This window comes from Dromaius novaehollandiae, chromosome 3, assembly GCF_036370855.1.
Source record: "Dromaius novaehollandiae isolate bDroNov1 chromosome 3, bDroNov1.hap1, whole genome shotgun sequence".
In the NCBI taxonomy this organism is placed as follows: Eukaryota; Metazoa; Chordata; class Aves; order Casuariiformes; family Dromaiidae; genus Dromaius; species Dromaius novaehollandiae.
Window position 1 is genome coordinate 67,057,591 of NC_088100.1, and position 576,716 is coordinate 67,634,306.

Below are 576,716 nucleotides of genomic sequence, written 5' to 3' on the forward strand. Positions count from 1 at the left end.
TGGCATACATTTAATTAAAGTGTTTACATACTCTTAGATATTAAGTCTGTGCATATGCATGTGTGTGTGATGGAGAGAGGAAAAGAAAGGGAGCATGCACTCTAATGAACAGTATTCTCTTTCTAGAGGCCCAGACTTAATCTCAGTGGAGACAAAAGGAGCAGTGCCTTTTACTCAGTGTGAGTTTGATTAGCTTTGGAGAGAGAGACCAAAGAGATGCCTGCCACACACATTTCTGCTTTAAGGAGGTAATACGTCCCTGGTACCTTTTCCCTTTTTCCTCTACTTTTGCAGATATCTATTGCTGTAAAACGCAGAGTGGAAAGCCAGTAACTTCACTCTGAATCCCTGTTCCTATACCTGAAGGCAATGGGAAGAGAGACTTTAAATAACTTGTTTGCCCTAGCCCCTTGGCCAAAAGAGTGGCAATATACTAAAATGGAAATCTGAGAAAAGAAACAAGTTCTAATGATTCTGTCTGGTTATCTACAAATAATCGTATTGTGCTAAAACTACAGGATAGAGTAGTGATAGCAGTCACAAAGGTAGTAGTAGTACCTTTTGATTTGCACATCTCTCTGTCATATCAGAATGATGAGCTTTGTTTTCTGTCAGCCTGTTTGGAACGATAAAAATGAGCTAAATTAAGAATGATCAGGGAACCCCATTCCCTGCTATTGAAGCATCACACAGTAAGTGCAAGAGACAGGCGGCTTAAGCGCTAAAACAAGGATGGAGAATATGTGCTGCAGGGAATCAATCCACTGCATTAACAGCTAATGGCACACTCAGTATTTATCCATTATTTATCACATAAATGAGTATGAACTGTCTAGACTACCGAGATGCTTTCATAACAGAGTGGCACTGATTACTGAGAATTAAAAAATGAGAGCAGATCTTAATAAATTAATTGAAAATTAGCAAATGGTAACAATCACCACATGGTATATCTGTTCAACCTAATAACACTGGGGAGGGAGGTGTTCTTTTTTAATGAAAATTAATTAATCCATTGCTGTAATTTTAGAGAACAATGCAAAATCTGAAGAAAAGGTAGAGGACTTAAGATGCAATCACTTCCTGCCACTATCACATACTTTCATTTGCACACACACTTTCATTTTGAGCTGCTTTTTGTTTTGCTATTCTGTTCATTGGTTTCTTTTCCCTTTCAACTTACTGGCACATCAGTGAAAACTAAGAATCTCTGCTCATGCTACTGACAGAAAAATGATGTTACTCAAAATCTATCATGTACTGGTTGTAGCACAGAAACTACACTCTCCTGCATTGGTTTAAATGTTTTAATGATGCCAGAACACTGGCCTTGAATAAATAAGTTGCATGAGCTCAGGCTTGATCCTGTATCATTCTCATTCAGAAGAAAAATGGTCAAATATTCACTTCAGATCCACTAAAGATGTTAAAACTGGACACATATTTGGATGGTTAGTTGAATCGGGAAACTTTATACATTCATTCTAATAAAAGTATGGAGTTATTTAGGCATGCTAATTTATTCATGAGGGATAGAAGAACTATAACAAATAAGTGGAAAAAACATAGTACTTAAGTGTTCCCATTATCCTAAGTACCTTAAAAAAATTACTTTTACATTAAGATTATGCAGTTCATAGGGATTTAGGCAGTCATTTAAAATTTATGCTAACACTGAATATTAGTAGTTTGCATTCACCTGCAGTACACCATGTCCCCATCACAGACTAGTAATTCCCAAGAGGAGAGATATCATTATAAAACAATTAATAAGGTTTTAATTAGGCCTGTTGGCCCAGGAAGAAATAAGTTTGTGCAATTCTTCCATCTGAATCCATTATGCTATGTTCAGTTCTATCACATGCAACAGACTGTTGTCCCATAGTGAATTTTTTATCAGGATAACAGGTACAGTTGGACATGTTTTCAGTGACAAGGTGAAGAATATGAAGTTTCCTCAGCTTCCACTGGAAATGCCTGAATTTTAAAAAATACCTCTCTAAAAATGGTGTTGTAAATATTCAAAATATCATTTACTCTGATAAGAAGGACATCTCTTATATTAGGAAGCCAGCAAGAAAAACAAAGCAAAAAAACTCACAAACCCTGGACTCCTTAGGTTTAGAAAACATAAAAGAAAAGGATAGCTTTGTGATTCATCGAAACCAGCTGAAATTATATGGAATCTTCCAAGGGTTTAGATTGGGTTCTGAATCCCAGTGTGCCATCTGGGTTGCTCATAGATAATAACAGATGCATAAGTGCATGCAAGACTTGAAGATGCTTGAAAATGGAATACATTTTTTGCAAAATGTCCATAATTTTTTCCACCCCCATTCACATAAAAATTTTGGCAAAAAAAGAAGTCTTATGCATTTTCAATTATCCCTAGCAACTGTCAAAATTTCTTTGACTATGTTAGTTTTAGAATGAGAGTAACTAGTCAGATTTACCAGATAATAGACTCCAAAAAGGGTCCCTTAAGGCTTTCAAAGGTATCCTATTTATCATATTTACAGTCTCTGAGATTAATTCCAGCAAAGACATCCTAATTCAGCCTCTTCATCTGGTTTATTCTATTGTACTTTATTAGCTAGTAACCATACTGCTAAGCCTTGTAATAATGCTGCTTCACATCTACTTAGACTGCCTTTTCTTCCTGATGAATCTGTGAGGTATATATATTTGTGTTCCTTCTATAAACAGGATAAGCGTGGCAAAGTGATTTGCAGTTAGTCCACTCACTCAGTGAATTTAAGATTTGGGGTCAGGAGCCATGGCAGCCAAACATTCCCCAAGGATATGAGGCACTGGCTTTTCTTTGCAAATACCCATTAGCATTTTTTATTCCAGTGTGTGTGTCCTCTGCAGTGGTTTATATGTATTGTGCAAGTGATGTCATTCAGGAAAGCAAGGATTATGATTATTTCATTCATTTGCACAGAAATTCCCATGACATATCTATCTCAAAATATTTTGATTTTTATTTTTGTTCCAAGAAGTGGGTAGCAAGAATCATAATGCAGAAGAAGGCGGTTGTGAGAGTGTTCAAAGTCATTTCAATGTTTTCATTTATCTGTACATGGGTTTGTGGAAGATTTATCTAAGAGCTCAGATGGCTTCTGTCTGAAGATTGGTCTAGACTTTCTGCTTTTCCTTTACTTTTCTCCTTTTATGCATATTATCATTCTCTCCTCTGCAATTAATCTCAATTAAATTATCATCAGACTATACAAATACGCAGAGGTGAACAAACAGTCGGGAAAGTTGTTCATGGTTGTTTCCCTAAACAATTCAATATTTGTAGCACATCGATATGTGTATTTGTCTCCCTTCTCACTTAATATTTTTTAGGGGCTTGTTGTGGTTATTGTTTTTTGCAAGCATATTTAAAGAGAGGCTTTTGGAAATAGAGACACATAGCAGAATAATAAGTCAGGAAATTAGAGGAATACTCTTCTGTCTACTACAGCCATAGTGGCTTTGTGCATCTAAGAACAATATTTGAAAGGAGGCTAGAAGAGTAAAAATGAGTGAAGTGACTTAATCCCTCAGCATAGCCATGGACTTAACTAAAAAGAAGAAGGCAAGAAAAGCGACACTCCAGACATATGAAGAAATCTGACTTGAAGATTTTTGTTCATGTTCTACTTTTCTAGGATATGAATCAGATTTGACAAAACATTTACTATATGTGGGGGGACAAAAAAAGCATCAATATCTAGGAAAACCATCCTATGGAACCATCTACAGAGCAAACAGCAGTAGAGTCTTCCTAACATTTTTAGCTTATAGAAATGTGAAGCTTAAACGGTGCATTGCACTAAAGGGAAAGATGTACTGAAAAAGGCACATTTTCTACAAGCTGTATGAAAGACATTTTGAGGATGAGCACTAGATTAAAAAAGTAGATGGAACAAGAGCTTCCAGCTGGTGATGGAGAAAGCCTGGTTATTGCGGCACTATCTGGCAGGTAATAAAAAGCCAGCAGTGTGACTTTCTGCTAAAAATCACTCCTATCAAGATAGGAGGAGCTGGCATATGATAAGCACCTCCTGCAGGGATGCTAGCAGATGATGGTAGGTACCTCAGGGTTTGCCTGGCAGCCCAAAAGCACTGCAGGTTTCCGCAACATCCTCAAAGCCAAACCAGGTAATAAACTGGCTGTGTGAAATCTTTGAGATGGGGATTTGGTTACTATTGTTGTTGCCAGCCAGCACTGTCTCTCTGCTACTGAATGAGATGCTCTTAGTATCCTGACTGTTGTATTAGATGCATATTACTGCTATCTCTTATCATTTAAACCCTACTGTAGCTGAACCAGATAATTATTACCAGATTCACAATAGACGGTATCTCACATTTGCTTGATTTTACAGTGCTGCCCATTAAAGTTAGTTGTTACAGAAAAGAATCTACAGCTGTTTTTAAAAAACATAGTATTTTTTTCCTCTTAGATGTCCTCAAAAGTCCCAGGAGTAACTGAGTGATGTGACACATTTATAGTTTTAAAATATATGATGAAATAGTCTTTGCTGAGAATAACTTTCAGTCTGCATATAAGACAGGAAGTATTGCTAGTCCAGTCATATGGAGAATTTGAGGTAGAGATAGGGTGCAGCTAAGTAATTCTACAACTTTTGATTAGCAATTTAGGGGAAGAGATTTGTTCCAACTCAATTCATAGACTACACATATTAAGTCTTCAGTATGAATTAACAATAACACAGCTTTTTCATGTAAGCAACACTACCGAATTGGTGTAGGGCACCTATGCCATTCCTACTCCATGTTTCTTGTCCTACCTCTTACCCCTTTGCACAGGTGTTCAGGGGAGGTAGCATGGTGCTGCACTTAAGGGATTTAAGCCATCACAGAGCTGATTTTAACAATCATCTAGATCATCTAGAAAGTTGAGGCAGGCCTGGTGAGTTATGTGTTAGTCGCATAGGTACCTCCATTTATATTAAAAAGCCATCTGGTAACGATTCTTCTGTCAAGACTGTCTTCTAAAAAAAGAGTCTAAGAGAAGGCAGACAGTATAGTATACAGTTATATACAGGGTTAAATCTTCTGGCTTTATCATTATTTGTGCAAATTGTGTTCGTCTTCTTTTGTGCATTTTTAATGAATAAAAAGCTGACTCATATTTCTCCATGGCAAGCAGTTCTGCTTTTTATTGTTCACTGATACTCCTAAACAATGCTGCGTACCCAGCCTCTTCAAGAATTTGCTGACAGGTATCTCCAAGTGTGATGGGTAACCTCTTAAAACAGGACTTCAGGTAATTTATAACTGATAGATTATGTGCTTTGGGCACATAAACCATTTCCCAAAGGCTACATTCTTACAGATTGTATCTTACAACAGATGAACATTTGCACTGGTTTACAGATGGTCATGTTATCTGTGGATGGATAGAATATTCCTGATCAGTATTGCTCTTTTGCACCTCAGAGGCCTTGCTCTAACAATAACCTTGGTAATCATTAGAAAGCATATGAAATGAAGAAATAAAAAGCTTTACAGTCAATCAGCCTTGCTGCATACAAGGTATCTGACCCAAATGTGAAGAAAAGTTAAGCTGCCTCCCCACTTTCCACTTTACTTACATATTCACAACTCCTGATTTGCACAATAAGACTTTTTCTATATAAAAGCATCAGTGTTGGAAATTCTATCTTAACAGGAAGGCTGAATGCAGCAACTTTCATCTACACATTTCTCCACTACAGCATGGAAGTTCTCTTTCAGAGTAATGCAAAGTTTAACTTTCAGAAAGGATGAATGGAAGATATTTCCAAGTCACCTAAATCCTATTCCATGTATCTCCTTTAAATAGTGAGGGGTTGTCTCTGGCCCAGCTCTATTTCCCATTATTAAGTATGTAGATATATACCGTGGAGTATACAGTACAAAATATGTTCAATTAATTATTTCACTCTAAATCTTAAGCCTAAACTTAAAACTAAATTGTCAATAAGATTATCAGTCATCATACAAACATATAGCTGCAGAAGTACTATTAAGCACACTGTTCTTTAGACCTAGCATAAAGATGGCCTTTTCACTTTTGTTTTCATTTTTCTCCATCCTTCCATTTTTATCCTTTATATCCATGCAAAGTAAATTTCCTTATTTTAAGAAAACATTTTGGGAATAAATAAATAAAAACTTGCCTAAAGTTTAATATTAGTATCAACAATGGGCCTTTACCCAAGACTTTGTGTTGAATCCTCCTCTGACATGTGTGGCCACCTACTACCTTCAGTGATAGTTCACCTGACTGTAAAACTATGTATATTGTATATATACATGTATATGTAAAAAAGACACATTTGAAAACAGTTCTAAAAACTCTTCTGTCTTAGGCATAGGCAGGCTTTTCTTCAGTACTTGCCTGTGGGCTTTTAATTTATAATGTTTCCAATAATTACACTTACATCCATTGCAAGAAAGCAAGAAAGCTTAATTTTTGCATATCTGCTTAGGCAGAATCAAAGGGAGTCACACTCCCACACATCTAAGTAAGTACACTTACCTTGGCACAGTTTGAACAGTCTACCTGAAATATTAGAAACTGCAATATCAGGTGCATCATCATGAACACATTGTGATGAGGCTGTACTCATCAATTTCCTCTGAGTTCAAGTGTGCATTATTATGTGTTATTCTTTGGAGGCAACTGTGTGTGGCATAATTCCTTGTAAACAACTCGTTTCTCGTTTTGTTTAAACCAACTGCTTAAGAAAAGGTACCTCCTTGCTCAGGTCTCAAAAGACCTCTCAAAGACCATTCACCCAATTATTCTTTGATATTCACAAAATATAATGCTGTCCAGAAAATCAACTGTAGTTCCTTTAAAAACAACAAAAACCCTCTTAAACATTCTCATCTGCTAGCCTGCACAGAAAAGATTAAAACTTGTACTCCAAGATGTTACACTTTATTCTGTCTAAGTGACAAAACAGCACAAATGTCATGCTTCACTGACTTATAGTAGCAACTGGAGGGGAAACCCACCTTTTCAGTCCTTTTTTTCATTCGATCCTCTGATATATTTGCAGGCATCTTGCCTCCTCCTCCCGGTAGTAGAGAGCATTTCTTAACCTCTCCCATCTCAGACATATCAGTGCTTCTGACACTCTTTCCTTTCTAAACCTCTACTCCTTCTCCACTTTATGACAAGTATGACCTATGTCAAACTCTCCCACTTGCAAATAAACTTACAGTATGTGACTTATGAAAATTCAGTTGAGGCTTTGCACAATTTACATATATGCAAATATTTAAACATCAGGACCTGAAAAATCACAGGCTAGCCTTGAATATCATAGATTAAATGTTTATAGTCTACCTTACTATGATTTATGGATTTGATCAAAAGCCTGAAATGTAACCATTTTACAAAGTACTGAAAAGTTGCAATCATACAGCAAGATAAAGAGTAAATTAGCAAAATTACTCATTTTTACCTTGCTGAAAAAATTTAAGACCAAGTCCCAAGAAAAAGCAAATCCACTGCAAACGTATTTCAACCACAGTCACAAAAGACTATGCTGCCTGTTTCTCAATAGCTGGGGAGTATAAACACCACCATGGCACATAAAGGATAATGGCCGCCTACAATCTAATTAGCCCTCATTATAATACTGTCCAGAGAGTCAACAGATATTCCTGTAAAAAGGACAGAGGCACAAAGGACCCACCCACAAAGGAGTTAAGTTTCCTTTCAAAGATCTAGAAATGCTAAACAAAGAAGAGTCTTTGACTAGGAAGAAGCTTGGCTGAGCCTGGCATGTTAGCTAGCCAGCCTTGAGATTTTCTTGACTGAAAGAAAAAAATGGGGAACAAAAGTGTTTACACATTCTGCTTCACTTAAAATTTCATCTTGGCTTACAAGGCTGGGTGAACATTTTTCTTTGTATGAGGCTAAGATTTTCTGTGAGCTTTATTGAGGTCTCTGTAGAAGAGTGGATAGTAGAATGGAAGAAGCATTCAAAATGGGGATCTCAAAATGGGTAGTTTTTCCCTTTTTTAAAAGTTTTAAGGATGCCAAAACCCTGGAAGATGTTTAACCGCACATAACTAAAAGGATAATAGGGAATGGCAATTAGCAAGTGATGTTCAGTGCGTATTAATGTCCGTGGTGCCATGTTAGCAATACAGAGGTGACCCAGGAGTGAGTTCCTCTACATAGGAGCAGGAGGTTGCAGTTAGAACAGTAGAGGACATAAACTAACCAAGCGTTAGACAACCCACAAAACTCCATGTCAGAAGGTGATTGTAAGACATGAGCATGTACATGTATATGTTTGTAATCAGTCATGCTGCAGTGATCCACATAGAGTACTTGCTTTTGAGAGCTCATAAAGCCCAAGTCCAGCAAGAACTGCACACCAAGAGTGCCTCTACACTAGCATTAGAGTTCAGCTCAACAAATGCACTTTAGAAGTAAATCTGCTGATCATCTGCACTCATACTATTGTGCTTTGGTTCATATCATGACATAGTCTTAGAATGCAAGCTGGATTCCATTTGGATAAAAGCAAAGCAAAAGATGTACCCAAGGCATTCACTTAATGCACTCCAGCCATTAATGAGCATTCAGTTCACAGGTGCAGATAAGAACTAGTCTGCAATAAAGCTCCTCGCAATACATATAGCACAGGCATCAGATCCCTAGCAGCAACTGGTCTACTCTGTAGATCCATTTGTATTGGGGCACACTACTAACCTTATTTGTCTGGTCTTCTATGTACTGTAGACCATAACATTTTATCCAGATACCTCTTATGGGGAACCTTAAGTCTTCAATGAAACCAAACTCTCTTAATCCTTAAGACTAAAATACATACCACAGACAACAGAAGGGTTTGATTGCCTAATGTGCTTGCTATGGCTGTAAACTGATAGGTAAGATAACCTAATGATCTAGCAGGAAACTCATGCTCCATGCTCCTAGTGGATTCTTTGTGCATACCTGAAATACAATTCCTCTCCATAAGCAGAGAACTTAAATTGTGCTAATTTCTTTTAGGATAGGTGCTGGCACATGTTCCCCTAAACAATCCTTCATTTTTTCAGAAACTGAACACTGTAGCTACCTGATTAAGAGGTGCTTGACTCTATGTGATGAATAAAAGTAGGGAACACATTGCAGAATCATTGACTCTTTTTGCCTCCCAGTAGCATAATTATGATAAAGCAACTCATCATTCAAATATTTATTGCAAAAGACATATGTATGGAGATGGTGTTTATAGAAGTCATTCGTCTAATTCAAGCCCCAATATCACTGCTACTTAGTGTTTTTCGTTCTAAATAACTTTTCCAGCTAGTGGAGCAATTAAACTGACTCTCAAGTCAAACACGTTAAGACCCTTCCTTTTTCAGAGTGAAGCAGTCCAAGCACAAGACTCCCTAAACTGCAACTGCTCATAACATTAACAATCCCTTCAGTGGTCAAACCTCTGCTGACAAAAAAAGCTTTCATTCATTGCCCTCACACAAAGGCTGGTGTCAATAGTAATCCCTGAAATTGCACCAGTGCTCACTTACCTAAGCATCGTCTTTCACTTGATTTGCCTCTCATGAGGTCTTTCAGTGTCGTGCTACTTATTTTATCTGCTCGTGGACTAACGGAATAGGATGTGGTTTGAAGGACCCCTCAGAACATGACAGGCACTGAAATTCAAGTCCTTCCTGTCACCAAGACTAGCTGCTTCTGCTGGTAATTGTATTTTGTGCCTTCTCAGACAGGAGAAAGCCACCGTGAGTCACAGCTGAGGGCATGAACCTTCCTAATAACCAGTAACAGTGCAGATACTGGACTTAACATTTTAATACAGGGATATTGAGGCCCCTGAATCAAGGTGCTCACAAGTATTAGGATGCACACCTCTAGCAGTTGTTTGCGTGTACGTGTGCTGAATATAAACAAAACAAGTGGGAGGCTTGCTGCGGAGAGACATGAAGGACTTGAGGGTTCCTCAGAAGTATACACAAAAGTGAATTGTTCTCAGCATACAGTGGAGGTCGTATGAACCAACAGTCTACCGTAACCGTGGAGTTACAGCTCAACCGGCATTTATCAGGTAGGCTCGCCTGTGCGTTTGCGCTTACCCCCACACACGCCCGCCCCCCCCCCCTCCCTCCTGCTGCCGCCGCCGCCGCCGCCTCCTGCTTGGACCGGGGTCCGTTGGGGGTGACACCTGCTCTAACCGGCGCCGCCTGCCGCCACGCCGCAGCGGATTGGCTGAGGCGCGGTCAGCTGATCGCGCCGGAGACCCGCCTGCCGCCGGTCTGATGCAACGGCCGGTGGGTCGCGCGCCGCGGGCCCCGCCCCCCCCCCGGGGGGCGCCGCGCCGAGTCCCGCGTGCCTGCGCGCCCCGGCAGGCGGGCGCCCGCTGTGCCCTTGCGGCGCAGGCGGCGGCGTGCGCCGCGGCGGGAGGCTGCAGTCGCCGCGGCGGGAGGCTGCAGTCGCCGCAGGAGCACGTATGCGAAACAGCGGCTCATTGTACAGTAATTACAAAACGCAATTGCAGATAGGAAGGATAGAGCCTGAATTTTCTTTTACAATTTTTTTTTCTTGTTTGAAAATGCATGCGGGCAGCCAGGTACTGAAAATGATTTCTCTTTCCACGCACAAGCTCACAAACGCGCTCAGTCCTTCCCGTCTGAGCAAGCGCGCCTGAGGGCCGCGGCCGCCCCGGCGGCACCTGCCAGCGCCGGGCAGGGCGGCGGAGCCGGCCCCGCGCGGAAGTAGGGGCGGGCGGGTCGGCCCTGCGGCCTCTCTGCCTGCTCCTCGCGGCTCGGGAGCGCGCCGGTACGCGCGGAAGCGCCGGCCCCGCCACCCGCCGCCGCCACCTCGCCGCCAGCACCGCTTTGTCCCGCTGCAGGCCGCCTCGGCCCCGGTGGACACCCGCCGCCGCACAGCGCGGCCGGGGCCGAGCGCGGCGCGCAGCGCACAGGGGCCCGCCCGCACGCCCCCCCACACACCCACACACACACAGTGACACACAGCGACACAAACGGAAGCGCAGCCCGAGCCGCCTCTGAGCCCGCCGCCGCGGAGGCCGCCCCGGCGCAGCGTGCAACATGGCGCTGGTGCCCAGCCAGGTGCTGCGCGCCGCCATCCTCCTGTCCTATTGCTCCATCCTGTGCAATTACAAGGCCATTGACATGCCCGCGCATCAGACCTATGGAGGCAGCTGGAAATTTCTGACCTTCATAGACTTGGTAAGTCCTCCCGGCCCCGGCCCCCTCGGTCAGGCCGCCCGCGTAACGGCCGCTGCCGCGCGGGGGGGCGGGCCCGGCCGCTCGCGGCCCCCCCCGACGCCGCGGCCCCGCTCGACGGCAGCGCCATGAGGTGACCTTAAAGCGGGACGGCGACATGTTGTGATTCCCCGGCCAGCCGTGAGAGGAGCCAGTCGGGCGCGACGGCCGCGGAACTGGGTGGTTTGCGAGGAGAAGGACACGCATAAAGCCGAGGAGCTGTTGTGAGCAAGCGGGCCGCGGCGGCACGGAGCCCCGTGGGGAAAGGGCGCCCGCCACCCTCTCACGGCAGGACTTCTGCCATGTTTCACCTTTTTTTTAACGGATGGCAGTAAACACCAGAATCTGCTGGTGCCAGTATTTGGCTCCAACCTCATAAAATGTGCTGTCAAAGTAGAAAGCATGTCTTGTTCCCTTCGGCCCGCCAGAGGAATCCTCCCCCGGCAGGGGCTAGCGAGAGCAACACAAAACCTACTGAGCGACTCAACTTGCCAGATCCAGTTTTCTTTGGTTCCAAACTCATAAATTGATCTGTTAAACCCAAGATGCTGTTTTCCACCTTTCTTCATAAAGATCCAGATCTTGAGCTATCATGTCTGTAAGCCCACTGGAAAGCCCCAGGTGCTGCAGCTGAGCCTTGCTGGTCAAGGGTTATTTTTGCCCCCAGGTTCATAGCCTTGCTGCCTCAGTAGCAGTGTTGCTTCTAGTGCAGTTGGAAGGAGAGGGGGTGGGCGGAAAAGAGGAGATGGGAGGAGAAAGTTGGTTCCTGGTTCAGAAATGAGGTAGCAACTTTCACCTGGCACCTAGATCAAAGCAGTTTGTTGTTTTTTTTAATGAATCCATAGTGTAATTAGACAATACATTTTATAGTTCCTGCTGAGTTACAGAAAAGTCTGAACAAGTCTCTATTTCAGTGTTCCCTGATAATAAAATCTTTCTCAGCACCCCATTCTTGTTGCACAAATATTGCTGTATTAACTGCCTACACACTTGATACCCGGTCAGTTGGTCAAGTTTGTGAATTCGGAAACCAAACTCAAACACTTAATCTAGTAGGTCAGGGGTGCAAATTTCTATATCAGGATTAAGATAAGGTTCATTGAGTGCCATATTTTTTTTAGAGAAAAGAAACAACTACCGTATTTTTTATTTAACCACGACAATTTTTTTCGTTGCGTGCCAAAAATTGGCTGGACCTCTGAAGATCCAGAGCCATAACGGGTGCTTTTACTGCCCTTGTAAAAGGGTGTCTTAAGGCCTGGGTTTTTTTCTGGAATGCAAACTAATTTGTAAGTCTGTTTGTTTTTTTTTCCTTTCGGGCTGCTGAACAGTACCGCCAGTGATACTGATTGATAGAAGTTAGAGACCAATCCCATTAAGTTAAGATGATCTGTTGACTTTAGTGACAGTTGAATTGGATGTGAACCAACTAAAGCTAAAAGCCGACAACCTTGTATCTGAATCTCCTTCACGTTTTTCTCTGTTTTTATAGTTCTAACAGTCCTTGGAATATTAAGTGAACTAAGGCTTTTTGTCATGGGTTGAAAGTCACTTCTGTCATTTAGCTCATAGATGTCATGTGTTACCCATAGTCAAGTCTGATAGTCGAGAAAAGGCTAATAGTTCCTAATAGCCTTGATTCCTTTCAAATAATGGACACAACTACTTGAATGCCTTTCTTCGTGTCTAGCCAGCAGATTGCCCTCTCCACTTGTTAACAATAATTATGTCCAAATACCTCTGGTAGCATCTTACCTAAGCAGATGTCTCTTTATGTCCCCTGGGACAACTGAGAGACTTCAAGAAACAAAATTCTGTTAGATTCCTGAGGAGGATTCCAGGAGGAGTGGTTGGAGGAAGTTAGGCACGCTTCCAAAATCCTGTACGTTAACTAAGTTTTAAAAAGCTCATCCATAAGTTTCAGTTTCCTCAACCATGTGCCATGTTCCTGTGTCAGTCATATTCAAAGGCTGTCTAGACGAAATATCAGCAATGCCAGAGTCTTGGCAGACGTGTTCTTGCTACAGATTGTACCTCCACAAGCAGAGATTTCATCTTTGACATCACAGAAGCATGCAGAAGTTCTTTCAGTTTCCAGAAAATGCTAGTAGTTTTTGTGAAAGTGAGATTATGAATTGACGGTGAAAATTAATTTGGAATCTTTTACATGTATCCAGTTGTAATGGGACATTTGACTCTTAGCATCAATAAGTTCCTCTGAGTTTTAGATAGATGGCTTTGCAGAGGTGCTGTTTAGTTATTTGCATGTAGCATAATTTTGAATCAAATTATGAAAAATTAATCTAAACTCATTTAAAGTAAAAACTCTAAAACTCCTTTAAAGTAAAACACAAGATAGAGCAAAATGTTCAAAATCTAGGTATTGATATGAAGAGTAGATTTACAGGCCTTACATTGTTCATAGCAGTTGAGCATTAAGAGGAATTCGTTCAATACAAAGCTAAAGACTGTAATATTCTGTATAGTATAGTATAGCAATGCTATGTTGTTTGAAAAGAGGATAAATACTTCATTTTTATCTTTTAGAGAATGCAGTGGCTCACCACTTCTCAAAGTTTGCATTTATCTGTTTTACCTGCCCATCCCTGACATTTTAGATGTTCACACAATAATATTTTACATGTTCATACCTACGTAATATTTACTTAGATGCCGATATTCATGCTTAATGTCTCCTGTCCTTGGAGTAAAGGAGAGAATAAGCATTACTGATGACTGTTAACTGCTGTTATATACTGACTCAGTTTCTGTGCAGTTGTGAATGTGGTGGCTACCCTCCCTAAAATGTCCAGGTCAATAGAGTTTTTTTCTTGATTTATGAAGAGATGTTCTGAAATGAAGACTGCACTGGAAATACGTTTTTCAGTACACTGGTGATGTTCCTCACTGTTGTTGCTCAATCATTTCTCCACTCCAAACTCCCAAAATCCTTTAGAAAACAGCAGTATCCTTGTCTTTATTTTACAGAGTGGTAAACTGAGGTACACAGAGGTGACCAGTTGCTGCTAAGATCAGTCAGTGGGCCAGGCAGATCAAATTACTCAACTGAATATTCAGGCTGCTTCATAACTACAACATGATGGTTTTTTTCATTCAACCTCACAACGCAAACCAAGTCTCAAAGTTAGTTCCTGTGAAAAAGGCAAAGAATCAGATTCAAGACATTTCAAGAGATCTGTCTAAAACCTCTCGTATAGCTGCCTTTGTTAGACTCAGATTCACCATTTACAGGTTTTGGTGCTTCAGTACTGGACTGCTGCACTGATCCCTGCACCACAACCCATGAATTTATTGTTGAGCCTCATAGGAAAAGTTAGGTTAGGGTGAAAATGATGCCAGTATGAAAGGATTCTTTGTGACAGGTTGGTCAGCCACACAAGTCTTTTCAGGAATTGAGTACTGCCACTGTTCGTTCAGTTCTGTAAGCACTTGGTGTAGCAAAATTAAAGATCACTGGGTCATCTGGCTTACATTGTAGTCACACCCCTATCTTCGTAAACATACATACATTTGTTCAGGAATCCTTTGCCCCAACTTGTCTAAAATGGCAGGATTCTTACTGTTGTAAGGATAAAGTTTTGTTCTTCAGTTTCTCTTGGTTCTCTTACTATTGTGGAGAGAGGAGGCAAAAAAATAAACAGAGTTTGTATTCTGGAATGAAGTGGAGCCTACAAGTGCCATGAGACCGTATGTCTCATTAACAAAGGGTGCCCTGGTCTAAATAGCTTTTATTTTTCATTCTGTAATTTCTATGAAAACTTTATTCCTCAAACAATGCTAGAATAAAACAAGATACTATTGCATATACATGTATATACAGTTACAAAATACAGTGGGTTTTTTTGACTTTAAGGGCTCTCTGACAGACTGAACAGGCAGTTACAGAGACAAAAAACAAGGCTAGAATTTTAGAAGGAGTCTCAAGTGTTATGATTTGTTAATGGTCCTATTTTGGATAACAGAATATTAACATGGGTATTCATACCTCTTGATTCGGGGCAGCCAAAGCTAGAGAGGAATTAATTTTACTCATATACAAACTTGTCTGGCCTCATACTTTTATTATTCCTTAAAAAAGCGAAGCGTCTGTTTGCCTGTATTTACTTTTATACATGCCCTGGCAAACTGGGTTCTGCAAAAAACAAGTACCAGTTCTGTACTCAGGCACACTTTTGCTAGTACATGCAGAAGATGCCTTTAAATTTAGTTTGATTAAATAAGTCATCAGAACTTTGTTTGTTTGTTCCCCTTGGAAAACTTTAGAAAGGCGTATTATCAAGAATAGGACTAGAAACTAGAGTTTATATACCTGTTATTTAAGTTTAACTTATTTACTGTATTATTTATATTAAATTATATGAGGTACATTTTCTAAATAAGAAAAAATCTAGCAGCGTAAAGCATGGGTAAAAATTATAGATGGTATGTGCCCAAGTTGGGTTTAGTCTTGCTGATGGGAAGTAAGATGACCAGAAAATGTCAGAGGCCAGACGATTCAGAACTGAAGAATAAATTGGGGTTTTTTCCCTAAGTAAAGGTCAAAAAACCAGCATGACTGCAAACAGCCAATATAGTCATTACCTGATGTAAAATAACCTTTGTATTAGCAATAGATTTATTGGTTACCTTACAAAATCGCAATGCCTTGGTATTAATAATATGCTGTTACATTACATAGAGTGTCCTACCACTAATATTAATTAAATTATAACAATAAAAGACAGATTTTGCTCCGTACCTCTTGAAGGTAAAGAATTTTGAAAGTAACATTGATTTTCATTATCCAGATAATCCAGTACTGAACAAATTTAAATCTATTGTCATATATTAGTGCTTAACATCTGTATGTGTGGTATTGTCCTGCATTTATTCCTGTATCTGTGTTAAAGATTGTGAGATTCTCTTGATTGGCTTCTGCAAACTCTTAGTTTCTTGCACATGAGGTTCTTGAACTCCTACAGTTCCTAGCTGATGTCTGGAGATCAAAAGGCAGTTTGTGTTCTTCCAAACTGTGCCACCGACTTGGCATCTGAAATTGAGCAAGTTTCATTGCAAAGTGTGAAGGTTAAACTTACCACAACCCAGAGGACACAAGTGAAAACAGATTCTGCAGTCTGTTGAATATAATTATATGATGCTTTTCCCAGTTTTCCATTGCTGAAATTAATTTCACCTTCTGCTTTTCTCTTTCATCATCTGTAAAGTTACTCTGATACTCACTCACCTTTGTCAAGTGTTTTGTTGCTTTTATATGAAAAGATTACGGAAGCGTAAAATATTATTTATTACTCCCAGAGGTAGTTCATCACCATTTCTAAATATCTCAGTGTTCTCTACTATAACAGAGAATACAATTGCCAGTGTTTATTAGTCTACAGAGAAAGAAACTAAGAGATTGCTCTTTGAAGAATAACAAGGTGAAGTTTCTTAATTGCGCTTAATGTATTGGAGAGAAAAGGCAATGATATATGTAAGGGAGCCTTCTAATAAGTGTATGTTTCAGAGTTTTCTTTTTCCTTCTCAGGCTGTAAAGATGTCAGAGAAACAGTTATGTATCATGCTGTCAATGCAGTAATAAAAATGTAATAGTATCACCATTTCTTATTCATAGACCATGTTTTCCACTGGCCTTTTGTAGTGCTGTTACAGATTGAATGGGGTTTGAGCATTACATTGAAGAGTGCCATTTTCACATTCTATTAGCATGTTTTTATTTTACAATTGGACTTAAATATGTTGAACATTTAATTTGGGAATTCTTAGGAAAATTACAGCTGTCAAGAAATGTTTGTGTTGGCAGCACGCTTGGCTGAAAAGAGGACAAATTGAGATCATTTGCTATGATTATAGATACAACTAACGGCAGTAATACTATTTCATAACTTAGGTAATAGTGCTATATTATGAAACAATGACAAATCTGTAGAGTTTTGCCAGAACAGTTTCAAATGATGACAACTTCAAGAAGTTGGTTTAGTGGATTTTCTGTTCCCCTTTGAAAAAAATCTTATATACATTGCATTACAGTTGGAGGATTTTCTTTATAATTTTATTTCAGTGGCAGGGATAACTAAATTATTCTTATATGCCTCCATATGGCAAAGTTCATAATAACATTGTTGTATTTTAAATGGTTGTTTAAACAATGACAACACATCTAGTGTATCTCAGGGAATTCCTATGATGAAATTGAAATTGAGGTTTTGAGTTTCCCTGATTTGTTATGAATGTAAGTAAGTCCATAATAAAATATTTCATTGATATATTTTTGACATTATCACTGTATTTATGTTATATTAATGAGGCCATATGGGCTTATACAAGAAATAAATTTTGTGAGATGGTCCTTTTTAAGTTCTACTAAAGATTTATATAGCCTATTAAATCCCTAACTAGGATAAAAAATTTCAAACCTAGTGTTTTAAATTAGAATTTTTTTAATAAAAATCAAATTTTGCTGGAATCTTTGCAGCTACAACAACCTGAGGATGTACAAAAAAATGTAGGATAGAAGTCCACATGGGTATTTGTTTTTGTCCTTAAGCTGAAAAAAGAAATTAAACTTGGTCTGTATAGCTGAACATAGGGAACCACTCAAATGATAACAGCTAAAGTTTGAAATTTTAACACTGTAGTAACCTCAGTAATCTTTTAATATGGGTTTGATGGAAATTGAAATATGCCAATATGCTACAATATGGCAAAATGATGTAACGTTGTTTAAAGGCCTAAACAGAAAAACTTTATGAAATTATATAACAAAACCCTGACATTCCACTGAAGTATGTATGTGAATTTGAACAAAGTGAAACCACAATAAGATTTAGTCAAACAAAGTTGAAAAAAACCAGACAATTTTGCAATATATTAAATATGGTACAATGTAGATTTGTTGCAAGAGATTATGCCAAATGTGTATTTATCTAAACAAAGTAATAAAATGAAAATATCTCAGATTCCTTCTGTTGCATGCAGCCACTTCTGTGCTGCAACTTTCCCTATTTGATCATTGGAGTTGTCAGTGCCTGCCTATCTTATTGTGGTATTTAGAAAGCATTTTTCTAGTTGTGGTAGGTTAATTTAGACTCTAATGCTGAGAGATGCTCAGCAAAGGTGGAGAATTCCTTGTTATTTGCAGTTTTAATTGCTGATGGAACTCCAGTGATTAAACGTTAAAAAGACCACCACCACTGGAAGGTACGCTTTCGGCAGAATTAGAGAGAGAAAAAAATACTGGCATGTGATAAATTCACAGAATATTGGACATATTTTTATACTTGAAAGTAAGCAGTATTATTGCTTGTAATACACACATGTAAAACATCAAATTCCTCTCATGCACATTTTTGTTCTTTTAAATCGCTGAATCTGAGGCCTAGTCTTCTCACCTTGGGATGTCCAGGTATATATATGGTATATAAGACAAAAAGAAAATTGGCATTACCTAGGCTTATTTTGAGGACTGAGTGAAGCACAAACTTTTTGCTGGCTCTGTGAATGGAGTGAATATATTTTCTAATGAAAGCTTTTCCAAGTTTTGCCTTATTCACCTGCATTTATTTTAATAACTACATTTTCCCCCATACCCTATTTTCAAAAACTCTGAAGTTGTTATTCATCTTCAAAGCCTTACATCCTTTGTTATGTTATTCTTATCATTTACTATGCAAGATTTTTTCAACTCAACATAGTAAATTTATTACAACAGAGAAAAAGTGTAATTAACTTCAGTGGATGGAAAAGTTAAATTTGAAGAAAAAAAAGTCAGCTGAAAGCTGAAGTAAAACTTCTGGACTTTCTGGAGAGGAAGAACCTAAACTAAATTAAAATTTCCAAGCATGCTTTTGTAAGACTTAGAAAAACCCTGAAAATCTGGTGATTCCCCCCAGATTCATGGGATTAAGCATTCAGAGGATTTTCATCATCAATTTGCCAGTCACCTCAGGGTATTTTACGCTCTCTTCACAAATACTTGGCGTTGTGTGTTGATCTGTTTGGGGTTTTTTTGGCAATATACTGCAAAATTTAGAGATTCTGTTGTCTAGAAACAAGCTTATGTGAAATGCTGGGAGGAAATTAAAACTTGGTTTTCATTTATTTGTAGACTTCTTTTGGCAACTTAGATCAGTCCATGCAATTTACCCTCTGGAGTTTGAAACAAACACTTCAATGGCTGATGCTGTGTTCCCTGAACATCTTGTCTTGCCACTGTCCTTGCAAACATCCTGTTTACAGTAGGATTTTCCATGAAAACATTTGCCAAAGGGTACAATTATATGATTTCCACTGAAATCTATGCAACTGACATAGCTCAGGTATTTTTGTCGGTGTTTGTCACATTAGTTATAAAGTGCTTGAGGACAGTCTACAGCATAGCTTAAGACAAAAGTAGTGCCACTGGATTTTTACCAGCTGAACATTGGATGTCCTGGTAAAGATAAATTCGAACAGAAGGTGCAGGAGAGCAGAAAGGCAGATCCCTTGCTAATTACTTGCTAACTTTTTTTTATAAGGCAAGGTACAAACAAACCATATCTGAATGGGCAAAAAAGGTGGTGGTGGGGTTGCCACAAGTTGGTTTAAGTGAAACAGCTTAAACGAACTGAAGCTTACCCATAAACCTTTAGGAATGCTACTAGACACTTTAGATTACTTGAGTTGGATGTATTAGCACTTAACAAGGAACTTTATTTTTACTCTGTTGGGAATTGATTGGCTCCTACATGCTTTTGAAAAGCTCTGCCTGTGTTTGTATGTTGCTAAAATCTTTATTTTTAAGCCTAGGTTTTTTTGTACCTGAGGGTGAATTTACTTAGTTTTTGTGTGTGTGTGTGTGTGCGTGCTCCATTTGCATATACTTTATCAGGTGTCTTGAAGCCTTCTGGTCCTGGCACCACATAAGTAACAAATTGTTTATTTATTATTATTGCTGTTATTATTAGAATCTGGTGGGAGTGGGAGTTCCACATGCAGAGCACAGGTGGCTAACGCTCCTAAATGTACTTGATCGGATGCAAGAGGAAGGAAAGAAACTGCTGACTTTTAATACTGTTATGTAAATTGATAAAATGTATGAATACAGAGAGGATGTTTTCTCTGTGAGACACTTAAAGAGCTTGTGGCTGAAGTGGTGGAAGCATTTCATACAGCTAATGTTCAGCCTAGCATCTCTGATCCTGAGACACTTCAAAAGAACACTTTGCCCTAGAGAAGATTGGGCTTTTTATGCCGAACTACTTGTTCAGGCTCAGCTCTCTAAAGGATGCAAGTAGAGAAAGTGGGAGAGAAAAGGAAGAGCCGATAGGATGACTGTACCTGGAGTGAGTAGGTAAGAGAGTGCACCATACCGATGAGCCTGGTGTTGCGACAAACTTATTTAGGTGTTTGACTGGCAGCTGTGAGGATGATGTGAGGAAAAACAAGATGTGGAGATACAAAGTAGCCGGTATTTCTTGGCAAAAACAGCATGTATTAGCTCCGTCGGATTCCCTTCCCTCTGTTGTTCCCTCCCCCATTTCTTTCTCCCGCCCAACCAAACACCCACAACCACACCCCCACATCCCCACACACCCACACACACACTCACCCACACACACACACACACACACACACACACACACACACACAACACAGTACCACTTCCCTGCATGCAACTTGTTTAGCTTAGCACTCTTCTGCGCAGCAGAGGGTGCTTGCAAAACTTTGCCCTGGAATCCATATGCACTGACAGATGCAGAGGTCCTCATTTGCTGTTAAGACTCCATGCTGTGAAAACTTTCTTGACCTTAATTTACTTGTTATAGCTGTGTTCCAAGAACTGAAAATCTGCATGTGCATTAGACACAATTAGCCACATTCCTGTGCTTTCCAGGGGTAACTCCGGGGAATGCATGAATCATGAAGGAAACCTTTACCTTGTACAACTGGTGCGTAGCACTATACTTTTAAACTGGACATTCAGAAGGCTGAAAGGGATTTGGGGTTTTTGGTAATGCATATGCATCTTTGTGTAGATTTGACATAATTGTTATTTACTCATGCTGCGCATCACATGAAAATATTAAACTGTGTTTATAGAATCTGTTATGTCGTCTCTCCACACACTGTGCACATCTAGGAGTAAAATGGCCTGTTACTACTGAAATCGGTTTAGTTGACCAAGTAATGAACCATAGTTAGAAAACTGTGGTGGTTTGAAGTACAAGACACTGTTAAGTTCCCGAATGTCAAAGAACTCCAGCTAGCAAGAGAGAGCAGACAGCTTTAAGGTCAGCTGTCTCATGACCTACCATGGCTAGAAAGCGATATTCCTGTATTTATTAAGAAGTTAATGATTGTTTCTAATTCTAAACATATGTTTATAGAAGATTAGTATTCAAATCTCCTTTACTGCTGTGCCAACCTTATTTCAGAAGCTAAACACCTCTAAATTTCCAGGAATAATGTTTTATTATTAGTCCTGTGGCATTTCAGGCGAAGTTTTATTTTCTTTTTCTCATGGTCTGAGGCAGAAGCTACTAAAATGATACTGCCAAATGAATTAAAAGTTGTCTTGTTCTCCATTAATGATGAGGTTGAATTAAAATCGCAAGATTTATTTTATGTAGGGGTGTTTTAGAAAAGGAAAGGGGGACCTCTTGTTGCTTTGGGGATTTGAGCCAGATTTTATCTGAACTTCTTGATTTGAAGATTCAACCTGCAACATATAAACAAAAACATAAATGTCTTTCAGGGTGTACAGGGGCTGATTCTGTTTATCTACTACTAGCTATGTGAATGAAAATGTTCCCACTTTGTCCTTTTCCACTCTTGCCCTTTTCACTCAGTCAGGCTACTCAGTTACAGACAGCTGTTAGGTGTCACTATATTTTCTGCTCTTTTTGGCTTATAGCAACGGGTGCAACATCCCCTTCCAATACCCCCATTCCTTCTAATCTCTTCTTACCCAGCACCCTTTCCTTGATCTTTTATCTGTGTATCCCAGATCCAGTTGCACAACCGATCTTCTTCCAAAAGCCTGTATTTTCCCATCTGGTGTTTCTGTTTTTTATTACTACTGTACTCCTTCGACTCTTTTCCCACAATTCACACATCCTGTCTTTTCTCACTGTTCATTCACTGTTTTATTTTATCTTCTGCATCCTCACCTTGTCTACACCAAATACCTGACCTATACAGTTTTATTGTCATGTCTTTTTAAAGCACTGTGTAGCCCAACAGAAATGAAGAATCAATCATCTCTCTTCAGAAAAGCTTGATTTCAATCTAGTGATAGCCTCAAAGAAACAACTTTCGGAATCATGTTATTACGTATCAATCTTAGGTTTGCTTTCTAGCTTGGAGTGAATTTTTAACCGTCTGAGTTACAGGAAAAAACACCCATAAGTGTTCAGCATAATGGATCAAGATCGTAATATTTATTATGGTTTTAAAATCTTGTCACTTTTGGGGGGTCTGCCATGCAATCTTTTTAATGATAAATTTTCCATTTCAGAAACAGACCCTTGATAGAAATTGCTATTTCAATTGAAAAATCTAAATAATGTGGAGTATGGGATAATCAGCAATCACTATTTATTCAAACATTTTCTATCTTTTTTTTGATTTATATATTTTTAGTGAGATGCTGAAATTATTTTAGTTGTATTTTATATTTCGTGATAAGTAAACTGATCTCATAATTGTCTTTGTAAGGACAGAAATCGGCTGCAATCAGTGAGGCAAACAACAATATTTTAAAATATTGCCTAGCTTACTGATTATTATTGTTGTTAATAGAAAAAGCTTTCTTTTTTCATGTGAACATATATAAGTATTTACTCCTTGCTTGTGTGGGTGGCTTGGGAGTGCATGCAGGTGTGTACGACAGATGTATACCTGTTGTGATTCAGAAGTAGGGGAAGGGGGAAATCTGCATTTCATAGTGGTAACTTTCTATTCAAACCTACGTGGAAGCATTTCCATTCTCGTGCGGGGCTGCTGAATCTGGTAGCCTGATAGAGATGAGCCTGCTGCAGCTCCATGTCCCCAGGTCCAACTGGTAGAGAGGCAGAGCATGTGCCCAGTAGGTACACCCACAAACACACGCATACAACACATATGTATACATGACCAGCCATGCAGATCAGCACAAACAGAAACATGCAGCACTCATGCAAACACAGACAGCACCAGTAGCCTTCGTCTTGTTCCCCTTTCTGGCTGATCAGGACGAAGATCCGTTAGTGGGAAATATATACACAAATACAATGTGGATCCCTCCAGTAACTGGCCTTAGATGCTCTTTGGCACTAACACAGCATTTGATCATTTGGCATGCCATTGCAACCAATGCTCACAAATGCCTAGTGATAAAGCGTCACATAAAATGTGTGGATCTTGTAAGGGTCACAATCTACAGATGTATTTTGGCATGATGTCTGGCAGCCACAGGGGAGGTATTCTTTCTCTGTTACCCATACCCTTCTGCTTAATTTGCATAGGAGTTGAGGTCAGGCTTCCAGCTGTGTGGGATACCCCTCACCCACACCATATTGCATGTGAATTATTAATAAGAGAGTTTTCAGCACCTTGTAAGATAGACCCTAAATTATTGATTTTTTTACTCTCCTCTGGTATGATTTTAAATTCAGAAATTATGAATTTATTCAAAATTGCAAGAAAAAGTCTCACAATTTCTAATGGAAAAAAATCAGAAAAAATATTTCAAATTCATGGTTTCACTGCAGTTAGACTGACCAAGTGAAAAGAAAACACTTCATAGTTTTCATTAAAATACCTGGACAAAAATCTGCATTACAAAGGAAACAGCATTTGCAGTGGGAAATTGTTATTCAGAAATATTTTGCCAGCTGTATTCATTGAAAACCTGCTTTATTTTGCTTTAGCAAGGGCAAGACCACTGTCACGGGAGCAACATAATCTTGAAAGTTGCAAATCATTCATATTTATCCTTATTTCACAGGAATTATATCTGTACTTAAAGACAGTGAAAGTAAATGTGAATTTGAAATACAAAAGTGAACGCAAGGAGAGGATACAATAACAAGTCACATCCAGAAAACATAAACTGTTGAGTCTTTTTTTTTTCATTAGCTGCATTCTATCTACAGGGATTAGTAAGGATTTTGAAGAAGTAACCAAAGAATAATAACGTGCTATAAGCGAAGCCTACTTTTGTCCAATCTTTCCCTCTCAGACCTGACATTTTTCCGTGTTTGGTTCTTGTTCTTAATGAATATGACTGCATACAGTTCCAGGTATTATGCCAGACGAAGAAGTGCACTGATGGAGGTAAAACAGTCATAGGAGATGCTTATTTGCATGGGGTGCCTGTATCTCAGTGGTACATATTCAGAGGAGGTCTCTGGCTGGGTAGTGGTGCAGTCATCTGCACTTCCTACACAGCTTCAAGATGCTGGCCTTGAATGTACATTTTCTGCATGAGTCTTATGTTAGAAAAAACATATCTTTGATATTCAGAATTCCATAGAGAAAACTGACCTTTTTAAAGGACTCTTTTAAGCCAGGTAGATGAGGATTCAGCATTATGAATCAAACCTGCAACAGCCCCATCTTTTATTAATATGTCTCCTAATTTACTGCAGGAAACTGCTGAAATGATTAAGTGTATCAGCAGTCTGCATAAAATGCCTGTGTGACCTCCAAAGCACTACGAATTTAAGAGAAAATTTTTAAAACATGAATGATTAGGTCACAGAAATTAAGGCCATATCTCAGTTTGTTGGAAATATTATTAAAATAGGAAGCCAGGTAGTGGCTGTAAGGTGACAAAAGGTCTAGGTTGCATCTCTACCTATAACAAGTGCTCTGGGCTGAAAGTATGTTTCTACTCGAGTCTCCTTTGCACTTTTCCTTCTTGGTGGTGCAGGTCTTCCTTCTTTTCTCTTACTTGAAAGAAAGCATAGATAAATAGTGTAAATAGGTAGAAAGTGCCTATTCCAAATAGACAACCTTGTCCATTCATTTTGTAGATATTTATTTTCATATCATCTTGTTAGTTCTCCATCTTCTGAGAAACAAGCAAGGCATATGTACATGGAGAACTTCTGATTTTTCTTTTGGACAAAATTAACATATCGTGGTAGCAAGTGTCTTGCTAAGAGTATGATTGCTTTGTAGTACTGTTGCACCTTTTACTATGAGATCTCAAAGCACCTACGAAATATTGGCTAACTAAGCTTCACAACATCTTCCACGGAGAGTCATAAGCTAAACCAGCTGCAGGCCCAGCATGCAAGCCACTGAAATTTGCTGGAAATATAGTCGTTAAAACTCCTTCATACAGTTAGCTTTGTCGCATAACCTGTATTTCAAAACATCCCCCATCTCAGGTGGTGCAGGAGGTGATCTGTGAGCCAGATGCTGCCCATGGTTTACTCCCATTCAGCCTTTGGGCTTTTTGACAGGACGGGGTGGGGCCTGGAATTGAGACTGGCTATTCAAGCAGCACTGTCCAGATAATCAAACATCACCTCCAATCTACCCAGTCTGACACAGTGACTCGCTGCTACTGCTGCCCATTAAGGGATGGGAAGTATGTGAACATTTGTGGGGGGGATGGTGACTGCCATTAGGTATGGATGAGGGAATACACTATTCTCAGCGGCAGCTCCTACCCTTTGACGAAGCAGGAGCAACTTGGCTCCACGCTGACTCCCATTCCATCTCCACCTTCTTCTCCTCTGCAAGACAAGAACCATATCCTATCTTGGCCTCACCCCTTCCCAGTCTTGCTGTGGACACTGTCCTCACCTCCAATGCCTCCTCAGCTGCTGCAGAGCAAGAGACGGGGAGAGATAGGGTGCTTGTTTGAATGATGGATCTGGGAAGGTATATTTGATTGTATAGGATGGGTGAGCAGTGGACAGGCTCTTGATGAAGGAGAAAGGAATAGAAGCGGCAGCTTAAATGGCAGAATGTAGGCTGCTACCATAGGTGTTGAGAGTGGGTGGTTGTGATGCTGGAAGGAAGAGGATGATCTTGCAGCAGGGAGAGTCTGAGATCTGGTCCTTATGTCTGCCATATTTAGGGCATCCTCAAAGTGTGCAACAGCCATGGGGAGTATTGCCATATTTGTGGCCAGAAGTAGGTGTACCCGCACTGTATAGCACATGCAGCACAAATCAAGAATTTCTAGGAAGTGTTAAACCTACTAGATGTATACTGTGAAGTTAATCCCTCTGTGAGCAGTGAATGTTTATCCAGAAAAAACAGACATTCAGCAGCCTGGACAAGTACCACAAATCCTCACATTCTGCCTGGAGACAATTTCTAGCTGGAAAAAGAGGATAAAAATGGATGTATGGTAGCTCTAACTGCATGGTTAGCATGTAGGTTAACATGGGGCTTCCACCCACATGACCTAGTTGTGGAACACCAGTGGCAGTTTCTTTTCTGAAATAAACAGCATGATATTGTCCATGCATGTTTGAGTAGGACGTGTATTTCTTTTGGCTGGAAGAAAGGAAGGTACAGTTGTCAAGCCCAGATGGAGGCTTTGAAATATGCATGATAGTGGCAGCTGTGTGTGGGAAGAATGACTTGAAGTGTGTTGAGGAGGAGGAGGCTTGTTTACTGTGTTACTGTCTTCATGTAGCTGCAAAGTTGAATGGAGGGAGAAATGAGGAATGTATTTCATGTCCATGGATTATTGCTTCACTGCTGAACAATTTTTTCTTAAGTACTTGTTATTTGTTATTTGTTTAAAAATGTATAAAGGATCAGTGAGTTGAAGGAGACAGTGAAGGAGACAGTGAAGGAGACTGCAAAAAAGTATCATCAGTATTTCTTCAGTCCCCATTCCTTATTCACTTGGTCATACTGTTGATGTCCGAGAAAGTTCCACTTAACGAGGATTCAGGATTAGATTTGTGGAAGCTCTCCTTTTAAACAGAAAATCTTTGTTTTCACCTCATTTTTCTGAAAATGGGCCTTTATACTTGAATGTTCCTTGTTGAAAGGTGGGTTGAGATTGTCTCATGCATTCTTTAGAGAGGAAAATATTACTCTGATGGTCTTTCCCAATTCTGAATTTCATATCTGCTCATTATTTATTAGTGTGTTTTGTAGTCTATGGTTATATAAACACTTAAGCCAATGCACAATTTGAATTTATGTGATGGGGCCCTATTTTGTTGTTGCTGTTGTTGTTCATTAGCAGTGTTGTTCAACTGGTGACTCACAAGCCAAACTCAGCCCAAGAGACAATTCCATGCAGCTCACTGTCATATAGAGGAGGAGCAGTCATATAGGCAGATCAGAGAGTCCTTAAAGCCAAGTACTACCTGCATACACTCTGCTACTTGTTTCCTTAGCATCCGCATTCATGTGGGAGAATGGGATCGGGCTACACGCATTCTTCTTCCTGCTTATAAACTCAGCCTCCTCTTGCTGTATCAGCGTAGCCCATGAGGAATTCCAGAAACAGGGATCCAGCCTTCATAGCTGCTGAGTAGATCACCCTCCTTCAGGAAAAAGCCATGCTGGCCCTAACCCAAAGGTTTTGAGATTTAAAGAGCAAATATACGCATTTTTATGAGTATAAAAGAAAGGAGGATATGGGGTACAATAAAAAGTGTTGTGCTGGCATGTTGAAGTGGTACATGTGTCAAGTTAATTCATAAACTCTTTCAGGTTTTATGTTGTTTTAGATTTGTGTTTACAGTTTTCAGTCATCTCATTAATTAACACTTTTCTATGGGGAGAATAAGGTTTTATGATTTTCTCTTACAAGAATGTTTTCCAAGGGTGTTTTATAATGAGTACGTTTTTCACATTCCCATCCCAGAGCATGAAATTCCTATTTTCTGAATAGTTTCCTAGTATCTCTTTCAGCTCTGTGGCCTAAAAAGGTCTTTGACTCAATTAAAGAAAATTGGTCTAAGAAGAAAATCTGAAGATTCAAAATTGTACACTAGAAGAAGATCAGAAAGATGCAACCAAACCCTACTAACAGAAACCTTTAACGTGATAGAGCAAGGTTTGATATCAGCTGTTTTACTGTGCACTAGTCCTTGGTTCATACTGCACTGGACCCCAAAATTGGAAGACTTTCTTCACACTTTGGATTCAGATAAGGTTATGCATCTGTTGCCACAGGATCTCAGTTAAACATGGTAGATAGCTTCCAGATGATACACTTAATTTTGAGAGTAGCTGTCCTTTTAATCTGTAATCACGTGGCAACAGCTTGCAAATTTTTATCATTTGAAAATCTAAATAATTTATCTGATTTGAGCTTTAAGCTTACAGTAATCAGACTTACTCCAGTTCTAAATATCCTTCCTTCCCTCATGGTTTTCTGGCAGATTTCTAGCCCTGCGGACAAATCCTGCTTCAGACCTTTTCCTTACACCAAGCACTCCAGAATATTTTATAAAGAATCACAGCAACTAAAGGATGCAATATTGATATATATACTTAATCTGACTTCTTCCCAGCTTAATGCTTATCTTTACTCCACAATGACACAGAATAACAATGTAAAGAGCCAAAGTTAGTGATTATCAAACATTTCATATGACCATTTCTCACTGTGCTGAAGACCAGGAAATTGAATAAATATCTAACAGCCAGTTTTCCTGAAGTCATGAAAGGAACGGAATTGATCAAAGTGTAGATCCATCAAAAAGGGAAATTAACAAGTGTTTGTTCCTGTATTGGACAAACACAACATCTTTACAACACTTCAAACAGAAGATATTGCTGCAAATGGAGTGTGAAAAAAATTACCCGTTTAATTAGTAGTAAATAATCATGGCAGTTAAAGAATTTTAGGTGTTTATGTTCTTGATTAATCATAGTCCCAGTTTGCTTCTGAGAATATTACTTTGAGAATTACGCTAGTTTTATTGCTGTTCTGCTCTGTTCAAAAAAGTTGTGAATCTAAGCTTTGTTAGTGCTTGAAGTTCTGTGCATTCTTCATCCAGTTTTAAGGCCTCTGGTTTGCACTCTGTGTTGCCATTTACATCTTTGTAAAATGGATTATTATCATCTGATTTTGCTGGTATCTTATCCTCATTTTGTATGCAGATGTAGATGAGACTGAAGGTTCAAGGCAATAGAATATTAGACCCATGATAGATGAAGGCTTTTTCTTCTGTAAAGTTGATACCAATTAGAATAAAGGTTTAATGTGGTAAATAGACAAACTGAAGCACAGAGGAGACTTTCTTACATTTATGTTGCAATGTTTAGAATTGTTCCTAGGGTCTGTAACTGCGCACTCTAGCCACCAGAAAATGCTTTTTTTCCCATGATAGGCAATTAAAAGATTAATGTATGGGGATAGCTTTGTAGGCAAGAGCACAAAGCAAGCGGTGTTTATTTAAGTGTGTATGTCTATATTTAAGTATGACCTTTCAAAGATGTCTAAGGGAGGTGGGTATTCAAATCTTGAAGAATTTCTGCCAACTGTCTTCTGTCAAGGCCAAAAGGATTATTCAGTGAGTCTAGTTCAGTCAGAAGTTTTGTTCCAGACTCTCTTGTGCCTTAACATGTCATCTCAGGAAAGCTAGTAAATTCTGTGTGCTTCAGTTCATCTGTCTATAAAATATGACCATAGAATTAGCTATTATTGCTTCATTGGGCAATGTTATAAGGTTTAACAAGATCCAATTCTCCAATGCTTTGTACCTTGTGTTGTCATGAATTTCAGTAGGTTTCAAGCTCAGTTTCTTTGGAAGTCCAAGTCATAATGTAAGCCTTAGTGGTTAAAAGAATGCATAAATTTTGCTGTAACGCTTAAGAACTATGATTTTGCTTCACTGTTTCTTCACATAGAACTGTAATACAATATTGCATAACAGCACTAGAAACTATTTCTCGTCTTAATATGTAGAATATGGAGCTAGTATCCACATATTTTATCAAATGTTCTGATCCTCAAGGAAAAATTATTAAAAAAAAAATCACCTGATGGTGCATATAAGATTTGGTTATAGACTTTCAGTGTGACTTATCTGGAAGCCCTTCATATGGTATCTGCGTATTCATTGCATGCTATATATGTTTATATAATGTGAGATTTTTCAAAAACTTCGCTGCAGTTAAAGTTAGGCACCCCCCAGCATCATTAGAGTACGATGTTCACAGAATACTACATACTTGTGAAATCCTGCCCGGAATGTGCTACGGGCCCAAACAAAAGAGGAAAAACAATAGAGTATATATTGAGAATGTGGCTGAATCTTGTTTGTGAAGTGGACTATCTGCAGGTTATGTAGGGCAGGATTTTGTGTAAGGGGTGAGGGAGCAAAACTATATGATCAGTCTCTCCTACCACGATCTCCATGCTCTTGTTCCCTCTTCTAGCAGACTATGTCTCTACAGACTACAACAGATTTGATTCTGGTGTCATTAGAGGCATTAAAATTCAGGGTGGTCTCTCTGTTGATTAGTTTTAAGGACCAATGGTGAAGAATGGTAGACTCTTTTTGAGGCTAATCAGTTTTTAAAGTGTGTAACTTTAAGGTGTTACACTGGAGACTATAATATCCCAAGATAAATTGAAGCTTTGATTTCAACCTTTAACAGCAGCTCAGAAAATAGCTCTGTGATGACATCCTCTTATGTGTGTCCCTGTCTTGCCTCTTCAATTTTCCTTGACAGATGACTCCACAAGTTGAAAAAACCCATCATCCTAGTTTGTTGGCGTCTTGTCCACATTGCATATAGATACCAACAACAGCCCAGGGTCCACAGCAATGGAAAATCAAGTCCTTAGAGTTCAGGAATTGCCCAATTGACAAGCCCTTTAAGAATATACCGTTAGCTGTTGGAAAGGCTAGCTGTAAGACGTTAATAAACCTTTTGAAGAAAATACTTGGATTTCACATGCAAATAGTTTTACAGATGACAAATATTTAATCATGTAGTGCATCTTGGTAGAAACTGAATTGGTGTTAGTTTGCTGCTGACACCAGGACTTGGAAAGATCCAGGATCAAATATCATCATGAAGACCTCAACAGAGAATGCTTAAAATAAGAGCTCTTTTTATGGCTGGGAAACAGTGAAGTGTAAAGTTACATGAAAAGGACAAAACTATTGTTTTTTGTGTCTTTTGGTTTTATGGAGATAGAAACAGATTTTGGACAGTCACCAGGGAGGTGAGGCTTCAACCTTTGGTTACATTTTAAACATCAAACAGCAGCTTTAAAAAGCAGTACTGGTATGTAAGTGTGTGAACTGTCAGAGAACACACTGACCTATTAGTCAGACAGCAAATGGTAATGAAATAACCAACTGTGTGTTTTCACTCTTTCTGAGTGTCAGTACCAGATACATGCCCAAATGTGCAAAAATAGCTTGTTTTTATTCTTATGGATGAGTTGAGGCTATCTGATCTTTGCTGCCATTGCAGTCATAAAATGACCTACAGTTTTAGATGAGAGACACAGCTTGGATATTTTTTTTTATTACTGTTTCTGTATGAATGAAGAAAATGGCAATCACATATACCTAGTATATACTTGTTAGTGATTATCTACTATACAAGCTTAAGCCCAATTCTCCAGATGGTCTGGGTAAAGGACAAACCCAAAAATTGGATAACATGTTTAAAACCTCACCAGCAGGCAGACATGTCAGCCAGACCGTATGCTATTACTGCAGTGTCTGTGCACCAGAATCCTTAGGCGAAGTTTAAACCTGTATTGACTGGAGGAAAAGTCAGTAAATTGTGAAAACACTTCGGAACTGTTTAAGATGTTATGATCAGATGGAGTTATTCTAGAAGTATCTGTGTTTTGCTAAAAGGAAGAGATTTCACAGGCCTTGACAAGGCTAAACACTCTCCCCTACATGAGACAGGAACCCAGACAGGATTTAATCACAGGATCGTTTAGGTTGCGGGGGGGACCCAAGGAGGTCATCTAGTCCAATGCCTTGTTCAAATCAGGCTCAACACTGAACCAGGTTGCTTAGAACTTTGTCCAGCTGAGTCTTGGAAGCTTCCACTCTTCTGTGTGTTAATATTCTTCCCTAATGTATTCATCTCTTTTCTTCTATTGTGGTTTCAAACTGCCTGATCACATTGTCTGTTACGATTTCACTGTTGATAATCCTGTTTGCTGGATCTGGGCTAATGTAGCACACTTAAAACCCCTTGTGTATCCTGATACAGTATATTCTTGGATTCTCTTATCAGTATGGACTACACATACAGGTTTTTCAGTATTTCTTCTTGTTACATCTAGCCAGAAGTAGCTCTTACAGGGCATATTATGTTCTTGTGAGCAAATCTGCAACACAGTATTGAGTCTCAGCTTCCATAACAAGCATGCTTATGCGGCAGGATAGAAGGAAATAAGAGATAGGGAGATCTCTGAAAAAAAGTCTGTCCTTGCCCACTCTTAGGAAACTGAAAACATAGGATAAGCCTGTCTGATTCTGACTGATTCCTGCCTAATATTCCACCTGCATTTTCTTCTGTCTCAGGATTCGTGGTCTAGATGAGAGAGGAATGATAGCAAGATTATCCTCAAGGCATTAATCCTGTTGCCAGGATTTTTTCACCATCCCCAAACAGCTAGCAGTTTCTGTTCACAGGAACAGCACCAAAAGAAGTTATGTTTTTATTTAACCTGCACTAAAGGAATTCATAGTTACTGTTTTATTTGTGCAAATGAGACATGCCTTATCCCTCTGAGTGGCATCATGAGAGATCCCAAGGCTGCTTTCCACACCGCTTTGGTACTGTAAAATTGTACGTGACATAAATGTGATTAAATGTGGTTAAATTAGGTGTAGAGAGACTCTTGGAAATATAGACATGGTATAGCTAGCTTTATATTTTCTCTTTTTTGATACTGGTATGAGGAATGTGATCCTGGGGAGAGAACAGGTCTGCAGCTGGTTTGTTTCCTTCATCTGTGATTATGAAGTAGCGTCTTAGGAGCTAGCATAGATAGGCACAATTTGGAGTAGTTCTTTGGCTGCTCTAACTTATACCAGATGGTTACCTGTTACTGCTATTCTTTTTTTCAAAGTGCGTTTGCTCACTATCAGTAAGTGTGTTTTAGGGTGCTCTTTATTTAAGGCAAATGTTCTTCTCCTGTGGTTATAATTCCTTTAGTTTTTTCTCCCAGCTTTTCTCCACACACCTTCACCTCATGCTTTCTTTACAGAGTTAAAATATGTAGTAGAAAAGTTGGGTAATGGGTTCCACAAACTTCATTAGCGTTTGTTTTACCCTAAACCTATTTCAGCATCAGAGACTGCTTTGTTTTAGCTCCGAAAATATGTAAGTTCACTGAGGCAGAAACATATCTTAATTTTATAGTTGTTTCTAGTGTAGGAAGAGACCCTACATATTACTTGAAGAACTAAGAAAAATGAAAACCATAAGCCCTCTCTCAGCCCCTCCAGTGAGATGGTTTTTCATGACTGTCTCTTAAGTAGTTTCACTTGCTAGGAATGGCGTGTATATATTTTAAAAGTAGAACAAATACCAGTTTCTTAGAAATGCAGGCAAGGTGTTTAAAAATATATTTTATTTGTTTTGTTTACTGAATAAATAGTATAAAACTTGCACAGCTTCCATTAGGTGAAATATAAATATGTGTGTAACTTTACATACAGGTGCAGTAGATTCTTTAAGCTGTTTTGCTGTAGTGTATTGAGCACCCTATAGTACAGTATACATGGCCTTTAAATTTGGCTCCCAAACTGAGTCTGTAACTGGAGCCTAAGGCTTAACACTTAGAGGTATTTCAATCAGGGAGGATTGAGAGCTTCTCAGCATTCAAACTCAGTTGGTTACTAGTTGGTCCCCTTGTATAGCCATGTTTCACTCTTGTATATTGCTGGTCTTTGGGCTGTAGTCGTGGATTGTAACTGGTGAATTCAGTGATGTGCTAGAACTGATTGCAAGCTAGTACATAATCTGTCAGAGATGTTTTCTTTGTAGAGTAAGTTTGTACCCTACCAATCAAGATGATAAGCACATGCAATGGCAATGATTTGTGAAGTGAATCCAAATTAATATCTCAGGTAATTGTCCTATTACTTGCTACTTATTTATTGAAATCATATCACTGTTGTCTGTCTGGGTGCAGTCCTGTGTACTGTGCCTCTGCGTTCTGCTGGATAGAGGTATCCTTCACACAGGTGAACTTCAAATGCTCCTGCTTTCAGTTAGCTATTTAATGATGATGTTGTGCTGTTAATGTTCAGAGGGATGGTACTTGTGTAAAATGGGTTACCCTATTTCTCAGAGATATCCCAAGATACTGCTGGGGAGCTCTGTTTCTTTGAGGACTTTATCATATGGCATCTAAGGATTCTGTCCCTGCTTGCAAAGCAACTCACAAAGCACAAGCTTTTAAAAAAGTCTGTTTAGTAAATCAGATATTTATGTATATATGATTTTGTTGAATTTTTTTTCTTTATAACAGCCTTTCTTAAACCCTAACTTACTCCAGCGTCTTAAAATGACTGAAGTGAAAATAATCATGTGCAAAGAGTATGTGTTACTCAATTCTTTAAGCGAAGTCACCCCACTGAGGTACTGAAGGACATGGTTAAGCACCAGAGCTAGCATTTGCTTCAGTATTGATTGGTTTTTGACAACAGTAGTCTTCTGTGCAGATGCAGAGAAAGAATTTCTTCCTGTTATTCAGTAGTTTAGTTCATCCGCACAGATTGAGGAGAAATCAATTCACTGAGAAACTGACTGGGAGTTAAAAAGTAGAAAAGCTGGTTTTCCTCCTTTTCCTTTGTGAATAACAATGAGGTGTGAGAGGATAATATCTGCTACTTCTAAAATCTTGTAGGACATGGTGAAAAAAAAGCATTAAATCTGGTCTTCTCACTACAAAAAACATTTCATTTCTTCTGTATGTCAGATTTAAATACATAATGTGTTGTTATAAGCTTTTTTCTTTACATGTGCAACACATTTAAAGTAGGTTTATTTATTTAGTTAAAACAATTCAAAATTCTTCTTGGAGAAATTTTAGCTTATTCCAGTTTCCATCCATATTCAGCTTGTCACCAGCCATGATAATTAGCTGGTAGAAATAAAATAAATGCACCATTTTGTTTACCATTTTCTAGTATAATAAAAAGTAAGCAATGTGCAAAAAAAAAAAACCCCATTATTTATTTCTTTAAGGGGAAATGTTTTTCATTCTATGTCTTGGTCTTGGCCTTTGAAAGCTGGGTTACATTCCCGAATATTACTAATGAGTCCTTTCTTCTGTCTGTAGTTGACTATGAGGTTGCATTTAGCCTAACCTTTTTGCTATGTTGACGTGGCAGCGATGTTTCATGCCTTATTTACTGCAGCCTTCTTTATTACGGGCTTCATCCAAAGACCAGAATACTGCAGAATGTAGAAGTCTACTTGCTAAGTATATCTTGCCACAAAGAAATTACTTTTTGTTTTTGTTGTGTTGTCCAGCTACAATAGCCTTTTGTGGATATTTTCGGGATGATTTTAAAGTGCTGATTTTTACTTAAAAAGCTGTAAATGGCTGCTTGGATTTGCCTGCTTGGCTGGTTATTGATCCTCCTGTGGTTTGGTGCAAGCCTTAAGTTAACAGATGCACCATTCTTGCCTTGACATAAAATGGCCATTGATAGGGATTTCTGAGTTTTGAAACCTACTCCTTTCTTTGAGTTAGATAAACATGTTGCCCTATAAGGCACATCCTTTTTTTAGAGCTTTAAGAAAGACTGCTATTATGAAGAAATTTTGAGAGAAGCACGCTATATTGTCTGGAGGCTGAGCCAGATTTTATTAAATATAGTCAACAGTCATTTGGTCTCTGCTTTATGATTTTCTGCATTTTTGAAAAGTATCTAAAGGTTGATTTAAATTTTACAGTATATAATCAATTTATACTGTCAAATATGTGCAATGCTACCATTAAATAGGCTTGTTTATGACAGTTCCAGATAACGGTGTGAAACCCCCTTTCTGTGCAACATTTAGAATCACCTAAGTAGGAGATAGATGAGAAGCAAGTAGATCATCTCTTTGATCCCTTATCAGTTTCCAGTTTCTGTAAAAGATGAGGTGGAAGACATCTCGTATTACCAAAGAGAAAATCCCCATCTGAAGCTGACTATCGTTCCATCTAGAAGCAAAATAAATGCAAATTGTGTAAGTGCTTAAAAATGAAGGCAACCCTAGAATGAGGTATGGGAGATCCTTTCAGAATCCTGTTCTCATTTCTTGAGCAACAGTTTAGGGAGGCAAAAGTCCCTCTGATGCTCTCTCCATCCTTAGTCTGAAAACCTGGGAAATAGAAGTTTATAATGCTGTAGTAATATTGTGTTATATGTATTGTGTATTTTTTTCTGAGCTGAAGATACTTACAGTATGGAAATACTGCCACGATGGTTTATCTTTTAGCATACACAGTATTACTAAACATGTGGTTAAAATATGGGGGCTTCATTTCAGCTGCTGATTTGTTGTACTTGCTTTCAAATACATGATCTATTGATGTGTTGACCTTACCTTTCCATTAAGAATTCAAATGTTGTAATTATATATATGAAATTCCTGAAGTTTATAATTTTATATCTGTGATAACTGTACTGTATTATGATACTTCATCATATTTTGCTTTTAAATGAAGTATATGTTTTGGTTTTATATTCAACAACAGCTACATCCACAGTTGGATAAAAGCTGCCTCTCTCATGAAGAAATCTCTTCCTGGGACAAAAGGTGCTTTCACTTTATTCAGTGCCCTTGTGCATATTGATGCTTGAATGTCAAGCATTGTATAGATCAAAGCGGTATTTAATTTGTATTTTCCTCCAAAAGGTTAGCTCATACAGTTTCATACAGTGATAAGCTGCGATATTTTACCTTGCAGTGAACATGTCTTTTCTGGATTGTCATTTTGTTTTAGTGTTCTCATCTCAAAAGGGGGTGTTCTTTTACCTAAATCAGACTTGCCATACTTGTTGCAGGTTTTATTACAGGTTTGTTATGGGTTTATTAACCAATATTAATCCACTTAAATGCAATTAGTTTTCTAACTTAGATGACTTGGAAGCAGTTCTAAGTAATGCCTTCACTGAGTCAAATAAAATTTCATGGGCCTCATAAAAAGTTACTGTGTTATAAACTGTTACTACAGTAAATATTCAGTTCTTTGAAATGCAGCATTAATTTTGATCCCATTGTGGATATACATGCACTCCCAATGTATGTAAGGAAAGCAATTTTCAAAGAACCAGTTCCAATACAGTAAGTAATCACTGTTCCTTCTCTGAGCACACATCAGTATGGATACTTCTGGGGATCCCTGCTGGGTGGTATCTTCTTAGAATCAGCTACATTATTCAGTGAAACATGGCTCTTCCTAACTTGGTATTAGATCTAGTAACTAAGTGCAGTTAATCAATAGAATGATTAACAAATATACTTTGCATCATCCATATAGTTGTTTCAGCATTGTCTGTTATCAAAACATTTTTGAAGTAGATAGAAGAGTTTGCTTGAGCTATGATGGAATGGACCTTAGAAGTCAAAAGGCTAGGCACCCAGCCAGTTGGTAATTCAGTGAGACACAATACGTTATCTGTTTTGACAGTCTTTGTGGTTAAGTAGTCTGGCTCTTGTAATACCTAACTGTTTATAAATAGAAACAAAGAAGTCAAAGGATCTGGTCTTGAAAGCATAATAATACAGAGCTTTGGATATGGCTAGAGCTCACACAAACCTCTTTTCTTCGATGGAATGGGAAAAACAAGGTAAATAGATTGAGTGTAAGCCGAAAATGAAAACCACATTTGGTATGTGTTTCGCTTGAAGTTTCAATTATGCCTTAAAAAATGGGATATATTTGAGATCTGCAGTGAGGCCTGTAAATGTATTGCTCTTCTGACCAAGAAATTTGCCCTCAGGCAAAATGGTAGTCTGAGCACTGCTAGAAAACTATAGTAGAAGCATGTCTCTGTCCAGTTTGCATGTTGTGTGTAACAGAAAAAAAGTCCTGATTTCTCGTTTCTGTTTCTTGCTCCAGATGAAATTAAAGTATTTTAGCAAATAGATTTTCCATGTGAAATGTAGGAGAAGGACTGGAACCTCAACACAAGCCTCCAAAGACATCTGTGTGCTCTCTTTACACTGGCACAGCTCAACAGGAAGGATCCTAGCCTTTGGCATGGTCAGTAATACATCTCTTCTAGAAGGTGGGAACTCCTTTTGTGTTGAGATGGGTATGGAAGAAGGGTCCTGAGCAAGCAGTTTATTCACTGTGATATCGTATAAGAGTTTATACTCTTTTTTTTTTTTTAGTTTAATTCCTTTTTACTTTTAATTCGTTTTTACTTTAATTCCTCTTTTCCTAAACAGTCCCCTTGACTCCCCTTTTTTTAAATGTCTAACCCTTTGGGGGACTTCGATTAAATACCCATCTCACACAAGTAATTGACTTAAGTTACTTCAGTGTTGCATGTACACATCCTGCAGGAGAGAAATGGGATTCTAGATGTATTTCTTTCCATACTATTTCCAGTTATTTTTGCTTAGGCAACTTCCCACTTTGTACTCTGTTTCTTGTAAACTGAGTTTTGTGTGCACAGGTCAAGCTTGTGAATTCCACTTTGGGAAGTGGGTGTCTAAAAATCCTGTGCAGTGTCACACCTAACCACCTTGTGGATATAAGCCTAATCCATTCCAAGGTTTCCTGAATGCACAAGGAACAGCCCCATTTGGTGGTTCTCATGCTGAAGTAGTTTCAGGTCTGTGTGGAATACCTGCCCTGCTCTTGTGATAGGAGGACTGAGGGGCTCGCCCCCCTGCTCAGACTGTGCTGTGTGAAATTTGTAACTAGGCTGTCTGCTAGAATTCCTGGTTCATGAAAAGCTAGAGGTTGAATGTGACCTAGTCTCATCTGACCTTAGCAATAACCTTGAGGCTTAGTGAAATCAATGGAAGGGTTATAGAAGGTCTTGGTTTTGCTGCAGGAGAGAATTTCTAAATAATCCTGGCTCATTCCCATCAAAAATAGACATTTGGACTCTGAGTGTCCTTAGTGGAAAACATTTATCTCCAAAATCCGCTCTTGACTGAAAACCCCCCTATAATTTGGTGACACATTTCCATGGTGGCTTCTCACAGTAGTGACAGACTTGGGATGTCTCTGAAGTTGCTGCTGACTAGAGGATGGTACAGCAGCCTGCCATGCATGTGGCATCAATTTTCCTTCCTGTAAAGAACCACAAATATTGTAAAAGAGCAAGAGTTCACTGTGTAATGCATGGGAAACAATTGTCAGTCAGAACTGAATGTGTCAGGACAGGAATCCCAAAAGAGCAAGTCAGTAGATCTGAATTCAGGGACTCTTGTGTGAAGTTTGTAGGTGGTCTGGACCTGGGAAGTCCATATCCTATTCCAGTGGTGTCGATGGCTAGTGATATAATAGATTATAGCCAGATTATAAATAAATGGGCAATGTGTATAAACCACCAACATTTATGGACATTAATTATCTATGTCATCAACATTTTTGTGTTGTGAGGATGGGGCCAGAATATTGGAATGTACTTATTTATTAATTGTTTTGGAAAGAGTATGTATTCTGCAAGTCAGAATCGTAAGTACCGTATATGAAATCTGGTAGTAGTATCAGATGCGTGTACTTGGATATATGGCCTTACTCTCTGGCATAATGTTTTGAATCTGAGTATGGTTTCATCATGGACAGCATATCTGGTGGTAAGCTCTCATTTTCATAGAGACCATTCTGGCCCATGTTACACAAACACTGCTGCAAGTGTTAGCTGGAGAAACTTGATTTATGTGAATCTTCTGCGTGAGGTAACTACTCTGGAGGGCAATCACTCAAACAGGATGGTCAGTTGCTGTCCGGGTGGTGACAGGAGTCTCCATTGCAAACCTCCTTGTAACAATATTTTCGGCACGATCAGATCAGACTCCCTGGACTGTTGCTTGCTGGATTCTCATAACCCAGCTGGCTTGTGGTCCCATGTCACCGGTCCAGTGTGAGCATGATCAGTTTCTATTGATTAGTTAAAACCATCTTAACTCTGTACAAAAATTGTCCTATCCCATCACAAACACATCTGAATATACAAATAGTGTCTATCAGTTCAGCAGTTGGTTCATGCGTGCAAAGCAGGAAGTGCCTGGGTTGTTCCCAGGACTGCCCAGAGTTCCCTGCCGTGCCATGTCCTCTCGCACAGTCGATTATCTTGTTAACCAAAGCCGGGACTGTCTGGGGAGTTCTTCTATCCACCGCTCTCTTCCCTGGTGGAGCTGGGGCCGCCTGGGGCGGGCTGCTTTCGCTATCAGTCGGTTATCTCATCTCAACAGAAACTGGCTGGGGAGTTCCTGGGACTGCCCAGGGAGTTCCTAGTGATGACTCAGCATGCCGAGCATGTTTATCGGCACAGCCCTTATACTCAGCTGCATTACAATTATAACTATAGTATTAATTTATAGTGCACTGCACCTACCTGGTGCACACAGTGATTATCGGTAGCCACTAAGAGGTTCAGCTGAGTATTGCTGATACTGTCCATTTCCTGATGTGATCTACCCCAGGACCGGTAGACCATGTCTCTTGATAGGCATGGATGCCTTTTTTCTGTGTTGCGCTGCCACATCTACAGGCTGGTACTTTGTGCTTTTCCTGCCATGCAGAACCCAAAACACCACACCTGCTATTAATAGCACTGGTGTCCAGTGCCACAGGTAGCCAGCTTTCACAAAGATGAGGTCTTTTTTCTGGACTTACCTGCTACTTTCATAAGTGTTTCAACAGACGTTCTTCTGTTCAAATCCAAAGCAGAACTTGAGGAACTAAGACTCAAACTCAGTGTTATTCCTGTCATTGATGTGCTGAGAGAAAGACCTTAGTTTCCATAACAGCAGAAATGATGCTGAATATCATTGTATTTCTCAGGCAGCTGAGGAGCCCTCCCTCCCAGGATCTCCACTGATGCACTTCCTGGGCTGCAGTGACTTCCTGCAGCTCTCCCTGCCCCGATTCCCTGCTGTCTCTTCCCACTCAGATACATTTTCTGGCTTTGCTTGCTTGTTCTCCAAGCATAAAGTCTGACACAAGTTATTGAAAGTAATTGGGAGATTTTTGGAAAAGGATTAGTCTGAAAAATAAAAGTACTTACAAACGAAGTAAAAATTTAAGATTTCTTCAGTGGTAGTGTTGCTCAAAATCAGAATTTGCTGTTCAATATTATGAATTAAGGTTATGAACAGTCAAGGTGGGAAGGATATAGTGGACAAACTCTATAAAAGCTGTAAAGCTTCAGAACTCGTTAACGCTAGTTGGTTGGCACAGGCAGATGAGCTAGTCAGAATTAAAGTATCTAGCCATTAGAAAATTTTGAAAGATACAGTAAGGCAAAAAAGGTCTTTGAAAGATACAAGCAATATGAGCTGCATAAGAAAAAACATGTTTGTATTTATACTAACAGTAGTATGGCTGCATTTGGAGGGAAAGAAAAGGTCTGTGCTATTTCTCTAAGAAAGCTGGGAGTGTTTTCCTAGTATGCAGCTGAAATAGCTATCACTATAAGTAAGAGCACATATGCATGGAAAACAGCATGATCTAATGACTAGAGAACTGCCTAGAGTTCAGAGCACTTGAGTTCATTTTCTGGATCCCCTGCTGACTTGCTGTGAGACGGTGACCGTCTCACTTCTCTGTGCTTCACTTTCATCAATGGAAAATAAGGAAACAAATCCTTAATTTCCTTTGAGACTTATTCATGAGAAAGACAATGTAAGCGGGGAAGCATTATTATCTGGGATTGAAATGCCACACACGTAGTGAAATTTAAAGATTAACCCTTCCATATTATTTAGTTTAAATTCAGTTATCTTATGTCCGGGGTATTCCATGTTTTTGTTTGACATATAAGATAAGGAACACTTTCTTTTTCTTGAATTACATACAACTCTTTATAACTTACAGTGCTTTGCTTGAAGTGTTTTGTAAATAGTCTTGCTTTTGAGTATAGTACAACGTCAGATCACCTTTCATTGAACCACTTGCTATATAATTAATGTACAAAAATGAGTCCTCTCATCCTTTTTTCAAGTGAACCTTGAATAGCAACATCCTTTGCTGTGATCTAAATACAAAACATCCTTATTTTAGTAATACCTTTTTTTATGAGAATATTTTATCCTCCCATCATAAATTCTGTTTCAGCTGCTGCAGCAGTGAGCAGAGGAAGAAAAGTTGCTTTAAGCAAAAGCTGAAGATTACCATGACTGCAGACTTGAGCTGTTTTTCACAGTGTGGGTTTGAGACTGACTTAGCTTGTGTGCTGTTGGTAGGTTGGATGGATGAAGAGGCAGCATTAAGCTCTCAGTGTTTCCTTCCTTAACCTTCCCTGGGGAGAGGGACAATTGCCTGACTGAGAAGATGTCAGTTAATAGTCTGCCTTGCTGAACTGGTGTGAGAATTCATTCATTACTGTTTTTATAGTGCTCTGAAAACAGAGGAATTAAAATATTTTATTTCCTATAGACATGGTAAGGCAGTGTTGAGGGTGATGTCTCAGAAGATTTTAATGCCTTTTCCATTTGCATTTCCATGTTTGTCATCATATTGCTGAGATACGTCAATCATTGCCATTTATAAATTCAGCAATTTAGAAGTCAGCTGTTACCTTATTGATTATAAAAGGGGAGAAATAAAAAGCAAAAGCAGTGACACTTAATAACTTCTATGTAGTTTGTTTTCAGATTCAATGCATCAAAATTACTTCCCCCTAGTGGTTTTCAAACAGTATTTAAAACATTTAAGAAGTTGGTGCAGTGCAGAAATTTCTAAAGTATTGAGAAAGACGTTGCTTTGAGAAAGTTCCATTTTAATCAAATTTAATTTCTTTTGGGGGTAATACACTTACACAGTTCTAGGGACTTTCCAGCCATCAGAAACCCTATCCTAAAGCTCAGTTTAGCACAGACAGCTGCAGAACAAGTCTTAGCTTCTTAGCTAGCTATCCCAAACATTGTCTAGAGAGCTGCCATTCCTGCCTGCCTTGTTGACTGCAGGGCCACTGCAGGGCTACTGCTGAAGAGACAGTACCAATCATGCTGAAATGTGTAAAATTAGCATTTAAGCCAAAATAATGACATAACCTTCTGTGCAGTGTATAATCCTAATAAGGTTAAGCTTTAGCAAAGAAAAGCATAAAAGATATAACCTAATAAAATCATGATCTATTCTGAATAAACTGTGTTATACATGTTTGCTGAATGGATTATATAAGTTTAATGAAATTATACTGTCTTATAAGCAGGATACAGTAAGTAGTAATGGCAGCTTTTCTATATACAATGCAAGAAAGTAAGGGAGAAAATGGGCATTATTAGGAAATGAGTTTAGTCAAAACAATTTAAAATCAAAAAGATAAAGATAAAAATAGAATAATAATTTATTAAACTTAGTGCTTCTTTCAGTGTCTTAGGTAGGATTAAAATAAAAAATCCAGACATTTGTAATTCAAAAATATCCAGAAAGGTACATGTAGTTTTTAGAGGAAGAAGGAAGAACACGGATGATGTGTGGTTGGAGAAGAGTGGTACAGCTGAAAAGCTTAAGATCTGAGGAAATTTAACACACTCTCAGCATCTGGTCAAATTTTTATTTATATTGCTGTAGTATATTCTGTTTCTCCATTCCATCGTTTCATATGATCCATGGTAGTGGATTCCATGCTGTTCGCACTTTTGAGCCAGATGGCATATACTCTGTCATGCTGATACCATGCTGGAAATGTCATCTATGCAACACAGCTGAGGTATAGTAGCACTTTAAAACAAGTTTCTCAATTGTTGTCCACTATGACAATTTTTTATTGTGGGTATTTTACCCATGTAAAAAGCATACCTAAATATGCTTTTTGACTTTAAAAATTAAAGCATTTCCAAACATTTTTGATAGTTTCACAAATTTCAGCTTAGTCTGTTGTAGTAGGGAATTGTACATGTCTTTCTAAAAATACTACTAATAGGTACTGCTTTTAAAACTACTTTAGCACAGCCACATTGCCTCTCCAAGAACTATTCTGCGTCTGTTTGAAAACAATTACCAGAGAGTCAAGAATCATATTGTCTGAGACTTACCTCCCCAGTAAATGTAACATAATAAGTTTTTTTCGTGGATGAAGTAGAGGGAAGATAAAGAGTGAAAGGAAGAGGTGGCTGCAGTATGATTATAGCACATATCAGGAATTTTTTTTTATTTCATTTGCTGATAATTGTGAAGCATAACAGACTGAGAGGCAGTGCTATAAAAATTACATTTTAGGAGCCCACGTTTATTTTGGTTTTCTGCTTTCTTATTTAAGTTGCTTAGTTTACAAAAAAAAACAAGGTTGCTCTTCAGTCTGCCCAGGTGACAGCTCATCTTGTCTGCCGGCAGGCAGAATTTTAAAATGCATCTCTCCTCTTGGAAGCACAAGGTTGGATTAAAATACATAGCTATATCCTCTTTCCATAGTTCATAGTAGGTACTTACGTACTTAGGCTTAAATGTTTCAATACCTGCAAAAACTAGACCCAAGAATCAAACAGGTTTCTTTTCCATGTGTAATAATTCCGTAGTTGACTTTATGCTTTTGTGTATCTGTAAAATCTCATTTGTTTAAAACCCTGTGCTTGGTTACGTTCGGACAATCCTGGTAGGCTTCAAAGAACAAGACTACAAGAGGTTAGGTAGAGAGTAGAGGATGATGTTTAAAGGAGTCCCTGGACTTACATTGTATGGCAAGGAATTAGGCATGTTATATAAGCTCTGAGTCATGTCATATGACTCGATCATGAAAATGAACTTAGGTCTCCTTATTAGTCCTCACATGCGACATCCTGCTTAGGGGAGCCTTTCCTTCCCTCACTGCAGGCTGTGAAGGGGAAGGTGAGGCCAGTGCTAGATATTTGTAAGGCTGTCCATCACTGTGGAATCTCTGCACTTACCAAATTTCAAACAGCTTTTCTGATAGAAAAAGTGTAATGATTTACTAGTGGAATTTAAGTTTTAATTTTGCGTGGGTGAAAGAGAAAGGAGAAATATCTATTTCAAGTTCCCTAACCAACAAACAGTTCAAAGTCAAATGTGTTTAGTACTCCTTTGGCCTATTCTCTTTCTGTTCCCAGGTCCCTTACTTTCTGCCTGTACGTTGTGTATTTGCTTTCTCAGACCACTGGCTTTTGATGGTCCAGGTCTGTGTGCTTCTCCTGTGCTGGAGGGGCCTTTCACATTGTTGAAGCCTGCTTCAACAAGCCAAGGGAACAAAAATGGCCATAGGAGTGCAGTCTGTGTGGAAGAAGATTACTTCCAAACTGATACAAGGGCTGGCTTTGTGCCACAGCTTAAGTCAACTAGTGAATCTCCTAGAGTGATGCTGTTCTTCTGCCCCGGTCTTTAAAATACAAGTCGTCTTCCCCATTCCTTGCAAAGAAGCAATGACTCTTTCAAGTAATTTACAGTATTTTTCCAGGTGTTTGCACTTCAACTTTAATTACTGTATATGTCGTAATTTGACATATTACGCTGACCTGTATTTTAATACTTAGAAAGGTGTTGGCTCTTGCTTTTATTTCTTTGTGTCTTTATTTCATTTGTCTATAAACGCAAAGATTCGTTTTTCCTTATCTAAAGTTGGTGTTGCTTTTCTGATATTAAGATTTAGCGCTTGGCTATGTATTGTTCAGCTTCTGCTTGCTACTAAAACTGAAAAAAGTACAGAGAGCGGAAAAGAAGTGACAAGAATAAAAGTAACATGTCTGTGGGTAATAACAGAATGGCTGTGGTCAAGAGGAACCAGTAGCTTCATGCAGTCAAGAGTAGTAACAGATTTAATAAACAGTTATAGCCCATGGCTTCGTTCTGTAAACCCAGTGCATCTTCTGTAGAAAATACTTTGTTACCCTTGACTTACCTGCACTTGCTCAGCATATTTCAGCTTCAGATTGGGGTGTCATAGGATGCAAACTGTCCACCACAGGTGCCTGTTTACTGACAGATACACAACAATCCAAACCAAGTATGGTCCCAAAATACTGAGTCCAATCAGTTGTGTTTACAGTGGGCAAACAGATAAAAATCTAGCCTAAATTATTTCAGAGTTTCTTAAAACACAGTCACCCTAATTGCTGAAGCATAATACGTTTGTATATCAGATAATAATGTCTAGAGGCTGGCAGAATGAAAGCAAAAGTGACAAAAGGTGACGAGGAGTGGTAACAGATACTCTAAGGTTATTAATCATATTCTGATTGTTTCAAAGGAAAATCAGACCATGTTCTATATACAGCAAATTGCAAAATGTGAAATATATGGGAAATTACAGCTTTAAGCAGTTTGATTTCACATACTGGTAGAGCTGAACTTTTGTTTTTTATTGCTGCTGCCAATACCAGAGTCCTGCACACGGTGCTGTGGGCCCACCGCAGACACCTTAGTGGTTTCAAGTATGAATTAGTCTCCCTATAAAATAGGTTATATCTGCAAACTCTTCAGACTTCCTTAAATGCAGTATTACCTTTTAGTAGTGGAAACTTGCCTGGGTGAGAGAGGTACAGATACCTAATGTATACACATGCAGGCACTTTATGTGTAAACATGGGCATTCTGGAGTGTATTAAAGTTCCTTCATTTTCCATGCTGTTTTGTTATTTTTTATTTATTTCTTGCCTGTTTCTAGTATGTTTTATTCTGGCAGTCCTCTCTATTTGCCAGCCTACTCAGATGCATTATTACAGAAAGGGGTATATGATAATCCTTAAAATAATAAATTGAAGAACAGTGAATTGTCCATTATCAAAGGCAGATAGAGGAAAAAATACCCATGAATAATAGTAGTGCTTCCACAGCTTGTTCCAGTTGTTCTGCCCTGAGCTCTAAGGAATGCTTCTGGTTACATGAGTTAGCTTGAAAGAGTATCAGACCACAGGCAATGAAATCTTAAATTCAATGCATTTAATAGGAGTTTTCTGCCTTGTTAAGAATAGTGACAGAATTTCCATTGACCTCAGTTGTGCAGAGATTTTATCTGCACTGTGGAGCTCTGCAGAACAATAGAGGAAGGATTCTTCATGGCTTGGAGAAAGGTTTACAAGGAAATATATTTTCTGTCATTCCACCTGAAAGGCTAAGACTCTAAGGAGTCGAGTTAGGGGTGGTGTGGAGAGGTCGTTGGCTGCTATCCTTCAGTGAGCATCTTGTGACAAAATGGCCTTCCTGAAGCAATTCTCAATTTTCCCATAGGAGACAGATATATACAATTAGTTTTCTTGATTCTAATCATTCATAAGGAGCACTAAAAACCGTTCTGATATTTAATTTAAACAGATATCACTGCCTGAGAAGGTTTCTTGGTTGCTTGTTTTCATACTTCAATTCATAACAGGGTTTTTTTTGTTGTATCTTAAAAAGTTATTTCTCTGCTAAGAGTTCTGTATTACTGAAATACCCATAGATTGTCATTGCCATTCATTTTCATTACATATCAAAGCCTTATAGGTATTAAAGTATCAACCACATTACCGTTTGCCCCTCTAGACTTCAGTGGAAAAAATGGGGGTTGCAGTATGCTAACATTTTATGCCTATTTTAATGACTTATTTTTGAGGACTCCACTTAAAAATTTCTGCCTCTTTCTCACTGTTACGTGGTGTAAGGAAGGTGTGGCTGTTTTCTGTCAAATTTGTATTTGTCATTTTCTAAATCACTGTTTTCCTTCAGACTGTGCTTAGAGGCAAAAATTGGAAAGTATTTCCTCTGTTGTGCTGTTATTGCTTACATTTCCAAGAAAAAAAATAGGGCAATTAATTGTTTAACATCTTGGGACTGTTCCATGTATAGATTGACCACCTGCAGATATTCAAAAGGAGGTCCTTGTTTTGAAAAGGGGATCCGAAATCTGAGGTAGCATCAGGGCATTTTGGAGAATGTTGGTTAGAGGGAGTTTCTACTCCCTTGCTGTGAACTTTTCACATCTATTCTGCAGAAGTCATACTAAAGAGCATGGACTTTAAAAACTCGTTTCAAACCATAAACCACCAATAGCTGTATGTTATGCTTTTCCTGTGCCAGACCCACAAAGGATGTAAATTGTTACTGACTCTGGCTGTTCAATTTATTCTGCTGAGACTCATGCAGTTCGGGAGGTCCTCAGTTTAATCCTAGATGTTGACAGTTGTCGGAAGAATATTCCTACACATTCTAGAAAGGAAAGAAAGTATTATAACTAATGTACATAAGTTATTTGTGTGAATAAGCTAGACATGTTTCTCCCTGAACACTATGGGATTTTTTCATTGGTCCTCAATGATCAACAATTCTCAGTAAACATGTACTTTTCTCTTTCTCGTATGGGTTTTTCTGATACTTTTTTGTTTTATTCTTCACTGTCTTCATAGAATAGTTTACTTATACCTACTCGCTAAAATCTTGGGTACTTTATTTCCCTCTAGGAATTTTCAGTTATTCACTATGATATCATTACATTTTCCCTTGAAACGCTGTGTTCATAGCAGGATAATGGGGAGAGAAGTTGTTCAGTTTATGATTGACTAGTGGATGTACCGTTTCAATTCCCTTGGAAAGTGGGTGTGAGACTGAGTATATGGTACTTTGGATAGATATCATTTCAGGAAATCATAGTTAGAGCTGCAAACAGTCTATTAGTCACACGTCCAAGCCCTGCCAGTGTAATATTGTTCCCTGCAGTACATTATTGAATGTTTTGTCCAATATCAGTTTGAATGACTCAAGCAATGAGGCTTTCACCACTTCCTCTGAGAAGCTGTTCCATGGTCTAATAGAACTCACTGTTAGGAAATATTTCCTGGTACTCAGCCTGAACTTTTTTACACCCAGATTGATCTCATTTCTGTTAGATATACTTTTTTTCAATCCTGTCTTAAATCTTTTTCCTTCTTTGGCATTCACACTCTTGAGTGAATAGTAGACGGCTGTCATACCTTCTCTTAAGTAAAGCAAATACACAATTAGTTCTTCTATTCCTTCCCTCCAAATAGGCCATCTGTTTGGTAGAAGAAAGCGCTGAATATGAGGAGATTTTTTTTCCTACTAAAAGCTGGTTTCAAACACATAATATGAAAAAATGCATTATGAGTTCATATGATTATGTGGCTCCAAGGAGTCCCAAATTTTATTTAAAATGTCTTTCAAGAGTTAGGTAGAAGCTGATAACTTTTCCAAGCAGTTGTTTGAAATAATACCTAATTCTAACTCAATATACAGTTCTAACACTAGTAGTCTGCTGTGTTTCATGGCTTCAGGGAATGTTCTGTAATGTTGCTTCATCTATGTTCTGTGCTATTCATCAAGTAAAATATATGTATCTGCATCGTGGAGAGGGGAGAGCACCAGCAGCAAAAATGCAAATAGCTCCTGTATGATGATGATGATGACACAGGATATTCAGGGGTCATTTGAAAGTCTGTCACTCACAGCTTTACAGCCAAACTTTACAAGTATTTGCTTGTATCATTCTGCATCTTGGCCACATTGTTCAGGTTATACAACAGTTATTAAGGTAGAGAATGTACTTTATTGCATCCAACCATTACATGTTTCTGGATTTCTTTCTAGTAGTCAACATCTGTTTGGTATTGAAGTGTCCAATATTATGTTATTCTAACTTCCTCACTTTTTCCCTCCCTCCTCCTTCTTCCGTACCGTATTCCAAATTTGGGGCCACTATCCTAAGGGTTTTTTTTTATGATAATAATTATAGTCTAAATTCTGCAAAAATATATGTACATAATAAATTTCATTTTGCAAAATGCGGGCCTGTCTTATTCTTATTTTTTATCGATGGTCTGCTGCTTGATTTGAGATCCCAATCAGAGGAACACTTCAATTTACAATTAGACTTTTAAACTAGTAGTCCATGCTTGTTTTGAAAAACATCCGATATGTATTTTAAGCATCTGTTTATGTTTTTTGATGAATCACTGTACAATTTGGGAACTATGCCAGTGTCTTGCTAATTTCTTACCTGAGATTACCTGATGCATATGGGTTTGTGACCCAGGCTTCAATCTAAGTGAGTAAACAAGCTGTGAACAGTTTTTCTGAACCGTGTTAAAAAGGATGAGCACGTTAATATGCCCTCAGGCAAGAACATTCCTGAGCTAACTTATTACAATTTTACTACGCTAATTAGGGAAGAAAAATGCAGTGATCAAACTAAGTTCAAGTAAAGTTTGAACCAAATCAGTGGGTTCAGATTATTAAATTACCAATTTAATACCATAGATAATCTTACAATATCACAAGCAAATATGTAAACACAAAGAAGATAATGACAAGTAAATGACAGTTTTCCATCATGAAAAGAAAGTAGCTTGAATAACTCTTGCAACTTGCTTGTTTTATTGCTGTTATCTAAAATGAGCTGATAGATTTGTCAAAGCCTTTAATGCATGATGAATTTCAGTGAAAGTCTCAAACACGTTTTTCACTTCTGGGTGGACTGTCTAAGGCAGGGAGAGACCTCAAAGACTGCTCCTGACACAAGAGAAAGAGCCACTCCTCTTTTTCTTTGCCTTTGCTTTTATAGGGAGCATTTCTCACTTTTTCCACCATCCAGACTGACTTTATGGCTTTTGAGCCTTGTTTCATGAAGTTAAGGAGGGAGTAATCATTACAGTCCAGTCCTCAGAGGCAATGGTGGAAAGCTCCACCTTTGGAACAAGCCTTCCATGTACATAGATTTCTCCAGAAAAATGAAGAACAAGGTCTGTGGGGTGCTTTGCCACAATCTTCTGGCTGAGGTAATGGGCACCAAACCCTCTGTCAGTGAAATCAAGTTTTTAAAGCTTGTTAATTATCTAATGAATGCATTTCTGTGTGCTGGCATCTTCCTCAAAGCATTTATTTCAGTGTTCTCAGAGTGTGAATATATTGGACAAAACATTAGAAAACTAATTTAAGTGAACATATTACTTACCCAGATAGTTTTCAGTCTAAAAGCACAAGTGACTTATGTTTTATGTGGACAAATCCTACTTATATTTAAACAACAGATCTTTTCCCGTTCCCCCTGTCAAATCTGCGTTGGTATCCTCACATGTGCCTATCTCTGCGCCTGTTCTCTACCGAATAACTGGTGTTTTCACTGTTCAAGAAACATTTTTCTTTCTGCACAGGTTATCCAGGCTGTCTTTTTTGGTATCTGCGTATTGACCGACCTTTCCAGTCTTCTCACCAAGGGAAATGACAGCCAAGAACAAGAAAGGCAGCTGAAAAAGCTCATTTCCCTCCGTGACTGGATGATGGCCGTTTTAGCTTTCCCCATTGGAGTGGTAAGTATGGTGTTCACCTGCTCGTGTCTTTACTGAACTGGGAGAGCAGTTGCTATTTACTGATTGTTTTCTGGTTGCAAGGCTTTTTGCACCTCTTTGCAAAAGACTATGCAGAAAGAGAAAAATGGCAGAGATGGTTTTACTACTCTGTATTTATCCAGTGTACAAGGAATTACTGATGTTACTAAAACTATTTTTGGTTCATTAAATAAAAAAATGTAGTTTACAATAGGAACTTGATTGTACGAGTCATTTCAAATGTGAATTTTACCAATAGAATCTTAAGAGTCAAGCTGTGCTTTTTCGGTGTCTTGTCTCATCATCAGTACTAATAAAAGTGCTTACTGAGATGTGTTTTCACACTGTAACAGCCTGACTGGAATTCAGAATTTAAGCCATTCTGTCATGGAGAAGAAGGGAAGCTAAAATCTAGATTGTTCCCTATTAATCCTACAGGGCATTCAGAATTAACAGAAGAAAATGGGGGAGGAAAAGAAAGGTTTTGTCAGTAGTGTGAAAAAGAATACAGACAGAATTGAATAACATCTTTTTTACAGGTCTTTTTCAAAGTAAAACTATTCTTTGTTTCAGGTTCTCCTCTACTGGGACATTGCACTTTGCTTTTAATGGCAAAAAGTGCTCAGTGTCTTGAGGTGTCTCATACCACACACTGAAAGCAGTTCAAAATTCAGGATTTCACAGGTTTTTACATGAAAGTGTGATCTGCTCAAATTAGTTCTAAATTTAGTATATTAAAAATATGTGAACCTTTCATTGAAGTATTGTTTTATTGGAATTTGGGATCAAACTCTTTCTAATTTTTAATTTCAGTGTACAGTAGTTCAAAATACAGTCTTTGGAATTAATATTCTTTTTGTCATGGGAGGACCACTAGAAAACCATATGAGGTCTCAAAACTCATACTGTTTCACAACAGCTGAACATCCATTGTCAATTAACAACTGACAACATTGTAAACCCAACATATTGTTGTATCATTTATAATTTTATATACTCAGAGATGCTTCATTAAAAAGTGATTTCACAATATGTGAAGAAATACAAAATGCTTTAACAAAGTAAGAGAACGCAAAACATATGTGAAACACTGTTCAGGTATTCCTTCATAAAACACCCATTTAGTAGCCTTCACTTATTGTGTGGCTTACCTCTTGGTAGCTGCCGTAGTTCTCGTTGGGGTAATGAGCTCTAGTTCTCCAGCCATAGTAGAAGAAACACCTATGTCAACTAATACAATTTATAAAAATCTGTGAATAAGCAGGCTTGCAAATATGAATTTTATGTGCGCAGAGATAAATTTGTGTTTTAAGGGAGGTTGGGAATTATGAAGTAGTTGTGACTGTGATTGGCAACAGATGCTTTTTGCACTGTGTTGATACTAGAAATGAAGAAAGAGAACAACATCACATTATTTATCTTTATTTAAAGCTTTTAAGTGCCTTTTTCAATCTGTAAGTGTAAGCCTTTACATGTATCAAAACACACATTTTCCCAACCTTCTTGGCTCTCTCACTAGTCTTCTCATGCTTGCTATGACATTCAGGATTCGGGGATTCTCCCCTACTTCTATTTTAGCTGATGTCTGTGTACCTCTCCACCCTTGCAATGTTTCTGACCTTGAAACTTTTCAAGATCTTTGAGAATCTCAGCTTCCCTTGTCTTGTCAATACTGAGAGAAATTTTAAGCTGTGTGTTCTTAGCCTTTCTTTCATGCATTATTTCTTTTGCCACCGATAAACAAGGAGTACCTGCTAGTCATTTCCAGCAGTGGAAGTACTGTTGCAACATCTACAAGTTTGCAGTTCCCAAGAGACATTCTGCATACCTGGCAGCTAGCTCATTTCTCAGTGGTTTACATCATACACAAAACAACTTCCATTTTACTCACAAATTCCAGAAAATAGTAAGAAGGGCCATGCTCATTGAACAGGTACTCTTCATTTCTAAAGGTGACCTTCCCATGGTGAGAGGGAGCAATTGCTTACCACATATTTTTTCACATTATCTTATATGAAAAAAAGCCTGAAAAGGTTGTTTTTATTGTTTCTTCTCCTGGCTACTGGGAGATAAATAATAGAGCTTCAGAACATGTCACTGGCCTCAGTAACCTGCCTGAGGCTTACATTTCTGAACATCTGGTCCCACATGAATGCAGCTCCTTCCTGAAACTAGATCCTTTTTTACTGTGCTCGTCACATCGCGGTTACTACTTGCTGAAGCGTTAGCCAGTACTATGGGGGATGGCAGAAAGTGACACAAACTGACCCACTCACTGGGTACTTTCTGCCCTGTGATTATGGGTAGCAAAAGTCCAAGGCCCAAAGGGAGCAAATGTCTAGTGCTGGTTTTGTTCTGTAAACAGCTGTTTATGTGTAAGAAAGTATACAGTCAAATCCTAACACGTTGGAGGTGCTTGTTAGGAGGAAGTTATTATACACCAGAGTGTCTGCAGAAAAAAGTTAACGTTCCCTCATTTCCCGGATTCTTTCACAGCTTCCTCACTCCAAAACAAAACAAAACAACACAACACAACAAAAAACAACAAAATAAAACAAAAGAAGTTCAGATGTGAGGTTTCGGGTTTTTTTGAGAATCCTCCACTTAGCTTTGCATGGAATTTCTCAGTGGTTTCCAGTAGTGACATGATGGAATATTAAAAGAGAAAGATTAAGCAGATGTGAATAAAATCTATATTGAGTTTCTAATGCAACAGCAGTGGTCATGCTTAAATACTTAACATTACCTTAACATCTGAATTATTTTTATTACTCAGTATTCTATACAGGGCATGTTTAGGGAAAAATGTGGATACTAGGGGAACATTTTAAAGCCTACTAACTAGTTTTTCAAGAGCTAATCAACACAATTTTTTCTTGATTTCCTGCTTACTGAAGCCCTTGAGATGGCTTGTTCTGAAAATCAGATGAGAAAGGGGGTTCCACTCCCAAGTCAAACAATGATGTGTGAAAAAAAAGTAACAAAATAAAGCTTTTTATTTTTAGTGCTTCCTAAAAAAAGTATTCTGTGTAAGCCACCTGGGAAGTCTGACCACCAACCTCCTTCCACCTTTGAAAGCAAAATAAAAAAAACCCACAGCCCAAGGCACACAGTCTCCTTGGGTGGCTTTGCAACAGATCAAATCATGCAAAATCTTTGCAGCAAATCATATCTCTCCAGTGTTGTGTAGTGCCTTGTATATCTCCTGGGCATAGATAAAACTGTGAATTGCCAACCTGCTATTAGTTTTAGGAGCATCAGAAAATAATCATGAACATCTTTGAATGACCTAATGAATACTGTTTACCTTTTGTTGCTCTTTCTAATAAAGGTTTTAAAAAGTGAAATCAGAAATGGACAGAAAAATTTTCTATGCAGGGAAGCATTATTCCTTGAAAATCTCTTTGGGCAACACTTTCTAGCCCTTTTTTAGTTTATTATAAGCTTGAGGTACTATTCAAATGACTAAGAGATCAGAAAATCTCCACTGAAAAAATGCTTGCATAGGCATTTAAAAAGTTTGCTACTATTTCTCATTTGTCCTGGGTGCACTTACCAGCCCTGAATCAGTGTAAAGGAGCTTTATATTGGGAATAATTTACACTGCTACCATTGTATAAAATGGCCTTTATGGAGAAAAGATGAGCTTAAAAGTCAGAGTCAGTATAACTGTTTTTAGACTATCCCTACTCTTTTCCATTTGTTCAACACAGATCATGAAGTTGCCAAGTTTCCATAGCTAATTAGTGTTTTGTGTAAACTGTATATAGTGTTATCAATATATTTCTTGTAATTTTTTCAATATAAAAGGAGGAGGAGATAAAATGGGCATTTCTAGGTGTTTAAGCCTGTATTTAGTAGAAACGGGAAGAAGAAAGACATAACAATACATTGTTATGTATTAAAAGAGAGACTACCATCTAGAAAATCACAAACTGTGCAATTGATGTTTTATATTCTGTAGCTTTAATAGCTCAGTTTGGATCTGAGTCTAAACTGGCAAGAATGCTCTCACATTCTTTATATTTTACATTTATGTTTTAAAAAATCTGTAATACAAAATAGGTAAAGCCAGACATGCTTCCTTATCTCTTGTTTCTGTGTGGTATTTTAAGCAGGCACTGGTACAGTCAAAAGAAAAGCTGATCGCCCCTCAGTTGAAAATAAGTAATGCTCATCAGGGATCTTATCCCAAGTATAGATGTGTGGGCATTTGCCACAGTGTCTCCTACTTATCTTATTATTTGACCAGCCTACAAAATACTTCTATTTCCATAATGGAGAGGACCTTACCAAAATCTTCCAGGTTTAGATTCTGCTCTCATCTGGGCAGAAATAGCAACTTGTAATGGAAACATGAGCTAGCAGTGGTACAAGTAGCTGCTGAACTCTCTTCTGTGAGGAGAATCTTCCCTGATTTTCAGCTGCTGCTTCTTGTGACTTCCCTCACTGGCCCTTATCACATTCAGCTGGTGAGATTTGGAGCTAGCATTAGATCCCACCTAATGCCAGCTCTGTGCCAGTTTGTACGTACTGGGGTTGGCCTTTAATAACACTTTGCTTCTATATGTAATGCCTTTAACCTTCAAAGATGCTCACAGACAATACATTTATACCCATGCTTAACCACAGCTGTCTTGGGAGACAGCCAGAAAGCTTACCTTCAACTGCCTAACAGTGTGCTTAGAAGAAATGTTGGTCAAGGTTTTTTTTCTTTGTCTTGAAACCATCCAGGAACAGATTGAACTTCGCTCTACAGCATAGCCAAAACCAAAAATAAGTAGTGCAGGAAAACAAAGTTCCACTGGGTTCATTGTTCGTTCACATAAGATTTCTTGGTTAGGCTCATGTATAACAGCAGATCATGCAATTCTTTTTGCTGGCTTTCCTCTATTAGTTTTTCGTTGCTTCTATGTGTGGTATTTTGATAGAACCACTTGTTTTTCCTTTTGAATCACCAACCATTTCCCAATTTGTCCTTTAAAATTTCTTCCTTTGTAGTGCCACATGTTCTTCTCAAGTCCTTCTCTGAAGCTTCGAAGATAGAGGGCAAAAACTGAAGGATTTTTTTTCCTTAAGTTGGAAAAGAGAGTGTCGTTTTCAGCCTTCTATTTTGGTGCTGTGTATTTAGTTAGTGATGCTCTGTGACAGGTGACCTTTTCCATATTCTAAAACAATTTTCAAGGCCTATTTGCAAATTTGAGGTTGTCTTTGGTCTTTAATGTCCCTAGAATAGGGTAAGTAGCAAAAGAGGGTCTCTTTTGTTCTTTTATACATTGCTTAACCTTATATTGTTTAACCAGTAAGTAATTACTGTCTTTGGAAAGTTGACAGTGTTAGGGCACCCCTGTGCAAAGAAGTGTAAAAGCAATTGCCATTTTCTTCTTTGAATTCCAGTCTTTGGGTTTGTCTAAAGAAGAAGTGGAAAAGGGACATTTGTGTCATTTTGGCTTGACATGAAAGAAAAGTATTGGGGTCCCTGAAAGACTCAGCATATGTATGCATATGCATGCATAAGAGCAGCCTGTTCAGCTCAGCATTTAAGAGTACTACCATGACTCTGCCCACAGTAGTAATGAATTGTGCCACAAGGATTATAAGCACAAGAGTTGCAATTCTGAGTGGGCCTTACATAGGCAATATAAACAAGTAGCTCACTAAATCCTGGTCTTCTACTCTATGTATGTGATCTAGCCAAAACCGAACCCAAATAAAATTCTACCATACCAAGGTATGAGAATAGTAAAGAGGTGATTTAAAAGTACCAGTCCAACAGTTGCTTATTAATCAAAGAAAAAACAAATCAGGACCAGCCAAGGAAGCTAAGTAGCATGTCCTCATTATAGTTCTTATTTTATCCAAATGAACTAATTGTAAAAAAGAGAAAGTGAACTATTCAGGCATTGGATGGGATCTTTCCCAGGGCACTGTTAGTCACATGTCTGAATGTCCTCTGTGATAGGTTAGTTCTCTTAACATTTTTGGGTTTTGCGCACTTCCTTTACCTTATGTCTACCTTGTGTGCTTTGCTAAGCAGCATTTGCCATCTGTAACTTCAGATGGTTGCAGCCAGCTAGGTTGATCTCATTCCATCCTTTGGCTGACGTTGGTTAAGGGACAGATGGCACGTCCCCTCTTTTCTTACGTTTACCTTCTTGGCGAAGTCTATTGTTTTATTCTGCTCCTTACAAAAATCACAGGTCAAAACAGGCCAGCTTTGTTGTATTTATTGTAATAAGGTTCAACCTAATCCTGTGTGATTTTCCTTGCTGTAAGACTTCCTTGGAAAAAAACATTATAAGTCTTGGTCTTCATGTACCTGGGAATCTGTTTTTATATCCCAGTTGGTCTTAGCAGGTTCTCAGAGACCCACTTTAATAATACATGACTGCTAGGAAGCCGATAGAGATGAGGATACTTTGCTTCCATTTTCCCTGCTGTTCAGCTATTCATACTTTGGCACTTATGTGTCAGCAGCTGTGTAAAAAGCTATGCTGTGCCAGTGCCAATACTGGCCCAGAAAAGAGACTTCTTGTGGGGTACTTTACACTTGCAATATTTTTCGGGCTGTCCATCATAACCTTTTTTTTTCCTGGCATCTGTGCGCTAGTCAAAGGGTCCAAGCTTGATCTGAGCAGGCATCAGTAGCCATCATAACAGATGGACAAGTGTGTTGGAAACCAAGAAACTATGTACTGTATGCACACTGAGGGAACACTGTAGTGGTTCAGATCATTCACATAGCTGTCTGCCCCGAGTGTGCATGTCTGTGGTTAGAACAAGGTGCCATTGATAAACTGTAACTTCAATTTTAACTTTGCAAAGTCAAAAGCTTATGCAACAACTTATACCTACACTATCACACATACTAGTAATTTACTGACCTTGCTATGCTCACCCTATATTTCTTGCACTTTTTCTTACCGTCCCCCCATATTAGCCTTAACACATCAGAATAAGATAGTGGGCCGCATTGGTTCAGATGTAACTGAACACTTGCACGCTGATTTCACTGAAAGCCATATCTATTGTCTCTCAAACTTGGTCATGTCACTACTGTGCAAAGATCTCTTTATATCTCCTGAAAATTGTCTTTGAAAAACTCCTGGCTCACCTGGTTTTACTGCTGTAATCAATAGGCCTTTTATTTCCAGGAAACTATGAGCTTAAATTAAAGGTAAAATAGTGATTTTATTTTGATTAGAAGTCTACAGTCTGTGTTTTCTCCCTAGCTAAGGTAAGCTAAAACTAATATTTCTCTAAAATTTTGTGTTTTAATATTGTCTCTGCTTCAAACTTTAGGGTATCTTTAAAGATTTTGTGCACTCTTTGGCAAAAGCTTAGGCTAGTGCACATTCTATCTGAGCCATCAGTCCTGTCCTGTCCTCAGCTTAGAAGGAATAGTGATCTTTCTTTGGGCTCCTAATAAATAGTCTCTGACAAGAGCCAAGGCAAATTTCATATTGAAAATGAGCAGGACACTAGGGCTCTTTTCTGTGGATCCTAGTCCATGAATTGTGTGCAGAATACTTCAAGGGTTATTTTTTTTTAAATAACCCTATTTTGATGGCTGACATGAGAAAGTGCAAAGATCAGTGTATAGGCTTCTGTTGGGCTGAATGCCTCATATTTATATGTTCTATGAATTCTAAGTGAGATTTTACCTAATTTTGCATTTATTTTCTCTCCTGTTAGTGGTGAAACATTATTTATGTGCCACGTCTGCTACTAAAATATAGAACTGAGTTGTAACTTGGCCACAGGCATATAAGTCAAAAATGATTTTTTTTCCCAGGCTGAATGTCAAAAAAAGAAAAGAAAAATTATAACTCCTATTAATGCAAAGAATAATCCAGACCCACACTGTGGATTAAAGGAAGATTGGATTGAAGACCAATCTGTGTCTGTTCATAGATCATTTGCTAAATGCCCGATTTTGCTATCTAAAATGTGTAGCTACTTGCTCAGAAGTGTTTATTAAAAAGGCGTCTTTCCCTTTTCTTTTTTCCGTCTTAGTTTGTTGTGACGATGTTTTGGAGCATCTATATCTATGACAGGGAGCTGGTTTACCCGAAGCTGCTTGATAATTTTATACCAGCATGGCTAAATCATGGAATGGTGAGTAAAGTGATGCAAATACTTCCTTCCATAAACAAACACGTAAGACACTGACTTCCCTATGCTTGGCTGTGCACAGAATTAGGGCTAATCCCCACAGAACTGATTAAGGAACATTTCTGGTAAGCAAAAATAAAACCTTTCCTTCCCTGAGTCTTTGAGTCATATTTGAATCTACATTAGGTTGAAACAACGTGGGGATTTGATCTTGTGCCTCCTACGTCCCCGGCTAATTTGGAGAAAGGGCTGTTTTCTGTGATAGGATACCTCTCCTACAGTGTCATCGTAGTCATGAGGAAATTTAATCAAAACAGACTTTGTCCAACAAAACCAAAGTTCTGACTGACAGATTTGGCTCTGAAATGACAGGAAAAACTTAAGTGAATGATTCTTTACAATTCTATCTAAGTATAATTTGTGATAAAAATCTATTTGTTAAAAATGCTGAATCTTGCAGTAAGCATGTTCAAAAAATCTCAGTATGTTTTCTGGACTTGTTTGTAGAAAAAAATCAAGATAAGTACTGGTTACTCAAATACACTGAACTTGTGTAGCAGAACTTGTATCAGAATATTTTTTTAAATGTGGAATCACGTGCACTAACACGAAAGTATAGTAGTTTTTAAATGGCTGCATCTGTAATCATTAAAGTAGTTTCATGAGAACAAAACGGACCTTCTCTTCCCTCTCTAGCAAGTGGCAATGATATATCTGTCAAGTGGGACATTCCTTTTCTCAACTGTGTGTTTAAATGGTAAGGGAAAATTAAGACCACACTTGGCCAACAGGTGCTCACTACTGTTTATGCAGTATTTGGAGCTGAAAAGCTTCATGCTTGCTTCACAGATCTTATCTAGTTGGGTCTGTGCAAGATGTTTTATTATTACTTTGTTATCCCTATCGAGGCATGGCAAACCATTTGGCTCTTACAGAGCTCATCCTTCAAGGTGTAAACACTGTATCAGCACACCAAGTCAAGATTCATCCACTAACGCTGAGCTTGATAAATTGCCCTTTGTGAAGTGGGGCAGATGGCATTGCTATTTATTTATTCTCTAGATTGTGTCTCTAAATTCCCTAAAGGAGCAGGATGAAAGTTATTACTAGAAAGAGAAGCATCAGCTTTGGCTAGATACTGTACTTTTTACTGTGTTTTGAAAGAAATAGCATAATATTATGTGTGTACGGAGCTGAGGAAAGATTCTGGTGATTCTTATTGTGCTTGTTCAGGTTGTCCTTCATTGAGTTTTGAGGTCACATACTTGCACACATTGATTTTTTTTCTCACACTGTATCAGTGCCAACTCCAGTGACCTTTCTTCCAGGTGACATTCCACATACTGAAAGTGCCTAACCTATAACATTTTTCATGAATGTACATTGTGAAGCAGCTGACAACAAACGATCCCATGTATTCAGGAAGTCTCCTCTGTGCCACAACTAAACAGCAAATCAAGCTCATGTTGTTCTATAGAAATGTATACCTTCTGAAATATTTGACGGGGTCTTTTGCTTGAAATTTTTGGACATAGTGGAGTTTGCTGCAATGAATTGTGTGCAAGCATCTTAGACATTTTTAGTTTCAATTTGAAATATTGTAGAAGGCATCTTTGAAAGTCTTTTGTAAAGGGATTGTTTGCTATGTCTGTCTCTATTTATCCAAGTGTTCCTTTTGCTCGGTCACAGGGGAGGTTTATGGCTGTTGGGCTTTTCACTGCCTTTCAGTCTAATTCTTTCTGATATTTGAGCCATCATTTTATCTTCACCAGCTTTCATGCTAATTAGTTCTGATGTATTGCCCAGCATAATATGAAGGGGTTTGGGGAGTGAGGGCGGAAGGTTTGGGGAGAAATCTTTTCTTTTTAAACTACCATAAGAATGCTAGCACTTCATTTATTAGCAGAGTTACAATTTTGACTAGGAAATTTTAGAGAATATGTTAGAGGTGCCCTTGGTGAAAGGGTGGGACTTCTGGTTGTACAGTTTTAGAAAAGTCAAAATCCATGGCTGTTGTTTTTTACTGGAATAAACATTCATTATCCTCGTTTCTTGCACATTTTGACAGCAGTTGCACAAATTCAGTGATAATTGTTCTGAACATAAGAATGGTTGTGCAGGAGCCTAACCTTGTGCAACAAAATGCACCGAAGAGATTCATTACCTTCGGCAGAATGAAATCTGTCAGTGAGAGTTGGGTTCTTTTGTTACTGCATTGTTGCTAAGGAGTCCCTGTTCTCTGTGAGCTTCCCCTGCTGTGCCTGGTGCAGCTCCTAGTGATCTATGCTCAAATGTTGCTTCACCTGTGAACACTCTGTCCAGGTTTTTTCACAGTGCTTTCCCTAAATACGTTTTTGTTAGAAATCAAGCCAAAATAAGTGGAAAATTTCAACCAAAATGAACAATTTCCACACAGAAAAGATTCCATACTTTAATTGAAAAGTCATATTCTCAAAAGTTTCTGAAAGAAATATTATGACCAGCTGTAACAAGTTGCTCAGCTGTCAATATTACCCTGCAAAATCTGGAAGCAGAGAGGGAATGAAGAGCCATGAAATCTGTGTCTCTAATAATAGCAATCATATTTTGATTAGTAATATGATCATAGTATTCCTACATCAAAACCATTTGTCTTCAAGGGATTGTCTGAAGACTATATGAAAAAATTGTTAAAATGGCTGGCCTGATTCAGTGCATTGGCCCAGGCAGAAGCGGTCTGTGCAGCACTGTGTGCCGCTTTGTTAGATTATAATTATTTATTCTCTTCCTCCTTTTTCTTCTCCCTCTTTCTTATCCCTTCACTGCAGTTAGAACATTGTCTATAATCATACACAACTATTTTCCTGAATACACAGTAATATCTTGGTAATACTCAAAGATATGACTCTTAGCAACATTTTTTTCATCATCTAAAAGATTCCTTACTTTAAAAAGTTCCTCTCTAGAAATGGAAAACATAAGGGAAATGAACTGATGATATCGTAGTTTCCACAAGACCCAAGGGCCATGCAATCCCATTACCAATTCAATCTTAATGTTGTTTGTAATGTTGTTGTTTGTAGAAACACAGAAAGGTTCATCATTACATAGAAAGGTAAAAGTCAAAAACTATTAACTAGACTATAAAATTGGCTATCCCATCAAGAATTGTATTTCTATTATATATACTATAAAAGTTAACTATATATAATTCCTGTCTACAGAAAGATCTGTGTGTGTTAAGTGTTGCCTTGTGGTACCAGATGGTACTTCATAAATACAGATATGTGCACCTGTGAAAGTCATCACTAAAAGAATTGTACAGTGCCATAAGCTGATACATTTCTTCGTCTCAGTCAGTTGATTCATTCATAACCAATGCAGCCATTCTAACATGTGTTTTCAATGGGCTGCAATTTCAGTTCTTTCACGGTCTCACTACGACTTGAGAAATCATCCAGGCAATCAATGGCAGGGTTGCCATTGCTTTCAGTAGGGCAAGGATTTAGATGTGAAGGCCACATCTAAATAGCTCAGGTTAAGCCTCTATTGCTAGAAATAACTACCTATCTTAAGAGAGTTATCAGAGAATAGGGCTACACCTCAACCTAGGTCTATTTCTAAAGGGTCAAGTTTACTTACTTCCTGTATTTATCAGATTGTAAGCAGATGAATTCATCTTTGCTGGCTACAATTTTAGTTGCCAAATTACTGAACTGTTCCATCAAAGATGGTTCATATTTTGAGAGATATGCTGCACTTTGGATCTGTATCTACCCTTACTTCCACAGGCAGATATTCTTTCCCATTTTCTGATGGCTGTCTTTCATATTTGATCTCTAATATTAGGTATTTTTTAACTAAAAGGCTAACCTACCCTTCAGTGTTTAAAACTAGTCTATCATATTAATACCGTTTTTATCAGCTCCATTCATTTCACTTCTCTGTGTTGGGACTAGGTATGATGCGTGGATACCATCTGTTTCCAAAAGTTGTACTCTTGTCAATATTAGCATGGCCTATAAAACTAGAGGTTGCCCCTATTCTAAGTGGTGCCCCCATAAACAGATCTCTAGCCTGAATTAATTTAAGCTTGAGCATTGCTGATTTTGAGACAGCTTACATGGCATGAATGCATGCAGTATTTGTCCAAGTTAGCATTCCATTTCAGCAGGACTCCTTTGTTTTTCATAGACATTGTCCCAAATTCTTTTTAAAAATGTGAATCGTCTTTTATTTGTGGCAAGGAAAGTAAAACACAGAGAAAGAATTTACTTACTGAAGAGTTTAATGGCTTTGGAGGTCAGAAATGAACAATTGTCTTCCAGATGAGACTTTAGGGACAGGGGAAGGGGAGTATGGTCTGCCTCTGTGGAGCTGGAAAATTGATTATTGTATGGATTACATGCCACCACAATGTATGGTAGCTCTTCCTATTTTCTAGTGTATTCTTTTTATGCTGTTTACTAGAAACAAAGGCATTGCTAGAAAGACAGGGGTCTCCTCTATCCTTGTATTCAAGAGCATGCATGAAAACTGGGACAAATAGTATACATGTAGACAAGTTACTGAGATGCAGGAGCCTGTCCAAATGATACATCTCTAGCTTCTTTCACAGGTTGGCTCTCTATTCTTACTGCTGGCTGCTCAGCTGAAAAGCTCAGACCACTGGAGAGTGGTATGGATTCCCTCCTACTCTCTATCCTATTGTTCTTCCTGGCTGTCTTAGATTCAGTGGGCTTGGTTTGTTTATTCCAATGTTTTTTTCTGGTTGAAAGCTTTTTTCCTGAATAATTCAGCCAGTATATAAATAGAAAAGCCATGCAAAGATCAAAATTTATTCTAACCTGGCATATACAGATTGGAAGGTCCAAAACTGGTAAGTTTTTTTGACAAACCTGTCTCTCCATCATTAGTTGGGTCAGCTGGTACATGATGCTTGCTCTGATGTACAAACAGAGATATGTCCTTTCTTTCAGCAGATAATGTCCATCTAAGCATGTTGCCCTAAAATCATATTCAGAAATGATTAATTTGAAAACGTGTATTATAGTTCTTGAGAATGCTTTCCTCATACAGTAGCATCCCATTTAAAGACTATTTTTATACAATATACTGCACCTTGGTAATGTCTCATGATGATTTCTAGAAGATACTTAGCCTTTTCCTGGATTTGTTTCTAAATCTATGTTAAGACTCTCAAGGATGTCCCAGCTTAAGTGCTCTTTTTAATTTATCTATAATATTTTCATACATGAGATGTGAATGAGCTCTTCAATGCTTCAGCAAGTAGTTCTAACCTATGACATAAATTGCAAAGTTTTCTGATGAAAATCACAGGAAATATGTAATGTAATTACAAACTTCATTTCCTGCAGAGAAACCAATACTAGGTGGCTATTAGCTAAACATCTATCTGATGGAAAAAATTGCAATTGATGTAGGTCACTTGGGAACCCAGAATATTTAGCAAAAACAGTGAAAATAATGTTGCTGGATTTGTATACTTCTTGCATGTTCATGCTATAGTTATGCTGCTCCTTCTGGTATCTCTCTTCATTATCTGCCAGTTCCACAACTGGAACATGAATACGGTAGTATCAATTATCCCCATACTCTGGGGAGAAAAACAGCAATAGCATAATAGCTTTTCTTGATTTTCCGTTACTTATGTGAAGGGCTTTGGAAATTGGTTGTACGTCAGAATTTGTGATAGCATAGTATCTGAAAATTGAGAAAGGCTTCTAGACCAAGCCAGCAGAATTATCTGAGTGACATCCTCTGATGCTGTTAGGAAAACCCTTTACCTAATACAGTAACAACACAGTGCTTTTCGTGAAGGAGGAAGTCAGCTTTAACAGCATTATGTATCTGCCAGAGACAACTCTGCTGTACAGTAGGTTGAAGATAGCTTTCTAACTAAACACAGGTGTTGAATACTTCTGATTATTTGTTATTTGCAGTAATCTAGAGAAAACACACACACAGCCTTCCCCTTACACTTAAAAAATAATATAAAACATGATATTGGGGGAGCTCTTTATAAAATATCTTTTGAGTACCTAGTAAGAGCTAAACACTCCTGTATGCAAGCCTTACTCTGGAAGGGAGCATTAAAAATGAAAAGTCTGAAAGGTCTCCCCAGATCAGATCTCTCTCTGAAATTTGCCTTCTGTTGTTGACAAGGCCACAGAAGTCATTCTGTTTGCACAGAGGATGAAAGCATGTCGTGTCAACACCAAGTCAAGGAAGGTGACTGTCAAAGGAGGAGAGAAGGAGAGAGAGAGAGAATAAAAAAGAGATCAGGGAAAGATTGTTGGATGAGAGGAAAAGACAGGCAGGAAGAAAAAGAAAAATCAAACAGTGGGCTGATGCTGTTCCAACTTGTCCCTAAAAAAAGAAGAGGAAAAAAAACAGATGAGAAGAGGGACTAAAAAAAGGAGCCACAGAACAGTGTAGACAAGCTGTAAGAGACACAGAATGGATCAGGGTAGAAGGGGAAGGAGGAGGAAAGGAGAATCAAAGAAACAGAATTAAAAAGAAGGAAATGAAGACCATGTTTTCTTGCCATATCTTTCCATCACTTGCCCCAGGGAAGCTTCCCTGAGGTCTATTAATTAGAGAGGTTGAGAAGAAGGAGATGGCTTAATGATGCTGCTAGTGAGATGGGTAGAAATGCTTCTGTTGCTGTTGGACATGTAAATAAGTTTACAGGGTAGACATAGTAATATTTACATGGTGACATGCCAAGAGCTTCAAATCCTTGTAAAATGTCTAGTGATAAAACTGCATGCAACCTGTTGTTAGTACGAGGCCTGTGTTCCTATAAATCATATATGTATGGTATCTGTAGACTGACATTGGTGTGTCTGTGTCTCTATTTTTATTTAGCAGTGTGGTGCATTATCTCAACTCTTTGTCTAACCCTCAAAATTTCATGTCTACTTTTGAAAACAAGCCTATTTAGAGGGTGCCTTTTTTTTCATATCAGCTGTGAACTGAGAGTTGCATTCCGTATTAAAACAGTCAAATGCACTGTTTGCTGAGAGCTGTGGGTGTGCTGGAAGATAATGTATGTATCTGAAGTACCAGAGGTACGCAAGTGTACTATCTATGGCTCAGATCTTCCTGCTTTAATGGACAAAGCTATATGTTACTCTGAAATTAATAATAATGATAATAGTAATCAAAGCCAGATTTTTCGGATGAAGCTGTTCATACAAATGTTTGGTAAAGTGATTTTTATAGGCACAAAACAAATGACCACAGAAAAGCCCCAGAACAACATACAGAGGGAGTTTTAGACTTTCTCTCTTTCCCTGGGTGTGGAATACATAGTGAGCATGGTTTTCGTAGAACCAGGGTTTAGCCCTGGAATGCTAGGTTTGTTTGTTAAATGAGCAGCAATATGGGACAGAAACACCATTTGTTTCATTCCCATAATTCTGACAGTATTAAGAATGCCAGTTTATTTTATTTTAAGATTCACTGAAGATGAAGATTTCAGTGCAGCTTATATTGCTCACCTAATCACTGCTAAAGTCATGCACAATTCTTCCACAATGTTTAAACTGGTACATTTTTGTGATGCTTCTACACAATTTATCCAATTTGCGGGTTGTAAATGTAAAATAATGTATAACCTTAAAATAAATGCAGAATGCTTTAAGAGAAAATATGCATTTCTGAAAAGTACATCTGCCCTCTCTTCTTCTTCCTCGGTTAAAATAAGACACTTGTTTTATCTTTTGACATAATGGAGTTCTGGTTCTTTCTTGTGTTTTTTTCCAGAGAACATAGGCAAATAATAGAATCAAACTGTAAGTGGTAGTATTATGATTAATAATAAATATATTCCAGTAGGGTCTTTTATCCAGAAAAGGCACATTTCACTGGAAAAAAAAAAATTAATACAGGTTTTAGGAGGAAGGGTTGCTTATTCCAAAGAAGATTTAGTATGTCTGCTGCCTGCTATAGGTTGCGTAGTCTAAAGCACTCCATATGCAAGTCATCCTAGATGTGATCACTACAAAAAAGCTTTGTCTTTCCAGCAGGCCACACAAACACAGACAGGCAACAAATATCTTTTTGAAACTATATTGTTTAAAATGCATTTGTTATCTACCTCTGTGTATTTAAGAGGACTATACTTTGCTTTATGATTACTCTAGCACTCAGTAAAATGCAGTGTTATGTATCCTTGGACACACTGGTTAACATTCATTAGCACTTACTCGGATAAGAATTAGTATGTACATTCAATAAAAGTTCAGTTGTACTATATTGTACCCTACTGTACTAAATTCTGCTGTTACTATTCACACATGTGGCAAATATGATTTAATCAGACCACAAATATTTTGCAGCATTCCATGGTATCTCATTTATTTGTTTAATTTGCCACTATAGCAACTGAATTCCATCCTTTTAGATTCTTTTTTTCACAGACCTGTGATCTGCTTGGTTGAAGCTTGGCAGACAGCATTTCCTTCAATTGAAGACATATGCACTAACTCAGTGACCAGATTTTTACCTATTTATCATTGCTGGAAAGTGGGTTATTTCACATGGACACAAATCAGCAGACCTGGTGAAGGGACTCTGAGCCCAAAAGCTTATATGCTTTTTCCAGCTATTGAAGTTGGTGGAATAAAAGATATTCCTTCTCCATGTATCCTGAGATCATGGCTACAGGAGCACTAATATCAAGAGATATTTTGACATTGCTTTTGTAACAAATTATCATTGTTTAAAAGTACCTTTTTTCTTTTTTAACTGCCGTCTTTTTACATGCCTTTGTATTTGGTAACAGGGAGCCTTTCTGCAGAAAACATTTCATATTTAGATGATTAATATATTAAAGTAGTGCCACAGCAGTAAGGTTTTATAAATGCTGATCTGCAGAAATCAAGGATTTGGGGATGACCTTGGGAATTACTTTTATTCATGGTGGACTATAAGCATTTAACAGCACCCGATTTCTGCCTTGCTGTTCAGTTCAATGCCCCTGTTTTTACTTTCCCACATAGATACAAATAAGTAGAAACAATATACATTTTTAGTATCTCCTCAGATAGAAGAGAGTCAGAATAAGTAAGGGGGATATCTCTTCTCTTCTTCAGCACGTAGCATGAGAAATGTTTTTGGCAGATGTGCTGGCCATTCCCGTTAGTCATGCAGTTCCAGAATTATTCCATCTACCTTTGGGCATTTAACTCGATCACTGAAGTCCAAGCCTAGCTGCCCTACTCAATGAAAAGAATCACCTTTCTAAAGTGTCTTTTTTTCCCAGAGAGACCATAGAGATGACTAAGGTAACTCTACTCCCTGTGACACTACAGGAAGGAAAATCTTTCTAAGCAGGAAAAACTCGGATCATAAAGAAATAGAATTGGTTGGAGAGATGTTTAAAAATGGCAAAAGGCAGACCAATGGCCAATATATCCTCTTACATCTTTTGTTTGCAGTATTAATTGATATCTTTTAATTCTTCATAGCTTGCTTTCTCTTTAGAATAAATACCACTGCACATCTGAAGTGCTGTTTAAGCTCTCTCTTGAAATTTCAGTTTTATTCCTAGTTCTACCACTATTTTACAGAAAAATCTTAGAAAAATTATGTAGTGTTTGATGAAAACCAGTTTTTAAAGTCTTAATTAGCTAATATGTGCAGTCTGCCAGGCTCTCATGACAATTAGTGAAGAAGTGCTGGCCCTTAACAGGGTTCACAGTACTGTGCTGGATTCTGGTTATAAAGTGTCCCAACCAGGGCAGCTACTGTGACAAACCAGAATTTACAAGCCTGGGTGCTACTCTCCACTGTGCTGGTGGTTTGCTGGGAGTTCATAGGTATTTCCCTTTAATGTCTGTCCAGTTGGAACGAAGAGGCCGGTTGTGTACTACAGATTACTCTGAGGTTTATGGACGCAAATGCAATTGAAGAGCTAGGTGGTAGTGTTATCTGTTCTTCTATAGAACAGAAGTGATCTGTACTTCAAAGAGTAGCATTACCTACGGGTTATATGCTAAATCTAGTGCTACTGGTATCTCAAAAAATACTCCAGGCTGGCATGGTGCATGGTATAGAAAGTTCAAATATACCTAGGAAGGGAATTCTTCCTTATCAGAAATGAGCCTAAAAGGTACATCACATCCTCAAGTTCGCTTCCCACAGAAAGAAATTTCATTTGCTTTGTGAGGCTTTTAGCTTTTTATTCTGTTATTTTGAGCATTACCAGCTTTCTATAAACCGTATATGCAGAGTTCCATTCTGCTGAGTCACTGCCCTGCACATTTTTGTGGCTTCTTTTGCAAATACAGTATGTAATGTAGAAAAATGTTATGAACTATTTATGGGAAAGATGAAATATGTATGTTGGTCTATTAAACTTTGTATTTTGAGCCATTTTTAAAAATGAAAAACTGGGAAGTGAAATCATTTTCTATACAGGAAACATCCATTAAAAATCTCTTTTTACTAGTACACAGATTTACTGGTGTTCCCATTAACAAACAAATGTGCGTTGGCTGCAAGTCATTTAAAAATGCATACAGCTGCAAATCATTTTAGAAGGTGTGTGTATGCATATGTGCACTCTTGGATCACAGACAAAAGTGGATGACATTTTGGCCTTTGCTCCTGGACCAGAGGAACGAAAGATGAAAAATAAGAGGGAGTCGGATGGAGAGAGAAATATGTGTCAGAAGTTAAAAGAAAAAGTGATAGCCTTAGAGGTTGTTTACAGGAAAAGACAGAAAGCAAGCAAAGCAGAGGAAACTGAATATTGAAATAAAGAGGTGATAATAGTAGTCAGCTGGAGAGAGCCATAGAACATGGAGGTGATAATTGTGTGTGCTGTACATCACTGAAAAGACGCTTGAAAGGGCTTGAAAGGGAAATGTTTAAATTACACTGTATATTGAAAATTTGACCATTTATTCTAGACTAACATGCAGAAATTCAGCTTCATTTGGTTTCTTGGGACTAATATGCAGAATCATGGGTTGCAGAGTGATATTCTTTTTCCAACTGTGTCTATGCAAAAGTGAAAAGATTACCCAGCTTTCTACACTTATTACCTCCAATATCCCCGGAGTTTGTGAGTCTTTAGATTAACCCTCTCACAGTTGTTTGCCCAAGCACTATCCTACTGTGCCTTGCAGTTTTATTCTTTGCATCATCAGTTTGATAGCATAGTAGGATATTAATATAATAGACTAGCTATTAATACCATAATAACAGTATTAGTACCTACCATCCCTTTAAAGAACATCTCACATAATTTTAAGCTGAGCACTGCTGAAACAAAAAGTTCAAATTTCTTGCCGTCTGAATGAGCAAGACAGGTAAACACTGGGAGAAAAGAACTAGTATTTTCCTCATATTACAGAGAAAATCAAACACAGGCTGTCATTTGCCTGAGGTTACAGGAAGTTTGTGATTGAACAGCAAAGTGAATCTGTATTTCCTTCATTAGCTAGCACTTTCATCAAGAAATCATCCTTTCGGTCCAAACCCATCAAGGAAGGCAAATCATAATGAAAGAAAGAGCACTCGCTTGGGTTTCCAACTCATGTTCTATTGGAGGGAAGAAGTGACTCTATCTTTGCATGAAGAGATGCTGCTCTAAGTCCTACTTCACTTGGATACAATAGGCATTTCTTTATTTTCAGTTTGTTATCTTTACTGGAAGCATAGGTTCACCTCGCTAACTGCATTTGTTAGTATGTTTCTTTTAGTATGGTAACTGTTACCAGCTTGTTCCAAAGAATTTTATTTTGTGCATACTTTTTTACCTGGAGAAAAATCCTTTAGGTTTCCATTCCTTTTCTGATGATAGCTGATTTAAGAAGAGACACCCTGGCGTGTAAACAGAAGGATGATTTAAGAAGGATAAGCTTGAAAATTCAGAAAATGTCAATGGGGAAAAGGTCCCATCTGCCCTCTCATTTGGACTTGATTTCTCTGTTGTTGTCCTGGAATGCTGTTGGGGGCATCAAAGAGGGGGATGTTACCGTTAGTAAAAATCAAGGAGATATTAGAGTTTGATTGCAATATTTTTAAGATTTTTTAAAAGTCACTTTTATAGAGCCTAAGCTGTTACCAAAGCCTGTATGGAATTGCAATTGCAGGTATATGGCAGGAGAGTCAGAAATAAAAATATCGTTAAGACAGAAAAGATAGCTTGTGGAAAACTGTACCACTGACACCAAAGTGTAATTAGTGGTCATGAAGAGTTGTATTTTGATTATTCTGAAGGAGGGAATAAGAAGGTGTGTGTTTACTAGGCAAAAATTACACCAAAATCCACAGTAATATAATGTAGAGGCCTGCATCCACTTTGGGAAATACCTTTCTTCAGGCAAGAATTCAGTGTTTACTAGCCCTGTCTCAAATCTGAACTCTACTGCTTAACTGGCAATAATACAAATATTCACAGCTGTGTAAAAATGTTATTTGGTTCACAACAGTAGCCATGGTTACCTGCATACTTTTATTGCCTAATTCGTGTGTAATTCTTTTTTTTTCTGGAAATACCATTACCATGTAACATAATACTGTACAGCCTTTTAGTAAGTTTTACAGTGTAAAGAAGAACATTTTGCAGTGAACCTGAAAGCAAATTATACCAAATTGGCTTGTATATGGAACATCCCAACTATACATTGTTATACAGAGGAAAGCGAGTCTGAACACTCAAAGGGCAATATGTCTGCAATTTCAAAATAAAAGTAGGAATGTGCAAAGTTCCTTGGCATTAAAAAGTCTCTGACAGCGTTTGAATAGAGCTATGCCCCTGCTCAGTCCTCTCACAGATGGGGACCAAGGCAGTTATTGTCAGTACAAGTTAGAATAGAAAATCATTCTCTTTTGCTCTTGCAGGAAAAGTGGGCCCTAGCAACTCTACAGTGTCAGAAGGGTGGAAAAGTGGAATGACTTCACACCTCTCTCTCCTTCCTTTTGTCTCTAGTACTCAGCGTATTCAATGCAGATGTGACGTATTTGAGAATCTAGTATTTTTTATTATATTCATGAAAACTAGCCTCTTTAGTGTTTCTGCAGCAGAATTTCCAAACCATCTTCTAACCTTTGCTAACAAAAGGAAATAGTACTTAATCTTTCCAGGCATCTCAGATTAGTTTGCAAACAGATGAATTAAACTTTACAAGAGTGTTGAAGATGTTTTTACTTAGGCATATTTATTCTTGTTCTTTTTTTTATTGAGAAGGCGTGACATTCATGCTGAAGGAATAAATCATATATATCAGTTTAAAATAACAGCAATAAAAGGAATGATGAATATCTGCTTCTTTAATCTGGCTAATTTATCTGAATTCTTTCAGTATAAGGTTCTTTACTGCTGTTAGTATTGCTGTAGAGATACCTTACTGGATTAGATATATAACTGTATTTTAAGGAGATGTTACTTGGCATTTTTATGTAAACAGTGAAATCTAGGAATTTTATAGGTTATTGTATAGAGATTGAACTGAAGAAAAAGTAATATTTTCTAAAATGATATTGAAAAATTACTGGTGTAACCTTATGAAACCTTGTTGAAAGCATGATAGAGTTTTAATCTACTATCCAGACCTATTTTCAGTGCATCTCCCAAGGCAAGAAGCAAGATGGCATTAAGATGAAAAGTTCTATAGCAAAGCCGGCTGCTACCATGGTCTGGCTTCTGTTACTGCTGTAGTGCTGCCAGGTCGAAGCTATTTATAGACATTAGTCCATATCTATCCATGTACATAGATCGACTACTCTCTTCAGAAGTAGTTGTGTTTCTAAAGAAGTTAGTCTGAGGTTTCAAGCATTTTTATTCTTTCAGAGGCCAGTTTCTCCAGCTGTCCTTATTACCAGTTGGTGGGAATTTGGCAGGCAGTCTCTCCCTGCCAGAAGTCTTGCATCAGCTTTCTCACACTGGCCTGCAGTTTGGAAGGTTCAAGTTCTGACATTTTCAAAATCTTTGAAGATAGTTTCTTACACCACAGGACTCTGTCCATCATACACATCTTACCTTAGTAAGAATGGTATGCAAAACTCTTTAAAACTGATATGCTGTTTCATCATCTCAAAGCTACAACTTGTCTCACTTTAAAAAAAAATTGCTTTGTGAGAGATCATGGGAAAACTTTTGGTTTGGCTGCAGAAAAGGTTTTGGTGCTCTCTGTGATTTATACCAGAAATAAAAACTGTTCTTTTTTCATTTTGCTGAGTTTCTGTTGATGAATGTTGGGTAGTAAACCCCTTTACAGAATGCAATGCTCACTTGGGACAAGAGCGGTGTTTGAGTTTGAGAAGCTACAGCACAGCCAAGGCCTCGTGCATTCTGCAGCTTGCTATTAACAGTTAATACCTATACACACACACATGTAAATTAGATGTAAGCCAGCCAGACTCAGCCTTTCTGTATCCTGCATTACACCACCTTTATCCATGACATAAAGCCCGAAATGAGATATACCCACTGGCACAGTCTCTGCCTGAGCATGCTCCCCTGACATAATAGCAGCAACAGCAGTAAGCCTCAGGCCGCAGCCGAGGGTGTGTTATGTCTTCTGCCACCTCATGCAGCACAGTGATGTCGCAGTGTGGGCAGCAAACAGCTTTGACAGCTGAGCTTTCTGGTGCAGACATGGCCTGAAAGGTACAAAGTGCCTTCAAATTCACACGGAAACTGGACCTGTAAGTAAAAAAAAAAGGATGGGAACTTGGCAGCAGTGGGCTCTAAAACCAGAGTAAACTGAGAAAGTGAGATAAGGGAGCAGTTATTTAACTGATATAAGCCATCATCGCTTTCATTCTCACATTTCCAGTTTTAAAGGTTATTCCTCTTCTGTCTGGTTCAGGCACGTTGGTGATTTCATGGGGGAGGGGTTTTCCTACTTGCATAGAGTGGAAAGCATTCTGCAGTTCTTGAGTTCTTTTCCCTGCTACTAGTGATTTTTTTATAGGAATCTTTATTGTATCTTGGTTTCTGCAGTTGACTGTGGCAGTTTACTTCTGCAGAGCATTTAACTTTGCCTTCTTGCTTTCATCTAAAAGTAGCTTGAATATTCCGCAAAGATATTTCTGCAGAAGCGTTTTTGCACCAAATCAGTCCTTTGATAAATTTATATCTGGCCTTCTCCTGAGGGGGCCTGGAAGGGTAGTAAATTTTACTGCCTAAAACTTGGGTAGTTTTTCTTCCATGTTAGCAACTTAAAACCATTTTCCCAAACTTCACTCTGTGTTCCCCCTAACACAGAGGTTTCTGGTTTCTTCTTTCCTGTAGCTGCAAAAAATATATATGTAACATGTATATGTATATGTATATGTATATGTAAAAAACATATATGTATTTTTTCCCCCCTGGAGTATTTCTTTGCTTGAAGATTTCAAGCAATGTGCTCAGTTTCTGTGAATACAATTCTTTCCATGGCAGCAAATTATGACTTTGCAAAAACAGAGGTTGCTGTAAGCTGTCGGTATCAAGTTTTGAGTTTTAGCTGGGACTTCCACTGTGTACTCAGGCTCTCCTAAACAGAAGAGATGTCATGGTTAAATTATTTTCAGCTTTCAACCTTTTCAGTTCTGAACTTCCAGCTACTAAAACATGTGATTGCCTTATTTCCTAGGACAGGTCAAGGTGAAATGTCAGAGTGAAGAGGAAGGGAGAATAAAGTTCCTGATGCAGCATCATTTTGGTATCCAGTGTCCAGTTAATACAAATAAATCTATTTTACAAGAGTTTGCTGGAATGTATTTGCTGCTAAAACTCAGACCACGTGGGAAACAGTTAACAGTCTCCAGATGTACAAAAAGAAAGGACCATCAGCAGCACAGATAAATTGTGTTTGCTCAGTAAAGAGGGCTACTACAGCTGAGATTCATGGAGAAGCAAAGAGAAGGTAGTTTTTCTGAGAGCATCTGAGAGTTGAAAATCCTCTTTTGCTGTGTTCATAGTGCAGCATTTACCAAAGCTGATATCCTACCAGACATGCAGGGAAGGAGTTGGTGAGCTTATATCAGCTACCCAGGGAGAACTGAGCTGACCTGTCTAGCATGGATGTTGAGCCAGAGATCATTGTTTACCCAAGGTAGTGCTTGGGGAAAGGCCATGAGGTGACATTTGCTTTAGGTCTGTGTTGAGTGAAGCTTCATGACATTGAAGGAGACCCAGAAGCCTCCTTTATTTTGCAAGTCTATCCATAATGAAGCCTTGGATGGCATTTTGTGCACTGTCTCACTTTTCACTTGTTCATCAAAGTCTGGCCACTTAGAGACTGCATAGGGAAACTAGGTGCTGGGACAAGGAGTGGGCTGGAATCTTTCCACTGGCCAGATACACTATGACTAAGTACATTTCTTCCTAATAGCTCAAACTTGCTGATTGAGAAATGGATAATGATGATACACAAATTCTTATACCTTCTGAACGTGTTGACTAGTTTGGAGCATCTGTGTGGCTAAATGAGATGTCCAGCTTTTAAAAGGATGTTGTTTAGTTGTACTGGTCCCTACATAAGTTCAAGGTAAACGAATGGGCATTAAATTATGACCGCTGCCAAATAGCCTAAGGTGCTGTACAGAAAGTTGTACTTAGAACATACTATTACAGACATGTTGCATGTTGTCAGGGAGTATTCCTGTTGCGTGATGTACTGAAAACATCTCTGTTTGCCTCAGGGGAATGCCCAGCTGCCCTTCTCATGATCCATGGGGGGGGAAAAAAAAAAAAAAAAAAAAAAAAAAGCTTGTGGTAAAGGCAAATGGAGAGTTTCCAATGTCTAATATCCATCCTGTTTTTGTCCCTAGCAGAGGAATTGAAGTGATGTGTTTTTGAGAGTCATACTCATGCACAATAGAGATGGAAGAAGGGTTTTCAACTTTTAAGGTCCCATGATTACAGTAAAACTCAACTTTTAGGGGATTATTATTGTCTTAAATGTTTCAGTTTTGCAATTGATAAGCCCTTTTTAAATTACTTTTGTGTTTTATACTTTATTGCAGTAGTTAAAATACTGCTTAATTCTCCTCCTCTCCATCCCTCTTTCTAAATACTCTGCTCATTCAGCTGGATATTATTCTTTCAAGGAACTATCTACCCACAGAAACTAACTACACAGAACACTTTCAGGAGCTATCCTGTGGAATAAGCCATACGTACTGGTACTGTTCAGACACGATTCCTTCTCACTGAGTATTCCCTTATGTAGTCTCAGTGTGAAACCTGTGAATAAACCCTGAGCATCCCATGCTGATGCAAGTATTTTGGGGCTCTTTACAAGCTGTCAGTTGTCTTGAAAGTAAGCCTGCAAGCAGTAACATATGAGCGGTCAGGGTTAAAAAGAGCAGAGTCTCAAAAATGTATATGTTTTGAAAATTTCTCTTGGGGCTTTAATCCTTAGGGTCCCTTTTATGAATTCTTCACAGCATGAAGGATTAGAAAACCTTTTTTTATTAAATGAAAGCTGATATTATCAGCTAATCACTTTAACTGAGGATCTGACACCTTAAGAAAAGTTGCCAAATGTCATGAAATACATGATAATGCTGTGAGCATAGGATATGTCACTTACTACACTACCACTGTAAGAAAATCTTAACTTTCAGTACCAAGTACTAAAATATCAGTACATTTTTGTGTCTTTCACATTTATTAAAGCTTTAGGACTTCTTGCAGGATCACAGCTGCTGCAAATTGAATAGACTTACTGCCTTATTTAGTCTTTGGGAGTGATGCATTGTTTCTTTGAATCTAGAACCAAATGATTTAAAAACCATATGATGGACAGCCATTCCTGGACTATGCCTCACGTTAAGTACAAACTGCTGCAAAGGAGTTTTTGCTTCAAATATTTGCTTATAGTTATTGTTTTCTACTTTTGTATTTCTTTCTTTTATTGAGTTTTATGCACAATCTAAACTTCTCTTCTGAAGCTTCTTACAAATCTTCAGATACTTTCAGAAGTGCTCTGCTATGCCCGCTTTTCTGGAGAAGTGGCTGATACTTTCTCCAGATTAATTCCTTCTTGGCACTTATCATTTTGGGCCTGATTGGCCCAAGTGGAATAAATGTCTCCCTTTTTAGTTTGTAGTTTATTTGCATACTTCTTCATATTATGAATTCAGTCCTGTGGCATAGGTCCTTTCAGAAAATACTCTTCCCTCAGGACTGTGCTCTACCTCTTTTATTAAAGTTGTGCTGTTCTAGTCAGTGCAGAATTCTCTGCTGAGAAACTGTGCTTACCCAAGTCTCAATAAAGGTAAGCCAGCTGGTGACAAAGATATTAGCATGCACGCACCATGCACGCACCTTATTTGCATTTGCTCCAGGCTAACTCAATGGGTGCCATCTCACAGATCTCTGCACTGCCTTCTGGGACATGGCATAGACATGCCTTTTGTCTCTTTATCTCTAAAAATTTAGCAGGGTGGCTGGATTGCTGGGTATGGCAAGGTGTGTCTATGTGGTATCTTGCAGACAGATACAACTTTATTGTGTGTTCCAAGTTGGCTGGACATCAGCCAGCTCCAAGCCGAAGCAAGTTTACTAGGTTGTGCACCATGCTAACCACAACTACACAGCTCCTAGTTCATTATTGGCTTGGATTCATCCAGACTCAGAAAGAGAGTGAGTTCTCACCTACCAACAAAATATCATGCAGACAAACCCAGACGTTCATGGCATTTGAGGCCAGAAAGTATATTAGATCATTTTGTCTGACCTCCTGTTTAACACAGGCCGTAACACTTTGCTTGCACCTGTAGTGAGCCCAGTAATTTTTATTTCACTGAAGCTCATCTTCCAGAAAGGCATTTGGTCATGATCTGAAGAGATAAACAATCTTCTGTTTTCCTTAGCAGCTTGCTCCTGTCATTACTCATTGTCAGTGCTAATTCTTTTCCAAATTTCTAACTTGTCTGACTTCAGCTTGTTATGCTTTCCACTGCTACCTTAAAGAGCCCTTTACTCTTTGTTTTGTATCGCCATTTTCTATACAGGGACATTTCTTCTTTTGGATAAACTGATCAGGTTATAACTCTTAAGGGTCTCACAGTAGATCTTCTCCAATCTCCCAATAACTTTAATGGATCTTCTTGCCCCTATTCCAATACCCTCTTTTAACTGGGGGGCACCTCACTGTAAGCATGTTGTTATCTATACAGAACCATGAGTCCAGTGTCCCCTTGCAGTTACTTTGATTATCCCTAGCAGCTCAGCACACACAGCCTTATTCTCACAACAAAGTTCAACAGTCACCATCTACCTTTTATGAAGCACAGTGCTGCTTATTTTAGCAGGAAAGCCTGACAGAGAAAAGGCATTGTATGCAATAAGCAGCCTATGCTGGTTGACTAGGTATAACACTTCAACCATTTACGGTGCTACTAAAGACAGGTGTGAGCTTATCACTTGTTTAACCTGCTCTATTTCTGTGCGTGATTCCCTGGACTTAGATACATTTTAAAGCCTTCCTGAGCCCTCATTCTTCTTGCATTCAAACAAACCATTTTCCCCATGAAGGGCAGCAAGCTCTGCAGTTTGTTCACCTGGCTGGAAGTTTGCATTAATTATTCCTCTTTTTCCTCCCCAGCCCCAAAAAAGCCAGAAGACACAGTCCGTGTTTCTCTCTTTTCCTGCTAGCATGGATAGGATGGTAGAAGTCTAGCAAAGATATATTCTATGTACTCATAAGTACTGCATGGATAGTCCAGCCCTAGCACATAGCATTTCAGGGTCTCACATCTGACAGTACCAGATGCACCACTACTATATGGACATACATTAGCCTGCATATCCTTTATTCGCCTCTTTTTATTATATATCCACAGATGTTATTTGCTCTTTATGTCATAAGTGGAAGCAAAAAGTGGTAATGTTTAGTTTTGATTTTTATTTTTTATTTACTTATTTTATACCAATATACTTAACCATATATATGTATTTCAAACATTTTAAATCTGGAAATCACAAAATATTTTAGTCTGAGTTAGTTCAAACCTGAACTGCATTTTCCTATTGTATTTCATGATTGCACTTTTTTTGCTCGAAACTGGTCAGTTTGAGGAGAGACTGAACTGCATCATGAAAATCGTTGTCTAGCCAGAAAGTTCAGTGCACAGCAGAGAACTGATTCATTAGGTGCTTGAGAACTAAAATTCCTCAAAGGCTATACTGTTCCAAAGAGGCTACTGGAAGAAGAAAGAATGCGCCACAACGCAGCTAAGTCAAAGTAGTCTGACAGGCCTTTGGGGTTGTTTTGTAGGAGTAGATGAACATTGAAAAATCTTGTCAAAATGAAGATTGTCCCACAGAAAATTTCAGTTTTGCCCAAAGTACGTTTTCTGCCAGGAACTCTTTTTGACAGAAATTTTCTAACTTCAGTATGCAACTGTATGGCTATTTTAACTGCAAAGCTATTTTGGCCTGAGCTTTGGGGTTTTGTATGTGAAGTATATTGAAGTTTTATTTTGGTAGCACACTACAGAATTTCTTGGCAGTCTTTAATGTTGTTTTATTTTACATAAACACTTTTTAAAGTCCGTTACAGCTTCAGGGTAGTTCCTGAAGATAATCAGGACATACAGGAAGGATGATACTAAATAAGCCAGTCAAAGTAAATTGGTTACTACAATGTGAACTGGAATTTTGGAGGGTGTTGGTTTATTAATCTCAAATTGGGGAAAAGAAGGTTGGGGAGTCATTTCAGAAATGAATGAATCTGAAATGCTGCTTTAATTTAAGCTGTGCTGGGAAATTAATGTGGCTGCTTATGAACTTTCCAAGAGCTAGTGTAAGAGAGTCCAGCTATAGAAGTGAATTGGGAAGTGAGTGAGTCTTTTACACCCACATGATGGTCTGTAGTTAAACCTTATTATGTTGGGTGCAGTGACGTACGTATATTTAATAAGGACAGCGTCCTTCAGTTCCAGAATGAAGTTCTATAACCTGTGCACTGTAGGAGGTCAAATTACAATCACGGGGGCCTTCCTGGCCTTAAGTCAGTCAATCTATGAGGTATTAGTGTTGCAGCCCAGCAATGGTTTTGCGTGGTGCACTTGCCTGGGGTTGCTTGCTTGGAGCTTGCATGTGTAATGTGTGTTGCATCTTCCAGTGATGCTGGGGTATCTGATTCTCATCATCCCTCCTGAAGATGTACCCAGAGCTGGAGTGCAGCTCTGCCAATATATCTGGATGGAAGGATGGGTGGGGAGCTAAGGGCATATATTAACTAATTAATTTCCTCTTTGACTCTGCTGTAACCTTTGAATCCATTACTATGTTTGCTTTTCTTGCCTGTTACAGGCCAATCTTCCCTGCAGGATTTGCCTATTAACTTATTTTAAAAATAAACAATACAGCTTCTCTCTGAGGAGAGTTTTCTCCCCAGAGCTCTAGTGGTAAAGTCTAAACAAACAAGCAGCTAAAGACTCTTGTAATGAAGTTAAAAAAGAAAAAGAGGCATGCTCACAGAATTTAAAACTATCCCAGGTGTTTCTGTGATTAAGTTACTGGCTGCCTTCAAGGATTTGACAGTGCAAGTCAAACAAGTAGCTTTTTCCCCTCCTTACAGGAGAGACTAGCATCTTGTCCAGCTTCTTTCAGACTTTCCTAAGTTATTAGAAAGGAGGCTTGTATCTTGCACTCCTTCCAAATATGCCTTTCTATGGAGGTCTGCAAATCCCAGCAGATCCTGGGATTACATTTTCCAGGATTCCTTCTAGATGAGATACAGCAAAGCCTTGCCCTGCTCACACTCAAATCCCTGCTCCCAAGCACTACACACACACAGCAGTCTGAATGCTTTCCCAAACCACGAACTGCCACCCGGGACCACTGCCTTTTTCCTTTGTCCCACAGGTCTGCTTTATTTAAGAAAACCTATGGAAAGGGAAGTCTAGCCTCTGATATTCCCTGCTTTGTCTTAAAACACCAGTGTACACTTAACACAGCCTACTAACTAGAATGTGGGAGGAGACTGACTCTCTGCTTCCCTCTAGAAGGAGGATCAGAAATTCTACCTTTTTTCAGCAGCCCCTTCAGAACAATGCATTTTGGGTGTATAGAGCTAAAATATGCTGCAATTTCATAGCTCTTTTTTAGCAGTTTGTTCTTAACCAAAAATTTCCTGGTTTTCTAAAACTCCACCAGAACCGCCAAAATTATAATGTTATTTACATGCCTCTCTCTTGAGTTTTTGACTTGTAGCATGAACTGCTGCATAACATATGTTTGATACTTCCGTACATTCATGCTTTTGCTTTATTTGAAAGTTCCTGGTCTGAGTTTATAAAATCTAGGACCTTTCAGGAAAGCTAGATTAGGGCCTTTGCTTTTCAAAATCTCCCTCACACATAGACATCTGTGTAGTCACAACCATACAGTTTATATTTTGCTTATAAAGAATTTATACTTTAAAAATATTTGTTAATGCATTTTTAAGAGAAAATTAAATATAGCATATGGTTTCATATGAGCTGTTAAATGACTTCTTTATTGGAACTTAGTGATTACTGGAAGTATGACTGGCAAATATAAAATGTGTTTGAAGTTGAGAACATGGACCTCTGGCAGACAAGAACATTGGCTATATGGGTCTCAGCTTCTAGATAGAATGAGTCAAACGAAACTTGGCACTATTTTCAATGTTTAGTCTTTAGACATTTTTTATAAGCCTCCCTTTCTCTCAGTGAGATTAGATCAGCCAGTGAGGTGATATTCTCATCAGTATGGACTTGTGTTTGTTGCTGCACTAGTCTGTGGAAGATAATTTTGGAAACAGTAATAAATTATGCCCTGAAAGGGGAAATATAATTAGTTAAGATTTGTTAAGTTTGCCTCCCTAGACTTTTAGTTTGTAACAGAAGTTCTCGAGATTAAAGGTAGAGAATAGCCACAGATGGAAAGTTTAAAAACAGTCCATCTCGCTGTTCATTTAGTTTTGGTTTCTCTTCCCTCCAAAATGCAGATTTTTTAACGAGATCAGTAAAATATCTAGATGAAAATGAAAGGTGTTGCCAAAGCTAGAATTGCAACATTCCTGTCCTTCCAGATTACTAGGGAGAAGGAGTCCTGGCTAGATCTTTGGATGGAAGATAGGATAACAATATGAAAAAGATGATAACCACTAACTAAAATGTGAAGAAATACTTAGTTTACAGATGTTGGGGCTGTGGGCAAGGTCCTATGTTGTGCCTCTAAGAGGTGTGACACTCGTGGCCCAGAGAACAGAGGAGCAATGGAAATGTTAAACTCTCTTAAGATCCTTTGAACCTTTTCCGCTCCATAGGCTGGAAAGACTTGTGCTGTAATTTATGTTGTCTAAATTACAGTGATTTGCACAGGCTACCCACCAGGCTGCAGCATGGTGTGAAATTTCAGCAAGACTGTAAGATATACTCCTACTTTGGTATGTCTGGTATGCTTGAGGATAGCTATACAGCTGTCCTCAGGGAGCACGTGCTGGAGGAATCTTATCTCCGGTTGCTTCTAGCACCCCTTTTACTGTTTATTTCTTTTTTATATAGCGTAAAAGCACAAGAATAGATGTAAGGGTGTCTTCTACATTGTCTTCCTTTTGCTGAAGTTGAGAAAACTTCATTAGGTCTCTTGGATTGTTCTTGAAATAAAGTTCTAATAAGTCTTTTTCTCAGAGGAGTCAAATATATGTCATTCAAAATTCAAGATAAAGCAGCATAATAGGAAAAAACTTAGAAAACATGCATAAGTTTAGTTCTTGTCTCTGAAAAATATTTAATTAATATTGTGTCTTTGTCCTTCTCAAACTGTGAACATACCCTGCCAACCCTGCAAAACCTATTACTACTGAATTTTGTCTTTGGATGTAGTTTCTTTTTTTATATATGCAATGAAATCTTATCCCCTTAATATCAATAAAAGTTTGGTCATTCCTTTCAGTGCAGTCAGGAATTATTCAGTGGTTTGCTTTTTAGAAGCTTGTTCACAGATTTTAGAAAATATATAATTAAACTTTTCCAAGGAAGATTTTAAAATGGTTTTCTCAAGTTGTATTCAGTTACTCTTTGATGTTTGCCTGCCTTATTAAGCTCTTTCCTCATCATATCTTATCATATCATATCATATCTTATGTGCTACCAACATGCAGTGTGAATTTCTTCATGGCAGTAAACAAAATTGCAGAAATTTGCTTTCAGTCATTGAACTTAAGAAATGAAAAACATACTGCAGTCTGAATTGCCAGGTATCCCAGAAATGATGTATTTCTTCTAAGCAAGTAACTTGAACATGCTCATGAAAAAAAAGATACCTAAGTATGTTTTCAGAAATGTGCTGGAACTGGTGAGAAAGGCAGTGCTTGTACACCACTGAAACTAGACTTAGGCAGTAACTCACTTAGGCAGTGAGTATACATGCACTGCAAATTCTCTCAGGTCAGATGCCAAATAGGGTTGATCAGAGGACTGGGTCTGTATAGTTAATCCTGTGTTGGCTTATATCTAGTTTCCTGATTCTGTTATCTTCTATCTCCTTACTTAGTCACTGACTGTCTCCCTTCATTCACTTAAACTCAGTCAATTTTTCTGGTTTATAAACACATTGAACACCTTATTGAGACAGAACTTTCCTCAGACTACTGAGGAAAGCAGTACATTTTCTTTTTTTTTGAAGCAGTGCCTTTTATTTGGATGGTGCTTACTTTTCAAGGATAGTCCTTTCTTGGCTTTATCTGAAAATAAATACATGTGAGCAGACTATAATTTTTAACATATATAAATAAATTCTTATGAGTTCATTCCTTGATCCAGCAGGAAGATGAAAAGATAAAATGTGACAGAGAAAACTTGTGTTCATATACTAATGCAATTTCTAATTTTGGATAGCAGAATGAAAGAAAATAATTAGAAACACATGCCTAAATGGCTTGGGAGCTCAGTGTGATGTTTCTTTTTGATATTACAAATTTGACAGAAAAAGGAAAGGACTTTGGCTGTTGAAATGCTAAGAAGACCTGCACCTGCAATCTCACTGAAATATCATCTGTGAACCAGAAATAGGCAATGGTAGTTTTTTTATATCTTTGACAACATGTTGGGTCCCTTCTGATAAGAGAATTGAAATTTCTCTGTGATAATGTATGAGCTAGTACAGTTCCTCAAGACTAACAAATAATTGAACCTTAGGAAGAAGTTGAAAAAATGCCTCACCTGTTGTTACCAGGTACCGATAGATTGATACCTGGTACCAGTGGTACCAATTGGTTGTGGTACCAATAGATATTCAGGTGAGTACAACTTTGGAACAATAGTCAACCAGCTGAATATAAGCAATATTACATGGGAAGGTAAAAGGCGACTGAGGAAGTTTCAGGATATGAAAGATTTTCTGTTACTGAAGTCAGTAGAAATGAGATTCTTACCCACCTTCTCCTCAGGGAAACTTCCATTAGATGCTGGGACCATAGTTGAAGTTTGCCTGAGAGAGCACTGAGTAAAAATAACACATGATAAAGACCTTCAGGATTTGGTCAATTGTGTATATAAAGTAATATTTCCTGTTGGATGGTGTTCCAGAATTCCACTAGCTAAAAAAAAGTGTACAGTCCCATGAGACAGACTGGCCTCCCTAAATGAGCAAAGTTACATTGACATAAACCTGGGTGGAAAATGGGACCAGACCTTGAAAAGAAATTACAGATTTCATGCCTTGCCGCATCTGTGTTGTGCTGTTTGTTTGTATGAGGAAATTGTAATTGTAGAAAAAAGCTTCTTTTCTCTCCTGCTTTAGCAGTCCTTTAAAGAGCAGCCAGAGATCCTTTTGTTATGTCATGCCTTGTCTCCATTATGCAGAAATTAATTGGGTTAACATTTTCCAAAATATATCCCTTCCTCTTTTTGGGGGTTGTTATATTCATGAAACCAGTGGGGTTCAACAAAATTTCCAGAGTTGAAGCACTGCGAGCTTGGAGAGATCTTTCAGTTTATACTGATTTTGCAGCCTCTGATAGGTCTGGAATGTAATTTTCAAAACTAGCCAGAAAGTGTGGCAAGAAGGCTTGGGAATGTAGGTTTGACAGCTTTTGAAAGGTGATTAAAAAGCCATTCTGAAAAGAAAACAGCATGTGCCGTATGACACCCAACCATCCTCCTCTAGACTTGCCTCAGAAGCTTTATATTCTTCTAACAATATTTTTTGACAGTACTTATAGATATGTAAGTAGTACTTCTGCATGCCTGACACATGGCTCTGAACAGTCCTGCTTAGCTATATGCAGGCTAGGACACTCTCCTACTACCTCCCATAGAAGTACAAGACAAAAAGATACTCCTTGCACTATGGCTTCTTCAGCTGGTTGTGCCACTTCTGTTTCAGTTCTGAATGCGAATCAAAGATTGATATATGAATGGTTCTCCACTCAGAAAAAGAAAAGAAACAAGAATGGAGGAAGAATGGAGGCATGTGAAATCAGGGGCAGGGGAATGAGGAGGGGGAGGCTGTGATGCAGCAAGGAAGGGGCGCACAGCAATGGGGATGGCAGGGAGGGAGTGAGCAGAGGGCCTATAGCCAATGCGTCGGATGGAGAGCAAATGGAGAACGGTGCTATGTAGGAGCCGCTGGCATAAGAGCATAGTGGGAATTTCCAGAAATGGGATGGGATGGGAGGACAGCACATAAGGGGCTTCTGGGATAAGCCGGAGGAATGCAAGCATCCCTTGATACATGCCATATGTTGGTCTGGAGAAGAAGAAGTATAAGCGTGTGCTTTTGTTTATCTGACTTGATGTCCATGAAGCTATAGGGAGAGCAAGAAGGTAAGCTTATGAATACACTAAAGAAACAAAATGTCTTCACAGAGAAGATTGTAAATTCTGTCAAGAATTATTCTTTTTACAGATTGAAAATTGTAAATTTTGTCAATTTATATTGCCTGGTGATTCAGTCATTTTGGATGCTGTTGCCAATGTTGCACTAGCTGCAGCAATAACTAAATCCTTCTGGCCTTCCATTAGCTCTCCAGTATCACCTTTACTCCAGAACTAGATCCCTTTGCTTGGAGCATGCCAGAAGTGGCAAAGGTCAATCAGTGATTACAACCATTAGCCAGACTTGATTCTAAATGCAGTCTAAAAAATATCCCAGGTGAGAATGTAGTACCCTCTCTTCTGTTAGAAAAAGCCTACCAGTATCCTAAAGTCTGTACCTCACAAAAAAAAAAATTAAATAAAGAGAACGGGAGAAACAGAAATAGAGAGAAAAGAAGGATAGGAGGAAATGAGGCAGGGGCAAAAAAGGAGGGGGCAGGGAGAAAGAAAAGGAAGGAAGAGAGAGACAAAAAGCAAGAAAGCACAACAGAAAAAGAGGAAAGAGAAGGAAGGAAGGAAAGAAAAAGAAAAGAGGGAGGGAAGGAGCAAGGAAGAGAGCAAGGGGGGAAGAATAGGGAGGGAGGGGGAGGGAAGGAAGGAGAAAGGGGAGGGAAGGAAGACTCCATGGATGGACGGATGGATGGATGTACAGACAGATGGCTGGAAGGAAATGAAACTGCTTGCCATTTTTCTGACTGTTGCATAGTTGTGGTAATGACGGAAATTTTCTCTGGTATACCTTTCACTAAGGACGGAAACATTTTTTCAGTTTCTGTCTTCATTCTCTGTCTTTGCTTTCCTGCTGGCCCACTATACCTTGTCATGCAAACTGTAAAAATTATTTTTCAGGCTCCAGTTATAAACTAGAATGGAGACGGTATCTCTCTAACATACAGACCTCAAGATACCAGTTATTTTAGTACAGCTTCTATCAAAATTAAATGAGGAAGGGCTTTTTTATTGAAAAGGAAGGTACTTTGGTATTTTATTTCTTCACTGGTCCAAGGAACAGCACCAAGTGTATGGGTCTTTGTAGTTCTCTTTTTCACAGATTATTACTGTAGAGATTTTGTGTTAGGCATAACATAAAAAGTACAAACAAATGGTTACCATGACACTATTATAGATTAATGCTTAGCTGCATAGTTGTGCGCACTTTTTATTCTCTTTATTTAGTAATTCATAAGCTGAATGTTTTTTGAGCTTAAGTGGAATTCAGTTCTAGTGATCATCACTGCTAGTAATTGCTTGGCTGCGACAAAGATCAAATAATTGTGTTCCTGCAATGAGTCTTTGTTTAGTCTTCTTTCGTGCCTTTTTCTCTATAGTTCCAGTTCAGAGACAGGAAGTCAGGCAGGCTTTATTTGCATTTTCTTTGCTTATTCCTCACAAACTGTTAGTGTGTATGTGTCTGCAGCATATGTAGCTTGGTTTCAGGATCTTACACTAGTACTGGCCATTTCAATATTTTTGCCTCATCCAGGAAGGTTTCTCTGTCTGTTGCAGTGCAGATATTGCTCTTCATTTGGAAAGATGCCACACGATGGAACAGTAAGGAAGTAAACTTCCCTGTTTGCCACCCACCCCTTTAATGATTTTTTTTTTTTTTTCAACCGTGTGGAAAAACATTTTCACTGCTCTGAAAAGGGTTCATTCAGCCTTTCTGTAACAGTTCAAGTGGTTGGTTTTCTGCTGGCTTCTGAAAGACATTACAAGTCACAATCTGGAAAAAGTTCTAACACAGTTCCAAGTCTCACTGCTGAATTTGGATACATTGCTGGGTCTTACTCCGTAGCTCATCCTTAACAACTGACAAAATATTTACTCGGCGCAGCACAGAAAAGGCGAACTTTCTCCAAAATATTATACAAGGTTGGAGTCAGAACACAGACAATGAGGCAAAAAATTGGACTTGCCCACCAAGCCATTAGTTGAATCATTTTCCAGAATGTCATGAGAAAGAGCTTCATCAAATCGCTGCACTGCATAACTACTTCTCAAGGTATGAGAGTGGAGAGGGCAGCCAGGTACCCACTAGTGAGGACAAAGTAATGCAGATACTAAGTCTTAAGTGTGTATTTGCACATGCAGTTACAATAGGGAAATTTCTTTGCTCTTTAATAAACCTGTTTTATAAAGTGCAACTTCATAAAAAATGTTGTTTCCCTAAATTTGATCACCTGTTTTCAAAATGAACCTCCAAATCTTTAACCTGAGGTGGATCAGAATATTGTTTCTTTTTTGATACTTTTTTCAGTGTTAGTTTCCCAATGGGGAAAGGATTATTAGACCATTGGAACCAGACTGCGGTTACTAAAGTGTGACATGGTGTGCTGTTCCTCTCTTAATCTAGAAAACTTGCTCTTAGTATTATTTCACCCCTTTTTTTGAGAAATCATGGAGGGAAAAAATTCATAGTAAATCGTCTTCAGCATAAAGCAGAAAATCCCCTGGTGACAAAAATGTAAGTCTGATAATGGTTCTGCTTTTGTGTTGTCTTCATGTGATCCTTTGCAAAAAAAGCCTCCTCAGTAATTACATTCCATTGTCTTTTTGAGAGCAGTACACTGTTCTTTTTAGACCAAATAGTACAGTGTATCTGCAGAAAGAAGATCACACCTCACTGCATACTTAAGAAATGCAGTATACTGCAGTCAATATTTTTGGCAGATCCCTTGGTTTTTGTTTGCCACACATGGTTTTCAGTATATTTTTTCCTCCCTGTAATATGTCAGAAATACCGAGGAATAATAATTCAACCCTTCCGAATCTGAGCAGAACTGTTTTCGTAAGGCAAGAGATTTTTGACAAGATGCAATCTTAGTTGCAACTGCATTTATATCCATTGATGTCATGTCACTATTTTTCCCTTCTGGTTAGAATAATAAGAAATACATTGTCTGATCCCTCTGAGAAGCAGAATGACACAGCTATTATAACTACAGAGATTTGAAGGGAAAGGGTAGGGGTGATGATTTTTTTCTTTTTTTGTTTTAGTAGTTTGAAATGTCTTTCCTATTAGCAGTCATACGAGTTGGAGTTTTTGGGTGGCTACTCCCTACAAAGCAAATCATACTGGCCTGTTGTCATCTTTTGTGAGCCCCGGGAAAGGAGATTCTTTGATACATCCTAACTGATCCAGATCAAAGGTGTTTGTAAGGATAGGCATAAAATACCACATACACAGGCAGTGAAAAAGCAGAGAGCACTGACATGCCCTTCTTTAGAAAAGATGTGAAGAGTGCTCACTTTCCATTCTTCCTAAGTCTCCACAGAACTGACATGGAAATCCTGCAACTGACTTTCTCTTGGAACTCAAAAAACATCAAAATCAGTTGTATGTTGGTTTTCAGTCTCCACTTTGCCTTCTTTTCTGAGATGTTATGAAACTGAAAGAAAATAGGGCTTTGCAGAGTTGCTATTTTAAATGTCCTATTTATATTACAGAAAATATGACAGTCCAAGTTAATTATCTATTCAATTGCTGGCAAACTGGAAGCATGAACAAAAAAAGTAAGATAAAATAACCCCTGGTAGAATTTTGTCAATTAGAAATCCTCCAGGGATACTGCTGAATTGTTATTATTTTATATATAAAACAAATGGGAAAAAGTCTATGCTATATTTGAATATAATATTTCATTGGTAAATAAGAACAGCATACCCACAAACCAACTAACATTTCCTCAAAAACCCAGTTGAGATGAAATAATTTGGTTTCTGGAATAATATTCAGGAAGCATGGAATCAGATAAAGCTTAAACATCTGAACCATTCAAGTCAACATCAACCACATTATTGCTACTTTTGTTTTGGCATTCTGTTTTATCAAAGATTGAGATTTTCAGCGAATTGCAAGAAAAGGTTTACCCTTTTTTTATATATATATTAATGGAAGTTGTGTGGACAATCCTTTGCCAGTGCTTTAAAAATCACAGCAAGTACAGTGTTTTTGAAGACAAATACATGGAATTTTGCCAAGAAAGAGAAGGTATTTAAATCTGTGGTCACTCTCTTTTTAAACAAGCATCAAAAGTATTTTCTGATGTGATAGAGAAGCCCTGACCAGTTGCAGAAACACATGATTTCCTTCCCATTGTATTTAAAAACAAAAACACACAGACAACCAAAACCCAACAAGAACAAAAATGAAATCCTTTGTATAACTCTCAGTTCCTCTTGGTAGTTGATAAAAAGATCACAATTCAAGTTCTTCCTAAAATAAACTCTCAAGTAGATTTTGAAAATATGTAAGAATCTGGAAGAAAAGAATAAAACATATGTAGCATTCTACAAAGAAAAATCAACATACACCAATCCTTTATCTCTGAAGAAACACATGACTTTTACATGCCTGTACACTGCTTTCAAACAATTTACCTGTATAATTTCATATACCACTAACATGAATTAAGGACTTTACATTGTCTCCTTGGGCCCAGTTAAGCTCAACAAAGCACAGGACTTTCAGGTGCCATGAGTTAGGGGCCATATGTTAGGTGGAGGAACAGCATAGCTCACCAGTTCCATTGCTGTGTTAAGTCCTGTATCTGCGGCCCTGGGCTGTGGAAAAGGAACGTGAATAGGAGTGTAAAATCAGAGCTCTTTGTCTTTTCTCCTGAAAAGTTTCAAGAAAATGCTATTATTACTATTGTGGATTTTATAGGTCTTTTATTTCATTTGGATTTATTTTTCCCCCCAAGCTAATGTTTGTGGAAAAAAGGAGGGAAAGAGTGTAAGTTGCATTCTCCACTCTGATCTCACTTTTTCAGCCACATTGGCAAAATAGCGAGAGAAGCAGGACCTGGGCAAGAATTCTTCCTGCTATCTGCTAGCAGAGTGTAAACAAGGCCTCCTCTCCTGTTACTGCTGCCGTTTGCCTGTCCTTTACATCAGTTTATATCTGAGAGTGATTTAAAAGAAATGTGGCAGCTAACGTATGGGAAAGCTGGATACCCTGGGTGCTTTTGCTACTGTAGCAGTGTTGGTTTAGGTTGTCCCATGTTGCTTCCTTTCTATACAGAAGTGGATGTGGCTATACCAGGGTTATACTTGTAAAAGTATTTTTGTCATCGTAGCTTATTTTGGTTTAGGAACTTTTTGCCAACGTAAACCACCTTTGCAGAGTTAGGGTTTAGTATTGTATGTATGTAGATATATCTCTTAGTTTAAATTACATTTTGGGAGCCTGACACTAGTGGCTTTAGTTAATACCAGGTAGCACAAAAGATGAAAGATTTGTATATTTGCTCACTAACTCTTTCTCTGCATTTATGCTGAGTAGAGCTTGAACATAATGGAGAATTGAGCCCCTGTTGTTGCCTCTAAATTCGATGCAGCGTTCTTGCTCTCACCTTTAGTGTAGCTGCTTTGCCATGTCATGAGCAGCCCAGAAACATGTCACTCAGCTGCCATGTCAGGAGGCTGAGTGCCTATAGAAGACTGGACATCATAATGTTTCAATCCAATGTGTCTGCCTTCCTCTCTCATGTATGGCCTGCCCTCCCCTTATATTCCTACTTTGTATTGAGGGTGGCAGTACAACACCTGAAGGAAACAGTAGCTGTTTTTATCCATGGAAGGTTGCAATCCAAAAGAAAGAAATGCCCATGTTCCAGAAGAGAAAGATACTACATATCCTCCATTTCCAGTTGCTTGAAGACCGCTCTGCCCTGCTTATGCAGTGAATTTTCTACCTTATATTGTGGGACTGAGACAGCTTTCTGATATCCATAGTTTAATTAATAATGCATTTGATTATTGTATTATTGTATGTTAATTGCTGGACCGATCTAATAAATTTTACTTAAAGACTCAGACTTAAATATGATTGTACATTATGAAAAATACATCTTTTGATTATTAAGTATTCTTCATTAATTCAGAAGTTTTATACCCCAGATTTTAGTATCTTACCATTAATTGTTGTCATGTATAACATTTTGTTTTTACTGAGAGGTACTATGGGTCTATTACAACTAGAAATCTCTACTTGAAAAGCAAAATAGGACAAAAGCTTAGCAAAAAAGCAACAGCGAACAGTGAAGACACATGCAGTTGTCATAAACTATTACTGTTCAGACTGAGAAATTTTTTGATTTGTGCTTTGCTTCAATTATGGCTATGTACCAATAGCTGTTTTCAGAATTTTTGAAAGTGGTGGAAATGGATAACTTTTTATGTTTACATTTTTTCTATTGAAGTATCTATCAACAATTCTATGCAGATGTGTGGAGCCTGATTGCTTTGTTTGGTGGGATATACTTTCTGCAAGAAACTACATTCTCTTTTTACCATAGTCTTAACTGGCTGATTATGTTCTTCCACTGAGAAAGCAGAAACCACATTAAGCAACCTTTTTTTTTCTTTTTTTTTTTTTCCTCTTCCATTTGGAGGTTATGCTTGAACATCCTTTAACTATCATGTTAGTTTATGTGAGCTAAATTTGATGTGGCATGTAGCACTGTCATCCGTAACTTCATATTATCATCTATTGTTGCAGTTAACATCAAGGTGCTTTAAATGTAGTAGTCCTTGTCCGCCCTAATCTTTTCATGTGGAGTTATTTTATACATAGTAATGGAGTATAATTTTCTAGTGTAGACATGGCTGACTTCAGCTGATTTTTTTTATTTCAACATAAAAATTCAGAAAAAAGAATCCTGTCTTTGCCCAGGTGTCTCTAACCTTTGCAAGCAATGACCCCGTGTATGTATTACCCTTTGTACTTATTTTGGAAGCTCTCTTATTTCTATTGTACCGAGTAGCTGACCTGACGCATCCACTTCTCACTTTTACCAAAAAAAGACCTGTAATTCCCTCCTTGGTCATGGACTATCATGTAGCAATATCTTAATTACTCCTTTGAACTTCATTATGTTTATGTCAGCCCATCATTTCCTTGTTTCATATGCTTGTTTCATAATTACGTATTTTTAGAGCATGGAGAATACTGGCAGCATAGGTGATTCAACTTCAAAGTGCATTCCTATTAATTAAATGACCCTATTTGTGTAGAGATCATGCCAGTTAGGTTCTTTATTAACAGACCTTTGCATACCTGCGAGTTCTGCTTCCAGACTTCAGAGGATTTATTTCCCATCTTTTTTTGTTGTTTGCTTTTTAATTTGAAACCTAACTGGAGCCAATAATGAGTAGATAAGTATTGTAACAATGAGCAACAATCAAGTTAACATGAGAACTGCTAGAAATGCTAAAAAGTGCTAGCTGTGCTGTGGAAGAGTCTCCACTCAATCCTCACGTTAGTAAGTGTGCTGAAAAGATAACTTTATAGGAGAAGGGTGAATGTGTGATGGGCAAACTGGTAAAAAATCCTAGTGGCCCTGGAGGCTGACTCCAAGGCTGCCTTCAGCAAAGAACTCCCATTTGAAAGCCCTATTTCCTCTTGTGATATGCAGAGGATAGATGCTGTATAAGGCTCCTAGACTGAACATTAAGTACCAAGAGATGGGTAAAGTTATGATACTGTTTGCATCCTGCTGAGCTTCAGAAACAGTTGGCATCATCAGTATCCTATACTGCAATGAGAGGAAGAGTAAAGCTCTACTAAATCTTCCACCCTCAGCACTAGTAACAATGACCTGGTAAAGAGGGAGAAAAAAGTGACTGCTGCGAGACAGGCTTTCTTTAATGTTGACTTCATGATGTTTGTATAATTTCTGCTGTCTATTAGCCATCAGATGCAATAATAAACAATCCTTTTCAGTAGTAGCAACCTATGCTGGAAATTCATGTCTGATAAATGTTAGAAAGATGTGTGGATGGAAGGGAACCCACCCTTTCCTCTCTTAGTTGGCTGGAGGGATAAGAAATTTTCCAAATAAGTAGCAATTTCTCAGGTTCCTTGGAGAGGCCAGGAAAAACTATTTGAATAAGACACTAAGCTAAGGTCACATAAGGAAAAACTTTTTTACTGTAAATGTGATTGAACACTGGCACAAGTTGCCCAGAGAGGTTGTGGCATCTCCATCCTTGGAGATATTCAAAACCCAACTGTACATGGTCCTGGGCAACCTGCTCTAGCTGAATCTGCTTAAGCAGGGGGCTTTGACCAGAGGTCCCTTCCACCATCAGCAATTGCATGATTCTGTGACTCTCTGATTTCAAAGTTACCTTTTCAAACATTAAGGAGTCTTAGGCTCCTAAGTACCTCCCTCACTTAACAGTGGAATGTAGGCTCTTGGTACATACATGGCTTCTGCAAAATCTGTCCCCTTCTTAATGACTTAGGAAATGGATCTTTCAGGAGACTTTGTAGAACAAAGAAGTAGCTAACATCAATCCTGATTCAAAGTGACTTTGCTTACCTCCACATGACCTAAAATGCTGTCATTTGACTTTTTGCTCTTTCCTAATATGAAGAAGTAGAAAAGTGCTGAATATCAGCCATTGCTGCAAGCCCAGAAAAGCCAAGAAGCCAAGAAGTGCCTCAGTGCAGCAGAGCAAGGGAGGTTACAGGGTGGTATGTCTGAGAGGTGTGAGGGGAAGTCCAGTCTAAGCACATAGGAAAATTACTAGTGATGTGTGTGTGGGCAGTGCAAACGCTTTAGCAGATGTAGTAGCAGCATGCATTGCTGTCCATGTGTGCCCTTGCAAAATTGTAAAATACTTCTTCATTGATTCAGCATCTCAAGCAGGCAGATGATGAAATGTCACTATTCTTCAAGCACAGCATGCAGAGCCATCATTGTAATTGTAGCTCTGGAGAGATTTACAGTCTTGAGAGGCTACTGCAACACAGATAGGCAAAGGTTATCTTCATATCTTCTCTTTTGTGTCTACTGATGAGGAATTGCTTCTCACTGGCTACACAAGAGAGATTTGTGGTTTTAGTATTCAAGAGAGAGTGTACTATGTAACCTGTCTACCTCATACTGTGCATGTTTAGCAGGTGTTTAGAGGGGTAGTTAAAGCTGTGACTGATGACTGAAGTTCACCAGTAATAACTATGCATGAAAAGGAGAAGAGATGGGACATTGCTTTTAGAAGTTGCAGAACTATCTGCTATCTTGTGGTCTCAGACTCACACCCGACCCCGTGAAGTTTTGTCTCACCTGTCAGTTGTAGGCTGTCTCTTGGCCCGTTGTCTCAGTTGCTCATATCTGCGTACTGCCTGCAGCAATGAGATTCTTAATTATGATTCTTAATTTTATTGAAATTCCAGCAATAAGAATAATGATAAACTGTCTGATACCTGAAAATTGAAGTCTGGACATAACACTGGAAGAAGAACTGATGCCAATTATGCTTTTGTTTTTTTGTAAGTTGAAGCAGAGTTTAATTTAGAAAGCTTTCACCAACTTTAGCTGTGGGGTTGGAAGAAGGCATCTGAAACAGTTCATAAGTATATAATTAACTGAGGTTGTCACCCTGCCTATAACTCCTGTCAGTTATAAATTACAAGATTTTGTTTCTGTAGTGTACTTTAAAAGGTGTTTCTATCTTTCTTTGGTTATTTCTACAGTTTTGAACACTTTTTAATGATCAGGAGGGGTTTGGTCATGGGTCTTGAATGAAGGAGAAGGGAAATATTGAACACTGAAGAGAGGTGAGATTTTTCCACAAATGTTTTTTCACAAGCATTATTAAAGGACAGTGCCAGGACGGGAAGAAGAGAAAAGTATGCACCAGAGGGGAATACAGGAATTATAAAGAAATCCTCTTTCAGGATGGGGAGTTGTTCGGAGAAATCAGGCTGGTTATTCAAAGAAAAAGTTTCAAAAGTTAGACCTGCATAGATATGTAGGGAAATTGTTAGCATTTAGGTAGAAGAGGCAGGCATGAAGACTATTGTTTAAAAGTATTTTCTTGTTATTTTTACTTTTTCCTCAACAATTTTTTCCTTCTGCTGAAAGAAACAATACTCTGGTATTAAGGAGCTATATAAAGGAGGACTGTCACAGTGATCATCACCTCTTGGGGGTAGTAGCTGCAAAGAGACATGCTGGAAAACCACCTGGCTAAACTCTAGATAAAATATATATATATAGTGAAACACTAGAGCCCTGAACAGCCCCAAAATTACTGAATTCTAGTCCAGCACAGGTAAAAACACAACACCTAAAACCAGACAGAGCTGTGACAGGCAGAGATAGCTAGTGGATAAATCAAGCTGTGACAAAAGGTAAGGGTTTATAAAGAAATAAAAAAGATGGCACTGTTCATTGTAAAAAATAAATGATAGAGGAATGTGGCAGAGGTGACAAGCTGTTGCTTTTTTTCCAGATGTCCCAGACAGCCACAGAGTGAGAGTCCAGATCTTGATGAGAATGTGGACAGGATGGATTAATAGAGACAAGCCTTTATTAAAATGAACAAATATCTGCTTCTCCAAAATTGCTGTACTGGCAAGTGAGCCAAGGACATGGTTTCAGAGCAGAGTGAGGGCACAGAGAACTGCTTACTACAGTGTGCCCAAGGGGCTCTGGGGGAAAAAGAGGAGCCTTCAGTTCTTTGCATGGGTGAGAAGGAGCAGCACAGTTTGAGGCACAGTTTGAGACCGTTTCCCCCAAAAAAACTGAACTAGAGATAAGCTGCTGTTAACTGCAGATAAGGAGTTCTGATTTTTACTCTTCCTCTTCACCTCAAGAACAAGCTGGGCAGACTGCATCCACTAATATTAAGAGCAGAGGCTGTCTTCTGCCTGAAATCCATCTTCTGAGGAGGCAGGTATTCTTTCATCAGTATCAACAACTTAATGAAATAAGGCTTCTGACAGCCCACGGAAGCCATTACAGACCTCAAGTGAATCAAGCCAAGTAATCAAACTAATAGTGAGGCATCAGAAAGATGTATCACTATTATTTATATTGTGTAGCACCTAGAGTCCTGCACCTCCTTTGTGCTTGGCACTGTACAAGCACTTAATAGAATTCTTGCTGTCTAATGAGAGTTCAAACTGCCACAACTTGTAAAATTGGAGCACAGCTGAATTTTACTGGCTGGGATCAGTAGTGCACGTTCACTTCTGGAGCTAATTTGCTGTTCGCAGGTCCACAGAAGGTTATGGTAATTGCTTACATGCCAGAGCTGTTGTGTGTGGTCTTTTGACAAACATGACACAAGAGCTTCTATCCATCCTTTAGCCTATTAGAGCCAAAATTCTTGTCGACATGATCTGCTTGTCATTTTGTGTGTTCCCACAGAATGGATTATTGTGCCCATTTGGATGACTTAATTTCTCCTCCTTTTTCATTCTGCAAGCCTGATCAAAATTTTAGTAGTGACTGGAAATGTCTATTTTTTATGATGACTGTGACCTGGTACTTCACAAAGAGAGTGATGTTACAAATAACAAATCACAAGACTGCAAGTTAATATCACTGAGATGACCACAGTGCAACCAAATGTTCTACTTACTGTACATACAGAGCAGCAAATCTATATTTGGATTTTTATAAATGCTCTTTCTAAAAAGATTCTAATAAAAACAAATTATCCCAAACATGGCTTGCTGGTACTTGTAAGCAAGGTTTTTCCTTATTTCTTTTTAATCATGCTGAAATATGGTCAAATGATCAGTAATCTCTTCCAGCTTTTAAAACCAAAAATTAATTAGGTAACTATTTCAGGGACAGTTCGTGGTTCAGATTCAGAATGTTTCTTCTTTCTTGTTACTCTGATCATGTTCACTTGCAATGCTGATGATAGCATTTTGAATAACTCTGTTTCATGTAGAGTGTCAAGTCAATAAATTTTTGTTCTGTTTCTAAAGTGTCCCTTCTGTAAGGGCAAGTTTCCTGTGTATCTCCATTTCTCCATCATACTGTCGGGTCTTCCTTGTCCTTTGCTTTTATTCTCATTTCTTCCTGCCCACACACCATCCTTGTCCCCAGTTCACAGCATTTCAGCCTAAAGCTTAGCCCTGAGCTCATGTGCAAGAGGATGTAGGGTCCATAGGGTTTTTGGATATAGTCTGCAACTGTGGGAAATTGCAGTGACTGTGGTCCAGGTTGACAGAAAGTGCAAAGCTTCTCTCTCAATATTAATTCCTGTGAGCCAGTGAAGATTATAAAGCAAACTTCAAGGCTACCGTGGGAAAAAGGTCTCTAGCATACGGTCATAGCACTAAAGGAGCCTAAAGATACAGGCACACAGTCAAGAGTACTTCCTACAGATCATTCAGCTGCCAAATAGGAATCTTTCCCAGTCGATCCAGGAAATTTAATGGGCAGTCATAACCTTGCCCACCTTTCCCTTTCTGTTTCCACTGCTTACACAATTTACATTTAAATAGGTACAGAGTGCCCAAGGGCTTCTTAGCAACTTGTTAAAAACAGAATTTGTCTTGCAATTAATTTTTTCCTCCCCACCAAGAGCTCCACTGTGTCGCTGCAGACACCTGTGTGCCACTCCGAGCCTCTGCCCCATTCAAGGAGGCCACAGCTTTTGCTATGCATAAGCAGCCTGGCATATACTGCACATAATACTTTCTGATATTTATTATTATTCCCTTTACTACTACAGACTGTCTGGGAGCCCAGCAGAGAGGAATGTAGCCACCAGTTCATGTTGTTAGTCCTCCAATGGCTTGTTCTCTCACTCTCTTGTCCTAGCTCTTTTAAGCCAGTTGCACCATATTTAGGGCAAGTTTGAAACTCAGCCAAACTGGCAGTCAAAGTTCCCCTCTGTATAGCCTCCAACAACAGTAGGCTCCCGATCATGTTGTCATTCTCATGCCTACTGCTCAGGTTTTTATTTTTTGCCCTAACCCATGGGATATGCTAGACATGAGATGGGGGAATGGGTGGTTCTTTTATTTGCCTCATGAAATATGATACACATTTCAGCACTACAGATTTTTATTTTCCTTTACCAAATCACAGTAGCTGAAGCAGTGATCCCTACTGTTGAAGTTGTGTCATGGTTTCTAGTCCATTTTCCTGTTTCAAACTTCTTGTGACTTTCTGAAACTTCCACTATATGGACAAAAACTCCAAGATTTGTCTCTACTTAACTGTAATGAGAAACAAAAAAGAAACATTTTCACTTTTCTTTGAAAAATTGGTGAAAAGGGAAAAATAAGTGTTCCCCCAAAATAAAATCAGACAATTACAAAGTTCACTAACTGTGCAGCTAATATGGCTTGATTTTGAAAGGTGAAATACAGCATGGAAACAGCCTTTATTGAGAAGCTGTGCCTTTCATTGCTGTTAACTTTCACTACATTATTCTCACCAGCAAATGATCGAAGTATGGATTTGTTGATTGCTTTGCCAATTAAAAGAAATCTATTCTTTTGTAAATAGATGAATATAGTTACTTTAGGAAAACTTTGCATGGTTGTCAAGAGTGGAGTTAAGGGTTGTATAGGTTAAACTTAACTTCCTTAATCTTCAGTGGTTCTCTGTAAGATGTCTGTGAGCTTTTTTTGCTCCTTATGCCATAGCTATACTCAGTAATATTTCATGTGTTGAGATAGATGAAGGAATTAGCCCTTACTCCGCAAGCTGCCACAGAAGATGTTCTTCACGGAGCTGTATCTCAGTCCTCAGCCATGCAGAGCTCAAGGAGGAGAGAGGCAGGGGCCTTCCCTGTGCAACTTATGCTGACTTGCAGCAGCTTGAAATTTCCCATAAAGGTATCCTGATACTGAACAGTGCTTTAATGCTGGCAGTCTCAAAACACCTCCTAAACTGCGACGAAGAGGGGATTTCAGGGCTCTGAATAGAGCTGGCTTTATATCAGTGTATTCCTTCACAGTGCAGGGATCTTCTGCAGCCTGTTTGTTATTGTTTCGATGGGAGGACACAAAGGGAAGTTAGTAACTCCGAGGATCTGGCTCCTAGACTTTAATGGGCATGGGGGAAGTCTGAGGGTCAAAGGCCCAGAACCAGGCATGCCTATTTGCTCTTCCTCTTGCCTGTATCAGACTCTCCTCTCCTTCCCACTTCCACAGTAACTCCTGGATGTTTAGAGAATCAAGTGTACTCTGCCTGCCTGGCTATCTGCCCTGAGGGCATAGGAGATGAGGTCATGCGGGAAAACGGGGCAAGTGGAGCCAAGAGGAATGTGGAATTTGGGCAGCAGCCAAATTAAGATTACTTTTGTATGGTCATCTGCACCTGTGTTTGTGGGGGTGGCAATATCTGAGGCTGTTGAACTGACTCAGCAGTTGCACATACAAAGGCTGGCAAGGATTCTCCCAACTCCTGTTGTCTGCTCAGCATCTCTGCCAACACCCTATCATTCCCATCCAGGTGCAAGTAATCTGTATTGAGAAATCAGAAAAACTCATCCGTGGAGATGACATGAGGCTTACAGAGGAGGAACAACTGCTGAAGTACTCCATCCAGAAAATACAGGCTATTCGTGAAAAACATTCCCATCCTTAAAGCTCTGTGTCCTGGAACTAGGATCTGTGAGGAACAGTGGCCACATTTTTCTGAAAGCCGTGTCCCGCTTTCAACACAGGCCTGTAAGAGGAGGGGTCTGCAGAACCGAGAAGAATCTGCTCTCTCCACGGTGCCTGTATTGCGCTGCCTGTATTGCAGCCATGCTCTCAGGAGACCTTCCTTGAGGCACAGTTGCTTGTTTGGGCCTGTAATGCAAACAGAGGAGATCGTTGTTTCTTTCTTATGTACCACCAGAAGTGTGCTCGGACCTCTAAAGACAAGAAGGCTGGATACATGCTCCCAACAGCTTGGGATCTTAAAACAAGCAAACAAAATAACACGCACATGGATGTAGAAGGAAAATGGGTTATGGGCAAAATCAAAATAAGAGAAATGCAATTTGGTGTATATTTTTATAAAGAGAGATTTCATACATAAAAATGCTTGTAGTTAAGTTTGCCTAACAAGTTCTTGTTTTAAGACTTTTAACTTTACCAAGTTTAAACTGTGTAGTCTAAAATTTTCCATGTGAGGTGTCACCTCCCTAACTGATTTTTTTTCAGGAAGGAATTCAGAAAGCATAGGTCAGCTATTTATCAACATTGAAATAAGAAAATCAAAATGAGAAAGCATATTTTTTGACATTGGAAATGCTCCAATACTTTCATCCTTTAGAACAAGGGGCTGAATTTTGGCAGAGACAATGCTGTTAGGGATATGTCCTTCACTGTTCTTTCATATATCTACCATGATTTGGCTAAATTGCAAGCTTCTAAAATCTGCAGTTGATACAGACTCCGGACAGGCTTGTTAGATCTGGACAACTGGCTCCATCAGTGCTGGGCAGGCAACATTTCCCCAAAGCTCTTAATGAGGACAATGCTGCATCTGCACCATTTCCTCAGATGGGCTGAACACGTTTCTGCCCAGAGTGAGAGGCAGCTACCATGACTTTTCCTGACATTGCTCCTCCAGATTGGAAGGATTTCTGTGGTAATACAGGAACTGTGATTAGTGAATGTGTCTATATAGGTATGCCTTTAAGTAATTTATCTCAAGCTCTGATATTAAGCAACATAGATTTGTCCTCATTTCTTTTCCAAGTGACCAGTGGTATTCTGGAGTTAATGGTCCATTTTTCCTCCCTCTTTATCTCCACAATCACAGTTTTCTTAGCAGCATTTCAGAGTAGAAGAGATCAAATACATGCACAGAATTAAAAAAAAAGATTTTATTAAAAAAAACTTTGCAACTTTGTTGCAACACGCAAACTCAACTGTTGTAATACATATGCAAGCAGTGAAGTTCACTGCCTATGTAAGTGAAATAGCAACATTCCAACTGTTTGTTTGACTGATTTCCTTGTGAGCCTTGTGCAAGAGAGAATCCTTCCCAGGCAGGACACAAATCATTTTGAGTGCCCTTCTAGCTCTAAAAAATGCTCTGGCTTAGAGCATTAGCCCCATGTTATTTGGGAAAGCCAGGGCTTAAGCATAGGACCTAAAATCTAAAACTTTTAGATGTGGACATGTGGCAATTTAAGGCTGTTTTGATGCTGCAGACGTGCCTCCTGTATCCTTAACATTTCCCTGATGGTGCCCAGGGACAAGAAAGAAACAATTGCTTGGCATGCAGGCAGACAGGGCTGTGGCATGCAGAGGTGATTAAGGGATGGGACCAGAGTCCCATGTGGGTGGTGGCTGAGTGGTAAAGGCTGCACCAGGGAGCTGGGAACACAGCAAGGATGTAAAGGGTAGCAAAGGAAAAAAGAAAAAGTCAATGACAGAAAGCCAAAAAGGGTGAGGATTGAAGCCTGGCAAGGTAGAAAGGATCCAAGCAGAAGGGGTCAGTCTTAGGGTTGCTGTGACTGAGATATTCCTGTGAATCCCAGAATTCAGTATTTTCTTCCTGAGTCTCAATATTCCTTGAATGTTAGCAAATAGTTGTGAATCGCAGTAGTAAAGTGTGTTTCTCCAGCTCTTTCTTGTAGCTGGCCTTTTTCACCTCTGAAAATAAAATTTCTGCATTAGATAGCCTGTACACACAAGGTACAGAGAAATTTAGGCCCCATGTGCTGTAATACAAAGGATTAGCCAACACTGAGAGGCTGTGAGGTAGCTTTCATGCCTTCAGGGTACAGTTGACCAATGGGACTTTATTGAGTTGAAATAAAATCAGGCACTCAGTTTGCTTCCAGGCAGCTTGTGAGAGAGAGCCACTCTGAACTCAGACTGCCACTCCAAGCTGCTGATGACATTTGTATTAAGATCAGCTACACTAAATTCTTCCAGAGCCGTAATTATTTTCTAATTCTCCAGTCAGCTGTTGGTACACAGCAGAAATCTCCCCACTCCTCCTCTCCCCAGAAAAGTTATATAGAGATTCAGTTGAATGTAGGGGGCAATATTGCGTGTTCCTGTAAGTATGCAACACAGGAAAGGTTTTCCATGTGTATGGATTAAGCAACGGGTAGCTCCTGTCCCGTTCTCTGCATTAGAATCAAGTCAGAGGGTAAGTCGGGGACAGGCAGAATTTCAGAGCTATAACCAGCTCCCTAATGGCTCTGTTGGCTTGAGCAAAAACTTTGTAGAGAGACTAATCTGACTTAGAAGCAGTGAGCCATGAGCTCTCACACTCTAGCTCTCTTCATTATCAAATACTTAATATTGTGCTAATAAACATACTTTCTGGCCCAGAAATTATTGACTTCATGTTATTTGCCATGGGAATTCCACTATCTCAAGTGGGGTAGTTCTGCTACCCAAAGATGAACTGCCAGAGAGAAAATAACCAAGTAAACAAACATATGCTTAGTGACCTAATTAAACAGAATGTTTATATTCCATTCAAGTATGAGACCATTTCAGTTTATTTCCTGTTTTGCATCTTAATTTTGCTGTCAGAAGTATAAACAACTGGCTATGGAATTTTTGTTTCTTAACAATTGACCCTATCAAACTCCTAAAATACCACTAAGATGTGAGATGTCATGGAAAATCAATGTACCTTTCACTTCAGAAGGGTCTAAATGAAAGTTCAAATGAAAGTTATTCCACTGACCTCATCTTAGTTCCCTCTACTATTTTTCCACATCATCTAATAAATCTGTTAAGCAGCCTATACACTTAGGAAAAGTGAAGTGTTTTTAATTAAGGTAATTAGTCAATTCATTGTAATGTATAACAAAATTGTCACAAGATAATGCTGTATCATACTTTATTGGCTAATAACAGAACATTGTGGCATAATGTTAATCAAAAGGGAAAATTGTTTATAGAGCAAAATTATTTCAGGGCTGTTCCTTACAGAATGCAGCTTTGTCCTGCCAAACTCAGTGTGATCTCAGAAATAAGGCTCTCCGGATCTGTGACAATTGATATGCAGAACTGTGTGCATAAATAGACACACACTATATATCTGCACACCACTTAACTCAGACTTGTACGTACATGGACTTAAGTTAATCAAAAAGCAAAATTCAGAAGTGGGGAGTGGAGTGTGGGGTGAAAGTGACAGGGAAAGGCAGGATTTGCCAGTTACGAGGACAAAGCTGGAGAAGTTTGAAGTGGTGGGTGTAAAATTAGTGCAATCTGACAAAGAAGAAGCATTTGCAGGATGTGTTGTGTCAGTTATTTTTCTAGACAACATTTTGATTACGTGTGGTAGCAGAGTGTAGTAAAATGGCATCTATTTACACATAAGTAATTAAGGAAGCACACAGATTTCAGAAAAGAATATACATGTGGGCTAATACCGTTGGTCTGTGAGCCTGCCACTAAAGAATGACTGCCATATGAATGGCACTTCAGCTATAGTAGTCCTGCAGGAGTGGCATAGACCATAGGGCTTCACTGAACTCGTTACCATTCAAATTGAAGCTCATTGAATCAGAACTAGAAATTTCCGTCAGTTATGAAGTTCAACCCTAACTCATAGATCTTACACACTCTGGGGGGCGTGGGGGTCTGTATGTACCTGTGCACACATTCATATATATGAAGTAAAGATTTACTTATTTTGTCTATTGAATTTTCTATAAATCTCCTAAGTAGGATGGTAGTAAAGTGTGTGCTAAGCTGTAAATGTCAGAGGTAAATACTTGCCAATCATCATAAAAAAGTACTGTTTTTCTGAGATGAATGATGTAGGTGAGTCCATCAGTTAAACAGAAATATGCATGAAGTAGTGTGAGTGATGGATGGTCACTTTGAGATATGGCTTATGTAAATTATTTATATTTATAGAAATACAGTAGTCTTTTTAATAATATACAGGAAAACAGTTAGATATATGGATACATTTATGTCTGTATACACATTTATACATTTATAGTTTAATAAATAAACACGGAATCCAACTGCCCCTCATATTCCACCCTGTATTTCCAGCCTTTCAATATGAGTAGGGTCATCTCAGCCAAATGTGAGAAAGACTCTTCCTCACAGACACTGCTGCTTACACTGAAGAAAGCTCTAGGGATAGGGGAGGTCTTTTAAATTAAATACTTCAGGCTTCTCCCAGCCTAGATCTTTCCTCTTTTGATGTCCTCAGATGCTCCCAAGGAGTTTGGGGGTTGTTTGAGCTCAGCTCTGAGCTGCCCACCAGTCCCATTGGGTGCCATTTCCTCTTCAAAGAACTATTCTTGAAGCTACTCAGTTCTGTGCAGGGAGCAGAAGCCTTTGAAACTGCTGCAGCTTCACTGCAAAGTCTGTTGGAATAACTAGCATCAAAAAGGAGGGAAGAGAAAGTGCTTATATCTATTTAAATTAATTATAGAGGCTCCAGCACGAATGTAAAGGCAAACAGATAGATGAGACCTGATTTGTGCGGTACTTTTTACAAAATTGATTGCTACTCTGTGCATTGGCTTTCTGCTCCCTGCACAGAACAATGCAGCCATGCCAAAAATTCATTTAACAGGAAATGTTCTCTGATGGGACAGACAGACACATGTGAAAAGTTCAGCAGCTGCAATGATGGTAGGGAGCAACACAGTTTAAAATCTACTACTTTAAAAATGGGAAGCTCTAAATCTGTGAACAACATGAGGAATTCACTTTTAAAATACTTCCTAGTACATCATAGCTTCACCTTCATCCCAGGCAGTCTCTGGAGCTCCCCTAATCTGTCTCAGGGACCTGTTTGGCCCTGTAGCAGCCCAGAAACTAGAAACACTGTAGCTAGTCTCCTTCTCTGTAGGGGCATATCTTCCATGATGGAGATGCTGCACAGAGTGCTGGTCATTGCTAGTCGGTGAGCTATGGAGAAGAGGGTATCTTGTCAGGTGAGCATGAGATGAGCTCCTCAGCCCTACGTTGGAGACTGTGGGCATTGTCATGAAATGTGCTTAAACCAGAAAAATTCAAAAGTTTTGGCCTGCAAGTCAGCTTTACTGCTTCCAGGCATGATGAAAGGGAAGACTAATCTTTTCCTGCATGAGGCACCAATCAGACCAAGAGTGTTGAACTGTTCTAACAAGGAGAACCAGAGAAGTACCTAAATACAGCAGAAAATTTGCAACCTTAGCAACATATCCACTGAGGCTCATGACAAGCGCATGCAGTTGTGTGTGTGAAATCAGGGAGACATTACGTAGTGTCCACCCTGTGAAGAGTTTGGGCTACAGTGTCCTTGACTGTGTGGTGTCAGCATCCTTCGTGTGAAGTCATCAGAAACAAATGCCATGCTAGAAAGGGGATCCACCCTTTGCTTTAAAATTTATTGAGCAGGCTGCCTGAAAGTAACTAAGAATTATAGGAGGATGTCTGTTCTGCATGTCTGGTTAGAGGAAAGGGGTGGCATTTCTCCCTTTTTTTTCATTTTCCTTTAGCTTAGTTTGTATAAATAGAATACCCTGTGGAAATTAGCTTAGCGATAGCAATGCTAGTGCCTTTTTGTACCTGCTCTCAGTAATGCAGGCAAACTTTGAGAAGAGATGGTTTTGGTTTCATTGTATCACTCATTCCTCAACAGTAGTATGAGTCTGCTGCTGCTTTGGGCTGGGGTGTTTTGGGGGCATGGTGCCAATACCAGAGACTGATCTCAAATATTAGATGCAGGACTGATCTTATGGTTTGAACTTCTTAGCTAATGTCTCCTCATTCACCAGTTGCCACTTGAAAGGATGAAACAGATTTTTTTAGCCTTATGGTCGCCAACTTCTTTGTCCAAGCTTTGGAACTTGAATTACTGCTGATTTTACAGTCAGGGTGGAGTTTGATATGAGAGAGTGCTGGAGTGTGTGTGGATCAGAGGAGGTTCAGTGAGCCCCTAGAGTGTATGTCATTGGAAGTTTTAGGAAAAAGGACCCTAAGGAGGTTAGTAGGTAGCTGATATTTAGGAGACCAAAGGAGAGGTCTGAGCACCTTTTGTTAGAACAAGGCCAGGTTCAATATGCTGGGTTTGTCTGGAACAGCTGCTGGTTGCAGAGAAATTGCTCCTTACAGGAGGAAGGAAATTTTATAGGCTTGCCTTGCAGAAATCTTCTCTCATTCTTTCATGGAGCTAGGGGAGAACAGATTAGTTTTCGAACAATGCTAGAGATGGCTTCTCTCATAACTTACCAGTCTTAATGGTATATTCTGGCTGCAGTTTTTTTCTCAGCCTATTAAATTTGGCTGCACTAAATCAGAGTGAATTTATAATCCTTAACTTTTGGAGGGGGCAGAGGAGAAAGGCAGATGAGTACAGTCCTTCTTACAGAAGATTATCATAAAAGAAGTGTGAATTACCTTCTAGCCTTTCATGCTGTTGAAAATTTGATTTGAATGACATTTTCAAGGTGTTTTTTTCTAAGACATTCAGCAATTACCATTCATCCATGAATGTTTAGTGAGATGAATAACAAAAGGCAGTCTAGAATTCATAGGAGGAGGTGTTTTAAATAATAACACTTGGCAAAAAACACTGCTGAATTCCCTTGTATGTCTAAATGGCACCTCATTAATCTAAGTGGGTTTTGGTAATCCAGTCATTGTGAAAAAGATTATTTGAGCCACAGAAGTAGTGATATCATTTCCATTTGTATATGGACTGTAAGAGTCATTTGACTATATCAAATGCAAAACCATATTATGGCAACAAGCTTTGAAGGAAATAAAATAGGCCCTCTTTGTCTAATGTTCTTTAGGTAGGTAAAATATAAAAGAACATCGACTCTGAGTTAACTTATCCTTTCAGCAAGCAAACATCAGAATTCAAACCTGATTGAAGGAGAGAGAAGTGAAAGCAAAGTGAGTCTTAGAGGACTTCGTCCCTGGTGTGGAAGCCTTGGGAATAACTGACCTGCCAAGAGACACCTGTATTTGCTGGGTGGTTGCATATAGGCTTTAATAAAAACTTATAGCAGATTTCTTTCTTAAAATATTATAAGGAGTCAGTATGCCTCTGGAATCCAGAATTCTTTATGAGGACTTTAAGAAGATTCATAGAGCTCTCAAACGTATATCCTTATGGTGAAAACAACGTGTGTTACCTTGCAGATGCATGGCATTTTAAGATTGCTAAAATTTAAGAGTCTTTAAAATGATAGGAGTTCTATATGCACAAGTTACTAATGTATCTCTGTGTGGACATTATAATGGAAGTATATTATGTAATTTGTAATGAATTTTAGATTTTTGTACTGATAGCACTTTATACTTTGACAGTATCAAGAGGCTTAATAAAGTCATTAAAAGCCATTTACAACAAAAAATAAACCTTCATCTTCAGCCAGAAACTTTTCTTTTTCATATTTGCTGCTTGGCTTTTAAAACTCATGTTTTTCATCAAAACTAAAACTGCAGTGTTTTGGGACTTCTACCATTATGGGTTTTCTTCCTCTCATTTTATCTTTCTCCCCATGATTTCTCCTCTTTTATGTCAGTGAATACAAAAAAGGGATATCCAGAGACTTTCCTTATCTTTCATTATTTCTTAAAAAGAGATTAAGAAAGAATGAAAAGATTAAATGGAAATGAGAAAATGCAGAGATAGTTTGTTTGTTACATGCTCAGCCTGTGTCAGCCTCAAGGCTAAGATACATACGTCCTATGAAAATACCATTATTGGTGCTGAACTTCCATCTTATAGTTCGGCTATACAAAACTTGCATCTCTACCAAAGCAATCAGTAACATAAATACTTGTGAATTTCTTAGGATAATTACTGTTTCCTTATGCTAAAAGAATAGGGTCCTAAGGAAATGCTAAGAGCACTTAATAAAAATAGTTTTCTTCCACCTATCCTTTTCTGTAACTTCTGTTTACAGAGTGGGCTTTGACTCATATGTTCACCATCTGTTCTGTTATGTCTAGCTGTATGCTTTTGCCTCACACACACTCCAGCTCTAGATGCAAGGTAAGTTGCACATCTCTTATTGAGAAGTAAGCATGGAGCATAAATGGTTTGTGCTGTATTAATAGCAAGAACTGGCACTTCTGATGTGTAATGCATTGTCTCTAATGGCTTCTGCACTTTGCCCTCCCCCCGCTTCATTTTCTGTGAGCTCTGTGTGTCACTGTCAATTTTTCCTTTTTGTATCCTTGCAAGACTTTGGGAAAATACAGCCTTTCACAGCGTTAAAAATACCAGTGTTGTGGCTCATTTGCTTTTCTCCTAGTGCACATTCTAAACCTGAGCATGCTTAATCAAGAATGCTTTTTCTCTAGTTCTCATGAGCTTTCCTCCTTGGAGGACTTAATAGCTGCCACTGTCTCTAGAAGGCCTGCCTGTCAGTTGGGGCTGTGAATGAAGAGGTAGCTTTTGTTGTAGCTGGTACTGGAATATCACATTAAGAAGAAGGATGGGCCGGGGAATTTCTTCCCTACCAAAGGCCAGACAGGACATTCACTGGTCAAGCTCTTGTCAACACTTGTCCTCATATCATACAGCAAAAGTGGGAAGTGAATGGAGGATGCAGCATGCATGCAATATGAGGCTGGAAGGAAGAAGGGAAAGAGGAATTTTATGGAGGAAAGAGAGGTAAAATGTATGAAGAGGAAGAATGCTTCAGGTGGTCTTGGCTCATCCCAAACAAAGTCAGGGCTGGAGGTTTCCTTATTCTCAACAGAAACAAGGCACCAAAATGGTAGTTGAAGTGCAATAGGAGTCCGTAGAGGGCACAAAGCATGGTATAATGCACTGAAGACTGTTGCCATATTCCAATTAAACTAATTTTTGTTTTTCCACTTTCAGTCCCAAGTAGTCTGAAGACTGTTAAATACATCTGGAATTGATAAATGAATGAATAGACTGCCATTTGCAAATCGTCACCCAAAATGAAGAATATGTCTTCTTATTAAATGAGAGATTATAACTGTCCCAACATAGGCGGCAGTGTTAGCAATGAGCCCAGCAGAATTAAGAAGCTTTCTGAATGCTTTTGACAAATACAGTGCTAATGTCCTGATGAAAAATGAGTTTTAGCAAGATCTTCCAAAGATTTTCCCCTCTTTCTACTGTATTTCCATCCCACTAGATGTATCTTTTCTTCACACAGGAATTCTGGTAGGCAGTGAAACTTTTTTTCAATATTGTTGGTCAATTATTACCACCAGAGCTTGTCACATACGAAATTCAGACTACTTCTTAAGGAAATACAACTTTTCAGATGAAATCAAACAAATACTTAAATTACTTTTTATTTTTAAGGGAAAAAACAAGAAATATTTTTTGCAAATATTTTTTCTTCTAAAGCAGGGGGAAAAAAAGCCGAATCCACAGTTTTCATTTCTCAAAAATAAAGGCTATTTTATTAACCTTCTCCCCTCAAAAGCAGCTGTAAACAATTGATTTTAGTATCTTATCTGCAATTCTCAACTCTCAGACAAGTATTTATGAGTTAGAGGAGCTTTTGACCTCTCCCAGATGCAGAGTGAGATGGACTCTCCACTTTTTGGCCAAGACAGTCCATCATCTGTAAAATACACTTGGGAAAACCAATAGAGAACCCCTTAAGACCTGCATGGGAGAAATGACTGAAACAGTTACAACATTATACACTCAGGTCATCAGCACCTCAGCCAGGCCCAGTGACAAGGCAGGGCTTCAGAGAGACTTCTTATGCGCCACCATCTGTTAAATCTCCCCCTGAGCAGAGCGAGAGAGAGCGTTTGGCCTGTGAGAAGGAGCATTTATCTCAGCCACAAGTAAAGAAGAGTTATCAGTAGAGAAGGTTTCCTGAAGGATCAAGACGCAGTTCTTAGTCCTGCCACTCACATAATGTGCATGAATAATTTACAATTTCTGTAACTCAGTTCTCTCTCTTTCTGAAATGCACACAGCACGTCACTACCTTCCAGGAATGTTGGAAGCGCATTAACGTTTGTCAGGTACTCAGCTACTGTGTGGGAGAGGTAAAATGAGTGTATGTGTAGATAGTGCTTGTGGCACAAGGGTGTGTAGCATGTCCGCAGCCATCATGAGGTCATCCACCAGTTTTGCTAGAGTCATTTCTACTCCTTGATGCCATCTGAAGGCTGGCTGAGAGGAAACCAAAGTGCCAGTTTTTATTAGCTTCTGTAGACTTGTGGTCATTCCTGTTCACAAATATGTTGTCATTTTTCCTACAAAGGGGGTTTGGAAACAGTACAGGAACTCCTTCCCAAATATCATTGTGATGTTCCTGGCTCCCTACCCTACTACTGCATCCTTTCTGCTTTCTGCTTCCCAACACGTATCTAGCTGAAGAGATGCCACGAATCCTTGAATCCAAACCATATGAGTCACTGGGCATGCATGCTGCTAACCCTGGGCTCAAATTCATGGACCCTGTCTAAATTTGCCCTGGAGCTGAAGTCCATTAGCTTTAAGTCCCAGTTGTTCTCCGCTTTCACCAGCAGAGAGGGGTCAGGACAAGGATAAATTTCTCAGGCAACAGCCCAAGTATTCCTTTGGCCTTTCTGTGTTTCCTCTAGCATGTCTATCTTGACATTTACAGAGGCAGATGTGCTCACATTTAATAAAAAGATTTTAAATAATCTGCTTTGATAGGTTGCCTAAACTATTGGATTTTATCCATGCAATTTTCTCCTCCTGCTGCCATGAATATATGATGTCAGTACTTTCAAGCCCTTATGTAGCTGTGGACCTCAGTCCAGGAGTCTTCAGAGTTTGACCTCCTGACACGGGAGACATGGTGAAGTGGGCTAAGCCCAGTATAAGGCATTGCCAACACCTACATTCCAGTGCAAAATCTATCATTGATTTCCCATTGATTTGGTTTAGACAAGATGCTTGTACTTTCTTTGTGTGCATTTCCTCACTGGTAAAGGATTTTTTTATATATTTTCCTATCTCACAAAAATTTTATAAGAGTTAATTAGAGTTTTTATAATGCTTACTGACAATCAAAAATTCTTTTACTTATTAATAAAACTAATGGTGTACCACCATCACAAGGAATTACAGTATGGTTCTCTGTTGATCCCATGGTAACTATGACTTACCTAGGGTCTCTTAATCTATTTTCCAGCCCTGTTTGCTAAGAATTCTGCTTTTTTTGTTTTGTTTTGCTCCTTTGTTAGCAATAAAATGGCAACACGGTAAAATGGTAACTGTTATTCCAGATGCAAGAGAGCTGTGTCATGTATTAGAGCAGGTACTAGAGCTGTCTATTTAAAGTTTAGAATTTATCTAAGGACCAGAATTAAGTCCTTTTTATAGAATTCATCTAAGAACCAGAATTTAAGTCCTTTTTACAGTAGTTCTGCTGGTCTTGGACAGTTCATCAGTGTGGCAGTTTTTTCCTTATGTTTTAATTTTGTTCAAAAGTGGATAGGTTTAAGAAGTCGGCTCAGGGCTGAAGAAAGTCCCTAGAAAAAAGACCCCACAGTTTTGCAGGCCATTTGATTACTCAATAGGTCAATTAATTAAAATATGAATACCAGTCAGCTGCCAGATATCTTCTGCAGAAATGCTATTATGGAGTCCAGTAACACAATAAGCATGTATTATAGCACAAGAGGAAGACGAGAAACAAAAGGATTTAAGTTAAGAGTCAGGCATGGTTGTACGTCATGTAACCTGTCTATCAAGTGCTGTTGCCAGTAAAATGGGCTGGGTTCAATCACCTAGGTATACTTGCTGAAAATAACCCTGGTTCAAGACCCCAGCTAGAAACTTGCAAATGTGAATTCTGTGTTTGGGTGCCCCTAATAAGCAGTGCTTAACTACTTGCTAGCAGTGACTCCATGGGCTTAAAGCAAAGAGAACCTTATTGGTGGGGAAAAGAAACATGTAACATGGCAAAGCCAGTGATTAATAAATCAACAATATCAGGTAAGACTCTTCTCCTCTTAGCATGTCTTGGCAATGGTCTTAAGTCAGTCTTCCTTCTCAGGCCTGGGGGAGTAGCATCCTTCCTTGCTTAAACACCATGTGCTATTGGCAAAGATACAAATTTGAGTAAGTCTGTCTTTCAGCTAGTGCAGCTGAGGTGACTGCAGCTCTGGTTCTGGAGAGGGAGGCCTTAACCAGACTTGCTCAGCTAAACTGCATTTTTCAGGAGATCTCCTCATTCTCTTGTCTAGATTTTTGGGCCCACCCCATGTAGCAAATTTCTGTAGCTTCTACACCAGCACTCTGAACGGATACACCTGTGGCAGTTATCCTGTCCTTCCATTATCAACAAGGATAGTTTTATTGTCCCCTCCCAGTGTATAATGTTATTGCTGTGGAACCTTTCCCTTTCCATTCTCCAGTATAAGGCCTCTATAAATCAGATAGTCTCAAGCAACAAATATCTGTATTGCTCTTCCTTTTTTATAAGGCTTTACTCTGCAGTTCATGCACCTGTAGTTACTATAAGTATTTTAGTTGCAACAGAACAATGTTATAACTAAGATTATGAAATGTATCTAGTTAATGGACAGTCTGTCCCAGCATAAAAAACATTTCCATAAACTTCCACCCAAACATAGATTTACACACACTGTGTTCATGAGCAGTAAGAAACTTGCTTTAGTGGTTTGCATGTAGAACTATGACCATCCAGTCATCCTTCTGTTCCTCAGCTACAAAATGGTGACCAGTATTATATGGCTGTTGCATTTATAAAATGCTTCGAGAATCTGAACAAAAGAGACTTCTGAAGTAAACAGTGTCAAAATGCTGCAGATCAGGGCAGTTCAGCTGTCCTTTTCTACCCTGGCCCCCAGGAACCAAGGGGGTGGGTGTCAAGGCTAGGTACAAAAAGCAGCAATTTTTTATGGAACCTGGTCTTGGCCAGGCAGGGGAGAGGGAACAAGAGATATTGAAGGCTGACAGGACTGGATATAACAGCCAATAACCAAATAGTGAGGCACTTGATGTCATAGGCTCATAGAACAAAATCACAGAGTCGCTGAGGTGGGAAGGGACCTCTGGAGATCATCTGGTCCAAGACCTCTGCTCAAAGCAGAGCATGTTGCTCAGGACCATGTCCAGTTGCATTCTGAGTATCTCCAAGGATGGAGACTCCACAACCTCTCTGGGAACCTGTTGCAGTGGTTGATCACCCCTACAGTAAAAAAGCTTTTTCTCTTATGTTTAAAGAAAAAGTGTCATGAGCCACTTCCATGTCTGGGTGAGCTCAGTCCCAATACTGACATCCATCCCCCAACACGGGAGAGGTCAGACCAGCTGAAAGATGCATAGCAAAACTTTACAGTTGCCTCATTTTACAGCTTTCTGAGCAGGTGTTGCAAAGGAAGTTCTTTGTTGAATCCGTGTGGTGACCGGGGAATACAGGTAAATTTTCTGATACCAGAAAAATGTATTATGTTACCACATGTATCACCAAACTAATAAACTTATCAGACCACATTAAGCAGGGTCCTACAAAGGAGACCAAGGGATACCTCACACTAAGTACTTAAGACCTCAGCTGATTTGATATTACTGGGAGACTGGAACAGAAGTCCTTGAAGAATTTACTCCATGACAGGGGCTGCAAAGGGTGGAGCTGGGACCCCTCCTTCCGCCAAGGTTCCCTAGGGTACAAAACCACTTGTCCCATTACAAACCTCCCCCTCACCTATAGGTTCTCCCAGGAACCACTAACCTTACATATGTGGCCACTTTGCGCCTTTCCTTGCTAGGAAAAATGCAGCCATGTGGCAAGAAGGAGAATCACATCCCAGCTCCAGCTCTTCTTCCCTTTCCGCTGCTGAAATAGAAAAGCTGTGCAGGCCACTGATACCTCGGTGAGATCAGGCTGGCTGGGTATGGAGATATTAGCGAGGGAAGCAGAGACAGGCATATCAAGGCTAAGGTGAGCAGAACAAAATCAGGCCAGACTCTGCAGGACAACACAGAGCAGCCTATAGCATTATTATTATTGTTGTCAGTGCTTCACTGGACACTAACCATCCTCGAAACCTTTGCTATCATATGTCTTCAGAGTCACAGTCCTCTTCAGATGTTGATATATTGCCCATCAGTGCAATCCTCAAATAGGCATTTGACAGCAGGAGATAGCAGTCTCTTTCCCAGGCAGAGACCTTATCAAGTTCTGCATTATCTGCATTAAAGCAAGATTACTTACGTTTTCAGAATCAAAAGTATAAAAAAGAAAGGAAATGTAAAGGAAAAATGCTGTATGGCAGTGTTAAGGCCAGCCTTATTTACATCCTGTATATTACTGTATTTAGTAAACACACACAGAAATATGTTTAAAGATTACTATATTGATGTCCATATTTACTGAGAAAAACAAGTAAATAAAAATGTGTGCTATACAAGGAATGTGGTTGAATTTCACTTTAAGAGAAAACTTAATTTCATATTTGTTGACATTTTATACTGTAGCTGTATGATCTTGAGATTACATGATTTGTGAGTAATCATATAAATCTGAGAGTTTGTTTCCAGCTCTCATCACATAGCAGGGGTGGTTCACAGAAGATATGTAATGGAGCCTTAATTCAAGCATGAATGAAAGGCAAAACACCTCTTCCTCCACCCTTCTCACCAAATGTGTTACCTTTGCATGCTTGTCCGAACCATGCTTTAACTGTGCAACATATTCAGAGTTTAGAAAGGTGTGACATTATCAGGATTCATACATATCTTAGAACAAGGACAAACACTTTCTTCCACACTATACTGGTTAACAATGAGAGTTTTCTCATTCTAAGCATGTATACGCGTGATTTAATGTGATACCATTTGTAAAAAAGTATGCCACCCGCTTGAGACCTTCGTATTTATCTGCTTTCAATTACATTTGAAGTATTCAGAAAGTCTCCTATACTAATCCTATCCAACTTGGAAGCCACATAGCTCATGCATGAGGCTGTCAAACATGAGTAGTTGCAGATGTCAATGCACCAGTGGCAGGAATCCAGGAAGACAGATCAAGGCTTAGTCACTGAAAAATATATGCCAGCACATCTCAGATACATAGCATTGTAGCACCTCATAAGGAAAACATGTCATGACAGGAAATCAATAACCTCTTGGAGGCGATCTGTTTTTGAAATATTCTTGATTAATTATGCCAGGGTGTGTTTGGCAACACTGCCTGATCCAGTATTAACCTAATGCTTTTTGCATGAAGCACCATTGTAACTAGTCTCATAAGTCAAATCCGATGGTTCAAGTCAGGTTTTAAAGGCTAAGGTTATAGATTTTGTAATGTCTTTATGTCAGACAATGCTACCTTTACTATGATGTGTAGACTTTTACCGATCAATCAAAATAACAATTGTTTTAACATAAACAGTAAGTTTTAGAACTAATTGCATTTGAAACACAATGATTCTCATAGATAAAGTATGTCATAGAGTGGGTAAAATATGCAGGGAATGGCAATGTGTTTGCATGACAGAAGACCTTAGTTCAGGGTGTTACCCAGTTTTTTTTGCTCACATCCATTTGTAGAGGAGAAGAAGCTCTCAAAGACACACAAGCAGAGGTAAACCTCCATCTTTCTCCCCCCACCTTCCTGCCCAGCCTCATTTTCCCTCTCAGCAAAGTTTCCAATCACATCTGCTGCCCACTGTGCCTCCCACAAATGCAGGATGCCAGCCTATGCCTCCTGCCTGCCTTATTCTCCCACCACATACCTGCACTTCCCGGGACCCCAGCATATGCTAACACCTCGCTCACCCACCTAAAGCAAACCACTCCTGGCCCTACTGATCTTGTGCCATCTCTAGGCCCTGCTTTGGCCTGGCCTCTGTGCCTGGAGCAGAGACTGCAAGTCCAGGAGGGGTTTTTCCTGCAGCAGGGGCTGTCCACAGTGCAGGGAGCCAAGCTGGGAGCTGCTGCACTGCCCAGCTGCAGCTCACCACTGACATTAGGTCCATCAGCAGGAGCTGCCTAGGTACAACTGCAACTCATAGAGTAGCATAGCGCGTTCACAGAGGCTGGAGGAAAGTGGAGCTGATGCAAGTGTAGTGCTCCAGCGACTGGCATGTGTACCATTGCTTGAGAAACTCTTTCTTAATGCACCTCTGTCTAATAGTGAAATACTTGTGGTTTAGAACATACAGCGTGAAGCACATCATGCAAAATCGGCTACAGACAGATTGCTGGGGGCAGTAATGAGACCATGCTCATGTTAGTCTACTACTGCTTTCTGTAATACAAGAGGGAAAATGCTTAGGAGGTTATGTCACGTCCTACAGTTATTTATTAAATTGTTTGCACATGTAATATACAGAAATAATTCAATAAGCATAATGACAGTATCTGTGAGATAAATTGTTTGAACAAAGCTGCAGATAAGTTGCAATCACCGTGTGGTAGACCCAGATTTGACCTTTGGCTACCTTACCTGCACAACACCCAATAAATCCACATCTTCAGTAACCACTTCCAAGATTTTAAATTTCTGAGCAGCATCAAAGGGCCACCATTTGCAAAAGAAACTGCCAAAGAATGGATTCTTGATTTTCCCAAATGTGGAATTTCTTTCCCCAAATTACACTGGCCTGAAGCCCACGACAAGCAACATTCAATCCTGGACCTGTGACAGATTCAAAGTCCAGTGTCTTCAGGTTAGAAAGAGGATCGCTTTGTCAGCATAGAGCCAAAAATATCCTTCTGTGAAAGCCTCAGTGCTGCCCCTAGTAGATTGCCAGATATTAAAATTTAACATGGCACATTTTATGTATAGATAAGCTTTTCAAGTAGTTTAAAAAGATTTTAAAAACATATTGATACAAATTATTTTTTCCTTCTGAGGCCTGTGCAATTGGACTCATGCTATGGAAGGAGCTGGCTTTTCAGGAAGAGGAATACTGTTTTCCTTATGAGTAAAATTGTTTTAAGCCATTGCTAAAATATATTTGCAAGCTTTCTTTAGTGACATTTATACTATGAATACGTGAAGCTCTATGATTTTACTAGCATTCCTTCAGCACAACCTGCATAAACATGCAGCAATCATATAAATTAAATCTCTGTGATACACATAACTGTATATGTGTAACACATTGATTTTTATGGATTATTGTAAGAAACAAGGGAATATTTCTTTACCTTGATATACCTTTTTGCAAATGGTAGTTTGAGAAGTCCTGGGGCAAATGGTTTAGCTGGTAAGAGGCAAGTAAGTGGAACCAAATATGTAGAAAAAAATACTTTGCATAATATTGTGATTAATGACAGTGTTACCTTCACTGGGCATGTGTGTGCATGTGTACGTTCAAAATTGTTAGTGGCGTGTTTTTCAAAGTGATTCTGTGGCAAAAATAATGACTTGAGGTTGAAAGCAAATTGGGGTTCACAGGGCTGGCTTAGCTGTCACTGAGTGTACAGTACCTGAGCTTTGATAATTGCACTTGTATTGTAAAAGTCTCTTAACAGTAATGGCCATGCTCATTGCTGGGAGCTGACCAGAGAGTCTGGGTACATCACTGAATCCCAGATAGTGCCGCCAGGAATAGAAAGCCTAGCTAAAGGATCCCAGCGAAAGGAGAGAGATGACTTACATGACACTGTACTTTGCACATGTTTAATGTGTTCAGTCCCATGATAGCTGGGTATGTGACAAACATTAAAAGTAGTTCTACTGAATTATGCAGAGTTAAAGAAGATTAAACATGTGGCATGACAATGCGGTTGCAGTTGGCAACATAGCACTGCTTTTGCGTAGTTTTGCCATGCCAGCAGTCCCCTGCCTCCATCTCATTTCGAGCCGAAGTGACCAAGATTTTGTTGTGTCTCAAGTGAAGGCATTGTATGTACCTGCCACATGTACTGATGGATATGAAGGGAGGACCTGTGGCAACTGAAAGAGACCAAGACAGAAGCGAGAAGGCATCACCGTAGGAGTTACTGAAGCAGGGCCAGGAGGGCACAGAGGGAGTTGCTCAGGCTGGCAGGGCAGGAACTGCAAGAAAAGAGCTGGAAGCAGCAGGAGCTGACTGGAGAGGGATGGCTCAGAGGGAAGCAACTGGAGAAGTCTCCAAAAACAGAGGGAACCAGAAGAGAGGGTAGATCAAGGTAAATCTGAGAGGGCCAAGATGGCTCAGTGCTATAAATTCAAGTGAAGAGAGGGGATTTCTTACCAATATTTTGTTACTTCTCTATACATGCTTGCTGTTTTTAGGCTAATAAAATGGACTGGAACTGAAGATTAAACTGTGGTTCTCAGTTCCTCCATGGCTACCCTACATGACCTTTAGTGAGTTATTCCACCTCATCTTCCCCTCCTGAAGAAGGGAGATAAGGTATCCTGTCCCTACACTACTACTGTGAGGGTATCTTTCATAATACTTTTGGGGCACTGAAATGCTTCAGTGGTTGGCATTGAGGAAATTCTGTAGAAAAACACCTATATATAACCTCCTTGATGCTAAGATAGTCCCAGGAGTGAGATCACACTGATACTGATATTTTAACATTTAGTATATAGTACCTATATCAGAAACAAAGAGAATGAACCTGTCAACATTAGGTATGTGTGGAGAAAACGATTATACAATTCCTATTAAATTAGATGTACTGAGTCCACTATATTTATCTACTGAAAAGAAGAGAGGGGATGGCATTAAAGAGGGAGTGTCCATTTTCTTTTCAAAGAACACTACACTCTTATATTGATTGAAAATGGTTATCTCTGGCTCTTGTGTGTTTTGTGGCATTGTATAGTATTGGTTTTTGTTTAGATCATATAATACTTCTTCCTCCCTTCAACCTACAATAATAATTAAAGAGCTGTCTGTGGCTGCCTTGGAGTGCATCCTGTGCATCAGTGTGTCTCAGTTAATAGTCATAATTTCTCATTCGTAAAAGGAAGAGTGCTACCAGCACTTTCAGTCTCAGAAGAGATCAGACTCACTCAAGGATTCCAATTTATTATACTCCCGGTTCTGATATCCTACTGTTCTCTTTATGGATTAGGCTGCCTTGGTAGAAGGTGTCATCCTTCAGATGACACATAAATACTCTTTTGCCAGCTGTTCCTTTCTGAGAAGTTTCTCAACAAGTAAATCATCATCATGCCCCTAGTTTTAGAAGTTTATAATCAGGTTCTCTACTTAGCTCCACTAGGAGAGTGTGGAAAATGCAGCTTTATTACTACTATTACTCTACAGATGGTGCTGACTACAAGTGGAGTGATTTTTAGGTCTCTCAGTATTGGTTTCTAAGGTGAATACAGTTGTAGTGATTTTAAATTAAGAGGAATAGACATAGGTTGTTTTGCTGATAGTTTCTAAAACACCTTTAATCGCAAAGTGTTATGCAAACCTCTGTGAAGTAGAAAAGAGCTGCAGACGGATTGCTTCACTCATTTTGATATGCAGCAGCCGTTTAACAACACATAATCTGCATGTGAGCTCAGAAGAAGTAGTGAAACATAACATCATACTGATGGAACTAGAATTTAGAAAGGAATTCAGAAAGACAGGAAACAATCATAAAAACTGGAATTTGGTTGTGACAGCAAGTAGTTAGGAACGTAGCAATTGCCACTCATTGTCACACCACTGGTCCATCTAGTCCAGTAACTTGTCTCTGAGATGAATCACTATTACCACTTTGAGAGAAGGGTAAAAGACCCACCTAAGGGATCTTAACATTCTTTATCACTTTTGCTGTCCTAGAAATGTTCTTGAGTTTATGTCCTTAGTGGCCACAGGTTACCACGATGGCGGAGTTATTTTTGTTGTAACTACATTCAAAAGCTACAACCTCCAGTGTCCTTGAGCACTGCAGTGGGGAAGGGAAACTCCGTTGTAGCACCACAGCAGTGTCCAACATATAGATACCCGCTGAAATACTCCCGTCCAACACATTGGCTACTGGAAATGGAGAAAGAAGGTCAGGTTTTCAGAGGGAGCCCAGTTGATCCCTCCTCACTACGCCTACCAGAGACTCCAGAGTAGACATCGTGGCCAGATTGCCCTGATGCACTGCTCTGGTGCCTGGTTGGTAACTGGCTTCTCAGGCCGTTTGATAAACATGCTGCTCTGCCACCCTTCTGTGCCACCTATCCTAGTGCAACTCTGCCATTCACCTACCTTCGCACTGATGTCTGTGGATACCTACTTACTGCCAATAAGAACAAGCAGTTATTCCAGAGCAATATTTTTAACTGATTCTAGAGAGAAACCAGCACTTCCAGAACTCACACGATCTACTAGTTAAAATTCTGGTGACATCAAAGTTTCAAAGCCTGCTTTCTTGCCACTGGATTTTGCTGACTCTTAAGAGAATGGGCTGAATGTCATACTTAAGCCCTCTCAATGGAGGGAATGGCAGGTCCACAGTATTTCCACTGAACTAAAATAGCCTATAACCTGTAGGTTTTAGTTTGATCAAATTGAGTAACAAGTTGTAGTCTTCTGTTGGTTAAAGTGAATTAATCACAATCTATGTGACTTCCCAAACAATTTCACTGTCACCGAAGAACTTCTGTATACAAACTGGGAATCTCAAAGGACAGATTTTTTTTTTTTAGTCTGAACTCCTTGTCTTAAAAGTAATTCAGAAGAGTTTCTGCAGATAAAGACTAGGTCACATTAGTGGGAAGATAGAACTGCCATAGTTTGTGCTAAGGACAGAAGATACCCATATACAAAGCTGTCAATTTAGTACCTTTTAAAAGGCTTTAAAATTCACTTTAAAACACAGTTAAGGAAGAAAAAAGGCTAAGCAAGGTATTGATGAAAATAGTGTTAAAAAAGCATCACTTACTGGTTGGAAGATAAAACATATAATCAGGCTTTCAAAAGTGAGTATTTAATTTGTCTAAAGACTGTTACAGAACCCGTTTTTAATGTACTTGGTTTGCATAAAATCTTTTCTTCCAACTACCTGTTGCAATATATACCTAAAAATGGGAAAGTGCAGTCCTCCATCAAAACTCAATTTGTTAAGCTGACAAAGACATGCCCATTTGTAATACGATTTTCCAGTCTAAAATTTCATTAGGCACATATATGCTGTGAGGCGAGTGGTACAAATTTTAAAAATATCCTTTAAAGAACCATTAATGAATATGCCTTTTGAGCAGTTTCTCTCAGGAGCAGTTGTAATTGTTCTAAGAACTAATCTGCCTGCAGCTCTAAGGGTAGTTTATTGCAGCGTGCACTAATTCAGCTTCACTCAGAAGTTGCTCCTTTGGCTATAATCTCCTGGATGTTTTCAGTATCAAATTATCTGTATGATATCTTGCAAATTCCACCTGGACTCCAAGGGTCAAGCTGGTTTCTCTCAATCATCATACATCATTACCAGCATTTGAAGGTTCAGGACGCCAAACTTCCTGCCCACCTGTGCAAGCCCACTGCCTCCCAATTTGGTCTGATGCGGCCCAAGCAGAAGCCCAGAGCTTTCTGTACCCTTGCCCATATGTAGGTGACTGGATCTCAGGAAGCAGCGCTGTCCAGTGGACACAAAATGGGGAGGTAATTGCAGTTTGTTCCTCTATGGAGAACAGCATTGGCTAGCAGACCTAGCAAGGTAGGGTGGTTTGTATATTTTTTAGATATAGACATACATGTATATACATGTGTATATATATATATACACACACACACACACACGATATAGAGCTTGCATGTTCTCCACATAGCTGGCAGGGTTCTCCACAAGCAAAAAGAGCAGACTAGAATGACACATGACTGTGCCATTCATTTTTGCCATGCCATTTTTCTTTGTAAAGAAAAATCTTTCATTATAAAGATCCGTGATAATTAAAGTGTCCTATTTATGTGAATGTATATGTTGGTCACATGAAGGTATGTTTGAAACAGCATACATCAAGTCTCAGCCCAGAAATAGGAAATTCTTTTAGTGTGTTACTAAACAGTTTACCTGCTTATTGAAGTGACAAGGAGGTTCAGTGAGCTGCAGAAAATGCTGCAACAGAGGTGACAGACCCCGCTGGCTCACAGACTACAGGGAAAGACAGTGTTTCGGTCACAAACTGCCACGCAGGATCGGAGCAGGGTGATGCAGCAGATGTTTAATGGGAGTTTACCATAGTACTTCAGCTCACACAATAGTCCTGGCAGCTGAAACACTTCAGAGAGGGATTAAAAATGACTAAGAGGGTCACTGCCCTTCACACGCTGGAGCAAAAGGAGTTTGAGGACTGGAGGAGAGCCTGACAGACAGCATGATGGTCACTGTGAGAAGCTGACAGGATGAGTTTTCTTGCAAGCAGGTACAGTTAACTGAGCCCAAGCTGGGAGGCCCTGCTAAAGGAAGGACTCAGGAGCTTCCTTCGTGCTGCACAAACATGTTGAGCACGCATGGATCGAGTTTCGCCTTCTCAGCTGATAGGATGCTCCAGTGCCTAGCTGCAGGCACCATATTGACATACCCCTGCTTTGCTCACACAAGTCTCTAGTGTCATTCAGTGACACAGGCAAAACTGTCCTTTACAGGAGCAGCTGCTTTCAGTGGGACTAGAATAAGCTATCCAGGTAAAAATGCAGCTTTCCTTATAGATACTTAGCTCATAGTAAAAACTGCCATAACGATATAGCATAGTTTAACAGTACTAGCATAGTCTACTACTATTATAGCATAGTACAATACTAGTAATTATACTCTTACTATAAATGTGCCCTTTTCTTAAAGGCTTTAAGCTTCTGGAAAGCTATTACAGTGGCTAATCCCCATCATTGAAACCTTCGTATTGTTTGAACCACCTCCTTCCTAGTTTCTCTCAAGTAAGCCAATGGAGATACTTTGACAAGGAAAGTGAGAAATGTGGCACTGTTCTTTCCATGACTGTAGCTAGCCTGCCAGTAAGTAAAAGTGATCAGTCCCTGAAACACCAACCTGGTGCCTTTGGTCAGTATGGCACGATCTTTAACAAACAGTTCTAGAAAGCATCAATGCTGTCTTCTCTCTCATCCGATTCCAAATGGCCCAAGTTTATTCAGAGGTAGTAAAAAAGTTAGATGGTATGACATTTCTGGCCTTTTGCAGCTTTCCCAGTCCTGATGGATCTCACTCCAAGCACATTTGACCCCTGCTCACCTTTACTAGGCTCTAGTTCAAATGCCAATCTGATTCAAACCTGGTATTTATAGCTACAGAGTTTTAATTGGCACTGTTAAACAGAAGGTATCTCTGCTTACAAAATTTTGTGATTTCTAAATTACGGTTTTTGGAGGGGATGTGTAGGAAAGGGAAATAGTATCTTTGCTGTAGTTTGGGTAAAGCATCTGAAACAGTTTTTTAAAATGACAGTTTCACTAGAACATTTTAAAAATTCATACTCTGGATTTTTAAAACTGCAGCGCTTTCAGGTAGCAGCTGCATTTGGTGTAACAGATTGAAATTAAAGATATATGTCTCTGCTTTTTCTCCTTACACTTTTGATTACACTATGCTTTTGACAGGATTTTGTACATAAACTCTTCAGTGATATAACTCATTATCTTCTTTTTCCTTTGCCTTTTAGAAAACAGCATAAGGGAGAATTCAGGAAAATAATCACCTATTTTATTGTATAACCAAAGAAATTGGGGGGTGAGAAAAGGACTCAAGATTAGGGGACAGTTATTGAAATGATTTTAACTACTTTTTAATTTGCATGCTGTTGAGTTATTGTTGTCAGTGAAGAGCACATCAACAAGTAATATCTAAAATGGCAAGCAGATTTCAACTGAGAAATGCAGTACACAACCTCTGTAACTATCATATTTATAGAGAACAGTTAAGACTAAGTGACTGGATCACAAGCATACATCATAGAAGGAACACTGAGGGTGGTTTTTAGAGTTAACAGTCTTTGTTGCTTTCTGTTTTTTTCTCTGAAGAGATTATGGAGTCAGAGCAGGAGACATTTACACAGCCTCCAGCTACATTGCTTTTGGGGGGTGTATTGAGTGAAGTACTGATCTCTGCTTATAGACCTTTTTTATACAGATGCAAGCCTTACAAGTGAATCTCCAGGGCTTGCCTTACTGTCAGCCTCTGTTAATGGACTCTGAAGGTATTGCTCAGTTAATAGACCTTTCAACTAATAGCGGGCACCTCTATGACAGACCACATGTAAAATACCTGTGCATTCCCTTGATGATGATTTATACTGTTTAAAGGCATGGGGGCGGGACAAGTTGTTAAAAGAAGAAGAAATTGAAAGCTCCCCTAACTGCCGTATTATCCACCTGACATTCTCCAATGCTAGTCATTAATTACTAATGTATCGAAAATCAGAGCAGTTATTCAATTCAAATTATCTTACATTTGTGAGCAGAGCATTTCCATTATCTTATCATCGCCCATTCAAACAATTCTTCTTTCTCCACAGTTGCTAAAGGCTCAGAACCCCCACTCTGTTTTGTCTCATTTAGACCCCTTATCCCCACAAAGATATTTCTACTTTATGCCCACCCCATACCTTCCTGTTGGCTAAAATTTGAGTGGATTTACAGTGTAATTCTTACAAATTCAGCCCTCCAGCTCCCTCCAAACTACACACGCACATCTGATGGCAGAATGTGGCCTTAAGCAATAGCATTTTTTTCCAATTTGTGAGCCAGTGTTAGGAAAGGATTGAACCTGGTTTATGGTTTAAGCTGCTCTTGCAATCCTTGCACCTGCAGACCTCCCACTGAACACAGCAGGAGATTTGTGTGCACAGTCACAGTAATTTCAGGGCCAAGTTCTCAACCGAAGTAACTCCTTGAAAGCTAACAGAGATACACCAGCAATCATTTGGGCCCAAGCTGGCAAGGCAGTATGTGTTTCTGGAGTCACCAATAACGTCAGTTCTACCTGAGCTGTATATGCAGAAATGATGGGTTTTATTTCCTGACATGTTTGTGCTTTGCTTATGTACATTTTCATGCCTGCCAGCATTCGGAAATCTAGACATCAAGTGCTGGGGGCAGGCTAAATGCAATTTTTCATGCTGCTGACATTAATTGGATGAACAGACCTTCTCAGAAGGGGCAGTGTAAGAAAAGCGTATGGAAAAATGACAAAATAAGGACTTTCACAGCTAAATAAAGACAAGTGGCAGAAAAAGGCTTTTACAGCCTTGGCTTTCACGTGTTTCATTTGGGACTCTAAAAGTGTTTTGCACAACAACTAACAAATTAAGATTCACAACGCCTTTCTGAGGAATATAATTGCAGATGGAGGAACAGAGGTATTGAGACTATCATCTGAAAGTATGACCCCTGTTTTCAGGTCCCCAGATTGAGATACATTTAAACCTAATTCTCACAAGCATTAAATAGCTCCATTTATATTCATTCATTTGGCTTTGTTTGTGCCTAAAGCCTTGAAAATCAAATGTTTTGCCCTTTAACTTGTATGGTCAAAATTAAGGGTCGTGAACACAACCAAAGTGATGCGGCAAAGATTGCAGAGCAATTGCAAGGCTGAACTGGGACCAGGCCCCTTGTCACCTAGTGCCACGTTCTGTTTTTATTTACAGAGTACCCTCCTCGGATTCCTGGCCAAAATGAAAAGTGTATTCTGCTTGCTTATTTTTTCTCTGCTCTCTCGAACAATTGGACAGCATAAAGGCAATATGAAGGATTTTGGTTATTGATCTGCTTTATAGACTCATTTTGCCTTTTCTTTCTAATGATCAAGAAATTGTCTTGAAATTTTTGTGATTATGTTTTTTATTGTATAACTAGCATGGACATGCAGTGAGAATCGTTTGTATCACCTGTTTTTTTCCCCTGTTGTTTTGGTTTTTTAGCATACAACAGTTTTGCCCTTTATATTAATTGAGATGAGAACAACACATCATCAGTATCCCAGCAGGAGCTGTGGACTGGCTGCAGTATGCACCTTTGCTGTTGGCTATATTTTATGGTAAGGACTGTGCACACTGTGTTTTTGTATTGTATTGGGGGTTTTGTATTGCTAAATTTGGGCACATATTTCATTATGGATATAATCACTAACAGACCTACACTGCATGCCTCGTTTGGTCCAAGACCTGGGCTTTGTCTGGTTTCCCCAGATGGTTATATTTTTAGAAAGTATATGCCAAACCTCACACAACAGGAATTTGTTGAACAATCCCATGTAAGCACTGGTCTTTCCAAGCGTACATTTTTGAATCTTTTTTCAAGCTAAATGTTTTTCTTGGACCTTAGTTTTATTGCTTAGGGTTTTTGTTCTATCAAATAAAATTGAGAATAGGCAAATGATTTCCTGCATCAGTATTTAAGCCACAACAGAAAAGATAGAATGCTGTCTCTTTTCTTTACTAGTTCATAAATTCCTTCTGTAAAATTGATTACAGAATAAGCCAGAAATCCAGACTCTCTGCAATTTATTTTAAAAGATGCAAATGTTTGTGAAAAATTAAACTAAAACAGAAATAACCTTTCTTATGCAATGCTAAATTTGGTCTTGGGTCAGAGTTTCTATTCAAGCACCTGACTTATCTAACAGAGTTAATTTACTTTAGTCATTCTGGCATTTTATTTTTTACTAAACCTTTGTTTTGTTAACAACACTCCTTTGATACCATAAATCCTTTTTTATCCTGTCTGGAAACCTTTCATGACTTCCTGTTTACTTCTTCTCACATCCCTTCTTCTCACTTCACAACAACCTGTGCTCAGCTAAGATGACAGTTTCCAGAACTATGGACAATACTGCTTTTTCAAGTCAAGTGAGGTCAGACTAATGAGAGAAGAACAGAGGGTCAAGGCAGTACTGTTATACTGCCTCAACTATGTGACTTGCCCCTTTTGTCCAATGAAAGAGAGGACATTATAGATACATATCAACACACATTGAGTGGTCATAAAACGACAATAACCCAGCTAAAGTCAGATGTTGTATCCCATGATACTAGTCAGATTCTGCCATTTACTTCTACAAACATATATATCATTCTTAAGAAAGAACAATATTTGCAATTGCAGTTGGTAAGATAAGGACAGTCTTATACATCAAGGCAAAGGAAATGTTTTTAATCCATGTGTAGCAATGCACAACCATGATATTTCTCCACCCTCTTCCGATGGTTCCTAGAGGTGGGATGGCATAATTATTGTAGCAGTGTTCTGACCTAGTATGGCATTCCTGTTCTCTCAAAATCACCTGAGTAGATCCATGAAAAAGTATTCCCCAGGAATGGAACATTGAAACATTCCAGTTATGTAAGTGAAATAAAAACAAAGATGTCTTTAAATCTTTCTAAGAAGCTGGAATAGTAACAATGTGAGGAGAATTGTTTTAAAACTTTTCTCTCTGATGGCTTGTGCACTTACATTGATACTGACCAGTAATGCTAGGGAGTGTCTTGAATATCCCACACCATCATATCACAGGCTACAGATCAGTTGTCTTACTATGTGTGAATGGGCACACGGCACAGTGAACCATGTATACTTATTCCAAATATTAAAAAAACTTTTTGCCTAAAGCAATAACTTGGAAGAGGACATAAGGCTTGATGCTGCCTACTACAGTGCATCTAAATCCTACAGCTACAAATACAAGATAGAGGGAGATTGTAGGACAAATAAAAAGGCGGGAATAGAATCTGCATTAAAAAATTAAATGCTAAGTGGACACCAGTTACATTCTCCTATCATGTCCCTTTGTTTTTACTGTTTATTAGTTTTGTCTGCATGTAAGATATTTCCAAAGAGGACAGAACTGCTTTCAAGTGATTCACCTTCTTCCGAGCTGTGATTTCTCAAAATATGGTCTGAGGCAATTGTTTATCTGATCTGAAGATCATCCTGCTAAATTTTGCAGTTAGAGTCTATTTCTCCTTCCGTTCTTATGGAAGGAGATCATTTGGTAGGACTGGAGGGAGATATGGACTCTGCCATCATCTGCAAATTCTGCATGTCTTCAGCATTCAGGTGTTATTAAAGACTCTACCCAATACTTGACTGAGGCTACATGTCAGTCATGACTCACTAATATCACTACAGTGTATCTGATGTTCACCGGTAGGGGAAACCTACCAGATAATATGAAAAGTGGGTTTTTTTCCATCTCTCTCTCTCAGTGTAAGCCTGCTTTTCACAGCTAAAGTTCACTGTCTTCCTACTGCCAAGTAACCACATTGAAGTACTGATCTTATTCACTTAGAGATTTTGGAGTTATTTAATTAGGATTCGCTGCCCTTTGGTGTATCCTTTTGACCCTTCAAGGTTAGCACAGCGCATTAAAATTGAGACTACACCTGCAAGTGAGCTGGCAACATAATACCATTGTGGAACTTCGTTTGTATCTTTGGTTGTCTGTGGGTCCACAGCTGGTGCTTAGTTCTTAGGTGTTTTTTTTTTTTTTTTTACCTTGAAGAGGTGCTGCTTGAGAGTTTTTCCTTCTCCCTTTGTAATTCTTCCCTCGGCAGAAGTGTTTTCACTGAAACTATCTCAGTATAAAATGGAGACAGTTGCTAATTAGATGCTTACCATGTTTTGGCCATGAATTTTGAACTCACTCCCCACTTCAGGTGAAACCTTCAGACCGCTCCGCGTGATTTATGTATCAAGTCACACTTTGTACTGTAAAGGAGCATACGGGAGGGTATTGTTTCGGTTTGATTTTGTTAATGAAATTTTTTTCAGCTGTGATTTGTAAAAGCTCTGAAAGCTTCTGTTTTACTTCTTACATGGCTGAATCTTTCATGTATGGAAGGGATGATGGAATAGGGAGCTTTTGTTGTATGTATTTCATAAATGAGAAAACAACCCAACAATTTGGAATAGAATCGCTGAAGTAGGAAGAATATGGCTAAATAGTTTGATATTTGATATCCCCTGAGTATTTTTCAGAGACATGCTAGCTGAGATAAAGCCTTTCCTGAAGAGCAGAACTTTTTCTTTCTTTTTTTTTTTTTTTTTTTTTTTTTGTTTGTTTCACATTCTCTCCCTTAGGAGAACATTTGAGCAGGCACACTTAGCTCATTTACTTTCTGTGGGGGAGAATTCTCCCTTATTCTTAAGGAACTGTGCCCAGGCAAAACATTCACAGACCTGCGCTGCCTGTTGCACACCATACATGGACTTTCAGAACCAAGGCAATGGGATAAGATGGGAAAGGCCAGTTGGCTTTATTTAGCATGGCTTGAAAAAGTCACAATTTGTGTTGAATTGTTAAATCTAGACAGTGCTAAGAAAACCCAAGAGCTTGCCAGTACTACCAGAAAATACTGCCAATGGGTGTACGGAGTTGGTTGTCAAGGAACAGAAAAGAGCCAGAAATGTGTTGTCCTTGTAATAAGAATAACCTCATAGCAACTAATATCAGTGCCTAATATGTCCCTAAAATAAACAGAGACAGATAGGTTTAGTTAAAATGGCTTTTTTGTTCCTTCTGCTTTTGAGCTCTTGAGGGCGCCAAGTAACCAGACCCTAAGAATCTGACTCGGCCACTTTAGTTGTGCTGGGCTATGTGTTTGGGAGCAAAATAACTTGATCTGCTCTCTTGTTTCTATCTCAAATCCAACAGCAGTTGCCTCTACGTGTGCCAAGCTTGGACTTGATTCATTCTTTCATTCTTTAATAAAACAATTTAAGCAGCTTGGGTACCTTTAAACTTTCATTTGAAAATACACTTTATCTTATAAGTGACTTTAAAAAGGTCTGTATATTTGCTGATCGGGTAATTTGCTGAATACTTCTTAAATGAATTTAAGGAAAGAATATAAGTTCTGGGAAAATTTGGAACAAATTTGAAATAAATCCTGTCAGCCTTGTAAAATTTCCACTAGAGATTCTCCATACAAGGAGAAGATCAGAAAGAGCAGATGTTGAAAAAGGCATAGGGTTGTGGATTGCTAGAACAAACCTTGAAATTCAGAAGAGAAGGGTGAAGAGAGAGCATGAAGCATGGTGAGAAATGACAGTCATTTTGATAAAGAAATCAAAAGGATTTCTGAAGTGGCTGAGAACAGAACAGAAGTGATTGATGCAGATGGAGGAGAAGACACAGAATAGCTGTGCTAGGGTGTACCAACTGTCTGCACATAGGGACCAGATTATCAATGCTTTTGGGAGTGACCACTGGGGAGGGAAATTTAACAGAGAATCAGTGGTTGGGGAAAACTAGGTGAAAAGCTCTAAAAGTGAGTAAAAAAGATATATTAGAACCATGGATTAAAAGAGAACATGGGCAATAACCAACTAACAGGTCAACAACTTGAAAGCTGAAAACATGCAAGTAGGAAAAGCTAGGACAGGAGAGAGAGAGAGAGACAAGCTTTGAATTTGGGGTGGAAGGCTGATGGAGAGGTGGGTGACAGATGAGACAATGCAGAGGAGGAGATAAGAGTTGGAGCCAGCATTACTCAGAACAGGAAAGAGTAGAAAGAGGTAGAAACAGCAGAATTAGGCCAGAAGATGATTAGCATCCCCTGTGCCTGACCCAGGAAGAGGGTGGGAGAGCAGAAGAGGTTTCAGCAAGAGAAGTCTACAGGGATCCTCAGCCTGTGGGGGTCTGACATAGCCATAATGGACTGTTACATTCTGGCTTCCTTCCACCTCCACATCCTCAAATGTTTCAGATAAAGTAAGAGTAAAATCACAGATGACATGGATAGATTGTACATTTTGACTTGCTCGTGCAGTTCCTTAAAATATATCTCAAGAAGCCACAGCAACCATTACTATATTTAAAATTAAATATGATTTATCAAATAGATGACTTTCTGTGATGACAACACCTTGCAATTAGTCTGCAGAGTCTCTATCATTTTAGCTACCTGTACATAAACACAAATTTCTGCTAAGCTTTGTTCATCCCAGAGGATGCCAGCACCATGTCATGCTGAGTATGTTTTGCATCCAACATTATTTGCAGCTGCAGTTTTCCAGGACTTGTCTTCTTCCAACTGCTTAAGCTGTTCTGTACTGGTAGCCCAGTCATATGCCCCATTTCTTGTTCAACATCATGCAGTTTGGTGGAGATGAATCCAGCAGGAAAAACTGGAACAAGACAGAGTGATTACTGTTATTTTCTAGGTGATGGCTGTTTATTGAACTTATTTTTTAGTATCTAAAATTTCTAAACAATATACTTTCCTAGTGTAGGTGACTTATGCCTGACTAGCTGGCATAATAAGGAGCCCAGCATCTTAAGATGGCTGAGAACTTAACAATTCTGATTAGATGCAGAACAAACTGTCCTATATTTTTGGAAAAAAACAATAAGGCTTTCTGAAAATGTCCCTTGCATCACTTCAATCAGTATTAGAAATCAAAAATAGAACAGATTTAGTGTGGGTCATTGTGTCCTACTTCTGAAAGCGCAGGGTTGGTCCCTACTCTATAACCACAAATGATTCATTCACTTGAGTTTTTGAAGCTCAGCAGCTGTAAGCCCATCACCTCTTTCTGGGGACATTCCACAGTTTAATAGTTCTCTTTCTGGGCAAAATCATCTTCTGTGGAAAAGGAGGAGAGTGATGCTAGGTAAGATCAAGAGATCAAAGTGCAGAAAATAGCCCACATTCTGTTGTTTGGTAAAGAGTTGCCACAACAGGAACTGGCAGGAAAATGGCCTCGGATTTGTTTGGAGCCAAAGAAGCAGCTTTTCTTTGTCCCAGTCACTGGATAGCTGGATGGCATAGAAGATGTGGGAAAGGATTTACTGCTGTAAGAAGCAACCAGAAATGAACTGCCATAGTAGATCAGAGTAGTCATATATCTAGTTCATTGTCCAGGCTCTGACTGTAGCTAATGTCAGATGCTTCAGTGGAAGATTTAGCAGGCCATTATGGAATAACCAGCTTGGAAGGAAAGTTTTCTTCCAACACCTATGTGGATGTTTGGATCTTTGAGTTATGAAGGTTTATACGCCTTGTACTCTTTGAACTTGAACACAGCTATACACATTTTTATTGTATGTACAAAGTCTTCTGACTTCAGAAACTTGCTAGATATGCATGTTACTGCCCAGAGCAGAGGAATGAACTAAACAGAAACATGTGGTCCTCCCAAATTTGCCTTCTAGTATTTTTTGAGTATCTTGGTTTCAGTGATGTATCTTGGGGTAGAGTTCCAGAAGTTAATTAAGCATCATGTCAAAGGATATTTCCTTTATCAGATTTGAATTTCTTGCCTCTGAGTTGCACTGAAGTGCTTCTTATGTTATGAAGAAGAACATTCGCAGCTCTTCAGCCATTTTATGACATTCGTTATTATTTTGAAGTCTGGTTTAGAAATCAGAAAAAAAGAAAAAGAAAACATGCTATTGCTTTTTTCAAAATCTCTTTTACCTTGAAAGTCCAAAACTTGACTTGACTTTGACTTGACTAGTTGAAAATTTCCAAATATCACCACTTTTTTAACCAACATTTTACTTTTGAATATAATACAGGAATACTTCTACTCCTTTCTTTTACCAGTTCTAATGACTGGCAAGATTATCTCTGCAACCTGTAACACATTCATCTTTGAAAATAAACTCGGTGCTGTGTCATCAGTCTACATAGGCTGTCACAGAACCAAAACATAGGGAGATTCTATGTTAACGTCATCTGCTGAAAAGCAGTCATTCCAGTTTTAGTTTAAACTTTTTCTCCTTAAAATATTTTTATCTAAACGACACATTTTTTTTAAACCTGCTCAATAACAGAGTCTTAAATTGGATTGAGGTTTGCACTCCAAAGTAAACCTTAATGCATGCTCCCCTGTGCTTATCTAATAATGAGGTTGGACAAGAATAATAACTACTAGAATTACCATGTTGAAGGCATTCATTAACATTAGTAATCAGTAGCTTTGTATGGAAGCTTTGTGCCTACAGTTGATCAGGCCTTTACTGTGCAGCGTTGAGTTAGTTTGTATTCAAGTAGGAATGAACTCGCTAACAAAGGCCATCAGGTAAGGTTTCCATGGTAGCACTCATACTTTTGGTGTCCCCATTTGTGATACAGACAATGCAGGAATAGTCAGTGTGTCATTGCTCAGTGGAGAGAAGTCTAATATTAGTCTATCCAGATGTAGTGAGCTGGATGGTATAGCCCATTTAAAGGAAGATCAGGGTGGCTAGTCAGATGGGTTTGTGACCTTTGTCTCCTGAGTGGCACCTGGTACTTTTTGTTGATGCAAGTTCCTGTACATTGTGGCTGCTCTGGTGACAGCCATACAACAGCTACTTTGAAAACATGAGCAGTATTACCAAACAAATAATGGGCTAGCATTCTGGCCACCAAAGAATAGAATTCATAAAATGTACTCAAAGATTCTGAACTAGCAAGACATAGCTGACATTCAGGAACTCATTAATGACTCATTTGCTGGATTTAGAAAATATTTCATCTTTCCAACATAAATGCATTCTAGTAAATGTCACTTCTACTTGGTTCATGAACTTGAGTACACAGGTGCAATTTAGAAGCTCACTTCAAAAGTTCCTCTGTAAAGGTGCTGCTGGATAGTTTCATCAAGCCAAAAAAAAAAAAGAAAAGTGAAAAAGAAACACTGTGGGATTTTTTTTGTTCCAAGCTTTTTCCTTGGAGTTTGTTTATCACAAAATGATCATAAAATAAAAGCAAATGAACTGAAAAACATCAGACAATAATAGACAGCAAAGCCAGCCTGGGAATAGAGGACATCCCATTACCTTCTACCCAACTATCCCATCCTTTTCTATGATCAAGTGGAAAATGTTAAATCCTGTTACCATGTGTCACACAGTAACTCTTTTTTTCCCCACAGATGCCCTTGTCAGAGGTTCATTCTGGCACAGAATGATGCTGTAAAAAAATGAATTTCAAACAAGTACAGAGATCATTTTCCATATATTTCTCCTTTGGAGAAAGAGGGTTTAATTGGCATTTAGATCATGCAGATCAACTTACTGACACATGCAAATTCCTACATGAAGTGTCCAACTGTTAAGGATTTGGCTGTAATAAAAGCTTTTCTAAGGAGAAAGGAAGCTATGACAAACATGTACATTTCCAGGGTAAGAGAGAATCACTAAACAGGAGATCTTCTCCCTAGCTATGCTTCACTATGAGCTTTCCCACCAAATGACAAGATCAGAAAGGAACTGATTTACATTCTTACAGAAAGCCCAGAAGCTCACATGCCCTAGGCTGATCTCTACTGAGCACCTTTCCCAGTTGGCCTCTGATGTCTGCTCTATTATATGGCAGCTGAATCCTTTTACTTTTTATAGCTTCCCACTACTGAAATGTATGGACTCTCTCTACTTCCTTCTGGTATCTCTGCTCACCATTTTGAGTTTCAGTGCAAAGCCCATCCTTTCAGAGAGCACAGGTGGACATGCACCATCAACCATGGTCATGTCCATTGCAATCATACACAGAGAAACCACATACCTGGAGCACTTCTTCAGACCATGTCGCGTTAAAACTGGTATGCTGTCTCTTGGATTAGTGTGCCTACGATCTCTACTGTGTCTGAATACTAGAAATCTCTGTCACTAACAAATCAGCAGTATTCTTTTTCCTTTACTGTATACTGACTGTGGAGTTGGACAAAATTTCACTGAGATAGAATTTGATTTTTGTCTTCATCCTACATAGAGAAAAATCATTAGATCCCAAATGATATCAGGTGACTGAGAGAAAAAGAGGGGCAACCTAAAACACAGGTGCTGAAGAAGTTAAATCATTCTCTTAAAGAGAAGCTAAACCTTATTTTTCTGGCAAACCCCAAAACTGAGGCACTTGCCAGGTAAGGAGGAGAAAAGCATCAGAAACACACAAATGTGTACACAGAGGAAACAAAGACACTCCAGAAAGCAGAGAATCTGGCTGTGTAGGAGGGCCTTGAGAACACTGAATATTCTTTGGATAAAGAACTTGCTTGGAATTGAGTGTGTTGCTGTTTCGGTGCTACTGTGTGAAACAGGAGTGTATATTCTTTGTAAATAAATGTGGATGTATCAAAGAAACACCTGCCTATATCAGCAATTTGTCTTCAGTGAAGCAAGCTGCAGAACCTGAAAATTGGCCAACTGTTCAGGTTAAATTAAAAGAAAAAGCAGTAAGATTGCAGGAAATCAGTCTTAGTTTCATCATTTTTGATCTTGGTTCAGGAGGGATATCATCCCAGGTGTTCCATGAGACCAAATTCGGTTGCAGCCTGCAGTCTTTTCAAATAATTGCTTTTTAGGTACCTAAGTGTATAGTCCCAGCTACTTTTGAAAAAAAGGGCTGTAACAGTCAGTACTTGTCATTTTTGTTCTGTTTCAGGGTGTGCTGGATTCACCATGTTACAGGAGTATGGGTGTATCCACTTCTTGAGTACCTCAGCCCAGGTGTCAAAATAATCTTTTTTGCAGCTGTTACCATAATAATTAACATTTTCTACTTGCTGGGAGAGGTTCTGAACAACTACATCTGGGATACCCAAAAATGTGAGTATTGTTTTAGCAACATTAACTCATGAAAGACTGTCAGGACTTGAATATGCTCCCCTGAAAGTCTAGGTTTTTAGCAGGCTAAAGCAAAGTAGAATGACAGAAGTTCCATTGGATCTTTAAGCTTAAGTCAAATGAATGGAATGGCTGGTGGAGAACACGATTAGCTATGAATATGTATTCTTTCTAATAAATTCCAAACTAATTTAAGTGCTGTTGGCAATTACCTGAAAGATTTACAATCCACCTGGTTTTATTAGCTGATGAACCCATTAAATGCAGCTGTTAATGTTAAGCTTAGAGAGAAAAAAATATTCTTCTAGTATTTTCAGATATAAGGTGTTTGCTGCTTATAAATTTACTCAAGGAAAAAGAATGTTCACATCAGCAAATAGAAATGAAAGATCACCTTAGTGCAGGATAAACATAACTCTACAGACTTTACATTTCTCTACCCTATGTAGGTCACCCACTGCTGAGTAAAGGAAAAGGGATAGTAAGGCAAGCACACAATTAGAAGTAGGTTCCTTTAATCTATTAAAGATCTTTTTCATTTATACAAATGCCTGAAATCAACAAACAACATTCTTAATCATCACAATGGCAAATCACAAATGGAGTGAAATCCTTGCTCAGTGGGTATTTTGTCATTGCATTCATTGGGCCCATACCACATTGTGACCATGTGAACAGCCTGTATCCTCTTTTGGGAAACTTATTGTGAACTGATTAGTACATCACAGATTCGTGTGGTAGCTTATTGCATACTGAAATCTCTTAACAAGCCCTTCAATATAATACTAAGTAGAACCTGATACCAGAAGCTTAAAGTAGTTTTACTTGCCATTTGCTCATATAAGCACCCTGATACAAAGTGTATGTTTTACTCTAGAACCAGTGATCATTTGACACAGTACTCAAGTCTGGGTTTGAGTCCGCAGTTTGATGTCACATTTGCATCCATTTACCTTATTTACATTAACACAGGAAAGAAGTTTCTAACAAAGGCAACCACAAGGAAGAATTTCACTTGACCTATGTCCTGTATAAAACATAATAATATGGTAAAGAATCACACACTCTTACCAAGTCCATGAATAAGTAAATTGTGGGACATCTCCCTCACTGTTCCACAGTATACATAACAAAATGTCTGGTTTTTGTGGCCCTCCACCCTAAAGGAGCTAAGGTTATTCAGGTCGTCTTTCCAATAGACTCACCATGGTCTTATTATCCTCTCTGTTCTTCCCTTGATTGGTCCAAGGATATTGACCCAAATTCCTTTGTGGCTCAAGCACTTGCAAGCCAGCAAATGCTATGAGTCACCTGTTATTTTGCCACACTTGAAACAATTTGCATAAACCAAACCTGAACTGTATGACAGGCGCACCACAAGCAGCCGAAAACTAAAATAATGACAATCTGTCACTATGCAAGATATGGGAAATGTTATTTGGAAACTATACGTTTAAAAGGGGCTTTTGAGCACTTGACTTTCAAATTAAAGGAATCTACCTTGAGAAAATTTCAGGGCTGGGGGAGCTGGCATTTGGATTTTTTTTCCTTTTCCTCTGGAGATCCGTAAATAAAAACTCCTTACTGACAAAATGATTTGTAGTTATTTTTTCCAAGTTAAACCACAAACATGGTCGGCAAGGAAAAACTTGCCCTTTCTACAAGCCAGTGTCTGTCCACAGTTTTGAGGTGATGAGCCTTCCTGCCAAACTACTTAATCCATTTGCAGTAGAGTACTTCAGAATGAAGGAAAGCAGCTCTTTTTACAAGGTAAATAAAACAGTTCAGTTAAAACTACTGGATAAGTTCCTTACAGCAAAAAGTAGGGGACTCAAGATTGGCTCTGAGCAGACTTGTAAACCTGCTGTCATCTTTTGGATCCATCCTTTTGCTTTGTTTTTAAACCTTTGACAATGGTTCTTCCATTATTTTGGTTTGCCAGCAACACCCAGGCCCATTGTACTTAGGGTGTTGGCAATGGATAGACCCATTTGTATCTTTGTTGCTTCTTTTAGCAAAGTCACCTCTGCAGTTGTGCAGATGTGTCTTGTTGTTTTCCATCTTGGAGTTAATTAGCTATGTTTTCAGAGTGAATCTTGGTATGACTACCATCTATGCATATATTGCATTAGCAGGTGAACTTAGTTGCGACTGGGTTTTCCTCCTGATATTCTCAAAAATTGCTTGTCTTTTGCCTTCGGAAGTCTTTCTTTTCCAACATGCAGCAGGCTCGAAAACCTCCAAAAGAAATATTTTTATTTGAGATGTTTGGCAGAGAGGTCTTAGTCAGAAGAACAATACTTCTGTCAGATACCGATAGTAATTCATTGTTCAGGAACGGCATATGAAATAGCTGAATGTTTTCATTGCCAGAAAAACCACAGTTCACTGCCTGGCCCAGACTTCGTCCAGCATAGATAAGAGAAAAGCTCTGCAGCAAGGATAAGTTCCTTAAGGAGCCCTATACTGAACTCAGTGCTCCTGATATTACTGAAAGATGGCCATTGCGAGAGGAGAGAGGCACCCTATCAACAGTAATTGGTTCTTCATTCACATAATCTCAAAAAAGGGAGATGTACTTACACATTTTTAAAAATCTTATGTTGAAATGGGGGTAGGAGGGCCTAAACTCATTGAATTATAAGATAAAAGTTTGAGAACTTGCTTTCAAATAAAATCAGCTGCTTAGCTTCAGCTAGTGGTAGCTATCATGACATCTGCTTTAATTTGCTTGTAGGTAAGCAGAGGAGTTCAGGGAGATAACTGTTCACAGTCCCCTGCAGCAGTCAAAGGCTGAGTGTACCACAGGGATTCAGATGATTTGGAAAAAGGTCTGGAGGGAGAAAGGGTTATGCAGTTCATTACTGGACAACCACTGACATCGGGTGTGCAGATACTCTTTTCTTTCACAGCAGGTGAGGTAACACATGAGAAGAGTGTGTGAGCAAGTGGGGGGGGGGATGACACAATAAAGAGAAAAAAAAAATTAGTGCATTAGAAGAACCTCTCTAAGTAAACTCTTCATTTTTATTCACTCAGAGATTTTTAAAAGGTGTTCTCGTCATTTTTTCAGGTATTGAAGAAGGAAAAGAAAAGCCTAAATTGGACTGAACATTAAATGCAGCATGGAGGATTTTTTTTGACTCCATGGAAGATTTCTCATCACCGACAAAGGTTGGCATGGAGAGGAATATTTTGGAAACAAGACAGTTTAATGGGTCCTCTGCTCAATGCAAGGTTATTTTGGGGGGTTTCTATGGAATAAAAATGATTTTAGCTAAGAACGCTGATTATGTTTCAGCCTCCCTTCCTATTTCTTCCTGGCTGCATGTGACATACACCCATAGGATGTATATTTATCTCGACAGCATTCTCAACATGGATTACTTGCATCAGATAAGTCATTAAACCATTAAGTCATTAAGTTTTTCCACTTCCACCAAGAAGGAGTCCATTCCTTGTATCATATGAGAAAAGCTTAACCAGATAGGTCCAATATGGGGAAATAAAATAATGCTATACTTCAAAGTACTGTGTAAAGATATATTAAAAGTTAATTGCATGAATGTATCTGGAGAAGAATTCAATCTGACTGAAATATTAATGTAATTTTATGTAACAGTTGCCTTAAATTAGTGATGTTTATAATTTTATTAGTCCAATCACATTTTATTTGCAGTGATAGGCTATCTGAATATGATGGAACTTTTCTTAAATATACCTAAATAAAAATTACATTATCCCCAGTTTTCTGTTTCTTCATGCTGGTTCTTGGAATTCTAGATGGTTGATGGTATACAAATGATATATTTGGAGGTTTTGCAATGTCAGCTGTAGATGATGTTATTTCTACGTGAGGATTTTTCTTTGCATTTTCCTAGCACAGGACCTGAGCCTGCACTTTCAAGACGTAAGTTCTCAATAAGTGGGCTATGCCATTAGTGCTGTACCAGAGAGAACACTTAAGCCTTACTTCAGGGAGGAACGTGAGCAAATGTTAAACACATGCCTGTATGTATTAGGAATTCAGTTAAAAAATACTGGCCATAGTCTAAATTTGACAGAGGGTTTTTAAATTATCAGACAATCAAAAAGGAACTCTAGTAGGCAGGAAAAGTGTGTAGAATTAGAATAAACAAAGTAAGCGGATAAATTTTTAGCAAGAAGTTATTCTACAAAAAGGTAATTTAAAGATCCAAAGGTCCTGATGTTTGCATCACGCATGTATTTATTAGTGTATTTAAGCAGAGCACTGTATATGCAGAGCACTTGAAAGATGTGAAATGTTCATGTGTGATTTTTATTAAAGGGATACCAGCAGAGGTTTAGTTCTGAAACAAGAGTTCATTGGAGGAAAATGATCTAATGTAAATCATGACATGCCTCCTCCAGTATCTTTTACAATCCACTTACGTTTATGTACATGCTATTATAGGAAACAGTCCACTAGTTGGAGAATGTGGTTTGATTTTGGTGTTTAAGTAAAGATTAGGGGATGCAGGGACCCTTTGCTTGTTTCTTTTGGTTGGTTTCCTTAAAAAATAAGGCTTCTAAGATTACGTTGCCTTTGTGTCTCTCTGCCTGTCCTCTATTAATAATTTTTAACCCATTGGCCAGAGATGCAAAGGTTTCAAAGCTAAGCAAGTTACTAGAGATTTTATGGAAATAAGTTGCCACATAAAGAAGGAGATGCTCAATGGTCCCTTGGAAAGGCTGTACCATGAACTGACAGAGAATTCAGGAAAAGAGCTATGCTAAAGCTGCTGCAGCTGTTGGAAAATTTGCAGCAAGACCCTAAACCTTTTTTAACATCAAAGTTAACAAACTCCAGGACACACACAAAAAGCAGAATTTCCAGTTTAAGACAGGCAATTTCATGAACACTGATGTCTAGATACTCCACGTGAAACTATGTTAAAGGACATGAAGCTAGTTTTGACTCTTGAAAATTTAAATAGCTGTCCTATAAGCTTCAGAAAATAGAAAATCTGAGCGAATGCTCCTACAGTTGATCCTTTCCAGGCAGAATACTATGGCAAATGCAGTCCTTAATGAATGTTCTACAGAAAAAGCAATTATTTTGTCATTGCAGATGATCTAGTCTAAGGAGAAACTAATTCATCTTGCATTCGTCTCTTGCTTTCCATTGCACAGCGAAGTCATCGCTGTCAGAGGTAATGCAGTGTGAGAAGAGCCAGGTAAGAGGACAACCTGGCTAGCATGGGGACAATAAGCTATTCTGGAAAGCAAAGTGCAGACACCTGTGGCTGTGCACAGACCTAGATCAAGCCCAGTAAGATACATTAGCTCCAACTAAGCACTGTTGCTGCTAGGTGTCTCCACAGTGTTTCCCAGCAGGGGACAGGAAACTTAACCACAGTGAGATGAGCACTGGACCTGGACTGACTGCCTTAACTTGTGCATTGCTGTGGCTGAGCTCAGTCTCTCTCAGTGTGTGGGAGATGCAAAATGTAGCAAAACCCAAAAGCTGCTCTGTACAAGTCCAGCACTGAGCTGGTACTAGCAAACCCTGGTGGACCCATGCTGAATGAGCAGCACCTCAGAGACAGCCAGCGCTCTCCAAATCAGGAGGGTACTTCAGAGAAATCTGGACCTGCTCTGCACAGAACTGTCTTGGGTCTACTGTGTTTGTTTGCCCCAGCTCCATGCCAGATAAAAACAAGTATGCGGCTTACGCATTCAACCTGGCTTTGGAAGCAAATTAGCTGTAGCCATGTGGCTTGGCCTTGCTTTAGAGTTATTATGCTGCTGGACCTGAGCTGGCTTAGCAGATAGGCGCAGTTATTCTGCAACATGGTTACTCTATCCACAGATAACTAAGATTTGATTGTAATAGATGGTTGTTATTGGAGGTGGTAAGGTGTCCGTTATTTTAACAGGCTTTCAAAACTCAGCGAGGAAAGAAAACATGGATCCAGTCATGCTTCAGTGAGCTATGAGCTGTTTAAAGTCACTGTTTTTGAAAGCTTTGGTAGCATGTGGAAGTAATGGTGGAAAATGAGTGTGCCAAAGAATCAGGCCTTATTTTTTAAGAGTAGCAGCAGCAGTGACACACATTGCACCATGAAGAGATTATCAACCATGGTTTAGGGTGGGGAAACCCAGAGCACATACCCTTTTGACTTGTTTCCCATTTGGAGAACCTACGTAACTCATGTTCCACTGTTAAGACTAGGATGTTTTTGCTTCTTTTTTGTGATTTCACAGGGATTGTTTCCTTCCCTGAATTCAAGAACTCTTTCTAATGAAAATGTGTTAAATAAAAATAATAAATGCCAAAGTACCACACAGCTGTACACCTTCTGCTAGAGCACACTCTGAATGTCACTCCTGAATTTTTGTACCACTGATGCAATGTGGTTGAGACCTCAAACTGGCTGTTGATGGAAAGAATCTCCTTTCTCACTGAGTTTCACACCTGTTCAAGATAAGTTTTCTTCTAATACCATGTCATTTCAAGTGATATTAGAAATGCCATAACAATACAAAGAAAGCAAAAACATCAGAGACCAAAATTACATAGCTGAATGCCTAGCTAGGTGTTCTAGTGAAAGAAGACTCCCTTTCAGAGGTACAAAGTAGGGACACTTAGAATTGTCTTCCCATATATCTGTGAATATGTGGATATTCAGAACCTCAGAACAATAGACCAGCAAACTTAGATATCAGTTATGGCCTTAAGCCCCTGAGGTTGGTAATATTAGCCAACCAAAAGCAATATATGTGACACAAAATGCGGTAGGTGTCACTGGTTTGATGAAATTTATAGTACTCCAAGAAGGTTTGAATTCTATTTGTCTTCCCAAATCTCAGAAAGTTCTCCACCTCCTATGAGCTTTGAAGCATAGTATTTAAAGTGAAAAACATTTTAGAACATTAAATCCAACCTATGATATATGAAAAATAATATAAATAACTTAGGGATCTGTGTACCCAAAAAGCACTCCTCTAGACCGTGTTCATTCCCAACCTGTGGAAAACATTTTTTTCCATGTCTAGCAAGCTTTTCTAGCAAGTCTTTCCCTTGAGGACTCCAGTAAAATTAAATTACTAATATTTGTTAAGTATTTTGTAGCTGTAATGATAAACCACATAGAAAAGCCTATGAAGGAATGATTACTTTTATTGTCAGAAAAAGATATAGCATGCAGTTAATAAAGCAGGCTGTCACACCTTGAACCATGAAGAAAAAACAAAATAATGTTTTGTCAGTGAGCACTATCCATCATGTGTTATGAATGAGGCAGAGGAAAAAATATTGTGTGATCATCTAATTAAAGGCAGTATCATAATTCATACTCACAAGGGGCCAAATTAAGGTTGAACAGACGGTCTTAATTCTGACATTACCTCACTCTTGAATGCCTGACTTTACAGTCTAAATAATACTCTCTTGACCTAGTTTATAATATGACAAATAAATCGGGATTTTTTCAAAGATGATTAGAAGGTCTAGTCACAGAGTCCTATGAATTTCACTGTGACTATATGCCCTTTCTGGCTTTAGAAAACTCATCCTTGCTTTCTGTATGCATTTGGCTACCCCAAAACATATATGCACAGTTCTTATATCATTCTGTTACTTTATCATTCTTATATCATTCTGTTGCCATAATTTGCTAACTTCTGCCACAATTCCAACATCAAATTATTTTAGTCAGAGATTTAGCTTGTATGTGAAAAAAGCACATTTCTCTCTCTCTCTCTCTCTCTCTCTCTCTCTCTCTGTAGTAACCGTAGTCTCATTTTAAAGAAAACCAGCAAACATTTTCCCCAGTACAAAGTTGCTTCTTTGCTTCTCAGCCCACCTGAGTAATATTAGCTAAATTGTCACTAAGGCATGTCAAAGCCTTGGACACTGCAATTAGACAGAAAAATGGCTAACCATCCCACAGGCTTCCAAATGACAGTTTGCAATGACAGTCTATAAGACTTATGTTCCTCACTTGATTTTTGCTTTTGAATTTGCAATTAGACTATTTAAAATCCTGACAACAATCTCTTCTTCCCCTTTCATTTTCTATGAAGATTGGCCAGCCCGAGGGGCTCTAAGATAAGCTTTGGTAATCTCTGAAGACTCTGACAGCATTAAACGGCATGTTGAAAGGACTGATAATCTGGAACTCAAGTTAAAATATAGTCCTGAAGAGGCTGTCAACCTCAGATATCCTGGAAACGCTACAGTAAGGTTAACATCACCGAGGTAAGTTTGTGTTTTTGTCCTGGGAGTAAATGCGCAAGCAATAGGAGAGGTCTCTTCTGAATGCAGCCTGGGCAGAGTTATGCTACTAATCCTGTCTTGTAATGTTCCCATGTTTAATGTGAACAGGGGCAAATATTGGCAACAAATAAACACTTTCCATCATCAACAACAAAAGAAAGCATCCAACTAAAGCATGATGCATACTGGTAGGAAAGGTCATATCCACTAGGGTATGCCAGCTGCTCTGCACTGCTCCTGCGGTTCAGAGCTGCATAAGCCACTTCTGTCAGCCACTTAAACCGGGGTCACAGATGCTGCAGTAAAGCAAAAAAAAACCCAACATGTTCACATGTGTTGTAGAAGGGCATATGTCTTCAATATGTCTGCTTGCAGTATTAGATCTGGGGTTTGCACATACGACTTTGACTACTGTAGAAGCCCCAGAAAAAAGCATTTACAGGTTTGACTGGTTAACTTTCTACAGTGGCAATGATCGCTCCTTTTTGAGACAAGGGGAGTGAAAGGGGAATGGCATTAGTCTGTAAAGTAAAATGATCTAGCTGTCATCATCTGTTTAGGAAAGTCCTTAAGCACATGCTGAATTCAAAGCATATGCCCAGGTGCTTTTCTGAACAGAGAGGCTTTGCTGAATGAGGGTGCAAGTGGGCTTCCAGGTGGGAAGCTTTCCATAGTGCTTGTAATGACATAACAAAATGAAAGAGCTTTTTCTGTTTACAGTTAAAATAGGTCTTTTGAGCACAGTGACGTCATCTGACTTGTATTATTAAGTAACTCTAAGGACAGCACTGTCCAATTTACAGACCATAAACAGCAAATGTATTTAACATATAGCCTCCAAAATGAGCAATTTTATTTTTATCTAAAATGCACTGTGTTTTGTTGGAGTAACAGATGGAAATCAATAATTTTAATGTAACCCAGAAGAGCAAGTTGTAGACTTATTCCCTTAAGAGCCCTTTTCTTGTTCAGACCACAGCTGTAAAGGGATTTGAACCTCAACACAATAAATGCCAGTACAGAAATTTGAAAGGTAGGCCACAGACTTCTTGGCCCACCAGAGGAGGTATCTGCTGTTCCTCAGAGTGTATAAAATGTGACAGAAGTAAAATAGCATCTTTTTCATATTATTCATATTGTAGCTAGTCATGGTGTCCAAATCCAGCATTTTAAATACAGTTTGTGCGTACAAAGTAAACATCAATCATTAGGCTGGAGAAGTTTTGTACCTCTGTAGCATGCATTCTTGATATGGGCTTTAATTGCATTGCAACTCCAAACGTGCAGTTTCTTGTGCTCCTGCTTTTCCCACCAGTGTAAGGCTTGCAAGCAGCAGGCTATTTTGTCAGCAGCACTTGGGCCGGTCTGCATCTGCAGTATTCTGCAGGCTGTTTCTGCTGGATACATAATATTTACAGACTGCGCAACTTGGCGCAGCTTGTGCTCCTTAAGAAATTTTCGCTTCTGCATTTCTGGATGTTTAATTTAATTTTGCAGGCAGAGCATTGCCTGGATAGCTTTCTAAATATGTGTCTTAGTTTATTTACTATGTAAAATAAAATAAATTATTCCTATTTAATAATGGTCCCAATTTGTCTTCTAAGTTCACAGCTGGCTGATGTAATGGGACAAAAGAGGGGAGGGGTCACCCCTCTTCTGCTATGGCATTAAGCTGCAAACCATTTTCTTTAGTGGTGGCTTAACAGGATAGGAGTATTAGTAGTGATAGAGTAGGAAGAGGCAATTAAGTGCACAACACTTACTTAGAGACACAGCAAAAATTATGATAATGGAGGACTTCCACTACCTGTATTTAGTCTGGCCAAGAGTCACGATGGGACAAGTTTTAAAGAAGGAATTTTTTCAGTGATTATTTCTTGGAACAACCAGCTTTAGGGCAGACAAAGGAAGAGAGTGTTCTCAAACCTGAGTAAAATGCAGCAACTCATTCAAGAAGTAATTACAGCTGAACCATTAAGCAACATTGACCACAACATAATTACAGTCCCCCTCCCCGGGGAAGGAAAGGTACCAAAGCTTTGTACAGTGACCTCGTAGATCAGAGAGGAGTGGTGGGGAGGATGGGAGTGTAAAAAGAAATATCTGATATAAGACACACTAAAATATTTAGATTTGCAAGGCATACAGCTTACAGCAATGCATGTAAATGTGCCTCTGCTCTGCAGTGGGAAATTGAAGCTTATTTGATGCTTGTAGCCTGATTTCTGCCCACACATCCTAATCCGCTGTGTAGATTTGGTTCCTTCAAATCATCTGGCCCCCAGGTCCAAGCTGAAGAAGCAACCGCTGCCAGAGCTCCTGGGTGCTTCCTGGGTGCACGGCACCCGCTCCGGGCAGTGGATGCTAGCACTGAACCGGCGCTGCCAGCCCCACGCGGCGCAGGCCGGTGTGCCAGCAGGCTCAGGAGCATGGCCTGCTCATGGGGCTGCCTCATGGCCGGCACTGCACAGGGTCCAGCAGGGAGCTGCCCCCAAATGTCCAGTGGCACCTTCCCCAAATGCTCTCGGGGGCTTCAGCTGGGCCCTCGCGCCAGCCTGACGTTGCCTGGCCCCCAACAGAGCTGCTGTACGAGGGAGCTGCCCCGGCACCGAGTGGGGAGCTTCACCAGCCCAGCAGGAATACTTTATAGCCACTCCTCCTGAGGCAGCTCTGGGGAGTTGCGTAAACGCACAGAAGGAAAAGAGAAGAGCAAGGACATTGGCACCACCCTGGAAACAGCTACCTGAGCAGGAGCCCGCATTGATCTCCAAAGGCAGGAGAGAGAAAGTAACTGGCTGGCTGCATCTTCAGCATCCACCTGCTCAATAAACCCATTATGGAAAGGTTACCTCGCTTAGGTGTAGCCACGGCCAGGTGCCTCTCACTTCCTGGGAGAAGCCCTCAGCCAAAGTGGGGCTTAGTCTCCCTCTGCTGAGACCACAGAGTTATGCAGCATTTTGAGCCCGTTTGCCAAGGAAGGGGCTCAAAGCCGAAGGAGTTACTGAGCCCAACCCTCATGTAAAAAGATGCCAGAGGCATCCTGCCCCGGGGGCTCCGGCAGGGCAGGCAAATCCCAGCACTGAGGGGGAAAAAAAAAAAAAAAAATCACGTAGGCACGACTCCATGGCAATAGCTTGTGATACTTTTAATGGCAGAACCACTGGTGAGATAGACGTGATTACAGGTAAATATGTATGCGGTGATACGGTTTTAGTCTAACTTTTTGTAGTGTTACAGAATTTTTGGAGAAGCCACAATACTGGAGTAGAAAGTAAGCCCAGAAGGAGGGCCGCCGGATAGCAACTTGTGGGATTAAATCCACAGCGCTTGCAAAATCAAGTATCTGGCTGTTGCTGCTGCCAAGGTTGCAAAGGTGGGTACACTGCACAGTGTTGCAGCAGCCTGTTCGTAGTGTCTTAGTCCTGTGTGATGTGCGGCAGGGCTTTTCTTTCGGTGGGAAGTCTATGTAGCCCCAGCTATCCCACCCTCAGCTGCTGGCAGCTGGGCTGGGGTTAGCCAGACCGCGGGTGGAAACGCAGAGTATTGTGCTCTACTCGTGAACTCGGCCCCCGCGCACAGTGGCATATATATTGACATGTGCCATACATATGATTGGCATATGTATTTGCAGATTTAAGAGTAACCCAGGACAAAAAACAAAAGAAAAAATTGTAGGGCTTTGTTTTATAGAGCGGTAATCATGCAGATACTGGAAGATTTTTAATTCCCTTCAGTGCTTTTACTCGGAATTTAGATTCTGCTAGATACACTTAATTTTTTAAAACCCTCTGCATTTTGCAGTTTACACATTTGCATAGCGTAGGACTACTGTCAGGAACATATATCTGCAGATCTGGGGCATGAGCTGTTCTCATCATTTCAGTGGGATGGAGAGAAAACAGTTCAAAGGAGGAGCATGGGGGAAGGGGAGCATTTCCATCTTTTTTTAAGGAGTCATAAAAATCACAGGCAAGTGTGTCAATCATGAGACATTTTTCTCTTTAATATTGTCAGTAATACAAAAGTTCATAGAGCACATGTGTGAGAGGGTGCTGCGCTGCCTTGACTACATGATCTGCATGATACATGTCAGATAATGGGAATGTTGCTATGGTAATTGTTCCCTTTCCTGAATACTAAGTTGACGAATATGCCAGTCCACAATCAGGCAGGCTCACTTATGAACTTGCCTGATTGGAGATATTAAATAATATTTGTATTTTCTCTTTGAAGAGGCACAACATTGTTCTCTGTCTAGGCCTCCTAAGCCAACCTCTCCCCCCCAGATAAATTCCCAAGGTCTCTGTGATTTGGAAACTACTGTAGGCAGAGATTTAACTTAATATTGTGCTGAGGATTTTTACTAGCAAGCTGCAAAGGAGTGACACGTTCCCCTTTACATCGCCCTCTGGCAGCAGAGCGAGATGGGGCTGAAAGTCTGTCCATTCCCCCTGCCAGCTTTTCAGCTGTGCTACCCCAAGCACCCGGCACGTTCCCGCTTGCATAAATCTAGCCTTTCCCTTTCTGCTCACTGCCGTTTGCATTCTGCTGTGTGGGTGCTGTGATAGCAAAGCAATTTCTTTAGAAATAGTATGCAATTTGTTTCTTGCCCTAAAAATTTATATAGCACTGCTCTGTGGAATTAAAGCAACTGACAGCTCCATTCCAGAGGTGGTAAACTTCAGTGGAGATACAATGATTCCTGCATTATAGTGTTTCCAATTGCCCAAGTTATCTCATATTTTCTATTAGTAGACTCTGTGTTCGGTTATTTTCCTTTTAGCTAACTTTTATTATGTAGACTGGAATTTTCCCTGCTAGGAAAATTCTACATGTTTGCTTCTGGCTGAATATTGAGGGAAGTTTTTCTACTAAAATGGCTCAGACATTTCCAAAAGGGAAGATAAGGAAAAATAGATTGTATTGTCTGTATTAAAAAAGAGTTCCCTCAAATTAGTTAAACACACGTTTTTGTGTTTCAGCCTCTCTTTTTTTTTTTTTTGGTCAGGATGGATACTGCTCTAGGGGTGATCAGAACTGTGCAAGAAGGGAGGGTCCCTTATATGATGTGCAGTAAATGAGGCAGGACAGCATAGGAAGAGAAAGAGGAGGAATTTGAAAGCTGCTCTGCAGAACTGGATGCTCTGTTTACATATATGATGCTGGGTAAATTACTTAAATTCTTACCCATTCACAGTTGGCCAGTAACTTTACCTTTACAATTTGAACTGTATATTTAGCACCTTCTGTTGTCTCTAGAAGTACTCAAACAAGTGAGTCTACAAGATCAAATGAGCAAGGCAAAAGGCATTACCGAAAATTATGGCTCTCTCTCTTTCTATATATATGTATATGTATATATATATGTACACCAAATCACTCAAATGCCCATCTCAGGGAGAGAATATATCTAGCACATGGATATATATCATGCCTCTGTATCCAGTTATTGAGTAATAAAACCAACAAAAAAATAACAATCTGTCATTGGAAGAAACATGACCAAAACAGAAATAAAAGAGAAATTTTCTGTCAAGTATAATATATGTGCACAAGTTCAAGTAAGACCTAGCTAACTGTCTTGGACGAGTCACAGGGGCTTATGTGGGTCCAGATGAATTTGCAAACACAGGACATCTTTGGAAACTGTAGGAGCAGGTGCTCTCCACAGAAATCTGCCTTCCTCATGTAACATTCATTCATTCTCTGCAGGAACATGGAATAAAATGGAAGAATTTCAAGTTTAAAGCTTAGCTCTGAAATGCATATTCAGGCAAAAATTAGACCACAAATTTCTCTTTGACTCAATTATTTATTTTGTGTCTATTTTCTACTGTGCAAGTCAAGAGATCCTTGCTCATTCCAGCCAGTCCAAGGTTTTTTATACCCGTCTGACTCAGAGGCAGAAGTTAGCTTCAAACCACAATGGTCAGTAAAGAGATATCAAAAGTTTCCGCAGCGCAAGGGACACAGGACTGAAAAGCATTACTTGTTTATCGGGATTAACACAGTGAGGATGCTTAGCACTTTACAACCACTCAGACCTAGGATTGCTAAACTATGCACTTTCTTTCTTTTCCATCTGAACTCATTTTGTTTCCAGAGTTGTAAAGGATGGATGTGAAAAGCCACCACTGCTGCAGGTACTTTCCACATTTCTGAGCAAGCGAGCCAGGAAAAACAGCTAGAAAAGATGATGAGTTGCAGCAGAAAATTCTCTGACGATTTTAGTATACAGCACAGCTTGCCCTGCTGAATGTGAACCTGATAAGCACCATCCGCCACGCTGCTGGGCTGTGATGCTCAGCTGCAGGTTATCTAGAGCAGGTGTGCAAGTCACATCCCGCATGACTGAGAAACTCAGATTTCTCTTTTCAAAGAGGGGCTTTCATCTTGTGCTGCCAAAAGCTGTCTGAGGTTGAGAAGCGTTACCTGTGGCATGACCGAGAGAGAAAGAGATTCCCCAGCCACGCACATTGTCTGTGGCTCCAGTGATCCCAGTCCCAGTGCAGCTGGGAACTGGTTGCCCATCCCCAGAAGAGTCCTTCCCCATTCCCAGCCATGCAGAACCACAGGAGCTGGAGTAAAAGGAGATTTATTCACGATGAGGGTGTGAATCCAATTAGAGCAAAACAAACAGTGTACATGACACATTTATTTCTCACCTCTGCAGAAGCTAATCTAGATAATCCCTCTGTGTTGTAACAGAGAAATAATCGATATCTTGCAACTCCAGAACGAGCATGTGAGGACGCAGGCAGAGCATACCAGCCGTCTGGGCCTCCAGCCCATTCGGGGCTGCATTTGTTACTGCGAGCAAGGAACTGCCTCTCATGCGTCTGCGCTTCTACACACACGCACTGACTTCAGGCCACATCTCGTTGTCTTCTTCCTAAATAAGCCTTCTGCTTCGCTTGCCATCATGAGGCAAGTTTCCTAAATAAGAAGATGTTCTGGGAAAGAGATCTTCCTGCGTGCTGCTGAGGAGAGACAGTCACTTCTCTCGGAAAGCCAGCCGTTCTCACAGGCTGTGCTGACATCCTGTGGCTTGATTTCTCAGCCTGAAATGCATGTGCACCTATCTAAGCCCACAAGCTTGGCTCCCCTTCCCCTTCCCCTGGCGTCCCTTCCCCTCCCCACTCCTGCTGCCCTGTCCAAGCGCCCCAGCGCTGGTGGGAGCAAGGCGAGCACCTGCCCCTCGGCTGACGCCAGCCCCATTTCTTATCCATCCACCCTAAGTCACATCCTCCTGCCATTGATCAGACACTGTATTAAATAGCACCCTGCCGCACCAGAAGTCAAGTCTAATTTTACCTTCCTGTTGGGAATAACATTAATCTGTAATTTTTTTTAGGCATCACTTGATCAGTTGAATAACAGCTATTAGCTTTGGACTCCAGGCATTTTTATGAGATATTAGTTCCAGGACTTGCGGTTTGGCATAAAAAGCATATTATTCACACACAAAACAATGGCATTAAAATAACATTAGGAATCTGGCTTAAACTGACAAAACCTAGGAAACCCAGAATTAAGGCTGAAAGTATGTCCTTAATTCACCCACAGTGTGCCTGGTATGGCAGTCTATGCAGTATGTAAAATTTGCTGGCTTTGGTCCTTGACTCCAGCTGAGCTGTGCTTAGCATGTGACTTTCAGGAAGGAAAAAGGAATTGGTCCCACAGCACCCAGGGTAGCTGGAGCAGTCTTTAGGAGCTGTTATAAATGACACTTGCACCCTCGCCTAGCCTGGGAACTGCTCCAGCTCACCCTGGAAAGGAAAAACCCTCCAAGGAACATGACGCCAGCAGGCAATTGCCTTTACACAGCTGCTTGGGCCAAACCTTTCTTCCTCCTCTCTAGATGTTGTGCCTAATCCTCCCAAACAAGAGGGGCAAAAAGGAGAACAGGCAGGATGACTCGCGCAATCCCTCCTTATGCCGAGGCTGGCCCCGCCAGGAGAGGTAGCTCCAGGGGCAATGCACTCCTTCTCTCTTATACATATATCTTGCAGTGGGATAAATCATGGGGGAACCAGTGTGGCTCACTTAGACCAGACACATGATTTAAATGGTTGAACCCAGACAAGATGAGCCCCGCCTTGAAAACAACTGTCTCTGAAACATGTATGGTCAAAATATCCGCCTTTCTCACTTTCCCACTAAATACGTAAGGATATCAAGGATGTAGGAGCTTGAGTTTTCGATATAAGACTATTTAAGCACCTAAAAGCTTACATGTACACCTGCTCAAAATCACCCCAGTGGGAGGATGCCTGACCTCTGAGCAAAAGCACCTCAGTCTGGACCTTTGGGCACCTCATTCCAGTCACATTTCCAGGCTGCGAATGCTGCATGCAGGGAGATCGCTCTTTCCAGGCTGGAATAATTCTTGGCAAGATTTCAGGATTTTGGATTATACCCTTCTCCTTAGCATCTGGCATCGTGGCAGGTGGTTGTTCTCAGCCCACAAGGCTTCATACTGCTTTGCTCTCTTTCTGAATCGTAGAAGGAATCTGGGCACACAGTTGTAGTAGGATTGTAGTAGGCAGTGGGACATACAACAGTTAGACATAATAGTCAATGTTGCAAGATCTCTCCTTTCAGAGAGTCACTGGTGAAATCTCAGGAGTGCACTCATACCCTACAGCAGGCAGGGAAGGCTCACGGCGCATGAGCAGAAAGGTTTATTCAGAGAATTCCCATGACAGAAAGAGCTGTTAGGTACAATGATGAATCTTCACACCATAGAGCTTGTTCTGACAGAGATCTGGGATAAAAATGTAATGCAATCCTTTTCTGTGTGTCTATACTTACAGAGCTGGTCACGGGATTGCCTACCCTTTCACCAACATCACCTTGATCAGAATAAAACTTGCTCAGAAAGCAACAAGGACTGAAAAGGACGTGTCAGGCAGGTAGCCAGGAATGAGACATGAAACCGACCAGCAAATCAGAGTAGCTACTTGTTTTCATCTGCTTTTGAGTTGCTTTGATTGATCAAAGTAGTATAGCTAGAATGAAACATACTTTGGGGCCAGCGGCTGCCTGGTCACTCCTGGGACCAGCGTTAGTTGTGTAAGACCAGTTGGAGGTGACACAAGAGCTGAGAGAAACAGAAGGGCCTTTCTGAAACCTATCGGGGGAAAATCCCTGACCCAGAAAACATTTCTAATGTTCACTTTGTGGATCACATTACTGCAAGAGGACTGAGGCCAAGAAGTAACACGGGGACAGAGACTGCTGTCACCTAACCTGAGAAGACGAGGGCAACTCTACACTACCAAATACCAGCTGTACTGAAGAGCTTCTGTTTCATGAGACCTTTGATCAGAGGAAACCATGCTGCACACAATGATCTTAATACATTTGTGTCATAACGTCCAATGTCTGAAAAATGAGGGAAGGTCCCAGAAAGGAGCTTGCAGTGAGTCAGAAAACAGCAGTATTGGGTGCATTCTCAGTCAAGATGTCTGTCATGCTCATATTCTTTCTGTTCCGAAACATTGCCTTTTGTCACAAGACACAAATACTGACATTCTCCTCTGGCCACTAGCTTTCTAGAAGATATGTACGAGCTTTGGAAAAGACGATCTCAGACGCAACACATTCACTGTAAAAATAAATTAAAAAAGCAGTAGCCATGGCAGTATCATAGGTCACATATTCCAAGAAAAGAATTATCACGTAGGTTCCTCGAGCCCCTGGGAAGGACCAATCTGCCCACTCCCATTCCTGGTGGCAGACCAGCATGGCTGATTTTAAAAGGGGTGATTTTTTTCCTTTGGCTGAGTATTTGCCTCCAGACTGCAGCTAAATCATCTCCTCTGAAAGCGTGTTTGAAATCAGTTTCACTCTTTTCTGCTTTTCCCTTTCCTTTTATATATGAGCTGTGCCATTTTATAGGAAACAACCCAAGATGTTCATGTGTGAGGCATCTCTCAATGATAAATCACATAAAAAAAACAGAAGGTAACAGCCAAAAAAATATTCTGTTCGAATTGCAAGGTTGTCATGCTGCTCAGTAAAAAGGGGTGCACCTCAACCATATTGGGTGTGATTTTTCCTCTCAGTGAGGTGAGAAACACGTTTGCTATTCACATCTTGGAAGCAAAACAAATAGAATAATTATTTCCTTTCCCAGCAAAGGCAAATGCAGCTGAACTTAGCTCAGTGCTTTTTACTTGTATGCCATAAACCAATGCATTCCCTTGCAGACTGGCATTTGTAACAGACCACAAACATAGTGCTACACCTGGCACCAAGGACTGACCATGTTTGCATGTCAGGTCAGAATTGAGACATTCTGGTGATAAGGTGAAGGATGCTGGCTCTCTAGACATCCTTTTCCAAGACTCTGTAGCTAAATTTACCATAACACAATTCCAGTTTTGTTCTTAGGAGGTCTTTTAATGAAAAATAATGTTTAGCTTACTGTGGGGTCATTCTGTAAGCATAACTTAGGTCCCCAGCAACAGGCCTCCTAGGCCTTCTTTTAAAGTTGCTGGATACCTCTGTGCCTCCCAGGATACAGCTGCAGTCACAGGTACTCGCCACGTCTCATAGACAGATCTGAAACGAATGGGCACTGCATAAAGTAGGGCATGTGTCCCGAACACACGAGTGGTGAGCAAAAGGAGTGTGAATAAACCCTAGTCCTCTGCTGTGCTTGTTAAAAAAGCTTAGCCCAAAAATGGCTAAGGAGGAAAGTTAATCCCTCTCCGTACTCCAGAATTTAAGGGTTAGTTCCAGCTTCCAACAAAATCCTTGCAGCAATTCAAAAGGGAACCGCTGGTGATCTGGAGTAGCGAGAACAGAACTTGGTCTGACTGAAATCGCCTCCTGATTAGGTCCACATGCTATCCATATTGTAGGGTCCAGGAGCAAGCACAACACTGGTTTTGGTTCCTTCATTGCACTGCATAGACGCTACAGTGCAATCCAGGGCCGCTGCTATCGCAGTTCTGCATGTCATTTCAATTTCACCTTCTCTGCAAGATGTCTCAAATATCTAGGAGTCTCTGTGCTGGGGCAGCTGCCACCATATGAGACAGAGTTAATGTAACATGTTCCAGAGGAAACACCTGTGCCTTCCTCTTCCCACAGCTGCAAGGTGCGATCTAGTCCCCCCTCTGCACATGAACATATGCTCATCCTTTGGATTTCATGAGACACAAGTTCAAAGCTGTGCCAGTGGCTGTCTGCAGAAGGGAAAATACATGCACATGCACACCCATATGCAGTGCATTTACATAAAATGAGAGAAAATAGGCCTGGATGGTTTTTGAGGGGCCACCTGGAAGGATCTGTTATTTCTCCCATGCACTTCTGCAATCTCTGCAAATAAGTTTGTATTAGAAAACGAAGAGAATGAGACTCCAGATGCATTCATTTTCTTGAGCACACTATGCCACTTTAAAAACATGCTTTAAATGGCAGGTGATTGTTTCCATATTAAGGAAGGCTTAAGGACGACTGTCAAGATCTGCTTTTGCAGCTCTTATTTCTGCCAGTCAAATCACCGAGGACGAGAGTGAATAGTGCATATTTAGAAAATGTATTTTTAAAGTTGGGCTTTGACTGAACTGTAACTCCAAGAGAAAGTGAAGCCTCCTCAACCAGCTGTGACTAAAATACAGGGAAAAAAAAAGTGTAATAAAGAAACGCTGCTATAAAACAAAATGGTGGTTACACCAGACATGCATGCAAACCCTGCACCCTTGTCTAAGGTTTGGGACCAAAGCTGCACACTCCTGGCACACGGTTTGTGCAACCCTTTTTCCTGCCCTGGCTGCTGCTGCTTCGTTGGTGCCCTCCCTGTGATCTGCTTTTGCTGCCCAGTGGCCTGCTGTCCCCTCCACCACAGCCCCAAAGGATGCTGCACAGCATGGGGGACTGGGGAAGCAAAGGGCACTCGACGACTCAGCCTGGCAGGTAGGTCTCCAGGCGCTTGTCCTCATCACGGAGGCCACTGGGGAGCCAGATCCAGCTGGCAAGGGTTTCTCATTAGGATGGCAAGGCTCAAAATGTGAAGCCGGAGGGAAACTATGCAGTTGCTTGAGTAAAGCTGTCCTTAAAGCTGGGGTTAAAAAGCTGGTAGTAGGCTTTTTTCCTCTCCTTCTCCTTTGTCCCCCCCACCCCCAAGTGCTTAGTGTTGTGGGATCCTGCTAGTGGAGGAAGTGGTAGCATGTTCTGGGTGTGGTAAAGTTCAGGTTTGGGTTCCCCCCACCCTGACTGCTCTAAAGTCATTATTTTCTTGCAAGTGTTAAATTTTGACTAGTTCTAGCATAATGGCTTGGGACAGGGAAAAGCCTGTTTGAAGGCTGCTTGAGTCTGGGTCCTGTGCTGTGTGTGGTATGCTCCAGCTATTTTTCTGGTAAGTATATGAGGAAAGGCAGGGAGAGTGGGAAGAGCTCAGTCCCTGCTTATTTTTGTGCTAGTAAACAGTGTAGCTCTGGCAGAGGAGTCAGGAATTAAAGTGTTGAGCTGACATGTTAAATCCATGGGCAACTCCCGACAGCATTTTCTCTGTTAGAAATATCCCAGATGCACCAGAATGTGGTCCAGAACATGAGCTGATGTTATTGCCCTTTTGACTGGAAAATAGTTCATACCCATGAAATAAAAACAGAAGAAAGAAATAAGATGTAGGACAATTAATTACAAAAGCTACTGGGGTCTCGGAGTTATTCTTGTGTTTCAGGTCTGCCAGCCCTGCGGGAGCTCTGTCTTGTTCAAAATTGTGGCTGCTGCAGGGACCCATCCCCTATGTGACAGTCCACCTGTACTTTTGCTAGGCTGTCTGAGAAGCTTTTACAAAAATCACTTCATGTTATAAGCTGCTCAGCCCTCTTCGAACTGCACAATGGTTACTGGTTGAAATTGCTGGGCCAGCTGGACTATATATATACCCCCATGCACCTTCCCAGAAGCCAGCAAGGCATATGTTTGCACATCCAAGGAAGCACTGCTTTGAATGAAACTGCAGTGTGATTATTTCAGTGGCCTTTCTCTCCATTTACTTTATGTGCAGAAGGAGATGTGTTCTGTGCAACTCAACCAAAAAAGTCCAGACTCTGCTCTACATGTTTCAAAGGATCAATAAGTCTAACGGTTGCACCTATGCTGTTTTCTGGCTTGGGCATGGCTTGCTTTGTTCTGTTTTTTGTTAGTGGTGATAAAACATTAGCTGAGCTAGCTGTCTTCTGTGGAGGCAACCTGCTTGTGCCCCTTGGCTCCTGTTGACTCTTATCCTGCACTTTTGACTGATGTTATCTGCCAGATACAATGTTGTCTCATTGCCAGCTGGCTGCGTGATCCATCCATCCGATCGCTTTATAGTGATAAATTGCTATATCTGCTGCTAGCTGCATATGGCAGGTCAGTGTTGTCATTGCCTGGTTGTGGGTGGTGAATCTGCATTGCAACCACTGTTTTCCTAGGAGCGTACCTGGAGAGAGGGGATTGAAAACGGCAGGGGGGATGCCCACATGCCAAATAAAACAATAGGAGGGAAAAACTAGAGGAGGCTTTTCATCCTCAACTCTGTACCTTAGTTCAGCTGAGGGCACAGGAAAGCTGGGCAAACACAAATGAACTGCCAGACTTCAAAATTAGCCCACCTCATCCATCCCTATTTCCTTCCATTGAAGGGAGATTTAAAATCCTCCATGAAGAAAAATTATCATTGAGTCACTCCAATAACTGTGAGGCTGGCTGCCTGCCCCTGCCAGCCTGCTACACAACTTGTGTGCTAATGTTTGGATTTTAGTGGTGGGTAATGAATGTCAGCCTGTACTCTCTGCATGCGCTGTTAAGCTGTGCTTATGGTAGCTCTTGGCAGTGCCAAATGATTAAACAGATAAAACCATCAGTCTTTTTATTTCCAAACATTAACCTAACTGCTAATAAAGCACAAGCCATGTCATCCTTATGGACTCTCCCAAGCTGAGTCACATTAAAAACAAGACCTGCGTGCTGGAAAAAGCCTTGTGCGTCTTTCCTGTGCTGCAAGGCAATGCTCCCTATGTGAGGAGACCTTGCCCAAAAGAGCATTGTCTTGGGGGTTTAGTGCCAGAGCTGGGCAGGCAGAGGGGTGCCGTGGGTCACGCCTGCCGGTGAGTGTGAAGAGGCCATGACCAGGACGCTGGGCCCAGGGGCTGCTGCCTCTGCGCCCTGGGTGGCACTGCTCTGCTCCACTCCCCTCACGGCTGTCGGCCAAAAATGCTTCTTGGCACCCCAGGTGGGAGGGCAGAGCTCGTCAGGTCCCAGGGCGGAGGAAATGGAGCACTTGTCCCTCTCGGCGGGCTTCGCCCTCTGTGGATGAATGTATTTTTCCCCGAATGTCTCCAAACAAAACTTGAGGGGTTTTGCAAATTCATTATGTCACGGAGAAATCTGTTTAATCAGCTGCCTTTCCCTGGAGGCACTTTACACTTGATGAGAGACTTGATGGAAGAAATCAAAATTGCTTTATACATGTTTAGTCTCAAACCCACCATCTGATGTATTACTGAATGCACTGTAATTTAGAGGAGTAAACTGAGACACTGGGCACTTATCACATTATCTGCACAGGGTCAGTGGCAGAGTCAAGAAATAAAACCTCAAGCTCTCTACTGGATCATCCCTTTCCTTGGTATTAGCCTGATAAATAGCAAAAGTCTCCACATTACCAGGAGCCTCATACATATTCCTGGTACAACTTGCCAAGCGCTTTTACTCCCCAGCGCTGTTTCCCACTTGCATAATAAGGCGTATCCTAGTTTAGCTTGTTCATATGTGAGGCTGTCTTATTAATTGAAAAAGTAGTCAAATGAGAAATGTTGCATGTGTGTGAGAAGGGTGTCAGGAACTTTGTGAACTAGCTAAATACTGGGACCATAAAGCTGGAATATGAAATAGTTTCCTCTTTAGGTTTAAAAACCATTATAATACCTTTACATCTCTTAATTTATAAAGGAAAGGCACTAATTTGCTTTCTCTGTTCACTCTCTCTGGTTGCCCTTGCTATGTCTAGTCCTTTTAATCCACCTTCTTAGCATGATGGGACAGGCTGATGTAGCAGCTTTCCCAGCACCTAAATATGCGTACAGGTGCAGGGTCCTTGGGAAAGCTCGGTCTAAAGCTCTCTATGGACTTGTATGCAATGTTGTGCCCTTAGACATGTGCAAAGCATTTTCTTACTGTATAGCAATTCCCTTTCAAGGCTTTAGTTAGCCTTTACTTTGTAAATTTTTTGGGGGGTGTAAAGAAAGACTAAATTATCTGGGACTGGATTTTCCTGCAGAGTAATCGCTATGCTAGAAACAGCCAAACTTTTTCCATAGAGAGATGGATCCAAGCACTTTGCCAGAAGTAAAAAGGTGGTTTCTTCTCTGGTTATTTTGTCCTCTCAGGCAACAGCTGTGTTAGCTCACTGCAGGGACGAGCTTTTAGTGACAGCACCCTGCTGTGCCCTAGGGGCTGTAATGAAGCCAGCACCCTCCCCTGAACTGGCTTTCAAGCGGTGTAGACCTTTGAGTTCACTGGCCACCTATTGAACCACTCTGAACCATAGCAGTCTTAAAGTTGGCTTGCCCTATATTATGAAGGTACTGTCCAAAAATTTACCCCTGAGTTGCATTTATTGAAAGAAGTGGAATTTCACAAGGATGGATCAAAGAAATTCCTTCCATGGAATAGTCCAGCATCCACGATAGTCAAGTCCTTTCCTTGTGGAATTGTATTTAGAACTAATGGCTTGTTACTGATTTATGTATAGCTTGTAATGCATTTCTGTTTAATTGCTCACATCATGGATGTAGGTATTTAGATTTTGACACAGCTAAAATATACAGTTTGTATACGTTAACTTTGCGGCTTATATAGCTTGGAATAAAAAATAGCATTTTCTCACAAAGATGAGATGTAGTGGATGATAAAATAGACATGCATTTATAACATCACATTTATTTTATTTTCAGCTGCTATTATTGATATTCTATGTAATGCATACATACAAGGGTTTTCTTAATAAAAATAAAGGTTTGGGAGAGTGCCGCTCACCACCAGTCTGTAGTACATTATTTAGAGATTATTTAGGGGCAATTGATATCTTTCCCATGCTTTTGTTAGAAATTAAAAGGACTGAAGGGGAACACAATTTAGCATGGAATCGATTTTACTTCAGCTGGTCTTCCACGAAATAACATTACTGTATTAAAGAACTGCATTGTCATATCTTGCTGTGAAGTTGCATTATGTTCTGTAGCCTTGGCTCACTTATAATCCTTCAGTATTGCTCACTCAGTTGTTCAGCAAATGACACAACATGTGAAGAAATAATACCTAAGAGGTGATTTATATCCTTTCAGGCAAAGACACTGAGAACTGGATCATCTGCCTTTGTTTATTCATACTGGAACAGAGAAGCAGTCATAGGACTTGAAAACTGTCCTCGACTGAGACCCCAGCCACACTGAAAACATGGACAAACTTGGAATCAAAAGGTACGTCACCTCTGTCAATCAAGCATGAGTTTGCCTTGCACTTAAAACTAGACACACCCAGCATGCATCAGTACACATGCTATAGAAGAGAGGCACTCTGAGGCTCTTGGGCTCACGTACTCTGGGCAGGTTAAATATTGGTGTGATCACTGAAGCCTAGCATGGTTGCTGTATGTTCACCATAGGAAGCTAAGGGTGTGCAGCCACATAAATACAGTCTGATCCCAGTGGGATATAGAGCCAGCCAGCCTGCAGGGCTTCTAGAGGGAAGAGGGATGGGAGAATGTGCGTAGAGAGAAGTAATTTTTTCAGCTGTTGAGGTTTCCAACCATGAGTCTACCTGGACTAGAGAAGCCACCTGCTGACCCAAGCATTGGCTCACAGTTTTCCAGAAAGGGGGCAGAAGTGGTAGAGAGGAGACTTTACTAGAAAGAGTTTTAAACAGCTAGTTTACCACAATAGAAAGATTGCTTCTAGTCCAATCCCAAACTTTGGCATGCCAGACTTGAAGTGCCCCCAAACACAGCACAAGTTATGGATGGACTGCTGCAAAGATCACGTCAAAACACAGAGTATATGGATTGCGTGGCTTCTTATATTTAAATTTCCTTGCCTACCTGCTCTCTACATTGAATGATAAAGGGTAGAGATCTTCTGGTTCAACGTGCAATGGGGAGAAGCAGCCAATTCAATCCATTCGTTCTCCTTCAGCCTCCAGAAATAGCCAAAGAACAAAATCCATGTCTCCACCATGTTGCCTGGGTGCATGGGTCATTTTTTTAATTAGTTCAAACTCACAGTATTTATTTTTCCTGCAACTCCACAGCACCCATTTCTCTTGTCTTTTCCCCAAGGGAATTAATTTAAAAACAAACATGTTTTTAGCAAAAAGAAATTAGGAGAGAAATGTACTGGAAATAGGACTGTTTTCTTTTCTTATAAGCAAAACAGGCTCCATTGCATGCGCTACACTTTTCACAGGATCAAGGCTTTCATGTTGTTGCATATGAGCATTTTGCGAATGTTGCACTTTGACCTGCCATGTCTTCTGGGTTTATTTGAATTTTTCCCTTCCATTCTGTTTTTCACCTAGAACAAGCACCTTCTGTTTCTCACCTTTTTCTTTTGTTATGAAGAAAATAAACACACCTCTATGGGCCAGACTGGAATATCCTCAGATTGGATGAAATACTATCCCTGGAAGGCACTACTTAGAAAGAATAAAGTCAATGGTAGCCTAAGACAGCCAAGTTTCTAAATGATAGGGTCCTCATACAGTATAGTTTAACTATCTGTAAGAGCAGTCTCAGTTCATTCACAAGTTCAAAACTTGTCTGCCACCTACACAGCTTGTGTGCCTAAGGCTAAGCTCTGGAGATACCTGAAGGGAAAAGTCCAAGTGTGCTCAGCACCTTGATGTGTGTCCAAGCTCTCATTTAGAGGGCCTGAATGAGTCAGGCATGGGCAGACTGTAGTTCAGCCACTAGCATATACAGCAAGCCCTACTCCTCTTTCATAGAGTGTGGTCAGCCCAAAGCTAAGGTACTGCAGGGTGCAAACTCGAGCTGAAAGCTTACAGTGTGGAAGGAAGGTTGGATGAGCTGGTCACAGAACTTGCTGTGCTTTTCACTGTACAGTCCTTTTGAACATAATAGGGTTTAAAAACAGCGTGCTGAAGCCCATCATTTGTCCAGGTCCCATTCCATGTTATGTGAAAGTCTCTGAATCCCACTGGGAATCCTTTATGTAGCTGGTTTTGCTGATGAATTTGCTCCAGTCCCACATGCTGCTGTTCTAAGTTACCAAGATGCAAAGAAGCAATCTAGTTAGGGTCTCTTGCTTAATGAGACTCTGGCGCCCAACTACCTTGTGCTCACATTTGTATGGGAAATGAAAGTGGAGAATCATTTGCTTACCAAACAGTGAAAAAACAGAGACATTAAAAGCCATGAAGAAATGTCTGGGAACTGCTGGCAGTAGAGTTTGGAAAGGAAAGCACAGGCTGTTATGCTCTTCCAGTGCATGGTCATCTGTTGTATGAGCTACAAACCCCCTGGACCTTAGCAAAGTCTCTTCTGAATTCTAAAATCCTGTAACTAATCTGAGCCATTTGCCACAGCTGAGCAGACTCAAGGTCTCTTAAATAAATTGGAAATACCTATAATTCCACAGGAAATTAGAGAATGGTTAGGTAGTCCCATAGCAGAGGAAGAAATAAAAAGGAGTCATAAAACCTCTGGTCTCTGGGAAAGTTCTGGGTGAAGATGACTTTCTAATAGAATTTTCTAAACTCTTTCAGTCTCACTTGGCTCCTGTTGCATGGAAAAACTTTGGAAAGGCCAAAGAAAAAGGGTTCCATTTCAGCATTAATTGCAGCACTGGGTTTTCTTAAGTCTCCCTCTTAGCAAATAACTCAATGATGCACCATTTGCAATAATTAAATTACAGGCCAGTTCTTTTGACTAATGTGGCTCGGAAAACATAGATTAAAATAGCATCTAGAAAATGTCTAAACAGCATACCTTATGGGCAATAATTTAGCATATATCTTGAGGCTCACATTAATCAAAAAGCTACTACAGAGTCCATAGGCCTGTTATTATAATTTGCTATTTTTAAAATCTCTGAAGTAATCAGAAAATCAACCAGCTCAACATCCCTAAAGAGAGCTGCTTTCCACCCACTAGCAGTGGCTGTCTTCACTGTTGACATAAAAACCATGAAGTTCTCCGTCTAGTATTCTGCCATGTAATTGTATCCTTAATTTTGGCCTTCTTGAAAGTCTGCTGGAAAACTGAGCTTCTGTGTCCTCGTTAGAAGCAATTCATATGTAAATCATTTAAGATGATTTTTTTTTTTAACTTAAAGAAAGAAAATGTCCCTATGACTCAAACATTGTGCAGGCTCTTGCTCCTCTTGTGGTTCCAGTGTGGCTGTGACTCTTGGCAAATCTGATCAGGAGGGAGTGGGTTGCTGGCCATGCTCTTGCTGTTGTTTCCTTAGCAGCTGGAGAAATCATCTGTCAAGAATTTATCTTATGTCACCTTGGTCTAATCAATGAAAGGATATAGAGATGTTACTACACTACTTTCTACATATCTTTGCCCATGGAAGGTGCCTCCCTCTCTTCAATTGGTAGTAGCCATCTAGTATTAACTTTAGTGCTTATTGGAAGGCTTAATTTTTCCCCTTTTACCCACAAAATAAGCTGGAGCAGCAGCTGAGTAATAGTGGAATGGCATCCTAGTGTTAAAATATAATAACTTTAAAAATACATTAAATAAACAGCAGTCAAATGAGTTGTCTGGTCAATAAAATTGATAGAGAAGCCTCTGACAGTCAAGTGCTTGTATTTTTATATATATATGTATATATATATATCAAGTGCAAGTATTTATAGTCGAGTGCTTGTGTGAGAGTACAACTTTAATAAAGTTTGGGAATTTGTTTCTTTTGAGTATTTCTGGAGTTCGAAATGGAAGTATCATAAGTATGCTATTGAAAGTGTTGACAGCAATTTGAAGGTGTAAAGGAATATCAGCTCTTTCACATAATTTCTGTGCTTTTGAGTTGGATGAGTGGTGTCCTTTCACACTCTTAACTGTTCCTAAAACATAATGTAACTGAGGTATTTGTTTCTAAGAAAGCCGAATCTTTGTTACTTGCAAATAAATTTCAAACTACTGCTGAAAGTGTTCAGAGCTTTCCTTCGGCATCTTCCCATTGTAGATATATACAAATGAGGAAGAGGAGGATGAGGTAGCAGATGATGAAATTCAAGTTGGTCAAAAACTGTTTGTCAGCTGTTTGTTTTTGTTGTATAAGGAGTTCTACAGGGAAAGATAGGAAGAAAAGGTGGACTTCACAGTGATCTGTGAGGCAGGTAATCTTTTATTGTTTGTGAATTGTCCAGTTCATTGCAGAACAAATCTTATAGCTGTTAGAAATCTGACCTTGTGCCCAGAAAATGTGTAAAATTACAGCTGGCTCTGTCTAGGCTGGAAACCTGCTTTAAAGCCTATGGCAAAAACTTTTTTTGGGGAGAGTATTTAGCTTTAAAAATGAATAGAGCTTTATGTTCCAAATGTCATCTGTCAGTTTAACAAATGGCAGCTATATACACATCTTAACGCCAGATTGCTGTTTCGTTAGGCTCCTGTGGGTTATTCCTTCTTGGTAATTGGCGTTATTGTAATGCGGCCAGCGCAGGTACAGGAGGGCAGAGGCTCCTATTCACTGCTGCTCTGTAGTACGTTTCTCAGCTAAATGGTACAGATGCTCATTGTTTTTACAGGCAGAAAAGAGAGAAAAGAGGACACGCAACGAAAAATGCAAGGCAAGATAGATACTGAGGCACATTCCTCAGTATGGCTGGGCTGAACTCAGCGCAAGAGCAGGCAAAGATGCCTTTCAGTTAGTTTTGTAACTCTCAGACTCAGCATACAGGTGAGTCCTGATGAAGGCTGCTGAACGGTGCTGTCTGATGGAGACTACAAAGGTGGCTTCAAATACAAAATGAACAGGAAGGTGGCTTCAAATGGGAGACTCTGTAACTCCATCTTAGGTATAGGTTAGCAAGAGGATTATAGACTCGCCCTACCTGGTAGAGGACCTGCAGGAATGAACTAAATAAACTTTCAGACAGCACAGTGAAATGAATGAGTGCTGAAGAAACAACCACCACATGAGATTAAGGTAAAGAGGAGGAAGGGATGAGTCTGAGTTGATCCACTTTGCCCAGCTCCAACCCACCTATAATGCAATTCTCTAACTGCCCTTTGGTGCACAGGAGAGCAACAACATTGCAAGAACTGTATAAATGCAGGGCTCCCTGGCTCCCTAACTCCGTGGCAGGATAAAGAGATTTAAATATTAAAAGGTGCACTTGACAGATACAGTTTTGAATGATTCATTCAGACTCTGGCTGCTGCCAGTATAAGTGCTGCAAAACATGACTGGAAATAAATTGCAGAGAAGAAAAGGAAAGCAAGTATTTACTGTCTTCAGGCACAGGTACAGACTGGCCACTACAAAACCCGAGGGTTTCCTTGCCTGGTAACTGAGTTTATGGGTGAAGCCAAAGCACAGGCAGGTAGCTAGGTAATTTTGTTCCAATGCCAAACTCACTTCATTTACTCATCCCATGACATTCATGATTTTACGTGTCATAGATAACACAAATGGTTGTCTAGGCATTCAAAAGGAGTCTCACTACAAATCTGCTCCTCCTTGGGAGAGTCTCTCTGCTTGAAAATCCAGGAACACAGCTCTGGCTGTGCGCTCCGGCACCCACCCTGCAGGAGTGGCTCAGTAAAAGAGCTGCTCTGTTCTGCACATTGCTGGGACTCCTTTGGAAAAGGAAAATTGCATTAGGTCCTCACAGTGTGCTGGCCCACATGCTGACACATCTGTGCAAAGACAGCAGGAATTTAGGAGGAGAATTTACTGCGAGACCGGAGTCTCCTACAAATTCTCTTACTGCTCAAAACAGCTGATGGTCAAATCTGTCCAACTTTTTTTTTTTTTTAAGAGAAGTAAGATTTGCAGGAAGGTGGTATATACATATATATATTTATTTATTTTTATTTTACTTTGATTAGGTGAGTGGAAAAAGCTGGTAAGCTTTCGAACTCAGTGTCCCCACAGCTGATTGTTCAAAAGCTTGCCTGTTTTTTCCAACTGTATCATTTGGCTTAGTAAAAGATATTGCCTCTCCCTACAAATCTTGTTTCTCCTGCTCAATATGGCTGCACTGATAATGGCAGTTGTTTATAACCTCACAAATTAATGTAACTTTAACGGCTACCTCTCAGACTTCAAAGGAGAACGTAGGAGGCAAAGTCATGGGAAGAGTCAATTTTTATTATGTTGTCTCTTTTTGCATAGAGAAAGCTATGACGATTAGAAAAGTGCCACAACAAACCATTCACCGTAAGCGTAAAATCCTGATGCCACAAAAGTCAGTGGCCGAGTAATTCCCCCCTGTCAACAGCACTACAATCTGAGTTAATTTCCTAATTCCAGCAACTGCCCCGACTTCATCTAATGACATTAGCAGCTCACACAACACCCCACACAACTGAGGCTGGCAAGTGTAATCGTAGCTGAGGTCACCGAGTTGCTCTGCCGCCAGAAGCAGAGAGGAACCCCAGTTGCTCCTTCTGCCCCCGGGCTACATAGACGTAGCCTCCTCTGAGAAGGGCAGGATTAATTATACCACTCTAATCATTCAGGTCTACAGTGTCTTTCATTTTAGTTTATCCTTCCTTTTTTTTCATCAGTCAAGATTTTTGAAAGACAAAAGTAAGGCACTTGGGTAAAACATCTCTATGGAAACACAGGCTCACTTGTACTCGACTGCCAAATGACTACCTAACTAAAGTTTTACATCCTATTGGATCACTGCTGGCCATCTGCTATCCTGAAAACTTCTCTGAATTCTTTATATCCCTGAAAAGTTCATTTTAGAAAGGAGGGAGGAGGCAAGGGGAGAATCCAGCGTTCTTGGCTAACACAAAGCTATTGTGAAAAATGAAGATAAACTCATTTTGGGGCAGTCCCTTAAAAAGACAAAGCTCCATGCTCTGTGAAGTCATTTCATAGAAAATATCCTATTTCTAGATGCACTTTAATGATAAGAGTGTATATTAGCAGCCACAAGGCAAAACAAATAAACAGCTATTTCTAGTACTCTAGCACTAATTGTCTTCCTCTCCCCTTCTGTCATTTAGTGTCAAATATATTTTCTTCTCAAATGTAACGGTTACTGCCTACACTAGAGTTGTTGGCTGCAGGCTCCCCAGTCTTGCTCCAAATAAAACACAGGAACAGATTTGCTGCCAAGCACTGGGGAAGTTTGAAGACTTCAGTTTTTAAAAATATAATCTTTTTATCAGTGCCCTAAGCCTGCCAAAGGTAATTATGGGCCGTGGCACATTTACATTAATGCAAAGGACCTACAGACATTTCAAAAGCTTAATGGAGAAACTACCTAAATGTATATATTGAAAAGTAAATTAATTGAACTGTCATGTAAAGATATCACCTAATTTCAAAGGGTGGAAGGTGCTTTTAATGGGACTGGAATGGATCAGTGAGCATTTCAAAACCCAAGGTTATAATTTAAATTCAGACTCTCTTGTAGTGTGCCAGTCACAAGACATATTTATTATAGCCTTGGATCGTCAGCTGTAATCTGTTTAGCAGAGACAAAGCCATGTTGTTTGCTTCTTTGCCCTCCTAGTTGGTTCAATATATTTTGATGTCAGACTCTATTGACAAGCAAACCAAATACTGAAATAAGATCATGTCTGTCTGTGATGAACTGGCAAAAATGCAATCCAAGGTAAATGTAATGCTGAAGCCTATATATTTATCAAGTAGCAAGGGAAAAGCTGTGATGTGAAGCATTTAAACTTCTTTAAATACATCAGTTGGATATATTTACCACTTCTCTTGAGGCCTGCTACATGGCAACACAGACACAAATAGACAAAAATAAGTAAAAGCATTATGAAAACAAACGGCATCATTTCTAAGACACTGCTCTGAGTTTTCCAGGGGCTAGTAACAATTAAGGTTGTTGCACTTCACCCTGCTTTAGAGTTAGATCCAAAGCCTCATAGCGAGGCTCTCAGCAGGCAGACAGCAGCCATTCTGCCAGGATGTGGAGGCTGCCAGTTGTTTATTCCTGGGGTGCCTCCTGCTTGCTCTGTTGCGAGATTTTATTTGGTAGCTATACATATAAACCAAACCTATATTTCACAATTGTGAGTAAATGTTTTTTTCTCACTAAATAAGAGTTCCAACACCTAATTCTTTACTTTAATTCTTCTTCTTACTGATTTTCTAAGTTCAATTTCTGATTTGGACCACTGAAGCTAACAATTGATTAGTTCAGGTTGTGCCTGTCATGGCCTCCTGCCATCCCACACGCTGAGGTTTGCTGCAGAGATGGTGCTCTGAGCCTGAATCTAGACTCTATTGCCCAGGATCCCAGCAGTGCTGCTGTGGAGGGTTCAGGGTTGTGAGCCCTGCTCCAAACAGTGCTGACAAAACCAAAAATTACTGTAAAAGTTTAAAGCTGTTGCATGCTTGGCCTGCTTGATGCATTTTGTGTGAAAAAGTGTTTCTGACTAGCAGGAACTAGGGACAAAGGAAGCCTGGGCTGGAATAAGCCATCTCAGAGTCTGTCTCCAGCCTTGAGATGTCTCAAATTGGACAGAAGTGGTCATCTGCCCATAGAAAATAACGGGAATGACTGTCCCTACTGAAAAGTTTCTCTGTCCACTGCTAGGTCATAGTCAGGAAGAGCCCCAGCAAGCATGAGACAAGGATACCCTGTGAGACAAGGACACCTGCCCACCCCCCTTGCTAGCTGGAGGCAAATGCAGTCAGCTGCTGTGGGGTGCTGCTGCCAGAGCCACTGCTGCTTTCGCAGAGGAAGAGGAGCTTCAGCCTCACAGCATTGGGGAAAGATGCTGGGTAGATGGGGACTGGCCAGTGCCCACCAGTCTGCTGTGGCACGGGACAGCACTGACCAGGCAGGGAGAGGGGAAGGAGGTGAAGGACGCATGTGGCCAGGGCCAAGATGTCATGCCATGGCACTGATTGCTGGCTTAGAGCTTCAAACATGAGTTAATTTATTTCTTTTATTGAAATACCTGTATAACTGCAGTTGTTGTTCTTATTCATGTAAGTAATAGAATTTTTAAGAATGGGCTAAATTTTTGCCTTCCATATAATCTTCTAGCAGGCTGTTCCCTAAGCTAAGTAAGTACTGTATTTAAGAAGACATACATCCAAATGTGCCTGTCAATATTAGAGACTGTTCTTTTGTTCATGCATTACACAAAATTGTAAACAGAAGCATCTCTTACATCCTTTCTGTAATACACTAAATACACTAGTTTTTAGCTCTCTATGCTATTGCTCTTCCTCACCCCTTTTCTAAGACGCACATTATTACTCTTGATCACTCTTCAGAGAAATTTTTGTCACCCCCCCCGCCCGTCCTTCAGCTTTGAGAGGGACTTACGTTTGTTTTCTAAGTGACCAGGTTACCACTGATTCCCATTACAAAATACTTCTGTTATCTTGTTCTACTTTCCATTTCACTGTTCATCAATAGATAAGTCTGACTTAAACATGCTCAGTGAGTTGTTTGGTCAGCAATGACCAGTCTGCAGGAACACACAGGGCTCCTCATTTTCTTTAGAAAATGTGGAATTTACCAATCATAAATAGCTTAAGCTATTCCTTATGAATGTAAGCTTAAGATCGCTTTTTGCCTTCATCACTATTTTATCTGACCTGTTCACCTAATTTGCTAGCTCGTGCTGAAAGACTGCCTCTTCAGAATTTCTATTTAAATTTTAAAAAGTGTTTGATCTTCAGCTTTGAATATTATCTTAGTATCACATATTTTCCTCAGCAGTAATGAAAATATTAAAAAAACTGGCCCTGCTACCAGTTTGAGATAGTATTTTGCCTTTAGAAAAATAGGTATTTTATTACTTTTTTATCCAAGATAGTTTATGGATTAGAACCATTTTCTCTCTTATGCTTGACTGTTCATGTTCCTTTAATATCCCTGTTGGAGAGATTGTCAGAGCTTTTTGGAAACTACTACTAATTATGTCAGCTGTTTCCTCTTGGCCACTATATTATTATGTCTTTGAAAATATTCTGGTGATTTGATTTTCTTTCAAATTCTCTGATTTAATCTTGAGTTTCTATTTCATGCTGGTGGCTTCTTCTAAGGACAAAAGGGTTGATTCTAACTTTTATTTGGACAAAGGCCTGAAGCTTTCACGCTTAATCATCAAAACTTAGCCTTAAAACTTTCTTTGGAAGGGTCTGTACTTGGTACCTAATTTTTCCATGATACCAGACATGAAACCCTAATTACCACAAGCAGCATATGAGGCACCAAAGGAAAATGTTCGATCTGTCTTCTGTACTGTTTCCTAACCAATGGGACAAAGCTGTTGTAAGTTACAAACTATCTTTAATCAATATTTTAAATCAATATCCTCAGCTAGGATGTGGAGAAGGCTTCTTCAAGCCTCTGTAACTTTCTGCATGGAATAATGCGAATTCCACACGCATTTTGCTTCTCCAGAGAAAAATTTAGGGCATTTCACATCACTCATGAAGGGTTCACGAGTATCTTAGAAAGGCAGCTCTGAGATTCTGCAACAGAACTGTAAGGCCCGAGACATGACAATAGAGCATCTAATTCTCTTCCTCTTCTGTTCAGCTGCAGGATAGGACAATCCATCTCAGGAACTCCTGAAAAGCAGCAGCTTTAGATTCAGAGAGGATTTTTCTACCTTACTACAGCTTTGTCCTAGAGGTGGGTACTTATCAGATGAGAAAATTCCAAGTTCTGTCCACCGTGCGTATCTCAACCACGTAACAGGCTCATCATGACTTGTTAAGAGAAAAAACAATCTCCCTCTTAATGAGGCTTTAATCAGAGACTTTTATTTGCTTGTCTCTTCTTCCAGTTCAAGAGACCAGGTGTGTGCCTCTATTACCCAGTCATAGCTGTAACATCTGAAATGCATCATGCTGTTCTGCAAAGGTTCATCTACTCTCAGAAGTCCATCCTCCTATTTCCAATTCACTGACTTTCACAGTTGCATTTCCAATTATGAGGACTGTACACACTGTACACAGCTTTTTAAATGTCTTTTGTCCTATTACCAGTCCTTTGTCTACTTATTTACATGGTTGCTACTGTCACAGTATTTAAGTACTAACACTAGTCCTCTTTCAAACAACAAAGGGGGAAGGAAAGCGTTCTTAGCCATTCTACAGAAGAATGGAAGCAGACATTTAGATTCCAGTCCAAAATAATATGTAGGTTCCCAATTGCTACTGCCATTAATGTCAGTGGCAAGTTAGAAGAAGTCTGAAGTCTTCCTTTAATTTAGACTTTAGTGACTTCTCCAAGGTGTAAGAAACCTATAGTGAAGAATGGAATATATGTGTATCTATGTATATACAGCTATTTTGTATTGCCAGCCAAATAACTTAACTACAGGCATGATCCTTTCTTTTGACTAAAGCCACTGCAGTCATTATAATAGGTCTTTTCTTACATAGCTTTTCCATCTTAGGTGTCCATTTCATGAGTCCTTGCAATTCTGAACCTGAAGGAATCTACAAACACAGTCATAGTTCTTTTGCTTATCGAAAGGAAAAATATATCTAAACTCTGTAAATAGCTATCACGGTAAAAATGCTTCTTTCCCCTCTCACTTTGTAAACAGCAAGTAAATTCATAAAAAATAAATTTAAGTTACTAGGGGAAATGTCAAGAAAGTCACATTCTTAATGCTCTTTAAAAAAAGTCTGCAACACATTTGTTTGAAATATGTAAAATGTTTAACTGTACTCATTTTTTTTAGTCACAGAATTCTAACCACTTTTCTACAATAAGAAAATGGTGAGACATTTCTCAAATTTCTGAATATCGACCAATTAAACAACAAATGGTTTCATCCTTAAGACAGACATCCACTGAGAGGAATGTGATCAGACTGAACTGGGTTTGTATTCTTAATTCATTAGTGGAACTGTAAGGCCCTCTTCTGGATTATAAATTACTGCACGTCTAAGCAAAGTACATGGAAGTGACAAAGCTAACAATGCTCTGAAAAGACATGCTGTCTCAAAGCTGTTTTCTTTGTACTATTAACAATTCCATTTCCTTGTTTTCACATGTATCTCTGATCACACACTTCAGTTACCATGATTTAGTGACTGAGAATGAATCCCACTTATTAGCAGGTTCTTAACCATAAAGTGTTTCATATGCTAACATTCATAAGAGTGAACATTCTAAAGAGAGATTTCACAGTCTCAACAACTTTATATGAAAACGCTGTGCAGTCAAAAGTGACTCTTGCTTATGCTAATTAACACCTGCATGTTCAAATAAAGAATGAGCCATGCAGTTCTGCATACATACCTGTTTACATATGTACGCAATTTTCACAAGTTATGTTTGAAAATTTGGCTTACACTAGAGAAGACAGTAAAGAGCAATGAAGAACTGTTACAATGGTCTTACCTCCAATCTTCAAGGACTGTACAGTTCCTTAAATGTCTTTTGATTCCTCAATATACAAACATGGACTGCAAAGGGCTTACAAATGTGATCTTCCAAGTGATTTACATACTTGCCTAAGCAAACATTTACTCTTGAAAAGCAAGATACTTCTCCACAGACAGAAGGAAAGAAAATATTTTAGAACGTGTTGTACAGAATGAGAGCATTTTAATGGATCCACCCAGCTGTAAATAACAATCCGAACTATAAATTTTCCCCTTCCTCAAAAAAAGCAAAGCAAAAACCCCCACTTATTCTTCAGTTTGGTCATGTATGATAACAAGAAATCACTGACATATATAAAGATGGAGGAAGAGGTAGCAAGTATCCCTTTAGTAAAAACACTATATAGAACATATTTGACATAGTTTAATTTTAAAATTCATTCTGAAAAAGGAGGACACTGAAGAAATCTTTACGTATCATTATTCTGTGAGTTTCTGTATCCCATCAGTGCTGGATAAACTACGATGTTTCTTTTTCCGTACTTTTGATTTTGGTGCTGCCAAAAAGAGAGAAACAGAGAGAAAATATCAGAAATGAATTACAGTACCACCAGCGCCAGCATTCTTTTCAGTTAGGTCAAGATCCAAATAAATCCATAAATGTGAAACCTACCATTGGGATTTTCTTGTCTGTAGAAAGCTTTTAACAATTCCACAGCTTCTTTGGCACGATAGCCAGCAACGCACTGTTCAAATTAGAACGAAGTTCATGAATGCATCTGAGAATAATATATTCTATGCTTCACAATAATGCCTTAAGTACAAAATAGTTTTAAAGAACTGCACTGTCTATTCTGCTCATTTAACATGTACCTCTAACTATCTGGGGTCAGAAAATCTCCTTTCCAGGCTGAAGAGCTAAAACATTCGAAAAACACAATGTTGAGGCTTAGTAGAGTAAATCAACTCTAGTTACTTAAGTTTAAAGTAAAACAAACTTTTCTAGTAACTTAAGCAAAACATTTATGCAATCTCTGATTTCTTTCTTACTAATTTGCTTTCAACTTACTCCATATAAATCAGAAGCACCTGGAAATGCAAGAGACAGACAATTGGGTATTTGTAGATAAGATTCCTATCAGAAAATACTCCTCAACACAGCTATTCTTTATTCCTAACAGTCACCTCTCAGGCCTTTTTGACCTTTCCAAAATATTTCTCCAGGCCATGAACATTAATAACAAAGTATTTAATGCCACTAAGAGAATATCCACCTGCATTAGAAGGTAATGAATCGTACCCATACATCCTACTGCAGTTGCCTAAAGAAACAAAGGAAGGATTTGTAGTAAAATAAATCCTTTTCTTTCTTTGTTTTGGGCATACAGGAAAATTAAATACCACCTGCCAATGTTGTTATCAGATGAACACTCCTTCAGTACTGACTACAGAAATTAATTCAGATAGTCTCACAAATAAACTCCCTGAGAGAAAGATGCTTAATATGTTCATACTAGACTGACAAACTATACACAGTATAGTCTTCTGACTGAAATGCTTTCTGAGCCTTCAGCCTTTAGTTTTTATTCATAGTACTGAAATGTATTACTTATTTTTTACATTCATTAAATCAAAAATGTTAAATCTGGAAAGAACTCTAAGGGGTATCTGATCAGTCTTCTTGTACAAGGCAGGATCGTCTATAACTGTAGATGATGTGATAAATATAATGCTATAAATAATCTCTATCTATATGTATGTATGTGTGTATAATATATATATGAGTGTGTAAAATTTTATAATGCTATAAAGTCCATACTGATGTATACTACGCCTCTACTGAATGCTTGTCCAACCTTTCTTGGAAACATCCAATGACAGAGATGCCTCATTCTCCCCAGGCACTCTGTTCCAGTGCTTCAGTATCCTTATTGTTCAGCAACCTGATGTCTAAACTAAATCTCTGCTACTTTTGCAGTCCAAATGTATTTTGGGATTTGAGCTATATGAAGTAGATCTAAGCTAATACATTTTACCTTGTGTATGGATAGACTGAGAAAAATGCAGTCAGTTCCACTGGCTCAGCTAAGAAACAATAATTTACTAAGTTACAGTTATTTGATCTTTATTGATTATGTTTGTACATTCTGCAGTTTAAAATAATTTTCCCTTATGTCTCCTCCTGCAGCATACTCTTACTGTTTTGAGTACTGCACATCTTTTAGACATATTTACTCTTATGTCAACCCCTGAGTATAATTCTTTCCTTTCCTCTTTGATACATCCTTTTAAATACTTGAAGATGGTTATTAGGCTTTCTCTCAATCTTCTTTACTTTAACGCAGCTTAGTTTTTTTACATCCTTTTCCTGTTATATCAAGTTTACTGGACTTCTGATCATCTTTCATCTGGGTCCTCTTAAATGGATACACAACATTCCCAAAGTCTGGTAATCAAACCAGACATAGTACCCCAGCTGAAGACATTTCATAGCTTACTTCAAATGGTTCTCCTGTGTCTACCAAGTCGCCAGAAGCAATGTTCAAGACTGAGCCACAGCCTCCAAATCGCTCATTTTGACAGCCATATATTACTCGTGGAATTTATATGAACGAGTTAAGGAATTAAGTTAAAGTGAAAAGAAAGCACAGGGAGTAGCCCGATTTCAGTGGTTATTAAACTTCACTAAAATGTGCTTGTACTTTTTAAACTAAACCAGCCTGTAGTACAATTCCTCCTTCCTAAAATCACAATTCATTTCTGAACAATATAGGATGTACTGCTGAAGCAGCACATCCAGACTTTCTCAGAAGAGGAGAAGCATGAATCCTAAAGCAGAGGCATACAAAGCCATGTTTTACCAATTGTTAAACTGTTCCATTTATACAGAACTGAACACTGGACCAATATTAGATGATTTTACATATTAACATATTTCTGAAATGTATTTTCACATCCCTGACAGAAATCATTGTTTGTCATAATGGTACCTTTTGTCTTTCATTCTCGAATCTCTCATTATTTACCACACAGTAAACGGTGGTGCATACAGTCTCTCAGACAACAAGATGGTACCTCTTTTGGCTTTGCCTGATAGTGTCAAGCTCTTCTTCATTGGCTCATTACCAAATGAGTAATATTCTGACATGGTTTCACAGCATGAATAAGCACCAAAGGATACTCATCAAGCGCAGGGCGGCCGCACACATGATACAAGGCTCTACAGTTACATACAATACTGTCTTGGGAAACACATCCTCATGAGCTTTGTTGTTTTGCTGACACCATTCAAGGACCCGATCAATTGCCACCATTTCTGCATGTCGAGTAGCCTGGGAGATAATAAAAGAACCATTTTTTAAAGTTCGCGTTATCTGCAGCTTTAACATTCTCACCTGTACAGATACAAATGGAATAAAATGCCATGCCATAGAATTATTCCTCTTTTAATTCAAAGGCATAATGGCCTGACATCTAACCTATTAGTAATGCAATTATTTTCACTTCTGTTAAAGTAACAGTATAATGCTTTCTTGAGAGGTCTCTTTTTAGCACACCTCTGCTGGTTCAAGACACAGAAGTGATTTAATGAAAACATATTTTCAGTTTCATGCAGTTCAAATTGCAGAAGAAATACTCAATCCCAGTCACCACATATTCAATCTCATATAAAACATACACAACATCCACAGCTCAAAGCAGTTTCTTCTACCTGCTTTTAGGCAGAGGAGTCAGCTCAAAAATTTGCCCTCTGTCATCCCTGCATAATCAGATAAGACACAAGGGCTTTCCTTGAGGTTTATGGGCTACACAAACCCCACTGGAACAACCAATCTAGCCCTCAGTTTGCCTCCAAGAGCAAGAATGTGGGGCAACATTCAGTTGTCCCGAACAACAAAGAGAAATCAACGTTTCTCTGGTCTTTTTGTAATCAGCTGTATGCTGCAGTCCCTGCCTATTACATGAGGGACTTACTGTGCATGTACCTATTCTCAGGCATATTCACAGCACATTCACTCTTTGCAGACACAGTAACAGTTTTAGAGGAAAAGATGTTATTACTGTGTCTGCAGAGAGTGAATGTGCTGTGAATATGCACTAATTTCAGCATGTTTCTGTAATTACCGCATCTATCACATAGGCACAGTATTTTCAGTTTGTGCATGTACATTATGTTTAATGCTGCCTGAGAATAGGTACATGCACAGTAAGTCCCTCATGTGATAGGCAGGGACTGCAGCATACAGCTGATTACAAAAAGACCAGAGAAACGTTGATTTCTCTTTGTTGTTCGGGACAACTGAATGGCCAGTACCTCATAAACCATAGTGATAAGTATAGCACAAAAACCTGAACAGAACAGAGTAAGTGCCAACTTCAATTGCAGAGAGAGAAAAAAAAAGAAAAATCCGTATCATTCCAATGCTCTGTAATGCCTGCAGCAGTATGTTTTGCTTATCAAATGTCACAGCAAAAATATCACAAAATACTAGTCATGAAAGGTCTCTCCAGTCACCAAGCCTAATGCTTATTTGAATTAAGGCTATATTTTCCTTCTCTTTAATCTTTTCTGGAAAAAGAATAGTTCTGACAGGCATTAGCTTGAGATTTTAGCAATCCAAATTGTACTTCTATCTGTGCTACATATATCTTGGTGTGACTTTAGATAACTTATTCACAATCCATGAACTTAGGTTAAGGTCTTAGTTCTGTGAAGATCTGTGGTGATAACTGTGAGATGCTCTACAATATATGGCACAAAGACCCATGTCTAAGTAAGTTAGTGATAAGTTTAACATTGTTAAAAAGAAATTGTTTTAGAACTCCTACAGAGATCTATGTTGCCTATGCCTGTATTAACAAATAGTACAGTGCAATAGGAGTGCATCTGTAGAGCAAAATAGTGCTGAGGACTTGACACCAATTCAGGGGAGTTCAGTCTGGACTAGCTCTTGTTTGGTCACGTGGGCTGAACTGCCATTAGCAGTTGGAGCTCGTTACATGTGCTCTCTGAGTGCATCTTTTCAGTATAGTTTCATCCGAAACGAAGACAGTTTGCCAGTTCTGAAGCACAAACCAAAGCACAGTAAGTAGAGACAATCAAGAAATTCATTCCAATAGTGCACTTGTGATCTGAACACAGTAATGAACCCATTCAGAATGAAAATGTGGGTCTGAATCAATACACAGACATAACTCCTCCAGACTTGGTGATGAAATGCTGTCATAAAGGTTTTCTAATTGAATAAATGAGATCCCATCAGCTGAAGTCTCAGTGCACACACCTTACAAAGCCATAAGGTGCAACGCTCTCCGGCAGAACAATCCTCTTGAACTATTACAGCTACTGTAACTAACAAGTATAAATTGTGGCTATTCTAATTTTGTGCCCCCAAAATCAGAGGAAACAAACACTATATTGGCTTTTCAACTCCTGAGTATGAACTGAAAACATAAGCAATGAGCCTTCACTTCTGGAACAAAAAATGTCTCCAACTAAGACACTGCCTTACACTGAATATACAAAGTAGCTTTTATGCCTCTGCTGACGTGCAAACACAAGTTAGAACAGCCACGCATCTACTGTAAATCATACTGGCTTTTACAGTAATGGAACAGAAAAGTTCATTTCCAGACAAAAAAGATTATTACACCACAGAGTAGATTCCGGCACAACCAACTCTTAAATAACACATACTGTATTGGTCACCTCACCTCATGAAGGTATGGAAACACCAGAAAAGAGTCACTGTAAGGTGACAAAAGATTATCAGAGTTATAGAACAGCCCATACAAAGAGAGACGAGCCAGAGTACAGCTCGTAATTCATCAGAAATAGTCATTCGCTTTTCAAGTTAAGGCGGAGAAGACCATGGCAGAGGTTTATAAAAATGTGAAAAATGTGGAAACAGCAAACAGTAAACTGTAATTTATTAATTTCATTGGCTGTCCACTTGTTATGAGAAATATCAGGCAGCAAATTTAAAGTAAACAAAAGGAAGCACTCTTTCACAAAGCACGTAATTAAATTGTGGAACTCCTTGTCACAGGATGCTATGCAAGTCAAAAGAATAAATGAGTTCAAAAAAGGTTTAGACAAATTCGTGGAGGATATGTGCACAGACAGCTATCAGAAAAAATGATCCCAATGCAGTCTCAGACTTTGGAAGGCCCTATGCTGTGTACTCCCAAAAGTGGGGAGGATATGCAAAGGGAAGGCTTACTTTACCCTTTTCTTGTGTACTGAGCTCCTTCCTTAAGCATCCATTAATGGTCACTCTTAGAGACAAGATATGGGGGAAGACAGAGCCAGGTGGTCAGTTTTGAAGATATTATTTTCTAATGGGCTATGATTAGACTGACATTTTTATTTGACTTCCTGTGAGTGTAAAATAACATATGAAAAAAATGATATTCATTTTTGGTCACTGACTCAACTCATATTCTTCTGTAAGCCTGCAATTTTTTTTTAATTTGCCCAGTCCTAAATGTTATTTTAAAGTCCAGAAAACAAAAGCAAGTAAGAGTAGCAAGGCAAAAAAGAAAATTCTTAGAGAGTGGCAAATGGTGTCGCAAGAAGAAATTGTTTGCAGCTGATGTCACTGGGAAAAAGCCTTGACATTATTAAAATAGTGCCCCAAACTTAGCCAAATGTTTTATAGACAAATAAAGATACCATCCCTTCCCTGAAAAGCTTACTTTCTAAATCTTAGAGAAGAATTAACAAGTGTGAGCAGAGGGAGGTAAAGCTCAAAGCTCTGTATTATCTTGGGGCATCATTAGTAATTTAAGAGTGGGAACAATACTTCATTTTAAATTATCAAATATTGTACTTGCAAGATGCTCTGGGCAAAGACACATGCTACAGTGACCCAACAGGAGATAACAAAGAGGAGAAGCCTGCATGTATCAACAAAGTACCTAAAACAGAAAACATTTTAGCAGGAAATGTATGATTGCATCATACATGAGAATAAAGATGAAAAAAAAAAAAAAATCTAGTTGGGAAGGAGACATATTACCACGAAGAAAACGCTAAGGTTGATCTTAGGAAAGACTGTGAGCAAGCAAGCAAGTGTGGGAGCTGCCCGAAGGAACACAGTATTCACACAAGCTTGTGAACCTACCGTCAGGCTATTTAAAATGAATGTCTTACGCGGATATTTGTTGCACTATTGCCAAATGAATACAAGTAGTGACATGCCGAACTGTTTTGAAATGCTAATGCTAGATCCATGTTCCTAAGGAAAAACAGTAAAACAGACATAGCTGTACATACATACACTTCCTTCAAATGTTTCTAGAAGAACATAGATCACGATCAATAATTTTGAAAATTACTCCCACAGAATGAGAAGCAGTCTCTCTGATGCTAACGTGTTTTTCTATGGACATGCGGAGCAGAAAAAGTAGGCGGGGTGACAAGAGACAGACTGAAAAATCTGAAAACTTTCAGCAAGTAAACTTTTTCACAAAAATGAATAGTTTACGAGCAAGACAAAAGAAGGGATAAAGACAATACCTGCTCCTAACTCCAGTCAGTTAGATCACGAAGAAGGTATGGAATTTCTTTGACATAAAGCCTAGTGGCAATCTGAATCCTGAGCAAGGGAAAAAAATGTAGGGGAGGGCTACATGCCTAACTGGATAAAGAGTTATTTTTAAAAAGTGGGAACTTTGCAAGGAATGAAAAAAAGGAAAGCAACACAAGGCTATGTTTTGGAGATCAGAAAGCAAAGGCTAAAGGAAGAATCACCAAAAGTCAAGCTGAGTTAGACCTTGCAAAATAAATTATATAAACAGTGAAAACACCTTGAGACAAAATATGTGAAAAGAAGGTACAGCTATTGAGATGAGGCTTACATATAATTCTAGTACCTCTCCAGAACAAAATTAATATTTTGCCTTTTCAGGAAGGGTGATGCTGAGAACAGGGTGGGAAGGCAGAATAAAAGTATGGATGCAGAAATTGTAGTGCATGAGATACAAACAGAATTAAGACTGAAATTAGTTTAGAGCTGGAAGAGGGACAAAGGGCAAAAAAACAAGGTGCTAGATCACATCCATCATAGAAATACTAAAGAGTTGGCGCATGAAGCTGCCAATCCCATAGCAAAGCTTTTAATACGTCAAGAGAGAGTATCACATGACTGAAAACTGTCAGAGCAGAGTCACTCTAATGAAAAACAAGAACGAAATAAGATCCAATGTCTACAGATCCAGGCTAGTCTTGTTAGCAAAACAGGCAACAGAACAAACTGCGAAGGTAAAATAAAGACAAGTATATAAAAGGGAAATGAAATAAAACACAACACGGATTTACATGAGATATCTGACATGCCTAATGACTTTCTTGGACAGATATTTTTCTTTCTTTTTTCTTTTTTTTTTTTTTTAGGCAAGGGAAACACAACTGATCTTTCTATCTGGACTTCTGCAGCGCATCCGGCATAAGACCCCACTGAAAGTTTTTAGTCAGTCTGAGGAAAACAGCATAATACAAGACATGTAAGGTGGGCAAGCAAAGGAGAGAAGTTGTTTTGAAAGGGGAAACGTTGGTCTGGAGGGAACTTGTTAGTGATGATGCTCAAAGACCCATTTTGTTTAAAAGTTTTCTCTACTGACACTGGCATTAATTGGAGAAAAACTTACAGAACACAGCTAACGAGATGTGATGAAAGATACCACCAAAAGAGAAAGTGTCAGAGTATCAGTCAAGAAGCAGCTGGTCTTAATGATAGGATTTAAAAAAAAAAAAAGTAAAATAAAACAGCACTGAAGACAAAGGCAGCTCAAGAAGGGATAGAAAGAATTATTTCCAGGGAGAGAGGGAAACATTATTGTTATCAAACAAGGCAAAGGATAAAGTCCATCTGGAATAAAATATGCAGTTCTAGTTAACTGCATTCAGGAAAGATGAATTAAAACTGGAATGGATGTAGAGAAGAATTACCAGAATGAACAGAAAGAGAGAACTTATCTTCAGAGAGAAGATTAAGCAGTTGGCTTGATTAACAGAGAAAAACAATTTCCAAAAGAGGATATGACTTTAAATACATCCAAGCTGTTTAAAATACAAGATGATGCTGGCACAAGAACAGAGAGATACAAACTGACCATAAAAAGTTTACACCGGAAATCAGAAGTTTTCTAACCATCTGAGAAATGATGTTCTGGGGAAGTTTTCCACTATAAGGTGGGGCGAGAAATTAGTTTTAAAATGGAACTTGATAAATTTATGAGGTCTGCTGGAATTGCCTCAGCGGTTTGAGAGGTTTTTGTTTTTTCCAGGATTGTTCCTAAATAATGCCAGAAAACATTAGGAGAAAACTGAAAACAATTTCCTGTGTTCATGTTTCTCCAATAAGTGTGTCTTTCAATCTCCCATTTCTTTTAGACTATATGTAGCAATTAAGTATATGACCATAAATTTAAAAGTGCTGTATACCCAGCATTTGCAACCATTATAACAAAAGTGTTTATGAAAATTAAGACACACAAAAGAAAGAAACTCAGGCTAAAAAAGAAATTGAAAAATAACATCATTTTTCAAAGATATTAACAGTTTACTCTTCCCAAAAGCAGCCAGAATTTTTGAAATCATGCTACTTGGATTTAAATACATACCTTCAGGAAACCCTGATATGAATATAAAAGAGGCCAGAAGCTTTTATAATACTTTTTAGGTTGACTCTCATTTTGTGGTGAGCCTCTTCAGTTATGTTCTGCCCATTTATTAACACATGATTCCTACACAGTGTTAATATCACTGGCTCAGTTTTTTCAAGAAGGGTCTACTTTCTCATAGTGCTTGCACTGATTTAACTTCAAATATCTGGCTTCTATTTCATCTAACTTTCATGAGTTGCATGAAAGTTATTTTAATATGTTATGGATTCTTCTTTAACACAAATTAACATAATAATCTACTCTTAATGTCACATTTTTGAACTCACAAGACTCATTTTCATCTTTTTTTAAAATATATTTGGAGATTAGAGACGTCTAATGTAAATTAAGACTTGATCCTGCATGTAGATCCATTTATACAAAACTTTCAGTTGTATAAAATCCCTGTTGGCTTTAATGGGTCTCTCAGCATCTATAACATCTAACTGAAAGGCTAAAATTGCAAGTATCAGGTTGAAGTTTTAATGGCAGTAACTTTTTAGAGAGAACATCTTTGTCAAAGGAATAATTTTGGTAAACAATACATTAGACTGCGAGTCTACATATTTTGCAGCTCTATACAATTCCCCAACTCCTTCTCCCTGCCCTCTCCAAAAATGAGCCTTTTATTTACTTACTCATCCATTTATTTGTAATAAAGTTTTCCTAAAAAAAGCAACACAGTTAGATTTTCAAGGTATGTCTCATTACTTCTCAGAAAACTGTATCATATAATACGAGCAATTAGCATGTGAAATACAATAACTCAACTTTATTTCTCAAGAGCATTTTGCCAAATAATATCCTTAGTCTACTCAGTTCCTTATATTATTATAAGGAAGGATTATATTATAAATTTAGTATGTATCTTTGACACATGATTAGCAATTAAAAACAAATCTTTGCAGTTTAGATAGCTAAGAATATCTATGTCTTAACTACCAGTTACCTTTTTTACTACAAAATATTTTACTGCATTTTTCCTCAAGGAAACTTGGACAGTACTTCAATTTTGTTCATTAGAAACGAGGCTTCATGCACATTTCCTTGCCTTTGTATATTTGCATAATCATTTCTTATCATAAAGAGCTCTACTCAGCAGACTTAACTCATATTTAAATAAACAGTTCTGGAAACAAATGTTTCCACAAAATTCATTTTTCCTTGGCAGGTGCTACTTTACTGACAATGTAAACTTTCTCTGGAGTTTCTGTGGAAAGAATTTCAATACGATTTGAATGAAAAGAATTTCAGTAGGGAGGCTTCATAGGTCCAGCCCCCTACACACACAAGACTTTAAAGGCCTCCAAAGGGGAGGTCTGAACGGGTATGTCTGACCACAGCGCCTTCAATTTCCAATACAACTCTATGATCTTTCCCGTTTCCTCTTCTACTCCGTTGTTCGTTTTTCCTAGCATCTATCTGCTTCTCCACCCCGTCGGGGCGCGGGCTGACATTTTCGGAGCGCTGCCCCTCTCCCCCCCCCCCCCCCCCAAAACCCCGGCCCGGCCCGGCCCACACTCACGTTCTTGGTCTCGTTCACTTCGTTCCGCCCCTTCCCCAGCACCTCGTTGTCGCTGACCAGGAGGCAGCCCACGGGCACCTCCCCGTGCTCCAGCGCTTCTTTGGCCTGCGGAACACACGCGCACACACACCAAAAACAAGCAAACAGCACACAAAAAAACAGAATAACGCTAAATGACGAAGGAAACGCTCAAACGAGCGGCTCCACGAGCCGCGCAGTTACCGGAGCCGCGTTCTCCCTCCGCCACGACCGGACGCGGCGCCAACGGCCCGATCCGGCCCTCGGCCCGCCGCTGCCCTCACCCTGGCGTCACCGCCCGGCTGCAGGGGGAAGGCGCCAGCGGCCGCCGTGGCCTGAAAGCCGCGACCGCCGCCGGCCGGGCTGCCCCACACTCGGCGGTGGGGAGCGCGCGTCCGTGCCCGCGCCCGTTCGCGCCGCCGCCGCCCGCACTGACCACGTCGAGGGCTTGGTCCATCCAGGCCAGCGTCGCCTCCTCGTCCTCCATGGCCGGCACCCCCGGCGGCCGGGCGGCGTTTCCGGCGGGCCGGCGCGGCGGGGCACCGCGGCGAGGCGGGGCCGCGCCGGGGGCGGGCGGACGCCGCCGCTGCTGCTGCTACCGCCCCTTCCGCCGAGGCGGGGAGCCGAGCGGCGGGGCCGGACCGGGTGTGCAGGATGCTCCGCTCCCTCTGGAATTTCCTCAAGCGGCACAAGAAGAAATGCCTCTTCCTCGGCACCTTCCTCAGCGGTGAGCGGCGCGGCGGCGGCGGCACCGGGGCGGGAGGGGGGGGCCGGTCTCCGTGTCGGAGCAGCGGGGGCGCTTGGCCGCCGCTGGGCCGCGAGGAGGCGGCGGGGGAGGCCCGCTCCGGCGCCGTTAGGGCCGTCGCTCCCGGCGGGGGCGCGGCCTGGGCTGCCCGGGTGCTGCAGCCCGTTCCCGTGTGGTGCCGTCGCCTGCCGCCTCCGCTGCGGCTCTTTGTGCCGCCGCGAAGCGCCTGTTCGAGGTTGCTGTCGGAATAAAAATTAATTAATTAATTGATAATAATAATAATCATAAAAAAGATGCACCCAACCAGCCAACTTCTGGAGAGCTCAAATAGCAGGAATTTTTTTCTTTTCTCCCGCACGAAGCGCATCACACACACACACCCCCCCCCAGCCCTGAAGCACGGGAATAGGGGGACAGATTGCATAACCCTTCTCGCGGCCGTTGTTTATATCGGTTTGAAACGGCCTCCGGCGGCACCTAAGCATAGGTAGCGCGTCTGGGATTGTTTTCAGGGCAGAGGTTGAAAGCCGCTGGTTTCTGACGTTCTCGGAGTGACTTATGCATAGGGCTGAGTTGTCAAGGATAAACCAGCTGCAAACGCAAAACTTTACTGGAGGGTAAAGGTTTGCGTGGATTGTTCTGGCCGTTCTTGTTCCCTTTGGGCGCTTGTCTAACCCTTAGGGCGGTTATGCTCCGGCTTATTACAGGGCTGTTTTTAGCCACAGTTATGTTTTAAAGAACTGCTTGGATCTGTCTCTGTGTTTAATACCAAAATGCAGATCCGTGCAGCTGATAAAAATGGTCTTTCACGATTATTAGATACTGTTTTTCAAAAGGTACAGTTGTCTCTTTGGTGCTCAGTTATCGGATCTGTCTGATATTATGTTTTATGCAAGCAACACAATTAAATGTCATAAAGTTGCTGAGAAATGTCGTACTTGTTTATATCCACTGAAACTTGCCTAAACAGTTAAAAATTCTGAGGGCTGAAGGTTTTCTCCAGGAACTGACTTTTTCTCACCTTTTGGTCCAGGCGGAGTCTCTTGTGAAAGTGAACTGAACATGATTTTGACTTGCCCTATTATTTCCTCTGTATCCTTTCAGCATGAATTTCTTCTGTGTTTGTTCAACAGTTTGCAGATTAACATATGATAATAGCTTAAATGGTTTCTGAAGTACTTGTCAAACCACTTTTTGAGTTCACTCCCTCACCTGCAAGTTTCTGACTGGAAGTACAGTAGGACATTATGTTAACCAGTTTCTGAGCCACACTTACAGCCCACCGCATTAAATTAAACAGATTTATTTTAATATACCAAGCAGTAACCTGCAAGCTGCTCCCCCTCCCCTTCAGCTGTCCTTGTGAGGGTAGTAGGCAGACAGATGGAGACAGTAAAAGCATCAGTTGTTGTCCCAGTTTCATCTAGCAAACATGGGTCAATGTCCACTTGGGAAAGCAGATACTGAACTCATGGCTCTTGGTAGTCCTGATAGCCTGAAATCCTGAATTCATGTATAAAGGACCCTCTGCCACACTGGGGGCCAGGGTGAATTTGCAGCTTTTTCCTTATGATTGCTGGTGTTTATGTACAGTTCAGTGTCACTTTCACTGCAATGCTACTGACTGAAGTATGTTTTTTTTTTTTAAAAAAGGAACTTATAGGGACTAAAATGAAGTCATTTAAAATGTGACTGATCAAAAAGAAGATGCTGTGCTTCTAACAAGTGGTTCAACTTATGCTGACTGTAAATTTTGAACTATTCTGTCATTGCCTGCAACATGGACCAAGTACCTATTTCTTCCTGCTATGTTGTATCTGAGGACTTTGAATTGCTGTGTTGTACTTGAGGACTCTGTAGTGAATTCGGGCATCCACAAGCTGGAGAACGTCATTATCTGCCAACAGCTGTAGCTTACACCACAGTATTTTACGACAGCCTGGGAAATGGAGAGGATTTAATGCAGCAAGACTGCTGCATTACGGTGGTTCAGCAGCTGAATCATGAGTAGTATGGTCATCCATATGTTAGTTGTAGGTCAGCCCGTAAGTAACTCCAGGAGCCACAGTAAGCTGTGCTGGCACTGCTAATAAATCATAACACTGAGATCCACAGCTGACTGTTTTCCGAAAAATACTGCCTAATGTTGAGAGGTGGGATGCAACAAGTGGTTGAATGATTTGAGGAAAGCACGCCAGTCTGCTTATTAAATATCAGAGACTAGAATCTGTCTCTTCTCCCGTGGTTTTTAAGAGCTGTAGGTGCATCTTCTGGGAAGGAGGAAATAGCAAAGGTAACCAGAACACCTCTATCATAGACTGTAATGATTTTAAGTCTTTGACCTGCAGATAGTCAGAGATTGATGTGAAATATTTAATGATTCATGAGATGGTATACAAGAGGCTCTACCTAATTACTGATACAATATTGTATTTGTATTATATTACAGAAGAATTATTGCATCTAAATTTGAGTCCATTGGCACCTTTGCTTCTGTTTACTGAGATGGATTCCTTGTGCGCTGTCACTGACTGTCATCCTCAGTGTTTCTGTGATTGCTAACTCTACAGCTTTGTAAGCAGAAAAATCCGTTGCAAAAACCCTTGAAATAAGAGCTCAAACTGATGGAAAAGCAACTCAAATAGGTGTAATTTCCCTGAACTATTGAGTGAAGTTGAGACTTGAACTTAGCAAAGAGCCTATAGAAACTCTTTCTTCAGGCATCTATTCTTTTAGCAGTTGAAGGTAAATTGCATACCAAGAAGACTTGAATCTCTTCAGGGTACCGAAAGCTAGAGTTTGGTCTGGGATCAAACCCACTGGAAATGTTTAAGATAAGGAGAGAGTAAGTGTGTTTTGAACTGCAAGGACATGTTAGGTCCTTGCTGGATAGGTAGAGTTATTTTAAAGTGACTTACGTCCCAGCACTCAGCATTGAAACCAGATTTCAATGGATGTTACAAAGTGATTCACTGTGTTGAAATTCACTTATTGCTGTAGAAGAGCAAGTTCAGGGTGTGTTTGAAATGTATGGTTCTGATTTCAGTGGTGATCAAATTATTACTCAAATTTCATCTGTTGCAACCTTCATCTTGCAGAAGGAGCATTTCAGTTCAGAAATGCATCTGCTCAGCAAGACAATTCTGTTGGTCCCTGAGTTAGTGAAGGGGTGATAAATAGGTTTTGGTGGAAATGGAAGTCAGTGGTGCAAGAGAGTAAAATTTTAGTGCTTCCCTGTTTTAAATATGGTTTTCAACTGTAATGGGACAATTGTGTATCAATTGATCCATGATTCTATACGTACATGAGGACAAATCACAACTTGCAGAAGTAGCAGAAGAAATCATGTCAATAAATGGTGGTGAAGATCATTATTTGAAAATATTTCACCCTGGTAAGTTATTTCAGGACATGAGTATGAAATAAAATTTATAACCACCTTTTACACAGTGAATAGAGCTGTATCTTACCTGTGTAAAAGGAGATACATTTCTGTTCCAAACTTTCCTTCTGTTATAATTATTTTTTAATGGAATTCTTGTTCTCTTTCTTTATACCTGAGCTATAGCTTGCTAGTGCTCACTGAGACTCTTCTGGCTTGATGAAGTCATGGTGCATCAGTGTCTTCTGTATTGGTATGTGTGACCCTCCAGTGCCTGTGTTGCTGGGCAGGTGAAATGGATGGTTTGGGGGTCAGTGAGGCACAGGGCAAGAGTTAGGGCTTCAGAGCAGAGTTCTTTCCCGTGTTTTAGTCATCTTTCTCCTTCCTGATGTTTAAGAGCTGTTGATGTGCTAGAAGGATACAGACTGCTGTGTGTTAACATGATTTCTACATCGATTAAATTCTAAAAAGTTTTTCACTTAAAAATTTGTTATTTGAGGGAAGCATTGCAGTGGGGATAAAGGTTACTTAAGGGAGTAAGGAGGCTTCCTGAAAACTTCTTGATGCCTCCTGGCTAACATTCCCATTCTGCCTGTGAAGAAAGGAAAGGGCCAAGGAACAGTTAAGAAATTGGTAGCCCATGTGAAGTGAGAAATATTCTACCTGTCTGAGGCCACTGGCATGAAGGTGTAAAGAGCCTGCAGATTTTGTAGTCTTCTTCTGTGACTTGTATTTAAATAGGAAGAAACTATACAGTGCTACAGTATAAGAGAGAAATTAGAGCATATTTATCTCAATTCACTGTTAACAGATAAATGAAAATGTTGCTTCCACAGGATAGGGATATGGTAGAACACCAATGTTCCCTGTGTTGTAGAATAGCCGGTATAAATATATTTCACTTTGCAGGTCAGTTTTAGAGCAGTATGAATAGTAGTATCAGATCCTTTCTGGGGTTCCTGTATCTGAATCTTCAGACATCAGCTGATGTAATCCTGGTTTGCACCTCTAATCTGTGTTTGACCCTCGTGTGATTCAGAAATGATCGGACTATAGTTGCTCACATAATTTACATTTTAACAAAGGTGGAAAAAGGTTTACATAGAAATTGTCTTTTGGATAGTCTCATATGTAGTGTATTGCTTTTTTTTTTTAATTCCTGATTTTGTATGGAACGTATGGGAAAGATACTGTATGAAATTCTGTACAACTGTTTAGCTAATCATAGGGACAGATGAGTATAATGTTGCTGCTGCCACTTTCTGCAGATCTCTTATCCCCTATTGAGAGGTAAAATTGAGATATCTCAGTTACTGTAAAAATTTGATGTTCACTTTTCTTGTTTTAATATAAGGGATTTCAATATGATAACTTAGTTTCTTACTATTATTTTAGTTAATGTTGACATTATGGCTGTTCTTAGGATGTGGCTTTTTCTGGTTCTGCTTTGAACTCTAAGCAGCAGTAAGGACTTGCATTTTTGTTTAATTCATTCAGCTTTGCCTTCAAAATCTGTGCTGTTTTCTAGAGTCTTCCGAATTAATTTTATAGGTGCACACACTCTACTTCAGAAGTAAAATGCGAACATGCATGCAGAACCCTGAGCTGCACCATTTTAGATGAGTGTTTTCTCTGGAAACTCCTTGTTAAACCTGGACAGCTGTTAATGCAACTTTGGACCCTCATGAGGCCCAGCAATTCTTAGTGCAGAGTAATCACACTGCTTTAACAATCAACTGTTAAGCAATTAGCTGTCTCAATCTTAATTATGAAGGTGCCACTCCAGCATATTACTCTAGGGCATGCACATGATTCTTCTTGAATTGTTTGCTTCTTGCAGTCTCACGTCTGCATGCACCATGTGTACATGCGGGAGGAGGCACTTTTATACCTATGAGACCCCTCCGCCATAAAACTTGGAGTAAAATGATTTATTTTTAGGAAAAAATGAAACAAAAATAATTATTTTGACAAACCACTGGATCTGAATAAAATTTGAATTAGAGATTGGGATAAAATGTTTGAAAAAACTTGTGTTCAATGAATTATTTGCTTATACCAAAAAAAAAAAAATTGTTGCTGTTTCAGTAAGTAAGCTGCAAAAAAATAATCCATACCTTGAGGGTTATATTCTAAACATATATTCTTGCTTCTTGACAGGAGTTGCTTATCTTTTTACAGAAAACTGTATTTAAATGTTAATTATGAAGTCTCATTTTGGTTAAAAATTTGCATTGTTAAAATCGCGTTTTATGTACATGGAACCAAAATATTTAATTTTTTTGATGGGGTGGATCTTCCATGTGTGACAAGTAATTAGTGTGCCTAAAGGCTGAGACAACAGAGAATCACTCTCCATATTTTTATTTTCTGATGCTTTTGGTAAGTAAATGGAAGAGATTCATTGTTTGAAACTGGTGTTGTTTGTAGCTGCCTATTAATGCCAATATGGATAGCCATATTTTTTTGCAGCTGTAGATATTAGGGGCGACATGCCATTTAAAATACTGGTGACAGTTTGGGAGAACGTATTGAAAGGTTCTGATGACCAAACTATGTAACATTCAAAATTTTCTTTGGTTTTGTGGGTTCCTTTTTTTTCCGGTGAGTTTGGCTTAGAAAAATAGTTAATAACTTTTAGCATTCAGCAGCTGCTGAATATCAAATTCATTCATTCTGTCAGGTATTATCTTTTGAAACTTAAAATTTCGACTTTGAAGAAAACTTTGTAGCTCTATGTTTAGATAGAGTTTACATTGGTGGGAAGAAAAAAAAAAGATCTGATGGGCAGATTTCTTCTGCGTACCATTATTGACTTAACAGAGCCAGGTCTGGCACTTTTCAGAATAATATCAGTATTTAGGGAATTGTTCGCCAATGGACAGGACATGATGGAGGTGTAAAGTAGTCTTTTCTGTGCCCCCCCCCCTTTTTCTTTCTTTAGATTCTTTTGTGAGAGTGAGAATGTGAGAACAGCTTGATATACAGAGAAATGACGGTTCCTAGATAGGTAATTACTGCTATTAGTGTGTATAGGAAACAGCAAATTAACTTCATGCATAGGGTGGGTTGTTGGTAGCACGGACTGCAGTAGGGGTAAGATCTTTTCAATGGCAGTGTGTGAGATGCCCTGGCTGGGGAGTGTGGGGTTCATGGAGGGGACTTCACAGTGGGCGAAGGTGCTGCAGGAGGTATGGAAGACACAGTGGTATCTTGAGGGATGGCTTAGAAAGGGAAGAGAGATGGAGATGAAGAAAGATGAGAAGTGGGCTGCAGGAAGCCTAGAGAGGTTTGTGAACCCCTGGGGGTGTGGGCAGAGCACTTGGAGGATGCTTCAGAGGGATGTTTATATGAGGAGCAGGAGAAATACAGAGCAAGAATTTTCAGTGGGTCTTTGTGGAAATGGAGGTTTATAGTGAGGATGATGGGGGATGATTAGACCCTCAAGGGTGGGAAGAGTGTGGAGCTGGAGAGTAGGAACCAGGCATGATAAGAAATCAGACCAGAAGATGGGAGGAGAGAATGGAGAAGCCCATGGAGAAGGTGATGTAGCTGAGGGCTGCAGTGAAGCCCCACCTGAAGCTAAGGTTCTTCCTATGCACAAGTATCAGGAACAAACAAAGGAACTGTTGGACTGTATCATTTTTCTGTTCTGTGGTTTTAGAGACTTGAATTTTACCTCTAATTTCTCTGCTGCTAATTTTAGAAGGATTTTTTTTAGAAGGACTTTCCATTTTTATCCTTCTCTAGACTTAATGCATGTAAGTTTCTTTCTTTATTCTTTCTGTTGTTCTGCATTCTTTTCTGCATAATCTTTGCTTCAATCTCTTCAATACTACTTGTACACATTTCAGTAGTACCAAAAATACCTTTTTTGAAGGGCAAAAAATCTCGTCGTAGATAATTTTCATATCATGTTCTAATCGTTACCCTTGACATTTTGCTTCATTTTGAAGACATTGTTTTGATGATTACCATCATCCGTTCCCATTAAAATACTCAAGACCCACATATCCCCCCCCAAATATTATGTACCCTTATGGTTTAAAACCAATGAAAGGGGCTGAAGGAGGGCTTCTTCACATTTTTAAAGCAACTTGTCATATAAAAATCTCTCTGTAGGAGTCTATTTACTGGGAAAGTATGGGCAGAGGAAAATCAGAGAAATCCAAGAAAGAGAAGCAGCTGAATACATCGCCCAAGCACGAAGGCAGTATCATTTTGAAAGTAATCAGAGGACATGCAATATGACAGGTAAGATAAGGAAATACTTAGTGTTCTTGATAGGTGGAATTGTTTAGAGATTTATGCTACATATTGATGAGATGAGAGTGAGAAAGAAATGTAGCAGAATTCAGATTCTTAAAAATTGAATACTATTACATAAATATAGTCAGCTAGTATAATAAAAATAGAATCAGAAGAACAGAGGACTGAAAGGATTTCTAGAGGTCATCTGAGTCCTTGGTTTTGAATATATCCATTTGTACATGCATATATAAATACATGAAGGTTACAGCTTTTGTCAGTTCAGAACCCTTTCTGTATTCTTTTAAATTGCATGTGAAACAGCACCCAGATTTAAAAAACATTGAATTTACAGCAGGATTAATACTCTTATTCATTATAACATGTTAGTAAGGTACACAGAGAACTTGGTGGGTCATATTTATTTGCAGCAAGAAACACATCAACACGTTAATTCCCTACACTTGGAACAGTTAAAAGGTACTTCACTTGCTTGGTGGCAAAAATGAAAGCAATTGTATTTGTCCTTGGATTGTGGAGAGGAGATAGTGGGGTAGAGTTTAACAAAATCGTCACTCATTTAAATACATGACGTTCAAAACTATTTCTATAAAACAAATTGGGCTGTATTTCCTCCTTCTTTTGAAATTTGTAATGGCTTTATGGGTGGCTCAAAATGCTTTCTGTGTGCCTTGTTATCCCCGATCAATCTGTATTTCCTTTTTAATCTTTTGCATTTTGTAGTACTGGGATTGATTTTACTGCAAGGGCTAAGTTTTGTTTTGCTATTTGTTGTACCAAGTACCTTCTGTCCGGCAGGGTGCATTCTTTTTGCCCTTTTTTCATATTTTGTTCTTAGCATTTATTTTGTTCTGTGCATGCTTGTTTTCCATTTTCTGTTCCCATCGTACAACAGGAGTTTGGATGTTGAATATTTGAGAAGTAAAGGATTTTTTCCTGCAAGCTTTTCTTTGTTTAAAAGATATCTTTCTCATATATTTTTCTGGCCCTCTTATTGGAAAAGAACTCAAAACTTTTTCTTCTCATCTGGGGAAATTCAACAGTGTAGATTTTAACCAGTTTTTCTTCTGGAGGATTGAGGGCATGTACATGCACAGCATGTGATATGCACAGATATGCACAGCATATGTGACTAGGTAGAGCCAACCAGAGCCATGTAGCCACAGAAGAGCAGCAGTTTTCCCAAGCTGATAAGAGGTAAGCAGGTAGTTGCACTGAGCACTCTCAGGATTTCCTATGTTGCTTGTCCTCGCAGCTTTGCATGTTGAGCAGGAGATCTATGTTATGTGGTATCTATTGAGAGAGAGAGAGAGAGAGTATAGTGAGAGTTGGGGACAGATTCAAGATGTTTTTCTTGACAGGTTTTGTTTTTTTCTTTCAATGATAGTGTTGTCAATGCTTCCAACATTGAGGGATGCCTTAATGCATCAGTTAAATTCTGAGAGTCTCACGTCTCTACTTAAAAATAGGTAAGACTATTTTGTTAATTATGTTAAGGATAATGTCTTTTGATCATGAGATAAAGTGTTTTTTTAATAATGTGTTTGTAATTTAGAGAACACAGGATTTTGATCCTTTGTCCACTTGAATCACTAGTCTTAAAGTATTTTGAAATCATTATGTAAATATTTTGCATCATGTTAGATATAGTCTGATAGGTATGACTGTCATTCTCCAAATATTACAAGAAGTGATCATTGCTTTGATTTGCTGCAATGAGAGCCATGGTTTTTGGTGAGTGCTTGTAAGATACGCAGATAAAGTGCTTACGGCATCTAGTCCTCTTGTTAAAGAAGGCGCAGCATCTTGAATGAGTTGTTGATGTTGTGCTTGTTAAAATTGTTTATGTAATCTTAGACATGTATGTAAATGGTAGTGAAAAGTATCCAAGGGGAGATTACAAGTGGATAACTGTCTGAAAGAAATGAGCTATGAGAAATGATTTTGTTTGCTTAAGTAGAGCAAGTAGGGGCACTTCATACATGAAGAGGAATGCATCGAGTTTAGACACACTTCTTCATCTATGGGTATCAATTACTCTGATTTTTCTTTTGTTGTTAACTAACTTCACAGCAAAGAAACTTGTCTGTGATAATAACTTATAAGTCTCTGATTGCTTATAAGCCATCACATAGAAAAAATACTTTGTTTTATAGTAAAACCAGTGATAAAAGGGAGTATGTACCCACTGCATTCCATTTCTGACCTGTTCAAGTTTCTTATCGCTGGCAGGGTAAAAACACCTTTATTTTCATTATAACCGCAGGAACAAATAGCATATTTTTAAATACATACATAAAGTGCAAAATAGCATACCTTAAAGATGGAGTAAGCTGCTTGGCATTTAGCATGGATTAAGAGTGTTAAGTAGGCAGTTAACACAGGGTTCCTGACTCACTCTAGACCACCTCTCTAGTTTACTTCCTCTTAACTTACTTATGTGGCTATAAGTTCAGCTGTCCAGCATTTAATAAATTGCTTATCCAGTCATTGTCTTTTTTCAGTCAAAAAGCTGCCCACAACCAGGCAAGAGAATGTGGTATTTATGATGGCAATTACACACTGAATAATGCATTGATAATAACTTCTCTGAGAATTGGTAACTGTAACTGAACAATATTTACTCAAAACAATGAGGAATTGAAAATTTTCAATTTTCATGGAATATTTAATATATTTGTCATAATAAGAGTTTTACTCAATGAAAAGTTAATCTGAAAGAACAAGAGATCTTGTGGATCACCAGTTTTGTTTTCTGCACTGTACAGCAAAACAGTCTACAAAGGTCTGTAAACCTTTGCTTCATGGTAAAGGTACATAATGTCTTTATTTTTTCTCTGTAGCATGCATTCTTTCATGAGATTATATCTGGTGTCTCCAACTTGTCTGACTAGTTGGAACAGTTTACAAGTATAATGCCACACTTACACAGTTGGTGATCCCAGTGAGAAAAGAGATGAGCTTTCTTTACTGTTGTAATGCATTTCTGAATCCAAATATTTTAAAAAATGCTGGTTACATGCAGCTGAGGTCATGAGTGTCTCGTAAGCATGGATATCTGTTTAGACTGTATCCTACAGTAGAGTTTGCATCTTAATGCTTCCTTTTCCAACCTTCGCTGAGGGTGTTTTAGCTAGATGCTTGAACTTCATGAACTGAAATGGCAGAGAGGGGATTGGGAGGCACAGATCAGGAAATAATGCATCAGAGTTGGCTTTAAGGTTAGTCTTTCAGGAAGCTCCGTGTTCTTGTGCTGCAGACAAAGATATGGCTTTGTTTTCTTGCTACTTGGATTTGAGAAGATCAGTCAAAATGCTTCAGACTTTTGCAATGTCATTGTTGTTGAGCATACGAAAGAATATTTACTTTTCTTAATGTGCCTGAAGATACATTCTTTTTCTCATGAAATCTGTCTATGAGAAGATCTCGTTAAGTTAAACACCTTTAACTTAAAATCCTGGAAGTTCCTTAAATTTAAAAACTTGTTGCATTGCTTTAGCAATTTGGGGTGGCCAGGAATAGAAGGGGGAGGCAGGCGTCAGTCTTCCAAGAAACATTTCAAGAGGGAGCACCGCACAGGGCCACCAGTGTTCATGCTCTCTGTCCTCCTCCTCATTTCAAAGCAGTGTGATTGAATGAGGTGGGGCAAAGTAGTTGCTGTTGTAGTCTTGTGAAAGTTATGTGTCTCCCATCTATTCAACACTTAGCTTTATTCCAAGCCTCTATTTTATGTTTGCATTACTTTTTGCCTTGCTTCTGTAGCAGATAATGGCTTTCCAAATAAACAAATGTGAAATAAAAGTGGAGTTCTGAATAGCAGCTGAGTCCTAATAAATTGCAGCAAATGAAGACTGAAAAATACATTTCCCCTGTTGGACTTCATACTTGCAGACTTAAACTGATACATTGCTGTTGCCTTACATTGTGAGAAAGAACTTCATAAGCATGAGCTCTATAAAACATTTAGACATAATAGGTGCAAATGAATTGGCTGAAGTTGATGTATTGGCTTACCTTTCTCTCTTCTGTTGGCATGGAAAATTTTCTGCTCATAAGTAACATGTGGTTTTGAGTCCTGTTATGTGCATTACCTACAGAAATGTTACTTTTTTTAAGTCTGTCTTTTGTCTTGTTCTAGAATGGCTTTTAAAGCTGTAGCTTATGAAAAATAGCATATGTAAGCTGTCTTCATATGTGATACGCATCTTCTTTGTATCTCTTCCAGCTATACTTTCTTTAATATGTCTCTTCACTTTCTAGAGTTGTAGGTTTAATAGTTCATTATATCAGTTCATCTGCATTATTTGATAGTGGTGAGCTAAAAAAATTCGTTGTTTACGTGCAAGATGGTGTAATGGTCAAACTAGTGCCAAAGTTCATGTGTGCGTTCCAGAAAGATGAAAACATCCCATAATGGTGAACTGTGCCTATTCAGAGAAATTATTTCTAATGAAAATTACTGTAAAATCTAAGCATAATCTGAACTATCTTCCCTACATATTTAGTTTTGATTTTGAAAGTATTACTTTGCCAAATGTTTCCCTGACTACTTTCACAAATTATTTCATTTATCATAGAAATACCATAGCCATTATTTACTGACAGTGCTTTTCAAAAGAGAAAGGGTGACTAAAATTTTTGGATGCTTAACTTGCTCTCACCTCTATTACTGCAGCTATATTGCTAACATTACCTCTGGTTTGTAGTTTTAAATGTGTCATGTGCTTTAGGCAATTCAGATGCATCTGTGCAATCTACAGTCTTGCTCTTTTGACTGTAGAATATCTACAGTCTTAGGAATTGGTTAGGTCAAAAAAGTAAACATGCCTCTTGGCAAAAGAAAAACAAAAAGCTTGCATTTGTGTGCATGGGGCAGTAGCTCTTTTTCATAGATGGTCAGAGTCTGTTTCTGTTTTTTGATCAAGTATGTGCTTTATAAACCAATCGAGGCAATGGTGAGTCTTTTAAGAAAAGTGAGATGGAAATTCTGATCCTGCAGCTGTTATGCACAGGGGCATAGAGAGCGCCCTACTAAACTGAAGTCTGTGTTAAATATATACAAGATGAAGGCCCCAGAAAAGACTTACCACTTTGCGCCATCAAAGGGTTTTTTTTTTCTGACTGTTTAGCATAGGAATTCAAAACTGATTATATAACTGTATATAATCCATATCATTAAATACTGTGTTTTTACATTAAAGTTTTATCATCTTTTCTATGACTTCATAGTACATTGTTTATATACTATTTTCCTGAACTATACAAATCAATGTAGACATAAACCTAAAATAAATAATAATAAAAGTTACATAAACTTGCCCTGGAGCTCTGCTATTTCATTTAGCTTCTATATTAATTTCCAAGGAAAATACACTTTTTAATGTTTAATATTTCAATTTATTTTTCCCACAGGCCAGCAAACAAGTTAGAAATATGGGAGGATTTAAAGATAATAAGTAAGTGTAAATGAAAGATTCCATCTACATAATCTTTAGTATAAATTAAAAAATGTCTTTCAGATCTACAGTATACCAGAGTGGGTTGTTGTTTCAGCAGATATGAAGATAACATACCACCCTCCAAATCCCCCCCACCCCCTCCCCCCCCAAAAAAAAGCTCCTAAGTAAGCATTTTTTAATATTCCTCAGGGAAGTCGGAAGCTCAGAGACCAAGGGGAGGAGTTTTACTGCCTCTCATGTTATTCTACTTAAGAAAACTTTCTGTACCACCGTAGGAAAATCAGACTAGCTTTTCAGAAAATTACGTGCTGAACCTAGCAGAAAACTTCTCTCGGAAATGTAAGCCAGCCCTTGTATGGCCTTGTATTTCCTCTTTCTGAGCCTAAGCTTCAAGTAACCACCATAGCAGTGGAACCCTTTGGTTCATCATTTTATATATTGGCTGATGGAAGAAGAGGAAGGGAAGGCTGAATAGTGAAGTCAGATAATTATATAGTGAAATGCCACAGAGTTGGGGTTGAATACCCCTTCTAGTTTCTTGGTACCATGTTATCCCCCCCCTGCACTTTGGTTTTGTCTTTCCTTCCTTTTGGTTTTGTTTCTCCTTTTCACAACACCTTTGCAGATCCTACTTTTTATCTGGGTCCTTCCTTCCCCCGTCCTTCCTACTCAGCACTCATCCAAATTTATTCATGTCACTTCTTCCAAACATCCTCTGTTGCTTAGTGGCTAGCAGCTGATGCTCATTTTCATTTCTTTCTTTAGATATTAGCTGCTCCCAGGTAACTTTTGTTTTCTGTTTCCGAGCTGCTGTTGTGCCTTCTGTGTCTTAATGGCATAATGAGGGCTAACCTGCTGTGTGCATTTCCTGGCCTAGTGAAGAAAGCGGGTTTGACAGCACATCCATTTTCCTTAGAAAGGAATCTGTTATAGGGTACACCTTCTGGAGCAACATATATAACTTTTTTTTTTTTTCTAAAATATCTTGTGTAACATGCTAAATTATATTAATATAGTACTTCAAATCATGCGACACTTTAGTTGTAGTCACTATGCATCTTAGAGTTGTGATCGTCTTCAGCGTGAGCTGTGAAAATGTATTTTAGGGCAACCAGTGAGAGAAGTTACTGTGTATTTAAAAGTCATCAGCATTTTTTGAGTCTTGGAGAGCTCTGTTCCCTCCTTGACTCGCCCTTATTTCTTTAACTTTAAAGTTATTTCTTTGTCTCTTTTCAAGGTTTCACAAGAAGCATTGTATCTGTATATAGTACCTGTATGCTAGTAGTTCTTTTGAGAGTCCAATTAAATATTATTGGTGGTTACATCTACCTAGATAATGCTGCAGTCTGCAAAAATGGCACAGTAAGTTTTTATTTTGTTTCAAAAGTGTAACTTCATGGATGTGAAAGAATTATTGAGAGATAAAAAGGCTATAGCTTAGGAGTGTTAGGATGAAACCAAGAATGCTGCAAGAGTGAGAGATGTGGAAGTATTCCTGATAATAAGATACATAGATGTGTTTTCACAGCCTCTAAATTTGGATGATCTGGTAATCCTGTTGCTTAACGAAATACTAGCAATATTGCAGAATAGCTTTTGTCTGTGTTTGTGTGGCTTAGAGAAGGTTAATTCATATCTAGCATGTAGATGAATTCCCCCAGTTAAGTTTTTGTAGAAGTAAGGAAGAAAACTGTTGACTTTCATGTTTGACTATTTTATCTAACTCCAGTTGCTCCCAAAGCCCTTTTAGCTGTCTACGTTGGTGGTGCCAAGCAAGGTTTTTCATTTATATGTTATAGCTATCACTGCTCAATACAAATAGATTCCACTAGTAGTAAGTGAATGCCCATTGTACAGAGGAATATCTGTGAATTGTTGGAAGGCTTATCTAAAATAATGGATGCAAACTTTGATTAGTTGTCTTGTGCCTCTCTGATTGCTCCAGCTGAAAGTCAAGAAAGAGCATGTCAAAGCACATCTGAGGGTTTTAGAAAAAGCATTCATTGGAGGGGGCAGAGATGGTGGAGGTCATGTTTCATTTTGTAAAATCTCAAAAAGTTTTTGGGCAAGCTGAGTTTGGAGTATGAACGTGTTTTCTGTTACTTTTCCCATAGAGAAGAGGGTTGACAGGATCAACTCCAAGGCACTATGCTGGAGCAAACTGAGATTCTGTTTCAATTTCTGAAAGTTTATTTTCTATCACATAGGGAGTTATATGACTTTTATTAGGTTTGAGCCTAAGTATCTTATTCTGCTAGGTTAAATTTATAGGGAGATGAAGGATCTGGTTTCACCTGCAGTGCAGTTTTTCTAAGGGATTTCCTTATATGAATGCAAACTGAAAGCAGCTTTTCTATGCCACTAAAGATAGAAGAGATACCTATGTAGTATGGAAGAGAAAAATGCCAGAGAATGTATGAAAGATCCGTTGGGCTGATGGCAGGGAGAAAGAATCAGAAGCTACAGGCTGTGACTGGTGAGAGAGGAGAATATTTGAGACTGTTGTCTCCCCTGCAGATTTCACAACCTGTAATGACATATCTGGATATTCTGGGAGGTGTCTTGCTATTCCCTAAAGTCTGTGGGGAAAGAAATTGCCAGACTGACGGGCAGGTGCTTGGCTATTACAGATTTGACTGTAATGACTTGAACACATGGTTGAAAGGGAGGATGACCTTAGTGAACTGCAAAAGACCAAAGGGAAGTCATGATATATTTTTTTCAGAACCTCTTCCTCAGTTTTTCTTTGAAGAAATTTCTGAACTCCTTATTCTACTTTGAAACTAGTCTGATTGAGCAGTAACCTCTCTTCAGCAGAGAGCTACTGAATGCAGTTGTTTTCTAGAGGCATGAGAATGGGGGAATCTGTCTGCTCAGGATAGTATAAAAATTAAGGAAATTGGTCACAACCTGCTTGAAAGGATTTTTGCATTGTTCTCTACTGTTGGCATGTTACAAAACTTTTTTTTTTCCCCCTCAAGACACCATTAGCTCCCCCTGAAGTCCAGCAGCAATATTTATCAAGTATTCAGCATCTTTTAGGAGATGGTATGGTGCTATAAGCTAAGTATACTTATAAAATACTACTATCTTCTAGATTGAGTAAATCATTAGAATAATTTTGACACTTTTCTTGTTCTAGGACTGACTGAGTTAATAACTGTTGTTAAACAAGCTGTGCATAAAGTTTTTGGAAGGTAAAAGTCTATATTTCTCTGTGGTTAGCTTTTTATCTTTACTGTGATGACTGATCCCAGAACAGTGACTTTTATCAGAATCAGAGGGGTAAGGGGGGGACATACTGATTTTTACTTGTGAACACATTATCACATTATGAATAGATTAATGAATTATCATTATTAATTTCTGCAATCAACATTGTAGCCTTTTTGCTTCCCAGTGTTTCCCTTAAGCAAACCTTGTCTCTTTTGGAGCTGGAACAGAAACTTAAAGATATCAGGGAAGCAGTGGAATATAAAGATTCAGATAAGATTGCATCTTACTCTCCCTTGTGTCATTATTTGATGCCAGATGAAGAAAACCCCTTGGCTAGCCAGGTATTTGTTCTGATTTCTTTCACCTGCCTTTTTTCATTCTGTTTTTTTTATTTGCTTGTTTGTTTAGGTAGTTGGGTTTTTTTTTTTTTTTTTTTTTTTTTTTATGACAATCTCTTTTTGTACCATGGTAACTATCTTTGGTAAATGGCAGTGCCTCTTCCATAAATCAAGTATCCTTATTGCTTTAATCTAGGCAAAGTAAGGTTGATTGAAAACAAGTGTCATCCTCAGAATGTCAGCTTGGAACTCAGAAGCACAGCCAAATTACGGCTTTTGCCTGTGGTGTGTGCCATAACATAAGACAGGTTAACTCAGCCCTAAGCTAAATCATATTACCTTGCACTGGCCTACCAGCAAAGATCATGGACAATTTTAGCATCTCAGCTGATGCACAAGAAAGTGATGGTGTGCTGAAGTCCTCTCTTGATTTGGGCTGGAAAATGAATAGGAGTCAAGAGAAAGTTCTATCAAGTCTCAGTTGTAACATTAAAATAGTTTCCTAAATCTTCTGGAGGTTGTTTGTCTCCACCCACATTATGGAGTTGGAGAAAACTCATTCTTAACTTCATGTTAAACTAGTATAAAGAAGAAATTTAAGCTTCAGTAAATGACCGCATATACCTATCCCTTTAACTTAGGCAAATATGAAGGTTTTATCTCCATTTTGGAGGTCAGAAGTGGAAAAAATACTTTGTTCAATTAGTCTGGTATTTCTTTCTAATATTTTTAATTAAAACACTTATCAATCAAAAGGAATATGTACAAATTATAAAAAAAATTATCATGATATAAAATCCATTTTTTAAATTGCTTTGACTCAACACGTATCTTGACCTGACTCCAGGGTGCATAATTATACCATTGCTGCTATTATTCTTATGGTTGCTAATGGATTTCTTATTTAACAGTATCTGTCTTTGCTTTTTCTAGGCCTGTGGACTCACAGAAAGAGACACTGCTACAATTAAATTACTTAATGAAACTAGAGATATGCTAGAAAGGTATAGAGAAATATCCTGTATTGAAAAAACTGGTTTCATATAAAAGGCTGGTGAAATTTTAATTTCCAAAATGTGACCATTTAACCATTGCATTGCATTAAAACTTTAAATTCAGTGATTGTAGGCTGGGATTTTTAAACTTGAGAGCTCTGAAACTGTGGGATTTGAGTATCTTATTTAGATTTTTGTTCTTTAGAGTAATCATTTTTTCTTCTATAACAAAGCTATGTTTCTCCATGCATTTATAAACATCTATTTGATCAAAGTAATAGCAACTCAATTATAAGAAATAATCCTGTCTTGACAAGATGACCAGGATACCTTTCTCAGCCAGATCCCCTTAACCCTTCCTCACATTTTCTGTAGTTACGCAGCAACAGAGGAGTATCTCTCTTCTGCTTATACCACAGTAAATTGAGACTGATTTCATTGGGTTTACTTGCTTTGATAAAATAAACACCAATTTTGGCTTAGTTTCCTTTATCAGGATTTATTTTTAATGCATGGTTTTATGAGTGGCTGTATTCATCCTTTTACAAGAGAGCTACCAAGTGAGACTTCTGTAATAAACAATGAATACAAGTGAACTAAGCTAAATGCCAAACTATTGTTATAATTCAGCTGCTAGGCATCTGGAGGATTTTAAGCGTGAGAAAAGCCCCTTCTATGTTAGTGCTTAATAAGAAAGAGAAGTGATGAATGCTTTTGATTTATCTGGTCTGCATTAATCTTAGGTTGACTCATTTGGTAGAGTTATCTGGGGAGCCAGTATTTCTTGAGGTGGCTATACTAAGGGCCTTTCATCTGTGTTGTACATTTTAACTTATGGGAAGGATGTCTGTAGCACTAAGTACTTTTATAGTGTTTTTTAGTTTGAAAAAATAAATCCTAAAAATCAAAACCAGCATTTGTTTACTTTTTCAGTCCAGATTTTGGTACAGTTTTAAGCACATGTTTAAACAGAGGATTCAGTCGATTGCTGGACAATATGGCCGAGTTTTTTAGACCTACTGAACAGGACCTCTGTCAGAATGGCTCTGTAAATAGGTAACTGTCTTCTTTTGCTGTGATTCTTATGTGATAATACTTTTGGCTTCATAGTGAATTCCAAAAAAAGCTGTAGATTTTCCTGCCTATGTGAAGTTCTCATGCTGGAAAGAATTCTGTTTCTTGCTCACCAGGAACAAATACTGTCTCCTCATTGTGATGAAGTAGAGAGTTGGGAGTATTGCATGCTGCTTCTCACCCATGACATTGCTAGAATTTGCCTGAGGTGCCTTTCCATCATTACTAAGGGATCTGAAAGTAGAAATCAAAAGATTTATATTTGTCAGTTTTTGCCAACACTGCAAAAGTAGGCTGCCTTGCTAGCTAAGGGGGACTTACTCCATTGGTGACGACTACTGAAAGGTGTACTGCAATACTCCCGTGCGAGGCTGTGAGGAACACAGCATTCTTCTATAGTTAGAAGATAAGATCTGTATGCCTTAGGCTCTGACTGTCAATTACTGTAACTCTCAACAAAATTGGGCATTACCATGATTGTCCAGTTACATGCAGCCTAAGAATCTACAGAACGTTAAGTTCTTCACTGGTATGATGAACAAGATATTAACACTTGGGATCTTCTGCCTCTTTTTCTAAAAGACTATGTAAAAATAGCTGTTACTCTGAAGTTAACTTGGTTTTAAAGCAATGCAGTGAGAGTGTAACAAATTCAAGAGCTGAGTTCTGTATGTTTTCCTATCAAATCCTACGTTTCTCTTAATAACTTATAGTTCTCAAAGAGTAATGTTTTTTTATCTGAATGTATACTATTTTTATTACTTATAATATCCCGAAGGTTCTAGTTTGGCTGTCTGTCCTAAGCCTAGTGTGAGATTTTAGACTGATGTTCCTGACAACTCTTTATCCACACACAAACATGCATGCTCTGGCTAAACCATATTTCTCTTGCATGAGAAGCAAGTGTAAAGCCGTGTAATAGGAACACCAGCGTATCAGATGAAGCTTGCTCTGGCAGTTCTCTATAATAAATGAAAGCCTTGATAGGGAACAAACAAATTCATCTGTACATTTAAATTTGCAGTTTATGCAAAACTAAATTTTACCAACTCCTACTTATAAAGTAATGATTATTTTGAGTTGTAATAATTACAAAGTTTAATGGTTTTACCAGTATCAGAGCAGGTAAAGGTCAACATTTTATTTTCTTTCTCTCCTAGTCTTTCCAGTGTCAGTCTTCCTTTAGCCAAGATAATTCCAATAATAAATGGACAGATCCATTCAGTATGCAGTGAAACTCCTAGTCATTTTGTGCAGGTAAGAATCTTCCTTATTTTAAATACCCCAAATAAAATTTTGAAATTTAAGTTTCAGTTTTAATAACATACCTTGGTATGTTTGATTTCATTGCCTTTAAAAGAAGCAAGAGCAACTCATACAACTTAAACTTTTTGTAGATTTGCACTCTCCATGGAGATGCTGCTTTTTTTCCCCTAGAATCTCTTCTCTTAACTAAACACTATAGAAACACAGAAAAGTCTCTCAACTTGATTCTATTTGCAGTTCTGCTCATAAGCATTTCTAATACAAGAAATTTGAGTTAAATCTCTGTGGGAGTGCCAGGTGCTTTTCTCATGATGAATGCAATTAAGTACTGCAGCAAAAACAGGAAAGTGGTGGGTGTGTTGCTTAAGCAAATTCTTCTTTCAATTTCTTCCAGGACCTGTTGATGATGGAACAAGTGAAAGATTTTGCTGCTAATGTGTATGAAGCTTTTAGTACCCCTCAGCAGCTAGAGAAATGAACTGCACATTAATAGGAATAGATCATGTATTCATAACACATCCCTTGCAACTACTGACGAGATTTGGGTTAATTCTATAATGGTGTAGGAGTGGTAGACTAGCAGAGGGAACATACCTAAAGAAAAAGTTGGGAGTGAGCCCATATTTGTTCTATCTAATAGAATTCTGCTTAAAGCACCCATTTAAAATACTCTTCCTGAAAGAATCCCTGTATGTAGAGAGTTTTCTATTAAAAAGTGGCTAAACTCTTCCTTATTTATGATAATTTTTATTTCATCCAAAAGGCATCTCATGACAGTATTACAACAAAGTTGTTTAAAAAAAAAATTGCCTGGGCTGTAGTAAATTTTGGAAAAAAAACTCATTAACAATAATGATCAAAGAATAGCACAGAGCACACTCTTCTTCCCTAAAGCTTTTCTTTTTATAAAGGAACACTCTTCTTTCCTTGATGTTATGAACATTATTCCAAAAACTTTCTGAAGAATGAGACTGTCTTTGTCAACTGATGCACATTCCTCATCAACATGTTAGGGGGTGGTGTCCCTATTGCTTTATACCTAAAGAATGTGGATTTTTAGAAGTTTTCTTGTTTATGCTGTTCAAACAGCAACTGCTGTACACAATAACTTGTAAATATTTTATCTTAATTTGTATTAATTTTGAGCCCAGTTGTCTGTATTGTAATAAAATATTTTAATGTAAAGTTTGTGTGTAATAACTCTAACAGCAGAAAAGGAAATACCTCAGGGGCTCGTTACTAAAGTTTTGACACAGTTGAAAGAAGAATAAATGCACAACTATTGCTCTACAAGTTTCATTTATCTATGTTATTTAAGAAAAAGAAACTTTAATCTCTATGTTGAAATAACTATAGGTTTTGTTGTCCTCCCCCTCCTTGCAAACCTCACATTGCAGGTCTATCAATTCTAACCCTGATATATGATAAGTTTGGGAATATTTCTCGTTGGATGCAATCCACCCTCTGCTTCAACTTTGGCAGAAAGACAGCATTTGAAGATCCCTAGCAACTCTTGATTATTTCTTTTTAAAAAAACTTTAGTCACTGAAGATATTTATTTCGTTTAATAGTCCATAAAAGGCACCCTGGTTAATTGCATAAAAGCAACAGATCTAAATAGGAGTCAGCTTTAACCTTAAAAAATGATAAAAAGAACAGCTAAAAAACCCTCAGTTCCAATAATAAATTTTGTACTTAATCCCAGTAATGGACAGAATTATTCAAAGGTAGGAGCTTATAAAACTAAACTACTACTGAAACTACCAACTGCCAGTTTTTAGCAAGCACTAGGAAAGCTTATTCTCCAAAACTGTCAGTCATTCTTTAATGGACATTTTTATGGAAGTTTTATTTCTTGCTTTAAAGAAGTTGTATCACTGACAGCTACATTTGCTGTCTGATCAGTTTAACACAGGCTTGAGTTAGGTTTCTTCTTTCTCATGGCTTTAAAAGCATAGCACCTCTTCACATAATTTGGCAAGAAACTGGTTCAAAAGAAGAGCAGAGAGGTCAAGGTAGGTGCTGAAACAAATTGCATGCAGTGATTCAACTGTCCAGTAGTAGATTCCATGAGACTCTCTTCCATCCTTTAATATTAGTTCATCTTTCATTTAAAAAGTGAAATGATTGATGTTTCTCAAGGAAGCAAGCAAGAGGTAGAAACCAGTGATGAGAATTTGCAGGGCAGAGGCAGGGGGAACAATTTGCTACCACCTGAGTGTATGGCTCAGTTTATGTTAGTCAGTTGCAAAGCCCAGCCCCACTGACATGGTAACTGCTTAAGACTTAATTGAGGTAGAGCTATCAGCATTCCCTTTTCTCCCAGTGCAACCCATTTCAGCAGTTCCTTGTGGCCAGTCAGCCTCACCTGAAATAGAAACCAAAACTAAAATTAAAATAAAGCCTTTAACTAGATACAATTGCATAGTTGACAAAAGCAGTGTTCCTTCATAGCTACTTTACTCTCAGATTATCCTTAAATACCACTCATCAGCCACATGGTATGACTGATCAAAGGTCATAGGACCTTGCAAAAATACTTGCAAAGTGGACATGTAAGTAATAAAGCTAGTAGTGTTATGTCTAAAATTGAGAAGTATTTAGGGCCATAAAAGGTACATAAACATTTTTTAAACATATTTTGCATGTGATTTAGGGATATAGGCACCAAAACATTGAGCTTAGTATCATTTATGTCTTAAATGCCAGTTTCCCATTGTAGAATTTAGTCTTGAATTAGCATCAGTTTCTTACAGAGTGCAGACAGTTGTCTCTGAGTAAAGCTGACCTAACCAACCCACACAAATATGTTCTGTGGGGAGATGCTTATGCCAGCTGGTGTGAAATGCTGAAAACAGTGGAGCAGCTTAAGTCAACAGTTGAAGACCAGCCTTTAGCACGCAAACATTCTTCTTCACAGACAGTCTAGGTGTGTCATTTATGTTTTACATCATGTTTGGAGCTTGCTTTTGAAACAACTGATTGTCCCCACTTGCAATGCTTTCATCCTCATCACAAAGCTATTTTACCTCTTTTCAGAGGAAGCTAAACCAGAAGACACAGTCCAGGAACACACTAAATCACTTTAGCTTCTACTGAGCATCCAGTATATGGGACCAGAATAAAGCTAATCCAGAGGGACCCCCGCCCCCCCCCCCCCTTAGTGCATATAGTGTGGATATGAAGTCCTAAGCACTAATCATTCTGCTCTATAAATCTGCTCCTATTGGGTCACGCTACTTGCAAATGTAGGTGCAGCTTCAATGTCCTCAACCTCTGAGCATGGCTTGCTTTAAGACAGATAGGTAGGGTCACTGTGACTTGCTATTTTGTATCCCTGGGCAACTAAAGTCCTTTAAAATGAAAGTCTGTGCTCTCTCTTTGTGCAAGGCCTTGATTTGAAACTATTGCACCACTACAGCACTTACAGTATAGCCATACAAAGTCATGAGAATGGACACTTCTATAGACAAATCCTGGCTTAGAATCTATACTGGAAACAGGAGGGTTGGCAGAGTTTTTTTCCTGCTACTTGGCCTCTTTTTCTGATCCTCAGTTTGCAAGCTAAAACATATCTCAGCAACAACTAGGTCCAACTTTACTTGTTGGAGAAGAAACATCCCACTGGGAGGACTACGACAAGGAAGGTCCTAAAACGAAAACTAACATTTTGATGGGTCTCTTTAATATTCTCTGTCCCAAGAGTTATGCATTCCCCCAAATGCCAGAAACTAGAACGCACACTGATGGAACATGATAAATACTTGAGGTGTTTTCCACATGCCTTGAGAATATGTTCATTCCTTGCATTAGGTATTAAAAACCTCACTGTTTTAAAGGAGCAGGGGAGAAGAGTCTATACCTGTGTTTCTCCAACCTTAGCCTGTGGTTCACCAAGTGCCAGAGTTCCATAGATCGGCCAGTTAAGAAAAATGGCATAGACTTTGCCTTCTTTAGGACTGAATGTGTACCTGGTTGGAAACAGGGAACAGAAATGCAAGTCAGTTTCCCCTGTAAATCCTCCAAAGTGGTATATATCAGTCATATACATCAAGATAGGAAAAACAGATTTGAAAAGCTGGCATTAACAACATGTTCACATGCATAACCTTCCTTTCAGATAATCCTCACCCTTTAATAAGCTACTATTCCCTGCAAATATGTTCCAACAAACTAGAGGCAGTGGAGACTATTAAAGAACGGAAGTGAAAGAGCCTCTCTTATATCTTTAGTAAGCATATAATACTGCTGCTCAGTCATGTAGGAAGGAAGATGTAGGGTACAGGGACTCTGCAGGTTATATTCAGGAAATACGGTAATTAGCATACATACTCAAGCATATAGTAATTCCACAGAATAATTTACTAGGAGTTTGTGCAACAATAAAACTTTCATCCTGCACAGTTAATTTTTAAAAATTGAGTTTCAGCAGACATTATCTACAGTCTGTCCTTGGTAATCTTGTGGTATATATTTGAAACATTTCTCCTGTCTTCCTTCATTTTAATTTCTGGGAACAATAAAAAAAGATTGTAATGATTTTACTAAAGAGCTGATGTTTTAACATTTCAAGGCTATGGCTAGATAGCCAGATCTTACTGGGAACAAGAGTAAAATAAAGCCCAGTGAAGCAGAGAAGAGGGTCAGACCAAAACCCTTGTAGATCATGAGGTGTTACAGCAGCTATAAGGCACAGAGGCAGAGTGGAGTCCAAAGACTGGCTGAATATAGTGACCAAGCAATTGCTATCATTTCCCCACACCTTTTTACCTCACAAAGAAGTGTGAAGTATGCTAGACAGATTTCTAGCCTCTTTCTCTCCTCTGTTTCTCAACAGTAACAAGTATTTCTACTATACAGATAAACACTTCATAGCAGTTCTATACTTTGGATTTTTTTTTTTTTTAAAGTTTCTGTTGCCAGCTACACTAAGTACAAGATCATTAAGGAAACACATGCAATCTTCCCTCCAGCCTCAGCATCATCCCAAAACTATCTTCTCTGACACCCATTGCCTACTTATGTCTTTATACACACCTTTACGTGCACAGCTAAACTGACAAAAGCATACTTTTCTTTCCAGCATATAGAGTAAGCTGCAAGTCATGAAGAATTTCATATAAGCTTCTGCTGCATTATATTGCCTCCATTCTGCTTCAGTAGCCTTACCACACTTCTGGTGTGACAGTGTCATTCTGTGCTCTCCACGGTTTAGTTCCATAGATGGCTTCTCCATTGACTTTCAGCCAGGTACCCATCTGCCTCAGGCGTTCTTCAAATATAACAGCAATGCGACCATCATGAGTGGGCCCAATATTCATCAAGAGATTACCCCCACAAGATACTGTTTCTACAAGTTGCTGAAATGTTTTTAAACACACACACAGAACATATGGTTAAAAAACCCATACACTTTGAAGTACTTACTAAAGCCTCGTACATTACTTCAGAATAATGGACTGAACTGGCTATGTTACTGCTGTGTGTTTAGGCTTGGGGGATCATCCCAATTGTTAATGCAAAATTTAAGTTTCCATATGAGGAAGCTCATATGGAGTCAATTTAATGACAGAAAATAGCCCAAATACAGTCTCACACCAATAGTTCTGACCGAATCTACATTTGAATAAGATTCTACAACTTTTTAAGCATTTTGATTTCTACAGGAATTTCATGAGAGTTTTACTAATAAAACAGGGGATTATTTCTCTACACAAGAAGAGAATACAGCTCATAGATGCCACTTCATCATTTTTATTGAAGCTGAGGCAACTTCTTCCTCTATTTAATGCTCTCCCTATTTTTATGGTGATGACTGTAAAAGAGTAAGAAGCTTTGGATATTTAGTATCTAGTTTTCACAAAATATTTAGAAGAAAATGAAGCACTCAATATTTTATTTAGAAAAGAAAAAAATCTTGTCACTGAAGGTACTATCTCCCAAGTATTCTACCTTTTGCAAACAGAACCAGTAACAGAATAGGTATTCATATATTAATAGTAGTCATAGACTTCAGGGCCTGTAAAATGCATGTAGCATATAACTGACTATTTCTGTAACATGCAATGTACAGATGGAGATTCAGATGAAAATTCCTACTATAACACGAACATTCCTACTATAAAAACACCAAAAGAGGATGGAAGAATGAATATGTCTTCATATCAGTGGACATAATGGTAAAAAAAAGTTACTCCATCTAATCTAGATGCAAACACTCATTCATCCTGGAATAGAGCTTTCCCTGGATCTATTAATCCAAGGAGCAACTTACAGAAAAATAGGTAAACGATTTTACTAATAAATCTTTTAATCTCAACGCTTGGTGATAACAAGTTCTAGCTTCAAGAGGCTGCATCAATGCCACGTTGTGAACTTCACAACCTGCACACAGGTTGCTGATTCTTCTATAGAGTCCATCAGCATTTGTGTTCACATCCACACTGCCCTCCAGAGATAAGGACTGAGATGCATGAGTCTGAGGATCAGACAGCTGGGGACAAGCTACTGAATGAATTAAAGTCTTCCGCTTCTGAAAAGAGCTTACTTCAATTTGAAATTCTCTCTTGCAGGGAACAGATTTAGGTTAAGTAACAAGAGTAAGCAATCATCCCCTTACTAGCTGAATTTTGCAATTAAATGCATTTTCTCTGAAAGATAAGTCTTGCTTTCATCCAGCTTTCTTAAGTTTCATACTTTTTCTTTTTTAATATCTTAGACTATGACATTGAATATCTTAACACAGGATATCCTGTATCTGCTAGTGCTTACCTGTATGTCTGCAATATAAATGCATTTAAAAAGTTTCTCTTTGCAAGATAAAAGACTATTAAGAGGTATAAAATGTTTCTAGCTGGAAGGGGAAAAAATGTAGCCTTCAATCAGCAGTTCCTAAATAAGAGCTGTGAAATCACAACTGTTTGCTTCTCATCAACTTAAAAGTGAAGTTACCAGAAACTAGTAAAAGAGACTTGCTAGATCAGTGAACTCTCAGTCTTTGGCCAATTACTCACAGAGGAAGTAGTTTCTAAGAAACTGACTTAATTTTTATTAGGTAACTTTTCTCATATTAATTTCATAGAAATGACTAAGAACAACATGGATATTCCATCCTACTAATGTTAGGCTGCAAATGAGCAAAATGATTTATGATTTCATGCATTCATTATTTAATTAAAACAGTATTTTTCATTAAAAATACAACTGTAATACAATACCATATAATAGGAGGGAGAAGCAGAAGTTGCATGTGACCTATTTGTCCTACTGTACCTTGACCAAGTCCTCAATTGTGAAGTAATCATCAAGCTTTGCATCCCTCCTGTAGCCCCACGACCGCTTGTCAATAGTCATACAGTTCTCCCATTTGTGAGGCAAAAGGTGTCCAGGGTTATATCGGTCACTACAAGTGTAGAAGCCTCCGTGTTTACAGATGCTACCAACTCCCCAGCGGTCATTTGTCACAACTGTATCTTGAACTGGACTGAAAATATAAATATTTTATGAACTGCAGTCACAACTAGTAGAATCCCCTTCCTCACCCCCCAGAAAATAATATTTAGGGTGACTTCTGCACTACTAATTTATTACAATTCAATTGAGTGCAATTTCAGGGATCCTATTCTAATCCTTTTCTAGTAAAAGGCCCAGATCAGCATTTGTTAGGAAAATATGCTGAAAACCTTCACATGAGATTTGCAAGAAAGCATGCTGTACTGCACATCCACTGTCAGATGTCCAGTCCATGATGACAACAATGTACCCATATTCTTAGGTTCTTCTGCTATCCTGTTTGCCCACGCAGTCCACAATACTTATGGAAGAATATAATTAGGTAGAATAATTGATATCATCATAACTGATGAACTTGCAGATGTGATTAAAAATAAAAGGGGTTTTTTTTGTTTTAAAGCAAGCTTTGATTCTTCTAGGGAAGACCTGCATTCTTGACACTTTATATTCCACAAAAATTAAGATATAGTTAAGTCCCCATGAGTAGAGGCAATAGATTCTGCAAAATATACAGCAAATGAGACCAACTAGAAATGGAACAGTGTTTCAGATCAGGAGCTAAGAAAGCATCACTATATACCTGTCATTATACAGCCAAGCTAAGAAACCAGTGCTGTTCCAGTAAGTATCTGGTGCATTTCCATTTCCATCAGACCAAATTATTTCTGGTTGGTACTTGGTAACAATTTCATAGAGTTCTGGTAATGATTTACTGGTTGGAAACTTTCTTGTCTTGAATACATTGGTGGCATCCTCAAGAAAGAGAGGATTGAACCATTCAAATAGGGAGTGATACAACCCAAAACGCAAATCAGTCCTGTTTCTAAAAGATGTTGCTAGTTCATCCACAAGGTCTCGTTTTGGTCCCACATCAACAGCATTCCAGTTCCAAGAATATTTGGACCCCCACAAAGTAAAGCCTGAAAAGAGAAAATTAAATGATAACAAAGGGAAGCAGAAGAGGGGAAGTTATAGTTCCTCTTCTGCAGTTTTCACGCACACAAGTGTGTCGCGAAGTGTGCACACACACGTGTGTATTTTTTCCCTCCACACACATGCATTTATATATTTAAAAACATGCAACTTCCAGGTCTCTACTAAATTAGGATAATTATTCCTTCCTCCTTAGTTGTTCATTCCATTCAGATGTCCCAATTAAATTAACCAAAAATATAGCAACTTTGGAGGCATCTGGATTTCTGCAGATTGTTTCAAATATAAATTCTCAACATGCAATCAACAATAGGAAGAATGCTCTTTCAGTTGCAGAATGCACTAGCTATCATTTACATTCAAAGACTATTCTCCTCCCTTCTGTCTACATCTTATGCAAACATCCACTTTTCATTTATCTTGACATTTATAACAGCTCAGTCAACCAGTCAATAGATGTATATAAGCAGAGTACAAAAACTCCTGGAATAGCTTTTAAAATATCAACATTAAGCATGAGGAGGAATTTAACTTTTCAGAGACTCAGCAATCCAACCTAAGCCCATTAAGTTCCACCACCAGAGGAGCTCAACTCTCACCTTCAGACTGCTTTACAAGCATTGCCTAATAAATCTTACAATATTTTTGTGAAATAAATACATGTAATAGCATCTACAAGACAAACAAGCTAAAAATTCATGCCCAAGGCTACTGGACAGACTAAATGAATCTTGGTTCTTTTGAAATCAGTAGGAATTATGCCAAAGGCATCACTAGGATCAGAATTTTGTGCATCAGAACTGCTATTAAAATTCACAAGTTACTAGTTGCCTGTCCTGTACCCAGATCTCCCCAAACACAAGCAACATTCACTAGATGTGCTGTCATATTGTTTCTCCATATTTTATGCTTTTCTTCACCATCATGTTTCTTTCTAGCCATCTTACAATTATGCTGTCAAAAATCAATGGTGTCTGTGAAGTTCTCCAACACCTTCATAGAAAAGGCATGCAAATGTGAAAGTTCAGTCAAGTCTAGCAGTCAGCTAGCTACACCACCTTCTAGTAATTTAACAGGAGTCACCAAAAGCAGGAAAAAATAGCACAGGAAGTGTGAGCCCAGATGAGAGTTAAGAACAATTAACAGGACAACGGCTCAGGCAACCCACAAAATGACTTTCTTCATAAAAAACTTCTTGCATAACCTTAAGCAAATCACTCACATCTGTGTTTTGATCCTCAGCTGTAAAACTGTAACATTCTGCCTTATTTCTTTCAGTGCAAGTGTGACACCTGTCATCTTAGAGTCCCCATTCAGATTTTAGCTTCTACAGCATCAGGAAGAACTACACTCTGTGTATGTTTCTAACTCTGAAGTGAACTCCTGGAACATATTCTAAATTCCTTGGAGAAATCTACAGAGCTAGTTAACTGCCCGTACACAGCAGTGTTCTATACATAAAACAGCACAGAGTTTACTTCTGCTCGTTCCTTAGGCAATAAATTACACAACAGTCGGAAAGGAACTATAGCTACTGCAGGAAGCTCAGCAGTACCCACTGTTTCAGGCAAGAGAACAATGGCACAACCAATTCCTCCTTCTATGAAAGCTTTATGACTATAGCTATCATGCAAGCATCAGGCAAAAAAATGCATACTTCTTGGGTGGGTCTTTTCCTCTCTGGCTGGGTTGGGGCAGGTAAGTCAGTCTGCCTGTCTTTCTCTGCCTCTCTCTTAGCCAGCAGGAAAGTTGCCTGGGCTTTTCTTCATCTGACAGAAATGTAACAATTACTAACATTCACAGACCTTCCATTTACCTTCATGATGTTTTGAAGTTATGACAACGTATCTTGCACCTGAAGCCTTCAAAATATCTGCCCACTGGTTGGGATCAAAGAATTCTGCTGTAAACAATGGTCCAAAGTCTTCATAACTAAACCCAGGTGGATAATTTGCCTCCATAAATTTCACGTAGGGCTCTCTCTTTTCCTTCTGCCAGTACCACCTAAAAATATATAGTAAAAATACAGCTGCTGACATATTATGTAAACACAGAAAAGTGAATTGAAATCATGAGCTTCTAATTGCGTCCACACTGAGGCACATGCTGTTACATGACACTGGAAATGGAATAAAATCACTTCAGAAAGTAACAATTATCGAAGATTTCCTTTTCTTGGCCCTGTCTCCCCGTGCTACTTCTTTAAAGCGCTCCATTTTGGAAAGGTCCTGAGATTTTATCTGCAGCTACGTCACAAAGCAGCTGTACTTTGGGAATGGAAAAAATAGCAGTCTTATTCAGTACCCAGATCTGGAAAATTTACTATAGGGCATAGTTATGCAGTTCACGTAAGCACCTCAGGTGTCACTAGGAATGTCCTTTTTCTGGACTAATACGACTCACCCTTCTCCAGTCTAACACATCAGCCAGACACCCCTTCTCCACTCCGCACACTGCAACATCTGTCACTCACAAACATGCAAGCCAGCAGCTCTACCTCTGTCCTGGACCAGAGTCCTCCACGCCAAACGCAGCTGATTAACCTGATACGCAAGCTGACACTCGTGGCCCCAGAGCAGGAGAGAGGCTTGACTGCAGAGTGCTGTAGCCATAGCACATACGAGGCTGTGAACCAAGGGAACCCTACTAGAAGGCATGTCCTCCAGCAACAACCTGCTCCTGCAAGACCCCCTCTCATTACAAACAGGCTCTAACACGCAGGTATACCTCTCCCTCAATCCACAGGACCAGTGCATGCAGACTTAAGAACTAGAAAAGAAGCAAGGCAATGACCTCCTTTTGCAGCCCACCTCTGCAAGGCAGGGACAATTTCTATCCTGTTTTTCTATCACATCAACACCTGATCCAGTAATGTCACTAGCCCAACTGCCCCAGTCTACAGCAAGTTGGGGGGTGAGACAGTCTTCCTCCATGAAAGGACCTGAAAAAAAGACTCATCTAAAAGTATGCAATCACATAAAAAAAGATAACATCCTTCTCTTGCTTCTTTCCTTTGTCATACTGCTTGCTAACAACGTTAAAAACTGTTGAAATAGAAGTGTTAAGTTTCAGAAACATTTCAACCAAGGAAAAGAAAACAGGTTAGGTAATTGCTAGAATTTATGACCTTCCATTTCAAGCTGTCAACAACAGACCTCCATTACTGACTGCGAGCGCTACGGGATGTCCCTGAAGCAGCTCCACTCCTGTACATGCCAAAGGATGGGAGACAACAGGGATGTAACAAACAATTTCATCAACTACATTAAAGTGTTTCGGGATCTTTTTAGAAGAACAGCAAAAGAATGAATGTGTGAGCCTGAATCTGTGTACAAGTATCAAAGCACTGCACTCCGAGTAAGGCCTGAACCCAAAACTAACTTTCTTCCCCTCCAAAGAGTCACTAATTAGTAAATGGAATCCATGCTAAGAAACTGCTGAAACCCTCAAATGACACTCTGAAAAGAGCAGGCCGAATTTTGTCTACAGAACATAGTGGTTTGCTTGTAGTGACATTGGTTTGTTTTATGGATGTATCATTAAGCTTCGGACATTGTATTAAGCTCTGCAAGAGATGTGTTATTATCTTCACGTTATAAAGATAACATGACTTATTCAAAATCACACAGGAAGCATGTGGAGAGCATGCAAAGGAGATGGCACAACAAATGGCTACAGCCAGAGGACCTGAGCCACTGAACACTCACACAAACCAAAGGTTTTATCCAGCTTCTGAATTAAAATTACTTGCAGGATCAGAGCCTTAGGTTCTTTCCAGTGGAATAGCAAGCTCCTCAGCCTATCTGATCAAGCGAGGCCTCCCTCTGCTACTCAGTCACCTCCTGCACGAGCATCGCAGCAAAACAAATCTTTCCGCTCCCCACTCTCTCTGCAACCTTAGTCGAGCACTCAGAAGCTTGAGGAGCAGACAGACAGGCGGACACACGTACCACAGTCATATCAAAGCCCTGCTTCCTTCATAAACCAGGCCACAACGCTTCCGGCTTGGCCGATGGCCCTGAGGCAGGTGAATGCCTATGTCACACACGCCACAGCTCCAGACGCCCCCTCCGCAGGGGCTTCAGGCCTACCCGTTATCTGAAAGGGGGGGGGGGGCAAAACCACCCCCAAACCTGTCCGTCCAAGGAGCTGCTTTCCAAGAAAAGCCTAAAACGCGTGGCGCGACTCTCTGGCGGCAGCGGGACCCCCATTCCCGTGCGCGCTGCCCGGGAGCCCCGCGCTGTCCGGGGCTGCTCACCAAAACCACTCGCTGCCGAAGCTGGGCACCGAGAACACGCCCCAGTGGATGAAGACGCCCAGCTTCGCCTCATCAAACCAGGCGGGCAGCGGCCGGGAGTCCAGCGACCGCCAGGTGGGCTCGTAGCGCGGCCCGCCGCCCGCCAGCGGCAGCGCCAGCAACAGCAACAACGGCGCGGGCAGCCGCAGCGGCGCAGGCAAGCGCGGCGCGGCACAGGCGGGCGCGGGGGACATGAAGGCCGGCGGCAGGGGAGGCGGCGCGGGCGTTACAACGCCGCGGCGCGCGGGCGGACAGGGCGGGGCCGCTCGCGTCCGGCGCGGGCGGGGCGGCCCCCGCCCCCGCCGCCATGTTGGTGGCCGCAGGGCGGGGGTGGGGGGATGGCGTCGGTGTGGTGTGCAGACGACCCCAGACCATTTTTGATATTTATGCGTTAGAGGTGGTGTCGCTGCTATCAACGCGCTTGGCAGACTCGGCACCTCGGAGACAAAATCCCTGGGTGGGCTTTGGTCCTACCCACCCTGGCCCCTACCACGAGCACTGCGTGGGCAAGGAGGCCCTCGCTGGACATGTCTGCGCAGCTTTGCACTACACCTGAGAAGGTGATGGCAGAGCCAGTGTGCCCTTCAGCCAGGCCCTGGCTGTGGGGGTGGGGGTGGGGGTGACAGAGTGGCTGTGGGCACCCAGGGCCGTACAGTCACTCGGGGGAGGTGGGGGCGGGCTTTCCTCCAGCCTCCTCCAGCCTCCTGAACTGCAGCACGGAGCAAGCCACCAGCCCAAGTTTTACTTGTCCCTGCCATCTCTGGGTGAATGGTACTAACTCTGCATCAGTAATTCCTGCCTGTGCCCCTCTCTGTTCTCTCCCAAGTCTTCCTTCTTCTGTATTTACCTCTTCTAAACTGTCATGACAGAACCTCATAATTTCCCTGGTTTTAGATGATAAAGTATGTAAGCCAGGGATTTCATGTCAATCAGTACTGTTTTATCTAGCTGCTGTCTCACAAATAGTCAGCTGAAGAGGATTTTAGGAAAAGGAAGTGACCCCCTTCTACCTTGGACAACATCCTATCTTTCTACTTTCACTTTCTCCTTCCCCAGGACTGTGTGTCACGAGCTGTTAGTGCTCAGCCGTGCTTAGCTACAGTCCAGTTCCTCAGAACCCAAATTTGGATCGTTCTCCCTCAGTGCTGATCTGAAAAGCTGCCGGTGATTACCCAAGGTCTGGTTCTGAGGTGGCCTCAACAGGCTACTGGTTTTGTCCTTCCTGCTTCCTCCCCACCACAGGCTCAGTGTCCCACCACAGAGCTTTATTTTCCTGGCAGAACATGTCAGGATGCAAGTTTTATTGCTCTGCAGACCTCCTTTCAGCCCACTGGGTGGTTATGGCTTCCAGGACGAAAAGGTGTCCCCAGACTCATCAAGGAGAGGTTTCTTTGTTAGAATGATTTTGGAGGAAGCCTGTACTGAAGCTCCCTTGCTTCGGTAGCTGACATTTCACATTTGTGCTGCACGTCGTGGGTGGCAGACACATACTTTAAAAGATGCATCTTTTTAGCTTGGGCTACTGCTTCTTTGGTCTTTCTCGATACCTGGATTACAAACTTTTGGATCAGACCCTAGTTGTCTTTGAATGGCCTTTGTGAATAGTTTGGTTTAATGAGCAAATACTTCCTTTCCAGAACCATCACCACCAATGGAAATGTCACTGGCAATCTCATCAGAACAGTTGAAAAATAAATGGGCAGGCAACAGAAGCAATCTCTTTCCACCTGGGAGAAGTGTACACTTTACTGTTGAGGCTTTTCCTGATCTATAGAACTTCATTTTCCAGAGTCATTAACCACAACTTTTACACTTTGTCCAAAAACAGTTAAATGGCTATTAAAAAGAAACGCACATCGTTTTTTAATATTTTCAGTTACATACCTTAAAGAGTGTACCAAGTTGCAGGCTGATTAAAAAGCATTCTGGCTTCCATGGTATCATTCTTTTTGACTGACTGTTCACATTACCCTGATATACAAATGTACTTTGAAAATCACACATATGAGACTTTCTTTCTTTTTTATTCCTTTTTGCCTGCCTCTTCATACTTGTCTTTTATATTCAATGCTGACCTACTTTCTCTGTGTCTTCTTTTACATTCGTTCCTTTAGATGTGACTTTGCTTCTCAAAAGGTATTCCTAAACTCCTTTGACCTCTTGTTACGATATCTTTTCTAGTTTCTTTTTGGATTTCTTAACATTCTGCAGCCTTTTCTTTTTGATCACTGGCCAACACCAAAGGATTTCAGGCACTGAGGAACTCCTTAATGAGGAGTTTTGAAGCATCCTCTCTGAAGCTTATTCTGTACAACCCACTGAAGTTACAACTGCTCTGTGGCTGAAAATGCTTTGAGAGAAAAATCATCCCAGAAAAGCTCAAGGGTCTGACCCAAAGCCTACTGACATCAGTGGACTCCCATTGACTTTGCTGAGATCTGGAGCTGGAACTGTGTATTTCATTTAATTAACTTTCTTGCATCCTTTGTATCAAAAGAAGAAAAAAGAAAAGAGTTCAGTAAACAGGAGTCTTCCTGTATGAGTATACTTCTGATTAAGGCTTAACCAGGTTCAGAAAATGTCGCCAGCCCACACATGCTTAGCCACTGAACTCTCTAGTGAGAGAAAAGGTCCTGTAATGATGCAAAGCTGTAAAGGGTAAATAGTTAAAATAGTACATTATGAGATTCGGTGTATAATATGAGACCCGTGTCAGCATCTTTACAGGAAACTTTCTGAACATGGGCAGAGAGTGTCTGTACAATGCAGGAGTAATCTAGCCCCCCCAGGAAGGTCTGCAATTGCAGAGCTCCTTGCTGCAACAAGTGAGGAGAGCCTGTACAGCACAGTTCCACTTTCTGCAGTTAAGACAGGAAATGAATGGTCACTCAGTGAAGAGAAGGGGAAAAAATGAAGGCAATCCCCTGGGAAATGATGAACAGAACAGACCTTTTGACCTGCGTAATTGCCAACATACGAGACTTGCATATTGGATCAATTGCCTGGACAAAGGCAAACGGTGTCTCAGTTGTATGACTGCTGGGAAAACTGCGGAACAAATGCGCCAGGGGAGCTGCACGGGGTCAGGCGTGGCAGGGAGGGCACTTGGTTTCCAGGTAGGAAGTACCTGAGTTTCACATGGACAGATTTCAGACTCGATGGGATTTGATTCAGACCTGAGGTAGACAGTGGTAGAGACTAGAGTCTTTTCATAAAATCTGAACGGGACTTTCATCCTTGATAGTTAGGTTGTGTGATATTGGATGCGTTAAAAATACAGACTGAAATCCTGTCAATCTTTGCCATTCACTTCAGTGCAGCTGGGATTTTATTCAAGGCAGAATATAGAATTATTTGTGTAAAAAAAAAAAGCAATGAAACCATTATATTTTCTCCTGCTGTCTTTTAAGTTGATCTGTACATCTGTAAAATAAAAAAATAAAACCATGCAGCTTGATTCTGCTTTTACTGAAGTCAGTGTGAGTTCTGCTTCTATTCTGAAAGGCAGAAGGAATAAATTCTTGATGTCCTTAGAAAATGCTGAGTCACGTGATTGTGACCTTGTTGTGAAAAGCATGTTGCCTATAACACAATGTAAGAGCAACTGGGGAAATGCCTGCTCTTTAAACGTGAAAGCCTCCATCTCCGGCGGGCTTGGCTCACCGCAGTCCCTACCAGTTGAGTGATGCCATTGTGCAACCTCTTTGTTATGGGAGGATGGCAGGTGTAGGAAAACAAAATTGATATTGTCAGTTGTTCCACTCGCTAATGATGCTAAGTCTTTTCCTTCTGAGAGTAGAAAATTAAGCGGAGCCAAGTGATTACCGTGTCACGGCCACCGCCGGCGTCAGTGAGAGTTGCAAGACGAGGCTGAGGCACAAATGCTCTCCTCCTCCTCCTCCTCCTCCGCCCCGCCGAGCTCGCCAGGGGGCCGCAGGTGCGGGCCGTCCCCCCGCCCCGCCCGGCGCCGCCCCGGCCGGGGCAATTGCGGCCGGGCGGCACAACCCGGCCCTCTGAAAACCCGTGCCGGGGGGTCCCGCCGGCAGCTATCGGGGGGCACGTGCAGGAGGCAGGGGACGGCCCCCGGGCTCCGCGGCAGTACAGCGTTTAGCCACGGCAGGCTGCGGCTCCCCGCCGCGAGGCTGTCCCCGCGTGCCCCGGCCGTCCCGGCGGGGCGGCTCCGCGCCGGGGCGGTCGGAGCCGAGGGGCGGCTCTTCCTCCGGTAGCTCTCCCTCTGCCCTCCTTCGTGGCCTCCTCCCTCCCTCCGCGGCTCCCCGCCGGGCGGCCCGGCCCGGCGCGGCTCCCCGACGGCGATGGCGGGGCGGCCGGGGAGCGCCGCGGGGGCGCCGCCGCCGCCCGGGCCCCGCGGCCGCTCCCAGAGCGACCTCTCTGCCGCCGCCTCCTCCCGCAGAAGCTGCCGGCTCCGCTCCGGCGTGGGCGGCTCAGGTAAGGCAGCCGCCGGCCGTCGAGGCCGCGCAGCGGGGCCGCGGCCCCCTGGCCTCGGGGCGGCGGGTCCCGGCCGGGTGCCCCGGCCCGCGGGCGGCGCCCGCCCTCATCGCCGCTCCGCGCCGGGCAGCTGCCCCGAGGCCGCGGGGACCGGCCCCGCGCCGCCCGGCGGCATCTTCCTGCCGCCGTGACCGCCGTCTCCTCGGTGGCCGGCGGTGCGTCTGTGCCCGCGCTAGTGCCTTCTCTCACGCTGGTGTTGTCGAAATTCTAGTGTTTCCCTCCGCGTTTTCAGGTCTAGAGGAACCCAGCCGGGACGCGGCTGGGTCGCGTTAGCTGAAGCTCCTGCAACTGCTAGAGCAGAAAAGCCCGGAGAGGGCCACAGAGTGTGTTTTGGAGCAGGCATCAAAGCTCCTCATGCCGCTGCTCCATGCGTCTCGCTCGAATGGTGTATTAGAATTTTTTTTTCTGTACCTATACTGCCTTCTAGTTCTTCCTAAGGATGATTTCATTAACAGGTTAGGCAAGAACTTGTGAGTCAGTATCCCTTCCACTAGGAGTTAACCACCGCAATTGCACTTGCAGTGCCCTTTGAGACAAAGTAGGGCCCCTGCAGGATTCAGAATAACTCCTGGGTAAAATGAGAGGAAATGAGGATCCTAGTTTACGGTATAGACATTTGAAAGTGGTCAAAGTAAAATAAATACATAGTCAGCCAGGTAGTTCCTTACTGGGGCTGTTTCCTGAGGTTGAGTATTAAAGAAGGTGAAACTTTGGCCTCCATATTGCTGAGCACATTTTGCAAGATAATGCTTGCCTTGTTGCAAATCAGCACTACTCTGTTGACTAAAATGAGACTGCAAGCATGTACATCCCAGGAGATGCAAATATTTTAGATACAGCCACAGGATGTGCTGCACAGAGGTGCATGAGAAACCACAATACTATCAGGGACTGTGTTTTGGGGAGGGAGAGCACCTCAGAGCCCTCAAGGGCACTGAGGGACCTCATCTGCTGTAGCATCCATTAGGGCAGCAGCGTGCTGTTGTGTCTGCAGCAAACCACCATGTCCCCTTACATTTGTTCCTCAGAAATGCTTAAGACGAAGCAGACCATTTGCTTGGGGAAGCTCAAAAATGTGGATAATGCCTGCCTGATGTGCAAAGAGGGACTGAAAGCTCATATGTTTACATAGGAGTGGGGAGCCTGTGTTAGATTCAACTTGTGGGGCAAAAAGCTGCAAATGAAAAGAACTCAGTGTGCCATTTTTCTGCATCATTTTGTGGTTTACTCTTTTCCATATCTACTTTACCCCTTTCCATATCCACTTACACATTATATTCAAGCAAATTTGGGGCAGGAAGAAGGGAGGAAGCGACTGCCAGTGGTTTGTTCAAAATAGAATTACTTTTAGATGCAAGGCAAGGTGTATTTCAGTATTGTCTGGAAGATTGCTGCATGAACGTCACCCTCCAGTTTGCTGTGTAGACAAGATGCCTTAACCTGGACGCAGAGGGATCATCACAGAGGTTGAAAAGTTTTAGACTAAGGTCTAAACCCAATCTTAGGGTGAGTTTGATTGTCAGTGTAACTACTTGGACTCCTACCAATGAACTGCATTCAGTAAATGAGAATGGCAAATCCAGTGGAGGTAAAATGATGGTGTTTTCAAAGATATGCTGTTGTTTGGAGTTTCTTAAATAGAAAATTTAGGTCTCCCTGTTGCCCTACTTCATTTTTCTCTTTTAATTTTGAGGATGTGCTTCCTGCCAGCAGCTGACAAGAGTTGCTTTCTCTGGTTGTTATTTTGTCATACTCTTTTCTTTTATTCTGTATTTTCTCCACTGCTGCTTCCTGTATTTTCTTCCAGCTACATATTGGGCACAACCAAAATACTTATCTATTGGCACACAACTGATGATTCCCTTTTTTAAAAAGAAAAGTGTGCATTAAAGATTCAAAGCTGTTAAATTTTTAATGTGGTGGTTAGAGAATTCTTTTAATACCATGATCTCATTAAAATAACCCACTTCTTCATTCTCCCACTGACCTGGACAACAACCATAATGGGGACAGAAATGTGACTCTCACTATTATTTTTGCTTTTACCTCTTTCTCCAGCTGTATCATTTTATTAATTTAAAGTAGGTCACTCATTTACATCAGATGTTACCTGCGCTCCAGCTGTCCCATTTAGAAAAGAACAATTTGCATTTTAAATTACCTGCAAAATGTTTGTTTCCCTTTGTTCTTAGACTGATCCAGTTCCAACTGCTAAAGTAAAAAGTTATGGTTTATGTTGCACGTTTGTCTTTGCTGGCTAGATGCTGACACCAGTGGTGCTGAGGAGACAGTTTTGTCTGTACACACTCCATCAGAGATCAGTGGATATCCCATGAAGAGTTCACACTGTCATTTTACTACCACTTGATCCACCATTCTCAGTGCAGGTTCTGTTAAAAAACAGTATTTGTAGAGACTGTCTAGTTAGCAAGAATAGAATAGGCTTTCTAAAAGCAGCTTTGGCAGTAGCTCATAAAATCCATCTGCCTGTTATTCTAGATCAGTACTGTATGTATCTTGAAAGTGCAATGACTGTGTTCTCCCAATGTTTATGCTGCCTTTGCTTTCTTACCCCCCACTCCTTCCTCCGTTACTATCATGTACTGTACGTAACAATTTCCTGCTATTGCTTTACAGAACCTCACTTCATCAACTGTGGTCCTATTTGTTAGACTAGTATATTTTCAATTTTTCCTTAAAATAGACCTCTTCTGTTGGGGTTAGTAGTAGAAGATTATCCAATTTCCCTTCCAGGGCTGCATCACATCACCTGCCATTGTGTCTGGCACAACCTTCACCTTCAAACACTTTCTGTACTTCTGGTAAGACCCTGGGAGGAATAAGGTGTTCTTCCTCATGAGTGCCAGTGGCATGATCTTGACTTTCGGCTTATACCCTAACAAAGAGTAAAGTCATCAGATTTCAGTGGTTCTGTGGAAGGCATAGCCTGTGCATCACTTAGAGATCATGGTACAGCCCTAATTGGCAATTGGCTAGTTTGTATGAGCATCTCTAGGAGATGGGCCAAGAAGAAATATTCTCTTAAAATTTCAGAGCAGCATCAGAGCTGCTCCATGAAACAGTGTTTGAATCAAATGCCTTCAAGCAGCCTTCCACATTCAGTGACTGAATTTAAACCCACCTTAAAGGCAGATCAAATGAGCTGAGTTTCTTGATTTGCCCAGCACAGATGGGGACTGAACTGCATTTGAAATTAAGACTCTCTGTTCAAATGGATTCCCAGAACTTATCCAAAATCTGGATTTGATGGCCACAGGGTCGAGGGCAGCTCTGAGTTTGAGTGGTGAGAACCAGGCTCAATGGAGAACGGAGAATGTGCTGCTTTATATCAGCTGTCTTTGTGCTCACATTGTGACAGTAGAGCTGGTGGTGCTGTTTGTGACAGTCATCTGGCCCCAGCTGCAGTGACTGCCATGTGATGCCGCCATGTGACCATGCCTTTTCTGCCCCTGCATGTCCATGTAGACAGTTTTCACTTTGCTCTGTTTCAGTGCTGTGGTTTTTGCTGTAAAGCCAGTAGATTGAAGCTAAGAGTCTTGCATTTTGTTTGGAAAGTGGTGAGGTTTGTGGTGAGGCGCATCTTCTGAAAGGGGAACTTTACATCTCAGAAGTCAAAAAAAAAAATTGTCTCCATTCTGTTTGTGGGTATTTTGTGTGATTGACACTGTCATACTGTTGCAGTTCCTCTTGAGGTCTTGCTCTGCTCTTTAGTAAGAAGTAGTAGTTTCAGATGATTTGTTCCGCTGCAAAGAAGTGCACCTTTCAGGTTGAGAAGTGAGCTCCTCATTTTTGTTTCCATTCCTTTCATGCTTCTCAGGCAGAAGTAAAAAACTACCAGAGAATTCAGACAAATTCACCCATATATCAGGTTATATCCCAGATTCTAGAGTGCAAGAAAGAGTGAAACGCAGAGAGAAAAATTACAGTCCCAGATCAAGACTGATACATTCTGGATTTTTCTAGAAATTCTTGGCTAGCAAAGTGGTCTTTAGCAGGTTAATTTATCTAAAATGATAATAAGTAGTAGCTAGAATTATATCTTCTGCTGTTCCCAGAATAAGGTGGGTAAAATGATGGCTTAAAATCATCCATTTAAATGAAGAATTGGGGAAGAGTTCATGTAGTGACCAGAGCATCAGAGTGGCTGATGTTGGATGGGAATAAAATTGATGAATACTGGACATATTAGAGCTTGTCGTGATTGGAGTGGTCCATTTTGCAACCATTTAAAAAAAAAAATCAGATTCTCTTCTGACAGTAGTGGACAACCCCTTTTTGATTGACGCAAAGAAAGTAAAATGTTTTTGAGAGCTGGTATTTGAGCTTCTAGAAAGAGTGGAAACCCCCCCTCCCCCAAGCTCTCCTTCTAGATACTGATTTGACTACCTACAGGCATGGTGCCTAGAGAAAAAGATAAATTATGGGTAGTGAGTAGCTCTTTAGGTTTGCCTCTGTTTCTCTCTGCACTTACACTTACACTTTCCAGAATGGTGGCAGATTCCAGTTTCTTGGGTCTGATTTCCAAATACGCCAAGTGAGGTTCCTACCAAAGTCTGTGGGAATTGGGCTCAGTGTTTTTAAAGAAGACATCAGGTGTGCTTTGGTGTTAGACTATTAGAAAGATGGAGTTTCTCATTGAACAAATAGGAGAAATAGCAAGGTGCAGGGCGGAGAGCCTCATGATGTGGAAGTATACTCATAACTAAAATAACCATTTTTGCTATCTTATATAAAAATCGGGAATTTAGTGATAACATTCTCCATTGTATCAAGCATGACTTGTTTACAACATAAATCCAAGTACAGAATTTTGCAAGAAGATTAAGGCAGATAATCTAAGATGGAAAACTGTAGCAAAAGTTAAGACAAATAGTCATTGTTGTGGATTTAGAATCTAAGCTCAGCAACTGTGACTGAACTCTGTGGTTTCCAAGAAATAGTGCACCCTTTCCTTAAATTCATGTTCATATCTTTGCAACAGTTTGAAAATTCGAACTGTCAGGAATAGGGAGCAATCATACCCAGAGGTAATTTGACATATGCTTATAAAATAGGAGCATCTACTTCTTTGTAATAGTCTGAGCACACACTTAGGCCATCATCACGTAATGTTAAATTTGATTCCTATCATCCTTATGTATTACTTGTAGTGTCAAAAGTGTGCTGAGGAAAAAATCTAGCAATCACATAACTTTTTACACTGCACACTATGCAAAGTCTTCCCGTGTAACTGTTTTTGCTTATAAGATTAGATGGATGCAGAAGGAAGCAGTGTGCAGCAGAATCTAGTCAGTCATTTCTAGTAGGAATATTGTATGGAAAATAATCTGCCTATTTTATATTGGACTAAAAAATATTATTCCACACCAAATCTTGCAGAATAGCTGGGTTATGTTCTTGGTATTAATCTAGTTTGATTAAGTGTGGATAAACTGTGAGCACAATGACTTAGCATATATGTTTTGTGTTTGTATGTTGTTTACATGTGAAACAGTTTCTGGACAATACTTTAAAGTCAAATATTTTGACTTGGGCTCAGAATTAAAAATATTTTCTAAATGTGGTAGTGATCTTCATGGTTAGCTAAGTAGAAATTGGACTGCAAACATTTGCAGCATATGATTTAATGTGTATTTTGCAGGAACAAATCAGCAGCTCATCGTGATCTGTTCAGCATTTTGCTACTGTGTGTATTTTAGTTTCTCATGGCCCTTGGCATTTAGCACTTCCTGCTAATGTGTGGCTTCTACCAAGTAACCATTTAATATCAGATCACATTTGAAGTATGAGGCCTGAATAAGCTATCTAAAGAGTAGCTGAAGAAAAGTTTTTACTCCTTATCTTTGCTGAATTTCAGTAATTTGTTACAATAAGTATTTGGTTTGTTTTTAAAACCTAAACATTTCATCAGTCAAATTCATTGTTAGCATAAATCGTTTATCTTCCTTTCCCTCTCCCCATACTGCCCTTCTTGCCATTATTTCATGAAATAGTAGATACCATATAAAGACAGAGATAATTGGCAGGGTTTTTTTAAAGATTGGAGAAGAATTTACTTTTTTCTTCTTCCTTTTTGAAATAGGAATCATTTTAGTGCCAGAAAGCCCGTAGGATTTCAAAGTTAACTAATACCCATATTAATCTTCCTTCTGAATTTCTCATTGTATATCTTTTAGCATAAGACAAAAATGTCTTCTGCAATCATTTATTTTTTTTAACCAAGCATTTTATGTTGCTATTTTTAACAGATGCAGAAGTTGGTTTTTCTCAGCTGCTGTCAAACCAGGTGGTTCCTAAGGAAAAACATCCAGAAGAAAAAAGAAAATCCTGATTTCAGTATTCTGAGTTCAATTACTTCTTAATTTGTCTTTGAAATTGCCAGTCTTAAAAACCACCACAAAAAGAGATATTCTAGCTTTTCATTCATGTGGAAAGCATTGTGATCTTCCTGATCTTCCTGAAATATATGCAGAGTTTATAGACTGTGAACACTTTACTCTGTGGTGAGTTTAGAAAACTTTTTCCTGTTTGTATAGTTTTGATTCAGAAATAGACTTTTCATGTGTATTGTATAAATGCTATGAATGCCTTTGATTAGGATTTTTGAGTTTAGAAAGGCCGAAGTAGTGAAATATCAGTATATTTTAGCAGTATCAAATCCTTAGTATAGTGGGTTCAGAAGCATTGGTACTGTTTTAGTACAGCCTGAAGTGTCGCTAAATTAAAGCCAATATGCTTTGCAAGTCGGCCTTGTTCTTGGTTAGCTTATAATAAAGAGCAGCTAAGAGCAGCATAAAACACCGCAAACTTTGGCAGCAAGATATTCTTTGTCCTCTCTCTTCTCTCTCATTTCTTACGTATTTTTGGCACATTTCAGATTGCTGTTCCCATTTCTTGGGTTACTGTTGAAACTGCTTTGCTATACTCAGAGAAATACATGGCCAAAAGCTACGGCCTGGGAGGGAAATGTGGAAGAGGAAGTACTCTGCCAGAGGTGGTAATGACTACAGCTCAAATACTAAAATACTGCATGTAAATGACTTTTCATTGAAATATTTTTTTTTCCTCCAAAACAGTAGCATTTCCTGGTTGTTTTTAATTAAACAAGTATCCTACTGCTTACTTTCTACATTCTTACATTTTTTTAATATCTGCACAATTTACAATATCAAGAAAAACTTGTTTGGGGAGCATGGACTCTTATTACAAGTAATTGCTTTTTCTTTCAACTTCAGGTATGACTTCAGTCATACACACAAATTATATTAGTTCCCGCTTAAGGAATTTGGCCAGTTGCACAATACCACACATAGTTTCTTTTAATGGCGTGTATCAGTTGGTAGCTCAGTTTTGATACCTTTAACCAGGTTGTTCCTATCAAACTGTATCTGATATATAAGGAATCAAATTTTTTCTTACTTTCACCTTTCCCTGCTCTTTCAGCCCTCCTTCCCCTGCTAGCTACTTGTTTTCTTTACTCTCTGCAACTTCCAACAAATCTCATTTATTTCTTTTCAGTAGCCCACATACCCCATTTTGATGGTCCCCTGTCTAGGTCAGGTTGTGTATTTATTAGGCTGTCCCGTGTTCACTGAAGCCTGAGGTACTCCAGTGCTTCCCAAATGCTGGAGGATCTTTGACCTACAGTATCCAGAGATTGAGATATGAATGGGACTAGGAACTTGCGAATGTCAGCGTATTTTCTGGATGTCACAGGAAGATAAAGGTCAGAATTTGTATAGACAAAGCAGGGATTCATTCAATTTTAGGAATTCATTGGAAAGGGGGAAAAAGAGGTCTCCTAGAAAGTTCTGAAAAGAAGAGGTGTGAAATGTTAGGAATGAAGGAGATGTTTCTGAGCCTTTCTAAGATACAGCTTAGCTTGGTGGTGAGGCTCAGAGAAACACTGCACTCTGGCACGATTCTTTCATTATTTAAGTTAGCTGCAGTTTTTCTGAATACAAATATATCCTGATGAAATAATGGAAAAAACAGTTTTTTTTTTTTTTTTTTTGTAGAAATGATTGTGATTTCAGCCACATTTTTGCTTTTTCAGGAGAAAGATCTGACCAAATTTGAAAATGACAAATTGACATTTCAAAACATTGGTCTAAGTTTTTTAGAACTCCTCATCATATGAGCATTGCATGTTGATGTTGTTGTTGTTGTTGTTCTCATTTGGGGAGCAGGAGCAGGGAGGAAGGCAGCAGAGAAATGTCAGAATTTCCATGGCATCAAAATTCCATTATTCTAATGAAACCCAACCTCCTACACAGTGAAGGTGGGTATCAGTGCCATTTTCTTTAGTTAAGGCTACATCATTAGAGATCAAATTCTTTAAAGGGCAAAGTGCCTTCTCTGAAAAATAAGAATGCCCAGCACTTCATGGAGCCAGGCCCTAAAAAGCATGCTGAATAAATCTACCTCTGTAAAGCGTGTGTTTTCTTTTTCCATTTTTGGTGGAGAATCATAGCTTTTAAGATGCATCTGTGACTAATATACACAGTACTCAAGAAAATTACAGGCACCAACTAGAATTGGTGTTGATGTATTGTTTTGTATCATCTACAAGCACAGTAAAGAATGGGTTGTAGTACATTTGCAGTTGAATGTGACCTAATTGTAGGCTTTTTTTGTGTTCAGACACAGGCAGCTATATTTAAACTTTGTGAGTGAGAGGATAATTAGCAGTCATCTGTGTGCTATTTACTTATTTTTACTGTTGCCGAGTGCCACTGCTGACAATTAGTATTAGTGGTTTAAACCGCTGATGAAACAATTACCTTTTTCATCTGAAAAAAGGTAAGCGCTACCAAAGCTTGACATGAAGAGGCAGTGTCTACATGTCATAATTCTGACTTTTTCTGTTTGAAAGCAGTTTTGGCAAGCTCAGAAATGCTGGGTTTGAAATATATCTTATCACTTTTACAGACAGCAACTGTAATCCATAGGGGATCAGTGATGATTTTGAGGACATCCCAGGTCATGATATTAAGTGTTCTAGCCCCAAGGATGAAGCACAGCATACTGCTTTTGTTACTTGGGCTCTATGCGCCTTTGCCTGTCTTTCTCTGGGCAGGATCTGAACTCTGGATTCTTAGCAGTGAGAGGACAGGGAGAGTTCAATTCCCCAGGGACACAGCATCTTTCTACCATCCTTTTGACTTTTGAGCCCTGAATGTTTTTTTTAAAATGGTGTCTTCCTGTTATGCCTTGCTGTAAACAAAGCTGAATGGCAGTATTTCACATGGTGTTTATTTTAGTGAATTGTGAATTCAAAAAATATGCTGCCACCCAGCTATTTAAATCCTTGGAGACACATCTGCTATGAATTTTTCCTTGTTCTTTGGAAGTTGAGATAAAACAAAAATTTTTTGATCTGCAAGTAGCAAAAATCATTTGAAAGAATGATTTCCAAACAATTGATGCATTAATTTTCAGAGCTTTCTCTTGTTTATATAATCACCTTGGAATTTGTCCAAAGGGATTTTCACATGGTGAACAAGTATATGATTTTGGAGGTGACTTCATCTTACAAACCAATAGCATGTATTTCACTCTATGGTATAGATATTTATCACAGAGCACATGATAGATAGGTTTTTCTCTAGGTCAGAACTCTAGGCAAACATGCTCTTACACTATTTGGAGCTCTGTTAGAGTTTATTAAATGTACATATTAAACCTTTTTCTCCTTAAACAGAGGCCAGTGCCTTCTGCCTTGGTTCACTGCTTTTTCAGCTAAGTCCATCTAGCTGGCACAATAGGTTAAATTGTAACAGGAAGAGCAGGAGCAGTTTTGAAAAAGGAATGTAGAAGGTTTCTAAAACCACTCTCAGGAGAGTGAAATATTTACGCTGAAGAGGGTTTCCTTCCCCCCAGCTGCTGCATGTCTGATGGTCACAACTGTACTCTGAAGGCACGTGTTGTGCTGTTACTTGTTCATTTAGTAGTTTATCAGAAACAGCAACAAAAAGCTGCATCCTTGCCATGCAGAATCTGTCTGATCTGGGGTGAAAAAACAGAGCCAAATTACTTTTTCAGCTATATGGGTGATAGGCTTTGGGCTTCAGAAGTGCTGCCTACTCTTCTTTGGCTATGTGTCAAACAGCTTTCCTGATCGTCACCAGACCCTGGAAGAAAGTTCCTTGCAATCTCCACAGGGATAAGTAAACCCTTCCAGTTCAAGGATGTGGTGGAGCCAGTGGCAAGCATCTCTGCAGATTTGCTGGTCCTTGGGTGATGGCCTGTGGCAAGTCAGCTCAAAATAGCAAGATAAGTGCCTAATAGCAACTTAGACAGTCACTTTGAAATCACTCTTAACTCAAGCTGGGTTAACTAAAATGCAATTAAAAGCACTTTTTTTACAATGTCTAGAAAAACACAGTTGCCAATGTTTGGAAAAGACAAAGGAAACATCACTGACAGAGTGACTGCTGGAAAGAGGTCTACAATGGGTCTGCTGAGTTCAGGGTGACAAAGACCTGTCAGTTTTAGTCTTAGTGTCAGTAATTTAAATAAAGCTTTTCTCTATTTCTTTTCTTGTCGTCTGTACAGTTTGTAACTGTGTTGCCTGTTTTAGATGTTTTTGTACTTTGACGGGGGGCTGTCACTTATTAAAACTGGAAATTGTCTATTGCAAGAAACACATGAGTTAATATCACAAATTATTGACAAGTAAAAATAGCTCAGTAGAGTACACAGCTTTTGCAACCATATTGCATTATTTTGCAGACTCTGTGAGGAAAAAGATATTTGTTCCATTAGTTCTAGGCCAAGAAAGGAGAAGTGGTGCAACCATGGAAGGGGACATATGTAAAATGAGTTTCTTGGAAGTAAGACTTACTGGGCTGGGGGATAGTGTCCCAAGAGAAACGGGGAAAGCTACGCTGTTGGAGACACTTAAAAGCAGATTGGAAATGCACTAAAAAGTATGTGAAAGAAATAGTCTTGCAGCGGCAATGAGAGGGTCTTTTGCAGTTGTGTTTTTTTTTATTGTTTTATTGATTTAGATTTCTGTGTCCTGAGGCAGGTTTCTTTGCCACAGAAGGAAAAGGGCTGGACACGTGGTTCCTTTTCCCCCTCCAGTTTGTGCCAAGTTTGGCACTTTTGTTCTGATTTCAGTGTATTTGGGGTAGTGTTAGTGGATGATATGGATGTTTTGATCTCCCAGCAAATGCACTGCCTTTGAGGAAAAAGAGAAGACCCAGCGCATTTTGCACAGTGAGCAGTGCTTAAATGAGCCTGTAGCTCAGGCTATGACAACTAGCCAGTGCGATCCTGCCAAGCCATCACTGTTACTGTGACCCACTCAAATCTTCACATTCAGCTACCGTGCAGTCCTTTTCTTTTAAACACACAGGTGCACTGCCACTGAAGTCCGATGCAGTCTTGTGTTTTCATGACTTTCCGATATATTTGATTGTTTTGGTTTGACTCTTACGGTCGCAGTTTTCTTTTCTTTTCTTTTTTTCTTTTCTTTTTTTTTTTTTTTAATGGTTGCTGGGCATCTTTTCTTTGGTGTGGGAAAACTACTGAAAACATGATCCTGCCATAGCCAGGCATTCAGAACTCAGAAGACAAAGAGTCAGAGAAATCTATTGTTTTTTAAAGAAGTGATATGGTTTTTAGGTCAGCCTTGTGGTTCTGGAGGCCTCATTCATGATGTTTGTGTACTTGTGGCTGGCAACGCTGCTATAGATTTCAAAGGGCTTTGGCTCAGGCTGAAATACATTATTTCAGCTTTCATCCCAGGAAGGCCTCTTCAAAACCCTTTAAAAAGATGAAATGACTTGTAGTTCAATATCACAGTCCTTTGGGAGAGAAAACTCCCTTTGGGAACAGATTTTCTTTTTTTCTTTTTTTTTTTTTAAAATTTCCAGCCTCTTAACAATGTCCTGATTTAAGCAGATGGGAGAAGTATTAACATGTTTTGTGGCTGCCCATGCTTAATAATGATCAAAATAAGTGAGCCATCCTAAGTACTTAGAGATTGTTTTCCAAAGGAAATTGAGCAAAGAGCAAATGGAAAGTGTCTGTGGCCATTCCATTGAAGATATAGCATTGTGTAGTGACTTCTGTTTTTTTTTTTTTTTTTTTTTTCCTCTGTAAAAGCCACACACAGATGCACTTGATGGTGTGAAGGACTCCAGCCAGCCTAGCTTTGAGCAAGTTGATCTTCTCCTGGGGTGAGAATTTTGCTAGGATCCCTTATGCTTAGTTAAGGACAGGAAGAGGATGGGATTTCACAGGGTCATTCCCACCTCTTCTTCTTATGAGTGGGAGTGAGGAGCATGCTGGCTCTTCTGTGACATGAGATTTATCTCCTGCCATTCAGCTCACCCTTTTTATTATGGTATCAAAGGAGTAATTAAGGTGAGGGGAGATCCAGTGGAAAAAAGTACTGGCTCAGATAGCAAAGGAACACAGAGGGGATTTAAAATGTGAAAGAGTCCCAACAGGGACAGAAGCAATTACTTCTTTCTGCTGCTTTTGTTAGTTCCTTGATAATCCCACCAGTATGTCCACAAACAGAGCAAATGGTCTTTTTTATGTAGAACAGTCATTTGATTCTGCTCTGCCTCTTCCACTTTATCCCCAGCAAACTCTTGCGTTTCATTCTGCTCCATCAGTTCCTTCTCGGGGAAAATCTTTATTCTCCAGTTCCTTTGCACTGGAGTGCCCAACAAGCATGCAAAAAGTGCGAAGAGATAACTACTCTCCATCCAGCATCAATAACCTCAGGAAGGCTCCAGCCACCTGCCCGTGGTGGCCAGCAGAGCTGGCATGCTGAACCTTGACCAGCTGTAGCTATGCCCTCCCGTAAAGGTGGCAGAAGAATTGTCCCTGAGTTGAGATTTTCCAGCGGGGCCATGGGAGAGCCTAAGAACACCGAGTCTACCACAGAAGACTCAGTAGGACTGTACTTCAGAGCTAAGACTATCTTTATGTTTACTGCAAAATCTGGACTTTAACTTGTTGCCACAGCTAAAAAAGCTCTCTGTTACGCCAGCAATGCACATTGTACCAGATGCTCCTAATTTTCTCCTCAATTTTATGACTCATTTGATGCACTTCCTATTATCTATGACCTATCTGTGAGATATTTTAACCTCTCTAGTTGCAAAGTTGACTGCTAGGAAATTATGGTAGGAAAAAAATCTGTATGACAGATTTTGTATTTCAACAAGACTGCTGCTGTGTGAGGTTGATACACTAGATGGGGTGGTTGTTATGCTGATCGGCAAGCGCATTCCCTGTCTGGGTGTCAGATTTCTGACTGGACCGCTACACCTTCCCATGAAAGCAAGGATTTAAAATACAGTCTTGTTTCTATGAAGATGCAAGCCCTTTTGTAGCAGAATTAATTGATTACTCTGAGCCGTTATTGTTTTAGATGAAGTCATGGTAGAGTCATTTTTAGATTTGGTGTCTTTAAACACAAACTCAGCTGTCTTTAAGATCATAAAACTGGGATGGGACAGGATGGCATCTTTTCAAAATTCCTAAAGGCCATTTGTTTTTTAATCCATAAAATGTATATTTAGAGCAACATAAAAAGTAATTACCAGCCACTGTTCTTCACTCAGCCGAGGTAATGCTGCAAGCTTTGCATTCTCAGTTGTACTGGTGAAACTTCATCTGCTTGTGGTATTGATTCTGTTGTACTTTGGTTGAGGCTGGAGGTTTTTGTATTGATCCTTCAAAGAAACTGCTGAAGAGCAGGTGAGGTGCATCTATTGTCTCTGTTGTCTGGGAACAAATAGAAGCTATTATTCTTTGCAGGAAGCTTGTTGCACACCTGGACATTGATTCATTATGAGAGAAGTCTACTTTAATTAGAACGAGGTTTTCCAGTATTTATACAAAGTGCTTTGTCCCTGATCCACAGCAGGATCATAAATACAGACTTTCAGGCTGAGTTGTTCATTTATTATGTAGTCTTCTGAAAAAGAAACCATTAAAGAATAATTGGACTAAAAAGTTTGTATATGCTGAACTCTAGTAGTCTTTATCTAAAGCAAAACTCAATAGGATCTGTAAACTGTAGGCAGAAATACGTCTAGACCTCCATTGGCATTGTGCATTAAAGTAAGTATTGCTTATCTTGATATTTTCCTGGCCTACTGGAATTTTAAATATGATACATTTGCAAGTGCAGCTTTAGAATCCCATTCCTGGTTTAAAGAGTCTGAAAACAGGAACTCTTTTTCCCAGTCTGAAAATTCTGGCATTGTTGTGACTTTCCCCACAAGCTTAAAACGCAGCTGTCACTCATCATTTTCAATTTAAAAACAGCTGAACAAGAGGAAATACTTTTGTTTTCCCCTTTTCTCACTTTATTCTTGGAGGAGGAAGGCCTGGGGGCATTTCATTTCTAAAAGGAGTTTTGCTTTTAAAATATATTTCATGATAATCACCCCACTAATGTTAAGTAGATCACAGAAAATAAGTAAGTATCAAAGACAACATCAATAATGTTCATGTATGTTAGCACATGTGCAACAGGAAACTTTTGCTGTATGAAATAATACAAGTATAGGCATTATATATATGAGTGAAAGAAAACAACAGCAGTTTTCCTACACCATAACCTCATGCTGTATTTTATTTTTTTTCCAAATGAAATGTATAAAGAACTCTTCTACCAAAATATTTCCCAAATATTTATTCAGTATTCCCTGAAATGATTATGAAATATGACTCAATGGAAAATGACTGAAATAGTTTATAGAATGTAATCCACATATATTAAAGTTGTAATCTATCAGATTATATAATGTAGTCTTTGCCATGCATCACCTGCAAACAAAATCAGAAGACATGTAAATCAGATCACTCATCATTATCTGTAAGCCCTGGCCACCTTCTTCGTAGATGTGCAGATGAAAAAAGGAAAAAAGAAGGGGGGGGAAGAAAGGAACCCTTACAAAATCTCTTATTAGCCAGATTCCGGTAGAGGAAAACTCCTGAGGACAAGCATCCATCATCCATACACATCAAGCAAACCCCAAGCTGCCATGGCAACATCTGCAAGACGGAGAAGCCCAGACCCACTCACTCCACAGCAACCACGAGAAATGTTTGGTGGCTTACAGCACAGAAGTTGACCAGTTGCTCCAGGATATTCAGGACTACCAGAGATTTTCCGAAAGTTTTGGGACAGCTTTGTTACTAGAGCAGTGTGGTGGAAGATATACATGTCACTTTATTCTGGTGGAGGAGGCATGGTGTAGCTCCATCCTGGTCTTGAAATGTGTAGTTGATACTACTGTATGTTAAGATGAAAGACATATTTGTTTTTCACTTGTTTGAAGATTATCTACTACCTTATATTATACTCAGACACAACATTGAACTAAGGATGCAAAAGACAAGGTAGCCTCCTGCATTCTTTATCGCATTCTTAGTACAGTCCAGTGTCTGAATGCTTCCTTTTAGGTTAACTATTCATAACACTTCCCAAGTGATTTTTCTCCCTGATTTGGACGTAAAAGCCTGTAAAGATGTATTACAGAGTATCTGCATGTTTTGGCTAAGCAGATTAGAAGGTTTGCTTATTGCAGTTGGCTTTTCTTTTATAAAGTAGAAATGTGATAGTTAAATCTGTAGCATGAGAGTCTTTTAGTGGACTCAAAAAGTGATGTCAGTTCCTTAGTTATCTTTAAACTGCATTATTTTCCAAATGAAACATGAGAGAACATTCATACAAAAACACTAAAAAAAATTAAATTATGAAAATATTATAAGACCAGTATAATTGCAGAGGACAACTGGATGGCACGACTGATTTCTCACACAGATAAGAATTGACAGGATTGGTCCTTTATTTAATATGGGTTCATTGACATATGCAAGGCCAATACAGACTTCTTTTTAGATCAGCTGCCTATCTGCCTTGACATCCTGTAAACCACATAGCAACAGCTTGACAGCTTGCACTTTCTTAATTGATTCTGATTTGTGCTCATCATAACCACATCACTTATGTTGTTTTCTCTCCCTATATTTGCTGGGCCTCTCTACGGGTTCTTGTGTTTAGTTTGTGGGATTTTCAGGGTCAGGATTTTTTTCTGTTGTTTATTGATTCCTGTGTGTTAATTAGAACCTGGTACTATGAAATGCTGAGCCTTGACATACAGGCCATGCTATTCCTGCTGCAAATAGCCTGTAATAAAGTGGGTAATCCCTGCAGCTAGAATGAGTTTATGACAAAGCTGGCCCAACTCAAGGAAAAATCCTACCCAAGTAACACTTTTGTTACTCTTTTATAGATCTTCACTAGGACAGCAATTAGTGAATTTACTAAGTGAAGTGTAAATTAAAAGATCAGGAAGGGATTTCTACTCTAGCCGTGAGTTCATTCATCCTGTTGGACTGTTGAGAATGTTTCTGGATAATTGTTAAATATCAGTCATTTAACCAAAGCTGTATTTTGGAAGGAAGCTTCTTTCAGCTTCCCTGCTGGAAAGAATAGTATTAACAACTGACTGTAGGTATTCCTTTACAGTGAGAGTATTGAAAGGGGGAATGGGCAGGCACTTGATTTGCTGCCATCCCTGCCAGCCCTTGCTCAGCTGAGCAGTGATGTTGTCCTGGATTGTTGTCTCTAGACACGGAAGAAGCTTTTTGCTTTCTTTACAGTACCACAATCCTTTTTTAGGAAATCCTTGGCCTGGGATCTGCTGGCAGGAAGTGGAGCCTGGCTGGCTGGAGAGGCCGTATGGATGTGCTAAGCTGTTTCCTCTGTCTCCATCCCTGGAAGCCAAATAGGAAAGAAAATTCATCAGTTGAATCTGTATTATTGTTTCCATGTGGAACACATTGTTGTGCTGGGGGGTGAGGAAAGGAATTATACTGGCCTTGTGTGCTATTTTTAAAATAAAAATCATGAACTTAAAATTTCTCTATTTTCAGTTCAGTTTGAGATATGGTTGTGGCAAACGGTCAGGTTCCCAGCCAAGTCATGCCCTATCAGCAGAGCTCCAGCAGAGCATCCTGGTACACAGCTGCAGCGCTAAGCTTGCTGCCTGAGCCCAGGACACCTACACTGGTGGATGACCTTGGGTTTTAGGGAGGGTGTTTTGCAAATCACTGTTGCGTGACAGTGCCCTAGTCTCAGTGTGGCATTTTACAGCAAAGGACGGAGGGCAGTTAGACTAAATTTCATCCCCCAAAGACTCCAGAATGACATATGTTAAACAATTAGTAAATACTTGGATGATAATAAAGTTGGTGAATAAATGAGAGCAAATGTGTGGCAAATCCATTTGATTTTCTACTTTTGAAGGGGTAAGTGGCCTAGTGAAGAAAAACACTAGACATCTTGATTTATCTTGGCTTCAAAGAGTTTTTGAGACTGTTCCACATGACTGTCTTATATGTAAGCTAAGGAAACATGGCTTAGATGTAATCTCCATGAAGTGGGTGTGCAGCAGTTTCATAAATCTCTCAAAAAATATTTCTCAGTAGTTTTCTGTCAGATTAAAAGGGCATCTCAAGCAGGATCTTGCAGGGTCTGTCCTTGACCCAGTTCTACTCAATACTTTGTTTTTTATTTGAATGAAGGAACAGAGAGTACCCATGCAAAATTTGCAACTGATACCAAGCCAAGAAAGCTACAAGCGCTCAGGAGGACAGCATTGGGAAAATGGTCATAAATTGAAGCAGAAGGGTAATACAGATTTCTGTTAATTGGCATACTCTTGCTTTGGGCTGCTTTTCATACAACAGCCACATTCAAAGAAAACATTATCAAAATCCAGGTTTCAAATCATTTGAAGGGCTAGTCACTGACAAGTAATTTATGCCCAGTGCTAAGGTACTGTATGATTTTAAAACAAAGAGGTTTGAAAAAATGCTTTGCAGAAAAGTTGAACCTACCGCATAGAAACATAACATTTCAAGTTTTCGTGAAAACTTTTGGAGCCTGGGGACTCTCAAACTTCAAGACTGTGGTCCTGAGAAGGCAAGTAGAGAGTGGCAGGCTTGGGAGGTTATGATTGTGTCATATGCCCACACTGCTAAACAAAAAGCAAATTCAAGAGTGGAAATTATCAAAAGCTGCTATGCCTGTGCATGAAAACCAAGATGGGAAATAGAGTATAAAAGAGGAGACAATCTCCACTATAGTCTCATTGTTCATGCTGACTGCAATGACAAAAGAAAAAGATATCAGATATGAAATAATTAGCTATTTCAATTTCATTATGTTTTAATAATTCAAATATTATTAATAATGCAGGTAAAAGAACTTTTAAATATATTTTTGTCAAGGGCCCTCTATAATAGTCTCTTTTTCAGTGAAGTAAAGCCTATTATACTTCTCACCACCTTGCAATGTGAAGAGCAGGGCAACATAGTTACAAAGTACCTAACAGCCTTTCATAACAGCCTTAATGAGGCTTTTGATATTGCTCTCAAGAGGGCAGCCTTCCCTGCATTTCTTAAGACGCTCTCTTGGCAAATGTAAGTAGCGTGTTCCTGATGAAATTTTGTTATTTTTAGAAATAAATGAAGCAGGATACATCATTCCCTCCTACACCTTTGTTGATGCCTTAGCATAAAGACCTATGTTCAGAAGTTAATTACAGCATTCTGGAGTGCACACCAAATAGGCACTGCAAGTGCAAGTGGGTGCTATTGTAATGGGTACAAAAAAGGAACAATGCTGTACAAATGTCACTTTGGAGTTCTTTTTATGTCTGATTATCACCCCAGGAATACGGGGCTGACTTGTTTGCCACAACAGGGATTAGACTGCCTTACATGACACCCTGGGAATGGATGCCCAGGTGAAAGGCATGCTACAATAACCAGAGTATTTCAGGTAATAGACAGATGGAAGGAAAGAAATATCAAAACACATCTTGTACTGTATATTTGCCTCCTTTTTGAACTTTTTTGCAATCTTGTATGCTGTTTCAGTTAGGAGGAGAAATTGATATTAAAGGGAGGATTTTTTTTTTTTTTTTGATTTATTTGTATGTTTGTGCACCACGTTCTGTTTCCCTGAAGACAGCAGGAGTCAAACAACAGGACACAGTTTCATTGCTCACAGCTCAAAGTCTTTTCCAGCTAGCGCTTGGTGCAGAAGCTCTCCTTAGATTTTTCTTGGGGCAACATTTCCAGAGTTTCCTTGGCTTCATTATTGCCTTCTCTATCAAATTCTCTGGTCTTTCTGCCCTTCTTTCCCAGACATGTATGCCTCTGAGCAAAGTACCGTTTGCTCCCAGGCTTTTGGAACAGATTTATAGCATGTTTTGGGGTTCATCATGACATACGTCTCAGCAGTGGATGTTCTCATATTGCATTAACAGTATTTTGCCCTCTGCCTCTGTGCTGGAGCATTTTTACAGTTTCAGCTGAGAATAAAAAAGTCCCAGCTGCTGAATTATCAGCATTGTTTGCTGAAATGACTGTGAAGTTTCATTTTACTTCTGTTATATTGACCAAACTGTGATTTAATAAAGTGCTGCCTATGGCGACACAAGTGCATCCTGAGCTGGAAAATATTTGCCTTGTCTCTTCTTTCAGCAAAAGCAAATTCTCTCTAATGCATATTTCCCCAACACCTGCATATGGCAAATCTCCAGCTTACCATTTGTCTGATGTGCTTTGCTGATATCAGTTTGGTTCTTTATTTGTCATACACATTTTGCAGTAAGTTCTATCAAACATATTCATTATCAAATCAACATAGAAATAACTGATGAGATTAACTGGCCACTTTCATGGCAAATATATTTTTGTAAAAATTACAATATACCAGTTCTTTCATTCCCTTGGGATGCTTTTGAACATCTGTTTTCATGCTGGCTTTAGAAAATCATTGAGCTGTACGAGGTACAGTGATCCTCTGTGTGGTACCCTAAAGCAATGAGGGCAATATTTTGTCAGAATTCAGAGAGAACATAGTCATATGACTAATGAGAATATTGAGAGTTAGACTGCACATAAACCAACGGACAGTCAATTCACCACACTTTCTGCACTTGCGAAGTGAGGTCAGCCTCTGACTGGGTGCAAGTATGAAGCATCTCAAATTGGTAGTATCTGGAGCTGTGATTCTGGTCTAGATGTATTGCTAGAGTAGGTTGATCAAGCATAGGAATTTCTGTTTCCTAAATATCTCCATTTGAATCAGGAAACAGCAGGTGAAGTAGATAAAGGGAAAAAAAATCAGTGTTTTGTTACAGGGGTTTCTGCTGATACTACGTAGACTGACAGACTTGGGCACGCTGGGCTTGCTTCATTGCTGTACAGCTCATTCAACTTGGCTTCCTGCCCTTGAAGTATAAAAGTAATCCTTGCAATTTTATGGAAATTCATGGGCTGAAGTAATAGTAATACTGGACTTGAACAGGCAAGACAAATCCATCAGACCTCGCACAGATACCCATTGCTCATGCAGATACTGCAACCCAGACTTTATATGGGTAAAGCGAATCCCTTCTATGTGGAAAAGAAATTGAAAGTAAGTGAGGACCCAGTCCCAGGTCAGTAATATAGGAAGTAAATATACAAAGATATGGGGTTTTTTAAAACTTCTTGGGGAAAACACACTCAAGTGTCCTTTACTGGGTTTTAGCTAGGTCCTTCTGTCATTCCCTTGTTTCCAAATATTGCAGAATATCTGGCAGCACATAGGAGTGTTCCTGTATTTAATAGTAACTTCTGGCTGATGTATTTCACTTTTTTAATGTGCAGCAGAGAGTATAGAAGCCAACCCAGTGCAAGCGATGGGATAAGTAGCTGGACTGTAGGGAAAGGGATGATAACGTAAGAAGCTTGGGTTATTACTGTGTTTAGTGCACCTTGTCAAGTGTCTCCTCCTGTTGTTTTTAATTTGATGTTTGCTCAGCTTTCTGACTCAGGAATAAAGTTATAAAATACTAACTTCCAAAGAGTCAGTCAAGTTTGTCTGGAAAATTGTACAGTGCATAATGTACAATGCATAGCTTCACACTAACTGTTGCTCATGCATTCATCAGTTTTCAGATGCTGGAGAATTTCTTTTTCTCTCCCAGTACTTGTTCAATCATTTTCCTGAGGATGGCATTTGACATTTAAGCAGTAATTATCTAGCAATTGTTTGCCCAAATCTTACTCCAACAGTGAGAGAAGGAGTAGGACAAATGCCAATACATAACTCAAATGAACTTCTCTATTTCATTGCTTAAGTCTTTCTTCATGTATTTTTACTCATACTAGTTAAAAAAAACCTCATATACCTTGCCTCTCCCCTATCCTTAACACAAGCCTGACTGCATGTTTCATGTCCAAAGATGAAGTCCTGGTCCCACTAAAGTGGAAGTTCTGCTGTCAGCTTCACTGTGAGTGGGATTTCACCTCAGACCCTTGGACCAGAATATATTGTCTGTCTTCCGTTTTCCTTTACTGAATCATCTGTTAGCAGATTTTAGGCGGAAACAGAAACAGATCTACATTAATGCCTGTTAGTAAGGTTAAATACCCTCTCTTTTTGTTCTACTTAAGATTATGAGAGAGAAACCTGCAGAACAGGCAAGGGGAAAGGTGGTAGGCAAAATGCATGACTGTGGTCCCAAGATAAGGAACAGGGTAAAATGCGTTGTAAATCTATGATATTCAATCACTAAAGCATGATAAAACAGTCTGGTATTTCATTTCCGCAAGAATAATGAAGATTGGACTTTTTACATAGTTTCATAGCATTAATGCTAGAGGGGGTTATTAGTTCTGGCTTGTGCAATATGGGCCCTTAAATTGCTGTCATCTACCTTTCTGTTGATCTCAGTAATTTATGCTTTATTGGTCCTGTTTGGAAAGGCATCCAGCATTGATCTGATGACTTCCAGAGATAGAAAATTCACTGATGGTCTTGGTAGCTTCATCACCTTTGTTGTCAAAATAGATGCTTGTTTTCATTTGAACCTGCCTATTCTCAGCTTGCAGCCATTGTTTCTTATTATAACTTTCTCTGCCAGATTAACGGGCCTACTAATACTTGATGCTTTGTCCCTTATGACTCAAAATGTGTGTTAATTTTCTGTACTGCAATAGAAAGCTGAAGTATTTCATGTTCATATTTGCCATCTTCATCTATCAAATACTGAGAGTGAAGTGTTACTGCACCAGACACAATATGACAGAGCCAGAGACAACAGATCCAAAGCTGGCTGTTATATCTAGAGCTTCATTTTTGCCTCTTTATATAAAATCCGTCCAAATACAAATATTTGTCTTTAGCCAAATCATGATGGTTTCTGAAAATTCAAAGGTGTTCATAGATTTTCAAAGTCAGAGCATTTTACAAACAGCCATTATAGTTGTCCAATCCATGGAGAGCCTGCAGTCCATAAAAAGGGTATTGAGTCTGGGGTTCTATTTCGCATCGTACATGGTGATACAAATTTTCTATTCCTTGCTATGATTGGATAGCACTGAGGATTATATCAATGCATCACTCCCCAGTCACACTCAAAAGTCTTATTTTGCCCTGATTTGCCTTATTTCCTGTGCCTGATCTAGTCTGACACTATGGATAGTAAGGCCATGCTCTGAAGTGAGCTTTTGGTTTGAGCTAATCTCTGTTTCCATAGGAATTTTAACATGCTCCAATGCACTTTTTTGTCATATTTAATAGGAGAAAGGAGAAACGTTATTTCAGTGTGCTTGACAGCATTCAGCATTCACTTATGTGAGCAATATGTTATGTTAATGGATGAGCACCAGTGCTCGCAATCGTAAATGACTGTCTAGGTCCTGTGTTTTTTCTTGTAGAGTACTTACCCAGTTTTGTATGACAAAGAGGAAAGTATCCCTTCTGCGCTTTCCCAGATCATATCCCTAAACTCTCGGTAGCCATTTGCTTTTTCAAGTCGTTTCCAAATTTGGTAGAGCGTGAAAAAACAGAAGGATGCATTTTGTTTCTGCGAGTAAAACGCTGCAAAATTCTGGGGAAGACAGGCAGCAGTTTCGGAGCCATGCATCTTCCTCTGTTCCAGCCCTGCTCGCATTAGTGTGTGAAGGGCTTTGAGACTCTAGCTTTCTGAAACAGAAGGACATGAAGCGTTAATTGCAGTACAATTTGTGTGTGTATGTGTGTTTGTGAGAGAGAGAGAGGGAGACAAGGGAGGAAGTGTAAGTGGTACAGAAGTAATGGCTGTCTACTCCGAGAGAGAGGGAGAGGGTAGATGAGTCTGAGATTCTGGCGTTTTTACCAGCATGTCAATTAAACCTTACTCAGGGTAGATTTAATTGTACTCTGAGGGCAGCCAGCCTGCCAGCAGCCTGCAACCACTCTGAGTTGGTTGAAATGACACAGTAGCAAAAATGCCAGAAGCCATCAGATGACTTGGTTTGGAGTCTGTCATTGCCAGCTGTGCAGCTGTATTTGCAGTAACTTGAGTAGATTCTTTTATGTATTTTTACTTTTCGTCACATCAGGGCATGGCATAAGTCAACTGCACCCTGATCCAAAAAGTGCTCCACAGACTTCCACAGCTAGGTATGCAGCTGGGCATGTGCAAAGCTGCCCAATTCCATAGCAGGACCAGTGGAAAAACAGAGAAAAGCATGTGCTTCCTCCTCCAGAAGTCTGAGTAACTTGTACATTACAAATAGCTGTTATCACTGGACAAACAAAAGTGAATACACACCACACTTCTTTCCAGATATGACTTTATTAGAAGTAGTGATTCAGAATTAAGTTAAACTTACTTAAATAATCCAGCATGTAAAGATATTCTTCTCCATTGCTTTTATCTCCTGCTGAGCACCCTTCTTCATGATATGTCTTTGCTGACCTCTCTGCAAGTCTCTCTTCCCTTCCTGCTACCTCTGTGCCTCCTTTCATGCAGCCTTTTCCCTCTTTCCTCACTATCTTCAAACATATGCCAAGCCCCTTCCTGCTCCCTCTGAAAGCCCATCTGTGCTGTGAAACTTCCCACCTACAAAGACCACACATTGCTGTCTGGATCCCGTTCTCTTCTTGTTTTCTATCAGTTTAAATCTGTTGATTTCAGTGATGCTGCTTCTCCCCTTGCAGCTTGAGAAAAGAATCAGAAGCTCCCTAGCTGGCCCTGCTGTTCAGTGCAAAGATCTTCCTAGGGAAAAAAAGGGTCCTGTTGTTTGCTTAGCAACACTAAGCATCTTAGGCTGTATCCTAATATATTTTCACGTTAAATTGTAGCTTTTCCCCAGGCAAAGAGCATCCTTGTTAGTGTCCTGCTTTGGAGCTCCTCTGCCCCGGGGAGGTGAGTGAAAGGCTCTCAGCAAAACCTGCTTCCTTCCCTCGCTGCTGCCTGCAATGCTGGGAGCTCTTCCTGAGGCTTAAGGAAGGCACCACTTAGAGATTTGATTCAGCCATGCACCAAACACTCAGCCCTGACCCAATGCAATGTATACCATGTGTTGCAGCCTAGAGAGGCTTCCCAGTTTGCCTAACATTTTTCAATAATGTGCTGGAGGAGAAGTGGGTTTCATATACCTACAAGGCCTCAATAATGTGAGTCTAATAACTGTATTTATAGACCTGTTACTATTCAAGGATTTGGTGTGCTTTATAAAGCATCCTTTTGCAATAAGTGGCAGTCTTCATGTTATGGACTGAAAAATTGGGATTTGTCTGTAGCACAGTCCAGATCTGTTGCTTGCTGTTCCTGTGCCTTCAAAGTGTCCTTCCTCCTCTTACCTGTGGAATCACCCCACTGTTGGCAAAGAGAAGAGGGGTACTTTGCAGAATGAAATGTCTTTTGGAGGGCTACAAATCCCTTGTAGTCTAAATGGTTGATGCCCAGGCATTTGGTGGATACTTTTGCATGAAGCTATATATTTAGAGTGTTGGGGTTGACTGTAAAAATCCACAGCATCTAAAAACAAGTACAGCTTCTCCCAGAGACACCTGTGTGATGATTTCTGTGTGGGAAGAAACAGACACAGTGAAAGTGAAGCAAAATGTTTTACCCGAAACAGCATCTTACAGAATCAGATCCTTTACAGTGACAGATTTGCACCAAGCCAAGCCAAATTTTACATTTTCTAAATGTATTCTTAGGCTTATTTGTCATGATTGGAAACACCACCGCTAAAGCTGTACATTGATTCTGTGGGTTTGTCAACTCGAAGTGGTTTTGATGGCTGGGCGCTGAGGTATTTGTTTATCCTGCTTTCTCCACATACTTTCTGAGTTCTTAAGCCTATGTGCCTCTTAGCTGGGCAGACTGCTGTCTCTCTAAGTCCTCATTGATTTTCCTGGGAGTGAAATGTCATTACTGCAGCAGGCTGTGTACATCAGGTACATTGAAGAACAGGTTCATTAGGGCTTTATGTCTTTAGCTGTGCTTCTAATGTACTTCATAATGCTTTCTTTTGTCAGAGGTGGCACTGATTATCCAAGTTAGCCGTTTCATCAGCTCCTAAGACTGTACTGCTGGGCCTTCAGTGTGCTGGTCCTCACACAACTTAGGTGTGGGAGTGAGCATGAAAGGCAAATTTTGTGTACGAGGTCAGGTGTTCGAGGAACTTGCCCAAGATTATTCAGGATGTCTGTAGCTGAGTAAGAAATTGAACCAAGGTCTTAAGCACCTATGACTGAAATGCACTATGATCCAGGACCACCTCACAGCCAGAAAAAACTGTGATATAGGTTGATGGAGTATGAGATTTTGGGAAGAAGGCCAGAGACCTTGGGAGCTGTGCGGACCTGATCATCTCACTCTTTACCCAAAAGTGCCCTGAAATGGACTGAGGTATTTTGATATCATGCAACTGTGGATTATGATGGGGTTGTTCTGTACTCATAAACTGGATGAGTTTATGCCTGGAGTATGTGTTTACTTAGCTTATAAATAACAATTGCAGCTTGCTGTTCAATCCCACCTAATATCTGTATCTTTCTTTTGCCTGTGTGCAGAGACAGGAAGACACTGCTTTGATCCTGTAAAAATTGCATCTGATCATACATATTTGTTAAGTCCTCTGTAATAATCTAATTACTTGCAAGAAAAATTGAGTCATATATTTCATAAAGTTTTCTTTTTTTGGAAAGTTCCAAAAAAGTGAGATATGTTCTGTTGAAACAGAAGAGATTTAGGTCGCATATGATATTAAGTTTCCATTTATAGTTAGCTTTCGAGAGTTAATAAATGGTTACTTGTCACACAGCCCTGATAGAGCATCCAAACCCGATGCTTATCAAGCTGTTGTAGTTGGGACTTCCCACACTCCAGTTAGCACTTTATAATCTTGATCCTCAGCTGACCTGAGGCTGTGACTATATCTGGATCGTCAGGATGAGGCCTGGGTACACATTCTCATCTTCCAGGGCTTCTTTGGAAGGAAACCTGTGACTTTGGGCAGGAGGGAGCTGTGGTGTAGGCCTCCAGTAGGTCTCCTCATCTGATTGGGGGACCAGCACTGTGAGGAACACCATGAAGCCCACCTGCAGTTGGGGTTCAGCCATAGTACACACACTGGGACCTGCCTGTCACACAGAAATAGTCCCAGTCTAGAGCTCTGCATTTACCTGAGGTCTAAGTAGGTGCCACTTTGCATCCTTCCTTGGGCTCTTTGGCACAGGCTTTTGCCCACCTATATCCCAAGCCACAAGGGCTAGTGCTGGTTTTCCATAGTGTGGCTGCACCATTGCCTGGTGCTCCAGCCTTGCAGACAGCTCACCTTTTCCAGTCCAGTGAACTTTGAAGCAAAGAGATTGGATTCAAAACTAATCCTCCTTAGCTTTCAGCAGCACAGAACATTTGCATACCTGCTAGGCTATTAGATGCATACATGCCCTTCTGTCCTGCTTGGATCTCACCACCATTCCTCAGTGGTCCTGGGGGTAAGTTAGACTCCTGCAGGTTTTGTGGCTGTGGGGAGCCCCTTCTCCAAACCAGGGACTCTCCTCCTCCTATGCAAACCACTTGCTTTACCCTTGGTGAGTTGTTCAACAGTTAAACAACAGCATTCTGGTGTAGAGGCACATTTTCATTGAGATGTGTAAGCTCTGGGGTCCCCCAAGAGCCCCAGCTTTCTCTCTTATTCTCGAGAATTGACCACTCTGCAGCAGCCACCTCCATCAGAGGACTTAGAGGAAACTGCTGTCATCTCTCAGGTGGCCATCTATCTTAATGCCTCCAGTTCACTGCTCCTATGCAACCAGATTTCATACGATGCACATAAACCAGTTACCTAAATTGTCACATTAATCAATTGTCATTAACTGATACAACACCCAGCAGGTGAATAAGCTGCTTATTGGTCATTTTTAACCCCTGGTACTGGTGTGGTTGTAGCTATCTATAGCACATACTAGTGCAACGTGCTTATGATAGCTCCTATTTTTTATAAGGTCTTTATAAGCCATTTATAAATAGAAGCTTAATATGAAGTGTGACAGATTTCTAATCTTTCGTGTCTCCTTAGCCCTCCAAGTGCTTCCTTTCTGTAATACAGAATATATCCAGTATGCCCTAAATACTCTCCATTCTTGCTGATGACTTTAGCTCTTAGCCATTGATTCTCTCCCTTTCCTAATCAGTGTAAATAGATCAGTGCTGCAATTGTCTTTTTATTTAAAATTTTAAAAGGACAAATAAGATCAAAGGTGCAGTGAAGGGGTGAAAAATGGGAGGTGTTTTTTGTTGCTCATACGATGCTCTGGGGCTGAAGGGGACTCATGTCGATATAACACAGACTAAAATTTTGTATTTTTTTTCCATTACAATAAAGTGAGTAGCTGAGTCAATTACTTAAAACCAGGAGAAAATAGCAGGAAAATGTTGTGTGGCGTTTACATAGTGTCAGTACTTTGTGACATTCTGATTCTTCAATGAACTTTAGCAAAGGCGGTGTGTGGAGCAGTCTCCCTTTTAACACTGGGCCAACACCTTGGTACAAAACACTTTGTTCAGGGTTACACAGAAAATCAGTGACAGAGTGGGACTAGAACCCAAATGTCCCAATTCCCACCATGGACTGCTTCTGTTCACCTGCTGCTGCCAGAAGAGAGATTTTTCTATTCTATTTCATCATTTATAAGGAGAAAACTCTGGAAGTGCAGAGAAGGGAAGTATTTAGAATTTCATTTTATTTTTGTTTGTTTGTTTGTAGCTATGAAAAAAAAACCTGTGCATCAGAGACTTGGGTGGTATTAAAAGTTTAAAAGAAATATTTGTTCATCTCAGCATATGTCATTCAAATTTTGTTGAGTTTAATGCTGCCACATCCAGTGTGTTTTTGAAGCCGTTTAGTTACTGTTCACCCTTTCCTTACATTTAGCTGTGAATGATATAATAATGCATGTCTCAAGACAATTAATATATTGACATACATTTGCAGATGAGCAAGTCTACTGTGTTTCTTGTAAACTATAGGGAACATCAGGTACAGAATTTGTAGGATTTAAAGCACAGCTAAGGCTAATGGCTGCAAATTTTAATCTAACAACACTTTCTCAGTCATAGATTCCTTCTCCTTTTTTTTCTTAAAACTTTGCTGTTGCATCATTGATATACCATACCCCTTAGCTTTGTTACATATCCCTTTTTTATTTTTATTCCCGCTCTTTAAACATATCCTCATTAGTGTTTCTTTACTTTTCAGCAATGTATATTCAATATTATAGGCTCAGAGTTCTTTCATTTTCTCCCCAAAGAGGTAAAACCCTGGGGGATTTAAGTATCTGCTTGATAGGCTCACACAATCTTAATCAGCCTATAATGGAGCTAATGGCTGTTTGTCATCCTTGGAGATATAAATTTCCTGGTGATGTCTACTGCAGTCAGTGCATGAAGTATGCTCTGACTGCCAGCAAGGTCTAATAATCAGAAGGGCAGCTGGCTTCATTAGAGAGAGGGAGACTGCACCGGCTGCTTTTCTGGGGAACTCTGCTCCTGAAAACTGAGAGGGGAAAATGGATAACGCTAGTAAGTGAAATAAAACAGACCTTTGTTCTTAGTGGAGCTACGGGGCTTGTTTGTATCCTGTCTCACTTGCTGCAGGAGAGCGCTTTTTTAGCCTTTGTGCCTTCTTCTATTTAAATATCCTTTATTGAATCAAATTTCTATGTCTAGAATTTGGCACACTTAAGTTTTTAACCCTTTAATAGTCAGGCATTTTCATTTTAAGTTTGTTTCCTGGAAATGTGAACCTAAACTGTAATGTAAGCTCTGTCTTTTTAATGTTTTCAATGTTATTTCAGAATCTATATGCAGGAAATGTGGAAGGAAAGGAAAATGCATACACTTAAGTAGGAAAATATCTTTCACAGATTGCAATAGGTGTGTATAGATAACTAATAAAGCTTACCAAAAGTAGATAATACATATTTTGTATCTTTATTGTTTTAAGATGTTTCTATTTTATATATATAATACTTTGCTCTCTTATGTTTAGAATACAAAATATTGAATATACTTGCACTTTTGATTTTTCTCTTTGATGTTCCAACTTAAAATCATGCATTTTCATGCTAAATAATGCACTTCATGGTTTCTAAGGATGTGCACACAATACTAACATTGCATATTTGATTAAACGGATTATTTGCCTTTCCCTTTTGGATTACCTTATTTCACTGAGCAGAGCAAAACCAGAGCTTTCTGTGATGGATATTTTGCATGTTGCTTTGCCTGCTATAAAACTTGAACATGCCAATATCTCACTGATTTATTGGTACCAGTACAATACACAGTGGGATACAGAATTTGCAGTGGATTCAGTGCCTTTTCAAAAGTGTTCACATCATCAGGTTTGTCTAATATTGAACTTAAAAGTGATGTTCACCTCTACAGTGAGTGGAAAAAATTATTCTACAGTAGATTTCAAAGATTATACTGTGAGCGTAGAAGGGTTTTTTTTTTTTTTTTTTTTTTTTTTAATGAAGTTTTGTTATGGGGCTTTTTTTAGTGAAAGCAAAACTCTTGTTCATGTCTGCTAAGCTGTCCAGGTCAGTCTCATCTCAAGTGTATTGCTGTTGACTTCTGTGACAAAATGATTAAAGAGTCTTGCTGCTCTTATTTCTATAAAGTCCATGATGAAAAAAAAGTTTTCCCAGGAATTAAAATGTTGGTATCATGGAGGATTATATTGCCAGGACCTGTGAGCTTAAAAGCTGCCATGGGCCAAGTATACTGTCCATTTTTGTGAAATGTAAGATTAGAAATATTCTTTGCTTTTGGTACTCTGGCTAGCTTTTAAGTAGACCTAATATAATAAACGATAGTGACATGTGTTCGCCATTCCATGACTAGGCAGAAATTTCCAGTCAGAGTGAAAGGATTCCTTTTTTCTGGTCCAGACTGCCTGTAGGCAAGAGATACTGTGACACAGAACTGCTAATTCCTCCAGGTTTTAAACTCTCCAACATCAACAATTAATACTATTGAAGTCTTGACAGAGCTATCGCTTTTATCCAGCTACAAGAATCTGTTCTGAAATGAGTCACATTTATTTTAAAGGCCATTTTTTTTTGGGGGGGGGGGGAAGAGAAGGAAGCTAGTGACTGAAAACCGTAGAAACAGATTTTCCTGTATATACATTTTTTTTGCCTTAGGAAGGTTCTAGTTTCCTCGTTATCCGGGAAAAAAAAAAAAAAAGGAAGTTAAAATAAGTAAGGCTTTGCTGCCTGCACAACTTTACCAACAACTTTCAAAGCATCTTATAACATCAATTCATTGTATAACTCTAGAGGGTTTTTTCATGCAGAAACAGTGATTGGTACTTTGCATCTTATTTAAAAATCTATTTTTATATTGTTAAAATAATCCCTTTGGAAGGAGAATTAAAAATTAGTTACCTCCCCCTCCCCTCCAACAACAACAACTAATTGAATTAAACGTTAGCAAACCACCACCATAAAGGGCAGGGCCATGCTCTGGCATCCAGTGGGGTTCCTAGCAAGCTTCTGGCAGCTGCTGCCAGGCTGACCTGAACCCTGGCGATCTTCAGTCACCTACAACATGGACACGGTCCCTTCTCCAGGGAGCTTTTCCAAGAGTCTAGCTGCTTCCATATTTTCAGCATTATGGGGAATATATCCATTTCCAAAGAGTTTGCAGGGAGCTAGGTAACCAGGCCCAGATCCGCAGATGTATTTTTAGGCACCTCACTTCTATTAAGGCACCTGATTCTTAATTAAAATCCAATGGAGCTGGGTGCCAATGTGCGAGTTCTGCAGTTGGATACCTTTGTAGATGTGGCCCATGCCCTCAGACTTTTATGGGGATTTGAATGCATCTTTGAAAACCTACTCGGTGTCATCTGGGCACTTCTGACAGTCAGTGATAAAACAGAAAGGACCAGGATATTTGCAACAATAAAACTGACTGCCTAATTAATTTGTTCTCTGGTAGTTCATCAATTGAAATGTAAACATGGTAATGTATACAAACTGGATACCTGCCTAAATTCTTCCTAAAGAGATGCTATTTCTGGCAGCCGAGAACTGCAGAGTCGTAGCACAGCTGCTAGTTTTAACCACTGAGTGTTAGAAATAACAATTTGGTTATCAGTGTCAGTGAATCAGGCCTTTGTTATTAAATTCATCATTCTGCCAGGGAGACTTTCACAGTTAGACCATGGATAATTGTTGGGCAAAACTCCATCCTTTGCTCTGCATAACAGAAATGTATCTCTGTAAATCATCAATCATATTCTATGTCATCATTAAAGTAATTTTCTGGCCCAAACTATTAAAAATAATAATAATAATAATAATACTGCTAATAGCTCAGCTGTATGCACCCTTTAGCTGTTTTGGTCCATGCCATTTTGTGCTTTTGAGAAACAATGTTTTCATTTAAAAAAAAAAGTCCTTTCATTTGAACATTAGATTGCTTATATTTTTAATCTGTGCCATTAAGACAGCTCTGCGTAATTGTTGTCTCATGTGTTCTTTTAAAAGCCTTTCCTGGAATAACAATAAAATATTCATCAAACTGTGTATGGCGTGTCAGGACAGTTCTAGTAGCATTTGTTACCTATTTTGGCAACAGTTGTTTCTATCAGAAGGGTGGCAGGTATTCAGCTGTGAGAGGTCTGAAACCAGGCTACAAGTACACTCAGCAGTCCCCATCCTGCCTCCACCAGCAAATCCCAGGCTCTGGCTTTGCTACACACATCTGCTTCAGTCCAGTCTGAAGACGGCACTGATATAAGAAAACACAGCTCAAAAAATAAAGAAAGGCTGGGAATAACTCGTCAGAAAGAGCATAAAAGCAGCAAGAAGCTGGTGGTGGCAGGAAGGGAGAAGCTACGGAAACAGACTTGCTCTCAAGTGATGGGGGTTTTTTTTGAATTTCCTTTATGGACGAGGGAGCTCAGCCTCCTCTGGCCAGCTGTGCCTGTCCCGGCAGGCAGTCATTCACCTTAAGGTGGACAAGTCTCACAAACGCCCGTGTAACCCCTCCCCACACTTAGCCGAGGTGCCAAGACCTGGAGGATGGGGTTCGCATGGGGCGGGGGGCGGGGGAACGGCACTACAGTGAGACACCGTGTGTGCGGTGCATTCAACACTATTATTAAACAAAACTGGGAGGCCTTGTTTCATGTTTCCTAGGGATTTACGTGACTTCTTTGCACTTGGAATATTATTTTAGCACTAATGAGCTAGCTGTGGTTAATTGTTACCCTACATTAAGTTGATTCCATAGCTGTGGCTGCAGGCTATGCCTGCCAGTAAATAATCTGTTGTAAAGGGACTGAAGTCTGGTGTATTGGATATCCTATCTTTGAGGAATATCTGATAGCACATCCGGCTTCATATTTGACCAGTAGTGAAACTTAAAGTTTATCCGTAGAAGAAAGACTATTTAATCTGAGGTCTGAAATGTTACGGGATGGGCAAATGCCAGGTGTCAATCTAGTCTTTCTCTGCATGCCATCCCTTGCATCACAGGAAGGTTAAGAGACACAGGAGCTGTTTGCTGACTGTAATTCCCTTGCTTTTGAAGTAATTGGTCATTTTTATTTTCAGTAAGTCAATGTGACTTATTTTGCAACCTTGAAGACTGCTGGGACTGAATTCTGGTTAAGGATTTCACCTTGCCCATACCTTGTAATCTGCTACCTGAATTTGAGGCACACAGTGCACATCTTATCTTAATAAAACATAAGGTAGAAATACATGCAGGTAGTTATAGCAGCAAGCTGGGAGCAACCTGGTTTTCTCATCAACCCACTAGGTTCATAAACTTTCAATGTGGCCTGGCTTATCTCTGTGCAGAATTAGGCTAATTGACAACCTCACAGTGTGTTGTAAGGTTCCCTTGTTGTCTGTGAAGGGCTCTGAAGTCCTTTGGCCATCTAAGGCTTGAGCCTGGCTGAATCGTTCCTATCTGTTCCTATTGATTTGGAATCCTATTGAAACAAAATCACTTGCAATGGAGACAGTGGCAGCCAGGTTTGCCAGCTCTTGAGACACTATGACAACTCCAAACCCCAGCAGCAAAATCACTCATGTGTCCTGCCAGCAGCTTCTGTTTCGATCTGCAGTAGTACTTTGCCCAAAAGACTTGTGCATGCATTTCTGTTCTCCCCTCCCCCCCCCCCCCCCCCCCCCCCCCGGCCACTGCCTTTTTTCCCCCCAACAGAGTAAAGATGATTTCAGGAAGGTCAACAGCATCTCCTTTCTCTCCATCCTGCTCTTATATACCAGTTCACTCGCTGTCCTTTAAAATGTGGTTGTCAATGATGCCATGTTGATTGTTATTGGCATCATATGCAGTTTTCTATGAACAACAGAACAGACTGCACCTGGACAATAAAATGCAAAGCAACGATCGACTCTTTCATATTACACTGGCTGTATATTTTTATTTGTCTCATGCTGTTTGCACTCATGGCCTCAGCTGAAGCAGATGCCATAGTGTGTCACAGGTCACTGCCCACTAGGAAATTGCATTTCTTCTTGTTGTAATTTTAGAATAATACTCATGGCTTATGCCCCTTTACCCAGAAGCTGGAACAGGATGTTTTTGAAGCCATGCTCTTGCAAAATGTTTCTGTGAGGATTAAGCTTCCTTGTGATGTTGCTGCTTCCATGATCTTTCCAAGTGTGTAGACGTGTAACTGGAATAACTGTACAGTAATTTGCAGTAGAAGTAAACAAATGCTATGGAGGACTAAAATGGTGGTGCATCTTCCAATGTAGTGGCAGTCTACACTCCCTATTTAAAATGGTTCTTGGGTAACTTTGTAGCTAGAAATGCTATGGTTGCACTGTGCTGACACAAGCTCATCCTATTTTAAACAACTGTTCCAGTCTCTGCAGTGCTTCTTATAAAGAAGCTCTGTCAACTGTGGCTGGTGTGGGAGGATGGTATAATACAGATTGTATTTTCTAAAAAGTTCTGATTCTGTTTTCTGACCAAAACTAATAAGCATCATGCCATCAGGTGCTGCATCTGTACATTTTATTTTCATCTACTGGCTGTGTGTTTTTTCGGCAAAATGTCCTTAGACCACTGCTCTGAGCTCTGAATCATTACTGCCACCTATAGTGAAGAGCTAAGTGTTGCGTATGCAAGCAGAAATCCCACCCTGACATGTGTTGGCTCCTCATGTGCTTCTAGCAACCACCAGCCCTTTGTTGCAGGAGCCAACCATTTGAGCAGCACAAGTTTGCTATCAAAAGGAAGAAAGCTGGTATTACCAGTGTCACTGGCTCAAATCCTTCTGAGAAAAGCAGCCTGCATTCCAGATAGAAGCTCGTGTAGGTTGAAACCAGTATAAAAGTATTATCTCCAAGGACCTTCTGCACTTTGTGGTAGCAGTAGCAAGATTTCTTATAAGGAAGGGAGTAGAGGTACAAAAGCCAGCATGAATGATGTTTACTGTTAGCTGCTTTTGTCCCATAGGAGACAAACTTGACCCAAACTTGTCAGCAATGGGATATCTGAGTTGCTAGGAAATGAGTCAAATGATAGACTTGATTGCAGAATTAGGTCCCTTGCCACATCTGATTTTTAAGTAAGGCAAAGGAGAAGCTAAACTCTCTGGGGCCAAATATTTGCTTACTCTTAGTTTGTTTAGCACTAATATTCCTGTAACACCACTACCAAAAATGATTGCATTTGTTTATTTCCTGATTTATTATATACTAAAATACCTCTAAGCCTTTTTCTGTATAGTAATGGAGGATATTTCATAATCACAGAGGATGATGGGAGACAATTGCAGAAATATTCTCTTCTTCTAAGACTTGACCTGTGCTAAGAGCGGCCTTGCACAATGCAATTCAAACACAGATATGACAGCAGCTGGTATTTCCACAGGAAACAAAAGTTGTAATTGATTCGTCCTGGCTCCAGCTCCTGCTGACTCACAAGTCCCTTCTGTCTGTCTCACTGGCACTTGTGTTGCTCCAAAAAGTGAGGGGCATTTGGTTATGGAGGCTTATATGCAAACCATGTGAAGAGATGAATTGAAAATATGGCTATCTCAAGCCAGCAGAAGGTGCATGTTGCTGGAAGGTCAGCCTATGGTTGTTGAGACCACAGCCCAACAACACTTTGCTTTGCTGAGCCATGGCCTTACTGTCAAGAGAAATTGTTTGCTCACATTGAAAGCCTACAGAATTCTTCTATGTGTATTGCAAAAATGTGTTTTAGATATCTAGCATGTAGATTTTAGCTAATTTGTTTGTAGCTTTAGTTGCTATATGTCTCCTTTTTCTTCTCTCTTCTCTATTTCTGTTTTTGTTATTTAATATTATTAAAATAACTGACATGATGCATTAGTCTTTTAATTTCAAGTGAAATTTGGCAACTACCAGTGGTGGGATAAGGTTTAATTGCTTTTGGCATTTTAAAAAGAAATGCAAATGACAAAGATATTAAACTGACAAATTATGACAGCTCACATAATTTTTCAATGGATTTTTTCCATGCATTTTTAATATCCAGAATAGTCAGCCTTAATACTACCGTATTTACAATAAATCATTATTCTAATGGAGTCATTCTGCTTTGTCAGGCAATATACAAACAGCAGTTTTGAATAACGAATCTGAAAACTGTTTAACATTAATCCTGTGATACGAACTTATAAATGCTAGACAATTTAAAATTGGGGCCAACATGCTGCCCTTAAACTGAGATATTAAGAAATAATTAGAGCACAGTAAGGGCAGGTTGCCAAATGTAACTTTTAAATTCCCTAGTTTGTATCACTTAGCTCTGTGTTCTGTAAGGCATAAACATGCATTCCCTACACAACGGTGTAAGAGTTTGAATGGTGCCTGCAAGAGGTAAAAAGAGCTGTTTATTTTGGGGATTTATGCCTTCAAGAGGTGTAAAACAGCACAGAATTTAGGAGAAAGGATGATTTGGGGGTTAAAAAATAGGATGGGGAATCAATGGAAAAGTCCACCTTTCCTTCTTTTCCTACAGACCTTAGCTATGATTTTTTTTCTCCTTCAGCAGGCCACTAAGGCTATGTCTGCACTTTGTAATCATTGCTGTGTCAAAATGCCCTAAGCTAGCTCTAAGCAAGTTGGCATGTTTATACAATATAGTGCCTCTTGCATGGCATACATTAAACTGAACCTGTAAGCAGTGTAGTCACATCAGCACAGTGCTGATTAGCTGTGCTGGGTCAGATGCAATGCAGTGTCTTGCTGACACATCTGTATTGCTTCCAGTTCGAGACATAGCTCTTTTAGTTTTAGCTTGGTTATCTTTGCACACTGTTATGTTAATCAACACAGACAACCCTTGATAGCCCAATGCTGCAAAACTCTAGACATGCCATCCAAGCTGATGAATTACCTGTCTCTTATTGGGAAAGTGTTGAAGGTTGCACAGTGCCTCATGATGGTAATTTGGTAATTTACATGGTTAAGTAGCCTCTTATTTATAATATAGGAATAATACCTACATGTGGGAGGTTCTGAGGCCAAATTAATTTTGAAGGAGTCTTCCAGTGCAGATTTTGAGGTGCATCAAGGTGAACAACTTACTTTGCAACATCTGAACATGATGCACATTATATTATTTTACTGCCCTCTGGTTCAAAATAATGTAGCATGTTGTAAAGTTTGTTGTTTTAGTTCTCGATGTTGTTTGTTTGACATGCATATTACAGGAGGTGAAATAGTTGTACAGATAGCTCTTCATTTTCACAAAAATATCTGTCACCTTTGCAAAACTTTCTGTCTGAATCTGTGAGATTCTTTATGTGTATTGTTTAATGTATATTCTCATGTATATTCTTTAATACTGTAGTTCAGGAAACTTGCCTTCAAAATAGAGTGGGCAGGCATAATATTAGCAAAGTAAACATACTGCATGGCACCATTTAGAGTCTAATTTAATAACACTCAAGGCAAAAGAATAGCTGGTGTTCTTTTCCATCTTCCCACCTCAAAATGTACATTTGTCCCAGGGAGCAAAATGAAAGAGGGTGGTGGAGTCCCCTTCCTCTTTCAGGTGTTAGCCTGTGTCTGTCTGTCCTTCTGCATCAGAGGTGAAAATACTATAAGCCCCTTGAGTGAGGGGGCAGTTTGTAAGGCTACTGTTTAAAAGCAATTTTCCAAAATATCCAAAGTAGTGTTTTTCTGTCATGTTAGTAATGCTGTGTATACATCCATGAAGTCTGCTTCTCTCTGCAGTCCTATTACCTGTTGTGACTGAGAAATAACCATTGACCACGTGGCATAATGGCTTGCTAATTCAGTGAAATGAAAAGCTTGACTGATGTAAAGGTTTCACTGAGATAAGTTTCCTCATCACTGCTTGGAGTCACAACTAGATTGATTTCTTTTTTTTTCTTTTTCTTTTTAATTTAAATGTAAAAGCTTGATGGCAAATATCAGCTTTTCTCATCTGTTAGTGCAGAGGGTTCCCAAGTGATAAAGCTCATGCACCTCTTCTGGGCGCAGATGGGTTGTGCAGCCATTTCAGAGGATTACCCTAGGAGTGAACATCAGGTGAAAGCAGAAGTTAGCATCATTCCTGTGATCAGTGTTTACCCCTGTTCTGGTGGCATCTCTGCCTCTTGTCCAGGATCTCCTTTTTCTTTGCCTTTAAGCTTTTTTCCCAGCCCAACAAATGGTGTCTCTAGTAGTAGATCAGACTGCTAATGGAGAAGAAGGTTGTCACTGCTGTAAAAGGCAGCTGATACATGCTTACCTGAAAGAGCAACAAAATTAAATTCAGCACAGTGCGGATGGACCTGTGTGATCTCAGTCTCTCTTGTTCTCACCCTGTGGCAGACCATGTTTGCCTTTTGCTCTTTGCCTTTTTATAGCTTATCAGGAAGAATGTAAGGGCCCATAGGATGCAAAAAAAGATGTTTAGAAGAATCCACACAGTAAAACGTCTATTACCTGTTGCTATGTTGGATTGGCCCCAATAACTCCTGTGGTCCCCTCCACTTTCATGTTCCCATAATGGTCTGCAAGCTCAGTGTGAACCTGCATCACTGGGGCTTCTTGTTTTTTCTTGTTTTTTTTTCTCCTTACCCTTCCCCTCTGTCCATTTTCACAGTCACATTCCATTATGGGCAGAACAAAACAGGCAACCAAGTATTTTGAAAATAATAGTAGTTTAGAAATTGTAAAGCTTTCCCGTGGTTTTGCAGAGGGATTTGGTGTGCTTATCTTCTGCCCTTTCACTGGTTTTGCTATGCAGCATATGCTAAGGCTCCAGTTCAGCAGTTGATGCTATGAAAGTAAGTTGAAGGGCTCAAATCCAGTGTTTGCCTGTGTGCTGTCTTCTGAGTTGCTTCCATTATGGGTCATCCAGTGGCCTTTTCACACTACTTGGAAGGGGGACTGGGTGAAATCTTAACACCAAATCAATTAGTAACAACACAGAATAAACAAAGTTGGTTAAAGAATAATTAGCTGTTTCAAACTGTGTTTCTTTTCAGCTGAGAGTGAAGCGAAGACAGTTTTCATATACCTCATGATTTCTCCCTTACTGTAAATTTCTGCTTCATCAATTCAACACCTTCTTTCTCATACCAACCTCTTGCACAGTGTTGTATTCTAGTGAAGAGGTGGTTACACTTCTCTAGTATGTAAGGTATTAGAAAAAAGGCAGGTCAGAAAACAAGTTTCACCCTCATCAAAAGTTTCACAGCTCTTTTTGTCGTGGAGAAGAATTAAACTGAGCATTTCCAAAACTCTTTGGGAAAAGAGGGGATCAGTGAGGGAGGAAAGGAGACTTGAACTGGGGACTGCATTCCTCACGTGAGAGGCCTGACCTCCTGGAATAGATGGGTTTGATTTCTGAAGTATTATAATCGAGCAGCTGAGAGAGCTCTCAACTGCATTTTCATTTGGGACTGATAAGCTTACATGAGAATTTTCAGTTTCAGTGAGCCTGGAAATTGCCATTTAGCTTAAAATGGCCATAAGTGAAAGCTGGTCAAAATTGCTCAAGAGTGTTGATTCCTAAATTTAAAACAGGAATTAAGGAATTGGAAGAGACCCGCCTGATAGTTATCTCGGTTCTGTTACTGCAGACCTCCATGTCAGGAAATCGTTTCATAAACACTTTGATTTGCATCTTCAAGGTGGCCACCTTGCCTACTCTGACTAGCCTACGAAAAACTACTCAGGCATTCACTGCTTTGATGGCTAGAAACTTAAGTTACAGACTACACAGTGGTATTTTCATGAACAGCTCTTTTTTCTATCTGGTGTTAAACTTCTCCTCTCTCCACATGTACAGCAATTATATCCCTTCTCATCCATTTAGTCAGATAGGTGAAACAAATCAGATTCTTTTCAGTCTTCTTAGAAAAATGTCAACTCTCTGACCACATTGGCTAGGCCCTAGCACTCAGAAATTGAAGATTGTTTACAACGCATCTATTTACTGATACAAAAAGGACTTCCCATAACTGAGAAATAGCCTCTAAATCATCTTAGATTTTGCTGTGTCAGAGATGGCTAGTCCAAGATTTTACCACCTTTAGAAAGCATATCAGCACTTCTACTTTGCTCACAATTTTTTCCTCCCATTTTAGCAAACATTACATTAAATCAAATTCTGTAACATGTTCATTTATAGAACAAGCTGTTTCTTTGTAATATTTATACATGGATGCATCACATTCTTTATGCAGTTCAGGAGCTACTGCAAACACATGAGGGGCAAAAATGTTTCCCAATCAAAACAGTGCACTCTTCAGCTGATCATTGTGGGTGATATTCAGCTGCGGCGCAGAGCCTGTGGGAAGTGAGGGCACGTGCTCTGCTTATGGCCACTGCTCGAGATGGAGAAGTGGGCTACATAGACCTTTCCTGTACGTTTAGGAGGAACGCAGGTAGGGCAGAGAGGTCACAGCTTGTTACAAGATATTCAAGTATAGGGAGGACCCTGTCTCAAGTTTTGTCCTGGATCTAAGAAGACTGCGGTGGCTCATTTTAATGAAGCAGTAGGCAGGTTGGGTTTGGGGGGAAGCGCTGGGAGGGGATCATGCAAGGAGGGACTTTGTGTCCTTTGAATTTTTCACAGTGGCCAGTGGAGAGCTCTGAATGAGCGGTAGGCAGTCGGCCACATGAGCTGCCATTCACTCTGTAGCCCAGAGATAGGACTGGCAAGGCTTTGGAGCCTCTGTGGCCTGGAAGGGTAAGGAGTCACCTGTGCGCAGATTTGTTCCTTTTACAAGGATAACTGCACAATGCAAATCTTTTCTCTCCTTTGTGAGAGAGCTGTCTGTTTTTTAAGAAATGATTATGAATCTGTGTTACAACAATTTTTAAAAGGAGTAAACGAGGTACACTGGTAATCATTAGCTGGTGAGTCTGACATCAGTCCCAAGCAAAAATATCGAACAGATGATACAGGGAGTGAGCCAGAAAGAATGAAGAGATTGAATACCAATAATTCCAATTAACATGGGTTTGAGGAAAACAGGTCTGAGGAAATTATTTCATATATCTTTCTTGCTGTAATAGAAGGTATTTGGCTTGGTTCTGCTACGTAGACCCTAGAATGGTTCAAAATTAGTATGTTATGTATTGAATGGGTTATCAAATACCTAAACGCTACACTTCAAAACATAAATGTCTTTTGGGAATCATTGCTACCCATCTGGTGTGATTCAGGGGGCACCCCACAAGAACTGGTTCTTTGTTCCATGCTGTATAGTGCTACTAGTGACTAGAAAGAAAATCTGAAACTATTTTTGGGTGAGAAACCAATACGTTCAATATGAACAAATGAAAGGCTGTAGAATCAGGGGGAAATTAATTAGGTCATAATTACAGAATGGGAGGCTCTGTGTTGAGAAGCAGTGATTTTTGAAAGACACTTGCATAATAACAGCATTATGCTTTGAGTTCATGTTCAGCTGATTAGCTACAGCCCAGAGAGCTAATGCACTCCATAAATGTATCTGCAATATTGAAAGATATTATCTTACTCTGGTTTAAGCACTAGAGTGGCTGCTCCTGGAATGTTAGGTCATCTCTGGTGTTCCACATCTTTTTTGAAAATGACTAGAAAATCATGAAAATTTAGAGAGGGTTCAGGAAAGAACCTTGTAACTAAGTAACTTGGGTAACTGCAAGAGACTGACCAAAGCAAAGTTCTTATTACTCTGAACCTCTTCTGCACCTCACCTTAAAATCTCTCTGCACCTCTATACCTATAATGACTCCATGAAGGAAATTGGCTTAATAATATTTCTTACTGGAAAATATCAGTCTGGACCTCCTCATTTATGACTAAATATTACTTAGATTCATCTGTAGATGCACCTTGTTGGGAACCGTTATATATACATTGTGTAAATACTGGGCATGGGATGATTATGAATATATTTCAAATTAGAAAAAGCAAGATAGCTATTGACTACCATCAAGGAGAAGCAATATTGCACAAGTTAAAGCAGACAGACCACTAAAAAGGCTGGAAGTCAGAGGTCACAAGTATTAGAAAGCCTCTAGCAGGATGTTTCGTAATCAAAGCTCAAAATTCTTTCTTCCAGTTATAAGAAAGTCTGTATTTACAGTGGAGCTAGCTGAATCTGCCTTAATTACAGCCTGTCGGACACTGCAGTGTGGCAACACTCATACATACAAGTCTTGGCTACCTCCTCAGCATGAGAGAAGCTTGTTGAAATAATGCCCATTATACTGTTTTTCAGTGCGCATGTAGTTAAATGAAAGGTGGTCAGTTCTTTTTCATCATCATGGAGTCAGTGCCAGCCAGGGTTCAAGTGCAATACGTTAACTCACATTTCTTTCACATGATGAGTAATAGCAACAAGGGCCCACTTGGCTCATGGGGGAAGGCCAGAAGCAGTTAAATCATTTATCTTCACTTGCTCTGATAGAGGGCAGATTTGGGCGTTATTCCAGCATCTCTGAAATCAGGCAACATCCTCATTTTTCAATTTAGCTGTCAGTCTGACTTCGTAGTTGGAACTCATACCAAGCAGTAGTTAAAAATCACTTTGGTGGCTTGCCTATTAAGCAGTGTTCATTGGCAGAATCTGGCTGTTTAAGAGGCAAATTACTGGTGCTGCTCTCCATACGGCAAGGTACTACTTTCCAACGGTATCTCTTATTTTATGCAGATGTTATATTTTTTTCCTCTGCACTCTGGCTTCAGATACTTTTCTTAAATTTTATTTCTCCAAAGAACATCAAGAGGGGGCTGCATTTAAGCCCTATCCTTCAAGTTTATGATGACTTTCTTTGGGACACTTATGAGTCCAAAACCTTTTGGTACCCAGTGCCAGGAGAGGCATCCTTTGACAGGAAAGTGCTGGAGGCAGCAGAACAGGTTATGGTGATGGGGAAGGGTGTTGCCAGAGCATTCATCTGGGTTCTCTGCATTGCCTAAAATAATGAGCTATTCATTAGGCCCGAAACAGACTGTGTATAACAACACAGCCTACTGGTTAGGGCACTTTCCTGTCCCACTCCAGGACAGATAGGAGAAGCAGGAATTAACCCCTTCACGCAGAAAAGGATATTGAGTTGAGACTCCCCAAACTGTCCTGCACCTGCCAAAGCTCTTGTGTGGATGGATAAAAATGATTCCTTATGACTTAATGTGTCTTGTATGTGATTTGGGCTGTATGGGGAGCCCTGTGGATGTGGCAGGGGACAGAGGTGGTGGAACAGCTCAACTTACAGATGGCATCTGTAACAAGAAGGGTTATGGCAGGGCACCTCATGCCTCAGCACCGAGTTGAATAGACTTCTTTTGGGAATGGAGACCCCTATGAAAGAGGATAAATGTCATTATCCATAGGCTTTTTTTTCCCCCAAACATGCATTCTCCTGACAGCCCGATATCATGTGAACACACGCATGCTGTTCAAAAAGCAGTATCTTCAAGCCACAACTTTCACCCCTCTTTTAAAGGGATTGGGCACCATTTATCTAACAGGGTGTAAAGGTTAACAGAGCATTGCTGTGGCTCAGACAGCTGTGGAGGTACCTATAAGCAGAAGTTTAGATACCAAGGATATAAACTTCAATGCACAAGGAATTCTGATGCCTCTGTGTTTAGGCAGCAAAGAAGGAAGGGGTTGAGGACAGTGGGAGTGAGCTTTTGCAGATCTCACTGTATTTCTGTAAAAGGGAAATAATTTTGCTCACATGGCTATCCTGATATCCCCCTAGATTATGCCTTAGGAGATCTATTTGCTGGGTACTGTGAGGTACTCAAACATTGCCAGGATGAGGAGCCCTAGATCTGCTTTACACTTGTGGCTAGTGAGCTCCCATAGTTCACTTTGTTGCAGTTACATTATATATTCAGAAAAAACATGCTCCTAAACCTTGTTCTCTTCTGGCCCACAACAAATGGCACAGACTTTGAACATAATGGAAGTAGCCTGGCAGTTACTACCTACAGCATGTGCCTTCCTCTTATCAAAGGGAATAGGAGTCAAGAAGTCAGGTCTAAGTGCAGACTGTTGTTCTAACCATTTGTTTGCATTCAGAAACAATGCCCTATTGTTATGTTGTTTCCTGCAGATTATACTAATAACCGGTCGGTGGCGAAGCAGGAAAATGTGTTCAGGTTTCTTAGATTGAATTCCAATGTAATAAAATGGGTCAACTCTTTTAGGGGCAATGAAAAATGCAAGAGAAGGCAAATTGGATAAAATAGAGCCTGTATAAGTTTGCTGTAACTCTCAAAGCTTGAAAAGTTCCTGGAGGAAATAGATTTTACACTTAAGAACCCATGATACTTTATTTTCTTTCATCTTTTCTGTTTTAGTATTTGGCAATTATATACATTAAATTCTCCTCTACGAGGACATAGTCTAACACTGGTAGTAGAGCTTTCATAAAGGCTAGGCTACAAGCAAGGGATAGGATTTTCTGTGTATGTGCTGCATCCATACAGGGTATATGTATTTTCTCAACAACATTGTTTAGGAACATAATATGTAAAAAATCTAAAAATTATAGCCACAGAATACTTGAGCCTGCCTTGCTATGTGGAGAAGATTTGTCAGAATGTTTCTGATAGTAGTATGTCTGTCTAGGAAATGTCCTGTACAGTGGAATCCAGTTGGCTATTTTTGGCTGACAGGAATAGCTGGAGCTGCAAGAAAAGGAAGGTGTGAGCATTCAAGGTCGCTGTTGTAACCCAGAGCAGGCGCGTGCCACCTGCAGCTCGCCAAGGACACCTGAGAGCCGGAGGTGTCCAAGAGTGTGTGAGCTGATGTAAACGCTGAAGAAATGTCTCACCAGGGAAAATAGTGAGACTTAGAGCTTGTACGTGGCTACATCACTGCTCATGTTCTGAAGTATTAGTTATTTACTGCACCAGCATGTATGTGATATATTAGGTATAAAACTGAAATCACTGACATCCATCAATGTGACTTAAATGGAATAGCACCAAAAGACAAATATAGCCTGTTTCAGCTATATTTTTAATGGCTGTCAGCATCTCAGAAAAATAAAATCTTAGAGTCAAAAATATCTTGGATTAGGCATGATATGCGCCTCCACTGGCAGTACACCTAAATTCAGCTTTCATTTTTGTAATTCTGTAACAGACAATTAGTAATAGAATAATGCTCTGTACACAGAGAGGGTCACATACAATCTTCACACTGTGGGTTTCCCTTTATCCTGTAGACTTATACAGCTTTCAGTAAGCATTAACCTGGAAGCTACTAAATATCATGGCACTTTGAAGGGTTTGCAGTCAGAAAAGCCCTTGCAGCCAGACAAATATGTTCAGTGTAAAAATTAACAGACAGACGAGCTAAAATAACTTCATAAAGCGTATGGATTTTTCTTAATAAGGTGTTGCAGTCCATTAGTTAACCAATGTTACTAGAGAACTTATACAAACAAAAAGTCTTTTATATGAATTCTGGATCCAGATGTCTTATATTAGCTTAGTCAACTTGATGGAGAAAACTATTTATAAAATCACACAGTATTTACTATATGATAATCAAATGTCACATTCATATAAGCTATCTGCTTCATAATTTTTTCACCTAATAGTTTTATATCTGAATACCTTAAAATTTGGATATTTAATTTACTATTAGACTGGTAACTGGAATTCTCTGATATGTTTTCCTTTCTATACCTTTTTCATTGCATAGATTTGAATTTCACCAAGTCAGTCTGCTGGAACTCCTGTAAAGCTCAGACTTCTAAAAATTCTATTAATGGTATGTTTTAAAAGGACCAGCTGTGCACCCAGAAATTTTTTGGCAGCGCTGGCTGCACGAAAAGCTTGGACTTCTTTACATAAGTCAGTGTTCAACTGGCTTGTATCAGTTTAGCATACCTCTACATGGATGTACACAAGTCTAAATACATCTGCGTAATAAACAATTCTACCTAAACTCATCTAGCCCTTGCGTATAGACGGGACCTACCTTGTAAGTAAAGTGCTGAGCAAAGGTAGGTCTCTGTACCTGACAGAGCTGTGGAGAGCTGACCCCAGACAGTGTAATGCAATTATATACATGCTTTGGCTAGAATTGAGTGGAAGCCTGCCTAGATCCAGATGTAATATTCCATGCTGGGACATCTGGCTTTCGTGGAATTTAGCTCCATGAAATGAGGGTGGCCAAGTATCATTGTAAGGGCTGAATGTGGCCCTGTTTTGTCACTTAACCAAAAGGATGTCTTTCTTAAGGGCTGCTTTAGAAAGGGACAAGTATCTACTCTCTACCCCTTAAAAAAAAAAAAAAAAAAAAAAAAAAAAAAAAAAAAGATCTTTTCTGTGCTTTCCTTAAATGCTAATACTGCATACTGCACTCTCATTTATTTTCAGTATGTCAGGATAATGGGGATGGAAAACACAGTACACACTTCTCAGCCACATAAATAAGTTGTAAAACATTCTGAAACATTTTGGCATGTCTCCAGCAATAGGTCATTAAATAAGAGGAATAAACAAAGAAGGGACTGTCAACCTGACCTCTGCATAATGTACTTAATGACTGTCAGCTACATTCATAAATTTACAGGCACTGGGTTTTATCACCATGTGTGAATCAAGGTCAAGTTCCATATTTACTGTGCAGTTCATGAGAAAATGAAGACTGACATCTTGCATTGTATTTTAGGAGTTTAAGTGAGTATGTGCTTGAGAGTGCTTGGGAACCCCCCTCCCTTGTGCATCACATGATTAGTGGCTAGACTTTATATAGACTTTTATATTCTATTGCAGTATAAAACAACAGTTTACTGTGGTACATAGCTAACAAATGCAAGAAACTTCCCCTGCTTTTCTAGAAAGAGTAACTGTTTTAAAAGAGAAATGGAGTGGGTTTGGGTATTTTATTTAGGGTTTGTGTTTTTTCTTTCTAATGTCATAAAGACCTATAAAATATGAAGGCCGGCATCTCAGTATCCCAGTGATAGGAAAGCCCTATACTGTATAGCATAGTTTTCTATGTTACCTTACAGAAAAGGCTGGGATAACAGTGCCAGACTGGATTTTGTTGATCCCAGCCCACATGAGAAAGGATCTGTATTGCAGCCAAGGAGTCCAGCAAATTGGCTGTGCAGCCACCCCCACGCAGCACAGGGCTGCTCCTCGTGCCTATGTGGGATTATGGAGGGGCTTCGGCATCACAGCCAGGGTCTTGATGATGCCAGGGACTGTGGAGGATGCGGTGAGGACTCCCCTGGCAGGTTATGTTTTTGAGAATGTTTATTTTCTTCCTTTGGGAATGAGTCTTGCTAGTTTTTTTCCATACGCAAATACTTAAAATAAACACAGTAAAATTAAGTCACTTTTCTCCAGTAAAGATCTTATTACTGGGTCTCCCACATCAGCTTTGTGGCTTCCATAGAGGAATGTAATTCAGAGAGCCACAGAACCATGAAAATATGTGAAGTACTGTTTTTTGACAATAGATTTTCCATACCTACAAGTTATCTCTCTGGACATTTTTGTGAAGGCTTTGTCAGTCTTACTTAATTGGATTGTAGCTGAGAACAATAATATTACATTTACACTAGCTCTAAAAGCCTCTGCGTTTTTCTTCTTGCAACACCTCTGATTCTAATGCCCCTGAAGTTTAACATAATGAAATTTGCTCACTTTCACTAACTAAATGGGGTGTGATCTGCTGTATTAAATAGAGAGTTAGGAAAAAATGTAATATTGATGTTTTGTCTTGGTAAAGGTGCTTTTCACAACAAGAACCATACAGCATTCCTGCACTAGTTCATATTATTTTTTTAGCTTCCTTATGTGTGGGTTTTGTAACTGAATGAATCTGAGCTAAATATGGTCCAGATCAGCACAAAAGGTCCCTGGATGAGCGTGATTAAAGCATGCTGGTTCCCGTAGCCAACAGCACACAAACGAATGACACAGAACAATTTAAAAAGGCAAAATCAGACCCTCAAATTTACACTTGATTTAAACAATTACCATGTACAGACCAAACGTCATGTACATGGGAGGAGCTCTTGGCAAATCTGGCCAGACTTTCTGACTCATTAAAAAGCCCTTCTCAAGTACATGTTAGCAGGTGTCTAGATCAGAATTCCCCTACATCACATTCAAAAGAGTACAAAACCTGAACCTATATACCCTCCCAATCCACATTAATTCAGAGATTCAGTAGTATGGAACGTTAAATAGGAATGATAGATTTCCCCACATGAGGAATGGCTTTAGAAAAGGATGATATAGTGAACTCACTAGGGAGAAAAATATGTCCAATAAGGAGAACTGTTGCTGTCAAAAATCCTGAAAGACAGTGACTGATTGTGAAGGCGAAGGGATTCAAAACAAACCTCCCAAACAATTGTTAGAGAGGGACTGAGATAATTGGTGTGTATATAAGAATGAAATTTGATCTACTTATATCCTTCAACCAGTTATACCTTTTTGACATTACATCTAACGCTCAGGGCTCAGTAACCAAAGTCAATATTCACTGAATGCATTTGTGACTGTGAAGGTTTTAACCTCTTGTTTTGTTTTTCTTCCCTGGTAGAGCAGCTTGCTTGGTCAGCTCTGTTTGTTGCCCATCACTGCTACTTACTTGGCTTTCAGACTCCACAGTCAGTTTGAACCACTGGTCCTTGCAAACAGCTGCACCTTGGTTAAGTGCTGCAGAGGTGTACAGCAAGGCTGGACCCTGCCATACTGCATCTGCAGCAGCCTTCAGAAATAAATCCTTGGCAGAGAGTGTATGAGCTTCGCCAGGAGGGAATTTTGTCAGAAGTAGGGGCAAGAACTTTATTTCCAAATGTACATTTTTGAGGAAAAAGCTGCTTGATCTATCGCAAAGAGACTTAAGTGCTGAATTTTTCTCTTGTGTTTCTACCTTCCTCATTTCCCTGGTGACTTTGTGTGGCAGTTGCTGCCCATCTGCCACGGAGAGCTGGGAGGCAGCCGGCACTGCAGACGGTGCCAGTGCTTCTGGCTGCATGTTGCATAGAGCACTACAAATCCCTCTTGGTCCGAGGAGTCCTAGACCCGGATCTGCAACCGCGTAATTCAGATGCAACCGCTCTCGCTGCAGAAACTGTCAGTGTGAAACGTGAGCTGAGCGAGCCTGAACGCAGCCCCTTCTATGTAAATAATGAGCTCAGCCAGCAGCGGAGGCTGGTAAACACGTGTGGCCATGACGCTCCTGCTGTGGGGGCCCACGTGCAGGATGCGGCTCTGCCCTAACCAGCCCAGGTCATTGCCAGGGCCAGCAGGTGCAGCCACATGCACCCACCTGGAAGACATCAGCCCTAGGTTTTAGCTTGTTTTCCCTAGAGGAATATGCTTGTCTCTAATAACAACTCTTGGGCACTGCGGTGAATTTTCAGCAAATCTGGCAGAGGAGAACTAACCTGAATTAGTTCTCTGGGAGTGTTCATGTAAATCTGCAGCCAGATAGAGGAGAAAGACCCTGACAGAGCCAGCAGGGAGGGGAAGTCACTTCCCTGTTAAGCCTGCAGAGAATGCAAGTGGCAGTGAACACTGATTCTGGGGATATTTTCATTCAGTGTTTGCATTTTATTGCTCAGGAACACTGAGTAAAAGAGAAAAATCCACAGAAAAATCAGGAAATCATTCTGCGGGAAAGCAGAAGATTCATTTTACACCGCATTTTGAACACTTCTACTGGTTGCAGGTCTTTCTAATAAATCAGCAAAGATGCAAGCCAAGTATCACAGCTGTAATTGTATAGGTAGGTGCAAAAAGAGAGTTTTCCATGATAGCCACAGGAGAGAACTGCCCAGGGACAGGCCAACTGTCTTGAAACGGCTGGAATAAGAAAATAGCAGTAATAGTCTGCCAACAAGGAGTGTGCAGCTGAGCACGAAGCCCTCACTTCTCTTGTAGACAGCCAGACACCCCTGAGAAGTGTCAGGGATTTAGGATTTTTTTTTTCAGGATATTTTCTGGGTGGCCTGGCCTTTGTTGGTAGAGCAGATCTATCTCTTAGTGATATAAGCTAGCAGCAGTTTCCGTGTTTCCCACCCGCTGTGCCCCCAAACAGTCCAGATGAAGTGTGGAAATCTTGTCTTGGGGATAATAATACTTCTCTAGGACGAGTGAGGAGTGCTCAGACACTAGTAAAATATGCTATATAAGTGCTGCAAATGGAAAATGGATATTGGTTCAATATTTGCAATATGGGAATAATACATCAAGACTAGCAGAAGACCGTTCAGGGAGTGTGTAGTGCAGGAAAGAACCAAACCCAAGGAAAGGAGAGCACCTCAATCACTGGCCTGTTATTCTGTTACTATGCAGACACTAATGAATTAAGTGGATAGTGTCCTACTGCGCAGAGTAAGTGGAGCAGACATAGTGCGATGTCTAGTTCTCATCTCTGACATATATTTTGAGGTGTATTTAATATCATAGTGCTTCCGGATTCCACTAACATGCTAGAGATTTTGGCATCAAGTCAATGTTTGCATCAGTACCATGTGTCTCTGGGACAGTGGAGTGCTTACTTTAGTGATGGTTATGAAAACAGTTTCCATTATAACTGCTTGTTTTCACATGCTTCTTATAATTTTTTTTTTGAAAATCCTCTCTTGAGATGAAAATTTCCATTCTGTATCTTTGCCAAAAGGTGAACTTTTTTCTCATTATATTAAACTTGGAGGTAGGATCTTTAAGACATTTTTGAGACATGGGAGAGTGGAAAAAATGCATTTTCCCAGTAGGAGAAAAAAAGAAAATTCCCATTTTCATAATAGTAGAAACAAGGGAAGAAAATGAAGGTGAAAGCTGAAATTTGATTTTGGTCTAGAGATTCCTGTCGTAAACTGGCATCATAGAGAATGGCTTTGATTTAGCAAAGGCAGAGATGATTCTGATTTTTGGCATTTATTCAGGCCCAAGTCCAGGTTTCAAACTTAGCCAGCATTCAAGATATTGTGTAAGGCAGTGCCTTTACAGGTGTCTACTTAGAGGGGAAAGTGCTGGTCCTCTGTGATATTGTGACCTTCAGAGCTAATTATGGTCCAGCAATACATTCAAATGCATACTAAAATTTCATCGAATTTCATCAAATGCTAAAATTTCATCAAATAAAATTTCACTGAATGTAGAGGAACAAGAGGAACAGTTCAGCCAACACTTTCAGCTTTTCTAAAGATAAACTTTTTCTTAATTATCACTGAAGTCACTATGAGGAAATCGATGTGTTGAAATCATGGACAGGCTCAAACTCGTCGAATCAAGGCCAAAGTACATGTCAAGGTAAGTACACATGACTGGCTGCCAATTTTTTTGTTGGTGGTGTCTTTTTCTCCCTTTACAGTCCAGGAAAAATCTGTGTAAAAATCTGTGCTATGTATAGTTACATCGAAACAGTTAATAAACAGAAGCGGAGAGACCAGTGTAAGCATCTGACAGCCGTGTCTGTTAGTGGTATTGCACTCTTACACTGCTTTCTATTAATGTTTTTCCCAATAAGCACTGTAGCTGATACAGTATTGGTAAGTCCCTTAACATGTTCCATAAAATAGACAAGATGTGCACAATGATTGGGCTAATGGTACTATTGTGACCTTCAGATTTGCATTTTCTGGCTATTTTGCAAGTTTTAACTAAGCAGCCTTAACATTTCATTAAACATTTTGCTTTTTATCATTCACAACCTACTCTAAGTGTATGTGTGTTTGGCACAGACACTCAAAATGATGTGTTTATTTTGCTTTGGTGCCAAAAAGCAGTGATTCATTAAGAAGCATGGAGCCATAGAGGGAAAGCTGCAGCCAGCAGCCGCCACACATACCCTGAAGAACAGAAAGCTATGTTTTCTTAAGGAAAATGGTTAGTGCAGCTGGACTAGTATTACGGCTGATTTCTCCGAAGTGAGAAATCCACTGCTAGACAGGCTGGAGAGCGCAGAAGTTCTCCAGGATCATTACGCTGAGCTGTAGCAGCCCACAGCCAGCAGGTATAATGAAGATGCTCTTAAGCATCTTAAGTAAGGGGAAATCTATGCAACTGGGAGGAGCCATTCCTTGAAATGGTGAATTAAGTTGCCCCATTACTGTGAGCGCTGATATGGCAAATGTGATGAAAAGTGTAACGGGCCTTGAGAAAAAGAGATGGAGGAGGGGGGAAAAGTGTTTGTTTTGTTATTTCTTATGGAAAGTAGTGCAGAGTCCCATAGGAAGAATAGACCCCCAGCAACTATAAGCTGCATTATTTCATTTTCTCAGCTGGGAATATGCCAGTTTATATCAGTAGAGGGGTCTGTCCACTCTATTTACTATAACTACTGATATGAAGTTGCAGTGACTAGAGCCTCTGAAAACCTGGCAGAAACCCGACTCTTGAGGAATTCTACAATTCAGTATGTCATTTTTTCACCATCACTTTCTTCTTCCCCAGTGGCTTGAACTAGGACAGGCAGAATGCTATTTATAATTTTTAATGTAGTCCTTTTTGTCTTTCATCATAAATCTGGAACCATGGACAAAACTGATATCTGGTGATAAATACACACTTAATTGGAATATTTCTGTCATTTTCTGTTTGGAAAGGAAATGTTGTCTTGTACTATCATAGCGCTGTCACTGCACTGTGAAACTCAGTGCAACAGGCAGTTGTTGGGCTAAAGGAGTTAGTAAAATGTACAAAGAAACTGAACAAACATATGAATAACAGGAACATCCAGAGTTCTTATTATTAAAAATGTAAAAAAGTTTTTGAAAAATTAAAATTAAAACCTTAACTGTAGCATTTAAATTATTAAATACTACGGTGATGCCTAATAAATTTTGGATAATATATCATACCACATCCTGTGGGGCTCTTCAGCTTTTTTCAGGATTATCTGGTATAGTGTTAGGGACACAATCTGATCCAGTATGTCAGCTCCCCTTTGAGCTTTAAACAAAGACAGAAGGTAGCTTATTTTCAGCATTAACTGCACAGTGCTTAGCACTTGCTAAAGGACAAAAACAAGAACCACATTTCCTTTGGTATATTGCTTTGCAATAAACTCAGAACCTGCTGAAAAAACCTCCTGCTGTTAGTGTTAGAAGGGTCTGATTAACCAGGGTCTGAATCTTTCTTTTGCTCACCTTTCATAGTCTTGCACAATCATGCAAAGAAATTCTCCAAAACCTGCATTACCCACTTGTGCTACTTATGTCCTAAGTCTTTGGGCAGCCATTAATTCTTAAAACAGTAGATATAAAAGTTATAATACCCCAAATAATTATTTAAATACCCTGGGACTGTGAGTGAAGGAAGGTTCCTGTGTAGGCCAGGTTTGCTGAAGCAAAACAGAGCAACTGGCTGCAGATACTTGCAAGAAAAATAAACATTAGCAACAAATGTGGAATGGAAAAATGTCAAAGAGCTCACAGGGATATAAAGTTTTAGAATTTGCCTTTAAGGAACTTTATGGAATGAAAACACTTTCAAAAGATATTGTAGAGTGCAACTGGGGCAGGGAAAAAACATGTAGAAATTGAAATATTAGAAAAAAGCACAGTGGGAGAGTAGGACAGTTTCTGAAGCTGAGGAGTACTGCATGTGCAGGAGATGGGTAGAACTGCTCTCCATGACTCCAGAAATGTTTGTGTTGGGACCATTCGTTTTCTATTTTCTGGCATTCAACCACACACATTATGTAAATGACTTTAAAAGCTCAGTGGGTACAGTACCAAAAGAAACTGCAAACTGTTATTAAAATAGGGATTTTTTTTTCAATAGGCTTGCAATGTTTAAATTCTGTAGAAGTCTCGCCTGGAACAATTTGTAAAGTAAAGAGTTACTTAATGCAGGCAAGAGTTAAGGGTAAGTTAAAGGGTACAACAGAAGTTACCGATCAGATGTTACAATCACATGGATAGATCTACAAGCTTACATCAACAACCACTTAAATCATATAGCTGCAGCTACTGTGCAAGCTTCCTTTAGGTATCGGTAGCAACATCCAGTCAGAGAGCATAAACAGAGCCACATAGCAGAGGGTACCTTTCACAGAGCCTGAATAATAAATTATTGAGCTGCTGTTGCAATGAATTGTTTATGTGCTTTCCAGCATTTGAAATTTGCTTACAAACTGTTTGGTGAATAATTTAGAACAGCAAACAAATTTGTAAATGCATAGCCCTATTTGAAGATAATTTGTGAGCAGAAAGATGGACGTACTGTGCCAGATTGCCATGAGTGAATCTGCCCAGCTTTACTTGTTTCCTGCATATTATGGCTTAGAGGCAGTAAAGACTAAATAACAATACATTGAAACAGGAGTCGAGACCACCTTGATTCTAAGCTGCTCTCAGCCCCTCAGATCTTTCATAGGTAAGGAGCAAACTACTTGTATCCCAGTGCAGTCTTACTCCTGAATAAGCAAGTCTTATCCAAGGAATGTCTGCTATTTGTTTTAATCAAAATAGCCCTCATTTGCATATTAATTGCTCTGGTTTAAGGATCTGAACGCCTAGCTTCCAGATTTAAAGACTGAATTACAGAAGTGCCTCTCAGTTAGTTATTCTCTATAAATGCCTGTCATTCTACTATATAGAAAGCACGCATGGTGGTTTTGGGGTGTGCAGCAGATTTGTGATGTTCACTCACAAAGACTGCAGCCTCTTTTTTTAAAACAGATTTCAAATGCTCTTTTGTGCTATATTTGTGCATAGGAAATGGGAGATGACACTGACAAGAACATTGAGTGAAATTCCTAAGCCAATCAAAAAAAAGCAAAAGGACACATATGACCATAACATTTCAAAATATTTCCAAATGAGAGAATTAAAGAAACAGTCCAGGGTTATTACAAAAGACCCCAGTTATTAAAAGGAAATGGCTCAAATTCCCAATACAACTCCAGTGTAATTAATTAATATATCCTGCGATTTTATTTTGACAGTGCCTGTTTAAGAACTGCATTCATTTTCCCAGAAAACAGAATTAGCTCTTTGCTCACCAGCAGCTAATGTTCTAGTCTTGAACAAACAAACTGATTTTTTGGTGCCTTCTCTATACTCTTCCCCTTTGTAACTGCAAGTTCTCTACGAGCAGGTACAAATTCAATGCCATTGCTATAATGCTTAGAGTGAAACATGACTGAAAAATTACTTAACCTCTTGCCCCTGTTTGCTTATGTCATAATCTTTCCTTTGTTCATTTAATTGTACGGCTCTGAAGCCTATATGACACAGTGTATCTTCTAACATCTCTGCAAATTGACACAAGTTCTGCATGGGGTGTGGAAGGGTGGGAAGAGCACACTAGAAATTATCCATCTGGATAATTTCCGTTCTGGACTCAGGGCTGCCTTCTTGGTTTACCTTGATAAGCTCCTCAGTATTATTATTTTTTCCCTGTTAAAAGGTTGAACACATTTGTCAGTCCTGCATTATGAATCCTGGGATTAAGCATGATAGTCTCTCCTTATAACTTCTATTTAGTGCCATAAATTAATATTGGAGATTGAAGGAAGAGTAATACAATTTCACTATCTGTGATCCTACAGAACCCAGAAGGCTGAGCAACAGCAATCCTACATATTGTAGTTCATGTATTGCTGTGAGTTGTCCCACGATAGTAAGCACACTGAAACACAGCTATCTTTGAAATGTTATTGACTGGATGGAATTTGCTCTTTGATGTGTGAGATAGATTAAAAGCTGTGTATTATTTCATTCTCCCTTGGGAACAATTTTGAAATTTTACGTCATCTTCAGTGGATAGATCTCATACTAGCCATTTATACAAGTGCCATATTCTCATTTTACAAACACTTCCATTCTTCCTCTTTCAGTGGAAGATTTCCGCTCTCGAGAGAACAGTGTGTCTGTTTAGCAGTGTTTCACTACAGTACCCAACACAATGACTTGGGACAAAAAGGGAAGAATTGTACATGTAGCGTGAGGCAATCAGATAACCACAATATCACCACCAACACTGAAATCTAACCAGGCCACTGGGTCCAGTAACCCTGTTCATGCTAATATTGTGTCCGAACAGTCTGGCACGACTTCCTGGCACCTGCTCTACCCATTAACTGAACCTCAGCTTCCCCATCTAACTGGAATACGTACAAATGTTTTGACATCTCATTGCAGCATTTCCTTCAGAACGAGATTAGCCCTGGCTAAAATTATCATGGAAATTTTAAACCTGAAGTTCTCACTTTTATCTTCACAGGCCCCTTTGTCTTTGCTTGTATTTCTGGGTTTCAAGAAACTCCAGAAGACTATAATAACTACATATTGCTGGACAGTCCATTTGTGTCTCATCCTGCTTGTTTAAAGGCAAAATGGAAAATACAGCAAAGCAACTCTTAGAAAAGCCAGCTAAATCCTAAAAAAAAATAAAATCTATATCCTATAAAAATGTATTTTACCTATATAACTGCAGCCTCACATCTCTGCTAGAATGAGTTAAAATAATCAATTGTTATCAAAGATTATCATATTCTTAAACTTTTAAACTGTCCTAAAAGCCAAGCACTAAAATGGCAATAAATTTTAATGCTCAGATTAAAATATCTCTAACGTACTGCAGAATAAAATTCGCCAGGCAACTGAATGCTAAATATATGTATTTTGTGTGGATACTCATATGGGAATGTCAGTAGGATGCTAGAATCTTTGTGTGTGAAGGCAATTACACAAATATAGCTGTACATATGCGAGATGTAATACATCTTTCACTTCGACAATGTAGTCACTCTCATATGTCAGATTGGTACAAGTATTTTCATTTAATGTTGTGGATTCAGGGTTCACTCCATCTCACTGGTGTGTCATAATCTGAATCCTTGATGACTATTAATGACTGTGGCTGGAGTCGTGTGAGATGTATATGCCCCTTTACATCTTTAGCAAGAGACTAAGCAGAGAAAGTGTCTGTGAGGTTTCTAACACAAAAAACCATAATTGTTCTATAGATTAGCACTATTTTATGTATTCAACTAGAATTCCTTGTTCAGGATTAAGAGAAAGCTAGTGTTTATTCTTGCCTGCGTTATAAAAGGCAAATAAAGAATCTGTGGTGATAGTACTGGACAATTCTTTATCTTGTCCATCACAAATTAAAATCTCATTAAAAAGACCTTTTACATTTTTAATGCAAATTATTTTGTGTTTAAATGTTGCTCTTTTGGGCAAACTTTTATAATGAAGAGCTTTGTATTCTCATTCTATGTAATACAATGCCTACAAACTGTTAAGGTTATAGATTAATATTTATCTTTCCTTAACTAAGATTGACATCCCATAATATCTAAATTTCACCTGGTTAGTTCTGCAACATACTGCTAAGCATCACCAAGGTATGAAGACAGGACCCTTAAATGAGATGACTGCAAAGAAATGGCATAAAAGAAAGTCATCACTATCAGCTTATTTCTGCGAGAAATTAATAGACAACTAATTCACCTGCACTGGAGAATGTGACAACTATGCCAATTTTAGGAGCTTGTGAATGGTCCTTGAGGAGGTTATCACCTTCACAGGAATCATTTCAGACAGATGATAAATACTTTTGCATTGTAAACTGGTCTTTTAAATAGCAGGGGAACACAAATTCCTTTGGTAAAGTTAATTAGATTCACCAGAGGCAGACAGCAACACTCCTAAGTTCCCGTTTACAAGTAACTCCGAAGAAGTAACTCAAGTTTGTCAAAATAAACCCTTTAAAAATTATTTTTCAAGGTAAGAAAAATAAAGATGGCAAATGATTGCAAACAACTCCTCTGCGAAATAAAAGGTGAGAGTTGATTGTTTAAGTAGCCACCTTTCCGAAAGTTTTTCCTGGGTGTAAGAAGGGATCATTAGACCATCTAGTCTAACCTTTTTATGTAACTCATGCTGCTTAATGCCATCCGATGTCCCTGTCCCAGGCCCAGTCACCTGTCTCCAGCTCCATGCTTTGTACAGGGTCTGGATCTGAAGACATCAAGAGAAGAATCTCCCACTTCCCTTGATTGTTTGAATTTTCAAGAGTGCTTTAATACTTGCTTTTCTCCCCTTGCAAGGGAATGTCTTTTACATTAAAGTGGAATGCATGCATCAGTCTTTCCCTCAGCACATCCACTCAAAACTTCCTCAAGCCTTTGTTGGAGAACACTTTCTGCACTTTTCATGTCACTTTGTGGATCTCTTTTGAACTGTCTCTGCTCTTTCAGCATGTTTTAAATGGGCGGACAGTAACTTTGGACATGCTATAGCGCTTTTTGTCTGATAGAGTGTGCAATGATGTAATTGTGATTTTACTTACTGTTTTCCTATTTGCACACCCCTATGAGAATATTAACCTTCTTTTGTATCAGCATTAGCTCACTAAGAGCTCATGTTGAATTACTTGACTACTCTGAGCCCTACATGTGGCAGCTTGCTAAGATATGTTTCTTGATCCTGTAGGCTGTGTTGCTCAGTCCTGCAAGTCTGGCTTTTTTTCTCCTTTGGCCCTATTAAAACTTTTATTTTGAATAAACTGAGTTTATTAAATAATCCAGATAAGTCTGTGACTGCCTTGTCCTCTGCTAATATTTACTCCATCTAAAGATGTTGCCAGTAGTGATTTATTCAATCTTTTCTAGCTGTTTGAAATAATATTTCTCTAGATTGTTGACAAAAACACTGAAGAGCATCCCTGCAGCTCTCCAACAGAAACGTGCTCTTTAAATGATAGCACTCCACAGATAATTACTCTTTGTTTCATTTAGCTAGTTCTTCATCTGTTTCGGCTTTATTAATTTTGTGTTGTCCTCACTTTTTTATTTCTCCCTATATCAAATATCTAACAGAAGTCTATTACACTCAGGCCAGTTCTCTTGGCAATTTAATTTGCAATCACATCAAACAATGAAATAAAAGATTATTTCACCGAGACCTAGTTTCTGTAAAAATGGGATGGCTAGTATTGTATTCTTGTCTACTCGTCATGTATTAGTTGACGACTTTAGCTCTTCTGCCTAGAACTGATGTCATGCTAACCAAACTGCAGTAACCTGCGTTACTCCATTCGCTTCCTGAACACTGGCCCCACACTAACACACTTGTCCATCTCCTGAAATTTCATCACAATGCCAACACATATTAATAGCAGCAGGCCGGAAATCTCCTTAGCCAACCTTCCCAGGATTTCCAGGTCACTCGTGAACTTGCTCATTTCACAGTGTATCTCACTGATAAATGTTCTCTAACATGTCATGGGCTGGAAGAGCCTTGAGTATCCTCATGTGATGCATAATGCATCTTCCTGCATGTTTTGAGATATTGAACAGTAATATTAGGCATTTGATTGGGGTTTTTTTGCCACATTGTGAACAGTTATCTGTTTATTCTAGTACAGAGTCTATACCACTGCTTAGATTACTATTATACATCACATACAAAATGGCTTTTCTTCCGTTTGCCCTTGTGCCAGGCAAGATCTCTACCCCTCTCCTCCATTTATTTATTATCCAGTCGATAAAAATTATGTCCCCTTTTGTCACATTACAGTGAAGTGTTTTCTGGTTGCTAGCCACTGTCTTGGACTATGAACCAGCAGTTCTTCTTTCTTTTGAAATTAAAAATGATTATGTGTCTTGATTATGCACTTGTGAGAGAGGCAAGGGTCAGGCACTTTTTCAGACCTCCGTCACAGTGAAGTAAATGACTGACTGATGTCGATGCCATGAGCTGGTCTGTCCAGGCATTCCCTTTCCACCTATGCGGGTAGCAAAGTCTTGAAAACTGGTCCCAGCCGTAAACCTCCTCTAAGCTGAGCGAGAGGACCAGCCCCTGCAGCTGGCACGTTTTTCCTTGCAGCTTCAAAGAGGGGTGAGGTGGAAATGAAAACTAACTTTTTATGGCTCGACCAACGTTTTGCATCTCAGAGGGCCGAGGGGGCGCTAGGATCTGAGGCATGGGATCTGAGGATTTTAGAAGTCTGAGGCAGGTTCCTAATTAAGTGCTGTCCTTCCCAATGTCCGTATAGTTAAGTTTAAAAGAGAGAGAGAGAGAGAAGAAAGGACTTTACAAGCCTCCCCATGACCCTCCCACCTGCAGCGCGAGGGCCGGCGCGGATAAGAGCCGCGGGCAGCGGGGGGGAGTGCTCCGCCGTCCGGGAGCCGCTGGCGCGCGGGGAGGCTGCTGGCGGGGTGCGAGCAGCGGCCCCGCCGGGGCGAAACGCAGCCCGGGCCGGGCCGGGCGGCGCCCCGGGGCGGGCGCGGCGCTGCCGCCGCCGCGGGCTCCGCGCCGACCTCTGCCCGCCCGCGGCGTGGCGGCATGACAGGCAGCCGCCGGGCCGCAGCCGCCCCCCGCCAGCCGGCGGGAGGCGCGGCGGGGACCGCGGCCCCGGCGAAAAGTGACATGGCCCCCCGGAAACAGCCGCGGCGGAGACTGCGTGTGCGGAGGGCCGAGCGGGCTGCGTGATCGCGGGCCGCCTCTTGGCGCCGGGATGGGCCAGACCTCGGTCTCTACGCTGCCTGAGCCGGCCGGCGGTGAGTAGGGGCGCCGTCGGTGGGCAGCGCGGCGGTGGGGGGGGCTCTGCCGGCTCGAGCCCCGAGGGGCAGTTAGCCGGGTGGCGGAGCAGCCGTCGCCGCTGCGCTCCCCAGCCCGGGCAGCGGCGGGGGCGGGGGCCAGCGCGGCGGCTCTTCTCCTTTCTCGCGCCCCGCTCGGCGGGCGGTGGACGCCGGCCGTTAGCGGCGCTCCCTAACAGTCGGTCGGGCCGTGGGGCGGGGGGGAGCCCGGGTGTGATGGCGGCGCGGCGCCCTTCCCCACCCGCCGCCGCCGCCGCCGCCCTCCTCGCCCCCCGGCCCCGCGGGTTTTCGGGCTCTTTCTCCTTCATAAATAACTAAGAGCGAGAAAAAAGGGCGGGGGGAGGGGGGGAAAGGAAAGGCCCTCTGGCACCTTGCCCAGCCTTGCGGCTCGTAACCCGCCCATCTGGTTGCTTTTGGCTCCGGCACGTTTTTATGTGTAAGCAGGCTATTGAAAATAAATAAATAGCATGTGAGTGGAACTTTTTTAATAAGGCAGTCCTAGTTGTTTGCGAATTAACTTTTTGAAAGTAGCGTGAAGTACTTGGTGTTTTGGTTTGGAGGCGCTTTGGGATAACCTCAGCGTGTTCCAGTTGCCAAAAAACAGATCGGGTCCCGTCTCACAAGAAGAGGATGTAGGATCTAAATTAGTTCCAGCGAGGTTTGCAATTTCCTAGAAAAATGTCACTGCACTCGTGGGTTTTTTTTTCCTGTTTTCCTCAAAGCCTGTTTCTCTTGCATTCTTTAAAAAAGTCCTGTTGTAGACTCGAACTCTTCATACTCTGAACTTTATTCTTAATTTGCTTACTTCTATTGTTGTGGGAATGTTTTGCCACATGGGAGACTGTGCAACAAACTCTTTTGACCGTAATTTATTCATGGGGATATAGAGAAATAGTTCTTGTAGTAACACCTCCATTTTCGGAAAAATTCCATTATGTTATAAATGGTACAATTTTCCAATCATACTACCCCAGCAAAAAACATTGGGTCATTTCTTTTCCTGCCCAACATTATATGAAAGAAATTTGACCATTTCTAATAAACTTTGCCATTGCATTGAAGCTCTCACCCAGCAGCCAACACGTTATAATTAATTCAAGGTAGCTGTTAGGGAACAGAAGTAAGGGAACAGATGTGCCAGTTAAAGTTTTTGTTAAACTTGCTGTACGAAAGTGTCCAAAATGTTAAGTGTGAAAGTGTATTCTGAGTGTGTTTCGGTTGGGAGGGGAGCCTGTCTTGAAAGAGGATAGCTGTGGTGCCCGTGTTACCTCCACAGAATGCTAATGGACAATAATAGGGCTGGATTTACAGTTTTAACTGAAAGAGGAAAAAAGTCACCCTTGTTCTCCCTTAATTGACAATACTTTCATTAAGGAGCAATAAGAGACAGCTATCTGAAGATGTAAGTTAAGGTACTGCTACCTCGATGTTGCAAATAAATTGTAGCTGTCACTGTTTTAACTGATAAGCACAACAATTCCTAGTTATTCTCAGGACAATACGTTTGTCATGAGATGCTGATACAGCCTTCAGAAGGCTTCACAAAACAGCAATCCCACTGCAATTTCAGCCCCACTGAAAATGCTGTGAGAGTATATCCTCAATGAGAAACCACTAGGGCAGGTACTTCTATGGGTGGTACAGATTCATTTATTTTCTCTAGCTTGCTGTACAGGTAGTTTGGGATGCCCAGTCTAGTTGTGATTGGGGTGGTGGGATGACTTTCATTGGTTTCAATGTAGACAGCCCCTTAGGCAAGTAGTCCTAATACCTCCATTGATTTTGGTGTGCCAGCCAACTACAAGCCATTTAAGTCTTTGACAGCTGCTAGAGATTAGAGTTGAAGGAGATCCCTGTCTTGTATGCACAGGGGCTACAAATCTGTTTTAGTGCTAAGGAATCAATAGTGCATTCAAATTCCTCACCAGCCAAATGAAAGCAGCTGTGAGAACTTACTTTCCTGTTCCCTCCATCTTTTTCCCTGAACATGCTAGCATTTAAGGGTCCTGATCCTGCCCTCTGATTCTCTAATGTGCGCTCATGTGCCCATGCAGAGCTCAGTCTAGCTTATGGTTACAGAAGAGGGCTATGATACTAAATCACAGTGGGGCCTTTGGACTAATAAGGTGAAATTGTTCTGATGTAGAGAACTAAAATAAAAGATTTTCCCTGAAAGTCAGAGTGTTAAAATAAATACAATATACTATGTAATATAACATTCAGTATGGATGCAATCCAATGTCCTGCATTTTTTTAAGATTTGCTTTAAATGAAAGATTTTGCTCTTGGAAAGGGAAATATATACTGAAGTACTTAAACAGACCAAGTTCCTGATGCACTTTCCTCTTGGGTTAACTGTTAGGTTGAGGCCTAACCATAAAACTAAAGTCTTTCTCAACTTGGCAAATATATATATGCATCCCAGCCAGTTCCTATACAGAGAGGAAGAATCTGATTTTCATGCCCATATGTCTTCCAAAACCTCGTCTTCCAAGAGTCCCCCATCTTTTTTAACAATGCTTTCTCACTACAGTTTGGCATCAGAACTGTGTGGGAGGGTGTTTAAATGCTTTTTTGACATCAAATTTAATACAAAGAATGTCTTAACTTCTTGTGATCCTATGTTAGCAAAGCACTATTGAGTAAAATACTTGCATTTTGGTCCTTTTGACTTGGAAGTATTACCTAGGGGCGTATTCTTACTTTATCTAGAATTTAGAGGACTGGTTGGATTGCAGCCAGCCTGACAACTTACAGTTTTTCTCATTCATTGTATTTTGTTTCTGTCTTTTTGCTCTTTATGTTTCCAGTGTCTGTCTTCCCTTCAGTTAGTTAATCTGTGCTCTGTTTCTGTTCTTATTTAATTTGGTTTTTATACTCTGTCTCTTACCCAGGACTTGTTCAGAGTTACAGTAGTATCAGTGTCAGGGCTTTAATCACTACCCATAATGATGATCCACTAGCAGACAGCAAAGCAAGTCTTGGCTGTCTGTGAACACCCAACAGGCAATCTTTTGCAGTCTTCTCTTCCTCAGTTCCTGTTTTTCAGTTGTATTTGGATGCGTCTTCCAAAGCTTGTTTACTTGTCATGCTCTGCAAATGTGAATGAACAGGAAGACTGGCCACTTACAGCAAGAGGGGCTTGGAAAGACTGTGCAGACAGTATAGGTATGTGGAAAAGGACAAGTGCATGCTGTTCTTCCTAATCTTCCTTCCTCTTGTGTGATCTTCCTAGGCCTGGCAGGACTTGACAGAAGTGATATCTCCCCTTCAATGGCTGAGGTTCAGCACTTTTCAGGGTTATCCGCTATCATGTGCAGATACCACTTCTGCTTTCTGATTGACAGCTTATCAAAAGATCGGGCTGTGGAATGAAGAGAGAGACTTCCCCCTGCCCCTTTTTGCGTTTGTTTTTGGATGGTTCAGTACCAGCCACAGTACAGGGAAACAGATTATTCCTCAAGGGGAAGCATGATGGGAAGGCAGCACTTAAAAGCAGACCTAGTTAGGTGATGAAGGGTTTCTGTTGTTTCTGAATAGTGATGGTTTGTTGAAAATAAAACTTTTGGTAAAAATGCACTTACTAGTGGTACTAGGAGGAGGTCAATTAGTTCAGCATGGAGTCAGTGGAGCACAGCAGGGAGCATGTAGAGGGCAAGTAGCAAGCTGTAGAGGGAAGAGCTAAAGAACCTCTTGCCCTGATGGTCAGGGTACTCAGCTGGGCCAACTGTACACTGGGCTCAGATCCCTGTTCTGATTTGCAAAGAGCTGAGTATGTAATCACAGAGCCTGTTTACTCTGGGATGGGTGAGTGTTCCTTTAATTGTAAACATTTTCAGAAACAGAGCACAAATTGTCAGGTTTGCATTTCATCTTATTATAGACCAGAAGTCCCCCCACCCCCCAAGGACATGGAAATGTGCATGGACAGCACAGGAAAACCATTTCCCACCCAGCTCACCCCATGAGATGAAAGCAGTATTGGTAGGATCCTGTTTGTTGACCTTGGCACTCAGTGAAATGATTATCTTAGGTCAAAAGTTAACGTGTTTCTCAGACTGCTCTTTTTTTGTCTCTTGGCATTGTGGGACTTCCTGTTAATTGACAAGCAAACAGCATCTTCTCCTGTGTCTGCACAGAGGGATTTTAACTGCCTTAACTGGGCAACCCTATTTTAATTTTGGAATGAAATGGAAAACTGATGTTTGTTTTAGCTATGCTAGGTGTCAGTAAGGAAAGTAATAATTGGTTACTAGTACCGCAATTTCAGGACTTGTCTATGAAAAGAAGTTATTCCAGTAGTGCTATTCAGTGATGGCTCCTTCTGAGCCATACTGACAGTGCTATTCTGAACGAGAACTTCTGATCCTGTGGAATGTGACTTGGAGATACCCTGACTCAATCCATGGCGAATCTGAAAGTGCAGACAAACCCTTGGAAGTGATAATTCTTAGTGAGGAAAAAATAAGACTGATTCTATTCTTCCAGCTTCTATTCCTTTCAAAAGTGGAAGAACTTTGACATTATTGGACATTGCAGCAGGGCATGTCAGAGCACTTACAGCTGCACTAAGCTACTCACAACACATCCATTAGCCAGTCATTCCAGTTATCCATGTGTCTTAAAGAGGGGGAAGCTGAGGTAACTGAGCTGAAATGTCAAATCCCATTTGATGTCTAGCCCTAAATGACTTTCCCACAGTTGCAAAGGAAGTCCTTGGCAGAGTTGGGAAAAGCCCCCAAGTGTGTTGACTCCCAGGTCTGCACCCTAAGTGCTAGTCTTGAAGAACTGATTTTTCAGACTTAGTGGTTTCTCTCAAATCCTAACACAGAGGTTCTTGCCATAATTAAAATTGCATTTCTTTTTGGGGGATCTAGTGTTCCCAAAACAGAAATGTGCTGGAATCCTTTCCTAGCAATAGATAGACTGAATTGGATCAAACTGAAGGCTGGCTTTGCCCAATATCTTGTCTCTGACAATGGCCAGCAAAGGGTGCCTTGAGAAGGATGTAACAGGATAGGTGTGTTGTGGTATTCCCATAGACTATCTTCCCAGCACCCAGATTTGCACTTCAGGGGCTTTACCAGCCTGGAGCTCTTTCCTGTTAACTCACCACCATACTTTTTAGAGAGAGAGAGAGAGAGAGTGCACAAGTGATAGAGAAAGAAAAACAAACAGACAAAACAAGCCTTCTGGTAAGAACTGTCAGTCCATAAATTCAGACTTTAGTGAGCCCACGGGGAAAGGAAAACTTAGAGTTGGAGACCTCTCACTGAGAGTACCTTATTACAAGCCAGAAGATTTTCAGCTCAAGTATTTTGTTCAGCTGCTTTTTACTTGCATATGGAGAGACTGAGTTTCTGGGATAAATGAAATGTAATCCAGTAGTCTTTAGATGCTGAAACCAGCATCCATAAACAAATGAGATAAACGCATAGATCAGTGTGTATCAGGTAATGCAGTGTGCTTTTCAGAGGAGCAGGAGAACCTTTTGCATGTGATAGTCATACATCTTAGTATGATGAGATCACAAATGAGTACAACATAAATCCTTACCATAAATCCTGATAATTTACCCTGATGCACATACACTGCAAAATGGATTGCAGAGATCCAGGCCTGTAAGTCCAGATAGTACAATATGGACTTTGCTGGTTTGCTTTAAACGTTGACTAGTCATGTGAGCATGGTGGCATGTCTTGGTTAACACAGCAGTGCATGTCTCTCGTCTAGAAGAGGCAGAGCTTGTAGCCTCAGAGCCTTAGGGGACACATAGCATTTTGAAGGTTTCTAGAGCCTGTGATAAGACAGAAGCATGTTCTGGAGTCAGTCAGGAGCCCATGGGACAAAGGTCAGGTTCTGACTCTTGAGAAGAAACCTGCAGGTCTGTAGAGGGCTTTAATGCTGCAGAAAGGTGTAAGTCTGAATGGAATTAGTTAAAGGGTGAAAATGTGATTTTAGTCATGAGATCTGGAGGTAGACAGGTAAAATTCACTTGGTGCTGCATGTAAAATTCAAGCATAATCCTGAGTCCTCACAACATGTAGTTTTTAGCAACGGAGCCTTCTAACTGGGACGGAACTTGTAATCTGGTATGTGGATCAGTGGAAACTTGCATGTGGTCACAGCTTGCTTTCTTTCTCACTAGGCTGAGATTTCCAGCCATGCCTGCAAAGTCACACCACTGTACACTCATAGCATTGCTGGGCTGCTGCTTCCCTTTTGTTTTGAATTGCAATGTTTGACATCTGAGGAATGATGTTGTATGATGTTCTGTTTAAAAACAAAAACAGAACTATTTCTGAAATGTTGTCTCTTTGGCTTCAGCTATATGTTGAACTTCAAGCACATATGTGAATTTTTCTTGTGCTTACTTCTGCTTTCTGTAGTCACAGAAGAGAAGCAGGAAAAGGTGCAGCCAGTGACATTAAGATATTTATTCCTTATATGAATGGCAGCTTAATCTTCCTATATAATTATTTTTTTGCCAGGTTCAAATTTATTGATGACTCTAAGGGTGAACCCTCGTAATGCTGCACTGGGAATTGTATTTCTTTTTTGTCTCCTCTTCATGCTTTTGTAAAATTATGGAAGAGTTATAAGCACAATGTAGAGAGAATTCTGTTTTCAGTTTCTGCTAAATCAACACCCAAACCTTTTTCACTTTGTCAATCTCCAGCATGGGAAACCCACTGCTCATCATCTTACCAGTGTTGTCAGATGGGGCTACAATTCTGACAGCCCCAGAATTTGGGCTAACTCAGTGGGTATTTTGGATACCCACTTAAAGGCACAGAAAGCCCATATTTTCAGGCAGAATGGATAGCTGCAAATTCATTTGCTACTAGTAGGTGCTGCAAGACTCAGACACTTTGAAATATTGGTCCTTGTGTGTCTCAAGCTGAAATTCCAACAGTAAGAGCAACTACTGAAAATGTAGGTCTTGGCACCCAAAGCTGTTCTTATTTGTGCTGTCAGTGGAGATCAAAGTGTGATCCTGTGAAGCAAACGGACTATTTATAGAAAAAAAAATTATATATATGCATTTTTTTTAAAAAAGTGTTTATAAGTTATGAAATACATTTTGTTGCTCATGGATGCTGCCATGTAATCTGTGATCTTCCAGAGAAAACTGCACTGGATGCCCTAACAGTTAGTGTTAGTTGATGTAGACCACACTCAGCTGCAGGAGCAAATTGCTGCAGAGGAGGTTGCAATCTGAGCCTTCGTTTAGGTGCATGGTGGAGAGCAGAGATCTTGTCCTCTCTGCAGAGGACATGGAGGACCAGCTGCGCCAAAGGAACTACATATGAACCAAAGGAATGTGAGTATGAAAAATGAAGGGCTAAGGCTCAGTAAATCCCAGGTCAGTGTTTTGCTGCCTCTTGCTCTGAGGCTGCTTCAAGGATGACTATGAATATTCTTCATTTTGTTGCTGATTTACCCCTGGCAGTATATATGACCTTTCATTTCATGCATGTTGACCGAGAAGCCTTTGTGCCCCTTATTTGGTAGTCACTAATTGCCTGCTTGCAGTGTTAGTCATCGGCATCCTCATCTGCTACAATTAGAATGAGACCAGGGCTCTAGGAAGTTGGCATTGGCAGGGCTGGAAAGTGCAGTGAGTTGTCCTGGTTGATGTAGAGTTGTGTTATCAGATGACCTCCCCGATACTTCCCTCAGATGAAGAGGTCACAGGAGATCTCATTTCCTCCTGAGCTCCCTGCGCTGAGCCCCATTGACAACCAAGTCTACTCCTGAGCTGCGCTCAGTGGCCCAGCCACCCCTCGGATCAGTTGTCCTTCCTTCCTAAGCCCTCTTCCTCAACTTTTTTATTACTCTTTGATAACAATGCCTTATTCTTATGTGGTATTTTTCATTAGAGATGTCCAAACACTTTGCAAGCCTTATTATAACATCCCATTATTTAAACGGGAAAATGGAGAATGAGGAGGCAGAAGACTTGCTTGTGGTTACTCAGTGGGTTTAAGAAGCAATCAGGAGCAAAACATAAATCTCCTGAGTCCTCATCAGTGTTTGAGCCATATCACAGTGCCTCCTACTAGAAGCGGAAAAGACTTAGACACTTATATATTTCTTTGTTTTCCCCTACTTAAAGTTTTCCTTTATTCATTTTGGGTGCCTATACTTTTCTGTATTTGAAAAATGAAGAAATGCTAACGTGTTCTGGAGGATACTTCTGAGTCAGTGTTGGTTTGAGATTTATTCTGGAGTTTAGTTTGTTCTTCTAGGATATGTTGACTTTTTATTTTATTTTTTTTAATTGCACTTTATGATTTGGGTGTCATTGACACATTTTTTAAAAAAATACTTGAGCAAACAGCCTGTTTCAAGAACCTATTTTTTACCTATTGTATTTAAATTGTAACACAGTGGTTAGGGAAATATTTCTGATGCATAGAAATGCACAAACCAGCTGACATTCTGGCCCGCATGGAGAAGCAAGTTCTGAAGTGTGCCTTAGTTGCCTTCTCTGATTGGTGTGAATGGGATTCCTGACCCTGTGCTCTTTTTGACCGGAGTCATGAAAATGTATAAGGAGGATTTCCATTCAAGTAGGTCTGGGCAGGGCCAGTGCTAAGCACAGACAAAACAAGGGTTGGTAGTTTGCCAGTGACAGTAAAATGGCTTTAGTAATAATCAGTGGTAGCTCTTTGGTCAGCTTTGCCTATGCCAGATGCCCAGAGTGGGGCTGGCTGCTGCTGCCACCTCTGCTGAGAAAGCAGCCAGAGAGTAGATGTGCGCAGGGGAAAGAGGCAGTTCAGACAAAGTTTTGTCTTTGCTCTTGAGTTGACAGATTTCAGTTTTGCCTTCAGTCAGATCTGGTTTCAAGCTGCTGAGGGATGTTGATGTTAAAAATATGAACAAAACTGAAGAAGAAAGAAAAAGAAAATATAATTACAAACCGTAAGGAAGGAAGGTAGACAGTGAGGATATTTTATTTTATTCCTGACAAACAATATTGAGACAAAGGAACCAAATCAGATCATTTACATCCCTTCTTAGGTGAGGTCTACAACCCTTAGACTAGCAATTGTCCAGTGTATTTTCGGGCATATCTAGGACTACAGTTGGGCTATGGAAGGTGTAACTTCCCATAAGATTGTTTTATAGGAGTGCTTCAGTAGGAACTAGATAGGAGGGTCACTGTGAACTTCAGTTTAATACAAGATGTGAAGATGGCCTGTTCTGTCTTCTCACATGGAGAACAGTGTCCTGTTTGGGGTTTTTTTGTGTGTTTGTTTTGGGCTGGGTTTTAATATTATGACAACTGAATCTATTTAACCTTACCTAGTTGCACTCGACTGTTTTTTGAACTAACAGTCTATGCAGACAGTGCAGTTATCGCTGTCCATCAGTGGAGGTTCATCGTTAGGAAATTTGATTTAATATTTGAGTTGCTCATAGGCATTATACAAGATTGCTGCATAGGAATAAATTTTACTTCTGTCCCTGACTTGGTTTTTGGGCACTTGGAAATAAAGTCTCTGTCAAAAAACGAGACTTATTTACCTTTTTGTGTTTCCTCTCTGCTTAGAACAGTTATGATGATCAATGTTAAGTGGAAGAAATGGTAGGGAGAAATGAGGATCTAGGTTGCTCACTCATTGTGTGGTAGTGGATATGCTGTCAGGTTGCATGCAAATAATGATTTTGTGTTGATGAAGCATTGACTAATGTATACTGGACAGTAATCTTCTATATAATACCATAAAATAGTGATAACAGTTCGTTGCTTGATGAATCTGAGTAGTAAGACAAAATCTCATGTCAACGATACCTTTTTGAAAATGATTAAGTTTCATATGAAAAAATATAAATGGCAAAGGTTGTGTTGCCTTTTCTTCTATGATTCCTGCTTTGGTTACGTATGAATTTGAGTGATGTTTTGCTGAGCAGAATTAGATTGTGACACAGCTGTCCTAACATTTGAAACTCTGTCAGGAAAACCAATTCTGTTCCCAAAGATCAACTTTCATTCCCCACCCCTGAGAATGTGAATTTTATTAGCGCTGAGAGATGTCTTCATTCTGACCAACTGCCCAAATGCTATCAGCCAATCCTAATCAGGTAGTGGGATTATCCTTGTTTCAGTATTTAATGCATTTTTTTTTGTATTTTCTAGATCTGAATATTTTAATGTGTTGCTCAGTGAAGGTCCAAGAATGCTGCAGAGGCCTTAGATATAAGTAAAAGATTTGGGTTTTTTACTGCTTTGTGCAAATGAATCATGTAGTTTATAGTTTGTGCATATTTTTGATGAATATCTTAAATCTCTATTGTTTGTTTCTGGGTTAAATAATTTGCACAATTAGAATGTGTGACAGATCATGAAATTTGATGTTTTTACTGTGATCATATCACTTACATTTTCAGCTTAAAAGGCCTACGAGAGGCACACTGAGTCATTTTCAGGCTTAAGATTTTTTTTAATTAATGGTCATAGCTTCAGATCAGAAAATGATCTCCTGCCCAGAGTTTGTCATCAGTGGTAATATTTCTGGAGTTTGCAATCCAGAACTTTGCTGTTTCATGACAAAACTCATTGTCATTTTGCTTGATCCCTTCTGCTGTAGAAGAGAGGGCTCTCCTCTTTCCCTTCTGCCCTGTGTGGCTGTAGAGCAAGGTCAGAACACAGAAAGCAGTTTGGATCTGAACTTCTATTTGGTAGTCAGCTGAGCTAAGAGAAAAAAGCACTTATGCGTGAAATTGGATTTGAATGCACAGGAAGCCTCACAGGAGGGCAGCCTGTCATAGGAGGGCAGCCAGAGTAAGTAGCATATTAAAAAAGAAACCACAGAGATTGGAGCCAGGCTTTCCACTCCAGCTCAGCTCAGTGCAGCCCGCTTCCTGTCTGTTGCACCAGGTATTGCTTTTGTTAAAAAAGGAGTGGGGAACCAGCTCTGTGCGCCAGTGGCCTTGTTTGCATCCTCAACAAAATGTTGCCTGCACTGGTGCATATTAGGATCTGGGATTCATCAGTATGTGTTGTTGCAGAGATGCCAAAAGGCAGAGTAGCTCACAGAAGAGTTGCAATGCTGTAGACCTAAGTTAGGCCCATCTGTGCCCCAAATCAGATTTTTGCAGATACTATGGGGAGTGAAAGGCCACAGGTAACTCTCAGTTACTTACTCTGGACCAACACTTGTCCAGGAGACTCCAGTTAACTTTCATGTGGCTTGTAGATCTCCTGCCTCTACTGTCTAATAGCTGCACAGAGACTTCTAATGTTTCAGAGCCAAACGAGGAATAAACTAGTAGCTAACTGGAGGAGTAGTTAGCTTCAGTAGCATCTGGAGATCATTTTTGCCAGGGATCGTGGGCAGCCCGTGTGCCACATTTAAAAATATAACTCATGGTATGATTGTGAATAGAAAGAGACTGTGTATGTTTTGTTACTTTTCTCTCAGTTGCTTTCCTTGCTTATAACCCCCAGAGATCAACTTACCCAAAGCATTCATGTCATAACAAGCAATAGAGCAAAATCTAGGCTGAAAGCTAACTTTCTATGAGGTGGTTTTTTTGCTTATTTTTTTCCCCAAATTCTGGATCAATCAACAAATAAAATGACACTTTTGTTGTGTTTTTGTGAAACACACAGGTTTAGTGGGATATAGTCAAGTACTTTGACTCACGTAACCACTTAAAGTTATAAGCTGGTGGGGAAATGATTTCCAGGTACTAGCTGTGTTTACAAGTTAAAAAAGAAAAAGAAACAGTTCACTACCAAGAAACTGGGCATGTTTAAAATATAATGTACATATAAAATACATATATAATGTGTTATTTATTTCATTGGTAATAATTCAAAACTGGCTGTGCGTTTTCTTTCCTGTAAATGCATTCAATGTGTCTGAAGATTGCGGGTTTGTTTCTTGGAGTTTTATAGATTTGTTACATTTCTGAGTGGAAGAAAGTGTTGGTTTTGGCACATGTAGTAAGAATATTCTTGTTCTGAAAATGTGAAATACTGTTCTAGCACACTGCTAATCTGGCCTCTTTTATGTTGATACAAAGAGGGGTGTAGTGGTTTTCCTGCCCCCCACACGTTATACTGCTAGGCATGGTTCTCCTTTTCAGATGAATTGTTCAAATGATTCATAAAAAGAAGGAAAATATTAGTATTAAAAACTATACTTGATTTAAATCAACTTCACTAATTGCAGCATAGTTTCTGTACAGCATTTTAAAAAAAGTGGAAAGTTTTAGAAGGCTGATCAAACTCTTAGAAGAAGAGATCAGACTCAGGTTCTTGGGAAGAAGGTGCTATTGTTGTTTCTGATTTGAATGTTGCCACTCCTGACACATGGAAATAGGAGATGGAAGAATATATCTAAGGCCTGATGGTGAGACATGAAAGACTCTGTGTCTGTACAAGTGAGTGAACAGTAAAATGGGCAACTTGAAGACTGTGGATAAAGCCAAGTTGTCAGAGCTGGCCAAGCACCAAGCAGAAATGAAGAATGGCCTATACTTTTCTTGGAAGAGAAAGCAATAGAGAGTAGCAGAACATGAGCCAGCAGGAGAAGAGGGAGACATTAACTACAAAGCATTGCAGAAACTACGTGACTGTGACGCTTGGCTTTAAAATATTTTCAGCCCTTTTGTTTGACCATATCATCATGTTACTCTGTTGTGCTATGGAGTGAACATGATTCTGAAGGGGGGAGGAGAGGTGGTATTGAAAAAGTTTCGGGTAATTCAGAGCTTTGAAACTGAAAACGGAAATATTGTGGACACTTAGAGCAACACCTCTCTCAACTCCCCTCTGGCACTGTTCCTCCCACTGTTGTAGTTGCCCCATCACTACTAGTGTTTCTCAAGGGGAAGGATGGAGAAGAAAAGGAGGGGATATTTCAGGCAGGCTCAGTAAGACATGACAAACAGTTTGCTACTGAAACATTTAATTGTACCTGGAAACTCTGTAGTTTAGTTTGGAATACATAATTTTATTAACAAATTGCATGAAGGCTCTTTTCCTTTCCAACATGACAAAGTGAATATCTATTTTTAAGTTTAATAATAACACTTCTACTGTAAGTCTCAGTACTTAATATCAGTATTGCATCTCTAGGATCATGTCCTTTTTCAAAAGAAGAGGAAAAAGGAATGCACCTTTCTAGCTGTCATTCCTGAAAGAGAAAAAGCTTGAAAATATAGAGCTAGAGCATTAGAAAGCGTCGGAAAGCAAAGCATTATTTTCAATCCCTTTTAACCCATTAAACCAGGGTTTGGGGCTTTGCATGTTTCCCCAGGTAGCAAGAGAAGCTGGACATAAAATTCGACTATTGCATTACACTCTATTTAATGTATAGACTGATTATTAGGTTGGTCACAGCTGCAGGGGCTGAAGGTGTTAATAGCTTCCCCCCATTGTTGCTCACCTTCCCTTAGACCAAAGTCACTTCCCCTCAGTTCAGCCCCTCTAACACGCAACCATTTCCTAATCTGCTTCAATGCAAAATAAACAGGGCTAGCTTAAACCATGGCTTAAGATGATTCAAGCTTTTCGCGTGATTTTGAACTGAAGTAGGTTAGGGAGCGTTCGTGTGATCTGTTAATGAGTAAGAATAAAGGCCACAGTTTATCACCTTTGGATTATCTATGTGGGTTCATGTCTCTGCACCTCTAGACATCACACAGCTCTTCAAACTCTTCTGTGAGCATTAATCAGGCCTGAAAATAGTCTTGTGTGATAGTTAATTATTGTCATCCCCTCACCCCTCTACAAATGCAACATGCAAGACCTGACTAAATGAAAGCTGCAGACGAAATAAATGAGTGAGCAAAAATCATCAGTGTCAGGCTGTGGATTTTTGTGTCCATACCTTTCAACCAGCTGGCCTTAACTTATCCTTATTTTGCAGAGAAAATCTCTTTCAGTTGCTCAGCCTACAGACCTTTCGGGGTTTGCATGGTCACATCAGAAAAACATTGTGAGAAACATAGATGAGATAAACATAAAATCCTTCATTAAGAGAGTTCATCGTGGTGAAAGAATGCAGCTGAAGATAGCCAGCAAGTTAATCCAGCACTGTGGCTAACTATTCCTTTAATTTTCAGATGGGAACAACCTCCTCAGCCCTGACTGCCTGTGGTTTGGCAGATGACATAATTACACTGTGACAATCCTTGGCTAGGAATGCTACTGTTTAGCATAACTGGCAACCTATTTTTTCCCTAAGGGCTTGTTTCAGGGGATAAAAACGAGCAGGGCAGAACTGGGCCTCCAATGTCTTTTCGTCACCACAGAGGTGTCTGGTGGCACAGATCAGGTTTTTAATCTCTGAGATCGGTTACATTCTCTGTGTAAATGGGGCTAGAGGTGTCCCTACTTCCTTCCAGTTTAATTTTTTACTTTTTATGCAGTAAATTCCACGGAAGAGTGAGGGGAGAGTGGAGGAAGAACAGAGGGGAAAGAACTAATTAAATTAGCAGTTTCTTAAAAGCAAATAAATACCAGGCAGACATAGTTCAATTTAAAAAAAAAAAAAAGGCATGTAGCTCATTTTTATTGGTCTAAGCAGTTGCATGCATGCACAGATAGCAGTGAGGGGAAAATTTGCAAATCTAGAGAGGTTTCTTTTGTCTTACCCTGTTTATTTCTTTATAATCCAATCTTTGCTCCCACTTTTTTTTTTCCCAAGTGGGCCAGCAGCCAGGGTTCTTTGTGTTTTGAGACAAACCTGAAAACCTGAAAATGTCATTCTTTTAGGGGGTGGGGGAGGGAGGAGGAATGTGTTTACGGTGAGAGAGAAGGGAGGGAAGTTTGGGTAACTCGCTGCAGGCAGTGCACCAAGTGACCCTTCAGGAAGACAGGAGTGAAGTGAAACGTCTCTTACCAGTAGCCCTCTTTAGTCCAGCAGCTTGCTGTGAAGTTACATGAGAAAGCCAACCGTAAGTATGTCTCAACACAACTATTACTGCAATAGTATCAATATGTTTTTTTCTCACATATTGACAGGAACTTTATAACCCAAGAATTGTGGCTGTAATCCCACAGAGATACAGATGAGTGTACAGTTGTGCATATTTGCGGAAGTTTTTCAGATCAGAGATCTTGCCTTAGGGAGATCCCTTTTTTCATACAATCTTTCTGTAAATTTCTGTGATGCAGTTTTCAAGCAAATTGTGACTTTTTCAAAATATTTCCTGTCCATGTCAGTTAAAAGAGAAAAGCCAGAGCTCCAGTAGCAATAACAGGTTTTAAACATCAAGATCTGTTTGCAGTTGGAGAACAGATATGTGAAGTTGGTGGACATTAGAGAGGATGACAGACTGAACAACACTCCCCAGAATAACCTTCTAGTAGAATGGCTTAGGGTTGGGCTAGGTTAATAGCAGGGAGTTGCTCTGGCTCTCCCCCCATCCTGGCTAGGTGTCATAAGCTGTGGCATAAAAGGTAAATGGATTCCTTCAGTTTTGAGGATACAGCTCTCAATTTCCTCTATTGTTGCTATAATATTCTGAAAGGGAAGCCAGCCATATGAAAATGAATATTAAATTTGACCTGAAATGAAATTGTTGATGAGAATTTTCCTTGCCCCAAAAAGTACAGCAATTTTTGTTATTGTCCTTCCAGCATTTTCACAGATTACTCACTTGTTCCTAATAGCAGGTAATTTTGTGCCTATAAAAATTATGTCCAAATACACCTCCAAAAACTACTTTGACTTTATGTAAAATTCTGATTACATTCTGTTCACCAACTTCAATGAAGCACATAAAAGACACTGTTCAGCCACTGCATATTTAGCTCTTCAGATTTAAGCTCTGTCTGCTTTTGGTCCTGAAATAGGTGGGTTTGTGAAAACATTTCTTGGAGGCAAAAGCGAGTATATAGAGCCATGAACTCCAGTGTAGTGATGGTAACTAGAAATGTTCATCTGCACTTATAAAATACAAATTGGGTCTTGCTATATTTCTGTTGCTCTGCGCTTCCCCAGGAAGCTGGCAGGCTGTTGGTGGTGCTGCTGCAGATGGGGAGAGGAAGCTGCACAGTTGTTCCTGTCACCCATGAGCAGCAGACTTGAATTTGTTCTGTGGGCCTTCATGGAGTGATTCATGGCCATTGACACATGTCATTCCTCCTGCCTCTGCATCAGCATTGATCCACTTAAAGATGTGGAATATTAGTAATAAGTTGCAGTGTTGCTAATACATGAGTAAATTAAGACATAGTCCTTTATCTTCCTCTGAGTGCTAAGAAAATTTTTTTAAGTGGTGTAGTAATATGTTTTTTGGTGGGGGGGAGTTTAGCTTTGAGATAAATCAGACAAGATCAAAATCAAAACTATGAATGGAGTTTTAAAGTCAGTTAAAAGACAGATGTTTGAAATTAGCATATGTGTCGATCAGAGCAGGAAGCCGGTGTTTGTAATGGAGCTGACTAGGAAGGAAGCTGTTTGGATTGGGAGCTTCAGTGTCATAGGGTTGTGTTTCAAGCTTTTTCCTCACCTTCAAGGCTACTGTTGCTACAGAGAGTAAGAGAAGTTTGGTCTATGGATTTCAGTAGAGTCAGAGAAGCATAAAGCTGGATCAGAAAAAGGGGAACAGCAAGGTGTGCGTGGTGGTTGTTGTTGTTTTTTAACATCTGAATTTGCTCTGTTATTCTTCAGATCTGCACTAAGTACAGGTTTTAAAGGAGGTCTCCTGTTGATCAAAAAGGGAAGCAAAAATTCCCCGAACCTACTGAAATATTTTCTTTTTATATTTTGAAATTTGACTAGCTGAATACCAGGTAGTTGAAGGCTCAGTTTGGTTTAAGGTGGATACCGACATCATTTACACATCTACTTAGAATGCCTGAATTAAGATCCCATTTCTCCTGGGATCCCTATGCAATCCGTGGAGCCTACTCTTCAGTAGGTTTTGTACAGGGCAATTGGGGCACCTCCTTTTGGCCCCTGTGCCAATTCCTCGTGTGGAGGGATCTGCATGACTGGGAGCCCAGGTGTGAACTAGGTACCTGCAGTTAGATGATGGTATAAAAGTGTCTTGTGTTGGCAATTTATATCCAAGTGTTCCAGTGTAATTAGTAACTGATATTAGTTGATTGAGCATTGTGTATAGTGCTGCCTGGAGCCTATGAGGGAAAAGTGGTTTCTCCCCAGGAAAGCTCACCATGTAAGACTCTTTCAGCATGTTCAGACCAGAGGGGCTCTGTGGACCTGCAAAATGAGTGACTATGTGATGGGTCAGATATCTGCTGCCAGAGGAGTGCTTTTTGTTGTGGTGGACTTGAGCTGCAGACTGGTACTGATGGAGGCTGTGTTATGGGCCAGGCTTGCCTTTCTAATGTCTGGCTTGTGATTCAGTCAGCAAAGATCACATAATTAATGAAGATTTGTCTTAGCCCAGGAGATCTGTGTTGCTGGAGTCTGGTCTATACTGACACCCACGATCTCATTTTGGAGATGCCTTAAGGAACTTTGAGGCCCAGGGCACCTGTAGACACATGCTCAAGGGTCTTTCCAACGTATGGAGTGTAGAGTCCTCTGTACCTGTGCAGATCATCTATGTGGTACGTGACCATGAAGTCCAATTTGTCTGATACTGGAACACCAATGTACTAGCAGCTGTTAGTGCTCTCAGATACTTATGTGCTAGCCTTTAAGATACCATGGTGACATATGGCCCTGTTAATAGGGCCACTGCTAGTTACTGTGAGTTCTGGCATGGTCTTGGAACTGGCCCCATACTACTGCCTATGCTATGCATTCAAAAATTGTGGATCAAGCTCCTTAGACCATGATACTTCAAAAATAATTAAGTTTGCAGATTTTCTGATTTTTTTTCTGCTTTTTAAAGACTTAGGAGTTGCTTTTTCCAGCTGTCTTTCACAAATACAAGAGTGAAAAGTGTAGGCTTATTTTTAAATAAGTGAAGATTCTCCCAGAGGCTTGCTATTCATAAAACATGATATGTCATAGGATTTGCCAAAAAACTTTAAGAGTTAGTTATATCATGCATACCTCTGTTGTTCAAGTTTAGTGTATTATTCCTGATTTTATACAGGGCTTTCAAAAAAGCAAACTCAGTTAACTGTTGGTTTAAATTTGATTTTATTCCTTCTAGAACAAGAAAATATTGAGTGAAAGTTGATAATGGCTTTCTAGCTATTTTTTTTTAACCTGAATCAATATGTACTGTTGTGCTTACCTACATTGCTTGTATTATACACCTGTATTAAAATACAGAAATATCTCCAACAAAAGAAAAATACAGAAATCTTCAAAACAGACCAAAGCCATATAAGCAAACCTGATTACAGTTTCAGATTTTCCCTGAAATATCTTAACTCATTGAAGTACTGCTTTTGAAAGGTTCAATGTAATTAGCTAGTCATGTCTTTCTGTACCTTCTATGTTTAAAGAAGAAAAAAAGGATTATTGCATCATGTTGCCATCAGTCTATAAAGTGCCTGTTCCCCAGGATACCACTTGAAAAGACCTGTGTGGGTAATGTTTGCACAGTGACAGAGCTGTGCAGTGTGATCCACTGGTCTCTTTTTGGGTGTCTCCTGCAGTGAAAATTGCCACCCACTGTTGGAGCTTACCGACCAGTTAGGGTGTAATGAAACAAAGTGCAAACTGAGCACAGAGTTTAAAAATGTTGAATATGTGTGTTAAGAACTTGACTGTAAGAATGAGGGGGAGGTTAGAAGAAATTATAAACCTTTTTCAAGCCAAGAAAAGTGATTGAACCCTTTATCACCTCTTTTCACTTCCAAAATGTTATAACCACTCCCCTAAGCTCAGGAAAGTTGCAGTCATTTGTTTGTAAGCTACTTGAAAATGTTCCTTTAAAAAATAATTATTAGCCTCTTTTCCTTCAAAACCTGCTTTTATACAAAGTGTGTGTAGCTGGAGATTAAGTTACATGTCAGCTTTGTTCAAAATGTCAAAAAGAATTTTTCAGGAGACTTTTTCTTCTTTCTTTCTTTCTTTCCCTGATACCTGTTCAGAGGGAGTTAAATTGGAGTTGATTATTGGAGGGCCCTCTACCCTGCTCCTTCAGCGCACTGTGAAGTGTGGAGCTGAATGGCCTTCAAACAACATAAGAGCAGCACTTGGAAGCTGACTGAAAAGACATTGTACCTTGCAAAAGGATAATGGGAGTAAATTCCAGTTCTTTTTGTTAGCCCAGAGCTGCCAGGCTCCTTCTGCTGCCATGAGAGGAAGGGCATGGTCATAGTCATCCAGGGTCTCTCTGGTTTGTTTGCTCTCCCAGCTCCCTGCAACGATGCCAATACCATTTTGAGGGAGAAGAAGGAAGACTAGGGCACAGGAGGGGAACAGCCAATCTTTATATCCTGCTGCTCTTCTGAGCTGCATGTTTCCAGGCAGAAATTTGATGGAGGTTTAATTTGTATAGTTGTTTTGCACAGCTGTGTAGGGTGTTGGTGAGTGGCACCATGATTCCCAGGGAGCTTTGCAGCATCATCCCACTCCTGAGCGGAGACTGTAGGACTGCTGGCAAGTCCTGGCTCCAGGGTGGGCTGCCCAGATGTTTCCCTGTGTGTAGGGAAGTCCTGGGGGAAAGACCCCACTGGAAACACCATGAATGGAAAGTCAGTGTTTGCTCATTTCTTTGAGGGAGAATCAGTCTTTATTTATTCACTTATTACATGAACAGATAAATCTTTCTCTTTGTTCTGAATATGTGTGCTAAATCAGTTTCATACACTTATCATCATCTCTTATGTAAAACAATCAAGATAGTCAAAAACTGCAAACAGGAATTTTTGAAGTATTCCTATGGGCTTTTCTAAGTGATGGCTCACTTTCCCAGGGACCTCTGGAAACGGACATGTACCTTATCACATAATGTTCCCTCTCTAGGAAAACATTTGCTAGTAGTTTAAAAAAGAAAACTTCACAGAGCTTAAAAAAAGCCAAAGATCAATTTGGTCAACCCTGATGCTGTGCATATTTTACTTGGGACAATTTTGATTTCCAGTACTGTTCTGAGTTGCTAACAAAAGTTTCAGGGCCTTCCAGTGATATTTTGGCTTTTGGCATCTTCTTTTTTATCAAAGCCTTATTAAGGCATTTTTAAACACAGCTTTTGTGTTCTGTTCATCTACATCAACTTGATTGTAAGGCTCATAAAGAAGAAGAATTCAAGCTTTGTCCTTGGCCTCTTTATATATGTATTTTAAACTACCTAACCCTGTTGCCACCTTTGGCATAAAATTGTGTCTGAATTCCTGTGTCAAACTCTTAGAATGTTGCCTTTGTTTAATTCAACATTGAGTACATTACACTTCAAAAAAGAATGGGTCATTCTTTAACATAGTATTCTCCTCCTAAGCCTGCAGAGAGCCACAAGCAACTAGTTGGAAGGAAAGGAAGTGCTGCTATTGAGTGCGGAGGGACTGAGTCTTCTCTGCAGATAACTTTTATAGAAATGTCTAATAATATCAGCTGCACTTCCTACATACTCACAAACTTCAGCTGTCTGCAAGTCAACTGTCAAAACACCCAGCTGCTTTACTTTTGCAGTGGCACAGTGTTTTTTTCCAAATCAGTAAGCTGTAATACACTGAAATCTTTAAGTGTTAGGGCAGCTTTGAGTTTGATTTTAACATCAACAAAAAAACCACAGTGAATGATGTCGAGGTTGAATTACTAATGTTCATAGCTATTTTTAGGTTGATTTATATATTGTTTGTTGTGTCCACTATTTCTAGTCTTTTTGACAAAGGTACCACAGAATTTGTGAAGTCCTAAAAATTGTTAGGATATACTCAGTCATTCAATTTTTTAAAATAAACCATTTCAGTGTTTTCATTTGTGTTCTGACTTGCAGTTACTTAAGGGTCTTATAGCCAGGTTTACCTTTGCAGTCACAACTAATTAAAAAAAATACCTTTTTAAATGAATTCTGAAGTGTTTAGGGCTTAAAGAGTCTTTAAGAACCTATGAAGTACAGTGAGGTGTGGCATTCCATACAGTGGGAGTGATACTTGGCAGCATTAGCTGGCTAGAAATAGACTACATTATTCTTGAAGTTGATTTAGTTTGTACAAAACCCTATATAAATATATTATCTGATTTAGAACAACCTTCAGTATGTCTTATTGGGCAACTGGAAGATTATAAATTCTCACTGGAACATGATGACTGCTGACTCCTAACTGAATTTGGCTCGGTATGAAAATGACAAAGTGTTACCAGTGGCAGTACAGTGTTGTATGCCAAAATATCTGGGCGGTCTCAATTCCTCCACATTAGACAAACAAAAGCATTGCTACTGGTCCTGTTTGAAATCCTTACTAATGATGTGCACTGAAGCAAGTTTTGAATGAATGCTATTACAGTCTATGGTAGTATTGCACTGAAATGCATTGGTAAAGGGAAGATGGAGTCTTACATTTCTTCTGTGGGTAGTTGCTCTTGGTCTCAAGAGATACTTATCCAGCTCCAGCTAAAACAATTAATTTCAAACACAGCAGACATTTTATTTTAGCCTAAGGTTACGAAGATGTATTTTATGATTGCTCAGTGCCAATGCCTGAATGAGAGAGGTGTTAGAAAAGGACATGATGTAAGCAAAAATAATATGGACTTCTAGATATTTAAATCATCTTAAAAATGCAACAGCTGAGCAGGTGGCAATGAAAAATCAGAAATCTGTTGTTCAAGCTGTTCTCTTTCACTTTATATTTAGATTCGGTATGGGAACGGTCTTCGTGTTTTGTGTTTTGATAGCTCCTGCCACTATGCGGTCCCAATCTATGACTAGCCCTCTTAAACACTGTGATAATACAAATCATTCAGGATCAAGAGAGAGCAGAGGACAAGCTGGAACCTGAAATACAGCATGAAACAAGGAAGTGGGGAAATGAACATGTCAATTATATATTTGCCATATGTATGACAATTTTACAAAGTAGTTGCATTCTCATATGGGGAAAATGGAAAACTCTGCTGGAAAAGCTTCAGTGTATTTTACCTTCTTTGACAGCAGTAAGGCCTCTCTCCATCCAAGGCCTCACCAAGTCACAGGACCCTGCAGTCAACCTAGTCCCTGACCAAGCTGATCACCAGGAGTAGGAACCAAAGGGGTGCCTGTGATGGCAGGGCTTGTTTCTACTCCCTCCTCTACTTGCCTCTCCAAGTGCAGCAGCCTGGGCCGGCTCATGGGGCTGCTTCTGGGAGCAATGGGTGTTGCTGGTGGTACTCTGCTTTGTGTCCCCTTCTCGTGCCTTGCAAACTAGGTTTGAGCCCCTGACTGTTACACCTTTCCCTTTTACTTAACTGGTTGTCCCCCTGGAATTAGTGTCTGCTCTTCATGTGTGGCTTTTTCTTTATCCCTTTCTTCTCCCAGAAGGGTTTGATACATTGGTTAGGGCTGGGCTGGTGCCTGGCCCTAAGAGGAGAAGGACAGAAAATCCTGTACAAGGCAAACAGAGCTTTGTATAGTTGCTTTACAGAGAGGAAGAACTATAGATTAGTCAGGTTCTTTTGAGGGATGTATTTTAAAAATCTCAATTTATTTAGCAGTGCTTTTAGAGAACCTTGCTGGTTCTCCTAAAAAGAGGTTGGATTTTGATTTCCAGCTGCACCTCCATTAGTGTCTTGACCCAGGAGCACGTTAACTGCAAGCTGCTCTGCTGACACAAGCTGAGGTGCATTGAATGAGAACAAGTTTCTCATTTGCAGTCTGTTCTGGCCAAAGGCTTTTTGATTATCAGTGCCTCACTTCCTTAAGCACTGATTCCATAGAAAAATTAAAGTTTAAAATGTGTGTGAATACAATCTTCAAATTTACATAAAGTTTCTACTACAATTCCACTGAGCATTTAGTTCTAGTGAGTGCCACCAGCTTGCTGTTTCTTGATTGTGTAGGAAAGGGAATACACTGTTTTTAAATATGACTGAGTCATTTCACAACTGCATATGAACCTGTCCTTTTACATAAACTCTGATGCTCAGGGGCATGTTCAAATCAGTAAAGGAAGAGCAGCTGGGCTGACAAATATGTCAGCTTGTGTCTGATCCCCCACCCTGGCCCTAATAAAGAACCAGATACGGTGAATAAAACAGCTGTTTGCTATGTAGCTAGGGTTGATGAGAGTAATGAAACATGATGCTGAATAAAAGTCAGCTGCAACTTGGTGACTCCCATTTCCTCATAGCAAATAAGATAACTTTAGCTTTATTCAGAATCGTGATATTATATGTACAGAAAAATATGAGCTGAGGCTTTAGAATTGACAAACAGGCATTTTGACTGAGAGGAGCTGTGTTTAATCATGAACGGTTTCTTCTGAGCGTGTTGGAGTTTTATTATTACTGTTTATCCAAGCTGGTATCTAGCAACAAAGGCAAACGTTTTAAAGGCAGCTAAAAAACTAAACTTAAAATAAACAGTTTTCTCTTCAAAGACTGCAGAGCTAATAGCCTACATAAATATTTGCAATGACACCAACACTCAGAAATTTGCTAGTTGGATTTAAGTGTCCTTGAGCTCCTCCCTGGGGTTCTGAGGCCAGCTGGGTCACAAAAAGAAACTATTTGCTTCAGATTTGACTTGCACACATTTGGACAAGTGCAATATGCCATTTCCTGTACTAGAAAATAGGTGTTGAAGTAGTGCCAGTGTGAAAGAAAATGTCGCTTTTGAAAGGCAGCACAGCAAACTCCAGGCTAGCCTGTACAGGGGATTTAATTACATGACAGATCAAATTGCTCTTAAGGTATTTTGTATGCAAATGTTCTGTTATTTGTAGATCTAGAGCTCCTCGTTATAGTAGGTAACCATGAGGGGGCGTGGGGACAGGGGTGTATTTTATTCTGTGCCCACAAAACCAAACCTGCTGTCAGATTTATAGACATGTTTGTGAAAGATTTGGTTCAAGATATACAATAAAGGGAAAAGCACACATGTACTGTTTATACAGCATTCTGTCTAGCAAGGATGTTGGGTAGCCAGCAATGAATTGGGATGGGATGAGTGGGAGAGGAGGAATGTGCAACTACCTTCCCCAGCTGCCTTCTTATTGAAGAAAGAAAATCGTTAACAAAGTTAACGCTTAAGGCGATCATCACTGGAGTGTTTGATTTGGTGGATGGGGCAGAGGATGTTTCTGTAAGGAACTATTCTCACACTCATGTGAGAGCATAGTTCCACTGACAGTAAACTCAGGCTATAGTTTCATGATAGAAGTCTTCAATCTCTTCCCCAACTAGCTTCCTGTATTGTCCCCCATCCCCTCTTGTCCTTTCCTGTGGCACACCATCCAACTTCCTTTTGTCGGCAAAACTATTTACCTGACCCTCCTATGATGTAGTAAGGAACTGTATGGGCTTTAAAAGCCTATACAAAAGGTTATTTTTCTTCTGGCTCAGTACAAGAATCTGGCTCAGAGTGCAACCTCACAAATAGTCACCAACATGGTTGTTTGTTCAGCTGATATTTCCACTGTGATGTGAAAATAGGCTGAGATATGATATGAAATGATAACTGCCTGCGTGCACATCATATCTAAATACTGTCTCCACTGACTGTGAGAGCCTTCTGGAGACCCATGCCATAGGTCTTAGCGCTGTGGTAAGCAGTGCAGTCCTTAGGCATTGATCTGTGAGAGGATGTCTCTGTCCTTCCAGCTGCACAGAGACAACGGTGGAAAGGCTTTGGGGAGATGTCGGCAGTTGAGTCATTTAGCCTGTACTGCAGGGTAGATTGGTTGTTAGCAAACTGAAATCCGCACTTGGATTTTAATATTAAACTCCAGGTGAACCAGCCAGACAGATGTGGAGCAGCCACAAGTTTGTGTTTGCTTATGTATGGAGAATAGTGAAGCTAGAAGCAACCTTTAAGCTGCTGAGGGTAATTTTGGCTATGCTTTGACTGTTTTGTTAGGTTTTTGACTCAACCGTAATAATGAGTAGCTAAGACCGCGTGAAGATGTGCTGATTCATGCTCTGAAGGCAAACAGGCTCCTAAGAGGAGTCTTAGTTAAGCACCTAAAACTACATAGGATTTAGTAGTCTGACAATACAAGGAATGCTCAGCAGAATTTGCACTGGACTAAAAGGTTTGCATTTGCCTTTTTTTCTTTTAACAAATTGCTGATTACTGTACTCCTCATCAAATTTCTGGGAAGTCTGGGGATAGGAAGTTCTTGTATGGCATGCTACATAGTATTCCTATTACAAGTCCTCTCTTGTCAGGACAAACCAGGACCAAGGAACATATGGGTCTTGTCCTTCCCCTCTCTTCCCTTTCTTTAGTGATAGCTGCTGCTGCTAGGACAGACCTTGCAAAGGGCTTCTAGTCTGCTTTGGGTAGATGGAAAGCAAGTTTACAACTAGCTGGAGAAGTGGGAATGGGGCCAAAGGCTTCCATGTAACATACTTGGCCCATGTTTATTCCTGCTTTGGTATTACAAACGTATTGATTATTGCAAAAATGTTTAATTCCTTTTATTACCACACAGGAAAAGGGCCGTGTACTCGCTTCAAGGTATTTTTTGCTCCTAGCCAGTGCCTGCTTGGAAGATTCATCGCTTGCCTGTTGCTAAAAATATTTGTAGTAAATGTGTTATAGCTAGTTTTCTCCCCTGTATTAGGACTGTAGCAAGAAAAATTAGTCTGTAGGAAATATTTCTCATTCTGCAGTTCTAGCTTTCAAATGTGGCATTTTAAAATTATCATTACTAAATTTAATAAGATGACTAAGCGCAGTTTATTTTTAGGTTGAATTACAAAATTTTCCAAAAATTTTTTTAACTATAAATAGAAATCTATACCATTGTGCTTCAAAGGGATTTATCCATTGATATTCTGCCACAGGAAACTAGTTTTCAGCCTTCAGCTTGGTTTGATTGTTATTTCATGTACACTGTAATTTTTCATTTCTCTCCTCCCACATCTTCATTTTGGTGCCTGGATTTTTTTGTCTGTTATTATGGAGAAGTCTCTTGGATCCAGAATTTAACCTATCCTGATGTTTCATATATCTGGAAAACTTTACTGTCTGGAAACTTTCCATTTGCTTCTTTTAACTCAACTTTTGGGGTGGAGGAGAGAAAAATAAACAACCTGCATTCAACCTATGTTCACTTTTCTTCTGGTCCGAGCCAGCTGAGTTCCAGCCAGAGAGCAGATATCAAGAGTGTTTTCAGCCAGATCAGTTTCAAAGATTTAGTAAAGGAATTGCAAAGCATTTGCTTATTCCTTTCGTAAGAAGCAAAAAGAATGGAAGTTAAACATTTGGCTGAAGAGGGAGTAAGTGTTGTACGTACATGTTCTAATAAAGACTACATGATGCCAAAATGTAAATAACTAATTTGCAAAGGTATGTCTGTGGGCATATTGCAAACATGAAGTCTGGTGCTGAGGTCCTTATTTTTATTCGATCTTTAAGTCTTGACATAAGAAATGGGTGAGAACAAAGGCGATCATTGCAGAGTTATAACTGCTTTGCTCAATGCCCTGTAGAAGCCCTGCTGCTACCTAGATGTAGTAGCCAAGTACTCTGCCCAGGTAACTGTATGAGAAGGGTAATTTAGTCAGGCTGGGTAGCCCGGCTTATCAGAGCTGTATTGCCTTCTGGTACCTGTAGTATTTCAGGTATCCCTACACAGTGCCCTACAGCCATAAGTTTGGATTATACTGTAAAATTAACCCAGTGGGAATGAAAACTATACTGTGAAGAAACTCTATAGGCTGCACATTGAGTGTTATCTGTATTTAGGTTTCATTAGCAAGAGACAAATTATGGTAACTAATATGATAGCCTGTAACCTGACAAAACAACAAAGAACACTGAGTTAATGTGGTTATTGTGACCAAAAAGAAGGGGGTGGGGGGCACTGCTTAAGGTAACTCTGAAGCAGAGGTCTTTTGTGCTTTACTGTAGCATAATTTACACAGGAATTCTGCCAGAGCAGGAAGTGGAAGCAGCCTCACATTGACACTGTCCTATTTACTGTTTCCTATGCCATGTAGTGGGAAGCCAAGACTAAGTCTCCTCCTTCTGTGCTGGGGACCAGCCACTTGGGGGAAGGAGGGTTCCTAGTTATAGCTAGATAGGCAGATAACTGTACAAGCTCTTGCAGACACTAAGCAAATTAATCCCGGGTGTACAGAGGAAAGAGAACAGTAATAAATACATGTGGGGGACAGCCCCATTGCTTGAACAAATCTAAAATGTGACTCTGCTCACGTTCCTCTTCTGTGCACTGTAAAAGAGGATAAGAGGATAGTGTGGCAGGGCATCCCTCTGAATCGTGTGGCTTCTGCACTAACATTTTGTTTCTCCAAAGGATTTAGAAGTGCATATGCATGTTTAGCATGGTGCTGGCAGGAGGGGAGAAGAGAGCCATGGTGGAGTTTGCAGTAGGCCTTACTCAACTTTGCTTCTTTTCTGCAATGTAAGACTCAGAAGTTGGAGCCCTGGGCACCCATGCTGTCACTTTCAGGGGAGCACAGAGCTCCTTTCCTCCCTTCCTTCTAAGTGCCTGTACAGCACTTGTGCTTTTTGCAGAGCTAGGCAGGGGCTCATTAAAGGGGTAGAATATGGCCTTTTGTCTACAGATGTACTAAAGCTGAATTTTCCACCTCCTGCTGTTTTTGACTTTCTGCAGAGAGGTTATGTTTTGCTTTTAGCGTGTTGGGAGTTACATGGTCCAGGCTCATAAAGCCTTTTCTGAGTTTTGGCGCTGCAGGTCTTGTGTGACACTGACAACCCAAACAGTGTTTGTGTATATATGCTTGTAAAAACCTGGAGATATTCAGGCAAGTTGTATCCATTCCTGCTGTGATTATCCCAGGAGGATCCACCCACTACCCACTTTGGCTGTTTTAAGGCAGCAGTCAGAATCCATCTGAAGTAGCCACTACCCACCCTGTTTAGCTCATCACCAGCAGGAGGTCCAATTAACATTTTGCAATATTGGCAGCTCCATATGGAAACTACCATGCAGCCACCCACATTCGAACTTCAGCTTTTTCCTTCCATTTAGTTAAAACACAATCAAGTCAATTAGCTCATGACAGAGTTTCCCTGAAGTTAAACTCCAGATGTATGGCAAGGCAAAAGCATTCGGCATTGTGGTGCTCTAAGGTAGATTATAGCTCTCCCATTTGTCAGTTTATCCACTGGGGATTAGTTGCATTTTTCCCTTCCAAGTAGAAAACAAAAAGAAAGAAAAAAGACCTGTCTTTCCATTTGGTTTTGGTCAGGAAAAATTGATATAATGCTACAGAATTTGAGAGATTGATTTAAGATGACGTTGATAGTGTCAGAATGACTTCTGTTTTTAATGACTGGGTCAAACACTTTACCATCCAGTGTTTTTGGGTTTTTTTTTCCCTGTTCCAATAAGCTTCAGAAATAAACAGCTTACCGTACTCTATAGCAAGTCAATGGGTTATTGTTCTTGTCACTGAATTGGGATAATATGCAGCTGCATAAACATGCTGATTTTGCTGGCTTAAAGACCATGACTTCAAACTTTGGTTCCCTTTGGCAACACTGTATAGAAAATGATAACACTGTCAGAAGAGGATTTGAGATCTCAATAAACCACGATGTCTTTTGCAGTACATCCCTGCAGGGCCAGTGGGCACAGTGAGAGGAAGAAAAAACAACTCAACTAGCTAACTGATAGTTGATAAGAAATCATTCAGACCTGAATCCACACATAAAATAACTTTGAATTGAAGCCATTGCATCTTCTGTTGCATGTTGCAATCCATTTATGATTAGATAGAGTGATTTGAGTCACTTGTGTGAGGGGGAAAAGAAAAGGTTATTCTCACAAACATTGAGTAATGGGTGATGAGCAAAAGTGTTGGGTACTGGTACTGCTGTGGTACCTCAGCATCAGTGGAGCACTTAATTTTGTGCTTCACATTGCCTCCAGTTGCATCTCCTGCCTATGCTGTTTTGCCTTTTCCTGCTTGGTCCTGTCTTCCCAGCAATGGGGAGGAGGAGAGGCTAGAAACAGACTGTTTCTTCTTCAGGCTCCTGCGTTCGTTGCTTTTCTTGGCAAAGATTCAGAACAAAATTGCAATGCAGGTAAGTCAGTGACAGTTCTTGGGGGGCAGGTGGCTGAGAGAAGGGACTGCAACATGAAGGAAGGTCCAACGCCCAAAGGGGAGAAGAGAATTTGTAACGATGCCAACACCATCATGTACTTACAGCCCTAGTGTGAGAAAGAATCTCTTAAAGTTGTATGTCAGTGCTCTAGCAAGACTAGATCAGTTGTGGAGAGTAATGCTGGAGAGGGAGACAGAGAGAGGAAAGGAAAAACCCTTCTGGCTACTCGTTCAAGAGGTTTAATAGCATTGTGGTCCTGTAATCCTTTTTTTAGTATCAGACAGATTCAAGTGATACTGTCCATTCTAGTTAAAAGTACAGTGACTATTTTTCTTGTAGGAGATCCATACTCATCATATCACTCGTGTATGTGAATTCCTGTAGCTTTTTAAATGAATGAATTTAGGTACAGCATCACATTCCTCCTGGTGTTCTCTCTCTTGCACTGGCCTGCATGGCCTCCAACTGGCTTTCTGCACAGGGCCATTGCTCCCACTCTTGGTTAGGGGAGTCTGCTTTGAGCAGGGAGGGAAAGTAGGTTTTAACAGGCTGAAGTAGCCAATGCAAGGCAAATGCATGTGTATTTTGTGGATTCATTCAGGTTCAGGCACATGGTAGGTGCTAGGCTGTTAAGCGTTGTCACGTTTGCGGCTACAGTTTCATGGTATTCTGACCGCGGCTCTGGAGCTGATTCAGGCTCAGCCCATTCACCTGTTTCCAGCCCGTGCCACAGTTTGCCCCTCTCCCAGTGTTTGTAGCATTGTGCTGAAAATGAAATCACTCAAATGACCTGGATTAGAAATAACCTCTTAAAAAAGGAAAGAGGGTGGAAAGGGGGAGGTATTTTCAGTCTGGATCACTCAGTGATCTACTTGCAATGAAGCCCAGTGAGCAGTTGTATTTTTACAACTGAAGGAATGGCATATCTTTGGGAGGTCAGGAATGAGTAGATGGAAGAAGGGTGGGGAGAAGAAAGGCTTAGGCTGACATCATCACTCTGCATTTTACACACAGAGAAACAGAGAGATTTCAGGCATTCAGATTTAATATCATGAAGTACAGCACCTGCACCTTCAGTGACAGAGCATCTGTTCAGAGTTTGACCCAATAGCACAACTTTTGACACACCTACGTTCTGCCTTACTTTTTTTGGTTGAATGTAGTCCTAAATGCTTTTACTCCAGAATGTCAAGAATCTTTGTGAAAAGAGTAAAATAATTAAACTTCACAAAAATGTTTTCATTTCTCAGTACTATTCTGTTTGTTAAGTAGAAACTGAGATGTGCATGCTGTATAGCTTTTCAGGGTTACAGAGTGAGTCAGTATTGTAAGTAGAAACAGAATTAAGGAATTTTTGATGCCCAGAAATATGCTCTGCTAGGCCAATAACAATGGAATTGTAATTGGATATGTTGTGATATATTATTTGAAAATATTACCAAGAAGCTTGCTAATTAAGCCACCTTTATACATTAAAATTACAATCTCTACTTATTAGCATTGATTACAGTACATTTGTTATCAGCATGGAAAAGTAATAGTCTCTGTAAGGCTGACTTAAAATGATTCTCCTTTTTCATATCCTACATCATTGTTGGTCACACAACTCAAAGCTCCATTCAAATTAATCTAAAATCACTACTTAAGGTGGTGAAGAGAAAATTGTTAAAAATAGCAATTTATACAAGGCATTCCATACTAAATTAGTCTATCTAGTCCTGTAAACTCTTTATCACTGTGACTAAATGTGAACACAGACTAAATGCGAACTAATATGGGAAAGAATATTAAAACTATTGAGGTTCAGTAAAGGATTTTTCTTCTGTAGAAAAAAATATTGCATATACTCATACTGTAGCTAGCTACTTAATTACTCAGACTTTACATTATTTTTTTTAATCATCAGTAACTCAAATTACTAATAGTAAAGTACAAGCAAGGAATTGTGATCTGGTAACTATTAAATTATGGTTCTACTAGAAAAAATAGCGTAAGGACATTGTTTTTTTTTTTGTTTTTTTTTTTTTTAACATATATCTGTATTACTGCCAGTATTTAATAGTGAAGTTAGGTTGTCTTACTATTGACTTACTTTTTTCACTGAGAGAAGTAAAGAGTTCAGAAGTAAAAGTACAGAGCAATTTATTGTATAAATATAGCTCTCTTTCTGTTCATGAGTTATCTTCAAACCTTTAAAAATGGTCTCTTTGCATTCTGGATCAAAAGGCTTGGAATCGGTAGAATCACAGCTGTTTATTTCAATGGAATTTATATTAGACTTGCTTGAAATGATTTGATAGATTATTTTTGTTGTATTTTGGTTTTGTAAAGTTAGTTTTAGGGGGACACCTAAAGAAAGTATTTGGGTATTTCAGTGCTGACATGAACATCTTGGTGCTGAAATGTACCATGCCATGGAAAGGAATTCCACTGTAAGGAATTCACACTCCTGCTGCAGCTGCACAACATCTCTGGAGAACATTCACACCAGAAAAGTGTCTCCTAGGCAGCTGCAGAGATGAAAGTCACTTATTGCAAGTAGCCTTTCCTGCATCAAACGTGTTCAGGCATTTCTATCTTTGGTCATTTATAGGAAAGCCAGGGTCATCCATAAGCAGATCTAATCTTTGCTAGCAGCAAAGGGGCTATCCTCTTTGTTTCCTGCATCTAGCTCCTGACCTGTGCCAGCGTGATTTGGCTCTGCAGTGTTTCAGTTAGCATTGTAGTTGGTCTTTTACAGCCTGGCCTCTTGGAGATCTTGATAAAATGCTTGGGACGACATCAGTGTGGTGCAATTTGGATGGTTAATATCCTCAGAGGATGATGTTGTTTATGACTTACTTTCCTTGCATCTTCTGCTACCTAGACTATTGGTCCCTGGTGATATTGATTTAAATGTTACTAAGAAAAATGGACAGGTATAGATGCATCAAGCAGTATTGAAGGGTCAAAACCTTGCTAATTATCTGAGATGGAGCAATACTAGTACCAGTGCATTGTCTTAGTGTAGCCAGGATATGTCTACATTAGCAGGTATTGTAGTATCTTAGGAATGAGTCTATAGAGTAAGACACTCATGGCTGAGGGCACAACATCCACGCTATTGGTGTTTGGAGAGTTTTATTGTGGTACCCTGAAGTGAATCCTTATCAGCATTTGGAACACCTGAGATGCACTGCTGGAGCACATCTCCCAGTTTAGTTTCATCCTAAAATAATATAATCTGTGCACTTCAAAATTACTTTACAAGACAAACCAAACCCAGCAATTGGGGGAAAATCAGGAGGTTTTATTCATAAGGAAAGTCCTGATGCAAGCCAAAACACTAATCTAGGCACACTCTTTGTTGCTCAAGGTGAGCGTTCAGGGAACATCAGTGCAGAACTCATTGAAGAACCAAAACTTCATTTAAGTTAAAATAAAAATGAACTGCCTTTCATTTTCTCCAATATTCAATACAATCAGACACTTCTTATCCTTCGGATACAAAATCTGCAGCTAGGAACAAAGGACTGAAATATGTCAAAATAATTCTATGCAGCTTGTATTGTGAAAAGTCCTAATGCCAAAATTAATAATAAAGTTTATTGAGGGCAATGGAATGACTCATTGGCTTTTTGAAGACAGTGGGAAGAAGGTGGGACTTCAAGACACTGTACAAATAGAAGAATAACACAAGTGACCAAGCTCTTCTAATCTTGGAAAGCTAAGAAGTTTCCTTTCATCTCAGTGAATATGTATAATACTTATAATGATTAATAGAAGGTACATAAGCTCTCTGAGGTGAAAAATACACCCCTTTATTCTTAAATAATACATGAGCTATAAAGCAAAGAGTGTAAATCTTAAACACCAATTTCCTGCTGGCCATTTCAAAGATGAGAAGTAATAGCTTTTGAAAAGATCTTTCCATAAATGCTCTGGAACATCACCATTGAAATTGGTGTTTTTTTTCTAGTCAATTTATTGGTAAAATGTGCTACTGTACATTGCTTTTGAATTCAAAAAAGTCCTTTTTCCTAGAAATGTTACTTTATCTTAGATTCATTCTAAAAGCAACGTGTGAGGTTTGGTCATGCTTATCCGTTCCTCTTAGATACATATTTGTGTTGCTTTCCAAATGAAAGGACAGCTTTTCAGTGAATTCCCAGATAACAGGACTTACAGAACACATTAGATTAATACACCCAATCTTTTATTATCAAAAAGAGTTGATGTTGAATCCTTTTTCAAAGTTGCAGTCTTCCTATTTGTAAACAGTATTATTCACCACTAAATTGGTCCCTTTTCTCATGTGCTGGATCATTTAGAAGAGACAGATTTCTTTAACTAGGATATATATCATTATTTCAGAGTGAAATGTTGTCAGCACAGGGACTGGTGGAGGTCCACATTGCTCTGTGGGGAGCCATTGGAACCATAATCCTGTTCCATGCCCTTTGGCAGGAATAGAAGCACACTTAAATTTAGCTGAGGCTTTTGTGAAAGCAGTTGCCTTCAACTGGCAGAGACTGGACTCCATGACTGAAGAAGAGTTGAAAAGATCGATGTTCCTAGTGTTTATAAAGACTGTGCTGTGTATGACCACGATGCTGGCTCTTCACGTCAGTATGCTTAGCCTTTTTAAGACAATGAAGATAAGAACGTGGGTTTTGTTCTGCTGCGTCCGAGGAGGAGATAGCCTTTCACTCACTGTCTCTGCCAGTGAGATAGTTGTTGGCTTCTGTCCCAGGACAAAACTCTTTGGCCACAAGATTCTAATCAGTTTTCTTCAGCACTTCACTTCTGATTCTTTGAGTTTACTAGCACAGATTTAACAAAGCAACAATGTCTTCTCGTATCCCTTAGCATCACAGAAATGTTGCTTGGCAAGGACCTTAGGCGGTTGTTTAATCCAGTCTCTCACTCAGAGCAGGACTGTTGCATACATTAGATCAGGTCAGCCCTGGCTTGTCTGGCCGGTCTTGGAAACCTCCAGAGATGTAGATTGCACAGCCTGTGCCAGTGCTGCACGGAGTGAAAATGTGCTCCTTATGTCTAACCTTGGTAGCTGCAAGCTGTGGTCCTTGCCCCCTCTTACATCATTTGGTACTGCTGAGAAAAAATTGGCTCTCTTATCTTTGTAACTACCTTTTGAGTAACTGTGCTTCTCCCTTAGATCCACAGTCTGCAGCAGAGACTCATGTGCTTGATACAGAATTATACTCCGTAGGCAGAGACTGTAGACCTACACATGAACTGAATACCCACTTCCAAACAATGGACCCTCACAGGGGCCCTTCCACTGCCCCTCTTTTCTTTAAAGCTGCTTCCTGGCTTTTTTTGGTTATATTTAATCCTCAGCTCTCACCTGGCTTCTCAGAGTCGTTAGTGTAGCAGCTGATTTGTTAAAGTGACCCTGAGCTCAAACCTCCCTAAAGACACCCTGTTGTCGTTTCCAGGATTCACAGGTGAGGAAGCTGTGTTTTTACACTCATGCAAGGAATAATTAGAGCTTGGTCTTTAAAATACCCTGGCTTTTTATATTTAAAGCCTATTTGAATGTCTGTCTTCCATCTTCTCTCCATGTTATAGACCACAAAGTACTCAAGGAAAACATTTAAATAGAAGCTTTAAATTTTGATGCATCTGAATAACTGTAATTTATCCAGGATAAGTTTTCTTGAGCTATCAGTTCCATCTCTCTGACAGTACAGAATTTATTATGTTTCATGGCGTAACTCACTCAGATTTGTTGATTTAAATGCTATCACTTGCACAGAGGTTTATCTCTGGTTTTAAATTCATAGACTTCAATAAAGTTGCACAATGCATCTTTTTTGCCAGTTTTTTATTTCAAAACATTGAGAATAAAGTTTCTTGGATGCTGATTGCACTACATCAGCTTTATCACAGAAAAGAATTTTTTTTTAGCATCTCAGATCTATCTAAATTCTAGGACAAATATGGCACTCATCAAATGCCATTTGTCTGAGAAACAGACTGATAAGATTGCAGCATGATGTTATGTGTCTGAAGTTGTATCTTTTAGCAGCTAGGACACAGGACCAGGATTCAGGAAGTCATTTTGCAAACATAAAATTAAGCACTTAACTGTTCTGCGCGTCATATTTTCAATCTGTAAAATGGGGACAGTGATATTTCCTTCTTTTGAAAAGCACTTTCTGATTTAAATGTCTATGATTATCATTATTACTGTTGACAGTGGTATCAACTCTGCTCTGAATTGGTTATAATTAAAATGTTTAGATGAATGAAGGTAATTACAGAACCCTTATGCTGCAAACATTTAAGCCTGTAATTAATTTTATGTACGTAAGTAATCTCAGTGACTTCAATGAAGCTACTCACGTAAATAAAGTTAAGCACATTTGAAGTGTTTGCAGGATCAGGACTGGAAGGCTCTAAGATACCTTAGTTCTTAAATAGAAATAAATAATAAGAGACTTCTCAGAGAAATGTCTGGGGAAATTATTTTAACAGTATGCTACTGCATGTTGTAGAATGAGTCCTGATTTGTTTCACAAAACTCAGTGTTACAGCCATTGATGATAAATACCGGCTTTGATATCATTCAATATATTTTTGTGGAAAATTAATCCTTCTTTCTATTTTGGCTACAGCCCAAAAGCTTATTGTTAAATACGTTTTGTTAATAAGAAGCGTGACTCAGGGTGGCAGACTCCGTGGTAAATGACTGATTATTAGGGATATCAAACTGACCTATTTCTGTGTGCCCATTCCACTGCCAGAACAGCTATCATTAGAGCTTATTGAAAAAACAGATTTGTTTTATTCAAAAGAAATAGTTTCTGTTTTTACATTGTATGGGTTTTGGTTTTTCATAGGATGTTTAGCTAGTTATTGAGCTTTTCTCAAGACTGAGAAAAAGTCTCACAAACATATGCAGAAAAGTTTTTCAGTAGAAGTTAAAAACTACAAAAGCATACATGCATGTCAGATACACAATGTGAGTAGACTGTTCTAGCCTCTGTGTGTGGAATATTGAACAGAAGTGAAGTACAGATGAGGCCTGGCTTGTCACTACAGAATGCATTAAAATGTCCTTGTCTGGATCCTGGAACAGAAAAAACATTGACCAACCAGAACCTTCTGCATTCTGATAATGGAATGGTTTAGCTGTTTTATACTATAATTTTTCTGTCCTCCTTCCTTCAGTTACCTTTCATTTTGTTGTTTATATAGTTGATGGATTGGATAAGGCTTCAATCGCTAACTCGGATGGGCCAACCCCAGGATCCCAAACTCCTCCCTTCAAGAGAAAGGGCAAACTCTCTACCATTGGCAAAATCTTTAAACCTTGGAAGTGGCGGAAGAAGAAGACAAGTGACAAATTCAGAGAAACGTCAGCAGGTATGTGCATGGCCCTTTGCTGGCAAATAGTAAAAAATAATGTAATGGCTTTACAGAGTAATGCTTGAAAATATATTGAACCTAATTGGATGGGCAGGAATTTTTAGGTACAGTATTTGACATAACGTAAAAACTGTTTCATCCTTGGCAAGGAAAAACCTTACTCATATTCTGTCCTGAACCTATCACCAAAAATATGCTTTTAATTTATTTATGATATACATTATATATGATACTCTTTTGATATTGACAGTGCTCTTTTTTCTTTATTAACTAAGAAACACTAGGCTGTATGTTATGTATCCTCATATATGCTGGAGATGATTCTGTGTTCTCCTAATAGTCAGTGACTTGAAACAAATCTTGCCTTCATGGGGACAGAAGTTTGGTGTATTCAGAGGGGAGAAGTGATTGTGGCCATGCCCAGTGGAGTCTGATCAGAAGAACGAGGATCAGCTTTGCAGTTGCGGGTTTCATGCGGGTCAGTGGCTCCTGTGCACCCATATTGACAAGGCTTGAAGAACAGTCTAAAATAAAACACTGACTGAATTACATTCTGTCTGAAAAAGAGCAGGATTGAGGGCTGGGATTCAGTTATCAAACACAGGTGGCTCATGCCATCTGAGATGCTTTGCAATATCCTGGCTGGTCTCTGTTCCAGAGGGTGCTGCATTGTATTTGCCATCCCTGTGCAGGTGTCTCAGTTACCCTCGGGCATCTCAAGTGGCTCTGGACACTTATGTTTAGGAAACTGAAGCCCAGTGCATGCGTGTGTGTGTGTGTGTGTATATGTATGTATATATATATATATATATATATATATATATATATGTGTGTGTGTGTGTGTGTGTATATATATATATGTATATATATGTATATATATAGCATATATATAGATATGCTATATATAATATAGCATATATAGTCTCTCTCTTTCTGTATATATATGTATAGTATATAGCCCACCCTGTAGATTTATGTGTTTATCTGTGTGTCACAGCTCTGGCCAAGCTTTCTCTAGAAAAATCACAAACTCCTATTTTGGGATTCAGACATTTGATACTGTGTTCTTCTAAACTGGAGTCTAATCCAAGAAGCATCTATGGGCTCTTCAGATTCATTACTACCAGGCACATTCTCTGAGGACTCTCTCTCATGGCTCTAGGCTGTAAAGCCAATACAGATATCCTTAAGTGCCCTCAGTTGGCTCTCCTGAACTCTCAAGAGTATGCTGCTTTACATTTTAACCCTACAGCAACCCCTAACAATTACAGCAAGCAGCTCTCTAGTTTTGCAGTACAACTTCTAAAACATGCTTTATTTACACAAAAAGCAAAAAGAAACCATCTTCAAAACCCTTCACTGCTGCCATCATCACTGTGGACACCTACTGAAGTCTTGGACGGTCTTTCTGAGACCCCAGATCCTTCTCTTGTCCTGCTAAGTCTCTGTCCTTCCTGCCCCGCCCCCCCCCCCCCCCCCCGATGGTCTGCAACAAACCCTCCACAATTTCTTTCATACTGCAATCAAAAAGTTCCCCTCAGTCAGCTATTTCCCTCATTGCTTCCATCTTCCTTCAGCTGGCTTCACAGCACTGCCTTTCAGATCTGGGAAGTAAACTAAGCTTGTCTTTATGCCTGGTTAAAGTTCAGTTTTGTGATGAACTTTTTCTTCTTCAGAACAGAGGGCACCAGTGTGCAAACAGAACTCCATTGAAGTTAGGAGAATTTGCACTATAAATTGGCAGCAGAGTAACAGAGTTGATGGTGAAAGACTAAAAAAGTCTGTAGATTGTGTAACTGGGCGCTCTTTTGGTCAATTGTATACTTGATGGTATATACTTATGTGTTGATAAGTGGAAGTTTATTATCAGCATGAACAAAGTATCTCTGTAAATCATACAGGGCATGGGAAAATTTTGATGCAGGAGAAGGTAACACTGTGTTAACTAACTGGAGAGAAGCCGCGCTCTGAGTCCACTTACAAGCCTTTGTATTTACTAGTTCTTTTTGGCAAAAAGCAATTAACACAGTTGATTCTGCTAAGTCCCTAATGTATCTTGTGCTAAGTATCATCTTCTATATGCCCTGAAAAACATTTCATTTTTTATTTCATTGTTTTCATAATGTCCTGCTAGATAACTGTATGTTACATACGTAAGCTTTTGTAAAGCAAAGGCTGCTATGATATTTAATAATGTAAAAATCAGCTAGTGAAACACAAACCTATTTTAATGCTTTAAGTTATATAAACTACAGTATTTCAGTGCCTATATAGTTTGTGAAGGGTAAATATACAAAATTAAATGCGTATCTTGGTGAACAGAACTTAAAGGAAGCTGGGGACTTCTGATGTTTTTTCATTATTCAGTAGATTGATTTTTTTTCCTCTAAGGAGTACATATGCTCTATTTTTAATACGGTTCTAATTATCCATCCTGCTTCACTGTAAAGTTTCATTTATTTGAGTGGAATTATACAAAAATAGTGATGTAGGGAATTAATTTTCAGATTTTCAAAGCTTTTATACTCTTTTGCACATTCAATATATTGACTTGTATTTGTAAATCTCAGGTTACAGCCATTTTTCCAACCATCACAGTATTTAGTGCTTTTTTTCCCTAAAAGTGAAACTCTGGGAATCACGTAATATCTGCAGATCTCAACTTTCACCTGAAACGTAGCAAGTCTGGTTCTGTGATAAGGGGAGATGAAAAGAAAGTAAATCTGGGCAACATGAATTGTAAGAGTTTTAAAAGTAAACGAGAGGTTCCCAAATTTTTTTCCCAACAGTTTGCCAATAAAGTTCATGCAAGGGTTTCACCCCTTAGGACTCTGTAATGTCTAAAATACATATTCGAGTACTTGACCCAATAGAACTGGCACAAGTACAGCTCCCAGAGTTTTATGTTGAGAAGGAAGAATGTATCTAAGTTTTGATTAATCTCCACAGAGTGAAGATTTGGAGTACATCCTCAAGGCAAAGGCAGTTCATAATCTTGCTTAGGTGTTATTGTTGTTTACCCTCCTATCCACATACAAAGTTTTTTTTTCCAAGTTGGGGTGTGCTTTCCATCTTGTGATAGTGGCCTGTTTTGGGCTAGATATGTCATGCATTCATGATGGTTGCCTACTAATAGTAGTACTGGTAGTGGTAGTACGAGTGGTCCAGAACAATTCATTTACATGCTGACCTCTGGTGCCTTCTTTAATTCACCTTCTACCTTGGCCAGAAATACAGATTACGTCCCCACACAATTTCATACAGAGAAAAAGCTGGAATAAATCGTGCTGTTCAGCAGCACTACCTGTGAGGGGCAGTGACCCCAGAAATGCCCAAAACAGACAGAGTGCCAGCCCCAGTGGTGTCGTGAATGACCTTTACAGTGCAGATCAGGTTAACTTTTAGTGAAAGCCTATTTCATATGCTTGAAGATTGCCAAGAAACCCTAGACCTATAGAAAGATATTAATTTGCTTTTAAACTCTCTATGTATGTAAGGTATGGAATCACTTACATCTGTGTATGTGTTTTCAGTGCTATCCCTGTATTTCTTGTGGATATAGACCCAGGACTAACAGAGGTTGAAAAGATGCATTTACTTGGCAAGCTGCTCCTTGTTGCTTGCTAACTAACACAGCAGAAGAAACTTGCTTTTCTAACTTCAGAAAAAAATGGAAAAATATCCGTACAATTAGAAAACCCAGCAGAAATCCTCTTCCTCAAACTACTGAGTCAGAGATGTATTTACTTTACAGAATGGGATGTGTGTATGTGTATATATCTTATATGCAGGAAGTAAATCCTGGCCTGAGACCATTTGAGACAATATGATGATCATTGTGTTTATTGCTTATTCTCTTAAAGGGCTACAACTGGATAGATGCATATGGAGACAAAGAAAGAGTTTCTTCTCAATAAGACAATGTAGGATATTAGAAAGAACTTGTATTGATTTAACTGGCTTTTGGATAAGCTTTTTGAAATAGGTTCTTGTTACAGATTTGACAGGACTTTATTATGCTGTGCTTTGATAAAACTTCATGTGACTATATTATGCTAGCAGCTGAAAGATATTCTTTAACAGCCAATACCACTAACATCAAAAAAAGATGGGAGACTAGATATGGAAGTATTTGTGCCGATGTGGGAATGATGGTTGGAATTTTTTCCTTTAGCAACATATTTTCCATGCTGTATCTCATAAAATCTGTTCTCTGTGCACTGGTTATGTACTTTCTGCCTAAAGGGCTTTCAAAGTAAAAACAAACAGAAAACGGCATAATCTCAAGGGTTTTTTTTTCCCTCTCTCACTGTCTTACTGTGAAGGAAAAGAAAGCAGCAGTTTATATCTTGGCATGAAGTAGATGCCACTTCAAAGCCCCACAGTTGAGAGTATATACAGAGAGGGGATAGAAGGCATTTATAGCTCTTACTAGGTCAGAGAAAAACTAAAGTTCAGAATTCTCTCGAGCTTCTCTTGGAAGACCAAAACTAAGAATTGGAGAATATCCAGAATCTCAAATTACTCTTTAAATAAGAGAATGGGTTTTAAAGACATGTTGAGGTTTGTAGTTGCTGAATGTCACTAAGTATTCTCTTTTGAGAGGGTGGGTAAGGAGGGAGCAAAACTGCTTTTTGAGGGAAACTGTTATTATGATTATTGTATTGGGACAAGTAAGATTTACTTAAGTAAATGAAGGCTACAGGTCAAGACTACACACAGTAGGATAAGATCACGTGCTTTCTGACAGGTACCTTAGAAGTCAGTGGAAATTTTGTTATTGGCTGCAGTAGAGGAAGGATTTTGACCGAGGATTTTCTGAGTCTACTGGAGCAGGATATTTGCGAGCTGAGCCTGCCTCACCTCAGCTTTCCTCAACAAGCAAGGATTGATAACCAATTACACAATCAGGACTGGCTTGTTTGTATAATCAGTATCAATATGCACCTATGTATAAATAGAGAAATTGTTATTCCATATCATTATAGTTTAATATTATAAACAGTATGTTGCCATTAATGTTAAAACATTATATACATGCACACATTTGTATATACACACATTATATATATATATATATATATATATACACACCTGTGGCAGAAAAGTTTTGTAGTAATAAGATCATCTGGTCATTCACCTTAAGGATGTGCACATAATGGTGGTACAGCTAACAGTATATATCATATATTTGTTCCAGGGTAGTACTTGTCTTCTGCTCCTGAGTGAGCAATAGGTAGTAACTTTTAAGATCAGAGATTGCAAGAACAAAGGTCAGTAAGAATAGAGATGCAGAGGTGCACTGGGAGAATTAAATGAATGGTGTATTGTGACAAGTTCTACTAGAAGAAGAAGAGAAGAGAGGTAGGTCTGGAAATGGAAGATAAGAAATTTAAACTCTTTCATGTGAAAGAGAAAGACCCAGCAGGAGTCATCACAGAGGTGATGAAAGGAAGGAGCAAGTGGGACACTGTGATTAGACTACCGGCCCAGAAATACAGTGACTGAAATTAGATTTTTAATGGTCTGATCACTGAGCAAGAAGTTGTCATTATAATCAAGATAAGAAATGATCGGGAACGTATGTTCTAACTGCTTCAGCTTTGGGCTGCTTTACAATAATGAAAACTTTTTTTATAATTACTTCTTCAGGCAGCTGATTGCTTTGTGCTGCTCTCCCATGTGCTCAGTGCTTTCCTAAGTACAAAAACCTCAGCATCTAGACAGCAACCAAAAAGAGAAGGGAACAACCTGTGCTATACAGTAAAGAAATGGAGAGTACACAAGGACATAGAGAAATTCCAAGCAGAATAGAGAGGAATGCAGGAGACTGAAGGAACAGAAATAAAGGGGTTAGTAGGATGGAAGATGGAAGGGTCAAAAAAGCACAGGAGATGAATATAGGTAGAAGAAAGTGATGGAAGCAGCCAAGGCTGAAATGATGGTTAGAAGTGCATGCCAGAAGTTAGTGAGCATGGGCAAACAGCCTTGTACACACCAAACCACAGTCTCTTCCCTGTACTGAACCCAGGAGACCAAACTATTTCTAAGGTGACAAATAGTGATACCAGTCCCAGGTGGTGGTTCAGATAAACGATCACTGTTCTTACAGTTATCTGTGCTATTAGCTCAGCAATAGATGGCCTATACTCATAGGTTCAGTCCTGCTGATGAGACATTTTGAACCATAAATAAGCAATTCAGCTAGAATTCCTATGGTTTTCAGGTTTTCTTGGAATTATAATAACTTTAATGTGGGAAGTTGCACCTGAAAAAGTACTTCAAGCTTAACATTTGTCAATATGTTTGATAAATTGACCTTTATATCTCTCTACCATAAACTGCCCATCTATACAGTGATGATAACGCCTTTGCATCTCACATGGGTGTCAAGGAGAACATGTTCTCTTTGGAGCACTCAGATCTCTGGGGTGACAGTGCTGCCAGTTGGAAAAATTAATAATTTTCTGTTCAGGTTGTGGGCTGCAACTGAGATCTGGGCCACAGACTGAAAGGTAAAGTTAAAAACTAAGCAAAGAAACTGTTCATTAAACATAGTGTCTGTGTCCTAAATGAGGCAGAGGTACCAAAGGGAAAATACATAACAAGCAAATAAAAGCTGTACCGTCTGCACAGTCAGAGAGACTGAATAAAGTTTGCAGTCAGCCTTCATTCAAGCATTTCCTAACTTCTGAAAGCTTGCCTTTGTAACATGAACATTATTTTGAAAGAGTTTGTTGAGCATAGCAGTAATCTAATGTGAATAGCTTAACTGAATAATTTGGGGTCCTTAAAACTCTGCACGATTGGGCTGTGATAATCAAAGTACTGGACTGTGTAGTGACATGTATTATATAGTCCAATGTCTGTAATACGCAATAAATTGTAATGATGAGTCCATCTTGGCTAAATAGCATCCAGTCCATAAGTAGACAGTCTACTCTCTCATTCCTCTTATACAAGGGTATATACCTTTGGTCACTTTCGTTTAAATTAAAATACAATCATTTTGTTTGTAAGAATTATGGTATTCATAGTGAGCACTAACATAATTTATGATGTTCTTTCCATAAATCAAATAACATTTTTAAAAATTATCTGTAAAAGCTGAACTAGCTGAGCTTGATCAGTTTAAGTAAAAACAGCACTCATGGATAGCATTTTAGATGATTAAGGATTGGGGCTTAAGCTTCTTATCTGTTCATAAATTTTCTAATCTGTAAAATGTGGATAGTTATGTGAAAGGGATGTTATGAAGCCTATGTAATGTTAGTAAAATGCTTTGAGGTCTTCCAGGATAAGTGTAAGGAGTTAATGTCTTTTAATACCAAAGGACATTTTTCATGACTCTTCATTTTTTTAATTCAATGCAGTTGTTAATTCGGCGTGAGAAACAGAGAGTGAAACAGATAGGGAATCTGATTAGATGTTATTGAACTTGATGGAAAGAACGTCACTGTTTTCAAGTAGTACTGGATTAAGTCCTGTAAAGAAATGTATAAAAGGTCATCTCAATTCACCCCCTCAAGAAGGCAGATGCAAAAAGGAAGCAGAGAGCAAAAGCAGTAAGAAGTAAACTATACTTCTAAAACTGAAATAATAGTATTTGTATTGCCAGCAACAAACAGGTATAAAGTGTATATATAGTGTTCACCTTTGGGGTATAGGTGAAAGATTTCACTCTGCTCATAAATAAACCCGCTTTCTAGAAGGACGAAGACCCCAACCCTCCAAGAGTGTCTGTCCACACAGCCCTCTGACTTCATAGCCCCCCGTTCTCTTGAACATAAGTCTTTTTGGGAGTAAGTGTTCACCATGAAACTCTTTTTAAGAATAGGGCACGCTACTGTATCTGTTTGCCTTGTCAGTAACTTGTGTGACACCCAGTTTTGAGGTATATACTTTAAACATTAATGTAGAAAAATTCCAAAAGCTGCTGTGTGGTTTAGGGTTGGGATCCAAGGCAGTCTAAGCTTATGTAAATACTGTGAGCAGTAATTCCTTCAGCCATCTGAGTTCAGCCAGCCTATGTCTGTGAGTCAGCAGCCAGAGTTACTTGCTGCTGGCACAGATGTTTGTCAGTTGTTACACATTAAGGATAAATTTCTCAGAAGTGTCAAAACCACCTTGATCTGTCTTCGCAGTAGCAGTCAGTTCACCATATGGCTCTTGGCTCAAACTAGCATAGCTGAAGTGAGACTGACAACACTTCTTACAGTATTCAATCTGCATACAGCAATTATACCTGCACTAAAGAGTAATTGGATTACCAGAGTGTTTGAATTAATTGATGAGATAACTAACATTATCCCATAGCATTAATAGTGTGAAGTCCAACATTGCTGAAGCTTTACCCTGTGCCTTCTGCTTGAGCTCCAAACATTTCTTGGATTTTAGTGTTTGTAGGTAAACAGAATCAAGATGGGAGATGAACTTTGACTAACAATACAGTGAAGACATGTTTTACATCAGTGATGTTCGTATTTTTGGTCCATGTACCATGTGTGTTGTATGCTATGTTTTTTTTTCTTTTAACCTAAAACCAGGATGCTGCATTATTTTCCATGACAGCCAACCAGCCTGGATAAGGATGTCATTCCCTTTTATAACAGAACTTACTAACTTCTGTTCAAGGTTATTTTTTCCTTTAAAATAGTTAGCATGTCACAAAGGCTACTCTGTGAGCAGCTTTATGACTTGACTGAGGATATTGCTTGCTCTGAGCAGGATTTGTCTCTCCCAACTCAAAACATCTACAGAGCAGATGGAGATATTTCTGGGTGAGCTGGTCACTCCAGTGAATGGGAAGGAAGAGGTGCTTTTAGGTATTAAATGTTTATGCTGGGATGAGTTAAATTATACTCTTGGAAGTGCCTTTTTCCATTGACTGTAAAGGGAACCTAATGGAGCCTAGCTTAGCTGAAGGCATCTGATCAGATAAATACCACCTTCTGTGCCTGAAATCATAGGAGAGTATTTCTAGAGTGTAAGATAAAAGCCCAGACCACCTCTCCTGCAAAATCAGAGGAAACAAGATTTCTCAGGGTTTCTTTAAGAAAAAATCTTTTTTCTTCATTTTTCACAAGAGTCATCACTACCAGAATAAATCGATTCTCAACTGTGCTTTTTCTTTAGTGTTGGAAAGGAAGATTTCGACAAGACAAAGCAGAGAGGAGCTGATAAGAAGGGGAGTTCTGAAGGAAATGCCTGAGCCAGGTGATAACAAATTACCTAGAATTCAGTTCCTGAGCACTAAACATGGATGATAAAGACCCTATTGTATTGTTTCCATGTAGCATAAATAGGCATAAGGATACAAATTTGAGGTGTGAGAGGTAATTTGAGCCAGCTGACAAAGAACTAAAGGTAGAGACGAGACTTGTGTTCTGTTGTTGCTTCTGACATATATACACTATGTGGCTTTCGGTTACATTGCTAAATATTTTGATGCTCCCAGGAGAGTGAGAGTCCTGTGGTTGTTACTTATTGTTTATCAGAAACTTCTGGAATTAGTCTTTAACCTATTTTTTGAGTCAAGCTCTGTTTTCTAAAGCAAATAGAAGATGATAGGGAAAATCTTGGCTGAAAAATGAAAGGGCTTGGGGCCCTGCCATCACCCTTTATGTTTCATTGCTGTAAACCAAAGGAGGTAAATCAATAGCTGCCATTTCAGTTATCAAAAAGTACCAGTGCTGGGATTGATCATACAGATCCAACCACTATCACACAGACCACATTCAGAAACAGCACAAACATAAAAGTCTATGGGGAAGACATCACTTATCTCACAGCACTGTAAGGTTTAGTAACTGGCAACCAGAATTATTTAAATTTGGAAAAGCCCGAGCAAACCATATTTAATACCTATATGGTACGTCTGATTATATTTCTGAAATACTGCTGTTTGGTTTTTATTTCCTCTGGCCCTGTGGTATTGTTTCTAATATTCTTGATCTTGTATAAATCTAGATCCAATAAAAATCAAGTAATTCAAATTTTCTATAGCCTAAAATTAAGCCATTCATCATTGTATGAAGAAGTCTACTAAGATTTTGCCAGTAAAGAGAACTGAGTGAGAACTTAATTGTTTCCAAAAATAGATTTCTCCTAGAAATTGTGCTACTCTGCCTGACCTGAAGAATTGTGAAAGTGAACTCATGGCTAGCTCAATATTTCCATTCCTGACAGCCTGATATATACTGATATTTAGAAATAAACGGCTTTTTTGTTGACATGTGACATCATTGGTCTTTACAGTGTTTCTCTTATTACGAAACTATGACATTCAGCATAGCTGTCTTCTGAATTTGTCTCTGCCACTGTCTTTGACTTAAAACAAGAAATGTAAGCTCTCCATACCTCAGTTTGTCCCTCTGTGAATTTATTACATTTTTTGCTACATGCTTCACTTCAGAGCTCTGTCACTTTGTTGATTGTAAATTGCATTTAGACTCTTGAGACAGCTGATGCAATGCGTTAACATTTCAGGTTGGTTAAAGCCAGTCTGAAGATAAATACTATCGTTTGTGTTAAAAATATGTATGTTTTGGTCATTAGTCTCTTTGACCGTCCACTTTGAATCCATTACAGAGACTATGCAATACCGATGGCTCAGAACAAAGGGAGAAAAGGATGTAAACAGGAATAGCTTTCTCCCCCTCCTCCTCTCTTAAGATGGCCATCAGTCCAGTCTCTGTTGCCTACATTACATGTGCTTCATGTGTGATGAATATTATAAGTTTTAAGGAGCAGTTCAAATGAATATGGGTTTGATTTGAAGGTGCTAAAGTAGAAGGGTAAGTGATATAGAAAAAGAAGGTAGTTAGAAGAAATGACCATGGAGATGAAAGCTTGATGGCAAAATTGCATGGAGCCTTGAAATGTAAGAGGTAAGAAATGGGAAGAAGTGACAGTTTTTTACGTGGAATGAAGAAGAAAGAGGTGGAAAGTGGCAAGTCCAGAGAGAAGATGTTTGCCAAACCATGACGTGAATAGGAGATGAGAAAGCTACATGTGAGGCATAAAGAAAAGAATGGATTTGTGAACATCTGGAAGAAAAAAGTTGAAGAAGTTGAATGTTGCAGTAAGGTAAGAATGAAGCCTGAGCATCAGCTATAGTTGGTGGGGAAAGGTTAAGAAGGTAGAACTTAGTTTTTGCATATCAAATTAAAGTTAGTGTTTGGATGAGACTGATCAGATTAACCCATAGAGTAGTTCAAAGTGGTCAGAGAGGTTATATAATTGTATGGATATGGGGAAACTGCCAAACATCCAGATCTGATAGCGTGCAGCAAGGGAGAAGACGAGAAAAAAAGAGAGGAATTATCACAGTTAAAGAAGAACAAGAGGAGGAAGCGGAAGAGACTCCAGATAAAGTTGTATTATTTTTGGATGGAAGGTGAAAGAATGTAGTAGGAGGAAAGTGGTCATCTATGTGAGCTGTAGGTGGAGTGCAAGCAAGATAAGGCAGCAAGTTTTAGAAATGACCTGAGAAGAAAATTATCAGTGATCTTAAAATGTGTGGAACAGAGACCAGAAACAAGTAAATTAGAGAAGAGAGGAAGCTGTGAGCCGGCAAGAGTATGTAGCATTTTTCAGGAGTATAGAGACAAACAGGAAGGAGAAAGGAGTTTTCTTCAGGAGGAAAAAAAAATATAGCTGAGGTCATCTGAAGTCATCTGGGTAAGTGAATAAAATATTATCAGTTCTAGGAAAGAATTTGGAATGCAAAATTTTAACAATGATACCGTGTGTGAAACTGGAGGGTCTTACCTTGTTTCTCACAATTGGATAATGACTCTGTGACCCGTTTTATTCATTAACTGGACACACACATTCTGAGAAATCCTGCCTGAATTCCTAGCTGTTTTACCTGCTGGGATACGTCCTGCAATGCAGTCCTGCCCCTAATTGTCCAGAGATAGGGCCTGTTGGACCACACTGCAGCTCTATTTTGATCTAGGCACATGTTTCTTTGCTCTGTAAACTAAGATTCAGGGAGGAAGAGAATGGGCTGCTAATGTGCACAAAGTTCACATCCATAGATGGATTCACAAAGCTGAACCTGAAAACTTGCATGGACTTCCAGGCCCACTACTACAGAGGTATCCACCCAAAAAACCTGGAAACATACAGAGTTCCTTTACAGAATTACTTTTCAGAGCAGATCTACAGCCTGATGTTTTACATTTCATTAAGTCCTTCTGCTTTGTTTCCATTGAAATTTAAAAGCAGATAGATGTTGTGTGTTGTCAGTAGGTGCTACAGAAGCAATTAAATTAGACAAAGGCTTTTTGATTTTCATTTCAGATGGTGATGTAACAGTAAATTTTGAAACTTCAAATGGACACACCATAGCTATTGGTGAAGAAACCATCCCGGAAGAAAACATTGTAAAAGCCAGTGGAGATAATGGTACTTTATCAGAGAAAGAATCTGCATTGGAAGGAAAAAAAGAAGATCAAAAAGGTAAACAAACACATTCTTCACAACTTGTTTTCCACCTACTTAAAATATTAACACATTCTTCCGTTCGCACCAATACATGCTGTGAATTCTGTTCTGCAACAAGGCTGCCAGCAGAACCTGCTGAGAAGATAGACTTGTGAAACATCCGTTTTTCATCACTGGTAGGCATGCATTTTACTGTGACTATAGAAAGGTCATAAAGAGAAGCATGGTCTTAGCATGAAAATCTGTGCAGGGATGTTTGATTTCTAAATTCAGTGTGAACCTTTCCTTGTAGCCATGAGCAAGCCTTGGTTCCAGGTTTTCCTTTTGTGAAAGGAAACAGTAAATGTATATGCATCACTTTCCAGTATCGTTGCAGCAGTTGCTCAAAGGTTAAATGCTCAAAAGTGTTTAAACCACTTTAAAACCACATATGATTTTGAAAGTAACTTCAGCAGCTCATTCCGATTGATTTTTCACTAAATTTTGAGCAGCTGCAGTCTAGCTCTTCAGAAATACTCAAGAGGCAGGCTACTACTGCAAACCGAACCGAGGCTGTTTAAGGAAAATGTACTTTGTGACTATGAGGTTTTCTATAGATGATGAAATGTAGTAAATACCACTAAATATTTATTATATCAAAAATCCCAAAGTCCATATTAATTGTTACCTTTATTCAAGTCCACTGTGGTAATAAGAGCTTGAATAACAAAAAGCAAAGACTAAGGTGGAATCATGGATTTGAGCCTGTTTTGTTTTCTTTCTCTAGCATGTTGAATAATGCGCCACTTCTTTTCTGCTGTCAACAAAAAAGTTCTTAAATACTATCCCACTTATTGGATTTTCCTAGAGGAAAGAACAAGGGTACAAAAGGTCAAGATCTTTACAACTGGCTGTTAGACTGAACAGTCCTTCCAGTATGTTCTAGTAACCTCTACCTAGTGATGAATGAGCCTCTGGAGGTTGAGAGGGTCAGGTCAGCTAACTCAAAAATCTGAATTCTTCTCTGAGCTATGTAAATTGCTTTGAGTATGTAAAAAGTAGCTAGGGGTCTAAGAAGAACTGCCTTTCTTATGAGATTTCTAGTACTTCCTGTCTCCCAACAAGCCAGAAATACAAGATTGGCCTTTTTTATGACATTTAAATACGTCTGTTTTTTGGTGCCAACTAGCAGCAGACACGTATGGGTCAGGAGAAAAAGAGTAATAAAAGCCATGTAAAACTCCTGTAAAATGTTTCAGGATAATTTTGGGATAGATCAGCTCAGTTATTATTTTATGCATCCCTATACACAACCTTCTGCAACTGTCAAGTCTTGGGGGTTTTCCTAAGAGACCATTTCTTCAGAAATATACCTTGTTAACTGTGTTGGAATTTCATCTGGCTGACTCTGCAGAATGTAGAAATCTAATGAAAAGAAGAAAGTTCAATGTCTATTTCAAATGTATTATTATCTTCTGCACTTCCTATATATTGTGTTGTCATTAGAGAGAGAAATTCAAAATTATTGCTGTACAGGAGTAGACTGAGTACAGAAAAATATATAACAGTCAAACTACCATCACTCAAGTCCTCCTCAGAAAATGAAATGTGTGTGGAGGAGGAGAGAGAAGAAAAACAAGAAATGTGGGTTCTTGTTATTCTAGGCTGCATAAAACGTCAGTATGGCCATATTGAATATGCAAAGCACTTTGAATACAGCTTTCCTCTTACATCTAAACATTAAGTTGTTCCAGCTGTATATATTTTGAGTGTCCTGAAAAAGATCAAGATAGCTTTATTCCAGGATAAGAGTCTGCCCACAGAAGTGTTAAGGAATGATTCCATATATCAGCAACCCTTTCACCCAATGCAAATCCAGTGTATTTCACGGCAGAGTGAAGGTGAGTTGGTCTGTTGAACTTAGCTAAAGAGTAAGGTCCACTGCATCACACGGATGCACCTCACTTACCAGATTAAACCTCAGTGCTTTTTATGGCAAGTGTGGTAGGTATGCATTGCACCCATTGGCAGATCAAGAAACTAACCACCAAAGAGTGGTTAGCTAATCCTCACAGAGCATCAAAATCGGAGCTGAAACAGGAATGCAAGAATACCTGGCTCACTGTCTTGTGCTCAGACCATAAAGCATCCTGCTGTTTCTTTTCACAGTCTCTGTCTATCATAAGAATTGAGGTAGCTGAGGTAAATCAAGACAATCAGGAGTAAAAGATTAAGGGAGTTCATCTTCATAGAGGTAATGCTAGGCTTTGTAGAGTCATGAGCTAATATGTTGAAGTCTTAAAGGAAGTTCTATCTACCTTTCATGTTTATAAGACCTGAAGATGAGATTGATTCTTTTCATTTAGTAGCCAAGTATGCTGCAATTCTAATTCCTGCCAAATCAAAATGTTCCCCAAAAATGCATCTCAGGCCCCATAAAGTTATGAGATTATTTTAAAACTCTTTTATTAACAAGTGGTGTTCTTTACTTGCTGCCCTGTTGATGTGGGTCTTAAAAATGAGCTTCTCATATAAACATGATAATGACTGCTGGAGTTGGAAGTTTAGAAAGAACAAGTATTACAAGCATTGTGATAAAACAGTGAGAGTTGGCAGCAATGAGTAATGGAATGTGGAATATGTTAGGAGTTACAAGAAGTTAAAAGAAGAAAGTTGTTCCAGTTTCATCCAGAGAAATACAGAACTGACAGGAAAAACGATAGGCTCAACCATACAATGTAAAAATGAGTTAAGCAAAAGTGAGTGAAGAAAAAGAGCCCTGGAAGCTGTCCCCTGTTCTGCCAGACAGTTCTATAAACTTTATACCCCATCTGCTGCTTGTCAGCTCACAGATGCTTTTCATGTTTTGCAAAAAATTCCCTTTGGTAATTTAATAGTGTAACTGTTGCTGTTTGTCATAATGATGAGATGTCAGTTATTCAAGTGGGGTGTTTCAAAGGAAATTTCTCATTTATGGCAGGGTAATAAAAGGCTGGTGACAGTTTTACATAAAACAGGTAATTGACTGATGAAGCTTTGCAGATGAGAAACGATATGCTCAATCTTGTTCCTAGATCACATTATGTGTGTGCTTGGTTGCATTCTGAATTGTTTTTTTCTTTTTTGGGTGTAAGAAAAGTTGCTAGCATCTTTTGTAGAAAATAAAGAGCTAAACTGTAGCCATTCTCTGTGAGTACACTGAAAGGGGTACAGAGCAGTGAGTAGACTAGTAGTGTATAGAAGCACCCTTGTTCTTGGGGCAGCAGACTGGAAGGTAGAGTTGTAACTGGGCTCCTGCATCCATTGCAGGTGTGTGCAGTAGCCACTGCTGACTGCAGTGTTCAAGTGTCCAGAGAATGCTAAAGGGAGTCCAGTGAGTCTTTCTGCCTCCTGCCCCCCAAAGTAGTGCTGGAGAAGAACAAAAGCCGTATCAGTAGAAAAGGTATCAAAACTGTAGTTGTTTCCCTCCCTAGATGTTTTCCCTCCCTGGCAGCATGCTTCCTGCACAACACAAAATGTCCTGGCACTATGTCAGAGCCTTCTTTTCTCCTTTCCACCCTCTCAAGATGTCTCTGGCCTACAGACATCCTAGAGAACCCTGAGTTTATTTCTGAATTCAGTCTGCAAAGCTAGGTCTTACTCATTTTTATCATAGCAAGCTAAATCTTTTCTTGATAGAAGAGAGAATTTCACATTTTATTGTTAGCTTGAGCTTGAAGAAATGAAAGGCTCAATAACCATTAGCAAGGCACTGTCTCAAAAAAAAGTACTAGGTTTCATTTTGCGTACCAGCTACCAGCCATGTTTGATGTTTCTCTGATAAATAATTGCATTGCAGGAAGCCAGAGCTCTGTTCTGGGTGCTGTGAAAGGGAGTACAAGCTTCTGAAATGCTTCTATGCTATTCATAACACAGTGGTCCTCTCAGGCTTTCTCATGTCCTTCAGTGAAGGAAACAATTTGTAGTCCTGTGTCGAGATGAATTCTTAGGATCCATAGGTGTATTATTTTTCTCCCACAGGATAACTCTAGTATGACAGCTGGCAAAGGTTCCTGGTCTTAGTATGTTGGGTCTGGAGGTTCTTTTTCCTGTACTTTCTCTGCTCTCCCTTAAATCTGCTTTTAAATTTAATCTTTAATCTTTTATTTTTCTTGTGGGTAATTGAAAAAAGAGGGCTGGAGGCATGGGCTTTAGTCTTAGAAGTGTGTGTGGTTGTTGACCGATGCTCTGGTTTGTATACCAAGGAATGCCCTTCAGACTTGAAGTTTCTAAGTTCCTTTTCTCAGAGGTCTTTGCTTTATTTTCCCGAAACAGGAAAAAAAAAAAAAAAAAAAGAAAGCCTGCTGAACTTATGCTCGAGATGTTAACTCTCATCGTCCAGGGTCTCATATTCCTATTAGAATCTTAGCAGACTAATTCTGCAGACCACTCACTGTGAGAGACAGGGCAGACTTACTTCCCTCTTGTCTGCCTAGCTGGCTTCCTGCACTCCTGAATTCTGTAGATCATTGACATTAGTACCATACAGAACAACTTTTTTTTTCCTTCCGATTCCCAAAGAACCTTATTGTAGGTCTCGCTCCAGCTGAGTTGTTTGCTGGCTAAAGCCATTTTTTCTAAGAACAGTTTATCTTCCAGTCATCACCTGAACTATGTAAATAAGGCTGAATCCAAATCTTAAAAGGAAAGCTACTCTAGATAGGGCTCTTTCTGGGCAGAACCCATCCACTAAGTCAATAGGGCTGGCTGAGGCCAGTAGGCTGACATGAGAGGCAGCAGCTTTCACCCACAGAAGTTGAGTGTCAGGGGAAAGCTTCTAATCTGTAAAGCTATTATTTTTTTTTTCTTTTAAGAAAAGCTATCCTGATGTGGCTCCAGAAATAAGATTGTAGACATGGATTTAACAGGCTAACTGTTGAATTGTTTGAGCATAATTATACAGGAAGTATAAGGGAATGTAGAAACCTACATGCCCTCTCACTTTCCACATCTTTCATTGACCAAGCTATGGTAAAAGTATGCAGTTGACCATGCAGATATTTGAGATATTCTGCCTTGATTTAATAGTTTATTTTTTACCCAACAGTTAGACAGTTAGCAATCTAAAATGACAATCAGTGTCCTTTTTTTTTTTTTTTTTTAATCTTGGAACTAATGCAAAACATTTGGATGTCGTTGCTTTAGTTCAGATGTTACACCTGTCCTTTTCCCTCCTCTGCTGTTTTTTCTACACTATCTCTGTCGTAATACCTCTTGCACATGGTGCTGTTGCCATTTTGAAGTGAGAAGGATCTGGAAATCTGCAGATGTACAGATCTGGTCATCTGTTTTCAAGAAAGATGAATTCAAAACTAGAGTTAGTGCAGAGAGCGCTGCTAAGACCATCATGAGACAGCTGTTCTTGTTCAGACTAACAGAGCAGAGCCTGAGAGAGTCTTAATGTAACAAGTTGGTATACTGCCAGGAGAGAGCACAGCTAAAGGACAATGCTGGCACAAGTAGAAATGAGTAAATAGTGCCTTGAAATACACTTAGATGGGAAATCAAAGGAAGCTTTCTAACAAGCAGAATGGGTCTTTTCTTGAACAGAGTTTTAGTAGCAATAGCAGGAACAAAAAAACGGAATTGGTTAAAACTGAAGTTTATGAAAGGGATTGTATGAGGTGACCACCTGCATCAGCACAAAAGACAAACTAATGAGTCAAAAACCATCCTCTTCTCCTGTGTTAATCAAAACAGAGCTCTCTGCATAGTCTGGAAAAAGGAAAACTCAAAATAGTTTAATTTTTCAGAGACTTATCATCCAAAGGTTGCCAAATCGTACATTATTCTTAATTTCCATTTTACATAGCGTTACTCCACCGAGTTATACTGGTCTTCCAGGATGAGAGTACTTTGAAATTGATGTAGTTTACATGCTCGACTTGCAGCTCTGTTGGTTCTCTCTTTGTAAGCTAGCTTCATATCAGCGCTCTAGCTGTAGAAACAAGAATATCAGTACTGTATGACAAAATCCAGGGGTTGAAAAACTTGGGCCTTCAATTCCTTAGAAATTCATAATAGTAAAGAAAAAAAATGTATGTATTATACAACCCAATTGTGTATGGCTTCTGAAACTATGTCCAGTATTTTCATAGCTATTCAGAACCACCATTTGTTCCACAGTTTGTAAAAGATCCCATATTTAGCTTCCAAAATAAGTCATCTGATTTCCCAGTGAATATGGCATGCTGGAATCTCTCTGAAACTCTGAAGAGTCCCCATGAGAGCTGCTGCATACTGAGTATTTTTGTAATCCTGGCCATCATTTAGGTGTTTACATGAGAACACAGATTTCTTAAAAGTCTGGCCCTGATCACAGTTTCTGGGAACAAGAAAATTTGGTCTCAAACTGAGCTTTCTTGAAAATCTGCCCTTTAGAAAATTTATTCTAAACATAAACATATTACTGATCCAAATGCTTAATGAGACATTAACATTTGCTTTGCTTTCGTTTTAAAAGAGTAATTTATAGGGAGATTGCTTTTACAACAGATGTCTTAATCAAAGCGGCAGTGAATAAAAGATATTCCTATCTGATGGTCTTTTGGAGACCTTTTGTTAAGGTCCAGTTCCTGATGAACAGTTGTCTACGTTAAGAAAAACAGCAGCAATAAAAATACATTGCAGCTGGTACTGAGGTGCTGCGTAGATGGGCTTGAACAAATAGATGGCCCGAACTGATTCAGATGGCTCCTTGATCTGGCAGTCACAGCTGAGATGCCAAAGAAAGAGCAGGCATGAAGACCAAGGGCAGAATCTGTTAGGGAGATACAATTACGACATAATTGTATCTTGAGCCATTTACAGACATCAGACCATCCCAGTCACTGTTTGTTCAAGAGCATGCTGCTGTTGCCATTATTATTATTATCAGTTATTCGTATTATTGCAGTGCTTATCTGTATACCAGAACTGTATCGTACAGTGTCTTACATAAACGCAGAACAACACAAAATATGTTCCAATGGACTCGCAGTCTGTGAGAGGACACTGGTTAGGTACTGAAAAACAAGAGGACACCAGCCCAGGATGACAAGTTCAATGCCAGCAGCCTATAAATTGTCAGGTTTGGCATCATAACAGAGGGGAATTTGAAGGAAGATAGGTAGCTTTGCAATTGTTTATAGGGAGCTCCTTCCAAGCATGAGGGGCAGCAAAGGAAAAGCAGTGAAAAGTGTCTGCCTCAAACATGGCTTGCAGGCACCAAAAGCTGGTATAATGGGCTGGTCAGCTGGGAACTGGGAATCATTAACTTAGGAGTAAATGAGAAACAGCAGCTTGGGCAAGATCAGACTGTGCACCCTGGACATTCAGCATTATCAGTTTATATATGATGATATAAAAAAAGATGGAACTAACAAAGGGGCACCAAGAGGGATGACACAGTCAAAGCAATGGGCAACAGTAATCACCTTTGGCACAGCTTCCCTTATGGATATGGGCAAGAAAAGATTCAACAATCAAAGCCAAAAAAGAACATTCAGGTAATCAATATGCAATCAAGACTCAGTGAGAGCTGTAACTCTCTGAGCAGAAAGGAAATGCGAGTCTCGGTGCTGCTGTGTGGAAGGATTCTGCCAGACTTTAATATGAGTTAAAGATGGTATCCAAGTGATGGCAAGGTACATATGTTAAAATTGCTATTATATAAATTGCTAGTTTTAATCACAACTGAAATCTGCAAGCAGGAACATTGATTAGAATTTTCTGTTCTAATTTTGTTTTTCCTTTATAGTTTTTAATTATTTTTCTAAAGAAAAGTTGAAAATCATATGTTGGCAATCATTAAGATGGATTTATTTCCAGCTGAGTAAAGCTTTGGCCTTAGATTTTTGTGCTTTTTTGACTAATTCAGAAGGTAAATTTTACTACACATATTATTCAATCATTTATGTGGTTTAATGTAAATTTTTTGAGATTCTAAATGATTACATTGTATTATTTAGAACATGGTATATGGTGTATTTCTTTTTACTAGCATATTCTCTTTTTGACATTTCTTTGTATTAATATGACTGGAAACAGAACTCTGTGACGGTGTACAGAAACTCATTTTAAATTATTTCTTATTAATAACTAAAGCTTTAGCATGCTGGACTCATGAAGAAAAGGTTTATCAAAGAATGGCTTGCACCTAAAACTCTTCCTGATGATTATGTCCTTCAGGATCTTCAAAATACAAAATATTCTCTTCCTATGTTTAACAGATTTAAAATTTTAAAATTTCCTGCTTTTTCAGAATTTAATCATTTATTTAACTTTGATTGAAGGTAGATGGAGTTTCACAAGAAGATACTTTTTGCTGTAAAAGAGGAAAGCAAAATGTAAGAAATACATTTCTTTCTTCTTCCAAAGTCTTTCTCTGGTCCAGAAGAAAGAGATAGGAGAACAAAGAGATAGTCCAAGAATTTGTGCTCAAAATAATCTGTTTGATAGCTGTAAAAGGTTGCCATACAATACTCCTTGCACAATGTTAATAAAAACATGCTAGTCTGTGTTGTGATAATAAAGGCTGGAAATAAAAGAGGAAGACACTGAACAGTTAGTGTTAATTCCTTCAGTTCACGAAGAGAGATATGTGTGCATGTTGCTTTTAATAACTGCGGGTGATGCATTAGTTTCATGTTAACCAGCCTTAAACTAGAGGTTGAAAAGGCTTTGTTTCTGAGATAAAGAATGTCATTGTTGTCCAACACATTATTTGTTTTTCATCTACTAGTCTTAAAATGAAAAGATGCTGCTTATCTCTTGGAAATCTTTTACGTAGGGAGGAATAGAGCAGAAAACAGAGTGGAGATTCAGGAATGGCCATTTAATGTATAGAAGAATGAGATTATAATATGAACATAATGTAAGAAGTGAATTGATTTCCTCTTCAGTTATAAAAGATATTTTTAGAAGTACTTTCAAATATCCTTGGCACCTTTCTCTTCCCCAAGCACCCTAGTTTTTACTAACGGGCAAGTAAAGCCCTAATGATTTTGACAGTATGCTCATGTTTTTATAAAATGCTTTTTCCAAAAGATTTAGAAAGGTGATCTTGAGAATAAATGGGCACAGAGTTGGTGTGATGGAATAAATGAAGATTTCCGTCTGGCTACCAGCTACAGTTGAACAACTACAGAGATGATGTTGCAAATTTTTATGTTGACTGTAAATGGTTCATCTACATTAGCATTACAGTTTGCATCAGGAGTGCACTTTTGAAACAAATCTCCTGATCATTGCCACTTACTCTGCTTTGGTTTGCCGAATGCACAAACTAGATTCCTTCTTAATGAAATTAAACCAAAAGATGCATTCAGTAACTCAGTGAATGTGCTCTGACCACTAATGGGCATGCAGTCTACAAGCCTAGTCTGGAACTTGTCCAGAGTAAAATCTCCTGAAATGTGCAGTGTTGATGTTGAGTCCTCTGTGCTACCTGTTTCACTCTACAGAGCTACTGCTGTTGCACTGCATAACAGTCTGCTGATGCAGACACAGTAAAAATCTCCATTGACTAAGGAATTATTGCTTCTTGAAACTGCAGTCTTGCAACAGAACCCAAAGAGCTTGCAGGAGGGAAGAGCATTCCCATGGCAAATGGTGTTCTGTCTAATTTAACTTCATCTCTTTCTGGAGAGTAGAAATACCCTGGGGAAGATACCCAAAATAAAGTTACTGTTTCTATGAGCCAGCAGACTGCAGCTTAGGAGAATGGGTTGCTTTAGGGGAAAATTCCAGCTACATAGTCATGTTTGAACCTCTGTCTGAGAGAATGCCCTGTACACATTCGAATTCACATGAATCTGAGTTTTATATCCTGTTGATCTTAGAGGATTGGAAAGAACCCAAGGGAATTTGTTAGAGAAGTAAATGTCACTCAGTTTGCAGCTGGCACTCTAGTTGTTGCTACTGAAAGTTAAGGATGATGTTTAGAATGCTAGAAGAGGTGAGACTGAGAGAAACACAGGGCAAAACTGCATCATCTTTCAGGAGAAGGACTTGAATTAAGACAGACTGTAATATTTTTGTGAAGGAATACTTCAGTATGAGGCAGAAGATGAGGAGGTCTCTCCTGATTCCCAAGAGCTCAAGCAACAAAAAGTTGCCACTGTTGTCAAGCTTGCTGTTAAATGTATGTGGCATATGGCTGTGTCAGTTGGCTTCTGTTCACTTTCTTATCCGTAGAGAGCACCACTGATCACTGCCCAGAAATACCGGCATCCCATGCTCCACCACTACCCAGGCCTAAGCCTAAAACTAAAAAAGCTCTGCTACCACCAAAAAATGCTATTGCTGCTTCCACCACCACCAGCCATAAGAGTAATGAAGCACCTCATGCTAAAAAAAAGGGAAAGGCTCCTGCTAAGCAGCCTCCTCTCCCACCTCCCAAGCCAACAAGTCACAGTGCAAATCGAGAAGCTGGTGAGTACTGCACAGGCAGTGCCCGTTACGGTCGGTGCATGTGCATGGGGGTGCTTGGCTTGGTCTTTTGATAACTTTAGCTTTTGTAAATACCAGTGTACAAAAGAGCATGCAGCTGACGTGTTTTAATTTGCTCTCCTCTGAGCTCTGGTTCTTTTGTCTGCAAACACCCTAAATAATGGACAGATCACTTTGCTATCTAAAAAAACATACACACAAGACCAAGCACATTAGAGGCTATATTGTATTCCCAGTTAAAGTGTGAATGTTGGCAGTAAAATGACCCAGAGAACTGTGAAAGAATCAGCAGGGAAAAGAAGGTGACTTCTGAAATCAAATGTCTGGGTTGCCCCAAGGTAAAACTATTTTGGGAAATGGTATTGCAGTAAGTTTCTGCTGGAAACATCTACTCTTTCACTAAATTTGACAAAATTACAAGATCTTGAAGAGGTGAAGGATATAATCGTGAATGCATTTTGTTTTAGTTGCAAGAACAAATTAAAACTCATTAGAAATGGCCATGGCTTTCTATGATTCTAAATATGTACTGGAAATGGAAAATGCACATCATCAGATACATAGCAAATATCACTACACTTGTTAATCAAAATTTAGCAATGATGCTAAATTAAAGAGCTTATAGGTAGCTGTCTTCAAGGTACTGATTTCCTCACGTTTGAATGGTTATAATATAGAAGATGACCAAAATGAGAACAGCCAAATACAATTTAAACACAAGTGGTATTATGATGAATGGACTGTGTATATGCCTTGGCCAGCTTGTACAGACCTTATGTTTTCAATCCTCTTTCAGTTTTTCAAAGTCCTCAGTCCCTCCAGTTTTCTTTCTAAGTATACTTTTTCATAGCTTGTGCATTTTGGCAAGTTTTGTATCTGAAGCACACAGAGGAGGACTGTTTAAAAATATTAGAGGACTGCTAAAGTTAAAATAATAACTTTACCATAAAATATCCATTAACTTGGTATTACATCATTACTACATCAGCAGACCACAAGAATAAACATTTTGAAAACCCAGAATCTGCTGCCTGTATTTCAGATTTGGATGGAAAACTCAGTTATTCCAAGGTGAGGAAACTGTGTGACAGTAAACCTTTTAGAAATAACCCATTCAGATAAAGAAGATGTTTAGGCCTGTTGTTGGAAACAAATTCTTAGGTATATGAGTTGTTTAATTAAAATACATGCAAATTCCGGATTTGCCTTTTACTAGCCTTTCTCAAATTTTATGGAATGCTTGAAACCATGTGGGTATAAAATATATATATATATCAATATCAATGTATCGCTTGTCTAAAATAGTACATATTCCAATAGTAGTTTCTTTCAACATTAAGTACATTGTATTCATTTGAAATAGGGCTATACTTAGTAAATAGAGCTGCTTGGGAAGCAGTAGTTAGTACAGGAGGTTTATTAGATCCCCATGAAAGTGAAGACATGATGCAGCCAGTGCTCCCATCCCATGAAGGAGAATAGGAATGTGAGTAACTGAACCATAGCTCTCATGAGGCATCACAGCAGGCTATTTCCAAATTGAAACAGTAGATTTGGGAGGAGAGAGGCTCAAACAGAAACATGGATCTTTTCCACAAGACAAATAATCATCACAAAAATTTTAATTTAATCAAAATGCTAATTTTCTACTGAGAGATATGACAGAAAATTGTCAGCCAGCCCAGCCAAAAGCAACAATAACAATAGCTCTTTTGACCTAAGGGAAAGTGGGAGGAAATTTTCTCTAGGAGAATTTCAGGTTTCTGCATCTGATTGCAAGTCCAAAAAGGCTCTGAGACTAATGCAAGGCTTTTTTTCAATGGAAACATTTTTCAACATTTTCCCAGTGATAATTATAGTATGGCTGTATATTCGTATTATGCTGGAGTTCTTAAGTCGAAGTATGTAACTGGTTTCGTTGACTCTGAGCCTGTGTTTAAGTGCGTTGCTGGATCAGAACCAGAGCCCTTTGTTAGTACCATTCTCCTACTCAGTAAGGTTTCTGCTGAATAATGTGCAGCTTGGAGCCACCATTTATTTCCACTGCAATTGTGGACGGCTGTCTATAACATTTGTTTCTTCATGATTTGCTGGTAAGTTAGTCAGTGATTTGTAGTTGATTGGTAAGATTAGTGCAGTATCAGTAGATTCTGTCTTATGCCCTTTACAGTTACCTCATAGCGCAAAGAGGGACAGTGATTTGCCTGAAGTCATGAGTATCTACAGATTTTTCCAGATGTACTGAAAGCCATGCAGCACTCTAAATATTTATAAATTGTAACATTCTGCTGCAGAAGAGAATAGCATAATGTGTCTTTTCTATTATTTTCCATCTTTGAGATTGAGAACAGTCTAACTCTGGAATCTATTTTTATATCATGAGCTTATTATGGCCAGTATCTGTATTTTGGTTCTATCCTAATCTGCTGGGGTTTTTTTTTATTTAAATGCTTATAAGTAAAATAGGCCTTTCAGCAGTTTTCTGTTACAGCTTTCTGTTTTACTCAGAAACCTTAGCCGCAAGGCTGCTGTGTAACTGTTTAATGGCTTCATTTGTTCTCTTGAGGTTAATGCATTTTTACTACAGTAGAAGTGTTTGAGTTGGATGTCTTTTGATGAAAAGAACTGAACTGCAAGATAGTTGTTGTTTGTATTGCTTTTTTAAGTGAATGTCAGAGGTCTGAGCTCCCAGTTCAGATCATGGGTACATTATCACAGCAATCAGAAGTGTGCCTGGAATGCACATGGGCATACCAGGCTCGTTAAAATCTCTTGTCAAATTGGGCAGTGATTGTAGTAAAGGTGCAACCATATATGCTTTAGTATGGTAAATATCACAGCAGTAAAAAGTAGTGTTACTGGTGAGCCTGTACAGCTACTGTCAGAATCTCGTGTCACTACATTTTCAAGGCTACCTGAGTTTGTCACTGGTAAGATAAACAGCTCCAGTTCATATGGGAAGTCTTCAGTAACTTCCGCATTATAGACTTCGTTTGTGCAGAGCAAGGTCAGTGGGTTCTGTTTCCATTGAATTGAATGCTCAACTGGACTTGCAAGAACATTGCAAAATCACAGAATCACAGAATAGTTGAGGTTGGAAGGAACATCTGCAGATCGTCTGGTCCAACCCCCTGCTCAAGCAGAGTCAGCTAGAGCAGGTTGCTCAGGACTGTGTCCAGTCGGATTTTGAGTATCTCCAAGGATGGAGACACCACAACCTCTCTGGGCAGCATGTTCAACCATCCTCACAGTGGAGAAGTGTTTTGTTATGGTCAGATTGAATTTCTTGTGTTCCAGTTTGTGCCCATTGCCTCTTGTCCTGTCACTGGGCACACTGAGAAGAGTCTGGCTCTGTCTTCTTTATACCATCTGATCAGATATTTCTGAACATTGATAGGATCCCCCGAGCCTTCTCTTCTCCAGCCTCTCTCATCCTATCCTCATATGAGAGATGCTCCAGTCTTTATAGCTCTTTGCTGGATTTGCTCCACTAAGTCCCTGTCTTTCTTGTATGGAGGAACCCAGCACTCTGCCTTAATGCTTATAAAAACAGACTCCCATCCACAGGGATGATAAGAATTTAAGCAATGCAAGATCCTTAATCATAGAATGATACAGTTTGGAAGGGACCGCTGGAGGTCACCTGAGCCAATTCCACCCACCTGCATTCAAGATTCAGTTTCAAAGCTAGATCCAAATTCCAAGTAATCTGAAACCACAGTTTCACAGTTGAGAGAGTGTTGGCTTCAGCGCTAATTTAATACATTCCTACACCTCTCTCCTCCTCAGTCACTTTCTGCACTGTCAGTGTAGAAAGATAGGATTTTCTATGGAGTAGAAACCTAATTTGGGGGTCTCTGATTTCCTTCTCAGGAAGCCCTCATACTTGCCCTGAGTCTCATAGAAAGTCAGGAAAACTCATGCTTCTAGGAGCTTAGCTCAGTTAGGGAGGCAGACAGTTTACTCTGTCTATTAGCAAATTATTTAACCCAGGCAGTAAACACTTCTGAAAGAACTGCATTTTTTAGTTCATGTCCAGACAAGTTGTAAGGGTGCTAGAGTGCTAGAATCAAACTTTGAACCAGTTTCTGAGGTTGATCCCCTCCACTGTTCCTGGGCAAGTATTCATCATTTCAATTTTCCCACCTCTAAAGCTGAAATATGAACTGTAATATTTACTTATCAAGTGTATGATGAAGGATTATAAAAGTACCAAGTGTAATTTCTTCATATATTTAAATATCAGCACGCAAATCAGTTTATGCAGGAATGGTGCAAAAAAATGGTATAGTTGCCAGATTGTAAAATGCTTTTTCATTTCATATTTTAGCTAGTTCTTCTCATGCAAAAAAAACACCAGTCTCCAAGTCCTCTTCATCACCATCTCCTTTGTCCACATCATCTCATCCCAAAGCCTCTAAGGAGACTTCCAGCAAATCAGGCACATCGGGGACTCCCAGGGGCAAGAAAAAACCTGGGAAACAGTCAGCCCCACGAACAGCACCAGATGGGGCGGCTTCTTCCCCCTCAGGTGCCACAGCCAACAGGTTGGAAATGAAGGTGGAAAAATCTGAGCCTGAGCAACCTTCCATAGTGATTTCTGAAACTGAGGATGCAGACCAGCAGAGCAAGCTAGTTGTCCCCCCTCCTCCCACTGCTGCCCCTCCACCGCCTCCGCCTCCACCTCCTTTTCCTGCTGCAGCCGGTCAGTCCAGTGTCTCAGATGCACAAGCTGCATTAGACAGCTGCGGAGCAGGGCCATCCATTGCTGGATCAGATTATAAACCTCTTCTCCAGACTGAATATGGCACAGATGAGAACCTGAGCAGTACAGCCCTAGACAACAGTCCAGATGCTGGGGGAGAAGACATGGAAAGGTAAGGCTCTATTGCTGTTACTGATAAGTAGTATGGCTCACTGCTAAGGAAGCCAGATTTCTAGCATTACCTTGGCTTAAGGGGTGCTAAAGTCACATGGGGATCTGTTATTTCTTTTGCTGGCTGGCCCCAAGAAGAAAATCTGAGTGCATTTCATAGTGGTCCAGGGCAGTGTTGCATCCCAGGATAGTTTTTTCCTTGACAGCATCTTTGTGCTATTCATCTGTAATTTCTAATGTTTCTCCAGAATGTCATTTGTCATAACCTACCTCCTACATTGTTGCCTGGCTTAATACGACCACTGTAGTCAATAGCTCAGCTAGGTAGCAGGTAACACTTTTTTTTCTCTCTTATAAAGGCAAACAAGAATTGAGGCTGAATTGCAAGGGTTTTACTTTTTTTGTGGAGATCATTAAAATTCTCTCTACTAAAGCTCTCAGTTGTAGAGTAAAGTAAATCTAGTTGGATTTACTTGCAACCTTTAAAATGACATTTCCAGGCTTTGGTTAGTAGATGTTTGGTTTGTTACTGCCTAATAACTTGTCTAAGTCTGACATGCCATAAAATCAAGTTAAGAGCAAGGTCATAATTACATTTTTTTAAACAAAATAGTTGGCAGCAAAAAAAGCAACTGGCTTCTTAATCTGTCTTTTCCTTGCCACAGGAACCAATATCTTTCATAACAACCCAAGCAGGTTTAGTCTACATGCCAGTGACCTAGAGAACTTCCCTTGAATAGAGAAACTTTTGCTGGTACGTGTGTGTGCCAGTATTACATCCCTGTGCTGGCTTCTTTTCCCCTTGCTCTACTCTTCATTTATATAAAGGATTTTCCCAAGACAGCACTCTGGTGATGATTTCCTTGTTCAACAGTGATGGAAATGAACATTTTGGACTCAACAGCAATAAAATTGTGTTTGCAACAAATAGAGTCATGCTTACAGTATAGGGAGCTTTATACTCCCTTCCACTCTGAGGGTCAGTCCTCTCACCACCAACTTTATTAGCTGCTCTTCTGTTCTTACTGGCTGCTATGTACTGTTGGTCCCATCCCTCAGGAAATAAATAAAAACACTGATTTCTTTACATAAGTTTTGCAGCTCATCATTTCAGACTGTTTGCATCTTTTTTCCTAACATATATACATACATATATATGCACACATACACATACATTATATATGCTATACATATGTGTGTTATTTTTTATATATATGTTTTGAGAGAGAGAGAGAAGTCAGTTTGAATAACAGGGCTTTTATTTTCATACTTGCTTATACAGTTTGTCTCCCTTTTGTGTTCCATGCTGCTTCCATTAATGTGACATCATGTTTGCTTACAAATTAACAGTTTGGCTACCAGAGAAGACGAAGAGGAGGAGGCACCTAACCAAACACATACTGAACCAGGGGAGGAAGCTTCTGAAGCTGCAGCCACTCCTGAGAGTGAAAGTGGCAGAGAGAGCCACAGCAGCGACTCGGACTCCGATGGGCCCATACTCTACACAGATGATGATGATGACGATGATGATGATAATGGAAGTGCTGAAAGTAAGCCTCTGACAAGAAGAGTGTACTGGGAAGGAGTGGCTGCCTTAGAGTGTATCTAATATACATGTTTGAGCTGGGCTAGGTCACAAGTCCTACTAAGCTGCTGTGATTGCATCCAGATTGATCACTGGAGCTCTCTAGTTGTGTGTAGTTCAAAGACACTTACACCCAGCCAGTTTTTCTGCAGCTGTTCTGAAGTTGTAGCCTGCAGGGGAGCAAAGACTTTGGGATGGGACTGCTAGTAAGCACATCACTCTGCAGGTGACCGCGTCCTGGGATTTGGGTTTACTGCAGGGTCTTCTGAGGTGCAATTGCAAGCTACCTTTTGCACATTGCAGTATGTGAGCATGCCTGGCCCATATTAGTGCAGAGTAAAGAGACAAGGGTGTGATCGCGTAAGATAACTTTAGATGAATTAATATTTTACCATGACTGAGAAATGAGTGTCCTGCTTCTCCCTTCCTAGACAATTGTGATTAGAAACATACTGGGGCCAAAGCAATGGTGGGAGCAGATCAAGGATTGCATCGATGGGAGTAGATGTCCAAGGAGCAGGTTCAGGAAAAAAGAAGGGGATGGAACAAGGGCTCCACATTTGGGCATCAGTGAGCCATTAATTTGGCTCATCCATGTCATGAACCTCTACCCTTAAAGCACCTCTGATTTTACACTAACCAGTGTGAATTTGAACTGAATTGCACTAGACATCACCCAGTTTCTTGTGGGAGTGAGGTGAATGAGGAAGTTGTTTCACAGCATCTCTCTGCTGTCAGTTGGAATGGCTGAGCCCAGAGCATCCAGGTGGCTCAGTGTCAGGTAGCCACCATCCAGGCTGCAGGTTACAGAGGAGCACACTCCTCTGGGAGGACTACCTCTCACTGGACGCTGATCCCAGCAGCTTCTGGGAGCCCCTGCAGGAGTCCCAGGGCAAGGTGCAAGGGTGTAACAGTGTGAGCACAGGTTGTGGTGGATGACACAGGAAACCCATCAGTCAGCAGCCAACTTCCCTATCTGAAAGTGATTTGTTCCTCTTTGATCAGAATGCTTTAAGCATTGTAGCCTCTTTGCAGAAAGAGCAAATCATAGTGGATTGCATCTAAGTTTATAGTTTAGAAATTTGAGCTGGGTTCATGGCTATATCCCCACCCTAATTTGGCAGACATCCTTGCTGCTGCTGGAAGGGGTTGTCCTGCCTAATTCCTGCTCCCAGTTATTCATTCTTCTCTTAGGCCAGCACTCACGCTTGCTTTTTGATGCTGGCTGTTGAGCTGGTTTTCAACTGAATCAGTTCTCTGATCCAGCTCCCCAATGGTTGCACCAACTAACACTGGAGCAGAGAAGGTGGCAGCAACAAGATGCTGGGGGCAGAGAGAAGGGCAACACTACCGTTACCACCTGCAATGCGGCCTTATGCCAGAGTAAAAGGAGAGTTGAACCATGGCTTGACAGCCTTGCCCACAGCTATTCAGGAGGAAGTGGTTTACTGTGCTTAGTTAAGAAGGCTTGAATGCAGAAGTGCTGTGTCTGATTTCTGTGTACAGAAAGGGGATGAGGGAGAACGAACATTTCGTTTATTTAGCCACTGGTTTGGCTGAAGAAGAAGAGCCACATAGCTCAAGAGACTGAAGTATTCTGCAGTTCTGCCTTTGGTTTGAATATGAACTGAAAATTAATGTATTCAGATGGCAGCACAGCATCTTATGAGTAGTGAGTTGGGAGCCTCTGGTCTTACCAAACTGTCTTACATGCTAAAAAGCCCGCCAATGTAGAGCGTATGCAGTACCCTCAGTCAGAATATCAAGAGACAAGGGAAGGACTAAAAGCCTTGAAAAACATACTTGTTTCCACAGCTGGCTGAAGCTAATGCTGGGAATATTGAATGGCTGTTGTCTCTACTATATCTGTTTTGTGGATAAACAGGTTGCTTCAGTGCCTGGGGGTTCATGCTTAGAATACTTTACAAGCACTAAGAGCACTTTCTAAAAGGTATCTTTTAATTTATGAATTAGTCAATGTTAAAGATGAAAAGCAGTACACAAGAACTAAGAGGTGTTAACTTGAAAAAAATGAAAAGAGAAGAATTAAGAAAAGGATGAGAGAATGAGAATAAACCATATAAGGCTTAAGAAAAAGAGCAGCAGTTTGCTGATGATATAAAATAAGCCAATAAATCAACCTGTAATGTATCAGATTTCAAAGACACTTAAGTGCAGATTTGTCATTTTTATCCTATCACATCCTAGATAACAAGTGATGCTTTTAAAACTACTCTGTCATTTTGTTTGCTAGCTTTTTCATGTAAGTCCTTCAGCTTTTTTTTGTGAACCGAGTTGAAACTATTTTTCTTCTGATGTTAATTAAAATTCCTCTCCTGCATGTGGGAACAAGGCTGCTTTGGGGATGTATTAAAGTCCTTACTCAGAATTTGTGTCTGTAACCTAAGCATGAATGAACTAAATGTACCCTCCTCCTTCTTCTCTCAGGCTCTTTGGCAAGTAAAATTCGTCGCAGGGATACTCTTGCTATCAAACTTGGCAACAGACCATCTAAGAAAGAATTGGAAGACAAAAACATCTTGCAGTGTACATCTGAAGAGGAGAGGCAGGAAATCAGACATCAGATTGGAACAAAACTAGTGAGGTATCAGTTGCAGTGTAAACGTGGTTTTACTGAGTGGAGGTGGGGGAAGAGACTCAAGAACATTGGGTTTGCATTTTAAGTTCAACCTGATTACATGCTGCAGGATCTTCATGGTAGAACTGGCTGGAGAACAACATTTTTATTTCTCACAAAGTTTTTGTTCTTCATGGAATAAAACTGAGAGCTTTTGAAATGTTAAAAAAAAGAGGAAGGGAATAGGACTTAATCCAGAACAACCAATACTGTGGTTCAAGCTTTTCCTCAGAACTTGTTCGTTGGGTCTTGAACTTGTATATCCCCATCTCAGATGAGAGCTGTGGTTCCTGGCATATAGAGTCTATCTTTGTGTCTTCTTTCCTTCTGTCTCTCCCCATCCTCTTCCTGCTCTCCGAATGTTTAATTATTCGTATACTGGTTCCAGCAAAAGAAACTAACAGAGACTGGCTTTGTAGACCTGTGTTTAGTGTGCTCACCTCTGAGCCATGCCATACTCTTAAGTGTTATAGGAAATGTGTTACTCTCTCTGGACTGGAGAACATTTCATGAAAATCAGCTAGTTTGACTTGCGTTTTCCAAGTTTTGTTAAAAAATTCTTCACGAATGTTAATTTGGATTTTCATAGTTCTCTGAGAATAGACTACAGTATGTCTGGATTTTCTCAGACCTGTCCTTTTCTTTTGTGCCCAGAAATATTTTCCAGACAGATTTGGAGGATGTCCTGTGTTTCTTAGGGATTTCCAAATATTTGGTAGTCCAGTCAGTATTACTACAGTAGAGAAGTACAGAAGCCCTGTATCAGCACTTAGAACATGAACTGAATTACTCTGTGAATTGGATAGCTAGCTAAATAGTTGTATTTAATTCCTTAATGGTAAGAGTGATGCATCTATTGTGTAGAATCCAAGGGTCATTTTTCTTCTACTATTAAAGCAGCATGGTTGTTACCACTGATTTCCTGACCAAATTCCAGCTCTGGTAATCACATCCTGCTTATCTGTCTTCTCTCTGTGGCTTAGACTGAACAAACTGCTCTTTGATTCCTGTCTTAAACTGTCTTGTGTAGCGTTGCTGGCTCTGCAAGAAGGCTGCCACATTTACCACATAGTATTATTTTGATGACGGGTAATAATATACGTGGACCAATTTCAGGACTCCCTCACTGAGTTTGTGGAAGTTACAGTTTCCGAGTTTTGTTCATGTCTGAAATCACAACCAAGTTTAATGCATATATTTTTTTAAACTCATAATGTTGTAGTCAGCACCTGGCAGCATAAAGATCTGATTCAAAACCTACTGAAACCAATGGAAATCTTTCCCACTGTTCAGTAAGTGTTGGATCAGGTCTTAATTTTGGAACTTCCTACAATGTGGGATTGACCACTTGTTTTAAACCTGCCTGTCTTTTCTTCAAAATCTGAAAATCACAGCTACACAATGGTAGCTTTGTACATAATTTGATCTAGTGTTTGGGCTGTTAAGAAAAAGTCCAGTGTTAAAGCAGTTCTTTGCCAGAACTCCCCCATAGTGTAACTGAAAACCACTCTCTCCAGAGCTGTGTTTTCCTCACCTGCTTTCCACACCAGAAAGCCCACTCTTCAAAGCTCAGCTCCCTAGTCCCATTTCATGGCCTGCCACCCGGTTCCTCTGCTGCCACCCATGCCACCCGCATCTTCCCCTTTGTCTCTGAGGGTCGCAGACATGCCAAGGGTTCTCAGAGCATGGCTTGACTCTGATGGGTTTCATGAGGTCAAAGATACTCCGTAGTGAATTGTGTGAAGTTGTGCTGGATGGAGAGGCTGCCTTTTGGGACTCTCAACTTTAAGACAGGTGCAAAATTAATTTTACTGTTGTAATTCCTCTTGCTCCTTTTCAGCCCCAAATGAACTTGCTTAGTAAACATAAAGACAAAACCAACCATGTTCTCCACTGTATAAACAAGAAAAAGAATGCCTCAGATGTTTTCTGAAATGGTAGTTTTTGCATATATGTAACTGAAAAAAATTAAGTTTTGATTAAAACTCCCCAAATTTAATGTGCGTAGCAGTCGGTGAGGAATAGGCACCTTATGGTTGTTTTAAAAAATGGACCCAAAATAAATAGGATTTACATTCAAAATATCTGAGAATAATTTTATAATTGCACAGCTTAACGTAATTATGCATGGGGACAAAAAAGTTTTATGAACTCTTCCATAAAATTATATTTGTAAGTGGGGAGTTAAAATTTGCTAGCACTGTTTCCGTAATATTATGCAAGTACCAGTCACTTATTTGTTCAAATAGCAATAATACATATATGAAAACAAATGCCCACTCAGTACTGAAGTTACATGTACACACACATAACTGTGTGGAAATTACCTGTGTAACTGAATACCTGTGTTGGAAAAGAATAGCATGGCCACATGAGAAACACCTTTTAAGCTGTATTACAAATCATAAGGTTTTATTTGGATCTGGTTTTAAATCAGTTGCCTACTTTGTTCTCACAGGAGACTTAGCCAGAGGCCTACAACTGAAGAGCTAGAACAAAGAAATATCCTAAAGCGTAAGTATTTTATGCAAATGTAAACTATTATTTACTTAGAAAGTGAGCACAACATATGTTGGAGTCATATGGAAGCCAGATCATTGTTACTCGACTGTTAGTTTCATAATGGGACAGAAATGATGCTCTAGAAAATAACATGTCAACACTAAACCTATATGTTAACTTGTAACGGCAGCTGTGAGAACTGCAGATATTTAAGATGCCAGATTTTGCTGCTCACAATCCCACTTCTTGAAGCTGGTTCCAAAGACCAGGAATGAATTAGATACTCCTTAGAAGTAGTTGTAGGCTGTTTAAACTTCCACCTAATTGCTACGAGGAGGAAGAGGGAGTGTCAGGAGGAGGTGGAATATAAGGAAAGATGAAGTAGAAAGAGGAAAGATGAAGTGTTCAGGGGAAAGTGAATAGGTATATGCTAACTACTTGAGCGAGTTGACCTTCATGTCCCCTCTTCACATAAATGTGTTTGTCTTCTTCCATACTGAAACCTGCACAGGATATTCTGAGTATCTTGCTACTAATGAAATCCTTCCTCAATGTCCTTGATGAAAAATTTGAATCTGTAATTCAAATAGCCTGGGGCAGAGGAATGAAGAACATTGGATGTATACCCACTATACCTGCTCTCCAATTTATTTACACTGCTTTTGTTCTTAAGCTGGCAAACTCTTTAGAACAGACATTTTTTGTCTTCCTTTATGAATGTGTTCGTAATATGTGTGTTACCTAACTGCCATGGCAAGGTCCTTCTAGCCCTATGTCCTTTCTGCAAGGGTGGCTAGCAGCTGATGCTAGAAGTATAAGAAATAAATGATAGAAGTATTTTCAAGGAAGCAAATCCACTTGGAATCCTTTCACATATAGCAGCAAATCCCCAAAAGCATCTATTCTTAAGGTATAAGAACTTTTTACAATAATGTAGCTGAAAGAGCTATAAAGTTGTCATTTCCAGCAATTGTTCAATAAAGATGGAGTTCATCACCTTGTGCACAGCATGCTGATGGAAGAGAAGGAAATGGGTTGTTTACCTGGCAAAATCCATGGACTGATGGCAGCATCACCTGCTCAGGCTAGCAAATCAAGGAGAAATAACAGTTATTGGCTTTCAGGCAACCATTCATGCTAATTAAATCCTGTTGCTGTTGTCTGAGCTCTCAAAAGCCAAATAGTGCCACGTTTTAGCCAAAAAGGGGAAGTTACAGTTTAGGCACTGTGCTGCACAGGAGAGGGTTTAAGAGACTGCTGTCCAGTACATAATCTGAATAGACTTTCTGTGGGCATGATTTCTGAACCTATGTATCACATCGTTATAATAAAGATAAAATGTGAAACGCACATGTATTTTCTATGATAAACAGCACATGCTGGGCCATGTGACAGCAGTAATTGCAAGACATGTTTGGTGGTCATGGCTACAGCCACCAAACTGGGAACACCAGCTGGGCATTCCTGTTGCAATCTCTAGATAGCTAATCTAGCAATATACCCGTAATCTATTTAAAATCACCTTTGCCATTTCCTACTTTGCAATAAGTAGCTCAAAATTTGAAAGTAGTTAATAGATTTCTTATCCCATTTCAGCTTGTTTACTTTATGCTTTAGGCAGCACTTTGCACTCAGTACCTCTTCACTGTTGTTGTCGTCTGTAGCTGCTGTTTCCGTGAGTCTGTCTTAAAGGAGCAAGGAAGAATAAAAAATGATTGTGGTAAAGCAGAATTATTATAAATTACAAAAATAGCAGAAAATTGATGAGAACATGTAAAATGCAAAACTGCTTTTTGCTCATTACTGAGATACAGAATATTTTGAGTTAAGAGTGATCTTTAAAAAACAAAACCAAAAAAGCCAGTGTTTTTGGTGACGATCTAACTCACTTTGACAGTGCAGGTTCTCTCAGCTCTTAAAGCATTTGTATATTTAGCATAATTATTACATTTCCTTCCTGTGGATCATTTGAAAATGTTTACATCTTTTAAATGCCTGTGTTGTTGCAGGCAACTTTTGTGAATAAGTTTGGATTTGTTTCATGAAGCTTCATTCCTTCTATTTTTAAGCAGTGGATGGGGAGAAGGGATTATATTATTGCATATATGTAAACTACAGCTAAGGGAAATCAGTGTTTTGGTAATATTTATCAGACTTTGAGGATAAACTAAGTGGCAAAGATCCAAATGTTTACTTCAGAATTAAGTCCAGCCCAAATCTTTGAGGAGGTTCAGAAAAAGTCACTGTTTTTTTCTTCTGTTGTATTTCCAGTTAAAGTGAGGAAATATGTGTTGCAAGAATTTTGTTTTGATAATATTTTCAGATAAACCACCAGTTACTGAAAATCCTGTGACTCAGTCTAATCACTAGGCTGATTTCTATAAAAGCAATTCGGGATAAAAGCATCCAGACTTCTGGTTCTTCCCACACTAAAACAAAGAAGTTATGATAACTCAAGAGTCGCTTGAAGATGAATAGATAAAGGCCCATTTTTTTCAACACAGATAGGTTTCTTGTGTACTTGCTTTGAGCTAATAGTATTTATAGTATTGTATTATGACAAAGAAACTTTCTGCTCTTCCAGGAATTTCAGATTAAGGTAGTTGTATTTTTTCCTGCATCTGTAAAGGACAGTGAACTTTCTTGGACTGTTTACCTGCATGCTTGCCAATCCTAGCTTAGTAGAAAACATGGTTTAGCTCTTGATGCTAGTTAAGGAATATTAATGATTATCTTTGTAAAACGAGGAAAGAGAAACTGCCTTTTGCATTTCATAGCATTCTAAGAGGCAAGCACTTTGTTTGTCTTTTCTTTTTCTTTCCCTAGCAAGCCTACAGAGAAGTCTAAACATAGTTAATCCCCACAGGGATGCAGTGGAAAGTTCAGTTTTACGCTCCTGGAGTACTTTCCGGTAAAAAACAGAATAGTCCTAAGGCAGAGCAATTTCCTTTTCTCTTTCTCTCCTTCTGCTATGAAACAAATGTCCCACAGAAGTAGAAGAGGATTGTATTTAATATGGCAAAACTTGCAGCAGCAATAAAGGTATAGAGGCCAGGAAAGCTATTTGTTCTGCTTTGGTTGTCAGATTTTTTAACTCCAAGGACATGATAAGTGATACTAAATAAAACTCTTTTAGTTAGGAGCCAAATCCTGGTTTGACCTGTGTGCTCATGCAGCTTCTAGGACTCCTGTAAGCAAAGGGAGATCACTCAGCTGGTCCTTTGCCAGTACAGCAGCAGTAGGACATCTGAGGAGGGGACTTGCAGCTGGGAATGCTGTGTTTTTATTTTCTTTCTCCACATCATACAGATTATATCTGCTTTTAAGGTGGAAAGCAGTCAGAAATGTGTTCCTGTGCATTAATGTTTTCCTGTTTTGGCAAGTCAGTTGATACCTGCAGCTAAAATTTGGCACTCTGAGTAGAATTTTCCGCAATACCCAAAGGAACGAGGAGCACCAGTCTCATTATTTTTAGCAGAACACATATTCTTAAATCACTACAGCAATTTTCAAAACTTTTACCTTAAAAGACCAAAAATACCTTATAGGTATTATTATTGGGAAGAATTTGTATCAGGGCAGTGTTTCTGTAGCACCCAGCTTAAAACAACACTCTGCTCAGCAGTTTGGAGATTTGAAATAGGTGTTCTAGGTATAAGGGGCAGTGGTCAGTGCCATAAGACAGGGGCCAGTCTGCTGCATTCAGATTAAGAATATTAGCAATTAGAATATTGCTAAATATCAGCCATTAGAATATTGTCAAAATCAGATTCACAATATTAGCAGCAGCCACCAGATTTCAGTCCCTTTTCTTTAGCTCTTGAGTTTTATTTCTCAAAATAAAAAAACCCTTCAATATATAAACCATGTCCTTTGCCCTGACCTCTCTGGCAGAGGACTGTCTATTCCGCATGAGTTTAATCCCCACCTTGTCTGCCTGGGAGTGAAGGAGGTTTCTGCTGCTTTCAGTGGGAGCTTTCCTCTGCAAGACTGTCTTCCAGCCTTCTTTGCCAGCTTCCTTCCAGCTGTGCCTGCCCAGACCCCCTGCCTAGTCACTAAAATGACTTTCTTGCGCATCTCCTATTTCTACCTCTTTTCCTGAATCCAGCCTTCCCATAGCACAATAATGGGAGTGCTGGGTTCACAACCCACAGTGGTGTAACTTAACCACTTGGGACAGGCAGCTAATCTTCAACCTTCTTAAATAACCAGATCAACTTTTTTGAGTTATTTTATCCTCCCAAAATACTAGAGAAATAGTATTTCAGGTGGGCCAAGCTGTTAACAGGTGTTTCTTAAGATACGAATTAAGCAGCATGGGCCACTATTTCTTACATCAAGCTTCTTCTTGCTGCTTCTTAGGAGACGCAGTGATCTAAAGATAGCAAAGAAATGTCAAGATATGAGTAGTCAGGAATATATTTTACAAGCAAAATTAAAGAAAACCCAGTACAGGGATGTGTGTATTCAGTTACATTTTTTTTCTGTTGTGTCTGCTACTGGAGAATTTCTAAGAGCTAGGATTTAAGAGACCCTATTCATGAAGGGACAGAATTTTTTTATGTAAAACAAATCCCATATGAATGGAACCCTGAATGAACAGATTGTATAAATTACTGCAAATATTATGTTTATTGATTGCAAAGATAGTATATTTAAAGAAAAGCCAGTCTCCTAGAGATTATTGTAACTGTCCTAAAACAGCTAGAGAGCTTATGATTTGGTTCAGTAAAAATGTTATGTAAAGAGTTCTCACTTAAAGTTGTAAGTGCTTAAGTATGGACAACTTGTTTATTGATAAAAATATTAGTAAAAATTTTTTTTAAGTAGATGAATTCTCCATTCTTTTTGTTTTATTCAGTTTATGGTTCCTCTGGTAGAAACAGACCATCTTTTTCTTTAGGTTTTAAGAGAAAAGCTATTAATAGACCATAAATTGCGTTCACATTTCAATATCTCAGTAACATCAGCATCAACAATAGATCCAACCTGGCAGCAAGTCTGCAAGCTTGGATCTTGCCAATGGAAATTTGAAGTTGGTGTTAAAATCTTTTAGAGCAGTGCTTGCACTGGTGTTGCCTTTTTCTTGCTGTGACTTTCTACTGTTTGATACTGTGTTGTTTTATCAATTGTTCTTCTTCCCTCTTCCCCTCATATTCCCCTTACATGAACATCTGTGGGTCATCAAAGGAAATCTGCAAGTACTGTGAGCTGATCTGTCTTCAGTATTACTCCTGTAAATATGGAGGAGACAGAAATAGCGTCTAACAGTCATGAGTTCAAGGTTCAAGCTAACTTCATACTCTTTTTGGCCAAGCTGTGTGTACTAACACAGCAGGTTGGCCATAGCAGATGGGGCAAATCATATTAGACCAGGATTTAAAACTGCCTTTTCCTCTATACAATTTGGCCATGCCCACAATGGACAAATGAACTCCTATAAATTTATTGTTGGTCTTGAACCACGGCTTGGAATCCATAACCCCCAACCTTGAAGAAAAACAGATCAGAATTTCACAAACAGTTCTAGGTGGTATGTTTCAGCCACAACAAAGTTAAACTTGCACATGAGCATCAGAGGTGGACTGATAAGGCAAATAATTTTCTTCAAGGCATACATCAATCTGAAAAAATGCTGAGTCCGTATGGGTGTGCCTTTGTAAATTTATTTTTCACTGGCACTCAAGGAATCAAGTTTGGTTAGCACAGAAATTTATAAAAGTTGCACTTGCTTGCCCAAATACTTGCAGAAAATGCACATGTAATTATTTGACTTACCCTTTTAGGGCACAGAAATTGTACATTGCATTTGGTCTAGTTAGTGGTCTAGGTCTTCCTGACCTGTGGGGGTGACTCTAGATGTCTACAGATTTGGAGGAGATGAGGACAGGGAAAAGAAATAAGAGCACACAAAATTCAAAAAGCGGGGATTACATGCAGCATAGCCCAGAAATGTGAGCAAACATAAGCCATGACTTTAAGTCCTGAAGCTTTCAGCCAAGAGAAATACAGTGTGTGCAGTTTTAATACTTAAACATTCATTCCTTTTTATCTCTTCTAAAAACAGAGAAGAATGAAGAAGAGGAACAGGAAGCCAAAAGAGAAATAAAACGTAAACTCAGTAGAAAGGTGATGATGTGTTTTTTGTATTGTATATTTGTGTACATAGTAAAACATCAGGATTATTTTTTATAAGATTCTAAAATTCAGTGTATATATATTACTGCAAATCTCCACCAGTCATGTTTCAAAGGCAGTACAAGCCAAATCCTTCTTGGGGGAAACTCCATTCTGTCCAGTTTCACATACTTTGAAAAAACATAGGGGAGTCTGGCCATGCTTACTATTTGTCTGTGTGAGCAGGAGAAAGACATGACAGGCCAGTTTCCTCTGCCAGCATGACCACTGCTCTCATATATGTTCAGGGGCAGCCACACATGTGGATCCAGTCTTCTGTAGAACACCAGATTTTTTCGGCAACAGAGAGGACAGAAAAGCAGTGTGGACCTAAGAAATCCCTTCATCGTTCTCCTATCCACAAGTCAGTGGGCTTGCCTACTCCCAATGGGATTACATTTCTCATTCTCCTTATAAATAAAGCAGTGGATATGTTGTTTTGACTTTTGGGAGCAGTTCTGGGAAAGGATGGATAAAGTTTTCATAAGTCTTCCTAGTCTGCCCTTCTCTGCAAAAATACATTGGCAATATTTTGTTTGCTTAATGTGATTGTCCTTAGCTAATTAAAGTGAATGTTGTTTGAAGTGACTCAAACAATGTAGCTGGGCATCCTAATGATTAAGATAAACTCCTAGTTATTCCCCCCCAAAATCTGTTTTTCAGTTAGACATACCCCTCCAAATGCTGATTATTTTCTGCATTATAGTTGAAAACAGCAGACTGTGTAATCGTTAACAAAAATTATCTTATTGTCTACTGGGGTAAATAGTGTGACAGTTGCAAAGTCACAATTAATATTCCAGAGATAACCGTCAAGATTCTTTGTGACCTGCCTGACAAAGCCTATTTTTATAAATGAAGAAATTAGGTTGTGCTGCTTCTCTATTCCCGTGCTGCACTCCCAGGTTGGTGCCTTTTTTTAGACACCTGAAAGTGACCTTATTTAGAAATACCATTAAAGTTCTCTTGAGATTGTATGATTTCCTCAGCTTTTATTTTATTTTATTTTGTCTTATTAAACTTACTATTTTCTGCCTCCCACTTACAGCTCAGCCTGAGGCCTACAGTGGCTGAACTTCAAGCAAGAAGAATCCTACGATTTAATGAATACGTGGAGGTAACAGACTCTCCAGATTATGACCGCCGTGCAGACAAGCCTTGGGCCAGGTTAACTCCCGCAGACAAGGCAAGGGACAGATGTAAATTATAAAAAAATTCTTACATCTTTCATTTTCAGGAGAGTTTCCTCTGATTTGCATTCTCTTGATGTTGGCATCATGAATGACATCTGCTGGAGGCAGTGAGATTGTCATGGTATGGTGCATTTATTGCCGGCAGCTAAGAGAAGCCACTCATGTGCCTATTAAGAGTGTATTTGCCAGCCCCATTATGGCAGTTCAGGCTAGAATTTCTTGCATTTTTAAAGCTTTGTGAAGCCAGCTGCATGCTGTTAGGAAAGATGGCTGCAATCCTTGAAATTCAGACAAGGTTTTTGCAGACAGAAGCCTACGTCGTTATCACTAAGAGTTACTTTTACAACTCATTCAAGTGAAAAAGGTAGGAGCTGTTCCTTCTTTCTAAGGATCCTTGGCCACAGCCATCAGTCTTGGGGTTAACTGTATATGTGTAGCAGTCCTTCTTGGGAAGTTTGCCCCAAACTTACTGCAGTTAAATTAGTAGTTCATCTCCCTACCTACAGAGGGTGAAACAAGTTCTTTTGTCGTTTTCTTCTCAAAGACAAGTCGCCATAAAATATTCTCCCATTTTCCTCATACACCACTTCATAAAAAGAAAGCTGTTGGATTTCTATATCAGAAAGTGCTGACCTTTTAACTGCTGGTTTTGAGCCAAATTTTATGGAAAACTTATGATATGTTCTTGGCATGAAAAGTGGTATGTGCAAGAATCCATTGGCTTTTGGCTGAGGACTATGAAGCATTGATTTTATTTCAACTTATATTTTAGTATTAATGTCAGTTCATTTGACAACCAAAGAACAATGCCACGTCAAGTTAAGATGGAGACATTAAAAACGTTCCCACTGTTATTGCTGGGTTTCAGTTCTCGGAGGTGCTGAGCACTCTCTAGTTTTCATGTAGTCAGAGGGAGGTCAGGGCACGCGGTAACTCACCCTTTGACCTAGGTCGATCTTTCCAGAAACCAGTGCCAAGTGCACTGAATCAAGCAGAGGGGTTGCCTATGTAGTTAAAGGATGGCAGTTATTAATCTCAAATTGTTTTGTAATGATCAGGTGTCCCAGGTTGGTTCTGATCCCCATGCTTGTTGGTCTCAGAAGATAAAGGACACAAGTTGCCTGGAAACTCCATCATCTTTTTTTCCCCTGAGGAAATATTTTTTTCTAGTTCTAATGGGAGCAGAAGACCATATGTAACAATGTTATGGAGTTGGAGCTTTGATGTTTTTGCTGCTGGTACACTGTTCAAAAACAGCCCTTTTCTAGCTATTACAGCAGCCTTGCGCAAGCATGCTGTTGCAGCTAAACAGAACCATACCCTGCTTAAAATGAAGTTTCTGGTTTATGAGACCTCAGTCTGGTGATGCTGTAATTTTATCATGCTGCATATCTATTGTGCATTGAAAGGAATGCACGCTAGATGAGATTTCTTTAAGGATTAATGAAATGATACTGCTTTTATTTAAAATGATGAAAGAAGAAAGGGAGTGAGAAAGAATAAACTGACATTTCATTTAACTGTGAAGGTAGCGAGGCATATGTCATAGAAAGCAAAAGCTCTTCTATTATATTACAATTTTTCAGAAATTACATGTATCTGATGAAGTGAATTGATCATCACTCTTTTAACATGAGCAACAATAACTGACATTTATAAAGTGCACTGAATTTCTGCTGTTCTTTAGTATCTGCCGACTGAAAACACAAGCTTGAAATGTCCAAATATTTCATACCATTTTACATAAAACTGATCAAACGAAGTGACTAATTCCCACTTGAAAAGTGGTATTCATCTTGCATTCCTGAACTCCTGTCTCCAGTCGGGAGATACAAGGATCCTGCTGTTTGTACAATTACCATGCAATAAGTGTGACTCACTGGCCCCTCTGGGGCTGTGCATGGAGATAATCCCCTTGCAGAAGCATACTGAACAGGTGACTGTCGAGGTAACAGAATCCCTTTCCCTATTTTATCTGTAGCAAGTGACATATTTCAGTGTGTGTTGGGGGGGGGTGTCACGCAGTCCCGTAAGTTTTGTATTTCTTTGTTTATTATTGTTTGATGCTCTGGGTTTCTTTCTAATGTATTACTGCTTCAAATAACTAATTAAAAAAGCCATTCAATGTGTATGATCAGACGTGTGAGAACTGTGGCCTACACTGAGGGTGACTGCAGGGGGATCTGCAAAAGCAGACTCAGGCTCCTCTCAAACTCTTTACTTTCCTAAAGATTCATATTCCTTACGGTTGTGTATATCATTATTGTTTATTAGGCAGCAATACGGAAAGAACTGAATGAATTTAAAAGTACAGAAATGGAAGTACATGAGGAAAGCCGGCAATTTACCAGGTCGGTGAATCCTTTTTTTTTTTTTTTTTGCATAAGTCAGTGTGACAGCTACGCTCTGCCTTTCTGCGTGTCCTCTGCAGTTGTGTTGTCATTCTTTGAATTGATTCCTACCTTGAATTCCCTGAATCCTTGAATCCCACCACTGATTCTGGTGGGATTCCCAGTATTGCTGATGCGATCCCTGGCTAGTTGATGCGAAACTGGCTAGTTGATACGGTAGCAAAGGTGACTTCAGTGGATTGCTTGCTAAACGGAAAAAGATTGTTCATGAAATTTAAAAAATAATCCTTTCAATGAACTTGGCATTTCTCCCAGATGAAATTAACAGTCCTCAAAAACAGAATAGGATGTCCTGCTCCTGCAGTACTCTTCCTCATGAAGGTATACATTTTTGTCATTGCATTTGGAAAGTGAAATCTAAATGATGTGCTGAATTTCAGAAAAGCTCATCGCTCTTCTGGGAACTTTTCTATCAGTCACCTAGACTCCTGGCAGCAGTTTCTGGGGAACTCAACAAATTCTAATATTCTTTCTTTGATAATTGTAATGTTTTAGTCTAGATTTGTATTGCTGTCTTTCTTGGAATAACATGAAGATGTTGTTTGAAGCATTATTATTTAAAGAGATTTAAAGTCTCCACAGTTTGTAGCAGGACTTCAAAATTTGGAAGAGTTATTCCTAGGAGGTGCTTTCTGCCATGCCCATGAAATTTATTCATACCCGTTAAAGTTGCAAAGGCTAACCATTGCCACTAGCAAGCAAAACTTGCTGTTAGAATCAGCCAGCAATGCATACAGAGTATTATGGTGTTCACATCCACACAGAATTAAATCAGATAAGTCAGATACCAAAAATTGCCCTAGACTAGGTCCCTTTATGTTCCTGCTACTGTTTCAGTCAAAATTATGGTCCCAGTCAGTGAGTAACTGTAATTAAAGACAGTGCTCGCAATGCAAATTCACAATGGGACACATGGGTTTGGTGATTTCTGGCTTTTCCTATTTCAGGGCATGATTTCATAACTTTGCTAACGTTTTTTTCCAAAACTTGGATTTTTGATAATAACGTATACTCACTTCAGGGAAGTTATAACATGGATAAATTAATTCTCAAAAAATCAAATCAGTTTCACAGATGGAAAAATTGAGCTGGGGAATGAAACGAGGCAGGATTTTAATCTAATGTTGCATTCTAACTACTAGAAAATGTCCTTTTCAAACATGGATTTGCATGTTTTCATTTGGCTTCTGTTATCATTTTCTTTTCAGGGTAGGTAATATATCTTCTTCAGGACATACAAAAATATATTTTTTAAAAAATGGAGAACACGAGAGAGAGGGAAAATTAGCAAGGAGAGAATTCTGTCTGAGAGAGATAGAATGCATCCCCTTGCCTAAGTTATGTTTTTTGAGTTGTATTGCAGTATAGGAGCATAAATACATATAGACATGAGTCATACAAAAAGAACCAGTTATTTTTTTCACGAAAGCTGAAAAAGTTGAAAGTGATTGCAGTTGGATTCTTGAAAGATGAACCAAAAATCTCAGGTATCCAACTGAATGACAAACCAGTTAAAAAGTGAAAACTTTTTTGAGGAAGGGCTTGGAAAATAGGCTTGAAAATAGGCATAGCCAAATTGCAATAAATACAAGAAATGATATTGAAGGGTCCTAGAGGAATTTCAACCTGAGGAAAATTGGAGTCCCTCTGTTCCCTCCTCACCCTTTTTTGCATTGGCCATGTTGTGGAACCACTGCACAGAGGTCAGTAGAGTAACACTAGAAAAAGCCCATTAAGGGTATAATTATATGCAGATATTTTAAGTCAATTACAATTTTGAAAATAAAACAAGAGATTCTGTTTTCTCATGATCCTCTCATTAAAAGTTATGTAGTTCACCACTACATTTGGACTGATACAACAAAAGTATGATTTGTTTTAATGGAACAATAGAGAAAAGTCTGTGGCCAGAGGATGAATTACTTACATTAAATTTTTTTAAGAGTGATCACTGAGGTAATACAAACTGAAAGCCACTTGCATTTGCAGCTAGTTAAAAAAGGTTTATTCATGAAGTTCTGTGATAGAATGAGACAATAAGGAAGCTGCTTCTTAAACAAAAATAGCTTATAACACACTTTATTAGATTAGGTTAGATTATTACATAATAACCAATATAAGAAGCTCTGTTATTATAATCTGTTTTACAGTACTTTTAAATTGTTCAAAGTTTATATTAAACTTTGGAAAGAAAAAACACTGGTTTTCATCATTCATGATTTACTGTAATACTATCAGTTGAACTGTTTTTCTGCTCCTCGTAATTTAGATTTATTTGTTCTGTTATTTCATAACAGAATCCAAGAAACTGAGTTTCTAAAAATAAAGAAATAAAAGTTTGGGAAAAGGATATTAGTAGATGTTAATAAAGTGCTTCTAATGGAAATGCTATGTATAGTCAAATACATTGTTTTTTTACACAAATAAAAAACCACGAGTCTTTTTTGCCATGTACAGTACCCTTACTCAGTAGACTAGCTGCCTACTTGTAAATAGCACCTTTTGCATACACCTCCTTTGTTTACCTACTTGAAAATGCATCTTTGTATCATACTGTACCACATTAGTGTGGTGATGTGTAGCTCATTTTTTTTCCCACTCCTCTGGAACTATTAAGAGGAAATGTGTCAAACAAAAACTTACAGAATCCTACTGAGTCAGGTGCATCATTACCGATGCTGTTTTAAAGTTGCTGCATTTTTTACTCCTTTGTGGATACATGTACGTTTAAAACCACATAAACAGAGATTTAGAAGGCGGGTGATAGATGATCACCTGATACTAGTGCTCCCCTTATTCTTTCTTCTTGGATTCATTATTTAGGCTGAGTTAGAATTTCAGTTGCTCTAGGGTCTTACCTTATCCTAGGAAAGGTTGGCAACACCCTTTGGAGCTACCTATCTCTCTCTATTGATCCATTAGGGAGTCTGGAGTGATATATACACCTTACCTAAAAAATGGTAAAGTGTATTTGGATCTTCATTTGTCACAGCTGGCTGCTACTAATAAAGAGAAAGCATCTGCAGTTCTTTAAGACTTTTCGCTTAAAGACCTAAAAAGAATTTTGTCAGCCTTATTTTGCAGGAAGACTGAAAACCAGAAAGTTAAGTTTCATGGTTTAGCAAAGCTTTCCTGATTTCCAGACAGTAATTCCAAAGAGTAGACACAATGTAGCTAAATCTGTAAATACAAAACAGACCAGTCTCCTCCAGTCCAACAGGCCTGGTACAGCTTGACAGTTAACCTCTTTTCTCCCACCAAAACAGGGTGACCACCACTATCAGCACCACCACCCCATATCCAGTCTGCCTATTGGCCTGTGCTAATCCCAGTCATGCTCAGGCAGTGTCTGGAAGAGTGCTGGTTGACCCAAGCAAACTGTGCCAGGGACCGTGCTACAGTGTAACAGGATGGACAGTCACATACCAGCACGTGAGCCATACCGTAGCCCTGTTTGGTTTACTAGTAGAGAGAGAAAGGCAGAGAGGGATACTAGGGCTGGCTCTGATCCCACTTACACCAAGAAAATCAGGCCACAAAAGTAAACAGCTATGAGAGAAGAATCAAGATCAGTGACATTATCAGTTGAAATAATACAAATTTACATTTTTAAATGATTTATCATTTCAGGTTTCATCGTCCATAATTTTTGACTACATCCCATATTTCATGTAACAATTTTCTTTGGGGAAATCATTGCGTCCTGAAGACCGGAGGTTGCACTGGAACTTGACTGAGTGTGAGTGTGTGTTGGAGCTTACCCTGAGCTTAATGAAGGATGTGGCCCTCATCTTTATCAGTGAACAAAAGATTTGACCAGGAGGTGAAACCATATGAAGTGTTCATTTTAACTAAGAAATATTCCAATGTTAAGAAAGACCATGGTTCTGTGGCTAGCCCACAAAGACAAGTTGATTGTCTTTTTCATTGGAGCTTGACAAGTCAGGAAGAGCTGAAGACAATCGTTTAAGAGCCTGTTGCCAGGAACTCGTCAGACTTTATAGCATTGTGATTGAGGGTAACTGAGCAGAGGGAGAGTAAAAAGGACTGAGAGAGTGCGGGATGAGAGACTTCACTTGTCAGTCAACAGAGAAAAATGGTGTGGATGGAACTGTTACTGATGTACTTGGCCAGTGGGAGGAGTTATTTTTTTAAAAAATCTGAGAGTATGAGCAGCTGTGTATGTATGTTTTTAGTGGCTGCAGCCTGTCTTAGCAAGATAGGAAGCCACAAGTCCTCATATCATCAGTACTTTAGTGAAGAACTGTAATTTTCTCTGGTGCCAGTAAACCCAGTTGCCAGAAATTAGTCCTAGTATAACTCAGATGTCTTTTTTCTTTTAATTCTGGTGAGCATGCTTCAAGAAAATACATTGAACATTCATGCAGAAGAAGTAATTTTTTTTTTTAATGTTGGCGTACTTTGGATTCTCAAATATACATAAATAGGTTTTGAAGAACAAATAACGTGACGCTATGAGTGCAATAGAAGGATTAATGTTTAGGAACACTCCTTTCTGTCACTTGCCATCAAACCAGAGGGATTATTATCCCTCTGACCTATGGAAGGCACTAGTGACAACTTTGACACCATTATAGTTTGAATCCAAAATCAGCATTGAAATTGTGCACAAATGTCCTTACTAGTAGATTTGAGCAGTGATTAATAATGTGACTTTTTAAGTTTAAGAACTGTATTAGATGAGTCTCTTGGACTGCTTTTACAAAGAACTCAGAGATGAATCAATATGTCTTCAACCAATGGTCTTGTAAAAATTAACAGAAAATTAGAGTGTCTGCGGCCTGTTTTTTTTGTGTCTGAAGAATGCTTATTAGAATCATAATTTTTTATACTATATTGAAATTGTATATGTGAATACAATACTATTAAAATTAAGTGATACGAAGTGTGAAAGGCAATACATGCTTTTTCTAAGTTGGCCCAAAGGCCTATTAAAAAGCCTGTGGCGTTGTTTACACTAAGAAATTCTCTGTCTTATATTAGCACTTATTTATCCTTTGAATTAATGTACATGACATCTTTGGGAGCCTGGAAATCACATATGCATACATTTAATGCAGTATTACAATATATATGCTATTTATCCTTTCTAATGTGTGTACATATTACAATTTATTTTGGTCTTTTATGTGCTCTGTTTAGTTTTTAATTATGCAGTGTAAGTATTTCTTTTTCAGGCAATAAAAGTCTGTGTAGATGTGATTTTTACCTCAGAACCTGCAGTAGATTCTTGTGGAATGTTTTTAGTTTATAAAATTGAAGATTGTTGTTTTAGATATCAGTCTAAAGGCAGGAAGACAATTTAATGGCTAAAATCAGATCTCCCCCTTTACTGATATTTACAACAACATGAGGTTTCCATAAATTTGGTTGATTTTTTTTAGTAAAGAGCACTTCAAGTAACAGGAGAGTGCCTTCCAACAGCTGGCATTCTATTTATTTTTAAATAGTGTGACAAACCTTTTTTTAAGAAGATAGGTTTATGTGACTATTAGGACCATTTTACATTTTAGTAAAAATTCAATGATGTGAAGACCCAAAAATATCAATAACTAAATAAAATACCATCTACATGCTTATAGCAAAGAACAAGAACTAGCATCTTCCTCTTTTAATGGAATCAGTAAGAGACATTAAGGTTGCATTTGCAGAAAACAATTTAGGTTCTATAATGCCATCATTTTATAAATATAGAAATACCACTTCTACATCAAGGAAACATTTAAAATGTATACTTTGGCACTGAATCGTACAGAAGTGATCAGGCCATTAAAGTTGAGATTTGTCAGCAATTCTGGTAGAATCCTAATTTTTATTTTTAGGATTTGAAGAGCAAACTTAAAAACTTACACTAGCACTTAATAAATAGTTCTCCTGCTTAAACCTTTACTATTTTTTTGTTGCCAAATTTAGAAGTGTTTGTTCAAAATCCTATAAAGGTCAACTATGTGGACTTTGAAGTATAAAGCGCAGTATTTCACTTCAAAGGAAACAAGTGGAACAACTAAATAGACCTCAGTGTTGCCTTAACCTCTTTCAAACATTTGAAAGTAGCCAAGATACTACAGGTTGCAAAGGCAGGATAATAACTTGAAGGTAAGATCAGACTCTATGTAACACAGAAGTTCCACTGACATGCCAGGATATGTAAGGATTGCACAAGTGAATTAAAACTTGCTAGACTCTTAGAATTAAGTTATTGGGTTAACTTTGCAAGAGTCTACTGGGCCTGGAACATGGATGGCAGGAAATGTGCCAGCTCCTCATACAGGAATTAAAACATACATAAAATACAACTCGGGGTTCTGACTTCCTCAAACTGTACTTTGCCATAATACATGAGGGTACACAGGTAAAGAATCACTTACACTTTTGCTATCCTCCTCCTGTTTTTTAGAGCATGGTAGATTTTTTTCTTTTCTTTTCTTTTCTTTTTCTGAAGTATCCACTACAATCCAGTGCTAAAGGCAAAACAACAGCCTGGATAGAGATGCTGAGCTACTCTTTTATTTTTTATGTACAAAGGTTTTTCCATGATAAATAATCAGATGCATTCTTTGGTTAGCAATTCAGCAAATTACTTAACCAAATTTACATAACTGGACAAAAAGAGTTGCCTTTATCAGGACTTATGTAAAAACATAATGTATTTGCAGACTTAGAACTGTAAACTGTCCATTGTATCCATGCACACACCTAGAATTGCATATACTATTTTTATATTGTAAATATCAACTGGCAAGAGAACAACAGCTGTAAAGTGCTATCCATGCAATAAAAAAGTAATGAGATTTTGGTATGTCATTGCGTTCAATGAAGCAAGTTTGCTTTACCTTATTGAGCTGCCTGAGATCAGGTTTCCACTGTATCTCCTCGTTCTCTGTGTTGACTATTACAAATATCTTTTTCAAATTGCTAGAAGAGCCAATTGGAAAGAATATGTCATGTACCTAACCCTCCAGGATGCTGCTTACCTGTCAGCAGCGAAAAATCAGAAGTGCTGAGAAAGTCTTGACTGAGCAGTCCTTGAGAGGAAAAAAAAAGAAGTAAAAAGGAGGAAGAAAAAGATAACACTATCCATGCAACACCTAATACAGTCCAGCTGGCAAAAAATGGATCAATGTGCTAATTTTTATCAAGTTGGACAATTCATTTAAAACTCTTCTAGAACATGTGACATACCTTACACACAAACCTATGTTTCACAAAGTTACACATGAACTCAGATGTCTACACCCACACAAACAAAATAAGCATTGCCTGAAGTGGTTTCTAATTGTCTGATATATCACATTAATTAGCATGATCATGCCCTGCAGCACTTTGCTGTCGATGTGGAGGAACGGACCCTTAAACAAATACTAATTTCTTCTTTACAAAACAAATTGAAACAGTTTTAGAATGTCTCTCTGTCTTTTCACATAATACATACATAAATCCTTATAACTGAAATTAGATGTTTCAAAGGAAAACATAATTATTTGAAATTCCTCAAACTGATATATGTGTAGACTCAGAAAGTACAAAAAATATTTACGCTAAATACCAGTGATTCAAAGTTATGTAGGCCCAGGAACAGCATCTCTTCAAAATCACTGAAAGTATTCACAGCCATTTGTAGGTCTACAAGATTGTATGTACTTGCTGGCTTAGCATTTACCTAGAGTTCTGTGTGTCCCTTGCTGTGGCTGACCTCTGAAGAGGTGCAGGGCTGTACAACTCCACCATCTGCTTTGGTGATACTTTCATCAGCTCTTAGAGAAGCAGCACAACCTCAGCTGTTGACATGTGAAAACCATATCAGATGACCCTATTCTTTTTTCTCTTTTTCTTGAAAACCAATGACAGCTGTGAAACAAAGTGAGGAAAAAGTCCCTGAAATTACAGAAATTAGACCCCTCTTTCCAGGTGATATTCTGATTTCTGTTTACTATTGCTTTGTTTCCCAAGGAGTTACTTCAAACCCAGATCTTGTGAACAGTAATATTACAGCTGTGCCAGAGAACTTGTTTCTAAACAGTTGTCCCTTAACCTGATTATAGATGTGGTCTGGGCCACAGTTTTATATCATCAGAAAATGGAAGTGGGATACAGCCAACAGAGATTAAAAACATGGTTCTAATCTGGCAGCCTGGGAACCAACAGAAACCCGGTCATCAGCTGCAATCAACACTGGGTCAAAGCCCATGTTTGTAACCAGGTTACGGACAAATGCGCTGTAACCTGGATATGAAACAGACTGTACCAGTAGTACAGATCTGGCCGAACACTGCTGGCATTTTAAGCAGAAATTAGAATATAAGCCCATGTCTTAATGTATGCATTAATGCTTTAATGATAAAATAAATTTAGCTAAAAGCCTACATTTGCATTAAGTTGTCAGGTATAGCCAAACTGCATTATTTCATGCTTTCATATCATCTGTTTTTATTCGTATCTCAAGGCGTTAAGACTTGTGCCGCTGCTGTAAATTAAAATGAAGACATACTCAGGGTGAAAAACAGAATAAACTTGCCTCCTGCCTTTAGGAGCTCCCAGATTTAGCTGCATTATTGTTGTTATCTTTATTTTTATCATACAATGCTCAGTGCAATACTCTCTGCTGGGACCTAGCTTTTGATGGACAAAAAAAGCAATTCTGAAAGTTAGTATTAGGTTGATATTAAAATATTTTGAGGATAAAATAAAAAGAAAAGTAAACCTCTGGAATACCTTAAAGCTTCTATTTGTAAACAGGTATCTGAAAAAAATTTATGGAAGTGTTACCTATATAGAGAAAAGGAGAGATGGGGTTAAAAAATAACATTTCATTGCAATATTTGGACAGATTTCTATTTATTAACTTTAATGGTTAATAAGGTCTTGTTTCATTTTGTCGATGTTCCCACCTTATTTCAGGATTTTAATGGAAATAGAGCTCATATGAACTAGGTATAGCATTTCACCAGTATTTCATTATTTTCTAGGAGTTAAATATTGCATTGGGTAGGAACAAAGAAATGGTATTCTCTGTATCTCCTTGTTCAATCATTAATTCTTTATATAAAAAGTCTTGCAATATTTTGTCAAATTTAACCATATTTCAACATTGTTATAATATAGTAGAATGTTACTGAACATAACTTCTCTTCCTTTCACTACTTTGTGCGGTGGTATATTGATTTGTAAACTTGTATAAATTTTGGAATTAAAGAAATACTGTGGTTTAGACAATTATTTCAGCTGGTATGATTTTAAATGAAACAAAAAGACCTTGATGGATTGTTTGAATGGGCATCTAACTATATGAGTAGGTGCAAGAAGGGTGTGGAGATGGCATATTCTAATTACGTGTCACCATTCAAGCAGCTCTTAAGATATTTTTTGTAGAAGAGAAATTGAATTCCATTCACAACAGAACTGTAAATCTGGGAGAGGTATACAAACACTGAAGGCCACATTTCTGTACATTTGAGAACCAAAAGATTTGTGTCCCTTTCCAGGTCTGTACAGAACAATTGCTCTAACAGTAAATCATGGCAGTATTAATATGCCATATTTTATAGATCCAACTGTACCTTAAACACCGGACTTTAAAGAATGTGTATTTTCTGTGGCAGAACTGAAATACACCATGGGTGCTCGGTACTAAGAATCCTTGCGCATATGACTCTTCCCACTCAAGTCTACAAGGACACCTTTGAGATGACCCCAGTAAGGAGGGCTTGATGATCGAACCACTACAGGTGCTGGTGATTAAACTCCAGTAGGATCTTATTAGGGTCCTGTAAAGTCAAGAGGTGCTTATGCACTGAATTTGTTATGAGAAGGATTGGAGTCACCTGAAATTAAATTTTGGTCTTTCTTTTTTGGTCTTTTTTTTTACTTGGATTCATTGGAATTAAAATTTTGCAGTGTGTAATGAAGAGTGTCAACTATCAACAGGCACTGGGCCTGCTCTTGGACTTTATCATTTTTATTTATTTGATTAAAAATAGAAACAAGTTGTGCTCAAAGTATCCTGCTTGAATTTCAATAAACATTCATATTTACAAGTAAAATAAAGCACACAAAGCTTATGACTTGATTGCCCCACTGCCTGTCATGCTGGATAGTTATTGATAACTATAACAAATGGATGTGAAATGTTATCAGCTTAGAATTGATGGCACTTATAAAGCGCATTTTCTGCATGCACAAATGACTTTCAAAAGATGTGAGACTTTGGAGAATCAAAACCCCCAACTTTTCAGTTTATGCAGTGTGTATTTTACATAATAATTATAAAATGAATGGATCTACTTGTGTTTTAGTAGCTCGACTTAGAGTGACTGAATACGGTAACTTTAAAGAAGTGGCTGATCTGATACTGCATTTCACACAGGCATATTGATATCTGTGACTGTAAGTAAGTAACAGTAATTGTTACAAATTAATGAGGTAGCTGCTTCTTGGTTTTTTATCTGTACTGTAGTATATATTTATACACACACACAGGTATAATTCAATACTGTCATGTGAAAAAGAATGTGTATTATCTTTTTTTATGCAGTACATATATTATGCTCATTTTATGTTTTTATTTATTTTAACAAGCAAAAAATGTGTGCTGCCTGGTTGTACAGTACTGTAGGATACTCTGCTGTGCACAATTCCAAGTGCCTTAGAAAACTGTTTAGCTTTTTGAATTATAGATATATATGAATGAATATATATAAATATAAAATGAAAAAAATTACCTCAATAAAATTGTTTAGAAAATCTTTACAGAAAATATTTCCTTCTTGAATCTGTAGCAGGTACATGGGTGTGTATAATGGAGTAAACTGCAGAGAGCAGTTATTTGTTGGAAGGTCTGCAAAGATTGAATTAAAAGTCATTGCATGCAAAGAAAATGAGGGAAGGGTCCTGAAACCTTCCTTTTAAACTTGGGAGCCTTTCGCACATACCTGGTAGCTCTCTTGTGGTGGTCTTATTCATGCAGAGGGGTGTTGAAGTGCTGATAGGTTAAAAATGCATCGTGTTGTAGCTCAATAGTTCAGAGACATAGTGTATGTTCCCAGTTTCACAAGTTCTGTATCAGTAAACCAAGCATTTATTTTCACTAGCTTCAGCAGAATAACTTGATTGACATGAGAACTGAATCAGAATTACACCTACTGCATTTACATGGACGAGACTGATCTGCACAGTTTAGGGTTCAAACTAGTCTGCAGTATGTCTGCCCATCTTTGAACATTACAAAATAACTAGTGGTAACTTTTGCTTTGTAATTATGTAACTTTATACCTGGTGTTATTGCAAGAACTAATAGCAAAAATATTTAGCATAAGATTCCTCACAAGTAAGGCAGATTGTTGATAATGTTAAAGAATTTATGCTTCCTGGCCAGATTCTAATCTTCTTTAAACTGAAGTAACTACAAACAGAATGAAGTCCAGAGTCTACTATACTTACTCGAGGATAATTTAAATCAAAAAATAAGCTAGTGCTATTGATATGTTATTTATTTTACTATTACTAAACACTTTTCTGTAAAGGACGGTAATATATTTGAACAAAAACTTGACTTCTTTTCCTGATTATTTAGTATTGAGTTATAAATGTTAAGCTTTGGCTTTTAAACCAAATGCCTTCTGAACATCTATTTGGTAATTAAGGCAGCTAACTGTACAAATAATTTCTGTGGATTGCTCCAGCATATTATTGTGCAAGCACGCCCTCTGCGGTGGGACCATTCTAATATTGCACATTCTTCTTCCCTAAACATAATAGAAGTGGTTAGTGAGCTGACCCCTTTTCTCCCCATTCTCTGTAAATGTTCCTTGTTGACTTTAAACTGCAAGGCAGCTCAGCAGAGAACACAGTGAGAGAGTACCCTGGTATAGATGACCTTGTAAGGCTTAGATGAGATTAGAAGTTTAAGTGGAGTCTCCATCTGAGACTCCTGCATGTACATTTCACATACATGTGATACTAAATTTTGAATTTCGAAAGATCAGATATCAGTTGGAAGCAGATGAATCACCCTTAGGAATCAACAAAGGAGATACATCAAACACCAGGATGATGTTTATTATTGCTAATCTCACAATTTAAAAACTAATATCTAGATATATTATTGTTGAGATATAAAATCAATCTTCTGAGATGAAGGAGTGTCTTGCTCTGGTCACAGTCATAGTAAAGCTTCTTTCTACTTAAACACATAGAATCAAAAAAGGAAAGACAGAGTGCAGATATGAGTTAAGACAGAAAACCTTGAGATGTAAAATACTGAAGAGGTAAATTTAATTTGTCCCAAATGAAACATGATTAGCAATGAAACTGAGAGCAAAAGCTAGTTCTTCCAACTTCCAAGCTGACCAATACTCCTAGACCAGATTTTAAACATAGGGAATGAGAGTATTGCTACTCTTGGGTAGGGGGTTGTCCATTTCTCACTATGAGGACTAATCCTCCTACTAAGTCCAAGGATGAGTGCTTTGCATGACACAGTGCTCTGTAGGGATAATAGAGTTAGTTCAGGGGCCTGGAAGCAATAAGGACTAATTTACTTTGTAACCCTGCAGAGAAATGATGAGCACTATGTTTTTAACAGTTTGACTATTCCACTCCCATTATCCAAGTTACCTAGTTAAAAGCTAGCTCAGCTCTGTCACTGGTTTTGCAGCATAGACATATTATAGGGAGGGAGTTAGTCCTGTTCAGTGCAATCCTGAAAAATCCATTCACAGCATGCAGCCAAAGGATTGCTAACTCTCCAGACTCTGTGAGGTGTGAATTAAAATTTCATGTGGCTGAAAGCCACTAGATAGCCACCATATATTTTTAAGAAGCAAGAGAAAAGGAGGCTCTGGGCTTTTCTCAGAAATAAGCAGGGATAATTTGAATCCCCCAGGTACAGAAGTCGTTGATGGAGCGGACCAGATTAGCTCATCTGTTAAAGAAGATTGAGCTGAAACTGTCTAGAGGTAGCTGCATAGCACAATTTATATAAAACTTGCTTAGCATGAGTAGCTAAATTTGTTGAAGCCTTAGGCCGCACTTAGATAAAATAATGAACTTTTACCTAGTTCAGTAAGAAAAGGGCCTGAGAGCTGGTTCAAGCTGGAATGATAAGGGAGTTGCAAGCAGTTTGCATTCCTGTGCTTCACACTCTGAAAGGGAGGATGTCAAGGCTTTGAAATAAGGCCTACTTGGGCGTCAGGACCCTGGGAAACAAAGCCTCCTCTCACGGCTGAAACAGTGTTGATTAGGGGGGGTCTGGACTATCTCAGGGTCTGGATTATATCCCCTTCGTCAGGACCTTGAGAGATAACACCTATTGTCACTGCTGGGGCAGTGCTAATTGCTGGAACAACACCTTTTTGTCAGGGCCTTGAGAGACAAGGGCGGGACCCCAGGAATCAAGACACATCTGTCAACAGAAACCGCAACAGTAAAGATACAACAGCCTACCTAGGGACAGTGATGAGACCCAGTAAGGAGCATGAGACCCCAGACCAAAATATTACTATTGGTCCAAACTACCGCGTGAGGGGTGGAGAGCTTAGATTGGAAGGTATGATTGCCCAGGGATTTCTTTGTTCGGGGTCCCTCTTCAGAGGCACCCAGCTCGAGCTGTAATTACTGCACGCGTGTCATTAAAATTTAATTATTTAATTTGCTTTGATTTGGCTCTGACTTTTCTGCGGGAACCTAGGGTCGGGCCCTGTTATGGTGGCCGACAAGCCTAATTTCCCTAGTATCATCCATTTCCTTAGGATTAATGTGGTGAACCCCATCTTAAAGCTTCAAGACTTCAGAAAACAATAGAAAAGCAAAAATCTATACTCCTTTAGAGCTTTAGTGACACCTACTGAAAAATACTGAAATTCACTGAAACATGATTCCAGCCCATTACTATTTTAAGGTATACATATATTTGCGTGCTTAGATATACACACATAATGTGTAGAACAGTTATTTTAAAAATAGTTATCTTTTAATTGTCAGTAACAATTCTTTCAATAGCTGTTTGTAAATTTTTTAATTGTCTATGTACAAATAGAAGAAATTCCTCCCTTTTTGTGGTTTACACTTTCTTTTGAAATGTAACAAAACAGTTTTACATAATCCTAAAATTCCAAGCATATTTTTTCATAGCAAGGAGTGAGTGTCTGTGTGTGTTTGTGAACGAGTGTGCACACAGACATGCTACATGGCATAAATATAGTTTATCTAGTAGGAGTGTAAGCACCACAAGAAATATGGGCCACGCCCCTAGCGGACATCCCGCGGCCGGCCGGCCCCGCCCCGCCCCGCCCCGCCCCGCCGCCTGCGAGCACGCGCCGGGCGGAGGCAGCAGGGGGCGGAGCCCTGGGCCCTAACACGCGCCATCCTGCCAGCTAGCCCCGCCCCTTCTCCCGCCCCTTCCGGTGCGCGGGGCCAGCAGTTGCGCACGCTCCTTGCCCTTTGGCCCTCCCGAAGCTTTTCGCCCTTGTGGCCTGCTGGCGGGCGGAACCATTCTCTACAAACTGGGGGGGGAGGGAAGAAAACACGGATGTGGAGGGTTAGGAAGATGTTCCTTCTGTGCACTCAGAGAGCCTCTTTTTCAATTTAAATTGCATCTAGCCTGCGAAAGCTCTTGTTGTAGTCATTGGGAACAAACAATCTGCCCGCTGCGGCAGCCTATCGACCTCCCTCCGTGGTCACTGGTTCCCTCCAGCATGGAGGCGGCAGCTCGGCCGTGGTGACGCCTCGGCGGTTCCGGGCCGACGTGAGGACGAGCGGAGGCCGCGAGCGGCCGTGTGGTAGCAGCCCTCACCCCCGCCGCCGGACCGCCCTCGCGTCATGGTGAGCTGCGGCCGTTGCCGGCGAGGGGCCGGGCCGGGGTCGCCGCCGAGGCCGCGCGCTTGTGCCGGTTGCTCGCCCGGCGGCGGCGCCGTTGCCCGCGCGGCCGCCCGTTGCCCCTGTACCGGGGAGACGGGCGGTCCCTGCCCGCGATGGGGGGGCGGAGGCGGGACCCTGGAGCCGGTTAACTGCCACCCACCCTTCCTTAGCGCACTTCCCCCCCTCCCCCCACCAATGGTTTTGGGTTGAAATCAGGCCGTTTCCTCAGTGGGCTTTGGAGGGGAGAAACACGCCTCACTTTCAGGGCTGGGCTGGGCGAGGTTGGGAGCCGCAGCCTGCCTCTCACAGGCGGCTTGTGCCGCCTGCCAAGGAATGGTTGAGGCTTGTACGAGGCTGGCACGTGCTCCTGGAGTGATTTCTGGGTTCGGTGTAAGCCAGTGTCAAGAGGCGGTGACCAGCTTTCCTGCTTGATGTCCTGCAGCGTTACTGTTTTATAAGCATGTCACTTGTATCACCAGTCAGCAGAAAGTTTGCTCGTAGGGGTGATGTGTTGTCTGCTTCCCAGAGCTTCTTACGTTTCATTTTATGATTATTCTAAGATTTTAAAGCACAGGGTATTTCTCTTTCCTTTTTTTCTTTTTTAACTAGAGATCCATTTTGATAGTTGATGTGCTCGGGACCTTAGCACTAAATAGCATGTAATGTCTTATACATTAAAAGAAAATAGGTTAGATCAGTACAATAGTTTACATGTTCCATATGTTTGCTATCAAAACATTTTAGTGGGTAAACAAAGTCATAAATTTTAATAAAAATGTTTCTTCCAGTCAGATGTGTTAACTTGTAACTTACATGGCTTTTACCTATGTAAGAAAAATTCAAACTTTTTGATCCAGAATGTGGATGTGTTTGTGTTGTTCAAGTTAAGTCTGCATAATAGTGCAGTTGATAATTGTAGGGTTTAATTAGGAATACTTGTGTGGGAACATCTGTCTAAACAATTTTCAAGGGGCTATGTTTGTTTAGATGAATTTCCATCTATCAGTTTCTTGTGTTTCTTCGATGAAGTTTGTTTCAGATATGCCCCAATATTTAGAAAGCAGTTGCTTTAAAAAGCCCTTTGAAGGATTGTATGCTAAGATGTGTATGCCATAATAAAGTATTTATTTCATATTGATGTGTTACCATTTTGCAGCTGAATACAGCTGCATATGCTACTGGAACACATTAAGTGACTGTTATGTGTGTGGGGAGAAGAGCTGAGTGAAATATAACTAGTCTCTTGCTTTGTCTCTAAGTATACGTTTTAAGACTTTGTGTTAATAGAGCATATTTTAGGCAAAAGATCCTTCTTAGATGTGTTTTATATTTCATTTTTTATTAATGATTAACATAACCAAATGTTTTTTGCAGCCTCACAAGAGGAAGAAACCCTTCATAGAGAAGAAGAAAGCTGTAACATTTCACTTAGTGCACAGAAGTCAGAGGGATCCACTTGCTGCTGATAATACTGCACCCCAGAGAGTGCTGCTGCCTGCACAGAAAGTAAATACTTGCTTTTAGTGCTGAGGTTCAGATAAGAAATGCTGCAGTAGAGAAGTGTGAATATGCAATCTTACAATTCAGAGACATGAGAGGAGATGGTTAAATGCCAGTGTTCAGATGCAACTTGTTAGTAATTTTTGTCTGCTGCCCTAAGGAGGTGAAACTTGAATATTATATTTCAGACCTGTCCATGTATTTGGTCTTCCTGCATATACTATACACACCTTTGAAATGGTGCAGATGCATTCTGACAGAGGAGCAGAAGTTCTGAAAGTGTTGTATTGCAAAGCTTTCAGAAAAATCAGTTGTGTGGAGAGCTAAAACTCTGTTGCTGAAAGATTGGTAGAGATAGAACATCATATGTCTGTTCTTTTTGCTGGCCAGTTAACGTACACTTCTGAACAAGCCTTTGTACTCAGTGAGCATGAAAATAGGTGGTGAAATAGGAGACAACAGAGAAATGGGAACAAAGATTATTAAAAGGAAGGTCACGGAGATTGTGGGAAGGTGTGGCAGAAGAAGGGGAAGTTGTAGGGGATTTGATAGTTGTTAATTACTGCCTAATGGATGGAAGTATGACTAATTGGCAATAGGGATACAAATATATTAAAAACAACCACAACAAAAGATTGTCTCACCCACCCTGAAAAAACAGGCTTTGTTAGTTGTGCTGCTTATGAAAAAAGTTGCTTAAATTCCTGCTTAGACATCATCTAAGTACTTGACTAAGTGGTTACAACATTCTGGTTGGTTGTGTGTTAGTCCTCTTTCCACTCATCATCCTATAGGGACTGCTGTGGAGTCAATATAATCTGAACCAATTTAAAGAGATTCACTGCATAGAATTCTTTCAGTAGTTTACCATTTCTTTTAATGCTGAGGATTGTAAAAATTGAGCTTAAGTCCTATACTACAAAAGTGTGGAGCATTGTGCTAGTGGTCCAGTTAACTTAATGACTAGTTCTTGCTTCTGAAGTACCCTTTTTTTCATGTAAACAAGCTTATCCAGTGGTATTTTAATCAAGGGTTTCCTTCTCAGTACATTTTTACTCTACGCTGAACCTCACTTTATTTGTCTCTTGTATTAATTTCTTTCCAAAAGCCTTTTCTCTCTCTCTCTCTCTCTCTCTCTCTCTCTCTTTCTGTGTGTGTGTGTGTGTGTGTGTGTGTGTGTGTTGTGTTTTGGTTTTTGCGGTTTTTTAAGAATTCAGGCATTCTAATTGATTCATTACTTTCCTTCTTGCTAATAAGTTTTAAATGGGCTCAATTTGCTATTCTTTTCTTTTTTTAAAAAAAAACAATTTCAAGGGGCATGATGAGCGGAGAAAAGAGGAGCAGCGGAAGTATGGAGTATTCTTTGATGATGACTATGACTATTTGCAGCATCTGAAAGAAGCATCTGGTCCTTCCGAGCTTGTGCCTTCTGTGCATGGTCAACAAAACAGAATTGTGGTGACAAGTGAGGGGCACATAGAGGAGGAGATTCAGCAAATTCCAGTAAGCATGATATTTTTGTTACTTATCTTGTACTTCTGGGATTAGCATCCTGTAGACACATTAGCCCTATTCCAGAAGTGTTTCAGTGGTTATGATCTGTATACAAAGGAACCTTTTGACCCACAATCAAAGGCTAACCTACAAATAGAAAGAAAAGTTGGCAAGCCAAAGCCTATTGATGATCAAATTTTTTTAGCCAGCACAGTGTTAAAACATTTTATGTACCCATGACAAGCTTTTTTTGACAGGTATGATTTCAGAAGGTATTTGTTTGAACAAGTTGTGTGTTTTTTTGGTGTTGGCATTTATTTTTAAGAAGCTCAAAACTTTTCATTACTCTGGGACTTTTAAATATACCAGGATACGTTACCAGGGAGTAGTAATCAGCTTTTAAATTGCTGGCCTAACTTGTGGAATTTCCTGATGCTGGATCATGTTGTACTGGAAAATCATTAAGCAATTTCAAGCAGTGAAATACTCAGTTGCCAATCAGTCACTTTTAATTGAGGAATTTTGGTTTTACAAAATATTGTAATTTTGATTAGAACTGATGTTCGTAGAAGTACCTTTCAAGTACAGTTTAGTGACCCCATGTAAGATCTAAAGGTGTACGTGTGTGTAAGCTTTTTAATAAGCTTTTCAATAAAGGGATAATTTCAAATATGTGTTAAGATAATTATAAATTTAAAAAAAAAAGCTTCAGAGATGAAAAAATACTGTTGCTATTTATGCAGAATATTCACATGGGGATAAATACTGCCAACACTCTAGTTACTTTGTAACTTTGTTACTCTAGTAACTTTGGAAATTTGACATCAATAAAATAGCACTTGTCTTACTGTGTAAGTAGTACTTGCAGAATTTCTTTTGGTCACATGATTATCTGCACATTTTGTTAATATGAACTTAAGTAAAAAACTTGAACAACTATTTTGATCCCTCCCCCCCCCCTTTTTTTTTTTTTTTTTTTTAATAGGCCCCATCTATTAAGTTGCCTTCCTCAGTATTTGCCACAGAGTTTGAAGAGGATGTGGGCTTGTTAAATAAAGCTGTTCCTGTTACAGGTATCATTACATCTTTTACCTAGATGGCAATTCACTTATAGAAGGTAGTAGATGATAATTATGACTTTGATTAGTGTCAGCTTACTTTTGTTTTGGAGCAGGTTCTTACTGTATTACTATTGATTTAATACTGATTGGTGTGAATCCAAGCGCAGAACTTGATTTTCACTCTCAAAATATCTCATCCTATGGAATGCTGAAGGCTATTTGCTTTCCTTTACTAGTATGATTTCAGTGTTTCATGGTTTAAATATGCTTTTGCTGAGTACTTATGTTTGCACTAAACATTCACTTTACAGCTATCATGATTTCTTATAATGGGGATCAAACACTAGTTCTCCTTGTCCCGAAAGCAGGCTGCTAAAGACAGTTTTGTGAATTGCGGTAGAGGAATGTTTTTCTGACCTGTCGTAATGTAGGGAATTTTGGGGGGTGGGAGCTAGGGTTGACAGTTGATCATGTAGTACTCTAGCTTGGTTAATTTTTCTTCTACAATATTGTAAGTAAAATACATTAAAATACGTTAAAATATTTTTTGGCAACTTATGACCTCTGGGGGATGTTCCCTTCTGAATGAGGAAAATTGACAAGAGGCTGGTGATTTGCCCTAGTGTGTATCAGAACTACAAATATTAGTGAGGAATTTTGTGCTTCTTAGGTTTAATCTCTCTTTAGTGCAGATTAATAGTCCAGTTGGATTTGGTTTTGTTTGGTTGGTTTGGTTTGTTTTTTTTTGTCCTGGAAAGTAGCTTTGTGATGTCACAGCAACTTCTATGTATTTTTTTTAACTTTTCAGGGCCACGGCTAGATTTTGACCCTGATATTGTTGCAGCTCTTGATGATGATTTTGACTTTGACAATCCAGAAAATATTCTGGAAGATGATTTTGTTCTGCAAGCAAATGAACCAAAAAAAGGGTACATGGAGCTTTATAGAACTGTTTATATCAAAAATAAATAGAAATGATGCTATTTGTTATTTTATGCGCTGTTGTAGTAGGAAGCAAAAGTGGTTTCAGATTTCAAACTGAATACTTGTGTGTTAAAGGAAAAGGTATTACCTTGTGTTACATGGGTGATAATTAAAACAAAAAAACAAAATTTGCCTGTATTATCCAAGGTAGAAGATAGGGTTCACTTGTTACCTTGATCTCACAAATTATGTATATTCATATTTGTAATGTATGCAATACATAGAATTCTTGAACTATTTAAAGTATTACCATCTGTCACGCTGAAAGTACTTGAGGAATATTATTGACCAAGACTAATGTGTATTTACAACACCTTTAGAAATGCTTCATGGGATACCTCACTGAACACTACTTCTTTAGGCTTTTGTACCATTCTCATTTTACGAGCAATGAGAAATGCTGCAAGTTTTAATATTCAGGTATGCGGTGGTGTTGTTGTTTTTCCCCCCACTTTGGCATGCGTAAGCGAATGTGAATATAACTGTTGGATCTCACATCTGATGATCAAAAGTGAGGTTTTCAGAAACACTTCTGGCTTTCAGACAGAAGTAGTGTTATGCTGACTTTGGCAGCACTGTTATTGCTAAAATTCTTTCTCTTTTTTTACTGGCTTGAGAACAATTACTTTTTAACTTTGCTCCTCAAAACTTAAATCTCTTATTACCAAATTGTGTCAGATAACTCAACGTTGGGCAGAGCTGTAGAAAGGCCAATGTCATTATTCTAAAACTGTTTTATACTTCTGTTCAGTGGTTCAGATGCTGAGGATGAAGATGAATGGGAAGATGTAGAGGATGATGGTGATGAAGAGGACAGTTGTGATGAAGATTGTGATTCAGAAGGTCCTTTATCAGAAAATGGAGTTAATGGACAGATGAAAGAGTTTATTTTCATGGAAGAAGAAACTAGGAGTCGTTTCACAGAATATTCCATGACGTCCTCAGTAATGAGAAGGAATGAACAATTAACCCTGTTGGATGACAGATTTGAGAAGGTGAGGCAGCTCAGGAGTATGAGTGTGAACTTATTAAATTTAAGGGTGTTAAATACTGTTCTTTGGCTTTTGAGTCCTCTTCTTATGAGCTGGTGTCCTGTATGCCTGTGCAAATTCTTATTGCCTTCAGTTCTCAGGGCATCAAACAGTTGTTCTTTGTAAATATTTCATGTTTTATATTTTGTGTACTAAGTGGCTTGTATTTAATGTGGTAATGTTAATTGATATTAAAAGGCCTAACAGTGATACAGTTAAAATACCCTGCTAGTTTTTCCAGTGACTGTAGTATGCATTCATAGTCAGTGTTACACTTCCTTCTGAGAGGCTCAGTTCTGTGCAGTAAATCAAGTACATGTTTCTGGTGAAGACTCAGTTTCACCATGTCCCATCACCATGCTACGTGTGCATTCACGAAATGAAGTAAGAACAGTGGAAATAAAACTTTTGTCTTGAACAGTGACAGGCTTTTTAAAGTCCCATATTGAAATAATGCATCAAAATAAGAAACATCTTCCAGAAACTGATTTATATATTACTAAAAAGTAAATTTGTTTCCTATGCTGAAAGAATACTGATGCTAAGGAGTAAATCTCCTACTGTAGATTTCATTTTTTTTTGTCGGCAGTTGTATAGTGAATGAGAGGGGAAAAGAAAAAGGGACAAACAGAAAGAAATATGTAGATCTTGTTCAAGCTTTCCAGATGCATGACAAATTCAATCTGATTACAAATATTCACTTTATTTTAGTTTTTTGAACAATTTGATGAAGATGAAATTGGAGCTTTGGATAATGTGGAATTAGAAGGCTATATTAACACTGACAACACTCGGTTACAGGAAGTCCTGAATGATTACTACAAAGAGAAGGCAAAAAAGTATGTACTCAGAAGTGCTGCTTTGCATAAATAGTTATGTAATCATGTGTTTGTATTAAAAACTTCAGTATATTATTTCCAGTTCACTTACTTGAAGATTACATCTTTCAAGAAAATAATGTTACTTTGGAATGTTATCTGCTTTTATGTCCATTTCAAATGAAAGCCAGTTCTGAGTTATGAAATGATTAAGTGGAGGCATTTTGTTGGGTTTGTGAGGTTGTTTCTTTTGTATAATTTTATTGTATTTAATGTAACTAATGTCAAGAGGCGTTCTTTCTTTCCATTTGTTTTACAGTTTGTTTCTCCTTATGCCTTAACTTTTGTTTTTAACAGACTCTATGGCCAAGTATGCTCTGTCATTGTGGGTATGCAGCTGATTCCACTGTATACCTAGTTACATGATTTTAAAGTCATAGGCAGCTGTTGCCAGTGTATAACTGTTCAGAGCACTGCATAAATGAGCACTCATAAAGTAACCCGCTACCAATGTGAGGTTGCAATTTTACAGTATGTTCACTTTCTCTTAAAGTTGGTAATATTATCTAGAAGTCAAATGGCTAAATGTTCACAAGTGAGTCTTGTATTTCCTGAGAGATATGGTAATGTGTACCTTGTAGTGAAGGGTGACTAGTCAGTAGTGGAGTAGATAATCACCTCTGCAGCTGCTTTGCTTACAGGCTTCTAGACTTCTTCCCTTCCTGCCCTACAGTCACAAATATTGTGTTCCAGATGCTTCTAAAATGCAGGTATATTCGTGTTGTCATCTATCCCTCTTGTTTAAATGTTTTAGATTATTTTGGAGATGTTTGCATAAGGAGAAATATTTTTGTCTCAAGTTAACGTTAAGGCTATCTTGTTTTCTTTAGGGTTTTATTGAGGGGAGACTGGTTTTACAAAATAACGCATTTTCAATAAAAGATAAGCCTTAATTTTCTTTTTTTCCGCTAGTGGCAAACTAATTTGGTCATCTTCCTCTATTTACCTCTGTTCTTCTCTGGACTTCTTCAAAGCTGTGTGAAACTAGATGCTCTTGAACCCTGTGAAGATTTAGACTCTCCTGTTAATGAAGAAAGTGAGCAAGAAAAGGAAGAAATAGTAGCTCTAGTTATTGAGGAATCCAAAGAAAAGTGGGATTGTGAATCAATTTTGAGTAAGTGTTTCGGAGTTCTTATATCAGTTCTCTGCTCTCAAAGTAAATGAGTGGTGATCTCAGGACTTTTGGAACAGTGCTTCTAAGTAAAATGGTTTATGCTTCTGGTGCACAACAGCAGAAATTCTTCCTAAATAAAACCACTGCTTGTATGTAGATATCTTAATTCTTGTGATTTTATATCTTCAAAAGTTAAGTAGTAGTACATTTCATTATGTACTTACTAAATTTCTATTTGCAAGCCTTTCTTCACTTTTTTTTTTCTTTTTTTTTTGTGACTGTAGGTACATATTCAAACTTGTATAATCACCCAAAGCTTATTGAGGAACCATCAAAGGTAAAATCTTTAAACTTAGTTTGGGTAACAGCTAGGCTTGAGAATAGTTGAGGCAAAAGTAATTATTTTTTCAATGGATGCCTGCTTCTAAGGTCATTGTTTGAAGGAAGGAGGGAGCAGAAAAGAGGGTTGGAGAATATTAGCATCTGGTGTTATTTCTTCACTGAAGGATTTGGATAACATTTTTCTATTAAAAGGAAAATTGAGGAAGGTCTAGTTGATTAATTTGTAATTCAGAATTTCTGCAATAGTCAGGCAGAAACTTAGAGAGCAGGGAACCTACTTTCTTGTTATTGGTGATAGAACTTTATAGTGTATGTCTTACAACCACGTATTAGGGTTTTGTTTTGAAAATACATTTTTTTCCTTCCTTTTTAAGCTTTCAGAGAAACTGTTCTAGTTCTTTGGCCTTCCAAGAACTTCCCCCAACAAAATTAGAGCACAGCTTGATGTTTCAGGTGTGTGAGACTTCTAAAGGCAACTTTCTTCTTGAGACCTTATCAAGAAGCATAAAGTGTGCATTTAAGTCCTTTTTCAGTAATATTTATATAATAGGGAGAAAACATTTTGTTGATTCCAGATTCTGTCCAGAGGTGTTTGATCTCTTTCTTTGGGTTTAACATCCATTTTTCTGAGGGAAAAGCGTAGTATGAGGAACCCTATACATTTATTACTGTCAAATCTGAACTATAAGTCCTATTTTTATACTGTATAGATAAGTAGTGTGATCTGTAATTCTTGGAGAGAAAGCTAGAGACCGTTTATATATGTACTTTCTATTTTAGCCCAAACCAATCAAAATTTCCCAAAAGACTGGAATTCCTCTACACATCTTGCCTCACAAAGGTCTTACAGCTAAGCAAATTGAACGCATGCAAATGATAAATGGCAGTGACCTGCCAAGAGCATCAACACAGCCACGTTCCAAAAATGAGACCAAAGAGGATCGCAAAGCGAGAAAGCAGGCAATAAAAGAAGAACGAAAGGTAAAACGTATTTCATATTTTAAGTAAAACCTGCAAAAATATGTTATACTATCTGAATTTTATTTGATGAACTTTTTTTAAGGCCCATTTGGTTTGTGTCTGGAAATTAGTGGGAAAAACTTGCTGTTCTCAAAGGCTAATCATTGCTTCTTTTCAAAATATAAAATCCATTGGAAAGAAAGTTAACTTTGTAATTTTGTCATTCTGTTTCTTCTATAGGGAAATTTTGGGCCTTTTATTGTAGCCACTATTACATAGGTAATAAGGAAGTACAAGGACTTCTTCCAGCATTATGTAGGGAAGTAAAGAAAATGACATTTCAGATAACACACAGTGGAAAGCCTTTGAAATCAAAGGAGGAAAATCTAATTGGCCATGATGATATACTCGTTGTTTTATTCAGGAATAGATACTGTCAGCATGTTAAAAGCTTCAGTTAATTAGAGATGATAATCCTGGAGGTACACAGATTAATTTGACTGCTTTAATTGGTGGCCATAAATTATTGTCCAGATCACTGCTGTTTTCATGATCCAGAAGAGTTCATTTGAATGGTTTCTCTTTGCATGTTATGTTTATTTTGTAAATTTGTAATTATTTGTTTGCACAGGAACGCAGAATGGAGAAGAAAGCCAACAAACTAGCCTTCAGATTGGAGAAAACACGGCAAGAAAAAGAGTTGCTCAACCTGAAAGGGAATGTTCAAGGACTGAAGCTGTCTTAATGAAACTGGGGGGCTTTCATTGTGGAAATACCTTGGGAACTGCTAACTTACAGCTCTGCTAGTCATGCACAAACAAGGTGTTCAAATATTTCTGTAACAAGATCCCGCAGCTTGTCATTCTTTATGAACTGAAGTTACACATTCTAAACCGAAGTTAAAAAATGTATTAATGATGATGCATTTTGTCATGAATGACACGGCAACTATTGAGAATCTGCATTATACTAGATATGTATAATAAAAAATATTTTTCTAAATAGCTGTCACTGAACAAAATTTCATATTTGTTGAATATATTCAGCAAATTGGCAGAATTCAGCAGATTTAACCCACTTGGACTCTTCTGTTAAGTTATTTATCTGAGTTTGTACAGAGCAATGTGCCCTCTTGTCTTCCTTCCCCTATGTTGTCACTTAAATATAGTGCCTTGATATAGCAGTCTCACAATTCAAGGAGTTTTCATCCCTTCTTTGTGTTTCTGTAGTCAGTTATTTATTGTTTGGGTGATATTATAAAAGATGTAAAATAGCCTTTTGTGAAGAGTGGTGTATGAAAAGCTATTGCATAGCTGGACAACCCTCTTCTCTAACCTGAGTTTTACCTTTCTTAGTAAAAAAGAGAATTGTTGCAGCAAGTGTTGCAATGGCAGTAGGTAGTGACTATTCATGTTGCCATTGAAGGTAACTTTATTGCAATTACTTGGTCTGAATATTTTATGGCAAAGAATATGTAGTAAACAGCAGCACCAGGGTACAAAAACTAGAAAAATACTATCTGTTGCAGATAGCCATCATCTTGATTTCTCTGAAGTATTATTCCTGAAGTCTTGCATTCAGTTTGGTTTCACTGAAATACAAATTTATGGCCCAGCACAACTGTTGCAAAGACAGCTTTCTGAAAGTGGGCAGAGAGCCAGCATATTAGACTTGGTCTGATCTTAAATTCCCATAGGGTGCATATGAGTAATTCTGATAGTGACCAATCCAAACATATGAATGAAATGAGTAGGATTTATTTTCAATCCATATGAGATCTCTGTATTCATCACACCCTCACCTCTAGGTCTAGGACTATAGCTTGAGCATTCCTCTGCCTTTGAGTGGAAAGTTAACTTTCTCTGGTATAGAACACTAATCAATATATCAGTAGAGTGAATTGACTACTACTAAATTCAAAGTATCTTAAATATTCCTCTCTTTTGTGAATACCCAATAGATACAAGCTATTAGAGGGGCTGATGAGGCCTTTTAATGTACAGAAACAATTCAAAGTATCTGTTTTTTAATGGAGGAAGGCTTTTAGAGCATCCTTGAATTGATGAAGTGAAACAGTTTTGAAGAACAGATGAATGTTTAAGTCCTCAAGTCTCCTGATTTATTGCCAAGAAAACTGATCTGTCAATACAGTATTCACATCTAGACTAAGCCTCCATTTTATCAGAAATGTTCAAAATTCAGCGTTAACCAAATCAATTGAAATTGACTGTTGTATTAGGGGGGGAAAGTTTGGGGCTTTTCATTTAGCTCATGCATATACTAGTTCTCATGTGTTTCATAGGCTGAAGCAGGGTTGGTATATGTCATAATTGTTGATTATTTGCTTACTGATGCATGGTAACTCAAGCTATTCTAAGTTCTCAACTTTTGAGTAACGAAGACACACCACCTAGTATTCATGACTCCTGATAACAGTGCTGAAGAGGAAATTTGAGAAGCCAGTGTGTTGAGATGAGTCAGTTACCAGGAAAGGAGTTAAATGGAACAAGTGAGTAATAGATACTGTTTAGTGTTTTGGGTGGAAAGTAATTTTATGATTTACTTTAAAAAAAAAACAGAAAAAACTTCACTGAAAACAGTACACATGTCCTTAACTCATATGCTTTTGTGTAGGTCTAATGTTAATAATCCCCTGTAGTAGATTGCCCTTTTTCCTGACTTCACATTGCTGATTCAGTGATGCTGTGCTTGTACCTAAATTTCTTTGCCAAAGATAAACTGTATCAGTCCAAACTCTGAGGGGACAGGAGCAGAGTAAACCAGGTGAGAGGCAGAGGAAGACGCTGCAAAGGAAGAGTATAATCGAGACTAAGCATAGATGCACAGAAAGATGTTGCTTGGGAACAAGATGGCAATGAAATTTAAATTGAGATAGTAGAGTCAAAAAGGCTGGAGAATTGTTTTGTTCCTCTATTGTTTTAATTAATGAAGCTCTGTAGTAACTGCTATATGCTTGGGAGTTTGGTAAAATCTTGAGGAAGAGGTAAGAAAAGCAGTCATATATCTGGTTCTGCTTAGCAAACCAAAGATTTCTCTTGTTTCAATAAGGATTTTAGCGTCTTTGGAATTTTTCAGTTCAGTAAAAGCATGGAACTGAGAAAAAACATTCACCCACTTTTTAAAAAAACCCCAGCAGTTTTATCTTCACATTTGATTTGGGATAGTATAACTTGATGGGCATGCATGTGCTGTTCATGTGTGCCTAAATACATCCAGACTTGTAATTTTGTAGGATTTGGGGATTAGATAATAGCTCATAGGCCTTACCACACAGTCTTTTTATTCAGGTATAGAGTCTGGTTCATTATGAGTCACTTCCAAAAACTTCTGAAAATAGTGTTCTGCAAGTCACTTAAAAAAAAACAAAAACAAAAACAAAAACAAAAAAACCCTGTATGTCTTTATGGAAGGTGATAAAGCATTCAGCCATTGGCGGATGGTTAGTCCATGGAGTGGATGATCTATGGACCCTCCTTAAATCGGTCGTCTATTTGTGTGGATGTTTTGTGGTTACAAAGGACAGGACGAAGTTAACCAGGTCTTTCTTCTCAGTTGGTATGTAGTAACACAGGACTAAATTTTACATCTACAAAGTAAGATCTCAGGACACTGTTTAGCTCATCATTGAAATGTTCTGTCTTAAGAATAAAGATCATGACACAGTTAGTGTGATACCTATTTACTTCTGACATAGTAAAGGTTTAGACTATATGATAACTGGGAACCCTAGCTCTGTGACTTACAAACGAAGAAGAATAAACCTGAGTGCAAACAGCCTGCTCTGCCTGTTCAGTCCATCTCCCAGAATTTCCACAAGAGTGCCTTTAGGAATGCTCTTCCGCCAGCCTTCTCTCCCAGTTGTGAGGTCGTGGTGAAACGCCATACCTACGCCTTCATGGAGAAACCAAAGTTGGGTCAGGTTTTGATAACAATGCTCTTTGCTGGTTGAAGCTATGGAATGTAACTGAAGCTACATGCAGCTGTGAGGCTGTATTGCTGAAATTACATATGATATTATTTAAAATATCTAGTTTGTCATAACTAGGGAGGGAACGTGCACACTATGCGTTCTGGGAGACTTAGAGGTTGCCAGCTGGCACTAAGAGTTATTCCTGATTTGTTTTCGTTTACAAAAAATTAGGCGTGATTAGGTCTTAAAATTTTAACCTAAGCTGTTGCTGTTATAGTATACATCCTTACTGACAGAGTAATCAAGGCCTTCTGTAATTATACTTATCCTAAGTTGAACTACAAATTTTATCCTTCCTGGAGCCCACTGTGCATCAGCAAACCTTATGCTTGGTGTTGCTTCTGCTATTTTGTCCCTGCAGCCATAGTTTCTAGGGCTGCTGGGCTCCTGACTCCTGCTATAAAGCTAATCATAAGGACTGTAAAAGTCCAAATGCCTTCACTCACCTGGGATAAAGATGGGAGCCCAAGAGTTTACAGCATGTTTACTCCTTGTGCTGTCAAAGATGGGGAAAAGTAAGTAGGGATACAAACAATAAAAGCTGTCCTCTGGCAGAAGAGGGATGAAGAAGTCTGAGCCTTTCTGTGCAAGTAAAAGAGGCAGAACATGGAAAGAGTGGAAAATGCTGCTAGGTCACCAAAAACTTGCCTTTGAGGGCAAATTGCCTGCTATCCAGAGTTAATATGTTACCCACTTCAGGACTTTTTTTTTTTAAAAAAAAATATGTGGGATGCACATGTGCAGTTAAGGTTGACCAGCAACAATTTCTGAAAAATAAAAGCTCTCAATCATATTAAAAGAAAGTTTGTGCTTCACAGTAGCAAGAAAAATAGAGCAAGCAGTTTGCAAAAGGGACCCCTGCCATGTGGTCGCAGAGGTCCCTTTCTCACAACAAAACAATTGGTTTCAGCAAGCAGGGCCTGATCTGCACTTCGATTCTACTGTAGTCAAGAAGGTCTGTGTAACGGAGACTTTGCTGTTTTGAATTTTATACAGCTGCTGGAAGCCAGGATTTGGTTCCTTGTGAAATCTGTGGAAGACATTTTGCACAAGATGTTCTGGTAAAACAAAAGGTTTTTTTCTCTCTCTCTCTCCCCCTCTCTTGGGAATGTGGATGTGTTTAGCTGAAAGGGATGGTAAGCACAGGGGAAGGAGGAGGTGGCTGATAAGTGGAGAAATGGGTCAAACACATGTTTAAAGCAGCAAATTACCTAAAAAATGCTTTCATGAGTAGACTGGATTAAAGATTTGGTAAACATTCATAAAAATATTTTGACTAAATTTAAAGTCTTGCGTGATCTTAATTTACCTGCTTGCACCAAAACTGTTGTTTACTGTATATCCTTTTAAAATAACATATTTTCTGTTGGTGAGACATAAGTTACTAGCTTGAAGCTTCCTTTGTGTTCTAGGTTTCTAGATAGAATTTGTCATTTTGGGCTTCCTGGGAGAAATAGACCAATAAACCAGGTGATACACACTTCCTTTGACATCATAGTGCTGGCACCAGGCTCTATTCCAAAGCTTGCTTAAGCGAATAAAAAGATTCTTATTGACCTCACTGATCCTTAGACTACAAATAAATGGGGGGCTTCACAAGTTGCTTAAAACAACTTAACTGCAGGGTTTTTCTAAATGGGGGGGGGGGTCTGCACACACTCCTCCCCCTCTTAAGGTTTGCATTAGTGGTCTTGTGGCAATGCAGTAAATCAGATCAGCCCTGCAATACTACTGAAAAGTGCCATATGGCATGGAGGGGGACAAAAGCAAAACTAAGTAACTGTGAGTGCTGAGACAAAGGTGGAGCTATCCCCTTTCAGTAGTTCCACCTGTGGTGTCTTAAATCAGACATATGAAGAACATGATAGTTTAATCTAGTATTTTTGTTGAAGAAGACAACTATTTATGATTTGTTTTTTGGGGGGGGGGGGAAGTTTCTTGGCATTATGACTAGCATGAGGATTAAGTCCATAATGACTCTCAGTGCCTGACTGACATGGGACTGGCATGCTCAAGACAGCAGTATCTGCTGCCCCCTTTGTCCAGTGGATGAATCCTTTCAACTTTGCTGTCAAAAAATGTTCAGGAACACATGATAAGGACTTCAAGCACATGAGTAGCAAGGTTCAAAGAGAAATGAGAATTTAGAAATATATGTTATGATGAAAGCATGCTCAGCTGAGCCGTAACTGAAATGCTTTGCTCAGGCAGCTGCTTAAGTGTGGGGAAGAGAGTGGTGGGGGAGTGGACGGCACAGCAAATTCAACAAGAAGAATGAGATGTGTAACTGAGAACTGGGGCAGGGGTAAGCGAAGGACGATAGGAGTGGGGTCTTTAATTTACTACCTGAAGATGGGCTCAAATAGGTGCAATCCGCATCACAAGAGAAAGGATGTGCTCTGCGTTCTTCACAAAGAGAAAATTGGCCATGCTACTGCAGAAGAGTGAGGTTAATGCTAAGAATCTGTGCTACTGCTGAATCTTAAAGCCTTCTTTGCGGCAAGGTATGACTCTTCCCCAAATTTGGCACTGGATATCCATCTACCTAAATTTTCCTTTTGCTTTCAGCTGTATGCAGTATTCTTACTTTTCATTCTGAATTGTCAGGTCACTGTGTGCTGTTAAAGCAGCAGCTCCATTTCATCCTGAGACTGTCACTATTTTAGTGGTGTTGATGGGATGAATGGTGCTGCTGTTTGTCAGAGGATTCCTGAGTCTGGAATACTTATCTAAACTCAAAGAACTAATAATGTAAATATCAGCTCTTTGAACAGGATCAGTCTGCTCTCCCTCTTAACCAAGAAAGAAAGAAAACTGATTGAGGTGGGGAGAGTCCAATGGGACTGATTTCTTTTCACAGTCTCAATCTGTTATTCTCTGCAAATAGTTATTTGTGCTGTCCTCCAGCATGTCTCTGAACAGTGGAAACTGGAAATGGGTTCTAGTTCTTTTTTTCTCAAACTGGAGCTGTGCTTGGACAGCTTTTAAAAGTTTTGTTGAACTCCTTTAGGAGCAAAACTGAACCAAAAAAAAAACCAAACCCCACTTCAGTCCCCGAAAAGAAACAGAAGTAATTTTAAAGCCTTCGTAAAGAAATGCCATTAATAGAGCATGACTTCAGCCCATAAATGATTATTTTTCCTTGCAACCCAGCTGAGGCATGGTCCAATATGCAAGAAAGTCTTTAACAAGAAGCGCAAGCCCTTCAATTCTTTGAAACAGAGACTGCAGGGAACAGAAATTACCACTGTGAAAATGCAGCCTCCACAAAAGGTATAGTTAAAATTTAAGCTTATGTATTACCTCGATCTGAAGTCTTTCATTCACTAACACTACTGTATCCTTCAGAGACAAAGCATGGATGTTGTGGATGAGTCTCACATACATGCTTGACTCAGTGCCAAATTCTCTTTCCTCCCCTTCTCTGTGCTGCTAGTATTTGAGAGTATTTCTCAGTTTGGAAGCCAAAGTAGTAAGTACTATGACTACTATGAGCACACAAATGTTTCTGTTCTAGAAAATGTTCATTTACATATTTTAAAGACTATGCAAGTCTCTGGCAGATTCCTCTTTGCTGAAATCTGAGAGACAGCATGATCCAAGCTGGTTTGGTGTAAGAATGTCCCAGCTTAAATCTGAGAGCTATCAGTGGCCCCAGATCTTCTACAGGTGAAGTTACAGAGATTAACTGCTATTGAAATCAAGGGTTTAAAAATGTATTTAAATTTAATTTATTTACAGAGCTGTAGGGGAGGAGGCTTAAGGTCTTACTGTAACAAGGTTTTCTTCATGCATAGTTGGAGAAGGAGGTGAATACACATGTACATTTATGTGTATAATTTGACCCAGAGATGCCAAACCACTGCTGATGTGATATCCATGCAGGCTGCCATCGTAAAATGTCTTGAAAGGCAGCTGGAGGAGGAGACAGAAGTGCATAAAGGTTGAAAATAAAAGTGAGGAAAGGCTGAAAATAAAAGTAAGGAACTAAAGAGTGGAGCAGAAGGGAAGGCATTGGTTATATTACCTTTTCCATTTCCTTTTAAGCACCCTGTGTCAAAGGGCTACATCAGCTTTCCTAAGCCTTTCAGAAAAGCTGGTTTCTGTTTGTAACATTTTTTCCTCCCTCTTGAAATTTCATTTACTGGAAGAACCCTCACTCTAACACTTTTCTCTGTCCTTTGCAAGGAGGAAACATAATTTGTATCTTCCTTTAATGCCTTTACAGAACCAACTGGAGAGGAAATCTAACTGGAGACAGTATCATGAGGAGTTTATTAATGCTATTCAATCAGCCAAGCAAGTCACAAAAGCTATGAAAGAGGGTCATCCTCTTCCTCCTCCTCCCCCCCCAAGTATTAATCCAGGTTTGTGGTCTCGTTTCTCATATTATTGATCTAGTACCCATCTTTAGTAAAATAGTGAACTCTCATTATTCACAGCTGGGCTTCAGTTTTGCACCCACCTGCACAACCCAATGTGAACATCAACTAACTCCCTCCATACTCTCTATTTTTCAGCTGTATTTCTTGGATTAAATTGAGTAGGAGTGCAGTGAAGAGGTGGCAGGGGGAAGGAGAAAACTAATTGCGCAGTTTAAGTTTAAAGGCAGAAAGCCTTGGGTCTGGTATTCAACAGTGTTTTGAGAGGGGAGCTGGGATGCCTGTGCCCTAGCACAGATTGTACCACAGCATAACAAGGGTGAAATGTATCCCCTGACCATTCCAAACAACTACAGCGCACAAAGGCTTCCCCACACCCATGCGGTAGCCATTTCACTGCCCACTTCTGACCCCAAGTGTGCAGTTAGGGGAAGTTATTTAGAAAAAGACGGGTCTATTTTACTACTAATACCAGGTGTGGTCTCTACACTGAGCTCACTGTGCTAGAAGTTATGAATCCAAAAAGATATGTATGCAGCAAATATTTCTCACGATTTAGGAAATGTGGGAACAATCTTGGAAAGGGTCTCAGTGGAGTCATAAAGGCAAAGGAGGTAGGATTCTCTTGGCTCATTTACAGAGCAAGAATTCATGACTGATACCAAAACCAGCTGTGATGACTCCAGTCTTTCCCCTCTTCCCCATGACAGCAATGCAATATAAGCATCAAGACACGTTTCCCTTCCTTGATCGGGGTCAAGCTCCTTTCTGAATTTCTACAGTTGAATTCTTTAATTACTGTGTTGCTTCTTGTATGACTCTCCCAGCTCTAACTTGTACATAACTCTCCTGACTTTACAGTACTGGTTTCCACCCAGAAACCCTGCTCTGTGATGTGCCTCAGCCGGCTGGGTGCAGCTTCTTAAGCAGTATTTTGCCAGTGTCAAAAGGAAATGGATTTAGTGAAAACAAATAACAATCTTAATTGCCAGTCTTCAAAAGCAGTCTTAAAAACATTGGTTTTGACTACTCAAGGGAAACTTCCTTTTAAATATTGCTTTTCCTGCCCATTTGTTCAAGCGTGCATGGGGGGGGGGGGGGGGGGCGCGGCAGGGAGGGTTGGGGAAGGGGGTAAGACAAAGATAGTATCTTCTGCCTTTATTAATGCCCAGGAATGTACTTCTGAAAGCAGTTGTTTGCGGCATTAATACCTTGAGCACATATTCTTGGATTCCAAGTGCTTTTCCAGAGGAGGTTTTTGTAATTCTCCTAAGTTTACAATTTGGCATACTGAAGCAGCAGGAACTAATGTGATCTCACCAGGATCACCCACTGATAAGCCAGGTTTGGAACTGCATCTGGAGTGTCAAGGCACAGCACTCCTCCCACCAACCTGCAGTACTGCCAGTGAAGAAGGGCAACTCTTCTCTAGTAGCGTATGAACTGTGACACAGCTTGTTCCTTTCTTGTGATCAGACTATATTCAGTGTCCATACTGCTTGAGAAGATTTAATGAGGCTGCAGCACAGAGGCACATGAAGTTTTGTGAAGAACAAGCTGCTCGCCATGCCTTTGCAGCAGGCTCAAAGATCACCAGACAGGCTCCAGTAAGCAAACACATGCATGTATTTTCTAGAAGACAGATTTTTTCCAGTGTTTTGTGGTCACTGAAGACCTATACTCAAATATTCCAGGGAAGCTGGGAAAACCTTAAGACGAAGTACAAAGTGAATATCAGAGAGGAGTTCCCTGAAAGCAGAACCTTTTGTCTGGTACAAAAAAATGACAGAATATAATAGTATGAAAAAGTTAGAAAATAATTTAGGTTCTTCTATGACCAGATACCAGGGAAACAGTTGTAAGGAGGCAGAAATCTGGGCAGTTTTTGCAAAATCTAGAGAAAGCTCTTCCTGTTCATGAAGGTTTTTCAGCTGTTCCCTGAAAACTAATAGCTGATTTACTCCCTGGATGGTAGACATAAGTGCAAAGGGCTGAGCTCCTTGGAGAGCCAGAAAAGTGGAGCTAATCAGTAGTGTCTTAATGTAAGCTTCTATTTTATTATAGCAAAAAAATTATAAAGTAAACCATTACATTAAGAGAGTGGTGATCTGGGGGGAAAAAAAAGTTTGAAAAGCTTGTTGTTACACTTTTATCTATTTTAGTAGGAGAGTTAGCTTCCTAGTGGGAGGCGGGCACACCCGATTTCTGGCCCTTCCTGGTGCTGCTTCATCATTGATTTGGAGAGCTGTCATCAGTCTCCAGAAACTCTTTGCTAGAGCTGAGCGTGCATTGTGCTGTCTTATTCTCTTACTAGGGCAAGCAGTCAGTGACTCAGAAAAAAACCCCAACCTTAGCAGGTTCTGTGTTATCATTGCTTCAGAAGAGAGCACAAGAAGCTGCCAATAAAAATGAGTCTAGGCCAGGTAAGGAGTAGCAGTTGGCCGTATTTAAATTTGTCTGATAATAAACTGATACATTTGAGGTGGGGAAAGCATTTTTTTAAACAGAACTTGGACTTTGAAATCCAGTTTTCTGATAGGAGAATTAAGTGTTTTTTTGTTTGTTTGTTTGTTTTAAGAATTCGAGGCCTTGATATGAAATCCTAGACTCATTTCCCTACAATATGTGTTAGAAATGAGAATGGTCAAAAATTTCCAAGTGGATGTTGTTGGTACTGAAAGGCTTTACAAGTCCTTATCCTGATCCATTATGTTGCATGCATACACATAGAGTTTAATCTAGATTCTAAGAAGGGATATCTTAACCTGTTCAGATAGAGGTTGTCAATCAGAAGTTCCTATATAAACCTAAAATACGAGACATAGCTGCCATGAAGTCTCCGTGTCTGGTTTGCTCTATCTCACAGACGATTCTCTAACTTTTAGTCTTCCTCATTACAATTTATTCTGTCTCCTTTACCTTTTCATATAATTGGGCTTGAAATCCATTTAGACAAAGCATCAAGCTTTCTGAGATAAGTTGTTCACTTGAACATGAACATAAGCTGGCCGTGAAGATTTCCATGCAAAACAGAAGTAACTAGAATTACAGCAATCAAGACTTTTTTATTCCAGTGACAAGGTGGGAGATGAGAAATTAGTGCTGCTCTGTATTTATATGTTGTTGGTTTGATATGACTTTCTACCTGTTGATTCAGCCTTATAATTGATAACACAAACCACATTCCCTAAAACGGTTCCCTCTAAATAGGATTCTATATGTTTGCTAGCATCCATTGCTACCAATAACTGTAACCAGTACTCAGTTTATGTTTAAAAGTTTTTTTTAAGCTATTTTAATGGCTTTTTATAGTTAAACATGTGCATGATAATACATACCACTCTGTTACTTAGTGAATCAATATCTTTTTTTATATGTTGAATTCACTTACGTAGTAACCTTTTATGGCCAATACAATTTTTAAATAATTATTTGCAGAGGCCTCTCCTGGAATGCTGCAAAAAAACAAGAAATCATTGGCTGTATCTGCTGGAAAAAAGTGCTCAGGACATCTTGGGTAAGGAATACTCTTTATTTCAACAGAATAACATAAAAGGACCCCATCTGCTTCTGTATATATGCAATATCCTGTTCCTGTGTTTATGGTATCGACATTTTTGTGGTAATTAAAGCAATTGATTGCACTGAAAAGTTCTTGCAAATCTCATGCCCCCATTACAGGCTGTTGAGAAAAGTTCTTTTGGTGCTAAATGCTCTTTGGCTTGGGAAACTCCATCTCAAGTAGGCAGTGCCTGTGTTCTTGCAATAACAGCTATCTCAAGAGTATTTGGTTCTTGACAATGCAAACCTCTCCAGCAGGCCTCGTGCGCTCCTACTGTGCTCATGTCCAGCTGAGGAAGATGTCAGCATCCATCCAGCAATCACTATGTGAGGGTGACAATGTGGAGGTTCTTCCTTCTCCTCACTGTTTACTTCCCCAGACCATGGTGGTTTGATGCTTCTGCTCTTCAGGCCCTGCAATTAGAAGTTTTTCTATCTTGGGCCATGCAGAGCCATGTCAGAGCAGCAACAAGGGCCTCCAGCCCCTGCCAAAGATAGTTGTATTGCTGTGCTACGAGGGGATGGCTTGGATGATCAGCTTCTTGCACCCCTGCCAGAAGCTGACCACAGCAGAAAATCAGATCCCGACAGGGAATGTGGCCAAGGCAGTTTCCCTGTAGCTGATAGGATATTTTGAGCCTGGGAGATGATCTTGTAAGCGTGTTTTGTTCTTGGACCCTGGGATGACCAGTAATATGCACCAAACTTTCTGGTGCAGGGAGGAGACTTTCCATCCTGAGGAATCAAAGGAGGAATGAAAACTGCAGCTTCGTGCCCAGCCCCATCACTGCCTTTTGCCAGCGACCAAGTCACACAGATCTGGGGTTGTAGTTGTAGTTTAAAGAGGTCTGGGGCAGCCTGAGTCTCAAACAGGTCCATGAAACAGACATCCCCACTAGGATCCAAAATACAGAATAGAGTCACAAAAACCTGTAGGGACAACAAAAATGACTAAATACAACTTATTTCTCCTGCTCTCCTTTGGCACAGTGCATGTTCTTTCTGACATTCGTTTCTTATTGTCACATCTAGGACATCTCCTTCTATCTCCCCATGCTGGTTATTAGCCAAGTTCACAGGCCATTCTTCCTCTCTCCCTTCTAAATGGCTTATTAGTGACTAATAGACCAAAGTCTCAGACAAATAGTTCCTTTAAGGTGTGAAGTTCTCTCTAAAAGCTGTGCAGGCTGTAGAATGGGATAATGCAAAGTAGTGCACGTCCAGGCTGTTAAGTTGCTGTATAAATATGATAACCTGATGAAGTTAGTAATGGAAAATACATATTATAAAAGAAAATAAAAAGATCACACTGCAATCTTTCTTCTCTTCTAAGTTAAACATAAAACATGGTCAGTAGAAAACACAGAGCTGGCCCAGTGCACCATGCTGAAGTGTACCAGTGTGGTGGTTGGAGATCCTGGTGGTTTCAGGAGGGATAGATGATATGGTCCACAGCAATGTCCTGTCATCTGTGTCACTGCCCAGAACCTGAATCAGGAGAGTGAGCTGGGGCCCTGGCTCAACTTTGCTAGTCTTAGGTGAGTGAATCCTTGGGCAGAGCTCCAGAGAAGCTTTGGGGAAAGTAAATAGCTCCATAATGTTCCTCCAAAGATTGCTTCCTGATCATCATAGTGACGACAGGTCTGCTGGGCATCCTCAGTAGAAACAGTCCCTTCTTTTCAGTAACACTACCTTTATTTTGTGGCATTTAGAGTGGTTTGAAGCTGGTGCTGCCACTGCTGTCAACAAACCCCTCAGCCAGCACAGCAAGATCGTTATGACTGTCTGCTTCAGGGTGGCACCTCTGTAGAACTGACCTAGGGGAGCTTGAGGCTTTGGGTAATAGAGGAGAGACAGGTACAAATCCAGGAGGCCAAGCTGAAAGGAGAGGAATGAAGGGGTAGTAGATTGTACGTCAGCCTTTGTAAGACTTCAACAGGGTGTTATAAAATGGGAGGGCTTCCTGGGATGTATGCTGTGCTCAGTACCTGCCGAGGGACTCATGCCAAGGGGGAGGGAAGCTTGTTCCACCTTGTGTCTCCACATGCAGAGCCCTAAGGAGGATACTTGGTTTTCAGTGTCATCATTTTGTCTGGAACAGAGCTGGGTTGCTGCTGCTCCAAAACCATGTTAAGAACTGACATAGCAAAAGAGCATTCTGCTATAAATTGCTGATGCAGGCTTAGCCAAGGTGTAGGAAATAAGTTGTAGCCAGAGACACTGGAAATCAGCATAGGCAGTTTTTCCTGTCTGGGAACAAAGGATCTGCTTGTGGGCTGTTGGAAATCGCTGTTTTTCCTATAGCGCTTGAGCTTTGCCAGGTGCTGGATGGAGTCTGGGCTAGTATGAGATCAGTTTCAACATGAACCAAGAGCGCTTTTTAGCTGAGAAAGCTGCCGTGAGAAACAATGGCTTTGAGCTGTGCAAATCTCTCTAAGGAATATTAAACCTGAGAGGCAATAACAGAAACAACCAGTTGCCGGACTTGCCTAATTCTGGTGGTCAGTATGAAAGGTAGCTGGGTAAAATTAACTTTTCCATAAACTTAATTTCACTGACTTAAAATGTTATGAATGTAACCCTTTGTACAATGATTTCAGGGAGGGAAAAGGTGCAGCAAATGTCTGAAGACAATCTAGAAGACCTCTGGAGAGAATTACGTAGCATCACCATAGAAAGTTAAATGCCAAACATTTTACAAAAGTTTTTAATACAGATTTACATTTTTCTAGAAGATCTTAACTGTTGTCTAAATTAATATTTTAAAAGTAAGCCTTTTCATATATAATTGCCTTGGTTTAATCTTCTTAGGTAAAATGAAGTAAAATATAAATGCTGTTTCTATACCCATAAGTAAATGTCTTGTTGCTACTTACAGGCTACAAATGCACAACAGAAAATAAAGTGGCTGGTCGCCAAGGACCTGGAGAGGTTTTTCCTCTGAAGCATTACTGAAGACCCTAGGAATGCAGTTCTCCAGCACCTCTCCGAGTGTTACACCTTAATACATTGAACATAGTAGTAGTAACAACAAAATGTTACCATATGCAATAATAGTAACAATAAACAACCTGAAGTTCCCTGCCCTACTTAGTTTTTTTTTCCCCCTTAGACTACAAGTTAATTTTTACAAAAGCTTTTAAAGTCTGGTTGTGAGATTTTTTTTTTCTTTTTTAAATTATTTTTTTATCAGTTCCTTGAAATGAATTGATTGCCTAAAAGAGGATGTTACCAGTGGTTTAGACAAAATGTAGGAAGATCATGCAATTTTTCCTAATCTTTTGCTTTGACGGATTGAACAAGATAATTGAGAGCTGCTGAACTTAATGTACAAACTTCAGAGACTATTCTAGTAAAATGGGTGAATGGTAGGACTGGCTGAGTGCACTCTGCATCAGCTTCAAAGAACTTCAAGTTCTGACCAATTAAAACCAATTTTTATTCTCCCATAAAAAGTTTTAATTGCTATCAGAAGTTTATTGGTAAGACAGAAATATGGAGGAGGCATACTCCCCCTTTTCTGCTTCGGCCACTTTGTTTATTACTTGCCTTAGACCACTCTGCATAAACTTCAATTGTTGCGATGTTTGTTTCAGCCCAGCAATTCCCAATATGGCTTTTAATTAAAAATCCAAAAGGATTTTTTTTGCCTATGAAATGTTAATAAAGCAAATGAAGATTAAAAGTAGTTGGACACAGTAATAATAAATACTAGATTTTATAGAGTTTATTTAAACTCTATTTAGAATCTAGTTAATACTGTGATTGGATAAATATACAAAGGATGAAAACTGAAACAAGTGTAACTGCTATAGGTAGACTGAATTTGGAAACACAACAGGCATATATATTAAAGCAGTGGTTCTTAACCTTTTTTCAATCCAGAAAGTACAAAACACACAGGAAACCAGCAAGAAAAAATACACACATACCCCAAACGATCCTATCACAGTGGTTTTCCTTCACAACCAAATAAATGAACACTCAAAAGTTAGTCTGAGTTTTATTGTGTCTGTTCTCTTCCCCACCTACATTTTCTGTATGTGTGTAGAACTTTTTGGTAATGAGTCCACAGATCTCTTTCCAGTGCCTTACAGCAAACTTAACTATAGGAGCAGGAGCACTGCTTTAAAGAACAGTACTTAAATTCTATTAGCAGCAAATGAATCAGTCATCAATACAGGAAACTTACCATCACATTTCAGATGGGCTTTAGAAAAAGTCTTGAGAATTAGCAGCAATTTTCTGGTGTTGGTGTAGAGTAAGCCACATTTTAAGGCAGATTTACAGTTTTGTAATGCATAAATAAAAGCATATGATGAAGTGGTGAAAGCTAATCTGGAAAAAAAATTATTTTCATGTGCAGCATGCTAGAGTATGTCTACTATATAAGGAATACTGCTGAGCATTTTAAGTGTTTCGCTCTAGTTTTAAATATGTATTGCTCGGGCAAAACTGTAGGAAAGAGTAATTGCCCCTATTTTACAGACTGAATTTTACAAACTGAATCCGGTGAGGTGAAGTAGCTGGACTCAGTAATCTGGAGAGCTGTGGTTTCCCTATCCCATAGGAACTGCCGACCACCACCATTTCCTAAATATTTCAGCTGGGTCTCTCAGCTGTTGTCCCACATCCCATCCTACCTTCCCCCTGCAGGGTCGCTGCCTTTGCACCTCCTCTCCCCTGAGGAGAAGGCTCGGCCTGTGTTGGGGGGGAGAGGGAGGGAGCACCACGCACTGGTGGAGCCACCTTTTTTCCCCATTTTTCCCCAGCATGTGCCAGCACATGGGTGCTGCCAGTGCCATGGCATTGCTAGGCGGGCGAGAGGCAATGCTGCCAGGCTGGCCCTTGTGCCTCCCAGCCTGTGGGAGCTCGGTGCTCCCTGATGCAACCAGGTGAGCTTGCAAGAACCTGCTGCTCTCTCTCCATGATAATTTAATATTATAAACAGCTGAATGTTTTTCTTCTGCTTATTCTCCTTCAGTAAGCACTCGCCTGAATTTCTGAAATAGCTGGAGCCTGGGCTGTAAAATGTGACCAGATTGCAGTGAGAAAGGACTGAGTGAAGAAACAATTTAAGGTTGGTTTTTGTTTTGTTTTCCTTTGTTTTTAACATAGATCCTGAAACAACCCATTCATGAGCCTCAATTACTTAAGGCTTCTCAAGCATGCTGACCAAAAAAAAAAAAAAACAAAAAACAAAAAACAAAACAAACAAACCACTCTCCTGAACAAAAACTATGCAAAAGTCTATCCCTATTTTAAGTATCATATAAATCATGGGTATCTCCTGAGTTCTGAGAATTTTAAAATAGAACAATTATTTGTGTAATCATGACCTTCTGAAATAACATCAATATTCTGTTGTTATTCCATTATCAGCTTTCTTTACATTTAAAATGGCAAAAATCCTGAAAAACAAATTTGAATGGATCAATTAAAGCAACAGTATTACATATTTAATTTACATATTACATATTTTTGCTTTTCTGTTTTACTTTTAAACACCATTATAGTATGCTTTCTAAGAGTTTCAATTAAAAATATATATATATTTTTAACTCAAATGAGACTCTCACTTTAACCTGCAGTTATATATGATTAGCATCTCTCCCTAAAGTGTCTCTCTAGATCTCAGAATGACTTGAGATCTGGGCATGACATGTCGCTGGACAGCTCAGAACACTGTCCGCTGGCCTGCTGTTCTGCTGAGCAGCTCAAAGAATACGGCCATGAGTCCAGCTCAATATTTGCATTTCTTTTTAACAGAACCTTTTAATTCAAGGACAAATATTTCAATAATTAGTTACACCTCTTATAGAAGCACAAACCGAAATGACAAAATGATCAGACAGGGCCATGAGAATCTGCGGGGTTTTTTTTGTTTTTTGTTTTTTAAGCACATAATCTTGGATGAAGCCAAGTGAATACAATTTGTATGAACAGGAAGAACAATGTAGTAAATGAATATACACATGCCTTTAAAAGTCTGGATAAAAACATGATAGATTAGTAAAATGTGCATGTAATGTTGTTTCCAAATTTTTCAGTATTCTGGAATTCATAATTTAAACAATTACTAACTGAACAATAATATGTAGCTATCCACTCTTCCTACTGCTTTTGCTATTACAAGAATCATTCAAAAATTCCTTTGTTTTGTCTTATGCCAAAAAAGTCATTTTCATCACAAAAAAGAAAACCTCAACAGTGTATCTGAAGTATATCTTCTTGAACCAACTGCAGTATTACAATCTTTCCTTAATCCAAATGCTGATAAACTTGTAAGAACATTCAGATCTGTCATTGTAGTTTATTAATATGAGAATAGCAATCATTTTTATAACACTGATTGATTATTAGAAGCTGTCCAGAAATATTCCTGTGATTAATGGGAGACAAAAGAACATGCTTATTCCACGCTATGCCTGTGTTGATGATTAGGTACTATTAACTCTCTTTGGGTTTAATGGAAAAGTAGATCTCAGATTATGAGATTGTTAATTCAAATCCAGGAATTCTGCATGTTTTACCTGCAACAGAATGTATTAGTAACAGCACCATATCCCAAAACTGAGAGGACTTTTTTTTTTCTGCTGGTTCATTTGTCAGGGGAATGGGCTGTGACACCAACATGCTGTCAGCTGGGAATATACGTGGACAACCTACCAAAGGCAACAAACAAAATTCCAGTGTCCTGGCTTGGAAGAAACAAAGACTAACAGTAAATGGCCAAAATTTCTGAGGAAAACCCAGAGAACTAAAATGACTGTGACCATTATCATTCCTGTTAATTTCAGGGATAGTTTTGAGGCAGGTTCACATCCCATAGCCTCGAATAGTGCACAGGGCAAGTTGGGTGAGGTGACTACCACAGTGCTTGGGCACATGGGATGGACATTGACCAACAGAAGCTCAGCTCAGCTGGAGGCTCTCCTGTGCAGGCTGCCTTGACAGGGCTGGCAAACTGTCAAGGAATGCAGGTTTCAGATGGCTATAATTAATAATCATTTCCCAGACTAAGCAGAGGCCATTTTTATCAACAGAAAGTGAATAAAGGTCCCTTAGTTAGAAAGTACTATTTTTATTGTGTTAAGTCAAGCAAGATGTTAAGCCCACACAGGTTTAAATTTAAGTAATTGCTTAAGTGCTCTATCAGAGTGAGATCAGTGTCTAATATCTCACCAGATCAAGTTCTAAATGGCAATGATACGTTTTATTGTAACCTTTGAGACAATTCACTTCCCCTTCTGAAAACACTATGTATTCTAGACATCTGGTCTTACATAATCAGGCAGCAGTGGTAGTTTTTCCCCAACCCTAGGAATAATGCAGGAGATACACACAGCTGAAGTGCATTTCAGAAAATGAAATCTAGTTAAACATAATCACAACAGTGATTTTCTTCATTTTAAAAAAGCAAAACAAGGAGATAATATTTCCTCTTTGAATGATTTTGATTTAAATTAAAACTTCATAAAGTTCAGTAATTAAGTGCTTTACACTGAAATCTATGTGATGTTCATAAATCATTCATATTAACAGTTTGTTATGTGTATACATTTACAGTGATTTATGGCTCATTAAAGTTACCTTTTTCTGTGATTTTCCCCCCCCCTTCTTCCCATTCACCCTAACCCTCTCTCTGCCTCCCATAGCAGCCATTATTTTACTGTGCCTGTTATGGATGCTTTGAATTTCTATTGAAGATATTTATTCAGTTGTTTGGTTGAAATGTAAGAAACAAAAACGTGGAGAGTGTTGAGGAAATATGTTAGTCTTACTATTGTCATATGCTAAAAACTAATAGTAGTATGAAAATAGAGCTTCTTGTTTATTAATATTCTGAATTGATCTACTGTCTTCATAATGCGCTTTGAAAACATTTGGGATAGCTTTTTCATTACAAAAAAAAAGCCCTTTCCTAACAGAATTAAGTAAGAAGCATAGTCTAAAAAACCCCAAACAAACAAACAACCCCTTCCCCCCCCCCCCCCCCCAAGAGCTGATAGTTATTTGAAGGCATGGTGAAAATGAGGCAATGTTACAGAATTTGTAGTGGATGGAAAGGAGCGAGGAATATGATGCAGCTGGTTTATGGCCATGCCACCAGTAGCTAGCTGTGGACCTTGCTGCTGGCCAAGGCCATTCAGTCTATGTGATGGTTCTTCTGGACCAAATGCCATTGTGATGTCCCCAGTAGTGCTCTGGCTGTCACATGGTGGGAGTTGCCAGAAACTCATTATATGAGTGAGATCCATGAAAGACATGCTGGTAGTTTCAGCTGCAGTCTCTGTCTCCTTGTGCACTGGGTACTTATTAGTATCACCTGCAGGCCCTGAGGATGCTTCTTCCTGAGGTTCTGATAATGGCAGGTCCTCAAGAAGATGCACATTGTAACCCTTAACATCCACTTTGATCGGTAGATTCTTGAGGGATCCTGCTGCAAATGAGGTAGAACTAAGGTCATATTTATTAGGCTGATGAAGGTTCAGGTTGGCAGGAATGGTTGGTGGGCATGGAGTGGGATGGACAGCTGAAAGGCTGTCTACGCAGCCCATCCTTGGTAAATGAGGAGGAGGTTCAAGAGGAACAGCAGTTTGTAGGCTTGGCTGGGAGTGAAGATGTGAACAGCTGTATTCCTCTGGTTCTGAGCTGTTCAGAACCCCACTCTGCATAGAGGTCCTGTCAGGAAAAGAGGACAGTATGCTGGCATCTTCCTTCAGTCTGAATGGAAGAAGCTGGTCGAGGAGACCCAACGAGTTACCATTCTGCAACCTGCTCTTCAGCAGCTCTTGTGGATGAGTTTTCCTAGTATGGCGGGTCAAATGGTCCTTCCGCCCAAATCTCTGGGCACAAAACTGGCATAGAAAGTCTTTGCAGCCCGTGTGAACTACCATGTGTCGCCGCACATCTTTACGGGTATAGAAGTGACGCTCACAATGATCACACTTGTGTTTCTTCTCCTTGATATTGCCAGCTGGTTTTCCTGCATGACTTTTGAGGTGTTCCAACAAAATTTCGGTACCTCCAAACTCTTGGGCACATACCCTACAGGTAAGGTCCCCACTGGTGGCTGCATGGAGAGCCAAGTGTCTCTTATAGCCTAGCTTGGTGTTGTACTTCTTGTCACACTCTTCACACTTGAAGGCCATCTTGTTAGGGTCATGAGTTTGAAGGTGATTCTTCAGATGGTCTTTCCTGTGAAAGGTCTTTTCACAATAGCCACATTGGTGAGATTTCTGGGGAGAATGAGTGGCTGAGTGCCTAAGACAAAAAAAAAAAGAAAGTTATTTGCATTTACAGAACTCTAGCACAGAACTGAGATGCCCCTTTAAGACTTGAAAGCACTGGCACTCTTGCTGGAAGAACTTTTCACTTATTTTCAGACTTTTAGTAAATAACCTAACTCTTTTTTTGGTGGGGAGGGAGGGTTGTTACTCATCTAGCATGGAGTAGGTTGAAAATACTGCAAAAAAATCTTTTTGAGTAACAACTGCAATTGAGGGAGACTAGTTTCCTCAAATTCTCCCAACACAGGAAAATGAAAATTGGAACTTGGGGATGAACTGTCACTAGGACACTCTAGAGGAAAAAGATGTTCTTGTTTTTCCCCACACACCCACCAGAAAAGGTGTGCCTTCAGAGTTGTACCTGAGCAGTTTATATTTGGAAATGAAGGCTTTTGTGCATCCGTGCTGTGAACACTTGTAGGGGCGCTCCCCTTTGTGCGCGTAAGTGTGGACTGTGAGCTTTTCAATGGAATCAAATATCTTCCCGCAGAGTCGGCAAGGGTAATTGTCTGGCTGCTTCACTTCTCTTCCCTTCAACAGTGAAGACCGGCCATTTCTCCATTTAGGTATAAACCTCACAAGAGCATCACAAGTGCTTCCTGAGCTGGCACAGCTAAGCTTTGCAGCAGAGGAACAGGAAATGGTCCCGTAGCACTGTACAGTGCTTTTGCCTAATGCTGCTCCTCTCAGTTTCCCTTTGAGCTTGCTTTTTGTTTTTACAGGTCCCAATTTATTTGGTGGTCTGAACCTGGTGGTAAGGACTCGGTCTTTATTGGCGCACTGGTGAGATTCCAGCAGAGCAAAAGTTGCAAAAGCGTTTCTACAGCTGGAGCATATCCAAGGGTCTACGGGCTCTTTCTGCAATGAGAACAGAAACAGGTCTTTCTTATTAGCCATTCGAAGGAACGGTCATATTATTCTCACTGAGCTTGCATCTTCTCCTGGGCTTTCCCAAGCTTTCCCCTCTGTTGTTGTCATTTATGATATTTACTTCAATGTTACCACACAGCTGTTCAGCTGGAAATGGGCTAACTCTAGGAGTCTACAAGCTAGAAAGGAGGGGAAAAAAAACAAACAAAAACCACCTTTCTATGTTTTTCTTTAGCATTTACTGCTCCTGAGTCCTTCACCTTTGTTTATCTCTGCATACTGAATTTCAAAATCTCTATACTTGCTCTTATTATGGAATTACTCATAAAAGCAATTGAGAGTTGTAATTTAAGCTTAGACTGAGAGCATTTATCTGCCATTGCAGCTATACAAAAAGCCCAGAGTTGGAGACTGTCTAACTGGGTGTTTTTCTGCACAGAAATGTAGTTTAGTAGTACAAGATTTCCCTGTGCTTTGGGTTGACTCTGCACTGCTTGTCTCCGTACTGGATGGCAGTGGTTAATGCTTTCAGGAGAGACTTCTTCACCTAGCCTGACATTTGACTTTTTTAAGCTCAGTAAGAAACACCTGAGGCTTGGGAATCTGAAGTCTACCTTGGCTTAAAGGCACCAAAATGGTTTTTCAGCAAGTAATGAATTATTTGGAATTATTTTGGGGGAAATAAGAGCTCTACAGATCTACTGGATTCACTTGAATTCACTTTAAATATTGAAATTTTTAAAATTCAAATGAGTAACCATTACAAAAAAAAGTTACCAAGGAAATGTACTTCCAAGATTATACATGACCACATACTTCCTTAGCTGTCTCCATATTTTACCTAAGCATCCCATTAACTGTCCTCACTTTCCTCGCTCCTGGGTTAGCATGCTGTAGGGACCATCCTGAGGCTACGTCCGCTGTCTTTCTCTACAGATGGAGTCCTCTCCTCTGTGTCTTGTAGCGTGGCTCCTCATCCCTCCTTACTGGATAACACTCTAAAACCCTCAATGCAAATGCACAAGTGGGATACTTCTCTTCCTGAAACACCTCTGAATTCATGATTTGAGTGCATTCCCTGTTTAGCTTTTCCTTCTAGCTTAGGTTTCTGTCTCTTGACATTCCCTTTTTCAACAACTCCCAACTTTTTGTATCGGTCTAACGATTCCTACTATTATGCAAAGGGGGAGGGAGGTACTGGGATTAGAACGGAAGAATTACAATAGCAAAGACTGAAGCAGTCAGTGCTTGTATACAACTGGGCAGAGCATAACAAGCAGGAACCATGAAGTGGTGAGAGAAGAGCTCTGAGGCGGGATGGTTCAGTTATCCAAAAAATAATGCCAAACTTAGTCTTTCTAAAGGATCCCACTGATGGATTCTACTGCTGCTCTCTCCGTTAGATTACAAACACGGAGCAAGAGTGGCTTTCCTCTGGATAGCTGTTTGATTAAAAATCCCTCTTGGCTTTTTGCTAGCCAATTACTCTAAGATTTTATTCTAGCATTACCAACGTTACATAAACCGACAAAGTATGTAAACAAGTTGTAATTTGCTATGTCTGGTGATGGCTTGAATGCAGATTAGAGATACTTACTGTTGTTACTGGAGGCAAAGGGCAGACATAAGATTCTTCCTTAATGAAGACTGCAGAAGCTTCCATAAATTTGGCATAATCGGCAGCATACCATACTTTTAATTCTGTGTGGGGTTCAATTGGCTGTGAATAGAAAGAAGTAGCTCATGGCTACTTGTGCCACTTTTCCTACAGAAAGGAATACTGTATTCAAAATTGAGGGGGTGCAACTTATCTTTACTTGTGTTCTTTTAATCTGTTTAAAATCACTGATTACTTAGTTTCAAGATTCGAGCACTTTCTGAACATTACTATCCAGTATCATTTGACACTTCTGCAGTTTCTAAAAGCAGAAACGTATATGCACAGGCAGGGAATTTGGGGTAGGAAGTAGAAAGGAGGAGTGCTTCAGCCCTCATGACCACTACTCAGTGAGATGCATTTTTCTGTGATTTTCAGACCTCCAGCAATCTTTCCAAGCAATAGACCACACTGATGCCTTGATACCTAGAAGCCCTTTAGACATGACACTTAACTATAGCATAAAGGCAAGAGAAAAATGCATGGTGAGTGCGCAACAGCTTAGATGCCTCCCAGATGCATCACACTCACTGAGTATTGGTGTAGAGTTGATCAGCATGTGGACTCCAAGTCAAACTTGCATATTTCCCTGTGCTGTCACTAATGTGTCATACTCACTATGCACATGCTGTATTGTACATCTGCCTCTCTTTCACTGAAGCCTTCCCACACATAAGGGAGCCCTTGAGCTGCAGTCTCCCATCCAGTCATGTCTGCACAAATCTTCTCTTGGATTGGACTATAACCTCCTTTGACAAATACTTCAGTCAGTAATACAGCAAAGAGAAAGAGAGGCGTGATTATACTCACTGGCTAAAGATCTATTAGGTACTTGGATAAAGGAGAAAAGTAGCTTTGAGGTCAGGATTTACCTGACTTCCTACCCTCCCCCACCATACAGCATTTTATTCATCTATAATCAAAACAACACTGTTGCAATAGGTGCGTAGCCAGTCTTCATTGTATTTGTAGATTTAGTTAAACTCAACTAAACTTGTGCCACTATAAGGAATAAATTAGCTTTGTAGGACAGCAATTGACCACAAAATGTGACATATTAAAATGCATTTAGTTTATAACATCAGTGTTACATAAGCGTGGTAGGTGAAAAATAACTTAGACTGTGACTGCTGACGAGTGGCAGATAATTGTGTGTGTGTGTGTATAATGTCCAAAACTGAACTTCTGAACTCCCAAGCACAAGCCTGCTTGCAAGCTGCAGCCTGTATGGGCCAGCTGTACGTTTTGATAACACCTGGACTAAAGAAAAGTGTTATATGCTGAATCCTCCAATTAATAAAGAGACATAGGCAGAAACAGAAGGCTGATCACATATTGTGCTTCTGCATATAGACTGTCTAGATGGAGAAAACCAGACTCGTGAGAGGAAGATCCTGGAAATGGGGGAGATCTCTAGAGGCAAATGGCTGGGGATGCCCACGCTCCTTAGCTGGGAACACCCGAGATTGGTAACCACAAGCAGCTGCACAGGATGATACCAACACAACTTTCTGCCCAACTTCCTGGACCAGCAGCCATCTCCCCACCGGGAAGGGAAGTTGAGATCAAGTGATGTGACTTTGGAGGGGCAGCAAGTGAGCGAGTGTGTGAAATGTCCGAAAAAATCAAGCAAGGCAAAAGCTCTAATCTTGGCTCTTAAATAAGCTCCTGTATCCAAGTCCACTACAAGCTGTTTGTTTACGCTGTCTCATCCAGGACAATAAGCGAAAGCTGTGACAGCAGCCACATGAGATTCTCCTGTGATGAGACAGACAACAGGTCTGGATGATTTTTACTCCTTCATAATTCTATACATTTTAAAAACACTTATTTATGGGGACTGCAGTCATTAGGTCAGCCTTTACTCTGACAACAGTGTTAGTATGCCATTTACCTCTATACATACATGTATGTTTTTGTAGCTGTAGTTTCGCAGCACTGAGGCTTTTTCTACCTGTATTCCAAATTCATATTCCATCTCCTTATAAAAACAGTGGGAAGAGGAGCCAACATTTCTACTCCCATCTTAAGAGTTTATTCAAAATACCTTGAGAAAGTATCTTCATAACCAGGCCCAAGGCTGGCTCACAACGTGACCAGCAGGGTGTGCCTAAGCATAGCAAAAGGCTATAGTTTTCACTGACCAGGACAAAATCTGCAGGATTCCACAAAACAGTGAATCATACTAGGGACTTAAGAGTGGGAAAGACAAAGTAATTCCCTATGATGAGGTTTGAAAGCACATTACTTAGCCTAAGATACTCCTCATTTTAGTATACAGGATGCAACTCTCCATTACTGAAAATGAGCAGCCTTCTGTTGAAGTCAGCGGACCATTGCTCTTTTGTACCAGCAGAGAGCTAAGTCAATAGCGTTTAAATTATCAGTAAGTTACCAACTCATAACTACAATTCTTAGAAAAGCATTTGCTCATGCTTCCCAAATATAGTACTATTAACCAGGACAGTTCTACATGTCTAGCATACATTTAAAATCATATATTAAATCTCAAATGATACACATCAGAATTTCGAGCATAGCCTAAGCATTGTCTCAGATTAATATCTACTGCTTTACATTGATTTTCTATTTTAAAGCGTTCAAATGCAACTATATTTATTACTGTTATAAAGGACTTCAAAGATGTAAAGCGCTATCAATCACCATTACCTTATTCTCACATCATCACTGTATGGTAAATACTTTTCCCACTTTTCAGGTAGAAAAAATGAAAGTGGAAGAATGAAAGTAAATAATACTGTCTCACATAAATGTGTGCCAAACTTGGAAATGAAATTGAAATGCTAGATTTTAATCCTACAGTAATTTCTTTGGCTAGTTTCTCTCAATAATTTCTTCTTTATGCAGCTCATGATGATATACAAGCATTAAATTTAAAAAGTATAAAAAAAGGAAAATAAGAGATCTTCAACATATAGATTCCATTATAAAAAAAATCTTCAGTTTCTTAAATGTCTAAAAGAGTAAGTTATCACTGATTAAAGTAAACTGTCCTTCTGAAGTGACCAAAACAACACGGGGAGGAAAACAAAAAAATCAAGTCTGTATTTATAAATAACATTGGAATATACAGAGTGCTTTGATCTCTTTCCTCAGGTATAGACACAGTTCAGAAACTCTACCATAAACTGATCATTTCATAGCAACATGACAGTACTGGAAGTTCTGTGGTTGCCTCCAGATTTAATGAGAATGGAAAATAGTACTTAAAGATTCTACTTAATATCGTGTTTCAGAGCCCCTGGTGTCCAAAAACATAATAAAGGAAAGGAACATGTTTGTTCTTTCCAGCATGAAGCACTGTTGAATGTAACACTGCTAGACAATCTCACCACAGACATATTTAGAACTGAAGAAAGGTAAGACTTTACAACATTCATATTTAAACACAGTTATGATGAATGATATTTGCGGTTTTTTCCTCCGCTCCGATTCTTCACTACCCAGAACAGTAACTACACACTGACTTCAACTGGAAAGCCACATGCACTGCTTGCTTTACTATGGATTAAGTGATATGAAAGCTGGTATGTAATAAAGAAGCAGTTGCTTGAATATAATCAATCTTTCATCTGTAAAAGGGTTAGTCTTTCACAATCTTTGTCTAGGAATTATCATTTAAATGATAGGTGAAGCAGGGTGGGTTTAACTACCTTAACAGTTGTGAAGTAGACTTCTCCGCAGTGCTGATAAGCCACAAGAGTCTGTTCTTCTTGGTTCCGGGCTAACCGGACAAACATCATCCAGTTTCCACAGTCCTCGTTGGGAGTGTCCAGAAAGTACTTCCCTCCATCTTTCAATACCTGAAATACAGTGGGAGGATGGGAGAAAGAACATGCTAAAACCAAGTCCTGTACAGAGACACATTAATTTTCTTTTCTTTAACTTGGAATCATGGCTACCAGTTATTTACCTTCTCCCAGTGGTATGTCCTTTGAAATCATGGTTGTTTTGAAGTAGATCACTCTTAAAGAATGTCAAGCGCAAATAGAAAGTGAAGAGTGAACACTTTCCAAGGCACTTGGCCACTGAAATAACTGTAGGCTTTTGTATATATTTCCAGTTTATATTCTATCATTTTATGTTATACAAAGATAATATTAAAAGGACTAAGTGGAGGCAGGTAGAAAGATAAGCTTTATGCCTTAATGTACTTCCTGAGTACTTGATAATCTCCAACTTTAGTGCTGCATTAATGCTATGTTTTGCATGGAACAATTATACAACTGTATAATAAGTCCAAAGAGGTATCATACAACGCAATGGCATTTTAGCAGTCATCTCTTTTTCCCCTTAACGATACGAAGGAAAAAAAAAACAAGTGAACAACTGCACCATAAAGATCTTTCTTGCTGCTTAATTTCTTTCTTGTTAGATTCCTTTTCAACAGAATGCCTTGATGAGGCAAAATACTTCAGATCTGGTGCAAGAAGGTTGCTTCTCTGCAATACGTCCTGGAAGATGGACAGCTGAAGCTGTACAACAGATGTCAGTACTGCATGTATCTGTTTCACTAACCATTTAAAAGCTCTTGAGAACTAACAATTAATTGCAAAACAAGTTTCATTTCCATGGCTTTGGGGAACTACTTTACCTTTGTCATGCTTCCAAGGAAAATAGATGCCTCTTAGATGAGCCCTGGTTTGGTCACATACTCGTAATTCTGATGGGGAGAAGTCAAGGCACCTGCTGCTGTCTCATCAGAAATGTGGGAATTTTGCCTCTTCTTGTGAGGAAACAGCCCATTCATCAGACAGAGCTGTGCTTATCTGAATATACTTCTAAACAAACCTGGCTGGTAGAGGATAGAGTGCAGTTTAAACTGGCTTGGTGAAAAGGAAGAAAGTGGGTGTTTAGCCCATCCACGCTCATGAGTTTGTTAGAGATACATATTCTCTGTATTTGTAAGAATTAAAGTGTCTCATAAGGACTGAAGAAATTTAATCACGGGGAAGAATAAATGCTCTTTGGTGCCAACATCTCTTGAAAATCCCACAGGAGGATAGTGTTACTTTGCTGGCAGATCACTCTCATGAGCTCCATGAGCAAGGGCTTACTAAAGTGACTACTGAAATTACCACTTTTGTTCTCTAGCAAAATTACAGGAATTGTCTGTCTGTCTGCCTTCCTCCACAAAAGACAGTGTTTCCTGAAGAAAACATGAGCGAAGACATAAAGCATGTCACAGGACAGCGGCTGAGGGTCGCTCTCCCTGAGTGGTGAGAGGGCTTGATGTTCAGCGTGGGCTCCATGAGGACTGGGACTTGCTGGGGGGGTCCTGCAGGAGGCTGTGGCTGGACCGGGGGCTCAGTAAGACAGAGTCCAGGCAAGACTGGGCATCCCTTCAGTTACATTTCCTTTTGATCATGGACAGGTTCAGGAGGGATGGACTTCCTCAGCCCTGCTGAAGGGATGAACACAACCAGACAACCGGACCTGTGCAGCAGAGCGCACAGACCAGGGTTTAATGGATTACAAGAAACTGTCACTCCCAAGAAACTCTGGTAGGGAAGGATGCACATGCAGATATATCAGAGCTAGGCTGGTCCTGAAAGAGGCCTTTATTTGTACTGGATGAAGTACAATCATCATGCCATCTGTACCATGACACTGTTCAATATCTCAATATGCAGTAAAGAATAGTACCAGTCCTAAGTAATAATTTGTCTGAATAAATTGAGTTTGTACACTGTATGTCAAAGTTTTATATATATAATTTTATTTTTTTCACATCACTGAGAAATGTTTGTTCATCCCTGCACTGTTTTTCCCTACTAAACAGGTACCTTAGTGAATATTTCTGTCACTACTGTTAGCTCAGTGCACAAACTTAACCTTCCCACTAGTGTTAAGCCAAATCTTGTTTTATTTGTGAAGATAGTACCATCCTTAGATACTTTCTGTAGCCCTGCTCTGTGAAAAGTTTGTCAAGATCTGTTAGACCAATAGGTAAATCACCATGGAAGTTGTAGAACATTTCTCCTAGAAAGTAAGCAGGCAAACTTCTAAAAACACAGCATATAGGGACATTTTGGCACTTTCCAGTATGCTGTGCAATCTAATAATAACATTTAATTTCATTACATGTGTACAGATCAGAAGTAAAGTTAATTAACTAGATTAGAAGGCAAATGCCCAGTTAAATATGAAATGTTAAAGATAAGTGCACTTCATATTCAGTCACAGGGTTTTTATATAGGGAACTTGGGCAAAAGAAGAAAGACACTTGTGCTCCTTAGTAAATAAATAAAATGAAAAATATAGCACTGCTTTTGTGATGTAGTCCAAAATCCAACAAAAAAAGTCCTCTGAAGCCCAGCAGAGTTTCTGAGTTAGTTAGTTACCTGCAGGACTAGCCTGCTCTCATCATAGCGGGTCAGTTTTGTAGACAGTTGACCAACATAAGGACCAAACTGTGTTCTCTTCTGTATTACTTTCTTTGCAAATACTCCAAGGACTGCAAATAGAAGAAGACCAGTCTAAAATTAATAGACACATCATGACCTATTTATTTTCTGTATATTTACATCTATGAAAATGGAGATATATTCACATGTTCAGTACTATTGTATATTTCTTCTATACAAATAAATCAGGTAAATCACTCTAAGGGAAAGAGTCTGAAAGGATGTAAATCTTTAAACAGGCTTTTCAAAAAGGGGACTTGGATTGAACACAGTTTGCAAAAGTGTCTAAATCCATGAGAGGATATTAAAGCAAGAGATAACATGCAACACTCAAAACTGCTGATGCTCTTCAATGTATGAGCTGATGTTATAGTACTCTTTGTTGACATAATGACAAGGTTGTCCTCTCCCAAACTGAGTAGAGAGGACCTATAAAAACACAAAATAAGCTGTCTTACTCATTCTAATTATTTCCCTAGGTAATTATCAGTGGTACGACACAACAGGCATATTACCATTGTCTTTCTGAAATGTGATCTAGGCAGAATCCAGTTTTATGCAGGTAGTCGTGGAAAATCTGCATGTTAAGGACATAGTTTCCATGCTCAAATTTGGGAATTCAAACTGTCCTGCCATCAGAAGGTAGCAACATAGTCTTTCTGCAATGTTACCTGAAGATGCTGCAAAAGGTAAATTAATCCCCTATGTTCTCTTGAGTTTGCAGGGGGATAGGAAGAATGGAGTGGGGAAGTTAGTTGCCATTTTGTTTCTAGACTTATTGAATACTGTTTCCTGCCAGTCAAATGTCACACCAACTCCGGCTAATGTCCTTCCATCAGTCTATGCATTGACATTACTGAAAATCAGTCATAAAAAATAGTGACTGAATGTGAGCTTTAATGCTGCTTATACCCAATGATAGTCTTAAGTTATTCATGAAAACAAGCCAGGGTTAGTACTTTTGCCTCCTCTTTCTCAAATGTGGGAGAAAAAGCTAAAATACTTACTCTGTTGGTTTCCAGCTTGTAGCTCCAACACTCGCAAAGTGAGGTAATGAGGTAGAGTAAGACGGGCTCGGCTAGGAATAACCCTATCTTTAGCCCTGATGAGTGGTCCATGGAGCTTGCATTCTCCTATAAGGCTTTTACCGCAGTCCTCACACCCTACAAACCCAGAAAAGAGAACCCAGTTACAAAAATCCCCCAATATACTGTTCTCCAATTTAGTATTTTCTAATTTTGTCACCTGATGACATATCTTGAATTACCAATGTTTTTCTTTACAGAACTTCTCTACATAAAGTAGTAAAAAGGTTATCTGTGTTTTGATCTGGTGAGCCAAAACTGAAATATGAAGGCTTGAAATAAGGCCTCCAGTTTTTCCTCTTTCTCCAGTGTCAATCAGCAGGTCTTGAACTCCAAAGATTTACACGTGTACTTATTTGGAGGCGCTGCGAATAGTGCCACTGGAGACTTCGACTGCAGCAAGATTGAAGCTCACAGTTTGCACATCTGAAATCAAGGTGCATTTATTTATATATAAATGAGAAGGGCAAAGTTACTAGTAAAAAACAAAGTAACTCACAGAGATCCAGGGAGTCCAAAAAAAGATCACTGTGATTGAATGCATAGAGCATTCTCAATAGAGGACTAGACCCTCAGGATACCATGAAAAATGAGTTTTAGAGGTCTTCAGAGGTCACAACTCATATGGCGATCACATCAAGAACTGCCTCCTCATAGACCATGCTGCCTATGGAAATAACCAAAAGGAACACATTCTGCATTTCCTGATCATTGTTTCACAGTAATGACATCTGCAGGATGAACACATGACTCATCCAAAGGGGTCATTAATGAGAAACATACGTCTGCAGTTTCTGACTTTCCCCCAGCACACTATGATATTTTTGATTGAATCTATCTCAGACTGGTTGCCAGGGAAATTCATATTGAGTAATGACACAAATTAGCAGTGAGATCCTTTAACAAAAGTCATCTGGACACTGGTGTTACATAGGGTGATGTGAAAAACATGCACGGCAGGTCTTGCACAAAATCTTTTTATAGACAGTAGAAATCAAACTAGTGAGCCAAATACTCCTTATGACTGAGCTAAAAGGAAAAGCTGACAGCCGTCATCCATGACTACCTTGTCTTGTTTTACTTCTGAAAAGGCTGTTGAGCAAGTCTATTCAGTAAATTACAATAAGTAAGAGAAGAGAAAAGTCAGAAAAGCCAAAAGAGTTTAACAGAGCCATGGGAAGCTGTAGCAAAGACTGGGGCAGAGGAGATGAGGCTTCCCAACAGATAGGGGCCAGCAGCCAAAGACAGGTCAAGGGAAGCCTAAGGGGTCAGCAAGCACCACCTGGAGAGACGTCAGAGAAGGTCTTTGAGAAAGGGCAGTAGTATTATAAAAGCAGTATTCAGAGTAGCTCCAAAAGATGTAGTTCCAGCTTGTAAACACAGTTAGGCACTTGATTAAATTACAGGCCTCAAGGCTCTAGCCCCCAACCCTCCCAAGCAAGTCTGAGGCATTCCTACTGAGTTTCCTGGGCTCTTTATCGACCGTAAATGAGGAGGCAGACTTACATGTTGGTCAGGCTACAGATAGCTATATGCAGTGGCTAAAACAGGGACACAGCAGAAGGGACTAATCACAACCAATTTCTAAGATATAACATCATTCACTCTCATCAGTCTTCATTCTAAGAGGCAAAATACTTTTAGCAAATGAGAAAAATTAATTAGAGACACTGCAGTAGTCCATGTTTTTCACAGATTTTGGGACCATGCAATAGTTTTCTTTTGTCATGGCTCCCAGACTGCACACCTGCACTACCAGTAGCTGAAATCTATGATTCTCTTTTGCTAGTGCTACTGATAAAGAACATGCTGCTTCAGAGCCACATGTTTAGTTCGCTTAAAATACGCCAAAAAAACCCCAAAACAAAACAGCTGCAGAACAAATTTTTCTTGTTACACACTGTTTTATAAGCCTGAAAGTCCTTTATAGCTAGGCTTCTAGAAAAAGAATATTTTCTTGGTGATTTAACTTAATAGGCTTTTAAAAAAAATTACCAACTGTCTATGTCTTCTGAGGGCAACAAAATTATTAGTGGTCCTCCACTGGCTTCCCGAGCTTACCTAGAATAATGGTGACTTTGTTTGAAGTTGAACAACTCCTGCTTGGAGAGTTGTTACATGCAAACTGCTGAAAAACATTGCCAAAAGCAAAATGGAGACAAAGAACCGCTGTTAAAGGGAGGATGTATCTAATCATAAAGTACACGACCTTATCAATCCATGCCATGCCTCTGTGATTCATCACAACTGTGAGCTCCTGAGCAAACCTTTTAGCTGTCCCGGGGCAGTGCCCGCCAAGGAGGCCCCACGGTGGCAGGAGGCTGCTTGCAACACATGGGAGGGCAGCACAAGGCTGCTGGAAATGGAAAATGGGGAAAAAACAGGCCAAATTGGTCTCTCTTGAGTCTGCCTCCAAATTCAGCCCTAGTACCCTGTTAGTTGACCCCCAAGCACACACCCCGTTGCCACTCCAGCAACTGATTTTGTTGCAAGTTGCAAGCGAGCATGGCACAACTAGAAGGCTCATGACCAAATGTCCCTCGGCACAGCTGTGGCAACTGCAAATCATGTTCAGCTATCATATTTTCATTGCTATTTGCAATGGCCAGTTGATCTGACTCAGCTGACAGGTGGTATCATCTCCATTCGGTAATACAGTGACTTCAATCATGTGAACATGCCTTTACAAGCACAATTGTAAACTCCACACCAGTGTCTACACAGGAGGATGATTTGATTTTGAACCAACAGAAACTTGGCACTCTTTGGGGACAGTTTAAAATACGCACATGGAAGATGCTGTCTGTAACTTAAAATTATGCTAACACAAAAAAATCTGTTGATAGAAAGGTATCTAGATGAGACCTGAGATCCTGAAGTCTATGGATGTCAGCCTGGAGGACTTGATAAAGCAACAGGTCATTTCATCTTCTTTAACTCATACCTTTTATATTTGAAGCAAATGAGTCTCTATATACATATCATAGCATTAATCTAGCTGTGCTTTAGCTATTACTATGGTTTTATTTGGTTGTTACTTTTAGTCTTGCAGAGACATTTACTCCGCAGTCAAAGTTGACAGAAGATGAATACAGCGACAGAGTCTGCCCCCACCCCACCCCCCCCCAAAAAAAAAGAGAACCTGTGCGCTATGATCAAGACGTAAAGTCTGAAACAATTCCCATGGCACAGGCACTGGAAAGGCACTCCTCCAAAATTAGGGATTGCTTTAAATAAGCATGAGTACTGAACAAGCCACAAAGCTTACAGACCATAGAGACAAGGGGCTACGCAGATGGCACGCATAAACTGTATGATGAATTTTCCGGCTAGCACTGAATGAAATTAGCTCCAGAACCGGAAGTAGTTCTGAATTAGGACAGTGCTCAAAGTTAATTAGCCTTTCCACCCACTTCAGCTGGTATTCTGGCAGCTCAGTACATCTTGATTTGTGTGTTTTCAAAGTGCCTTGCTGGAAAGGCTTGTGATTCTTCTCTGGTGACAGCATGTTGAGATATCCAGAATTAGCTAATAAGATTTTCTGTATTTTATTACATGGAATATGAGGACTACTAGATGATTTAGCCATTTACCAGGCATCCTAGAATTACATCTACTATGCAGTATTTCTGACCCCATACCAGCACGCTAGTAGCCCGACTCTGAATTTCTTGCACACTAAAAACTGTGGGGTGTACCAGAAACATAGGATGGGTCACTATTAGAAAATCACAACTGAACTGTTTAGAGCATCTACTGTTATAGGAATTATCCTGGGGAATGGGGATCTTTGTAATTTTTTTCCAGGAAACTAATAACGCAAAAGCTGTCAAGTTCACTTCCTTCCTTGGAGATAACTACACAACAACTCACCACCCTTTGTATTTGAATTCTATAGCACAGATGCTATTACAGAAGGAATGTGTACATTATTACAGCCCCAGTATGGCACCAGTTTGCCCAGCTTATTTGGGTTTTATTCCTTCTTTTAACTTGGCTACTTCAGTAAAAAATAATGATTTCAACAACAGTCTCAGAACACACCCTAAGCTGTTCTGAAATATGGAACATCATTACAGAAACAACATGCACTTTGCAGTACTAGCACTATGAATTAAATATTCTGATAGAAAAATCACTCTGCAATGAAAACTTCTTCCTGCTTTCTGTTAGGAACTTTAATATATCACAGTTTCCCCACTCCCTTAAATGATATTTATACAAACAAAATTAATGGATTCCATGTCACATTTACAGGACAACGTCCAAGCATGTAAGAAAAAAATAGAACTGCCTCTGTTCTTCTGCTTTGCTGTCATTTAAATGAGGAGTAGGCAACAAAAAGAAATAAAATAGACTCAATGAGGATTACAAGCTGTAAAAGAAGGAACATCATGCCATTTACGATATCCTTAGAGCAGCAGCGCTATATTTTACCTAAATATGTATAGGTATAATATGCCTATACATACATATACACACACACACACACACACACACATATATATACACACACCTGCAGGGTATTTGTTTGGCCATGTGAGCCTGGCCAAAATGCTGACAGCTCCCTTCCCAGGGCAGGGAAGCCAGCTGGGAGGATCACTCACCTCCGCTGCTCCCCTTGGGCCAAGTCTAGATGAAAGTTGGCCTCTGTGAGTACCCCACAGGCCACTGCTGGGCCACCTCCATGGCCATCATGACTTGTTTCAGCTGGTAACAGGGCTGCCTACACTGCTCCTCCGGCCAGCAACAGCCGTGCTGGGACAGCAGCACACACGAGCGGTGCTTGAGCACGGCGAGCAAACTCCAGTTTCCAAAACAGCTGCACCATCCGAGGCTGGTGCCAGCCCTGCAGACATAAGCCCGGCCTCAGGGGAGAGCTCATTAGCGTGGGCAAAGCGCCACGTGCTGCAGTTGCACAAAGTCCGGGTCGGAGATAATGGGAGCTATACATAGCTATACAGCAGCAAACGCTGTCACAAGAGCGTGAACATACCACCGCTTCTTCAACCAATCAGCTTCAGAACCTCATTTTTTAAAACCAATTTGCCAAAAACTAGATCCCTATTAGGCAGTCTTTCTGTGTTTCCTCCAACCTTGACTTCAAGGGACTTTACAATACTTGAATGCTTCAATGGTTCACAGACTGTCTACGGCACTTTTTATGTGCTCTTTGCATCCAGAGGCAAACCGTTCCTCTTAAAGTGTCCACTTGTAGTAAAGACATCCTGAGAGAAGTGACCAGCTGAGCAGTATTTAAAATTTGCTGCTCTGTTTTGCAGTATTAGAATTAGCTCTAGTGAGCAAGGGAAACAAAGATCAGTGCACACAGTAGCCCAAATCCAAGTCTAATTACAATCATAAGATTTGCAGAGCAAACAACAGTAATCTGTCCCAAAGCTATATTGCACTGCTCTACTATCCTTGCTTAGCTTTTATGTGGAGGAACGCTACATAAATATCTTGTTGAAATTTTCTGTGTAATATACACTGTGCTTGCAGTATGCAAGTCTTGATTCTTCTTACATAAGAGTACATGAGATTTTCCTGCTCTGTGGTTTGTTCTGAAGCACTCACTGCTGGAAAAGCTTGAAAAGCTTGTTTCAGAACATAATTTATTTGGCAAAAATTCAAAGTACTCAATTAGCAAACAGTTAATCCCAAGTAGTTTGCCCATTATTGTGGGCCGCTGCCACACATTTCCTCTGTAAAAAATGTTTATGAAAGAAGCCTTACACGTCCTGAGTTTGATGTGGATGTGTAAAGTGCATTTATAAAGGAGCTGAAGCTCCTAACTGATTAATAATTCATACAATTTATATTATTGAAAGCTCAAACTCCAATTAATTAGCAAAATTCAGAGGCTAAGAATTTTATTCAAATCCCATTAACTTAATTGCAGCATTTTGCTATGATAAATTTTTTACTGACTGATTTTCATTTTTTAAACTGTAACAATTGATCCCTACTCCAAAATGAAAATAGGTGAACACATCTTCAGTTTCTCCTTTTGGTGGCTCCTCTCTCTCAAATAACAAAATCTTGTATTAGTAAAGGTTTAGAACTGCTCAGTTATGCATGAGGAAAAAAAAAAAAAACAAAACAGGAAACCACATGAAGAGCTGAATTTGCAGTCATAATCGGTCACCTGAGTGAAGACTGCAAACCTGCATATTCATCACACACAGCATTATTTGATAAATATTAATGCATTTTCTGTAATCCTTCATCCAAAACAACACCTCAGAGGAGATTTACTCCTAAGCACTTGAAAGCTCAGAGTGCCTTCAGTGGATTTCACACAGTTAGTTCAAATGTCTTTGGCACAAGGGGACCACAAAGCCCCACAGCTTCTACCTAGCTCACGAGCATAGAAACCCTGGGAAACACAGACTGAGGGCAGTGCTGGCTCCTCCTTAATGCCCTGCATTGCCAATTGCCAGCCCAGAGCTCACAGATTAGCAGGCAAGAGCCCCTCAGGTTTTGGGGGAGGTGAGGGAGGAGGAGCAGCCCTGATCTTGTGCAGGGGTGAGTGGCACCACGAGAACCAATGCCAAATGCCATTTTGGGGACACCCACTCCCTGGGGAAGTGTGCGCTAGGTGGTTGGCAAATATCCCCACAATATGCTTAATGTTAAGCACATTTATAGTAGCATGACCTCATTCTACTAAAATGTAAAACTTAAAAAATGAGACTATATTTGGAGACAGAAACAGAGAAATAGAACAGTAATGTGCCTTATTGCTCTCCCTTTCATTTAGTCACACGGGCAAGTCAAGCTAATTCCCGAGAACAAGGACCCAGGACATTAGATAAGCCCAGTCCTTCGGCACTGTCTTCCTGAAATAGATAGTGATCTGGAGCGACACTTCCGCTTACAGATCCTCTATCCTCCCCTCTGCCCCCACCTTCTTTCCCAAGAAGAAAGACGGTTCTTAGGGAATGTACATCCTTGGGCTTCCTACAGTCTCCAGCAGTGATAATTAACCAACGCATCTACTTCTACTTGTCCGAAACATGTCCTGTTTTAATGAAAGGATGCCTTTAGAAAGGACCCAGAGAGACTCAGCAGTTAGCTGGCTATAAAGAAATCTTCTAACACTAAGCAAACATGCATTTTCCTGACAGGCATGAGTTTGAGTATGTAAAGTTTTCAGAACTCCAAAACTATTTGTTATACAATCATATATAATGATAACAATGACTATGATTCATTACTAGTTCTTAATAAAGAGTAATCATGATGACAGTCAAGCACATCTGCGAACGATAAAAGCTTTTGGACTGGTGACCACAAAGTACTATGACAGGCACAGTCAGAAAGAATTTAACCAGCTTCCCATAAAAAAGTCATCCTCCCATCAACACCTACGAGGCTTTCTACTGTGGTCCTTCTGCTTAGCAAATCTAATAAGCGAAATAGTTGAGAAAAGATTCAAGTAGCACACTCAGGCTGTGAAACATGGAGACGATACTGTATACAGCAGCTTCAGTAGGTGCTCACGAAGTCTGTGCAGCAAAAGATACCTGTGGTCTGGTGTCTCTTGCAGACTTCACAGCTAGGATTAAAAAGTTACCTTCACGTTTTGAACTCCTAAAAGGGCAGTAGCTTATAGGACTTTCCTGTAAACTTAAAGAAAACAGCAGGGAAGGTATATAGGTGTGTTTATCACAGTTTAACTTTGCTCTACGGTCAGAACAACTAGTTTATCAAAGTTCTTGGTACATTCATTCATCTGAAAATGACTTGAGATCAAGGCATTGGTTGATTGAAAGCTATGTAAAAAAATAATCTTTTTCTGGTTATTCTTGGGACTAAAACACATGTGTCACATTTCTGGTACACCACATGGTTTTTGGTTGCTATCAGAATCCATACACATAATGGGTACGATTCAAATGAAGTCACTTCCTGTAGTTTACATGTAATACTTTCTAATCAGCATGAACAAAGAGACTTCTCTCATTGCTGAAATCTGAATACATTTCAAACAATCAAATTGAAAAATGTAGTTTGATTTTACAGTTTTTTTTTTCCTTCTCTCCCCCTCCCTCCCCTGGCTTGGCATGAAGTCATATAAAATTAGTTCCAGAAACAGGGAAGGAGGCTAACAGCAAATTCGCAGAAACAACTGTCACTTTTTATGAGAAACAGTCTCAGTTAGCATAGCCTGATCCTAGAAAATGCACAGCAAAAGCTCCACAAGAGCTAAACTGTCCTATTGCACTCTATCTCTGTCCCCCATATCAGTCAGCAGCAACTGTTACTGGTGCAAGACAGCATCTCCCAGGTGTAACACCTTCTTCCGTTAGCTCTTTGCTGGCACTGTCCAAATTGTACTGCTTCACTATTGCAGACAGCAAAACTAAAATCCCACTGGCCATAGAAATTCAGACAACCATGATATTCAAACTGCTTGGAAGCAGCATGTGGCCTATAGGCCATATTTTGGTCCCCCTAATCTACACCTCTGATAGCAGACGTTTTACCTCCTGCAGCAGAAAACTTATCAAGCACGTTTCTTTGGAGGAGATTTTTGGCAGGCAGGTTGATTTACTTTACTGTCAGATCTTTTAGTGGATAATGCTTATGCTACTGTTTTAGTTCAGCTGAGACACCAGAATTTTCTATCTTTGTTCTAGCCAAAAAGTATGTGCATATGTCTTCCTGAATGTATGTACATAAAAATATATACATGCACACATCCACATACACACCATAACAAGAGTGTTAATACAGCTGACGATTTTATTTATGGCTGGTCAACACCATGGGCTCAGTCCTGATAAATGACATGCAGTGCCTCTAATGGCTAATGCTTAGTATTAATTAGTTGAAATATTTCCAGCATTTGCAACAATTCCTTAAAAGCAAACCTTAGACTGGGTGTCTCTGTCTTTTATTTAGACACATACTGTCATGAAACTTTTCACTGAACTTGGCTGATATTGGCCACCAAGTTCAGACCTCATCTAGAGGAAACCAACAAACAGCTTGCTCATAAAGCCTTCTCTTCTTAGGAAACCAGCCGAAACTGATTCTTGCTTTCACATTTGTGATAAAACTTTCAACATCGACTTGCAGGAACTTTCACATCAAAGATGCTATTGACTAAAATATATTTCTAGCTGATAACTGATAGTAATCCTCCAGTATTTAATACATTTTTATGTAAAGCTAAACACCTCTATGGACACTGAGGAAGGAAATACTGGTTTATCGCAAAACATAGTGAGGAAGTTTGGCACAGCAGAGTGAAGGGAAGCTGTACTTATCCTGCAGCTGGACAACTTCTACTTTTCCAGTTAACAATTCAGGTCTCCCATCAGTGTTCCAATTTACTTAACAGAAGAAAAAAAAGTTAATGCTGTTTTGAGCTAATGAATCCTAAAGTTTATATTTAGAACACTGAAATATATACTAAGGGTTCTCCTTAAAAGCATTACTTTTCTAAATGGAGGGTCATTAACAGCTTGGCAGAACAGCTTTAGCCTTTTCTACACATCTTTTGAAGAACAGAGGGCACAGCCAACAATTTCAGTTATGGCATTGAACGTCTACTTGTCTGATTTCTAGAACATGAAGGATGCTTGATTTTCCAGTTTTTATTCATGCTTAGTCCCTATTAAATGACTGTGAGTATTCTTTCAGGACTGGCCGTCTAAGGTCTCAGTCCTAAAACTAGTCCTAAGTATCCATATATTCACTTCTTCACATGAACTTCCTTTTTTTCATAATGTGACTATTCACACATGCAAAGAGCTAAGTGTATACATGGATATCAGCAGAATCGAGTCCCATGTTTTTTACATTGTGCTTCTATTCCCACCAGCTTTAGCCTGTCCCATTTAACTGTAACTGCTTCTAAAGGCTCCATCTACCTATTAAGATGTCTGTTCTGTGCAGCCCTAATTCAGACTTGGATTTTCCGCATGAAAATATGGGAGCACTCTAAACTCCATCTAAAATACTTTTATGAAAGACTAGCAGAGAATGCCTGCAATTTGTACCAAATATTTCACAAAAAAGTGCCCTGAATTAAAGAACAATACAAATTGAAAACAAAATGAAAAGCTTCTTTGGGAAGAAAATGGAGGAGACCCTCATTCTTAGCCTTTATGGTCCTGTTAATTATTGTCCTCTTTTAAGGCATGATGCGATTTCTTGAAAAAATACAGACCCTGGGAATCTCCACATCTGGACAGACACAAAAACATATGTGAATGAAAAAAGACATTCACACATATAAGTGTTGTACCAGCCAGTCTGCTGTGTTTCCATTTTCTTGTTCTCTTTTTCCCAGGATCTAACATACTTTTTTTCTACTCCAAAGACCTTCAGTGGGAACCAGAAGATAATTTTCTAATATTTTGACTGATATAGTACTAAAGAAATTATGTCCACCTGAGCTTTTAAATGAAAACAGCAACCGATTCAGCAGCAGTATAGGACATTTCCCTTACAATAACTACTCTCCTCTGGCATAAGGACAGCCTTGAGTCTACTTCTCTGAAAAAGTGAATTACATATTGCATGAATAGAGACTCTATTACTGGAGAACTACATCTGAGCTGCAAAACCTTGTGGTTTTAGAGAAGACTGCAGATTTTTTCTGCAGATAGAGCATTCTAAACTCCAATGATAATATATCTCAATAAAGCCCTATTTGTTCTGTTGACAGTCATCTTACTTTGAGGTTAAATAAAATCCAAAGACTTTTTCCATATTTATTTCTGATTAATTTGCAGAATTTCTTTAAAACTATTTCAAAAAGTCATGAAAGTGTTAAATAGAAACCATAAGTCTTTATTACTAAAATACACCTCTACTAAGAAACATCCTCACAAAGTAAAATTGAAAGCAATTTGTTTCAGTTTTCATACTTTCCTAGTTCAAAGAACAAGATGATCAGCAGATGTTAAAGGCACTGTGTTGGAGGAAACGGACCATTTGTCAGACATCTCTTTGTATAACCCTAATCATTTAACTTGCATACTTACTTAGAGCTATACATGCTCACATAACCCACAATATATTTGGTGTAACTTAGGCTGTTGGTTAGGCACCAATTATTTTGTACTACTTTTACTTCCAACATCACCAAGAGACCACAGCGATGTTAACATTTTACCGAGATCTTTGATGTCAGAAGAGCCCCTGGTACAAACGTCTTGTCAAAATATTCTCATATACTTCCCTACACTCCTATGGCTAAAGACTTTCTAATCCACTAAATTAAACACAACACTCTTTCTTGCCTTATCACCCAATTAACAGAAAATAAATGCTATTTTCTATCACAGGCAAATCACCTACTTTCGTTTCCACTGTACTAACTAAAAAAGCTCTGAATCAGCTGAGCTTTCCATGGCTGTAATTCTTCTTTATTTACAGTCACTCAACATTTTCGCAACACATCTAGGAGATTATAGCATTAAAATGATCTAAACATACATATCTTTCCAACTTAAATTTTAGCTGCTTCTGATGCCTATCAATGTAAATATAAATATAACTAAATCAGCTAACACCAGTGAGACATTTGTATAATAATAATAACAAAAACAACAACAATACAGCTCACAAACACAGACGTCACCCTGCTTGAGATCAAGGTTTTTACATCTCTGTCAAAAGCATAAATGCACTTGTCTCTCCCTCTGAAAATCTTGGAAATTTAGAGGGAGAACTCACAAGTAAAGCTGTCGATACTTTACAACTAAATAGCATGTTTTCATTTTCAGGATCCCAAAGTACACTACAGAAAACATGTTTGTATATGAAGCCCCAATGCTTCCAGGAAAAACAGGTAAGTTATTTGTCACAGAGAAGAGCAAACCAAGACAAAACTAATACGATTACTAGCTCAAAGTCACTCAAATTAAAAATGCTAGACTGAGGAACACAAATTACTCCAATAAAACACAAAATTTCCCAAGCAATACCACTGCAATTATGGGATTATTCAAGAACTTTAAAGCAACTGCACACACAGAAATACTTTGAATCCGGTTCACAACACAAAAACAATAGCTCCTCCTGCCTCGTAAGAACAAGGCAGCATGACAGCTAGTGTTCCATTCGGAGCTTCCCCTTGCACTTAAACCAACACACGGAGAAGTGACATTATATAACCTTTTTCCTTCAGTGATAAATTTGCCACACCTGAAAGTAGTAGCTTTCAGGAGGTCAGAAACCTTTTTCTTCAGTCACCACAGAAACTCATACAGGAACTCTGGGGATTTGTTCTCCTGTTTTAAGCGGGACATTTACATATGAATTACACACCAAATTCCTTTGGTCTCATAAACTGCTCTAGACTTCCACAAAGAAAATAGCTCTTCTTTGCTATCATCCTCATCTTGCTATTCTTTGTTGTCTTAACAAAAAGAGCTGTATCTCTTAAAAACATCAAGCATAATGGCAAATCTGTCTCTTGGTTCTGAGTCTTCACACAGAAGTAAGGGTTTGGAAATATAAACTTACATTTCAAGGGATTCTGTATTCCCAGATTTTCTGCCAGACAGGGTTGCTTGTTAGCCAGCTGCCATGTGTGAGTATTAACGTAGTGATATGCACTGGTCAAGAAAACATCTGATGCAATTCAGCTGATTCTCAAAGACATAAAGCACTGCATGTAAGAGCCTACAGAAGTGACTGCTGTTAAGGACCTGACTACAAGACCAAATACCAAATTATTTCCTATTACTTTTCATATCCATTAATCACTGTCAATTAAAGAATAAACAAACATATACCGAGGCTAAAAGCAACACCAGAGTCACTTAGGTGTTTCCCACGACAGAATACAATGCAAACATTGTTTCTGCACTCAGAAACACAAATGCAAACATTTCACAACTGTACTATCTTTAGGAAATCAAAACAATTCTTACCTTACTTAAATTTGTGGTTTTAGTAAAAAGTCATGCTCTTCCAGCCCAAGGTGGCAGGAAACGTGCCATCTTCATTCAGCACAGTTTTCCAAATACCCCAGTGTTCAGCTAAGTCTAACTCTGCTCTGTTTTGTTTTCACAAGAGGACCCATTCAGCACCATGTGCTCCTTTTCAGCTGTCAATAAACAGAAGCGGTGAATTCCCCAGGGCTTCACAAAGCTAGTTAGGCACAGCCATTCATTTCTCCAGGAAAACAGGGCATTGATTTCAGAGAATTCCCAGGGAGCAGCTCCAACAAAGAGATCAAAGACCCACCTTCTCTCCTGCTTTGCTTTCGGCCCGCCTGGCTGAGATGAACAGCGACAGGTTGCCCCAGGACGGGGCCCGAGCCCCCAGACCACCTCGTGCTCCATTCAAACTCATCTGCTTCCTACACCACAGGGACAGCCCCCGGCGCGAACCATGACAAACCCCTGCATTCAGGCAGCATAATATACTGCATGCTAGTTCATCCGAGGATTAAAAAAAAACAAGCTCTGAGGGAAGTCGCTTCCCTCATCAGTGGAGCCTCAAGAAGTGCCAGACATTTTATAATCTTCTTTTTTTTTTTCTTCTTGACTTCTCCATCAAAAACACAGAAATACTGGCTGTCACAAATTCATCAGGCTGAAACTTCACTGGGATGTCAGCTTTTTCACTTTATTTCCCCAAGCTTGAAGACATAGCTACTGAAGTCTGAGGTCCAGTCAGGGCAGCCCTTGTATTGTGTAGCCGTGAAATTCTCTTTGTGTAATTGATGCCAGACTACAGCATTTTTTTCCTACAAATCTAAGGTTCTTGTTTTGGTTTGGTTAAATTTTTTCATTTTAATTATACGTCTAGTCCTCATTAGTTTGACCTGGAACAACATTTCTAATCCTAGAATTTGACCTTGTATTGAACCAAGCATTAATGAAAGAGGGTGCTGTGGTTAAAGTTAGGGACTGAGTGTTTAGGCCATACCTTTACTACCAAATAATATGGGCCAGAAACTGTTTACAGTCACTGAAACCACTAAGTCCACATGTCTAAACAACCCTCCCTTTCTTCCCTTTTCCCCTACAAATAGGTTGGTTATATCCATATTACTTGTCCGGAACAGACCCCGATACATATTTTCCCAAAACATGCTTCTGTGTTGCCTGTTAGCACAGGCTGATATTAGCCTATGGCCAGACTCTGTGTTATTTAGTATTGTAAGTACAGACATAAAGCTCTGTAGTGAATTCCTGTCCTGTACAAATTTCTGAAGTTACTCTTTAACAACTTCCTGTCCACTGAAATTTTTCAAAGGCACTACCTGGTTGTCACAAACCCACGTGCATGTGTGTTTCCACCAGCAGGAACTTGGAAAATCCCCTGAGCACCAGTGCTGCTTTGCAATTATTCACACCTCATTGCGTGAGGAGAAGAAGAATATCTATCCCACTGGTAGGACCAAATATCACAATACTTGCCACAGCACAAGCAGTACAATACTCAGAAGACCAGAGACGAGCTGCAACAAAATGGTAGGGAAAACTGACCACTGCATCAAAGACAGCTGAGAACACAAGGAAATACAGAATCACAGAAAAATTTAGGATGGAAGGGACTTCTGGAGATCGTCTGATCCAACTTTCTGTGAAAACAGGGCCTTTAATTAGGTTATCCAGTGCCCTGTCAAGCCAAGCCATGAATATATCCAGAGAGGGAGATTCTACCACTTCTCTGGGCAGCCTATTTCTATGTCTAGCTGACCTCACAGTGGAGAATTTTTTCTTATATCCGGACAGAATTTCCCCTGAAGCAACTTGTGGCCGTTGCCTGCTGTCCTGTCACCACACATCCTAGCTAAGGAGGACTTCCACTGTCTCTGTAACTACTATTTAGGGATTGGAAGGACTGTGATCAGATCCTCACATGAACCTTCTCTCTTCAGGCTGAACAAACCCAATTCCTTCAATCTTTCTTCATATGTCAAATTCACTAACCCACTAATCATTAGGGAAAGTGTAAGAAAGACATTGATACTGAGCTGAAGGGAGGAAAATGAAACAGTGCTAGGGCATAAATTAGCTAAAAGAGCTGACCTAGCTTAAAAGCCTGAGTAGAGTTGAGGGGTTGTAACTGATTTTGACCAGGACGACTGTGCAGTCATCTTACCCTCTCTCCTTTCCTTAGCATTTCACCCTTGACAGCAGTTTTCCCTGATGATCACCCTGATGAGGCATATTGCATTCTTTATGAATCTTTTTTAGAGTTCTCCCTGCAGCTTCATGGCACTTGAACATCCCCCCAAGTTGCCAGTAGGTAGATAAAGATAGAAAAATGTACTTTCTCAAATAACTTGGTGTTGAAGTAGATATATGGCCTCCACAAATAGCTGTTTTTTTGCCAGTCAGCCACTAACGTTATTATTATCTGATTACAGTTATTGACAAAAAAAATTTTTTTTCTTTGTTCCTCTGAGGACATATCACAGACTAATAATATCGGTTTCCAAAATTCCCCTCTTATACTGCGCATAGGCAGTTGAACAGCCTGTGAAGGCAATGATAAAAAAAAAAAAAAAAAAAAAGGAAGCTGAGGCACTGGACAGATTCCAAAAGAAAGCATTTAGATTAGAACTACAAGCACAGAAAACGCACTTGATGCTGCAATGATCATAGGCTGGAGCAAGAAAGCATGAGTGTCAGGGATGCTGTGGAGGTATTTTTTTGCAGTAGCTGTGACAGCAAATTATAATAGTATACTGTTAGTATATTCTTTGCTCTTGAAAAAAAAGGATGGATAATAATGATGAGGAGTGAGATTTGGATGTGACTTGGATAATCGTGTCTTGGTAACACAGGAGTTAAATTCACAGAGGGATTTAAAAAAAAACACACAAAAATTCACTCAGTAATAATCTTGGTTATTACTTGTGCCAAAGATAGATAAAACATTTTAGACAGAATTGTAATTTTTAAAGTCTCAATGAATCAGTCTGTTCTTACACTATTCATGGGCCAGATTTTTACAATTTTACTCATATTAAGTCATGCCTTACTCCAAGAATAATCCCATTGATTATAATGGTAATATTATTCCACAGATGTCTCCGAAGAAAAGCAAATGTAAAAGCTGACTTTATATTTAAGATAAAAGACATCAATCATGAGCACATCTGGGAATTTGATAAAAACACATGGTCCAAAAATCACTGTGGGATGACGGAAATGTACTTACATAGCAGGTCTGTGGACATGTTTACAGATCAGGCAAAGGAAACCTACATAAAATAAATGAAAAAGAATGATCAGTTTTCTGAACTTATAGTATTCATATTTAAACTTGAAGTTAGGTATCATGCACATATCTTTTCAGTTCTTCAAATGGAGAGAACATATCTAGGGAAATCTAACATGGAAGAAGTGCATTTTTTGCAGAGGAAAAGAGTAAATCCATCTATTTTTTCTTTAGGGTGAAATACTGACCCTCATGATGGTTAGCAAGCTACGTCCAAATTAATTGTTTTTGGCTGGGAGAACTGAGGGAGGAGGAGCATGGAAGAAGGCAATGAAGGTGACAGAAAAAATGGATGGCAAAGAAGAATGAGGATCAAGGAGAAAACAACCTCAAGGGGAGTAAAGAAGTGGTAAGTTAAGAATGCAGAGCAGGACGAGGTGCAGAGTAGTCAGTAGCCTGCTGGTCAGAATACGCCAAGAAAGAAGCCGTGACTTTGCTGGACTGTCCGTAAGTGAGATGAGGAAGCTCCGCTATCTGCTGCCATTTAGGAGCAGACTGAAGTGCCAGTTTCAAGTTTGAGAAGACGAAACTCCTGGTGACCCACTATAAGCGTCTAAGTTGGGGCCTTAGCTTGAGGATGTGCAATTTGTCCCTTGACATAAGAGCAGACATGATAAGCATTTCCCCCACCATTTACTCAACAATGATGTAAATTCAGATCATCACTGAGCAAGATAACAAGTACAATGATTACATTTATCTATTTATCAACTGATACTTTTTTTATTTCCATTTGTAAGTGCTCATAGACCTCATCCCAAGACCATGACACACTTAGCAAATCACACTTGCTGTATTACCATGTGTCTAATCACAATATAATCAAATCCTCATGGATGTAAATACAGTCAATTCTAGCATAAAAGATATTATGCAAAGAAAATATTTTTTACAGATGCTTCAAACTGTAGAAGTTGGAAGAGTTTTGACATCAAAATATAAAGAGCTGCCTAGTCTTTCCTTCCCACATGCTTAAAATATTTCTTTCAAACCTATGCTGCCTTCACTAAAGAGCAGACAAGTGCATGCTTTGCATTTTAAAGAGTAATTGCGGGTGAAAGAGGGCAGTGAGGGGTGGTTGACAGGTATGCTGTAGTCTTTGTTTCAGAAACTTCAGACTTTCAGTACAAAACCAAAAAGATTCCCCCCACCTTTGGGCTGCACACATTCCCTGACATCCAGGGGATAAAACCGATAGTGGGCAGCTCATCAGACACCTTCAGCAGGGAAGCCACTACAAGCAAAGACACTTCAATTGCTCACACATACTTATCTAGTACCTCTTGAGATGTCCTAGGGTATCTAAGGCATCCACAAGAGGCAAAGGGATTTAACACTGGTTGTGCAGGAAAACGGCTGCCTCCTGGAACAGGAGCTAGAAGCCAGGCAGGACTACTGAGGGCGTCTCAGATGGCACTAGAAGTTTATGTTTAAACAAATGAGTAAAGTCCTACAGTATTGCACTTTGGGTCTGTTTTTATTAGAAACCAGGCAGAAGACACCCAGGATGCTGGTACATCGTTTCTGTCCGAGATCAAGGGTAAAGCTGAACATGACGAGCTAAGCAGAAGTGCCAGCACATCAACTTCTCTTCTGTAACCACTCTTCACTGCCATAACAGTGAACATACAGCTTAGAATAAGCTAGATTTTGTCTCAGACTGGGACGGTAAAGAAGTATGCACATGAAAAAGACAGAAACAGGCCTTCTTTCCCAGGTGAAAACACTGATGCTGAGAGCAGGCTTTTTAAGCAGCAAGTTTCCTAGCCTGGTATCAGCCAGAAAACACTTCCATGTTGCAAAAAACTACTTTGCAGTTTGACTCCACTCTGGCCAAGAGTGAGGCACTTGTTTGTGGTATTAATTTCTACGAACTTTGGTCTTGTGGAGGGAACGGTGGACTTTAATGGCATCCATATTTGGCTGTACACATGCCAACCCTCTCATTCTCAAACACAGCAGGCCACACGTTGTCACTGTCAAAGCAGTGTCATGAACTACTAGAGATTTCATCCCTCCCCTAAATTACTAGGCAAAATGATTTAATTTGCAAGCATTTGGTTTACAGAGCAATTACCTGGTAAAGCATCACACACAAGTTCTCCCCTTCCATATCACTTGTGTCAGCAGTTTATCTATATCCTACCACACCTGGTCTACACCAGTCTCCTGGCAGGAAAAAGTCCAACCTCAGCCCATCCTCTCCCCACGCTTCAAGCATCTGCCACCCAGCCACATTCCAGTGACTTTGTGGTACATGTATTTAACCCATTTAAGGTTTGGCTGAATCATTCTACTGCATCATCTACTTTGATGGTAGTGGAGGGAGCAGGGAGAAGAAGGAGGAGCACATACACCCCTTGGGACAGCAGTCTATTCCTCTTGGCACAAGGACAGGCATAGCTCAGAATGGCATCCAAGGGGCCCTGAGCAGTGTCCTCTATTTACCACCACCAGAGGTGCCATAGGTGTTGTTTCTACCAGAGTGGAGCCCATAGCATGCCACATCAACCTACTGAGAATAGAGGAAGCAGAAGTACTTCACAGCAGCAGGCATTCTGTGGGTAGGGAGGAGAGGTGAAGATCTGAATTGGTTAGACCACCTACAGCAGCACACAAAGCCAAATCACTCTTAGAGCTGGAAGAAAAGCAGTATGACACACAGCAGCACAAAAAGACGTGAGACGTCTTCACTGCACTCAAAATGCTCATCTGCTGCTGGCATTGGGGGCAGATACTAGAAGCATGAGGAGGTTCTCCATTCGCTCGTAACTCACAATCAGCTACAAAAAACACAGCAGAAAAACGCTATTGCACAGATTGTCTCTTCCTTCCCCTCCCTTTTGTCCGTACTGACAAGACTGCCTTCTTCAATCTGAGGCCAAGAGGAAATCAGTGCCCTGACACTGCCATCTACCAACTGCTCCACATGGCATGCAAGTGCCACTAGAGGCAGGTCACCTTATATAGATCTCTGCTCCTAACAGTCCTTCTAGGAGATGGTCAAAGGAACAAGACTCTGCTGCAAAACAGTTTGTCCCAGAGAATGAGGGTGCTATGAAGAGGATAACCATAAATCACCAGGTTGTCTCTCTCCATGGGCCCTCAAACCCTGAGGGGGTTTCTTTTTTCTTCCCTGTAGGGGAAGATGATGAAGCATTCGCAGCAGCAACCCCATAACACCTATGTCCAGCACTTGGACTACAGACGAAGAAGGAGGGCATCCTTGAGGGCATCCTGGACCACTGCAACACAAGCCACAGAAGCCACCTGCAGAACAACAAAGCAGCAGGCGAACAGACACAAGGAACTACTCTCTTTTAGCGGTCAGCCAGGGTGTCATCTTTGACAGAAGAGAACAGTCACAGCAAAGGTGTATTTGCAGAGGCAGGGGAGCGTAAGCAGAGAGAGCTAAGAGCTCCTTCGTAAGCTGTTCCAGCTCCTCCCTGTAGTTACCTTCAACATGGGCCCAGAACCTCCTGTCCTTCTAGCTGCAGAAAATAACTATCATACGCACCCTCTTGCTTCCAGGTCAGCCTTCTGGCAAACGAAGGCAGCTCTTGCACAGTGTATTGCCCCCTGTCTAAGGGGGATGCAAGCACATGCAGAATGGCACATGCAGAGTCATGGCAGCTACTTCGGCTGTGCCAGCTAGGCACTGTGCCTGGTGGTTTCTGGCCACGCTGGCCACTTGTCAACCTAAACTTAGGTGGTTGGCCACTGGCCATGTTGGCCTCAGTTTAACAGCCCCATTGGCTTCTGTGTTTTTCTGTGTTTTCACTTCTTTTAAACCACATTGGTCTTTATATGAAGCATTGCAGGTATATTGGCCAAAGTTGCTAGGCTGCACACACAGCCGGATGAAGTTGGTTTTGTTTGCTTTTAAACACTCTTCTTTCTCATCAGTGGATAGCAAAAGAGGAGGAGGAGAGTGGGGATATTTCCCACAAGCAAAAACTTCAGCCCTGACAATTAATTTGAGGCAAGGACTTCTGGGGTCATATCAGGCTTTCAGTTATCAGGAAATTAGCTTATGTATTTAGGATGAATAGCGCTTGACAGGATAAGTATAACAGATGGCTGACAGCATTTACACATAGTAAGGCAGTGATTACAGGCTCTCATTGAATGAGGAAAAATTCAGTGCCTCATAGTGGGGAAAGAGAGTTATGTATTTGTAAGAGCCAGTGAGGAAGGGTTCTGCACTGCCTGTCATGCAGAGAGGGATGCTATAGAGAATGTTTGTGTAGGAGCCAGGTAGGAGGCTTTTAGGTTTGGGGGTTTGTTGTTTAGTTGTTCCACCATTCCTACAAATTTAGATACTATGCATATTGGGTTTTAGAAGTCACTGTAGGGGGCACACAGCAAATGTGTGTGGCCTGGGGTGGGTACATACTGTGGCTGTGGGAGAGCCCTGAGTCCCCAGTGGGAAAGGGAATGCCTGCTACCCCTTTTGTTCTGATGTGGATGATACAAAAGGAAGGAAATCAGCCAGAGTGTTTCTGCTAATAGTCCATGAGGGCCTTCCTGAGGACAGGGGTCCATGCTGCAGCAAAGGAAAGGTGACCCCCAACATACAAACACACAGCAGGGGAGACCAGTCTGCCCAGGACCTCTGAGACAGCTCTTGGTGCATGTAAGACAGACGTGAAGGCTGTGAATAATGGCCTTGATGACCACCTTGCTAACCATGGATATCCGCATTCCCAACGGTTGAACACTGACTGACAGTATGAGGGGGCAGCAAAGGCTCCCTGCTCTACTCCTCCTGCACCTACGACAGCATCTGGCTGAGGTTTCTGAAGGAAGGTCTCATCCAAAATCCTGTACCCACTGCAGGTTACCGCAGATTTCTAGGAGGATAATGCAGTCTCACCAATCAGCACTTGCTTCTCTGGCCCTGAACCTCCTTTTGAGGAGACAGGAGGTTCACTGCAAGGCAGGCCAAGAAATAGCTCTAAGAGCTTCACAGCATCTGCAACACGAGACTACAACTAGCTAGACCTGCCTGCAATGCCACAGCATTCTCACACCGATTTCTGTGTCAGGGCTCTCCCTTTGACCCAATGCTCTTCCAGAAGGCATATATTTACTTTCCCTGGCATCACTGTCCAGAAAGCAAGAGGAAAAGCAAGCATAGATGTAGAAAGAGATGACTAACAGCAACAGGAACAGCTTGCATATTATCACCCTTATGCTGTCATTATTTGCATGATGATGTCATCTGCCTAAGACAAATGACAGGAAAACATGCTGTCTGCAGAAGAGACCTATATTGTGCAGAGACAAAGACCTGGAATATGACAGAACAATCCCCTATGAACCCTCAGCAGATGTTGGCAAGTTCCTTACGTAACCTTCAGCACAACAGTCTGCCACAAAAAGCAATGCAGATTTCCAGCACAGGCATACCCTTTGTAATGATCTGACACCATATGGCTCAAGAAGGCACCTCAGTTTCTTGCTGCATGCCAGAGAGATGTGTTAGTTAATCAGTTGCTGGAAGACTCTACTCCCAGCGCTGTGAAGCTGTCTCTCCACCTTACTGATGCAGCTGAAAAGGGGACATTGTGTCATACTTCAGATACCATGAAGAATGTGCTGGACAATCACAGCACTTGTATCTTTGCCTACAGATTCACACACCCTAAGGTAAAAACAACTTATTGTTATCTAAGTACCTTTTATCACATTTTAACTGAGTAAAGGTAAAATGCAAGCAAAAGCACTTTTTCAAAACATATAAACTAAGTAACACAGTTGCAAGTGTCCTTAAAATACACAAGCAAAGACATGACAGGAAAACCACACTTAACCTACTTACATTGAGATTAAATCAGGAAGAACTCTCTTCCCCATTATAGAAATTGGTTGCCAGCGTTTCTTTTTCAGCATGCCTTACACCTCAGGTTGTACACATGAGAAAGCACACCTTCAGCAGACAAGGCAGCTATTATACAGCATTAGAATCCCATTAGCGTTTCCTCCTTGTTCCATTTTGGCTATCACTAGCACTGGTATAGGCCATCTGTATTTGTGCTTACACAGTTTCTATTCTCCCAAACTGATGAAAAGGAAGAAAAATCATAATGAAGTAGAAATGATTTAAGTACTAACAGAGGAAAAATAATATGCAGGGCCAAAATCTCCATTCAGAAACATCTATATTGATTTTGTGAATCCTTTCTAAATTTTTTTTCAGTCCCACATGTGCATCCACAATCACGATTCGGTCCATGTTAAGTACAACTCATCAAATATCTATCAGTGAAATTCTGTGTATTTTGTATCTACTGTTTGTAGCAGCCCTTAATGGAAAAAATATTAAAGATGGAATTATAAATCATTTTATAATTTATAATATAAAATAGTATATACCTATACATTCATAAAATCATAATAGTTTCAAATTATATAATTATTTTATAATTTTAAAACACCATAGCTCTTTCACCATTGCAATACTTTTCTTTACTGTATTTCCTTCAATAAACAAAGAACTTGAGCATAACAACATAGAAACATTTGCATCCCAGTTTTAGCAAGCCGCCTCATTGATATTGCAGAAGTGGCTTCATATGGAAGCCTTATTTGTGAATGTAAAAACTAATGAAAATTGTAAGTTATAGCTGGAACATCTCTCTTTTACAAAGCACTATGCAGATGTAAAAGAACTGTGCACAAAATCACAACAGAGACAATGTGGGTGGAAAGCAGTAATGCACTCAAGGATGTGGTTTCTCTAATGAGTTTACTAAGAATATTTTGTATAGCTTCTTGATATTGTTTTAAAGCATGTATATACATACGTACACACACACGCATACAAATGCATAAACACAGTCCTGCTGCTGAAGAATACTTTATACATTTATATGCATTTCTAAAAAATTAAATGGCTTGGTATGCAAGCAACCAAGAGCCCTGTCAATTTCCAGCGACTTCAAGAGCTCAGGCATCCCATTGACTTCAACAATTTTTGGATCAGTGGGCTATTATTTTGCCAAAGTTACACTGATTTATAAATTTGGACAGAATGCACCAAAAAAGTCCTGTCTTTCCATTCCTTGCACCAACCAATCAATTCTAATCTGGTTAAAATAACCTCCGCATAAAGCACTGTCGAATATGGTCCACATATGAGCCTAATCCATCCAAGCCTATTTCCAGTTTTAAAAAAAAATCTATTTTCATGAAAAGCAAATCCACATGATATTCTGTGTCTTCTATAAAACACAAAGACAAAAAAATCCCACCCCACTCTGTTTCTAGGCAAGCAAGTTTGCACCGTTCTGAAATACGGCCATATCTCTCATCAAAGTTTTCCTAGCCTCATGTCACTTGATGTTGGTCTATTCTGGTCAGCAAAAGACCAATGGCAGATAATACGTCAAGGAGAGTCCTTGCTCATCCCCAGTGCACTGATGACAGAAGAAACCCTAGTAAGCAATATTTTTAAGGAGAGTAAAAAAACAGATAAATTCCAAGTACGCCAGGGAGAACCTCAGTGTAAAATCTAAATCCAATGCTCAGAAAGAAAGGAAATTGCATATATCTATTTTACACTGTTACATTTTGTTGCTTGATTGTTCCCATGTCAGCCTGAAGCATGAGCACTCACAGGCCCACAAACATCTTGACTTCAAGCGAGGAAGAGTCCTGAAGCCCAGCTTTTCTTGGAGACAGAACCCAGGAGAGCCTGTGCAGGGAAGCAGTGCACCTGAAGGAGCTCCTCAATCTCTGGGATTGGAAACTCCAGCAGCCGGGTATGCTGGGGCGCCCACCAGCCCCACAAAGCCCCAGGGAAGGGTCTCAAATGCCTTGCTCTTCCTCACCAAGGGCTGCCCTGCAGCCTGGCTTTGCAAAGCACTCAGCTCTCTGATCTTGATCCAGCAAGGCTTTTCTACTTTTTGCCTGTATCCTACCACCATTGACTTGAAGGGAACCATTTGTACATGCAAAGACAAACTACTCTTCATTATTTTGCTGGGTCAAGATCAAGGCACCAAACATCTTTCTGGATGCTTGTTTTGTTATGAGAATCAGCTAAAAGAAGCTAAAAAAAATCTTAAAAGTGTGAGTTTTAAAAAGCCTAAAGACCCAGGAACATTCCTAAAATAGCTTGCATTCCACAGCAGAGGCCAAAAACATTTCCATTTCAATGAGTCTGTAGAGAGGATGCTTGTGTACTTGTTGAAACTCAGGACTGAACTGGAACAAAGCAAACACAAAACCCACTTGTATGAAACCATGTGAAAAAGCATATTTTCTGTAAGACATTCTTCCTCAATTCATTGCCTAAACTATTTTCATCATTTTAGACTTGAATCTGAATATTCTTTTTAAGAACAGGAATTTACTTTAGGGGAGGGCAGTCATTTCCACTTCTCTCGGTTGGATAGATTGACAGGCAGATTTCTTTTCCTTGTCCCTATACACAACTGCATTCTCTTCAGGCAACCTAGCACAAAAAGTCAACAAGTCTCCTGGAGCTAAACAAAGGTTTTATGAAAAACTTGGCTTTAACAGTATCGTCTTTCATAAGCTCACTACAGATAAAACATACTAGTAGCTGCCAGCTTCCCAACATGACAAATCGAACCCACAGCAGAGACGGACAGACCAACTAGCCCGTAAGCCCACACACTGCACAAATCACACCTGTGACCAAAAAGGGGGAATTATTGACATATTTAGTAACTACTTCAACAACATAACTGAATTTCAGGAAATCATAAAAATAGATTTGTCATCTGGAAGCCAACCTCTTAATTACATATCTTGCTTAGAATACAGTATTTTAAAATTTCCCTGCTTCAGATACTCACAAACATTGCACACATCTACGACGCCATCCACACGTGAGTGTCTGACATCTTTCTATTTCAGGGTAGTGTTGCTGCTATATTATGTAAATACTAATATTCAAATTATTTGGTCAAATTCTACTTCCAGAGTCTCAGCACAGATTCTTTAGCAGCTTTAAGTTGCAATGCTATGAAATGATAATTTACTTACTGTGGAAGTTTTACCTGAAAAAGGACTTCAGGTTCAGAATACTGGTATTTTTACAAGTTATCCACATGCATTTTTGATGCATCATACAATCTCAATGGTGTTTTTACCAGGTTTAGCCATTTTGTCTCTTTACCTGCTTTATAAAAGCTGGATGTCTATATATGTAAATAATACATGAAAGCATATTGCTTCTTAATGGCATCTTGGCTACTACAAATTTTTCTTTCCCATGTCCACTCTGACAGTCCTCAGACTTAGTGAAGTGCTTGACTGGTCTGAAGGAATCAAAGATAACACTAATATATCCTCAAAACTCAAACTAGAGTGTAAGCAAAGATTTTTAACAAGGTAAGAATTTAATACGTGAGGTAGAAAGATAACAGTTACCGATTTTTTTTAATTAAATACCACAAGTCTTGCACTGGTTAACAGGTGCCTGTCACTTCCCTCAAATTCTTTTGCCACCTGTATACTCTGAGATTTTCTATCAACTGGAGTTGGACTTGCCAGTGGCAGATTCAGTAGTAAGAACCTAAATTCCTTCACCCTTATTTGTATTTGTGAAATGACGAGAGTGGGATATTTCATGAAAAATCCAACCTATCATTTCATATGCTACAGGTGCAAAGGGCTATTATTAAAGCTAATTTACTGAACTTGAGCCATTACGTTAAATCATCAGGGACTAATTCTATTGGAATTAAATTGTAACTGGAGGAATGACGTATTTTTCTCTTTTTAAAAAAAGGATGTTAATTTTAGAGGTTATCTTTTCAAAGCAGTGTTTAGAATGTCCACGTTGTACAACTCAGAAAAAATCCAAATCCTCCAAACACTGCATATATACACTTGATTAATGAAAATTACACATTTTCAAATACTATTTAGCTTTTTCCTTAATTTTTCCTTGTGCAGAACACATTGATGATTTTCAGAATCATCGTATTGCTGCATAATCAAAGTGCATTGCTGAATAAAGGTAGATACATATGCAATACACTGAATCAGCATTCATATTCAGCTTAACAACCTCTTTCTCAGACAAAGGAGAGAGAAAAAGTTACTCCTCACTGACAACTAAAGATCAGCCGAATCTCTTGTGTTTCCAAACTGAAAGCTTGTAACATAACATTATAATTAGACCCCTTCCTTTCAGAGGTCTGTTTGGAAGCCTTCTCAGCAATTGTAGGATGTACAAATTTTGCTGGGATCCTGTGTCACTTCTTGCACGTTACTTAAACAAGAAGCCAAAAAATGCAGCATTACATGTACAATGCTTGTGCTTGTTTAAAATTGCAGCCTTGCAATTTCATCTTGCATAGTAACATAGTCTACTCTTTTCTGAGGCAAAATTGAAACTGGAATAAATTAAAGGAGACTGGCTCTTGTCTATGCAAGCTTCTTTTTTCAGTGCTGGAGAATGTGGAAGGAATTATGAAGTCAGAATAACAACGCCAATGCTGAAGAGCCCTGCAGAGACTGGGAAAGAAGAGTTCAGCAACTATCTCCACAGAATGAAAAAACGCTTAAAAATAAGTGACCATTAACTTCCAAATCAAAACTAAACCAGAAACCTGAAATTTGGTGCAGTATGGATTAACGAATGGCAAGTACAGGCAGATATAAAACATACCCCACATTACAGTAGTTCATCATTTTTATTATAGTCACTTATCTGTATGCCATTTTTTTTTCAGAAACAATCTTGGAATCTCTTTAATTTCTTCAAAGGCTCCAGCCGCAGAGAGAAATACCATTTATCAAGTTAAACATTATTCCTGATATAGAAAAGCTTGTAACAATCATCTAGAAAAATTCCTGTGACCTTTTGTTAAAAGTTCAGCAAGAGGTCATTTGTCCTTCTTATATCTTCACTCAGTTACATGACCTCTTCAACTCTCAACTTTGACATTTGAAGCATTCATTCAGTATGGTTGAGTGAGTTAACGGAAAGTAACCCAAAACAACTTAAACATTTGACATTTGTACCCCAGCTTACCAAAAGGTCATTTTAATCAAATCTATATGAACATATTCTGCGAGATGAGCATATAGGACGTGAGGTCTGCAGATAGAAGAGATCAGGGTAATTTAAAAGCATCCACTATAGGCTAGTTAGAGTGTCAGTAAAATTGTTACAGTGTATGTAACTTGTTGCACCGTGACATTCTAGTCTTCAACATCTGCTACAGTGTTAAAAAAAAAAAAACAGGGTTTCTAAGAAATGGTCACTGATGACATGGTAACCAGATTAGCATTGGGAGAATCGTTATCATTCAGAATCAATGCTCTGCTGGGACAAGCTGAAGGCACAGTTCACACTTTTCCCAAAGATTTTGTTTTAAGCTGTCCTGCAGACTGCATGGGTTCATCTTTTGAAGATTATTCTTGCCAAAATAAATGATTAAAAAATTATTATTTATTGCAATTTAAGAGTCTGGAACCCAATTATGCTATGGGAAGTCTAATAGCAACTTTAGAACTTAAATAGATCAATGGTATTTCCTGCTATCAGATTGGAATTTAGAATAATCTCTAGTCAGATTATTCTTTTTCATATTAAATTAGATGATTAATGAAGTAATCAGTGTAAATCACCAACCACAAAGACAATTCAGAGAGATTTAAATATTCTCAGAAATTAGAGAATTTGACAATTAAAAATCATTATATTAATACATTCTGCTAATAGTTTCCAGATCTAAAAATGCACTCATTTTACTCATTTTTCCAGATCTTAAAATGCATTCATTGTCTTCAAATATACTGTGAACTCTTTTACTGATTTGGGTATGAAATATTATTTAAAATGATTGAATTTTTATCATGAAAAATCTGTTTTCAAATAGTTTTAAAAGTTAATAACTGTTTCTGCAATGTCCTATTTTAAATTACTTTAAAATGCCAACTCTTTTAAATGCTGATAAAAGACGTGAAAAAATTAGCAAATTAGCAAAAATTTGACAAAACATTTTTTAATGAAGACTCACAGCTCATTCTCAACTGAATCACTTTGATGACCTCTAATACACTCTTACACACTCTGTAACTCAATATTAGTATTTTTACTAGAGGTTCAGCACCTAAAATTTGTGGTAAACATTTGTCTGCATGGGCACTGGTACTTACAAAGACCAAAGAGTTCTGGGATTCAAGCACAGAAATTGTAAAAACTTACAGGAAAAAAAAAATCAGTTGCAGTCTTCTCTCTTCTTTTAAAATAAGATAAAAAGGGAAAATCAAGTTAGTCTCCCATTTATTCTTGTTTTCTTTTCCTCCTTGTCTATACTTCTCTTTTGGTCAGGGCAGCATCCCTTCATTTTGCTGGATAAATACCTGAAAACTAATATAAATTTTTATTAATCAACAAACTCCACATACCTTAGCAGACTCAGTGAAAAATCTGTACACCAAACACCTGACCTTAAAACTAAGCAGAAGTGAGCCTTTGAAAAGGGAGGGAGATGATTCTATCCATCGTTCTTGCTAAGGGTATTTTAGAGAGAAGAACAGTGTGCAAACGTGTCCAGGCCAAGTAAAGATGATTTCCAAGTGTGAAAATTATTCTTGTCACTTGCAGCTGTTGCGAGGGGAGTAACAAGGCCCAGAAGCCCTGCTGGGCAGGAGCACTGATAAGAATATCATTAAGGTCCATCTGCAACTTCTGAGACACCTAAAGCTCCTCTGGAATCTTTTGTTCCAAGCAAAAGTAAAAATCCAAAGTGACATGTTTCCAAAACAGGACACTGTGAATGTCCATATGTGGTAAGAAACTTTTCATCCTCTCCCCCTCTGCGCCATGTGCTCACAGAAGGGAAAGCACAGAATATTTTCTAGAACTATAGAATGTCAGTCCTAAGTTCTTTATTTCTTTTATATTAAATGTGTTAGCTTTGCCTGCTTGCTTGTTTTGTGTGGAAATGACTGCTAGGTTTGTAAAAACAGATGAGTCATGAACCAGTCAGAATATTTCCAGTAAAACATACTTTTGTCTGAATACACCGAGTTACTGAAACCAAAGCAGTTTTCAGAAATGTATCAGTTTCAGTAACTTTGTAATGAAGCAGTGCTGTAGGCTGTATTGCTTCTGACTGAAATTCTTAGTTTCAACCAGCCTCCGTCTTCTGAGATATAACAGGCCCCCCACTGACTGTGGAAATCCTCACCTGACATGGTTTTCCTTAATTTCATCAGCACCTGCTGCTGAGCATGGAGAGTGAATAGCCATATCTCTTTAGCTCTTGGCACCACCAAAACTGGCAAGAACTATTTTGGCTGCTGGGTTTACAAGCAGCAAATGATGTCTTTGCTCTGGATACATCATGTACTAGTTTCAAAATTTCTTTCCTATAGGCAGTGCTCTGGTAGCAGGGTGGGGAGGAGCAGCTTCATCTTAGTGTGTGTGGATCCATCCTGGCCAGCAGCCCTGGGCTCTTGGATGAGAACGGAGAATACAGCAAGGTCATATTTCAACAGGCAAATCACCTGATTTCAACAGGCAAATGGCCTGCTGTTGTTTTGCTGTGAGAAGCTGTGGTGTGCAGCAGTATTAAGTCACCTGTTAAATTAATATGGGAGACTGCTCATATAGCTAAGTGCAGTTAAAGTAGAAAAAAGTTACATTGGCTCTTATTAGCTCCTTGTCTAATGGCTTAAAAATACAAGTCCTCTTGGAAAAGGTGTAATGGATTCTGCTTGCCCAGTGATGCAGGTGAGCTATGATATTCCACCAACATATAAGAAGAAAGAGAGGCCTGAACGCACCCTGGTGGGTATTTGTAAAGTTTTTTGTTTTCTAGAGTATTAAAAAGCTTACCAAAGACCTCCTCGCAAAGAAAGTTGAGCTAATTATTAAGACTAACTGAAACCTGGATTCAAATGGAACTTCTTATGTTAACAGAACACATCTCTGGGGTTTGAACTGTTTTTCCACCTAGCAGTTTCTCTTCTATTCCTTCAATCCAACTTCAGTTATGTTTATAGTAACTTCTTTCCTTTAGCTAATACTTTCCGGTATTTCATTATCTTTCCTTTGCCTTTTGCTTACTGCCGTATTCCAGATCTGTGCTTGGCATTGCTGCTTCCCTTCCTTTTACACCAACCTTGACTTTGCACGTACACTCGACACACCACATATGCAGAGATGACTCTTTTTCTCTTCCTGACAAAGAGTGAACATCCACCTCTCTGGGGACAAAATACACTTTGAACTAGTTATGTTTTTAAAATGTACTTCACCGGTCCTTCAACTGTTTATTATTACAAGGCAATGTACTGCTTAGATACTTGGTGTCTTTTCTGGGTGGGAAGATAATCTGTCAAGGCACTGCAGAAACAGAATTTCACACTTTATAAATCACTTGTATATTGTTTGGCCTTGAAGCACTTTCTTCATTTTAATATTTAAAAACAGCCATATCAGCTCTAATGTTACTTATTCCTGTAGGATAGGACAGAATAGGCAGACAGGACAAACAAATGGTGTTGATCACATTATACAGCTGTGGAGATTAAAATAATGTTCTAGCTAAAGTAAGCTAACAAATTTAAAATGACAGCTAACGACCAAAAAAGCAGGTAGGACTTTTACTGTTGCAGTTCTCTCTGGAAGATGTACATGATACCTTTGCAGAAGATATCTTGCTTATGCCTCAACAGTCCCTCAACACCATTCATACCAACAAAACCTGGAAACTGGGACTGAGCAGAAAAGCAAAGTATAGTGCTGCCACTGCACTACATTTGTTTGCTATTGAATTTGCCATCATAGATTAGCTATTGCTACCCTATAACACTTTCTTTCCTAAGTGCAATTCTACTTCGGATCCTGAGGAAAAAGCATAGTGTGTCTATACTGGCTTTCCTATCTGTGCCATAGTACAAGACTTGGAGCAAATGGTGTATCATGGCTCTGTCTGCTCTAGGTATCGGATGGGCTGCACAGGGCACAACAGTGGTCTCTTCGTTCTCTGTGCATCTACCCTATAGGCCTCTTTAGCCAACCTATATCCTGCTTGGATGCCCCTTGCACAGGGGTGACCACACTGGTGGCCACATCCTATGCATACTACTAGCTGCTGCTCAGCTTTTGTTGCAAACATGTATTTCTTGCCACAGTTCTTCAGATAATTTTTTGAGAGGCAATGGTATCAGGAGGCTGACATGCGGACGGTGCCTCCCAACAAGATGAGCCCAGAAAGTTATTCATCTGTGGATGAACTTCGTCATGCCGGAGTGAGTAGTGCTCCTAACCTGGCCACCCAGAGCACATACAGCTTTGCCCAGGGTGGTTGGTATCACTCCAAGGACGAAGCATGCTGCCTTTTGTGCAATGACTGGGGTGAGCTGTTCCACGCAGGGAGCATCTGCAATAGGACTGGTCTGGCAGGTCATCTGCAAGGTCCATCCATGCAAATAGTTCATAATTAGTGCTAAAACAGCTCTATGTGCAACACACAGCTCAGGACAGCCACCAGCTGAGCTATCTTACCTCTGCCCACAAGTTCTCCTTTGTCAGATGCCCCTCTGTGCCATATGAGACAAAAAGAATAGTATCAATCTATACATACATCTCCCATTATATCTCAATACACAAAAGAAACAACTCCCCCGCTTCTCACCAAGATATAAATAGAACAGGCATGAACAAGCATCCTCCTAGGACAGATCCACTTGGTGCTTCCTCAGATCAGGGGCGGTAGGGAAGGAGGAGGAAGTGACAGTGAATCTTTCTGCATGGCACCGGACCGACTCTCAGCAGTCAGGCTGGGAAAAGGGTTAGCACTTATTCTCTGATCTCTGTGGGCAAGACAGGGCTGGGAGGTTGTCTTCCCCAACACTTGACCATTGGTGAGTCTGGACTAGGTGCCAGTCACAGCAGACCATGAGTCCCTGTGACGTCCCTTACACCTTCTCTTATGTTCCAGTAGCAGTGGCTGAGTTCAGATGAATGAGATGAAATGCTCGCAGTTTCCTCTCCTCACAGCTACTTTTTCAGGCTCTTCACTGACAAAGACAAGAACTAGAGTTTTCATTTACATTTGTTTAATGTCTTCAAAGATTTAGTAGCAACTCAAAGGGCCAAACCTTTTTCTTCACTTCAAAGTTGAGGTTCTCCAGAGAAAAAAATGTCAACTATGAAAAAATAAGTATGATGCTGAGTTACCAACCCAGCATGATTGAGCTGACTTTCAGCCCTCTTATGACCCAGCACCAGAGCTAGAAATGCATGTTTTATAGTTCTGCATTTTATTCCCACTGAAGTTTTTTAGGGGTTTAGCAAGGGAATATCCAGTGTCAAATAGTCCAGGGATGTCCTTTTAAAATCAAAGAAGCTGAGTGGGAGAAAACAGAGCGAAGTAATCAATGTGATGGGACTCACACAATTTCTCCAACTCATCAAAATTATAAATCAATGCCTTATCGTACAATTTATAGACTTGGAATTATGAGTGGTAATGCTATCCAAAAGGTACAGATTTCCCTATCTCAAGCTGCTTATGAAACAGCTTCTACTAAAATTGTATTCTAGGTGCAGGAAGGAGAAGTTAAAAGCAGACTTATTCTTCCCTCCAAGACAGAAATAGTTTACCAAGGTATCTTTGGTACTGATTTAGCACTGCAATTCATGCCATTTTATGCAGTGAGATGAATCTGTACCGTACAGGCACAAAAAGCAGGGAAAAGGAGCAAATATCAGCAGCATAGGGTCAAAGGTATTTTCTCTCTTAGGATCTTCATATTAGGAGACAGCTGGGACCTGAAACACTCTTTCAAAGTGAATGTCAGATAGTCTATATTCAGAAGAATGCAATGAAGAAAGAAATAAGTCAGCAATAAAATAAAGCTAGAAGCAAAATATTTATTTGATTATCCTTGGGATGTGTGTGGAGTTAAACTTCATGATCAACTTTTAGGATTTTCCCATACAGTATTCAAGGAGACTGACCTTCTTTCTGTCCTAACTCTTGTTATTTCCTGCTAGTTATCATAAAAAAGCAGGATCCTTGGCATCATTTTAAAGAGATTTCCTACTTCTTTCCACACACGCAGGAAAAGAACAAACAGTTTCTTCTGCTTTTAGTGATTATTAAATGGTGTGGCTAGTTGTACAGTGTCACGTGCTTAAGTAACAGCATGTGACTGCTGTCCCCTGTGCATTTGGAGCAGTCCCCATTGATTCATGCTTATCTTTCAAAGCAGGAACATCTTAAAATAAAACTTAAGTGGAGCCAGTAGGGAACTAGTTGGCAATGCGTATTTTAAAAATGCCCTGGTTCTGCAAGCATCTTGTAAGTAAGATTACACTCACTGAAGTCAAGAGGACTATTTATGTCTGTAAGGTTAGGTATAAGCATCAAGTGGTCAAACAAATGAAAGTTATACCAAACACTAGCACAGCCTGTCCTACGTACCCTGCTTGTATTCATGGGTGGTGGTGTGTGTGCGTGGGGAGCTTCGCTTTTTTTCTTTTTTAAGCATCAACCAGGAAGTTAAGTGCATGAGGGAAAGAAAGAGGGGACAGAGGCCCAGGTCCTGGCCCCTATAACACATTGCAGAAAAAATGTGTCGTAATAGTCCAGTGGGAATTATCTGAAGCTGTTTCCCTTCCACTGAGTCCTGGCAGAGGGTCAGGCGGGGAAGAAGAAATGTGTTTGCTCACAGAGCTCAACAACAAGGAGATTCTGATTGAAGAGTGGATTATGGAATTGAAAGGAAATAGAAGTTATTGTCTTTAGTTATGGAGCATGAATCTGTGACCTGCTGGCTTAGTGTCTCTTTGCAAGATGAATGCAAAACAAGTGTCCATGTTAAAAAAAATAAAAAAATAAAAAAAAGGTGTATCTGCAAGCAATGTACCCAAAATGGTTTAACTCTCCATTTTTATCTTAAAAACGCTCAGTGCAATTTGAAATCAATTTGAAGATGCCAACCTAAGGCTTCAACCTGTTTAAACTTGGAGATCCAAGTACGTGATTGAATAGGCCCTACCGCATTTCAGAAATAATTACTTGTTTTATTTGTTTGCTTTCTGGTACAGAACTATTCAAGCCTCCCCCTACTGCCCTCAATCTGACGCACAGGGCCAAAGGCAACAGCACACTTCTGATCTTATTTCTAGTTTGTATCGCCATGCATCCCACCTTGTACTTTTTACACAAATTACGCCATTTTTAATATGCAATGTCTGCCATGAATTCTGAACAATCAGGTCCTGTTTAAACATCAGAGATACACCCTGAGACCCTTCAAAAATTGGAAATGCTGTGGCAATCAGCCTATTACACAGTTATATTATTCCAGGATCTACACAGTTTCCCATTAGGTTTGCAAATGAGATTTTGACTGCTTTGACTTACAATGCAAGGCAACTAAGTGCACACTAATGGCGGAAAATATACCGAATGCATAGCAGAATCACAGCAGCAAACACACACAATATCAAATAATAATCACACAATTTGTCACTGATCCTGTCACCATATCCGTATTGCCATTTAGTGCAACTGCTCATGTTCCACCCTGTACCACCTGCCTGGCGCAGCCTCGTTTTGTGTTTTACAATATTACTGTTGCCCATTCATAGAGGTGGACTGGTGCTGCACGAAGAGGCAGCAAAAATGAATTCCTAATGACAGCATTTTTGTTTCTCCCCAGTGAAGGGCCAGAGCACAACAGAGGTGCTGCATGTACAAAATCAGTAAAACACTTCAAATCTTGCTAAAAGAATAGAGAGAAGTTTTCTTGTAGGAAAAGTATGCCAGATCCAATGTGTGGGAGAATAGGCATTTCAGTGCCATAGTGCTGTGGGCTCCAGCGTACAACCCCAGCATACAAGACAGCAGTCAGCCCCTCAAAGAGATCAACTGGGGATCAAGGCAGCTGGTGAGTGAAGTGAAAGCGAGACCTCTTCTTTGAAACCTTACTGACCTCTTGACCAAAAAATGTAATGGTATCATAATACCATTTCACACTAATGATTTCAAAAAAGTACCACTTCCCACTACTGACTTCAGCACAAAGCGAGCAAGAAAACTTCAAGTCGGAACAGCAGCACTTGACACTTTGCACAGCTGCAAGTGCTTAGACAAAAGACTTAAAACTGTCACACTTTTTGCTAAGCATCAGGACAACTAAAAATCAGGTGCCAGACAACGGTGTTAATTTTACAACTGCGATATTGAGAGGGCTGATTACTTTAAAAAGTACTTCTGGAGGACCAGGCCACCACAGCAAAGGCTCTTAAAGCAGATCTTCATGAGAGCGAGAGACAGCAGTGCTGTGAGGGCTCCCCCGATTTGGAACCTCTTCCTTCCTTTTTCTGTCAGATTTGTTAATCTTTTGGCAAGAATGCAAAGTGGATCCACTCCTGTCACTTCATGAAAAGATGTACATATTTGTATTTACTAGTGAACACACTTGTCATCAAGATGATATAAATAGTCCTGTATGTTGGACAAAGTGTCCATACATTATGTACCCAAGAAGATAGCATGGATTTGGTCCTATAAAGTTCTTAACAAATTGAAAGGAAAAAAAAATCAGCTGAGGAGAGAAGATTATATTTCAGCTCCCATTTTAAGGACAGTTGATACTTAGTGCTCTTATTCAAATAATTTAAATCTGTTCTACAGTGTTCTACAAAAGTGGTTAGCGATACTGGCCCTGTTTTGTAAGGAGGTACATATTGTTATGCTTAAGTTGCACAGGAAAAGCAACAGCACTTGGAGAAAAGTTTGGCTGTCCTGATTTCATCTTTCAAGGAACTATCACTTGGCTGTGGGATTCAGACTTTTAACAGAAAAAAAAACCAGTTTAATTTTAACAAAGTTATGTACCCTTTATAAAAATATAAATCTTATCATGAGGTAAAACCCTGCTCTCCCAGGAAAAAAAATTTTGTCTCCCGTAGGAGTCAATGACAGCTAAAGACCTGACTGCAGTAAGCTGTCATCCTGCTGAAGACAGAAGAAATACTGATGTAAACTGCCCTGCCGCGGCTCAAGGTGGCAGGAATTGTGAGGCAAGCGCTGAGAGCCGTTTGCGAACGGTGGGTATATATTTGGGCCCACAGCTGGTTTTAATAAGGAAATAAACCTCTGAGGTCAAAACACAGTTTCACACTGCAGGGGCGCTACTATAGAGTATGTGTCAAAATACAGTTAACCATTGCACATCCGCTTTACAGAAGCCTCACGTATTTAGCGTGATGGACTATAAACACTCAGGAAAGTGCAGCCGAAGCGAGACGTGACCCCGCCACCGCCGCCCCGGTTCTGGGGCCTCTTTATCCTCGAGGCCGGCCCGGGGCCCAGGCGCCTTAGCCCGTCCCGAGGCTTTTGCAAAAAGCGAAGGCGACAAGTGGAGGGGGGAACAGTGGCCGGGGGCAGAGGCTGAGGCTTGTGAGAAAGTTTAGCGGAAAAATAAATAAATAAATAAGTGGACAGATAGATAAATAAATAAATAACAGCAGGCTCCTGAGGGCGGATACATGTGGCGTAATTCGCTTTCCGCGCTGCGGCAGGGAGGGAGCTTCGCCGTGCTCGGGACCCCCCCGCCGCCCCCCGCCACGGCCCCGCTCACCTCATGGCCCGGCCCCGCGGGGCCGCCCGCGCCCGGCCGGGCGGCGGCAGCGGCGGCGACGGCGACGGCTCTTCCCGTCGCCGCGGCGGTGCCCGGCCCGGGCGGTCGCGTCCCCTCCCCGCCTCGGGCGCGGGCGCGGCGGCTCCGCGGGGCAGCGCGCACTGCCGAGAGGCGGCGCGCAGCGGCTCGGGGCTGCGCGGGGAGCGGCGGGGCGGGGACAGCGCTCCCGCGGGGCTGCAGCGGCACCGGACGGGCCGAGGCGGATCCGCAGCCGCCGCCGCCAGCAGCGCCCTCCGCCCCGCGCTGGCGGGCGGCAGCGCGGCGGTGGCCGGAGCCTGGCGCGGCCGCGGGCGGGCTGCGCCTGCCGCTTCCTCGCCGACACGCGCGACTCGCTGGGAAACGCGTGGGGCTGGGCAGAGCTTTAGCTCTGCCTCTGGTGCTGCAGCCTGCTCCTCGCAGCTCCGGTGCCTGGAAGCTTTTAAGTCACGTCTCTAAGACCACCAAAACTGTAGTCGTGGTAACACAGAGTTGTCGTGGCTTCTAAGGATCTGAAGAAATGTCCTCCTTTCGCTGGTGATCGTGAATGACTCTAAAGGAAGGTACCTTACAGCATTAAAAATTCCCTGAACTATTCTGCTTCCTCATGTTAGGTCTTTGTTACAGAGTTGGACATTGGCAAACTGAGGGGCGTAATTACATAATCACTCACCCGAGTAAGTGTGTGCACGTATCCAGGTGGACTTTCCCGTGAATGGACTTGGGCACATTGCCTCTTGTCCTGTCCCTGTATATCCCTGTAAAGAGGGTACCCCACCTAGTCTGTAACTATGGCTTACATACGGGGAGACCGTGATTAGACACCCCCCCAAGCCCCTCTTTCTCTTCTCTGGGCAGAACAAACCAAATTCCATCAACCTTTCTCCATATGCTGTGTTCTCCAACTGTGGTCATCTTTGTGACTTTCTCCAATTTTTCAGTGTCTCTCTTCAACTGGGAAGGAGTGAACCTGGGCACCATCCTCCCGGTGGGGCCCCGGGAAGCAGAGCAGAGTCATGGCCTCCTCAGTCTGTTGGCCATACCCCTGCAGATGCAGTGTCGGTGGCAGCTTGCCTTCCTGGGTGCAGGGGTGCACTGCTGAGTGTGCTCTGCGAGCCCCAGGGCAATTTCAGCATTGCCCACCTCAGTCAGTCACACCCCAGCCCGTGCTGCTACTCAGGATTAAGGAAAAAAATCTTCACTGTGAAAACAAACACAGGAATAAGCTGCCCAGGGAAAGGGTGGAATCTCAATCTCTGGAAATATTCGCAACTTGGCTTGACAGGGCTCTGGATATCCTAGTCTAAGGCTCTGCTTTGAACAGACGGTTGGACCAGATGATTTCCAGAAGTCCCTTTCAATCTAGATTTTTCTATGATTCTCTGAATCAATGTGTGGCTTTTCAGGGAACTGTAAATACCTTGACTATTATGTCAACTGTTTTTGAAGCAAATGTATTTGATCCAGTAATTAAAATGACAATGTTTGGCCTGCTAGTAGTTGCATCTTAAGCAATCTTTTAGGTGTACTCTGTAACCCATCATATTCTATATGAGTATTTTCTAACATGGGCATGTTCTAAAGGTTATTTTTGAAGTGGATATACTTTCAATTTTCAAAGCATGATTCAATCATGATTCCTATTGAGTCAAATTTCATTGTGAGATCATTTGTTACGGTATATATTGCCTCCAGCTAGGACTCTGACAGGTGGAAGCAATCTTTCCGGGGCAGTTTCAGGCATTATTTTACCAGCTTCTCAGCCCGACCTTTTGCCAGAAATTATGAACCACATGGCAGTCAGCAGCACGGGATATGTGTCTACGCCACCATGGCTACTCTGGGCCACTGTCTAATATATTAGCTTAAATTGTCAGTGACAGTGGATGTATGCTAATATTGCCAGATGTGAATATCTAAGGCCTGGGGAAGATGAGAGGGCCAAATGTTCATGGGGGAGGGGGACTGAAGAAGTGGGCTGAGGAAACACAAGGCAGTTTATAACTACAATAATACTGCAATACAATGTGTATAGCTATACTCTGGGCCCTAAGCTAGCATAACTTCCCTTTTGTACCAGTAGAGTTACCCTAGTAGTGAGAAACGACACTGAAATTGTTTCACAAGCACTTCTGATGATGGTCATACTGGTCTAAAGGTGCCTCCTGTGAGAGGGCAGGATAGGGATCATTAAGGTTTTGAAGACAGTCTTATACTGCTATCGTTTAAAGCAAAACAGCTTCTATGGGTTACCAGGGCTGTACCCATTGAAGATGGATAAGATGGGGTATGTACTTAACACACACATATAAACAAGCCAGAAAACATCTTCACAGGTGTGTTCTTTTCATCCATTTTTCTTCCAGCTCTTTGAAACCCATGTTTTCCATCAGCATCAGACCAGCCATGAGTATTAGTCTCACCAAAATGTTCACAATCTGTCACTGTGCAATGGAGACATGTTGAGACTCCAGTTTGGTCCATCAGTATCGAGAGGATTTCTGACTGAATCATGGACAGGCAGTAAGTCTTGATGTCTTTACTACTTCTCAAGTACATGCTGAAGTAAACATGGGAGTAAGCTGATTGTTGGTGTAATGCTTTGGCTCTTTATGCAGAAATCAATAGATGGAAACCACACGGACACAGTAAGATTGTAACCAGCTGCTTCTGATAATGCACAGAAAGATAGAAAGCCTCATTGTGCATACGTGCTACTGTTTTGGGCTTTTGCTGGCTGACACCCTTACTGGGCATAACTAGAAAATGCACCAGCTCCTGAAAACAGTTGTACCTAATTTCTGTGTGCTACAAGTGGTCCTTTGGCATAGGTCAGTGCCAAAATAAACTTTGTGTCCAGTTTCCGAAGGTTCTGGAAAAGGTGCCCAGAAGCCTGCATCCTGGCTCCAGTGCACAAAGATGTTAAGAGCTGCTTATTAAGTTGCTTATCATCTGAAAAGGTGGTTGCATATAAGCAGGGGAATGTATTTTTTTTCCAGTCTGTAAGAAAAGACTGAAACAATTTTGCTGAATTTTTTTCAAACAGTTCAGCTCAGGGCTGAGACATGACATGGAAATACTCAGCAGCTGCAGTTATAAAGCACTGATACCCAGGATCTCAGTGTGTACTGCACTTAGTGACATTAAGTGTTGAGCACATGGAGCAGAACCAGGAGCTGGCAGCCTCTGGGGCCTTCCACCCCTTCCTTCCTCCTCTTCTCATCCCTGGGAGAATTTCAAAGCAATGCCTGAGACCCCCCAGGAAGGGAAGGCTCCTTCTGCACCCACAGCTGGGCAGCCCTTCCCTGCTGGCCAGCTCACCCCCTCACGCAGCTGCCAGGCCTTTTCACAGAGGCCCAGAGTAGCTTGTCCCTCCTGGGCACCTGGGTCTGCAATGGCTTGTCACACTTGTGGCCCATGCTCTTCCCCATCCCTTCCCACGTGTCTTCTCCATATAGACATAGAGTCCTTGTCCCAGCCTTGCAGAGGGTTGCAGGCCCCTATGGAGGGTGCTGGTGGATGGACAGGAGAGTTCAGTCTCCAGAGACTGTTAACCTTCCTCCAGGACATCCTGGGCAGCCCTGCATCTGGAAGCCATGCCATACCTGGTCTTTCTAAAAGCTTTGCCACAGAAAAAGGTGTGAAGGTTAGAGTAGAAGGATTGCTTCATACATTGCCAGTTATTCAGCCAAGCTGTGTACCGTACAGTGGTGCTGTTCTGCAGGACTCTGACTGTCCTTTCTGAGCTGTCAGTGCTCCTGGATGCTCGTCTCCCTCATCTAGAAAAAGTTAGACTAGCCACGTTTTCTTCAGCGGAATGACTGAGTGGGTGGACTGATTGTCCCACTCTCCTCATGGATCCCTGGGAAGACTATCTTTCCTAATACCTAAGCTCATCCAGCAGCCACAGACAAGGAAGTCTTCAAGCTTTTTCACAGTCAGATCCCACTGAATAGTCTAGCAGAACCTCAGCTGCTTCACTGGCACCCACATTACAGGGCTAATGGCCACAAAGGCCTTAAATCAACTAATGTGACAAAAGGAAGCACCATTTCCACTGAATTTAAACCCATCTTTCTCTGTGCTGGAAACACAATCCCTCCTAGAGACCTCCCAGCCCCATGACCAAAGCCATTCTTGGCTTAACTATGACATGATGCAACAGAGAAGGCCCACAAAGCCATATGGAGAGAGCTTTTTGTTCGTCTTCAAACAGCAAGACCTAATCAGCCTTCCTCATTCAAGACATTCTGAAAGAAAAATGCCTTTTTTATCCCCTAAAAGGTTTCTTCCGTGTCATAATGTCCCGTCAGTTATGAAATGTTGTGATCTTGGGGCAACACTCCAGAAGCGCTGCCTGCAGACAGGCACTGGAACCTCTGTACCTATAGCCATATACATATAAAATTCTCTATTACACTTAATGGCAGCAAAATTGTCACAAATCAGAGAACAACCTACCTTCATAAAGCAGTCAACCTTCAGGATTCAGAACAATGACAGTTGAGAAGGTGGATTATCCCCTGAATCATCAGGGGATACGTCACCTCAGCAAAAATTGGTGTGTCCGGAGGGGGCAATTGACCCTGCAGTGCTCTGACTCCGCTCCCTTTGAGGTATGTGAAGGTTTGGGCATTACACCTCATGGGAACATAATGGAAACCAGGAAGAAAATCCACCCACATTTCTTAAAACCCTGTATGAAAGGCAGCACAGACTGGAAGATGTAGGATCCTGAGTCAAACTCAGCTGACTAAGGGCCGGAGGATCTCCTAGCCTGCACTTCCAAAGCTGTGCTGTACATAAGGGCTGAACGCTGGATGGCCACAGCTCTCAACTTGCTAGATCAGGTGCCAGTCATTAGTCTCTAACTATGTAGAGAGCAACCTCATTCTGTTGCACATTACTACATTCAACTTATTTAGTTTACTTCTGACCACTTTCCCAAGAGTGGAGCTCTAGGCACTGACCCTGACACCACTTGTACCCCAAGCCCTGCTAAATAGCCACTTGCTTTAAGCACTTTTTCTCCTCATGGAGACCTGTAGGGAGCTCTCAGGAAACATCTGGCTATACATTAGGTTATGTACTTGTAGCAAAGTTTTGAAACAGCAGACACCTGGCTGGGCCATGGGCAGAAAACAGTCAGGCCCGACAGCTCTACAGAAGTGCCCCTGGAGCTAGAAGAACTGCACCTTTCCTTTCCAGGGATGTGCTATGCAGAAGAAAACAGTGGCACCTCCTGGCTTTGAAACTGATGACTTTAAGGATTAAAGTCCAAAAGGCCAGGTTGCTTCTTCCCAAGACTCCTGCTGCCTCTCTCTGCCCTCCAGACCATGGGCCTGGAGGCTCTTCCAAGCAGCTCTCCCTCATCAGGGCTGGGGGCATGACAAAGATACAGACACACCTCTTCTCTGGAGCATACAACCCCTTCAAGATACAGCTCCTGAACAGTCACTGTGAAACCTCTTGGCATGTGCAGATCCGTGGCAGTTGCAGTGCTTGACCTATGCACAGCAGCTCAGGAGATGGTCCTCGAAGTGTCCCCCACTTTGCTAGCTAACATGAACAGAAACGCCCCTCTGGGGTGACGTGAACACTAGGATTGAAGATAAAACGCAGGAGAGTCCCTCAAGAACAACCCAATGACTGAACGAATGAAGCCAAATGCAGGATTTCCTCACCGACACTGCACTCTGCTGGCCATCAACACGGCAGGCATCATTTCTCCGAGGCACAAAGCTTTTGTGGGACCCAGCACAAGAACCAGGTGTTTTCTGTTGCTAAACCTCTTCCCAAACAGAAACTTGCTGGGCTGCATGCATGCGCGAGTACACACGCTTAAACACACATGCATGCATGCACATGCACACACACACACACACACACACACTCACCCCTTGGTGGCTGTGGAAGTGAAGTGCTGAACAGCGATGCAGAGAGCCAGAGCCCAACTCTGTTTGTGGTACACACCCCATCCGGGCCCTCAGCAAAATCCTTGGCTCCCAACAGCACCACCAGCAGGAGCCTGAACGTGCACAAGGATTGTTGTCACTATTGTAAAAACGGAGCTGCTCTCTCCCAGAAGGGCAGGCACTTCTAGGCACTCTTTCCAGCACCATCAGAATGGGGCACTTGTTCACTCAGGCATTGCTATGTCCAAAGGACTGCTTGTAGCACAGAGGAATTAAGTGCTACTTGCTTTCAGGAGCTGGGTCCTCTTCAAGTCATGCCGACTCTGGGTATCTGTCAGGAAAAGCCCCAAACAGTACCACACACGCACAGCGAGGCTCCCTAGCTTTGTGAGTTTTTATCCAAAGTGGCTGTTCAAAACCTCCCTGTGTCCATGTGGTTTCCAGGTATCGATCTCTTTGTAAAGTATAACACCAACAACCAGCTCAGCAGCTGAGCTCAGTTGTTGCACAGAGGATGCTGAGACAGGTTCATACGCACAGGAGTTTATTTCTGGAGTCTGCAGCTGGCGGCATACATCAGCTTTTGCAGTGAAGTTACTTTGGTGGAAAAGCAGGACAAAAAGAGTGAGACAAAAAAGAAAAGGAAAGAGAAAACTCTCTGCAGCAGCCTGCCAGGAAGAAAAGGGGCAGGAGTCAGCAGCTGAGTACCCTCCCGGGCAGCCTCTCCAGTGCAACAGGTGCTCCCCCCACAACACTTTGGGAAGGGACAAAAAAACCTTTCCCCCCTTTTCATCTCTCCACTAGTTGGGGCTGCCAAGACAGAGTTTGGCCATGAGCATAACTTGGAGCAGCTGCGGGGCTGCTGTACACCTCCCTGTACAGCTCCTCCCAGGCAGCTGAACCTGCCAAGGCTTCCACAGCGCATAGGCTCTGGCTGCAGGGACTCTGCATGCCCCCTCACATCACCCACAGCATAGTGAAGGGGAAACAGGAGGTTCAGGACACCAGGTCCCTGCCAGCAGGGTTGGCTGCAGAGCTTTGCACTGGGACAGTCAAGTGCAACCTTTGTAAGCCTTTGAGGGCCAAAGGCACCAAAAAGAGGAGGGTGGGAAAAATCTAGAAGAAATGGACTTAAACTTTGCACTGAATAGTGCAGACCGAGTGGCAGAAGGGACATCCTAAACAACAGAGATTCTGTGACTACAGGACAATGTATCACATGTAGTGGTGGACAATGACAACCAATGGAAAACAGAGCTGGAACAACTTTGCCTCGGGAAGAACACCATGAGCTAAGATTTCTCCTTCCCCAGCCTCTGTGGTTCTGTGAGATGCAACTTAAAAGGCCCATAAGCATGAGTATTTGGTCTGGGGGAAGGAACACTGCTGACAGCTGCCCCCACAGTGGCTTTAAATTAGAGGACTGTTAAGGACTGGTGTCTTCACTAATCTGTGGCAGTATCATGGGAGATCAGACCACCCACGCAGCAGAAGAGAGCATGAGACATTCCCAGGCAGCCAGGGACAAGAGCCCTTGGCCCAGAAGCAACCACTGCAGATTGGTTTACTAAACTGAAATGCTCAGGTTTGTAGGATTTGAAGCAAAGCATGTTTTGAAACTGGATTAAACTGTGTTAAGAAAGAAAACCAAAAACTTTTCAAAACCATACTCCTAAGCTCCTTAGCAGTCGTAATTTAACATTCCATGTTAGTAGACCATTCTTCAGCAATTTTTCTCACTTTTACTACCATAGGCTTTGTCATCAATGCAAAGTGTGTGGGTGTGGAGTTTCCTGTTCAGTGCCAATTATCAGTGAAAAAAGTGGAGGAAGTGGGGGTATGTAAGTCCCATTTAATTTGTAGTATTTTTGAGATTTGCTGTACTATTTCTGCTACAAAATGAGGTCCCCTATCTGAAGAAAACCCTTCTGGTACCCCAAATCTTGGTATGATTTCTTTTAATAACATTTTCACTACCTCCCTTGCTTTATTGGTATGACATGGGAAAGCCTCAGGCCATCCTGAAAAGGTGTCAACAATTACCAACAAATATTTATATCCATTACATCTTGGTAATTCAGAAAAATCAATTTGCCAGTAATCCCCAGGCATGAAGCCCCTTTTTACTTCCCCTGGGGGGGGGCTTCTTCTGAATCTTGGGATTATTTCTAAGACAGGTTTCACATTTTTGTGTAATACCCTTTGCGATTATTAACATACTAACTCCCACAGCAGATCTTTTAACTGTTTCAACCAATGCCTCAGCTCCCATGTGGGTACTATCATGTATTTGCTTCATTAGCTCCTTCATTATCGGCAAAGTTACCACACATTGTCCAGTAGATGTCACCCACCATCCTTCAGGAGTTTTTATGCATTCCAGTATTTCTGCTAATTTATTTTCTTTTTCAGTGTATACTGGAATTTCCATTTTTAACATTCTCTCTGGAACTAATGCTGCCACCGACACGGATAATGCTGCCCTTTTTGCAGCCTCATCGGCCCTTTTGTTCCCTTTAACTATGTCAGTCTGTCCGGACTGGTGCGCTTTGCAATGCATTACTGCCATTTCTTTGGGTTTATTAACTGCTTTGAGTAGTTCCATAACCTCCTTACCGTATTTTATAGGATTCCCTTGAGAAGATAGCAATCCTCTTTCCTTCCAAATTGCGCCATGGGCATGTATAACCCCAAAGGCATATTTTGAATCTGTAAACACGTTAGTCTGTTTTCCCTCTGATAATTCCAGAGCCTGGGTTAAAGCAATCAGTTCTGCTTTCTGGGCGGATGTATTTGTTGGTAGCGATCTTGCTTCAATTTCTCCTTCCAAAGTGACAACAGCGTATCCAGCCCTTCTTTCTCCCTTTATTATAAAACTGCTCCCATCAGTAAATAATTATGCAGAAGAAAGCATCTTTTAAGTCCAATACTGTAAAATAGACATTGGAATCATTTATCGTCATTAACAAAGTGTATGGATTGGGTACCACTGGGTGCACATCAGTCACTATCTGGTTAATAGCTCGCAAATCCTGTACTAGACCATACTCTTGTGAATGTGTTTTTTATTTTATTTTATTTTTTTACAGGCAGGATTGGAGCATTGTACTCAGACTGACATTCTCGCAACAGTCCATACTTTAAGAAATTATTAATTATAGGCTCCAGTCCGACACAGGCCTCTAAATTCATGGGATACTGTTTTCGCCTTACCGGTTTAGCTCCTTGTTTTAATTCCACCTTTACCGGTTCTACACATCTGGCTCTTCCAGGTTTCTCTGTTGCCCACACAAAAGGGACTACCGCGTCCATTACTTCAGAGGGAATTTTGCTTGGTCCATTCTCCACCTGTTTGGAATCCAGTGCTTTCTGTGACATATATGCTTATGCCTTCCAGGCATTATTTTGTGGAATGTGCACCTTAACTTTGTTTTTATCAAAGGTTATCTGTGCCCCCAGTTTATTCAGTAAACCCTCCCCATTAGGGGTAATGGGCATTCTGGCATATATAAGAATTCATGTGTTAACACTCTATTTCCTATTTCACATTTAATTGGTTGAAAGAAAGGTTTGACCTCTTGCTTTCCCGTGGCCCCAATTACTGGCATAGAGAATTTACTCATTGGTCCCTTACAGCTATTTAATACTGAATATGTTGCTCCAGTGTCTACTAAAAATTTAACTGTTTCATTCTCCAGCTTTACTGAAACCAGGGGTTCGGCTGGGGAATCCAATTTCTCGACCTCCAGTCCCCGTCAGTCTGAATCTTCTGTACCAATCATGAGCAAATCTGCCTCTGGAACAGATGCAGACTGAGGTTTCCAATGATCTGATTGTCTCTTTGGGCACTCATTTTTCCGGTGCCCCTTCCCCCAGCAAATTGCACATTGATCTCTCCTCAGTGGAATTTTATTTCCCAAATTCCCTCCTACTCTATGCCCTCTTCCACGTCCTTGTCCTTTCGGAAAACCTCTTCCCTGAAAGGAAGTTTGTGCCTGGGCAAATGCAGCTGCCAAGACTGCAGCATTTTGCCCCTTATCTTTCAGTTTCTCCTTTTGTTTTTCCTTTCTCTCTACTTCTTCCCTGTTATTGTACACCTTATATGCAACTTCTATTAATTGAGATATTGACATCCCCGACATACCATCTACTTTCTGAAGCTTTCCCCTCATATCTGGTGCTGATTGTCCTACAAATAATGTAGTAAAAGTCATCTTATTTGTTTCGTCCTTGGGATCCAAGTCTGTCCATTTTTGGGCAGTTTCACATGACTGCTTGTAAAATGCAGAGGGATTCTCATTCTTACCCTGTGCGACTTGATACAGTTTTGCAATATTTTGGGGCCTAGGTACTCCATGCTTTACCCCATGTAATATCAACTGTTGGTACTGTTTAGTCATTAACCTGCCTGCCCCTGTATTTTGATCCCAATCCGGTTCCCGGGCCAACATAAAACGGTCTGGTCCATCTCTAGCATTTTGTCTTTCATTCTCCTCTTGAGCTTTGTCTAATACCATTCTTTTCTCCTCAGGTGCAAGCAAAGTATTTAAATGCACCTGTAAATCCCGCCAATCTGCATTATGATTCTCAATTATCATTTTAAAGGTTTGATGCATCTTTTCTGGATTTTCTCGGTACGACCCGGCAGACTCCTTCCAATTCATTAAATCTGTGGTTGAAAAATGGACCTTCACATATACAGGCATCCCATCTGGTCTGACTGCTTGATGCAGCGGGGCCTGAATCACGGGATTTTGTTGAGCCCGAGTAGCCCAAGTTCTGCCTGCAATCGGGCTACATGCCTCACTTCCCTTATTTCTGCTATCAACACTACCTTGATCTCTTTCCGGAGAGACCAATAATTGTACATCCTCTTCCTCATCACCCACTTTTAAACATCTTTTCCCAATACTACAAGCAGAGCAACACCTAGGCATTTTCTCTTTGTCTCCCATCATCATTAACACATTTGAGTCAGAGATCAATAGCTTACATTTTTTTCTAGTTTCATGATCATTTCTCAGAGAGAAGAACAAATCTACATATAGGACCTCATCCCATTTGTTCTGTCTTCTGCAAAACAACATAAGTTGCAAGATTGTATTATAGTTTAGCGTTCCCATTTCTGGCCATTTTTCCTCATCCTCCAGTTTATACATTGGCCACCACCGAGTACAGTATTCCTTTAATTTTCTCCTTGTTAAAGGATTCCCACCAAACTTTCTCCAATGTTTCAGGATGCATCCTAAAGGAGAACAGGAGGATACCCCCACTGATTGTCCTGCTCCCATATTATTACCCTTAAAAGAACATTCTTACCAATTACGCTTTCGTACACTCCAGTCGTCACTGTCCAAACGTGTACAAAGCTTACCTTTGGTTACCACAACCAATTACCCTTACATCATACCCTCTATGCAATGTCTCTTAATAATTACTGCGTTGCACCTTTGAGTCGCTTACCCATTCTGACCAGGGAGGGTGCTCACAGAGTCCCCGAACAAAACGGTTGGTGCGCGCTGGAGTCCGATGAGCAGCGTCTCCCCGCCGGGAACTGGCAAGACGATCCGGGCAAGGCTTTACAGCGAGGGTCCCATCTGGGTCGCCAGAAAACTGTTGTCCAAAAAGCGGATTCGTTGCCCAGTGTGCAATAAGCCAATAATTACACACTCAGGAGAGACATTTGCTTATTTATTTCAGACTTGCGCAAGCCTGGGTGCTCGGTGGTTTCCCACAAATCAAGCACACTCCTCCAGTTTTTCAAGTAGCATTTATACAAACAAATTGCCAGATTTGCAATTTTCCCTTTTACACTGATTGGTTAGTGATTTCTTCATTCCTCGGGTCCCACCCCTGTCTCTCAAGGTCCTGACGAGGGGAGATAGTAATTCCAGCAATTAACACTGCCCCAGCAGGGACAGTAGGTGTTATCTCCCAAGGTCCTGACGAGGGGGAGACAGTCCAGACCCCTTAATTAACATTGTTTCAGCAGTGAGAGGAGGCTTTGTTTCCCAAGGTCCTGGCGCCCAAGCAGGCCTTATTTCAAAGCCTTGACATCCTCCCTTTCGGAGTGTGAAGCACAGGAATGCAGACTGCTTGCAACTCCCTTATCTTTCCAGCCTGCACCAGCTCTGGGGCCCTTTCCTACTGAACTAGGAGTGCGGCCTACGGCTTCAGCAAATTTAGCTACTCATGCTAAGCAAGTTTTATCTAAGTGACTACCTCTAGACAGCTTCAGTTCAATAATTTACAATTCAAGTCCCAAGGTCTTCAGTTTAGGATACATGGACCTGCAATTCTTTTGCCAGATTGGCATTACATACTTAGAAATAAAACATTTTGATTTAATGTTTCTTTTAGGGCTTTAGCAGTTCTAGGATGCCCTTGATTAAAGAATGCTTCTTTTTAGAAAAGAGAAATAGAAGTTATCCTAATCTACCTAGTTCAGACATTCTTTCTGAGCTTCCCAGGGTTGTCTTGTAACAGTGTTTCCATCAAAGAAACTTTTACTCTGTGAAAGATTAGGATGGATCATTGCAGGTCACAGACTGGAAAGAAAGACTATATTAAAACCCTAACAATATTTTCTTTTCCCAAAAGTACAACCATTACATTATAATATGATTTACAGGCTTTGGTTGTATTCATAAATTCTAATGAAGTAGAAATGCAGTGCATGCAATTCATTAATTCTTTTCACAATAATTTAAGAATATAATTTTATATACTTTGCATTATTTAATGCCACAATCTATTTAAAGTAAATTTTCTAGCAACAAAACACAAAGCAGAAGTAACAAATATGAAAATATTTCAGGTGACCACTTCCCCCCTTGTAACGTTTTAAAAAACAAATATTCAAGTCAGCATTTGTTTGCTTGAATCTTTTCAGAAGTGATCCATGGCAGTCCTCCAGGCTATAGTATGTCTCCTGCAAAGATAGGAGAAAACATCTCCATTCAGTAATGAGGAATCCTTAAAACTGACATACAATGTTCCATGAAAGAAGCTGAGACATTTACAGTTCTCATGAACCACATCTCAATGCCTTTTTATTTATGTCCAGATAAAATTAGCCAGAATGAGAATGATTTTATGTGAAGTCATGACAAGAGTCTCTATCATGGGAACAAAAACAGTGTGAAATCTTGGTCCAACTGAAATTGAGGAAAATCTCCCACTGACTTCAATGTCTGGACCAGATTTTCAGTTCAAGCCTTCACTTTCAGTCTTGCGTATCATAAAAATAAATTCTTCTTAGAAATTCACATACAAATTTACAGAGCAGTGGCTATCTTAGTTTCAGGCACATAACATAAACTGCTGGATGCTTTGAGGAATCAATGATAAATGAAAAACCAAGCAGAGTATGTTGGAATACTCAGAATTTAGCAAACAGAAGAGGAGTTTAGAAGAATATTCCATTTTTAGAAAGTATCCATGAGTCAATTTATCTACAGTCTGTACTATCTGAGTACAAACATTCAGTTTAACACATTCAGATCTGCTATGGCTCAAACCACTGAGCAGATTTGTTGTTAGTGACATTTCATTATCTCTTTAAGTAGCTGAAAAGCAGAAGTAAATACACAACACCTTCCAAGGGAGCTTTTCGACATAAGCAGCAGCTGCACTGGTTATCATCAGCTGTCCTAGCTCGGGATGAAGGAAAGGCAGGTATGCCTTTGAAGTCAGATGTACAAATGGACCAGGAAAAAATTTGGACATCCTTTTTTAGAATATGAGATGTGGAGCAGCTACTTGTCTCTTCATAAGTCCTTTCTGAAGTCTCACTTTCAGACTTGGACCTGACCTACCAGGTTAGTACAGGTGTCTTCTGCACTGCTGAGAAGAGGTAGCAGAAGGCAGTTTTGACAAGGTGGCACTTTTTCCACAGGTTTAGCTGGAAGGAAACAATGTTGCCACACTGGGGCACAGATGTATCTTTATGAGTTTGCTCCCTGGGGAAAGCAGGCTGGCAAATAACCAGGTGCCTGTGGCAGCATGGGTGCATTTTGCCAGTTGTGCCAGGTACCTTTGCAGCAGCTCAGCAGGAAAGGGGGATTTGAAGCAAAACTGAGGCTGGACTTAGCATATGACTCGAATCCCTCAGCAGTGCTGTAGGGTCGGCAGCATGAGGAGCACTTTGTACCCACAAAAAGTCCTGGTGGCACATAACTCTGAGAGCTTGAACAGCTTTGGGAACAACAGCCTTTTGTCCCTTGCCTGCTGAGATGCCCAGCCAAGTTTGCCAGGAGGGGAGAGACTAACGTGATTAGAAAAAAAAGTGCCATAATAGTTACCTTTCAAAATAGGCAAAATAAGGAAATCTCTGTTCTGAAAATGTGATCAAAGCACTTGCAAAGGTTATTAGAATGCTCTCAGTGTCCTTCTCATATCCTTCTAGCAGGGGGTATGGTATAGTCTGAAATCAGCAACGTCAACATTTCGAAAACATGCTTTAAGGCTCAACTGTTGTTTGGATTCATCCTTTAGCATGGCTAGGGCACGATCCTTGTAAATAGACAGGAATTAATCTCTTCCTTTGGCTAAGCTATTCATCTTCATTTATCCAACAACTTGATGACTTACCTCCTTGTTCCTCAGTTTCAAAATCCTCCATTTCTGCTTGATCTGATTCCTCTAACTGAAGAAAGATATGAGGCAAAAATTGTTCCTCAACAATAGGTTGGTCAGTCACTTCTTTCTGTTTAGCTAGTTGGCCTGCATCTTCTGTCAGACCAGCCAGCTGTGGGGCTGTGTCTGTTGACATGGGCTCTTCAGCATGTGCCTCTGTCTGATCAGACAGTTGTTTACGACTAAAGGCACCTAAGCGTCTTCCAACCACTGCACGAATCAAGGCTGAAACAGAGAAAGCCATCATTAACAAACATGAAGAAAAAACTGTAATTTGAAATGATTTTATGTATTACTGACCTATTAATTCTCAAACAAGAAAAACTGAAATAATATTGAAAATGAAAGAATACATGAAGCAGCAAAACCTTTCCTGTTGGTTGTAAGCCCTGTAGTTTCAACCAAATGAGCTGTTTGACCTGAAAGGAGTGATTTGAAGGGGTTCACCTAGATTGTTTGGTTCTTCTCCTCTCTCAGTTCTTTGATCACTGCTTGAGCAGGTCACCCTGCCAGGAACAAGGACTAGCCAGGCTGCACAAAGCATGACACTATTGGCAGTGGGAAATACTGGAACTATGGGCATCGCCAAAAGATTCTGTCATTCTGAAAAGCAGCTGTGAAGCAGCTGTTCTCTATTTTTGCTGTTTATCCTCTGTAACGTTTTTCAAATGTTATACTGCTTCCAAATCAATTAACACAACAACAATTCAACTATCACTTTGAAATACATCAATTAAATATTACATATGACAAAGACAAAGAATCAATGAAGGTTTAATATAGAAAATGGGACAATGCAGAGGTGCTGAAAAAAAAAAAACTTCATTGGTAACTCACAATTGAGTTTTGTATATAAAAGAAGAAACGGCCATCTCTGTGAGGAAAAACTTAGCCTCCTTAGACTGTGAAGCTTTCACCTGCAGTTCACAGCTCTTTTGGACAGTGAAGTTTAAGTAGCTTCTACATTCAAATAGGTTAAAAATGGATCCTCCTCGACTTTTCCTATACTTCTGTGTAAGGGGAGAAGCAGCCACAAACAACCTAGCTAAGGCAGCATCTGGCTCTACAAAACCTGATGGAGAATGCAAATTGCAGTTCCTGTTGCAGAGATGGTGTTTACTTAACACTGGGGGATTGGGTATGAGCAAAGAAATATGGAGGGTGAATTGCAGAACAGAGGCAATCCACTGTTATTTGTTTGCATGCTCCAGTTGTTCTGTGCATCTTGGAAGTGGTGCAAGACAGGGGTATCTGGCTGTAAAAATTAAAAGGAAATATTTAGCAGGAATACTATGTATGCTCTCATCTCTAGTATATCCTACAGTAACATTTGCCTTGGATTATTTATTTAGTAGTTGCAAACAGCAGTTTTTAAGTAAAAAGAGAGAGAATCCTCCTCCCTCCCTCCCCAGAAAAGCTACATCAAAAAGTTATACTTGAGTGTACATACCAGTACATATATCATAGCATAACATACCTAACAGACCAATTATCCAAACTCTAACTTAATTCAGGAAATTCATCATCATGGTTAAACGGAAAATAAACACAAAGGGAATGAGCACACAAGTACAGTTGTAATTCTAATTGCAACCCAAAATCACACCAAGAGAAAAAGCAGAGGAATGAAGATTTGATGCAAGTTTAAGAAGTGTTTTGATCTAGCAAGGTAGGGATGCATTCATCATAATGTTGTGGTTTCTATCCTAGATGGATTTCAGACTGCTCAGGTAGTTCAATGGCAGCCTCTGAAGACTAATAGAAGAACCCAAATGCTTCTCTTGAACTGGCCCGCAAGAAAGCGGACACGGATGTTTTCATCCGTTTCCAAAGCGAGGACATGATTATTGACCACTGGGGAGGTAAGCCCTTGTTCTGAGGAAACTGTCGGTCACCTGATTGTTCAGCCAAGCACGGTCGCTTCTGCTTTCATTTGGGATGAACGTATTACTCTGTAGCTCAGGTAGCTTATAAAAATGAATTAAAAGGCTGTTATGGTATACAAGTGGTTGTAGACAGTATCAACTTTCCTGTTCCCACAAGGGCACACAGACAATAGGGAACCCTAAGGAAAAGGGCACAGCAGCACTGGCTGCGTAACACAAGCAATAAGAGTTACTAGAGTAGGGAAAACAATTTGCATCCTTTAAGCATTTTACTTCTGCCAAATGTGTGGCATCCTCCAGAAGAACATTTTGGAAGCAATACACAACCACCTGAAAGACAGTAGTGCAGCACGCCTGACATTTTTATTATTTCAGCTGAGAATTAATTACCTAAGTATACGCAGTGGTGATTTACCAGCATTAAAAGTGTTTCACAAAAAAAGAGAAAAACCACAAAAAGCTGTGGGCACTTGAAGTTCTTTTTAAAATGACACCTGCTGCCTTAGCCCACAGTGACCTTGTAAATGTTATATTTGTTTTGACTAGGGAAAAACAACTAGGAATATCAAGCAGCTCAGATTACATCCCAGGATTTTGTAACTTACAGTCAAGCACTGTCCTCCCCAGAACCTTCTTCTCCAATGCTTCTTCCACTTCTGTCATCAGCCATGGAAGGAATTCTGTCTCAATATCTGTAAGAATTTGATGGAAAAAGCAATTTTTTTAAAATTAAGGATGAATTAGAAGATCTTGGGAGCTGTTTTTCATTTGCTGCAATCATTAAAGGATGAACATCATTGCTAGAAGATGCTCGCTTTGTAAGAGTCAGATGAAATCTCTCAGAAAACACTGGGTGTCTTAACTCCACCCTCTTCTATTTAGCTTCCTCATCTTTACGGATCTGGGCCAGAGTACTCTCAACTTCAGTGCCTTTCAAAGGAGTTTGCCACCCTCAAAAGGCACGCACAAGTTAGATGCACAGTCGTGTTCTAGTTAGGTGAGAATAACTATTCTGAGCAATCCAGGAGAATAACATTTCTTGCTTTTCTTTCCAATGACATTTGACCTCTGGTCTGCCAAAACTGTTCAGTCCCTCTGACTAAAGAGTTCTTGCTTGTTTTCTCAAATCATTCTCTTTGTATACAGTGACCCCAAATTCTGCTCCATTTGCAAGATAATCCCAGTTTCTACATTTGCCCACATGACTCATGTTGGAGGGAGCAGCTGTTTTCTGGCGGTAGTCTGGGCAGCAGCGTGGGGCCATGCGAAGTGGTGTGCAGACCCATATTAAGCACTGGGATTTATAAGCTTGACAGTCAAATGTCTGATGACATAGCAGCAAGGTAGCCCATGAGAAAAGGTGTTGATTCTAAAAGCTCAGAAATCATTGAGGTAAGAACTCAGAAATTATTTTCAGAGTCCAGTTCTAATTTTAACTGAGTAATTTCTCCCTTGCTTTGATAATCATTAATGAAGATTCAGAATGACACACAAAAAGGTGACTTCTTTGCTTGTCCTATCATAATACATTTAGCTCAATTTGGATCTTTTTTTCTATGTTCTACCAATCCTAACCATCCATATATTTCACACCAATTCAACAGCAGCTCTTCTCATTACAAGTTAAACTGTCAGGTCTTGCTTGCTTGCGCAGATAGCCAATGTTCGTTTTTAAAAACAATCTGAGTTTGAAAACTCTGTTCAGCCACAAGTGTAAATGACTAAATAAATGAAGTCTATTACATTGTATTAAGTGATAGAATTGTAAGCTGTGTTTTAGGGTTGTTTTGCCTGTTATTTTATTCAGTTCACATATTAAAAAAAAATACAAACCTCTCTCTACAGGGTCATAGAAATACCCACTTTCGCAAAGATTGTTGAAGACTGATGGAATGAGATCAGTCAAGTAACGCTGAGCAAATGCCCGAGCTGCAATTTTCTCTGTGGTCTCTTTCTGTTTCTGCAGCACTTGCATCTGCTGGCGTATGCGGCGTTCCTGACAAGAGAATACCGTATGTAAAACTTTCAGGTCTTCAGTTGTTACTCCTTTGATCTAGATTTTGAAGAATGATCACAACATAAAACTCATTAAAAAAAAGACATAATCAAGGGAATAAATATAGGTACCGCCCAGAATTTATGGCCTCTTGCCAGTGTTTGTAGCCTCAACTTTGGCAAAAAGCTCTTCATATGAAAGAATATTTGAAAACAGGCTTGTATTCAATCTATGCATTGCCAAAATTTACAGGGACTAGAAGGAAACACATTCCTTTGGTATTGCTTTTCTGGTTTTGGTAAGTCTGTAAAGTAATGGTTTTGCAGCTGGCCCAACGAAACCCCTCTCTGCTATCTTAGCACACACTGATATCATGACACAATGCTTTGTTATTGCAGATAAAGCTGATGGTTAGCTTTGGGGTGAGCTGAGGTTGGTTCATAATGTCCTGAACTTTTCACCATTCCAATTTTATATCCTGTTCAATGTAAGAAAAGATTAAAACTGAGGTGGATGCAAGAAAACATTAAAAACCCAAATATATTAAGGCTGATGAATAGCAAATAATAAAGACTTGCCCTTTCTGTTTATTATTCACTGGGTCCTACTAATATAGATCCCTTAACACTTGGAGATATTGAGACGTATGTGTGCACATTCAGTCCTGCATGCATTCAGTACTTCCTAACCTTTAGGGTAGGAAGCTGCCTGTCTTAGTTTTGAGTACTGTGACTCTCCCTTTAACAGCTCTCGTAGTGCAAACGGCTAAGCTAACTGCTCGACTGGCAGCGGCACTGGCTACAGAAGGAAAACGCTGTCAGGTTTGGCCTCTTGAGCCGGTGTCCCTAGAGCACGCCTGCTCCAAAGAAACAGCCCAGCGTCCTGCTGCTGCAGCAGAGCCAACTGCAGCGGGCAGCCAGACGGCACCCGACTGCTCAGAAGCGTGGTCAACCGGACAGTACCCTCTGGGCCAAAGCTGACTTATTCCACAGCTTGGCTTTCACTGCTGGAAACCGTTGTCTCTCTTACCGCGAGCATTCAGGTGGCCCGTTTTGCTCTTGGCTGCTCCTACCTTCTCCTCTCTGTATCGCCTCTCCTGCTCTTCCAGGCGCTGCACCTCGGCCAGCTCTGCATTACGCAGTTCTCCATATGCACACTGATGTGCCCACAGATTGGCCAGCTCTTCTTCCTCCATGACTTCCAGCAAAGCTTGCTCAATAGTCTTCTCAATCAATACTTCCAGCATTGGCTTGACTTCAATGTCAAAGTCAAACAACTGAGGATGGCAGTCAGGGAAAGAGACACAAATGACCCTTGATGACAATCCCTCTTAACAGCACAGCAGGAGAGGAGAATGAGCAAAGCGTTGTGCTCAAGGCAGTGCTGAGTTGTACAGGTGGGGGCCCCTTGCCAGCTCTGGCAGGAAGCACAAACACAGCCGGGAGCCAAATGATGGGTGGGCTGGCAGGAGATTGAGCCTCTCACACACATCCTGCAACACCGCACACCCCCCTTACAGCCACTCTGGAGGCTGCCAGGGAGAGGCAGAGCGCTGGCCTGGGCCCACTTTCTGCTTGCCTCCCTCTTGCCAAGCCCTCTTGGCCTAGATGCTTTTTCTACAGGGGAGAGCACTTCTCAACATGCCAGTTCTTAGCTGAAAGCAGCAGAACAGTAAGCACCTACCTTAACTTTGCAGTTAACCTGCAGCAGATTATGGAGACAATCTTTTTTTTTTAAATATGCTCTGTCAGTAGAAATTCCTGTACTTGCTGCCCCCATTTTGCATAGGAAGCTTGTTTCATATGGGATACATTTTTTGATAGTGCTTGTGAATCAGACTTTGCCTCATACCTCTCCTTCTTCTATTTGTGTATCCACATCTCTTCCAGTTTTGGCTGGTATGAAGAGGGGAGTGGGTGCTCTGTCCAGAAATGCATCTGTCTGACACTCCACATCAACTTCTATTATACGGTCACTAATCTCTTCCAAATATAGCTCTAGAAAGCAAAATCATGACAAATGCTGTAAGTTAGTTTCTGCTTAGTTAAACTCACGACTATTCCTGATGACTGTACAGGGTGAATTATAATCACAGGGTGCACAGTAAAAAGACTTCTACACAGTTAAAAAAAACCCTCAATTTAAAACATACATCAGTTTTCCTCATAGGCCCTCTGATGCTACATTCTCTGTAATGTCTGCTGCGCCTCTGGGAAATGGCTCCTGAAAGGACATTTCACTCAGGTTTCAAAAGTGTGAGTCTAGACCCTTACAGTTCGCCTTGCAGAAAAAATAGTTTGTGGTAGAGTCAACTGGGATAAGGAAAGTGCAAAAAGGGACACTCATTGTATTTCTTTAAACCAGCTACTTTGAAAACATGTATTTTCTGTTGTATGTAGCAAAACAGTGTCCTTGAGATAACCACACATATACAGTGGTATGTGCTTGATTTGAGTAATACCTGTCTGTCTCCTACTGTAGGGACAGATAGCCTGGCTCAGCAAGTAAGGGCTGTGGAGTATGTAAGTTTACCAGCATTAATCAGTGAGAAGAGACCAGAACCAGAGACGAAAAGAGTAAGAGACCAGAACTTCCACACTAGATAATCTCCTTCTGTGTCCAGTGGTATTTCAATGGTGAAGGTAGGAAGTGATGTAGAAGCTGTGCCACAGCAGTTTTCCCAGTGTATAAGTCAGTCCAATCTGAAATGATTTTCAGAGGGGCACAGGCCAATTTTACAATCACCTCACAATTACCTCACTGCCAAATTTCATCCTTTCCCTACAAATACATGAGGGCTAGTTCCCTATTCTAAATTAGAGGGGGTTTTTTGTAATTTTTAAATTGTAGTCTTATTCTTAAATAAGACTGCATCCTTATGCAAAAATAATAGTGAAACAACCCCTTGATTTGAGGCATATACCAAACATCTCTGATGATACTGGTAAAAGAAAGAGTAAATGAAGAAGTCTTGCCATGTGTTCAAGGATGTACACTTAAAATTGAAAAAACAACTCTGGAAAAATCTCACTCTAATTAGCAAAGTTTACTCATATTAAATGCAACTAACAATAAGAGGTTATAAACAAAATAAGAGAACCTTAACTCTAGGTGATGCTACCAACTGCATCATGAATTTAGTAGGCGAATATGGATCAGCACATTTTTGTTTTCAGATGAAATTTAAATCTCTTCAGCCTTTACCTGTCTGCACATGAACATGCTCTCTGCCTTCCACAGGCTCAGGTGTTCTTGGCTGCATCTGCTCTTTTGCTCGTTTTCTGGACAGTGCTCTTCTCCGTGCTTCTCTCTGCCTTTGAATTTCAAGAGGATCTGGTTGGGTACTCTAGGCAGGGAGTAGGGAAAAAATAAAAGAAAAAAAACCCCTATAAGCGTCATATGTAGAAATGTTACTAATTTATCTCTACTGGTAAAGGAAGACTTTTTTTTTTATCCTACAAATCTACAATTTCAGAATTGCTTTTCAGGGTCCTGACTCTAAACTGTCAGGTACCTTAAGGACTGTAGGGAATGAAATTATCACAGTACACTGCCTGCAGGCATATAATAACAGGAACACACTAAAAGCAATCAATTGCTATTTGGAAATAGGTGTTACATACAGAACTCTATTTGCAAGATAAAGTATATTAAAATAGCATGTTCTTGTTCACAAATGAGTTGAGAGCTTCCAGGTGAAGCTTTTATAATGTCAGACGGACTTAAGTCCAATTTTCTCTCTTATTTTCAACTAAATTGTCTGCAAGACCAAAATTAGAGAATCTTTCTTGCTGATGAAGGATGAAGCAAAAGAAACCCAGAGTAACTTAAATTCCAAGCTGGGTCTGGGGATTGAAAGGAAAATCACTTTTGAACTTTTTAAACAGAACAAATGTGAGATTTACAGTAAGAAACAGCTACAGAAAAACACAATGACATTCCTACAAAGTTGCAATTCTTATATGATCAATTTATCTGTCAAAAAATATTCTCTGAAAATAAAAATCATTAAAACATTTACTGCATCAGAAGAAACAAAAAGCCTTTGCCTCACACAAGCAGCTTTTCCATACAGTTGGCCTTATGATCTATATGGCTCTGCTTCTACAGTAGGGCAAGCTGAAGTTCACCCAAAAGCTTAATTTCCCCAAGAGCTGCTATCCTCACTGATGACATCTGTGAATAAATATGGCAGCAGATGATGCAGTGATGACTTGTGCTCAATAGCATGACTGTAAAGAAATGGGGGAAAAAAAAGTCACTTGAAGAGAGAAAAAAATCCCCCCAAACCAGCAAAGTTCATGGAGAAGTCAGTCCTTTAAACAAAAGCAGGAAATAATTACATGATAATTTAACTGGAGAGCCTGTGACTGCGTGAACTATTTTTCAGAAAGTTATAGCATCAAGTTAAAGCTATTAATCGGCAATTGTTTTCCTGCACTAATTCTTACTTTTCAAGAAGGCTGTAGTACAATCCGCATAAAAAAAAACATACCACAGGTATGACGTGAAGGGCGTAAGTGTTGCCGCGCACCACTCTCCTGTCATACATGAGATTTGCGTATCGAACAGGTTCCTTCTCTCTGCAACATCAAGAACGGACAGTTGTGGTTACAGAGCCGCAGCCCAAACATTAACACTTTGGCAAGCAACAATGGCGCTGAAAGGGCACCAGAGGGGCCCCGATCACGCACAGAAGGACGGCCCAGCTGCCTCACGGCCGCCGGCAGGCGAGCAGAGCCGAGCCGGGGCAGTGCGCGCTGCGGCGGGGCGGCAGGTGAGGGCAGGGCCGGCCCACCCGGCCGGGGGAGGGAGGGAGCGGGCGGCCGGCCCGCCCGCCCGCCCGTTACCGGCACTCACTGCTCGGCGGCGTCAGGCGGCGCTCGGTACCTCGGCCGGGAGGGCAAGGCGCGGGGCTGGCTGCAGTAGCTGTAGGGGGCCGTCTCGAGGCCGCGAGCGGGCAGCATGGCGAGACCGGTGCGGACTCGGCTGCCGCCGGCGGCGTCTGCGCCCGGCAACGGTCTGCGAGGGGCGGGGCCGCTCGCGCCCGCTCCTCCCGCGAGGGGCGGAGCGCGGTAATGGTCTCCTGCGGCAGCGGGCGGGGCAGGAGCCGTTGGCGGCGCGCGGGCTGTAGCAGGGCCGCAGCTGGTAATCTGGGCAGGGTGGAGGAGGGGAAAAAAAAGAAAAAACATCACAGCACACTTTGTATGTAGAAATACTACTGTTTTCTCTCCACAGGGAAATAAAGGTGCACTTTTTTTCTCTTTTTTTTAAACCTACAAATCTAGTATTTCAGATTTACCTTGCAGGTTCCTGACCCTGCTCTTTGGAAATGGATAGTACATGCAGACTTTTACCTGGAAAGATAAAGAAGATAGTGAAACAGCATGTTTTTGCTCACAAATGGGTCAAGAGTTTCTGGGGGCAGTTTTTAGAAGGTCAGAAGGTCTTCATCCAGTTTCCGCCTAATCAAGAGGATTGTTTGCTAGACAGAAGTTACAGAACCTTTCTTGCTGATGAAAGTCGAAGCAAACGAAATCAGACTAACTTTGAAATTCCATATTGTGTTTGTGGAGTGGAAGGAAAATCACTTGCCAGCTATCTGAACAGAACCAATGTGAAATTCACTGTAAGAAACAGCTACAGACCACCACAAGGCCACTTCCACAAAGGAGCTTTTGAAAACACACAACTGTTTTAGATTCCTACAGGATTATTTGTCAAGAAATAGTCTCTGAAAATAAGACACCACTAAAACATTTACTGCTGTGTCAGGAGAAAGCAAATGCCTTTGCCTCCACACAAGCAACTCTTCCATACAGCTGGCCCTTTGGCCTATACAACTCTGCCTCTATAGTTGAGACCCAGTTTACCCAGAAACTGAGCTCCCCAAGAGCTACTGTCCCCACTGATGACACCTGTGAATAAACAGGGTAGCAGGTGATGCAGCAATGACTTCTGCTCAGCATCATGACACTGAGGAAATGTGTGTGTGGGGAGGTGGGGGGTGGGAAAATCAAACACTTGAAGAAAAAAAGCCAGATTTATTCCATGACAGTTTAACTAGAGAACCTGGGATTAGGTGCAGTATTTTCTGTCAGATTCCAGCGTCAATAGCCAAAGTTACCCATCAGCCACAGCCTGCCTGCCCCGCGGCTGACCCGCCGGGGAAGCTGCAGCACCATCTCTACAGCAAAGCGGCAACGGTCTGCGGGGGCGGTGCGAGCGGCCCCGCCCCGCCCCGCGGGGGGAGGGGCGCGGTAACGGTCACCTGCGGCAGCCGTTGGCCGTGCGAGGGCTGTAGTGGGGTTGCAGCTGGTGTTTCCTCAGGGGAATTTTCCCTCTGGACCGCCAGGTGCCTGGAGGTGTTCGTGGCTGTGTGCTGCCTAAAGCCTCATTGCGGCGTGGGCAGCTCGCGGCGAGTCCTTCTTGCCTCTGGCCTGGGTTTCTTTCAGCTCAGAAATTCTTGTTCTTTCCTACCTGCACAGCTCAATCCGGAGAGAGCTTTGCAGAGGGGCCTGCTGTTCTCCATCCAGGAGCTGGGGTGTTGAGTGAGGAGTGATCGTTCTGCCTGTAAATGGGTTTTGCTGAAATAGCAGGGGGTTGGGTAAGAGCTTCTCCAGCTGAGTGAAATGCAGGCTACCTTTAAGATTGATATTACTCCCAGGGCAGTCCACCTTTGTTAGGCAAAGTCATCTGTAGGCAAAGCCGACAGGCGTTATTCGTCTTTTTCTCCTTGGGTCGAGTGTTCTTGTTAGACTTATTGGTCAACCCTGAAAAAAGGCCGTAGGCCGTTAGTGGGCAGTGGCGGTAGGTCACGAACTCTGCTTGCTACCTCTTGCCAGTTCAGCTGGTGCAGGCAAAGGCAGGTGCAAACAGCCGGTTCACCTGGGGAAGGTCATGGAAAGCACTAATTCTTGAACCACAGCTTTATTTTTCCTGGCAAATCAGATTCTTATTCTCAGATAACAGGGGTATCAACACCTGAGATCAGTCCCCTACTCTGCAGTGCCTCTGCAGAGGGGAGCTGCTATGAGAGCCTGTGATTCCACACAGGAGTGTGCGGCAGCTTCATCTTAGTCTGGTGGCCACGCGGAGTTAGTGAGCGGGCGCCACAGAGAGGCTTTCAGGAGAGCTGGCTGCCAAGACAAGACCGATGTTAGATGTGGATGTGATAGGGGGCAAACAACATCTGTAACTGTGCCTGCGTTTTAGAAGCCACTCAAGGCATAGCAGAGCCTGTGGCGCTTCAGACTTCCGCAGGCAAAGCATCCGAGCTGAAGTAATGAGGGAATGTAACCACAAGGTGTCACTGTAATGCTTTTGCGGTTTTTTACAAGCTTTTAAGGAGAAAAAGGAAAAAAAGGAAAGAAAACCACCACTGTTTCTAGTTAAGCTGACAGTAGTTTCTTAACCTGCTCTGCAGTATCATTGGGCTGCGCAGTTTTGCTGGGGGGGAACATACGAATCTGCTGTAATTACTGACTGGGCAGCTGGCAGAGTCAGTACAGGAATGGGAGTTGTATAACTGCACCTTTAACAGCAGGGTGGTTGGGCAAGGAGATGTGGGGCTGGAGGAGCAGAGTGCAAGTGTGCCTGGGGAGGGAGGGAGGAGAAGGCAGTCCTTCAGTATTTGCTGGTGTCTGGGCATGCAAAGTTAACGAATGAGCATTTGGAGCCTGGGGAGGAGTGGGAAACTCTGCCTCACTCAGCAGCCGTTGCCCGGCCACTGTGACCCTTCAGTTTGGGGAAAACTGGCAAAGCTGGCCAGAAGCAATAGAACCCTTGGTCTGGGGGGACTTGGTTCATATCTTCTGAAATTTGGAGTCTGCCTATGGAGATGTTTCTGGCTTTGGACCAGGGACTTGAAATCTGGGGAGAGGTTGCCAGGGTGTGAGGGACATGGTGTTTTGTGTTCCCGAGAAAAATGGCCGCTGCCTAGCCTCCAAAACCTTCAGTTTGTACATGCCCAGTAAGGAGTGTTGTGAGTGTACTTGCTAAATTCTGCTAGTTGTCTGGCTGGAATGGACTGGACAGTGTAGGGAGGTGGAGAGAGGGGGACCTGTAAGCGCTGGTGTAAGGGTTGCCAAAAAGCTGCCTATTACACGCCTGTTGTCCACAGCCCGTGTGAAGATGAAGGTATTGCACTGGAGATGAATTCTGTTACTCTGGCCCCAGCCTGATGTCTCAGCCACTGGCCACAAACTGTGGCGGCAGTCTCTGCGTGAGGACATGGTCTCTTCCAGAGCCTGGAGCTGGCCCCAAGAGTTCTGGGTCTGGACATATGGCGTCTGTCAGCCAGGGGCTTTCATGGCTCTCTAGTAGCTGATCCACATACTGCTACTGCTCTTCTTTTCTGGTGTGCAAGATCCACAGCTGCTGTTGGTGCTAGAGTTGGGGCTCAGTGACACTTCCTGGTGATGACATTGCTTTTTTTGTTCAGGTTTTATTTTGCTTGGGGTTAGTTAAAATGTCTGTGTTATAACAACAAGAGGGCTGGAAAGCCAAGCCTTCAGAAAAGAGGAACTCTCCAAACTCTTGTCATAGCCATAGGTAGAGAGAAAAATTACTACTTTTCAGCCACCTGCAAACACTTCACTTAAACCTCTGTAGATGTGTTGTTGACCGTGGGCTGGCATGTGGGGAGAAGTAGCATCTGTTGCTACACCAACAGATAGAGTACCGCGTGAGAAGCAGAAGTAGGAGACTTTATGGTGTGCATGAACTCTGTCTGCTTGTGGGGTGGAGCTTCAGAATTTGCTGGCTTTTGCTGTGAAGCTTCAGAAGAAAACTGTACGTTTCCCTGTCCCTTCTTTTTCCTGTCCCTGTGTCCCTGTTTGTAGCCATCTCAGTTATTTCAATGCTGCTGTTCAAGGAACTGTGCTATAAATTACTGAAGTGACCCAGGAGAAAAAACACCAGACCTCCTCCTCCAAGAGTTTTCAGCCGAAATTGTTTCTTTGATTTGGTTTACAGCCAGGAACTGAAGTGGAACTGAAAATCAGGTGGAAAAGACAAACGCCAAGCCTGCGTAAGCCTCAAACATTTTGTATGGCTTCAGTGCGGCTTTAGCTTTGAGCCCCACCCGGCTCAGCCTAGGCACTCAAGTGGTCCCGTGCAGATTTGCCATGCACTCTCACCGCTCAAAGGCAGAAGAATTCACCTTCAAGAGGACTGCCAACAGGTGTACAGGTTTGCTCTGCAGATCAGCCTGCAAAAATCTGCCTGATTTTGTTCAGGCCCTCCTTCAGCTCATTGTGAGCTATCTCATTGGCAACTTTTCTGAAGATCACCTCAGTGGAAGGGCCTTCCCTATACAGGATAGCCAGGAGATCCTGCAGCAAAAAAATAGCCTTCGCTATACAAGATAGCCTGGAGATCCTGTAGCAAAAAAATAAGACAGGGATGGGAGAAGAGTTCCCTGGGTGAAGAAAGGCCGTTTGCAGGTGAGCATTTGTTTGGAAAGAGAAGCAACTTTTTGACTAGGAGGCGCCCTCTGCTTTGCTTGGGTTAGGATCTAGTTCTTGTTCCACGTAGATTATATGGGGAGACAGAGGCAAGTTTTTCAATGGGACTTTTTTGCTTGGCTGTGTGCCTCAATTTATATTTTCCATGAGCGACTTGTTAGTGTCCAGGGCAGATGAGTTCTGGTGGCCCGCATTTTGCCTCCTACCTCTCCTTGGCCTCCTGTGTCCTGGAGAGACTTGCGTGGCCACATCTCCTCCTGGTGCTGCTTGGGTGGAGGACTGGACAGCGGGCTCTGGCCAGAGATACACCTTGCGGACACTGCACACACATCCCTACTGCCCGCTCAAGAGGCTCTTCCGCAGCTCTGGAGCTCTGGAGAGCTTCCAAAAGGCGGAGGAAGCCTGTCAGTTGGAGTGTGTTTGGTTTAACCCAGGACTATGCCTGAGCAGTGGAGAGGCTGAGTTCTGTCCCAGGTGTCTGCAGGACAAGGACTTCTGTCAAGTAAAGCAAGAAAAGCCCACCTGCCCACCATGTACACCAGGTTTCTGTGTAGGCCCTCTGCTGCTGCTGGGTTCTCTCAAATGCCTGCTGCCCTTCTGGAAAGGGAGTCCTGGCAGGGCACTGCCCCTTCTCCCAAGGTTTCACAGGTGTGAGTTGAGACCGTTTCAGCCCACCTTGCAGCAGGAACACGTCTTGCTAGAGTCAGCCTGGAAGAGCAAGTGGAAAAAGGGACACTTGCTGTATGTCTATGCTCCAGCTGTGTTGAAAGCAGACGTTGCTCTTCCAGCTGCCTGTCTGCTCCTGGAGACACAATGGGCTGTGCGCAGGGAATCGGGGCTGCGGTGTACATCTGGTTATCACCATTAGTCAGCCCCCCCTCCTTCTGCACCCGGGTTTTTTTCCGTGGCAAAAGGCTGCTGCGCGTGTCCAAAGTGGCACAGGCAGCTCAGTGGGGCTGCAGGAGAGGGTCAGCTCAGAAACCCCAGACAACATCTGACTAGTGTGTGCCGCTGCAGCAGCTCTCCCGCTTTGTAAGTCCGTCCGCCCTGAAATCATTTCCAGATTCCAGAAAAGGGCAGGTGTCTTTTGCGCCTTGCACCAGGACCCTCTCACGTGGCTTCCTTGGGAGCAGAGTGCCCCTGCTCACCGGGGCCAAGGGAGGGGGCATGCTGTCTAGTTGCAGCCTGCCCGCATGCTCCTCCTCCCAGGCACTGCTCCTCTCAGGCCAGCTCCTCTGCTGCCCCTTTCCTTGGTGTCCTGGGAAGAGCTACAGCCGGGAAACATGTCACTGGTGATGCCTCGGGGCCCCCTTTCTAGGAAGGCACCTCTGGAGCAGCAGTACCCCTTGGTAACTTCTCTCCCCGCCCACTGGTAACTGCTGTTCTCTGGGGCTGTGCCTTGATGCCCTGACAGAGAGGCGTTTCTTCCCCCAATCTAGCTTGCAGGCTCTTACAACAGCAGCTGAGGTGACCCTGCTGCTCCAGTCCTCCCCCTCCTTTCCAGCTCTGGCAGGAAGCACAAACACAGCTGGGAGCTAAATGACGGGTGGGCTGGCAGGAGATTGGGCCTCTCGCATGCTCCCCACAGCACCGCACACCCCCTCACAGCCACTCTGGAGGCTGCCAGGGAGAGGCAGAGCGCTGGCCTGGGCCCACTTTCTGCTCACCCCCCTCTTGACAAGCCCTCTCAGCCTGGATGCTTTTTCTACAGGGGAGAGCACTTCTCAACACGGCAGTTCTTAGCTGAAATCAGCACAACCAGGGCACCCGGAGAAGCCCCTTCCTTAATTTTACAGCAGGCATTAGAAACTTTTTCTGAGCTAGCTCATACACTTGTATAGCACAACAGTTATGTTATGGTGTGCAAGTGGCTGTAGACAGTATCGACTTTTCTGTTCCCACACCAAGGGCATGGGCACAATCGGGCACAACTGGGAACACCACGGAGAGGAGCGCAGCAGCGCTGGCTGCACAACATGAGAAGTAAGAGTTACTAGAGTAGGGAAGACAATGTGGCAGGAAGAAAACAAGACAAAGGAATTGTTTATTCTTAAGGATGAACGACAGGCTCTTGGGAGCTGGTTTTCATTTGCTTCGGTTACAGTCAAGCACTGTCCTCCCCAGAGCCCTCTTCTCCAATGCTTCTTAAGACGCCGGCACCTCCGAGCGCAGCTGGCTGTTCCCAACCCCTCTCGGCCTGGATGCTCTTGCTGCAGGGCAGAGCATTTGCCAGCACTGTCATTTGGAGCTGAAAGCAGCACGGCCACTAGCAGATGCAGAAGCCCTGTCCTTAGCGCTGTGCTCTTATGCTTTCTGTGAGGAGAAGCTCCCCAAGGCTTGTGCCTCCATTTTGCAGGAGCAGATGGCTTGTGTGCAGGGGACCCCAGTGCTGGTGGCCTGCACTTTGCCTCCTACCTCTCCTTGGCCTACTTGTGTGGCCAACATCTGCTCCTGGTGCTGCTTGGGTGGAGGACTGGACAGCGGGCTCTGGCCAGAGATACACCTTGCGGACACTGCACACGCATCCCTACTGCCCGCTCAAGAGGCTCTTCCGCAGCTCTGGAGCTCTGGAGAGCTTCCAAAAGGCGGAGGAAGCCTGTCAGTTGGAGTGTGTTTGGTTTAACCCAGGACTATGCCTGAGCAGTGGAGAGGCTGAGTTCTGTCCCAGGTGTCTGCAGGACAAGGACTTCTGTCAAGTAAAGCAAGAAAAGCCCACCTGCCCACCATGTACACCAGGTTTCTGTGTAGGCCCTCTGCTGCTGCTGGGTTCTCTCAAATGCCTGCTGCCCTTCTGGAAAGGGAGTCCTGGCAGGGCACTGCCCCTTCTCCCAAGGTTTCACAGGTGTGAGTTGAGACCGTTTCAGCCCACCTTGCAGCAGGAACACGTCTTGCTAGAGTCAGCCTGGAAGAGCAAGTGGAAAAAGGGACACTTGCTGTATGTCTATGCTCCAGCTGTGTTGAAAGCAGACGTTGCTCTTCCAGCTGCCTGTCTGCTCCTGGAGACACAATGGGCTGTGCGCAGGGAATCGGGGCTGCGGTGTACATCTGGTTATCACCATTAGTCGGCCCCCCCTCCTTCTGCACCCGGGTTTTTTTCCGTGGCAAAAGGCTGCTGCGCGTGTCCAAAGTGGCACAGGCAGCTCAGTGGGGCTGCAGGAGAGGGTCAGCTCAGAAACCCCAGACAACATCTGACTAGTGTGCGCTGCTGCAGCAGCTCTCCCGCTTTGTAAGTCCGTCCGCCCTGAAATCATTTCCAGATTCCAGAAAAGGGCAAGTGTCTTTTGCGCCTTGCACCAGGACCCTCTCACGTGGCTTCCTTGGGAGCAGAGTGCCCCTGCTCACCGGGGCCAAGGGAGGGGGCATGCTGTCTAGTTGCAGCCTGCCCGCATGCTCCTCCTCCCAGGCACTGCTCCTCTCAGGCCAGCTCCTCTGCTGCCCCTTTCCTTGGTGTCCTGGGAAGAGCTACAGCCAGGAAATATGTCACTGGTGATGCCTCGGGGCCCCCTTTCTAGGAAGGCACCTCTGGAGCAGCAGTACCCCTTGGTAACTTCTCTCCCCGCCCACTGGTAACTGCTGTTCTCTGGGGCTGTGCCTTTGTGCATGTCAAATACCTTGCGGTTCTTTCTGTGCCCTCTGATGTCCCACTTTTTGAGAGGAAACAGTGGCTAGACTGTTAGAAAACCCAGAGAGATGGTGTCCTTGGAGGGATGGTCACAGCTTCACCATGCAGGTGGTTCTTTGCTTGGAAACGGCTTTGTTGTCTTTCCATTTCCTCCCGCTGAGTTTGAGTTGCTGATTCAACATGCATTTCTGCTCTTCATTCGGCATCACACGGCACTGCACACAGACCAAAGGCAGCCTCTGTGGAAATGCAGAGAGGTGCAGACGGTTCAATACGTTACAGCGGGGTCTTGCTGCCGGAACGCTTCCCAGGAGCTCCAGGTGGCAGCGCTCCCCAAACAACATGCATGCCAGATATGAGATGTCTGCCTTTTGCGGACACCTCAAGCACATGCTGTTGAGGATGTGCTGCTACTTCGAGGCCATTGCTGGCAGGGCTAGAAATTGAGTGTCATTTTCCAAACCCAACAGATTCAGAGCTCTCTGTTTGGCCATTGCCTCTCAGGAGGAAGAGGCCATACAGAAAGAGACGTGTTTCCTGCATAGCTGCTTGGCAGCTATGCTCGCACTGTCTTTCTGTGCACCAATGGCAGTTTAGCAAGAACTGCTTCTTCTTCAAGGTGAGCTGAAACCTTCTGATCTAGAGTCTGGCTCCTAAGACCTGCTGCGGGAAATTTCTGTGGTGAGTGCTGGGAGACTTCTTACTCAGAGAAGAGAGGCTCAAGGCCAAATTTAGTGTTTTTACAGAATGAACATCAAGTAAGGGCCTCAAATAGAGGTGACCATGGAGTGTTAACTTAAGCAGACAAAATACTATTCTGGAAGCCCGTGAAGGCACTGTCCCCTTCCATTAGCTATATGGAAGTAGGTACTTATTTCAGGAGGCAGATTTGTGTAGTATAACTTCAGTGCATCTTGTGGGCTTAATTAAAAGAGAATGAGCCATGGCTTTGCTAATGGATCCATTCTGGCACCCAAAATGAGTCCATTTTCCATCTAACTCTTCAGTCTGGAGTAGTTTCTCATTAGCCTAATATAGACACTGACTGAATGACAGCAGCTATCCTACTTCTGTGAAGCACCAATAAGTCACAAGATGAGGCGGAGTTTAATGCAAAAGCATTGCAAGTATGCCATGGCAGAGGTGAGGATCTCTGGCTTCACAAAGGTCTCTGACTCTACAGATTAGCAAATGTTTATATGTGAAAAGACTGTGTCCAGGAAAAGTCTCTGCTCCTCTCACTTGCCCCCTTTGCATTGTTTTTGGTAAAAATACCCTTTATACTGGAACTTCTCACGTCATCACAAGATTGGCTGCAGCAGGAGAAAAAAACACGTTGATCCTAATCGATGGGCCAGGCTGCCCTTAGTCCCCATAGCTGTACTCTGACTCTTCCGGTCATAACAGCTGTCTTTTATAGTCTATGGAGGATTTCTGTGGGGTCAGCACAGATCTCACTGCTTGTGGTGCTTATTGGGGAAGTGGGCCCGCCTGGTGCAGCTTGGAAAAATCCAGCCCCGCTCCCAAAGAGCAGATGAGAAAGGTCTTTTGGGGTGCCCTTGGCTGATTTGAAAGCTGCAGAGCAAGAGCTTGTCTCCTTTCAGGTTTGCTGTTACCATAACTTGGAGCCACAAACCACCTGCTTTTCATTTTCATGAGAATCTCCTGGCCTTATGGAATGGTCCTTGGCTGTGGGCTTTCAGGATGTGAGACGAGTTTATCCACAGCAAAGCAGGTGTGAAGGCATCAGCACATAGTAACAAAAGATATGCATCTGCCATTTCCTGCAGCGCCTGAGAGAAGTTCTGTAAGTAGTGAGTGACACCTTATATACAATATAAAGGATATACAAAGCAAGGGGTTAGGGAGAGGTGGAGAAAAGGGGGAGTATTCAATGCATTCTGTGACCAAAACTACTATCATGATGGCCTAGCGCTTTTTTCCCCCTCATGTTGGGGGTTGCAAAGAGCTCTGCCCTGTAGTTAATGGAGTCTGTGTCAGAGACCAAACCTGCTCTCCAGTTTTGTTAGAGTAGTTTTTATGGAGATGTAGAAATATTGACTCTGTCCTGCCTGTTCAGTGAGATTCAGGACAGAGAAGCCTGAACTGGGATATGATGTCACTGGGAGGCAGATTGATTAGGGGGAAGCCTGGGACTGCACTAATTTGGCTGGACTGAATTGCTGGGGCTCTAGCTTGGATGTTGCTAGCTTGGGAAACCCTGCACCACACTGCACTGCCCAGTATAATGCTGGGCAAGCTGGCTGTGTTCAGCTTCCACCATCTTCACCACTTTCTGCAGTATTGCATAACTGAGAAAGGAAGGAGGCTTTTAAGGAGCCATTTTTAATACTGACAGTGTTTAATTTTTGAAGAAGAACATCAGTGGGCATATTGCCTTCTATTTGGAGAGGACCATGGCTGCTTTTGAAAATACAGGAGCACTTTGTTTTACTGCTATGTAATTACCTGAAATTGGGATTCTATTTGGTTCTCTGTGGTCCTGAGATGGACTTTTAAGGTGAAGTTATACCAGTTGGGGCCTGCAGATTAGGATGAAACCCTTGGTCTTGGGAGCAACTCTCCTTGATATCCAAACACCATTGTCTTCAAGTAGGAATCACAGAATCGTAGAACAATCTAGATTGAAAAGGCCTCTGGATATCTCAAGTCTAAGCCACCCACTCAAAGCAGGGACATCTGCAAAAATAGATCAGACGGATCAGGCCTTCATCTTGTCTAGTGTTGAAAATCTCCAAGGATGGAGATGCTTGGGATGGCCTTAAAAATCCCAGAAAGCATTACACAACTGCTAATCAGTGCTCCGTGAGATGCGTGATAGAAATACAAAAACTTTGAGTACAAGAACAGAGAGCCATCAGTGTCTCTGCAAAGGTGAAGCAGTTGCGGGGCCCAAACAAGCTGGATATATACTATTTGCCCTCCTGTTATGGGAGAACATTAGAAGTGCACCAAAATCTGCTTTCAACTTGTTGCAGTGTTGTGATCGAAGAGAATCAGCCATACTGCACCAGTATTATGTCACTGGTACCTGTCAGCCCTCAGATGGTCTCTTCACTGCTGATGGTAGGCACTAAGTTTCATACATCTGTGATAGTCAGACATTCTCTAGATATAGGCCTGGACCTTAATAGTGAGTGCTTAGTTTTAGAAAAGATGTGCCAGCCTGGGACTTTTGCCATATGAGAGACACAGAGGAAACAAAACCCCTACCTGAGCTAAACTTGAATCCCTATAGTGAGATCTCTGGTAATGTTTTGAAGTAAGGTTGTTAATCTTGATCTGTAATTGTGAATAGAATAAAAATACAAGCCAAAATTATTGACCCTTCTTCCTTCTGTAGTGCTACAGCTTCCTCTTGACCTCAGCCCTGAGCTCACAGGGTTAAGCAGTTCTGAAGGCCCACATCACTCCACCCCTGGTCAAAAAATAGATGTTATTGGTCCTGATTTCAAGCCAAAGTTCACAATCCTGCTTTCCCCTACCACTTCACTGCTGGCTCTGAACACTGCTTTTGCTGGATCGCCTTTCCCTTCATTTCTCCCCCACAGGCGTTGCTCCTCAGTATGACAAGCTTGGCCATGGGGTTCACATCCCTGCCCTCCACCACCTTGTGCCTTCAGAGCCTGTGACTAGAGCAAGTTGTGGAGGGATGAGAAAGCCTCATAGAGGATGGAGCAGTACACACTTCGTTTTAAACTATCATTCATTAAACTGCTACTTGGCAAAGCAATTGTGGGTGACCTTCCTATTGATACTGAAAGAGATTATGTGTTCTTACTCCCTCTCCAGCCCATTCTTACTTTTTTCCAGCCCCTTCCTACCTCTTTCTTCTCTGACCTGGGCCCTCCCAGCTGTCTTTCTCTCGCCCCAGGAAGCTCTGCCCTGTGTCCCAGCTCCCTGCAGTCAGGGCAGTTGTTGTTCAGCTGCATTTAACTTGCAGAGGAAGAAACCAGACTGATCTGCCTCTGTTGTGCTTTCATAGTAGCCTGAGTGTTTGACAGTCTTGGACTAAATTACCCCATATCACACCTCTGGGAGGCAGAGCAGTATCATCTATGCTTTCATCAGGTTGAACTGCCTAGTCAAAAATGGGCAGGAAGCATGTGGCAAAAGCAGACCCGGAAGTTAACTGAATAACCTTTCTACAAGTCTCCAGTCCTTATCACAAGGCCATCCTCCGTGCTTACCTACAGAGAAGTAGTGACCGCTCTTCCCCTTTTCGCACATCCAGAGACTTCTCAAATGTCATGTCTCCTAGTGTCTGTAATTCACAGGATAGGCATGCATCTGTGCATCGTTTCACATCATGTCATGTCCTCCTTGGAGTACAGGACTGTGCAAAGTTCTGGAAGGATACCGTGGTGCCTTTCTCACCTCCTAACCAGTTGCACTGAAGAGACCTGGTTGGTGAATCACAGCCAAAGCTGGCCAGCTGCACTTGCTGGGTGAAGTCACAGCATTATGCAGCAATGCTGAGACAGAGAAATCACACCCAGAAGGGTGAGGGGAAAGCAGAAGCCTCTGCCTCAGTACATGGAAGCAGTGGGCAGTGGACAGTACAGTGCTGCACTCTATAAATGAAGGGTTTGCATTGCAAAGCCCCAAACAGTGCAGGAAGCATGAGGAGAAAGGACACTGCAATGAAATGACCTTACTACAAGTCTTCAGTCTTTACTGCAAGGCCATCCTCTGTGAGAATGTGTCTGGGAATCTTCCTGGTTTTCCCCTTACAATTTAACAAAATACTGTTCTGTACTGTCAATGTTGTGTGTGTGATACAGAAGGTGCGGGGTTTGAATTTGGACTGTAGACTCTGTCAGGGAAGTAGGTGGGAGGATTGTGGGTTGATGAAGAAGGAGTTTTGAGCAGCCGTTGGATCAGTTCTGTAAATAGCTGGTTGGCTAAAGAGCCAGCTTTGTTTAGAGAGTATGAAACCTCTATGTCTTGTTACCAAGCAGAGAAAGCAGAGCTCAAGAGAGTCAAATCTGTTTGAGATTTCTGAACCATTTATTCAGACTTGCATAGTGGTGCTTCAGGTTAGAAACAGAAAATAATTTATGGTCTCCTCTCTCCTTGTAGAAGAGCACAAAGAATTTGGAATGGGCTTCACTTAGAGATATTTAGGTTGGTATATTTATCACAGGAAGAAAGAGGTTAATTTAAAATGATAAAAGTGATAAGGTCTATAAAAAATGATGACTAGATAATTAGTGTTTCTGAGCAACAAAGAGGCAAATAAAACAGTTGTTCACCCAACAGAGGCTTATAGCTGGCTGTGTGCATGAAAGCTGGCTGTCCATATGAGGATCATATCACTTTTCCAATAGTAGGTGCTCTTTTTCCATGGATTTTCTCTCTATTATTGTCAGACAATTTATTGAAAGAGTTGCTTCCTCTTCTAAATTTTGAGCCTTCAGAAGTTCCTCTGAAGTTTTCACTCTGTTCTGATGACACAGGCGATAATGACTGACTGCAAACAAAATTCAGAGATAAGTGTAACCAGAACGCCTAACCAAGGTGGGTTTCCTTTTCCTGTAGACCGAAATTGTCCTCGTGGAGAGACCCATGATAGCCGCAGTAACTGCCATCTGGCTAATGTTAGCAGTGTGACAGCATGTTATAATTATTTGAATTTTGCAACTGAACATGGTCAGTTATGGGCATGAAATGCTTTTTGGGTCAGACAGCTAACCAAGTGAACTACAAATTTAACTTGGTTAATGTAATGACTGAGTTTCCCAGTTAACTTCATGGCTGAGTTTGTAGGCTGCTTTGCATCTGAGACAGAGACATTCAGCCATGCAGAGGGAATGTGGACCAAGAAAGCAGCATTTTATGCCTGCTTTTCCTAGCTCTCTGTGCTCGCTAGGTCTGCAGACCAGTGGAGAAGCAAGCCTACGGCCTTGAACAGGAAGGTGGAATCACTCATGTACACATTATTGGAGACATGGACATACATTGGATGAAAACTCAGGACTGCAGGAATGACATTTGAAAACATCCTTTTTTTTTTCTGGAGAGAGGAAATAAATTAATGCATTTAAGGGAAGAAAGCTAAAGTTATAGTCACTGAGTTTTTGACAGTGAGACATTTGGTGGTTTTCTTCTGCTTTTTTAGTGAAGCAGGGGGTGGAGTTCCCTTTTGTAGGAATTCTGTGAGAAGATGGGTGTCTGGACACATTCACGTGGTAGAAAGATAAAATTCCTGACTAAACCATAATCACACCTTCCTCTAGGGAATCCCTGATGTTGAAGGTCCTGGAAAAGAAGCACTGGAAATCAGTGGCTCCTTGCCTTCAGAACTGGTTCATCCTCTTAAGGCTATCATTCAGCATCCCAGGCTGCCCACATAGATTTCTTCAGAGCTCACCTCTGTGTTAACAAAATGCTGTTATCTCTTGGCCTCAGCATGGCAGAAAATTTGTTCTCTGTGTCAAAAGACCTGCCTGGGTGCAATGGGAAGCTGAAATTGTCTCTTGCAGTGTATGGGTGTGGAGTGAGTCAGCCTGGGTACAATCATTCAGCATCCCAGGCTGCCCACATAGATTTCTTCAGAGCTCACCTCTGTGTTAACAAAATGCTGTTATCTCTTGGCCTCAGCATGGCAGAAAATTTGTTCTCTGTGTCAAAAGACCTGCCTGGGTGCAATGGGAAGCTGAAATTGTCTCTTGCAGTGTATAGGTGTGGAGTGAGTCAGCCTGGGTACAAGCAGGGCCAAGGCGGTGCAGTAGCAAACCAACAAGCTCCTGTGAGGATCAATGCGGAAACCAGAACAGGCAGTAGAGGGAAGAGAACTCCACTTTTCAGACTAAAAATAACACAGACAGGGATTTTCCTTAGATGGCTTTTTGTCTCTTGTAATACTTCTTTCTGTTGTTGTGTTTGGAGACTTTTGATAGCAGTATTTCAAGAGGGAACATTATGGTAAAAACAGGCTGTGTGGAACTCCCTAGAACATGTAACTGAGTTACAAGGCAGTAATTTTATCATTAGCTTTAACATTTTGAAAGTGTACATTCTCGAAGCAGAGATTCCCAAGCCATCCATTCTGGCTCTAGTGCTATGTGAAAATATGGAGATCTATTTCTAATCAAAAGGCTGATGAGATACAATCCCATGATGAAAAAGTCCTGGGGTCTTTGTTTTATTTTAGGTGCCATCCTTGTGGAGTATGATCATATCCTGTAGAGTGGTTCCGTCCCAAAAGAAACAGAGTTTTGGTTAACAAAGAGGATGCCCTACTATCCCTAATACTACCTGTGGAACTCCAATGCCATTTGTCAATGCAGGCTGTACAGTCTTGTCCTCCACTCAGACAACGTCATTGAAAGAAGAAGTTTGCAAAACCTGGTTCACCAGATGAGATAAAATGTAAGAGACTGAAGAGCCAAGTATACCTGAAAAAGAAAGCTGTGTGTCTGTTTTGTAAGGAATTAAAAGCCAAATACAAAGTGTGGGCAATAACACTCCAAGATCCTTATTAATATAAGGCTTCTGTTAACATTTTTGCCACAGGTTTGTACCAGCAATCTCCATGTTGCTTCCTGTGCCTGGAGTATACAATTTATAATCACCAGAGGAAATGATAGGAGAAGAAAGGTCCTCTGTAAACAAGCTGTTACATTCTACTCTGCGAATGAATCCAGAGAAGGGCTTTCTTGGGCTATGCTGTGGCAGTTATACAGAAGAAGGTATCCATGGTAGCAACAACTCTCTTGCTCATCACTGTGAAGGGGCCAGCAGTTGGTTTTCCAGAAGTACAAAGGATTCATGATCTCTTTAGTTTTCCCAGAACGTCCCTACCATCATGACTTGTGAATTGCTTTGGTGAGGCCTAGGGAAAAGTGGCTTATGGTATCTTGTTATTTAGTCTTTACCTAGCTCCCAATTTCCTTCCTTAGTAGCTGATACACCATGCTTCCCACAGTATGAGATGTGCAGACCCATTGCTGAAATCTCATGAAGTCAAGGTCCTCCATGCCTATGGAATATTTCATGCTGGAGGATTTCCACAGTTACAGCTGTGAAGTGAGACCACCATCGGACTTCATGAATTGCCTCTCTTCTCCTTCAGCTTATTGAGATGTTTCCTTCTCCTATTTTGATTCTCTGCTTATGCAGAGACTAAAGCAAGGTTTGTGTGTGTGTGTGTGAGACTGGGACCAGATGAAGCGTTGGTAGAACCAGTTGCAATAAGAACCAGTGCAGAGTTGAGGGAGAAAATGTGAAAGAAGGGGAAGAGGAGGACTGAAACTGGCTGACTGAGAGAAATGGGTCTGTGGATGGGAAGAACAGAAATGAAATTGGGACTTCAGCAGCTGGGTTTGGTTCAGTTAAGAATGAAATAATGGGATGAGAAGGTGAGGAATTCAGGCTGGGAATGGGGAGGCAATGAAAATGAGGCAAAAATGAAGAACCAGGAGGAGAGAAGAGAAAGACCTGAGTCAGAGTTCTTGGGGGTGGGGTGGAACAGGAGGATTCAAGCTTTGGAGAGGGGCAAGCAGGAGGGCCTGTGCCTGCTAGAGAACCAGGGCCCAGATAGTACCCAAAATGCCAAGTTTCATGGTTCCTCTGCAGTCAGTCAGGGTAGTGGTCAGCCCCAGATAATAAAGACCTGCACCTCAGATGTCTAAATGTGGCATCAGTGTGTGAAGTGGGGATCTCAGCTGCAATCACAGGCAGAGACTTTAGGGAAGGATTCAGCTGCCTAAACATCAGGACCTGCATCCTCTTTGATGCCTTAGAAAATTCCATGAGGTGCCCTGGGATATCCAAATGATTGTAGACACCTACTTTCTGGCAGCTGAATTCCACCTTGTCTCAATTCAGTCCCAGGAATCTGTAGAGAGACTCAAATGCAGACTACGCAGAAGATTAGGCAGGCTCATGTAAATGCTTGCATACAGATATCTAAACGTAAGTACCTACGTCTACAGTCTGCATCCGAGTCCCAGTCCAAATGCCTGTGAAACCTGCAGGGATAGTATTTCTTTCAGCCTTCACTAATGCATGGCTACAGAGTGGATGCCAATGTACTTTTGCTGTAAGTTGCTTTCTCAAATCAAGTGGCTGAGATCTGTGTGGCAGAACAAGAGATTACAACTCACAGGTGCATGAGGAACTCCATTGTTCTTCTGTTTATTTTTTCAAATCCTAGAAAATCAGACATACTACAATGTTTAAAGCCAAGGTGCTCTACTCAGCAAGCCGAGCTGGGAAATGCTAGACTTAAGATTTTGTCCTTTGCTGCACAACCTTGCTCCCTCCCCAGAGCAGGTGCATCCTGTGGGAAAGAGCAGAGGATGCAGACAAAAGCAGGATGCAAACATGAGGAACATCATTCAGACTGCACCAATAGCCTTATTTCCAGCATTGCCTGCCAAAGCAATGCTTGCATCTTCTGCTTTAATCATGCTTTTTTTCTTCTTTGGGTCTGTTTATATGCCTGGTATATTTAGAGTATCTTCATGAAATTTAATTAGAAAGTTGGATGTGTGAAGTCTGTGGTACAGTACTCCTACTGGAGTAACCCAAGGAGCAGAGGAGCCTTTCTGATGTCACTTGGCTCTTGTGCCAAAAGCCAGCTCTGCCTGATGCAGCTGTTAATGGGCATTTAGTCTTCCTGGCTGGGGAGGCAGTTTTAACAAAGGCCCTCAGATAACTCATTTGCTGGATATAGCCATTAAAGTGCCTTACCCTTGGAGGCCAGGAAGGCTGGACTGAATCCTTGATTGTAGTAGGGTGGTCTGGTAGCATGGAGAAGCTGTTTTCCAAGCTGCAGACAGAACACTGAGAGCTAAAGCAAAGCCCTCTGCTTTCTGTGACACTCTATTCTTTTAAGGCCTCCTAAGTGCTTGTGTGGAAGAAAAATCACTTGTGTGAAGGGACATGCCATGAAAACAATGCTGACTGAAAAGGCAAGTCTTAAAGTACAAAAATGGAGGAAGACAAAAGTTCCCTGTCAATGAGGGGGTAAATCTCTTGTGGGGTCTGTTTACATTCAGGTCTTGTTCAATTGTGGTGCTTCTTGGACTTGAACCAATGCAAGAGCAAACTGAGAGGGGCTGGACCACGGTTTTATGCAGTTCCTTCATCCTACTCCTTGTTCATTAACAATGTGTAGACCTCCCTTCTGTTTTGTTCATCTTGTTTTTTCTGTGTTCAGAGTGCCTTAAAAGAGGTTCTCAATGGACAAAAAACTCATTTTTTCCCCAGAAACTAGAAGATTCAGGCCCATATGAATTGAATATTTTGAGCCCAGTTAAGCTTGCTGAGCATGACTGCCATGTCTCCCTAGGACACCTCCTTGGACCCAGAGAGAGACCCCCTTCATCTCTGATGAAGTGTCTGTGCTCATTCTCCCTGGGTTTTCCAGAAATGGCCAGGAAACAGGCAGTTGTTCTTCCTGGGTTCCTTCATCTTGTCACAGTCAAATACAGTGAGTAAGCTACCAAAGAAATCTTAGTGCTTTTGCTTCAACATATTTTGAAGTTCTTGTTATCTGTTCTATGGTTTCTCAGTCTTCCCATTTCACCAACGGCGTGGGTTGTGTCTTCATGCCCATCTCTGCCACAAGGACAAAACACTTCTGGTTTATACAAAGGAGAGCTGAAACCCACTCAATGGAAGAGCTGCAGATTCTGGAGAATGGCAGATGCTTTTTCCAGCTTGCACCAAGATCCTCTCGTGCGGCTTCCTTGGGAGCAGAGTGCCTCTGCTCACCCGGGCCAATGGGCAGGCATGCTGTCTAGTTGCAGCCTGCTCGCATGCTCCTCCTCCCAGGCACTGCTCCTCTCAAGCCAGCTCCTCTGCTGCCCCTTTCCTTGGTGTCCTGGGAAGAGCTACAGCTGGGAAACATGTCACTGGTGATGCCTTGGTGCCCCTTTTCTAGGAAGGCACCTCTGGAGCAGCAGTACCCCTTGGTAACTTCTCTCCCCGCCCACTGGTAACTGCTGTTCTCTGGGGCTGTGCCTTGATGCCCTGACAGAGAGGCGTTTCTTCCACCAATCTAGCTTGCAGGCTCTTCCAACAGCAACTGGGGTGACCCTGCTGCTCCAGTCGTTCCCCTGCTGCTGCGTAGCGATGTCAGCTCATTCCAATAGAACTGCCATACCTGTAGAGGAGTATGAATGTAGGAATAATGCATGTAGTGCCTGGGTGTTTTAAAGAGAGACAAGGAGCAGTCAGAGAGTCATGCCAAAAAGTGCTTTATTGTAGTGAAGTTCCACAGGAGTCACACAAAAGTCTCCCTGCTCCTGGTTCAAGGCTACGCTGAGCCACAAACATGGAGTTAAGTACTAACCACATACAAGTTCCTATATGTACAAGCACATTGCACTTCCAGTCATTTTTACAAGGTTATAAGGATGCTGCCAACATTTTTTATCATTTTACAAATGAGGAACAGGCTTAGCTCTTGAAAACTGGAATCCAGAGTTTTTGCTTACAGGATTTATTTCTTTTTTGCTCACAAAAACAAACCTGGAGATACTAATTCTTTCACCTCAGCCTGTCCAATATTTTAGACTAAAAGTACCTCAGGCCAGGTGACTCTTGCTTGATACTTGCCCATACTGACCTTGTAGGGCTATAATGGCTCTAGATCCTGGTTCAGGATGCAATACTAATGCTGGTTAGTGGGCAGATTTTTCTCATGACTAGTAAGCAGGAAGAGGGAATGGCAGAAGGTCCAAGGGGTATTATGGAAGAGTGTGGAAATGGCGTTGATGACAAAATAGCATTGCATCAGATAGACGCACATATATGACAAATAGCATGGAGTCTGTAGCCATACAGAAAAAGAAAAGGAAGGTGGGACAGGTTTAGAACATGCCAATTTGGAAATTGCCCTTTTAGGGATACAAATACAACACTGTTTATCAGCTACTGACTAGATATCCCATAGAACGGGTTATATACAGCATATTCACTTAAATTTTTACATAAGAATACATAGGTCTGTCCACCCTACCTCTTCTGGTGGAAAAACGTGACATGTCAAGCTGACGACAACTTCAGGAGAGTCCCCCAGTAAAAAATGCTCATGCAGAGCTAGCTTATTTTTCATCCCTTGAAAGTAAAATCTTACAAAGAATGAGCAAGACATCTGTTTTACAATATTTACTTTGTATAATGGAAAGTGGAGGGATAGGCTTTTTAAACGTAGGACTCTTTCGCATACTGGATCTGGTCTACCTCAAAAATGGGCTGGCTGCACCGCCGAGCCACGTACTCGTGTTTGTTCTTTTGACAGGATTCAGACATGGCTCTCAGCCGATAAACTCCAGGAGTCACAGGTAAACTCACACGGGAGTTTACTCCAACAGCAACATTGTGGGTTGCAGTTTCTCCCTCAGAATCCTTCCCTGCAGAAACTCGGTCACTGAGTAGATCCCTTGGAGCCATATATGCTATGTCCTGTGCACAGCTGGTGCATGGATGGAGTGGCAAAGCATCCTGCTTTGACATCGTTGATCTCATAGTTTGAACTGTAAGACTGTAGGAGGGAACTTGAGTGAACAGGCAGTTTTTTGTAGCCTCTTCATAAGTGGGTGGTCTTCTAGGATTCCTCTGGTCCACCTCTCTAAACACCTCATCAGCAGACCTGAAACGGGGCCTTTGCTGATACCCCACAGGCAACGGCTTGTTCTCATCAGGCATGTTTCCCTGCACAGTTCTGCAGGAGAACTGATTTCCTTTTGTTGTGAAGCTGTCTCTTGGAAAACACATGTTTTTTCCAGGCCCCCAACTCTGGGTTTTTGTTAGTGTTTTCCTGTGATTTGCAAAAGAGAAGGACATGGAGTGCTTTTTGATCTCTCTGCTAGGTGTGCTGCTGTTCTCCATGGGTGTGGCTGAAAAAGACTGAGGCCTATTTAAAAAGTTCTTTTTGGGACTAGTTGGTGAATCTAATGGGGAGCTGGTGAAAACTGAGCCCTCAGAGCCAGAAAAGGAGCTCTCCAGGGAGCAACTGGAAGATGTTCTGGGTAGCGAGTCATCTGATAGTTGTGAAGGCAAGACTGAAAGCCGTTTTTCCAGTGCCTTGTTCTCCACCCTGAGCTGTCTCTGCCGAAGAGGAAAATTGTCCTCACTTTTGGTTAGCTTCTGGTCCCTTATCCTGCCTTCCAAGCAGTTCTGGAAGAACAGGTCTGGCTCTGAGTACCTCCTGTCCATAGTGCTGACATCATTTGTAAATTGAGGCAGCGAAGGAGCAGAGACACCTGTTGGATATCTTCCGCTCATGCTCGTGCTTCTCCCTTTGGGCTGCTCCATCTCTGAGGTACGGGGGCTGCATTCGGCATCAGGCTCTGGGCTACCATGGGCAGAACCATTCTGCTGAGTAGCCCGTGGGTGTTCTGTGGTGAGAAAGTGCCTGTTAGCTGGTTTTTAGTGGCCACTTGAAGGGAAAAAGGGACTTTCCCGGTGGGACCATCTGCCCCCTGGGCAGATGCCAAGGTGCAACCTTAGTACCTATGGACTTGTGGAGAAGTTAAGGAAACACAAGTCCCACCGAGGGCAGTATCTTGGGAGTTCTAGTGCATAGCAAGTAACTCAATGAAGAGGGGAGGTTTTGCAGCTGTTGAATATGGGGCCTGCATTTTGTTTGGGGAGTGCTGTCATGTGGAGCTTCTGGGAAGTGTTCCAGCAGCAAGACCCTGCCAGAACGTATTGAACCAGTGGAAATGCACCCCTCTGCATTTCCACTGATGCCTTCCACTCTCCAATCCAAGAGTTGGAAGCAACAGCCCCAGGGTGGTGACAGGCCTCAGCCCATCCTCTTACCTGCGGTGCTGTCTCTGTGCTTGCGGGACTCCTCAGCCAAAGGGCTGAAAGGCAAGGCCACATCCTCCCCAAACACTGCTGCACAGTTGTCTATGAGGAACTCCACCAACACTGTCACCTGCACACAGAAAACCCTTTCTTTCAGGCCAAAGTCCTGAAAACATCGTGAATGGTCTTTCCTGCTCCTGACTGCCCTTTCTGCACCAAAAGCTGTAGCTCTGTGGCTGCAGCTCCATGAAGCTGCTCCACATGATCTCAGGAGCTGAGGCAGCAAGGTGCTTTTGGTGGCAGCTGTGCTTTGTGGTGAAGGGCATCACATGACAGGGTGACCTGTGCCACAATAGCAACTCAAAGTCAGAGTGGGGGTCCGCTCTAGAGTGTGAGGCCTGATGCTGCAGACAGACTGATCAGGCTTGACACAAACAACATGGCATTAGCCACAACTGTGTCCATGCCATACAGGAGGCAGGTGGGTAGCTATGCCCACAGTGCGTCCGTTGCTGTCTGCTTGTGCTGCACTCAAGCTGTGGTGTGAAGCAGGGGACTGCAGGGCAACTGCTGCTGTTGCTCAGAGGAGGCAAGAGGAGAGATTTGCCTGTCGCGCACAGCCCAGCTGAGGGACTCCCCTGATGTGCAGAGGAGCTCCTTCGTTTAGCTTTTGCAGGGGTGGTGGGATCTGGGTACATGGCTTGCATGTGCCCTGAAGAGGGTAGCTAGCTGCTGACTTCAACATACCTTGTCATTCATCTCTTTCTGCACTTCCAGCGGGAGCATGTTGTCCATGTCTGGGCTCAGCATGTTTGGCCCAACACAGATTGCAAGGTTGCTGGAGTCCATCCTGTTGGTCTCTGCATTTTGGCTGATGTGGTGGAGCACAGCAAGCAAGTGCTTGAGCAAGAGGAGATTTGGCCTGGGCAGTTTGTCAGCCACTCTAAGTGAACACAAACAAAACATAACATGAATTCAGGGTGCAGGGGCTGCTACTTCTTTCTGTGAGCGAGTTAAACTCACCCAAACGAGGCTTCCTCCAAGAAGAGGACCATGTGTGCTGTTTTGCACTACTTTACACAAGTACTCTTCAGAAATCCCTGACTGCAGCTGAGCACGTGGTTACTTATAAGATCTTGCATGACAAGATCTTGACTGAAAGGCAAGCATTACAGCACAGTCCACATTTTTCAGGAGGTCAACAGCACTGACAGAGGAGACATTGTCAGGAGACTGCACTTCAGGCTTTCCAAAGGCACGTGAAAGCCTGTGGCTGTATTGTGTAGTATCAGCACTAGCAAGCTGATAGAGATGACAGTTTTTTTCCATGAGACTCGCCATTTCCAGAGAAGTCCCTGGCCTCCACCAGCTTCTCCATAACACTATAACTGGCTACAAAACTTACTCTTTCAAGCCTTCAATTTTTTCCTGCTTGCTTGGCTTCTCCAGAGCTAGCATCCATCTCTCATACAGGTCGGCTGACAGGAGTTTGGAGGGGATATTTCGGAGGAAGTCCTGCAAGGCCGAGATATTTAGATGAGTTTTGGCCAGTACCCCTCAGCCCAGAGGGAGCATCGCCGGGACTTGGGCTCCCTAGGAGGCAGGCTGGTTTTAGCTACCTCCTCTCAGAGGTGCTCATGACCACTGACGGAGCAGTGGGCTGTCTGAGTACATGCCAAGTTACACTGATATTAGTGCAATAGCAGGGCCTAGCACCTATCAGCCTTCTGTGTACGCCAAAATCTCAGTATTCCTCCCTGAGGAGGATGCTGAGGAGGAAAAGTGAGTTGCCCATGGGCATGCAGAAAATCAGTGGCAGAACAGGTGGAACAGAAAATCAGGTAGAAAAGAAAAATGCCAAGCTTGCCTAAGCCTGAAACATTTAGTTTGGCTTCACTGTAGTTACAGCTTTGAGTCCCACCTGCGCCCATCTAGGCACTCAAGTGGTTCCATGCAGATTTGCAATGTACTCTCCCAGGTCAAAGGCAGAAGAATTCACCTTCAAGACCACTGCCAACAGGTGCACAGATTTGCTCTCCAGATCAACATTCCCGCCTTTGTTCAGGTCCTCCTTCAGCTCCTTGCGGGCTTTCTCATTGGCAGCTTTTCTGAAGATCCCCTCAGTGGAAGGGCCTTCCCTATACAAGATAGCCAGGAGATCCTGCAGCAAAGAAACAAGATAGGGAAGGGAGAAGTGTTACTTCAGTGAAGAAAGGCCATTTAGCAGGTGAGCATTAGTTCACAGGCAGAAGCGAGTTTTTGACTAGGAGGCACCCTCTGCTTTGCTTGGGTTAGGATCTAATTCTTGCTCCGTGTAGATCATACGGGGAATAACCTCACTGTCCCCCAAGCCACACTCTTTCTGAGCTCCACTGACTTCAGTGGAGTCATCCCCGCTTCCTTCCAGAAGGAAACAAGGGATGGATCAAGCCTTTAGGTTTGAATCTCTTCCTTCCCAAGCCAGGTTGAGTGCCCAGCACAGATTGCTTAGGAGAGAAAAAAGCCTCTCTGCTGGGAAAGCCAGCTCGGTGGGGAAACTGTCACAAGATCCTTGTTAATCAGAAGATAGGGTTTAGTTAGTTGTCAGTGTCAGTCCATGGCTGAACACTTTGCTCAGGGAAATGCAGAAATCCCTGGCTGTTTATGTTGATGACAGATTCCTTTATATGGCTTCTGTAAGACTACAAGCATGGACACTAGGGACCAGATCTGCTTCTCCACTTCCTGGGCCTGGGTCATCTGCACTCCAAAGTTACTTCTGCAGAAGTTGTGTGGGCTGGATGAAACCCGTAAACCTGACCCCTTTAAATCTGGGATGGGAGCTGAACTTCAGGCCTCGCCAGTCAGAAGTGTGTTTGGAGGGGAAACACCAACATCCCCTGTCTCCTGAGAGCCACAACCCAAGTGCTGGGGCTGCTGCCTCGCATGGGAAGCCAGAAGCAGGATAACTACAGCACCAGGCTTGCTTACCTGGACTGGTTGGGGCAGCCTCTCATCTTCCTCACAAATAATTGCCAGAGGTTGGCCAAAGAGAGGGATCTTGAGGCCAGAATCCAGCTGCCCTGGGCAGTCTCCATTGGTAGAGGTTCGTCGCAGAGCAAATGGCCATGATATCACCTTCTTTCTTTTCTTAGTTCCATCTGCTGCAAGCAAAATGAAAGCAAAAATCCGTTTAAAAAAACAGGAGGAGAGAGCTATGCTGCCTTTTGTCTGTGCGCAGCACCATGTGATACCAAATGAAGAGCAGAGAGATATCTTGAAACAGTGACTCAAAATAAACAGGGAGAAACGGAAAGACAACTAAGTGGTTACTAAGGAAACAACCACCTCAACTGTAAAACTGTGACCATCCCTCTAAGGACACCACCTTTCCTGTTTTTTTAACATTCTCCTCACTGCTTGCTTTCAGGAAGTGGGAACATACGAGGCACAAAAATAACCATGAAGTATTTTACGTTTACCTAGTTTTTTGGTATCACAGAGTTTTCTGCAATAACTGTTTAAGGCTGACCTGTCACTTGAGCAGCTTGCAATGACAATTTTCAATTCACAGTTTGAGATTGCCCCCATCCAAGTTAGGGAGTGGAAGTAGGGGCTTCTGTTTTTCAGCCTCTAGCACAGGCTGACTTGAAAAAACATTGCTCCTGCTCTGCCAACACAGGGGTAGCACTGCTGTAATGACAGTGCTCCTGTTGTGGCTAATGCTTTACCTTGCCCCTGCTAAACCACCCAGTGGATTGCCCCAGCAGATGAGAATACCCCATCCAGTCCTCATTGGCTCACAGGTCCAAAATCTCTTAGCATGGGATTTGTATCTTAAAGAGGAGAGCATGGGAGAATTTGGAAGAGGTTGTTGTATTGGTATATGGGCTTTTCCCCTTCAGAAACTGTGAGGAATAGATCCGCTTGCTAGAGAGCTTTCTAAAGAAGCTGCCTTCTGCAAATTTCCTGTAAAGGAGTTGCCTTTTGCTCCAGAAGGAAGCTATCCTAGGTCAGTAGAAATTCTCAGGACCTGTATTTGAGGGTCAGCACAAGTCCTTGTTAGGGAAGGCTTAAAACCCATGAGAAAGACACCTAATATTACAGTGTCATATAAAACTTCTTCCTGCTTCTGATGCTTCTGACAGGAAGTTTGACATGACAGCTTATTCCAAATCTGGCCCTGCCCTGCTGAGGGTCTCCTCTAGTGTGTTTACAGGACCAGAAATTTTTGCATGGTGAGAAAAAACAAGTGCAGCTGCTGCTGCTCAGAGGGTTTGTTTGCTCTGGCGCATTACCACTGGTAGCTGTACTCACTCACAGTGCCACGCCTCAGTGCTGACACTCACCGGAGAAGTGAGCACTCTAACTTCCCATTGCTCCTAAGGAACAGGAATAAACCTTGCTCTGAGGACCAAGGAATATCCACCACCTCTGGCACTCAACACCATCATCACTGCCACTGAGCATTCAGCAGAGAGGTCATTTGAAAATAAGTGGCAGTCCAGGGGTTAAGCTGTCTTTGGGGTAGCACTGAGGGTTCTGAATTGCTCTGAATAAAGTGACGCAGACAGTTTTGCTGAAGCGCTAGTTTGCAAGCATTAGGGCAGAGGACAGTTCCTCAGTTTCTTTTTCAAACTCACCCATCAAGTGGCAAAGGCCCTCTTCAGTATCTGACGGGACCAAGAGGGGGCATTTCTTGACCTCAGCCTGCAAGAAACGTGTTCAGGTTACAGAGCCACCATGCAGCAGCAAGGGCCACAAGCAAGCTGCTTCAGCAAGGCAGTGATGTGGGAGAGGCTCCAGGGAAAAGCCAGAGGTCATCAGACACCTTCTGAGGAGACGCCTCGGTCTGGGTATGACACTGCCTCTCTGCCCCACAGTGGTGCTTGTGGCAAAGGCTGCCGCTGCAGCCAGTGACCCCAAACCAGCCCTGCAGGCCATGGACCCCGTGCAATTTCAGGCTGCTGTTGGATGCAGAGAAGGCACAGCCCAAGGGACTGTGCATCCCAACGTGGCGGGGGGGGGGACAGGAGGGACAGGCTGCCTGCTGGTGCTCTCCTCTGCCACTGGGGAGTTCTTCCCAGATTGCCCTGTAAGGAAGCCGCAAGTGTCTCAATGGCTTTGGCCCCTGCCAGGTTCCCTCCCCAAAATGCCCGGAAGCCCTGGGGACAGCCCAGCTGCTCCCACCTGTGGCCAGCCCTTTCTGCATGGGGCTGACTGGAGTCACCCACGAAGGGCTCTGCCCGCTTCTGGGTGATGGCAGTGGCAGGCAGCAGGCAGCAGGCAGCCCCGTGCAGCTCCCCCGCTGCTGCCAGCCAGCCTGCTCCCCTGCGCTGCACCCGCAGGGCCCCTGGGCACCTCCCGGGGAGCCCCCAACTGGGCTAAGGGCGCCTGCCAACACCAGCAAGGGCTGGGGAAATGTAGGGGCTGCTTACCTCTGACTGGCACTCAATCAAACTCTCCATGTTCCCAGCATTTAGTGTCTTTGACTAGGCAAGAAAACAAAGACTGAATGTGAGTAATTTGATGCTGTAATTTAGAAATCAGTGCTTTTCAAAGTCACTCTATTGACAGAGCTGAAACAATAAAGACACTCACAGTATTACAGCTGCTTAACACTTTCATTAGGAGTTTAATCGGGGGAACTCTGGTCACTCTGGTTTCCTTGGGTCCTTTTGTTTGCCTGTTTGTTGAACAGAGAGTGGAAAAAGAAAAAGCTCTGTAACACTGAACCCCGCTTTTCTCTCCCCTGCAAGTCAGTCCAGCATTTAAGTATGATTCTGAAACAGCAAGATAGTACATACAAGTCAATCAAAAAGCAATGCTCATTGAAAGCCCCTCTTTCTAATGCACTCAGTCCTGCTGCCCTATGTGCCTCTTTCTATGAAAACAGGAAAAAAAAAATCCTTCCATTTGCAATCCGTGCAAAAAATGAGCAAGTGGTGACAGCTATATGAGGTTGGTGTTAATTTGCAAACACAAGGTGAAGCACCTCAGTCAGCTGTGCCTGAGCTACACACAGCAGTGGGTGCATCTATCCCCCGCCTATATTTCTGTATGTCTATGTACAGCTATATCTGGAGCACTCCACTGACTTCAACTGTAATGCCACAGATTTAATCCCAGGCGGGACTTACCCGAGGAGTGAGCCCAGCCAGAGTTCCTTCACCTCCCGCGAACTGCTGAGAGAAAGAGAAATAGCATCAGCCTCCGCTGCTACTAATCCTTTGGACAGACACAGGCAACTAAACAGTTCTACTCCACGTGTGCTGCATTATATATGCAGGACGGAGGCAGGTGGAAATTCACAGAGACAGGAAGAAGCATCATGGGGCAGGACAGAGACGCTGCAAAATTTCTGACTTCCTCTTTCCTTTTAGAGGAGCTACTTTTTTTTTTTTCTAGGAAAAAAAAAAAGGGAGAAAGCCCTTGTAGCTGTTATGCACGGAAAAGATGAGACATTTGCCAGGTAAAGGTTCCATCTAGCATCACTGTCAAGAGGTGGGATGTGCAGAGGGGGCTGCAGTGTGGGCAGGTTCACATGGCTGTTAAAGGGCAATGGGTACTGTCTACACTTTGACCACTCAGAGACCTTATATTTTGCGGTTAAAAGATGCACTACCAGCTGAAGTTTGGCTTTACGCTGAGGATAGTTGAAAAAGGGTGGGGGGTGGGAATAGACAAGATTCAGAGAAATGTTTCTGTATATTTTTCAAAAAGCTGTAATAGCAACAGCTGTCTTAAAGCAATGTAGACCCACACTTTGCAGGTGCCTGCAAGTTCTTCTAAGCATTAGACTGGCTGGGAATGGATTACATGAAAAAGTGACACAGGCTCGTGAGCTTTTCATTGCTGAAGATGAATGAAATTAAAAAAGATAAACTGCCTAAAAAGCAAAAGAAAACTCCAATTTCTAAATGTTATGCTACTTATACAAAAGAAGTGGTATTAAGTAATAATACAGCAATGTATAGCAATATGTAATTACAAGTCATGATTAAAATATTTCTTAATAAGAGCTGTGTGTCTAAGTAATAAGAGAGTTTAATTCAACTGAAGAGGTCAAGAAATCCAGGCAAAAGCTACCGCTGTTCTCCATTTTCTCCTCAGTTCCTCTGCATAATACATCAGTGTCTGTTACTTACTCCCCCCAACCTAGGCACTTAACTTCCTTGCTTCCATTTAGCCATCCGGAATACGAGGACAACAGTACTCACTGTACAGGGCCATTATGAAAATTCATCAATGTTTGCAAAATGTAGATGTTTCTTACATGGGAAGGTCTACTAAGAAAATCAATTTAATTCATTGCAAAATAGAGGAAGAGGGGTCATTTCTTTCTTTTCCACATAATTGGGCCATACTTTCACTTCTGCCTTCTTTAAAGTTTTAGAACAGTGGATGGGACACAGGGGCTACCGTCTCCACTTGCCACAAGCTGGGCCAGAATGCCCTGCCCAGGCTGCTCTGGTGGGAGTCATCTGAGCAGATGCAGGTGGCTGTTGCAGGGACCTCTGCATGCAGGAGAGTTGTCTGGTGGCTTCCCTTTTTAGGCAGTGGAGAGAGACAGTGGATAGAGCAGATGAGTCACACCTTCATAGGACTTGTTCCTCTCTGTGGACTACAATGTGAGTCCAGCAGATGAGCTCAGATTTTGCTATCTACACTATAGGTATCTAAGGCTGGGTGAGATGAATGCTGCTTAGAAGATCGGTATGTTTGCACTGTTTTTCTTCTATACCAGTTCTTGGCACTGTTCTGCTTTATTTTCACCACTTTACAGCATAAATTCCACAACTAGTCTTCATGCAAAGGAGCCTTATACTGGTATAAATGTAATGGAGCTCTGTGTCAGAGGAGAGTCTGCCCAAAAGGACCAAGGCTCCTCTTTGTGCAGTGCCCTGCTCTAGATACTCCTGATTATAACTGGACTTTCAGGCAGAAATAATAATCGCAATCAAGCCACACAAAACCACTGTACTTATGTCCATTGTGTATGCTATAGGCAACAAAACTGTGTAAAAGAGAGATGGGATTCAGGTTTTAAGTCATTCAGAAGGGTAAAAGGAGAGCTGATCTGCTTTTGTGTGGGGTCATGGTTTAGATAACCTTTCAGGTTTTTTTGAGGCCTGTAATTTCTATGCTTCTGTATAGACTTGTTTAGAGATGAAACTTCCATGAATCTAAATCAGAAACTGTACATCCCTGTGCATTCAAACATTGACCTTTTTTGCTGTAATTGATTATTTTTTTAATTAACAGTCCTATGAGGTTTTAAAGCACATATGTCATGTCCCTAATAAATTCCATGGACTGATTTACATTCATATAGAAATATTGCCATACTGCATTGCATTATTAAAATTTCTTCTGAGGCTCCCTGGTAGCTGCAGCACCCCTGTTAATAATCCCAGCAGGTATTCTGTGGCAGGGAGCATGTATTTTTTATTACATGTCTGTTAAATATGTATTTAAACCTACATCCATTAAACATCTAGGATGCTTAGGGGACCTATATAATTCAGTTCTTAAAAGTAATAGTAATAGTCTAAACTGGCATGGTCTGATCTGCCCTTTCAGCAACACTGTATTTTGTATTGTTGACCTCAGTCTGTTTTGTACTTAAGACGCAGGGTTTGATCTGGAAAATGTGCAAGTTTCGTGAAGAAAATGGGAGTTTAATGGGTGGTGTTTAGCTGGACCAGAAGCTTAGGTTGCAAACAGGAGACACAGCTGTGCCTGGGGCATAACACTTTGAATTTCCCAGGAGGAAAAGGTATTGTAATGAGTGGTGCACTGATAGCACATTGCTAGTCCGTCAGTTGGCACTCATTCCTGTATCTCTGTCTAATTAGTTTCCATCTATTAATGGCTTTTGAGATGTTGTGGCCATTGTATGAGGAAGGTACATGTACAGGCCTGCCTGCATACATGGAAAAAAATGCTTTTTCTTTTTTACCCTCATTGTATCATTTATTTTTTATAGCTTTCTTGTGGTTTGTATCACAAACACTTAATTCATGCTGAAATGATTTTAAAATAGCTTATTTCATTACAGACAAACATGCCTCCTCTGAATAGCAGGCATCCTAAACAGTGATGGCTCCATGAAGTAAGTAATTTTATGGCCACATACAATGAAGCTTGACTGTATTTATGAATAGGCAGCAGTAAGTTACCATGCCCTGGCTCTGGTCAAACACCACCTAACTGAATGCATGGTCCTGAGACAAGGAAAACCACTGTGGAGGTCAGCTCTCAGGCAGTGCTGGGTGGATGAAGACAAGACAGACAGCACAAAGTGAGCCGCCCTCGCACCTACCAGCCGGAAAAGTTTCACAGCTTTCTCTACCAGTGTGCAAAGGGTAACACAGATGTAGCCCCCTAAGCTGATCTCCACATTAAAAAGTCCTGTCACATGGGATGCTCACAAATAAAAGTCTCCTTATATTTTCACTGAAGAGACCAATTCCCTCTCTACCAACCACATACACTTCAAAAACTCACAGCCTTTGCTATGGTCTGCTCCTCAGTCCGATAAAAATCTATACCATGATATACCAAAGCAATTTATTTTTTATACCACATCAGTTGCCCCAGGGTGAGCAGAGTCCATGGCAGACAGCTTGTGCATGCCTGGAACTGTCTGCGGGTGACGTTTTTCTCCCAAGCTATCCCTGACTAAGTGAGTGCGCTGTCCTTTGGAGACATGGGCACATTTACACAAAAGGGCATGGGAGAAGGGGGAGGCTTAAAAGGGCTCTGTGGGTTTAGCCTGTGTATGAGCTTTTCACCTCCTGTAAATCAAGTTTCTTCCCTCACTGCTGTTGAAGGCACATAGTCTTGCATTCCCTGGAGGGAAAGCAGGAGCCCCAGGGTTCCCGCAGAGCAGCTGACCTCAGGAAAATCCATACCTCTCCTTGTGTTTGCTACTCAAATTGTGAAGCATTTTCCTTGCAGAAGCCAAGACTCAGAACAATGCCCTTGCTTCCTCCCAGTCCAAGGCAGACCCTTTCCCCTGCCAGAAGATGGCCACTTTTGTGGTCCACACCCAGGCACTTTGTCCAGACAGTTTTAGAAGTCCCAGGACAGAGGCTTGCTGCTGACACAGACCAAATGATAACTTCCCTCTCTTTTTAGCTGTTTTCTAAGCGTTTTCCCTTTCCTGCAATTCTCTTACACTGTAGCTCAGTGAAGGACCCCAGACCATAACAACAAAGAGGCAGCATCAGCTGGGAGGAGAAGTAGTAAACAAAAGAGCAGAGATGTGAGTAGTCTGCTGTGGCTGGAAAGTGACTATTTTTGTTCTCTCCCTATCAAACCACTAATGGGAAAATCCCAACCATGGCTCACTTTTGTTTATCTCAACAGTACTTTCACAAATGCTTGATACGATGACTCTTAGAAATGAGGGAGCGTGTGAATGAATCCTGAAACCTGCCTTTGCCCTGTTGTCTTACTAGAAAGAAAGCTGCAGAGGTGTAGCTGTGACAGGCATACAACAGCATGCATCTGGAGCAGTGACTCTTTCAAGCCCATATATAATCTAGTAGAAAAAGCTGAATTCTGCATCAGTGCCTCTCAATGTGAGATACTGATTGTATTCCAATTTTGTCTTTGCTGACACAGTTGCTGTCTCCCAGTGGACAATAGAAACATTTACCAAAATAAGGAAAGCAATCGTGCCAAAGTCAGAGAAGTCTGAGTTATTGGGGCTTTTATTTTGGAAGGAAAAGCTCTGCATGATCTCTCTACAGAGTCGAAGAACAGAGAGGTCAGACGGGTTGCTGAGGACAGGTCACACTTCTACACATCTTCTGAATTTAGCTCTATTTTTCTACCACGCTCTAGAAAGTGTTGTAGAGCCATCAGCAATGCATGGCTTGGTCACAGAAAAGGGGGTGGTCTGAGCTTTAATCAGAAGAGTCCCTACCCACTTTCTGAAACAGTTCAGAACTGGATCCATTAACCCAAGTGGTGCTGAAATTCTACAGTTTTAATCATGTGGGACCTGGGCTTTTCCTAATCCTGCTTTTGGAAAATAAAACACACTTTCTTTTTTTCCAAGCTCTGCTCTGTTGATTGGTATCCTTAATCAGATTATCACGGTCAGACTGCAATGCGCATGCTCCTGCTTCTGCACACTTGGTTACTATTGCACAGGAAGAAGTTACAAATCAAAAACAATATTGTAAATACAGCGCAAGGCGCACCCTTTCTGTTTGCATTTCGTTTGTGGTATGGTTTGTTAATTCTTTCATGGGTGCCCCCAGCCCAGACTAAGTCGGCAGCTCTAAGGTTTTTACTATCCATCAGCTGGTTAGTTCCAATGGAATCTTTTTTAGATGTGGAGGGCCTGGCTTTCCTAGACAATTTTTCCAAAAGGGTCTGTGCTGGTGTTCAGCTGTGCCTGAATTCAGGTTGCTTTTGTATCTCAGAGCATCTGAGAATAACTCATTCCTCAGAATCCAAGATGGCTGGCACAAAGGACCCTGGGAATTTAAGTTTGCTGGGTTACAATAAACAACAAAATAATTGAGAATGCTTGGAATTAATTCTTAATGCTATTCATCTCAAAATTTCTGATTGAAGGTACTTTAAAAGGATCAAAAGCAGTAAGTGAGATGCTACTTACTTTTTTTGATATACCAACAGGTTTCTAATTCATTTTGCTTCTATGCATTATCCATTCGGGAATCAGAAACTGAGATGAAACTTTTGTGCCAAGTTCATTTGCTTTCCGGGACAGATTATATTACTTACTGAAACCAGAGAAATGCGAACCTTGGTTTTGCTTTTCAGGACTAATACAAATGTTTGCTTTTAGATTTTGGTGGATGTAGGCTTGTCTCTCTCTTGCCACTGGACCTTGTGTTTTGCTTTGGATTTCAATATCCAATTAATCACAAATCTCAAAGCAGGAACCCATGAAAGCCAGAGATAACCTGAATTTCACATCAAATTCCAACTTGGATGTAATTTCCAGGCATAAATTATCTCACTTTGACATCTGCAAATAGCCAGTGGCCTAGAAGCCAGTCTGGAATAAGACCGTAAGAAAACGTGCCTTCTGTGTAATTTGAGTTTCATTGTGTATACGTCACACAGATCAAATACAAACTAGAAAATAGTCTGCCATGAGGGGCTGTCAGCCCCCGCCGTCTCCAGCTCCTCACTCTTCTTTCATCGGAGTTCCCTGATGGGGATTGAGTGGTGTAGCCTATTCATCTCCTTTAGGGGCAGTCAGACACTACTAAAAGAGCTCGATGAAGTTCTCTCTAATGCAGGGTTAGGGAATTCAGGGGAATGTGCCCCACTGATTCCTGTGTTGTACCTGCTTCCTGGGTGACAAACAGAACTGCCTGTAATCAAATCCTTATCACCACTAAATTAACCATGAACGGAAACATTTACGACCATGCACCTGGACTCCATCCTCCAGACAAATGCAATGTCAGGCAAGGCAAAGCTTTCCAAGTGTAACTCTGCTGACTGGAGTTGAACCCCTCCCCCCTCCCCAAGCATATTTGGCCCTGCACTTTGGGAGAGTTATTTGCTGTCACGCGCTCTGTCCTTGTGTATGCACATCCACACAGGGAGCAAAATAAAATGTTCTGCAAAGTTTTGGCCAACCATCAAAATCAAGATGACAAATTAGAAACAAACATCTCCATATTAGCTGGTGATTGCCATATTGTTACTACTAGCAACAGCTGCAGTGTTACTGTTTTTTATAAACACTCCACATTTATGTTGCTGTCCCATACTAGGGCGGGACTACCTTATGTGGATTTTACAAAGCCAACGCTTCTTATGGAACGGATTCTGACTCTTGCCACAGGGCACCAAGAGGGCCCTGGGCAAATGGGGCTGCTGCTACTTCGCCGAGGGGGCACACAGAGGGCAGACGTGCCCTGTGCTGTAGCGATCATGGGGCTGTACAAGCCAGCCCCAGGCACCAGCCCAGATTGGTGGGGACAGCAAGGGCTGTTCGTGGGGCACTGGGAGAGCTGGCTTCCTAGTCTCCATACTGGGGGGAGCGCGATGACTCTTTCAGGCCAGGAATAAGAGGGGAATTCCTAACTTCCAGAGCAAGCAGGCTCTGGGATTGCTTTCAGTGAGAGCAGCGGGTGGCAAAAAGTTGCTTTTGAAATTAAGCTTAGCTATATCAACTCATTGCTTGAGAGGGTTCAGCTCGATGTCTTGAGGTTTCTGCTCAGGCTTGCATTGCTGCAAAGATATTTTTTCTTGTTGTGGCTGCCACACAGAGCAGGTGCTATTATGGCTGTAATTGCTTATTGCACTCGTGTGGCTATTCTGAACCCTGCCTTTGGTTCCAGATCTGCAATCGCTGCACGGAGATGATAATAAGGAATGTGGAAAAGATAGCTGCATGCCACCTTGTGCCTTGCCCAGTTCAGTAAGTGGTAGCTGAGATTTGTAAGCAAAACAGAAGTTTTCTTCTCCCTTCTCATTTCCTTTTAAAGATTTGTTTGAGCTTTACCTTTTCTCTTATTTGTCAGATGAATAAGTTTCTTCAGGATTTTTCCCTCTGAAAATGCTTTCTGTGTGTGGTCTTTCAGTCATGAACTGCCTTATTTAGTATTGGGAAGAAAGTTTGCAAGGGGAGGCTATCTCTTACTAGACCAACTGACACAGGTGTGAAACTTCAAGTCTGAAAAGAAGTGCTAATCTTTGATGTGAAGACAAATTGAGAAGAAATGGTCTGAATTTTACTAGACGTATTAATCAATCAGATGATTACTTATTGAAATAAGGTAGGTAATCTGGAAGTAACTCAGGAAGGGTCTTTTCAGAGATAGAATCCTCTTACCTTTAGGAACCATACAAAAAAGCAGTCTTAGAAAGATGCTATGCCAGAAGATACAGAGTCTAGCAACAAACATTTCTGCAAACCAAAGACTATATTGCTACAGAGAGTCTTAGTACTGCTTGTGCAACAGCATGAACTGATCCTGCCCTTGTGTAATTTAACTGAACTTAGTATTCAGAGGCTAAAAATGAATATTCATTTTTGTATAAACGGTGCCAAACCTGAGGTACTGTTACACTTACAAGGTGGTCTTACTTCCATTTAGTAGCTAACAATGCAAAGCACACATTTACTATGTTAAATGCATATCCCCAAAGTGTAATGGGCAAAATCATAAAAAGTGTATGCTCGAAAAAGTATCTTTCAACCATAATGGCCTGGAATAATTGTAGCACTAGGTTAGTGATCTCCAAAACTATACTCAACTGATATGTTTGTTAAATTGAGGCACAGAAATACAACAAATCAGTGTAATTGACCCCTGTCTGTGCTATTTTGAGAAGCCAGATGTGCTAGAAGAAGAGTTTCAGAGGCCTGCCTTATGTCCTGAGAGTCGTCTCTCCTCCCCAGGTTCCAGCTTCTCCCTGCAACAGTCCTTTTACTTCCAGAACCACACATTCCCAGAGTTTTCTTTGGATGAGAGTGTGGTGCAATGTAAACCTGTCATAACTGTGAGACTGACATGAATAAACAATGCAGATAATTTTTCTGTATTGACCTTAAAGGAAAAATCCTACAGAACATCATGGGAATGGAAAAAGCAGTTACTAAAAAAATTAAACAGAGTTACTCATCAAGCATACAGAATTCAGTAGTTGTCCCAGCACTGCATTTTAAAACTAACCCAAAATTATAATTGTATCCATGTATCAGCGTTTTGTGGGTGAACACCAGGAGATGCTCAGTGTCACTCTTTGATTTCCTATGCAGCATCTGAATGGTAACTTGCCTTCTTTCTGATTCAGTTTACTCATGGATTAGGCACAAGAAATAAAAGGTCACTGTACTGCATAACGTTTTTTTGATATCTTAAGGTGAAAAGTGGTCCATGCAGCAGAACCCACTGAACACTTCAGCAGCTCTTGCCTCTTCTGTCTCCTATGTGCCACAGAGTGCAGAGAAGACATGTATTTTAACTTTATTGAGAAATCCTTGACAAATAAAGACATATTAAATGCATCATCTGCGAGGGTAATATGTTACTTTCTGGGCATTAGCCTCAGGGCTGTATCCCTTGAAGTCTTTGCAGTTCTATTTACCACATTAGAATGTGACAGCCTTCCCCCTTCAGCAACAGGGGTTCAGTCCTGCATGGGGTTGGGATGCCTCAGTGGCAGCTCCTCAGCAACCCTCAGACCATAGCTACCCCCTCTAAGATGTTGGTGCCAAACTTCTTGCACTGAATTTCATATACTTTGGTTCCTAATTTTTACTCTCTTATTTCAAATCCATTATCTTCAGCCAAACAAAACTTCTGCTAGGCTTAACTGAATTTATTTCTTTGTATGCTTTTAAGCTTGGGCTTCTAGCCTCACAAGCAAGGCTTATGTGACTGCGGTGTTTTTCCAGGTGATTTTTGTCCCTCTGTCATTCCCCAATAACTTTCAGCCTCTTGATTAATTTCAGTCACAATAGGCAAGTGAGCTACTGTTTCCCAAGGCAGTGAATTTCCTGCAATCATTTTCAAAATTAGTGGCTGGGTAGAGAAAAAAGACCTTTTCCACTGAGAAAATGTCATTAAACAGTCACGGATAGCTAATCAACATGTACATCATGGCCACTCAGTCACTGTGTCTGTAACTCTGGACTAGCTGTCGCATATAGTGCTGCGTGTGTGGCAGAGATGGCATAAAATCATGGGGGAGATCAGGGTCCTTGCAGAGAAGTGGATCAGGGCACAAAGGACGCAGGTCCATAGGAAACAAGACAGTATTAGTTCCACTGTTCCAAGAACAGCATGTTTCATATCTGGCATTCAGATTTTCAGGCAAACACTCAGTAGCTGTGTTCAGGTTTTGAGCTACAGAGATGAGGAAACAGAGGGTGAGACCTGGAAGCTGGCTACCTGTGGACAGCCCATTGTATCCATCAACAAGTCGTGCTTCTGTCATCAAATCCATATCCAGAGGTCTATCAGAATATACAAGACCTTCTTGGATGTTCAACATTCAAGAAGTGCTGGAGGTAAGAAGCAGCTGCTGATTTTTGCAAACTTTACATTTAATCTTCTAGAAGACACTGGGATAGTGACACTGGGATAGAATGGATGTATAGAGTTAAACTTCTCAGTCACTAGCCTGATGATGACTCAGAGGAGATCCCTTTCAGCACAGTGGGACACTTTGTATCAACACGGAGACAGCTGTTCAGAGTGTATCAAAGCACTTGATTCAGTTTATCACTTTCAGGATACAAAGCATGACTGCTTTGCTAAACATTCATGGCCTACTGAGCTGGAGCGTAAACTGAACACAGTTGGTCCCTAGACAGAAATCAGTGCTTTATTCTAGTAAATAATACATCTTTTCCTTCTCTACTTTCATCGTAATAAAATGAAAATCAATGGGATTTGGGCGCTTCAGAGTTTGAAAATCCCCTCTTCCATTTTCAATACACAGAGGTACCTGGCCAAGGCACAAAGGTCCATTTTATACCCCAAAGATTACTTGTTATTAACAGTGAGAGAAGAATCCAATAACTCATATAATGGGAACCGTATCCTATCTCTGGTCCAAGAGTGATTTTTTACTTGACTTACCTTAGAGAATTCTGGCTGGTGTTTGGCTCATATTCTATGTAGGTGAAAAGATTTTAAGGAAAACAAGAAAAAAGATGCCAGTAATTTCCAGTTTAGTCTCTAAATGCTGAATTATTTAGTACTGATTAAAAGAAAATTGCATCAGCTTGAAGGTAATTGCATAAGTTCTCACACAGAGTTAATCCTCTAAAAGGAAATTACAACCAGACACTGTTTTTTTCTTCCTTCTCTTTTTTATCTTCTTTAATATTGCTTAGCAACCTTATTTTTAGTTCCTCAAAATGAATTTTGGCTGTTTCTCTTTTTCTCTCTGCGTAAGACACTGTTAGTTATCTACAGCTGGAAGTTTTGCAGAATGAATTTTCCCGCCAAAAATGCCTTCCCTCACAGTGGTTTTTGCTGCTGTTTCTGTATTCATGCAGATGTAACTTAAAAGAGCCGTATTCCCACAGCTTTGTTCTTCATGCACCCCAGGTATAAAATGCAACCATTTTGTTTCAGGTAGTGTTCAAAATTCATTTAAAACAGGGATAAGTGACAACAAAAATGCAAAAGGAATCAAGCTTTTGGTGTAAGATTGTGCCCTAATGAGAGGACATCCATAAAGAAGTCTGCTATCTTCCACTATTCTACCACTTTCAGTAAAAATGTCTGTCTTCAAAATGGGGAATTTCTGTTAAAAGCCACAGACTCTTTCACAATGATACACATGCATGAGGGCTCCACTTTGTACAATCAAGGTACCTCCTAAAGTCTCTGTTCCTTATAATAGAAAAGGAGATGGAAACGGAATTTGCCCACTTGTGGGATTTTATCCCCTTTGCGGTGACTTGTGCACCTTTTCAGCAGCAGGAGACTGTAGTTGGCTTTGGCAGCTGCGGGCAATATCGTGCTGGGGAGTTACTAGTGAGGGCCCTGGTGAGGAAGTGGAGTCAAGGATCAGATCCTCAAAGACATTTAGGAATCTATGTTCTTTTTAAGCACCTAGCCACCCTGATCTTAAATAAGAGTTAGGAATGTAACTGTCTTTGCAAACTTGAGACCAGATCACAGTCAGGAAGAGGACAGGCAGGTTCTCACAGGGTGAGATGTACGCCTTTCAGTTTGCTCTTCTTCATGACCACAGTGAACCAAGCATGGCTGAGATAACGCTAATCTGTGCTTGACCAGTGCTTCCTTGTGATCTCTTTTATTTTCAGTATAATTGAAAGGAGGTACAGAGAGTCTACATGATGGATACCTCAAACCATTTCTACAGAAAACAGATGGTGAAAGCAGGACCTGGACCACATCTGATAATTAGAGAGGATGGTTGTAATGTCAGGATGCTCACCTGGAATGGCAAGAGATACACAGAGAAAGGGGACAGGGATCAGCTTCTAGGCTTTGATTTGAGTTGTCACAGAAATATTGCACAGTACAACTGCAAAGCTAGGATTCGGAGCTGAGTTGCCTCAAATGGTGCTTGAATCAAGCTGTAGTCAATGATTCATCTCTGAAAAAATCAGTATGATTTAAAGATCCAATACCAACCAAAATCTTATAACTGAAAAGATTCCACTGTGTCCGTGGATGAACTCTGCTCTGAATGAACTCTGCATCAGAATAACTCCTGGGGTTGCAGTGAGATGTTTCTTACAGTGTAACTGGCTGCTGGATCACAGATCCTTTGTCGTGTCCCTCCCATGGTGCCACTCTGTATCAACTTTTAACAGGACATTGGCATGTTAATAATGCTGTACACAGGCAGAAGCCATTTCTTCTCCAGAATCTTGGTGCAGTAGAAGTGACCTGCATGATCCCAGGAAAATGCACAAAGCAGTATTTTCTTTACTTAGTAGTGTTATAATGCACAGGGTAAAATAAGAGTCCTGCTAAAGTCTCGTGGGAATTCAGGAGGTGTTTGGATCTGCCTATAAAATATGGAACAATAGCAGAAGTATACAAAAAATCAAGAGACCATCCAATTGTACTGGTTCATTATGTGTAACAGTACTTGCATGTGTCATAGTTAATTTGTACTACAGACTTCCCAGTCATCACTGGGCCTCAATCCATTAATATTGGCTAACCCAATACCTATTAAGCAGATGGCCTGTGGGAGTGTGTGCTCACACTTCTCTGAATACCTCAGGGAGTGCATATACTTCAATTTAAAAGCAGCTAGTAACAAATCTTCAATGTACCCTCTGACTGCAGCCCTCTTTAGGAGAGGGCTAAAGATGTTTTAAGGAGGAGTTGATAGTGATCCCTCTTTTTGCTATATATGAATCTTACAATCTCTCATCTGAGATGCTCACAGACCTTCTCTGGGCCTTTGCTATTCAGCAGAAGGAAAGCCACAAAGTGACAGAAACACCTTTGCTTTATTTTGCTGAAGTCCGTTCAGCTTTTGGGGAGAAACAAAGTACCAAACACTGCCAAGGACCTTCCCAAGCTTGTGTTGCCTTAGAAACACTTTGTTAGCCTGTCCAACTAATGACTAAATGATTATTTAAGGCCAAGCTGCCATCGGTACCAATCCAGCAACAGCAGCAGCCACTGTACTGAGAACATCTGACAGCTGTCAAAACAGCTGCAGCAGAGTAGGGAGGAGGGAAACGGTCTAGTCAGTTGAACAGTTTCCACCTGTACACATTGCCCCTGAGCCCATGAAATGAGGAGGCAGCCACTGACAGAGATGCTGGGTGAGATGCTGGCTGACTCTTCAGATGCAAAGACTCACCTTTATCTTTGAGATAGCAGGCCTCACTCAGTGCAAGGCACCATGAGTTGTCCTTCAATTCTACCCTTACAATGCTAAAAGGTTCAAGCCCCGTAGCCTGTGCATAATGGCAGGGCTTGTAGCAAGGACATTTGGATGACATCTTCAGAGAAACAAACATGCCAGGTAATTATTAGCAAAGAGAAATAATTATTTTGTATCTATGCAAACATGGTATTATTCTCTCTTTCTCTCTCATTTTTCTCTTTTCAGACCACGGCCTGACAGCTGGGTGGAGTAAGAAATGCAGATACTAGTGAAAGTTGTGTATACTGATAAGCAGAAATGAGCTACATGGAAGAAAGAGGTCAATGAGGAACAAGCTGCTCTCATCACTGCAGCATTTTCCAGCTAGTGCAGTGTCTATAGTTGAAAACAGTGGTAGCATGGGGTTCAGAGACCCCCTGTGAAAGGTAAGGCAGGAAGAGTGACAAGCAGGGAGAATCTGTCCTCCAGCTGCTCAGCTGTCCCTTCTGTTTTGATTTACATGTTTCTCCTTTTGCTTTTTCTTTGGGAGACACATCTAAAGCCACAGTAGAGGCTGTGAAGAGAGAAGAGAGGCTGCAAAGGGTCTGCAGGATTTCTGTAGAGCCACCTGAAGTTTGCAAGAAAAAACTATACATTATGCCTGCTCTGAATGAGGACAAGGAGCAACAGGATCTCCAGAGTCGTATCTGTAGGATCTCTATATTAATTCTCATTGTTTCTTTTTTTCTCCTGTTTGTGGACATTTTATCCCAAACAGAATGGGAATGAGAAACAAGCCTGCAACTTTGGGAGGAGAGGGGATGCAGTTATGGCAGTCTCCCTGAACTTGACTTAAGCTGAGTTGCCACTTTTCTTCCATTCAGATTGATAAAGATAGCCAGCTCTTGCAAGTGGCTTGGGAGCCCCAGCTTTCAAACTCTGGCTCATAAACAACAGAACCTGAGGTTAAAGGATGTGTGCCTTCAAGAAAAAACAAGAAATAAAGATATCTCTGTTTCCCTTTAATAAAGATGTGGGAAATTACATTCAAAAAAGAAAGGGATCTTTATTGCCAAGTCACTCTGGGAAGTGTCCACTTTACAGTTACCTGGGCAAACCTATGTTAGATGCTTTGTCTGGGTGCATTCTGATAATGTCTCTAATTATATGATTACATAGATGTTTTTCCATAAGATCCCTGTCTCATTCTGTATTTGAAATGAATGCACAAGGAGTAGGCTAAAGGTAAGTGGGAATCGTGTTCTTAAGTTTAACTTAAGTGCCAATCTTTTGGCTACATCTCACTGCAACCCATGTGAGATTTTTCTAACACATTTTTGTTTGTGCATTGAGATAAGCAGCTACCACACAGTTTGGTGTGATTGTTTCCCCTCCAGATAGTTTCTCTTGCCTTTGGTGCTGTCCGGCCTGAATTTTTTCCTGGAAATTCATTCCTCAGTAGACATACTGTTTCCCTCATGATTTCCTGGAACATGTTTCACAAGAGAGGCTGTTAAGCAGTTACCTTATTTTACGGAAATGTTTTTCTTAGAGGCTTAATATAACAAACATCCATTAACTGAAATCATGGAGAATGATGTTGCAATTAAAAATCCTCCCACTGAATTTAACTTTCGTTTTACTGGTTTGCAACAAAAGACAGGAAAATGGCCCAATATCAGTACTCCCGTGCTGCAGTGGAGACAAAAAAAAATGAATGAGGGTGTGAAACCTTTGCTCCATGTCCAGGGAGGAACATTTACCAAAATAAAAATTCTAATCTTATCATCTGAATGATTAGATACACTAATATTAAATCAGATCAACAATTGTCCAGCACGATAATTTCCTGTCAGAAAACATCAAATTATTTTCACAGAAATGTACTAATTTTGACAGATTTTCGATGCAGAAAGTTCCACCTGCAAACCCTGGCAATTATCTAGAAAGCAAAAATCCATAAGATGATTCCTATATGGTCTAGCAACTTAACTTTAAGCCAGAGTTGCTCCATCTCAGATGAATCTCCTGATCGCTAGGATAGCCACGGTGGTTTTTCTCTAAATGTGACGGCCAGTAATTGCTATTCTACTGTGTACAAATAGGTAAATGTGTATCACAGAGACTATACCACATGCTCATGAGCAAAGCAAAAGACTGACATTAAGTATCTGCCAAGCCTGATTCTCCCACGGTTGTCTGAGTGCAGCTCTTTAATATCCCCTTCTGGTTTCTTGGGAAATACATTAGGAGATCTGAGTTTTGTATAATCTGAACAGAATTTTCTCCTGAAAATTTTGAAGACTCAGAAACTATCATGGGATGGGCAAAGTGTTTCTCATTCTTCAACACATAGCTGAAAAGATCAGGGATTTCTCACTCAAGGGGGAATCCAGGAGGCCAGGGAGGTTTGGGTTTGGATGTCAGCCACCAAGGGTTAGCAAATTTAAACTCCCGCCTTTCCTTCAGATCTAACCTTGGAGTAGGTTTCTGCTGGAGCAGCCACTTAGTGCTGCATGTGTCTGCACCAGCCCAGTCCCATCCTAGGATGAGGGAGCACAGCTTTTACAGAGAGAATCTACAAAACCAGCCTTTTCCCTTCTACTTTTCCATTCTCACTTGTGCTGAATATAGGTCTGCTGTTAGTCTGAATTTCTCTGTACCCACATAATTACTGCCAGGGCTGCAGTGTCAGGATTGTTCCTTAGATATATCTAATGCAGGTCATGGCAATGTTTGAGAGAGGTTGTAAGAGCTTTTCCATAGCAGTTCTCTCCTCTCTTCACTCTGGGTGAGACTTTGCAAGGTTGGTAACAGGATCTGACAGGGCAGCACCTCACCCTGTCCTGTGCTGTTGGGCCTTTGTCTGTGAAAACCATTTGGCCATCAAGCCACAGCTATTTCATCACCTGGGCCCTGCTCTTAGAGTCAAAAGTACTTCCACAGATAGAGTCTCTTCAGCTTGCTGCTGGCTAAAGGCTAGGTCAAGGCCTGAGTTGCTGTGCACTCTTAGAGCACTTTCTCCCCCCTGGACCTCAGCATGCTTCAGAGATGGGTGAGGCCACAATCCTCCTGTGTATTGTGAAGCAAATGGAGGACAGCGAGGTGTCGAGGTGTTGTCTCCCTCATAATGGAGAAAGGGAGGTTGGAGGCCAGGATCATGACTACATTCCAGTGGTACCAAAATGCCCAGAAATGAGCTCTACATTGCTCTTGGTCTTTCTAACAAGAAGCTTCCATTGACCCCAGGAGCTCACAGGTTGCAAGGGACAAATGAGGTAGAGTGGAAGATAGGAATGGTTCCTGCTCTCATTTGGTGGATGAAGAATCGAGAAGCACAAAATGACTAAGGGTCTGTCTCACACAAAGTTTTATGAAGTCAAAGGAAGCTATTCCAGCGGTACCTTGGGAGCCTGGTTCTCTACATCTCTTACGATACCCATTTACTGGAGAGCACTGTGGTTCTCTAGACTTTATACAGGCAGCCCAGTTCTTCTGGAGCTGTCACCATCTGCAATTCAAGAGGTACAGTGCTGAATGGAGTTTAACTGGTTTTAGATAGCTCCCAGGTGAAAGTAAATCTGTGGTTTCCTGTGACCAAAAGCAGTCACTTTTAACCTGGTATGGAGTACACAAAATGCTCTCCTGCACATCTTGCCCATCTTGTTCCAGCTGTCTACACATGCACACTCAGCCCTACTCCCACCTGCAACCCTAGCCTTGCTGTTGCAATGCTACACACTTACTGCAGAGGCTGTTTACAGAGGGGAGAGGATCAATTAAAAAAAAATCATGGTCATGGTCTAAATAAAAAGCGGTACCTCAGCTTTCACTTCCCGCATTCTGACATGAGCCTGAAATAGCCCAGAGAGGATGGGACATGATTATTATGCCCTACAACCCAAAACAGCTGTGTAGCTTGTCACCAAAACTTACCAGAAAGTGGTAACACAGAAGCCAGTGTACCAGATGAGGATAAGGGATTCACTGCACTTTGGGGGAAATATCCCCTCCACTTCTTCACACCTGGACATTGCCTTCTCACTGCACACCACCTACAGCTTGCTGAGATAGGCAGGAGGTTATTCCATATTTGCAGAGGGAAACAGCAGGGACTAAATACTAGGCCCCCTTCTTTGGGGGGCAGCTATGGGGACAGTCCATGGGAGAGTCATTTCACTGGGACAGAGCCTTGGAAATGGAGGCCCAGAGTTTTCCATGACAGAAATCAGCAACGGTCACTGCTGTGAGGACATGCTGACTGGTACTGACATGGTTTCTGATCCGTGACACATGCCTCTATTTTTTCCTTCCAGCCTACCATTTACAGTGGCATCAGCATCCAACACTGAAATCACAGAAGCATGAGAAACATATACTTTCATGTGGTGGGATGATGAATAGAATCAGGTTTTTTTATGTGGCAATGCTGAGGGCTCACTGAAGGAGCCTTACTGCTCAAGGTGCTGTTCAAACAGCACAAAATAATAGCTCCCCTGCAAAGAGGATGCAGTCAATGGCTGAGACTGTGAGTGGACACAGTCTGTCAGATGGGGTGTCAAGAGGAAGCAATGAGACTTTACTTGTCAGTCCAAAGGTAATGGGCATAACACACACACGGTATTTTCTCTGTCTAGATTGACACAACCACATCTGAGCAAGTCATCTGGCCTTTCTCCACAAAGATATCAACCTATTCAAGCAAATGGAGAATTCTGGTCATGGGGTTGAATAATTCAGCAAGTTTCTCAGACATTAAAAGTCACTAATCACTTTCAATAGGATAACACAAGCCAAGCTGAGTCACATTACTGGAGATAAAATGAGGAGCTCATTCAAAAGAAACTGTGCTTGTCTGAGTTTTAGAAAACTTTCATGCTTTCACAAGCCATTAAGTAGTGAGGCAAGACACCAACCAGCTGCCATGGGTCATATGATGTTGTCAGTCACATGAACCTGCTTTACAGAGAAAATCCCTCTGATGTGTCTTTCAGACAGGTTACTCAGCAAATGTAGCCTTCATGGCCCTTGCGGAAGCTTATCTTCCTCATTTTGTAGCATTCTGTATTTCTAAACCCCTATTCAGAGGAGTCCTTAACAGGGTAAAGAGCGAGATGGGCAAAGGCCCCCAAACTCTATGAGGTGATAGCTGGCAAAATTATTTTTTTGTACTCCAGGACTAAAAATGTATATACCTGGTACGAATAAAGAGACTGATTTTTTCCTGACTACTTACTTAGTTTAACAAGAGGAAGCAGACCCTCTTCTGGTTTATCAGCCTCCCACATGCAAACAAGAAGTGCGACGTTTCAGAACCCACCAATTTCTCCCTGAGGAGGAGGTTGTAAAGAAATGTTGCCAGCAAGTGGTTTTTGAATGCACAGTGGACTGGAACATCCTATCACTGACACCACTCTTAGACAGCCTTCAGGGGACCGCCTTGCTGGCACGTGTGATCACAGCTGTACATCTTTGCCCTGGGCAAAGCAGAGAGGACCCAGCTTAGAGGATCTCTGGTGGCATGAAGGGGACCTAAAGCAGTTAATGCCACCCTTGGGAATTACCCCTGACAGAAGGACATTCCCCAGCTCCTTTCTTTCTTAAAGCTGTCACTGAAGTGAGAGTGCAAGACAGAGTTGGCCCCTGGCTGGTGGCAGCTGTTGGACCATTGCCCAGGGGCTCCTAGCAGGGCCTGCTCTCAGACGGGATCTGATGACCAAGAGCAGATAGTACAGGGGAGCAATGAGAGGGAGGGGGAGGCTGGTTCTTCTCCTTCCTTTTGCTTCAGTGACAGCGGCAGCATAACCCTCCTTTTTGGCATCCATCCAAGTGAGGTGCAGCAGGAGCTGACACTAACCCATTTGACTGAGCACTGAACAAAGCTAAGACCCTGCAGAGCCCTGGCCAAGCCAGGGTTAGAAGACCTGGGTGTTGGACATTACGTCCACCTGCCAGGAAGTCCGTATCTTCTACCAAACCCAGATGTTAGCAGAAAAGACTTGCTGTGTGCACTGCAGCAAGCCTGCTGCAGCTTTACCACCATTTTACTTCTAAGCAGCTGTTATACTGTAAGACTGTCATCAAAAATCAGGCATGGGAATCCTGGGCTTCCTTTGTCCCAAGGGAGCAGCAAAAGTGGCACTGACCCATTCTGCCATAGGCAACCTCACAGAGTAACCAAGATGAACCTCAGCACATACAAAAGTGGAGTGAGAGCTACTGCTAAAGAGAGTTGTTTAAGAGCAAGTTGTAACTGTTATTATGTGGGCAGTAGTGCTGGAAGGAAGAAAAAGGGGGCTTCACAGAATTGCAGCCAGAGATCAGCTTCACTGAAATTCATTTATAGCAGGGAATTTTCAGGGTATTCACTACCTGAGAGTACGCCAGTGGCTCTCAGCATTCAGGAAAGTATTAGGGAGTCCTGTGCATTTGAGGTCTTCATACAGACTCAGGACTGTGGGTTTGCTGCTTGTTGCATGCAGGCAGGAGGCAGCAGCAAGTGCATGTGCCAGCCGGACAGTGCACGTTGGGATTGGGAAATAACAGCATGAGAACAGTCTGAAAATTATGGTAGCAGACTACTTAGCTAATGATTACAAATCATGATGATATTCAAAAAACCCAGAGGCTGGTTTTCAGATAATCCAGTAATTCAGAGAAAGATCTTTGGTTGCCAAATTCGTGCTTCATCAGATAGGATACCAAACTGAGGTAAAATATCTTCTTTTGCATCCTTGAGAAGCTGTTAGTTGATAACACCAGCCTCGTATGACTTCAAGCTATTTGTTTACATTTTTCACTTGGGGTGATAACCTTTCACAAATGACTTCCAGCCTCTGCAGACCTTAAGAAACCAGAGGACTTTTGCTCACCTGTATCTATCAGCCCAAATACAAACAACTCTTCTTTTCTGCAACTTACAGTCATGTTGGCCACATTTCAAATATACTCACCATGGTTTGAATTTATTATTCTGAGTCACTGACTACACTCTGTCCTGCCATGTTCCTGAGGTGCCTCAGCCTCTGCTCAGATGAGAGGCTCAGTTGGTTGCAAATCTAGCACAGCAGGTCCTCTGCAATCCTCCCCACCTCCAGGGCAGAAGAGAGACTGTGAAAGGTGTAAGGTGAGAAAAGGACATGCCCAAGGCAGCAGCATGCTTCTCCAGGTCTCCACAAGTCCTGTCTGGCTGCTGGGGACCACTGCCAGCCAGCTCGCAGACCTCTCGGTTTTCATTTCTGCCCTATGAGCCATCATAGCACGGGGTCAGGTGAGAGGGGCAGCCTTAGACAGCGAGTGGAGGAGGTCAGCCAAGGAAAGCTTATTTCCAGAGTATGAAGCGCAAGTGCTTCTAGGGCTACCAGATGATGCTGGATACACAGCCATTTGAACAGACAATCTCCTGACCACTATTCTGAGCTGACGATGATAAAGGAGAACTCCGTTTTGGACTTGGTAAGCATATTTTACAAAACAAGCTATTCCAGCTAGTCATTCCAAATCAAACAAAATACTTGAATTTGGGGGAGACTGGCCTAAAACACAGCTATCTGAGAATTATTATCTTTGTGTCTTTATAAAACTGTGTTGTCTAAAGGAAAGGCAACAGAGTCCATTCCATCCAAAAGCATAATTACATATATGGACATCCATATATGCATATAGGCAGCATTTGTGTGTCTAGACAATTCTAACATTTTTATTTGGAAGAAAATTATAGACATCCAGGGCAGATGTGCAGACTGCATTTATAATTCACGTACATAATAATTCTGAGCCATACAGTGCCCATTTAAGGGGATTACCCTGACCTTTCTTGATGCTGACTGTTGCAGGTGTGCACAGAGCTAATCCCCAAGCACCACATTCAAACAGCCTGAAGGCTTCTGTTATGTATGCTGATGCCAAGGGTTTGTGGTTCCCTGAACAGCCAAGTGTAGTCCCCTTACATTATATGTAAAACATAAAAATACTCAAGAATGGGGAAGCCCAAAAATCTGGATGGCAGAAGCATTCAGCAAGAATGCATATCTTATGAATGAGGCCGGCATTTGTAGTAACTCCAGAGGTCTTAGCAGCTTTCATCTATTTCCTGTTTTCAGAAACATTTTGGGGAACATCCCTTTTTGCGCTATTCTGGAACTTCTGCTTGTAGTTGCAATTGAAACTAAGGTCTGTGAAGGACTGTGGTGGTGGAAAGCCCCTGCAGGTGACCACAGCTAACCTGTGTATCGAAATATTCACCAACTCATGGAAGTTGCTGAATTTTCCAGTTTGGGCCATCTCATTGCAGGGAAAAGTGTATACAAAACATAGGAATGTAGGAATTAGCAGGCCAGATATGGCTGGTGAGCCACCTAATCCAGGATTCTAACTCTAATGGCAACTCTTGCTGCTTGCATCGCAGATAGTTGCAATTATAATGCCTTTATAAAAAGCATTTTCTTCCAATACCCTAGTTAATGCATTTTATTTAATCTTGAAAAAAGTGATGTTTGAGCATGGGAGAAGGTTGATTTAGATTCTTATTTCATTATAGACTGTTGCCTAAAAGAAGTAGGGATCATAATACACTGGTAATCATTTCAGTTTCCCTAGCCCATCAGTTTCTGTCCCTGTGGGCAAAAGAGCACAACATTCAAAGGACAGATTGCTGGCAGGGACCCTCAACATTCCTCTGGGGCATCTTCTGTCCCCAAGATAGAATAAATTAACAGTGAGCCTCTGAGTTTGCTGTCCTTGAAGGTAGCTGAGCCTTTCTCTTTGCAACAATGAATACTTTCTGCAACACTTGGTTGAGTCATATCCAGAGAGACCCTGATCTCAGTTTTTTTCTGTATAGCAGCATATAGAAAAGAGTGCCTGTGATCTTAAAGACTAACAACATGAATTGACATGTTCTGATATTGTTCTAGTTTATTTATGCAACCTAAATAAGACTTGGAAAATGCTTGAATGGGCCTGTATTAGAAGTTCTGGTTTTAACTACCCTTTTTTTCCTTGAAGACTCTGTAAAATTCTGCTTTTTTAATGCTATCTGCTATAAGAAGGTAGATGAAAATGCTCCTATTAAGGGCTCAGCCTTTCTTCTTCGTTCAAGAGCCAGCTCCATTCCCATTCAGCTTTCCTCTGACTCAAGAAGAGGCCAAGAAAAACAAGCACAAGATTTACAGCCGCTGATAGTTCTACCAGGAAAAAAAAAACACCCCAAAGAACCAGGGACTCCTATTACTCTTCCCTGTGTTTCTAAGCAGAAAAAAAGCCCAAATCCAAATAATAATATTGCAAAAGTGACACTGAAAATCAATTTTAAGAATTATGCTTATAGGTAGCATTTAGGGGAATTTCTGATGGGAATTGTATCTAATACAATAACTGAAACTTTTTAATTACCCCAAACAATGGAAATGAAAAACTGCCTCTCAACAGACTCTGAGAAGAAATCAGCAAGGAATACATTTTAGCTCTTCCTGTTCTTTTTCAGTCAGCTCTCTCTGCTAAGTCACTTCTCAGCAGAAATGAATAGTTTTGATGGGAAACGCAAGATGCACTTCACCTATTAGTAAGGGAAATATGGCAGTCAAAGTTGAATCAGAAGGTGTAGCATGTGTTATTTCCCAGGCCTTCAGATGGACAAATTAAGCTCCCCTGAGTAATTTAAGAAGTGCAGGCTTTGTGAAGAAGCATCAACTTGTTAAAATGTAGGAGGACAGCGAAAAGTCACAGCACTGTGGTGGGCTGGCTGCCCTGTAAGGAGGCTGAATATTTTGCCTCTGTGAAGAGAAAGGCCATTCAGGAGTGTTTGCAGTTCAAATTATGGCAGAGATTCTTTTGGAAAACCTCATATTCCGCCGCCCCCCCTCATCCCCCCGGATTTAGAGTTTACCCAATAATTTTACCTCAGGAGAGGGTCTTTGTCAGAACAAGGGCAAACTGCCCTCCCAAAAAATGAACAGACAAAAAGAATGAAGAGGGCAGAATTTAGGAGAGCTCTGGAGGAAGTTAAAATCTTCTTTAGGGTGTATAACCCAAGCACTGGGGGAGCTGCTGTATGTGTGGTGAGTGTATGGGCGTGAGGCTGTGTGTGGGTGTAGGTATACATATATGCATTTGAGGGTTGGACCCATCTGACAAAACGCACCCTACTGTTTCTAGTCATGTCATCCTAAAAGAGGGCTAAAACACGTCAGAAGAACTGGGATCTACAGGTGCCTAGTTCTGGCTGTCTATGGACTGTAAAGGCACATGAGGTAACTAGCCCAGTTGAAGATGTCTGTACTGTAAATATTTATGTTTTCTGAAATAAGTCCTACTTTGAACGTGAGGGTTGATTCTTCCATCCTCTCTTTTTGGGAGAGACAGTTTGGGCCCTGGGGCACAATCAGAGTCCCATCCTTCCAGTGTTGCCGGGAAAGGGAAAATTAGTCTGATTTGTAGTGCATCTGCAAATAATGTGGCACAACTACCTGGACAGGAGGCAGAAAGAGGATGTGATCATTGTTACTAGATGTACGAGCCACACTGAGCTTAGATGCATGCCTACAGTTACAAAAAACAAAAACAAAAAACAGACATACCAGGGAACACCATACCTTGTAACCCATGATGTGTCTACTAGGGTCCAGAAAACCTTTTCTTCTATTGCTACAAAAGACCAGTCCTGACCTGCTGGACAAAAACATTGCTAAATGTTCCTAACTAACTCTGTTTATATACCAGATTACCACAAATCCGACTGGCACCTGTTTTCTGAATAATGGCCTATGAATTGTACTATACTCTTGATGCATTTTTTGTGAGGATAAAGGGCTTAAGAAGCATAGTTTCCCTTAGCGTCCTTAGCTTCCTTCTTTTTCCTACAATTGCAAAGCTTATAAAAACGACTGAGATCCTGAAACGAGCACTTTACATAGCAAAGGCTCTAGAGGAACATTTCTGATCTGTGAAGCAGATGAAATCTATTTAAAGTTTGGACATAACTTTTTTCTTTTACTTTGTTGTGGACTCCTCTGGAGCTATGTTAGCAGCCCCCTCTGAGACAAAGCTTGTCCAGGGAAATTCTCTTTCTGTCTTAAGTATCCTCTTTAATGATTATGTTTCAACGTTTCTTTAAAATAAGCAAAATTGCCAGCTCTCTCACATGCATTTGTGTGGAGGGATCTGCCTCATTTGAGAGCAGACAGACTATGTTATGGGGGCCTAAAAGGAGAAATCCAAACTGAAAGGTGGAACTGGAGGAGCGGGTGAGCTGTCTGTGACTGGATGTGCAGGAGGTGTGGATACAAATGACTTCCTCAAGATGAGCACAGACTTGTTACCAACCACTCCGCTGCAGCGAAAGCCTTTTGTGTACAAATTGAGGAGCATCACATGGCTGGTTTGAGAGCCAGTGACGAATGCTCTTGAACACTGAACAGTCACTCGCCTGCTTTGCCAGTGCAAGGTTGCCATGTCAGTACATTCTCTATAGAGAAGCTGGCTTTGGAGTCTGTGGGTGGGCACACTTGATCAACCCTGACTGTTGTTGTTGATCTAGTCATTATTATTATTATTATTACTAGAAACATTGCTTATTAAAGTGCAGTGCCTGGGGCCCAGCCGAATCAGGGCCCCACAGGTCAAACAGAGCACAGCAGATGGTCCCTGCCCGGGCAGGTTACAGCCTGAACACAGGAGGCACCCTGGGTCTGCGCAGGAGGAGGTTACAGATTTGGACGAATTTGGTAATCCTTTCGAATCCTAAGATCCTGCTACCACTGGGAAATACTTTTTTGACCTGAACATAAGTTTGAGAGAGGACTGCGGTGAATAGACTTGCTGAAGTTAGGAGGGGGTGGATTTGCCCGGGGCAGTGATGGGAGACAGCGACATGCCCATTTGCATCGTCTGGGTTAGCAAACACAGTACTGGTGATGCAGGTGTGGCCACTTGGCCATCAGCTCCCCCAGCCCAAGGATAAACCTGCCGAGGAAAAAATACATTAGGTTTATCTCTTTACAAAATGAAGACTAAAACTGTTTTCAGAAATGATTTTTGCATCATGAGAAGTTTAACTGAAAATGCAGTCTTCTCACTGAAAAAAATTAAGGTTTCCTCTGCTGAAAACCAAGTGTTTGAAACGTGAGTCAACTTCTTGCAGTTCTTCCATTTTCAGCATAAAAATCCCCAGCAGCCTTCCAAAAATGAAATTCTGGGCAGCTGTTCTTAAGAAATCCAAACTCTTTTCAAGTTTCTTCTTCAAGCCAATACCAAAAAGCCATGTTTGTTTTGCTTGGTTTATGTCAGTAAAAGTGGAGTCGCAGACTTACCCAGCTCACCTGTGGTTCATGCAGCACAGCTCCACACAGAACCAGATTTTCACTTTCAGTTTGGCTCTTAACTCACTCATGCAGAAGCTGAACTTTGAGAAATCCCCCAAGACACAATCAGGCCACAGTACTACATTTAGTCAAGTGCAGGATTTTCCCATTGTCTGTTTATAACTGGCTGGAGAGTTTCATGGTTTTTTGCTTTTTTTTTTTTTTTTTTTTTTTTTTTTTAACACTTAAGGTAGGGGGTTTCAGGGATTATTTTTAGAGATATTATATGAAAAAGAGAAGCATAAGAAGTAAGGAAATCCATTTGACTTAATGTTTGTGAGACATAATCAGTGTACACATTTGTTGTGGAGAAGCAGGGTTATTCCTGTTAGCCAAGGAGACACAGTTACTTGTCACCAGGTTTCGGTGAGGCCGAGATCTGGGGCCTTTTCAAGGCCAAACCTTCCAGCTGTAGTTATGAGCAAAGCGTCACTGAGAGAAGTTAAATATAGCTTCTTGCACAAGATAGGGAGGATTCGTCTTTTAAAACACTGCTGGATGTGTTTGGTCCATTTTAGATGCTTATTCTTTTCACTGTCTTGCAGTTATGCCCTTCTTTTTGCAATGGAGAAGTGAAAGTGGAGTGTCAGTATCATATTCTGGGCCAGGAAAACAGCAAAGAGTAAATTCTAGCCTTGGCCTTGCAGGACATTGCAAACAACCCTGATGAAGCTGATGGGATCTTTCTGCAATTTTGTCAAGTTTCCAAACCCTTTAAAAAAAATATAGACACCAGAGTGTCTGCAGTCTTTCAGCGCCAGTCTTTCAAACACTGTATTCTGAGGTAAAATTAATCTCCTTACTTCTGCTAATCATTTTTATACACTCAAAGGTCACATCAGACTTTTTGCTATCACATCACATTGCAACAATTTAGTTTGTTTGTCATAGCCCATAAATCCATTACACACATCCATATTTAGGACTGTCCAAGAGGTCTTTTTGACAGAAGAGGAATCAAGCATAGTTCACCAACTACAGCCATACTAGTTCATTACAGAGCAAGAGTCAATAAAACTGGTTGGTTCCCAGTATTTGTTATTTGTAGGCTTCACATCTACTGACCGCAGTAAAATTAAAGGAAGCTTCCCTTACAAGTGGTTGTCTTGCTTATCATGAGCTGAAAGAGTCTTTAAAGTAAGTAGCCTGTGGCCTGATCCTTACATCTACCCAAATTAAAGTAAGACCGTGCCTGCAAGGCACTAACAAGGAGAGGGTGAAAGTGCAATGCCACGATCCTGACAATGCCAGAGGCCGGGTGCCTGGGGCCATGCAGCTGGCAATGGTTGGGGCTGTCCATAAGCACGGGGACATCTGTGCAGCCACAGGAGAGTTGTCCCTCGGCTCTGGGGACACCAGATCCCACAGCAGCTTCCAGGCTGCAGTGTCCATGAACTCCAAACTCAAAGAAACCCAAACAGAACTGAGCTGTTGCTGAATTTCCTATATACACATACACAGTGTAGAGATACACGTACACAGGAGACAAGGGTAATTTGGATCAAGAGTATTTCTAAGAGGCAAAGGGCTTGCATGCATTCAATACACAGTGAGGACAGAGGTAAGGTCCCCTTCTAGATGAGTTTTTGTCAGGCAGGTTGGATACTAGCGGCTTAGGAAAACAACATTTAACGATATTTATATTATTTGTGTGGATTATTTGCTCACTAGGAAATAGATGCAAGGAGTCTGGCTAAAATTCCTTCTCCTGCCCAGCTGTGGGCAATTCAGTTGGACTTCTTCTTGACATTAAAGCAAATGGCATTTTGCTTTTATGGCTATACTTGAATTAAAGTGAAATAGCACGTCCACTGAGGGACAGGTGCCGTGCGGGCAGTACCAAGGAAGTACTTCGTGCCCCAGTGGGAGCTCCTCAAAGTCCTCATTTTCTGCTAGATAAAATCCTGGTGACTGCAGTTGCTTTCATATTCAAAACCAGCAGTGTTGCCTCAAGTTGCAGCTGTACAGGGCTTACTTCTGAACTCAGGTCTCCTCTCATGAATCCATTAGTTCCTTTGAAATAACTCAGTGCCACAACTTGGGATTTACTCTATTGCACAGGCCTATCTACACTATTCCAACATCCTCTGTTGACCTGGGAGTGGGGGTCTGGAAACACTTGCTTTGGAGCATAAAAAGGTGGCTATCTGAAAGGTCAGTAAAGACACCTTAAGATCCTGGCAAACCGCAGGCACATCCGTGATCACTGTTGGGCTGTGGTGCAGCACCGGCACTGGCACCCTCAGCTGTCTTGGAGGCAGCTGCCGAGGGACTGGGAGCTTCTGACTGCAGCAGCCCAGCACAGCATGGGCTGCGAACCCTGCTGGAGGCGCAGGAGCCCTCTGGGTTGAACTCCACACTTGGTGGTGAGACTAATGACTGGTACCTGATCCAGCGAGTCCACAGATAGCTTGGCAACTGAGGGCACTTTTGTGGTCCTTGTTTGCCCTCCAGGGTTCAACCTGCATCTACAGCACAGGTCTGGAAGGGAAAGCTAGGAGATCCTCCAGCCTTTGGTCAACTCAGTTTGACCTGAGATCCTACATTTCCCAGTCTCTGCTGTCTTTCATGGATGGTTAAGAAGCGTGGCTGGACTTCCTACCTCATTTCATTACCTGTGACAGGTATCATATCTTCAGGGATCTTGAAGAGAGGAGAGTCAGAGCAATGTGGAAAGAATTGCCTCTTGCAGATGTAGAAAAGGTTGTCTATGTCAGAAGACTGAGCTTCATTCGCTTGTTCACCATCTTGCTCATGATTTGCCATATTTTTTTTTCTTCTGCAGAGCAGGTGACAGGGTCATACGTTGAGTGAGATATACAACTAATACTCTAGTAATCACCCTCGTCTTGTGCAGTGAGAGCAGCACACCCACGTATATGGTATGCACTGCTTCCTCCTGAACTTGCCATTCAGGCTACATAACACCAGGGAGCTTGGGGCTACAGCGAATTTGCAAAGGTTTTGCTGCTTTGGTTGACATTTACCTATTAACCAGTTTTGTGGAGACTGAAGTAAAAAGTACTGTTTGTGGGAGGTGATTTGTGGATGGGAGAAAGAGTAGGAGTAGCAGATGTTGTACAGTAAGAGTTGCTTCATGTTTACCTGTTTCAATCTTAGCTTTATTATGGACTGAGCCCTTCTGGGCCCTTCACTGCCATTCAAGGCTGAAGGTGACTGAGCTTGGCTGAATTTGGATGCTAAGCACTCCGGGACCTGGCCAGCAGGAAACTGCCTGGCAATGAAAGCAGTGGATAACTGCATGACTGGGCTTGAGAGTATGACAAACATGAGCGCACAGAAACTGAATGGGTGGAAATCTTTTGGCTCCATTCAGGCTGACAGCTGAAATAACCTCCCAGCTCTCCCCCACCCCATCTGTAAATTTGAGGGACCTGCTCCTTTTCAGGGCTGGCAGTGGATTCTCCTGTAGTAAATAATGCTCGGCTGGAGAGAGGTAAGGCAGGGCAGTGGGGGAGTGGCCTGGCATTGTGTGTCCAACTGGACAAGACAGGGTTGAGCTATGGTGCCAGCTGGCATCACCCTCCCTTCGCTGCTGTGGCTGTGTCTGGGAGCTAGAGGCTGCTCTGAACCTTGCCAGTGGCTGTCCTGCCCCTCTGGTACTGGGGTGGGGGCAACGCTGGGTGGCAAATAAAGCCCACAAAGAGCGCTACTTATCTCTTGTGCCAGTCCTGAGCCCCTCAGGCTGCTGCTCACCAATGTCGCCCAAGCGGGTGCAAGGCAGCCTTCCTCTCTTCCCAGCAAGGGGGAAGTGACCTCCAGGAGGGGAGCTCCATCCCCTTCCTACCTCCTCTGGATTTACGCCTCCCATGGTTGGGCTCCAATTTTGTAGCTGAAAACAACTGTTCAACCTGCAAAGCAGCATTGAACTAGGCTCATAGAAATAGCATGGGAGGAGAGAGATGAGCTGGTGTGATGGACAACAGAGGTATGCATACTGTCCCCCAGCTGTTCTGATGACTTTTGAAACATTGCATTGACATTTGAGGCTGGTGTCTCAGTTTCCTGATTTTCTCATTACCTGTGTCTGTATGGGCTGACACCATGGCACCTTTTCAAGCTGGTCTCCAAATGATACAAGCTTGGAGGCATCTCACCCTGCTCGTGCAAGATGAGACTTGCACAGGTCTCCAGGCTTCAGTGAGTGCTGAAGGCTCCTGTTGGGGAACAGGCACTGCCCAAGGCACACCCTGCCCAGAGGGAGAGGAGGATGACAGTAGCTTAGCTCAGCTCAGCCCTGGGGATTAACACAGCATTGGGAGAAAGTCCTACAGCCCTCCATGTCTTGCCCCTCCTGCTCTCAAAGGTGCTATCACCACTGACAGCAGTGGGTTTCACAAGCATATGCCAAGTACACTCGCATTAGCGTAATAACAAGACTAGCTCTTCTCTGTGCTGGGTTCACTCATAAATCTCAGTACTTGTCCCTGAGGAGGATGCTGAGAAGAATGAGGTGAGTTGCCCATGGGCATGCAGAAAATCAGTGGCAGAACAGGTGGAACAGAAAATCAGGTGGAAAAGGCAAATACCAAGCTTGCCTAAGCCTGAAACATTTAGTTTGGCTTCACTGTAGTTACAGCTTTGAGTCCCACCTGGCCCAATCTAGGCACTGAAGTGGGCCCATGCAGTGTACTCTCACAGCTCAAAGGCAGAAGAAGATTTCACCCCAAGACCACTGCCCACAGGGACACGGGCCTGCTTTTCTTATCAGCCCTGGGGTTCGTCTGAGTGCTGGGAGAGGACCCTGCAGCCCAGGCTGAGCACCAGGCAGGGTCTGCCCTGGACACAACTGCTCCTAAGGAAGAAAGGGTGGTAAAAGAGTCTCTCTGGGAAGGTTACAAAGGACTCAGAGGCACGCTGTGAAAGCAGGGCTGTGAGAGCCAGTGCTAGATGAACATGGGAATAGGAACGGAAATACAGAGAAGGCCAGGGACATCCTCTCCCAAAAGCCAATGGGCTGCCACTCCTAAATGCCAGCTGCCGAAGTGATTCAGGCTCTCAAGATGCTTTATAGGAAGAGACTCCCATGTTTCTAATGCTTTGACCCAGAAGGCCCATGGCTGAGGAGCCGCAAAATTGCGGGAAGTCAGTTGGGAGTGACCTGGGCCTCTGGAGGTGCTGCTGTTCTCCAGTGCGTGGGAGCTGCCACATGGCAGCCATTTGCACTGGGGTCTGGAGAGCTGGGCTTTGGGGTCCGGCCTCTGCTGTGGCTAGTGTGAAACCTCCAGATAAACCATCCCTCCCATCTTCACCTCAGGTTCTTCTCCTGGTAGTAGCCCTTTATTGTGTGAACCTGGGAGCCTCATTAGAAATTACTGAGGGATTGCTGGGACAGAGGCAGATGTTTTATTCTTGCTTCTTGCTGGTGCTTTTCCAATCATGATCTGTAGCTTTGAAATGCTCCTCCCTTGGCTGGACAAACAGTTTGTGTCCTTTGTTTTAGCCATCCCCTTGCTTTCTCAGCTGTGGTGACAACCTGAAGCAAGCTCAGGGTGGCTGCAGCTGCACCAGCTTGGGTTTGTGTGTCTGTGTGTGTTCATGTGGAGAGCATGCCCTGGTCCAGCTCTGGCTCCAAGAGAGAGAAGAGGGTTGCCAGAAGTCTGGAAGGGGGAGCTGGGCTGCACTGGGGCCCATCTTGTTCTCCACAGTATCTGCAAGCAACCAGGACAGGTTCCCCCTCCTGGCTCAGTCTCTCCAGCAGGGCAGGTAGGGACCTGGGCCCCTGCCCTGGCAGCAGGGCCTGAGGCTGAGTCCCATTAACCTGCTCTGCTCTGCCTGGCTCCAGACAGGCTGGGAGCTGGCCAGGAGACCTCTTGCCAGGCCAAGGGGGCACATTTCCCACCTGTTTCCACTCCTTCTGCCTGGTTTCTTCTCTTCCACAACCAACACTTTCCCCTGCATTTTCTCCATGGGCCAGCACAGGTGATGGCACACATGGCCATGCGTGCTGGTAGAGTGGAGCATGTTTTGCCACCAGTCCAGCTCCTAGCATGGGGCTCCAGTTTTCCCAGGGGGTAGCAAATAGCACACAGCATTGTGCAGCTGACAGAGCAGGATGCCTGGCTGCAGCAGGGAGACATGACTGCTATCTTTTGAGCACAAAGGAAACACACAGTCTGTGATGGGTCTTCTGAACGGAAACAGTTATGTCTTTGTGTTTGGTAAGAAACCTGCCACCTCGACAGGGGAGAGCACCATGAGTGGTGAAGATGAAAGTGCAGGGAGCCTTTACCATCCATGGGGAAGCCAGCGTCGTGCTATATGCCCCGAAGGCAGCAGTTTTCTCAGGCCACCTGAGGAGCAGTCCTGCGAGACCAGCTGAAGGGCCAGGGGCTGGATAGCACAGCCCTGGGCACAACAGGTAGATGGTGCTGGTTTTGAGGATGTAGCCTCTGAAATGCTCTCGTAGCACCTGGGAATCTCATGTCCAATTCTGATAACCTATGAAATGAGCAGGAGGAAGGCGGAAAGTGGATTTGCTGGGTGGGGAGGGGAGCTAGAGAGACTGGAGCTGTGCCAGCAACTTGGCTTGGTCCTGCTCATGCCCTGGGTCGAAGATAGAGGATGGTGCTTTGTAGTGTCCTCATCTGGCTACCGGGTACTGGGGAGCTGCCAAGTGCAGGCCATGACAGCACTGGCATCTTATGTGGGCCTGGCACGGGCATACGTGTCACAGAGCAGACCACGTCTGTGCTGCTAAATGCCCTCCCACTGCCAAATGCAGAGACCTCATCCAAGTTGCCCACTGGGGACAGCCAGCTCGTGCCAGTTTCCAGATGGTGCCGGGGAGCTGTTGGCAAGGGCTCACAGGCCCGGGTAGAGCTGGGCTAGGAACACCCATGCACTTTCCTGATAGGGATGGTCTCATGGCAGTGACCAGGAAGGGTCCCCAGAGCTGCTCAGTTTGGCAGCAGAACTGATGCCCTGGCAATCCGTCTGTACCCAGGGCTGAGGCTGTGCCGACCCGAAATGTCTGTAGGCTGGTGTGTGTGGCTGAGTGCAGCCAGGTCCTTGCTGGAGGCTCAGGGAGGCCACTCACCCTGCTGGCAATGGCTGAGGCTAGCAGAGTTCCTGATGGACTCAGGAGCACCAGTGCTATTGCTTGTTAATAGGGTGGGCACTCCTAATCCTTTTGAAGATTCAACTGCCCAGTAATAACAGAGCAGTGCAGCAGCAAAAGGCACAGGAAAACCACTGTGGTCGACGAGATGGTGGTTATTTGGGGGGAAGCATCAGCAGGTATTCCCTCCAAGCGACCCCCTGAGAGGGGCTGCTCCCTCTGCCCTCCAAGCAGGACAGTCCTGGCTCTCCCAAACCCCCCAGTCACAGCCTTGTTCCTGGGTTGGCCTGATGCTGTCTGCTGACTCTGCTCCTCAGCCCGGAGGTGCAAACAGCCGGTGCGCAGACATGCTGCTGGTTTGTGTTACATGCTCGGTTGCGGCAGCTCAGGGGAAATGCCCGTCATGAATGTCAGTCTTGGAACGCCCACTAGATGTTTCCTTTCCACTAGCAAACCGGATGTAAGTAGTCATGGGTGTTCATTAGCCTTCATTAAGATCTGTAATGTGATGGTCCTGATTTTTGTCAGCATACCTCTCTATTTGAGGCTATTTTTTCTCAGGCCAGTCTTTTGACAGAGCCATAGCACTGAAGCCCCCAGCCCTATAAGGTCTTTTACAAGCTTTCTTTTCTAGGTATGTGGCCTTTCAAAAAAACATGGAATCCTGTTTTCTAAAAGCAGCCTGTGAGTGTCGTGGATGCTGGCCATTTTTTGGATAAAGATATGCTTGTCCAGATGTCTGAAGTAGGGCTCAGATGAGTCCCAGATATGTCAAGGAGTACATGTACAAGTACATGGACTACTCTGCACATTTCTTGTGGTATGTACATGTGGATAGCTGCGTGTATATAGAAAGTTCTGAAAAACCTTTTTTGGCTTACCTGAGAGTTTCATTTGGAAAGGAAATGAAATGATTAGTTGTTTAGAAATAATCTGGCTACAGCTGAGGCTTGGATGCATAATACAAGTTGCCACAGCCCATAAGGGGTCCTAGGGTGTTAAACTGTCAACTTTACCAATGTAAAAATCACAGCCTTTCCTTGAATCATTATACCACAGTGGAAAGTGGCCAGGCCTTTTGCAGCCATCAGCCTCCCATCATCTGAAAAGATGGCAGATGTTTCCAAGTAGCTGGATACTGCTTATTACTGCCCACTAGATGAATGTCTTGATCCCACAGGTCTGTGGGTAAAAGACAATAAGCGAGCACGCCCAAATTTTCTCTAGTGGAAAACATCCAGCTTAGCTCAAAACCCAGTCGCTGAGCACCATAACAGAGCAATAGCAGACTTTATACCAGAGCTGTGAGCTCCCACCCATGAACCTTGCTGAAGGGAAGAGTAGTTATAACCTTCAGAAAGGGGATGGTGACAAGCAATGAAGGGGCAGTAACATCTGAAATTCTTCCAGCCCTTTCAGAGTTGTGTGTAAGACCCGATGAGCTGGTCCCTGGCATTGGGGTACCTGCACACTTCCTGCACCTTGGCAGCATGGTCCCTGCAGGCTGTCCTGCTGGTGGCTAGCCCCCTGTATGAGAGGTGCCTGGGCTGACCCCGCCAAATCCACCCCATCAGATTTATCAGGTCATAGATAGGTGACTGAGCTTTGAGACACATGTGTGGTGACACCAAACAGTGGCAGTGTAATGCTGTTTCAAAATGTGCTTAGTTTTACTGATGTGAAAACATATTCTTTGTGTTCATTGAATGAATTTGGATTGTACCTTTTGTGAGACTTGCAATTCGTCAGAAGCACAAAAGGGAGTCAAACAAGGCCAAGTTTCTAGAGCTTGCGTAAAGGTTGGAAAAAAGATAGCATGAAAGTTTTAAGGTCCCTACCGAAGATGATACCATTTTTTTCTGTTGGAAAGCTTTTTATTTGGGTGATTTCTTTTAGTGTTGTTTTTCAACAAAAACATAGTATTTCCAAAGACAGCAGACACTTTCTATAATAACGTCAGCCAGACTCTGTGTCTCTTATCAGAGTAGTTTCTATGAACTATTTTGAACCAACCCTCAAAATGAGCTGTATCCGTTACTTCTATGGAGGGATGCTTACAAATAGGTCTGTTTTCACAAAACTGTTTCTCAAGTAAACTGCTCTCAATTAATATGAATTATTTTTATTTATTATTTGTGTTATAAAAACTAGAGATCCCCTCACAGATCAGAATCCTATTATGCTAAAAGGAACAGGTCTTACCCAGAAAGCCTCATCTTTTGAGTCTCTGCAGTTCCCAATGGTCTTATGACAATAAGCCCCATCACCATATTGAGTGTCTCCTGATGTTAAGTATTCTTTTCCTCACCATACCCCTTTGAGGAAAGGCAGTATTGTTAACCCCATATTACAGATGGGGACTTGCAGTGCAGAGAGGTAAAATGTCATGCTGAAGGTGATACAAGCAGACTGGACCAGACCAGGATACTGTGACCTACTCTTCCACCGCAAGGCAGTATCCTATCCACTGTGCAGTTGGGTAGGTTATAATACAGTTGGTGTTATAATAGTATTATTTCTTTTACTCATTATTTTCCCGTCAGCCAGCCTATGAAAGCAAGCTCACAGCACTATCATCAGCAGGTTAAACGAAGGAGCTAAAACATTTAGCACACAAAGTGGAAGAAGAGAGCAAGAGTGAACGAAGAGAAAAAAAGTGAAGGGTGGAAGAAAGCATAGCTGTCAAGGAGAATGTGGAGGAGGGTATAGAAAGGAAACTGAAGGGTTGAGCTGACCCATAAAGGTCCTTAGTGCTACCAGTAACCTCCCCGCTTTTGCCTTCAGAGATCTTGTTTTGCAGCAACCTTCACTTGACTCATTTACACCTGCCTACTGCAGTCCTGTGGCCAGCAAGAAACCCTCCCACCATATTTAACCACAGCCTTCCACATAAGGGTCTTTGCCGTCAGCCAAGCCCCCAGACTCTGAGTGACTCATTCCCTTTGCATCTACACAGCTATTTCCCCAAGCTTTCTCAGCCTGATTGGACAAGTCTGTTATGACATTAAAAAAAAAAAAAAAAAAGAAAGAAAAAAGAAGAAGAAAGATTTAAAGCAACTAAATGTGGCTGAATGATGACAGGAATCAGATTTTCGGTGGTGAGATGCAATCCAGCATCTCTGCAGGAAAGTTCAGTAAATGCTGTGTCCCCCCTCCTTTGACCTGGTTGCCTGGGCAGGGGAAAGGGAGGGAAAGGAGCATTTTTAATTCACTTTTACAGAATGAGGGCATGTGCTAATGCAACACAGATAAAATCACACAGAAACCACGTTCTCCCACTTGCTTATTCTACCAGTGTGAAGACCACACTAATGGACACTTTCCTCTGTAAGGAAGGGCAGTGCTAGTTTCACTGTCAGACTGGAAACCAAGACAGTTGTTAAGTAAATGACTTTCTCAGTGTCTCACAAGGAAGCTGCAAATCATGCCTGCCTGGCTCTTGAAAACCCAGTTCAGTGCCATCTTCAGTCCACTGCCCCTCTCATCTTCTGTTACAGCATTTGCAGTCATGGCAAGAGGTCCCTAGCTGGTCTAAGTCCGCTGACATCTCCAGCACTGTGTCAGTTTACGGCACCCACGCTTCAATGCAGTGAAGCTAGTAAAATCTCACTAGTATATCTCCTAGTGGAAAACCTGGAAAACCTTTGGGACTGGAAACCTGTCCCCCTAAATGTTTGAAGAGTGTATGTCTTGTTTAATGTCTGCCTGTGCCAAGAGTGTGTAATGAAATTATCACCTAATTTGCAACATGCGCACTCAGCCTCAGAGGTACAGAGACCTGCTACATGCACAAACACCAGCCACCAGGAAATGCCCTCTCAACAACATCCCAAAGAATAATTTCCTTTAGGGAAAAAATTCTCAAAGTTTATTATTGATAAGTGTCCAACATAAATCTGCATGATTTCTGATTGGCATATTGGTTAAAACCAGAAAGTAGTCATGGGAATATGCTTACATTATCTTACCCTAATGCTGCTGGTAATTGCTCATTAGGTCCATGTTGTGGCAACCGGCAGAAAGCAGACACTGCAAAGAATTTGTCCCCTGAGCCAACTCAGTCAATAGCTGGACTGGCAGTAATTGGTTAGTGCGTGCCCTGCACACTACCGCAGCCAGGAATCAGTTTCAGAGCTGAAAGAAACTAGGCCCTAGATTGTTGAAGCTGCAAGACGAATAAACTTGTCAGTTTTCCAGAAATGACATATGGTCCAGTTAATACAATCACCTGCCTTTACCCAGTTGGGTAGGATGTGAATCTGTGTGAGGAAAGAGGAAACTCATCATTTAGACTGAGAACCTGAGGACTGGGTGGTTCATGGGTTTGGCAAAGAGATCACAGCAGCTGTCACCTCCACTTACAATTTGTCCTAGCTGGAAAGTGGCTATGAAATGTCATGCTCCAGTAAATGCTCTGTGGTATTTAGATAGCTTTCTAGCCTGTACAGGAATATCAGGAAATGGATATTCACTTAGTTCAGGCCACCACCGCTATCATTCCTCATTCACATGGTGGGGAAGCTGGGACTCAAGCCTATGTGGTGCCTGTACTATCGTTCCTGGAGGGTCTCTCCTGGGATGAGATTAAGCCCTGCTTGAAGCCTCATATTGCAGCTCCTTGAGTACTTGTGCTGACACAGCTGAAGGCTGGCCATTCTCTCAAGCCTTCCACCTTTAATAAAATCTAACATCACAGAAAAATTGAGGGGATAATCCATCTTCTTAACTGTGATTGTTCTCAATCCTGAAAGGTGACTGCTTTCTGAAGGTAGATTGTTCTCTGATTTGTGACAATTTTGACGCCATTAAGTGTAATAGAGAATTTTCTGTTTATGCTTCTACAGATGCAGAGTCTTTGGTGCATGCCTGCAAGCAGCATTTCTGGGAGCAGTGCCCCAAATTCACAATATTTCAGTGACAGTAGGCATGGAAGCAACCAGTGGTAAAATGGGGTGACCACCAGAGCGTGCCTCCCTAACCCATACACACAGGCCAGAGGCCAGTACTATCTGCAGATTAACTGACAGCACCAATAAACACAGATTACATCATGAAGCTTGCAACATGCTCGTGATAAATGCCACCTTCTGTGGAAAAGAGAGAAAGGCCCTATATGTGAATGAGGGAGAGCTGAGGTGCTGGGATGTTAATGATGATGGTGAGATGAGTACCTGCCTAGCCAGCTCTGTTGTAGCAGATGCCAAGATCGGAAAGCCAAAGCCAGAGCCTGGAGGAGGCAGCAACTCGGGGCAGGAGGTGATAGATGACTGTTCCTCCAGCAGTTCACCCATCGCCAGTCACTGTGTGGCTATGGGGCTGCTCTCCTCCCTGCATGGACATCCCCAACCCCTTTTCCCTGCAGAAGCAGATTCCACCTATGCAATACTCCTGGAGTTTGCAGGATTAGGGGCAGGAGAAGGGTATTATTCTTTGCTCATATCACTTAGTAACAGAGAAATGACTCCTGAGCTGAATAAATATTCAGTATTTAAATTACACCTGTCCCTCCCACCTGTAGGATGATTCTGGGCTCTGAAATGGTGCCATCTGGCAAACCAGGAGGTGTCGAACAGAGTCTGCTCTGCAGACTTCAATTAGGAATGTTTCCAGTGAAAGGAAAATGTGTTAAGCTAAACCTCTCTCATAGTCTGACAGCTCCTGATGTTCGTGTCAAGAAACGAATGCAAAAAAAGTGCTCACTCTGAAAAGAGACATAAATGGAGAATAATTAACTGCAAGTGCTCCTACAGCATAACATACCTAATCCCCAAGCGAGGATGGCTCAAAACCTCACATGTCTGCTACCTGAAAATCCCAGCTACTGCTGCCCCTCCTGCCTTAAGTGTGTAGCTTTTTTCTTTTACATTAAGAAGCCTACTTGTAATAATAACAGGCCCAGTTAGCAGTGCAGTTTGGTCAGCTTCCAGCAGAACGTGTTTATAACAGGATAGAAGGAAAGTTATTGCATTGCAATGCAATAGTTGCAGTTCAAATGATAGAGTTCCTCTGCTTTTTGGAAATTAGGTTAATGAAGGAAGAACGCACTGCCACTGAAGTCAGTAGAAATTTCCTGTTGGTTTTGCCAGGTGAGCCATTAGACCTGCAGCAAAACTAGGGGAGAAAATGCTATCTCAGCAAACTCCTCTCCCTGTTTTAATGGCTCTGCTACCCAAAAGGAAGAAAAACAGTAGGAAAGCAAAGAATCAAAATGCTCTGAAGGGGAAACTGCCTGCAGAGGCTTTGCAACAGCGTGGGCAGAAATGAATGTGAACAAGGAGTCAGCAGTAGGCAGGCCCTCACCATGGGATGGGACAGATGGGCGGGAAACGGCCCAGCCCCAACGTGCTGGGCTCGCACGGGGAGGGTGAGACAAGCCACTGCGGGCGATGCCCAGCAGCCCAGTTCCCAGAAAGCCACAGCATGCTGCCTCAGTCCTGTGCATTAGGTTATCTGTGCAGACACTGTATATGGCACACGATGTACGCACCTGGCTGCAGACCACCACGGCTTGCTTAGAGCTTTGCTGAAGGCGAGTGAAGGTGCTGAGCCCCGGCGGGGAGGAGCGTTCCTGAGTGGCTGTGAAGAAGAATGAATTTGTTATCAGTTTTCATCCTCTGACAAAACTCCCATGCAGGTGAGGGATTCAATTGCTTAAAGGAGCCATCCCTACACTGTATGCCTAGGAGAAGGATTAAAAAATCTCTGTTTGGGCTCCCAGCTCTGAGATGCTGCTAAACTCAAGGCTGTGTTTGGAAGAACACATGTCCAGGCAAGCCTGCCTTCTCCTGGTGATGATCTGATTTGCACAAATATGGGCTAAAATTTTGAGAACTGCCCAAATCTAAGAAACACTTTGCTTGTATGTTGTGGCCGCCAGCCAACATTGCCCAGTCAGAGCAGGTACACCATGTTTCTGGGAAACCCATGACTCCAGGAGGATGCTTGGCTCAGATTTCAAGTGGGAGAGCCATGGCACAGTTGTCCTCAAGAAACAGGTCTAGTGGTAAAATAGGACGTCTGCTGAAATGGAGTCTCTTAAAAAACAGGGGCTTAGAGCCTCTTAGTGGTCAGCATTTAGCATGACAGCTGTCTGACCATACTGCTAACTGGGAGAGGCTGTGGGCTTGCTGCCTGAGATGAAGCCAGATGTGCAGCAGGATTTGCGAAAGGAAAGCCTGGGGAGTGCCTGCATGGGCACCAGGAGAGGTTTCGGTCCAACTGGGGCAGCTGCAGCACCAGTGTCAGCTTCTGAGTTACTCGCCCTGCGTTTCTTTTATGGGCAATGCAGAGAAATGGGCACTCGTAGGGCACCTTTTTCCTTTCCCAGTTTTTACAGCCTGCTTTGGCATAAGAGGAACTGTGTCCTTTCCTAAAAGTGGCCATTTCTCTGCACTGACTATAAAAGGCACCTGGAGCAACTGGATTGGACACAGACATCTACACTTTAACTGTGTAACTAGGCTGAGATGAACCCCACTCTTGGTGAGTCTTGCTGGACTCCCAGAAGCAAGCCTAATATTATGCAGAGATATCTAAGCTGGCTTTCATCAGACATGCGTTAACTGTGTCCTGAAAATCCACTGAGGATTGAGCCTGCCTCCTAAAGACTTCAAATCCCTCCAATCTGTGCTTTGGGACAGCAAGCTCTATGTGGCCGCCTGCTATCTGAATGTTAGCATGAACACCAAAGTGGCTATTTCAGGAACAGCTGACACTGCTAAGGAGCATCAAAGCAAGAAGTGGTTTTTTGTTGCCAAGTGTCAACATGAGGCTGCTAAAGGGCAGGTTACTGCCTTTTGCGGATGCTTGTGTTATTAAAGTCATATTTTCAGTATTTTTTGAGATAGTTGAAAAACAGGGTGACACATTCACAGACAACTTTCTGAACATTTGGCCCCACTTACTGAGTGGAAAAAAAAAGTTACTAAAAATGCCATCCTGTTTTTATTGAAACTTTGTCCCAAATTAATGAGAATTTTGGCAGCTTTCACCTAACTCTTGATTTTTACTCCTGAAGGTCGTTAACAGTATACCATTCCCTTCATTTCACAAATGGCACACAAAAACCAGTGTCTGTGTCTGCAGGTCATCTGTCCTAGGAGAACTGGAAAAGCGGCCTCAGTGGCCTACTGAGTCACAGAGAAAGAGGTGAGTGTATGCGTGCGTGCGTGCGTATGTGTGTGTGTTTGTGTGTGTGCCTTCACAGGCATGCTGGGTGGCAAGTCTAGAGAGCTCTGTAAAAGACCATTTCACACTGGCTATGGGTGACGTATGATGGTGGCTGCAGTGAGCAAGCACTGCTGTAGGTGAGATGAGGAACTGACTAATCTCCCAGAGGGCGGAAATCAAAAAGAGCTCATCACGGCAGTGCAAAATAGCCAAACGTAGAAGCCATTTGTCTGTGTAAAGCAGAGGCTGAGCTGGAAGTGTTTAGCTGCCTGTGAGGTTGTGAAGGACTGAGCATGGTGCAAGCCAGTGGGGAGTCAAGGTAGCTGAGGCCATGCACATGGTGCTCTGGCCTGGGTAACCCAAAGCAAATGGAGTTTCACCGTGCAGAAAAATCATGCTTGTGGCTGTGTTATCAGAATAAAGCAGTAGTCAGAGAAGCAACCTAGCTCTCACTGAAGGTAAATGCACTGGCACACATTTCCATGAAGTTGCAGTAACATAGTGGTAGGATGTTAGAAAAGCCCTCTCTCCTAAGAGCAGTGAAACACGGGAGTGGGCATATTGTAGTACCTCTGAATCTGCAGGGAGGACTCAAAATGCCAGGGATGACGTTAGTATATCTAATCTTGCATGAGCAAGCTTGTGTGACTCCAGTAGGTGACACTTGCTTTCTACTGGGTGAGGAATGTAATGTTTCTGAATGTAATGGTTGCTCCCATGTTTAAATTAACATGGCCCTTTCTGCCACCTGCATTTGTCAAATACCTTCAAATACACAATCGGAAATCAAAGAAATGAATACAAATATTGAAATTGCTTATTATGTACATGTTTCTGTTATCAGAGTAGTGGGGCTTTTTCTTTGATAAACATTGACTCATTGTTACCAAAAGCTTTTCTGCAGTCAGCTGCTTGCCTTACAGTACAGTACGTGACCAAGGCAATGCTGCTCTCACAGCGGCTGCTACAGAGCGCACAGAGGCATGTTTCAGGGAAGGTTATTCTCTGCAGACACTTATGGCACCATCCTCACACACATGATCAGCAGGACTGTAGCTCGCAGGCTTGCACTGGGATGGCTTCCCAGATACCCAGAAAGTGAAGTGACATTGCTCAGGGAGCGCAGGAGAGGTGTGAAGTGGTGCAGGTCTGAAATCCCACCCAGGAGAGACCTTTCTGACAGAGCTTTTGAAACTACTTGCAGTTCGCAATGTGATCCATACGTGGGACAAGGTCTGTCCATCACTGGGTTTGCAGTATCAGGACAAATCACCAGTCTAGCAAAGTGATTGAAATAGCGACAAACTGCAGGGGACATGAGAAAGCATCCTGACCCAGGCAGAGAGCTGTTTTCTCCCCTTTCTTTTTTTTCCCTGTGTCATGAGCTCTGATTAGCCCCGTATGAGCTGACATAACTGCCAACGGTGTCTGCCATATATCGTCCCATCTCTGTTTAAACCCATGAGGACTGCTCAGACCAGCTTCCAAACCCACTGCACATGGCGAAGCACCACAGTGTTAGTTTGATGCAGTATCTGCTGGCTGTCAGCACCAAGAGACAGCCCAGGAAACATTTCTGAAGCCACCTAGGGAAACTCAGGAGCCTGCTCTCTGCAAAACAGCCTCTGGGGTCTGTCTGGGGAAACACAACCTTCCGTACTGTCACATGGGGCAAGCAGGGTAGGAGCTGGTGGGAGCTGTGGTGCTGGTGGGAGCTGTGGTGCCTGGAGTGACCTGGCAGCAGAAGGGCAAGAAAGGGGACTTCCCTGATGGGAAGATTTGTTCCTCTCCCTGAATCAGTACAAAGCTAATAATCCCTGTTACTATTGTTCCTGTTATTCTAGAGTCTCCACATTTTCATCTACCAAATACATACAGCAAAGATTAAATAAGCAGTATGTTTCAAATTACATATGTACACATACACGCACACATTTTGGCACCAGTCAAAATACCAGACCTGATGTTCCTCCTGTCACTCTGAAATGTGAGGGAAAGTCAGACCTGGCTCTGAGCTGTGATGCTTGAGGGTCTCTCAAGAAGGTAAGCTATACACCCAAGGGTGGCTCGCACACAGTGGTCAGAGCCACAGTGGGTCTTGCAGAAGCCCCAGCGTGTTCCAGCTGGGTGAGGTGCTTCAGCAGACCCAGCTCTGAGTGAGGAACAAACCAGCTTTGGTGCTTGTCACTGGCTGAAGCACATTGGCTGCTGGCCAAAGTAGATGAGAATAAGTCCTTCTAACTTGCTCCCTCCATTAGTTCCCTAGCTGATAGCCTCTCCCCCCCATAATTTGAAAACAAATGCTATCTGGACAGGGTCAGAGGTTTCCTACCATGATTCAGTAGCAAAGGAATAAATCTTGGGAGTGGGAGATACTGGGATGCAGGGAAACAATCCAGTACATGCAACATGTTTTGGACAAAAGTAAAGAATTGCTCTATCAAGGTCCAGGGAGGTGGGACTGTCTATTTCCAAATGGAGAACACATTTGGTTTTGATTTTCTTTTTCAAAATTAACACCTTCTTACATGACATAACCTAAAAGTTTTCCTTTCTGGCCTAGACCTTCTTCAGTGCAAGAAGAGCTGCTCTCCTGCTAGCGTTCCCTGGACTGCAGGAGCATGGGCTGCAGCGCCACAAGCTGATGTCCCCAGACTTGGCACTTCCTCGCCACTGCTGAGTGTCCTTACTGTGGGCACTGCACCCACCTCTATGCCCTTGCGCTTCCTGGGCCTGTCAGCAGCGCCTGGCACCTCTGGAGCTCCTTGCGAAAACCGCTGCAGGTGGGTGATGTCGCGCTCAGGTTGATAGTGCCAAAATTGGACCTGGACAGAATTATACCTGTTTCACTTTTGTGTCTGGTCTTTACTTTAAACAGAGAGGAAGGTCATTTTGAATTTGAATTATTGAACTAAACAATATTATGCTGTGAAGACAAACTTTATTCCCAAGTGTAGCTGCTACTTCAGGGGAAGAAAATTACATGCGATTTTAATGAAAGGCTGTAGCTGGCACAGAGATGCTGAATTAAGTTTGTTCTGTGGTCCAAGAGCTGGGAGAACTTGAACCCAATTAATACCGCTATACATTATCAATTGCTCCATACTTTCTCTCTTCAGGGTTTTTCCTCCACTTAATAGAAACCTTTTCTTGCTCCATGGCAGATATTGCAGTGTCTGTAGCAACTTAAATTCCTGCCCCTTTTACTCTGTCCTATAACCCACTCTCATTTTGAGGCACAGCAACAGATAATACAGGGGACAAAGGATCACATTTGCAGATTTCAGAATTTCAAGTTCACTCACTGGGAGCAATTTATTTAATGACATCACCTGTATGCACCACACAAGGGCTAAATTTCACAAAGAGAGCTGCATGAATTTCCTGCATGAAGTGGACCAAAATTAGGAAAATGGTGGGGGAAAGCTTGAAAAAATGCTTTGCACATTGCAATGGGAGCACGTTCTGAAAACACTTTGCACGTCTGCCATCAAATGATTAGTTTTTTGAAAGTGGCAGGGAAGTCAAACTCCTTTCTCAGCTAACAGCACTCACCACCAGAAAACTGAAAATACAAAGTTTAGACACTCTTCTTTAGATAGGCTAGCCATGTACTGTTTTATAGGCACAAAAAAATCACCTCTTTTTACTCATTTGGAAAGCCCTTCGAAGTTTTATCTCCTTCAGAGATACCTAGGAATGTGATTTTGCCATCTTGAAAGACTTTAAAAAGATTTCTGAGAAGGCAAGGACCAGCATGATCTGAAAATTAAATCTCTTTTTAAAATCTTGGCCTTTGGTTTTTCATTACTTTGGAAGTGCCTAAAAATGTACAGAGCTAGATCTAAAATCTTTTAGGATGAGGCCTCTTTTTAGGATGACCCCAAGCTGGCACAGTGTGGGTGTCCTCCCCCTTAGCTCCTCGTCACCCCAGGTGAGGAGGAACAGGGGCTGCTGGGAGGTGAGCTGGTGCTGGGGGTGCAGTGGGGGGCCCGCTGCCAAGCAAACCTGCAGGCAAACCTTGCTGGGGAGGGAGCTGCTGGGGCAGCTCAACCTGCATCTGCACCGGAGAGCTGGCTTTACCCTGCAATTCCTGGTCAAAAGCCTGTTCAAGCAGTTTATAGCTGATACTGCAGTTTATAAGGTTTATAGGTGATTGTGTGGCAGTGCCTGGGAGGACTTTCCAGTGCTGTTTAATCTACTAGTATGGACATAACCTGAATATGGACTGGTTCATTTGCCTCCATCTGGCGGGCTGGGAAGGAACTTACAAATATATTCAGGGGGAGGATTTCTGATATGAATTATATCAGTGTGGGCAGAGAGTGGTTCCTCTGAAATGAGTAGCGTTACTCTCAATTTAAGCTAGCCTTCCCAAGATCACTGCAGTGGCTCCAGGTCTATATGGAATAAATCAGACCGCAATTTGCCCAGAACTGGTCTGTATTAAAACTCTTTTCCAGAGCTGTGTTGTGCCACTGAAGTCAGTGGAGTTACTCTGAACTTCTAACAACACAGCAAGAATCAGATGTTATCTAAGGAGCTTTAAAAGCCACCAGTCTGGTTATGGGGACTGGTGAGACATACTCATTATTGACTGTGCAATCAGCATGATTTAGAGCCTCTAAGGGGGGCCCTGCCACAGGCTGCCTATTAGAGCCAGCCCTGACAAATTGCCCCAGCAAGCTCTGCTTGGCACTGCTGCTGCTCCCCAGGACAGCAGGTGCTGACAGGTTCCTCCTCCTCCTCCTCTTCCCACCCTCCTGGCCCTGCCTTCCCATTTTCCTGCTCTCCCCTGGGGCCAGTTATTTGTTCAGCATCACACTCCTGCTTCTCAAGGTAATAAATTACTGCAGGATGCAGCTTGGAGCTGGACTTGGTTATCCGCAAACACTGCCTTCCCCTTTCCTGCCACATCACGCACACCAAACGCTTATGGCTGTATCTGCAGTAGATACAAATTTTTCAAGCTCCAGGGAAGACTCAGTGGTCTATGGCAGCTGGTGTGCTGGACTGGTGCATGCACAGGCCCGGAGATGTGATTCACTCTCCTTATCTCTTAAGATCATATCCCCGTACAGCCTGACCCCTTCTGTAACACCTCATGCCACTGCTGTAGCAAGGGCTCTTACACAAGTTGTTAATACTTGTGAAAGAGGGATGTAAGCTGAGGGGCCTTACTCACTACTGTCTTGCTCCATTTTCAGAGCCCCGTGGTACAGGGTTTAAGTAAAATAGTGGTGGGTCAGACCCATAAGTCTAAAAGCAAGCATCGAACCAAAAGTTAAAGGAGAAGCACAGTAAGACGGATCCAACCTTGCGGCACCGAAGTGCACGCAGGAGGTGTGTGAGCACTGCGGCTGCTGGCCCGTCAGGGCAGGGGTTGCTGCATGTGGCCACTTGGGGCTGCATCAGGCCCACCTGGGACACTGCTTTCCCTTCAGTCTCCACTGCGTGAATAATAATGATCCAATGTGAGATATAGATAGTGCATAAAGCTCAAATGGGCTGCACATATACACTGTGGGACTGCTCGAGCCAGCCCCGCTCAGGGAAACTCCTGCTGAAATAGTGGTAAATCTCACCAGCATAGAGGCGGAGGAGAGAGTTAGCGCAGAGGCACCCAGGGGTCCCTCACTGTCATGTGGCCTCTCCTTATTTGCGCTGGGTATTTTGTGAAAGCTGATGCTTTATTATAACTCCAGCTTCCTGTTAAAACTAGCTGATTTTTTTTTTCTTAAAAAAGTGTTATGACCAAACTAAATGGCAATTTTTATTTTATACTAGAGGGTTATTTGGGGAAAAAGTTAATCAAAAAGTAAAGTGATTTGGGGAGAGTTAGCACCCAAACTTTCTCTACTTACGTTTTCCCTACTTTTTCGTTTTTTTTCCTTTCCTATCTTCTCACCAGAAATGGAAAAATAAAAAGATATTAACAAGAAAGAAATGGGGGGTAGAAAAGATTACACTTAACTGAAATTTTGGGGTTTTTTTCAGTGTTTCCAGTAATTCCACAGACAATTTTTAATAAAACATAACCATTATTTTCTTTCTTTTTTCTTTTTAACTTTTTTTTTCAGTCAGCTCTTCTTACTGGAAAATACTCCACTTCTGCTGGCAGCTTTATTTCTCAAAAGCAGAAACAACAATAGAAAGCCAGATCAGTTGACATGTAAAGTACACTTCCAGTCCTTATTTTTATAACTGAAAACTCTGGGGCTTTTGCTTATGATATGTGCATCTCTGTGTAAAAGATTCATGCAGATAGACACTATCACTAATCTCATATCTATGGAAAAGACAGTATATTTGTCAAGGCTGACAATGTTGTCAGCCTGTGATGCTGAGCTCTGATGAAATGCTGCGTTTTTAGCGCACAGATTCAGTTCCTGGCAATTTTCTTTTTGTTTCCCAATAAGCCTCTGGCTCCCATCTGAGGTCAGACTACGTGATGTGAGGTCCCGTCTGGCCCAGTGATCGATGAGTGCGTAGCCGGGCTCTCTCCCCCACTGCCAGGACTGTGAATGCTGCAGCTGGGACACCCCCTGGGAGACCTCGGTCTGGTCCTGATCTCAGACCAGGCTACCAGGTGCTGCGGGATGGAGCTCACAGCACGTCCTAATGTGAAACATGTTTCCTGGAATGATGTTAAACCTTGTCATAACAAGAAGCACAATAAAAAACACCCAACACTTCCCCACTTATACACACCCCCCAAAAAAACTCTGATTTTATTTAACTACTATCCATTTAATACTGGCTGAGGCTTTTGTTTTATTTTGTTCTGTTTTTCAGGATTCTGCTACCCTAAACCAGTGTATTAGCATTTTGGACATGCAGTAATATTATCAAGTAATCCCTCCAAATTGTATGCACTAAAGCCACTGACCCTCTGGCAGGAGGTGGGGGATTGGGCAGCTACATTAGCAGACTCTGATAATACCTAACTTCTGCGGCCTTTTTTCCCAGAAGAAAGAAGGCTTTCCGGTATGGTGCTGAAAGCATAAACCTGCTGAGCCCAATAATACAAAATTAGCCAAGTGTATTAGAAAGTGTATTTCTGGAGTTATGTAAAAGATGTCTTAGATATTGCACTTTACCAAAAAAGAACAATTCAAGATCACATTTAAAGAACCGTGTGTTCCTCAATAGTTTCCATTCTCAAATAATCTGCAACAAATATGACCATTTTTAAAACTCATGGAAAGAGCAGTGCTTTCTCGTTTCTGCCAGGAATGCGCTGCCTTACATACACTTCTCTCACACCCCCGACCTCCGCCTTGAACTCATCTGTGGGTCCTCCTGCATGAACTCTCCCGCGCTGCCACGGTCTCGGTGCAGGCTCTCCTCACTCACCAGATTTTTGGGGGACACGCTGTTGTCGTAGCTTCCCCGCCGCAGGTCCCTCTGCACCCGTGGCCCAGCCATGGCTCTGGCAACATCCCCAGGGCAGGCACCGCACTCACAGGTGCACGGCGGGTCCGGGGCTGAGGGACAGGCGCGGGGCTAGTGCTGTCGACTGGGAGATGCTGCGCTCCGCGCGGGAGTGCTCCCGGCTCCCTCTCGCCTCCTCCCCGCAGAGGGAGGAGTCTCTCTCTCTCCACCAGCAGCACATCCCAGGGGTCCCGCGAGGATGCCGAGCCAGCGAGCCGGACGCAGCCAGCCAGCAGGGTCAGCGGTAGCTGCCCCGCTGGCTCAAAGCCCCCTGATCTCAGGGCTCTCGCAGGAGCAGGAGCAGGGCCAGGGGCTGGTTGGACTTGGTGCCCTCTCGCCGGAGAAGAGGGTTCAAAAATCAATGGCCTGGGAGAAATGCAGGGGAAAGCATGGTGCTGCCCAGCTTGTGAACACTTACAAAGAGAAGATCCTTTGTGGGTGCTTGCTTAATTGGTGTTATAGCCAAGATCCCTCCATCAGGATTATTATGGACAGTGTGACAGGTATAAGTAGTACATCATAGGTTGACAGAAGTAACAAGCACCAGCCTTGAGGACCCTACAGCCCAAATTTGAGTCTAACAAGCATGCAGGAATGATGGACAGGGCCAAAGGACATTAGGGACTGGGGTCTGTCATGTCACTGGCTTGGAGGTAAAGGCTCTGTACTGCACTTTTTGTTCCCCCTACAGGCATTCAGCTTGGCCTGAGCTGCCTTAGGCACAGCTTTTGGGAACAGCACTGTTGACTTTGCTGAGTGTCATACAGAGCTGTTCAACCACTATACATTGCTAGGAAAGCTCAAAGGGCTTTCCTTGACTTTCTACTGCTGTACACACTTCAGGTTCTTGTCAATACCCAAGTGACCGGAGCACAGAGGACTTTTAGCCAGTTCAAAGTGCTTTATAACTTTTTTGTTTCAAGAAATGATATATCACTTTGATTTGTTTCAGGCAATGATAAGTTCTCTCAACAGAACACACCTCTTGCGGTCCAGCTGATGATATTTTACCTAGGAAAAAGCATAGAAACTGCTCTTTCCCATAAGAAGGACAAGTAACTCAAATGTCAGCTGGTTAAAAGTGTTTCAGTTTGACCTTATGGAAGGGGACAGATAAATTATCTTGTCACAGACTGTCCACAGTTCTGGACTCCTTCAAAAAGAAACAGCAAAATATGTACACTTTTCAAAATTAGCCAGACCTTTTTAAAGGCTGAGTAGATGCAGACTACTGCAAAATTGCATCTAATTACTATGACAGTGCACTTGTTTCTGTAAAATTTGCCACAGCATATCAGTTCTAGCTTTCTTAGTATTACCCCCCATTTTTGGCTTTATTTGATCTGGGGAGTTTTGGAGGCTTTTTGTTTTGTTTTCTTTTTTTTTTTTTCCTTGTATTTTTTCAGTTTTAATGCTGAGTGATCCATTTTTTAAAATATAAATAAAACCTGTTTCCAAGGTGCTGAGTTTCTTCTTTGACACTCTCCAGCAGCCTTCAAAAATCAATGGGGATGTTACACCAGCTTTGGCATCATCAATACAATTATTGCGAAGGCTCAGTTAAGCTCCCCGGGGCATTAATGTAGGCCACCTTTTGTGGAAGTTGCAATTCGTGCCCAGACAACAGGATCAGGAGTTATTTATTTTTACATTTAGGTGTTTGTTTATTATTTGATATTAACTAAAGTTTAGCAAATAAAATTATGGCTTGCGACTTTCAGGGAAGAGAAACAGACCATTGCTTTTGCCCACTGTTGTTTAGATCAGAAATGCTTTCTGGATCATTGGGGAAGGGAAGACATTTTTTTTTTTTTTTGCTCCCATGATGTCTTTGCCAGGACCTATCTGCATATAAAATATTTGAGAATTTCAGAAGGTGGCAACCGAAGACTAGAGTGGAAGGAAGAAAAAAATCAGAATTGCAAACGCCGTCATGTTACTTCTTACAATTCATGTGTCTTTTGGTGCTCCTGCTAAAAAAATGACTGTTTTGCTCTGTACAAAGCCTCATACATGTCAGTGTGGTAAGATTAACTGTGATGCCTAATTAAAACAGGCAGTCGCCAATTAAGATAATAAAAAATTGCTACTTGAAATTTGTAAGAGACTGAGGAGTTAGAGACACTTATCTTATCCAAGAGCTTAGCAGGCTTTCATTTGCAGATACTTATATAAAAAAAAAGTGAAAACGCAATCTGGAACATAGCCCAGGAAAATCAGAGATGAGTCCGCCAGCTCATATGATGGTTTGTTACTGAAGTGCCTGCTGTCAGCCAGCCAGTTTGCTTTTGCGCTCCATCTGCCATGTCTTGTATACACTGAGATCCAGACTTTGTTACCATTACTTATGGTGACAATCACCTTCCTCCTCAGGTAACCCTAACGGCACCACTCAGACCAGTCTCCACAAGGTATTTATTCAGTGCAAGGAGTAGTGCAGGATCTGCTTATGTGCCTGTGTATCACTTGAGGCAAGAACAGCCTTTTACTGACATGGAGTCAATATTGTTCTCTCTTAGCTGCCTGTGAGCTCTGTGCAATACAGGAATAATAATAATTAGTTCAAGGAATTGCTAGCAATATTCCAACCTGAGGTTTATTTTCAAGAGAGCAAAAACATCACCTGTAAAGGTGACTAGGTCTTCTTTGCCTACTTTTATTAAATGAATTGGCTCAGAAGAGTACATATGTGTGTACAGGGATATAAATATATGCACAAGCCTGTGAGAGTAAGTGTGCATGTGTGCATGTAAAAGGGAGAATGTTTCTAAATCAAACTATAGTGCAGTACAAAAGAGAATTGCTCCTCATGGTTGTCTCACTAAGGGTGAGAAAAACTGCCCAAGAATAATGCCTACCAATCCAGAAAGTTAAAAATACAAATGCTGAGGGGGAAGAGAGTTTGCTTTTGAAAAGTTTTTGGTTTTCTTTCTTAACACAGTTTAATCCAGTTTCAAAATGTTCAGCCTTTGAAAAAGTGCTAGGAAAGAAATACTTTGCTTCAAATCCTACAAACCTGAGCATTTCAGTTTAGTAAACCAATCTGCAGTGGTTGCTTCTGGGCCAAGGGCTCTTGTCCCTGGCTGCCTGGGAATGTCTCATGCTCTCTTCTGCTGCGTGGGTGGTCTGATCTCCCATGATACTGCCACAGATTAGTGAAGACACCAGTCCTTAACAGTCCTCTAATTTAAAGCCACTGTGGGGGCAGCTGTCAGCAGTGTTCCTTCCCCCAGACCAAATACTCATGCTTATGGGCCTTTTAAGTTGCATCTCACAGAACCACAGAGGCTGGGGAAGGAGAAATCTTAGCTCATGGTGTTCTTCCCGAGGCAAAGTTGTTCCAGCTCTGTTTTCCATTGGTTGTCATTGTCCACCACTACATGTGATACATTGTCCTGTAGTCACAGAATCTCTGTTGTTTAGGATGTCCCTTCTGCCACTCGGTCTGCACTATTCAGTGCAAAGTTTAAGTCCATTTCTTCTAGATTTTTCCCACCCTCCTCTTTTTGGTGCCTTTGGCCCTCAAAGGCTTACAAAGGTTGCACTTGACTGTCCCAGTGCAAAGCTCTGCAGCCAACCCTGCTGGCAGGGACCTGGTGTCCTGAACCTCCTGTTTCCCCTTCACTATGCTGTGGGTGATGTGAGGGGGCATGCAGAGTCCCTGCAGCCAGAGCCTATGCGCTGTGGAAGCCTTGGCAGGTTCAGCTGCCTGGGAGGAGCTGTACAGGGAGGTGTACAGCAGCCCCGCAGCTGCTCCAAGTTATGCTCATGGCCAAACTCTGTCTTGGCAGCCCCAACTAGTGGAGAGATGAAAAGGGGGGAAAGTTTTTTTTGTCCCTTCCCAAAGTGTTGTGGGGGGAGCACCTGTTGCACTGGAGAGGCTGCCCGGGAGGGTACTCAGCTGCTGACTCCTGCCCCTTTTCTTCCTGGCAGGCTGCTGCAGAGAGTTTTCTCTTTCCTTTTCTTTTTTGTCTCACTCTTTTTGTCCTGCTTTTCCACCAAAGTAACTTCACTGCAAAAGCTGATGTATGCCGCCAGCTGCAGACTCCAGAAATAAACTCCTGTGCGTATGAACCTGTCTCAGCATCCTCTGTGCAACAACTGAGCTCAGCTGCTGAGCTGGTTGTTGGTGTTATACTTTACAAAGAGATCGATACCTGGAAACCACATGGACACAGGGAGGTTTTGAACAGCCACTTTGGATAAAAACTCACAAAGCTAGGGAGCCTCGCTGTGCGTGTGTGGTACTGTTTGGGGCTTTTCCTGACAGATACCCAGAGTCGGCATGACTTGAAGAGGACCCAGCTCCTGAAAGCAAGTAGCACTTAATTCCTCTGTGCTACAAGCAGTCCTTTGGACATAGCAATGCCTGAGTGAACAAGTGCCCCATTCTGATGGTGCTGGAAAGAGTGCCTAGAAGTGCCTGCCCTTCTGGGAGAGAGCAGCTCCGTTTTTACAATAGTAACAACAATCCTTGTGCACGTTCAGGCTCCTGCTGGTGGTGCTGTTGGGAGCCAAGGATTTTGCTGAGGGCCCGGATGGGGTGTGTACCACAAACAGAGTTGGGCTCTGGCTCTCTGCATCGCTGTTCAGCACTTCACTTCCACAGCCACCAAGGGGTGAGTGTGTGTGTGTGTGTGTGTGTGTGCATGTGCATGCATGCATGTGTGTTTAAGCGTGTGTACTCGCGCATGCATGCAGCCCAGCAAGTTTCTGTTTGGGAAGAGGTTTAGCAACAGAAAACACCTGGTTCTTGTGCTGGGTCCCACAAAAGCTTTGTGCCTCGGAGAAATGATGCCTGCCGTGTTGATGGCCAGCAGAGTGCAGTGTCGGTGAGGAAATCCTGCATTTGGCTTCATTCGTTCAGTCATTGGGTTGTTCTTGAGGGACTCTCCTGCGTTTTATCTTCAATCCTAGTGTTCACGTCACCCCAGAGGGGCGTTTCTGTTCATGTTAGCTAGCAAAGTGGGGGACACTTCGAGGACCATCTCCTGAGCTGCTGTGCATAGGTCAAGCACTGCAACTGCCACGGATCTGCACATGCCAAGAGGTTTCACAGTGACTGTTCAGGAGCTGTATCTTGAAGGGGTTGTATGCTCCAGAGAAGAGGTGTGTCTGTATCTTTGTCATGCCCCCAGCCCTGATGAGGGAGAGCTGCTTGGAAGAGCCTCCAGGCCCATGGTCTGGAGGGCAGAGAGAGGCAGCAGGAGTCTTGGGAAGAAGCAACCTGGCCTTTTGGACTTTAATCCTTAAAGTCATCAGTTTCAAAGCCAGGAGGTGCCACTGTTTTCTTCTGCATAGCACATCCCTGGAAAGGAAAGGTGCAGTTCTTCTAGCTCCAGGGGCACTTCTGTAGAGCTGTCGGGCCTGACTGTTTTCTGCCCACGGCCCAGCCAGGTGTCTGCTGTTTCAAAACTTTGCTACAAGTACATAACCTAATGTATAGCCAGATGTTTCCTGAGAGCTCCCTACAGGTCTCCATGAGGAGAAAAAGTGCTTAAAGCAGGTGGCTATTTAGCAGGGCTTGGGGTACAAGTGGTGTCAGGGTCAGTGCCTAGAGCTCCACTTTTGGGAAAGTGGTCAGAAGTAAACTTAATGGGTTTAATGGGACTGTAAACTAAATGAGTTGAACGTAGTAATGTGCAACAGAACGAGACTGTTCTCTATATAGGGCTTGGCAATGAGTCCACCATTATCTGTGTTTTTCAAGGCACAGAGTGCATTTTTCAGATGGCTGCTGAGTGTTTCAATTGGTTTTATATTTCCTGCTCTACACAAGATTCAGGTTTGTGTCTGGGTATCCAATTCCAGATGCAGAACAGTAGTGAGAAGGGGGTTTCCTGTCATTTCCAGTGAGCTCTGTGGGACTGGATTTACACATGGGCAGTGTCCATGGGCACATTTTTGAAGCAGCCAAATGAATGAGCTTTTGTGAAAATTTCTCCAAGTATTCTGGAGCCCACATGGGATACAAACTTTTTGGAAGATCTGGTCCAGAAAATAATTTCTGATTTTCAGCTGTTTGATTCTGCCACTTACTTTTCAGCCATAAAAATTAAATGGAGATTTCCATGAGAGCCACAAAACATAAAACAAAAGTCCAGGATCCTGGTTATCTGTGCATTAGAGCCCCCACTTCACTCACACGAAGTGTGCAGGAGCTGTGCTACACCATTTCCCTCAGCCAGCTGAGGCACCTCATCCTGCCGGTGCAAAGCTAAAACACTGAATTCTGACTCCACAGCAAAGAGGTGAGAGAGTAAGAAAGACCTCCTGGAGTCACAGGAGTTACTTTTCAGCCCAGGGCTGAGACATGACATGGAAATGCTCAGCAGCAACAGTTATAAAGCACTGATACCCAGGATCTTAGTGTTGACCATTGGATGACCTTAAGCGAAAGGTATTTCTGTTGGCTCCTCACATTAGAAATATGACTAGATCTCAGCATCTTTGTGGTTTAGCATAAGACAAAACTCCAGACAGGTGTCACTGGTGTCACAGGTGTCAGGTGTCATGTAATATGTACAATTTGCAATAGGCAATATGAGTGTCTTCTTACATTCTTTGCCACGGGATTGCTGCAGCCTGTCCTGCCCTTTTGTGACAGCGGTGCCATCTCCCAGAGTCCTCTCCCCTTGTGCACTTGCTCGAATGAAGCTTCTGTGGCTCTGAGCAGGACCAGAAGCTGGCAGCCTCTGGGGCCTTCCCATGCTACCCAGGTACAGAGCTGGCCACCCCATAGCCTTACTGGTGTACAGAGGACAACTCCTGCCTGGGGACACAGACTGGGGAAAGAGGGTATGGAGGTGAAGGCGGTCGGGAGGAGCCCTTGCAGGCAGGTGGGGAGACCACCCATAGTGCTTCTGCCCTGCAGAGGTGGAAGGTTATTTACAAAAACAAAGGCAAAGTTTCCTTTCAGAAGACCCATCACAGAACAGCATTTTCTCTTGGCACTCAAAAAATAGCAGTCATCATCTGGCAGCAGCCAGGCGGCCTGCATACTGCAAAGCCCAGCTCTCCAGACCCCAGTGCAAATGGCTGCCATGTGGCAGCTCCCACGCACTGGAGAACAGCAGCACCTCCAGAGGCCCAGGTCACTCCCAACTGACTTCCCGCAATTTTGCGGCTCCTCAGCCATGGGCCTTCTGGGTCAAAGCATTAGAAACATGGGAGTCTCTTCCTATAAAGCATCTTGAGAGCCTGAATCACTTCGGCAGCTGGCATTTAGGAGTGGCAGCCCATTGGCTTTTGGGAGAGGATGTCCCTGGCCTTCTCTGTATTTCCGTTCCTATTCCCATGTTCATCTAGCACTGGCTCTCACAGCCCTGCTTTCACAGCGTGCCTCTGAGTCCTTTGTAACCTTCCCAGAGAGACTCTTTTACCACCCTTTCTTCCTTAGGAGCAGTTGTGTCCAGGGCAGACCCTGCCTGGTGCTCAGCCTGGGCTGCAGGGTCCTCTCCCAGCACTCAGACGAACCCCAGGGCTGATAAGAAAAGCAGGCCCGTGTCCCTGTGGGCAGTGGTCTTGGGGTGAAATCTTCTTCTGCCTTTGAGCTGTGAGAGTACACTGCATGGGCCCACCTCAGTGCCTAGATTGGGCCAGGTGGGACTCAAAGCTGTAACTACAGTGAAGCCAAACTAAATGTTTCAGGCTTAGGCAAGCTTGGTATTTGCCTTTTCCACCTGATTTTCTGTTCCACCTGTTCTGCCACTGATTTTCTGCATGCCCATGGGCAACTCACTTTTCCTCCTCAGCATCCTCCTCAGGGAGGAATACTGGGATTTTGGCGTACACAGAAGGCTGATAGGTGCTAGGCCCTGCTATTGCACTAATATCAGTGTAACTTGGCATGTACTCAGACAGCCCACTGCTCCGTCAGTGGTCATGAGCACCTCTGAGAGGAGGTAGCTAAAACCAGCCTGCCTCCTAGGGAGCCCAAGTCCCGGCGATGCTCCCTCTGGGCTGAGGGGTACTGGCCAAAACTCATCTAAATATCTCGGCCTTGCAGGACTTCCTCCGAAATATCCCCTCCAAACTCCTGTCAGCCGACCTGTATGAGAGATGGATGCTAGCTCTGGAGAAGCCAAGCAAGCAGGAAAAAATTGAAGGCTTGAAAGAGTAAGTTTTGTAGCCAGTTATAGTGTTATGGAGAAGCTGGTGGAGGCCAGGGACTTCTCTGGAAATGGCGAGTCTCATGGAAAAAAACTGTCATCTCTATCAGCTTGCTAGTGCTGATACTACACAATACAGCCACAGGCTTTCACGTGCCTTTGGAAAGCCTGAAGTGCAGTCTCCTGACAATGTCTCCTCTGTCAGTGCTGTTGACCTCCTGAAAAATGTGGACTGTGCTGTAATGCTTGCCTTTCAGTCAAGATCTTGTCATGCAAGATCTTATAAGTAACCACGTGCTCAGCTGCAGTCAGGGATTTCTGAAGAGTACTTGTGTAAAGTAGTGCAAAACAGCACACATGGTCCTCTTCTTGGAGGAAGCCTCGTTTGGGTGAGTTTAACTCGCTCACAGAAAGAAGTAGCAGCCCCTGCACCCTGAATTCATGTTATGTTCACTTAGAGTGGCTGACAAACTGCCCAGGCCAAATCTCCTCTTGCTCAAGCACTTGCTTGCTGTGCTCCACCACATCAGCCAAAATGCAGAGACCAACAGGATGGACTCCAGCAACCTTGCAATCTGTGTTGGGCCAAACATGCTGAGCCCAGACATGGACAACATGCTCCCGCTGGAAGTGCAGAAAGAGATGAATGACAAGGTGTGTTGAAGTCAGCAGCTAGCTACCCTCTTCAGGGCACATGCAAGCCATGTACCCAGATCCCACCACCCCTGCAAAAGCTAAACGAAGGAGCTCCTCTGCACATCAGGGGAGTCCCTCAGCTGGGCTGTGCGCGACAGGCAAATCTCTCCTCTTGCCTCCTCTGAGCAACAGCAGCAGTTGCCCTGCAGTCCCCTGCTTCACATCACAGCTTGAGCGCAGCAAGGGTTGTGCTGTGGGCATAGCTACCCACCTGCCCCCTGCATGGCATGGACACAGCTGTAGCTACTGCTGTGTTGTGTCAGGCCTCATACTTCAGAACGGACCCCGCTCCGACTTTCGGCCAGTATTCTGGCACAAGTCACTTGGTCATACCTCAGATGCCTGCTCCCACTCAAAGCCTTGTGATGCTCGGGCACTACATGCATTATTCCTACATTCATACTCCTCTACAGGTATGGCAGTTCTATTGGAATGAGCTGACATCGCTACGCAGCAGCAGGGGAAGGACTGGAGCAGCAGGGTCACCTCAGCTGCTGTTGTAAGAGCCTGCAAGCTAGATTGGGGGAAGAAACGCCTCTCTGTCAGGGCATCAAGGCACAGCCCCAGAGAACAGCAGTTACCAGTGGGCGGGGAGAGAAGTTACCAAGGGGTGCTGCTGCTCCAGAGGTGCCTTCCTAGAAAAGCAGCACAGAGACACCAACTGTGACATCTTTCCCAGCTGTAGCTCTTCCCAGGACACCAAGGAAAGGGACAGCAGAGGACAGATGACCTGGCCTGAGAGAAGCAGTGCCCCACCATGCCCCCCCAGCTGCCCCCTGATCCGGCCACCGCATCACAACGTGCCGTCCCCCAGTTCGGTGCTGTGCTGGTGTGTGGAGACGCAGGCTCCCAGCCTCGTGGCACCATCTGGCACCCGGACATTGTTTCACCTGCCTGCCTGCGCCACCATGGGAGAGGCAAACTGCTGCGGTGGGAGGGGCGATACCAGCCCTGCTCCCAGCATGCAGCGAGGTGCCTGGCACCTGCCACAGGCTCTTTGGCAGGAAACCCTCTCGGCCCCCACAGCCTCTGCGCACCTGCATGTTGCGCAGGAGCCGTGAGCTGGTCCTCAGCAACCGCGTGTGGGTGACCCAGCATGGGTGGACCAAGGAGAGGCACTTCCTACTCTTCCCGGACACCATCGCTGTTGCCAACTTCAAGTAAGAAAAGCCACCACCGCCGTGCCTCCTCCCCGCCACCATCTCTGCCACCGGCCCCCAGGCACTGATGTGCAGCGCCTGACGAAGCGTCTGCTGGCCTTGCTTCCCAGCAGCCACTTGGGGATGTGGCTCGGACTGAGGCTGCTTTCTCCTGCCTGGGGCTCACGGGGGCACCCCAAGGCTCTGCCCCTGGGCCATGGCTCTCCCCTGGAGGACTGCTGGGGCAGCCCCCACGACACGGCAGCCTCCAAGGCACTCTCTGCTCTTGCTCCTGGCAGATGCCGCTCCACCTTCTGGCTAAAGCACCGCGTGTGCCTCAGCCAGCTGTGGGTGGTGTGCGGTGAGGACAAGGCAGCGAGCGAGCGGGAAGAGCAAATGGAGGAGGAAGACGACGACAAGGAGGAGGAGGATGTATTCAGCCTCTCCGGGCAGAATACCCTGAGCCTCGTGTGGCCCACCCACGTCTCTGCGGTCACTTTCCGGTGAGTGGTGGGGCCAGGTGGTGGGGCTGTGGCAGGTGCAGAGCACCGTGCCCGCCTTCAGTCCTCTGCGGCTTGCTGGGGCTGAGGTCAGGCTGTGGGGGGGCCCCATAGAAAGTAGAGGCCCTGCTTTGGTTCAGAGCAGGACCCGATGGCTTTTTGGAGACAAGAACCGGAATGCTGGGGCTCCTGCTTCCCCTGTGGTGAAGGCAAAGCCGCGTGCCTTCGTGGGAAGGCAGGGAAGCAACCTCATCTCCAGGAGGGGCAGAGCTCACCCATGGGCTCCTGCCACCAGTCCCTGGGCAGCCCAGAGCCTCTGTGCCAAGCAGGCGAGATGTGTTTGGGGGCCTGTGTGTGTCCAAAGGATGAGTTGCAGCAGGGTATGAGGCTGTTTCTCCTTTGCTCTGCAGGTCGCAGGCAGGGAAGGAGCGCTGGCTGCAGGCCATGCTCAGGTGAGCCCTGCCAGGAGATTGGGTGTGCCTGTGGCATCAAGGTTGGAGGTGGTGGAGAGCTGCAGGTGGAGCTGCCCCCAGAAATGCAGCTGTGGAGGTGGGGGAAAGGGACACCCACCGCAGAGCGTAGCTGCTGGGCAGAGCTGCGTGAGGTGCTTAGCTCAGTGCCTGGAAATCAGCTCCAATCCCATGGAGCTGTCGCCACAGCTCCTTGCTGGCACAGATTGGGAGCCCGAGCTGCCGCTCTGTGTTTGCGTGCAGAAGAGGCCTCTAGACAGCAGGCCTGGCAATAGGGGGGCGTTCCAGAGCGGTGCTGCCAGCAAGTGCTGTGGGAAGCTCTGCTGTGTCAGGGTGGCATGGAGGCACTGGGCGGGTGGCAGGGGAGGGAGCAGAGAGGGCTGGGTGTGACAGAGCTCTTCCTTTGTCCCTGTCCTGCAAAGCCAAGGAGACCAGGGGCCCCGGGTCACCCGAATGCCCTCCCTTGGGTTCCTCGTGGACGCCCTCAGCTTCTCGCAACCTGTAAGTGCCGCCGGGGTTTCCGTTCTGCCAAGAGAGCAACGTGGCTTTTGGAAACAGCCCCTGGGATGAGCCGCTCACCTTGGCTCTTTGTTCTCTTGCCTACGGGGTGAGTGGCGAGACCGTGAGGATGCTGATCTTGGCGGATGTAAGCAGTGGCTCCCTTTCTGCTGGCCCTTGCTGGGTGGTGGCAGGAGGTGTCTTAGCAGGGTGGGGGCGGCTCTGCAGGGGGTGCAGAGGGGCCCTGTGGGGCACAGTGTGGGGGAGCCGCCTGGCTGACCAAAGCGGCAGCAGAAGCCTTTGCCACAAGCACTGCTGTGGGGCAGAGAGGCAGTGCCCTTGCCGGACCAAGGCATCTCCTCAGCAGGTGTCTGATGACCTCTGGCTTTTCCCTGGAGCCTCTGCCACATCACTGCCTTGCTGAAGCAGCTTGCTCATGGCCCTTGCTGCTGAGTGGCAGCTTGGTAACCTGAACACCTTTCTTGCAGGCTGAGGTCAAGCAGTACCCCATCTGGGTCCCACCAGCTATTGCAGAGGGTCTTTGCCACTCAACAGGTGAGTTTGCAAAAGAAACCACGGAGCTGCCTTCTGCCAGAGTAGATGCTTGGTAGCTATGCTCTCCGTGTCCTTTTGTGCACTTGCCTAATGGCCGTTTGCCAAGTTTGCCTAAGGGCAGTTTGCCAGGAACTGTTTCCTCTTCAAGGTGAGCTGAAAGTGCCTGGTCTAGACTCTGGCTTCTAAGACCTGCTGCGGGAAATGTCCTTTCAGGAGCCCTTCCCCAAAAGCGCTGCAGACCTCACCGAGAACTAGGGAGCAGGCCCCATCAGAGGGCCTACTTAGTAACCTGGTGTCTGCTTTCAGTTGGGGTCTAGGTTTTGGTTTTTTCCTTCACAGAAGGCACTTTCCTGCCCATTCGTTGACTATGGGTCTCCTTAGAGAACTGTCAGAGTTAAAAGTCAGGACTTGAAGCAAAACAGCATCCAACCTGTAGCTTTTCCTTTCTAGAGCTGCCTTCTGAAGAGCTTAGGCAGCAGGTAATCGAGCTGCAGGGGAAGTGCCAGAAACGTGAAGTTCTGCACAGATCACCCTCTCCCCTCACCATGGAGACAGCAACAGGTGGAGATGGGGCTGCACAGGCGGGACAAGGATAGGTATGGGGCAAAGCCCGGGCCACACGAACAGTCAAAAGATGTTTCCCCTCGGAAACAAGTTTCCAATGCAAAATTGGGGCAGCAAGTGCAGGGATTTCTGCTGAGAGGACATATTTCCAAAAACCCAAACCTGTCTCTAGTGCCTACTGTAAAATTAAGGAAGGGGCTGCTTCTCCGAGGGGCCTGGTTGTACTGCTTTCAGCTAAGAGCTACTGTGTTGAGAGATGTTGTTCCCTGTAGAAAGAGCATCCAGGCCGAGAGGGGTTGGGAAAAGGGAGGTGAGCAGCAATTGGGTGCAGGGCAGTGCTCTGCCCCTCCCTGGCAGCCACCAGAGCGGCTGTGAGGGGCGTGTGGTGTTGCGGGGTGCATGCGAGAGGCCCAATCGCCTGGTGGCCTCCTCATCATTTAGCCCACAGCCGTGTTAATGCTTCCTGCCAGAGCTGGCACAGGGCCCCCACCTGCACAGCTCAGCACTGCCTTGAGCACAATGCTTTGCTCATTCTCCTCTCCTGCTGTGCTGTTAAGAGGGACTGTGATCAAGGGTCATTTGTGTCTCTTTCCCTGACTGCTCTGCTCAGGTGTTTGACTTTGACGTGGCAGTCAAGCCAGTGCTGGAAGTGTTGATTGGCACCGCTGTTGATTAAGCTCTACTGGAACTCGTGGTGGAGGACGAGCTGGCTTACCGGTGGGAACAGCAGTGCGTGTATATTGACTGGCAAAATGCAGAGCTGGCTGAGCGCCTGGAAGAGCAGGAGAGGTGATACAGAGAGGAGAAGGTAGGAGCAACTAAGAGCAGAATGAGCCTGTGTGCATGCTCACGGTAAGAGAGAGAACCATTTCCAGCAGTGAAAGCCAAGCTGTGGAATCAGTCGGCTTTGGCCCAGAGGGTACTGTCAGGGTAGACACTCCTCCAAGCAGTTGGGTGTCATCTGGCTGCCCACTGCAGTTGGCTCTGCTGCAGCAGCAGGACGCTGGGGTGTTTCTTTGGAGCAGGCGTGCTCCAGCGACACCGGCTCAAGAGGCCAAACCCGACAGCATTTTCCTTCTGTAGCCAGTGCCGCTGCCAGTCAAGCAGTTAGCTTAGCCATTTGCACACCTACCTCTCAAGATCTTGAAGGATGAAAGGAACTGTGTTAGGAGGACCCAGCAAATCCTAAAGAAGAAGGGCAAGGCCTTTCCCTGGGCCACCCTCAGCTCCCCCCAGCGCTCACCATCGGCTTATCTGCAAGAATGAGAAAGCATTGTCTCATGAGCTCAGGGCACGGTAAGAGAGCAGAGAAGGGTGTAGTTTGGTCAGTCACAACATCGCTGGTTTACAGAACTACCAAATGGAGAGGCAGGTCTACAAAAGGAAGGTGTTTCCCTCTAGTCCTCGTGGATTTAGGTCCTCCATAGACAGAATACAAGCTTGCTTTCCAACACTTGTTCTGCAGAAGGGTTTTGGCCGAAGTAGAGGCCCTAAATACTGGATGCTGCCTCTGCTTACTCCCTTGGTTCTGTCTGTGCTGCGTGGGTGTCACGCTGTGGTCATTCTTCAGACTCCAGAGAAAAGGAGGAATAGCTAAAGGCCTGGAAGTTTGACGTGCGGTATTGTCTTGCCAGGAATGCTGCCAACACCAGCAGATGCAAGTGCAGCAGGAGCAGGAGACAACTGCAGCTCAGGCGTTTGCTCAGTGTTACTTGGCTGACCCTACCCCATCAGTGCTGAGCAATCTTCGGGAGAGTGGGGATTTCTGTGACCCAGCAAAGAGCAGTTTGTATTGCTGGTTTTTTGCCTATGATGCGAACTGACTAATAGAACAGGCAGAAAAACCCTGAAGTCAGCTACCAGGCCTCTTCTCTAACATTCTCGCTGCGTGCAAAGAGCAAGGTGTGGGAAATACAAGGGTAGGCAGGAACTCTTTAGTCAGAGGGAGCGACGACTTTTGGCAGATCAGAGACCAGGACAGTGTAGAGCAGGAACTGTTGTTAGCCTGAATTGCTTAGGATGTTTTCCTCTACAACATTGCTGTGTTTCTCACATGTGCCTGCCCCTGATGGCAGCAAATGAAAAGCGGCTCCCACGATCCCGTCCTTCATTGCTGATTTCTCCTCTCACATTCTTACAGATATTGAGATAGAATTCCTTCCCTGCTGGATGGTGGAAGTGTAAGAAGCATTGGAGAAGAGGGCTCTGGGGAGGACAGTGCTTGACTGTAACCGAAGCAAATGAAAACCAGCTCCCAAGAGCCTGTCGTTCATCCTTAAGAATAAACAATTCCTTTGTCTTGTTTTCTTCCTGCCACATTGTCTTCCCTACTCTAGTAACTCTTACTTCTCATGTTGTGCAGCCAGCGCTGCTGCGCTCCTCTCCGTGGTGTTCCCAGTTGTGCCCGATTGTGCCTGTGCCCTTGTTGTGGGAACAGAAAAGTCGATACTGTCTACAGCCACTTCTATACCATAGCAGCCTTTTAACTCCTTTGTATGAGCTAGCTGAGCTACGGAGTACTATGTTGTGCCATCTTGTACCAAGCCGTGCTTGGGTGAGGACTCAGGTGATGGATGCTTTTCCTCAGAACAAGGGCTTACCTCCTCAGTGGTCAATAGTCAAGTCCTTGCTTTGGAAATAGATGAAAACATCCGTGTCTGCTTTCTCGTGGGCCAACTCAAGAGAAGCATTTGGGTTTTTTTATTAGTCAGTCTTCAGAGGCTGCCATTGAAATATCTGGCCAGTCTGAAATACATCTAGTATAGAAACCACAGCATTACAATGAATGCCTGTCCACCTTGGTGGTCCTTGATGAAACCGCTTTTGGAACTCACATTAAATTTTCATTCCAATGGTTTTCCTCCTGCTGTGCTTTCATTAGAGTTACAAGTGTACTTGTGTGTTCATTCCCTTTGTGTGTATTTTCCATTTAGCCATGACGATGAATTTCCTGAATTCAGGTACCATTTGCAGAAGAGCAACTGGTCTGCTAGGTATTTTACGTTATGATATATGTCCTGGCAGGTACACTCAAGGATAACTTCTTAATGTAGCTCCCCTGCGGGGAGAGGGAGGGAGGGGGGATTCTCTTCTTTGAAGTAAAAAAGTGTTGTATCCAACTCCTGAAGAAACCACCCAAGGAGACTCTTAGTGTAGGACATACTCTTGATGTGAACACACGTAGTGTTCCTGTTAAATCTCTTTCCTTCTAACTGCTGCAACCAGAAACACCACATCTGAGATGCACAGAGCTGCCACACCATGCTGACAAAGAGCACGAGCCCCTGTTTTGCTCTTCCCCTCAGCTGAGGCTGTTGGTGGCCTCTTCTCCCCTTACACAAAGGCAAAGCCAAAGCTTTGGCGGATCCACGTTAACCCATCTGAATGTTGTCGCTCCTGTTGAGGATCACTCCTTCTTTTTGTGCAAGACACAAGCCAGAAATTGCCAAGGGAGCTTTCTTTAGCCCCTCTCCACTGTCCCCTTTTTCTGTCTTAAGCCCCTCCACCTTCACTGCTGCCCTTTTCAATTTGTCCTCTCTATTGAGCTATATCCTTCAAAGCAGGAGTTGAAGTCTTGTCGGGTGCCTTCACTTGGAAAGGCTATAAGGTTTGGGACATTTACAGAGAGAGTAAGTAGCCCAAAGTAATACCAAGCAGGTTTTCATCAACTGCTTTTCAGAAATAGACAGTGTTTTGGTGGATTCCTTGTGCCCAGTGTTTCCCACCATCAAAAGAAAACAAAAACAATCATGCTGTGCGCAGCCAGTCCCCTGGCTAGTCCTTGTTCCTGGCATGCTGCACAGTCAGTATAGGTTTTTGTCCAAAAGAACTGTAATTTACAATGTCCTTCAACGGGGATTAGCCATGGAAGCGCAGACACGGCCTTGAAAAAGATTTAAACTGAACTGCCTGTGTATTGCCACCAGATGTCCCTGATAACACTGAAGCAAGATGCATTTGCCTGTGGGGAAAGCCTTTGCTCTCACCTACAGGCTTGTGCACCCATCCCTTGTCCACGGCTTGCACCATGGCCACAGGTCGCTGATGCTGCAGGCATTACTTTCACCTTTGCCATGTGGAGCTTGTTTAGTATAGAGCCCCTCCGAGCACTGCTCCTGCCTATCGCGCGTTGTGAGCTGTGCAAGGGTTTGGCTGGCATCTCCTCAGCTTGCTCTGAGACAGGCTCAGGCACCAGGCTTCCAACGGTGAGACTCCTGAAAAGACCTGTGAAGAGACACATAGCTGTTCCATGTCTCATATTCTAAAAAGGGATGTCCAGACTTTTTCCTGGTCCACTTGTACATCTGACTTCAGAGGCATACCTGCCTTTCCTTCATCCCAAGCTAGAACAGCTGATGATAGCCAGTGCAGCTGCTGCTTATGTGGAAGAGCTCCCTTGGAAGTTGTTGTGTATTTACCTATCTCTCTAGGTAGCTGAAAAGCAGAAGTAATGAACTGTCACTAACAACAAATCTGCTCAGTGGTTTGAGCAACAGCACATTTGAATGTTTTAAACTGAGTGTCTGTACTCCAACAGTTTGAGGTCAAAATTAGGCTAGTAAACCATGGATACTTTCTAAAGAGGGCATATTCCTCTGTAGACTTCTCCTCTGTTTCTGAAGTCCATAATAATTCAGCACACTGGGCTGTATTTTTCATTTATCATTCATTCCTAAAAGCATACAAATGTATGCCCTGTGTCTGAAATTGAAATAATCCTTGTTCACTACGTCTGTCTGTAAGTGTTTGAGAACAATTTCTTGGTTTCTTTTGATGACACACAAGACTGGAATGGAAGGCTGGCAAAATCTGGTTTAGGTGTTGAAGTCAGTGGGACCATGGTTTCACATTAGCTTTGTTCCCATGATCATGTAGACTTCTGTCCTGACTTCACATAAATCAGTCTCATTCTGGCCAATTTTATCTGGATAAAAATAAATTAAAAAGACACTGAGAGGTGGCTTATGAGAATTGTAAATGTTTTAGCTTCTTTAGTGGAATATTATCTGTCAGTTTTAAAGATTACTCATTACTGAAGTGATGTTTTGTCATATCTTTACAGGAGACAGCATCACTAAGAGGATTGCTGTGGATCATTTGTGAGAAGATTCAGGCAACCAGATGCTGACGGAAATATTTGTTTTGGAAATTTTCAAAAGATGAAGCAGTCAATTGGAAGATTTTCCTTTTTGCCACTTCTGTTTTATACTTTATTAGTTCAAAAAGTTAGTTAGAAAGTGTTGAATTGTTGTATTTAAATTGGCTGTGACATCATTTTTAGTTTTCAATTGCTATAAAAACATTAATGAATTTTATGCATTAAGTATGCAGTAAGTCAGAAATACTGGCTTATGAAAGACCCAGACCATGTTTGAGAGAAATTCCAAAGCAGGTACATCATACTGGATTTTCTCATCACATTAAAGGTGCTGTTCAGGAAGGCCCCATCTCCACTTACCTGAGGTCATATGAATCATATACAACTATAGAGAAGAAAACAGGTTTTGTCATCTCTAGAGAGACGTACTCCTGACTTCATAACATTTTTTAAAGTAGAATGTGAAAGGTTGGTTTGTTCTTGGTGTTGTAAAATTGACGAGAGACTTTGTAAGGTCAGCAGCTTTGTAAGGTGGTGTAGCTATGCTGCTTGTGCTTTCCCCTTCCGCCTGCGATAATGAGGGTTGAGAATACTTTTGGAAAATTAGCTACAACTAAAGTTCTTATGTTTTTCCTTCACAGTCATTCGTACGAGACCGTGACATTTTTACTTCATTAGAATTTAGGAATACAGTTCAAGCCTATAAATCATATCTATACTTCTAAGTTTGCACTTAAGAAAATAAATATGGCATGAAGAGAATACTACACAGTAAAAATTATCTTGCAATAACTTTGCAGAATGTATTAGAATAGCAGAACCAATTCTTCTTACCTCTAACGTATGGTGCAATCTGTGCCCTTCTGTCAACAGTTAATGGCTGTGTCTGGGAAAAAGTTCATAAACCAGTTTCCATCCTCCCTACATACAATATTTGTTTAATAATAATCACAGTATGCATGGGTACCAGGAATGCTCACCTGATGAAAAATACTTCTTCACATGGATAAGGTGTACCCAAGTTTAAAAGACTCTAATGGCCACCCCCATGCCACCTTTCAAGAGTGGCTGTTTCCTGGGGGGAGAATGTGATGCGCTCTGCAGTCAGCATTGCAGTCGCATTTCTCTGGCCACATGAGAGATCTTTCGGGTAGCCTTAAAGTTAGCAAGAACACCGGAATCTACTTAGGAGCCTTTCTTGCTGCAAACACGCCAAGAAAACACTGCAGTGCCCTGACCCAGAGAGTGCATCTTGCTCTTAGACACATCAGTGGTCGGGCAGCTGCTGCTGCATTTCCTTCCTTCTGCACCAAAACATTTGCAAAAAGTAGCATGTGAAATGTGCAGAAGGAACATACTCACACCTGGGGAGGGAGCTGGTTGGTAATGAGAAGTAGAAGAGTAGTGCACCTGATGCAAAGGGATTTATAGCTGATCCTTGAGTCTGTACTGTGTGGTAGTGGCTAGTGAACGTCTGAGGCTGGAGAAGAAGTGAGGTTACTCCAAGGTGACCAACCTTCATGCTCTTGTGAGCTGCCTGCCAAAACCTTAATGTGCCCAAGGTTTAGGGCAGCAGAGAGAATTCCAGGAGGGGTTCAGAGGTTTCCCACAGGCCCACCGTCTCCATGGGGATGGGCAGCAGCCTCTGCCCATGTACTTCTTCACAGAGCTGGAGCCTGAGATTGCCTGGCAGTGTCTGTGCCTGCACAGCCCTCTGTGCACCGTGTGGCATGCCACCAGGAACCACGCTTGCCCTGCTCAAGATCCACCTGCAGCTCAGCAGCCACAGCTGGCCACCCCTGACCTGCACTCCTCAACAAATCAGTGTCTCCTAGACTTTGGATCCAGAAGCTTGGGAGTTATGGAGCATTAATAATCCATGAAAGACATATATGAGTATTATGGGCAGAAGATAGCATCTGCTATTATTAAATTGGCTGATGATTCCTGTTACACAGTCCTACAGCTTGGCAAACGCTAACCTTAGGGGCTGAAATCAGCCGCAGACTGATTACTTCAGGAAAGAAAATAAACACTTAAAATAGCTCACCTGTCTCAAAAAGCTGTCATTTTATCAACGTTTAAAAAAAAAAACAAACACAAGCAACTTCTTCTCTGGTCAGGTCTAACACCCCCCCCCCCCCCCCCCCCCCCGATGCTGGGGCAGGCATTTGGTGTTTACTAGACATTTCTGACCAGGATGTCCTCCCTGGTCGTCACCGGAAAATCTCCTTGAAACAGGCACTGTTACAAGCTTGTAGAAACTGGCATTTTGCATGCACAAGAGAGACATGCTCAGCTAGAGTGCCCCAAGCCCCATTCCTCAGTGTTACGGTCCAGCACCGACTGAACAGTGCTTCCCCTGCTACATCTCTCAACTACGTGCTTGTTGATGCCACTCCTAGAAAGGGGTGACAGGTAACATAGCTCATCCCACCATATTTTCTTCCTTCCTTTAACTAACTTCTGTCACACTGATAGATTGATCTTCATTCCAGTACTTACCTTGTGCTGCCTGAGGCAAAGACAGTGCTCTCAATGTATGGGTGAGGCAGTGGCCACAGCCATTTTTGATGAGACTAATCTAGTCTCTATCTGTCTTCTGCTGCTGCTTGTCAACTGCATCACATTTCTGCTTGATTTGGATTTTTGTCACTTTGGAGAACTCAGAACAGGAGTTCCAAAATTGCAGCTGGCAAAATACTCCCAGCAAAATGACATTTTAAAGTGTTCGCTATAGTCAATGCAATGGTACCGCATTGCAGGACTTTTTTTTTAGCACGGCCCCTGCTTCATGTCATTCTCTTTAAGTGACTGCCAATGAACCGCTCTACCTTAGGCTTTTGCACAGCTGATCCAAACCATGGACTGAAGTGTCACCCAGTGCCCCCATGTCCACCAGCACCCCCAGGCCTCGAGCCTCCTGTGGGCACACAGTGCCCAGCCGGGCCCTGCTCAACCCCTCACAAAGCCCACTGCGCCTCACCGGAGACACCTCATTCCTTCTGCTGAGAGAGCCCAATACGAAGGCACTATCACGGGCAGACGTGGAATACAACAATGCTTCTCACACCCACAGGCTCTCCACATGCCCCTGCGCCCCCGCCAGCTTATGCCAGGAAAGAGGCAATGCCAACATATGGGATGCATGCACACCTCATGCGATGCAGGAGCCCACACTGGGCAAGTCAGTGCAGAGGCAGGTGCTGACACTTCACAGCCCCTGCGCCTGCTCTGTTACACCCACTTCACACGCTTTAGGGCACCCAGTGTCAGTGGTTTGGCAAGGTCCCATCT

General features: G+C 41.0%; 10 protein-coding genes and 4 long non-coding RNA genes across 33 annotated transcripts; 9 read left to right on the plus strand and 5 right to left on the minus strand.

The window, feature by feature from the left end:
• Nucleotides 1–10,338: 10,338 nt before the first annotated feature.
• AIG1 (androgen induced 1) lies at nt 10,339–140,395 on the plus strand. Of its 3 annotated transcripts, none has more exons than XM_026120508.2 (6): nt 10,341–11,241; nt 51,469–51,624; nt 59,659–59,760; nt 127,018–127,133; nt 136,468–136,631; nt 139,723–140,395. In XM_026120508.2, exons 1-6 carry the CDS (start codon nt 11,101–11,103, stop codon nt 139,758–139,760), a joined length of 717 nt encoding a protein of 238 aa, XP_025976293.2. In that variant the 5' UTR covers nt 10,341–11,100; the 3' UTR covers nt 139,761–140,395. The 3 variants fall into 3 exon arrangements, with proteins under 3 accessions (XP_064365142.1, XP_025976293.2, XP_064365143.1); XM_064509073.1 differs by lacking the exon at nt 10,341–11,241 and adding an exon at nt 38,434–38,452; XM_064509072.1 differs by lacking the exon at nt 59,659–59,760 and having other exon boundaries at nt 10,339–11,241.
• Nucleotides 140,396–141,879: 1,484 nt separating this feature from the next.
• Nucleotides 141,880–173,715, plus strand: LOC112995508 (uncharacterized). The gene is made up of 4 exons (XR_010388391.1): nt 141,880–144,873; nt 148,129–148,264; nt 161,244–161,378; nt 171,640–173,715. It is a non-coding gene; the product is annotated as an uncharacterized LOC112995508 (long non-coding RNA).
• Nucleotides 173,716–173,853: 138 nt separating this feature from the next.
• ADAT2 (adenosine deaminase tRNA specific 2) lies at nt 173,854–185,265 on the minus strand. The gene is made up of 6 exons (XM_064509074.1): nt 185,093–185,265; nt 184,639–184,743; nt 176,626–176,776; nt 175,943–176,049; nt 174,118–174,190; nt 173,854–174,001 (listed from the first exon to the last, which is right to left on the minus strand). The coding sequence occupies exons 1-6, from the start codon at nt 185,141–185,143 to the stop codon at nt 173,925–173,927; spliced, it is 564 nt and encodes a 187-aa protein (XP_064365144.1). The 5' UTR covers nt 185,144–185,265; the 3' UTR covers nt 173,854–173,924.
• Nucleotides 185,254–206,585, plus strand: PEX3 (peroxisomal biogenesis factor 3). Of its 4 annotated transcripts, none has more exons than XM_026119426.2 (12): nt 185,254–185,383; nt 192,906–193,037; nt 194,440–194,521; nt 198,465–198,508; nt 199,749–199,873; nt 201,493–201,559; nt 201,654–201,708; nt 201,912–202,068; nt 202,999–203,069; nt 203,994–204,116; nt 205,295–205,391; nt 205,795–206,585. In XM_026119426.2, the coding sequence occupies exons 1-12, from the start codon at nt 185,311–185,313 to the stop codon at nt 205,876–205,878; spliced, it is 1,110 nt and encodes a 369-aa protein (XP_025975211.1). In that variant the 5' UTR covers nt 185,254–185,310; the 3' UTR covers nt 205,879–206,585. The 4 variants fall into 4 exon arrangements, with proteins under 4 accessions (XP_025975211.1, XP_025975203.1, XP_025975221.1 ...); XM_026119418.2 differs by lacking the exon at nt 185,254–185,383 and adding an exon at nt 187,733–188,795; XM_026119445.2 differs by lacking the exon at nt 185,254–185,383 and adding an exon at nt 191,740–191,793.
• FUCA2 (alpha-L-fucosidase 2) lies at nt 202,772–218,404 on the minus strand. 2 transcript variants are annotated; one of them, XM_064509071.1, is made up of 7 exons: nt 218,104–218,404; nt 215,662–215,849; nt 213,493–213,832; nt 212,673–212,883; nt 210,570–210,760; nt 209,263–209,371; nt 202,772–204,368 (listed from the first exon to the last, which is right to left on the minus strand). In XM_064509071.1, exons 1-7 carry the CDS (start codon nt 218,334–218,336, stop codon nt 204,360–204,362), a joined length of 1,281 nt encoding a protein of 426 aa, XP_064365141.1. In that variant the 5' UTR covers nt 218,337–218,404; the 3' UTR covers nt 202,772–204,359. The 2 variants fall into 2 exon arrangements, with proteins under 2 accessions (XP_064365141.1, XP_025975587.2); XM_026119802.2 differs by lacking the exon at nt 202,772–204,368 and adding an exon at nt 206,951–207,768.
• An 84-nt stretch (nt 218,405–218,488) lies between these two features.
• Nucleotides 218,489–221,615, plus strand: LOC135327880 (uncharacterized). The gene is made up of 2 exons (XR_010388392.1): nt 218,489–218,702; nt 219,780–221,615. It is a non-coding gene; the product is annotated as an uncharacterized LOC135327880 (long non-coding RNA).
• Nucleotides 221,616–222,287: 672 nt separating this feature from the next.
• Nucleotides 222,288–373,012, plus strand: PHACTR2 (phosphatase and actin regulator 2). 6 transcript variants are annotated; one of them, XM_064509078.1, is made up of 14 exons: nt 222,470–222,588; nt 228,918–229,172; nt 319,321–319,488; nt 328,627–328,707; nt 331,801–331,959; nt 342,139–342,375; nt 346,724–347,270; nt 348,620–348,819; nt 351,303–351,459; nt 353,951–354,006; nt 360,062–360,123; nt 361,220–361,357; nt 363,639–363,715; nt 367,406–373,012. In XM_064509078.1, the coding sequence occupies exons 4-14, from the start codon at nt 328,695–328,697 to the stop codon at nt 367,419–367,421; spliced, it is 1,662 nt and encodes a 553-aa protein (XP_064365148.1). In that variant the 5' UTR covers nt 222,470–222,588; nt 228,918–229,172; nt 319,321–319,488; nt 328,627–328,694; the 3' UTR covers nt 367,422–373,012. The 6 variants fall into 6 exon arrangements, with proteins under 6 accessions (XP_064365146.1, XP_064365147.1, XP_064365148.1 ...); XM_064509076.1 differs by lacking the exon at nt 228,918–229,172 and having other exon boundaries at nt 222,288–222,588; XM_026121226.2 differs by lacking the exons at nt 222,470–222,588; nt 228,918–229,172 and adding an exon at nt 251,472–251,579.
• Nucleotides 373,013–378,231: 5,219 nt separating this feature from the next.
• LTV1 (LTV1 ribosome biogenesis factor) lies at nt 378,232–389,015 on the plus strand. Its single transcript, XM_026121092.2, has 11 exons — nt 378,232–378,613; nt 380,024–380,155; nt 381,464–381,652; nt 382,629–382,716; nt 383,513–383,633; nt 384,440–384,683; nt 385,431–385,558; nt 386,572–386,711; nt 386,996–387,048; nt 387,834–388,034; nt 388,645–389,015. Exons 1-11 carry the CDS (start codon nt 378,611–378,613, stop codon nt 388,756–388,758), a joined length of 1,413 nt encoding a protein of 470 aa, XP_025976877.1. The 5' UTR covers nt 378,232–378,610; the 3' UTR covers nt 388,759–389,015.
• A 138-nt stretch (nt 389,016–389,153) lies between these two features.
• ZC2HC1B (zinc finger C2HC-type containing 1B) lies at nt 389,154–400,584 on the plus strand. Its single transcript, XM_064510174.1, has 8 exons — nt 389,154–390,522; nt 393,001–393,065; nt 395,158–395,277; nt 396,233–396,371; nt 397,863–397,993; nt 398,701–398,809; nt 399,825–399,903; nt 400,398–400,584. The coding sequence occupies exons 1-8, from the start codon at nt 390,486–390,488 to the stop codon at nt 400,582–400,584; spliced, it is 867 nt and encodes a 288-aa protein (XP_064366244.1). The 5' UTR covers nt 389,154–390,485.
• A 5,220-nt stretch (nt 400,585–405,804) lies between these two features.
• PLAGL1 (PLAG1 like zinc finger 1) lies at nt 405,805–462,101 on the minus strand. Of its 8 annotated transcripts, none has more exons than XM_064509082.1 (8): nt 462,024–462,101; nt 435,430–435,472; nt 419,203–419,358; nt 418,133–418,245; nt 415,442–415,591; nt 411,708–411,830; nt 409,602–410,098; nt 405,805–409,214 (listed from the first exon to the last, which is right to left on the minus strand). In XM_064509082.1, the coding sequence occupies exons 2-8, from the start codon at nt 435,446–435,448 to the stop codon at nt 407,960–407,962; spliced, it is 2,313 nt and encodes a 770-aa protein (XP_064365152.1). In that variant the 5' UTR covers nt 435,449–435,472; nt 462,024–462,101; the 3' UTR covers nt 405,805–407,959. The 8 variants fall into 8 exon arrangements, with proteins under 8 accessions (XP_064365152.1, XP_064365151.1, XP_064365154.1 ...); XM_064509081.1 differs by lacking the exon at nt 462,024–462,101 and adding an exon at nt 456,091–456,452; XM_064509084.1 differs by lacking the exon at nt 418,133–418,245 and having other exon boundaries at nt 462,024–462,095.
• LOC135327881 (uncharacterized) lies at nt 456,265–463,878 on the plus strand. The gene is made up of 3 exons (XR_010388393.1): nt 456,265–456,689; nt 458,493–458,649; nt 463,796–463,878. It is a non-coding gene; the product is annotated as an uncharacterized LOC135327881 (long non-coding RNA).
• A 3,841-nt stretch (nt 463,879–467,719) lies between these two features.
• RSPH3 (radial spoke head 3) lies at nt 467,720–479,609 on the minus strand. Its single transcript, XM_026120806.2, has 9 exons — nt 479,421–479,609; nt 479,056–479,143; nt 477,765–477,906; nt 476,412–476,557; nt 475,633–475,836; nt 474,398–474,560; nt 473,170–473,256; nt 470,634–470,903; nt 467,720–468,972 (listed from the first exon to the last, which is right to left on the minus strand). The coding sequence occupies exons 1-9, from the start codon at nt 479,525–479,527 to the stop codon at nt 468,959–468,961; spliced, it is 1,221 nt and encodes a 406-aa protein (XP_025976591.2). The 5' UTR covers nt 479,528–479,609; the 3' UTR covers nt 467,720–468,958.
• Nucleotides 479,610–498,864: 19,255 nt separating this feature from the next.
• Nucleotides 498,865–555,759, minus strand: TAGAP (T cell activation RhoGTPase activating protein). Of its 2 annotated transcripts, none has more exons than XM_064509087.1 (12): nt 555,711–555,759; nt 546,673–546,761; nt 507,560–507,601; nt 507,021–507,105; nt 506,858–506,911; nt 506,063–506,129; nt 504,411–504,583; nt 503,440–503,601; nt 502,846–502,955; nt 502,188–502,383; nt 501,453–501,570; nt 498,865–501,025 (listed from the first exon to the last, which is right to left on the minus strand). In XM_064509087.1, the coding sequence occupies exons 4-12, from the start codon at nt 507,045–507,047 to the stop codon at nt 499,830–499,832; spliced, it is 2,103 nt and encodes a 700-aa protein (XP_064365157.1). In that variant the 5' UTR covers nt 507,048–507,105; nt 507,560–507,601; nt 546,673–546,761; nt 555,711–555,759; the 3' UTR covers nt 498,865–499,829. The 2 variants fall into 2 exon arrangements, with proteins under 2 accessions (XP_064365157.1, XP_025975240.1); XM_026119455.2 differs by having other exon boundaries at nt 507,560–507,604.
• Nucleotides 555,760–566,643: 10,884 nt separating this feature from the next.
• LOC135328033 (uncharacterized) lies at nt 566,644–570,627 on the plus strand. The gene is made up of 6 exons (XR_010388759.1): nt 566,644–566,686; nt 567,127–567,311; nt 567,691–567,757; nt 568,208–568,353; nt 568,932–569,129; nt 570,462–570,627. It is a non-coding gene; the product is annotated as an uncharacterized LOC135328033 (long non-coding RNA).
• The last annotated feature ends 6,089 nt before the right edge of the window (nt 570,628–576,716 follow it).

Bases quoted from the DNA above. Each gene is read 5' to 3' on its own strand.
- AIG1 (XM_026120508.2), top strand. From the start codon at position 11,101: ATGGCGCTGGTGCCCAGCCAGGTGCTGCGCGCCGCCATCCTCCTGTCC. The intron at 59,761-127,017 runs GTGAGTAAAGTG...TTGGTTTTTTAG, and splicing joins CATGGCTAAATCATGGAATG to CATACAACAGTTTTGCCCTT. The intron at 136,632-139,722 runs GTGAGTATTGTT...TCATTTTTTCAG, and splicing joins CATCTGGGATACCCAAAAAT to GTATTGAAGAAGGAAAAGAA.
- PLAGL1 (XM_064509082.1), bottom strand. The intron at 418,246-419,202 runs GTAAGTATTTTA...TTCTATTTGCAG, and splicing joins ACAAGCTGGAAACCAACAGA to TCCTTGGAGTATTTGCAAAG. The intron at 410,099-411,707 runs GTAAGTATCTCT...TTCTCATTGCAG, and splicing joins CTTTGCCTCCAGTAACAACA to AAAGAGCCCGTAGACCCTTG.
- PHACTR2 (XM_064509076.1), top strand. From the start codon at position 222,456: ATGGCGGGGCGGCCGGGGAGCGCCGCGGGGGCGCCGCCGCCGCCCGGG. The intron at 328,708-331,800 runs GTGATAACAAAT...TTTTCATTTCAG, and splicing joins GAAGGAAATGCCTGAGCCAG to ATGGTGATGTAACAGTAAAT. The intron at 331,960-342,138 runs GTAAACAAACAC...TCTTATCCGTAG, and splicing joins AAAAAAAGAAGATCAAAAAG to AGAGCACCACTGATCACTGC.
- RSPH3 (XM_026120806.2), bottom strand. From the start codon at position 479,527: ATGCTGCCCGCTCGCGGCCTCGAGACGGCCCCCTACAGCTACTGCAGC. The intron at 479,144-479,420 runs GTGAGTGCCGGT...TTGATGTTGCAG, and splicing joins CCGCCTGACGCCGCCGAGCA to AGAGAAGGAACCTGTTCGAT. The intron at 476,558-477,764 runs GTAAAGGCTGAA...TTTGCTTTCTAG, and splicing joins GCATGTTCATGTGCAGACAG to AGCTATATTTGGAAGAGATT.
- LTV1 (XM_026121092.2), top strand. The intron at 385,559-386,571 runs GTATGTACTCAG...ACTTCTTCAAAG, and splicing joins TACAAAGAGAAGGCAAAAAA to CTGTGTGAAACTAGATGCTC. The intron at 388,035-388,644 runs GTAAAACGTATT...TTGTTTGCACAG, and splicing joins CAATAAAAGAAGAACGAAAG to GAACGCAGAATGGAGAAGAA.
- PEX3 (XM_026119418.2), top strand. From the start codon at position 188,690: ATGATTCTATACGTACATGAGGACAAATCACAACTTGCAGAAGTAGCA. The intron at 193,038-194,439 runs GTAAGATAAGGA...TTTCAATGATAG, and splicing joins GAGGACATGCAATATGACAG to TGTTGTCAATGCTTCCAACA. The intron at 204,117-205,294 runs GTAACTGTCTTC...TTTCTCTCCTAG, and splicing joins CAGAATGGCTCTGTAAATAG to TCTTTCCAGTGTCAGTCTTC.
- ZC2HC1B (XM_064510174.1), top strand. From the start codon at position 390,486: ATGAGTCAGTTACCAGGAAAGGAGTTAAATGGAACAA. The intron at 393,066-395,157 runs GTAAAACAAAAG...CTTGCAACCCAG, and splicing joins ATTTTGCACAAGATGTTCTG to CTGAGGCATGGTCCAATATG. The intron at 396,372-397,862 runs GTTTGTGGTCTC...TCTTGTGATCAG, and splicing joins CCCCCCAAGTATTAATCCAG to ACTATATTCAGTGTCCATAC.
- ADAT2 (XM_064509074.1), bottom strand. From the start codon at position 185,143: ATGGAGGACGAGGAGGCGACGCTGGCCTGGATGGACCAAGCCCTCGAC. The intron at 176,777-184,638 runs GTGAGTGTGGGC...ATTATCTCCCAG, and splicing joins AAGTGAACGAGACCAAGAAC to GCTACTCGACATGCAGAAAT. The intron at 174,191-175,942 runs GTAAGCTATGAA...TAATTTGAACAG, and splicing joins ACACAGGAGAACCATTTGAA to TGCGTTGCTGGCTATCGTGC.
- FUCA2 (XM_026119802.2), bottom strand. From the start codon at position 218,336: ATGTCCCCCGCGCCCGCCTGTGCCGCGCCGCGCTTGCCTGCGCCGCTG. The intron at 215,850-218,103 runs GTGAGCAGCCCC...ATATATTTTTAG, and splicing joins TTCGGCAGCGAGTGGTTTTG to GTGGTACTGGCAGAAGGAAA. The intron at 213,833-215,661 runs GTAAATGGAAGG...TTCTCTTTTCAG, and splicing joins AACTTCAAAACATCATGAAG to GCTTTACTTTGTGGGGGTCC.
- TAGAP (XM_064509087.1), bottom strand. From the start codon at position 507,047: ATGAAAGTGTTAAGCAGCTGTAATACT. The intron at 506,912-507,020 runs GTGAGTGTCTTT...TTTCTTGCCTAG, and splicing joins TGTTAAGCAGCTGTAATACT to TCAAAGACACTAAATGCTGG. The intron at 501,026-501,452 runs GTAAGAGGATGG...TTCTCACCACAG, and splicing joins GCACAGAGACAGCACCGCAG to AACACCCACGGGCTACTCAG.